This window comes from Bombina bombina, chromosome 1 (assembly GCF_027579735.1).
Source record: "Bombina bombina isolate aBomBom1 chromosome 1, aBomBom1.pri, whole genome shotgun sequence".
In the NCBI taxonomy this organism is placed as follows: domain Eukaryota; kingdom Metazoa; phylum Chordata; class Amphibia; order Anura; family Bombinatoridae; genus Bombina; species Bombina bombina.
In genome coordinates, this window is record NC_069499.1 from 190,748,731 (window position 1) to 191,325,446 (window position 576,716).

General features: G+C 39.9%; 1 protein-coding gene across 1 annotated transcript; it reads right to left on the minus strand.

Annotated features, from left to right (window-relative positions):
* Positions 1 to 45,470: 45,470 nt before the first annotated feature.
* Positions 45,471 to 429,923, minus strand: TTBK2 (tau tubulin kinase 2). The gene is made up of 15 exons (XM_053697795.1): positions 429,695 to 429,923; positions 351,049 to 351,202; positions 278,367 to 278,514; positions 240,306 to 240,379; positions 237,848 to 237,988; positions 217,395 to 217,499; positions 180,734 to 180,799; positions 175,801 to 175,893; positions 173,678 to 173,803; positions 168,404 to 168,561; positions 150,357 to 150,567; positions 149,691 to 149,902; positions 81,875 to 82,460; positions 52,866 to 54,004; positions 45,471 to 49,449 (listed from the first exon to the last, which is right to left on the minus strand). The coding sequence occupies exons 2-15, from the start codon at positions 351,115 to 351,117 to the stop codon at positions 48,966 to 48,968; spliced, it is 3,612 nt and encodes a 1,203-aa protein (XP_053553770.1). The 5' UTR covers positions 351,118 to 351,202; positions 429,695 to 429,923; the 3' UTR covers positions 45,471 to 48,965.
* Positions 429,924 to 576,716: the final 146,793 nt, after the last annotated feature.

The window sequence follows — 576,716 nt, forward strand, 5'->3', positions numbered from 1 at the left end:
TTACCTGCGTTTCATTCAATCTGCAGTGTAGCAGTCTACATCCAACAGGGTGTGTACCCAGAAGAATCTAAATGCACCTCCTTGTCCACGTCACATGTCACTGCAGGATCAAGCAGAAGAAAGCATCATGGCACCATGGTAATCCAATAACAGAACTAAACAGCGATAATCAGGAACCAAATTGTACTTCTGTTGAGCCCATTGATAAGCGCTACTACTGGCGTTCAGCCTAATTTCAACTATGGCATATCGTATTATAGGATGTTATGAAATGTAATAGACCACACTATTAGACCCTAAGTGAACAGTAAACTGGACAGGATGTAATACAAAATATCAAGCCAACGATTGTAGAAATTACAAGGCTACAGTAGAGAACAAAAAAAGGCATCATTATGGCCTATTAGAATATACATGATATATTAGTAAATTACTACTGCTAGCTGGACATTGAATATAAGGCCAAACTAAATAAGAGAGTTAATATACACCCCTCAGTCTTATAGACTTATTTCTTAAGTGTATCTACAAGAAAGCTAGGGTTAAGCTACTCGGCCAACTCCTAATTACACATAGAGACTTAAGGGTCAAAATAAATTAATAAAGTGGGCCAATCTACCACAGATATTTCTAAAGAAATGTAAAAACAATTCCCAAGGACTTATTACACCAAGTAGCCTAGCATAACCGCTATGTTAGGGCCAACAGACTTTACAATGGGTCACCACTTGTATCGGCCAATAATGGACTTCATCATTTTCTCAAACTCTGGTCTGGATGTATTGAGGTGATAAATCCATCTTGACTCCACTTATAACAGAATTTTATTTCTGTCACCCCCCCATGTTTAAACATGGGGGCACATGATCAATCAGAACGAAGCGTAAGTTGCTAACACTGTATCCTGCTTCTAAAAAGTGTCATGCAGCTGGCTGGTCACTCTTTTTTGTCTTGATGGCATTTCTAATTGATGACATATGATTTGCCAACCGTACACTGTGCATCGTCTGAGGATTTCCCTATGTAGAATCTTTCACAGCTGCAACTCAGCAAGTACACTACATATTTAGTGGTACAGGTGGGGAAATGCCTGATGTTGTACCTCTTGTTCTTATGAGGGTGGCAAAATGTGGATATCATAGCACTACAGGTAGTGCAGCCTGCACAGTGGACTGAACAAGTTTTCTTATTTTGTTGCAACCATGTTTCGTTTCTGTAACAATGTGTGTGATCTGTAAGCATGAGTGAATCTTTGAGGCTTGTATTACGTTTGAAGCCAACCCTTGGATGCTGCCATTGAGAAAACAGTAATGTTGGATCACTCTGTACAATATGCCAATGCTGGCTTAAGCTCTTCCCGAGTGATCTCATAGCTGCACTGTATTTAGAAGTAAAGCTCATCCGTTTGTTTCATGCATTCTCTTTTTGAGCTCTATCTTTGTTTAACGTCATAGGATCTTCACAAATCTGTTGGCTCTGCCGTATCAATTTCGGATTGTAACCCCTCTGAAGGAACTTATGGGACATTTCAAACAGTTGTTCATGTCTTCCTTGTGGGTCACTATTGTTCCTGATTACCCAAATCATTTGGGCCTTCGGAATTGCTTTAAGTAGTGGCATAGGATGACAACTTGTCGCATGGAGGAGTGAGTTCCTATCTGTAGGTTTCCGATAGAGGGTAGTTCCCATTCTATATTGTTCATCTTTAAAAATCCTCAAGAAACTCAATTGAGTTTAGATCATGTGCTGTTTTGAACTTCACTTGGTTAAGAGAGTAAAGCTGTTCAAACCAGTCTGTCAGTTGTTGGACGGACCCCTTACATATTTGAAAAGGTCATCAATATACCATCTGTAAAAAAACACCTCTGGTTTCCAATATATATCCATGATGCATGTCTCATGGTGTTACATGAACAGATTCGCCAATGAGGGGGCCACGTTAGATCCCATGGCCGTGCCTGAGATTTGCTGATAAAAAGAACCAAATCGGAAATAATTTAGCTTCAAGCTTAAATCCAGAAGTTCAATCAGAAAGTTCCTTGGAGGGCCTACATAGGGGTACCGGTCAAGGGCATCCTTTGGAAAATCATAGGTCATCAATTTGAAATGCCATCAATACAAAAAAAAGTGACCAGCCAGTTGCAAGACACTTTTTAGAAGCAGGACATGATGTTAGCGAGTTACGCTTCATCCTGATTGATCATGTGCCTCCATGTTTAAACATGGTGGGGGTGACAGAAATAAAATTCTAAATGGAGGCAACATGGATTTATCGCCTCAATACATTACAACCAAAAGGACTGAACACTGTTATTGATTGGCATTGTTTTCTGTAGATCCTAATCTTGTTTCTTGTTCCTTATGGTCTGTATCTTCTAATGTTATTCTTTGTAGATCTGAATGTAGTCCTGCATCCTACCCTGTGCCATGTGTGTAAATGTTTTTCACATGGTCTGCGTATTTTAGTCTTCATTCTGGTTCCTTTGTTGTTGTTTTTGACCAGAGTTTGAGAAAATGATGAAGTCCATTACTGGCCGATACTAGATAAGCTGTGACCCATTGTATAGTCTGTTGGCCCTAACATAGCGGTTATGCTAGGCTACTTGGTGTAATAAGTCCTTGGGAATTGTTTTTACATTCCTTTAGAAAATTTCTTTAGAAATATCTGTAGTAGATTGGTCCACTTTATTAGTTTTTTACCCTTAAGTCCCCATGTTTAATTAGAAGTTGGTAGAGTAGCTTAACCCTAGCTTTCTTGTAGATACACTTAAGAAACAAATCTGTATTACTGAGGGGGTGTATATTAAAGGGACACTGAACCCAATTTTTTTCTTTCGTGATTCGGATAGAGCATGACATTTTAAGCAACTTTCTAATTTACTCCTATTATCAAATTTTCTTCATTCTCTTGCTATCTTTATTTGAAATGCAAGAATGTAAGTTTAGATGCCGGCCCATTTTTTGTTTGGTTTGTTCTTGCTGATTGGTGGATAAATTCATCCACCAATTAAAAAGTGCTGTCCAGAGTCCTGAACCAAAAAAAAAATATGATGCATTCTTTTTCAAATAAAGACAGCAAGAGAATGAAGAAAAATTGATTATAGAAGTAAATTAGAAAGTTGTTTAAAATTTCATGCTCTATCTGAATCAGGGGAAAAAAATTTGAGTTCAGTGTCCCTTTAACTATCTTATTTAGTTTGGCCTTATATGCAATGATTATTTACTCATAAATCATGTATAGTCTAATAGGCCATACTGATGCCTTTTTCGTTCTCTACTGTAGCCTTGTAATTTCTACACTTGTTGGTTTGATATTTTGTATAACAACCTGTCCATTTTACTGTTCACTTAGGGTCTAATAGTGTGGTCTATTACATTTCATAACATCATATAATACAAGTTATGCCATAGTTGAAATTAGGCTGGACGCCAGTAGTAGCGCTTATCGATGGGCTCAACAGAAGTATAATTTGGTTCCCGATTATCCCTGTGTTTAGTTCTGTCATTGGGTTGCCATGATGCTTTCTTCTGTTTGGTCCTGCGGGGACCGTGACGTGGACAACGAGGTGTGTTCAGATTCTTCCAGGTACATGCCGCACTATGTTCGATGTAGGCTGCTACATTGCAGATTGAATGAAACGCAACTAAATACAACCTGATTATATTGATAATATACTCTATGGCTTTTCAAAATATTTGTGTCAACTTGCAAACCAATGTAATTGTAAGTAAAGTTTAGGATAGTATTTATATATATATGTGTATATATATATATATATATATATATATAACATAATTTATGTAAGAACTTACCTGATAAATTCATTTCTTTCATATTAGCAAGAGTCCATGAGCTAGTGACGTATGGGATATACATTCCTACCAGGAGGGGCAAAGTTTCCCAAACCTCAAAATGCCTATAAATACACCCCTCACCACACCCACAAATCAGTTTAACGAATAGCCAAGAAGTGGGGTGATAAGTAAAAGTGCGAAAGCATAAAAAATAAGGAATTGGAATAATTGTGCTTTATACAAAAAAATCATAACCACCACAAAAAAGGGCGGGCCTCATGGACTCTTGCTAATATGAAAGAAATGAATTTATCAGGTAAGTTCTTACATAAATTATGTTTTCTTTCATGTAATTAGCAAGAGTCCATGAGCTAGTGACGTATGGGATAATGACTACCCAAGATGTGGATCTTCCACGCAAGAGTCACTAGAGAGGGAGGGATAAAATAAAGACAGCCAATTCCGCTGAAAATAATCCACACCCAAAATAAAGTTTAATATTAAAAATATAAGCAGAAGATTCAAACTGAAACAGCTGCCTGAAGTACTTTTCTACCAAAAACAGCTTCAGAAGAAGAAAACACATCAAAATGGTAGAATTTAGTAAAAGTATGCAAAGAAGACCAAGTTGCAGCTTTGCAAATCTGATCAACCGAAGCTTCATTCCTAAACGCCCAGGAAGTAGAAACTGACCTAGTAGAATGAGCTGTAATCCTCTGAGGCGGAGTTTTACCCGACTCAACATAGGCATGATGAATTAAAGATTTCAACCAAGATGCCAAAGAAATGGCAGAAGCTTTCTGGCCTTTTCTAGAACCGGAAAAGATGACAAATAGACTAGAAGTCTTTCAGAAAGTCTTAGTAGCTTCAACATAATATTTCAAAGCTCTAACAACATCCAAAGAATGCAATGATTTCTCCTTAGAATTCTTAGGATTAGGGCATAATGAAGGAACCACAATTTCTCTACTAATGTTGTTGGAATTCACAACCTTAGGTAAAAATTTAAAAGAAGTTCGCAACACCGCCTTATCCTGATGAAAAATCAGAAAAGGAGACTCACAAGAAAGAGCAGACAATTCAGAGACTCTTCTGGCAGAAGAGATGGCCAAAAGGAACAAAACTTTCCAAGAAAGTAATTTAATGTCCAATGAATGCATAGGTTCAAACGGGGGAGCTTGAAGAGCCCCCAGAACCAAATTCAAACTCCAAGGAGGAGAAATTTACTTAATGACAGGTTTTATACGAACCAAGGCTTGTACAAAACAATGAATATCAGGAAGATTAGCAATCTTTCTGTGAAAAAGAACAGAAAGAGCAGAGATTTGACCTTTCAAGGAACTTGCGGACAAACCTTTATCTAAACCATCCTGAAGAAACTGTAAAATTCTCGGAATTCTAAAAGAATGCCAGGAAAAATGATGAGAAAGACACCAAGAAATATAAGTCTTCCAGACTCTATAATATATCTCTCTAGATACAGATTTACGAGCCTGTAACATAGTATTAATCACAGAGTCAGAGAAACCTCTTTGACCAAGAATCAAGCGTTCAATCTCCATACCTTTAAATTTAAGGATTTGAGATCCTGATGGAAAAAAGGACCTTGCGACAGAAGGTCTGGTCTTAACGGAAGAGTCCACGGTTGGCAAGAGGCCATCCGGACAAGATCCGCATACCAAAACCTGTGAGGCCATGCTGGAGCTACCAGCAGAACAAACGAGCATTCCTTCAGAATCTTGGAGATTACTCTTGGAAGAAGAACTAGAGGCGGAAAGATATAGGCAGGATGATACTTCCAAGGAAGTGATAATGCATCCACTGCCTCCGCCTGAGGATCCCGGGATCTGGACAGATACCTGGGAAGTTTCTTGTTTAGATGAGAAGCCATCAGATCTATTTCTGGAAGTTCCCACATTTGAACAATCTGAAGAAATACCTCTGGGTGAAGAGACCATTCGCCCGGATGCAACGTTTGGCGACTGAGATAATCCGCTTCCCAATTGTCTATACCTGGAATATGAACCGCAGAGATTAGACAGGAGCTGGATTCCGCCCAAACCAGAATTCGAGATACTTCTTTCATAGCCAGAGGACTGTGAGTCCCTCCTTGATGATTGATGTATGCCACAGTTGTGACATTGTCTGTCTAAAAACAAATGAACGATTCTCTCTTCAGAACAGGCCAAGACTGAAGAGCTCTGAAAATTGCACGGAGTTCCAAAATATTGATCGGTAATCTCACCTCCTGAGATTCCCAAACCCCTTGTGCCGTCAGAGACCCCCACACAGCTCCCCAACTTGTAAGACTTGCATCTGTTGAAATTACAGTCCAGGTCGGAAGAACAAAAGAAGCCCCCTGAACTAAACGATGGTGATCTGTCCACCACGTCAGAGAGTGTCGTACAATCGGTTTTAAAGATATTAATTGAGATATCTTTGTGTAATCCCTGCACCATTGGTTCAGCATACAGAGCTGAAGAGGTCGCATGTGAAAACGAGCAAAGGGGATCGCGTCCGATGCAGCAGTCATAAGACCTAGAATTTCCATGCATAAGGCTACCGAAGGGAATGATTGTGACTGAAGGTTTCGACAAGCTGAAATCAATTTTAGACGTCTCTTGTCTGTCAAAGACAGAGTCATGGACACTGAATCTATCTGGAAACCCAAAAAGGTTACCCTTGTCTGAGGAATCAATGAACTTTTTAGTGAATTGATCCTCCAACCATGATCTTGAAGAAACAACAAAAGTCGATTCGTATGAAATTCTGCTAAATGTGAAGACTGAGCAAGTACCAAGATATCGTCCAAATAAGGAAATACCACAATACCCTGTTCTCTGATTACAGACAGAAGGGCACCGAGAACCTTTGTAAAAATTCTTGGAGCTGTTGCTAGGCCACACGGCAGAGCCACAAACTGGTAATGCTTGTCCAGGAAAGAGAATCTCAGAAACTGATAGTGAGCTGGATGAATCGGAATATGCAGATATGCATCCTGTAAATCTATTGTAGACATATAATGCCCTTGCTGAACAAAAGGCAGGATAGTCCTTACAGTTACCATTTTGAATGTTGGTATCCTTACATAACGATTCAATATTTTTAGATCCAGAACTGGTCTGAAGGAATTCTCCTTCTTTGGTACAATGAAGAGATTCGAATAAAACCCCAGCCCCTGTTCCAGAACTGGAACTGGCATAATTACTCCAGCCAACTCTAGATCTGAAACACATTTCAGAAATGCTTGAGCTTTCGCTGGGTTTACTGGGACACGGGAAATAAAAAATCTCTTTGCAGGAGGTCTTATCTTGAAACCAATTCTGTACCCTTCTGAAATAATGTTCTGAATCCAAAGATTGTGAACAGAATTGATCCAAATTTCTTTGAAAAAACGTAATCTGCCCCCTACCAGCTGAGCTGGAATGAGGGCCGCACCTTCATGTGGACTTAGAAGCTGGCTTTGCTTTTCTAGAAGGCTTGGATTTATTCCAGACTGGAGATGGTTTCCAAACTGAAACTGCTCCTGAGGATGAAGGATCAGGCTTTTGTTCTTTGTTGAAACGAAAGGAACGAAAACGATTATTAGCCCTGTTTTTACCCTTAGATTTTTTATCCTGTGGTAAAAAAGTTCCTTTCCCACCAGTAACAGTTGAGATAATAGAATCTAACTGAGAACCAAATAATTTATTACCCTGGAAAGAAAGGGAAAGTAGAGTCGATTTAGAAGACATATCAGCATTCCAAGTTTTAAGCCATAAAGCTCTTCTAGCTAAAATAGCTAGAGACATAAACCTGACATCAACTCTGATAATATCAAAAATGGCATCACAGATAAAATTATTAGCATGTTGAAGAAGAATAATAATGTTATGAGAATCATGATCTGTTACTTGTTGCGCTAAAGTTTCCAACCAGAAAGTTGAAGCTGCAGCAACATCCGCCAAAGATATAGCAGGTCTAAGAAGCTTTTCTTAGAAAGGATTAAATTTTCCTATCTAAAGGATCCTTAAAGGAAGTACCATCTGCCGTAGGAATAGTAGTACGTTTAGCAAGGGTAGAGATAGCCCCATCAACTTTAGGGATTTTGTCCCAAAACTCTAATCTGTCAGACGGCACAGGATATAATTGCTTAAAACGTTTAGAAGGAGTAAATGAATTACCCAAATTATTCCATTCCCTGGAAATTACTTCAGAAATAGCACCAGGAACAGGAAAAACTTCTGGAATAACTACAGGAGATTTAAAGACCTTGTCTAAACGTTTAGATTTAGTATCAAGAGGACCAGAATCCTCAATTTCTAATGCAATTAGGACTTCTTAAGACTTTAAGTAAAGAACGAATAAATTCCATTTTAAATAAATATGAAGATTTATCAGCATCAACCTCTGAAACAGAATCCTCTGAACCAGAAGAATCATTAGAATCAGAATGATGATGTTCATTTAAAAATTCATCTGGATAAAGAGAAGTTTAAAAAGACTTTTTATGTTTACTAGAAGGAGGAATAACAGACATAGCCTTCTTAATGGATTCAGAAACAAAATCTCTTATGTTATCAGGAACACTCTGTCAGTATATTTATAAGAATCTTAGTAGTGCTATCCAAATAATATATATAAGTTTATGGCAGGGTTATAAACACAATACAAAGAAATAGAAACCCTTATCAACCATGCACCTACTAGACCATACAATTAATATAAATATCTGAATTCTTTTATTTAGTTAATATCCATAAACATATTGAAGTATATTTGCAATAAAAGGAAATGAAACAAAATTTATATGCGTTAAAACCAACTCTTAAGATATGCTATCCTTCTTACAAAACCCAGAAAGATATACCTTCACAATTCAGCCTTTTATTTATTTAACTCAATGGGACTAAAAACCTTTAACATCCAAGCAATACAATTCTAAACCGTGTTTATAAAACAATAGGATAATATATATATTCTGCTATTTAACTGCAATTTATCCTAATACAAAATTAACTGACAATATCAGAACTTGCATAGATGAGTTACTTGGTCAATCAGATACAGATTTAAACAATATATATATATATATATATATATATATATATATATATATAGGCTGTGAAATGCTAACTAAAACACACTGTTTCTTTAAATCTATTAAATACAAATTGACTATGCATATAACTTATCTTATAATAAAACTTTTATATACATCACCAAATAACAGCAATCCAGTTCCCAGTTTTTGCAACGGATCCAATTTCACACCTCATATAAAATAAGTGTAATTGCAATGGAATAGGAGAAATATGGCCCACTTTGTTTTTGTAGTTTGACTGTGTCCCACGCAAAACAGTTTCAGTCAGTTCAAAAACTCCCTAGACCACTGTCTCTCCTTCCTTCTTTATACAACTTATTATTGTAATCATTGGTGTGAAATATGGGTGGCCCTTCGAAACCTTGTCCCTCTATTGGATAACTGGATATCCCATTTCCAACAGCCAAAAATCTTTCTGGCTGTAGTTCTCTTGTGGCAACACCGGGTGGCAGCATTATAATTAGACAGTACAAATAAATGCAGCATGACAAAGAAATACAGTTATACATTAAAACATCTTTCTTTAAAATGTATAATAATTGCCATAATGTCTTGCACCAGTCTTTCCCAATATCAATTATAGGTGAAGCGGCATCAGATTAATTTCCTGATCGTTTTGATATGAGACATCACATATATCTAACATTATATTAAAATAATTTAACACTGTTAATTATTAGCTTAAAATGCATTATAATTGTATCAGTATTCTGGCATTTCTTTGCAAATAACAGCTTATTTTTATATCTCCAGATTGGTAGTATTTAAAACTCCTGATATACTGCATTCACCCAGATGTAGTATGTAATATTTCTGTGTATTTCTTCCTGAATACATAAATCCTGTTTATGTAGATCTGAAATAAAAATAAATGTTAATGATCACTTCTTCAGGTCCATAAACATCTATTCATGTTCTTAAACACACAGAGGTTAAGTAAGATCTTTTGTGTTTTCAAAACATATATATCATTTCTATGTATATCTGAATTTATCTGTCTGAAAAATATAAGCAAAACAGAGGTTATTACACATTTTTGACTGACTAAAACAGTTACCTCCCAAGCTTAGCAAATACCCATGTAATAATAATATAGAATTAGACAATTTCCTAAATTTCTATATTTAATACATTCTGGGGCATGTATTTAAACAGAGAGAGAAAAAAAAAAAATGTTTATTTGCTGTCTGCTTACGTGAACTTCCAGAGTCACACCTTAGCATTTGTCTGTGTTTCCCAAGGCCTTTATTGCTCCACATGGGGTCAATCCATGAGGAATTGTAAAAGTCTTTAAAACAGCATATTTCCTGTTTAGCCAGCAGTGCAGATGTGTATTTGATAATTAACACCCATGTGCATAAAGTTGTTTCTCTATGATTTTGATCAGTTCCAAAAGGGTAATTCAGACATTTCGTCTCCATATATTTGCCTGTATCCTGAAACTATGTTATATTTTAGTTCCTTGCTAAATTATACAATTGCATAATTTAACATATTGAGTGTGTGAGATCTCCCAGAGATAATCCTTTGTTCTCCTTTCAGCCAAGAATGTCTCCTGTGCAATTGGAGTGGGGGAGATCTAATCCTTTGTCCTACAGACCATGTTCACATCCACAGATTTATTAAATAAAGTTAAATATATTTCTATATATTATTTAATAATATTTCAAATACCTTGACATAAATCCCCCTTTCCAATTCAAAAATATGTAGGACACATGTATTTGAATTGGATCAAGGTTAGTGGTATTTGGTGAGGATGTTGACCGTACACATCATGGACAGTCTTCTATGTAGATAGTCTGTCAATTTTGAACCTTCATGTTTATCAGTTAGGCATCTTTAAACTATAGTATGTCTTTAGTTCATTTGGGGATATGACACTTCATTCTCCCTCTATGACTTGTAGTTGGGACCTGGGATGACACGCTCGCAATTGATTGATATGGACCCATTTATCTATGAAACTTTCATTTTTGGGGATCCGTATTTTATAGGCCACTGGAGATATTTTGTCAGTAATGACGAAAGGACCTTTCCATGAGGGAAGAAATTTCTTCTCCCTAACCTGATCTCTTCCAAAGTTATAAAGATAAACTTTATCATTTATTTCATATTCCTTTTTGGATGTTTTGAGATCATAATAGGTTTTAGTGGCAGTTGCGGCTCTTTCTAAATTCCTTTGAGCAAATGCAAAGGCATATTGCAGGTGCTTTCTTAAGTTTTCCACATATTGATGTGTATTGGCAGCGTCTATCAAATTTTGGTCTGATGTATGGTACAGCAGATGCTGAGGTAGAACCATTCTTCTACCAGTCATCAGCTCAAAAGGTGACATCTTGGTAGCACTACTTGGAGTTGCTCTTAATGCCATTAAGACTAGAGGTAGTTTTATATCCCAGTCTTTACCTGTTTCACTCACAAACTTTTTGAGGATTTTAACAATGGACTGGTTGTAACGCTCTACACCACCACTTGAGGCAGCTCTATAAGCAATATGGAGCTTTCTTTTAACCCCTAGTATTTTCCACATTTTTGTCATTACTTCGCTAGTGAAGTGGGTCCCCCGATCTGATTCGATTCTTTGGGGCAAACCAAATCTGGAAAATATATGGTTGATGAGCAATGCTGCACATGTTTCAGCACTATTGTTAGGTGCACTAATGCACTCTACCCATTTAGTGAACAGGCATGTCACTGTTAACATGTACTTGTTACCTCTTGATGACCTTGTTACCGGACCAATAAAATCAATTTGTATATCTGACCATGGCATTACCATCCCCCTTTTCTGCAATGGCGCTCTATGCGTTGGTGCAGTGGGTTGGAACTGTGGGCAGATTAAACACCCTTGACAGTAGGTTTGAACATCTTTCAACATGTGTGGCCAAAAAGCATAATCACGCAATATTTCATACGTGAGTTTGGCACCGCGATGACCAGATGTGGGAGCATCATGGGCATGTTGAAGCATTAGACCTCTGAACTTGGTGGGTACTACCCACTGCTGGATGCCAGTTTTGGAGGTTCTAATTGACAAACCATCCTGTAATTTGAATTGTGATTTAGATTTTATTAAGATTCTCAGATCTTCTTTGCCAATACAATCATCTTTTGAGATGGGGTTGCTTTCAGAATCTTCTATGTGTTTATAGAAGATGCCTACAATGGGGTCTTCTTTTTGACTAGTGATCAGGTCCTCACTAGGAGAATCCTGACTCCATTGTACCAAGTTAGGCTCACTCTGTTGTTTTGCCTGGTTTCTGGTAATGGCTTCTACCTGAATTGCACCCATTAAGTGGTCAATATTAAGGAGTTCTCCAGTTATGGCTCCTTGTTTGGCTAATGAATCCGCAAGGTCATTGCCTTCCTTATCAGGACCTAAAACTCTGGAATGACCCATGGTCTTTTTCCAGTGTATGGTTAAATCATTGGATACTACCAGATTATCAATCTCGCAGAACAACTTGCCATGCTTGACTGGTTTGTTATTGCTTTTCTGCATGCCATTTCTTTTCCAAGTTGGCAGGTATTCAACAAAACTGTCACGCACATAATTTGAGTCATTTATGATCACAAATTCATGAATACCATGTTCAATAGCCATTTCAATGGTTTTGAAAACAGCAGTTAGTTCTGCAACCTGACTGGATCTTGGTCCAATGTTGAAACCTACAGATATATTTGAGAATCCATTTGCCCCAGTTATACCAATGCCAGCGACTAATCTGCGCTCATTATCAATAGTGGCATGGTAAGAACAACCATCAACATATACCCAAGGTAATGTTTGACAATGGTCCTCATTGTACACTTTATATGGGGAAAGCAATTGTTCTTCCAGAAAATCATCTTCTGATAATTCTTCCCCAGGATCTCTAGCAGTACAGTCGTGGAGCTCAGCAAGCCCTTGTGCAACTGGATTCTTTTTATTCTGTTTGTAGCGAATTTCTAATGGCCAGCCTTGCAAGGAAAGAGTCCACGCTGTTATGCGGCTATTTGACAAATTTCCATCTCTTATTCTTTCACTTTGCAAATATAGCAAAGGCTGGTGGGCCGTTTCCACAATAATTTTCTCGCCCTGTATATAGCTGCGGAAATTTTGTAGAGCCCATACATTAGATAAGAGGGCCTTTTCGCAATCGCTAAATTTTATTTCTACTGGGGATAGATTTTTGCTCGCATAAGCAATGGCTTTGTTCAAATTATCATGCTTTTGGTATAACACAGCACTCATGCTTATATCTGTGTGACCTGTCTCTAAGAAGAAAGGTTTGCCACCTTCAGGGTATGCTAAGCAAGGTGCTTGAGTGAGTTTTCTCTTCAGCTCTCTGATGGCTGTCTCTTGAGACTCACTCCAGTGCCATTTCACATCTTTCTTCAGAAGAAGTAGTAGTGGTTTAGTTAATTCCGCATAATTATCAATGAATTTGCGAGAATAATTCGTCATACCCAGGAATGATCTCAATTCCTTTAAGTTAGTTGGGTTTTTAGAATTCACTATCGCTTCCACCTTTTTCTTCTGGGGATTTAATCCGTCAGAGGTAACTTCATGTCCCAAGAAGTTTACACGAGTGCGGCACCATTGAGCTTTTTGCAGGGATAATTTGACACCTGCCCTTTTAAGTTGGCTGAGGACGTGTTTAAGCTCTGCAATGTGTTTTTCAAAGTCTGTGCTTTTGATTAAAACATCATCAACATAAGATAAGGTCCCCCTTTCCAGTGCATCAGGCATAGCCTTATGCATGAATACAGCAAATTCATGTCCAGAATTTATGTATCCAAATGGAAGTCTCTGGAATGCATATTGGACCTTTTGGAAGGAGAATGCTAGCTTATATTGGTCCTCTTCATGTACCTTTATGGTCCAATATCCCTGTGCACAATCAATGGCAGTGAATATTTTGGATCCTTGCATTTGTGCTAGGCACTGGTCAATGTATGGTACAGGCCAGCCAGACATGTATACTCGTTTGTTTAGCTGTCTTAAGTCAGCACACAAACGCCATTGTCCATTGGGCTTAAGGACACCTAGAATAGGATTATTATAAGAGCTGTGCACCTGTCTGATAATACCTCTTTCTTCCAAATTCCTTATGATCTCTGCAAGAGAATCATATGAGGCTAAGGGAAGTCTGTATTGTTTGACAAATACAGGTGGTGCATCGGGATCTGTTTGTATTCTTGCAATGTGCAAGTCTGTAGTACCACAGTCATAAGAATCCTTAGCAAAAATATCCTTGTACTCCATCAGGAGTTCTCGCAGCTGTTGGCGTTCATCATCGCTGGAACAGCCATTAGCTAAGGATATTTGCTCTTCGACTATTTGCTGAAATCCTGGAAAGATTTCAGGCTGTCCTATTTCATAGGCTTCTTCCAGTCTAGAGGTGAGATCCCCTTGATTATAATTTACATTGCTCCCATGACTCTGGGTATTGGGGTAATCTTGCTGTTTGATTGGCTGATCAAATACTAGAGAGGCTTCTTCAATTTTACAGATGCCTTCCTCTGAGCTGAAGGGATAAATAGACTGAACATTAAATGGACCCTCTGGTATAGATGCAAAGGATTGTTCTATTAATTGTTCTTCAGTTAGGTATCCTTCAGGTATTAGCCCAATTACATTATTCTGGAATCCAAAAGTGTAATAACTTGATTCCAGTGCATATATTCACCATAGGAGTGTAAGTCACTGTGACACCCAGATTTTGTATTCTATGGGAGAGGCAAATCAGTGTTTCAGAAGTTTTTAATTTCTGACCTCTCTTTACCTGTAAGGGTAAAAGAAATTTATCAGCCCCAGCAGGAATTATAACATCGCTAGATACCTGCATATTCACAGCATATGGCAATTGCTGGTTTGATTTTAGGGCTGCATTTTCATCCTGAAATACTTCAGGGTCCACCTTTAACCTGCTCCAAAGGCAAGAATTAATCAGATCTATTTGTATGGCATATCTATGTAAGATATCATTGCCAATGTATATTTGATTATGGGGAGTATTTAAAACTAAAAACAGGTGCTTCACTGACTTATTACCAATAGAGATAGATAATAAGCACTTAGCTGTGATGTTATAGCTTTCAGACCTGTCATCCAGGCCGTTGACACTGTGGTCTTGGGGAGAAAGATATTTAATCACTTTAGGTTCAGCTATTTGCGTTAATAAACCTTCGCTTATATAGCTAGCTTCCTGTTTTAAGTTTATTTTAGCATACTCGGTTTTACCAAGGTCATGCACTTGTATAGGGATAAATAGATCCTCTTTAACTCTCTCAATCCCTGTGAGGTATTGAGTGTGGCCTCCCCCCTTAGGGATTTTATGATCCCCCTTGTGGAGTGATATGGTTAATACATCGCTATCTAGGGAAATATTCGCTATCTTTCCAGGCGATATTTTAAAAGTATTACCATCAGAGCCACTAAAAGGAGTCTGATCATCTATTTGTAGAATAGTGATTTCAGGTGTAGAGTTATTCCTGAAATGAATCTCCACAGCATCTGGTTTCTCTTCCACCACGTGACAGCTGTGTCGGGTGCGAGATATACCAGATTTTTCATAATTGATAGGTCGTTTAACTTGCGACCAAATTACATTATTTATGCAATCAATTATGGTGCTTAATCGTTTCAGGAGATCACTACCAATAATTAAACGATCAGTTGGCAGATCCACTATAATGACAGGGTGTCTTATGACCCTGTTCCCCAATTTAAATTTTAACCAGGCAGTACCGTAAACTTTTAGGGAGTCACCCCCAACACCTATTAGAGAACCGTCAAATTCTTTTATTTTAGGTTTGTGGGGTGTTAGCTCATTTAGCTGTGTGTAGTACCTGTGGGATAAGATAGTTGCCTGTGACCCAGTGTCAATTAATCCCCTGATAGGGTTGGAGACTGAATCTTGCAGCTCAACTAGTACATTATATCTTCCTGCAGTTTCTATCATTTCACACATAAAATTTGCATTCTTGTACATCTGTGGGCTTTGCCACGTTTTACCTGAATTCGCTGTGTCATTCGATGCAGAGGAACCTTCATACCTACCTGTTTCCTCTATGACAGGGTTGGTTGGATTCTTTTGTACTGCATCTGTGGAGATAAGGTTAGGAGAGAGCTGCAAGGGAAGAGATTTGTTAACTTTTCCCGGATGAGGTTGCTTGTCATCACGGCCAAATCGTCCGTTTCCGGTCTGTGGGGAGATAACATGATTAGTATCATTGATATTTATTATTACAGTTTGTATATCTCTACCCTCCCCTTCAGGTGATACTGCAGTATTTATGACTGTGCCTGTGGTCCACTGCTGACCACTGGCTGTACCCCTAAAAAAAAGTATTGTTCGGTTGCTGAGCCGTAGATTTTTGACTCATATTAGCGATTTGTTCGCTCAACCGATTTAATTGGGTAAACAGCATATCTACCTGATTGTACAAGTTACCTCTACCCCTGGGCCTATCTCTTGGTGCCCCATTGTACTGATTCCTGGACCATTGGGTTCCCTCAGAATCAGGGCCACTATTTCTATTCTGGCGTGGTTGCCCCTGGGGTTCAGTTTGTTCAGTATTAATATTTTGGGGAGCATTATATACCTGGGGTGTCTGGTTACCCTGAGAATATCTTCGCCGTTTATTGTATCTACCCTTGCGCGGATACCAATTATTTGGTGAGTATTCTCTTTGTGAGTAATTATTCACCTGATTATGTCCCCCACTTTGGTTATAGTCTCCCTGCGCCTCAACCTGTGTAGGGGGAGGGGCAAAATTAAACCTCTGTGGAGATGGCCTGTTTTGACTGGCCACCTCTGCATAAGTCCTCTTGTTAGACTCCAAATTGAGGGGGCTAGGTGACACCCTAGTTTCTGCCACAATTTTGGGTTTTGACTCCTTTTTAACCCCCTGCTCACTGGACTGCTGAATAGAGTATAACTTCGTACTCTCTTTGATCAGCCATTCCAATGAGCAGTCCTCATCAAAATCTCTAGCTAAGTTGATTTTGATGGGTGTAGGCAATGCTTCAAAAAATAAATTTACAAATTCTGAGCCATCAAATCTGGGATTATCTTCAGCCATACTGTACGCATTTTTCAATACAGAAAGGAATTCGACTGGACTCTGATTTGCACGACACTTTAAACCATATACCGCTATTTTCGCGGCAGTTTTAGTGCGATATTGCCCGAATTCTTTTCTGCATTGTTGTTTTACCCCATTCCAGGAATGAATATTCATATCCTTTAGTGAAACAAAGAATTTGTGATGCCTACTGTCAAATACCCAAGGCAGAAATTCAATTTTCAATTTCTCACTTGTAACATTCATTATAGCTAACGCATTTTCAAAAGCCTGTAAATGATCAATTACAGATGTTGCTCCCTTATTGGAGAATATAGGTACTGCGCGTTGTACGAAGGTGATTATTTTATGGGAATCATAGACTTTATCAGACTTATTTTGGGATTCTCTGTTAGAGTTTCCCTCCCCCGCATCAGCTGCGCTACAGCTGTCCTCTGGATTTACATCCTGAGGGGGTTGTCTATTTGGGAAATCTACTTCTGACCCGTTAGGGGTCATTTGTCTATGTTGTTCTATATATTTTCGTACCTCGTCCCTGACGCGTTCGCTAAAGGAGTTAGCATTATCTGTATTATTCTCATTGCTAATATAGGGGTTTTCATTATGGCGATATGACCTTTTTAAATCGTTTAATTCTCTCTGGCTTTGCGCAAGCTGTTTATTTAAATCTTGTATCTGCGCGATTAAGTCCATATTGTGCTTATCTAAGGTGGCTAGGTTTTGGGCAAATTCATCCATTTTATTTTTGGCTATTTTTAAACCCTCTTCGCGTCTGCGCGAGGAACGAATACTATTTTCTAGCTCCTGTATTTGCAATCGTTTGTCTGTGACACAAAACGACATTTCGTCAATTATGCATATTAAAAGGGGCCAGGATTTTAGTATTAGTTCGTCTCGCTTTTTGGGAGCTTTGCATTGATTAATCATTAATAATTCCTGGAAGAATTCATTCTCTTCATTCCACATATTATTATTAACGGTAATATTTTTAGCCCTAGTTTCAAGCGTATCCATAAAATCATTTAATTCACCCGCAATATTAAACTTCCCTTTAAGGTAACTTAAGATATCTTTCTTAAGGACCTGACCTTTAGTAATAGGTATGGTTATGGGACCAATTTCATTGCTATGTATAGAACTAAATGAGTCACTTCTGGCTACAGACATTATTATATTGGTTTAGTACTTAGTTAAACTAAAACGCTAATACAATTTTTGCCAATAAAAAGAGAGAAGGAAAAATTTTATATTTCAAAAAAAAAATATTATTAATTTTGAAATATGAAAAATTAATATTCCGAAATATGAAAAATTAATATTCCGAAATATGAAAAATTAATATTTTTGATTAACTTTGAAAATATGAAAAATCAATATTTTTGATTAATTTTGAAATATGAAAAATTAATATTTTTATTAATTTTTCAAAATTAATCTTTAATAATATTTCAAGATATTAATACAATCTCGAAATATGAAAATTAATATTTCAACTTTTCAAAAAAAAATTATATCTTCAAAATATTAATATCGAAATATGTATTTTTATTTTTTTTTTTTTTCTTCTCTTTTATAATAATTTCTATTTACTTACAAATATATTATATCAATTATGATGGAATATTAATAAATCTCAGAAAAAGTGCCTCCAATTATTATGTCAGTATATTTATAAGAATCTTAGTAGTGCTATCCAAATAATATATATAAGTTTATGGCAGGGTTATAAACACAATACAAAGAAATAGAAACCCTTATCAACCATGCACCTACTAGACCATACAATTAATATAAATATCTGAATTCTTTTATTTAGTTAATATCCATAAACATATTGAAGTATATTTGCAATAAAAGGAAATGAAACAAAATTTATATGCGTTAAAACCAACTCTTAAGATATGCTATCCTTCTTACAAAACCCAGAAAGATATACCTTCACAATTCAGCCTTTTATTTATTTAACTCAATGGGACTAAAAAGCTTTAACATCCAAGCAATACAATTCTAAACCGTGTTTATAAAACAATAGGATAATATATATATTCTGCTATTTAACTGCAATTTATCCTAATACAAAATTAACTGACAATATCAGAACTTGCATAGATGAGTTACTTGGTCAATCAGATACAGATTTAAACAATATATATATATATATATATATATATATATATATATATATATATATAGGCTGTGAAATGCTAACTAAAACACACTGTTTCTTTAAATCTATTAAATACAAATTGACTATGCATATAACTTATCTTATAATAAAACTTTTATATACATCACCAAATAACAGCAATCCAGTTCCCAGTTTTTGCAACGGATCCAATTTCACACCTCATATAAAATAAGTGTAATTGCAATGGAATAGGAGAAATATGGCCCACTTTGTTTTTGTAGTTTGACTGTGTCCCACGCAAAACAGTTTCAGTCAGTTCAAAAACTCCCTAGACCACTGTCTCTCCTTCCTTCTTTATACAACTTATTATTGTAATCATTGGTGTGAAATATGGGTGGCCCTTCGAAACCTTGTCCCTCTATTGGATAACTGGATATCCCATTTCCAACAGCCAAAAATCTTTCTGGCTGTAGTTCTCTCGTGGCAACACCGGGTGGCAGCATTATAATTAGACAGTACAAATAAATGCAGCATGACAAAGAAATACAGTTATACATTAAAACATCTTTCTTTAAAATGTATAATAATTGCCATAATGTCTTGCACCAGTCTTTCCCAATATCAATTATAGGTGAAGCGGCATCAGATTAATTTCCTGATCGTTTTGATATGAGACATCACATATATCTAACATTATATTAAAATAATTTAACACTGTTAATTATTAGCTTAAAATGCATTATAATTGTATCAGTATTCTGGCATTTCTTTGCAAATAACAGCTTATTTTTATATCTCCAGATTGGTAGTATTTAAAACTCCTGATATACTGCATTCACCCAGATGTAGTATGTAATATTTCTGTGTATTTCTTCCTGAATACATAAATCCTGTTTATGTAGATCTGAAATAAAAATAAATGTTAATGATCACTTCTCTTCAGGTCCATAAACATCTATTCATGTTCTTAAACACACAGAGGTTAAGTAAGATCTTTTGTGTTTTCAAAACATATATATCATTTCTATGTATATCTGAATTTATCTGTCTGAAAAATATAAGCAAAACAGAGGTTATTACACATTTTTGACTGACTAAAACAGTTACCTCCCAAGCTTAGCAAATACCCATGTAATAATAATATAGAATTAGACAATTTCCTAAATTTCTATATTTAATACATTCTGGGGCATGTATTTAAACAGAGAGAGAAAACAAAATAAATGTTTATTTGCTGTCTGCTTACGTGAACTTCCAGAGTCACACCTTAGCATTTGTCTGTGTTTCCCAAGGCCTTTATTGCTCCACATGGGGTCAATCCATGAGGAATTGTAAAAGTCTTTAAAACAGCATATTTCCTGTTTAGCCAGCAGTGCAGATGTGTATTTGATAATTAACACCCATGTGCATAAAGTTGTTTCTCTATGATTTTGATCAGTTCCAAAAGGGTAATTCAGACATTTCGTCTCCATATATTTGCCTGTATCCTGAAACTATGTTATATTTTAGTTCCTTGCTAAATTATACAATTGCATAATTTAACATATTGAGTGTGTGAGATCTCCCAGAGATAATCCTTTGTTCTCCTTTCAGCCAAGAATGTCTCCTGTGCAATTGGAGTGGGGGATATCTAATCCTTTGTCCTACAGACCATGTTCACATCCACAGATTTATTAAATAAAGTTAAATATATTTCTATATATTATTTAATAATATTTCAAATACCTTGACAACTCTGAACATTAGATGTTGATGGAACTGCAACAGGTAATGGTATTTTACTAAAGGAAATATTTTCTGCATTAACAAGTTTGTCATGACATTTAATACAAACAACAGCTGGAGGAACAGCTACCAAAAGTTTACAGCAGATACACTTAGCTTTGGTAGTTCCAGCACCAGGCAGCGATTTTCCTGAAATATCTTCTGACTCAGATGCAACATGAGACATCTTGCAATATGTAAGAGAAAAAACAACATATAAAGCAAAATTGATCAAATTCCTTAAATGACAGTTTCAGGAATGGGAAAAAATGCCAAAGAACAAGCTTCTAGCAACCAGAAGCAATGAAAAAATGAGACTTAAATAATGTGGAGACAAAAGCGACGCCCATATTTTTTTAGCACCAAATAAGACGCCCACATTATTTGGCGCCTAAATGCTTTTGGCGCCAAAAATGACGCCACACCTGGAACGCCGACATTTTTGGCGCAAAAGAATGTCAAAAAATGACGCAACTTCCGGCGACACGTATGACGCTGGAAACAGAAAAGATTTTTTGCGCCAAAAAAGTCTGCGCCAAGAATGACGCAATAAAATGAAGCATTTTCAGCCCCCGCGAGCCTAACAGCCCACAGGGAAAAAGTCACATTTTTTAAGGTAAGAAAAAATGATTGAATCAAATGCATTATCCCAAATATGAATCTGACTGTCTGAAAATAAGGAATGTTGAACATCCTGAGTCAAGGCAAATAAATGTTTGAATACATATATTTAGAACTTTATAAAAAAGCGCCCAACCATAGCTTAGAGTGTCACAGAAAATAAGACTTACTTACCCCAGGACACTCGTCTACATGTTGTAGAAAGCCAAACCAGTACTGAAACGAAAATCAGCAGAGGTAATGGTATATATATAAGAGTATATCGTCGATCTGAAAAGGGAGGTAAGAGATGAATCTCTACGACCGATAACAGAGAACCTATGAAATAGACCCCGTAGAAGGAGATCATTGCATTCAAATAGGCAATGCTCTCCTCACATCCCTCTGACATTCACTGCACGCTGAGAGGAAAACCGGGCTCCAACCTGCTGCGGAGCGCATATCAACGTAGAATCTAGCACAAACTTACTTCACCACCTCCATAGGAGGCAAAGTTTGTAAAACTGATTTGTGGGTGTGGTGAGGGGTGTATTTATAGGCATTTTGAGGTTTGGGAAACTTTGCCCCTCCTGGTAGGAATGTATATCCCATACGTCACTAGCTCATGGACTCTTGCTAATTACATGAAAGAAATATATATATATATATATATATATATATATATATATATATAGTATTAGGTTGATATGAACGCATCCAGTATCCAATAACAGAGTCCTCCAATGTGTGCTTTTGTCACGATTTTGTTGTACACTGTACTTATAATAATCACACGATTATATGCACAAATGATTTTGCAATATGTGATAATCCCATGTTTGTTGACATGGTGGTTTCCATGGTTACTATTTGGCGTTTTTTTTTCCTCAATATGGGTGTGTGTCATTTTGATATTGACTGTTATATATTTGATTCACTTTCTATACACTATGTCTGAGGAAGGGGATACTTTGTCCCCGAAATGTCACATCTGTCACAGTAAAGAAATTGAAATGACGAGAGAGTGCAAGCCTGTGTTTATCATTAGTAATTGCTAGCACCCTGGCAGTTGTTTGATGAGCGAGAGTCTTTCTAATATATATATGTGAGTGTGTATGTGTGTGTTTTGATTATTGCAACACTCACATTCCTAATAATTAAATCCTTGCCTCTCTCAACTTTTTATCATATTTTATTATTTTCTTGTGCCCCACATGATATTGTATTGTTTACATTAAAGGGACAGTCAACACCAGAATTTTTGTTGTTTAAAAAGAAAGATAATCCCTTTATTACCCAGTCCCCAGTTTTGCATAACCAACACTGTTATAGAAATACACTTTTTACCTCTGTGATTACCGTGTATCTATGCCTCTGCAAACTGCCCCCTTATTTCAGTTCTTTTTACAGACTTGCATTCCCCAAGGCAAAACATACTGTGATCTGAGATGTCATCCCAGAAAATGCAGCATGTCTGCAGAAAGAATGGGACACATGCAAGAACTGTTAGCACTTTCACTTTGAAGTACAGATCCACATTAGACTGTTCTCTTCAAACAGTGCATCCAGAGCAAAGCAACAGTGACTGTCTCTCAGGGATTATTTGAATCCCGCCCTTTAGCCTTTCCCAGTCTGCAAAGCTATGACTTCTGAATGTAAGATGTTCGAGAGCAATGCTACATTTCTACCTTGTAAAAGAAAGGGAAACAAATATATTTGACATTTGAAAGACTCAACACTTCTTTTTGTCTGCAGCTAAATTGCGATCCAATTTTCAAATGCTGCACTTTATTATAAAAACGTTAAAAACTGCTTTTCTCTCAATTTAATTAACACATTGAGCTGATGCTTTAGTGTAACTAATTTATAATTGAACTTTATTTCAAAATGACCTGCAGAAAATGTTTTACCAAAAAGATCTCATCGCAGAAAGCGAAGAAAAGTTCTGCCTCTGGGCTTGCATTTTAGCCAATCAGTGCTCACTCCAGGGTAACTTCACGTGCATGAGCTCAATGTTATCTATATGAAACACATTAACTAATGCCCTATAGTAGTCAAAATGCATTCAGATTAGAGGCATTCTTCAAAGTCTAAGAAATTAGCATATGAACCTCCTAGGTTTAGCTTTCAACTAAGAATACCAAGAGAACAAAGCAAAATTGGTGATAAAATTAAATTGGAAAGTTGTTTACAATTACATTCCCTATTTAAATTATGAAAGTTTTTTTTGGACATGACTGTCCCTTTAACATACCAGGCTTATTAAATTGCTACAATAACAAAGTTTGTGTCTGTGGCTACATCTCATATTATCACTACATTATTATGCATGGAAATGATACATACCATCTAATTCAGGAGGGTCAATTTACGACAACTATAGATTTAAAAGATGCATATCTGCATATTTCAATTCACAAGGATCATTTCCAGTTTCTAAAGTTTGCTTTTCTCAACAAGCATTACCAATTTCTGGCACTCCCCTTCAGTGTGGCATCTTCACAAAGGTATTAGGGGCTCTCTTAGCAGTAATCAGAGCTCAGGGTATCTCCGTTGCTCCTTATTTGGACAATATCTTGGTCCAAGCTCCGTCTCTTTTTCTGCCTACTTCTCATACCCACAGAATATCTTTCATTCAGGACCATGGATGGGAAATCAGTGTCCCCAAAAGTTTATCACCAGCCACAAGGGTTTTTTTTTGGGTGTGATAATAGACTTGGTTCAAATGCTCTTATTTCAAATGGTTTATTCTCCATCAGTAGCACAATGTATGGAAGTAGTGGGTCTTGTGATAGCAGTGTCAGACACAGTTCTTTTTACTCACTTTCATTTTCGTCCTCTCCAATTGTCCATGCTTCAACAGTGGTCAAAGAATTGTTTCCATCTGGAACAGCATAGAGAGCTCAGTTCTTCAGTCCAGCAATCTCTCTCATGGTGGAGGGAAAGTCTCTTTTTGAACCTTGGAGCTACTTTCATTTGATTCCAGACAGACAACGTCACTGCCGTGGCGTACATCAATCTTCAGGGAGGGATTCTAAGTCCCTTAGCTCTGCGAGAGGTATCTCACTGTGTCTTACCAGCATGCTGAGGCCTTTCTCTCTCACAGGTTGCTGATCCAGTAGAGAGCCCATCCAATGCAAGTAAATATACTGTGGATATACCTATAACCCCTCAGGTGGAGGCTAAGGGATGGGGTCCTCACGACGCCTGAGGGCAGTTATGGCTTATGGATTACACAGTAGGGAAATGGAAAGCACATAGCAGAGATAATCCTTACCCCCTGTTTCACTCAGAGTCTTCTTAAATCTTTTGAAGTTGCCTAGGGGTATTGTGTCCCAAGTCAGGTCTGAGCCCAGAAATCATTTGAAAAAAATAATAAACTCTTGCTAGTTGAGCAGCACTGAAATCTTCAACCTCTGTCATCGGAGGCCAAGAACAAAATTGGAGAGGGAGAGGAGGTGGGAGGGACTGAAGCTCTGTGAGGGTTCTTGGCCACCTCCTCATAGGCTGTAATTCATGTTATGAAGCTATGGACTCTCATCAGCTAAGAAAGAAAAAAAATAATTAGTGCAGGATAAGGTAGGAAATAGAAATAAAGGCCTCCATGAAAGAGTAACTTCTAAAGCAAACTCAGAACTCTAAATTTAGTGCACATGGAAAGTTTGGTAGCAATGCAGAGTACCGAGAGATAGCATTTAGGTTATTAAGCTTTGTCTGGCTGGGTGTATGAGCTGGAGGTAAGTAGTGGTTACTTCTCCCATACTAAGCCACTGGTCAAGGTTTCCACCCCCACCCCTCGCTCATATTTTAGCCACCACAGGACACTACACTAACCTAGCATTTCCAAGCTGCCCGTACTAATTGGTATAGCAAGAAAGAAAAACAGCACAGGCACATCTTATTTTTATTAACATAATACCACATCAAGGGGGAGATTTAATGAGCAGCGGGATGCTGCTTTCTCGACCGAAGTTTCCGGCTCGCTGGAAACAGAAATTAACAAGCAGCGGTCATAAGAACTGTGCTCCTTAACTTGTCCACCACCTTTTTAATACGATCGGGATGATTCACACCCCCTGCTAGAATTGACACCCCCTTACTAGAGATGCTTGTGCAATGTTAAATGCGCTGTCGGCTTTTGGCGATCCCGGGCAAACATGATTCGCTGCCCGGCATTTAATAAATTGACCCCCTTATGTGAAACAACACTTCCATAACAAAATCAAGTATGCTTCAAAAGTTTATTACTTTGTATGAAGAAAGAAGAAGAAGAAGAAGAGGAGAGAACCAACAATATAGAGTCAATGTTGAAGTAACAGGAAAGACAAAGGACTTAAAGAAGAAGGGAAAGAGGAAAACAGATGTGAAATGTACATTTGTGAGAAGTAGTTGTGGGAGATAAAGGAGCTTTGGGGGATAACATAGTGGCAGGGGTGTAACAGCAGAATAAAAGAGATAGGATGTTAAACAGTCTTTTTTACTGTCATAATAAAAGAAGAAGCAAGCAGTTGCTTATACTTAATATAAATAATTGCAATATATATTACAGTATTCATCTATTTAAATTGATTTTACCTTTTTTTTTTTTTTGCTTCCTATCACAACACTAGATGGAGGAGGAGGCCTTTGCAGGAAGTTTTATCTTAGCCTGATGTCATAAAACTTTTAGGCTATTGAATAGAGTCGGATTTGCTCATGCCCAGAACTGACAGAATAAAAACTTAGGTTTTGAAATACTCTTCTCTTAAAACACTGGGGGCAGGGCTACAATGAGAATGTCTAAGTGGTAATTTTGCAAGAAAACAAGTAAGTTATTTGCTTGGGGGGGTTTTTTTTACACAATTTTTTAACATTTTTTATTTACTTTGATTTAACTTATTTGTTTTTACCAAGGGAGCACCGTTTAATAAAGCACGCTTTAAGAGAAAAAATATCTGCTGCCCCTTAAACATTTCTGTTTCTGACTCGTTGCATAGAATATTTCAACCAAATGAAAATAGACAAATAGCCTCATGCTTGACATAAATATGAATCACATGCTAGCTGCATGGTGGTGTGTTTATAGATACTTTATAGCTTGGGACTTTCAGTGTTATTATATTTTTACTGTTATAATAAATTCCAAAGAGCTGCTGCTATAGGATATGAGCCTCATATAATGGCCCTATGCCCTCTGGAGCTCCACTCAGCCTCCGGTCCCTCACTAAGGCAGCCAGGGCCCCCCATTGTGAAGTATCCCCCCCAGGAGACTCATTAATGGTTTTGGTCCCCCTGGCTGGCCCCTACTCACCCTCTCTCACTGTGGTGACTTTCCTCTAGCAGTGTACAGTTGGATTAGGGCCAGATAACCCTGCCCCCTCTCTACAAACTCTTCATCTCCAAGTCTCTGCCTCTTCTCCACCTCCAATCTAAATCTCACTGAGGCACCATTTGGGGCACAGGCCTTCTAACCACACACAACCCCAGGCCCCCAGCAGAGGAGAGTGCAGCTTTCTTCCCGATCCCTCTGCCTTTGTGGTCCCTGCTCAGCCTGGCCAATCAGTTATAGGGAGAGGGTGAGTAGGAACAGAAAGGAAGAGTGAGAGTCACAGCCAGTATGGCGGTCATGCAGCGCCAAAAGTTCCAGGCTGACCGTAGGCTTCTACCCACGCCTACCTACCAGGTCGGGGAGAGGGTTTGGCTGTCCTCCTGCAACCTGAACCGTTAGCCTTCCAAAAAATTGGCTCCCTGTTATGTTGGGCCTTTTCTAATACTCCAGCGCGTCAATCTGGTTGCCTACGCACTTGACCTTCCATCTGCAATGCACATCTCCATTGTTTTTTTTGTTTTGTTTTTTTTTAATTTTAAAAGCTTTATTGGGTTATTCAAAGTAAATACATAAACAACAAAAGTACAGAGTTATTGATGTTATACAGGGAGTGTACATTACTCTTCTGTCTGCCCTCGCAAAATAACCGAGGTAGTATTAGTTCATGGTGTTATAAGAAAAGTACCTGTGGGTACGGATAGGTCCATATGTTTTGATTTCACGACCACAGTGCTTACTCCTATAGTCCAATGATTCCCTTGAAGTTGTTTCGCTTGTAGCTTCATATTAACTCTTGAACTTAGTACTTAACCATTAAACCATCAAAATTAGACAATTTTGGGTGTGTTAACGTACACCCTAGTAAGGTTTATATATTGGCATGCACCAGATCCATTGGCGCGTGCCAGCTATATTTGAAGAAAGAGAAAGAAAGAAAGGAATACAGAGGAGAAAGCAGAATCTAGAAGAAGGTAGAAGAAAAAAAACAAAAAACTTTAACCGATTTCCAGTTTTTAGGGATAAGGGTCTTAGCGGCATTAAGCATGGAATAAAGTAGATATTTTTTTGTTTTTTCTACTAATTTAGGTAAGCCATGGAAAAGCAGGTAGGGTGCCTATTTAATGTGGTGTTTAGTTTAGAGTCCATAATCTCTAGTATAGAGTGCCAGAAAGGCCTTATTAATTTGCAAGACCACCAGATATGTAGGGCCGTGCCAGGCTCACCACATCCCCTCCAACACCTCCCATATGTTTTCTTGTAGATTTTTTTTAATTCTAACAGGTGTTAGATACCAGCGTGACAGAAACTTGTAATTTGTTTCCAGAATTCTAGCTGATATGGATTCTTTGCTGTGGTTTCTAAATATTTTCTGCCACTCTACGTCAGTGAAAGTCTGGTCCAGTTCGTGGTGCCACTGTCGTAGAAATGTAGGCGTGCAGGTCTCTTTGTGGGATGTTAAGAGTCAATATAGAATTGAGATTAAGTGTTTCGGGGAGTGGGGTAACAAACAGACATCTCCATTGTTTTTATGTCTCCCTCTTGAAACTATTGGTTTGCAATCTGTTTACCACCGTGTTGCCTCGTCCCAGTCCTATTTCTGTTGACAACCATGAAGAATATGAGGTCAGCTGCATTATTAACTCTCGTATTTCCAGAGGTTGCATACAGTATTTGGTTCACTGGGGGTGTTATGGTCCAGAGGACCGTTCATGGGTTCCTTCCTCTGATGTTTATGCTCCCACCTTCCATGCCTGTTTCCCCAATAAGCCTTTTGTCCTCCCGCAGGGGAGGGGTCATTGAGGGGAGGGTACTGTCAGGGTTTCACCCTGATTTAGTTTGATATTTGCTGGTTTTTATCTTGGTTGCCATTTTGACCACCTTTCTCTCTCCTCGTCTGCAGCAGTGTGTGACGCTGCTCACTACACTTAGGCTCCCTCTTATGGCCAAACTGGAGAAACCATCAGTGAGACAGGTTGCAGTCCCCAGAATTATGATGTCATCACTTCCTATTTAACATGCCTCAGTTCAATCTGCCTTTGCCCTTGCGTTGTCTCAGACTTCTCTGTGAGTTCCTGATTCTGTGTACACACCTGGCTTGTTTGATGTCCCTTCTGGTTCCTGATTCCACTGATCTTTGTGTTCCTGACCCTGGCTCGTCTGACTACTCGCTTTGGCTCCTGTCCTGGCTCATCTGACTTTTGGAACTCACTTTGACTCCTGGCTTGTCATTTGGCTATTGGACTTATTTTTTGTTATTTTTTAATAAAGGTGTGATTCATTTAGCAATTCACATCTCTGTCTAATTCCTGGTTCCCTGACAATCACATAAAACACAGCACACTCTCCTGAGACAGTCAGAGCATGCAGCTACACTGCTCTGGCTGTCAGTGCTGGACGGGCCCCATGAGACCATCAAGCCAATGACTACAGTTATCTCTGTCGCCCCCTGATGGTGGCCCTGTCTTAAGAGGCAGCTGGAGGAAAAATATTTATTCTTTCATGACAGTGATTAGCATGATCCTGTCTTTTCAACTTGATGAGAACATTGAGGCAGAGGTTTAGGAAATGTCCCTTCAAAGGAAGTTTCAGGTATCAGAGCATAATGGGATTAATGGTCTGTAAGGCAGATAGTACAGACCAACAGGTAAGTGATGCTGGGTTGCCTGTTAGTATTACCATTAAAGGGACACTGAACCCAATTTTTTTTTCTTTCATGATTCAGATAGAGCATGGCATTTTAAGCAACTTTCTAATTTACTACTATTATTAATTTTCTTTATTCTCTTGCTATCTTTATTTGAAAAGCAAAAATGTAAGTTTCGATGGCGGCCCATTTTTGGTTCACAACCTGGGTTGTTCTTGCTGATTGGTTGCTAAATGTCAGCCACCATTAAACAAGTGCTGTTGTTGGTTCTGAACCAAAAATTGGCTGGCTCCTTAGCTTAGATGCCTTCTTTTTCAAATAAAGATAGCGAGAGAACGAAGAAAAATTGATAATAGGAGTAAATTAGAAAGTTGCTTAAAATGTAATGCTCTATCTGAATCATGAAAGAATAAATTTGGGTTTAGTATCCATTTAAGTATTGTCCTCTTTAACCTAGTAAATCTTTCTCCGGATAAAATGTAATTACGCAACTCTAAGGATAGATATGAGCTATAGGATGAGGATACAGAAAAAGGATAGTGAGGGAATTAAAATAAAAAAAAAAAAAGATTCCTGTTCTTCAAAACAAAATATCTGAAACAGTGAATTCTAACTGAGAACTTAGACAAAGAAACATGGAGAAAAAGTGAAATCACCAATGAGGATAGAGACAAAGGCAACACCTTCAGCAGAGTTTGAACTAAAAACAAGTTTTGCACTATTTCTGAACAATGTAAAGAGACTACTTTTGGCATATTTTCTTATTATTATACTTTGCACACGTTATTCAACTATAACATTTATATATTTTATGTACCGAAAGCCCCATGTTCTTAATTTTACCATATTTTTCTGAATTGAAAGTTAGCAGAAGTTTAATGGTTTCAGAATGTAGTCTGCTTTGAGAGGCATCCTAATCAATACTTTAGAGTTAGCTGGGAAGATCCTGAAGCGTGTAGGTTTTTACTAGAATTTTAGAAAGTTTCCATTGTGTTAAGAGAAAATGACTTTTTATATAATTAGAAGTGAAATAAAATATCTAAAAATTGCTAGATCTTGACATATATCTGGATAATACCAGAAATGAACTTGGCTCCCAAAATGTGCTTCTCCTGCATGACGCATGCCTCCATCAACATGCGAGAATGAAGTAAGGGCAAGCCCTGTGCCATTCAGATAATGGAACCTGAAGTATTTTGTTCTCTTAAGATAAATATACACTCTAAAAGTTTTCCTGTTCATATTGCTGGCTTTGACTAAAACCTAATAGACCAAGGAATAAAGATCCAAAACAATCTGGTAAAACCTTTAGAACAGCATGAAACACTACTTTGTTTGAATGGAACACCAAATACTGTTCCTGATTAGATAATGCTTACAATTCAGAAACTTGTCCTGCAGATGTAGTAGCAACCAGAAAAAAACTGTCCAGATGGTTAAAGGGACATGAAACCCAAACTTTTTCTTTTACGATTTAGAAAGAGCATATCATTTATTTATTTTTTATTAATAAATCTTTATTGGGTTACTTAGAATGACAACAAAGAGACATGATACATGTTAAAACAAACAACAATATCAAATGTCAAATGCAGAAGATTACATGTATTCCATGAGACATCAGATTATATACATTAAGAGTCTCTGCTGTCTCTTCCAATGGTAGAGATAATGTGTAGGGGGATCTATTGCTACAAGTCAAATGACACATAGCAAGACCTAGCTCCCCCTAAGGGCACAACATTTTTAATTTTTTCAGTTGTTAATCAAGAGTGTGTGTAATCAAGTAGAATGGTTCTTTTGAAAAAAAGAGAGGGAAATAAGTAAAGAGAAAGGCATTTGAGAGGGGGAGAAAAAAAAAAGGGGTGGGAGGGGATTATACATTCCTGTAAGGGTGGGGGGAGCAGGCCTTAGTAGCCTGCTTTGTAGTAGTTAGATCGTTTTAAGCCAAATTGCCATCATCATCTCGTGGACCTCTAGTTTGTGTGTTTTTAAATAATGGTATCTCTCAAGGGTTAGGAGATCAGCAACCAGCGACCTCCATTCCTCTATTGAGGGGATTGTTTGAGTCTTCCAGTATTTTGGAATAAGGTTTTTAGCAGCCGTAAGCATTATCAATAATAGTGGTTGTTTGCCCAGGCCGGCCATCTTAGGTAGTGAAAGAAATAGTATAGTTTCCAGATTGTAGGGAATCAGAGTTGAAACTATCTCCAAGATAGTTGAAAAAATATCCATCCAGAACTTGTGTAATTTTGGGCATGTCCACCATATGTGAAGTAGAGATCCCTCTTCTCCACACCCTCTCCAGCACGTGTTGCTGAGCGAGGAGTAAATCTTATGCAAGCATGTGGGAGTTAGATACCACCTACATAGGAATTTTAAGTGAATTTCCTTGATTGTTGCAGAGACAGATGACTGTTTAGTTAGCTTGAAAGCTTTACGCCAAGTCTCTGCCTCAATGTCATGACCGATTTCCCTATTCCAGGAGTAAATGTAAGATGGGAGGTTTGAAGAGTCTGGGTTATTTATTATTTTGTAGAGTTTGGAGATTAGATGAGTTGGGGTTATTGACATAGTGCAAAGGTTTTCAAAGGTTGTGGTCTCCCTACCAAGATCTTTTTTAAACTTGTGATGGGAAATAAAGTCTAACAATTGGTGGTAATGGAACCACGAGGAGAAAATCTCTCTGTGGGCTTCCTCTAGAGCGGCTTGTGTTTTGACTATACCGTTCTCTGTTGCGAATTGGATGGAGCCCATTTTGAGGTTGTAAGGTTGTTTCATGTGGAAACCCAGACAGTGGTAGGGGAGCTCAACGTGTTCAATGAGTGGAGTAAGTGGGGAGTGTGTTGATGATATGTGCGTACTAGTTGACAGGATTCTATCCCATTCTGACAATATACCGGCTGTAACATGGTATTTGGTTACCAGTCTGGTACTTTTTTTGAGGAGGAGTCCATGCCATTGTAGCTAAGAGCATATCATTTTGAATAACTTTCCAGTTTACTTCTATTATCTAATTTGCTTCATTCGCTTGATATCCTTAGTTGAAAAGCATATCTAGATAGGCTCAGTAGCTGCTGATTGGTAGCTGCACATAGAAGCCTTGTGTGATTGTCTTATCCATGAGTGTTGCTATTTCTTTAACAAAGATATCTAAAGAATGAAGCAAATCAGATAATAGAATTAAATTGAAAAGTTGTTTAAAATTGTATTCTCTATCTGAATCATGAAATTTTGGGGGAGTTTCATGTCCCTTTACGATCTATAATTAAAAAAGTGATTCAAAAGGTGACACCATAAGTAGATCTAGAACAATAAGCACATCCTATGGAGGTGTGAAATGTATAATTCTACGTAGGATATGAGCCTGCAGACATTAGATGACTAAAGGATGAATTCATTTAATACTCAAAATTACTAGGCTTGCTGATATTTGAAACATACATGTACTAGAGCTTTGGCCCTGTAGATATCGGTCATGTAAGAACTTTAGAAGATGACAAGTTTGCATATTACTTGTAAAGAATTTATGTTTCTCCACCCAAGAAGAAAATGTGCCCAGGACTTGATAGTATGCTGTGGAGATAGCATAGTTTGAATTACTTCCTCTGGTTGCAATGTATTAAAGGGACACTGTACCCAAATATTTTCTTTTGTGCTTCAGATAGAGCATGCAATTTTAAGCAACTTTCTAATTTACTCCTATTTTCAAATGTTCTTTATTCTCTTGGTATCTTTATTTGAAATGCAAGAATGTAAGTTCAGATGGCGGCCCATTAGGTTGTCCTTGCTGTCCTTGCTGATTGGTGGATAAATGCATCCACCAATCAAAAACTGCTGTCCAGAGTTCTGAACCTAGAAAAAAGCTTACATGCCTTCTTTTTCATTTAAAGATAGCAAGAGAACGAAGAAAAATTGATAATAGGAGTAAATTAGAAAGTTGCTTAAAATTGCATGCTGTATCTGAATCACAAAAGAAAAAAACATAATTTATGCTTACCTGATAAATTTATTTCTCTTGTAGTGTGTTCAGTCCACGGGTCATCCATTACTTATGGGATATATTCTCCTTCCCAACAGGAAGTTGCAAGAGGATCACCCAAGCAGAGCTGCTATATAGCTCCTCCCCTCACATGTCATATCCAGTCATTCGACCGAAACAAGACGAGAAAGGAGAAACTATAAGGTGCAGTGGTGACTGGAGTTATAATTTTAAACTTTAGAACCTGCCTTAAAAAGACAGGGCGGGCCGTGGACTGAACACACTACAAGAGAAATAAATTTATCAGGTAAGCATAAATTATGTTTTCTCTTGTTAAGTGTGTTCAGTCCACGGGTCATCCATTACTTATGGGATACCAATACCAAAGCTAAGTACACAGATGATGGGAGGGACAAGGCAGGAACATTAAACAGAAGGAACCACTGCCTGTAGAACCTTTCTCCCAAAACCAGCCTCCGAAGAAGCGAAAGTGTCAAATTTGTAAAATTTGGAAAAAGTATGAAGTGAAGACCAAGTTGCAGCCTTGCAAATCTGTTCAACAGAGGCCTCATTCTTAAAGGCCCAGGTGGAAGCCACAGCTCTGGTGGAATGAGCTGTAATTCTTTCAGGAGGCTGCTGTCCAGCAGTCTCATAGGCTAAACGTATTATGCTACGAAGCCAAAAAGAGAGAGAGGTAGCCGAAGCCTTTTGACCTCTCCTCTGTCCAGAGTAAACGACAAACAGAGAAGAAGTTTGCCTAAAATCTTTAGTTGCCTGTAAGTAGAACTTCAGAGCACGGACCACGTCTAGATTATGCAAAAGACGTTCCTTCTTTGAAGAAGGATTAGGACATAATGATGGAACAACAATCTCTTGATTGATATTCCTGTTAGAAACAAACTTAGGTAAAAACCCAGGTTTAGTACGCAGAACTACCTTGTCTGAATGAAAGATCAGATAAGGAGAATCACAATGTAAGGCAGATAACTCAGAGACTCTTCGAGCCGAGGAAATAGCCATCAAAAACAAAACTTTCCAAGATAAAAGCTTAATATCAATGGAATGAAGGGGTTCAAACGGAACACCCTGAAGAACTTTAAGAACCAAGTTTAAGCTCCACGGAGGAGCAACAGCTTTAAACACAGGCTTAATTCTAGCCAAAGCCTGACAAAAGGCCTGGACGTCTGGATTCTCTGCCAGACGTTTGTGTAAAAGAATAGACAGAGCTGAAATCTGTCCCTTTAGCGAACTAGCGGATAAACCCTTTTCTAAACCCTCTTGTAGAAAAGCTAATATCCTAGGAATCCTAACCTTACTCCATGAGTAACTCTTGGATTCGCACCAATATAAATATTTACGCCATATCTTATGGTAAATTTTTCTTGTCACAGGTTTCCGAGCCTGTATTAATGTATCAATAACCGAATCCGAAAACCCACGCTTTGATAGAATCAAGCGTTCAATTTCCAGGCAGTCAGCCTCAGAGAAATTAGGTTTGGATGGTTGAAAGGACCCTGAATTAGAAGGTCCTGCCTCAGAGGAAGAGACCATGGTGGACAGGACGACATGTCCACTAGGTCTGCATACCAGGTCCTGCGTGGCCACGCAGGCGCTATCAGAATTACCGATGCCCTCTCCTGTTTGATCCTGGCAATCAGCCGAGGTAGCAACGGAAATGGTGGAAACACATAAGCTATGTTGAAAACCCAAGGGGCTGCTAATGCATCTACCAGCACCGCTCCCGGGTCCCTGGACCTGGATCCGTAACAAGGAAGCTTCGCGTTCTGGCGAGATGCCATGAGATCCAGATCCGGTTCGCCCCAACGACGAATCAGTTGAGCAAATACCTCCGGGTGAAGTTCCCACTCTCCCGGATGAAAAGTCTGGCGACTTAGGAAATCCGCCTCCCAGTTCTCTACGCCTGGGATGTGAATCGCTGACAGGTGGCAAGAGTGAGACTCTGCCCAGCAAATTATCTTCGAGACTTCCAACATCGCTAGGGAACTCCTGGTTCCCCCTTGATGATTGATGTAAGCCACAGTCGTGATATTGTCCGACTGAATTCTGATGAACCTCAGCTTTGCTAACTGAGGCCAAGCTAGAAGAGCATTGAATATTGCTCTTAATTCTAGAATGTTTATTGGGAGGAGTTTCTCCTCCTGAGTCCACGATCCCTGAGCCTTCAGGGAATTCCAGACTGCTCCCCAGCCTAGAAGGCTGGCATCCGTTGTTACAATCGTCCAATCTGGCCTGCGAAATGTCATTCCTTTGGACAGATGAACCGGTGACAACCACCAGAGAAGCAAATCTCTGGTCTCCTGGTCCAGATTTAGCAAAGGGGACAGATCTGAGTAATCCCCGTTCCATTGACTGAGCATGCATAGTTGCAGCGGTCTGAGATGCAGGAGCGCAAATGGCACTATGTCCATTGCCGCGACCATTAAGCCGATTACCTCCATGCACTGAGCTACTGATGGGCTTGGAACGGAATGAAGGACACGGCAAGCATTGAGAATCTTTGATAACCTGGACTCCATCAGGTAAATCTTCATCTCTACAGAATCTATAAGAGTCCCTAGAAAAGGAACCCTTGTGAGTGGTAACAGAGAACACTTTTCCACGTTCACTTTCCACTCATGCGACCTCAGAAATGCTAGAACTATCTCTGTATGAGACTTTGCATTCTGAAAACTTGACGCTTGTATCAGAATGTCGTCTAGGTACGGAGCCACTGCTATGCCTCGTGGTCTTAGTACCGCCAGAAGTGAGCCCAGAACCTTCGTAAAAATTCTCGGGGCCGTGGCTAACCCGAAGGGAAGAGCCACAAACTGGTAATGCCTGTCTAGAAAGGCAAACCTCAGGTACCGATAATGATCTTTGTGAATCGGTATATGAAGGTAAGCATCCTTTAAGTCCACCGTGGTCATATATTGACCCTCTTGGATCATGGGTAGGATGGTTCGAATGGTTTCCATCTTGAACGATGGTACCCTTAGGAATTTGTTTAAGATCTTTAAGTCCAAGATTGGTCTGAAGGTTCCCTCTTTTTTGGGAACCACAAATAGATTTGAGTAAAATCCTTGTCCCTGTTCCGATCGCGGAACTGAGTGGATCACTCCCATGATTAAGAGGTCTTGTACACATTGTAGAAATGCCTCTCTCTTTACTAGGTTTGTCGATAACCTCGAAAGATGGAACCTCCCTTGTGGAGGAGAGGTTTTGAAATCCAGAAGGTATCCCTGAGATATAATCTTTAACGTCCAGGGATCCTGCACATCTCTTGCCCAAGCCTGGGCAAAGAGAGAAAGTCGCCCCCCACTAAATCCGTCTCCGGATAGGGGGCCCTGACTTCATGCTGTCTTAGGGGCGGGAGTAGGCTTTCTGGCCTGCTTGCCCTTGTTCCATGACTGGTTGCCTTTCCAACCCTGTCTGTAACGAGCAGTAGTTCCTTCCTGTTTTGGAGCGGAGGAAGTCGATGCTGCTCTTGTCTTGAAGTTACGAAAGGCACGAAAATTAGACTGTTTGGCCTTTGGTTTGGCCCTGTCCTGAGGAAGGGCGTGGCCCTTACCTCCCGTAATGTCAGCAATAATTTTCTTCAAGCCGGGCCCGAATAAGGTCTGCCCTTTGAAAGGAATGTTAAGTAGCTTAGACTTGGAAGTTACATCCGCTGACCAGAATTTAAGCCAGAGCGCTCTGCGCGCCTGTATGGCGAATCCGGAATTTTTAGCCGTAAGTTTGGTTAGATGTACTACGGCATCTGAAACAAACGCATTAGCTTGCTTAAGGGTTCTAACTTTGCTCAAAGCCTCATCCAATGGCTCTGTGCGAATCGCCTCTTCCAGAGACTCAAACCAGAATGCCGCTGCAGCCGTGACAGGCGCAATGCATGCAAGAGGCTGCAATATAAAACCCTGTTGAACAAACATTTTCTTAAGATAACCCTCTAATTTTTTATCCATTGGATCTGAGAAAGCACAGCTATCCTCCACCGGGATAGTGGTACGCTTGGCTAACGTAGAAACTGCTCCCTCCACCTTAGGGACCGTCTGCCATAAGTCTCGTGTGGTGGCGTCTATAGGGAACATTTTTCTAAATATCGGGGGAGGGAAAAAAGGCACACCGGGTCTATCCCACTCCTTACTTATAATTTCTGTAAGTCTTTTTGGTATAGGAAAAACGTCAGTACACACCGGTACCGCATAGTATCTATCCAACCTACACAATTTCTCTGGAATTGCCACCGTGTCGCAATCATTCAGAGCCGCTAATACCTCCCCTAGTAACACACGGAGGTTCTCAAGCTTAAATTTAAAATTTCTGAATCCGGTCTCCCCGGATCAGAACCGTCACCGACAGAATGAAGCTCACCGTCCTCATGTTCTGCAAATTGTGACGCAGTATCAGACATGGCTCTCGTGTCATCAGCGCGCTCTGTCCTTAACCCAGAGCTATCGCGTTTGCCCCTTAATTCGGGCATATTATATAATACTTCTTTCATAACATTAGCCATATCATGTAAAGTGATTTGTAAGGGCCTAGATGTACTAGGTGTTTCAATCCTACGCATCTCCCGAGCGGGAGACGCAGGTACTGACACGTGAGGAGAGTTAGGCGGCATAACTTCCCCCTCGTTGTCTGGTGATAGCTTCTTTATCGGTACAGATTGACTTTTATTCAAAGCAATATCAATACAATTGGTACACATCGTTCTATTGGGCTCCACATTGGCTTTTGAACATGATGAACAAACAGTTTCCTCTGAATCAGACATGTTTAAACAGACTTAGCAATGAAAATAACAAGCTTGGAAATCACTTTCAATAAGTTTACAAGCAATATAAAAAACGCTGCAGCGCTTCAAAAATACAGATATAATTAAACAATTCTTAACAAGAAGTGTATTATTAGCAGAGGATTGCACCCATTAGCAAAAGGATGATTAACCCCTCAATACCCAAAACGGATAAAACAGATATCAATTAAGATTTAACGCTTTTAATCACAGTCAGCACACTGTCACAGATCTGCTGTGACTGATTACCTCCCTCACAAATGAAATTTTCAGACCCCTGAGCTCTCTAGAGACGTCCTGGATCAAGAACGAAGAAGCAGGAAGACTGTGCAAGAATTTTAACTGCGCAACAAGGCGCTAAAACAAGGGCCCTCCCACTCCAATCACAACAGTGGGAGCCCTGATATAACGGTTTCCATGCAGAAAATATGTTAGCCATGTGGAAAAAAATCATGCCCAAAGCGATTTATCACCAAAGTACCTCACAAAAACGAATAACATGCCAGTAAACGTTTTATTAAAAAACAACATTTTTCAATGTCATGCAAAGCTATCACTAAGCCTGCTACCAGTCGCTACCACTGCAGAGAAGGCTTAAGTATTATTTCAGTGTTAACAGTATTTTCTCAGTCAAATTCTAGTCCCTAGAATATAACTCGACTGCGCATACATTTATCAGCCTGATACCAGTTGCCACTACTGCATTTAAGTCTGTACTTACATCATACGGTAACAGCAGTATTTTCTTAGTCAATTCCATTCCCAGAAAATAAAGTACTGCACATACCTCATTTGCGGAGGACCCCGCATGCTATTCACAGTTTCTGAAGTTACCCCACTCCTCAGAATGTCGAGAACAGCCAGTGGATCTTAGTTACGCCTGCTAAGATCATAGAAAAAAAACGCAGGCAGTTTCTTCTTCCAAATACTGCCTGAGATAGAAAAACAGCACACTCCGGTGCCATTTAAAATAACAAACTTTTGATTGAAGAATAGTTAAGTAAAAACTCCAGCTCCTCTCGCGACCTCCTTCTTTGTTGAGGGTTGCAAGAGAATGACTGGGTATGACATGTGAGGGGAGGAGCTATATAGCAGCTCTGCTTGGGTGATCCTCTTGCAGCTTCCTGTTGGGAAGGAGAATATATCCCATAAGTAATGGATGACCCGTGGACTGAACACACTTAACAAGAGAAATGTGGGTACAGTGTCCCTTTAAGTTCAGGATGCATAAGTACCCTTATGTAGAACCCATAGATAGACAAGAATCATCCATAAAGGTTCCAACATTTTTCCTATTTTTACTTCTTGCTGCTGTCATCTTTAAGTGTTGTTTTTTTTCTGTGTTCTGCTAAGTTGCTTGGGAAATAATATTATAGTAAACATATAAACAAGTTTTGTCTCACTTCTGAAGGGAAATGGCTGAAGAATTTGTATATTGTTTTTGTATATAGTTTTGTTCTGGAATGTCCAGTTTTTCACCAGCTGCAGAAAGACTGCCTTATGTATCTACAATTTTGTTGCAAGTATTTGATATCTGTTATTATTACAATTTTATTTTTAGAGCATAAACTGATTCTGCAGCTCTATAAACATAAATGCATTATACAATAGAACATTTAATAAGTGGCAATAATAAATCAGTTGAATGTTACGGGGCCCTGTCCATGAGTTGCCAACTATTGTAGATAACCTTTTATTAAAGGGACACTGAACCCATTTTTTTTCTTTTGTGATTCAGATAGAGAATGCAATTTTAAGCAACTTTCTAATTTACTCTGATGATCAAATTTTCTTCGTTCTCTTGCTATCTTTATTTGAAAAAGAAGGCATCTAAGCTAAGGAGCCAGCCAATTTTCGGTTCAGAACACTGGACAGCACTTGTTTATTGGTGTGTGAATGTATCCACCAATCAGCAAGAACAACCCAGGTTGTTCACCAATAATGGCCCGGCATTTAAACTTACATTCTTGCTTTTCAAATAAAGATACAAAGAGAATGAAGAAAATTTGATAATAGGAGTAAATTAGAAAGTTGCTTAAAATTGTATGCTCTATCTGAATCACAAAAGAAAAAAAATTGGGTTCAGTGTCCCTTTAAGGTTATTAACAGGGCAGCTGGGCTTGTGAATTCCCATGCTAATATCTGTATAGATATAGAGATTCATCAACTACTGGTACACAATGATAATGACTAACAAGCAAACAGTGCCAGCCACAAGCTAATGAGGACCAAAGCAGTCCTGAAAACCTGTCTGCCTGGAACTTTACCTGGATAGCCCTTTAGGTTTTAAGGAAAAAACATCTAAAACAGACGTTGAGCTTATAAGTTCTGCGGCCTGTTTATTTTTAGTTCACAGCAAAAATCCAGCAAATCAAACAAACAGCAAGTTTTCAGCATATAATTGAGAAAATAGCAATACTCTAACACATTCATTCTAGTGTATTGCACTCCAGCACTTTACCACCATAACACACTACAATCATTACTGACTTAACTAGACCTTTATAGCCGCAGCACACTCCAGGTGAGCTTAAAGGGACACTGAACCCAAATTTTTTTCTTTCTTGATTCAGATAGAGAATGCAATTTTAAGCAACTTTCTAATTTTCTCCTGTTATTTTTCTTCGTTCTCTTGGTATCTTTGAAAAAGCAGGAATGTAAGCTTACAAGATGGCCCATTTTTGGTTCAGCACCCTGGATAGCGCTAGCTGATTGTTGCTTGCATTTAGCCACCAATCAGCAAGCGCTACCCAGGTGCTGAACCAAAAATGGGCCAGCTCATAAGCTTACATTCCTGCTTTTTCAAATAAAGATACCAAGAGAACAAAGAAAAATTGATAATAGGAGTAAATTAGAAAGTTGCTTAAAATTGCATGCTCTATATGAATCAAAGAAAAACATTTGGGTTCAGTGTCCCTTTAATCAGACTCATTGGGAGAGATTTAACAAGCAGCGGATGCTGCTTTCTCCGCCCGAAACATAAGTTAAGAAGCAGCTCCTTAACATATCCGCCACCTTTTAGCTTGCAAGGTTAAATGCCGACAGCGCATGCTGTCGACATTTAGCGATGTCGGGCGGATTTGCTACAGCGAATCATATCCGCTCGACCATGAATAAATTGATCCCCTTAACTCTATCAGAAAGAACACAGTAAAATCTGAACTGGAGCTTATACAGTCTATCACACACACATACATACACCCAAACACGCTTAAATGTATAACAAGGTCTTTAATAATATGGTAACAAGTAGTAAAGTGCAGTATGATTTAGAATAACAATCTTGAATGTTCTTTATTAGGACTTAAACTCAGAGAGATGACAATCATTGAAAAGAAACACACAAAAACGTATTGTTATTATTACTTTTTCTTTTATTTCATCCTTACATGTTTTCAAAATCATAGTGTGTACCTGAATTGACAGCACTGCTTCTCCTGCAAGAGTGCCCAATTGTAAACCAAGCAAATGTATGCTCACTACAAATGAAAGCGTCTCATACAGGACATAGGTGAGGGGGGACAAGCATCATGTCATTTGACACACACAGACAGTATAGCTGATGGGAAGAAACTCTCCCTCCATTTACAAATTAGCAAAAAGTGGGGCTTGTAATGACAGCAAAGTAATGCACATTATATTTACAGAGAACTTCATAACAAGTCCCACAAAATACAGATGAAACTCAATAAATACATTTGAGCAGCATTTTAAAATTGGGTCTTTTATCACAGTTTACAATATAGTATTTTATTTTTAACAAAAAAGAAATAAATAAAAAGTGCATTTACAACAGCCTGTAAAACGCTGGTGTCCAAAACAGGCTTTCACCTTACTATGTGTCGCAGGAAGTGTGCAATGCATTTGTTCCTAAGTTACATATCCCAAAGTAGTTGTTACATTTAATATTCATTTTAATATTTTTGAATTGGAATGAATTCACATTAACACATCATTCAAGGTAATGTAAAGAAACAGTAAGCAGCAAGAAAAAAAAAAGGAAAAATTATTAAAACACAACATTTTTTTTTAAATCACTAGGGCAGTGTTTCCCGACCGCGGTCCTCAAGTACCCCCAACAGGCCTGGTTTTCATTATAGCTGAACCAGTGCACAGGTGAAATCAGCTGATCAGTAACCAACCTGCTCTCATCCATCAGCTGATTATTTCACGTGTGCTCTAGTTCAGCTATAATGAAACCAGGACTGTTGGGGGTACTTGAGGACCGCGGTTGGGAAACACTGCACTAGGGTATCATTTGAAAAAGTTAAGTTTTTCTGGTTATTTTCTATTAAATCATATACTTTCCGTTTTTCTGAACATGCTTTGTTCTTGTACAATTTTAATAAAGATGAACATATTTTGTCACGCTTACTACGAGGCTTTACAAGTGAAAAGGAGCCCGCACCCCCATGCACCCAAATTTTCTCTTTCATGATTCAGATGGAGCATATAATTTACAACTTTACAATTTACTTCTGTTATCTAATTTGCTTCATTCTCTTGGTATCTTTTGTTGAAGAAACAGCAATGCACATGGGTGAGCCAATAACATGAGGCATATATGTGCAGCCACCAATCAGCAGCTCCTGAGCCTACCTAGGGATCCTTTTCAACAAAGAACAAAAATGAGATAATAGAACTAAATTGGAAAATTGTTTAGGATTGCATGCTCTATCTGAATCGTAAAAGAAAAAAATGTGGGTTTCATGTCCCTTTAAGTGTCACTGAGCACATGTGACTCAGATATAGGCATCTTTTTAAAAAAAATAATATATATATTATTTTAAAATCATACAAAAACAAAGCAATATCCTTTTATTGAATAGGCATGAGTCAAAACTTGTATGCGCTGTAATGCATTCCAACTTTAGCTGCAAGCATTATTGCAGTACACTTTAATGTTCTAGCTCAAAACATTTTTGCAAAAAGTGTCTTTAAATACACTACCATGCATACCAAATTATTATCAGTTATTTGTAGTGCGCCAACAGATACCAAATTTAATTTATGCGCCGTTAATTAAAATCTAATGGACTTTCATGTTCTTTTAAAAAAGGCAATACTGCCCATGTCCCTTTAAACTAGTTTATGCTGACTATCAAAGCATTACAGAATGAACACATAATGAGTAATTCAGTGAAATAATATTGACTGTTTTTTTTTACATACTTTACTTACACATAATCCTCTACAATCATTATCCATACAATAATAACCATTATACCTTTCTTTCCACTGGATTAAGCAAATCCACAGCATTTGTCTGATAAAGTGGGTATTAATATTCAAGAATACAACCTAAGTTCAAATTTGTAAAAAAAAAAATGACAGTAAACAAAGGTGTGAAAAACATAACCTCTCTGTCAGACGTGCGTGTAATAAATCGTGCAGCTGCAAAAGGTACATTTGCACTCACAAATAAATACATTTTAAAACAAATATATTTCAGCCAAGTACCTACATTTTTAACATTTAACCATTGATGAGAAAAAATATTCTTCAAAACAGAATTATATGCAAGGGAACCATTACTTACGTAACAATTATACCATATCTAACATAAAGCCAAGGGGCACCATGCAGTCCTCACTACTCCTCCAGCTCTACCAATGTGCAACACACAGAAGGCTACATCTCTGCAGATAGCGCATTGCTGACATCACTATGTTAACCAGACATTTCTGTGTCTTTGTATTCATATCATTTGTATTTTTGAAGCATTTAAATGTGTATCTATTTTTTTATTATTTTAATACCAACCCCAAAAGTAAACAAAAAAACATTGTATACATAGCCCTCATGGGAGAGCATACGGAAGCCCTTCTATATCATCTTCTATCAACAAATAGCACAGGGCTACTGCATGATGTTTTGTTATAATCTTACCAGTGTGGGGAAACAATGTAATAGGCAATATATTTTACATAGAAGTACCTTAAAATTATACAAGTGAAATGAATTCCCTTTCTAAAGGTTTCATGGATCTAGGCTGTATGTAGAGCCTGCTCTATTTAGTCAAGGAGACAGACGGTAACGCATCTTTCAGAAGCAACAAGGGCCTGCTCTATTTAGTTAAGGAGACAGACGGTAACGCATCTTTCAGAAGCAACAAGGGCCTGCTCTATTTAGTCAAGGAGACAGACGGTAACGCATCTTTCAGAAGCAACAAGGGCCTGCTCTATTTAGTTAAGGAGACAGACTGTAACGCATCTTTCAGAAGCAACAAGGGCCTGCTCTATTTAGTCAAGGAGACAGACGGTAACGCATCTTTCAGAAGCAACAAGGGCCTGCTCTATTTAGTCAAGGAGACAGACGGTAATGCATCTTTCAGAAGCAACAAGGGCCTGCTCTATTTAGTCAAGGAGACAGACGGTAATGCATCTTTCAGAAGCAACAAGGGCCTGCTCTATTTAGTTAAGGAGGCAGACGGTAACACATCTTTCAGAACAACAAGGGCCTGCTCTATTTAGTCAAGGAGACAGACGGTAACGCATCTTTCAGAAGCAGCAAGGGCCTGCTCTATTTAGTTAAGGAGACAGACGGTAACACATTTTTTTGAGAAAACAAAAAAAGGCTTGCTATACAAGGGGTTTAAACAATTGCATTTGGAAATTACCTGAAAGGATTGCATGTGCAGTGCTTTTAAAGCAATGCAGAAAAATAACACAGGTTAACTGTGTCTTTAAGGTAAAAAAAGACACCTCTTTCATTTAGAAATGTTGTCTAATCTAAGGATCCAGGGGCACAAGACTATAGTGACTGAGATGTAGGTGACCAGCGTTAGGGGAAATCCTGTATGGGTGTCTGGGTCTGTTATTTTACCATGTTGCAAGCAGGTCATTTTTAAGGAAACCAAAGGAAGAAATCCAATTAGAATTTGCGCATTTCTTTATCAGTAAATAGGACATATAGTTTTTGTTTCCATGAGCAGTATTTCTAAACTGCACTCTAAATGAGAAAAAACAAACAAACTAATCCTCCTGTGAAAAGAGTGGATCATCTTGGACTTACAATAAATAACAGGGAGACTGAACCACATGAAATCGGTAGTGGAGAGAGACTAGCAAAGACTGTATTGTGTTTCCTGCAGAGGACTTTCTAATATTTCTTATACTATAAATAATCAAATTATATTCTTTTTGTACTATATTAGTTGTTTAAACTAGCAGGATATGCATGTTTTTGCCTTACTCATACTGCCATATTAATGCTTAATGGTATTCAGTGACAGACTTATACATGTCTAAAAACATTTGCACAGTAACATGTTTATCAAAAAAAATAATAATTAAAAATAGATTGTGATACATTTTTATATTCTCGTGTCTAAATACAAAAAAATGGCTCCACGGAACTTTAAACACTTTAAAAATGACAGCTATTGGAAGGGTTTTAAAATGTTTAAAAGATACAAATTTAGCTGTAGTAAATCACATAATTCAGAGAAAAAAAACCCTGTGATAACTAACAATTTAGAAAACACAATTAAATAACATAAATAAAAATGTATGGACAAAAATAGAAAAATAATATATACATAAATACAATAAAAATGGGCTTTAAAATGTTCTTATGTTCAATGCAGTCCTTGAAATAATTTGCGCTGCGTTGAAACTAAGGGGCCGAATTATCAAGCTTCTGGTGAACTGCTTTGTGCAATGATAAGTCCGCTCGCACTATGATAAATATGCCCCTAAATGTTGCCATGCGGAGAGATCATATTCACAAATTGGGAAACACAAGGCTGAGACATTATCAGGCACACACAAAATAAAAAAGGAAGCGTCATTGTCAGCCGTCTACAAATGTAGAATGAGTATGTCATTTTTTGTATATTATGTATATTATATATATTTATATATATTTATAAATATTTATATATGATATAATTTACCATGAGGACATGCAATTACAAGGACAGAACCTACTGTACAATATATTACAAAGGAACAGGACAAAGGGACACAGTTGCAGATTGTTCAGGATAGGGTAATTATAAAGTCACTCACGTTAATCCCCAAGCTAATGAAGACTACAATGTTCCTCCAGCACAGCAGAGGTTAAAAGCTTAGAGAAACAACAGAGCAATTTACACAAGGAAGAAAAAATCTACAACAACGAATTTCCCTTATATATCCTAAGGCTACTAATTTGTTAGCAAGCGGCCACCAGGGATTTTGCAATGCATAAAGCAGAAGATTGTTCATATTTACCTTACGGCAGAGCAGCATGCAATTCACTGCATATAGATGCACATATTCAATGCCTTGTGTGCTCTATTAAATCTGAAGGGGTATACAAACAGGAATACTTTCCTGAAAGCCCAGAGCCAGCTCAGGCTTGCTGTGTAAATTCACAACATATTAGCATATACGTAACTTATCATACACAATCCTGAAGGTTTATGAACCATTGATGTATGAAACAGGCATTGCTATCTTGTTTTTTTATTGCTATCCTGAGATACAGCTATACCTTCTATTAGGCTTACATATATGATGAGAGATACAGCACTTTCTATTCCATATATGAAGTTGTTGGAATGATGTTTAGATAAAATAAAACCTAAAATGAATTTGCATGCAAGCTTTAAAGACCAGCTAATTCATAGGTAATGCAGCATGCCCGGGGAAGAAACCAAAGATGTCTTGAAAGCTTCCAACTTTGTCAATCTCAGATAGGCATTAAGGGAACATTAAACATATATTTTTCTTTTATTTCAGATAGAGCGTAAAATTTGAAAAAACTTTACAATTTACTTCCATTATCAATTTTGCTTCATTCTCTAGGTGTCCTTGGTTGATGTTAGGTGTTTTTCAACAATGTATACCAAGAGAACAAAGCAAATTAGCAGAAGTAAATTGGAAAGTTGTTTAAATGTATGCTCTATCTGAACCATTTAATTTTGACATTACTTTTGTGCCTTTAAAAACACTACTGGATCTTTTAATCTGGCTAACATGGCATTGCCCTTTCTGCCAGGAGTCAGTGTTGCACAAATACAATCCACAATTCTACCAAAAGCAAATTTTAAGATATTAACGGTTAGAATACAGTTGACCAGATCACAACAATGTAATCACAGAGGTAAAAAGTATATTACTATAACTGTGTTGGTTATGCAAAACTGGGGAATAAATAATAAAAGGGATTATCTGTTTTTAAACAATTAAAATTCTGTAGTAGACTGTCCCTTTAAGTTGCTATGTATGTGGTACTGGATTCTACTGTGGTCTGCAACTATTTAGTACACATAGATCCTCAATGCTATGTTACAGGAGAGTTTAACTGACATACATCTCCATGTTGACTCTCCACTTGCTGCATTCTGCTGCTTATGTACAACGTGTTTTATCCACCTGACACATAGATATTGCAACAAGAGGTGCAGTGATGTGTGATCAATACAAATGGTCAAAAAATGTCACATGATCACTGCTGATCACATACATTCAGATTTTTCTCTCAAGTGAAAATCTTAATATCAGAACTAGGCAAGATATGGAGGACTGGATTTTGGCAACACTGATGCAGCTGCAAACATTAGTTTTTTCATACATTCAAATGGAAATAAATTGAATAATTTGCAGAGAAATGATTTAGTGTAGTTATACCAGCAAGGAAATATTGAGTATATAAAACATAGTGCTCTATACTGTATTAAATAAGTATGCACAATGTCAAACCATAAGCACCAAGGGAGATTAATTTGATATTGTTCTCTTATAATATAGTTATTCATTTTAAAAAGGAACCAGAGAAATATCTGGTAATGTCTGTGCTCAATGTTGAGCGAACAACAAGGTAGAATCTATCAGGAGCTGCAAGGTGATCCCAACTCTATTCGCAAAATCTAATAATAGCTCTGAACAATTTCATATACTTAGCTCTGCCAACTCACTAAGTGTACTCCTCATATAGAATAAGCCCAAGTAGCCTCAAAAAACAGAATGTAAATTGCTAGATGCTTCTCAGATATTTTAAATAAACAGTTCAGATACATATTTGGCAAATTTGTGCATTGTTCACTATTTTTGTTTAGCAAAGGATAAACAATGCCATCTTTGAGAATCTCTTTAAGGTGGTAGTAACATTCTTTTAGAAACTGTAAAAACTACCAACTACAGTATGTTTGTGGGGTTTAGGAAATATGTAATATAAGATTAATTTTCTTGAGGGGTAATTAAAGGGATACTAAACCCAAAAGTTGCTTAAAATTGCATGCTCTATCTGAATCATGAAATAAAATATTTGGGTTCAGTATCCCTTTAATATGGTGTGTGCACATAGGATCTCTTTCAGATGCAAACCTTTACCATATTAACCAAAGTGAATATCTGACAGCAATAAATTATTTAGCAGATTCAAACCCCTGTGAATTTCTACATTAAAATAAATCTCCCTAATTGTGGAAAGCATTGAGTTTTTAGATTTTTAATTCCTTGATAAATGATGTACTCTGATTTCCAATCAATGTAACTCACCAGCAATGGGTTGTGTTAGAATATTCTAGTCTCTAAAACTAATTTTGCAGTTAACAAAAGATTAATGCTGGCGGTGTCAATAAATTGACTGGGTAAAACATTCCATACTCTGTCAATGATTCTAATGAATCAATTTAATGCTGGACCTCTAAATCAAAGCCATATTCCTTGGGGTCTAAGCCTCTTTAAACATAAAGACCAACACTGATTTGATTTTATCTGAAATATACATTAACAGACACAACATGCATTACAGTAGGAGTTTGGAAAATGTCATTTTCGGCATAGAGCTGAAAAGCCTGGTTACTATCTGCTCAATTTAATGGACACTTTGCTCTCTCGAACAGAAGACTTTCCGCGACTGGTTTTGCTCCCTGTGGCATGGTGACCACTACCTGGTCCCTTGGAGATATTTTTACTCTGTTTATTACAGCAATGATCCTGTTGGCAGGACCTCCTTGAAGAAGAGGAACCAGAGAGGCTTGGGGGTGATTTGCTGCAACCCATATATGGGGAAGAACTTCTTGGGTCATGATGATGGGGTCGCCCAGCTCTTGAGGATGATGAGCTATTGGTGCGGGGTAAAGATGAACTGCGTGGGGAGGCGCTTGGGCTACGCCTGGGAATCACAGGGCTTTTCGGAGGAGTTTTAGGACTGTGAGGTGATCCAGGGCTTTTGGACTGTGATGAACTTCTTGGTTTCTGTGATCCATTTTGAAGCATCTGAGCAAGGCGAGAGAGGAGGTCTGAGTCGGAGCTCTCACTCCCCAAAACCTTGTACCGCCGCATCCTTTAACAAAACAAGCAATAATGTTAAGATAGCAGCATACAATGAAATCCGATTGTTGATTTTCCAAGCATGCAACATTATTCAATTCCCACCATCTTTATTGAAAGGATACAACATGTGTTAATATATTCTTTATATCTGACTAGGTAAACAGATGGTGGCACATAGAAAATATTAGAAACTATCACAAAATTATTATTTTTTGCGAATAAGTATATTTAAAAAAAAAATAAGTGAAAAAACACACAGATCTAAATAAATAATACTTATACTAATATACATGAAAATCTTTACTCTAAAAGCATCAGATAAATCATTGCAAATGTTTAAAAACAGTAAGAAAGCTGTGGGTCTTATGGTTTTCGGGTCACATTGGTGCCTTAATCAAAGACCTTGGATTGTCTTTACCCTCCCTATAATTTAAAGCCAAAGGCAAAAGCTCAGGTAGAATAAAAATGCCTCTGCATGCCCAATACAAAATGTAATAGTATGTTTCTTATAAGTGTATTTAAATTTTAGACCTTAATTGTTGTTAAGATTTTTTAGCAAAAGCCTGAGCCTCAGTTTCTGTACCGAAACAAATAAAAATCAAGTCATCAATATATCTTCTGTGTGCATAAAAAAGGTTTTGTATGGGTTGGTGTCTCCAAAGACGTGGGCCACGATAAAACAACTCATCAAAATAATTATGTGTTAAGAAAGACTATAAAAAGACTATAACATAATCTTTTAAATCATCTGAATAATATCCGATGTTTCTGAATTCCTCACTGTTGTCTCAAGCCTAATATATGTGGTTTAGCTGTGCACAAACCAACAACATCAGTCGTCAGCCAACTTATATTTAAAGCCCACTGTATTTGGTTCATCAGAGTGAGCAGATGTTTAATATAGTTTAAAAATGAATCAATCCAGTTAAAGGAATATGAAACCTAAATTTATTTTGTGGATTCATACAATTTACTTCTATTTTCAAATGTGCTTTGTCCCCATGTTATTCTTTGTTGAAGAGATACCTAGTTAGGTGTCTGGATCACTACATGGCAGGAATAGTGCTGCCATCTAGTGCTCTTGCAAATGGATGCTATTCTTACAAAACTGCTGCCAAATAGTGCTCTAGACACATGCTCCTGATCTGACGTCCATGCGTTTAAAATAAAATAAAATACAGAGAACTAAGAAAATATAATAATAGAAGTAAAATAGAAAGTTGATTAAAATGGTATGCTGTGTCTGAATCATGAAACAAATATGTTGGGTTTCATGCTACTTTAAAAAGATTTTCAGAAAGGGACTCAATCCTTGATACTATGGGTCCACCCGTGACATTAGCTAGATACTTATGAATATTTGAGAATAATTGGAAAATGGGAGTAACAGGATTAGTAACAAAAATACATCTCGTCATCAATGATCCCTTGTTCTCTGCCATCATCCAATAAATCTTTCACATGTTTCTGAAACATATAAATTGGATCAAAATCTAATACCATTTAATTGACAAAGAGCCTCTTATACATGTCTGTTCTCTCCATTACAACTATATTGCCTTGTCAGATCGTGTTATTGCAAATTGTCCCTATATATAAGTGAAGACATGGCTTATAAGTCAAATTAGATGTATTAACCACAATATTGTAAGAGTGACACTAAGCCACTAAGTTTAAGAAATTGGACTCATGTCTGTATAGGGTAGAAAATGGACCTACAGTAGGGTTAAATCCAGTATATCTGGAATTTAAAGGGGTAATATAGTCAAAATTAAACTTTCATGACTCAGATAGGACATGTCATTTTAAACAACTTTCCAATTTACTTTTAACATCAAATTTGCTTTGTTCTCTTGGTATTCTTAGTTGAAAGCTAAACCCAGGTAGGCTCATATGCTAATTTCTAAGCCCTTGAAGTCTGCCTATCTGAATGCATTTGACAGTTTTTCACAGCTAGAGGGCACTATGTGTGCCATATAGATAACATAGTGCTCATGACCATGGAGTTACTTATGAGAGGGCACTGACTGGCTAAAATTCAACTCTAAGAACAGGGGGTTAAAAATAAACACTTTATTTAACAAATATGCAGTAACAAACAAAAAATATCAAAATGGATCAAATTAGGAAGTGGGTAATCACCATCCACTTCTACATATTCATTGTAAGATGATCCAACAGAATTAAAAACATTAAAAAAGGGCTGTGTGCCCTAGAGGCTGCATGCAGCAACACAGATTATAGAGTGAAATGAGCATACAGAAATAAGTATCACACAGAGCATACAGACTATGCGCTCAAAGGCGTCCTCCTGCTTGCGTACTGCTGGGATTGAACCCAGTCAGCCGATTTCTAAATAAGTTCCCTGTATCTAGTTATAACATTCATACCACAAATCACTCAGTGGCTTTGCATATCATACAGTATGCTTATATTCTTAAAACTGCTCCAATTTCATTCTAAATGGCTTGTATACGTTCATAGCTAGATACAGTGTGTCACCAATCGTCACTGTGTAACACAGAAACTAATCATAAATTCATCTGTATACTAAATATATTCGGTAGTTACAAACAATAACTGTATTCACTTTATGCTCAATATTATGCCCAATATTGGGATAGCGGTATCTCTATATAATATAAAGTACACGTTGTGCACTAAGAGCCAATCTAGTTGATCTCTAGATAAATCACTATCATAGGCTATTGTAGCAATAATTAGACCAAAGTAACAAGCCGTAGTAACTGTGAGCAACAGAGAGCGCCTCTAGGACAAGCCGTAGTAACTGTGAGCAACAGAGAGCGCCTCTAGGAGGACGCCTTTGAGCGCATAGTCTGTATGCTCTGTGTGATACTTATTTCTGTATTCTCATTTCACTCTATAATCTGTGTTGCAGCATGCAGCCTCTAGGGCACACAGCCCTTTTTTAATGTTTTTAATTCTGTTGGATCATCTTACAATGAATATGTAGAAGTGGATGGTGATTACCCACTTCCTAATTTGATCCATTTTGATATTTTTGTTCGTTACTGCATATTTGTTAAATAAAGTGTTTATTTTTAACCCCCTTTTCTTATTAATTTACTAGTGCCTAATTCAGCACTTGGCTTCAATGCCAAAATCCCTTAATTTTTGTAACACATCCATAAAATTCAACTCTGTCACAAGAACTTAAATAAGGGGGCAGTCTGCAGGGGCTTAGATACAAGGTAATCACAGAGGTGAAAAGTGCATTAATATAACAGTGTTGATTATGCAGAACTGGGGAATGGGTAATAAAGGGATTATCTATCTTTTTAAACAATGACAATTCTGGAGAAGACTGTCCCTTTAAAGGCATGTTCAGATTCTAGCTCTAATTGCAACAAAGTAAGTATCACACATTGTGCCAAAGAATAATAATAATAAAAAAATATGTTTTACCTAGCTTCTACTCCCACTCTGCTTGGTGGTTTTCCAGGTGGCGGCCTTGGAACAAACTGATTTGAAGGAGGATTGATTATCTGATCATTACTAGTCCAGGACACCGGACGTGGAATTTTGCTCTTTCTAGACTGTGAGCTGAGAGATGACCCTGTCCCTTCCTCAGATGACTTGACCGCCTGAGAATCTGCATCCATTTTAGTACAGCAGAAAATATCTTCCTCAGAAAAGCGTACAGGCTGTGGTGATGACTTTTCCTCCAGAGACTTGTCTGAGGCACTTGAAAGATCACCGAGAATAGATTTAAATTGTCGCTTTTCAACCACTTGCCTTGCCAAGTCAGTTTGGTAAGCTTTTTTTAACAGAAGCTTCTCCTTGGCAGAAATTGGAGATGACTCAGATGCTGTGTCAACCTCTTGAACTAAAACAGGGATTCTGCTGTGCCTAGTTGTAAAAACAGGTTTAATCTGAGCCTTCTTCAATTGTTGTGATCCATTAGGTTCAGTCTGCACTTCATTTTTTAGGCTCTTGTGTTCACATTCTTGGTCCAACAACACTGGTGTGTTATTTTTATGGTCAAGAAGACCATTAGCAGCAGCAACAATATCATTTACATCATGAAATCCATTTAGCTGAACATCTTCCAATAAACTGACTGAGCGGATTGCAATATAATCCTTAGCTTGTTGACCTGAAATGTCAACAGTCTCAGTTGCTTCTGGCTTTGATATTTCTAAAAATAATTCATTGTGTGGCACAGAATTGAAAGTCCGTAGCTCAACAGGTTGATTAGAAGCTATATTTTCAAAAGGTTTGTGGTGCTCTGATAGGACACAATATACAGGAGTCTCAACACAATTTGCTTCTTGCAGCTTTTGGTCACACTCCTTTACAAAGTTTGTTTGGCTTGAATCTCTAGATTTGACACATATCTTTTCCTGGCTATTATTATTATTCAACCGCATGGCCAGGTCTGTTTTGCCAATGAAAGCATCCTCCGACTCTGCATATTCTGTTCTGTTGTCCTGTGGAGATAATTCCATATGGTTGTCTTGGTCTCTCTTTTCCAAATGAGGACCACAAGGAAAACTCTCAGATGCAGATTGTGTTGATGTTACCGAAGGACGTGGGATAGTCATCTATTTGAAAACAAACCAACAAAAAAATAAATATACCTGTGATTTTCTACCAAAATAATTGTAACAACAAATAAAAAAATCACAATTTTACACAACACAGAATATTAGTGTGGAATTATCAGTGTTTCTTTTTTGTGTGAGGTTCTGTGTTTTCTAAAAGAAAAAAAAAGAAAATATTAGAAGGTTCCTTATCTTATTGTTTACAATGTTTGCTTAAATATGTGTGTCCTAAGGACATTTAGAATTTTTATTTGAGTCACAATCTCTCAACAGATAAAAGTTCAACAAATCTGGGATTTGCCAAAAGTAAAGTTTAGATTCCATAAACCAAAAACATAAAACCATTACATTTTCCTGCTTATATTTTTTCATCTGAGAACTTAAAGGGGCACCCAAATAAAAATTAAACCTTCACGATTCAGATAGAACGTACCATTTTAAACAACGTTCCAATTTACTTCCATTAATAAAATATGCACACTCTTTTTATATTTACACTTTTTGAATCACTAGCATGTGCAAGAATTCACAGAATATATATATAAATATATGTATTTGTGATTGTGTGATGGCTGTCACATGATCCAGAGTGGAAAGACACAACTTTGAAATTTGTCAGAAAAAAATCTACTACTCATTTGAAGTTTAGACTAAGTTCTATTGCATTGTTGTGTTATCATGCATTTTGTTGATTATGCAAATCTTTTGTGTTTACTGGTCCTTTATACTCTGAGACTATTTTTTATTTAGCATTTTTAAAGAAATACAGAACAACTGACATCAGCTTAAACTAACTACAAGATATTATGTTGTAGCCAGTTAGTTAAGAGGATTTGAAACAAGAGCGTATTAAAAAAAAGGTTACCTGAAAAGTATACAATTTTATGAATTTAGGACATTTCAGAAACTACTTGAAAACAGAAAGTTTAAAGGAGCTTAATCCCCAAAATAACTTTAAATAAACAGCAGATTGTTATGTGGTTATACCAATTAAATGTATTTATTGTTAACGATAAATTGGGTTTTCTTTCTCACACTCATAGAACTATATTAATAACTACTAGTTCAGTAACACATTAACAATATGAAGGCAAAGGAGAGAGAAAAAAATTCTCCTGTTTAGATATGAAGAATACAGACGAAGGAATGACTGGGATTTCAGGCTTCAGGAGAGGTTAAAAAGTTCAAGGTTTATTGCACATAAACAATAGTAAAGCAGTCCATCACCACAGTAGCATACAGCCATAGATATGAATAAGTATGGTCTATTGAATTTCCGTTTTTCAGAGAAAAAAAAAAAAAGGTCTAATTTCCATGTTTACAGTTAAACTGCACTCTGAGGAGACCGCATTTCTAAAGATCTGTGGTTGTATCTCAACCAGATGGAATCAGATCTTTAGAGATCAGTCCAAAATGAGTGCAACCCAAATGGACAGAATTGAGACCGTGGCTATCACAGTCCAATATGGTACACTTGTCTCTGAAAAACTACCAAAGAGAAAATCTCATTTGGCATGTAGGCTCACAGAGCCAGGAAATTTAGCAAATACCACATGAAATCTAACAATAGGAATAACATAAATTATGCTTACCAGATAATTCCTTTCCATCTGTATGAGGGGAGTCCACGGCTTCATTCCTTACTTGTGGAACCTGGCCATGAGGAGGAGGCAAAGACACCCCAGCCAAAGGCTTAAATACCTCCCCCACTCCTCTCATCCCCCAGTCATTCTGCCAAGGGAACAAGGAACAATAGGAGAAATATCAGGGTATAAAAGGTGCCCGAAGAATAAAAAATTTTTAGGTCCGCCCAACGGAGAAACCGGGCGGGGGCCATGGACTCTCCACATACAGATGGAAAGGAAATTATCTGGTAAGCATAATTTATGTTTTCCAACTTAATATGAGGAGAGTCCACGGCTTCATTCCTTACTTGTGGGAAACATATACCCAAGCTCTAGAGGACACTGAATGAAAACGGGAGGGTAAAAAAGAGGCGGACCCCAATCTGAGGGCACCACAGCCTGTAAATCCTTTCTCCCAAAAACTGCTTCAGCCGAAGCAAAAAACGTCAAATTTGTAAAACTTTGAAAAAGTATGTAAGGTGGACCAGGTAGCAGCCCTACAAATCTGCTCCAAAGAGGCCTCATTTTTGAAGGTCCAAGAAGAAGCCACAGCTCTAGTTGAATAAGCCGTAATCCTCTGAGGAGGCGTATGTCCCACTGTTTCATATGCTAAGCGGATGATGCTCCTCAATGAAAACGATAGGGAAGTGGAAGAAGCCTTCTGCCCTCTGCGCTTCCCAGAATAGACAACAAACAATGCCGAAGTCTGTCTAAAATCTTTCGTAGAGTGAAGATAGAATTTCAAAGCCCGAACCACATCCAAATTATGAAGTAATCGCTTCTTCGAATTAGGACAAAAGGAAGGAACCACGATCTCCAGATTGATGTTACGATCAGACACAACCTTAGGGAGAAAACCCAACCCAGTGCGAAGAACAGCCTTATAAGCATGAAAAACAAGGTAAGGAGCCCTCACATTGCAAGGCCACCAACTCAGAGACTCTACATGCTGAAGCAATAGCCAATAGAAAAAGAACCTTCCAAGACAGTAACTTGATGTCAACCGAATGCATGGGGGTCAATTTATCAAGCTCCGTTTGATTTTGATGAACAAAGGGACCCTGTACCAGCAGATCCCTGCGACAAGGTAACCTCCATGGAGATGATGACATCCCCACTAGGTCTGCAAACCACATCCTTCGCGGCCACGATGGAGCAATTAGAATAGTCGAAGCTTGCTCCTGCTTCATGCGGGCCACTACCCGAGGTAGAAGTGGTAACGGTGGAAAAATGTAAACTAGACTGAACCCCCAAGGAACTGCTAAGGCATCTATCAGATCTGCCTGGGGATCCCTGGACTGCAACCCGTATCTGGGTAGCTTGGTATTGAGTCTGGATGCCATGAAATATATCTCCGGTGTCCCCCATCTTTTGTAAATCTCCGCAAACACCTCGGGATGGAGAGACCATTCCCCCGGATGAAACGATTGCTGAGAAAGTCCGCTTCCCAGTTGTCCACATCAGGAAAGTGGATCCCTGATAGCGAGCAGTTGTGGGCCTCCGCCCAATACAGAATCCAAGATACTTCCCTCATGGCTAGAGAGATTCTTGTTCCCCCATGATGGTTGATGTAAGCCACCGAGGTAATGTTGTCCGATTGGAATCTGATAAACTGGGACGAACCCAGAACAGGCCAAGCCTTCAGAGCGATGAAGATCGCTCAAAGTTCCAGAATGTTGATCAGCAGAATAGATTCCTCTCGAGTCCACCGGCCCTGTGCCTCCCTGGCACCCCAAACAGCTCCCTATCCTGATAGACTTGCGTCCGTAGTCACAATCTCCCAGGATAGTCTCAAGAAGGATGTCCCCTGGGACAGGTGATCTGGACAGAGCCACTAAGAGAGCCATTCTCTCGATCAGTTGTCCAGAGAAATCTGTTGGGACAGATTCAAGTCATCGCCGTTCCATTGCCTCAGCATGCACAACTGCAGAGGTCTGAGATGGAACCTGGCAAATGGGATGATATCTATGCTGGACACCATGAGCCCAATCACCTCCATACACCGGGCCACAGATGGCCTTAAGGAGGTCTAGAGGACAAGACAACTGGAAGTAATTTTGCAAGGTCTCTGGTCTGTAAGAAATATCTTCATAGATACGGAATCTATTATCGTGCCCAGGAATTCCACTCTGGTACTGGGAACCAGAGAACTCTTTCCTAAGTTTATCTTCCATCCATGAGATTGAAGAAGAAGAGATCTCGAATAGTCTTCTGCCAGCCGGCAGACGGAGCTTGGACAAGAATGTTGTCCGACCTCCCGATTGGTTAAATTCCAGACACGTGACCACTACGTCAGCGAACCCGGAAGTGGCAGTGTAAACGCCAAGAATGACAAGAGGGGTAAGTGTGAAGTGGTAAGGTCGGAGAAAGCACATTATAACATAAGCTTTCGGATTTCGGTAAGTAGGACTCCATTGTTTATTGGGATACCATTGTCTATTGGAATACGATTGTTCATTGAAACATTATAACGACAACTAAATACGAGTTAAGAAACAAGTTAAGAAACAATCCTTCGCTCCAAAAACTTAATCTCTTTCCAAAGTGACTTGGGACTATAATAAAGACTAATATATTACACAAGGAGCAGTCCTAAAAACAACTTGCCACAAACGCAACATTGTGATACACGTTGGCAATTTAATTAGTTTGTTTTTAAATTGTGAATTTAAAGTGTATATCATCTTTTTATGAAGATTTATTGTGGATCCACCATTTTTAGGTTAGATGACATAGAATGCAAATTATAATTGTATTTAATTTAATAAAGTGCACCTTAGATTAACTAGTACCAAGAGGTTTATTAAGGTCTATTCACACCTTGATTTTTATGTATACTTGGTAATGAATGTTCAGATATACTTGTACATACTTGTTCATTGATATTTTATACAAATAATAAATACCATCTATTTTATTTTATGTTAAGATTTGTGAGTATACTGTAACCGATTTTTTCTTAGATTATCGAGTTATATTGTTCAAATTATAGGTGTAGTAAGCTTTTAAGCGCACTCTTACCATTAGATGTTTGTATTTATTGTGAGATTTTGGGATAATTCTCACTTAAAGAGTTGCCATACTACTTATATTGAGTATATTTTTTTACTTAAACTTGTAACTATGTACTATTATTCTGCTTCAAAATCTCAATAAAAAAAAATTAAAAAAAGGGGGGGGGGGCTCGAGTTTGAGGAAAGAGAAAGCTCTTTGGTAAATTCCATTTCTGCTGAAAAGAAGGTGTCTGCACTTGAATATAGTCTATAGCCACTACTGAGATGCCTTGAGCCCAACCCATCATCAGTAAGACCCACAGTACAGGGCTCCAAATTTCCACTTGCCCAGGGTGAATAGAGATAGTGAGTGAATGTTGAAGCAAAATTCACTCACTATATCAAAGGCTGAATGTGCAGGAGCATATGTAACTATTGGTCATCAGTACCAATTAAGTAGCATATCTGGATTGAAGTGGGAGAGTTTTGGAGCTCTATACATAAAACCTTGGAATATTGTGGAGAAATAAGAAATACTCTGTACCCATAGTACAGTTCATTTTTAGCAAATAACTCCTTTAAATAGGATAATGTACTTGGACAAACAGCTGATCATTTTTTTGTATTCAAAGTAACTGCAGGGACACTTTTTGCAAGTAAACTGGGCTCTTTCTTCTTCTTCTTCCACTACTTTTCTATAGCAAATATTGCAGAACTGAAATGATCAGTATAGGTACCAGTATCCGCTATTTTAAATTACTGTTCCCTTTATCAATCTAAAGGCCACCCATGGTCAGTTTTCCATGTTAATACCCATGCAAAATTAAAAAAAAAAAAGGGCAAATGGGACATTAAACAGTTTTGTTTCAGGTCCCTGCTGCCTTAGATTGAACCTGTCCTGGTTTATGCAACTTTGCATCATGGGAGAGGGAGATAAATGCCGTCTATGCACTATGCAAAATGGCCAGCAAATGTATATATTTGTTACAGTTCAAAATAAAAATTATTAAACATTTCTGCCCAAAAAAGTGTTTCACAATGGCTAAAAAATATGCAAACAGGGTGTGGGGTAGTGGGTGTGGTGTGGGTGGTTTCAGAAGTGGCAAGAAACATTTTGGTTTTGCTAGTAGTTTAGGACTTGAAATTTTAAGCCCTGCCACTGTAACTTGCTAAACACCCTGGGGGAAGTGGCAAGGTTGAAGTGTATAGGCATAAATTGGTAATGCAAGTCTAGAAAGGCAAACCAAAGGAACGTCACATGGTCTTTTTGAATAGGGATATGCATATAAGCATCTTTTAAGTCTAGTGTAGACATAAACTAACCCTCCTACAGTAAAGAAAGAATAGTGCACTCGATAGCAAGGTTTCTGCCTTGATTGGCTCTCGAGCCACATGAGAGAGAATAAATATTTCACAAGGAAATCTGGATCAAATCTGATTCTGTATCTTTGATTCTGTATCCTTGAAACACGATCTCTAAAAACCAAGGGTATGATGATGGACTTTTCACACACCTCCCAAAAAAGCTGTAATCTGCTCCATGCTGGAACTACATTCAGGGCAGACATATTCATGCTAGCTTACACTGGTAAAAGTAACAACAAAAATATTATAGACCTATACTTGCTCTTGGCTTTTCTTCCTATAGTTCCCTTTTACCCAGTGACTGTAGCAATAATAGCATCTAGACCTGGAACAAACAGGGTTTTTACCTTTAAACATCTCCACAGCTGTGTCACAAATTAAGCTATGAGCAGTCGTAGCTTAACATGATTCTGGATATCTTCCAAGGATGCTTCTACAGATGTAAACTCAGAGAGGTTATCACACAAATACAATGTATATGCAGCAGCACATGCTACATTGACAGCCAGGCAAATGAAGAAACCTGCCTGCTGAAAAGAGTGTCTGTGGGTGCCCTCAAGTGTCTTGTGCATTGGGTCTTTGAAAAAGATACTGTCCTCTGAATGAATAGTAGTCCACCTTGCTAATGTGGAAATGACTCCATACACTTTAGGTAGTGTCTCTCATACCTGCAAAGTAGAGGTTGGCAAGGGAAGCATAACCTTAAATTTGACAGACAGGCTTAGAACCCAGTTCAGAGAAGGATACCAGGATAGGAAGGTAGAAGGCTGCTTAAGAGTAGAATTAATAATGTATCTATCCACTTAGTGATAGCATTACTAAACATTTAACACTTTCCTTAATACAGCAAGAATTTGCTCTAACCTGAAATAGGACACCTCTTCCCCCATGACATCCATGGGGGCACTGAGACTGAAAAGTCCTCTTTATCCCTTTCCTGCCAGGGTTAAAGTGTCTACATTGGAACAACTGTTCCGACGTAAACAATTTGAAATCTTGCGATCGTGCAAGTGATCACGAGATTTCAATGATGGGTTCACATCAGGGGGGCGTCCCTATGATGCTAGGCACGCCTTCCAGACCGTGATCCCATCAGGGAAGCACCAGTGGCTTCAGGAAAGCCACCCAGTTAGGACGTTGTATTCCGTCCATCGGCGTTAAAGCCCAGAAAAATGTGGACGGAATACAACGCCGTAACGGCGTTAAAAGATTAAAGAAACAGTCTAAATGTAATGCACCCTTCCTAGTTAAAGAGGAAATAGACAGGTCATTCAGCAGTGGAGACTCATAAGTCCATCTATAGCCATATTACTTAAACTTAGGGGATAGCGCAGTAGAGCTTCTAGAAAGACACACTGTAACTGTAGAATCTCCTCAACGGAGAGCTACACACTACCCAGGCTCAAATAAATGAAACACAGGCCAAATACATTTTCAGCTTTCTTTATATTAAGCAATTGCATTTTGTTTTAAATGCAGCATACTGCTCTCACCACCTCCATAGATCACAGGGAACCAGTTTATGTAGTTAGATGAGTTCCACACAGAAAAGAAAGGAGGAGATGATCTATGATGCCACAGGCTTTGTACTGCAAACCACAACTTCTAGCCCTTTGTGTGCTACTGTACAAGTTGTCCCTGATTATTTCCAGTCAGATCACTATGAAAATAGCATGTTTTATGTAAGGCAGACAGTGCTAATGTCCTTCCTGCTATTTGTCAGCACTAGGGCATTTTCTTAAAATGCCCCAAATTATGCCAAAATTTCCCAAAAATGCATGTCAAACCCCAATGCTACAAGGTGATGTTCCTCTAAATAGATGGTAGGCGGTGGAAGGTAACATTTTCTATTTACCTGTCATGCCTTCCTTTACCATGCACTGTAGCATTCTGCACTCAGTGGAAAGGCCTATCTAATAAAGTGCAAGCACAGTTCTAAGGATCTAAATAAGCAGCACATTGTAGACTAAGGGGCCCATTTATCAAAGGGCTTGCGGACCTGATCCGACACTGCGGATCAGGTCCGCAAGACCTCGCTAAATGCAGAGAGCAATACGCTCTCCGCATTTAACATTGCACCAGCAGCTCACAAGAGCTGCTGGTGCAACGCCGCCCCCTGCTGACTCGCGGCCAATCGGCCGCCAGCAGGGAGGTGTCAATCAACCCGATCGTATTCGATCGGGTTGATTTCCGGCGATTTCTGTCCGCCTGCTCAGAGCAGGCGGACAGGGTTATGGAGCAGCGGTCTTTAGACCGCTGCTTCATAACTTGTGTTTCTGGCGAGTCTGAAAACTCGCCAGAAACACGGCCCTTCAAGCTCCATACGGAGCTTGATAAATGGGCCTGCATGGGATTGGCAGACAAGTCCGTTGTTTACCTGGGAGGAGAGGACTGTGAAATCTCCAACTGGAAGAGGATTTTCCCTTCCCAGCTTAACTCCTGTCCTCCCCTCTGTTCATGAGGCACTATTGAGTGAGGTCTCAAATTGGTTTAAAAAACCCTCTCAATGAGGTGAAGGGCACGTCAGAATTCACCTTCATCTTCTAGAGTATAGGGTCAAGCTCTGGAATGTAGGGGTGGTTTTGCCTCCTCCGGGTCGACAGGTAATATAATTCAACATGCAATGACTTTTGTGAAAGAAAAATAAATAATTTAACTATATTGTGAACTTTTGAAAATACACCCTGGGGGCTAAATAGGCGAATTCCTATTTGAACAGAATACTCCTTTAAACCAGTTTCTGTTCTATAATTTCTCAAATAATGAACCTCCAAAATTTAATCAGCTAGTCACTAAAAGTAAAACGTTATCAAAGAGAACAGATGATGATACCGGAGGTTTCAATGCTACAGACCAAAAAATTATATTTTCCTGTCTTTGTTCTTTATTGTGTATTTTTTTTATTTGATTGTTTCAAATGGAGTGTGTGTATCTTATATGATTCTTCCTTTATGATTAGTGGATATACTACCCAATTATATAGAAAGCTTTAGTGTGCTAGTAATATAAGTCTTCTAGTCTTTAATTTTGCAAAGTGAAATCAAAGCACCTTCTGCCAATCACTGCCTTATAAAACACCTGCTTTCTTCATTTAATTATGTGTATGTTTTGTACATGCCACAAATAAACTTTCAAGGTTTTAAAAACAACAAAAAACAACCTGTAATGGATTTAGATATAATCCTTACAAATGAACATACTTAACACTTAAAAATTAATGGACACTACAACCTTGACACGAACTGACACAGTGATGGTTGAATTATGGACACACTGATTAATTCACCTGAGATTTAGATATTCGAATTAAGGAGGGATACTTGGTACCACTATGGGGTGGGATAGGCAGCTTCCTGCGGCTGGTCGAGGAGGAGGAATTGGAGCAGTTCTCTGCTGACAGACTCTTGGGAATGCCAACCTCTTTCCTGTGTAGAGACTCAGATCGACTGGATTGGGAAGTAAGAGGGCTTGTGAAGCGCATGAGAGAGCTTGGAAGTCTCAAGGTGGAGAAAAGCGGAATGTGAAAAGCCTCAAGCTGTGAGAACATGCAATGAAGGGGGGACAAAACAAGATATTTACTTACCAATAAAAAAAAATTCACGTTCAGAATGACAGCACATGAACTTAGTGTCCTTAGAAGAAACATGTCTGATTTATATTTCTCTGCATCACACGATTTATCTAGATTATTGGTGCCTACACACATATGCCCCTGTGATTAGCTAGCAACCAGTATTGCCGCTGTGGAGATGATTTTAACTATTTGTTAATTTTAACATTGCAGGGGTTAAATGTATAGTTATATGCAAGCAACAGTGCAATAATAAAATGCTCTAGCACATTAGACTATTCTCTTTCTGCATTTTTATGTTCCTTTTAAAAGGGACACAAAACCCAATTTTTTTATTTCATGCTTCAGATAGAGCATGAAATTTTAAGCAACTTTCTAATTTACTCCTATTATAAATTTCTCTTCGTTCTCTTGCTATCTTTATTTGAAAAAAACTAAAATGTAAGCATAGGAGCCGGCCCATTTTTGGTTCAGCACCTAGGTAGCGCTTGCTGATTGGTCGGCTCCTATGCTTACATTCCTGCCTTTTCAAATAAAGATATCAAGAGAACGAAGTAAAATTTATAATAGGAGTAAATTAGAAAGTTGCTTAAAATTGCATGCTCTATCTAAATCATAAAATAAAAAAAACATAATTTATGCTTACCTGATAAATTCCTTTCTTCTGTTGTGTGATCAGTCCACGGGTCATCATTACTTCTGGGATATAACTCCTCCCCAACAGGAAATGCAAGAGGATTCACCCAGCAGAGCTGCATATAGCTCCTCCCCTCTACGTCAGTCCCAGTCATTCGACCAAGAAACAACGAGAAAGGAGTAACCAAGGGTGAAGTGGTGACTGGAGTATAATTTAAAAGATATTTACCTGCCTTAAAACAGGGCGGGCCGTGGACTGATCACACAACAGAAGAAAGGAATTTATCAGGTAAGCATAAATTATGTTTTCTTCTGTTATGTGTGATCAGTCCACGGGTCATCATTACTTCTGGGATACCAATACCAAAGCAAAAGTACACGGATGACGGGAGGGATAGGCAGGCTCATTATACAGAAGGAACCACTGCCTGAAGAACCTTTCTCCCAAAAATAGCCTCCGAAGAAGCAAAAGTGTCAAATTTGTAAAATTTGGAAAAAGTATGAAGCGAAGACCAAGTTGCAGCCTTGCAAATCTGTTCAACAGAGGCCTCATTCTTAAAGGCCCAAGTGGAAGCCACAGCTCTAGTGGAGTGAGCTGTAATTCTTTCAGGAGGCTGCTGTCCAGCAGTCTCATAGGCTAAACGTATTATGCTACGAAGCCAAAAAGAGAGAGAGGTAGCAGAAGCTTTTTGACCTCTCCTCTGTCCAGAGTAAACGACAAACAAGGAAGAAGTTTGGCGAAAATCTTTAGTTGCCTGCAAGTAGAACTTGAGGGCACGAACTACATCCAGATTGTGTAAAAGACGTTCCTTCTTTGAAGAAGGATTTGGACACAAGGATGGGACAACAATCTCTTGATTGATGTTCCTGTTAGTGACTACCTTAGGTAAGAACCCAGGTTTAGTACGCAGAACTACCTTGTCTGAGTGAAAAATCAGATAAGGGGAATCACAATGTAAGGCTGATAACTCAGAGACTCTTCGAGCCGAGGAAATAGCCATTAAAAACAGAACTTTCCAAGATAACATTTTTATATCAATGGAATGAAGGGGTTCAAACGGAACACCCTGTAAAACGTTAAGAACTAAGTTTAAACTCCATGGTGGAGCAACAGCTTTAAACACAGGCTTGATCCTAGCTAAAGCCTGACAAAAGGACTGGACGTCTGGATTTTCTGACAGACGTCTGTGTAACAAGATGGACAGAGCTGAAATCTGTCCCTTTAATGAACTAGCTGATAAACCCTTTTCTAAACCTTCTTGTAGAAAAGACAATATCCTAGCGATCCTAACCTTACTCCAGGAGTAACCTTTGGATTCGCACCAGTATAGGTATTTCCGCCATATTTTATGGTAAATCCTTCTGGTAACAGGCTTCCTAGCCTGAATCAGGGTATCAATAACCGACTCAGAAAAACCACGTTTTGATAAAATCAAGCGTTCAATTTCCAAGCAGTCAGCTTCAGAGAAGTTAGATTTTGATGTTTGAATGGACCCTGTATCAGAAGGTCCTGTCTCAGAGGTAGAGACCAAGGCGGACAGGATGACATGTCCACTAGATCTGCATACCAAGTCCTGCGTGGCCAAGCAGGTGCTATTAGAATTACTGATGCTCTCTCCTGTTTGATTTTGGCAATCAATCGAGGAAGCAGCGGGAAGGGTGGAAACACATAAGCCATCCTGAAGTTCCAAGGTGCTGTCAAAGCATCTATCAGAACTGCTCCCGGATCCCTGGATCTGGACCCGTAGCGAGGAAGTTTGGCGTTCTGGCGAGACGCCATGAGATCTATCTCTGGTTTGCCCCAACGTCGAAGTATTTGGGCAAAGACCTCCGGATGAAGTTCCCACTCCCCCGGATGAAGAGTCTGGCGACTCAAGAAATCCGCCTCCCAGTTCTCCACTCCCGGGATGTGGATTGCTGACAGGTGGCAAGAGTGAGACTCTGCCCAGCGAATTATCTTTGATACTTCCATCATTGCTAGGGAGCTTCTTGTCCCTCCCTGATGGTTGATGTAAGCTACAGTCGTGATGTTGTCCGACTGAAACCTGATGAACCCCCGAGTTATTAACTGGGGCCAAGCCAGAAGGGCATTGAGAACTGCTCTCAATTCCAGAATGTTTATTGGAAGGAGACTCTCCTCCTGATTCCATAGTCCCTGAGCCTTCAGAGAATTCCAGACAGCGCCCCAACCTAGTAGGCTGGCGTCTGTTGTTACAATTGTCCAGTCTGGCCTGCTGAATGGCATTCCCCTGGACAGGTGTGGCCGATGAAGCCACCATAGAAGAGAATTTCTGGTCTCTTGATTCAGATTCAGAGTAGGGGACAAATCTGAGTAATCCCCATTCCACTGACTTAGCATGCATAGTTGCAGCGGTCTGAGGTGTAGGCGTGCAAAAGGTACTATGTCCATTGCCGCTACCATTAAGCCGATCACCTCCATGCATTGAGCTACTGACGGGTGTTGAATGGAATGAAGGACGCGGCATGCATTTTGAAGTTTTGTTAACCTGTCTTCTGTCAGGTAAATCTTCATTTCTACAGAATCTATAAGAGTCCCCAAGAATGGAACTCTTGTGAGAGGAAAGAGAGAACTCTTCTTTTCGTTCACTTTCCATCCATGCGACCTTAGAAATGCCAGAACTAACTCTGTATGAGACTTGGCAGTTTGAAAGCTTGAAGCTTGTATTAGAATGTCGTCTAGGTACGGAGCTACCGAAATCCCTCGCGGTCTTAGTACCGCTAGAAGGGCACCCAGAACCTTTGTGAAGATTCTTGGAGCCGTAGCCAATCCGAATGGAAGAGCTACAAACTGGTAGTGCCTGTCTAAGAAGGCAAACCTTAGATACCGGTGATGATCTTTGTGGATCGGTATGTGAAGGTAAGCATCCTTTAAATCCACTGTGGTCATGTACTGACCCTCTTGGATCATGGGTAAAATAGTCCGAATAGTTTCCATTTTGAACGATGGAACTCTTAGTAATTTGTTTAGAGTCTTTAAATCTAAGATTGGCCTGAAAGTTCCCTCTTTTTTGGGAACCACAAACAGGTTTGAGTAGAACCCTTGTCCTTGTTCCGACCACGGAACCGGATGGATCACTCCCATTGTTAACAGATCTTGTACGCAGCGTAGAAACGCTTCTTTCTTTATCTGGTTTGTTGACAACCTTGACAGATGAAATCTCCCTCTTGGGGGAGATAATTTGAAGTCTAGAAGGTATCCCTGAGATATGATCTCTAGTGCCCAGGGATCCTGAACATCTCTTGCCCAGGCCTGGGCGAAGAGAGAGAGTCTGCCCCCTACTAGATCCGGTCCCGGATCGGGGGCTCTCGGTTCATGCTGTCTTTGGGGCAGCAGCAGGTTTCCTGGCCTGCTTGCTTTTGTTCCAGGACTGGTTAGGCTTCCAGCCTTGCCTGTAACGAGCAACAGCTCCTTCCTGTTTTGGTGCAGTGGAGGTTGATGCTGCTCCTGTTTTGAAATTCCGAAAGGGACGAAAATTAGACTGTCTAGCCTTAGCTTTGGCCTTGTCTTGAGGTAGGGCGTGGCCCTTACCTCCCGTAATGTCAGCGATAATTTCTTTCAAACCGGGCCCGAATAAGGACTGCCCCTTGAAAGGTATATTAAGTAATTTGGACTTAGAAGTAACATCAGCTGACCAGGATTTTAGCCACAGTGCCCTGCGTGCCTGTATGGCGAATCCTGAGTTCTTAGCCGTAAGTTTGGTTAAATGTACTACGGCCTCCGAAATGAAAGAATTAGCTAGTTTAAGGACTCTAAGCCTGTCCGTAATGTCGTCTAGCGTAGAGGAACTAAGGTTCTCTTCAAGCGACTCAATCCAAAATGCTGCCGCAGCCGTAATCGGCGCGATACATGCAAGGGGTTGTAATATAAAACCTTGTTGAACAAACATTTTCTTAAGGTAACCCTCTAATTTTTTATCCATTGGATCTGAGAAAGCACAGCTATCCTCCACCGGGATAGTGGTACGCTTAGCTAAAGTAGAAACTGCTCCCTCCACCTTGGGGACCGTTTGCCATAAGTCCCGAGTGGTGGCGTCTATTGGAAACATCTTTCTAAATATTGGAGGGGGTGAGAACGGCACACCGGGTCTATCCCACTCCTTAGTAACAATTTCAGTTAGTCTCTTAGGTATAGGAAAAACGTCAGTACTCGCCGGTACCGCAAAGTATTTATCCAACCTACACAGTTTCTCTGGTATTGCAACAGTGTTACAATCGTTGAGAGCTGCTAAGACCTCCCCTAGTAGTACACGGAGGTTCTCCAATTTAAATTTAAAATTTGAAATATCTGAGTCCAATCTGTTTGGATCAGAACCGTCACCCACAGAATGAAGCTCTCCGTCCTCATGCTCTGCGAGCTGTGACGCAGTATCAGATATGGCCCTAGCATTGTCAGCGCACTCTGTTCTCACCCCAGAGTGATCACGCTTGCCTCTTAGTTCAGGTAATTTAGACAAAACTTCAGTCATAACAGTAGCCATATCTTGTAATGTTATCTGTAATGGCCGCCCAGATGTACTAGGCGCCAAAATATCACGCACCTCCCGGGCGGGAGATGCAGGTACTGTCGCGTGAGGCGAGTTAGTCGGCATAACTCTCCCCTCGCTGTTTGGTGAAATTTGTTCACATTGTACAGATTGACTTTTATTTAAAGTAGCATCAATACAGTTAGTACATAAATTTCTATTGGGCTCCACCTTGGCATTGGAACAAATGACACAGATATCTTCCTCTGAGTCAGACATGTTTAACACACTAGCAAAAAACTTACAACTTGGTTATAATCTTTTTTAGCAAAAAACGTACTGTGCCTCAGAGAGGTACTAACGATTAAATGACAGTTGAAATAATGAACTGAAAAACAGTTATTGCATCAAATTTTAAAACAACACAACTTTTAGCAAAGGTTTGTTCCCATTAGTAAAAAACAACACTAATTAAATTTGTACATAAGAAAACAAAACAACGTTTTTTTATACACAGTCACTATAAGAATTCTCACAGCTCTGCTGAGAGAATTTACCTCCCTTCAAAGAAGTTTGAAGACCCCTGAGATCTGTCAGAAATGAACCGGATCATGCAGGACATATAAAAGTAGCTGACTGGAATTTTTTGATGCGTAGCAAAGAGCGCCAAAAACGGCCCCTCCCTCTCCCACACAGCAGTGAAGAGAAACGAAACTGTCACAATTAAAGCAAAAAACTGCCAAGTGGAAAATAATGCCCAAACATTTATTCACACAGTACCTCAGCAATGTAAACGATTCTACATTCCAGCAAAAACGTTTAACATGAGAATAGTTATTAAAAGGATTAGTGACCTTAACACAGTAGTTCCGGTGAAATACCATCCCCAGAATACTGAAGTGTATACATACATGTCATTTTAACGGTATGGCAGGCTTTTCTCATCAATTCCATTCAGAAAATAAAAACTGCCACATACCTCAATGCAGATTCATCTGCCCGCTGTCCCCTGATCTGAAGCCTTTACCTCCCTCAGATGGTCGAGAACAGCAATATGATCTTAACGACTCCGGTTAAAATCATAGTAAAAAATCTCTGTCAGATTCTTCCTCAAACTCTGCCAGAGAAGTAATAACACGCTCCGGTGCTATTTTAAAATAACAAACTTTTGATTGAAGTCATAAAAACTAAGTATAATCACCATAGTCCTCTCACACATCCTATCTAGTCGTTGGGTGCAAGAGAATGACTGGGACTGACGTAGAGGGGAGGAGCTATATGCAGCTCTGCTGGGTGAATCCTCTTGCATTTCCTGTTGGGGAGGAGTTATATCCCAGAAGTAATGATGACCCGTGGACTGATCACACATAACAGAAGAAAAAGGGTTTTGTGGCCCTTTAAGCAAACACTTTAATCCCTAGAATTTCCTGCCTTATTTACTTTTGATGTAGAAAAAACTCTATATATCTATAAATAAGAAGCAGTGAATCCTGTTAGGACATAGGAAACATTGACTGAGCATGGCTTTTGCTGCTTGGTGCAGTCCTCTTCTGCTCAACAGCTTTACATAGCACAGCAGCGCGTTACATTTAGTTCAATGGCGCAATCGGGCGGCTGTGATTAGACATGCCGCGTGAAAGTGAAGCAGAAGAGGACAGCGAGGAACGTAAGGCAAGTGAAGCTTCTGGGGGTTACATTTTTAATATGCTTTATTTTTTAACAGGTACTGCTGCTAGGTTAATGTTACAATCTGCACATAGTGCAAAATCATGTAACATTACTAAAAACTGACTGTTCATTTAAAATGATATGCTCTAACAAATTAGAGAATGTAATTGTTATACTATAATGGGCCTTTAAAGACTTTACAATGATATGAGATAATTTTCACTGGCCCCACTAGCCGATACTCAGAACTGAGGTCACGCATTGTGAGTACATTTCTACGGAAAAGGACATACTGGGATAAAGTTTTATTTGAAAAGCATATTTTAATATGTGATACATTGTACTGTGCATGTGTCATTACTTGTTTCATAACACATAAAGGAACGCAGTAAGCTAAAAGGTTCATAGTGCTTTCTGAGGCAAAACATAGCCAAATGCTAAAGTAAACCTGTAAACAAGCAAAAATAAACGTAATGCATATAAATATGACTGCCATGGTAGCATTAATGGACTATGATGATGGCTAATGTTTTATATGATATGCCATAGGTACTGCTGAGAATTCATCTAAAATGTAGGCATAGGAGGCCCTTAAAACACTGTCTAGAACCTGACTGACGAATGGATAGGATATTTCCTCTAATCGCTTCATTTGAAGCCTATTAGTTTATTCCAATTTCTTTTTATTCAAAAGGTACGAAAACTTATACAAAATTGTAATAGCAAACACAAGCTTGCCAAAAGACAAAAAGATTCTAATATGGTGAGTATGTTCATACAAGAATGACCGTTTTCTTACAAAATTAAGAAGGTAACAGTGAAACAACTATGTAACAAAAAGGAGAAAAAAAGAAAAAGGGAAGGAAAGCCATATTAGCCTTATAACTGTTCCAGCTGTAACACCATTTAAAGTACTTAAGGTCAGATTCGAGTAACATCATTAAAATACTATGTTTCCATGAATGTTATAGTAACAGGTTTTGGTGTAGCAAAAGAACGGAAGGGTTTTGGTTTGATTTTATATATTGATCCCACATGTCTTGTGCAATTATAAAGTGGTCTCTAGTATCTAACCTGAACTATCTGTATTCTTCTAGTTCTAAGAGGTCAGAGACTTTAGCCTTTCAAAGAGTTAAGTCAGGTGGTTCTGGAGATTTCCAGTTTTTAGCGATAAGTGATTTGGCGCTATCAGTAAAAATGCTAAACAGTATAGAGTGAGCCTTGGAGGGGAGTTTGAAACTCTTATTCAAGAGAAATAATAATGGGTCAAAAGGTATTGCTGTCTGGAAAATCCCCTCCATTTCTCCAATAAGGGCTCTCCAAAAGGAGTTAATACTGTTACACCACCACCACATGTGGCCCATGCCACTACCCAAATGGCCACAGCGCCAGCAGCGATTATTAGTTGTGGGATATAATCTATGCTGGCGTTTCGGGGTGAGGTACCAATTATGAAGAATTTTATAGTTCATTAATAATAACCATGCAGATGACGAGGACGATTTACTATTGATAAACATGGAAGATGCCATTTGGGGGGAAATAATAACTCCTAATTCCCTCTCCCAAGACTCCATAGAGGAGGGCAAATTGCCAGGGGGAGGCTGGGTTAAGATAGAGTAAATCTTAGAAAGAGTGTGACTAAGTGTATTTGTGGAAGATAGCAGCTTTTCTAAGTTAGTCTTATGTCTCAGCATGTTGTGTTGATGTTTGTGAGTAGTAATATAATGGTGGACCTTCCTGTAGTTGAACCAGTTATGGGACCAGGTGAAAACCGTATCCCTAAGTTGTGACTGTGAGAGTATGTGCTCATTTTCAGAAAGATGTTGAATGGTAATGTCTGGAGGGGGTCGTAAGGTTGTTACAGGAGAATCTCAGATCCGTCAAAGAGAACTCAGCATTATGGATTAGGGAGGTCAGTGGGGATGGTCTGGATGAGAGGTAAGGGTTAATTCTGTTGGCCTTTTCCCACTGGGTCAGGGTTTCTTTAGTAATCATATTATCTATCTTTCTACTCTGTATTTCGCCATTTGGGGCCCAACAGATAGATTGAAGGTGTACACCTGCATTCAGGAGCTCTTCAAGAGTGACCCATCTTTTTTGAGATTTATGAAGCCTCCAGTCTAGGTTTCTTTGAATAAAAATTGCGTGGCTATAAAGATTTAAGTCGGGGACTCCAAGGCCACCATGGATACGGGGAGTCATCATTGTCTTATTATTAATTCTCGAGTGTCTACCCCCCCAAATAAACAAGTTAAATAGCTGTTGGACATTCGTGAGGAATCGGGGAGGGAGGGGAATAGGAAGGGCCTGTAATAAATATAAAAGTCTGGGGAAGGCTGTCATTTTTATTGCATTGATTCTACCCATCCAGGAGAGATGTTTAGAATGCCACGAGGAGAGCTCACGTTCGAGGGACAGTTTTACAGGGACAAAATTTAAGTTATAAACCAGGTCTAGTTCATCAACTAGGTATGTACCTAAGTACTTAAGGGAGGATTTACATTGGCGAAAGGGACAGGAAGAACTAAGTTGCTGGGAAAGAGCAGGCGGTATGGAAACCGCTAGGTATTCTGATTTAGATTGGTTAATGAGGAAGTTAGTAAGACTGTTAAAAAGCGAAAGTTCCTTCAGGAGGATGGGTATAGACCTACTAGGGTTAGTAAATGTAAATAACACGTCGTCCGCGAATAGGGACAATTTATAAGATTCTTCTCCAATCGATATACCTGTGATATCTGGGTTTTGTCTAATTTTTGCAGCAAATGTCTCTAAGAGGCAGACAAACAACAGGGGAGACAGAGGGCACCCCTGTCTGGTGCCATTCGAAATTGGGAATGGGAGGATAGAATACCATTAATTGATATTCTAGCACTCAGGGCGTTATATAATGCGAAGATTCTATGAAGCATAGTCTCTCCGATCCCCAGTGTTTGGAGGGTGGCTTTGAGGAAAGGCCAACCGACGCGGTCAAAGGCCTTCTCCGCGTCGGTAGACAGGAATATAGTGGGAAGGCCCTGTCTTTTAGAGTGCCAGAGAAGATGGAGGTTGCGGACCGTATTATCTCTTGACTCTCTGAAGGGGACGAAGCCGACCTGATCTTGATGGATTAGATGTGGGAGATATCGATTTAGTCTAATAGATAATAATTTAGCATAAATTTTGATGTCCGCGTTCAAAAGGGATATTGGTCTATAGTTAGGGATAAGGTCCTGAGGCTTATTTGGTTTTGGGATCACTGATATATGTGCCTGGAAGGATAGGGGAGGGAAAGAGGAATTGCTGTCGATGTCAGAGAAATGTGATAGAAGGGGAGGGGCTAGGACGTCATGGAATTTGGAGTAGTATGCGTGTCCAAATCCATCTGGTCCTCGAGCTTTACCGGTAGGGAAGGAGAGAATAGCCGTCTGCAGTTCCTTTAAAGTGAAAGGGGATTCAAGCTCAGATTTTTGGTCTGTAGTCAGGGAGGGCAACTTAAGGGATGCAAGGTATTCTGTGATATCCGAGTGAGAAGGTGGATTAGTAGTTCTATGTAGATTGTAGAGGCCTCTAAAATTGTTAGCTATATCGGTAGAGGTATACCAAACCTTTCCTCCAGCATCTTTTATAGACATAATGTAACTTTTAGAGGATCTGTTACGTAAGAGCCTCGCCAATAGTCTACCCTGCTTGTTTCCCCCCTCGTAAAATCTTCTTCTAAGAAAGAGAGCCCTTCGTTTGGCCTCCCCCCCAAAAGAAGATCCAACTGTTTTTGTTTGTGTTGAATATGTTCCAATAGTGAGTGAGTTTTGGGATGTCTTTTATGGGAGTCTTGTAATTTTCCCAATTCTTCTAGTAAGTTTTTAAGTACTAGGGAGTTTTGTCTATTTCTTACTGCCTTAATCGCTATTAGCTCCCCTCTAATAACGCACTTATGCGCCTCCCATATGTGGAGAGGGGAAACCCCGGGGGTGGAATTTAATCTGAAATATGTTTCAAGCTTTTCCTTTATTTGTATTTTGGTCATAGGGTCAGATAATAAAGATTCGTCTAATTTCCAAGTGCGATCCTGTCTCTGAGAAGTAGGCCATTTCAATGAACAACTAATCATAGCGTGATCGGACCAAGTTATGGGGGAAATTTCAGTGGACTGAACTAAGGCTAAGCTGGTAACATCTTTCAGTAAATAATCAATACGTGAGTAATTTCGGTGGGGATACGAAAAGAATCTTTTTCCTGTGGGTGATATATCCTCCAGACGTCATGGACATTTAATTTTGACAGGGAAGACTTAATTAGTTTTATAGATCTCTGGGGAACAGAGGAGGATCCAGACAAGCAATCCAGACTAGGGTCCAAGGCTATGTTAAAGTCACCCCCTACCACCAGGCTGCCTCTGGCGAGTTCTGATATTGTATTACAGGATTGGAGGAAAAACTGTGCAGGGCAAGAGTTAGGGGTGTAAATATTGGCAATAGTAATGACTTTATTAAAAAGTCGGCCTGTGATAACCAATAATCTGCCCTCTCTGTCCCTAAATATGTTGGTGAGAAAGAAAGGGATTTGTTTTCTAATTAAGATGAAGCCTATTAGTTTAAAAGACAAATTGTCTCAAATGAATAATGCTTTAATATTTGTATTACAAGATGCAAAAGTCAGAAAGACGTATAAATAGAATCTGAACATCAGAGTAAAGAGCTACCTGTTACTAAACTATTAGAACAAAGAAGTAGAAGTAGATGCTCAAACTACATAGGAGGAATGCAAGATTTGGTCCAGAAAAAAATTATCATCACCACAGAGAAAGGAAACCCAAATGCATATAATATTCTTCAGCTGTTTAAACAGAGTTTATACTATGTATCAGACATTATTTTGTCATAATTGTAAGAATTAGGGATTTCATTTTTTATGGGGATAGAAATGAAACAGGCCCTTTGGGAAAAGATACAGGATATGAGCTAAAAACAGGCATCAATAGAAATTTGGCCAAGTAACACCTTTTGAGAAACAATGATTAGGGTAGATGTTTTAGCTGTGATCATTGTTTATAGAAATGAAAATATGAACCTCTGAATTAAATAAAGCACATTCATTGTTTATATGTAAATAACGTCTTATTTCAGTGAATAAAAAAATGAACTTGACAATCAAGGGTTCAGTAACCAAGCCATCAGTTCAAGAACTTTTAAATAAATAGATTCTGAGACAGATAATTCGGAATCTGGGGCACTGGCCAATAATTCGATAAAGCTAGATTTAGAAACAGGATACACAAAATAAAACCTGAAGTAGGTAATTTCTAACCAGGTTTTGACCAATCTTCAGAAATTAGGCAAACAGCTGAAAAGGAACACATCTTTCAATTCTGGATCAACTGTTAAAAAATGTATCCACAACACAGCCTCCATTTCAAGATTTAAATGCTGTGAGTATTTTTTTTATAGGTCTGCTTTAGAGAGACAACACCTTTATGTTTCCTTCACCTATATCTAGAAGGGGAGGAACTATGAAGGAAATAAACCACCCTAAAGAGATAGAACCCAACTGAGAATCTTAGGGAGACATTGCGTTTATCGTTTATTGTAACCAAGGCACAACTAGAAAAACTAATATGGTTTCCATCTAATGATATCTCCAAATAGGTGAAATATAATCTAACTGAAGAAGGAATGGGAGGCATATATACTGTAGGGGAAGGGATGAGGCCAGATTCTAAGAACAGTTTCTACTGTGAGAGCAAATAAGTGTAGGAATACATGTAAAAACTTTTGAAAAGGCTATGTTTCATAAAATTTTAATAATAACTCTGAATTATTATTACGCTAACCTTACTCTGTAATCCTTGTCTGGATTCCAAAATTACTCGCAAAGCCCCAGATTTGCAAATGCCCAGAAGCCCAAAAAGTCATTTAGAATTTATTTCCTAAATCACAAAATTTTGCTTATCACAGTTTCTTGACCTATACTTCTTGTGAATTTGCATACCACAAAATTTATTTTAGTAAAAACAAAATTTATGCTTACCTGATAAATTTCTTTCTTTCTTGACACGTTGAGTCCACGGATCATCTAATTACTATTGGGAATATCACTACTGCCCAGCAGGAGGCGGCAAAGAGCACCACATCAAAGCTGTTAAATATCACCTCCCTTCCCTCCAACCCCAGTCATTCGACGAGAGAAAGAAAGCAACAAGGTGCAGAGGTGTCTGAAGTTTATAACAAAAAAAAAAACCACAAAAAAAAACCCCTGTCCTTAAGAAAACAGGGCGGGCCGTGGACTCACCGTGTCAAGAAATAAATAAATTTATCAGGTAAGCATAAATGTTGTTTTCTTTCTAATAACACGGTGAGTCCACGGATCATCTGATTTCTATTGGGAATCAATACCCAAGCTAGAGGACACAAATGATAAGGGAGGGACAAGACAGGGAACCTCACTGGAAGGCACCACTGCTTGAAGAACTTTTCTTCCAAAAGAAGCCTCAGCAGAGGCAAAAGTATAATATTTATAGAATTTAGAAAAAGTGTGAAGAGAGGACCAAGTTGCAGCCTTGCAAATCTGTTCCACAGAAGCTTCATTTTTGAATGCCCAGGAAGAGGAAACAGCCCTAGTAGAATGAGCCGTAACTCTCTCAGGAGGCTGGTGTCCAGCAGTTTCATAAGCCAAGCAAATGATACTCTTCAGCCACATAGAAAGAGAAGTAGCCGTAGCTTTCTGCCCCTTACGTTTTCCAGAGCAAACTACAAACAGAGCAGAAGACTGACGAAAATCCTTAGTCGCCTGTAAATAGAATTTCAATGCACGCACCACATCCAGATTGTGCAGCAGACGTTCCTTCTGAGAAGAAGGGTTAGGACACAAGGAAGGAACAACAATCTCCTGATTAATGTTCCAATCTGAAACCAGTTTAGGGAGACACCCTAACTTAGTACGCAAAATTACCTTATCCGAATGAAAAAGAAAGCAGACTCATACTGTAATGCCGAGACCTCTGAAACTCTACGAGCAGATGAAATGGCAACCAGAAACAAAACCTTCCAAGATAATAACTTAATATCTAAGGAATGCATAGGCTCAAACGGAGCCTGTTGAAGAACTTTAAGAACTAGATTAAGACTCCAGGGAGGAGTAACCGGCTTAAACACAGGCCTGATTCTGACCAAGGCCTGACAGAACGATTGCACGTCTGGTACATCTGCCAGACGTTTATGTAACAAAATAGACAAGGCAGATATTTGACCCTTTAGGGAGCTTGCCAATAAACTCTTCTTTTTAAAACCGTCTTGGAGAAAAGACAAAATTCTAGGAATCCGAACTCTACTCCAAGAGTATCCTTTGGATTCACACCAATGCAGATATTTATGCCATATCTTATGGTAAATCTTTCAAGTCACAGGCTTACGCGCCTGAATCATGGTCTCAATGACCAACTCTAAAAAGCCACGCTTAGATAAAATTAAGCGTTCAATCTCCAAGCAGTCAGCTTCAGAGAAACTAGATTTGGATGAAAAAAGGGCCCCTGAAGTAGAAGGTCCTTTCTCAATGGAAGTCTCCAAGGTGGACAAGACGACATCTCTACTAGGTCTGCATACCAGATCCTGCGTGGCCACGCCGGTGCTATGAGGATCACTGACACCCTCTCCTGTTTGATTCGAGCAATGACTCGAGGGAGGAGAGCGAACGGGGGAAATAGGTATGCAAGACTGAAATTCCAAGGTACCGCCAGAGTGTCTATCAGTACCGCTTGAGGATCCCATGACCTCAACCCGTACTTCGGAAGCTTGGCATTCTGCAGAGATGCCATGAGATCCAGCTCCGGCTGTCCCCATTTGAGAATTAAGCTGGAAAACACTTCCGAATGGAGTTCCCACTCCCCTGGGTGAAAGGTCTGTCTGCTCAGAAAATCCGCCTCCCAGTTGTCCACTCCTGGGATGTGGATTGCTGACAGGCAGCAGTTGTGGGACTCCGCCCACTGAATTATTTTGGCTACCTCTACCATGGTCAAGGAACTCCGAGTTCTCCCCTGATAGTTGATGTAAGCCACTGAAGTTATGTTGTCCGACTGGAACCTGATAAACCGGACCGAAGCTAACTGAGGCCAGGCCAGAAGAGCATTGAAGATTGCTCTCAGCTCCAGAATGTTTATGGGTAAAACAGACTCTGACCGAGTCCATGTCCCCTGAGCCTTTAGCGAGCCCCAGACTGCTCCCCATTCCAGTAGGCTGGCGTCCGTTGTCACAATCACCCAGGTGGGTCTGCAGAAGCAGGTTCCCTAGGAGAGATGTTCCTGAGATAACCACCAAAGAAGATAATCCCTCGTCTCCTGCTCCAGATGAACTCGTAAAGACAGAGCTGCATAATCTCCATTCCACTGCCTGAGCATGCATAACTGCAGAGGTCTGAGGTGGAAACGGGCAAACGGATGATGTCCATGGCTACTACCATCAGACCGATTACCTCCATACGTTGAGCCACTGATGGCCGAGGAGAGGACTGAAGCGCTAGACAGGAATAGAAAATCTTTGATTTTCTAACTTCTGTCAGAAAAATTTTCATTGATAAGGAATCTATTATGGTTCCCAAGAAAACTACCCTTGTAGTTGGAACTAAGAAACTCTTTTCCAAATTCACCTTCCATCCGTGAGATCGCAGTAAGGATAACAACATTTCCATGTGGGATCTTGCTTGTTGAAAAGATGGCGCCTGAAGCAGAATGACGTCCAGATAAGGCACTACTGCAATGCCTCACAATCGGAGCACCGCCAACATGGATCCCAGAACCTTTGAGAAAATTCTGGGAGCTATGGCAAGGTCGAATGGAAGAGCCACAAACTGGAAGTGTTTGTCTAGAAATGCAAACCTCAGAAACTTGTGATGGTCCCTGTGGATGGGAACATGCAGGTACGTGTCCTTTAAATCTACCATTGTCATAAATTGACCCTCTTGAACCAAGGGAAGAATGGAACGAATAGTTTCCATCTTGAAGGACGGTACTCTGAGGAATTTGTTTAGACTTTTGAGATCTAAAATTGGTCTGAACGTTCCCTCTTTTTTGGTAACCACGAACAGATTGGAGTAAAATCCCTGACCCTGATCCTGCATTGGAACAGGAACTATCAATCCCAGGTCGGAAAGATCTTGAACACAGTGTAAGAACGCCTCTCTTTTTATCTGGTCTACAGATAATCTTGAGAGAAGAAACCTGCCCCTGGGAGGAATAGTTTTGAACTCTAGCTTGTATCCCTGGGACACAATGTCCACCGCCCAGGGATCCTGAACATCCCGAACCCATGCCTGAGTGAAGGATAGTCTGTCCCTCACAAGATCCAGTCCCGGATCGGGGACAGACCCTTCATGCTGACTTTGAGTCATTGGTGGGCTTCTTAGCTTGCTTTCCCTTGTTCCACGACTGGTTGAACCTCCAGGAAGGCTTGGACTGTTCTTGTTTTGTAGAGGGAGAGGAAGGTTTGGCCTTGAAGTTTTGAAAAGGAACGAAAATTACTCTGACGTCCCTTCTGCTTATTACTCTTATCCTGAGGGAGGAAATGACCTTTTCCTCCCGTAATGTCAGAAATTATCTCAGCCAGACCCGGCCCAAACAAGGTCTTTCCCGTGTAAGGGATCACCAAAAGCTTAGACTTGGATGACACATCCGCAGACCAGGATTTCAATCATAAGGCTCTGCGAGCCAATACGGCAAAACCAGAAATGTTTGCTCCTAGTTTAATAACCTGTAGGGAGGCATCCGTAATAAAAGAATTGGCCAATTTGAGGGCATTAATCCTATCTTGGATCTCTTCGAGGGGAGAGTCTGTCCGAATAGAATCAGACAATGCATCAAACCAGTATGCTGCCGCACTAGTGACGGTAGCAATACACACCCCAGGTTGCCATTGTAAACCCTTGTATACATACATCTTCTTGAGTAACCCCTGTAATTTCTTGTCATAGGATCCTTAAAGGAACAACTATCTTCCATGGGAATAGTGGTCCTCTTAGCTAGCGTGGAAATTGCTCCTTTCACCTTGGGTACCGTCTGCCAAGACTCCTTGATAGAGTTTGCTATAGGAAACATCTTCTTAAATATAGGGGATGGAGAAAAAGGGATACCCGGTCTCTTCCATTCCCTAGCAATAATCTCTGTAGCTTGATCTGGTACAGGAAAAACCTCCACCATGGAAGGTATATCGAAATACTTGTTTAGTTTACTAGACTGTTTACTATACTTCTTAGGATTGACTACAACAGTAGTGTCGGAATCGTCCAGGGTAGCTAAAACCGGAGTCGTCCAGGGTAGCTGAAAGAAACAACTTCAGTCCTCCTCAGATTTCTGGAAAGGGACATTCAGAATAGCCACTACTGTGTCAGCAACATTACTCACTGATTGTTTACATTTCCTCTTGCGTTTTGCCTGCAACATGGGAAAAGCAGATAACGCATCAGATACCGCTGAGGACATTAGGGAAGCGATGTCTTGCAAGGTAACTCCAGGTGGAGTAATAGAGGAAGCGCAGGGCACTGGCTTTATGGACGCTAAGTTTTGGGATGCTTGAGGAGAAAGCTGCGGCATATCTTGAACATTATCTGAAGACTCCTGAACAGCATCCACCTTAAACAATGTTGGCTCAGGATAAAGTCTATCCCTGTAATGTAAAATTCTCTCAATTACGTGAGGAACAGAAAGCCATCTCTCCTCGTCCCCAGTGCCTGCTATTGCTGCCAATAAATGATTCCCCAGACATAGGTGAATGTCTCTTGTCCCACAACTATAATGTAAAGTGCCATCCTTTTATTTTCTGTAATGTGTCCCAGAAAAATTAAAGTTGGCACTTACCTTTAGACTTCTGCCAGGCAGCACGGCAGCTCACTAGGTTTGAGAAGGCCAGTTCCCTCACATGGACCTGTGGATAAAAACAAAGACTGAGTAAACTTACTCAGGCTTGCACGATTAGGGCAGCATTAAATACATAGGAGGCGCAGTGAGGATTGTACCCCACAAGTTCCCATTGCTTGAAAGCCACCACTGCTCTACTGAAGAGACTGATATGGACTACGGCTACACCCTAGGACAAAGCAGTACAATCTTGCACTGCTAAAAAATAATAAAATCTTGATTGAAGAATCTTCTAACACCTAAACTTTACCACTTCCTTGCTCCAACGTAGGCAAAGAGAATGACTGGGGTTGGAGGGAAGGAAGGTGATATTTAACAGCTTTGCTGTGGTGCTCTTTGCCACCTCCTGCTGGACAGGAGTGATATGCCCAATAGTAATTAGATGATCAGTTGACTCACTGTGTCATTAGAAAGAAATAATGCTTTAGGCATAACTAGATTTTACAAATACCTGCTTTTACTCTTTAGATTAGATAAGGCCATGAAGAGGCAAATAAAAGATCAGTTCCTCATTATGAACAAAAAATAAAGCAATTGTTAAACAAAACTGTAAGCACTGACAGGGCATTTGTAACTATGTTGAAATGTACACTATGCCTCTTGTATAAGTATGCCAAACGTTACAAAACTATGATGAATGTTTACTTACTGGAGTGAGAGCTCCTTCAGCTTGGGCTTCCATAGGACTTGTGGGTGTGGCTGCAAGTAGCTGACCAGCAGCTCCAGACATAGGATCCAATTTATCAATACAAGGGCCTGAAGTATTAACTACATCCAGTTCTATTTGATGATCTTGGTTTAGAACATTATTAACTGTCCAAGAGCCCAGGTTGTGATGTCCATCTTGTGGAGAAATCTCCAGCACCTGAAGAACTTCTGGTTCCTCTTCTGAAGGACTTCCTGTCAATTTCTGGCCTCGACTCCCATTTAATCCAAAATCCTTCAAATCACGTTCTTTATCCACAATGACCCACTCTTTTGAATCCACCTCCTGCCGGCAGGAGGCCAAATTTACTGCTACAAAACCATTGCTAACCACGCCATCTATATGTTCTGGAGAGCTGACAGACATCGGTTTGGAGCCCTCTAGAATGTACTCATCATCGTAATGCCAGATATGGTCTGCTTGAACTGCTGTGGGAGAAGCAATTGTCTTCCGAGGTTGAGAAGGTGATGGAGAGAATCCATCAACAAATGGTATTTCCTTCAGATTTGGTGCCTTTTGAATTTTCTCACTTTAAGAGATTGAAAAATATATATATATCAAAATAATGATTAATAAAATTGGTCTCAGATTATAACAGTCATCATTCAAAGTTATTTTTGTTTCTATGTATTCAGCCATAGACTCAAGTCTACATGAAAAAGAAAGAAAATTACATTGAAGGATAGAAAAGTTTGGGCATGATTACTTGAAACTAGAAAGATTGATATGTTTAGTAACAGAAAATACTATATAAGCACTCAAATGAGACCCTTAAATTACTAGGATTGGAAAAAAAGTCACACATGTAAAAAATTTAACTTTATTAGAACATATTAAAATCAGGGAATTTTAAAACTAAAATGTTAGCAAATTGCCAGTACGTGAACTGGTTATAAAGGGGTGAATCACACTGTTGTTGTAATTATTTCTTGTAATATTTGCTCATGTGAGAAAAAATAATGAACGCCACTCTTATGGTATCAAGGACTATAGATATTAGCCCCAAATACACTGTGTAATATAAAAGTCACTGGTATGTCACTTAATGTTTGTGTTAAGTAGCTCTAGATCAGGAATTATCGAGCCTGTAAATTATTGTAGGTTCTAGTATACTCAGAGATCTCTGCTATTTGGGTAATTAAATAGTCAGTGCAAGTACCATAATGCTATTCCTTAGTCTATAGATATAGACCATCCAATAGTAAATACATGTGGCACCTAGTATTATTGTACCAATCGAGTATTCCCTTATCATAGATTATAAATTAGAGTCCACTATATAGAGTGGTTCCCATAATTTTAGGTATAGCCCTGAGTTTGCACCTCAAATGTTGACTTGATATGTTATAGGTAACACAAGGTTAATATCTATATCATAAGAGTATACTCAAATATGGGTATATATCACTTTAATTATAGTCCGAAATTATACAGGCATTGCGGCCATCATAAATCTCCAACAGAGGTAATATTATGTTGCTATTGGTAACATAAAATCAACATAAATGTAAGTGTATATCACTTTAATTGTAATTATAACATACTCTGGGTACTAAAATCGTCTATGATAATATGCCGGTAGCCTATTGTATTACTAATGGTGACATAGAATTTGATTAGTATCTGCTCCTCAAATCGTGTGGAATGCTCTCGCACATATGTGCTAACTAAGGCTCCTTAATGTTTATGTAGCGATTCCCCCCAAGAGAGGTTATCATATATCATTCATACTGTTTGCTTGCATTCACATTAAGGATTAACCATTAGTTAATTACTAACCATTAGTAATACAATAGGCTACCGGCATATTATCATAGACGATTTTAGCACCCAGAGAATGTTATAATTACAATTAAAGTGATATATACTTACATTTAAAATTGCATGCTCTAACTGAATCATGAAACAAATATTTTGTATTTAGTATCCCTTTAAGGTAAAAAACATAATTTATGTAAGAACTTACCTGATAAATTCATTTCTTTCATATTAGCAAGAGTCCATGAGCTAGTGACGTATGGAATATACATTCCTACCAGGAGGGACAAAGTTTCCCAAACCTTAAAATGCCTATAAATATACCCCTCACCACACCCACAATTCAGTTTAACGAATAGCCAAGAAGTGGGGTGATAAGAAAGGAGCGAAAGCATCAAAAAAATAAGGAATTGGAATAATTTTGCTTTATACAAAAAAATCAAAGGTGGGCCTCATGGACTCTTGCTAATATGAAAAATTAATTTATCAGGTAAGTTCTTACATAAATTATGTTTTCTTTCATGTAATTAGCAAGAGTCCATGAGCTAGTGACGTATGGGATAATAAATACCCAAGATGTGGAACTTCCACGCAAGAGTCACTAGAGAGGGAGGGATAAAATAAAGACAGCCAATTCCGCTGAAAATTTAATCCACTACCCAAATCAAAAAAGTTTCAATTTTTATAATGAAAAAAACTGAAATTATAAGCAGAAGAATCAAACTGAGACAGCTGCCTGAAGTACCATTCTACCAAAACTGTTTCTAAAGAAGAGAAAACATCAAAATGGTAGAACATAGTAAAAGTATGCAAAGAAGACCAAGTCATTGCTTTGCAAATCTGATCAACAGAAGCTTCATTCTTAAAAAGCCCAGGACGTAGAAACTTACCTAGTAGAATGAGCCGTAATCCTCCGAGGCGGGAATCCACCCGACTCCAAATAAGCATGATGAATCAAAAGTTTAAGCAAGATGCCAAATAAATGGCAGAAGCTTTTTGACCTTCCTAAAACCAGAAAAGATAGAATTACAACAACTCTTACCATATCCAAAGAAAGTAAGAATCTCACCAAAGAAGTCTTAGGAAAACAATAATTCCTCCCTAATGTTTGTTAGAATTTACAACTTTAGGTAAGAATTGAAATGAGGACAGCAAAACCACCTTATCCTGATGAAAAAAATCAGAAAAAAAGAGATTCACAAGAAAGAACAGATAATTCAAAAACTGTTCTAGCTGAAGAGATGTCCAAAAAGAACAATACTTTCCATGAAAGTAATTAATGTCCAGAGCAAGCATATGCTCAAATAGAAGAGCCTGAAAAAAACCTTCAGAACCCAATTAAGACTCCAAGGAGGAGAAATTGGCTTAATGACAGTTTTGATACGAAACAAAACCTGAACAAAATGATGAATATCAGGAAGTAACACTGCCTTATCCTGATGAAAAATCAGAAAAAGATATTCACAAAAAAGAGCAGATAACTCAAAAATTCTTCTAGCAGAAGAAATAACCAAAAGGAACAATACTTTTCCAAAAAAGTAATTTAATGTTCAGAAAATGCATAGTTTCAAACGGAGGAGCCTGTAAAGCCTTCAGCACCAAATTGAGACTCCAAAGAGGAGAGATTGAATTAATGACAGGCTTGATACGGACCAGAGCCTGTACAAAACAATGAATATCAGGATGATTAGCAATCTTTCTGTGAAAAAAGAACAGAAAGAGTAGAGATTTGTCCTAACAAGAACTGAAGACAAAACCTTATCCAAACCAACCTGAAAAAATAATAAAATTCTATGAATTTTAAAAGAATGCCAAGAAAAGTAGGTCTTCCAGACTCAATAATAAATCTTTCTAGAGACAGATTTACGAGCCTGAAACATAATATTAATCAATGAGTCAGAGAAACCTCTATAACTAAAAACCAAGCGTTCAATCTCCATCCCTTCAAATTTAATGATTTGAGATCCTGATGGAAAAAACACAATTTATGCTTACCTGATAAATTTATTTCTCTTGTGGTGTATCCAGTCCACGGATCATCCATTACTTGTGGGATATTCTCATTCCCAACAGGAAGTTGCAAGAGGACACCCACAGCAGAGCTGTTATATAGCTCCTCCCCTAACTGCCATATCCAGTCATTCGACCGAAAACACGCAGAGAAAGGAGAAACCATAGGGTGCAGTGGTGACTGTAGTTTAAATGAAAAAATTACCTGCCTTAAAATGACAGGGCGGGCCGTGGACTGGATACACCACAAGAGAAATAAATTTATCAGGTAAGCATAAATTGTGTTTTCTCTTGTAAGGTGTAACCAGTCCAAGGATCATCCATTACTTGTGGGATACCAATACCAAAGCTAAAGTACACGGATGAAGGGAGGGACAAGGCAGGTACTTAAACGGAACGTACCACTGCCTGTAAAACCTTTCTCCCAAAAATAGCCTCCGAAGAAGCAAAAGTATCAAATTTGTAGAATTTTGAAAAAGTATGAAGCGAAGACAAAGTCGCCGCCTTGAAAATCTGTTCAACAGAAGCCTCATTTTTAAAGGCCCAAGTGGAAGCCACAGCTCTAGTAGAATGAGCTGTAATCCTTTCAGGAGGCTGCTGGCTAGCAGTCTCATAGGCTAAGCGGATTATGCTTCTTAGCCAAAAAGAAAGAGAGGTTGCCAAAGCCTTTTGACCTCTCCTCTGTCCAGAGTAGACAACAAACAAAGCAGATGTTAGACAAAAATCTTTAGTAGCTTGTAAATAATACTTTAAAGCACGAACCACGTCCAGATTGTGTAATAGACGTTCCTTCTTTGAAGAAGGATTAGGACACCACCTTTGGTAAAAACCCAGGTTTGGTACGCAGGACTACCTTATCCGTATGGAATATCAGATAAGGAGAATCACATTGTAAAGCAGATAACTCGGAGACTCTACGAGCCGAAGAAATAGCTACCAAAAACAGAACTTTCCAAGATAAAAGTTTGATATCTATGGAATGAAGAGGTTCAAACGGAACTCCTTGAAGAACCTTAAGAACCAAATTTAAGCTCCATGGGGGAGCAACAGGCTTAAACACAGGCTTGATTCTAACCAAAGCCTGACAAAATGCCTGAACGTCTGTAACATCTGCCAGACGCTTGTGCAAAAGAATAGACGGAGCAGAAATCTGTCCTTTTAAGGAACTAGCCGACAATCCTTTTTCCAAACCATCTTGGAGAAAAGATAATATCCTGGGAATCCTAACCCTTGGATTCACACCAAAAAAGATATGTACGCCATATTTTATGGTAAATTTTCCTGGTGACAGACTTTCGTGCCTGTATTAAGGTATCAATGACTGACTCGGAGAAGCCACGCTTTGATAAAATCAAGCGTTCAATCTCCAGGCAGTTAGTCTCAGAGAAATTAGATTTGGATGGTTGAAAGGACCCTAAAGTAGAAGGTCCTGTCTCAGAGGCAGAGTCCATGGTGGAAAGGATGACATGTCCACCAGATCTGCATACCAGGACCTGCGTGGCCATGCAGGCGCTATCAAAATCACTGATGCTCTCTCCTGCTTGACCTTGGCAATCAGTCGAGGGAGCAGAGGAAACGGTGGAAACACATAAGCCAGGTTGAAAGACCAGGGCGCTGCTAGAGCATCTATTAGCGTTGCCTTGGGATCCCTGGACCTGGATCCGTAACAAGGAAGCTTGGCGTTCTAGCGAGACGCCATGAGATCAAGTTCTGGTTTGCCCCAACGATGAATCAATTGTTCAAACACCTCCGGATGGAGTTCCCACTCTCCCGGATGAAAAGTCTGACGACTTAAAAAATCCGCCTCCCAGTTCTCTACACCTGGGATATGGATAGCTGATAGGTGGCAAGAGTGAGTCTCTGCCCAGCGAATTATCTTTGAGACTTCTAACATCGCTAGGGAACTTCTTGTTCCCCCTTGATGGTTGATGTAAGCCACAGTCGTGATGTTGTCCGACTGAAATCTGATGTACCTCAGAGTTGCTAACTGAGGCCAAGCCTGAAGAGCATTGAATATCGCTCTTCCAGAATATTTATTGGAAGGAGTGTCTCCTCCTGAGTCCACGATCCCTGAGCCTTCAGGGAGTTACAGACTGCACCCCAACCTAGAAGGCTGGCATCTGTTACAATTGTCCAATCTGGCCTGCGAAAGGTCATACCTTTGGACAGATGGACCCGAGATAGCCACCAGAGAAGAGAATCCCTGGTCTCTTGATCCAGATTTAGTAGAGGGGACAAATCTGTGTAATCCCCGTTCCACTGACTGAGCATGCATAGTTGCAGCGTTCTGAGATCTAGGCGTGCAAACGGCACTATGTCCATTGCCGCTACCATTAAGCCGATTACTTCCATGCACTGAGCTACCGAAGGGCGCTGAATGGAATGAAGAACACGGCAGGAATTTAGAAGCTTTGATAACCTGGACTCCGTCAGGTAAATTTTAATTTCTACAGAATCTATCAGAGTCCCTAGGAAGGAAACTTATGTGAGTGGGGATAGAGAACTCTTTTCCTCGTTCACTTTCCACCCATGCGATCTCAGAAATGCCAGTACTACGTCCGTATGAGACTTGGCAATTTGGAAGTTTGACGCCTGTATCAGGATATCGTCTAAATAAGGGGCCACTGCTATGCCCCGCGGCCTTAGGACCGCCAGAATCGACCCTAGAACCTTCGTAAAGATTCTTGGGGCTGTAGCTAATCCAAAGGGAAGAGCTACAAACTGGTAATGCCTGTCTAGAAAGGCAAACCTGAGAAACCGATGATGATCTTTGTTATCGGAATGTGAAGATAAGCATCCTTGAAATCCACTGTAGTCATATATTGACCCTCCTGGATCATAGGTAGGATGGTACGAATAGTTTCCATCTTGAATGATGGAACTCTGAGGAATTTGTTTAAGATCTGTAGATCCAAAATTGGTCTGAAGGTTCCCTCAAACAGATTTGAGTAAAAACCCTGTCCCTGTTCCTCCTTTGGAACTGGATGGATCACTCCGATAACTAGGAGGTCTCGTACACTGTGTAAGAATGCCTCTCTCTTTATCTGGTTTGCAGATAATTGTGAAAGGTGAAATCTCCCTTTTGGGGGGGGGGAAGCTTTGAAGTCCAGAAGATATCCCTGGGATATAATTTCCAACACCCAGGGATCCTGGACATCTCTTGCCCATGCCTGGGCGAAGAGCGAAAGTCTGCCCCCTACTAGATCCGTTACCGGATAGGGGGCCGTTCCTTCATGCTGTCTTAGAGGCAGCAGCAGGCTTTTTGGCCTGCTTACCTTTGTCCCAGGTCTGGTTTGGTCTCCAGACTGTCTTGGACTGAGCAAAAGTTCCCTCTTGTTTGCATTAGAGGAAGTTGATGCCGCACTTGCCTTGAAGTTTCGAAAGGCACGAAAATTAGACTGTTTGGCCCTTGATTTGGACCTGTCCTGAGGAAGGGCATGACCTTTTCCTCCAGTGATATCAGCAATAATCTCCTTCAAACAAGGCCCGAATAGGGTGTGCCCCTTGAAGGGAATGTTAAGCAGCTTAGATTTTGAAGTCATGTCAGCTGACCATGATTTAAGCCATAGCGCCCTGCGCGCCTGTATAGCAAAACCAGAATTCTTAGCCGCTAGTTTAGTCAAATGAACAATGGAAGAAAACAAAGGAATTGGCTAGCTTAAGTGCTCTAAGCTTGCCAAGTATGTCATCCAATGGAGTCGCTACCTGTAAAGCCTCTTCCAGAGACTCAAACCAGAACGCCGCAGCAGCAGTAACAGGAGCAATGCATGCAAGGGGCTGTAGGATAAAACATTATTGAATAAACATTTTTTTAAGGTAACCTTCTAATTGTTTATCCATTGGATCTAAAAAAGCACAACTGTCCTCGACAGGGATAGTAGTACGCTTTGCTAAAGTAGAAACTGCTCCCTCCACCTTAGGAACTGTCTGTCATAAGTCCCGTGTGGTGGCGTCTATTGGAAACATTTTTCTAAAAATAGGAGGGGAAGAGAACATCACACCTGGTCTATCCCATTCCTTATTAATAATTTCTGTAAACCTTTTAGGTATTGGAAAAACATCAGTACACACCGGCACTGCATAGTATTATCCAGTCTACACAATTTCTCTGGCACTGCAATTGTATCACAGTCATTCAGAGCAGCTAAAACCTCCCTGAGAAACACGCAGAGGTGATCAAGCTTAAATTTAAATGTAGAAATATCAGAATCAGGTTGCATCATCTTTCCTGAGTCAGAAACATCACCCACAGACTGAAGCTCTCCTTCCTCAGCTTCTGCATATTGTGAGGCAGTATCAGACATGGTTCTTAAAGCGTCAGTATGCTCTGCATTTCGTCTAACCCCAGAGCTATCTCGCTTACCTCTAAATTTAGGTAGTCTGGCTAATACCGCTGACAGTGTATTATCCATGACTGCCGCCATGTCTTGTAAAGTAATCACTATGGGCGCCCTAGATGTACTTGGCGCCATTTGAGCGTGAGTCCCTTGAGCGGGAGTCAAAGGATCTGACATGTGGGGAGAGTTAGTCGGCATAACTTCCCCCTCGTCAGATTCCTCTGGTGCTAAATTTTTTTAAAGACAGAATATGATCTTTATTGCTTAAAGGGAAATCAGTACATTTGGTACACATTCTAAGAGGGGGTTCCACCATGGCTTTTAAACGTAATGAACAAGGAGTTTCCTCTATGTCCGACATGTTTGTACAGACTAGCAATGAGACTAGCAATCTTGGAAAACCCTTTAAATCAAGTTAACAAGCACATATATAAAACGGTACAGTGCCTTTAAGAGAAACAAATTTTGTCAAAATTTGAAAAACAGTGAAAAAAGGCAGTAAATCAAACGAAATTTTACAGTGTATGTAATAAGTTAACAGAGCATTGCACCCACTTGCAAATGGATGATTAACCCCTTAATTCAAAAAACGGATAAAAAAAAAACGAGACACGTTTTTTAACAGACACAACAAACTGCCACAGCCTGCTGTGGCCCTACCTTCCCCAATAAACGACTTTGGAAAGCCTTTGAGCCCTTTAGAGATGTCCTATAGCATACAGGGGACTCCTGGAGGGAAGCTGGATGTCACAGTTTGTAATTTTAACTGCAACAACTGTAACTTTTATACTACAACAGTGGAAAGCCTCAGGAAACTGTTTCTAGGCAAAATTTAAGCCAGCCATGTGGAAAAAACTAGGCCCCAATAAAGTTTTATCACCAAAGCATATATAAAAACGATTAAACATGCCAGCAAACGTTTTATATTGTAAATATCATAAGGGTATTACCCCTGGGAGTAAGCATGATACCAGTCGTTCTTAAATCACTTTATTCAGGCTTAACTTACATTAATCCGGTATCAGCAGCATTTTCTAGCATTTTCCATTTCTAGAAAAAATTGTAACTGCACATACCTCATAGCAGAGTAACCTGCACGCCATTCTCCCGCTGAAGTTACCTCTCTCCTCAGACATATGTAAGAACAGCAATGGATCTTAGTTACAACCTGCTAAGATCATAGAAAACTCAGGCAGATTCTTCTTCTATTTACTGCCTGGGATAAAAAAGTACAACTCCGGTATCATTTAAAATAAACTTTTGATTGAAGATAAAAAACTAACTATATTTCACCACTCTCTCTTACTACCTCCATGCGTGTTGAGAGTTGCAAGAGAATGACTGGATATGGCAGTTAGGGGAGGAGCTATATAACAGCTCTGCTGTGGGTGTCCTCTTGCAACTTCCTGTTGGGAATGAGAATATCCCACAAGTAATGAATGATCCGTGGACTGGATACACCTTACAAGAGAAAATGGGCCTTGAGAAAGAAGGTCTGGTTTAAACGGAAGTGTCCAAGGTTGGCAACTGGCCATCCGAATGAGATCCGCATACCAAAACCTGAGAGGCCATGCTGGAGCCACCAGCATAACAAACAAATACTCCATAAGAATTTTGGAAATCACTTTGGATGAAGAACTAGAGGCGGAAAGAAATAGGCAAAAAGATAATTCCAAAGAAATGTCAATGCATACACTACTTCCGCCTGAAGATCCCCGGACCTGAATAGGCCCCTGGGAAGTTCTTTATTCAGATGAGTTGCCAACAGATCTATTTCTAGAAATGCTCACATCTGAAAAATTGAAAAACATATCTGGGTAAGAGAGACCATTCTCCCGGAAGTAAAGCTTGATTAACAGAGATAATCCGCTTCCCAAATATCTATACCTAGGAAAAAAACCACAGAATTTAGATAGGATGGATTTAGCCCAAGCTAATATCCGAGACACTTCTGTCACAGCCTAAGGACTGATAGTCCTACCCTGATGATTGACATACACCATAGTTGTGATATTGTCTGAAAAACAATACACGTCTCTTCTTCAAAAAGAAACTAACTGAAAAACTCAGAAAGCATGGAGTTCTAAAATATCAAATGTTAATCTTGCCTCCTGAGATTTCCAAACCCCTCGTGCTGACAGAGATCCTCAGACAGCCTCCCAACCAAAAAGACTCACATCTGTAGAGATCATGGTCCAGGTTGAAAGAAACGAAGAGACCTGTAGAACTAAATTATGGTGATCTTAACCACCAAATCAAGAGAGATAAATATTAGGATTCGAAGATTTAAAATGCGAAATCCTAGAATCCCTGCACCATAATTCAGCATAAAAGACTGGAAAGGTTCTTTCTATTGAAAATGAGCAAAGGGAATTGAATCCAATGCTGTGGCCATAAGACCTAAAACTTCTATGCATATATAGCAACTGAAGGAAATAATAGAGACTAAAGGTACCGACAGACGGAACCCAATAAAATTGTCCCTTGTCTGATAGAGACAAAGACAGTGACACAAACTATCTGGAAACCTAAAAAGGTGACCCTTGTGTGAGGAATCAAGAGCTTTTGAAAAAAAGATCCTCTAACTGTGTTCTGGAAGAACAAAGTGAATCATATGAGATTCCGCATCCTCAGAAAATAATCTGAATGAAAACAGAAAAATGAAAATATGCATTTATTGTATCTAATGAAAACAAATAATGCTATCACTGACCAAAAAAAGGCAGAATAGTTTGAATAAAACTCCAAAACCCAGTTCCTAAAAATGGAACTGGAAGAAATACCCCAGAAGATTCCAGGTCTGAGCAGCGCTTGAACCCCACGGGTGATCAGCCATGCTTCAACAGTACCCAAAATATATAGGACCGAAACACACTTAAAGAAAGTGTTAGCCTTACTGGAATAAAATCAAAGAAATTTGGACCGAATAGAACCAAATAAATTTAAAAAAAGTCTTAACCTGCCCCTTGCCAGCCAAGCTGGAATACGGCACGTACATCGCAATTTTAGGGAGCTGATTTTGAACTGAAAAATTTCCAATTAAAAACATGTTACTTGGAAAAGAATTCAGGAATTCGTTCCTTAATAAGAACAAACAAACTAGTATAAACTTAAAGTTTTAGTCTTAGAACTCAATCTTGAAGGCCAGAGTAACAGTTAAGAATTGAATCCAATTATAAAACAAATAATTGATTATCTTAGAACAAAAGAAATATGGATTTTTAGAAATCACAAAATTCTTCTAGCTAAAACAGCTAAAGACATAGATTAAACCTCATTTGCGAAAATATTCAATAAAATGAAGACAAAAAAGAAATTATTAGCATGATAGTCCAGTTAAAGGACCAGTCAATACAGTGGACTTGTATAATCAATAAATGCAAAACAACAAGACAAATGCAACAGCACCTAGTCTAGTAAATTTTGTCCCTTTAACAATGCTAAAATAAATCATAATCAGATACTTGATCTTAAAGTAAACAGAAAACATGAAGCAATTGCAACATCCAAATAAATCACAGGTCCAAGAAATGTACCTGAAACTAAATAATTTTCCATAAATAAGATACAACCATCTAAAGGAAAATAAACACTATTTTGCTATAGAAATAGCATAATTAGTAGGAGTAGAGATAGCCCCAATAAATTGGAGAACCCTCCAAATTGAATTTAACTGCCTGCAAAGAATATAGTTTAAAACCTTTGAAGAAGAAAATTCTCAGCCTATTCCATTCCCTAGTATGAGGAATTGGAAAAAAACCTCTGAAAACACAGAAGAATAAGTAACCAAAATAGTGTTAGCTAGTCTTGAAAAAGAACTAGTTACCTTAATATCCAAAATAATCAACACCTTTTCAACAAAGAACAAATGTAATTTAATAAAAAAATAAAATAAAAAAGTAGATTTGTTAGTGTCAATATCTGATGAAGAAAATTCTGAATGAGAAAAAACATTATCAGAGAAGGATAAATCAGTATGTTGTTAGTCATTTGAAACTTCAATAATTAAAAAAGAAGTTTGAAAAAGACCTAAAAATTTTATTAGAAGGCACGATGTCAGACAAAGCCTTTAAAATAGAATCAGAAAAATATTTCTTATAAATCTTCTAAATATTTCTTGTACATAAGATGTAAAAAGAATGGCAATATATAAAGCATAAATACTAATGGATTCTGCATGTAAAAGTTTATTATGATAACTTATTACAAACCATAGCTAAAGATAAACATTCATAACATTTAAAATAAATGAACTTAGCTTTGGTAGGACTGAACTCAGTCAACAGAAATCCTCTTAGATTGTTTTGAAACAGGAACAGTGAAATCTTGCAATATGTAATAGAAAAAAACAATATTTAAAGCAAAATTATCAAATTCCTTAAATGACAGTTTCAGGAATGGGAAAAGAATGCAAAATAATAAGCTTCTAGAAACCAGAAGCAATAAAAAAGTGAGGTTTAAATAATGTGAGGAAAAAAAGTGAAACAAAAAATACGCCCACATTTTTTGGCGCCAAATATGACGCCCACATTATTGGCGCTAAATACAACGCCCATATATTTGGCGCCAAGTATGACGCCACATCCTCTGACGCCAGAACCGACGCCCACATTTTTTGGCGCAAAAAATGTCTGAATACACATGCGTCAAAAATGACGTATTAACAGAATACAACTTCCGGGGTCAACTACGGCGCCAGAAATGACGAAATTTTTGCGCCAAAAAAGTTTGCGCCAAGAATGACGCAATAAAAAGAAACATTTTCTGCCCCCGCAAGCCTAACAGCACACAGGGAAAAATGATCAATTGAAAATTTTCAAGGTAAAGAAAAATAAATTGAATTAAAATGCATTATCCCAAATAATGAAACTGACAGTCTGAATATTAAAGGAATACTGATTATCCTGAATCATGGCAAATATAAGTTTAAAGACATATATTTAGAACTTTACATAGAAAGTGCCCAACCATAGCTTAGAGTGTCATAATAAAATAAGACTTACTTACCCTAAGACACTCATCTACATATAGTAGATAGCCAAACCAGTACTGAAACGAGAATCAGTAGAGGTAATGGTATGTAAGAGTATATCGTCGATCTGAAAAGGGAGGTAAGAGATGAATCTCTACGACCGATAACAGAGAACCTATGAAATAGACCCCGTAGAAGGAGATCATTGAATTCAAATAGGCAATACTCTCTTCACATCCCTCTGACATTCACTGCAATCTGAGAGGAAAACCGGGCTCCAGCCTGCTGCGAAGCGCATATCAACGTAGAATCTAGCACAAACTTACTTCACCACCTCCATGGGAGGCAAAGTTTGTAAAACTGAATTGTGGGTGTGGTGAGGGGTGTATTTATAGGCATTTTAAGGTTTGGGAAACTTTGCCCCTCCTGGTAGGAATGTATATCCCATACGTCACTAGCTCATGGACTCTTGCTAATTACATGAAAGAAAACAGAATTTATGCTTACCTGATAAATTACTTTCTCCAACGGTGTGTCCGGTCCACGGCGTCATCCTTACTTGTGGGATATCTCTTCCCCAACAGGAAATGGCAAAGAGTCCCAGCAAAGCTGGCCATATAGTCCCTCCTAGGCTCCGCCCACCCCAGTCATTCGACCGACGGACAGGAGGAAATATATATAGGAGAAACCATATGGTACCGTGGTGACTGTAGTTAGAGAAAATAATTCATCAGACCTGATTAAAAAACCAGGGCGGGCCGTGGACCGAACACACCGTTGGAGAAAGTAATTTATCAGGTAAGCATAAATTCTGTTTTCTCCAACATTGGTGTGTCCGGTCCACGGCGTCATCCTTACTTGTGGGAACCAATACCAAAGCTTTAGGACACGGATGAAGGGAGGGAGCAAATCAGGTTACCTAAACGGAAGGCACCACAGCTTGCAAAACCTTTCTCCCAAAAATAGCCTCCGAAGAAGCAAAAGTATCAAATTTGTAAAATTTGGCAAAAGTGTGCAGTGAAGACCAAGTCGCTGCCTTACATATCTGGTCAACAGAAGCCTCGTTCTTGAAGGCCCATGTGGAAGCCACAGCCCTAGTGGAGTGAGCTGTGATCCTTTCAGGAGGCTGCCGTCCGGCAGTCTCATAAGCCAATCGGATGATGCTTTTAAGCCAAAAGGAAAGAGAGGTAGAAGTCGCTTTTTGACCTCTCCTTTTACCAGAATAAACAACAAACAAGGAAGAAGTTTGTCTGAAATCTTTTGTAGCCTCTAAATAGAATTTTAGAGCACGGACTACGTCCAAATTGTGTAACAAACGTTCCTTCTTTGAAACTGGATTCGGACATAAAGAAGGTACAACTATCTCCTGGTTAATATTTTTGTTAGAAACAACCTTAGGAAGAAAACCAGGCTTAGTACGCAAAACCACCTTATCTGCATGGAACACCAGATAGGGCGGAGAACACTGCAGAGCAGATAACTCTGAAACTCTTCTAGCAGAAGAAATTGCAACCAAAAACAAAACTTTCCAAGATAGTAACTTAATATCTATGGAATGTAAAGGTTCAAACGGAACCCCTTGAAGAACTGAAAGAACTAGATTTAGACTCCAGGGAGGAGTCAAAGGTCTGTAAACAGGCTTGATCCTAACCAGAGCCTGAACAAATGCTTGAACATCTGGCACAGCTGCCAGTCTTTTGTGTAGTAAGACAGATAAAGCAGAGATCTGTCCCTTTAGAGAACTTGCAGATAATCCTTTCTCCAAACCTTCTTGTAGAAAGGAAAGAATCTTAGGAATTTTTATCTTATTCCATGGGAATCCTTTGGATTCACACCAACAGATATATCTTTTCCATATTTTATGGTAAATCTTTCTAGTTACCGGTTTTCTGGCCCGAACCAGAGTATCTATCACAGAATCTGAAAACCCACGCTTCGATAGAATCAAGCGTTCAATCTCCAAGCCGTCAGCTGGAGGGAGACCAGATTTGGATGTTCGAATGGACCCTGAACAAGACGGTCCTGTCTCAAAGGTAGCTTCCATGGTGGGACCGATGACATATTCACCAGGTCTGCATACCAAGTCCTGCGTGGCCACGCAGGAGCTATTAAGATCACCGAGGCCCTCTCCTGATTGATCCTGGCTACCAGCCTGGGAATGAGAGGAAACGGTGGAAATACATAAGCTAGGTTGAAGGTCCAAGGTGCTACTAGTGCATCTACTAGAGTCGCCTTGGGATCCCTGGATCTGGACCCGTAGCAAGGAACCTTGAAGTTCTGACGAGACGCCATCAGATCCATGTCTGGAATGCCCCATAATTGGGTTATTTGGGCAAAGATCTCCGGGTGGAGTTCCCACTGCCCCGGATGGAATGTCTGACGACTCAGAAAATCCGCCTCCCAGTTTTCCACACCTGGGATGTGGATCGCAGACAGGTGGCAGGAGTGATCCTCCGCCCATTGAATTATTTTGGTCACTTCTTTCATCGCCAGGGAACTCCTTGTTCCCCCCTGATGATTGATATACGCAACGGTCGTCATGTTGTCTGATTGGAACCTTATGAATCTGGCCTTTGCTAGTTGAGGCCAAGCCCTGAGAGCATTGAATATCGCTCTCAGTTCCAGAATGTTTATCGGGAGAAGAGACTCTTCCCGAGACCATAGACCCTGAGCTTTCAGGGATTCCCAGACCGCGCCCCAGCCCACTAGACTGGCGTCGGTCGTGACAATGACCCACTCTGGTCTGCGGAAGCTCATTCCCTGGGACAGATGGTCCAGGGTCAGCCACCAACGGAGTGAATCTCTGCTCTTCTGATCTACTTGAATCATTGGAGACAAGTCTGTATAATCCCCATTCCACTGTTTGAGCATGCACAGTTGTAATGGTCTTAGATGAATTCGTGCAAAAGGAACAATGTCCATTGCTGCAACCATCAACCCTACTACTTCCATGCACTGCGCTATGGAAGGACGAGGAACAGAATGAAGAGCTTGACAAGAGCTTAGAAGTTTTGATTTTCTGACCTCTGTCAGAAAAATCCTCATTTCTAAGGAATCTATTATTGTTCCCAAGAAGGGAACTCTTGTCGACGGAGACAGAGAACTTTTTTCTATGTTCACCTTCCATCCGTGTGATCTGAGAAAGGCCAGAACGATGTCTGTATGAGCCTTTGCTTTTGACAGGGACGACGCTTGTATTAGAATGTCGTCCAAGTAAGGTACTACTGCAATGCCCCTCGGTCTTAGAACCGCTAGAAGGGACCCTAGCACCTTTGTGAAAATTCTTGGAGCAGTGGCTAACCCGAATGGGAGGGCCACAAACTGGTAATGCTTGTCCAGAAAAGCGAACCTTAGGAACTGATGATGTTCTTTGTGGATAGGAATATGTAGGTACGCATCCTTTAGATCCACGGTAGTCATAAATTGACTTTCCTGGATAGTGGGTAGAATCGTTCGAATGGTTTCCATCTTGAACGATGGTACCCTGAGAAATTTGTTTAGGATCTTCAAATCCAAAATTGGTCTGAAAGTTCCCTCTTTTTTGGGAACTACGAACAGATTGGAATAAAATCCCATTCCTTGTTCCTTTATTGGAACTGGGTGTATCACTCCCATCTTTAACAGGTCTTCTACACAATGTAAGAATGCCTGTCTCTTTATTTGGTTTGAGGATAAGTGAGACATGTGGAACCTTCCCCTTGGGGGTAGTTCCTTGAATTCCAGGAGATAACCTTGAGAAACTATTTCTAGCGCCCAGGGATCCTGAACATCTCTTGCCCAAGCCTGAGCAAAGAGAGAGAGTCTGCCCCCCACTAGATCCGGTCCCGGATCGGGGGCTACTCCTTCATGCTGTTTTGTTAGCAGCGGCAGGCTTCTTGGCCTGCTTACCCTTGTTCCAGCCTTGCATCGGTTTCCAGGCTGGTTTGGGTTGTGAGGCATTACCCTCTTGCTTAGAGGATGCAGAATTAGAGGCCGGTCCGTTCCTGAAATTGCAAAAGGAACGAAAATTAGACTTATTTTTAGCCTTGAAAGACCTATCTTGTGGAAGGGCGTGGCCCTTTCCCCCAGTGATGTCTGAAATAATCTCTTTCAATTCTGGTCCAAATAGAGTTTTATCTCTGAAAGGGATGTTAAGCAATTTTGTCTTGGAAGACACTTCCGCTGACCAAGACTTTAGCCAAAGCGCTCTGCGCGCCACGATAGCAAACCCTGAATTTTTCGCCGCTAATCTAGCTAATTGCAAAGCGGCATCTAAAATAAAAGAGTTAGCCAATTTAAGTGCGTGAACTCTGTCCATAACCTCCTCATATGGAGTCTCTCTACTGAGCGACTTTTCTAGTTCCTCGAACCAGAACCACGCTGCTGTAGTGACAGGAACAATGCACGAAATGGGTTGTAGAAGGTAACCTTGCTGTACAAAAATCTTTTTAAGCAAACCTTCCAATTTTTTATCCATAGGATCTTTGAAAGCACAACTATCTTCGATAGGAATAGTAGTGCGTTTGTTTAGAGTAGAAACTGCCCCCTCGACCTTAGGGACTGTCTGCCATAAGTCCTTTCTGGGGTCGACCATAGGAAATAATTTCTTAAATATAGGGGGGGGGGAACAAAAGGTATGCCGGGCTTTTCCCACTCCTTATTTACTATGTCCGCCACCCGCTTGGGTATAGGAAAAGCGTCGGGGTGCACCGGAACCTCTAGGAACTTGTCCATCTTGCATAATTTCTCTGGAATGACCAAGTTGTCACAATCATCCAGAGTAGATAACACCTCCTTAAGCAGTGCGCGGAGATGTTCTAATTTAAATTTAAATGTCACAACATCAGGTTCAGCTTGTTGAGAAATTTTTCCTGAATCTGAAATTTCTCCATCTGACAAAACCTCCCTCATGGCCCCTTCAGATTGGTGTGAGGGTATGACAGAACAATTATCATCAGCGCCCTCCTGCTCTTCAGTGTTTAAAACAGAGCAATCGCGCTTTCTCTGATAAGTAGGCATTTTGGATAAAATATTTGCTATGGAGTTATCCATTACAGCCATTAATTGTTGCATGGTAATAAGTATTGGCGCACTAGATGTACTAGGGGCCTCCTGCGTGGGCAAAACTGGTGTAGACACAGTAGGAGATGATGTAGTATCATGTTTACTCCCCTCATCTGAGGAATCATCTTGGGCAATTTCATTATCTGTGGCAGTACTGTCCTTACTTTGTTTGGACGATATGGCACAATTATCACATAAATTTAAATGGGGAGACACATTGGCTTTCATACATATAGAACATAGCTTATCTGAAGGTACAGACATGTTAAACAGGCTTAAACTTGTCAACAAAGCACAAAAAACGTTTTAAAACAAAACCGTTACTGTCTCTTTAAATTTTAAACAGAAAACACTTTATTACTGAATATGTGAAAAAGTATGAAGGAATTGTTCAAAAATTACCAAAATTTCACCACAGTGTCTTAAAGCATTAATAGTATTGCACACCAAATTTCAGAGCTTTAACCCCTATACAGTCCCAGCTATAGTCTTTGCTGAGACCCAACCAAGCCCAGAGGGGAATACGATACCAATTGACGCCTTCTAGAAGCTTTTCCAGCAATTTTTAGATCCTCACACATGCATCTGCATGCCCTGCTCTCAAAAAACAACTGCGCAGTAATGGCGCGAAAATGAGGCTCAGTCTACAACTAGGAAGGCCCCCTGACTGGAAAAGGTGTCTAACACAGTGCCTGCCGTTTAACCCCTTAATGACCACAGCACTTTTCCATTTTCTGTCCGTTTGGGACCAAGGCTATTTTTACATTTTTGCGGTGTTTGTGTTTAGCTGTAATTTTCCTCTTACTCATTTACTGTACCCACACATATTATATACCGTTTTTCTCGCCATTAAATTAACTTTCTAAAAATACCATTATTTTCATCATATCTTATAATTTACTATAAAAAAAATTATAAAATATGAGGAAAAAATGGAAAAAAACACACTTTTTTTAACTTTGACCCCCAAAATCTGTTACACATCTACAACCACCAAAAAAAAAACATGCTAAATAGTTTCTAAATTTTGTCCTGAGTTTAGAAATACCTAATATTTACATGTTCTTTGCTTTTTTTGAAAGCTATAGGGCCATAAATACAAGTAGCATTTTGCTATTTCCAAACTACTTTTTTTCAAAATTAGCGCTAGTTACATTGGAACACTAATATCTTTCAGGAATCCCTGAATATCAATTGACATGTATATATTTTTTTTAGAAGACATCCCAAAGTATTAATCTAGGCCAATTTTGGTATATTTCATGCCACCATTTCACCGCCAAATGCGATCAAATACAAAATATCGTTCACTTTTTCACAAATTTTTTCACAAACTTTCGGTTTCTCACTGAAATTATTTACAAACAGCTTGTGCAATTATGGCACAAATGGTTGTAAATGCTTCTCTGGGATCCCCTTTGTTCAGAAATAGCAGATATATATGACTTTGGCGTTGCTTTCTGGTAATTAGAAGGCCGCAAAATGCTGCTGCGCATCACACGTGTATTATGGCTAGCAGTGAAGGGGTTAATTAGGAAGTTTGTAGGGAGCTTGCAGGGTTAATTTTAGCTTTAGTGTAGAGATCAGCCTCCCACCTGACACATCAGACCCCCTGATCCCTCCCAAACAGCTCCCTTCCCTCCCCCACCCCACAATTGTCCCCGCCATCTTAAGTACTGGCAGAAAGTCTGCCAGTACTAAAATAAAAGCTTTTTGGGGGGTTTAGGTTTTTTTTTTTAAAAAAAATAATAATTATTCTGCTGTATAGGACCCCCCTTAGCCTCCAACCTCCCTGATCCCCCCCAAAACAGCTTTGTAACCTTCCCTATCTGCCTTATTGGGGCCATCTTGGGTACTGGCAGCTGTCTGCCAGTACCCAGCTTACACAAAAAAGTGCTTTTTTTTCTTATTTTTTTTTTTCTGTAGTGTAGCAAGCCCCAAACCCCCCCCCCCACCACCAAAAACCCCAACCACCTCATTGATCTTTTTTTTTAAAGTAATATTAAAATGATTGCAACTTTTTCTGTAGTGTAGCGGTTCCCACCCGCTCCCTCCCCGTGCACGCGCCCGCCCCCGCCCTCCCGTGCACGCGCGCGTGCGCGCCCCCGGGCATCCGCGCCCACGATCCCGCCCCCCTCCACATCTCCAGGGCCATCGAAACGTTCCCCAAGTTTATAAATGCAAATTGTCAGCATAAATATGAATAAAATGCCCAAATAAAGCAATCGATTTAGCCCATAAAAGTGTCTACCAGTTTTATAGCCCATATTAAGCCCTTTATTCTGTTTGCTTGACTAAGAAAATGGCTTACCGGTCCCCATGAGGGGAAATGACAGCCTTCCAGCATTACACAGTCTTGTTAGAAATATGGCTAGTCATACCTTAAGCAGAAAAGTCTGATAACTGCTTCCCCCAACTGAAGTTACTTCATCTCAACAGTCCTATGTGGAAACAGCAATCGATTTTAGTTACTGTCTGCTAAAATCATCTTCCTCTCACAAACAGAAATCTTCATCCTTTTCTGTTTCAGAGTAAATAGTACATACCAGCACTATTTTAAAATAACAAACACTTGATAGAAGAATAAAAACTACATTTAAACACCAAAAAACTCTTAACCATCTCCGTGGAGATGTTGCCTGTGCAACGGCAAAGAGAATGACTGGGGTGGGCGGAGCCTAGGAGGGACTATATGGCCAGCTTTGCTGGGACTCTTTGCCATTTCCTGTTGGGGAAGAGATATCCCACAAGTAAGGATGACGCCGTGGACCGGACACACCAATGTTGGAGAAATATACTTGTAGGGAACAGAGAATCCATTAGGGGCGGGAGGGGCCTTGGGCTGTAGAAGGTGGTTGTGTTGGGAATAATGGTTGTCAATGGGATACAGAATGTCAGGGTTATATTGTGGTAGTGACAAATTAACTTGTAGGGATAAATAGTTCATGAAGGGGTTACAGGAAGCAGTGGGACCATGAGAGTTAGGGTTAATTATGGTTGGGAATATTGTTGTTAGGGTTACTGGAGAATTAAAAGCATCAGTAGCAAGGGTAATAAACCTGTGAAAGTATACTTCTGTCTGTTTTACATATTTTTTTCTTTTCTTGTACCATCTACAGTTCATATATAGGAAGGAAATAGCGAGAGGGAGAAAAAGGCAGGAGTTTAATCACTATTATGTGATGCTAACCAATTATCTAATTAAAACTTCTACTTCCAAACTATTTATCCTTTTAATGCAAAAAAAACAAAAAAACAACAATACACATCTGCCTAAAATAAAAGGCCTATGATTAAAAACATAAAGGCGTAAGGATGAGGTAGAAATGCAGCAAAAATAATGGTCTGCTACTCTTTAGAGAAAGGTAACATACTTACACCCTACCCTGTAGAGGTAAAACAAAAAAACAAGCACAATCAAAAGAGACATTCTGTTCCAGTACAGAGTGAATGCACACAATCTACAGACTGGCAGATACAGATAAACATGAGATCAAAAGCAAGCAGGCTGCATCAACATTCTGACCAGGGAGTCAAAAAAGACAGGGCAGTTTATACTACAGTGACCAAAATACTCTGGTGTGAGGGATGATTACTTCCAGACACTATCACCTCAGATCCCCCATTCAGTTTGATTAATTGGCAAGACAAAAAAAATACTTCTTAAGGAGGTTAAAGTACAACGGGCAGCTGACTACATCAAAACGCACTAGCAAGTGAGAACTGCTATTTAAACCCATAATAGGTAAGATCGCGCATGTACGTCCACCTTTGCTGAGACTGAAATCTCCCCACCAGACAATCCATACTCACGTTTTTCTAAACAATTTGCTTTGGTGATGTTGAATACTCAGAAGTGAATAACAATGAATCTTTCTCTTATTAAAGATTGATACCTTGTAAATTTCCCACCGCTGGTCTATTCCTCTGAACATGGCGTCTCTTTGAATATCACTCTCCATCACTCGTCACGTGACCTCTAGTCAACCAATCAGATAGTGACCTGGAGTCCATTAGTGCACTGTTTTCACGAATATTACCCTTGTAGTAGGAAAAAAATTGCAAATTCCTATGTGCTCTATGAGCGCAAGTCAATCTTGCACAATCTGAGAGAGGCTGTTGGTGATTACAGTCGAATAAGAGACTTCGGAACCATGGTACCACACCAAGACAGCTTACACTATACACTGAGAAAAGGAGGATCACTTGCGCTCTTAGAACACACAGGTGTTCAACATTTTTTTTGCCTACTACAAGGTAATATCAAAACAGTGTACTGTTAACAGACTCTAGATCACTTACTGATTTGTTGACTAGAGGTCACGTGACGAGTAACGGAGAGTGATATATTCAAAGAAACTACAAGTTCAGAGGAATAGACTAGCGGTGGAAAATTTACAAGGTATCAATTTTTAATAAGAGATTTCTGAACAAAGGGGATCACAGAGATGCTTTTACATCCATTTGTGTTATGATTGTACAAGCGGTATGTAAATAATTTCAGTGAGAAAACCAAGATTAGTGAAAAAGTGAACATTTTCTTTATTTGATTGCATTTTGAATTGAAACAATGGCATGAAATATACCAAAATGGGCCTAGATCATTACCTTGGGTTAGCTTCTAAAAAATATATATAGTTTTGATAGGTAAATTTAAAAAAAAGCAGGCTCTATTTCTGTTTAAATAGAGTGATGGCAAAACATTTTCTGGTCTTTTGGGCAAGTTTTAGACTGAAATGCCCAGTCCTTAAGGTGTTAAAGGAGTAGGCAGTTTATTTCTATTATAAAATAAGCATAATTTTCTTTGTATCCTGTGTTGAAGGAGCAGGAATGCACTACTGGGAGCTAGTTGAACAAGTTTTTTTTTATACTATATGAATTATGAAAGTTTAATTCTGTATTTCGTGTTTATTTAAGTCAAACATTGCAGCGACCATAAAGCTGCAGCTGATCCATAGAATTGTCATCCCTACGTGCTGTATACAACATGGCATCTTGAAAAATCACATGAAAGAGAAACTATGGCTACAAAACTTGCCTATAATCAGCATTAGACAATTCAGAGATTCTGAGTACATAAAAAGTTTTGCCGTAGATGGGCTGGAATAATATGTTATTAGATCAGGAAAAATTCCTGAATTACTTAATCAGATACCACCCTGAAATAACAAGTAGACAGGAACCTAGGTTTTTATAAGCAATATGTACATATTGTGTAGAGTGCAAAAATCCTGTAGTTTACAGGAACAATTCTTCCTCACTTCTGGAAAAGCTACAAGCTCTAGTTCATGAACATCACTTTTTTGGGACATTCCATGAAAATGAAGAAATAGAAAAAAAAAAATTTTATGCTTACCTGATAAATTTCTTTCTTTCCGGGCATGAAGAGTCCACAACGTCATTCCAATTACTAGTGGGATATTCAACTCCTGGCCAGCAGGAGGAGGCAAAGAGCACCCAGCAGAGCTGTTAAGTGTTACTTCCCTTACCCATAACCCCCAGTCATTCGGCCGAAGGGAAATGGAAAAAGAAGAAACACAAGGGTATAGAGGTGCCTGAGGTTTACTAAAAAAAACTGCCAAACTTAATTTAAAAAGAGGGTGGGGTCGTAGACTCTCCATGCCCTTAAAGAAAGAAATTTATCAGGTAAGCATCAATTTTGTTTTCTTTCCTATGGCATGGAGTCCACAACGTCATTCCAATTACTAGTGGGAACCAATACCCAAGCTAGAGAGCACGGTATGAAAAGGGAGGGAGAACAAGGCAGGAGGACCTAAACAGAAGGCACCACCACTTGAAGAACCTTTCTCCCAAAAGAAGCCTCAGCCGAGGCAAAAGTATCAAATTTGTAGAATTTTGAAAAGGTATGCATAGAGGACCATGTTGCCGCCTTGCAAATTTGTTCTACAGAAGCTTCAGTTTTGAAAGCCTAGGAAGAAGATACATCCCTAGTGGAATGAGCTGTAATGCTCCCAGGAGGCTGCTGTCCAGCTGTCTCATAAGCCAACCTGAACCCTTCTCAACCAGAGAGAAAGGGTAGTAGAAGTGGCCTTCTGACCCTTACGCTTGCCAGAGAAAACAACGAACAGTACAGTGGATTGCCGAAAATCGTTAGTTGCTTGAAGATAAAATTTTAGAGCACGCACAACATCCAGGTTATGTAGAAGACGTCCTTCTGGAAAGAAGGATTGGGACAAAAAGAAGGAACAACGAATTCCTGATTTATATGGCGATCCGCAATCTAAAATAATCTATATCCGCATCTAAAATAACAGAATTTATGCTTACCTGATAAATTACTTTCTCCAACGGTGTGTCCGGTCCACGGCGTCATCCATTACTTGTGGAAATATTCTCTTCCCCAACAGGAAATGGCAAAGAGCACAGCAAAAGCTGCCCATATAGCCCCTCCTCAGGCTCCGCCCCCCAGTCATTCGACCGACGGTTAGGAGAAAAAAAGGAGAAACTATAGGGTGCCGTGGTGACTGTAGTGTATAGAGAAAGAAATTTTTCAAACCTGATTAAAAAAACCAGGGCGGGCCGTGGACCGGACACACCGTTGGAGAAAGTAATTTATCAGGTAAGCATAAATTCTGTTTTCTCCAACATTGGTGTGTCCGGTCCACGGCGTCATCCATTACTTGTGGGAACCAATACCAAAGCTTTAGGACACGGATGAAGGGAGGGAGCAAATCAGGTTACCTAAACGGAAGGCACCACGGCTTGCAAAACCTTTCTCCCAAAAACAGCCTCCGAAGAAGCATAAGTATCAAATTTGTAGAATTTGGCAAAAGTGTGCAGAGAAGACCAAGTCGCTGCCTTACATATCTGATCAACAGAAGCCTCGTTCTTGAAGGCCCATGTGGAAGCCACAGCCCTAGTAGAGTGAGCTGTGATACGGTCAGGAGGCTGCCGTCCGGCAGTCTCATAAGCCAATCGAATGATGCTTTTCAGCCAGAAAGAGAGGTAGCAGTAGCTTTTTGTCCTCTCCTCTTACCAGAATAAACAACAAACAAAGATGAAGTTTGTCTGAAATCCTTTGTTGCGTCTAAATAGAACTTTAAAGCACGGACCACATCTAAATTGTGTAACAAACGTTCCTTCTTTGAAACTGGATTTGGACACAGAGAAGGAACAACTATTTCCTGGTTAATATTCTTGTTGGAAACTACTTTTGGAAGAAAACCAGGTTTAGTACGCAAAACAACCTTATCTGAATGGAACACTAGATAAGGTGGATCACACTGCAAAGCAGATAATTCAGAAACTCTTCTAGCAGAAGAAATAGCAACCAAAAACAGAACTTTCCAAGATAGTAACTTGATATCTACGGAATGTAAAGGTTCAAACGGAACCCCTTGAAGAACTGAAAGAACTAAATTTAGACTCCAAGGAGGAGTCATGGGTCTGTAAACAGGCTTGATTCTGACCAAAGCCTGTACAAAAGCTTGTACATCTGGCAAAGCTGCCAGTCGTTTGTGTAACAGCACAGATAAAGCAGAAATCTGTCACTTTAGAGAACTCGCTGACAACCCTTTATCCAAACCTTCTTGGAGAAAGGAGAGAATCTTAGGAATTTTAATCTTACTCCAGGAGAATCCCTTGGATTCACACCAACAGATATATTTTTTCCATATTTTATGGTAAATCTTTCTAGTCACATGTTTTCTGGCTTGAACCAGAGTATCTATCACTGAATTTGAAAACCCACGCTTGGATAAAATCAAGCGTTCAATTTCCAAGCAGTCAGCTGCAGAGAAACTAGATTTGGATGTTCGAATGGACCTTGAACTAGAAGATCCTGTCTCAAAGGTAGCTTCCATGGTGGAGCCGATGACATATTCACCAGGTCTGCATACCAAGTCCTGCGTGGCCACGCAGGAGCTATCAGAATCACCGAGGCCTTCTCCTGTTTGATCCTGGCTACGAGCCTGGGAAGGAGAGGGAACGGTGGAAACACATAAGCTAGGTTGAATGCCCAAGGCACCACTAATGCATCCACTAGAGTCGCCTTGGGATCCCTGGATCTGGACCCGTAGCAAGGAACCTTGAAGTTCTGACGAGACGCCATCAGATCCATGTCTGGAATGCCCCATAATTGAGTCAACTGGGCAAAGACCTCCGGGTGGAGTTCCCACTCCCCCGGATGGAAAGTCTGACGACTCAGATAATCCGGTAGTGAGAAAGATGAGACGCTGGAGAATTGACCCTGCTAGACTAATGTATTCCCCTCTAAGAAAACAGTGGTTGATATGTAGTGAATGTAGTCCAGCGCTAGATTAGCACGGGTAGAGTATTTAGTTAAATTCTATAATTTGAATGCATTGTATTTTGTGATTGGATAAATGTTTAATGTATGTACTGCAATGTTGTTATTATATATTTATTGTAGGTAATCCTAAGTATTTATTAACATTCAGTTAATAAAAAGATGTAAACAGGTATATACAACTGATATATAAACTTGTTGTTTGTTACACTATATAACAGGTACCTGATTATCTCATTTGTTACACTATATAACAGGTACCTGATTATCAAATAGCGGAAATATATACTACAGTTATTCAATTGTTTTCTCTGATGAAATCGATGTTATAAGGGAGACGTCCCTTTTTATTTTATGTATGCTTTTAACAAGTTATTAAATTTCTGTCTAATTATACAAATGTTTTATTAGTTTTTATATATAGATAAGAAGCTCACATTAGACAACAAGTTTATATATCAGTTGTATATACCTGTTTATATCTTTTTATTAACTGAATGTTAATAAATACTTAGGATTACCTACAATAAATATATAACAACATTGCAGTACATACATTAAACATTTATCCAATCACAAAATACAATATATTCAAATGATAGAATTTAACTAAATACTCTACCCGTGCTAATCTAGCGCTGGACTACATTCACTACATACGACTCAGATAATCCGCCTCCCAGTTGTCTACTCCTGGGATGTGAATTGCAGATAGATGGCAGGAGTGATCCTCCGCCCATTTGATGATCTTGGATACCTCTCTCATCGCCAATGAACTCTTTGTTCCTACCTGATGGTTGATGTAAGCTACAGTCGTCATGTTGTCTGACTGGAATCTTATGAATCCGGCCTTCGCTAGTTGAGGCCACGCCCGGAGAGCATTGAATATCGCTCTCAGTTCCAGGATGTTTATCGGAAGAAGAGACTCTTCCCGAGACCATAGACCCTGAGCTTTCAGGGAATCCCAGACCGCGCCCCAGCCTAATAGACTGGCGTCGGTCGTGACAATGACCCACTCTGGTCTGCGGAAACTCATTCCCTGAGACAGGTGATCCTAGGTCAACCACCAACGGAGTGAGTCTCTGGTCACCTGGTCTACTTGAATCTGTGGAGACAAGTCTGCATAGTCCCCATTCCACTGATTGAGCATGCACAGTTGTAATGGTCTTAGATGAATTAGAGCAAAAGGAACTATGTCCATTGCTGCAACCATCAATCCTACTACTTCCATGCACTGAGCTATGGAAGGCTGCAGAATAGAGTGAAGAACTTGACAAGCGTTTAGAAGCTTTGACTTTCTGACTTCTGTCAGGAAGATCTTCATTTCTAAAGAATCTATTATTGTTCCCAAAAAGGGAACTCTTGTTGACGGAGAAGGGAACTCTTTTCTACGTTCACCTTCCACCCGTGAGATCTGAGAAAGGCTAGAACAATGTCTGTATGAGCCTTTGCCTTGGAAAGAGACAACGCTTGAAATAGAATGTCGTCTAGATAAGGTGCCACTGCAATGCCCCTCGGTCTTAGAACTGCCAGAAGGGACCCTAGCACCTTTGTGAAAATTCTGGGGGCAGTGGCTAAACCGAACGGAAGAGCCACGAACTGATAATGTTTGTCCAGAAAGGCGAACCTTAGGAACTGATGATGATCTTTGTGGATAGGAATATGTAGGTACGCATCCTTTAAATCCACGGTAGTCATATATTGACCCTCCTGGATTGTAGGTAAAATTGTTCGAATGGTTTCCATTTTGAAAGATGGAACTCTGAGAAATTTGTTTAGAATTTTTAAATCCAGAATTGGTCTGAAAGTTCCCTCTTTTTTGGGAACTACAAACAGGTTTGAGTAAAACCCCTGACCTTGTTCCACATTTGGAACTGGGTGTATCACTCCCATCTTTAACAGGTCTTCTACACAATGTAAGAATGCCTGTCTCTTTATTTGGTCTGAAGATAAGCGAGACATGTGGAACCTTCCCCTTGGAGGAAGTTCCTTGAATTCTAGAAGATAACCCTGAGAGACTATTTCTAGTGCCCAGGGATCCGGAACATCTCTTGCCCAAGCCTGAGCAAAGAGAGAGAGAGTCTGCCCCCTACTAGATCCGGTCCCAGATCGGGGGCTACCCCTTCATGCTGTCTTGGTAGCAGCAGCAGGCTTCTTGGCCTGTTTACCCTTTCACTGGTTTCCAAGCTGGTTTAGCCTGGGAAGCGTTACCCTCTTGTCTAGAGGCTGCAGAGTTAGAAGCCAGTCCGTTCCTGAAATTACGAAAGGAACGAAAATTGGACTTATTCTTAGCCTTGAAAGGCATATCCTGTGGGAGGGCATGGCCCTTCCCCCCAGTGATGTCTGAAATAATTTCTTTCAATTCTGGCCCAAAAAGGGTCTTACCTTTGAAAGGGATATTAAGCAATTTAGTCTTGGAAGATACATCCGCCGACCAAGACTTTAGCCAGAGCGCTCTGCGCGCCACAATTGCAAACCCTGAATTTTTTGCCGCTAATCTTGCTAATTGCAAAGCGGCATCTAAAATAAAGGAATTAGCTAACTTAAGTACGTGAATTTTGTCCATGACTTCCTCATATGGAGTCTCCATATTAAGCGAATTTTCTAGTTCATCGATCCAGAAACACGCCGCCGTAGTGACAGGAATAATGCACGAAATTGGTTGGAGGAGGTAACCTTGCTGAACAAAAATCTTTTTAAGCAAACCCTCCAATTTTTTATCCATAGGATCTTTGAAAGCACAATTGTCCTCAATGGGAATAGTCGTGCGTTTGGCTAGCGTAGAAACTGCCCCCTCAACCTTAGGGACCGTTTGCCATGTGTCCTTCCTTGGGTCGACCATGGGGAACAATTTCTTAAATATAGGAGGTGGGACAAAAGGTATGCCTGGTTTCTCCCACCCATTCACTATGTCCGCCACCCTTTTAGGGATCGGAAAGGCATCAGGGTGCACCGGGACCTCTAAGAATTTGTCCATCTTGCACAATTTTTCTGGAATGACCAAAGAGTCACAATCATCCAGTGTAGTTAGCACCTCCTTAAGTAATGCGCGGAGATGCTCTAACTTAAATTTAAACGTCACAACATCAGGTTCTGCCTGTTGAGAAATTCTTCCTGAATCAGAAAGTTCTCCCTCCGACAAACCCTCCCTCACTGCCACTTCTGACTGGTGTGAGGGTATGACAGATAAACTATCGTCAGCGCCTTCTTGCTCCACTGTATTTAAAACTGAGCAATCACGCTTTCTTTGAAATGCGGGCATTTTGGATAAAATATTAGCTATGGAATTATCCATTACTGCCGTTAATTGTTGCATAGTAACAAGCATTGGCGCGCTAGATGTACTAGGGGTCGCCTGCGCGGGCATAACTGGTGTTGACACAGAAGGAGAGGATGATGAACTATCCCCACTACCTTCATTTGAGGAATCATCTTGGGCAACCTTATTAAATGTGACAGTACTGTCCTTACTTTGTCTGGACGCAATGGCACAATTATCACATACATTTGAAGGGGGGACCACCTTGGCCTCTGAAGGTACAGACATGTTAGACAGGCTTAAACAGGCTAATAATGCAAAAAAAAAAAAAACGTTTTAAACAAAACCGTTACTGTCTCTTTAAATGTTAAACAGAGAACACTTTATTTCTGAATGTGTGACAAACTATGAAGGAAATATCTAATCTTTTACCACAGTGTCTTAATGCTTTTAAAGTATTGCACCCCAATTTTCAAGCTTTTAACCCCTTAAATGAGGAAACCAGAGCCGTTTAATCAATTAACAATTTTTAACCCCACTACAGTCCCAGCCACAGCGTTTGCTGCGACTTCACCTGTCCTTAGGGGTTATACAATAGCAAATTAAGCCTTCCAGGAACGTTTTCAATGATCACCAGACCCTCTCACATGCAGCTGCATGCACTGCATCCAAAAGAAACTGCGCAATTATGGCGCGAAAATGAGGCTCTGCCTACTATAGTGAAAGGCCCTTCCTGACTGGAAAGGTGTCTAATCGACTGCCTGGCGTCTAAAAACGTTTCCCAACAATAAAAGTTTTAGAAATCACTTCAAATTTCATAAAAAATTTAAATAAAGCAATCGATTTAGCCCACAAGAGTGTCAACCAGTGTATAGCTCATAATAAGCCTTCATTCTGTTAAGAGTCTAAGAAAATGGCTTACCGATCCCCAAGAGGGAAAATGACAGTCTTCTAGCATTACACAGTCTTGTTAGAAAATGGACTAGTCATATCTTGAGCAGAAAAGTCTGCTAACTGTTCCCCCCAACTGAAGTTCTCTGGGCTCAACAATCCTGCGTGGGAACAGCAATTGATTTTAGTTACTGCTGCTAAAATCATACTCCTCTTTTAAACAGAACTCTTCATCCCTTTCTGTTTTAGAGTAAATAGTACAAACCGGCACTATTTTAAAATAAACTCTTGATAGCAGAATAAAAAACTACAACTAAACACCACATACTCTTCACCATCTCCGTGGAGATGCTACTTGTTCAGAGCGGCAAAGAGAATGACTGGAGGGCGGAGCCTGAGGAGGGGCTATATGGGCAGCTTTTGCTGTGCTCTTTGCCATTTCCTGTTGGGGAAGAGAATATTTCCACAAGTAATGGATGACGCCGTGGACCGGACACACCAATGTTGGAGAAAAGGTAAGGGGAATCACACTGCAGAGCTGAAAGTTCAGAAACTCTGCGAGCAGAAGAAATAGCAAGAAGAAACCAAACCTTCCAAGATAACACCTATATATCAACAGAATGCATCAGCTCAAACGGAGCCTGCTATGAAACTTTAAGAACAAGGTTTAGACTCCAGGGAAGAGCAACAGGTTTAAACACAGGCCTGATTCTGACCAAGGCCTGAACAAAAGATTGGACATCTGGCAGTTCCGCTAGACGTTTGTGCAAAAGAATAGACAGAGCAGAAATCTGACCCTTCAGAGTACTGACTGACAAACCTTTCTCCAGGCCCTCCTGAGGAAAGGACAACATTCTGGGTATACTTATCCTGCTCCAAGAGAATCCCTTTGATTCACACCAGTATAGGTATTTGCGACATACCTTAAATCTTATAAGTAACAGGTTTACGAGCCTAAAGCATGACCGTCTCAGAGAAGCAACGCCTAGCCAAGACTAGACGTTCAACCTCCAAGCAGTCAATTTCATAGACTCTAGATTTGGATGGAGGAAAGGACCCTGAAGCAGAAGGTCCTTCCCCAGAGGTAACTTCCAAGGTGGAAGAGATGATATTTTTACCAGACCCGCAAACCAGATCCTGCGAGGCCACGAAGGAGCTATAAGAATAACGGATGCTCTCTCCTGTTAGATACGAGAAATGACTCATGTAAGGAGAGCAAACGGAGGAAACATGTATGCCAGAGAGAAGATCCAAGGAACCACCAGAGCGTCTATCAGAACAGCCTGAGGATCTCTTGACCTTGAACCGTACACTTTGAAGCTTGGCATTTTGACAAGATGCCATCAGATCAAACTCCGGAACCCCCCACCTGAAGGTTATCATTAAAAACACATCCGGATGGAGAGCCCACTCCCAGGGAAGAAAGGACAGTCTGTTTAGAAAATCCGCCTCCCAGTTGTCCACCCCTGGAATATGGATGGCAGATAGGAGACAATTGTGAGCTTCCGCCCACTGCAGAATGCGAATCACCTCCTTCATAGCTAGGGAACTCTGAGTTCCCCCCTGCTGGTTAATGTAAGCCACTGAGGTGATGTTGTCCGACTGGAATCTGATAAACCGGGCTAAGGACAACTAAGGCCAAGCTGTCAAGGCATTGAAGATTGCTCTCAACTCTAAGATGTTTATGGGAAGAGAAGGCTCCTCCCGAGTCCACAGACCGCGTGCCTTTAAAGAACCCCAAACTGCACCCCAGCCTACAAGGCTGGCATCCATGGTTACAATCAATCAAATTCTTTTTTATTATTATTTTTTTTTTTTTTTTACTTTACTTTTTTCACCTTTGCTCACCGTTGTCACCTTTTGCACTCACTTTTCATGGACAAATTCATGACCAATCTCAAAACACACTCTCCCAATATGCCGCCTAAGTCAAGAGATAGGAGGGCCAGAATCAGTGTTGATAACTCAACAAACTTAGCCCATAATACTAATACACTGGATACGATAGCAACAGAACCACAAGATATTGTTAAACAAATCTCTGACCTCATGATTCCACAATTTGATCAGTTGAAACTTGATATATCTAATCTCGCTAGCAAATTTAAACACTTTACACATAGATTAAATGAGGCTGAACAGCGCATATCAGACCTAGAAGATACCAATAATCATCAAGCAACAATCATACAAGAACAAACAACACAACTAGTTAATATTCAGTATAAATTGAACGAGATCGAAGATAGTGCTAGACGCAATAACATCAGGGTTATTGGCGTCCCTGAATCTAGTGCGTACCAAGATCTCCTTGAATTTATATCAACTAGACTACCACTGGAACTCGGTGTGGACCCTAGCTTACTCCCGCTTGCAGTTGAGAGGGCGCACCGTATAGGAACCCCCAAAACCTTTCCTGATGGCACACTCAAAAATAGACCAGTGATTGCAAAGCTCCTGAACTACCAGGATAAACTCAGCATTTTGCAGTATTACAGGAAAAAGATCCCCTTCTTAATAAATGAGAAACCAATTTTAATTTTTCAAGACTTTTCGTCAGAAACTACACAAAAACGCAAAGAAATGTCGCCTCTTTGCACTAAATTGATTGCTAATGGCGTCAAAGCCACTGTCATCTATCCTGCCAAAATAAAAATATTTGAAGGTAATGAATCCATACTGCTGAGTTCGCCAGGTGAAGTCAGGGACTTTGCAAAAAAAAGGGGGTTCACATTTTCTTGACTAAATATGTTATCCCTAAGCCAAGGGAGAATAGGAAAAAAAAAAAAGGGGAAAAAAAAGCCTAAGAATGACAGATGTCAATATGCAGCTATTTAAGCTTGCTTTTTTATTTTATGTTTTATTAAACCTAAAATTGCCATTTATGATTTATAAATTATTTGAGTATTCCAGATGTGTTTTTTCTTCTTCTATATGTTTTCTCCTTTTTTTTTTTTTTTCTCTTCTTCTTTCTTTCTCTCCTCTCTCTCCCTCTCCCTCTCCCCCTCCACCTCCTGGGCTCCTCCCTCCTAGCCCCCCCTTTTTAGGGAACAAAAGCGGGGAAAAAGAAATCTGGTACTCTCTCCTTTTATACACCCTAGACCCCTACTTTAATGATTCCTAAACTTAATCTAGCATCATGGAATGTCGGCGGTATCACATCACCTCAAAAACGGAAAAAAATAATCTCTCATTTAAATAGATACAAGCCAGACATAGGCCTAGATTTAGAGTTCGGCGGTAAAAGGGCTGTTAACGCTCCGCGGGCTTTTTTCTGGCCGCACCATAAATTTAACTCTGGTATCGAGAGTTAAAACAAATGCTGCGTTAGGCTCCAAAAAAGGAGCGTAGGGCATTTTTACCGCAAATGCAACTCTCGATACCAGAGTTGCTTATGGACGCGGCCAGCCTCAAAAACGTGCTCGTGCACGATTCTCCCATAGGAAACAATGGGACTGTTTGAGCTGAAAAAAAACCTAACACCTGCAAAAAAGCAGCGTTCAGCTCCTAACGCAGCCCCATTGTTTCCTATGGGGAAACACTTCCTACGTCTGCACCTAACACCCTAACATGAACCCCAAGTCTAAACACCCCTAACCTTACACTTATTAACCCCTAATCTTCCGCCCCCGCTATCGCTGACCCCTGCATTACAGTTTTAACCCCTAATCTTCCGCTCCGTAAACCGCCGCAACCTACGTTATCCCTATGTACCCCTAATCTGCTGCCCTAACATCGCCGACCCCTATGTTATATTTATTAACCCCTAATCTGCCCCCCACAACGTCGCCGACACCTGCCTACACTTATTAACCCCTAATCTGCCGAGCGGACCGCACCGCTACTATAATAAAGTTATTAACCCCTAATCCGTCTCACTAACCCTATCATAAATAGTATTAACCCCTAATCTGCCCTCCCTAACATCGCCGACACCTACCTTCAATTATTAACCCCTAATCTTCCGATCGGAGCTCACCGCTATTCTAATAAATGTATTAACCCCTAAAGCTAAGTCTAACCCTAACACTAACACCCCCCTAACTTAAATATAATTTACATATAACGAAATAAATTAACTCTTATTAAATAAATGATTCCTATTTAAAGCTAAATACTTACCTGTAAAATAAATCCTAATATAGCTACACTATAAATTATAATTATATTATAGCTATTTTAGGATTAATATTTATTTTACAGGCAACTTGGTATTTATTTTAACCAGGTACAATAGCTATTAAATAGTTAAGAACTATTTAATAGCTACCTAGTTAAAATAATAACAAAATTACCTGTAAAATAAATCCTAACCTAAGATATAATTAAACCTAACACTACCCTATCAATAAAATAATTAAATAAACTACCTACAATTACCTACAATTAACCTAACACTACACTATCAATAAATTAAATAAACACAATTGCTACAAATAAGTACAATTAAATAAACTAGCTAAAGTACAAAAAATAAAAAAGAACTAAGTTACAGAAAATAAAAAAATATTTACAAACATAAGAAAAATATTACAACAATTTTAAACTAATTACACCTACTCTAAGCCCCCTAATAAAATAACAAAGCCCCCCAAAATAATAAATTCCCTACCCTATTCTAAATTTAAAAAGTTACAAGCTCTTTTACCTTACCAGCCCTGAACAGGGCCCTTTGCGGGGCATGCCCCAAGAAGTTCAGCTCTTTTGCCTGTAAAAGAAAACATACAATACCCCCCCCCCAACATTACAACCCACCACCCACATACCCCTAATCTAACCCAAACCACCCTTAAATAAACCTAACACTAAGCCCCTGATGATCTTCCTACCTTGTCTTCACCATGCCAGGTTCACCGATCCGTCCTGGCTCCAAGATCTTCATCCAACCCAAGCGGGGGCTAGACATCCACTGAAGAAGTCCAGAAGAGGGTCCAAAGTCTTCCTCCTATCCGGCAAGAAGAGGACATCCGGACCGGCAAACATCTTCTCCAAGCGGCATCTTCGATCTTCTTCCATCCGGTGCGGAGCGGGTCCATCTTGAAGCAGGCGACGCGGATCCATCCTCTTCTTCCGATGTCTCCCGACGAATGACGGTTCCTTTAAGGGACGTCATCCAAGATGGCGTCCCTCGAATTCCGATTGGCTGATAGGATTCTATCAGCCAATCGGAATTAAGGTAGGAATTTTCTGATTGGCTGATGGAATCAGCCAATCAGAATCAAGTTCAATCCGATTGGCTGATCCAATCAGCCAATCAGATTGAGCTCGCATTCTATTGGCTGTTCCGATCAGCCAATAGAATGCGAGCTCAATCTGATTGGCTGATTGGATCGGCCAATCAGATTGAACTAGATTCTGATTGGCTGATTCCATCAGCCAATCAGAAAATTCCTACCTTAATTCCGATTGGCTGATAGAATCCTATCAGCCAATCGGAATTCGAGGGACGCCATCTTGGATGACGTCCCTTAAAGGAACCGTCATTCGTCGGGAGACATCGGAAGAAGAGGATGGATCCGCGTCGCCTGCTTCAAGATGGACCCGCTCCGCACCGGATGGAAGAAGATCGAAGATGCCGCTTGGAGAAGATGTTTGCCGGTCCGGATGTCCTCTTCTTGCCGGATAGGAGGAAGACTTTGGACCCTCTTCTGGACTTCTTCAGTGGATGTCTAGCCCCCGCTTGGGTTGGATGAAGATCTTGGAGCCAGGACGGATCGGTGAACCTGGCATGGTGAAGACAAGGTAGGAAGATCATCAGGGGCTTAGTGTTAGGTTTATTTAAGGGTGGTTTGGGTTAGATTAGGGGTATGTGGGTGGTGGGTTGTAATGTTGGGGGGGGGGTATTGTATGTTTTCTTTTACAGGCAAAAGAGCTGAACTTCTTGGGGCATGCCCCGCAAAGGGCCCTGTTCAGGGCTGGTAAGGTAAAAGAGCTTGTAACTTTTTAAATTTAGAATAGGGTAGGGAATTTATTATTTTGGGGGGCTTTGTTATTTTATTAGGGGGCTTAGAGTAGGTGTAATTAGTTTAAAATTGTTGTAATATTTTTCTTATGTTTGTAAATATTTTTTTATTTTCTGTAACTTAGTTATTAACTTTTATTTTTTGTACTTTAGCTAGTTTATTTAATTGTACTTATTTGTAGCAATTGTGTTTATTTAATTTATTGATAGTGTAGTGTTAGGTTAATTGTAGGTAATTGTAGGTAGTTTATTTAATTATTTTATTGATAGGGTAGTGTTAGGTTTAATTATATCTTAGGTTAGGATTTATTTTACAGGTAATTTTGTTATTATTTTAACTAGGTAGCTATTAAATAGTTCTTAACTATTTAATAGCTATTGTACCTGGTTAAAATAAATACCAAGTTGCCTGTAAAATAAATATTAATCCTAAAATAGCTATAATATAATTATAATTTATAGTGTAGCTATATTAGGATTTATTTTACAGGTAAGTATTTAGCTTTAAATAGGAATCATTTATTTAATAAGAGTTAATTTATTTCGTTATATGTAAATTATATTTAAGTTAGGGGGGTGTTAGTGTTAGGGTTAGACTTAGCTTTAGGGGTTAATACATTTATTAGAATAGCGGTGAGCTCCGATCGGAAGATTAGGGGTTAATAATTGAAGGTAGGTGTCGGCGATGTTAGGGAGGGCAGATTAGGGGTTAATACTATTTATGATAGGGTTAGTGAGACGGATTAGGGGTTAATAACTTTATTATAGTAGCGGTGCGGTCCGCTCGGCAGATTAGGGGTTAATAAGTGTAGGCAGGTGTCGGCGACGTTGTGGGGGGCAGATTAGGGGTTAATAAATATAATATAGGGGTCGGCGGGGTTAGGGGCAGCAGATTAGGGGTACATAAGTATAACGTAGGTGGCGGTCGGAAGATTAGGGGTTAAAATTTTTAATCGAGTTGCGGCGATGTGGGGGGACCTCGGTTTAGGGGTACATAGGTAGTTTATGGGTGTTAGTGTACTTTAGGGTACAGTAGTTAAGAGCTTTATAAACCGGCGTTAGCCAGAAAGCTCTTAACTCCTGCTATTTTCAGGCGGCTGGAATCTTGTCGTTAGAGCTCTAACGCTCACTGCAGAAACGACTCTAAATACCAGCGTTAGAAAGATCCCATTGAAAAGATAGGCTACGCAAATGGCGTAGGGGGATCTGCGGTATGGAAAAGTCGCGGCTGCAAAGTGAGCGTTAGACCCTTTAATCACTGACTCCAAATACCAGCGGGCGGCCAAAACCAGCGTTAGGAGCCTCTAACGCTGGTTTTGACGGCTACCGCCGAACTCTAAATCTAGGCCATAGTGTTTTTACAGGAGACACATTTACAAGATACAGAACTTACCAAACTTAAAGTAGGATGGATAGGTGCAGTAGTGGGTACCCCATGTAAAGCCAGGAAAAAAGGTGTGGCAATCCTTTTTAACAAAAAATTGCAATATAATATTTTAAGCTCCGAACTAGACCCAGATGAAAGATTCCTTATTATGCAGGTAACGATAGAAGGCACGCTTTTTAACTTTTGCAATATTTATGCCCCTAATAACCTGGATGAAAATTTCTGGGATAATCTCCAGAGGAAATTATTGCATCTTTATTCAAAAAATCTGATTATTGCAGGGGACTTTAATTTAACTGTCTATCCGACCTTAGACAGGCTTAAACCCTCATTGAATAAAAATAGCAAACAGGAGTCTAAAATTTTCAAAAACTTTATCAGACTACTTCACATTAAGGATATCTGGCGCATTCATAACCCAGATGTAAGACGCTTCTCATGTGAATCCAAAGCACACCAAACAATGTCTAGAATAGATTATTTTTTTGTATCTGAAAATATGTTAAGCCTAGACATGACTACAGATATTAAGGAAATAGTTATATCGGATCACGCGATCTTAACATTATCTATCATATTAAAGCAGAGCCAACTTCCATCTAACAACAGACTTTTCTTCCCAAGATATCTCGCAGACAATGTTAAATTTAAAGCATGGCTGAAAATAAAATGGAAAGAGTTTTTTGATACAAATGTCTCCCCGTATATACACATTGAAACATTATGGGAATCATTTAAGGCCGTAATCAGGGGCGAGATTAAAGCATATTTAATTATTCAAAAAAAGAAAAGTATAATGCGGGATAATCAACTTGCCAACCAGTTACGCAACGCTTATAATTCGTACATTAGTGACCCATCAAGAAAACTCTGGGAAGCGTATCAAGTTGTCAAAAAAGAAAGAGAAATCTTTCTAGCACAAAAAAGGGCGCAAGATACACTTAGATCCAGGTTTTTCTATTATAGACATGGAGGGAAAGCAGGGAAATTTTTGGCCAATCTAACTAAATCAAAAGAAAAGAAATCCATGATTGAAGCGCTTAAATCTACGTCTGGTAGAACTGTTAAAAGTGAGGACATTGCCTGCTTAGTTATAAATTATTTTCAAGATCTTTATTCGGAAGAGAAAATAGATACATTGAGTAAAAATAATTTTTGGCACAAGATTAAAACACCTAAAATATCGAATGACCAAAGAGAGATGCTGAATGCCCCAATCACTCCTATTGAAGTACTAAATGCAATAAAGAAAGCAACATCCAACAAAGCTGCTGGACCTGACCAGCTCCCTATAGAAATGTATAAAATACTGTCAGATGACATTGGACAAACTTTGGTCTCTCTTTTTAACAGTTATTATCTGGATAAAAAAATATGTTCTAGATATTTTGCCGCATCACAAATAGTTCTTATCCTTAAGAAAGGTAAGGACAAAGAGCAGATATCTTCATACAGACCGATATCGCTCCTTAACTGCGATTATAAGATCCTGATGAGTATCATTGCTGATCGCTTAAAATCCTTTATCGGGCCCTTGATACATAAGGATCAGGTTGGGTTTATGTCAGGCAGGATTGCTACACGGAACTTACGGAAGTTACAACTAATTCTAAACCAGTCCTGGCTGCATAAAAACCCAACATTGGATGCCGCCCTAATTTTAATCGATGCAGAAAAAGCCTTCAACTCCATCTCTTGGAATCACCTGTTTACAGCTCTCCCAGGATTTGTAGTCGAGGGGGAGTTTGTCGATCTTATTCGAACAATTTATAAATCTTCAACCTCATCTGTCTTGGTCAATGGTACCCCCACTGCATATTTTCCATTGAATAAAGGTGTACGACAGGGATGTCCACTATCCCCCTACCTTTTTAATTTAGCATTAGAACCACTTGTAATATCCATAAGAAAAGAGATTGAAGGGATTAACCTGGGACACAGGAAAGTCACTACACTTTTATATGCTGATGATCTACTAGTCCTGACCGTTAACACTGCCAAGTATATTCCTTTACTAATCCATATCCTCCAAGAATTTAGTGCATTCTCAGGTTACAAAGTTAATACTCATAAATCAGAAATTTTTTGGTTATGTAAAAATAAAGAATCATATTGGCAACACCATTTTAAAGAAGCTAAATCTAACTTTGTTTACCTGGGGATCAAACTCTCTAAAAACTATAATGAATGGTATGAACTTAACTATTTACCAATTATTACTAAGATTAGGCAGGACTTAGATACCTGGTCAAAATTTTACCTAACTTTATCTGGCAAAATTAACATAATTAAGATGGTGATCTTCCCCAAGCTCCTCTATTTAATGCAAAACCTTCCAGTTATTATAAAGCAAAAAGATATAAAACTACTTAATCAGTTATTTGCACAATTTATTTGGGGGGAAAAAAGGAGGGCCATTGGATTAACAAAACTCGCTTTGCCTAGACAATATGGGGGATTGAGCTTCCCAGATATCGAGATCTATAACCTAGTATGCATTTCTAAAATTGCAATTGAATGGTTAACAAATGTAGAATATATAGTGGACCAGAAGTTGGAAACAACTTTAACCAGACCCTATTCATTAAAAGCATTATTACACTGTAATACGAGTAAATGCCCAACCAAAATTAAACTGCTACCAACTATCTATAGCGTAATCAGGGCCTGGCAGAAACTCCTTAAAAAAACTCACATCAATTATAAATTCTCCAAATATCTAACAATTATGGGCAACCCTAATTTTCCTGCAGCATTGAACTCCCGTATCTTTAACGCCTGGGCTCAACAGGGCCTAATATATGTAGATCAGTTAAGAGAAAGGGGCTCAGGGGCATGTAGATCACTACAGGAACTAGCTACTGAATATGCAATTTCAAAAAAAGATTTTTTCCCCTATTTTCAAGCCCGTCATTTCTTAAAGGAATTTCCATTTGATCCTTCAGACGAATGCACATGGAATATCCTGCAGATGCCTATTAATTTCTTTAAAATAGGGAAATATAACGTAACTTCATTATATAAAGCAATTATGCTAGAATATGGGAAGGAAAATTTGGAGCATATTGCCAAAAATTGGCAGGTGTCACCAGAAACTATATATAAAAGCTTCACATTTGCTGACACAGCAACATTATCTACTTCTTGGCGTGAGTCTCATACAAAATTAATAAATAGAACATATATTACTCCTAGTAAGAAAGCAAAATGGGACCACTCTTTGGCTTCATGCCATAAATGTAAAGCTCTTAATGCTGACTTGAGTCATTGCTTTTGGAGTTGCCCTAAGATCAAGAAGTTTTGGTATAAGACTAACGCCTGGCTGAATAGAATTAATCATATACATCTCCAACTTAAGCTGGAACATATAATGTTCTTCATAGATGGACAAAAAATAGGTACATATAAACATTTACGTCAATTAAACTCAGCAATAATGGTCGGTAGACTTCTCATATTGAAATACTGGAAATCAAGTAAAGCCCCAACTTTAACAGAATTCATTCAAAAACTGAAAAATATACTGATTATGGAGCAAATGGACACATCTATAAATTCAGAAACACAAGTCAATCGTTTTATTCTAAAATGGTGGAATGTAATTGCCAGCTTTCCGAAGGAAATACAACTACAACTGATTTCCCCCCTTCGGGGGTCAGTGTCCATGGAGCTTGCTATTGCCAATAAACATCTCTTAGACGATAGAGCCTAGACCTGAACCGGTATAGAACGCAGAGTGCGGACGATATGGAATTGGAATGGGTGGGGAGATGCGGGCGTATTTAAATCTAAATGTTCAGAACACAAAGCTGGTATTATTGGGATTCTGGTAATTGGACAAGATGTCGGGGAGCTGGGGGGGGGACGAGTGGGGAACCTTCCCTTTCCCCATGTTTTTTTTTTTTTCTTCTTCTTCCTTTCTCTGTTTACTCTGTTTCGTTCTGGTTGTTTTTTTTTGTTTGGTTCTGTTTAGTATTGTTCAGAGAAGAATATAAAAATTCAACAGGGAAATGTTAGAGATGAAGGAACGCTTGACCCAAAATTCTGTTGATAAGAATATTAATATGTGGACCCTTCATGGATGTTTTGATTTTTTTTTATTTTTTTTTTCTTATTGCTTATATATCCTTCTTCTCTTTTTTGGAAAATGCATAAAAATGTATGATTGCGTTGAATTATAATAATAAAAATATGTGTTAAAAAAAAAAAAAAAAATACAATCACCCAGGAAGGTCTCAGGAAACATGTACCTCGAGACAGATGGTCCTGCACAACCCACCACGAGAGAGAGTCTCTTGTTAGGGGATCTAGATCTATCCTCTGAGATAGATCTGAATGGTCTCTGTTCCATTGACTGAGCATGCATAGTTTGAGAGGTCTCAGATGGAACCGAGCAAAAGGAATGATGTCCATGGAAGCAACCATCAGACCAATTACCTCCATGCACTGAGCCACTGATGGACAAAAAGTAGACTGGAGAGAAAGGCATGAAGCAAGAATTTTGGATTTTCTGACCTCTGTCAGGAAAATCTTCATGGACAGGGAATCTATGATAGTCCCTAAGAAACACACCCTTGTAGCTGGAACAAGGGAACTCTTTTCCAGATTCATTTTCCACCCGTGGGAACGTAGAAAAGACAACACCATCTCTGTATGAGATTCTCCTAGTTAAAAAAAAATGACGCCTGAATCAAGATGTCGTCCAGGTAAGGTGCAACTGCAATCTCCTGAGATCTGATCACTGCCAAAAGAGCCCCCAGAACCTTTGTGAATATTCTGGGAGCCGTGGCAAAACCAAACGGAAGTGCAACAAACTGGAAATGCTTGTCCAGAAAAGCAAACCTCAGAAACTGATGATGACCATCTTGGACTAAGGGAAGAATGGAACGGTCCATTTTGAAGGACGGAACTCTGAGGAATTTGTGGAGACATTTTAGGTCTAAAATGGGGCGAAATGTTCCCTCCTTTTTGGGAACTACAAAAAGATTTGAATAGAATCCTAGACCTCGTTCCCTTACAGGAACTGGCACAATCACTCCCAGAGAAGACAGGTGCTCTACGCATTTTAAGAAGGCCTCTCTTTTTACCTGGTCAGCAGATAACCTTGAGAGGATGGATCTGCCCCTGGGAGGACAAGTCTTGAATCCTATTCTGTAACCCTGGGATACAATGTCCACAGCCCAAGGATCTGGGACATCACATATCCAAGCTTGTTGAAAAAACTTAAATTATGCTTACCTGATCATTTTCTTTTCTTCAGATGGAAAGAGTCCACAGCTGCATTCATTACTTTTGGGAAATAAGAACCTGGCCACCAGGAGGAGGTAAAGACACTCCAGCCAAAGGCTTAAATACTCCTCCCACTTCCCTCATCCCCCCAGTCATTCTGCCGAGGAACAAAGAACAGTAGAAGAAATACCAGGGTGAAAAGGTGCCAGAAGAAAAAAAATAAGAGACGCCCCACAGAAAAATACGGGTGGGGAGCTGTGGACTCTTTCCATCTGAAGTTAAGAAAATTATCAGGTAAGCATAATTTAAGTTTTTCTTCATAAATGGAAAGAGTCCACAGCTGAATTCATTACTTTTGGGAAAACAATACCCAAGCTATAGAGGACACAATAGGCGGCCCATTCTGAGGGCACCAGGCCTGAAAAACCACAACCCAACTGAACACTGCTTTGTCAGAGCCGGGCAAAAAAACTAGAAGGAAAAGACCCCAAGGACACTGACCCGCAGATAGTCTGAAAGCCTAACTAGAGACCGCAAGCAGACTCACTGAGTCAACACTCCTCCAGGAGAACCGTCGCCCAGCAGTCGGTCCCCACACAACAGTACAACAGTACCAAAATCCCCAAAAGGGAGAGAACAAAGGTAAGCCAAAGGGATACCCAAAAGGTACAGCAAAATCCATAAAGGAAAAACCCCCTTCAAAGGAAGGCCAAATCCACAAAGACCCGAATGGATCCCGAGAACAAGGGGAGACAACGCCCAACCCTCAAGGAGCAATCGGGCATCATCAAGGAGAAAAAAATCTCCCAAACACCGTGCAACAGCACCAAAAAAAAACAGCTGAAGACAAAGTCCTCAAAACGTCAGAACTCAGAGACTGAGCAAACAGAAATAACAAGTAGCAAACTCCAAGAATAAACATCTGAGTCTAGTAACACGCTGCCATCCATAGGAAGACACAGAGAAAACACTATCTGTAAGGAAGAAGCGGACGCCAAGCCTACTCACAGATCTCAATGGGGAGAGGCACAAAACCTCTAAAAAGAAGGTCCACTGTCACCCCCAAGACTTGAGGATGAACAACAGATCTCAGATCCTACACTTAGCCGGACCAGCCCAAGCACTGGCAGATCTTAAAGCAAGGGAACCGAAAAGAACCCCAAGACCAGCCCCCAAAAGGGAGGAAGAATGGACACAGGCACATCAACCTAAAGAAAATCGAGCAGACGTTAGACCTAAGGAGATCTAGCAAGGCCACCTGACTAAGTATCAAGTATCAATGCGGAGGCAGCAGCTCCCCAGATGGACAGGAACAACTCAAAGAGCAGACCAATCCCGAACCAGATAAACATCTGTTCCAACCTCCCGAACACAGGAGAGTCCCCTAAAAAGGGAACCACACCTCCATAAGGAGAACAACGAGCTCCCTGAAGAGGAGAGCGTTGATAAACCCCTGCCCATAAGGCAGAAAGTCGTAGGAAAAACCGAGAGGACAAAAGGCCACGTCACTGACGAACACGGAAGAACCCCTTAAAACACCATCGTGCTAGCACACATACCAGGCGCAAAAGTGACAGCTGAGGAACCACAAACCTTCTGTTTGATAGGCAGGAAAGCCCACCATCAGGTCACGTCAGTTCGCTGTCCTAAGGGAACCATATCGTCCGGCACAAGACAAGCCCCAAGGAACCCTGGCTCTCAGAAAATCTGACCAAGTTGTAAAACAGAACAGCCAGAACAAGGGCTAAACCCAAGTACCCCGGAAACTGGAACCCCTTGGCCAGTCCTAGGAACATAAAGTCCAGTAACATCCCACAGCGGGATCCACAAAGAGAAAACACAGAGTAAACCCCTTGACAACCGGAAGATCAGGACAATAAGCCCAGGCCCCACAATGTTTAGATTAAACAATCTTCTAGGAACATAAATCCTTCGTCTGATATCAGAAAGGCAGACCTCCCAGGGAAAAAATCAAGAATAACCCGGATAACAAGAGCAAGAAGCCCTTGCTAGTCCCAACCCAAAGGAAGAGACCACCCCTTGCAGGAGCCCAACACTCCAAAGAGCCAGGGCCATAAAGGGACACTAGAGCTAACAGGCGTCCAAGCAATATGAACATGACTGTGCTCGAAAGAGCGGCTAATCCCCCTAAGGGACAAAGGGCGAGCTCATTTTATCAACCTCAAAAGGAGGAAAGGCGGAGTAGACCTCGCCGGGGATCAAACTAGCAACCCTCGGATTACTACAGTACAGAGTAGCCACAGAGCATTTGTATGCTGAGCTAGTTGTCCAACTAGCCACAAGCTCCAGACACAATGGGAACAGTGAGGACAAGTCACCCGAACAGAGCAACATCAAGCCTCCACATCACCTCAGATTCGAAGTCAGAGGACATTAAAACATGGTTTTGGATGCCACCTGGATGCCAATACCTAACCATATGAGTGGAAAACCACTAGGACCTCTTCTATCCCAAGAAAAAGATGCAAAGCATTCCCAACACCGGGAAAGGACCCCTAACCAGGGCCGAAAAGGACCTCACTGTCCAATGTCCCGAAACAGGAACAACCAACTTCTGAAAGGAATCCAAGTCCCCCGAAGGCGACCCATCCACAAAGGAGAAATTGACAATCCAAGAGGTCTCAATGAAGAAGAGAACCACTAAAGGAACAAGTCCAAAAAGGACAATTTCCTAAAGCAACACCGCCCCGATCTGCGGAAAAAACCCCTCTAATTTTCCCACCACATGGAAAGGAATACTCTAGGTTCTGAGGGAATCGGAAACAACAGAGAGTGATGCAGCAAAATTCACTGACCCAGTCACCTGTTAAGATATGTTTATTTGTTTTAGAGAACACTACTACTACAGCTTACTGCTTTATGCAGGACCACTCAGTCTCACACCTTACCTCGGATTCCCACAGATTTAACTTAAGGGAACCCTGATATGCTCATTGATCTGAGGGTCACTACAGCAGGGTAGCTGAGTGAATACGGAACCTTCACGCAACAATAACTGCTTGCAGCAGAAAAGAGAGTAAGTCTTATAAGAATGTAATTTCAACAGTAGTGAAAGAGTTAATTAGTGCAGGTGCCTTGATACACACACACAAGCAGTGAAAATAGTTTATGCAGCAGGCTTTAGCAAACACACCGAAATTCACACAGTACTTTGTTATCTAAATAAATCAAGCTGTGGGCATTTTGTAAACCATACTTTGATAATGAATATTAGTTATTTCCAAACTTGTTCAATCAGAGTATAATAAGCTGTGTTTATCTCATGAAACAGATAAAGTTGAAATTAAAGCAAACAGTTCATTTCAAGCAGAATGGAGGTTAATTGTTATAAAGATTGAAGTATGCTTAGGCAGTCCGTTAATGAGAGATGGTAGCAGTATGAATCCTTGTCACAGTTATTTGTATGCAAGTTGGTAAGTAGCAGTAAAAGTTTAGTGCATGTTTGATATCTGAAGCGAATATGAATCTCCAGCAAGTGAGAGTTTCACAGTTAATATATAGCAAGCATAAGTGTAATGAAGTTGCAGCAATACACACAGTTCATACAATGCAATATATACAGACCGGTATTACAGGAGATGGCAATTGAGCAGAGTAATACTGTTACCAGACAGCAACAAGTCCCAGCGGTATCACAGTGAGCCTGACAGAGAACCGCGGCGGGAGAATGTCGGGCGTGACGTCACACGCTGCAGGGAGTAACTTCAATACAGGAGAGAGACTGAGAAATCTCTGACTGAATAAACGGTGAAAATCTTCAGGCACAAAAGAGCATCTGCAGGTTGATTCAAGTAGGCAGAAACTCAGGGTGAGTTTAGAAAGCAATAAGTTGAAATACAAAGTTGTATAAACGGCTAGGTCTCTTCAGAAGCAGCTTGTCACTGAGCAACAAATTACCAAGCAATGAGTTCTGTTGGGAGGAGCCTTAAATAGGGCTAGTGAGTTCACTTTCTTAAAGGTACAGCGTGAAAAGAGATAAATCCCTGACATCACCAGAGACGGCTATTTAGGACTGAAACAATCCCAAGAGCCGCACGGACCCGCAAGTCCTCTTGAGAATGCTTAGCTAAAACTAGTAAATCAAATAACAAGAAAATTAAATAATGCTAAGAGCACTCGGCATCCCAACTTGACCAGCAAGTAGAATAGGTGCCACGTGTCTGACTAAGCCGCGAGACAGAAGATCTGAACCCAAGCAGGACCAGCCTGCAACCAGGGTCATAACTGCCAAGCTGGCTAAATCCGTCCTCAGAGCGGGAGGAAGAAAAACAGACAAACATGGGAATAACGTTTCCCGAACAACTTCCCTAGAGTACCGATCCCAGAGATTTTCAAGTTCCTGCAGGAAACCTAGTATGAAAAAGAAAAGAAAATTCATCCTAACCGGATAAAATAAAATAACGGGCAACTTGAGGGTTAAAGCTCAAGAAGAACAGAAGATCCGCAGGACCAGCCTAATGGAAACGCTTTTCTTTCAACAAAACTGGGAAGGATCTCGATAACAAGACTTAAAGGAGATTACTTCATCCCCCCATGTCTAACGAAGTGAGCCATTCGAAGGAGGAGACTGATGAGTCCCATAACCAAGAAGGATAGGGTCCCCAAAGAGCTCAAAAACGTGTCTGAGTAAAACACAAAGGCGAGCCCATCTGTAACGAAAGGCACAACACTCAGGAACAGTTACACCCGCAGGGAACTGAACATGCCCTCCAGTGGCCGAGAGACCTGGGGCAATCAGGCACGAGCACAATCGCAAATAAACATCTGGACTTTGTAGACGCGCAAGCACCAAAAGTATGTAAAAGCGAAAACGTGCCACAACCTCCAGGGGGGAACAATCCACCCTCTGAGGAGGGAAACACATAACCTGGGTTACCCGCATGTGTAGTAGTAGGGAGCGGTAGGGAACTCGCCTCCCGGAGGACAGTGTGATATACCTTTAAGGTATATCCCCTCCTACCTCACTGATCCTTTATAAGGCTTCCTGTTTCGCTCATTCCTTGCCTGAATATTGAAGGACTAACGCTACTCCAGCTACTAGCACCTTCTGGCTCTTCCAGCTATAGTTTTGTAATACCCGTTTAGGGTTCTGATACTTGCCACAAATCCAATATTACTCTGGTCTCTTAAATATCTCTTTCACTCATCGGAAGGAAGGATTATTGAGATCTCACAACAAACCTTTATACCGGTATCAACTCTTCTCTCCACTGCCGAATTCCTAACGCTGCTTACTAGTGACACGGAGAATAGCAGCTACAGCAGGACTGGAAGTGAGTCACACACACGCTGCAGTCTCAGCTTGCTACGCTCCTCGCCGAACAGGTACAAAATAGCTCTTTAAACTTACCAAGGTGATCTGTTACCAAACTCTGTATGGGCTATATCATATCCATTCCTAATATACGAACCAACGAACCTGCTTGATTTATTTACGGTTCTGTATCTTGACTTGGTTGAACTTATTCCCTGTATATATCGATCCTATCTGTTTTTATCTGTGTGAACTAGCGTGCCTGAGTGAAGAGAGTGTGTGTGTGTGTGTGTGTGAAGGCTACAATCAAGCACATTACCTACCTAAGTTTAACCACTACGAGTTAATAACTATACAAAGTATCACTTACTTGTTTCTTAAACTTATACAAGCTCTAGGAGACACAAGTATCATTGAAGCATTCACACTGCTTCTAATTTTGCTGTATTATTAAAACACGCTCACTGTATATTCCTCCCTAAGTAAAAGGATACTTTTGGGGTCTGTTTACACAAGAGCTACAAACTATAAAACTCTCATATAAAGAGAACTGTTTACATAATATTCAGGCCATTTAACATTAGGTTCCGGTTACCTAATAAATACAGCAACCATGGATCCTAATGAGATCAAACAAGAATTTAACAATGTTTATCAAAAACTTGATTATGTGGCACGTGCTCTCACAGACCTTCAGGCTGAAAACAAAGCAATAAGACAACTGATTAAAGACTGTTTAACCACTAAAGAATCACAAATTCCTGAACCTCACATACAACTTCCCACACCTATCTCTGGGAAAAGGTCAGAGTTTCGCGATTTTAAGAATGCATGTAACTTATTATTTTCCATGAAGCCACGCACTTATGCCACAGATCGCATAAAGGTTTGCACCACCATCTCCTTCCTAAATGGTGAACCCCGTACTTGGGCTAACCGCTTCTTTGAGAATAATAACCCAATCTTAGATTCTTTGCAGGAATTCTTCACAGCACTCTCAGGCCTTTATGAGGATGCTAACAGCCAACTGAATGCTGAAACAAAATTAAGGGCTCTCAAACAAGGAAAGAGAACAGTGGAAGAATATACCACTGACTTCCAAATGTGGGCCGCTGATTCTCTCTGGAACGAGATTAGTTTAAAAAATCAATTTCGGTTAGGGCTTTCTGAATCTTTGAAAGATGAACTCTCCCGCTTAGAAATACCAGAAACACTTACAGCATTAATCAAACTTAGTACTACCTTGGATCGCAGATTGAGAGAAAGAAAGGCTGAAAGAGGTATCTATGAACCTCCAACGCGACGTTTGCTGCCATCCACACCAGTACAAGAAAGAACCACAAATCAAGCCACTCCTATGGAAATCGGTACCATCAAAGGACCGTTGTCCCCTGAGGAAAAGACCAGAAGGAGATTGTCTAATCTCTGCCTTTATTGTGCCCATAAGGACCATTCTGTCTCTACTTGCCCCTTACTGGCCAAACAAAAGAAGGGTAAGATAAAAAATTCTGTATCTATATGTACCATAAGTGTTCCAAATCAACTCACTATTTCCATTTCTTTGCAGTGGGAACAAACACATATACTGACTGATGCCATAATAGATTCAGGAGCATCTGGATTATATATAGATATCACTTATGTTAAAAATAATAAAATCCCTACTGTGTGTAAAAAGCAGCCAGTTTTTGTCAAATTAATTGATGGTACTCTGATCCAACACGGTCCTATAACTCACCACACAATTCCACTGCTTACAACAACAATACAAGGTCATACTGAATATCTCACATATGACATAATACCCATTGACAAACATACAGTTATTTTTGGGTATTCTTGGTTACACCTTCACAATCCACAAATCGACTGGTTCTGCAACTTTCCTCTGACTATTGTTCCACAACCTGTTATCCACATGTTTCCATAGGTAACATTGAGACTGGTATACCCATGGTGTACTCGGATTTGGTAGACGTATTTGATCTAAAAGAGGCCGAAAGTTTACCTCCACACAGGCTTTTCGACTGCCCGATAGACATAATACCTGGATCAGTGATCCCATATGGTAAGATATATCCGTTATCCCAAAACGAATTATCTCACCTTCGCACCTATTTAGATGAAAATCTCAAAAAAGGTTTCATTTCGCATTCCACCTCACCAGCAGCAGCTGGCATATTTTTCGTGAAAAATAAGGATCACTCACTCCGTCCGATTATCGACTATAGAGCCTTAAACGCCATAACCATAAAAAAACGTTACCCTCTACCCCTGATTCCGGAGCTAATAGAAAGACTTACAAACGCCACTATATATACCAAGCTGGACCTTAAAGGTGCTTACAATTTGATTTGCATCAAAAAGGGAGATGAGTGGAAGACAGCCTTTAGGACCCGCTATGGGTTATTTCAATATAACGTGATGCCATTCGGGTTAACAAATGCCCCGGCAACTTTTCAATTTTTTATCAACGAGATTTTCCATGACCTCACAGACATATGCGTCATTATCTACTTAGATGACATTTTGGTGTACTCCAAAACTCTTCAGGAACATGAGAAACACGTAAGGTGGGTTCTGACAAGATTACGAGAACACAGATTGTTTGCAAAAATGGAAAAGTGCAATTTCCATGTCCAAGAAATAAAGTTCCTTGGTTATGTAATCTCACCAAACAAAATACAAATGGATCCGGATAAGATCACTACTATAAATAACTGGCCAGAACCCAAGACTGTTCGAGCACTCCAGAGGTTTTTGGGGTTCTCTAACTTCTACCGAAAGTTTATTAAAAAAATTTCAATGGTAGTTAAACCGCTCACATTGCTCACCAGGAAAAACCACCCCTACAAATGGAACAATGAAACTCAAAAGGCTTTTGAAGACTTAAAACATTATTTTACCTCAGCACCTGTTCTGACATTACCAGATTACAGTTCACAATTCATTTTAGAGGTTGATGCCTCTAATTTTGGTATCTGAGCCGTCTTATCTCAAAGAAGTAAAACTACACAAGAATTACATCCAATTGCATTCCACTCAAGATCCTTACTTCCAGCCGAAATAAACTATAATGTAGGTGATAAGGAATTACTAGCGATCAAATGTTCCTTGGAGCATTGGAGGCATCTCTTAGAGGGATCTTCAGTCCCATTCTTGATCTACACCGATCACAAGAATCTTGAATACCTCAGGAAAAACAAGACACTGTCTGCTCGTCAAGTAAGATGGTCCCTGTTCCTTGACAGGTTTGATTTTTTTAATCACGTACAAGCCTGGCACATCCAATATAAAAGCTGATGCCCTATCCCGACTTCCTGAAAACAAGTTAAATCCTGAAACTTTAAATCCCATCATTTCTCACGAAAAATTCCTGAGATCCCTCACAACTCTAGAAAAAGAGATCATACTAGTGGCTAATAAAGAAAAAGACTTACCTATGGATTGTGTCAAGGATATTAAAACAAACCTTTACCTACATCACGATAAAATATATGTTCCCAGAACACTCAGAGGAATCATCCTACAACACCATCACGATAATATCTTAGCTGGGCACAAGGGTGTACAAAAAAACACAGAGCTAATCAAACGTTACTTTTGGTGGCCTCAAATGGAACATAGTATTGATACATACATAAAATCCTGTGACACCTGTGCAAGGAACAAAATTATACGTAAAAAAACAATAGGTTATCTCACACCTCTGCCAATACCGAGTTCACCATGGTCCATCATATCAATGGATTTTATAGTGGATCTACCAGTATCTCAACAACACAACACTATATTAGTAGTTGTTGACCATCTAACTAAACTGGCACATTTTCTACCGCTTAAAAAACTACCTACCACTATAGCCACTGCTAAGGTTTTCTTAGATCACATAGTATGTCTACATGGCGTTCCCTCAACCATTATCACTGACCGGGGGACACAGTTTACCTCTTCCTTTTGGAGGTCCCTCTGCAAACTTTTGAAAATAGACACGAGATACTCAACAGCATTTCACCCACAGACAAATGGTCTAACTGAACGTTTGAACCAGATGTTAGAGCAGTTCTTACGATGTTACCTCACCCATTTACAAGATGACTGGATTGATTATCTGCCGATGGCGGAATTTTCATACAATAACTCGACTTCTCCTCGACTTTAGAAGACAGATTGAAAATAATCAAACTCCATTTATCTGAGGCTAAAGAACGCCAGAAGAAATACTATGATCTGCATCACTCTCCAACTCCATCTTACAAAGTCGGTGATTCAGTACTTCTATCCACTAAACATCTGAAACTTCAACTCCCCAGCAAGAAATTGGCCAATCAATACTTAGGACCTTTTCCTATAGTCTCCATCATCAACCCGAATGCTGTCAAACTGAAATTACCATCTGACTGTAGATTACACCCAGTCTTTCATGTATCGCTGCTAAAGCCATACCATTCCCTACAAAAGGATTTGCCACCTCCTCCTCTACCGCTTTCGGATGGACCTGAATTTGAGGTCGAACGGATACTTGATTCCCGTAAATATCGGGGTACTCTCCAGTATTTCGTTAAATGGAAGGGTTATGGGTTGGAAGAGAATTCCTGGGTGTCCTACTTGGATCTTCACGCTCCTAGATTCCAAGCAGCTTTTCATCGCCGTTATCCTGACAAGCCTTCCTAAACTGGGGGATTTGGGGGAGCTTGACAGGGGATTTGGGGGAGCTTGACGGGGGGGGTATGTGATATACCTTTAAGGTATATCCCCTCCTACCTCACTGATCCTTTATAAGGCTTCCTGTTTCGCTCATTCCTTGCCTGAATATTGAAGGACTAACGCTACTCCAGCTACTAGCACCTTCTGGCTCTTCCAGCTATAGTTTTGTAATACCCGTTTAGGGTTCTGATACTTGACACAAATCCAATATTACTCTGGTCTCTTAAATATCTCTTTCACTCATCGGAAGGAAGGATTATTGAGATCTCACAACAAACCTTTATACCGGTATCAACTCTTCTCTCCACTGCCGAATTTCTAACGCTGCTTACTAGTGACACGGAGAATCGCAGCTACCGCAGGAACGAAAGTGAGTCACACACATGCTGTAGTCTCAGCTTGCTACGCTCCTCGCCGAACAGGTACAAAATAGCTCTTTAAACTTACCAAGGTGATCTGTTACCAAACTCTGTATGGGCTATATCATATCCATTCCTAATATACGAACCAACGAACCTGCTTGATTTATTTACGGTTCTGTATCTTGACTTGGTTGAACTTATTCCCTGTATATATAGATCCTATCTGTTTTTATCTGTGTGAACTAGCGTGCCTGAGTGAAGAGAGTGTGTGTGTGTGAAGGCTACAATCAAGCACATTACCTACCTAAGTTTAACCACTACGAGTTAATAACTATACAAAGTATCACTTACTTGTTTCTTAAACTTATACAAGCTCTAGGAGACACAAGTATCATTGAAGCATTCACACTGCTTCTAATTTTGCTGTATTATTAAAACACGCTCACTGTATCTTCCTCCCTAAGTAAAAGGATACTTTTGGGGTCTGTTTACACAAGAGCTACAAACTATAAAACTCTCATATAAAGAGAACTGTTACAGACAGGGCCCCCCGAGGCGGATGGCTCAGCAGTCCCTTGAATCCCCAGGCCTGAGGAACATGGCGCATTCTTCACAGGACGAAGAATCTGAATCAGAAAGTTGACCAATCTCAACATCAGCATCCTCCATAACTGGATAAAAGTATATAAAACAATTTAAATGGCACCTGACACCCACAATGGCTGGGGCACTCACCACCTCCTATGTACCAGACACCAGCGGACTAGAATTTTCCGTCACCACACAGTCAGGAATACGGAAATGGGAGACCAGAACATAAACACGCCCAGTCACAAAGTGAACCGTACAGTCCAAAAAAAGCGCGCCCATCCGTAAGGTCGCGTCACTTCAACAGACCGTTATGTTCCAAAGCCACAAGCCCAGTTAACACTACACATAAGCAGATTGAATCACATAACAAACATGATTAAAAAAAAACCCTGTTCAATAATCCCCCTCACGAGATATTAACCCTTGATTCCATGATACTAAATGAGTCCCACTGAGACCCTGTATATTTCATGTGAGTTCGCAGGAACAAATGAGTTACAGTACATTCATGAAGAAGTAAAATGAAACGATCTTACCGGAATCTATGCCGTGGAACAGGAACACGGCCCGTAACCGGACCAGAAGCTGCCACTAGTAGTGTAGAATGAGGACTCCCCAGTCGTTGCCAGAATTTCCTTCCCTGCCAGACGATCCGATTGTCAAGTACACAGTCGTCAGAGAAAATTTACCCAGACTGAAAAAGTTCCGCTCAGTGTAGCAGCCGGAAGAGCAGAGAGTCATGTGACCGGCAAGAAGAAAAGAAACTGCGCCCCAGTAAAAACAGAATTTATGCTTACCTGATAAATTTCTTTCTCCAACGATGTGTCCGGTCCACGGCGTCATCCATTACTTGTGGGAATATTCTCTTCCCAAACAGGAAATGGCAAAGAGCACAGCAAAAGCTGTCCATATAGCCCCTCCTCAGGCTCCGCCCCCCAGTCATTCGACCGACGGTTAGGAGAAAAAAGGAGAAACTATAGGGTGCCGTGGTGACTGTAGTGTATAGAGAAATAAATTTTTCAAACCTGATTAAAAAACCAGGGCGGGCCGTGGACTGGACACACCGTTGGAGAAAGAAATTTATCAGGTAAGCATAAATTCTGTTTTCTCCAACATTGGTGTGTCCGGTCCACGGCGTTATCCATTACTTGTGGGAACCAATACCAAAGCTTTAGGACACGGATGAATGGAGGGAGCAAATCAGGTTACCTAAACAGAAGGCACCACGGCTTGCAGAACCTTTCTCCCAAAAATAGCCTCTGAAGAAGCATAAGTATCAAATTTGTAGAATTTGGCAAAAGTGTGCAGAGAAGACCAAGTCGCTGCCTTACATATCTGATCAACAGAAGCCTCGTTCTTGAAGGCCCATGTGGAAGCCACAGCCCTAGTAGAGTGAGCTGTGATTCGTTCAGGAGGCTGCCGTCCGGCAGTCTCATAAGCCAATCGGATAATGCTTTTCAGCCATAAAGAAAGAGGTAGCAGTAGCTTTTTGTCCTCTCCTCTTACCAGAGTAAACGACAAACAAAGATGAAGTTTATCTGAAATCCTTTGTTGCGTCTAAATAGAACTTTAAAGCACGGACCACATCTAAATTGTGTAACAAACGTTCCTTCTTTGAAACTGGATTCGGACACAGAGAAGGAACAACTATTTCCTGGTTAATATTCTTGTTGGAAACTACTTTTGGAAGAAAACCAGGTTTGGTACGCAAAACAACCTTATCTGAATGGAACACCAGATAGGGTGGATCACACTGCAAAGCAGATAATTCAGAAAGTCTTCTAGCAGAAGAAATAGCAACCAAAAACAGAACTTTCCAAGATAGTAACTTGATATCGATGGAATGTAAAGGTTCAAACGGAACCCCTTGAAGAACTGAAAGAACTAAATTTAGACTCCAAGGAGGAGTCATGGGTCTGTAAACAGGCTTGATTCTGACCAAAGCCTGTACAAAAGCTTGTACATCTGACACAGCTGCCAATCGTTTGTGTAACAAAACAGATAAGGCAGAAATCTGTCCTTTTAGAGAACTCGCGGACAACCCTTTATCCAAACCCTCTTGGAGAAAGGAGAGAATCTTAGGAATTTTAATCTTACTCCAGGAGAATCCCTTGGATTCACACCAGCAGATATATTTTTTCCATATTTTATGGTAAATCTTTCTAGTCACAGGTTTTCTGGCTTGGACCAGAGTATCTATTACTGAATTTGAAAACCCACGCTTGGATAAAATCAAGCGTTCAATTTCCAAGCAGTCAGCTGAAGAGAACTAGATTTGGATGTTCGAATGGACCTTGTACTAGAAGATCCTGTCTCAAAGGTAGCTTCTATGGTGGAGCCGATGACATATTCACCAGGTCTGCATACCAAGTCCTGCGTGGCCACGCAGGAGCTATCAGAATCACCGAGGCCTTCTCCTGTTTGATCCTGACTACGAGCCTGGGAAGGAGAGGAAACGGTGCTAGGTTGAACGACCAAGGCGCCACTAATGCATCCACTAGAGTCGGCCTTGGGATCCCTGGATCTGGACCCGTAGCAAGGAACCTTGAAGTTCTGACGAGACGCCATCAGATCCATGTCTGGAATGCCCCATAATTGAGTTAACTGGGCAAAGACCTCCGGGTGGAGTTCCCACTCCCCCGGATGGAAAGTCTGACGACTCAAATAATCCGCCTCCCAGTTGTCTACTCCTGGGATGTGAATTGCAGATAGATGGCAGGAGTGATCCTCCGCCCATTTGATGATCTTGGATACCTCTCTCATCGCCAAGGAACTCTTTGTTCCTCCCTGATGGTTGATGTAAGCTACAGTCGTCATGTTGTCCGACTGAAATCTTATGAATCCGGCCTTCGCTAGTTGAGGCCAAGCCAGGAGCGCATTGAATATCGCTCTCAGTTCCAGGATGTTTATCGGGAGAAGAGACTCTTCCCGAGACCATAGACCCTGAGCTTTCAGGGAATCCCAGACTGCGCCCCAGCCTAATAGACTGGCGTCGGTCGTGACAATGACTCACTCTGGTCTGTGGAAACTCGTTCCCTGAGACAGGTGATCCTGAGTCAACCACCAACGGAGTGAGTCTCTGGTTACCTGGTCTACTTGAATCTGGGGAGACAAATCTGCATAGTCCCCATTCCACTGATTGAGCATGCACAGTTGTAATGGTCTTAGATGAATTCGAGCAAAAGGAACTATGTCCATTGCTGCAACCATCAATCCTACTACTTCCATGCACTGAGCTATGGAAGGCTGCAGAATAGAGTGAAGAACTTGACAAGCGTTTAGAAGCTTTGACTTTCTGACTTCTGTCAGGAAGATCTTCATTTCTAAAGAATCTATTATTTTTCCCAAAAAGGGAACTCTTGTGGACGGAGACAGGGAACTCTTTTCTACGTTCACCTTCCACCCGTGAGATCTGAGAAAGGCTAGAACAATATCTGTATGAGCCTTTGTCTTGGAAAGAGACGACGCTTGAATTAGAATGTCGTCTAGATAAGGTGCCACTGCAATGCCCCTCGGTCTTAGAACCGCTAGAAGGGACCCTAGCACCTTTGTGAAAATTCTGGGAACAGTGGCTAAACCGAATGGAAGAGTCACGAACTGGTAATGTTTGTCCAGAAAGGCGAACCTTAGGAACTGATGATGATGATCTTTGTGGATAGGAATATGTAGGTACGCATCCTTTAAATCCACGGTAGTTATATACTGACCCTCCTGGATTGTAGGTAAAATTGTTCGAATGGTTTCCATTTTGAACGATGGAACTCTGAGAAATTTGTTTAGAATTTTTAAATCCAGTATTGGTCTGAAAGTTCCCTCTTTTTTGGGAACTACAAACAGGTTTGAGTAAAACCCCTGACCTTGTTCCATTGTTGGAACTGGGTGTATCACTTCCATCTTTAACAGGTCTTCTACACAATGTAAGAATGCCTGTCTCTTTATTTGGTCTGAAGATAAGCAAGACATGTGGAACCTTCCCCTTGGAGGAAGTTCCTTGAATTCTAGAAGATAACCCTGAGAGACTATTTCTAGTGCCCAGGGATCCGGAACATCTCTTGCCCAAGCCTGAGCAAAGAGAGAGAGAGTCTGCCCCCTACTAGATCCGGTCCCGGATCGGGGGCTACCCCTTCATGATGTCTTGGTAGCAGCAGCAGGCTTCTTGGCCTGTTTACCCTTGTTCCAGCCTTGCATTGGTTTCCAAGCTGGCTTAGCCTGGGAAGCGTTACCCTCTTGTCTAGAGGCTGCAGAGTTAGAAGACGGTCCGTTCCTGAAATTACGAAAGGAACGAAAATTGGCCTATCCTGTGGGAGGGCATGGCCCTTCCCCCCAGTGATGTCTGAAATAATTTCTTTCAATTCTGGCCCAAAAAGGGTCTTACCTTTGAAAGGGATATTAAGTAATTTTGTCTTGGAAGAAACATCCGCCGACCAAGACTTTAGCCAGAGCGCTCTGCGCGCCACAATTGCAAACCCTGAATTTTTCGCCGCTAATCTCGCAAGTTGCAAAGCGGCATCTAAAATAAAGGAATTAGCTAACTTAAGTGCGTGAATTCTGTCCATGACTTCCTCATATGGAGTCTCCTTATTGAGCGACTTTTCTAGTTCATCGAACCAAAAACACGCCGCCATAGTGACAGGAATAATGCACGAAATTGGTTGAAGGAGGTAACCTTGCTGAACAAAAATCTCTTTAAGCAAACCCTCCAATTTTTTATCCATAGGATCTTTGAAAGCACAATTGTCCTCAATGGGAATAGTCGTGCGTTTGGCTAGCGTAGAAACTGCCCCCTCAACCTTAGGGACTGTTTGCCATGTGTCCTTCCTTGGGTCAACCATGGGGAACAATTTCTTAAATATAGGAGGTGGGACAAAAGGTATGCCTGGTTTCTCCCACTCCTTAGTCACTATGTCCGCCACCCTTTTAGGTATCGGAAAGGCATCAGGGTGCACCGCGACCTCTAGGAATTTGTCCATCTTGCACAATTTTTCTGGAATGACCAAAGAGTCACAATCATCCAGTGTAGTTAGTACCTCCTTAAGTAATGCGCGGAGATGCTCTAACTTAAATTTAAACGTCACAACATCAGGTTCTGCCTGTTGAGAAATTTTTCCTGAATCAGAAAGTTCTCCATCCGATAAACCCTCCCTCACTGCCACTTCTGACTGGTGTGAGGGTATGACAGATAAATTATCGTCAGCGCACTCTTGCTCTACTGTATTTAAAACTGAGCAATCACGCTTTCTTTGAAATGCTGGCATTTTGGATAAAATATTAGCTATGGAATTATCCATTACAGCCGTTAATTGTTGCATAGTAACAAGCATTGGCGCGCTAGATGTACTAGGGGTCGCCTGCGCGGGCATAACTGGTATTGATACAGAAGGAGAGGATGAAGAACTATCCCCACTACCTTCACTTGAGGAATCATCTTGGGCAACCTTATTAAATGTGACAGTACTGTCCTTACTTTGTCTGGACGCCATGGCACAATTATCACATACATTTGAAGGGGGGACCACCTTGGCCTCCATACATACAGAACATGTTCTATCTGAAGGTACAGACATGTTAGACAAGCTTACACAGGCTAATAATGAAATAAAACCGTTTTTAAACAAAACCGTTACTGTCTCTTTAAATGTTAAACAGAGCACACTTTATTTCTGAATGTGTGAAAAACTATGAAGGAAAAATCCGATCTTTACCAAATTTTTACCCTAGTGTCTTAATGCTTTTAAAGTATTGCACCCCAATTTTCAAGTTTGTAACCCCTTAAATGAGGAAACCGGAGCTGTTTTATCAATTAGCACTTTTAAACCCACTACAGTCCCAGCCACAGCGTTTGCTGCTACTTCACCTGTCCTTGGGGGTTATACGACACCAAAATAAGCCTTCCAGGAACATTTTCAATGACCACCAGACCCTCTCACATGAAGCTGCATGCACTGCATCCAAAAGAAACTGCGCAATTATGGCGCGAAAATGAGGCTCTGTCTACTATAGTGAAAGGCCCTTCCTGACTGGAAAGGTGTCTAAACGACTGCCTGGCGCCTAAAAACGTTCCCAAATACTAAAAGTTTTGAAAATCACTTCAAACCTCATAAAAAGATTAAAAAAAGCAATCGATTTAGCCCACAAGCGTGTCAACCAGTATATAGCCCATAATAAGCCTTCATTCTGTTATGAGTCTAAGAAAATGGCTTACCGATCCCAAAGAGGGAAAATGACAGTCTTCTAGCATTACAAAGTCTTGTTAGAAAATGGACTAGTCATACCTTAAGCAGAAAAGTCTGCAAACTGTTCCCCCCAACTGAAGTTCTCTGGGCTCAACAGTCCTGCGTGGGAACAGCAATTGATTTTAGTTACTGCTGCAAAAATCATACTCCTCTTTTAAACAGAACTCTTCATCCTTTTCTGTTTTAGAGTAAATAGTACAAACCGGCACTATTTTTAAAATAACAAACTCTTGATAGAAGAATAAAAAACTACAACTAAACACCACATACTCTTCACCATCTCCGTGGAGATGCTACTTGTTCAGAGCGGCAAAGAGAATGACTGGGGGGCGGAGCCTGAGGAGGGGCTATATGGACAGCTTTTGCTGTGCTCTTTGCCATTTCCTGTTGGGGAAGAGAATATTCCCACAAGTAATGGATGACGCCGTGGACCGGACACACCAATGTTGGAGAAAAGGTGCGCGTCTTTAATGTAACTCAATTTAAATAAAGAGGTTTCTTCTTCACACTGCTCCCGCACACAAAATGTGATCAAATAAAAGGTGTCACTAAAACACTCTTAAAAAAAAAAACCTTCAGCCACACTTGAGAATTACGAGATCCCAATACAGGGGAAAAGTATTAACCCCTTAGTCTCCTTATATAGTTAAACATACAAATATGCCTGCAGACTGCCCTATTTGTACCCTGAATAAGAGGATAACGGAGTCCCAAACTATCCAATAGAGGAATTAGCGCTTAAAGTGCAAAGCTTCAGTAACTAGAAGGCAAAATCACTTAACTGAGGATCCTGCTGTCCGGCAGAACACATAATTTATGCTTACCTGATAAATTTATTTCTCTTGTAGTGTATCCAGTCCATGGATCATCCATTACTTGTGGGATATTCTCATTCCCAACAGGAAGTTGCAAGAGGATCACCCACAGCAGAACTGCTATATAGCTACTCCCCTCACTGCCATATCCAGTCATTCGACCGAAACAAGACGAGAAAGGAGAAACCATAGGGTGCAGTGGTGACTGTAGTTTAATTAAAATTTAGACCTGCCTTAAAAGGACAGGGCGGGCCGTGGACTGGATACACTACAAGAGAAATAAATTTATCAGGTAAGCATAAATTATGTTTTCTCTTGTTAAGTGTATCCAGCCCACGGATCATCCATTACTTGTGGGATACCAATACCAAAGCTAAAGTACACGGATGATGGGAGGGACAAGGCAGAAACTTAAACGGAAGGAACCACTGCCTGTAGAACCTTTCTCCCAAAAACAGCCTCCGAAGAAGCAAAAGTGTAAAATTTGTAAAATTTTGAAAAGGTGTGAAGCGAAGACCAAGTCGCAGCCTTGCAAATCTGTTCAACAGAGGCCTCATTTTTAAAGGCCCAGGTGGAAGCCACAGCTCTAGTAGAATGAGCTGTAATCCTTTCAGGGGGCTGCTGTCCAGCAGTCTCATAGGCTAAGCGTATTATGCTCCGAAGCCAAAAGGAGAGAGAGGTTGTCAAAGCTTTTTGACCTCTCCTCTGTCCAGAGTAGACGACAAACAGGGCAGATGTTTGACGAAAATCTTTAGTAGCCTGTAAGTAAAACTTCAAGGCACGGACTACGTCCAGATTATGCAAAAGACGTTCCTTCTTTGAAGAAGGATTAGGACACAATGATGGAACAACAATCTCTTGATTGATATTCCTGTTAGAAATCACCTTAGGTAAAAACCCAGGTTTGGCAGAACTACCATGTCTGAATGAAAAATCAGATAAGGAGAATCACAATGTAAGGCAGATAACTCAGACTCTTCGAGCCGAGGAAATAGCCATCAAAAACAGAACTTTCCAAGATAAAAGTTTAATATCAATGGAATGAAGGGGTTCAAACGGAACTCCCTGAAGAACTTTAAGAACCAAGTTTAAGCTCCACGGGGGAGCAACAGTTTTAAACACAGGCTTAATCCTAACCAAAGCCTGACAAAATGCCTGGACGTCTGGAACTTCTGCCAGACGCTTGTGCAAAAGAATAGACAGAGCAGAGATCTGTCCTTTTAAAGAACTAGCTGATAAGCCTTTGTCCAAACCCTCTTGGAGAAAGGACAATATCCTAGGAATCCTAACCTTACTCCATGAGTAACTCTTGGATTCACACCAATAAAGATATTTACGCCATATCTTATGGTAGATTTTCCTGGTGACAGGCTTCCGAGCCTGTATTAAGGTATCAATGACTGACTCAGAGAAGCCACGCCTTGATAGAATCAAGCGTTCAATCTCCATGCAGTCAGTCTCAGAGAAATTAGATTTGGATGATTGAAAGGACCTTGTATTAGAAGGTCCTGCCTCAGGGGCAGAGTCAATGGTGGAAGAGATGACATGTCCACTAGGTCTGCATACCAGGTCCTGCGTGGCCACGCAGGCGCTATCAGAATCACTGATGCTCTCTCCTGTTTGATTTTGGCAATCAGTCGAGGGAGCAGAGGAAACGGTGGAAACACATAGGCCAGGTTGAAGAACCAAGGAGCTGCTAGAGCATCTATCAGCGTTGCTCCCGGGTCCCTGGACCTGGATCCGTAACAAGGAAGCTTGGCGTTCTGGCGAGACGCCATGAGATCCAGTTCTGGTTTGCCCCAACGATGGACCAGTTGAGCAAACACCTCCGGATGGAGTTCCCACTCCCCCGGATGAAAAGTCTGACGACTTAGAAAATCCGCCTCCCAGTTCTCTACGCCTGGGATGTGGATCGCTGACAGGTGGCAAGAGTGAGACTCTGCCCAGCGAATTATCTTTGAGACTTCTAACATCTCCTGGTTCCCCCTTGATGGTTGATGTACCCGAGAAAGCCACCAGTGAAGAGAATCTCTGGTCTCTTGATCCAGATTTAGTAGAGGGGACAAATCTGAGTAATCCCCATTCCACTGACTTAGCATGCATAATTGCAGCGGTCTGAGATGCTGGCGCACAAATGGCACTATGTCCATTGCCGCTACCATTAAGCCGATTACTTCCATGCACTGAGCCACTGACGGGCGTGGAATGGAATGAAGGACACGGCAAGCATTTAGAAGTTTTGATAACCTGGACTCCATCAGGTAAATTTTCATCTCTACAGAATCTATAAGAGTCCCTAGGAAGGAGACTCTTGTGAGTGGTGATAGAGAACTCTTTTCTACGTTCACTTTCCACCCATGCGACCTCAGAAATGCCAGAACTATCTCTGTATGAGACTTGGCAATTTGAAAGCTTGACGCCTGTATCAGGATGTTGTCTAGATACGGAGCCACCGCTATGCCTCGCGGTCTTAGAACCGCCAGAAGTGAGCCCAGAACCTTTGCAAAAATTCTCGGGGCAGTGGCCAACCCGAAGGGAAGAGCTACAAATTGGTAATGCCTGTCTAGAAAGGCAAACCTTAGGAACCGATGATGATCTTTGTGAATCGGTATGTGAAGGTAGGCATCCTTTAAGTCCACTGCGGTCATGTACTGACCCTCTTGGATCATGGGTAGGATGGTCCGAATAGTTTCCATTTTGAATGATGGAACTCTGAGGAATTTGTTTAAGATCTTTAGATCCAAGATTGGTCTGAAGGTTCCCTCTTTCTTGGGAACCACAAACAGATTTGAATAAAATCCCTGTCCTTGTTGCGTCCGCGGAACTGGATGGATCACTCCCATTACTAGGAGGTCTTGCACACAGCTTAGGAATGCCTCTTTCTTTATCTGGTTTGCTGGTAACCTTGAAAGATGAAATCTCCCTTGTGGAGGAGAAGCTTTGAAGTCCAGAAGATATCCCTGAGATATGATCTCCAACGCCCAGGGATCCTGAACATCTCTTGCCCACGCCTGGGCGAAGAGAGAAAGTCTGCCCCCCACTAGATCCGTTTCCGGATAGGGGGCCGTTCCTTCATGCTGTCTTGGGGGCAGCAGCAGGCTTTCTGGCCTGCTTGCCCTTGTTCCAGGACTGGTTAGGTTTCCAGGCCTGTCTAGAATGAGCAACAGTTCCCTCTTGTTTTGAAGCGGAGGAAGTTGATGCTGCTCCTGCCTTGAAATTTCGAAAGGCACGAAAATTAGACTGTTTGGCCTTTGATTTGGCCCTGTCCTGAGGAAGGGTATGACCCTTGCCTCCAGTAATGTCAGCGATAATTTCCTTCAAGCCAGGCCCGAATAAGGTCTGCCCCTTGAAAGGAATGTTGAGTAATTTAGACTTTGAAGTCACGTCAGCTGACCAGGATTTAAGCCATAGCGCCCTATGCGCCTGGATGGCGAATCCGGAATTCTTAGCCGTTAGTTTAGTCAAATGAACAATGGCATCAGAAACAAATGAGTTAGCTAGCTTAAGCGTTCTAAGCTTGTCAATAATTTCATTCAATGGAGCGGTCTGGATGGCCTCTTCCAGGGCCTCAAACCAGAATGCCGCCGCAGCAGTGACAGGCGCAATGCATGCAAGGGGCTGTAAAATAAAACCTTGTTGAATAAACATTTTCTTAAGGTAACCCTCCAATTTTTTTATCTATTGGATCAGAAAAAGCACAACTGTCCTCAACCGGGATAGTGGTACGCTTTGCTAAAGTAGAAACTGCTCCCTCCACCTTAGGGACCGTCTGCCATAAGTCCCGTGTAGTGGTGTCTATTGGAAACATTTTTCTAAATATAGGAGGTGGGGAAAAGGGCACACCGGGTCTATCCCACTCCTTGCTAATAATTTCTGTAAGCCTTTTAGGTATAGGAAAAACGTCAGTACACACCGGCACCGCATAGTATCTATCCAGCCTACACAATTTCTCTGGAATTGCAACTGTGTTACAGTCATTCAGAGCAGCTAATACCTCCCCAAGCAATACACGGAGGTTCTCAAGCTTAAATTTAAAATGAGAAATCTCTGAATCAGGTTTCCCCGAGTCAGAGATGTCACCCACAGACTGAAGCCCTCGTCCTCATGTTCTGCATACTGTGACGCAGTATCAGACATGGCTCTAACAGCATTTGCGTGCTCTTTATCTCTCCTAACCCCAGAGCTATCGCGCTTGACTCTTAATTCAGGCAATCTAGATAATACCTCTTGACAGGGTATTATTCATGATTGCAGCCATGTCCTGCAAGGTAATCTCTATGGGCATCCCTGATGTAATTGGCGCCATATTAGCGTGCGTCCCCTGAGCGGGAGGCGAAGGGTCTGACACGTGGGGAGAGTTAGTCGGCATAACTTCCCCCTCGACAGAACCCTGTCTTTTATAGATAAAGACTGATCTTTACTGTTTAAGGTGAAATCAATACATTTAGTACACATTCTCCTATGGGGCTCCACCATGGCTTTCAAACATAATGAACAAGTAGGTTCCTCTGTGTCAGACATGTTTAAACAGACTAGCAATGAGACTAGCAAGCTTGGAAAACACTTTAAAACAAGTTTACAAGCAATATAAAAAAACGTTACTGTGCCTTTAAGAAACACAAATGTTCCCAAATTTTGAAATAACAGTGAAAAAATGCAGTTACACTAACGAAATTTTTACAGTGTATGTAATAAGTTAGCAGAGCATTGCACCCACTTGCAAATGGATGATTAACCCCTTAATACCAAAAACTGAATAACAAATGACAAAAACGTTTTTCAAACAGTCACAACAACTGCCACAGCTCTACTGTGGCTTTTTACCTCCCTCAATACGACTTTTGAAGCCTTTTGAGCCCTTCAGAGAAGTCCTGGATCATGCAGGAAGAAGCTGGATGTCTGTGTCTGTAATTTTTGCTGCGCAAAAAAACGCCAAAATAGGCCCCTCCCACTCATATTACAACAGTGGGAAGCCTCAGGGAACTGTTTCTAGGCAAAATTCAAGCCAGCCATGTGGAAAAAACTAGGCCCCAATAAGTTTTATCACCAAACATATGTAAAAAACGATTAAACATGCCAGCAAACGTTTTAAAATACACTTTTATAAGAGTATGTATCTCTATTAATAAGCCTGATACCAGTCGCTATCACTGCATTTAAGGCTTTACTTACATTACTTCGGTATCAGCAGCATTTTCTAGCAAATTCCATCCCTAGAAAAATATTTTAACTGCACATACCTTATTGCAGGAAAACCTGCACGCTATTCCCCCTCTGAAGTTACCTCACTCCTCAGAATATGTGAGAACAGCAAAGGATCTTAGTTACTTCTGCTAAGATCATAGAAAACGCAGGCAGATTCTTCTTCTAAATACTGCCTGAGATAAACAGTACACTCCGGTACCATTTAAAAATAACAAACTTTTGATTGAAGAAATAAACTAAGTATAAAACACCACAGTCCTCTTACGACCTCCATCTTAGTTGAGAGTTGCAAGAGAATGACTGGATATGGCAGTGAGGGGAGGAGCTATATAGCAGCTCTGCTGTGGGTGATCCTCTTGCAACTTCCTGTTGGGAAGGAGAATATCCCACAAGTAATGGATGATCCGTGGATTGGATACACTTAACAAGAGAAATACAGCTACAAAGGTGTGATAGACACTCCACTCTCTATCAGGGACCTGTAGACAAAGAAAGAAGAGAGTAACTAACTCTGTCTTATTGCAAAGGGGTAGCAATTGTGTTAGAAGTAAAGCAAAGACCACCTCACAGCTTTCTAACTGCTAAAAGGCCACCATTACTCTTACTAAAGAAATTGACATGAACTGGACCAGACCCCAATCCTTGCTTGCAGGGAAAAGTACCCATTAAAGGATTAATCATCTCAGACACACATCTTCGCCATCCTCCCATCACAGAGGCAAAAAATGACTGGGGTTTATGGGTAAGGGAAGTGACACTTAACAGCTCTGCTGGGGTGCTCTTTGCCTCCTCCTGCTGGCCAGGAGTTGAATATCCCACTAGTAATTGGAATAACGTTGTGGACTCTCCATGCCATAGGAAAGAAAAGACATCAGCATAAAGAATAAAAAGGTGAAGCTATTTACCTTGCTATTACTATTACCTTGCAATAACTCCATTTAAATACAAGAAGAAATTGTTCACCAAAAACACTTTGCTATAGGAGCCTGAATAACTTTTATTTTTAGTTCTTTGTCATTTGGTCACTAAACCGTTAACCAAAGAGTAAGAAACTGTATATGAGGCAGCAACAAAAGAAAAACAAACACATGTAAAAACATTGCTTTCAATACATCAGTGACTCATTCAAAGTTTTTCCATATATACATTTTTTTCAAAGTAATAACTACTGTAGGTAATAAAAACGGAGTTCCACCTTTATAATACCATAAATTCAATAAGTGCTAAAACATAAATGGTTGAAGTCATTTAGCATTATCACATAAAGCATCATAGAAGAATAAAACCTGTTTCAATAGGACACTGAACATACTGTACATTCCAAGCAATTAATATAATTACACTTATATGAACCATAAGGCTCCCTACTTCAGTGTATTAAAAGCCTAATAACTTATTTCATTCTGGGCAACAAATGTTTGATAACAATTTTATCTAAAAAATTATTTCCATACCAGTTCTCCAAAAACTTGTCAGCGTCTGGTTTTGACTCTAACGTCATACGTTTTTCTAATTCAAAGCTATGAATATTCCGCAGCTTGCGTAAAAGAGGGACATCTCGGTCAAGTTGCGTGATCTCAGAACGAACCCGGATAGGAGAGCCAAGGCTTGGTGCATTATGAAGACCATTCGCATTCCCATGACTGTGCTCTTCCTCTGTAGCAGCCTAGAAAAAAAAAAAGATAGAAAATATATGGATCATTACTACAACAAACTGCTAAACTCAACGTGCTAATAAAACTGAAACCTTAATTATTTCTTATTGATAATTACAATTGCCTGTGTTTTAAAATGACATTCATTTAAGGGACAGTAAAGCCATAATTAGACATTCATGATTTAGACAGAGCATATACACACACACACCGATTGTCATTGGCTCACCCATGTATTCAGTTAGAAACCAGAAGCGCATTGCTGCTCCTTTAACAAATGATACCAAGAGAATTAAGCAAAGTTGATAATATAAGTAAACTGGAAATTTGTTTAAAATTGAATGTTCTACCTAAATCATGAAAGAAAAAGTTGGGGTTTCATGTCCCTTTAAAGCTTTTATGTAAACTTTATAGTTACACAATAAAAGTTTCCTTAACATTTTAGTAAATTGCCTATATATTTACCTTGCAAAGACCCATTTTTATTTTGTTCCTGTTGGCATCCATCTCCTCCCAGACATCTTTTTCCTGCGGGCGCTGAAGGCTGGGCGACCCAGGTATTTTCTCTGGGGAAACCATAATTGGGATTCCATTTTCCCCATCACTGAGCTGCTCATCTGGAAACACTTCATCAGTGTTTTCACGCAGCAGATCTCCTGGAATTGCATTTGCAATTCTGCAGAAAAAAAAGGAATCATCAAAAACTATTGTTTTATTCTATAAACTAAGAAAAAAAAAAGACTTAATTAGCCATTAATTTTAAATACGTGAAAAAATTAAACTGATAAATAAAAAAAAAAATTCTGCCATGGATTATAAGAATAAAAAGAGAATAACAACACATAATGACACTGAATTAAATTTGATTTCTTTCTTTTTTTTTTTTTTTTAATCAGGCGACCATGGAAGCATTATTATCTGGTAGACAAACAAAAAGATAAATAATCTAGAATGGTAGAAAACATAAATTATGCTTACCTGATAATTTCATTTCCATCGAGGGGAGGAGAGTCCACGGCTTCATTCATTACTATTGGGGATTAAGAACCTGGCCACCAGGAGGAGGCAAAGACACCCCAGCCAAAGGCTTAAATACCTCCCCCACTTCCCTCATCCCCCAGTCATTCTGCCGAGGGAACCAGGAACAGTAGGAGAAACGGGCAGGAGCCGTGGACTCTCCTCCCCTCGATGGAAATGAAATTATCAGGTAAGCATAATTTATGTTTTCCATCTAAAGGGGAGGAGAGTCCACGGCTTCATTCATTACTATTGGGAACACACACCCAAGCTTTAGAGGACACTGAATGAAACCGGGAGGGTAAAAGACGGACCCTAATCTGAGGGCACTACATCTTGCAAAACCTTACTCCCACAAACAGCTTCCGCAGAAGCAAAAACATAAAATTTGTAAAACTTTGTAAAAGTGTGTAGAGGCCTCATTCTTGAAGGCCCAAGACGAAGCCACAGCTCTAGTTGAATGAGCCGTGATCCTCTGAGGAGGCTTATGTCCCGCTATCTCATAAGCCAAGCGAATCAAGCTCCTCAACTGAAAAGACAAGGAAGTAGCAGAGGCCACTTGCCCCTTGCGCTTCCTAGAATACACCACAAAAAGAGATGTAGACTGTCTGAAATCCTTTGAAGCCTGAAGATAAAACTTCAAGGCACGAACCACATCCAGGTTATGAAGTAACCTCTCCTTTGAAGAAGAAGAGTTAGGACACAAAGAAGGAATCACTATTTCCTGACTGATGTTACGGTTAGACACCACCTTGGGGAGAAACCCCAACACAGTGCGAAGTACAGCCATATCCGCATGAAACACCAGATAAGAAGGATCACTCAGCAAGGCAGCTAGTTCAGATACACTGCGTGCAGATGCAATAGCCAACAAGAAAAGAACCTTCCATAATGTCTATGGAATGAATAGGTTCAAACGGAACCCTCTGCAAAACCTTAAGGACTAAGTTTAAGCTCCAAGGCGGAGCCGACTTCCTAAAGACAGGCCTGATTCTAGACAGAGCCTGAACAAAAGATTGGATGTCAGGGAGCTCAGCGAGTCTCCTATGCAACAAGACTGACAATGCCAAAATCTGTCCCTTTAAGAAACTAGCGGCAAGACCCTTCTCCAAACCATCTTGGAGAAAGGAGAGAATCCTGGATACATTCACCTTATGCCAAGGATATCCATGCTTCTCACACCAGGACAAGTCCTCCACACCTTATGGTAGATGCAACGAGTGACTGGCTTCTTTGCCTGAATTAGAGTATCAATTACACTTTCAGAAAAGCCTCTCTTGGCTAAGACTAGGCTTCAATCCCCACGCAGTCAGCCTCAGAGAATCTAGATTTCGATGTTGAAAGGGGCCCTGTGACAGCAGATCCCGGCGACAGGGTAACCTCCACGGCGGAGAGGATGACATCCCCACCAGATCCGCAAACCACGTCCTCCGCGGTCACGAAGGAGCAATCAGAATGGCCGAGGCTCCTGTTTGATGTGTGCCACTACACGAATGGCTCCTGTTTGATGCGTGCCACTACACGAGGTAGAAGTGGTAACGGTGGAAAAATGTAAGCTAGGCTGAATCCCCAAGGAAACACTAAGGCATCTATCAGCTCTGCCTGGAGATCCGTGGACCTCGACCCATAACGCGTATCGTAGCTTGCAATTGAGTCTGGACGCCATGAGATCTATCTCAGGCGTTCCCCATCTGAGACAAATCTCTGCAAACACCTCTGGGTGAAGAGACCATTACCTTGGATGGAAGGATTGTCTGCTGAGAAAGTCAGCTTCCCAGTTGTCCACACCTGGAATATGAATCGCTGAGAGCAAGCAGTCGTGGGGCTCCTAGTACCCCCCTGATGGTTGATGCAAGCCCCCGAGGTAATGTTATCGGTCTGGAATCTGAAGAAACTGACCGACCCCAGAGAAGGCCATGCCTTCAGAGCATTGTAGATTGTTCGTAGTTCCAGGATGTTGATTGGAAGGAGAGACTCCTCCCTGGACCACTTTCCTTGTGCCATCCTGACACCCCAAACAGCTCCCCATCCTGTCAGACTGGCGTCCATGGTCACAATCTCCCAGGACGGTCTCAAGAAGGGAGAAATATCTTCATGGACATAGAGTCTATTATCGCGCCCAGGATCTCCACCCTTTTGCTGAAAACCAGGGAATTCTTTCCTGAGTTGATCTTCCAACCGTGAGATTGGAGCAAAAGAAGAAGAGCCCTCGAATGATCCTCTGCGAGGCTGAGTGATGGCACCTGAACTAGGATGTTGTCCAGGTAAGGTGCCACCGCAATGCCCCTGGATCTGGCCACTGCAAGCAGCACCCCCAGAACCTTTGTGAAGACTCTTGGGGCCGTCAGGCAAATCCTCAATCCTAAACCTATAACCAGACTCCTCCGCAGTCGAAGGTTTAGATGACACGGACTCCGACCCAGAAGGGGCCTCCTCCGAAGAGTTGGAGTGGGCCTCATCATTGTATAGAGCCTCTGGATCTTCCATCGGCGTAGACAAACCCTGGGCCGGGCCGCCATGATACACCCTACGCTTGCGCTTAGCAGAACGTGGCAAGGCATGGATCACTTTCGAAACTGCCGATTCCAGTTGGTCTGCAAAGTCTGACGGCCAACGAATCTCTCCCGGAGAAGTAACGGTTGGACCTCGGGGCGCTGCATGTGCAATTGGAGATGAATGCAGGGAACGCACCTCATGGGACGAAGAACCCTCAGAGGTGGACGGCTCAGTAGTACTAGACATCCGTTTAGATTTAGATGTTGTAACTTTATCAAGGCATGTGGAACATAGTTGAGCAGGCTGATCTACCAGAACCTCCTCACAATAAACACAGGACTGAGACTTCGTTAAAGAGGTAGAGCCCTCTAACGCGTCAGAGTCCTCCATAGCTTACGCTTTTGTTTGGACTAACTTAATTTACAAAAGGCACCTTTATACCTCCAATGGCCGGGGCACTCACCACCTCCTAGAACCCGGACTACAGAAACCGCTACGTCTCCAACGCCACAGATCAACAGAGAGAGATAGGCACACTTAGTCACATGGGGTGCCTGCCAGTACCACCCCTGCACTAGGGAAAAACGTGCCAAAAATGGCAGCGCAATATTCCTGCAAGTAACCTGAAAGTTCCACATATTGCCAGAGCCTCATTTCGCGCATAACGCAGCAATGATACAATAAACAATATCATGTAAACCCCCCCGTTCAATAATCCCCTTTCCAGGAATATTAACCCTTGATTCTTTAAAGATAAAAAGGCGTGGAACTGTTAATATGAGTCGGGATGGTTTAACAGAAAGACTCTCCCTGCATCTCCGCTTACTACGGAGTTATTTATATATACAAAAGTTTGGTGTCACTTAGAAATTTCCTTGTTTTAAAAAAAATAAAAATAAATTTTGTCTATTAAAAAACACATCAAATTGATCAGAAATACAGTGTAGACACTGTATATATTGTAAATGACTATTGTAGCTGGAAACAGCTGATTTTCAATGGATAAGCTATATAGTTGTCCTGTGTTCCAATTGCACGTTGCATTTGCTAAGTTTATTATTTAAAAAGGCTAAAAAGGCTAAAAAGGCTAATTGATCATTAGAAGACCCTTTTGCAATTATGGTCTAGCGATTCCACGTTAACTTCACTAGACAGAGGGTTACAATTTATTGCAACCACCTAAACGTCTCCCCATAGAAGAGCACAAACTGAAATAAAACTAACACCTATTCTCATGTGCTAACCCAACAGGAGTTATGAAAAAGGAATTTTTTTTTATTTTTTTTTAAATAACTCGTATTGAAGATAGCAATTCTTCATGTGCACTATTCCAACTTCATAAGTTCTAAGTTGCAAACCCCGATGCGCATAACACATATTTTACATTCTTATGTTCTTCACATAGAAAATAATGTACTTTTTATTATTAGATATATATTTCTATATATATATATATATATCTGATTATGTTAATGTAAAATACATATCTATAGGATTAGATATACAGGTATAGGTATAAATAGAAATATGCATTTACAATAAAAAGTTCATTATCCTGTAATTAAACAAAATTGGAATGTGAGATATGTACAGTAAAACAAAAACATATATATATATATATATATATATATATATATATATATATATATATATATATATATAAAATATGAAGGGGTTTTTGCAACTTTTTGGTCCAGAGTTCTGAAGTCGCGCTAACCTGACACACATTAAATTTGACTGTGCTCAAGCGAACGCATTTAGTTTCAACTCCTAATACATAGTGTACTTCAGTTACCACTCCACTTATAATCTAGCACTATGTTTGCACAGCTGAAAACTGCGGTGCTGATTTAAAGGGACACTCAATCAAAATTAAACTTTCATTATTCAGATAGAGCATGCCATTTTTAACAACTTTCCAATTTACTTCTATTAAAATGTGCACAGTCTTTTTATATTTAAACTTTTTGAGTCACCAGCTTCTACTGAGCATGTGCAAGAATAAGTGTGTATGCATTTGTGAATGGCTGATGGCTGTCACATGGTACGTGTATGCATTTGTGATTGGCTGATGGCTGTCACGTGGTACAAGGGGAGTGGAAAAAGACATAACTTTTAAAATTGTCAGAAAAAAAATCTACTACTCATTTGAAGTTCAGACTAAGTGCTATTGCATTTTCTTGTTATCTTGCATTTGTTGATTATGCAAATCTACTGTGTTGACTGGTCATTTAAGAAGCAATAAAACTGGCCTTCATTAGACTAGTTGAGTATCTGGAGCATCAGCAATTGTGGCTTCAATTACAGGTTCAAGATGGCCAGAAACAAAGAAATTTCTTCTGAAACTCATCAGTCTATTCTTGTTCTATTCTGTTTACTGCTCCCTTCACAGAACAGCACAAACTGGCTCTCACCAGAAAAGAAAGAAGAGTGGGAGGCCCCAGGTGCACAACTGAGCAAGAGGACAAATACATTAGAGTTTCTAGTTTGAGAAACAGATGCCTCACAGGTCCTCCTCAACTGGCAGCTTCATTAAATAGTACCTGCAAAAGTCTCAATTTCAACAGTGAAAAGGCAATGCTGGCCTTCTAGGGAGAGTTGCAAAGAAAAGGCCATATCTCAGACTGGCCAATGAAAAGAAGAGATTACGGTCTGCATAACAATCCCTCAGATCAACAAGTATATAGGATCAAAAAGAGGATACTGCAAGGACAAAAACGGTCCCTAAGAACCGAGTCTCCTCAACCAGATGACAGACAATCCTACCCCAAAAGGTAAGGAGAAGTAGTACAGCAATTCTCAAAAAGAAGAGAGAAACACTGGCGAAGGAGATCTAAAATCTGACAATTCAGTCCACAAGGAGTACCAATAGAAGGGAAAAATCGCCCCCTACAACAGGTACTGAAGATCTCCATGCAGAAATCTGCCCCCCCCCCCCCCCAACCCCCTGGAAGGGAGGACTCTAGCTCCTGTCCAAAAGGACTTCAGGAACTACAAATATACTGCCAAAGCAAAATTTGAAAAACCCAGCAAACCACGTAAGCTATGCAGAGACAAAACACTTAGTATCAAGAACGACCAAAGTCGGACGCCCCACCAAGATGAATAACTTGGACCAGCCTGATATCTAGGATAGGAAAGCCTCCTATAACTTGTAGAAACAAGAAAAACAACCTTGTAACAAGAGGTAAGCAAACTTAGTACCCAAACAGGACCAGCCTGTTGTCAAGGATACAAAATGAGTTATATAAAAACAAGAACAGAGAGAACTAGTACACAACCAGGACCAGCCTGCTGACCAGGGTACAACCAAACTGTTCAAGGGCAAACTGAAAGTTCTAAACCCTAGCAGGGCTAGACTAAACAAACAGACAGATAAGCTCTGAGGCTTAAGCAAATACATTTTCTTTTTTTACTTCCGCCGGAAGTAACAACCATCGCAACCATAAAATCGCTAGTATCAACATCCCAGAGAAGGAAAAAGTTTCCTAAAAGAAAAATTCTACAAGAGTCCCGAGCACTGTAAAAAAAAAAAAAAAAAAAAAAAACACATCCTGACCGGATCAAAAGAAAGTAGGCAGCACACGCAGGTGAACGCCAAAGAGGATAGAAACTAACAGGGCCAGTCTGTCAGAGACCTGATTACTCAAGATCTCAGAGCTGGGATTAGATACACAGACAAAAGACACTCAGAAGTAGGATCCAGCCACTTGTCTATCGCTGTTCACCATCAGAATCAGAAGACTGAGGATCCGGAGGAAAATAAAAACTGAAATCCTCCAAAGCCTCCAACACCTGCCTCAGCAGTATACGCAGGTGTGTCAGTCTGACTCTAAAGGCAAAATCCTTCTCTGACGGGGCATTTGAAGACCCCAACGGTAGTACCCCTGAAGCCTCAGAGGAAACCGCTCCTTCAGAAGAAAGACCCGGCTCACCTGACGCCCCAGGTTAAGAATACACGGATAAGCTCTTTGCCAAGAATATGGCCATGTGCAAGAGAGCCGCAACCTCTGGTGGAAATAAACCTCCTTCTGGAGAAGGGGTAACAGTTTTTTGGACAACTGCCTGTGTAGGAACAGAAAATTCCAGGGAACACACCTCAAGGGACATTGAATCCTCAGAGACGGACGGCTCAGCGGTCTATAATCTCTCCCCAGAGGGAAAAAAGAGCACTCTATCACGGCATACGGAACATAATTGATTGGGCTGGATTACCCGGGCCACCATACAATCCAAGCAGGAAACAGGATTTGAATCCGAGAAATCCTCCTCAGAAAAATCAGAATCCTCCATAACTTGACCGGACAAATCTTGTACAAAAATAACTGGCGCCTCACACCCCAATGGCTGGGGCACTCACCACCTCCTATGACCCAGACAAGTAGAGAACAGACCCTCTCCACCGACACTCATTCAAGAATAAGGAAATGTTGAACGAAAACGTGACCACGGCCGGTCACGAGGTGCAACCTACAGGCCAAGGAAAAGCACGCCAGTCCCATTAAGAAACTGCGTAGCTCAAAATACCTGTACGTTCCGTAAAGCCATGAGCCCCAAAATCAGTACACAGCAGATAGAATCACATAACAAATACGATTACATTAAAGATAAAGGAGTCCCACTGATACCCTGTTCTATCATCCTCTAATATAAAAGGCCAAGTGTGTTTGTCTGAAGCTGTCATGCGCAGTAGAGACTGCAAGAGGACAAACACACCTGGCCTTCAACAAACTGACCGGCCGTGAAGGGGCGGGTCCATGCCATGAAAGGGGCGGAGTCTAAGTGGGACAGGGCGGGGCCGGGCAGGAACTGCCATGGCTGTCTGAGTGTCTGCATGAGAGAGAGAGAGAGAGCAGCACAAGAGGGGAGATATAGAGCAAAAGAGGGGGAGAGAGAGAGCAAAAGAGAGGGCTGAGAGAGCAAAAGAGAGGGGTGAGAGAGCAAAAGAGAAGGGTGAGAGAGAGAGCAAAAGAGAAGGTGAGAGAGAGCAAAATACATGGGAGGGAGAGAGCAAAAGAGGGAGAGAGAGAAAACAAAAGAGAGGGGGGAGAGAGAGCAAAAAAGAGAGAGGGAGAGAGCAAAAGAGAGAGGGAGAGAACAAAAGAGAGAGGGAGAGAACAAAAGAGAGAGGGAGAGAGCAAAAGAGAGAGGGAGAGAGCAAAAGAGAGAGGGAGAGAGCAAAAGAGAGAGGGAGAGAGATAGCAAAAGAGAGAGGGAGAGAGATAGCAAAAGAGAGAGGGAGAGAGATAGCAAAAGAGAGAGGGAGAGAGATAGCAAAAGAGAGAGGGAGAGAGAGAGCAAAATAGAGAGGGAGAGAGAGAGCAAAATAGAGAGGGAGAGAGAAAGCAAAAGAGGGGGGAGAGAGAGCAAAAGAGAGGGGGAGAGAGAGAGAAAAAAAGAGAGGGGGGAGAGAGAGAGCAAAAGAGGGTGAGAGAGCAAAAGAGAAGGGGAAGAGAGACCAAAAGAGAGGGGGAGAGAGACCAAAATAGAGAGGGAGAGAGATCAAAATAGAGGGGGGAGAGAGACCAGAAGAGAGGGGGGAGAGAGACCAGAAGAGAGGGGGGAGACAGACCAGAAGAGAGGGGGCAGAGCAAGGAAAAGAGAGGGCGAGAGAGAGAGAGAGAGCGGGCAAAAGAGAAGGGGGGAGAGATAGCAAAAGAGGAGAGAGCGCAAAAGAGAGGGGGAGAGAGAGAGCAAAAGAGAAGGGGGAGAGAGAGAGCAAAAGAGAAGGGGGGAGAGAGAGAGCAAAAGAGAAGGGGGGAGAGAGAGCAAAAGAGAAGGGGGGAGAGAGAGAGAGCAAAAGAGAGGAGGGAGAGAGAGAACAAAAGAGAGGGGGGAGAGAGAGAGAGCAAAAGAGAGGGGGGAGAGAGAGAGCACAACAGAGAGGGGAGAGAGAGAGCACAACAGAGAGGGGGAGAGAGAGCACAACAGAGAGGGGGGTGAGAGAGGGAGAGGGGGGAGATAAAGAGAGAGAAAAAGAGAAGGGAGAGAGAGAGCAAAAGAGAGGGGAGAGAGAGAGCAAAAGAGAGGGGAGAGAGAGAGCAAAAGAGAGGGGAGAGAGAGAGCAAAAGAGAGGGGAGAGAGAGAGCAAAAGAGAGGGGGAAGAGAGAGAGCAAAATAGGGGGGGGAGAGCAAGGGGTGGGACCGCTGTACTGCAAAATATGGCCCGTGTACATGGGCTTTAGGACTAGTTACATTATATTCCCACAGTGAAAGGAAAATGAAACGATCTTACCGGAATCTATGCCGTGGAACAGTAAGACGGTCCTTCAAGTGTGACAGATAGTAGCGTCACTTCTGACATGGACTTTAGTGAAGAAAGCAGGTAGCGAAACTCGCCAATGCTGATTGCTTAGGGAGCTGTTGATATGAGTCGGGATGGTTTCGCAGAAAGACTCTTCCTGCATCTCCGGACTCTAACTTTCATCCATTCTCTCAATGAGAGGCTGACAGGACTACTTAAAACCCCAGTCCCATCTCGAAGAGTTGTACCCTCCATAAGAGACTATTCCAAAATCTTCTAACAGTTCACTGCCAACCTCCTGTGACGAAAGGCAAAGAATGACTGGGGGATGAGGGAAGTGGGGGAGGTATTTAAGCCTTTGGCTGGGGTGTCTTTGCCTCCTCCTGGTGGCCAGGTTCTGTATTTCCCAAAAGTAAAGAATGCAACTGTGGACTCTTCCCGTTTTAAGAAGAAAATTGCCCTATCACGCATGTGCTCTATTAATAGCGCTCCACTCATAATCTGGCCCTTAGATGGGCAAAAGACACTGGACAGAGGAAGATTGGAAAAAAGTATTATGGACAGACTAATATAAGTTAGAGGTGTTTGGATCACAAAGGAGAACATTTGTGAGACGCAGGCCAATGAAAAGATGCTGGAGGAATGCTTGACATCATTTGTCAAGCATGGTGGAGGCAATGTGATGGTCTGGGGTGTTTTGGTGGTAGTAAAGTGGGAGATTTATAGAGGGTAAAAGGAACCTTGAAAAATGAAGACTGTCACTCCATTTTGCCATGCCATGCCATACCCTGTGGACGGCGCTTGACTGGAGCCAATTTCCTCTTACAACTGGACAATGACCCAAAGCACAGTGCCAACCTATGCAATAACTATTTATTGAAGAAGCAGCCAGCTGGTATTCTGAGTTTAATGGCGTGACCAGCACAGTCATCAGACCTGAACCCTATTGAGCTGTTGTAGGAGCAGCTTGACTGTATGGTATGTAAGAAGGCCCATCAAGCCAATCCAACTTGTTAAAGATTCTTCAGGAGGCAAGGAGTGAAATCTCTTCAGATTACCTCAACAAATTGATAACTAGAATGCCAAAGGTCTGCAAGGCTGTAATTGCTGCACATGGTTGATTATTTGGCGAAAATGAAGTTACACAATTATTATTTCACTTCAGATTCATTATTTCTAACCTTGTCAATTACTTTATTTCCTATTCAAACTAATTTCATGTATGTTTTCATGGAAAATAAGGAAATGTCTCAGTGACTCCAAACTTTTGAAAGCCAGTATATAAAAACTGGTGTGAAAAGCATCTGCGGCCAGCGTATTTATTGTAAAGGCAACTTATTATAAAGAGTTATACCTCACTCTATGCTGTTCAATGTATGCCCATTTTCATGGGATGATACCAGAGCAACTAGGAAATCTTCATATAAAAATCTTTGCTGAAAAAACACACAACTGATATGCCCAAGGTTCTGGACTGATCTCTAAAAGAAGGAAGGACAAAACTCTTTAGCACTGAAGCAAGAAGATTGACTGAAAGTACGGTAAACAAAATGCAAAACATACATACAAATAATATTAAAAATATTAGACTACCCTACCTACAAAGAATATGAAAATATAGGCCTGTGGAAACCTTCAGATGACTGCTATTTAGGGTATTTGCTTCTCTTTTCCTAAGTGAACACAAAACCAACAAAACTCCACACTCAAGCTACATGGAAACCATATTCAAGTATCCAGATAAACAAAATGTATTGGACACCTGAGTGTGTGGATGCTTGAGATGCGTTTCTTACAATTACATAAAACATAATTTATGCTTACCTGATAAATTCCTTTCTCCTGTAGTGTAGTCAGTCCACGGGTCATCCATTACTTATGGGATTATATCTCCTCCCTAACAGGAAGTGCAAGAGGATCACCCAAGCAGAGCTGCTATATAGCTCCTCCCCTCTACGTCATACCCAGTCATTCGACCGAAAACCAAACAAGAAAGGAGAAACTATAGGGTGCAGTGGTGACTGGAGTTTAATTTAAAATTTAGACCTGCCGTAAAAACAGGGCGGGCCGTGGACTGACTACACTACAGGAGAAAGGAATTTATCAGGTAAGCATAAATTATGTTTTCTCCTGTTAAGTGTAGTCAGTCCACGGGTCATCCATTACTTATGGGATACCAATACCAAAGCTAAAAGTACACGGATGACGGGAGGGACAGGCAGGATCTTACACGGAAGGAACCACTGCCTGTAGAACCTTTCTCCCAAAAACAGCCTCCGAAGAAGCAAAAGTGTCAAATTTGTAAAATTTTGAAAAAGTGTGAAGTGAAGACCAAGTTGCAGCCTTGCAAATCTGTTCAACAGAGGCCTCATTCTTAAAGGCCCAAGTGGAAGCCACAGCTCTAGTAGAATGAGCTGTAATCCTTTCAGGAGGCTGCTGTCCAGCAGTCTCATAGGCTAAACGTATTATGCTACGAAGCCAAAAAGAGAGAGAGGTAGCCGAAGCTTTTTGACCTCTCCTCTGTCCAGAATAAACGACAAACAGGGAAGAAGTTTGGCGAAAATCTTTAGTTGCCTGCAAATAAAATTTCAGGGCACGGACGACGTCCAGATTGTGCAGAAGTCGTTCCTTCTTTGAAGAAGGGTTAGGGCACAATGATGGAACAACAATCTCTTGATTGATATTCCTGTTAGTGACTACCTTAGGTAAGAACCCAGGTTTAGTACGCAGAACTACCTTGTCTGAATGAAAAATCAGATAAGGAGAATCACAATGTAAGGCCGATAACTCAGAGACTCTTCGAGCCGAGGAAATAGCCATTAAAAACAGAACTTTCCAAGATAACAGCTTGATATCAATGGAATGAAGGGGTTCAAACGGAACCCCCTGCAAAACGTTAAGAACTAAGTTTAAGCTCCACGGCGGAGCAACAGTTTTAAACACAGGCTTAATCCTGGCCAAAGCCTGACAAAAAGCCTGAACGTCTGGAATTTCTGACAGACGTTTGTGTAAAAGGATAGACAGAGCTGAGATCTGTCCCTTTAACGAACTAGCAGATAAACCCTTTTCTAAACCTTCTTGTAGAAAAGACAATATCCTAGGAATCCTAACCTTACTCCATGAGTAACTCTTGGATTCGCACCAATGCAAGTATTTACGCCATATTTTATGGTAAATTTTCCTGGTAACAGGTTTCCTAGCCTGTATTAAGGTATCAATCACTGACTCTGAGAATCAACGCTTTGATAGAATCAAGCGTTCAATCTCCATGCAGTCAGCCTCAGAGAAATTAGATTTGGATGTTTGAAAGGACCCTGAATCAGAAGGTCCTGTCTCAGAGGCAGAGACCATGGTGGACAGGACGACATGTCCACTAGATCTGCATACCAGGTCCTGCGTGGCCACGCAGGCGCTATTAGAATCACTGATGCTCTCTCCTGTTTGATCCTGGCAATCAATCGAGGAAGCATCGGGAATGGTGGAAACACATAAGCCATGTTGAAGACCCAAGGGGCTGTCAGAGCATCTATCAGTACCGCTCCCGGGTACCTGGACCTGGATCCGTAACAAGGAAGCTTGGCGTTCTGGCGAGACGCCATGAGATCCAGATCTGGTTTGCCCCAACGCCGAAGCAGTTGGGCAAATACCTCCGGATGAAGTTCCCACTCCCCCGGATGAAAAGTCTGGCGACTTAGGAAATCCGCCTCCCAGTTCTCCATGCCTGGGATGTGGATCGCTGACAGGTGGCAAGAGTGAGACTCTGCCCAGCGAATTATCTTTGAGACTTCCATCATCGCTAGGGAACTCCTTGTCCCTCCCTGATGGTTGATGTAAGCCACAGTCGTGATGTTGTCCGACTGGAACCTGATGAACCTCAGAGTTGCTAACTGAGGCCATGCCAGAAGAGAATTGAAAACCGCTCTTAATTCCAGAATGTTTATTGGAAGGAGTTTCTCCTCCTGAGTCCATGATCCCTGAGCCTTCAGGAAATTCCAGACAGCGCCCCAACCTAGCAGGCTGGCATCTGTTGTTACAATCGTCCAATTTGGCCTGCTGAAGGGCATCCCCCTGGACAGATGTGGCCGAGAAAGCCACCATAGAAGAGAATCTCTGGTCTCTTGATCCAGATTCAGCATAGGGGACAAATCTGAGTAATCCCCATTCCACTGACCTAGCATGCACAATTGCAGTGGTCTGAGATGTAGGCGTGCAAAAGGTACTATGTCCATTGCCGCTACCATTAAGCCGATTACCTCCATGCATTGAGCCACTGACGGGTGTTGAATGGAATGAAGGACACGGCAAGCAGTTAGAAGTTTTGTTAACCTGTCTTCTGTCAGGTAAATTTTCATTTCTACAGAATCTATAAGAGTCCCCAAGAAGGGAACTCTTGTGAGTGGCAATAGAGAACTCTTTTCTACGTTCACCTTCCACCCATGCGACCTTAGAAATGCCAGAACTAACTCTGTATGAGACTTGGCAGTTTGGAAAATTGACGCTTGTATCAGAATGTCGTCTAGGTACGGAGCTACCGATATTCCTCGCGGTCTTAGTACCGCCAGAAGAGAGCCCAGAACCTTTGTAAAGATTCTTGGAGCCGTAGCTAACCCGAAGGGAAGAGCTACAAACTGGTAATGCCTGTTTAGGAAGGCAAACCTTAGGTACCGATAATGATTTTTGTGAATCGGTATGTGAAGATAGGCATCCTTTAAATCCACTGTGGTCATGTACTGACCCTTTTGGATCATAGGTAAGATTGTCCGAATAGTTTCCATTTTGAACGATGGAACTCTTAGGAATTTGTTTAGGATCTTTAAGTCCAAGATTGGTCTGAAGGTTCCCTCTTTTTTGGGAACCACAAACAGATTTGAGTAAAACCCTTGTCCCTGTTCCGACCGCGGAACTGGGTGGATCACTCCCATTATTAAAAGGTCTTGTACACAGCGTAGAAACGCCTCTTTCTTTATCTGGTTTGCTGACAACCTTGAAAGATGAAATCTCCCTTTTGGAGGAGAAGCTTTGAAGTCCAGAAGATATCCCTGAGATATGATCTCTAACGCCCAGGGATCCTGGACATCTCTTGCCCAAGCCTGGGCGAAGAGAGAAAGTCTGCCCCCCACTAGATCCATTTCCGGATCGGGGGCCCTCACTTCATGCTGTCTTTGGGGCAGCAGCAGGTTTTCTGGCCTGCTTGCCCTTGTTCCAGGACTGGTTAGGTTTCCAGCCCTGTCTGTAGCGAGCAACAGTTCCTTCCTGTTTTGGAGCGGAAGAAGTTGATGCTGCTCCTGCCTTGAAGTTACGAAAGGCACGAAAATTAGACTGTTTAGCCCTTGGTTTGGCTCTGTCTTGAGGCAGGGCATGGCCCTTACCTCCAGTAATGTCAGCGATAATTTCTTTCAAACCGGGCCCGAATAATGTTTGCCCTTTGAAAGGTATGTTAAGCAATTTAGATTTAGAAGTCACATCGGCTGACCAGGATTTAAGCCACAGCGCTCTGCGCGCTTGAATGGCGAATCCGGAGTTCTTAGCCGTAAGCTTAGTTAAGTGTACTACGGCATCAGAAATAAATGAATTAGCTAGCTTAAGGACTCTAAGCTTGTCTATAATCTCATCCAATGGAGCTGAGCTAATGGTCTCTTCCAGAGACTCAAACCAGAATGCCGCCGCAGCCGTGACAGGCGCAATGCATGCAAGGGGTTGTAATATAAAACCTTGTTGAACAAACATTTTCTTAAGGTAACCCTCTAACTTTTTATCCATTGGATCTGAAAAAACAGAATTTATGTTTACCTGATAAATTACTTTCTCCAACGGTGTGTCCGGTCCACGGCGTCATCCTTACTTGTGGGATATTCTCTTCCCCAACAGGAAATGGCAAAGAGCCCAGCAAAGCTGGTCACATGATCCCTCCTAGGCTCCGCCTACCCCAGTCATTCGACCGACGTTAAGGAGGAATATTTGCATAGGAGAAACCATATGGTACCGTGGTGACTGTAGTTAAAGAAAATAAATTATCAGACCTGATTAAAAAAACCAGGGCGGGCCGTGGACCGGACACACCGTTGGAGAAAGTAATTTATCAGGTAAACATAAATTCTGTTTTCTCCAACATAGGTGTGTCCGGTCCACGGCGTCATCCTTACTTGTGGGAACCAATACCAAAGCTTTAGGACACGGATGAAGGGAGGGAGCAAATCAGGTCACCTAAATGGAAGGCACCACGGCTTGCAAAACCTTTCTCCCAAAAATAGCCTCAGAAGAAGCAAAAGTATCAAACTTGTAAAATTTGGTAAAAGTGTGCAGTGAAGACCAAGTCACTGCCCTACATATCTGATCAACAGAAGCCTCCTGATTGAATAATAAAAACTACAGTTAAACACTAAAAAACTCTAAGCCATCTCCGTGGAGATGTTGCCTGTACAACGGCAAAGAGAATGACTGGGGTAGGCGGAGCCTAGGAGGGATCATGTGACCAGCTTTGCTGGGCTCTTTGCCATTTCCTGTTGGGGAAGAGAATATCCCACAAGTAAGGATGACGCCGTGGACCGGACACACCTATGTTGGAGAAAGCACAGCTATCCTCCACCGGGATAGTGGTGCGCTTAGCCAGAGTAGAAATTGCTCCCTCCACCTTAGGGACCGTCTGCCATAAGTCCCGTGTGGTGGCGTCTATTGGAAACATTTTTCTAAATATAGGAGGGGGTGAAAAAGGCACACCGGGTCTATCCCACTCCTTGTTAATAATTTCTGTAAGCCTCTTAGGTATAGGAAATACATCAGTACACACCGGTACCGCATAGTATCTATCCAGCCTACATAATTTCTCTGGAATTGCAACCGTGTTACAATCATTCAGAGCCGCTAAAAACCTCCCCTAGTAAAACACGGAGGTTCTCAAGCTTAAATTTAAAATTTGAAATGTCTGAGTCCAGTTTACTTGGATCAGATCCGTCACCCACAGAATGAAGCTCTCCGTCCTCATGTTCTGCAAATTGTGACGCAGTATCAGACATGGCTCTAATATTATCAGCGCACTCTGTTCTCACCCCAGAGTGGTCGCGTTTACCCCTAAATTCTGGCAATTTAGATAATACTTCAGTCATAACATTAGCCATGTCTTGCAAAGTGATTTGTAAGGGCCGCCCTGATGTACTTGGCGCCACAATATCACGCACCTCCTGAGCGGGAGACGAAGGTACTGACACGTGAGGAGAGTTAGTCGGCATAACTTCCCCCTCGTTGTCTGGTGAAATTTTCTTTACATGTACAGATTGGCTTTTATTTAAAGTAGCATCAATGCAATTAGTACACAAATTTCTATTGGGCTCCACATTGGCCTTTAAACATATTGCACAAAGAGATTCCTCTGTGTCAGACATGTTTAAACAAACTAGCAATTAGACTAGCAAGCTTGGAAAAAACTTTTCAAATAAATTTACAAGCAATATAAAAAACGTTACTGTGCCTTTAAGAAGCACCAAAAACTGTCACAGTTGAAATAACAATGAACCAAATTAGTTATAGCAACCAAAATTTCACAGTAAATGCATTAAGTTAGCAAAGGATTGCACCCACCAGCAAATGGATGATTAACCCCTTAGTACCCAAAAACGGATAACAATTTAATATAAGCGTTTTTATCACAGTCAAAACACAGTCTCACAGGTCTGCTGTGAGTGATTACCTCCCTCAAAACTAGTTTTGGAGACCCCTGGGCTCTGTAAAGACGTCCTGGATCATGGAGGAAGAAATAGGAAGACTGTGACTGAATTTTTACTGCGCAATAAAGCGCCAAAATAGGCCCCTCCCACTCATAATACAACAGTGGGGAAGCTCAGTAAACTGTTTGTATTCATAAAAAAACGACAGCCATGTGGAAAAATAATGCCCATAAAGTTTTATCACCAAGTACCTCAGAGAAAAACAATTAACATGCCAGTAAACGTTTTAAATATAAAATTATGAAATGTTATTAATAAGCCTGCTGCTAGTCGCTTTCACTGCAGTGGAGGCTCAAATATAAGTTAAATGTATACAGTATTTTCTTAGTGAAGTTCCATTCCCTAGAAATACCTCAGTGTAAACATACATACATATCAGCCTGATACCAGTCACTACTACTGCATTTAAGGCTGCACTTACATTACATCGGTATCAGCAGTATTTTCTCAGTCAATTCCATTCCTTAGAAAATAATATACTGCAACATACCTCCTTGCAGGTGAACCCTGCCCGCTGTCCCCTGTTCTGAAGTTACCTCACTCCTCAGAATGGCCGAGAACAGCAAATGGATCTTAGTTACGACCGCTAAGATCATACACAAACTCAGGTAGATTCTTCTTCTAATGCTGCCTGAGAAAAAACAACACACTCCGGTGCTGTTTAAAATAACAAACTTTTGATTGAAGAAATAAAAACTAAGTTTAACAACCACAGTCCTCTCACACATCCTATCTATTAGTTAGGTGCAAGAGAATGACTGGGTATGACGTAGAGGGGAGGAGCTATATAGCAGCTCTGCTTGGGTGATCCTCTTACACTTCCTGTTAGGGAGGAGATATAATCCCATAAGTAATGGATGACCCGTGGACTGACTACACTTAACAGGAGAAATATATATTTATATAATTTTTAAAGTTTTCAATATTTTACAGTATTCTTACATAGCCGAGTGATTGGAACATGTAGATGTTTTTCCTCAGCATTAACTAAAAAAGTACATTTTACTATGTGTCAATGCCTCTTGCCTACATACCCAATGGCTGCAGGAGTCAGGCGGGTGTGAAGCTGAGGGGTTGTTGATATTGTTGTGGTAGTTAAAGAGCCATCTGTACCACTCTTTTCCCAGTCAAAAGGGTCACTATCCACAACACCAAATGACTTCATGCTATTGTCAAAGACAGACACAAGGAGCTGGAAAGGGAGGAAAAAGAAAATTTAAACAAGATGTCTATAAATTGTGTCTTATTATTTGTTAAGGATCACAGTGCTCAGCATAGGAATTAGAAGTGTAAACTAAAGAATAATGGAAGATGTGGATTGTGGATTAAAAGTCTACAGACACAAGTTAATAACTAATTTTCATATATATGCAAAATTAGTCATTTTTAATACATGATTAAAGCTTAAAGAGACAATAAAGTAAAAATGAAACGTTCATTATTCAGATAGAGCATGATGTTTCAAACAACTTTTTAACTTGCTTCTATTTATATAATGTGATTTGTTCTCTTGGTATCTTTGGTTGAAAGGCATACCTAGGTAGAGTTAGGAGCAGCAATGCATTAATGGTAGCTAGCTGCTGATTGGTGGCTGCACATATATTCTTGTTGTCATTGGCTTACCTGATGTGTACAGCTAGCTCCCAGTAGTGCAGTACTGCTACTTCAGCAAAAGACACCAAGCAAACGAAGCAAATGTAATAATATAAGTAAATTTGAATTGTAAAGTTATTTTAAATGGTTCTCTCTGGACCATTAAAGGGACATGAAAACCATGATTCAGATAGAGAATACAATTTTAAAATGTTTCCAATTTACTTCTATTCTTTGTTGAAGAGATATCTAAATAGGTAGCGTGCACATTTCTGGAGCACTACATGAAAGGAAATATTGCTGCCATCTAGTTCTTTTGCAAAACCGCTGCCATAAAGTGCTGCAGACATGTGCACACTCATGAACGTACCTTCTTGCTCTTATCAAAGGATAACATGAAAACAAAGAAAATGTAATAATAGAAGTAAATTGAAAAGTTGTTTAAAATTGTATGTTATATCAGCCATGAAAGAAAAATAAATATGCTTACCTGATAAATTTCTTTATTTCCGGGCATGGAGAGTCCACAATTTCATTCCAATTACTAGTGGGATATTCAACTCCTGGCCAGCAGGAGGAGGCAAAGAGCACCCCTGCAGAGCTGTTAAGTGTAATTTCCCTTACCCATAATCCCCAGTCATTCGGCTTAAGAAAAATGGAAAAGGAAGATAACACAAGGGTATAGAGGTGCCTGAGGTTTATACCAAAATTTTTCCGTCTTAAATGTAAATAAGGGCAGGGTCGTGGACTTTCCATGCCCAGAAAGAAAGAAATTTATCTGGTAAGCATACATTTTGCTCTCTTTCCTGTGGCATGGAGAGTCCATGATTTCATTCCAATTACTAATGGGAACCAATACCCAAGCTAGAGGACACAGAATGAAAGGGAGGTAGAACAAGACAGGGCAGACCTAAACAGAAGGCACCACCGCTTGAAGAACTTTTCTTCCAAAGGAAGCCACAGACGAGGCAAAAGTATCAAATTTGTAGAATTTGGAAAAAGTATGCAAAGAGGACCAAGTGGCCGCCTTGCAGATTTGCTCCACAGATGCTTCATTTTTGCAAGCCCAGGAAGAAGAGACAGCCCTAGTGGAATGACCCGTAATTCTCTCAGGAGGCTGATGTCCAGCTGTCTCATATGCTAATCGGATAACACTTCTTAACCAGAGAGAAAGAGCAGTAGAAGTGGCCTTCTGACCCTTATGCTAACCGGCGAAAACAACGAACAGTGCAGTAGACTGCCGAAAATCGTTAGTTGCTTGTAGATAAAATTTTAGAGCATGCACAACATCCAAGTTGTGTAAAAATAAGGTAAGGGGAATCACACTGCAGAGCCGAAAGCTCAGAAACTCTATGAGCAGACGAAATAGCAAGTAGAAACAAAACTTTCCACAATAACAACTTAATATCAACCGAATGCATAGGCTCAAACGAAGCCTGCTGCAAAACTTTAAGAACAAGGTTAAGGCTCCAAGGAGGAGCAACATGTTTAAACACAGGCCTGATTCTGACCAAGGCCTGAACAAAAGATTGAACATCTGGCAGATCTGCCAAACGTTTGTGCAAAAGAATAGACGGTGCAGAAATCTGACCCTTCAGAGTACTGACTGACAAAGCTTTCTCCAGTCCCTCCTGAAGAAAAGACAGAATGGGAGGAACCCTCAACCGATTCCAAGAGAAACCCTTTGATTCGCACCAATACAGGTATTTACGCCATACCTTATGGTAAATCTTATGAGCCTGAACTTTCTCAGAAAAACCACGCCTAGCCAAGACTAGGTGTTCAATCTCCAAGAAGAGAATCTAGATTTGGGTGGAGGAAGGGACTCTGAAGTAGAAGGTCCTTCCTCGGAGGAAACCTCCAAGGGGGAAGAGATGACAACTTCACCAGATCCGCGAACCAGATCCTGCAAGGCCAAGCAGGAGCTATTAGAATCACAGACGCCCTCTCCTTCTTGATACGAGCAATGACTCGAGGAAGGAAAGAAAACGGGGGGAACAGGTATGCCAGACTGAAGTTCCAAGGCACCGCCAGAGCGTCTATCAGAGTGGCTTGTGGATCTCTTGATCTTGAACCGTATTTTGGAAGCTTGGCGTTTAGATGTGACGCCATCAGATCCAACTCTGGAACCCCCACCTGAGAGTTATAATTGAGAAAACCTCTGGGTGGAGAGCCCACTCCCCCGGGATTAAAGGTCTGTCTGCTCAGAAAATAAGCTACCCAGTTGTCCACCCCTGGGTTTTGGATGGCAGAGAGGAGGCAATCGTGAGACTCCGTCCACTGGAGAATGCGAGTCACCTCCTTCATTGCTAAGGAATTCCGAGTTCCTCCCTAGTGATTGATGTACAGTATGCCACGAGGTGATATCGTCCAATTGAAATCTGATAAACCGGACTAAAGCTAGTTGAGACGAGGCTATTAAGGCATTGTAAATTGCTCTCAACTCTAGGATGTTTATGGGAAGAGAAGACTCCTCTCGAGTCCAAAGACTCTGAACCTTTAGAGAACCACAAACACCTCCCCAGCCTGAAATGCTGGCATCCGTGGTCACAATCACCCAGGATGGTCTCAAGAAGCATGTACTCTGAGACAGATGGTCCTGCAAAATCCACCAAGATAGAGAGTTTCTTGATAGGGGATCCAGAGCTATCCTCTGCGATAGGTCCGAGTGGTCTCCGTTACATTGTCTGAGCATGCATAACTCTAGTGGTCTTCGATGGAACCGAGCAAACGGAATGATGTCCATGGAAGCAACCATCAGACCAATTGCTTCCATACACTGAGCCACAGATGGACGGGTAGAGGACTGAAATGAAAGGCAAGAAGCCAGAAGTTTGGATTTTCTGACTTCTGTCAGAAAAATCTTCATGAACAGAGAATCTATAATTGTTCCTAAGAAACACACCATGGTGTCTGGCACTAGGGGAGTCTTGTCCAAATTCACCCGTGGGAACGAAGAATAGATAACAACATCTCTGTATGAGATTTTGCTAACGGAAAAGATGGCGCCTGAACCCAGATGTCGTCCAGATAAGGTGACCACCGCTATTCCTTGAGATCTGACCACTGCCAAAAAGGCCCCTAAGACCTTTGTAAAGATTCGAGGAGCCATGGCAAGGCCAAAGGGAAGTGTAACGAACTGGAAATGTATGTCTAGAAAGGCAAACCGTAGGAATTGGTGATGTTCCCTGTGAATGGGAACATGCAGATATGCATCCTTCAGATCTTCCTGTATCAAGGGTAGAAGGGAATAGTTCCCATTTTGAAGGACGGAACAACAGGAATAGTAGTTCTCTTGGCTAGGGTAGAGATAGCTCCCTCTACCTTAGGCACTGTGGGCCACGAGTCACGTAGAGTCAGCAACAGGAAACATATGTTTAAAAACAGGGGACAGGGAAAAAGAAAATTCCTGGTTTTTCCCTTTCCTGAGCTATAATTTCTGACATACGGTCTGGAACTGGAAAAACTTTCCCAGATGAAGGAACATCATTTACTCTGTTTAGTTTACTAGACTTTTTTGGGTTCTCAGCGACAGTTGAGTCTGAGTCTTCCAAGGTATCAAGGACCTCCTTCAAAAGTAACCAGAGGTGTTCTAGTTTAAATCTAAAATTAACCTAATCTTTTTTTTTTCCTATTTTGTCCACTATAGAGTCAGAGATCGCAACCTCAGAAGCCAATGAGGTATCATCATCATATAACAGAGAGACTGACTAACACAGCCTTTGCGGAGTCAGAACCCTTATTAACAGAAATAGTTTTAGATTTCCTCTTTCGCTTACCAGCAACAGGGAAAGCTGATAAAGCTGCCGAAACCGTAGACGTTATTTGCGCAACAAAATCTTCTGGTAAATAAACACCCCCAGGAGGATTATAAGAGGAACTGCAGGGCACTGCATGTGAAACTTCTAACGCTTGAGAGGAAAGCTGAGGCATGGCAAGGACAACATTATCCTGAGAGACAGATGGCTCTGAGAGGTATTTTTTATTTTTAGACAAAAGCATCTTGTTTAAACATGAGGAGCAAAACTGCACAGGATTAATAATCTGAGCCTCCAACAGTACAAACATTTTCAAAAGACCCACTTGAGATTATCTCAGGGTCCATAATTTCTTAAGACTAAAGAACCCAAATATTTCAACCTTAAACTAAATATAGGATTCTCAAAAAATAATAATAAAATGAAAAATATACAATATATACATCTGGCACCTGTAACCCCACTCCTGAACAGAAACTGATATACTCAGAACTAGATCCACTCAATAGTTGCTATCCGGTCATACACTCTGTGAGCAGCAGCTGTATACAGCTCAGAAATACTCCATGCATTCGTCAGCTATAAAAGCAGAAGCCGATAGAGGAATTGCGGAGTCCGGTCACATGACCGCAAAGGAAATAAAACTGCGCCACAGTAAAAAAATAACACGAAAATAAACGGCAAAGAATGACTAGGGATTATGGGTAAGGGAAGTGACACTTAACAGCTCTGTTGGGGTGCTCTTTGACTCCTCCTGCTGGCCAGGAGTTGAATATCCCACTAGTAATTGGAATGAAATTGTGGACTCTCCATGCCATAGGAAAGAACTTGGAGTTTTATATCCCTTTTAATTTAGTTTGCATTTATTTAATGATGCTGTTTCAAATACCTTTGTTTCCCTTATCTCGTTCCATTTCAAAGTTTGTTAAAAAGACAAAATATGTGGTATATACACACCTGGTAATCTGGTTTTGTGAAATAATCTAAGCCAATTATATGATCAAGGAATACTGAAAATTCAGGGGGAAGATGCTTCAGCATAAGGCGATGTTCATATCGTTCCTTTATGGATCCTACTTGCTCCTATAAAGAGAAACACAGGTTACGTTTGAAGACAGTTTCAATGCTGCAAAACAAAACTTAAAGGGACACAAAACCCAAAATGTTACTTTCATAATTCAAATAGAGAAAACAATTTTAAACAACATTCCGATTTACTTCTATTATCTAATTTGCTTCATTCTTTAGATATCCTTTGTTAAAGAAATATAAATGCACACGGGTGAGCCAATCACATGAGGCACCTATGTGCAGCCACCAATCAGAAGCTACTGAGCCTATTTAGATATGCTTTTCAGCAAAGGATATCAAGAGAATGAAGCCAATTAGATCATATAAGTAACTTGGAAAGTTGTTTTAAATTGCATGCTCCTTCTAAATCATGAGAGAAAAAAATTGGGTTCCTTTAAATTGCTGGATTGCATAGCAGTTTCGCTGTGCAGCACCTATTGCCACTACTTCTAACAGCTGCATCCAATAGAATTTTGAAGCGTTAAGGCACTTTTCAGTTACAGCTTTTTTTCTCATCTACAATAAAGCTTATTTAGTCAACCAAAGAACATTCCCTCAACATTATAATGGGCATTTGCGGCCATTGACAGTTATTAATCTTTTTATTTTAAAAAGAGAAAACTTTGTAACTAGAAAAGCTGATCAACATATGTAAAAAAAAAAAACAGCTGAAAGAGTTGTGGAGAGATAGTGAGACAAAGATTGACAGATTATTTATTAATATTATCAGTTATTTGTAGAGTGCCACCAGTATCTACAGCACTATCATCATATATATAATATGCAAAGGTAGCATTTATAGGAAACATTGTCACAGGGCCCTGCACTGCTGTTAATCAGAAAGACAGAAAGAGAGAGAGTACTGCTTCTAGCATTATTGTTAACAACAAATGGTGAGGGATAAGAGTAGAGAAATGTAAAATATTTGTTTAGTTGGCTTCTTTTATATCTGATATCTAGGCAACAATATTAAAGGGACATTAAAGGGACACTAAACCTTTTCTTCATTATCTTGCTATCTTTATTTAATAAGCAAAAATGTAAAGCTTAAGAAACGGCCCATTTTTGGTTCAGAACTTGGGTTATGCTTGCTTATTGGTGGCTAAATGTAGCCACCAATGAGCAAGCGATATCCAGGGTGCTGAACCTAAAATGGGCTGGCTCCTAAGCTTTAAATTCCTGCTTTTTAATAAAGTGAACGAAGAAATAGAGTAAATTAGAAAGTTGCTTAAAATTGCATGCTCTATCTGAATCATGAAAAAAACAAATTTGGGTTTACTATCCCTTTAAACATTAAATACATTTTATAAGCATAGTATTGAGGTTATTTCCTGCCTCCCTCTAGTCTTGGGTGCCACCATGTTAAGTTGTATCTTTCACTACATTCCAATGCTGATGTGTTTGTACATGTGCAGCAATTCTTCTTCAGATACATGCAGTGTAACCTAGGTTGCAATATGGCAGCACCCATGATTAGAGGGAGGTGCATTAAATGTATTTAGTGTCCCCTTTAAGCTTGAAATTACCTCATTTTACAACACAAGAAATAATGTTTAAAGGGACACTGAACCCAAATTGTTTTCTTTCACGATTCAGATAGAGCATGACATTTTAAGCAACTTTCTAATTTACTCCTATTATCAAAATTTCTTCATTCTCTTGGTATCTTTATTTGAAATGCAAGAATTTAAGTTTAAATGCCGGCCCATTTTTGGTGTACAACCTGGGTTGTTCTTGCTGATTGGTGGATAAATTCATCCACCAATAAAAAAGTGCTGTCCAGAGTCTGAACTAATAAAAAAAGCTTAGATGCCTTCTTTTCCAAATAAAGATAGCAAGAGAATGAAGAAAAATTGATAATAGGAGTAAATTTGAAAGTTGCTTAAAATGGCATGCTCTATCTGAATCATGAAAGAAAAAAATTGGGTTCAATGTCCCTTTAAGCAAACTCAATTAAGGAATTTAACAATTATTGCATTCCAAAGTCATCTGATAACAACCACGTTTACCTTGTCCTTAATTTTACGCCAAGGTAACTGGCCAACCACAAATTCTACGAGCATGTAAAAAAGTGACCAAAGATCATCATGACGACCCATCTCCTGTAGAGGACAAAAACAAAACAAAAAAACAAGTTTAAAGACAATAATAAAAAACAAATATTTTTGCCACATTTAAAGATTATGTATAGAGATTAATGTATCTATAGAGTTCCTTACTAAAGGTTCAAAAAGAAACTACAGACTTTGCCTGCACAACTACACTTTCAGCTCCTGATTGTGAGCAGTTTATATGTGATAACAATCACATATTTCTTATATTCCCCGTGCATTAAAAAGCAATACAGAGATGGGGTAGCTAAAATATATGGGGTGAGGAATGAGGAGAGGAAACAGGATGTTAAAACAGGGTGAATAGGAAAAAATTGGTAAAAAACAGAATTTATGTTTACCTGATAAATTACTTTCTCCAACGGTGTGTCCGGTCCACGGCGTCATCCTTACTTGTGGGATATTCTCTTCCCCAACAGGAAATGGCAAAGAGCCCAGCAAAGCTGGTCACATGATCCCTCCTAGGCTCCGCCTTCCCCAGTCATTCGACCGACGTAAAGGAGGAATATTTGCATAGGAGAAATCATATGATACCGTGGTGACTGTAGTTAAAGAAAATAAATTATCAGACCTGATTAAAAAACCAGGGCGGGCCGTGGACCGGACACACCGTTGGAGAAAGTAATTTATCAGGTAAACATAAATTCTGTTTTCTCCAACATAGGTGTGTCCGGTCCACGGCGTCATCCTTACTTGTGGGAACCAATACCAAAGCTTTAGGACACGGATGAAGGGAGGGAGCAAATCAGGTCACCTAGATGGAAGGCACCACGGCTTGCAAAACCTTTCTCCCAAAAATAGCCTCAGAAGAAGCAAAAGTATCAAATTTGTAAAATTTAGTAAAAGTGTGCAGTGAAGACCAAGTCGCTGCCTTACATATCTGATCAACAGAAGCCTCGTTCTTGAAGGCCCATGTGGAAGCCACGGCCCTAGTGGAATGAGCTGTGATTCTTTCACGAGACTGCCGGACGGCAGTCTCGTAAGCCAATCTGATGATGCTTTTAAGCCAAAAAGAGAGAGAGGTAGAAGTTGCTTTTTGACCTCTCCTTTTACCAGAATAAACAACAAACAAGGAAGATGTTTGTCTAAAATCCTTTGTAGCATCTAAATAGAATTTTAGAGCACGAACTACATCCAAATTGTGCAACAAACGTTCCTTCTTTGAAACTGGATTCGGACACAAAGAAGGCACGACTATCTCCTGGTTAATGTTTTTGTTAGAAACAACTTTCGGAAGAAAACCAGGTTTAGTACGCAAAACCACCTTATCTGCATGGAACACCAGATAAGGAGGAGAACACTGCAGAGCAGATAACTCTGAAACTCTTCTAGCAGAAGAAATTGCAACCAAAAACAAAACTTTCCAAGATAATAACTTAATATCAACGGAATGTAAGGGTTCAAACGGAACCCCCTGAAGAACTGAAAGAACTAAATTGAGACTCCAAGGAGGAGTCAAAGGTTTGTAAACAGGCTTGATTCTAACCAGAGCCTGAACAAAGGCTTGAACATCTGGCACAGCTGCCAGCTTTGTGTGAAGTAACACAGACAAAGCAGAAATCTGTCCCTTCAAAGAACTTGCAGATAATCCTTTCTCCAAACCTTCTTGAAGAAAGGATAGAATCTTAGGAATTTTTATCTTGTCCCAAGGGAATCCTTTAGATTCACACCAACAGATATATTTTTTCCATATTTTATGGTAGATTTTTCTAGTTACAGGCTTTCTGGCCTGAACAAGAGTATCAATGACAGAATCTGAGAACCCTCGCTTTGATAAAATCAAGCGTTCAATCTCCAAGCAGTCAGTTGGAGTGAGACCAGATTTGGATGTTCGAACGGACCTTGAACAAGAAGGTCCCGTCTCAAAGGTAGCTTCCATGGTGGAGCAGATGACATATTCACCAGGTCTGCATACCAAGTCCTGCGTGGCCACGCAGGAGCTATCAAGATCACCGATGCCCTCTCCTGATTGATCCTGGCTACCAGCCTGGGGATGAGAGGAAACGGTGGGAATACATAAGCTAGTTTGAAGGTCCAAGGTGCTACTAGTGCATCTACTAGAGTCGCCTTGGGATCCCTGGATCTGGACCCGTAGCAAGGAACCTTGAAGTTCTGACGAGAGGCCATCAGATCCATGTCTGGAATGCCCCACAACTGAGTAATTTGGGCAAAGATTTCCGGATGGAGTTCCCACTCCCCCGGATGAAATGTCTGACGACTCAGAAAATCCGCTTCCCAATTTTCCACTCCTGGGATGTGGATTGCAGACAAGTGGCAGGAGTGAGTCTCCGCCCATTGAATGATTTTGGTCACTTCTTCCATCGCCAGGGAACTCCTTGTTCCCCCCTGATGGTTGATGTACGCAACAGTCGTCATGTTGTCCGATTGAAACCGTATGAATTTGGCCTTTGCTAGCTGAGGCCAAGCCTTGAGAGCATTGAATATCGCTCTCAGTTCCAGAATATTTATCGGGAGAAGAGATTCTTCCCGAGACCAAAGACCCTGAGCTTTCAGGAGTCCCCAGACCGCGCCCCAGCCCACCAGACTGGCGTCGGTCGTGACAATGACCCACTCTGGTCTGCGGAAGCTCATCCCCTGTGACAGGTTGTCCAGGGACAGCCACCAACGGAGTGAATCTCTGGTCCTCTGATCTACTTGTATCGTCGGAGACAAGTCTGTATAATCCCCATTCCACTGACTGAGCATGCACAGTTGTAATGGTCTCAGATGAATTCGCGCAAAAGGAACTATGTCCATTGCCGCGACCATCAAACCTATTACTTCCATGCACTGCGCTATGGAAGGAAGAGGAACAGAATGAAGTACTTGACAAGAGTTTAGAAGTTTTGATTTTCTGGCCTCTGTCAGAAAAATCCTCATTTCTAAGGAGTCTATTATTGTTCCCAAGAAGGGAACTCTTGTTGACGGAGATAGAGACCTTTTTTCTACGTTCACTTTCCACCCGTGAGATCTGAGAAAGGCCAGGACAATGTCCGTGTGAGCCTTTGCTTGTGGAAGGGACGACGCTTGAATCAGAATGTCGTCCAAGTAAGGTACTACTGCAATGCCCCTTGGTCTTAGCACCGCTAGAAGGGACCCCAGTACCTTTGTGAAAATTCTTGGAGCAGTGGCTAATCCGAACGGAAGTGCCACAAACTGGTAATGCTTGTCCAGAAAGGCGAACCTTAGGAACCGATGATGTTCCTTGTGGATAGGAATATGTAGATACGCATCCTTTAAATCCACCGTGGTCATGAATTGACCTTCCTGGATGGAAGGAAGAATTGTTCGAATGGTTTCCATTTTGAACGATGGAACCTTGAGAAACTTGTTTAGGATCTTGAGATCTAAGATTGGTCTGAATGTTCCCTCTTTTTTGGGAACTATGAACAGATTGGAGTAGAACCCCATCCCTTGTTCTCCTAATGGAACAGGATGAATCACTCCCATTTTTAACAGGTCTTCTACACAATGTAAGAATGCCTGTTTTTTTATGTGGTCTGAAGACAATTGAGACCTGTGGAACCTCCCCCTTGGGGGAAGCCCCTTGAATTCCAGAAGATAACCTTGGGAGACTATTTCCAGCGCCCAAGGATCCAGAACATCTCTTGCCCAAGCCTGAGCGAAGAGAGAGAGTCTGCCCCCCACCAGATCCGGTCCTGGATCGGGGGCCAACATCTCATGCTGTCTTGGTAGCAGTGGCAGGTTTCTTGGCCTGCTTACCTTTGTTCCAGCCTTGCATTGGCCTCCAGGCTGGCTTGGCTTGAGAAGTATTACCCTCTTGCTTAGAGGATGTAGCACTTGGGGCTGGTCCGTTTCTGCGAAAGGGACGAAAATTTGGTTTAAACACCAAAAAACTCTAAGCCATCTCCGTGGAGATGTTGCCTGTACAACGGCAAAGAGAATGACTGGGGAAGGCGGAGCCTAGGAGGGATCATGTGACCAGCTTTGCTGGGCTCTTTGCCATTTCCTGTTGGGGAAGAGAATATCCCACAAGTAAGGATGACGCCGTGGACCGGACACACCTATGTTGGAGAAATAAGGGAATGAAATATTGGAAATATAACGAGATGTTAAATATATATTGGATCAGGATGATATGGGACATATGATGGAGTAACTAAATATATAGGATAGGAACAAAACAGAGGCAGAGAGGTGGTAACAACCATTTGACACTAATCCACAGGACACAGTAAAGCTTTGAGAAATATGTTCTGTGCTCTGGTGAAAGGATACTAAGATATGCCACAAACGTAGACAGCAATAGTAAATTCCAAAAATAACTATTTTTTGTTAATTTCTTTTGAGAATATTAAATGTTGTATTTAATTTTAATAATTTGGACGGTAATTTGCAAAAAAAAAAAGAAAAGAAAAGATAATGGAACTTTTTATTATCACTGAATACTAAAAACAAATGTGGGATTTGTCAGAGATGCTCAAGGCAAACTGGTATATAAATCACCTTTTCCTTGTAACTGAAATCCAACAGGAGTTGTTACACATGCTTTTCCCCCCATTTTAAGATTTAGGAAATTCTGCAGTGTTTATAAAATATTTTGGTGGTGTTTTTTGCACACACATTTATTAGAAATGGCCCCTATTGATTTTCAAAAATAAAAGGTCTGCTATTAAGTTTGGGGCATTAATTAGACTAAGACATCATTTTGAACTTTGTTGCTTTGTTTTTAGCATGTGCATATTGCTTTGATTTGCACTGTTTTATGTATTACATTGTGATTTATTGTAATGTTGATATTGTTCCTAGGGAGTGTTCACAGCAGAGCAACAATAAAAGAATACTTTTGGAGAAGAAACTATTTACTCACCCGGTTCCGATGTGCATTGACAGATGCGTACCGTACTGTTCCACGAAATCCAGCAACAGCTCGAGGCTACAGAAGAAACAGAAAACATTAATTCATTCTTCATATTTAAAAATGCTGTCATTTTAAGTACTGGTTGATAAATCGCACCTTCTTGGAAGATCACTTCCAAAATACAAGAAAAAAGACAAATTTCTTACTTGGATACATTCAAACACACACACACTTGGCTGTAGAACTAGCGGGCATTCAAGGGCTTAAAGGGAAAGTAAAGTCAACATTAAACTTTCATGATTCTGATAGCACAAGCAATTATAAACAACTTTCCAATTCTGTTATTAAATTTGCTTAGTTCTCTTCTTGTATTTTATCGAAGAGTAACACTAGGTAGGCTCATAAGAGCTCAGGAGTGTGCACGTCTCTTTAGTACTCTATGGCAGCGGGGTTTTGCAACATTATTTGTAGCTTTGTTATACAATGTTGCCAAACACTGCTGCCATAGAGTACTAAATATTTGAACACTCCTGAGCTCTTATGAGCCTACCTCTTCGATAAAAGATACCAAGAGTACGAAGCAAATTTGATAACAGAATTGGAAAGTTGTTTAAAATAGCTTGTGCTATCAGAATCATGAAAGTTTAATTTGATTTTATTGTCCCTTTAACAGTAGTTTGCCCCAATCCTGCAGTACACATGAAGACGACATTCCTTTGTCCAAATTTTAAACCATGGTGACAGTGTTGCAGTTATAACTTAAAGGGAAATTCCAGCCAAAATTGGAATCCACATGGATTTATTTCAATTTTGAATAGAAGCATTTTTGTAATATACATGTATTAGAAAAAATACTTCTAATAAAAGCCATAGCTGTTTTAAAAGTCTATTCAAGTATGCACCGTGCACAAGCATTTTAAACACAACACTTGCTTACAGAGCGTAAGGTGCTTATATCATCTGGCAATGACTCAATTTGTTATGTGCTGACATGATACAAGCCCCACAGGAACTCTGAGCTGCTGCAGTATTTAAAAATATTGTGCTTTGAGAATATCTAGATATACTTCACATAAACGTGCCAAGAAAAATGTTAACACTAAAACAGTGATAACTGTTACTAGAAAAATTTAATTTAAATTTTGACTGAAATGTCCCTTTAATTCAAGTGGTTACTGTTAGAGAGACTAGCATATTGCTGCAAATGATCTTACACATATTTGGATTGATTTCAGTTTTGTATCATTTATTTGTCAAGATTACAGAAAATTTTTTTTTTTAAACATTCTAAAACAAAATAAAAGTCCAGAACAACTAACTCCTGCAAATAAACATATTGAAATATATCAGTGCATAAAAGATGCCTTTGGAATAATTAACTCCCTTCTACTTTATTTTAGGTAAAGGAACTGTAAAGTCAAAATTAAAGGGATACTAAACCCAATTGTTTTCTTTCATGATTCAGATAGAGCAGGCAATTATAAGCAACTTTCTAATTTACTCCTTTTATCAATGTTTCTTCATTCTCTTGGTATCGTTATTCGCAAAACAGGAATGTAAGCTTAGGAGCTTTAGTTCAGCATCTAGGTAGCGTGCTTGCTGATTAGTGGCTAAACGTAACAGCGCTACCCAGTGTGCTGAACCAAAAATTAGAGTGCCCTAGACTATCGCTCGAGCATAAAAAATATGTTTAGGGAATGAGAGATGAAATAAAAGCACTATTAATTGCAATGTTAGCGCTCCACAACGCTAGTAATTTTGCGTGCCACATGTAAGCTTCCATACCAGCAACATTTGCATTATTTTTAGTATTGGAACAAAATAAAAATAAAATGTTTGTGTATATTTAAATTTTTTATAGCATTCACAGTTATCAAACTGACATTGTTGGACTTTTGTAGCTCATTTCAAGCAAACTCTTGCCAAAAAGTAAAATAATGATGTGCTCTCTATATAAAACCTATTATAATATATCTCGAGAGCCTTAGAGACAGATAGTGCTTAGTGCAGGCAGTAATTAAATCTGAGACAGCACATGCAGATGCTTTTCGCATTGCATCATCATAAAAAATAAAAAAAAAGTGATAAAGGAAGAGAAAACGGCAGCCTTGTTCTCTGTCAACGCTGATTTGACTTTTACGTGAAAGGAAATTGCATTAGCAGTGAGTGATAGGTCTGCACGGATTTAGGCGCCAGACAGAACATTTTTAGATGGCTGTTCAAAATTTTAGGAACGAAAATGGAAATATTTAAAATATAAAAATAACTTACATTTTCAAGTTGCTAAGATGAATGGACAAATACAATTGGAGCTCTGTCTCCCAGTATTTATCCAACTATAGTATTTGAAATGTTCTTATTTAGATCAAATTAATATTTTCATGAAAATAACAAATTTCCTTTTCAACCAGCATCAATTTGATGTTTGATGGTTAATAACACCTGTAGCTAATTCACTAGACTGATTCACTTTTGAGCAAACACTGATGAAGCTTCAAGGGACATAAACTTCACCACGATTCTTAGACAGGCCAAAAAGCAAACTGTGCAATCTGGGTTTCCAAATGCAGCAAACTGCCCAAACCAACTATTTGATTTCCATCATTTTGAAAACCGAAATGATAGAATTTACTTTTGGGTCTCTCTAAAAAGCATGGGGCAAAGCATTTTTTTTTTAATTTTATTTTTTATTTTACACAAAACATTAAGTGTTTAAAGGGACAGTCTACACCAGAATTTTTATTGTTTAAAAAGATAGATAATCCCTTTATTATCCATTCCCTAGTTTTGCATAACCAATACGGTTATAATAATACACTTTTACCTCTGTGATTACCCTGTATCGAACTCTCTGCAGACTGCCACTTATTTCAGTTATTTTTACAGACTTGCATTTTAGCCAATCACTCCTGACTCCTAGGTAACATCACGGGCGTGAGCACATTATCTATATGGCACACATGAACTAAAGTCCTCTAGTTGTGAAAAAAATAAAAAATGCATTCAGATAAGAGGCGGCCTTCAAGGGTTAAGAAATAAGCATATGAGCTTACCCAGGTTTAGCTTTCAACTAAGAATACCAAGAGAACAAATCAAAATTGATGATAAAAGTAAATTGGAAAGCTGTTTAAAATTATATGCCCTATTTGAATAATAAAAGTTTATTTTTGACTAGACTGCCCTTTAACTTCTTTAGTGCTAACGACGGCTATGAGCCGTCGCAGAGTTTCCCACTCTAGTCGCTAGCACTCTCCCACCTTGAGGGAGATCTGGGGGCTCCTACCCCAGCGATCGGGTCTGCATAGTGACAGGCATCGCCGGGGCTTCACGTTATGCGCGGTGATGTCACGCACAATAACGTGATCACGTCACCACGCAACTTTATTTATAATTCACAATCTTAAGTATAGGAGCAGGGGGCATGCTGCTTAGAAGCCTGTATCTCAGGCATCTAAGCAGCTACAGACCCCCAAGACCCACCGTTGGAAAGGTAATCGCCTAACCTTTCCAAAAGTTGAAGTCTTATGGATCTGAAAAAACAAAAAAAAAAGTTAAAAAACCCCAAAACAAAACAGCTTAGTACCCAGGTGGTAAAGTGCTTAGCACTCAAAGGGTTAATGTTCCTTAACCTAGGACAGAAAATCATTTTTGGTTCTGGGATTCCAGTGAACGTATTTGCAGAGAGAATAAAAAGGAAATTTATGCTTACCTGATAAATTGATTTCTTATAAGATACGACGAGTCCACGGATTCATCCTTTACTTGTGGGATATTATCCTCCTGCTAACAGGAAGTGGCAAAGAGCACCACAGCAGAGCTGTCTATATAGCTCTTCCCTTGACTCCACCCCCCAGTCATTCGACCGAAGGTATAGGAAGAAAAAGGAGAAACTAAAAGGTGCAGAGGTGACTGAAGTTTTAAACAAAAAAATATAAACTCTCTTAAATTGACAGGGCGGGCCGTGGACTTGTCGTATCTTAGAAGAAATCAATTTATCAGGTAAGCATAAATTTCCTTTTCTTCTATAAGATACGACGAGTCCACGGATTCATCCTTTACTTGTGGGATACAATACCAAAGCTACAGGACACGGATGAACGGGAGGGACAAGACAGATAACTAAACAGAAGGCACCACTGCTTGAAGAACTTTTCTCCCAAAAATAGCCTCAGAAGAAGCAAAAGTATCAAATTTATAAAATTTGGAAAAGGTATGAAGGGAAGACCAAGTCGCAGCCTTACAAATCTGTTCAACAGAAGCATAGTTTTTAAAAGCCCATGTGGAAGCCACCGCTCTAGTAGAATGAGCTGTAATTCTTTCAGGAGGCTGCTGTCCAGCAGTCTCGTATGCCAAACGGATGATGCTTTTCAGCCAAAAAGAAAGAGAGGTAGCCGTAGCTTTTTGACCTCTACGCTTTTCAGAATAGACAACAAACAGAGAAGATGTTTGATGGAAATCCTTGGTCGCTTGCAAGTAAAAATTCAAGGCACGAACCACGTCCAAGTTATGTAACAGACGCTCCTTCTTAGAAGAAGGGTTAGGACACAGAGAAGGAACAACAATTTCCTGATTAATATTCTTATTTGAAACAACCTTAGGAAGGAATCCAGGTTTAGTACGCAAAACCACCTTATCAGAATGGAATATAAGATAAGGCGAGTCGCATTGTAACGCAGATAGCTCAGAAACTCTTCGAGCAGAAGAGATAGCAACTAAAAACAGAACTTTCCAAGATAGAAGTTTAATATCTATGGAATGCATGGGTTCAAACGGAACCCCTTGAAGAACATTAAGAACTAAATTCAAACTCCATGGCAGAGCAACAGGTTTAAACACAGGCTTAATTCTAACCAAAGCCTGACAAAATGACTGAACGTCTGGGACATCTGCCAGACGATTGTGTAGTAAGATTGACAAAGCAGAAATCTGTCCCTTTAAGGAACTAGCTGATAACCCCTTCTCCAATCCTTCTTGGAGAAAGGACAAAATCCTAGGAATCCTGCTCTTACTCCATGAGTAGCCTTTGGATTCGCACCAATAAAGATATTTACGCCATATCTTATGATAAATTTTCCTAGTGACAGGCTTCCGAGCCTGAATCAAGGTATCAATGACCGACTCAGAGAATCCCCGCTTAGATAGAATCAAGCGTTCAATCTCCAGGCAGTCAGCTGCAGAGAAACTAGATTTGGATGTTGGAATGGACCCTGAATGAGAAGGTCCTGTCTCAGTGGCAGTTTCCACGGTGGCAGAGATGACATTTCCACCAGGTCTGCATACCAAGTCCTGCGTGGCCACGCAGGCGCTATCAATTTCACCGAAGCCCTCTCCTGTTTGATTCTTGCAATCAGACGAGGTAGGAGAGGAAAAGGAGGAAACACATAAGCCAGGTTGAACGACCACGGTACTGCTAGAGCATCTATCAGTACTGCTTGAGGATCCCTTGATCTGGACCCGTAACAAGGAAGTTTGGCATTCTGACGAGATGCCATCAGATCCAATTCCGATGTGCCCCATTGATGAATCAATTTTGCAAACACCTCCGGATGGAGTTCCCACTCCCCCGGTTGAAAAGTCTGATGACCTAGAAAATCCGCTTCCCAGTTCTCCACTCCTGGGATATATATTGCTGATAGATGGCAAGAGTGGGTCTCTGCCCATTGAATTATTTTGGAAACCTCTATCATCGCTAGAGAACTCTTTGTTCCCCCTTGATGATTGATATATGCTACAGTCGTGATATTGTCCGACTGGAATCTTATGAATTTGGCCGAAGCCAGCTGAGGCCACGCTTGAAGCGCGTTGAATATCGCTCTCAGTTTCAGAATATTTATTTGTAGTAAGGACTCCTCCTGAGTCCACACACCCTGAGCCTTCAGGGAATACCAGACTGCACCCCAGCCCAAGAGGCTGGCGTCTGTCGTCACTATGACCCATGCTGGCCTGCGGAAGCACATTCCCTGGGACAGATGATCCTGTGACAACCACCAATGAAGAGAGTCTCTGGTCTCTAGATCCAGATTTATCCGTGTAGATAAATCCGCATAATCCCCATTCCACTGTCTGAGCATACACAGCTGCAGTGGTCTGAGATGTAAGTGAGCAAACGGAACTATGTCCATTGCCGCTACCATTAGTCCATTTACCTCCATACATTGAGCCACTGATGGCCGAGGAATGGAATGAAGTGCTCGGCAAGTGGTTAAGATCTTTGATTTTCTGACATCTGTCAGAAAAATCTTCATGTCTACCGAGTCTATCAGAGTTCCTAGGAATGGAACTCTTGTCAGAGGAACAAGTGAACTCTTTTTTATGTTCACCTTCCACCCGTGAGTTCTTAGAAAAGCCAACACGATGTCCGTGTGAGATTTGGCTAGATGGTAAGTTGACGCCTGAATCAAAATATCGTCCCGATAGGGCGCCACTGCTATGCCCCGCGGCTTTAGAACCGCCAGAAGGGACCCTAGCACCTTTGTGAAAATTCTGGGAGCTGTGGCCAACCAGAAAGGAAGGGCCACAAACTGGTAATGTTTGTCCAGGAAGGCGAACCTGAGGAACTGGTGATGATCTTTGTGGATAGGAATGTGAAGACACGCAACCTTCAAATCCACGGTGGTCATATATTGACCCTCCTGGATCATTGGTAAAATTGTTCGTATTGTCTCCATCTTGAACGGTGGGACTCTGAGAAATTTGTTTAGAGTTTTGAGATCTAAAATCGGTCTGAAGGTTCCCTCTTTTTTGGGAACCACGAACAGATTGGAGTAAAACCCCTGCCCTTGTTCTAATTTTGGAACTGGGCAGATTACACCCATGGTATATAGGTCTTCTACACAGCGTAAGAACGCCTCTCTTTTTGTCTGGTTTACAAACGTGAAAGATGAAATCTCCCCCTTGGGAGAGAATATTTGAACTCTATACGATACCCCTGGGTCACAATTTCTAATGCCCAGGAATCCTGAACATCTCTTGCCCAAGCCTGAGCGAAGAGAGAAAGTCTGCCCCCTACTATATCCGGTCCTGGATCGGGGGCTGCCCCTTTATGCTGTCTTGGTAGCAGCAGCAGGCTTTTTGGCCTGTTTACCTTTATTCCAGGTCTGGTTAGGTCCCCAGACTGACTTGGATTGAGCAAAGTTCCCCCCCTGCTTGGAGGCGGATGAAGAGGTAGAGGGACCGCCTTTAAAGTTTCGAAAGGAAACTCATTTTAACCGTCTTGTCCTGAGGAAGGGCATGACCTTTACCTACAGTAATGTCAAAAATGATCTCCTTCAGTTCAGGCCCGAATAGGGTCTTACCCTTAAAGGGAATGGCTAAAAGTTTGGATAGAGATGACACATCAGCAGACCATGACTCTACGCGCTAAAATGGCAAAGCTTGCATTCTTAGCCGCTAATTTAGCCATTTGGAAAGCGGCATCTGTAATAAAAGAATTTGCTAGCTTGAGAGCCTTAATTCTATCCAAATTATCATCTAATGGGGTCTCAACCTTAAGAGACTACTCTAGAGCCTCAAACCAAAAAGATGCTGCAGTAGTTACTGGAACAATGCACGCTATAGGTTGCAGAAGAAAACCCTGATGAATAAACAATTTCTTTAGAAGCCCTTCTAATTTTTTATCCATAGGATCTTTGAAAGCACAACTGTCCTCAATAGGTATAGTTGTACGCTTAGCCAGGGTAGAAATAGCTCCCTCCACCTTAGGGACCGTCGAATCCCGAATGGTGTCAGATATGGGAAACATTTTCTTAAAAGTAGGAGGGGGAGAGAACGGAATGCCTGGTATATCCTATTCCTTAGTAACAATGTCCAAAATTCTTCTAGGGACTAGAAAAACATTAGTGTAAGTAGGAACCTCTAGATATTTATCCATTTTACACAGTTTCTCTGGCGGGATGACAATAGGGTCACAATCATCCAGAATCGCTAAGACCTCCCTGAGTAACAAGCTTAAATTTAAAGGCCGTCACATCTGAGTCTGTTTGAAGGAACATCTTTCCTGAATCAGAAAGCTCTCCCTCAGACAGCAATTCCACCACCCCCAAATCAGAACACTGTGAGGGTACATCGGAGATGGCCAATAAAGCATCAGAGGGCTCAGCATTTACTCTAATACCGGACCTACTGCGCTTACCCTGTAAACCCGGCAGTTTAGATAATACCTCTGTAAGGGTAGTAGACATAACTGCAGCCATATCTTGCAGGGTGAAAGAATTAGACACACTAGAAGTACTTGGCGTCGCTTGGGCGGGCGTTAAAGGTTGTGACACTTGGGGAGAAGTAGATGGCATAACCTGATTCTCTTCTGACTGAGAATCATCCTGAGACATACTTTTATCAGCTAAAATATGTTCTTTGCAATGTAAGGCCCTTTCAGTACATGAGGGACACATTTGAAGTGGGGGTTCCACAATGGCTTCTAAACACATGGAACATTGGCTTTCCTCAATGTCAGACATGTTAAAACAGGCTAGTAATGACTACAAACAGGCTTGAAAACACTTTATTTTGTGAAACAAATATTCTGAAAAAACGGTACTGCGCCTTTAAGAGAAAAAAAAGCATACAATTTTTCCAAAACTGCTTTAAAACGATAAAATTATCTAAATTTTATGATAAATGTATCCCAACTTGTCAGCTAAGATTGCCCCACAAGAAAAGGAATACTTAACCCTTAAGAACATAAAACGTTATACCAAAAACGCTATAGTTAAACAAAAACACCCCCTGCACCTGGCCACAGCCCTGCTGTGGCGCCTACCTGCCCTCAGGGGTCTGCAAAATCGGATTAACCCTTCGATTAGGCCCAAACTTTCCTGAAAGGCCCACCGGAGCAGGAGTTTGCTGCTTGCATGGGAAATACAACTGCGCAACTGAGGGGCGAAAATAGGCCCCGCCCATCTAACTCTATGTCTCACAGCCTTAAAAAATAACCGCACCAGAGCGGTCCAAAAACAAACCTAGCCATGTGGGTTCATATACCCATCTTAAATGAAGCCATGTGTACCCTCCATTGCCAAAATAAATTAAAAACATTTGCCACAAAAAACTTTATTTTACCTCCCAACATAGAATTGTTTGCCCACAAACATCATGTCATCAGTGTCAACCATTTTTTACAGCCCAACATACAGGTCCAGTAATACCCCTCTCTATACATTAGGATTACTGCTTACCCTTTCCCCCTTTTGGGGATACTATCAGCCAATTCTGAATTAACACAGTCTCTCCAGAAAAAAAATGACTGAACATACCTCAATGCTTGTAGCATGAAAAACGTTGCTCACACTGAAGTTTCTTAAAGGGACATAATACTCATATGCTAAATCACTTGAAACTGATGCAGTATAACTGTAAAAAACTGACAGGAAAATATCACCTGAGCATCTCTATGTAAAAAAGGAAGATATTTTACCTCACAATCTCCTCAGCTCAGCAGAGTAAGTTCTGTGTAAAAAGTTATACTTCACCTGCTCCCAGCTGCAGGTAAAAAAAAATGAAGAAATGAACAGCGGCCAATCAGCATCAGCAGTGCTGAGGTCATTAACTCTTACTGTGATCTCATGAGATTTCACTTAACTCTCATGAGATTTCATTGTAAACTTCCCTAAACTGAATAGGGAAATAATATGAGAGTGCACAAGGCTCATCCTTTAAGCTGTCCCAGGACAGACATACTAATATGCTGCTTAGAAATCCTTTACAATGGGATGTGGCTACTGAGGAACTTTTGAGGTAAAATATCTTTCTTTTTTACATAGAGATGTTCAGGTGATATATTCTAGTCAATTTTCAACTGTTTAAACATTTGGGTATTATGGCCCACACTCCTCAGCCATTCTGTGGGAACTACTCTGGATCTTAGTAACAACTGCTAAGATCATCAGTCTCCAGGCAGAAATCTTCATTCCATCTGCTGCCTGGGAAAAAATAGCATTCACCGGTACCATTTAAAATAAAAAAGTCATGCTTGAAGAAAATAAAAACTAACATTTTATCACCTCTTTCACTTTACCCTTCCTATTACTTAGTGTAGGCAAAGAGAATGACTGGGGGGTGGAGTCAAGGGAGGAGCAATATAGACAGCTCTGCTGTGGTGCTCTTTGCCACTTCCTGTTAGCAGGAGGATAATATCCCACAAGTAAAGGATGAACCTGTGGACTTGTATCTTATAGAAGAAATAGAAATTTCAAAATGTATATGCCACTTAGCTTTTTGTTTCTAAATAATTTTTTTGTCCTACTGATTTTAACAAGTCGACACCCATGAGTTTATTTATAACGTTAGGGTGGATACATTTAAACTTAAAAAATATATATATTGTTTCTGTAGCGTACTGGCCCCTCACCCTTCCCACCTCCCTTGTCCAAGCAATCATACAGTAGGGCCCCCCTCATAATACACTTTTCCCTAGTGTAGTAAATCCATCCCTCCAAATTTTTTTGGCGACATGCAATCCCTCCCTTTTTCTGCCTCCCACCTCCCCCCCCCTTTCTGGGATGCGCCACCCACCTGTCACTCTCCTTCTCCTTAAATTATGTGTTGTTGTTTTTATTTGGGGGGGGGTTCAAGGTCACTGAAAGTTTTAATATGTATTGTGTCATGACAGATGAAAGAGGTTGCTCATAAACACATTTCAGATGTGTCTTTAATGTTCAGTTAAATAGTGATTTTCTGGATGAACTTGAAACTGATTAATGCATTTGAAAACTATTTGTCCTATTCAATGCTTACATTAGATTATGATCATCCTCATTGCCAGCAGTTTCCAAATGTCAGTATAATAATTACTTTTGACTAGAAAAACCTTGCATGAGAAATATGCACATTAATGTAGGTGATTCTAAAACTCATTCAATTAGGAAAATATTTCTGTACAGCGTAGTGCCTCATTAAGCACATAACCAAGCAGTGCTTTGAGCATCTTTGAACAGAGTATAAAACAAAGTAGCAACTACAATTGATCCCATTTGGAGACGAAAACATAATTGTTTTACATATGCTTAATACATTACTTTTACAGTGAGGTTCATACTCGAGTGATACTAATCTCAAGTTTAAATTGACATCATTTTGTGGCATGCGCATATCTTTATGGCATGCAACCTAGATTCCAAGTGTCTGCATCCTTAGCAAATTGTGATGTATAAACCTCATAAAAAGCAAAATCAATTCACTATTGCAGCGCACTCTGCTACGAGCTGAGCACTTGCACAAAATCCTCTTCAAATTTTAGCATTTGATCATCCATAGGAAAATGCCTCCTTCTCCATGACTCCTAAAATATCTTATGAAGAAGAGTATAAAGGATGCAGATAAATCAGCATGCATATAAAAAAAATGTACCTAAGAAGGGTGTTCAAATAAACACACAAAAACATTTTTTTTAGTTTATTCTATATTAGTATGCTGAATGAATTGCATATCCATTATGTTTTACAATACTTTAAAGCAAATTGAATGGCACCAAATTGATCACCAATTTGTAAATTGTACGCATTTTACATTTTTTATGCAAACTTGACAATCACGGTGGTAGCTAAGATCTGCATATACTAGACAGAGCAAATCAGTCTTCTTTGTTTATTCAGAATGTACACAAGAAAAATCTAAAAGGAAATAACATGTTTAAGATTTTTTTTTTTAGGGTATCATTTACCGTAAATAATACTCTATTACACTGCGGATTTTTTATAAATAATCCATGTGTTTCTATTGGGCTGTACTTAAAGGGACATATCATCCAAAATTTTCATTAGACATTCTGCTAGAGCATACCGTTCTAAGAAATTTTCCATTTTACGTCTACAATCAAACTTACATTGTCCTATTGGCATTCTTTGTTGAAGAGCATAGCTAGCTAGTGAGTAGCACTTCATCTTAGTTTAGCTTTAAACAGCTTTTGCTTAACTTTTAAATATATCTTTTATTGAAGTTTTTAGATACAGAAAAAAGAAAAATAAATGATAAAAACACCATTACCAATAGTATTTCTCCCAAACACTTTACAAAGAAAAATAGCGACCTCGTTATTAAAACAAATCAATAAAGAAATAATCAGTTTCAGCTGAAACCAGTCTATTTTATGTTTTAAAGTCCTCCTATAGGAAACAAAGGTCACTCTTGGACCTGCATAACAGCAGAATATGTGCTGGAGGATAACTAGCAATTTTTGTCACCACTCTTGGGCCATAAAATATGACACTTAAATGGACATTAAACTCAAATTTTATCTTTCATGATTCAGACAGAGAATACCATTTTAAACAACTTTCTAATTTACTTCTATTATCCAATTTGCTTCATTCTCTTGATATTCTTCCCTGAAAAGCATATCTAGATATGCTCAGTAGCTACTGATTGGTTGCTGCACATAGATACCTCATTCGATTGGCTCACCCATGTGCATTGCTATTTCTTTAAAAAAGGATATCTAAAGAATGAAGCAAATTAGATAACAGAAGTAAATTGGAATGTTGTTTAAAATTGTATTCTGTGTCTGAATCTTGAAAGCAATTTTTTGGGTATAATATGTCCCTTTAAGCTTGAGAATGAGAATCTTGTACTTTAGTTTTGCGTAGTCGGCATCGTACTTCCAGGCACCTGTAAAACTTAAAAAATGTATATATTTTTTTAAATGTGGAGCTCTAAAATATCATATCTTTGGAGATATATAGGTGGTATTAGACGACAGTCAGGAATTAGGTCAAACAGATCTATTAGCATGCTATAGTCTTTCTAGCAATGGGTGTATAAAGGTGTTGAAAACAACATTTTATGGGTACCGGAGAGCGAATATAGGACTAATATAGAAGTTGTTATAAGGGAAATGTTGTTATAAGGGAAATGGTAAGCTTTTACGTTTTAAAAGCCTCCTATGTAGAATTAAGTCTACTCTTGGGCCTATATAGAAGAAGAATATTTGCTAAAGGGAAACTAACACTTTTTATGACCTCTCTAGAGCCAGAAAAGGACACTCGGGTCAGAGAGATACAGAACTTTTTTTTTTTTCACTTTCTGCAATGAAATTTTTTGTTTTAGTGAAAATATTTCTGCAGGTCGTTTTGAAATTAAATGTAATCTTATATTAGGCAGTTACACTAAAGTGCCAATTGCAATGTGTTGATAAACTAGAGAATAAAGAAATTTTAAAGTTTTATAATATATTGCAGCAGTTGAAAATGTAAATTGCTAATTAGCTGCAGAGAAAAAAAATCTTAATTTTTAAAAAATGTCTCGAATAAATTTGTTTCTTTGCTCTTGGTCTAACATTACATAATTAGAAGGTAAAAATTTTGTAATAAAAAGGTGAATTGCTCACAAGTGTGTTACAGTCAGGAGTCACAGCTTTGCAGACCGGTGTTGGAAAAAAATCCCTGAGAGCCAGTCATCAATAAAAGCGTTTCCACTTTGAAGCGCTGCTCCATATTTCACTGCTCTCTTTAAAAAACATAAATTATGACTTACCAGATCATTTCCTTTCCTTCGATACAGGGAGAGTCCACAGCTGCATTCATTACTTGTGGGAATACAGAACCTGGCCACCAGGAGGAGGCAAAGACACCCCAGTCAAAGGCTTAAATACCTCCCCCACTTCCCTCATCCCCCAGTCATTCTGCCGAGGGAACAAGGAACAGTAGAGAAATATCCGGGTGCAAAAGGTGCCAGAAGAAAACAAAATAAATTTAGGGTCGCCCATCGGAGAACACGGGTGGAAGCTGTGGACTCTCCCTGTATCGAAGGAAAGGAAATTATCTGGTAAGTCATAATTTATGTTTTCCTTCTAAATACAGGGAGAGTCCACAACTGCATTCATTACTTGTGGGAACTAATACCCAAGCTACAGAGGACACTGAATGCTAACGGGAGGCCAAAAGAGGAGGTGGACCAAATCTGAGGACACCACAGCCTGCAACCAACCCATTCTCCCGATGCTGCTTCAACAGAAGTAAAAAAGAATGTTCGGAGGACCAGATAGCCGCCCAACAATCAGAACCATAAAGATCTCATGCCCGAGACCCAAGAAGACGTCACTGCTCTTGAATTGAGCCATAACCTCTGAGGAGGCTAGGAACCCACTGACTCTCAGGTCAAGTGAAAAAAAAACACTCCTCCATTATTAATAAAGGAGGCAACGAAACCTCCGAAGTTCAAAAGAACATCAAGGCAAGATTCCCTGAAGGGGAAAAACCCTTTTCCATTTAGAAATTAAATTCACATAAAATAAATAATTATTAGAAATTAAATTAACATATAAATAACAATGTTAGGGAGAAAACACTAATAAACTCGAAAATAGCCTTAATGGGACAGTCAACCTAAAAATTACTGTTACTTATTTAGATTAGTTAATTAACAATCTTTACATCAAACTCTAGCCCAATTTTCATCTAAATAAACTTTGGCAGAAAATACACTTACTAGATCTCATCTGGCCATTTTGAAATGGCCACCTGACTCCTCTATCTATGACGTCTCCCAAAAGCTTGCCTTTGTACAGGATCCTTTCGTCCCTGTGCGCTCCTTTCATTCAGTTCAGTGAGACACTGGCACCCCCTCACACTAACTATCTTCCCTCACTTCCTTTCAGCAGAAAGTTCTGTCTGCACAAACACACCCACACGCTTACGAGCAGCAGGAGCTGTCTTTCACTGTAATCACTGTACAGAGTAAAAGTAGTTCTGCATCTAATCCTTACACATTACCTTACATAAGCCGTATAAGCCAATGACAAAAGGCTCTCTACTCCCCACACTCACAGCCAGAGTGAAGGCTGCTTTGCACCACACTTTATGCCACCAACAAATAACGGCACATCCTATAAAATAGCCGTTGAGACCCATACACTGTAGGCGGTATTTATCCACCCTTACACAGTGATGTCAGCTTCAAAGGGAGACATCAAGCTCAAAGGTTAAATCTGTGATAAAAACACATGCAGATGACTCCGGAATAAAGAAGTGTTTTATCACAGATTCAACCTTTGAGCTTGATGTCCCCAATCAGATACCGATCCTCGAAAAGAAAAAATAGTAGGGAACATCCGTTCCTGAAGAGCCTGCTCAATTAGAGGACTGGTGACAACGCCACCCACCGCCAAACACAAGGTCCTCCCGGCTAAGCAGTAGGAACTCTATTTTCGGTGGATAGCTCCCAAAAAAGGGAGCTACCCGCCGAAAGGTCCCAACTGGTACAAACCCAGAAGACCAAAGCCTCAAAGCCGAATGCTCGGCTGAGGGACCATAGGATAAAAAGGAAAACTCCTGATCCACACGTTCCCAAAGGACACTCGTTCCCCCAGCGGCGAAGCAACAAAGTCAAAATTGTCCCTGAAGAACTATTTCAGACAGAGAGGTCTGAACGTAACACAGTGGATCGAATCCCCCCACCAATAATCCAGATCAGTCTATGAAGACAGATATAGAAAGACAACAACGTCATGCCGAAGGCTCAGCCTCGACTGACTATATCACCCCCACCCCAGGGCCAACAAAGACCAGAAGAGGGACTGGAGAGCATATTGCAAGATTTCAGGAAAAAAACTCCCTGTCCAAAGACAAGACAGCATCCCAGAAACCACCCTGGTGTTTACAGAGGACAAGAGAAAATCCCTAAAAGTCTATTATCAGCCGATGGAAATAAATCATAAGCTAAGACCCGGGAGCTACTGTAAATTCTGGAGCAGGGTACTGCCACCTTAAACCGCAGATCCCAAAAGAACACCTAGGATCAGAATGAGGTTCGCTGGAAGATACCGTTCCTAAGAACCGGATTCGCTCAAAAGGATGAAACAGGAAGGAACATCCTTGAACCTGAACAAAAGAAGAGAGAACCATACATTCTCAGACAAACAGAAGCACCATAAGCTCTGCTTAACAGTCATAGAACCCAATTAGGATGGGAATCCCCCCCCCCCTTTTATTGGACCATACACCACAGTGAAAATAAATTATTCCTTCAATGATAGATACCGGGAACAAGACTCAAAAAGTCACCCTAAAACTACCCTCTCTCTGTCTAAGACAAAATCAAGAGAAGACAAAATAGCCCAACAATTAAGTCTAGCTCCGGCCTCTCTGACTACTAGATCCAATATATCCCCAAGCGCCCATCCAAGATTAAGCCTAAAAACAGGTCCAGCCTGTACCTCAGTATAGGAGAACCCGAGGAGCCTGAACTGGAAACTAGAAAAAACTTCCTCTTTTGTGTAAAGGGAAGGAACAGGCTTAACAAATACCCAAAACAGGTCCTGACTGTAATCCAGGATACAACATATATGTCAAAACATTCAATGGCTAAACAGAAATTCTTAAATTCCAGCAATGCGAGTAAACAAACTAAGGAATATAAGCTCCGTGGCTTAATTTGTGTCGAATTATCGGAGGACCATCACCAGAGATCTAAATGCCTCCACAGGAAGTCTACAACAATCTCGATAGACTCAAAAATCCCATGCAACGAAACGTCTCTCTTAAGAGTTTCTATAACAACCCCGAGCTCTAAAAACTATCTGAACCGGAATGGAATGCAAAAGAAAATATGCGGGCGCCCAAATGTGTTAACTGAAAAGGGAGCGTGCAAACAAAAAACCAGGTCCAGCCTGTTATACAACACAATCCCCCATAAAGCTCGGAACTGGGATTCTAATAAAGAATAACACAAAATGTAAATCAAGATGATAAGAAATAGGAATACCAATCCTCTTCACTCGTCTATTCAAAATCGTTTTCTGATTAAGAGGACTGAAATTCAACTGACAGATCAGTACTGGGAACCTCTAACAACGGCAAAACCTCTCTCAGAAGCAAACGCAGGTGTGCCAATCTAAATCTAAACGCTATGCTGACCACAGTCGGAGGATTCAAGTCCGTAGAATCTGACCCTGGAGGTTCTACCTCTGAAGCTTCAGAGGAAACCGCATCCCCAGAGGAATGATTGGACACAATCGTCGTTTTACACAACGCTCCTAGGTCAGTAGAACCTGGAGTAACCCTTTGCTTGCAGGCAGCAGAAAAAGGTAGCATCGCTAAGGCCGTAGAGATAGCCATGCGGAACTGCGTAGTAACCTCTGGTGGAAACAAACCCCTCACAGGCGAAGGGGGAGAGTAACTCAGGAAAACTGCATATGTAGGAACTGAAGAATATAGGGAACACACCTCACTGGATTCAGAATCCTCAGAAACCGATGGCTCAGTGGTCTCTGACAACCCAACATTAGTTGATGAGAACATCCTATTGCGACATATGGAACATAATTGAGAGGGCTGGGTTACCTGGGCCTCCTCACAATATACGCAGGTATCAAATTCTGTCTCGAAAGGATACCCCTCTAGCATATCAGAATCCTCCATAACTCGTTTAAGTTATATTATCAAAGAGAAAAACAACTGGCACCTTATACCCCCAATGGCTGGGGCACTCACCATCTCCTATGACCCAGACAGGTAGAGAAGACGCTTCTCTCCGCAGACACCCAGTCAGGAATCGGAAGCAGGAAAAAACAAGACCACTCCCGATCACATGGTGCTCATGCAGGACCGCCCCTGCTAAAAAAAGGTGCACCAGCTTAATAAAAAAAAAAAAAAATGCGCAGCTCTCAAAATTTGAGTAATCTATAAGTTCCGTATCAGCCAAAGAGCCCAAACGTTCTTACACATAAGCAGTCAATATCATATACAAACATGATTAAAAAATCCCCACTGTTCAATAATCCCCCTCAGGAGATATTAACCCTTGATTCCATAAAGATAAAGGAGTCCCACAGGAGTCCCTGTCTTCTATCGTTAACATATGTAAAAAAAATGAAACGATCTTACCGGAATCTGTACCGTGGAACAGCGACACGGTCCTTCAAGTTTGACAGATTGTAGTAGTTCCTCTAATATAGACTTGAGCAAAGAAAAGCAGGCAGCAAAACTCGTCAACACTGATTGCTTAAGGAGCTGTTAATATGAGTCTGGATGGCTTTGCAGAAAGACTCTCCCTGCATCTCTAGACTATAACTTTCATCTATGCTCTCACTGAGAGGCTGACAAGACTACTTAAAACTCCAGTCCCATACCGAAGGGTACTATTCCCACAAGAGACTACTCAGAATCTTCCGACACTTCTCTGCCATCCTCCTGTGACTAAAGGCAAAGAATGACTGGGGGATGAGGGAAGTGGGGGAGGTATTTAAGCCTTTGGCTGGGGTGTCTTTGCCTCCTCCTGGTGGCCAGGTTCTGTATTCCCACAAGTAATGAGTGCAGCTGTGGACTCTCCCTGACTGTATTTAGAAGGAAAAAAACTTTTATCTGACTACACTGTGTTAAAAAAAATTTACACAGTGCAGCCAGAGCAAAGCACTGTTTGAAGAGAAAAGTATGATGTGGAGAAGCCCTGCAAAGCAAAAGCACTAACAGTTCCTGCATGCATCAAATTCTTTCTGCAGACATGCTGCATTTTCTGTGATGACATCTCAGATCACAGCATGTGCTGTCTTGGGAGTCAGAGAGTGGGTTTCTTATACTATAGTTTAGTTGACATCAAACTTCCATACATCTATAATATTATACATTTGTAAATCGTGGAGCTATAAAATATCAAAGTTTTTGAGATAAAAAGATGCTATAGGACTGCGGTCAGCAATAAAAGTAAAAAGTAAAACAGAACTATTAACATGGGGTACCTTAGAACTAATATTAGACCAATATAGCAAAAAGCATTTAACATATGGTTTACAACTGCTCATATAGCAAAGTATATAAGCTCCTTAACTGCTATAAATGATATGCTTAACACAATCAACTGAACATAAATATTGACTGGGAAATATTGGGTATCTTTATCCCTTACGAGTTGTCTCCTATCGGGAAGTGGCATATTCTTAGGAGTTCATACTTAGCTCATCCTAACACATCATATAACATTTTACCATATGAGGACCCCTTCAACTTAATGTGAACATGTGTATAGGGACAAATGAAATATAAAGCATACAAACATATCTAAGACTGAATAACAAGAGCTAAACACATCTGAAAAACTATACTAACAAACAATAATGAACTGAAGTTAAGTTTGACACTGCATAACATAAAAGGCTAATGGTTAGATTCATAATACATATGATAGCATGGTTCCCCAGTCCTCTGACTATCAGGTCTTCATCTAGGATTCTGTGTATTCAGATCATGGACGAAGCAAAAGCTATGTACTCTAAATCCAGGTTTCCAGTAGTAAAAATAAGATCGTAAAATAGCGTAGGCAAAAGAGCATATAGTTACACGATCACTGTTTAGGAATCATTAATCAGTTACCCTACTCTAGTTCTCATGAGAGGCATGTAATACAGCGTAGCATCCTAGAGTACCATGTCACAATTATCTGTAAATCAAGGGTGTGTTTTCAATAGGAAAACAGCAATGCCCATTGTTGTGTTGCCTGCACCGGATTCCTCATATCAGCTTTCTCCTTCACAGCATATAGACTTAATAGTGCTTACAGATAGTATCCCATGTACATGATATCTTATAGTCCACTGTGGCATCTCAAGGTCTGCTATTGAGTCTGTAGTATGGTTGTTCTTGAGATCCTCCACTATCTTTAGTATTCTTCGTTCTGAACCCTCACCACGCCCATTCTCTCTCTTTTGCATATTCTTAATTTTTGGGGTGCACAAGACACCAGGACCCTTGCAGTATCTCCCCCAACAAGCAGGGCAGCAGAGCTGTTTGCAGGATTTCTGCAAATACTATAACAGAGGGTGAGCTGACTGGAGTTTTCAGCGTGTCCATTAAGACCACCTGATGGCGATCGAAACAAAAGCTGAATTATTTAAAAAGAGAAGCAGCTAACTGCATGATAGGAAAATTAAAAACAGGTGCTGGGTAGACTTTAGCAGTTGGTGTGTACCTGCTCAACCCGGATTACACACACACACACACACACACATACACACACACATACACATAAAAAAAATGCTGTAACATGAGAATTCTTTTAAAAATAGATTACCAGGAGTACACACACACACATATATACAATACTGTACAAAATTTTTTGGCAGGTGTAAATGCTGTAATATGCAGAGCATATGAGCTGAGTGGAGCGGTGAGAATCTCCGCTCCTTGGTCACGGAGCGGTTCACCCCTCCGCTCCCCCGCTCAAAGCTGCAGCATGCTGCTCCGCTCAACGAAGATTGCCTCCCGCTCCACTCAAATTGCCTTCCCGCTCACTACAAAAAAGGAAAAACATCTGCATGGCCAATTTGGCCATTTATTTAAACAAACAGTTCACCCAAAAAGTGTGAAAAAAGTAAATTTATGCTTACCTGATAAATTAATTTCTTCTACGATATGACGAGTCCACGGATTTCATCCTTACTTGTGGGATTTATCCTCCTGCTAACAGGAAGTGGCAAAGAGCACCACAGTAGAGCTGTATATATAGCTCCTCCCTTCCCTCCACCTCCAGTCATTCCACCGAAGTTAGGAAGAAAAAGGAAAAGCCAAAGGTGCAGAGGTGACTGAAGTTTATAAAAAATAAAATATAATCTAAATCTGTCTTAAAAATTACAGGGTTGGCCGTGGACTCATCATATCGTAGAAGAAATTAATTTATCAGGTAAGCATAAATTTACTTTTCTTCTACAAGATATGACGAGTCCACGGATTTCATCCTTACTTGTGGGATACAATACCAAAGCTACAGGACACGGATGAAAGGGAGGGACAAGACAGGAACCTAAACGGAAGGCACCACTGCTTGAAGAACCTTTCTCCCAAAACCAGCCTCAGAAGAAGCAAAAGTATCAAATTTGTAAAATTTGGAAAAAGTGTGAAGAGACGACCAAGTTGCAGCCTTGCAAATCTGTTCAACAGAAGCATTGTTTTTAAATGCCCATAAGGAAGCCACAGCCCTAGTAGAATGAGCCGTAATTCTGACAGGAGGCTGCTGTCCAGCAGTCTCATTCGCCGGACGGATGATACTCCTCAGCCAAAATGAAAGGGAGGTAGCCGTAGCTTTCTGACCCCTACGCTTTCCAGAAAAAACAATGAATAATGAAGATGATTGACGGAAATCCTTAGTCGCCTGCAAGTAAAACTTCAGGGCACGGACCACGTCCAGGTTATGTAACATACGTTCCTTCTTAGAAGAAGGGTTAGGACATAATGAAGGAACAACAATTTCCTGATTAATATTCTTATTAGAAACAACCTTAGGAAGGAAACCAGGTTTAGTACGTAAGACCACCTTATCAGAAGGGAATATAAGATAAGGCAAATCACATTGTAACGCTGAAAGCTCAGAAACTCTACGAGCAGAAGAAATAGCAACCAAAAACAAAACTTTCCAAGATACCAACTTAATATCTATGGAATGCATGGGCTCAAACGGAACCCCTTGAAGAACACTAAGAACTAAATTCAAACTCCAGGGTGGAGCAATTGGTCTAAACACAGGCTTAATTCTGGTTAGAGCCTGACAAAAAGACTGAACGTCTGGAACATCTGCCAAACGTTTATGTAACAAAATTGACAAAGCAGAAATTTGCCCCTTTAAGGAACTCGCTGATAACCCTTTCTCCAATCCCTCTTGGAGAAAGGACAGAATCCTGGGAATCCTCCATGAGTAGCCCTTGGACTCATACCAAAAAAGATATTTACGCCATATCTTATGATAGATCTTTCTAGTGACAGGCTTACGTGCCTGAATCAAAGTACCTATAACCGAATCAGAGAAGTCAGCTGCAGAGAAATTAGATTTGGATGTTGGAAAGGACCTTGAATGGGAAGGTCCTGTCTCACTGGAAGTTTCCACGGAGGCAGAGAGGACATGTCCACTAGATCTGCATACCAAATCATGCGTGGCCACGCAGGCGCGTTTAGAATTACTGAAGCTCTCTCCTGTTTGATCCGAGCGATCACCCGGGGAAGGAGAGGAAACGGTGGAAATACATAAGCTAGGTTGAACGACCAAGGTATCTATCAGTTCGGCCTGAGGATCCCTCGACCTGGATCCGTATCTTGGGAGCTTGGTATTCTGTCGAGACGCCATTAGATCCAACTCCGGTCTGCCCCATCTGAGAATCAGGGAGGCAAACACCTCCGGATGGAGTTCCCACTCCCCCGGATGAAAAGTCTGTCGACTTAGAAAATCCGCTTCCCAGTTGTCCACTCCTGGATGTAGATTGCTGACAGATGACAAGAGTGGGCCTCCGCCCACCGAATTATCTTGGATACTTCTATCATCGCTAAGGAACTCCTCGTTCCTCCCTGATGATTAATGTAAGCCACAGTCATAATGTTGTCCGACTGAAATCTGATGAATTTGGCCAAAGCCAATTGAGGCCACGCCTGAAGTGCATTGATATTGCCCTCAGTTCCAGAATATTGATTAGAAGTAGAGACTCCACCTGAGTCCATACACCCTGAGCCTTCAGGGAATTCCAGATTGCACCCCAGCCTAGTAGACTGGCGTCCGTCGTCACTATCACCTACGAGAGTCTGCGGAAACACGTCCCTTGGGACAGATGATCCGGCGACAACCACCAAAGAAGAGAGTCTCTGGTCTCCTGGTCCAGATTTATCTGAGGAGATGAATTTGTATAATCCCCATTCCACTGTCCGAGCATGCACAGTTGCAGTGGTCTGAGATGAAATTGAGCAAACGGAATGATGTCCATTGCCGTTACCATCAATCCAATTGCCTCCATGCACTGAGCCACTGATGGCCGAGGATTGGACTGAAGAGCTCGGCATGTATTTAGAATCTTTGACTTTCTGACCTCCGTCAGAGAAATCTTCATGTCTATAGAATCTATTAGAGTTCCCAAGAAGGGAAACCTTGTCTGTGGAATTAGTGAACTCTTTTCTAGATTCACCTTCCATCCGTGAGTTCTCAGAAAAGCTAACACTGTATCTGTATGAGATTTTGTTAGATGATAAATTGACGTCTGAATCAGAATATCGTCCAGATAAGGCGGCACTGCAATACCCCGCGGCCTGAGAACCGCCAGAAGGGACCCTAGAACCTTCGTGAAGATTCTGGGTGCTGTGGCCAACCCGAAGGGAAGAGCCACAAACTGAAAATGTTTGTCCAGAAAGGCAAACCTTAGGTACTGATGATGATCCTTGTGGATAGGAATATGCAGGTATGCATCCTTCAAGTCCATGGTAGTCATATATTGACGCTCCTGAATCATTGGTAAAATTGAGCGAATGGTCTCCATCTTGAAGGATGGGACACTGAGAAACTTGTTTAGACTCTTGAGATCTAAAATGGGTTTGAATGTTCCCTCTTTTTTGGGAACCACGGAAAGATTTGAGTAAACCCCCGTCCCTGGTCTAGTCTTTGAACAGGACGAATTACTCCCATAGTAGAGAGATCTTCTACACAACGTAAGAACGCCTCTCTTTTTATCTGGTCTACAGACAATCATGAAAGAAGAAACCTCCCCCTTGGGAGAAAACTTTTGAATTCCAGTTGATACCCGTGGGTCACGATTTCCAGTGCCCAGGGGTCCTGAACATCTCTTTCCCAAGCCTGGGCAAAGAGAGAACGTCTGCCCCCTACATAGAATGTATTCTATGATGGATAAGTATCTGGTCCCAACTTCTCAGCATTGAGGAGACCATTAATTCCGACCTAATCCCCAATTTCATTTGCAGAAATGCAGCCCAAAATTTGCAAGGAAAATTCACCATGCTTCACTGTTGCCTGAAGCCACTCATGAAAATTGCCGTCTGCTACAACCAAACATTTAAAATTTTTACTCATCAGTAAGACTGCCATTTTACTGCTGTTTCCATGCATATTTGAGTTGCTTGGTCTTGTTTCCATGTCGAAGGCATGGCTTTTATGCCCACAAGTCTTCCACGAAGACCACTTCTGACCACACTTCTCTGGACAGTAGATGGGAATACCAGGGTCCCACTATTTTCTGCCAGTTCTGAGCTGATGGAGATCTTCCAATTGTGAAGGCAAGTAAGCATGATGTGTCGTTCATCTGCTGCACTAAGTTTCCTTGGTCGACCACTGCATCTACAGTCCTCAAAGTTGTCAGTTTCTTTGTGCTTCTTCAGAAGAGCTTTGGCAGCAATTCTGAAAACCGCTGTCTGCCGTGACATTTCTACCTGGGAGAGAATTGCTGATACACAGCTGTTTCAGTTAATGACTGTGTTTCAATTTACATTTTAAATTGAGGATCATTAGCATCTGTTTGGTAACATTGCTTAATCATGTTCGTGGCTATATGCTTACAAAATCCCTGTGGTAACACCAAATACTAATATGGATAATATAATATATTAGTATAGTATAATATATCATATAAGATTTTTCTTCTATTCACTTATTTTTATTTTTTTAATTGCTAAACAATATACTATTGACATTTCTATTTTTTAAAGCATTCTTAATCTATAAACATTTTTTACACCTGCCTAACACATTTGCACAGTATGTGTGTGTGTACATATACACACACATACATTCATAAATACACACGCACATATACACACACTTATTTACACTTATACATATATATACACATACACACATACGTACACACAAATATACACACACTTATTTACATTTATATATATATATATCATTAAAAAGGTTAAGTAAAAGTCAGTTAATGGTTAAGTAAAAGTCAGTTGTCCCTGTGAGTGTTGCCATAGACAAGGTTAGTTTGATCATTCATCACCATAGAAAATTCCTCTCCCACAAACACACTGTTGGTCTTTATTTTTTTGTATACACAGTATAAATTTTAAACATTTTTTGAGTAATATATACCTTTTAATTTTAAAATGTTTCTGTTGTATGCATGCCTTTTTCAATGTTGTATTTAATTTTATTTATTTTTCATATGCCTATATAAAAAATACTTCACTACAGGGTGGATTTGATTTAAATTAAATTAATTTAAATCATGATTTAAATCACTAGTCAGTAAGATCAATTTAAATTGATTTAACCTTTGGCAGATCATGACATTGTGACTGGATTAATAGAATTAATTTACCAAAAAAAAACAAAAAAACATTACAGCCATAAATATACAGCATCTTGTTAGATAATTAAAAACAATCTATATTTCAGGATGAATAATCTTTAGATTATAATGTATCTAAAATAGAAACTATCTTTAGATAGATTTTTCCTCAAAAACCATTTTATTTAAAAAAATAAATAAATATATATATAGATATATATCAGATTTAAATAAAAAAAATCAGATTTTTTTTTTTTTAAAACATCATTGATTTATATACAACATTTCACTATCCCTTTAACAAATGCATTTAACATTAACATCAAACTTGTACACTCTGTGACTTAATACATTAATTATGCTTACAAAGCTAATATAATTTGTGATATATTTTTTTCTATTCTGTTCTGTCAATATCGCGACGATTTCATTCTGAGAACATCAGTAACGTGGCTGCTGTAGCCAGGTGGCTGAATGCAAATCCAGCGAACGCTCTATCAGCACCTGACACTGATTTGTTCTTAAACAAATCAAGTTCTCATTTGAAGAGCTGTAAATTTGATTATGTGGTCATTGTTATCTTTCAGAGCAAGGTTAATAAACTGTGTCTTAGCTCTGGAGAGACTGTCCTGATGTAAAATGATTTCCCTGGCAGACCAGGACTGCACTTTTAAACTGGAGTGGGTATAGATCCCATGCCACAAACAAAACACACAGCAGTGGGTGCTCACTACCATTCACAAACAGCTGCATTTGCTTTCAGTGTCCCAGGCAGTTTATTCAAACCAGCCTGGGTGCAAAGCTCATAAAAAAACGTACATAAGAATATAAACACAACACAGAAAGTCTGGCGCTCATGCACACAGCTATATTAAAAGCTACCTGCAAGAGTTAGTTACAGCATTTGTCCAAATGGTTGTCATCTTAGTACAGTATACTATTTTAATTTTATTACAAGACCAGAGACTCATATTTTGCTTTCTTTCCTTTAAATTGTATTCTCTATCTGAATCATGAAAGAAAGATTTTGGGTTTAGTGGCCCTTTAAATGCAGTTTTTAAAAGTATACAGAAATAAATACAAATAACTGTCAATATTTGAAAAAACAGTAAAAACACTGTACAGACCAGTGATAGTTACAGCATTTGTCCAAATGTTTGTCATCTTAGTACAGTATAAACCAATTTTAATTTAACTGCATGTAATAGACACTACTATAATGAATAATATGCACAGATACTGATCTAAAAATTCAGTATAAAACCGTTTAAAAACTTACTTAGAAGCTCCCAGTTTAGCACTGTTTAAAAGGTAGCTGGAACACCAACTGAAAGTGGTTGTATAGAAAAAAAAAAAGCAGACACTCCCCCCTCCCCCTGCATACGAAAAGACTCTTTACAGAAACAGGAGCAAGCTGGAGTAGGTATACATCAGTATTCTCCTAAAACTTTGGGGCTTGGTTAGGAGTCTGAAAATCAGCGCAATGTTATTTAAAAATAAGCAAAACTATACTTTAAAATAAAAAAAAAGCTGTATAAGCTATATACATGGATCATCTACAAAACATTTATGCAAAGAAAAATCTAGTGTATAATGTCCCTTTAAGATCTCTGCCTCCTTGGACCCCTAACCTACCACCCCAGAGGCAGAACTTTTTTTTCATTTTCAGCGATGAGATTTTTTTTAGTGAAAATTTTTCTGCAGTGTCTTTAAGAAGCTGGTGTTGCTGTGTTTGTTGCCCTTACTCGGTGTGCATGAGGACAGGTTCATGTACAGCCTGTGTATACAACATATACACACACACTATGCACACACCCAAACCATACACACACACATACACCACACACACAGCATACACACACAACATACACACACACCATATATACACACAAACAACATATACACACACGCACAGACCATATATACACACACACACACACACACACACCATATACAGACACACACACCATATACACATACACACACCATATACAGACACACACCATATACACACACACACCATATACACACACACATCATATACAACACACACACAACATAAACACACACACAACATAAACACACACACTTATTAAAGAACAAAACAAAAAGTATGTCTAAGTATTTTGGATGGCTCCTACACTCCTAGAATACATTTAAGCCCTGACTTACCTTTTCTGCAATGTGCTGTTCCCTGTACGCACTGGAGATCAGGAAGTGAGAGGAAATTGAAAAGAGAGAAACATAGCAAATATTTCCATTGAGATAGAATGGAACAGTGACACCCGCAGGCAGAAATTAAAAGTGCAGGCAATTTTTTTTTTTTTACTGACACTGCCGTTCTTTCTGCAGAGATCCTTCAGTTTCTGCGATAAGAACGCAGATCGCACAGTTTTCTGCCTTGGGGCCTACCACCATACATGCTAACTTTTAACCAAACTGAGATATGGGTCTTTATAATTTCTCTAGGCACATATAAAACACAGTAATGGGCTGCACTCTCAAAAAGAAATACACATTCCAAACCACTAACAAAACCTGGGAGCTCACCAGCACAGAAAGCTGCTGGGTATTAAAACACTAAAGAATCATGTTACAATAGTAAATAATGTATATTGTACTCACCAAAAAAGTAGTAACATAAATTCCAGTTTACAAAAGTATTAAAATGCTGATTCTTTAAAGGGATAGAAAAGTCAAAATTAAACGTGTATGATTCAGAAAGAACCTGAAGTCACAAGACACGTTTAAATTCACAGCTTTTTTCAATCAGTATTTCCTTGCAGAGTGCATCACATGGCTTTTCTTTGAGATCCGTATTAAATACAATTGCAAAATATTTGATAAATTTCTTTCTATCCGGACACAGTGAGTCCACGGAATAATCATTTACTGTTGGGAATATCACTCCTGGCCAGCAGGAGGAGGCAAAGAGCACCACAGCAAAGCTGTTAAATGTCTCTTCCCTTCCCACAATCCCCAGTAATTCGACCGAAGGAAATTACAGAAAAAAGAAATAAAACAAGGTGTAGAGGTGCCTGAGGTTAAAGTTAAAAATAACGGTCTTAAAATAAAGGGCGGGCCGTGGACTCACCGTATCCGGAAATAAATTTATCAGGTAAGCATAAATTTTATTTTCTTTCCTAAGATACGGTAAGTCCATGGAATCATCAATTACTGTTGGGAACCAATACCCAAGCTAGAGGACACCGGGAGGGACAAGACAGGTAACCTAAACAGAAGGCACCACCGCTTGAAGAACTTTTCTTCCAAAAGAACCTCAGTCGAGGCAAAAGAATCAAATTTGTAAAATTTGGACAGGGTATGCAGAGAAGACCAAGTTGCAGCCTTGCAAATCCGTTCCACAGAAACTTAATTTTTCAAAACCCAAAAAGAAGAGACAGCCCTAATGGAATGAGCTGTAATTCTCTCAGGAGACTGCTGCCCAGCAGTCTCATAAACAAAACCAATTATACTTCTCAACCAGAGAGAAAGAAGTAGCAGAAGCTTTCTGACCTTTACGTTTCCCAGAGAAACAAACAAAGTTCACATGTTTCATATAGATAACATTGAGCTCATGCACGTGAATTTACCATGGAGTCAGCACTGATTGGCTAAAATGCAAGTCTGTCAAAAGAACTGAAATAAGGGGGCAGTCTGCTGAGGCTTAGATACAAGGTAATTACAGAGGTAAAACGTGTATTATTATAACTTTGTTGGTTATGCAAAACTGTGGAATTGGTAATTAAGGGATTATCAACCTTTCAAAACAACAAAAATTCTGGTGTTGACTGTCCCTTTAAAGTGCGCGTGCGCAGTGCTCCTTAATCGGCATTTCATTATATGCAAAAAAGTAAAATCCGGTTAGTGGTTAGGCACAAGTACTGCCCATATTGGAGGGCTGGATTACGTTACGTCATCGGCAAATAAATATATAAATATTATTTTATGCCGTAATGCAGCTTTGTTTCTGGATGAAAGGAGGTCAGTTTAATATAGTTTATATAGAGGTCTTGAAATGTGGGTTCGGTTTTTGATAAAAAAGGTAAAAGTTAGTAACCCTTTTTTACTTCCTTGATTTATAGTTGGTGATTTTCACCGTAAACAAAAAAACATAATTTATGTAAGAACTTACCTGATAAATTAATTTCTTTCATATTGGCAAGAGTCCATGAGCTAGTGACATATGGGATATACAATCCTACCAGGAGGGGCAAAGTTTCCCAAACCTCAAAATGCCTATAAATACACCCCTCACCACACCCACAATTCAGTTTAATGAATAGACAAGCAGTGGGGTGATAAAGAAAGGAGTAGAAAGCATCAACAAAGGAAATTTGGAAATAATTGTGCTTTATACAAAAAATCATAACCACCATAAAAAGGGTGGGCCTCATGGACTCTTGCCAATATGAAAGAAATTAATTTATCAGGTAAGTTCTTACATAAATTATGTTTTCTTTCATGTAATTGGCAAGAGTCCATGAGCTAGTGACATATGGGATATCAATACCCAAGATGTGGATCTCCACTCAAGAGTCACTAGAGAGCCATAATCTGCTGAAAAAAATTAATCCACAACCCAAAAATATAAGTTTATTTCATTTGAAAGAAAAAACTTAAATCAAAAGCAGAAGAATCAAACTGAAACAGCTGCCTGAAGAACTTTTCTACCAAAAACTGCTTCCGAAGAAGCAAATACATCAAAACGGTAGAATTTAGTAAATGAATGCAAAGAGAACCAAGTTGCCGCTTTGCAAATCTGATCAACTGATGCTTCATTCTTAAAAGCCCACGAAGTGGAGACTGATCTAGTAGAATGAACTGTAATTCTCTGAGGCGGGGCCTGACCCGACTCAAAATAAACTTGATGAATCAAAAGTTTCAACCAAGAAGCCAAGAAAATAGCAGAAGCCTTCTGACCTTTCCTAGGACCAGAAAATAAAACAAGTAGACTGGAAGTCTTGCTGAAATCTTTAGTAGCTTCCACATAATATTTCAAAGCTCTTACCACATCCAAAGAATGTAAGGAACTTTCCAAAGAATTCTTAGGATTAGGACACAAGGAAGGGACAACAATTTCTCTACTAATGTTGTTAGAATTCACAACCTTAGGTAAAAATTAAAAAGAAGTCTGCAAAACTGCCTTATCCTGATGAAAAAAATCAGAAAAGGAGACTCACAAGAAAGAGCATATAACTCAGAAACTCTTCTAGCAGAAGAGATGACCAAAAGAAACAACACTTTCCAAGAAAGTAGTTTAATGTCCAAAAAATGCATAGGTTCAAATGGAAGAACCTGTAAAGCCGTCAGAACCAAATTAAGACTCCAAGGAGGAGAAATTGATTAAATAACAGGCTTAATAAGAACTAAAGCCTGTACAAAACAGTGTATATCAGGAAGTATAGCAATCTTTCTGTGAAATAAAACAGAAAGAGCTGTGATTTGTCCTTTCAAGGAACTTGCAGACAAACCCTTATCCAAACCGTCCTGAAGAAACTGTAAAATTCTAGGAATTCTAAAAGAATGCCAGGAGAATTTATGAGAAGAACACCATGAAATGTAAGTCTTCCAAACTCTATAATCAATCTTTCTAGAAACAGATTTACGAGCTTGTAACATAGTATTAATCACTGAGTCAGAGAAACCTCTATGACTTAGTACTAAGCGTTCAATTTCCATACCTTCAAATTTAATGATTTGAGATCCTGATGGAAAAACGGACCTTGAGATAGTAGGTCTGGCCGAATGGAAGTGGCCAAAGCGGGCAACTGGACATCCAAACCAGATCCGCATACCAAAACCTGTGTGGCCATGCTGGAGCCACCAGCAACACAAATGATTGTTCCATGATGATTTTGGGGATCACTCTTGGAAGGAGAACTCGAGGCGGGAAAATGTAAGCAGGATCCCCTGCTTCCGCCTGAATATCCCTGGACCTGGACAGGTATCTGGGAAGTTTCTTGTTTAGATGAGAGGCCATGAGATCTATCTCTGGAAGACCCCACAACTGAACAATCTAAGAAAACACATCTGGATGGAGAGACCACTCCTCTGGATGTAAAGTCTGGAGGCTGAGATAATCCGCCTCCCAATTGTCTACATCTGGGATAAGCACCGCAGAGATTAGACAAGAGCTGGATTCCGCCCAAACAAGTATCCAAGATACTTTTTTCATAGCTTGGGGACTGTAAGTCCCACCCTGATGATTGACATATGCCACTGTTGTGATATTGCCTGTCTGAAAACAAAATGAACGGTTCTCTCTTTAGCAGAGGCGAAAACTGAAGAGCTCTGAGAATTGCAAGGAGTTCTAAAATATTTATTGGTAATCTCGCCTCTTGAGATTTCCAAACCCCTTGTGCTGTCAGAGATCCCCAAACCGCTCCCCAACCTGAAAGACTTGCATCTGTTGTGATCACAGTCCAGGTTGGCCGAACAAAAGAAGCCCCTTGAACTAAACGATGGTGATCTATCCACCATGTCAGAGAGTGTCGTACATTGATTCAGCATACAAAGCTGTAGAGGTCTCATGTGAAAACGAGCAAAGGGGATCGCGTCCGATGCTGCAGTCATGAGACCTAAAACTTCCATGCACATAGCCACTGAAGGGAATGACTGAGACTGAAGGTGCCGGCATGCTGCAACCAATTTTAAACGTCTCTTGTCTGTTAGAGACAGAGTCATGGACATTGAATCTATCTGTAAGCCTAAAAAGGTTACCCTTGTCTAGGGAATCAAGAAACTTTTGGTAAATTGATCCTCCAACCATGTTTCCAAGATATAGTCGAAATAAGGAAACACCGCAATACCCTGTTCTCTGATTACAGAAAGTAGGGCACCCAGAACCTTTGAAAAGATTCTTGGAGCTGTTGCTAGGCCAAATGGAAGAGCAACAAATTGGTAATGCTTGTTTAGAAAAGAGAATCTCAGAAACTGAAAATGTTCTGGATGAATGGGAATATGAAGGTATGCATCCTGCAAGCCTATTGTGGACATATAATGTCCTTGCTGAACAAAAGGAAGAATAGTCCTTATAGTCACCATCTTGAAAGTTGGTACTCTTACATAACAATTCAAAATTTTTCAGGCATGATTACCCCTGAAGACTCCAGGTCTGAAACACACTTCAGGAAAGCCTGAGCTTTTACTGGATTTACAGGGATACATGAGAGAAAAAAATCTTCTCACAGGAGGTCTTACTCTGAATCCTATTCGATGCCCTTGAGAGATAATGCTCTGAATCCATTGATTTTGGACAGATTTTATCCAAATATATTTGAAAAACCTTAATCTGCCCCTTACCAGCTGAGCTGGAATGAGGGCCACACCTTCATGCGGACTTAGGGGCTGACTTTGGTTTCCTAAATGGCTTGGATTTATTCCAATTAGAGGAAGGCTTCCAACTGGAAGCAGATTCCTTGGGAGGAGGATTGAGTTTTTGATCCTTATTCTGACGAAAGGAACGAAAACGGTTAGAAGCCTTAGATTTACCCTTAGGTTTTTAATCCTGAGGCAGAAAAACTCCCTTCCCCCAGTGACAGTTGAAATAATAGAATCCAACTGAGAACCAAATAAATTATTACCTTGGAAAGAAAGAGATAGTAATCTAGATTTAGATGTCATATCGCATTCCAAGTTTTAAGCCACAAAGCTCTTCTAGCTAAAATAGCTAAAGACATGGATCTAACATCAATTTTGATAATATCAAAAATTGCATCACAATAAAATGATTAGCATATTGCAATAGGCGAATAATGCTAGATAAGTCAGAATCCAATTCCTGTTGCGCTAAATTCTCCAACCAGAAGGTTGATGCAGCCGCAACATCAGCCAAAGAAATTGCAGGTCTGAGAAGATGACCTGAATATAAATAGGCCTTCCTTAGATAAGATTCAAGCTTTCTATCTAAAGGATCCTTAAAAGGAACTACTATCTTCCATAGGAATAGTGGTACGTTTAGCAAGAGTAGAAATAGCCCCATCAACTTTGGGGATTTTTTCCCAAAACTCTATATATTTTGCTGGTAAAGGATACAATTTTTTAAACCTTGAAGAAGGAATAAAAGAAGTACCTGGCTTATTCCATTCCCTAGAAATCATATCAGAAATAGCCTCAGGAATAGGAAAAATTTAAACGTTAATTAGACTTAATGTCAATAGGATTGGTTAGCTCAATATCCAAAATAATTAACACTTCTTTTAATAAAGAACGCATATACTCTGTTTTAAATAAATAAGTAGATTTGTCAGTGTCAATGTCTGAGGAAGGATCTTCTGTATCAGATAGATCCTCATTATAAGAGGATAAATTATGTTGTTGGTGATTTAAAATTTCATCAACTAAATGAGAAGTTTTAAAAGACCTTTACGTTTATTAGAAGGTGGAAATGAAGACAAAGCCTTCAAAATAGAATCAGAAACAAATTCTTTAAAATTTACAGGTATATCATGCACATTAGAAGTTGAAGGAACTACAACTGGCAATGTGCTATTACTGATGGATACACTAACTGCATGTAAAAGTTTATCATGACAACTATTACAAATGACATTCGGCGAAATAATTTCAACAATTTTACAACAAATGCACTTAGCTTTGGTAGGACCGATGTCAGGCAGCATCTGATAAAGACATCTTGCAAAATGTAAGAGAAAAAACAACATAAAAAGCAAAATGATCTATTTCCTTATATGACAGTTTCAGGAATGGGGAAAAAAGCAAATAGCATAGGTCTCTGATAGAAAAAAAAATCAAGAGGCAAACATCAATGGGGTATTGAAATAATGAAAAAGTTTTGCGCCAAGTATGACGCACAACGTAAACTTTTTGGCACCAAAAATAACCGGAAATGACACACTCACGTCACTAATGACACAACCTGTGTTGCGTCAAGTATGACGCCGGAAATGACGAAGTTGCGTCAGACGTATTTTTCCGCGCCAAAAATATTTTCGTGCCAAGAATGACGCAATAAAGTTTAGCATTTGACGCACCTGCGGGCCTAATGCCACTCGCAATTTGCAAGAAGTAGTCAATTGAAAAAAGACTAAACCCCAGGTAAGAAAAAAATTTCTATAAAAGATGTTTATATTACCCAAATATGAAACTGACAGTCTGCAGAAGGAAATACATGAACCTGACTCATGGCAAATATAAGTACAATACATATATTTAGAACTTTATATAAATGCATAGAAGTGCCAAACCATAGCTGAGGTGTCTTAAGCAATAAAAAACATACTTACCAAAAGACACCCATCCACATATAGCAGATAGCCAAACCAGTACAGAAACAGAGTTATCAGTAGAGGTAATGGTAAATTGAGAGTATATCGCCGATCTGAAAAGGGAGGTAGGAGATGAATCTCTACGACCGATAACAGAGAACCCATGAAATAGACCCCCCTTAGGGAAATCATCGTATTCAATAAGTGATACTCCCTTCACGTCCCTCTGACATTCGCTGTACTCTGAGAGGAATCGGGCTTCAACAATGCTGAAAAGCGCATATCAACGTAGAAATCTTAGCACAAACTTACTTCACCACCTCCATAGGAGGCAAAGTTTGTAAAACTGAATTGTGGGTGTGGTGAGGGGTGTATTTATAGGCATTTTGAGGTTTGGGAAACTTTGCCCCTCCTAGTAGGATTGTATATCCCATATGTCACTAGCTCATGGACTCTTGCCAATTACATGAAAGAAAGAGGTTTATACGCTTGTTCAACTCTCTCTCAGCATGCAGTGATGCACCCTTCCTGAATGATTTTTTTTTGTATCACTTGTTTATTTTTCCATTTATGCTCTGACCATGAGAGTCTGGTGTATACTGTAATCTTATCAGTCTTGTGATATTGAATTGTTAAATCCTGTTGCTGTATTTATTTTTGTAAGATTATAAGATTGAAACAATTATTTGCTTATTTGTTATTAGTTACCAACTTTACATATATACATATATGTATGTTCACACTTATACATTTTGTGAAATTGTAATGCAATGTTATACAGTTTCTCTTATTTTAATTTATCGCAAGATTTTGCTTTTCTTCACAAGTATATCAACTATGTTTTATTTTTCTGATCTGTAGTATTCACTGTGGAAGCACTCCTCTAAGTCTCATTAAGTATCTGTGTGACACCTGTGCATTAGGTCAATTTTCAGACTGAGCTTTTTCATTGGTGCACTGTCCCTTTAAGTACTACAGTTGATCTTACTTGCATTCAGCTTCTATGATTAAGCGCAAGTGTGCACAAAACATGTAAGACTGCTGTCTCCCTCCTTTGGTTTGTTGTGTCTTATTTTTGCCTTTGTCCATAATATATTTTTTATTGGAATAAAAACCTTTTTTTCTGTAGCTCAGCAGCCGCCTGTTTTTTCTTTTGTGGCTTTTGCGGCTGTCCTCCGCTTTATGGGCTGGCTCCACACACCCCTGCTTTAGTGGGTCTGCTTTACTACCTTTCCCTTACCCGACGGACGCCTTCTGTAGCAGCACTTCCTTCCACTATACGTGATTTCTGCAGCTGCTGTCTCTTGTTTACAAAGCTTTTTTATAGACAACACTGTTGCACTAAAGTTGAAGGCTCTCTAGATCATTTTATTCAAGTGTAAAGGAATATGGTTTAGTTTTTATATATATATATATATATATATATATATATATATATATATATATATATATATATATATAGTATCAATGTACCAGCACTCACTGTTCCTAATCCGTAATGTCGGGGTGCTGCCCAAAATAATTTAGAAATAAACAGTCCATAGGGTGCATTCGCCATTTGTGATCTCAAATGTAATAGAAAGTGTATCATTTAAGATCACAAACAGCGAGGCAGGGCTCAAAATTTCAAGTCATAAGTTACTAGCCAGGACAAAATGTAACTCGCCACCACTAATCCCACCCACACCACACAGCCACTACTTCACCCTTTCTTTGCATATGTTTAGCCATTGTGTAACATTTTGTAATATTGTTTTTAAATTATACACCATAACAAATTAAATAATGCTACATACAGTAATAAATTAACAAAAATAAAGTTAATTGCAGTAAGAAACATCAACTAGAGGTTCTGGGGAAACAACAGCTGTATAGAAAGAGGAAGTTGTTGAACTGAGAGTGCAGACAGTTATGAAAGGTCATAGCAGACCTGGAAATTTTATTAAAATAATTAACTATCTTTCTTGATTCCCTCCTCTCTTCAATTTCTCTTTCTACCCTCTCCCTTCTCTCTCAGGCAATATCTTCTCTTTACACTCTTTCATATCTCTTCACTCTTTTTTTTTCTCCGTTCTCTCTTAACTCTATCTTCTTCTAGACTTTCACTGCCCCGTTTACCCTCTCAAAAGTTACAGTCTAAGCACTAATGGGGTCCCTAGAGGAATACAATTTCCTAGCACTTTCATGGATGTGTAATATCCCTTTAGAGAATAGCTGTAGCAAATAATCCAAATTGTATGTTTGTCAGTGTTGCAATAGGAATGTACATTCTGCAAATACAATGTGCCAACTTTGATACTTACAACATGCCACCAGACTTCATTCTTAAAATTCACTATCTTTCACTCGTCACCGTTAAATTTCCACTCGCCAATGGCTAGTGGAAATTTTGAGATATATATATATATATATATATATATAATAATTCAATTTGTAGTTTAATACAGATAAAACAACTTACCGGACGCACATCCCCGCAAGAGTTGGTAAACTGTCTTGCAAGCCCAAAATCCAACATATAACACTTTCGGCAAGTGCTAGGGAACCGTCCCATAGCAAAATTTGACTGGAAGAAAAAAAAAAAAAAAAAGTATTTTAGGAAGGAAAAATTAAATAATAAATATTATTACATATATATATATATATATATATATATATATATATATATATACACATATATATACACATATATACTAGGGCTGGACAAAATGGGGGGGGGGGAATCGCATTTAAAAAAAAAACAAAAAAACGTGATTGCGATTTAATCGCGATTTTATTAAAAATAACTATAACACCTTAATTTTTATTTAACACTACAGAATCTTACTGTACATGTTGCTCAATGTCCAATACACTCTTGGAGCATAAAAATACAAACCACAAAATAGTTCAAATAAAATTAGCTACCTGTGCTGTGGTTACATAGTAGAAACGTTTATTTAACACTACAGAATCTTACTATTACATGTTTCTCAATGTCCAATACACTCTTGGAGCATAAAAATTAACACTTATAATTAGAGAAAAAATATAAAAATAAAAAACTTGTGTCCTGCACCACTGTGTACTACTACTGATGATTGATGATCTATCTTCTGGGAATCTACACTTGACTCAACTAAATTATATATTAAATAAATATACATAATAAATATAATATTACATTTATCATCTATCTATCTATCTATCTATCTATCTATCTAGTAAGTAACTATATATCATTCATCCTCTATAATCTATCTACTAGACAGATGATAGAGCAGTACGTAGTAGATATTATTTATATAAATTTTGGTAACATTATATTGAATATATTATATTTTACAATTCACTTTACAATACAGCCTACAAGCAACCCTTAATGAACATTTAAAAATAAAATATATTGTATTATTGTAATATGTAATCAAACTCATGTTAAGCGTCACAGAAGTTAAAAAAAAATCCAAAAAAAATCAGTAAGGCACTTTAATTTTTTTTTTACAATATTTACTTTATTGCTCACAACTTTGAGCTGTCCCACCGCTTGACCACCACCACAACACTCCCAGATGACTCCCACACTCTCTTCAATCTCTTTCAAAATGGCCGTTTCTCTGGCATTCTCAGGTCCGCCTACGGCCGCACACTGGTCCGCCTCTCATCCTCCCTCTCCGCCTCCGTTCTCATGACGATCTGAAGATTTATTTTTTTAAATTGCGTACTCTTGAGGTTTTAAAACCGCTGCGATTAATCGTGGTTTAAAACCGCATCCGCGTTTAATTGTGCAGCCCTAATATATACACGCACATACAGTGTACATATGAATAGCCAAATCCAGACTCCAAAATCTAAACATCCTGAAATCCAAACTTTTTAATAAATATTTTGAGTGCTAACGACGGCTCTGAGCCGTCGCAGAGTTTCCCACTCTGGTGCCAACGACAGCTCAGAGCCGTTGCTAGCACTCTCCCACCTTGAGGAAGATCTGAGGGGTTCCCACCCGCTCCTACCCCGGCGATCGGGCCTGCATAGTGACAGGCATTGCCGGGTCTTCACATTTTGCGCAATGACGTCACTGCGCAACTTTATTAAAAATGTACAATATAAAGTATAAGGAAAGGGGGCATGCTGCTTAAACACCAGTATCTCAGGCATCTAAGCAGCTACAGACACCCAAGACCCACCGTTGGAAAGGTAATCGCCTAACCTTTCCAACAGTATAAGTCTTGGGGATCTGGGGAAAAAAAATACAAAAGTAAAAAAATAAAAATTAAAAAAAAATAAACATTTAAAAAAAAAACTTAAATCACCTTAGCACCCAGGTAGGAAAGTGCTAAGCACTCAAAGGGTTAAATGTAAAATTATCCACACAAAAATTCCCGGCCTGTAGGTCCCAATCTTCTTGCCTGTGTCTTTGTTTTGTTTTTTTTGTGTTCTAAAATGCAAATTGTCATGATACATGCATGATGAGTAGTTAATACCTGGAATAGCCACCCAGCAGAACTGTTCTTTCTTTTTGTAAGATTAGAGCTTGCTTTGATCTAAGGACTCCTTCCATCCCCTCCTCCTGGTGCCTGATATATCTTGGTACCATGGTTTAAGGACTTGCAAGGGGTCATTAGGTATAGTAAATTAACACACGGGCTGTGGTCTTGACAAGAAAAAGGGAGAGACTGACATATAATTGAATATTACTGAAAGATTATTCAGAACTTGCCTGGAACAGAATGAGGAAACATTTTAAGGGGGTTCTCACACAAACCTATTGAAGCTTCGTAATATGTGTTTAGTTTATGTCCTATTTTATTTCAAAGAACTGTATCTTTGCAATTTGGCACTGTGTAACCTGTACTTGTCTTTTGTTTATAAAAATAATCTAATTCTGTCTTTGGGCTCTAATACCTGAATTAACACTCTGAAGAAACAAGGTTAAAAGGTATGTTACCTAATTGTTAGTTGTGTGAGTTATTGGGTTTCCAAGACACCCTTTTCAAAGCTCTTGGTGGTGACAGCATTGTTAATTTGGGGTAGTGTAGGCAGGATTTGGGGGTTAATTTGGTGTCTCTTTAGGTCCTTTGTATAGATAAGGGTGTAAGGGAGCCAGAGGCTGAGTGCTATTAACCCCTTCACGCTCACACTCTCTACATAGTGACGGCTGGGTGGATAGGCTTAGTCATTACACAAATAATAGTTTACATTTATTTAAAACAACAACTGCTACCTTTCTGATTACAGTACTGTACTACCTTTCTGAGAGTACTATGTATATGAAAGTATTAAAAAACAAAATGTATGCTTACCTGATACATTTATTTCTCTTGTGGTGTATCAAGTCCACAGGTTCATCCATTACTTGTGGGATATTCTCCTTCCCAACAGGAAGTTGCAAAGAGGACACCCACAGCAGAGCTTTCTATATAGCTCCTCCCTTAACCCCCACCTCCAGTCATTCGACCAAAGACAAGTAAGTAAAAGGAGAAACTATAGGGTGCAGTGGTGACTGTAGTTTTAAAAATAAAAACACCTGCCTTAAAGTGACAGGGCGGGCCGTGGACTGGATACACCACAAGAGAAATAAATTTATCAGGTAAGCATAAATTTTGTTTTCTCTTGTAAGGTGTATCCAGTCCACAGATTCATCCATTACTTGTGGGATACCAATACCAAAGCTTTAGGACACGGATGAAGGGAGGGACAAGGCAGGAACTTAAACGGAAGGCACCACTGCCTGTAAGACCTTTCTCCCAAAAATAGCCTCCAAAGAAGCAAAAGTATCAAATTTGTAGAATTTAGAAAAAGTATGAAGCGAAGACCAAGTCGCCGCCTTACAAATCTGTTCAACAGAGGCCTCATGTTTAAAAGCCCAAGTGGAAGCTACCGCTCTAGTAGAATGAGCTGTAATTCTTTCGGGAGGCTGCTGGCCAGCAGTCTCATAAGCTAAACGGATTATGCTTCTCAGCCAAAAAGAAAGAGAAGTTGCCGAATCCTTTTGGCCTCTCTTCCTTCCAAAGTAGACAACAAACAATGCAGATGTTTGACGAAAATCCTTAGTAGCTTGTAAATAAAATTTTAAAGCACGAACCACGTCAAGATTGTGTAACAGACGTTCCTTCTTTGAAGAAGGATTAGGACACAGTGATGGAACAACAATTTCCTGATTGATATTCTTATTAGATACTACCTTAGGAAGAAACCCAGGTTTGGTACGCAAAACTACCTTATCTGCATGGAAGATCAGATAAGGGGAATCACACTGTAAGGCAGATAACTCTGAAACTCTTCGAGCCGAAGAGATAGCTACTAAGAACAGAACTTTCCAAGATAAAAGCTTGATATCTATGGAATGCAAAAGTTCAAACGGAACCCCTTGAAGAACTTTAAAAACTAAAATTTAAACTCCATGGCGGAGCAACAGGTTTAAACAAAAAATCAAGCGTTCAATCTCCAAGCAGTCAGACGCAGAGAAATTAGATTTGGATGTTTGAATGGACCTTGGAGTAGAAGGTCCTGTCTCAGCGGCAGAGTCCATGGTGGAAAGGATGACATGTCCACCAGATCTGCATACCAAGTCCTGTGTGGCCACGCAGGTGCTATCAAAATCACCGAAGCTCTCTCCTGCTTGATCTTGGCAATCAGACGAGGGAGGAGAGGAAATGGTGGAAACACATAAGCCAGGCTGAAGGACCAGGGCACTGCTAGAGCATCTATCAGCGCTGCCTGGGGATCCCTCGACCTGGACCCGTAACAAGGAAGCTTGGCGTTCTGACGAGACGCCATCAGATCCAGTTCTGGTTTGCACCATAGTTGAATCAGCTGGGCAAATACCTTCGGATGGAGCTCCCACTCCCCCGGATGAAAGGTCTGCCGACTTAGAAAGTCCGCCTCCCAGTTCTCTACTCCTGGGATATGGATAGCTGAGAGATGGCAAGAGTGAACCTCTGCCCATAGAATTATCTTGGAAACCTCCATCATTGCCAGGGGACTCCTTGTTCCCCCCTGATGGTTGATATAAGCTACAGTCGTGATATTGTCCAACTGAAATCTGATGAATCTGACTGCAGCTAGTTGAGGCCAAGCCTGAAGAGCATTGAATATCGCTCTTAGTTCCAGAATGTTTATCGGAAGGAGGGCTTCCTCCTGAGTCCACAAACCCTGAGCCTTCAGGGAATTCCAGACTGCGCCCCAGCCCAGAAGGCTGGCATATGTCGTCACTATAGTCCACTCTGGTCTGCGGAAACTCATTCCCCTGGACAGATGGACCCGAGATAACCACCAGAGAAGAGAATCCCTGGTCTCTTGATCCAGATTTAACAGAGGAGACAAATCTGTGTAGTCCCCATTCCACTGATTGAGCATGCAAAGTTGCAGTGGTCTGAGATGTAGGCGGCAAACGGAACTATGTCCATTGCCACTACCATTAGGCCGATCATTTCCATACACTGAGCCACTGACGGCCGAGAAGTAGAATGAAGAGCACGGCAAGAAGTTAGAAGCTTTGATATCCTGACCTCTGTCAGAAAATTTTTAATTTCTACTGAATCTATCAGAGTTCCTAGGAAGGAAACTCTTGTGAGAGGAGAGCAAGAACTCTTTTCTCTGTTCACTTTACACCCGTGAGACCTCAGAAAGGCCAGAACAATGTCCGTATGGGACTTGGCGACTTGAAAAGTCGACGCCTGGATTAGAATGTCGTCTAGGTAAGGAGCCACCGCTATGCCCCGCGGCCTTAGAACCGCCAGAAGAGACCCTAGAACCTTCGTAAAGATTATTGGCGCCGTGGCTAACCAGAAGGGAAGAGCCACAAACTGGTAATGCCTGTCTAGGAAGGCAAACCTTAGGAACTGATGATGATCTCTGTGAATCGGAATGTGGAGATAAGCATCCTTTAAGTCCACGGTAGTCATATATTGACCCTCCTGGATCATAGGGAGGATGGTCCGGATTGTCTCCATCTTGAAGGATGAGACCCTGAGAAATTTGTTTAGGATCTTGAGATCCATGATTGGTCTGAAAGCTCCCTCTTTTTTGGGAACTATAAACAGGTTTGAATAGAAACCCTGACCCTGTTCCTCCCTTGGAACTGGGTGGATCACTCCCATAACCAGTAGGTCTTGAACGCAATGTAAGAATGCCTCTCTCTTTATTTGGTTTGCAGATAGTTGTGAGAGATGAAATCTCCCCTTTGGAGATGAACCTTTGAATTCCAGAAAATATTCCTGGGAAACAATCTCTACTGCCCAGGGATCCTGGACGTCTCTTGCCCAAGCCTGGGCGAAGAGAGAAAGACTGCCCCCGACTAGATCCGGTCCCGGATCGGGGGCTACTCCTTCATGCTGTCTTAGAGGCAGCAGCAGGTTTTTTGGCCTGCTTCCCCTTGTTCCAAGCCTGGTTAGGTCTCCAGACTGGTTTGGACTTGGACGAAATTACTCCGGTAATGTCAGAGATGATCTCCTTCAAGCCAGGCCCGAATAGGGTTTTTCCTTTGAAGGGGATGTTAAGAAGCTTAGACTTTGAAGTAACGTCTGCTGACCAGGACTTAAGCCATAGCGCCCTACGCGCCAGAATGGCAAAACCTGAATTCTTAGCCGTTAGCTTGGTTAAGAGCTTTAATCCTGTCTAAGATATCATCTAACGGGGTCTCCACCTGTAGAGCCTCCTCAAGAGACTCGAACCAAAAAGCCGCTGCAGCAGTAACTGGAGCAATGCATGCAAGAGGCTGGAGAATAAAACCCTGATGAATAAAAAACATAATTTATGCTTACCTGATAAATTTATTTCTCTTGTAGTGTATCCAGTCCACGGATCATCCATTACTTATGGGATATTCTCCTTCCCAACAGGAAGTTGCAAGAGGATCACCCACAGCAGAGCTGCTATATAGCTCCTCCCCTCACTGCCATATCCAGTCATTCGACCGAAACAAGATGAGAAAGGAGAACCCATAGCGTGCAGTGGTGACTGTAGTTTAATTTAAAATTTAGACCTGCCTTAAAAGGACAGGGCGGGCCGTGGACTGGATACACTACAAGAGAAATAAATTTATCAGGTAAGCATAAATTATGTTTTCTCTTATTAAGTGTATCCAGTCCACGGATCATCCATTACTTATGGGATACCAATACCAAAGCTAAAGTACACGGATGATGGGAGGGACAAGGCAGGATTAAACGGAAGGAACCACTGCCTGAAGAACCTTTCTCCCAAAAACAGCCTCCGAAGAAGCAAAAGTATCAAATTTGTAAAATTTTGAAAAGGTGTGAATCTGTTCAACAGAGGCCAAAACCTCCCTGAGCAACAGACGGAGGTGTTCAAGTTAAAATTTAAAGGACGTGACGTCCGAATCTGTCTGAGGCAATACATTTCCAGATTCTGAAAGTTCTCCCTCAGACAGCAAATCCCTGACCCCCAAATCAGAGCACTGTGAGGGTACATCGGAAATGGCCAATAAGGCATCAGAGGGTTCAGTATTCACATTAATACCTGGCCTACTGCGTTTTCCCTGCAAAAATGGCAGTTTAGATAATACCTCTGTAAGGGTAGTTGACATAACTGCAGCCATATCTTGCAGAGTAAAAGAATTAGACGCACTAGAAGTACTTGGCGTCACTTGCGTGGGAGTTAAAGGTTGTGACACTTGGGGAGAATTAGATGGCATATCCCGATACTCTTCAGACTGAGAATCATCCTTAGACACACTTTCATTACCTAAAATATGTTCTTTACAGTGTAAGGCCCTTTCAATACAAGAAGGACAAAATGTAAGAGGGGGATCCACAATGACTTGTAAACACATAGAGCATTGACTTTCCTCAATGTCAGACATGTTGAACAGGCTAGTAATAACCACAAAGTCGTTAAACACTTTATTTATGATGTAAAACAAATTTTTTGAAAAACGAGTACTGCGCCTTTAAGAAATAAAAAGCGCACAATTTTTCCAAATCTGCTTAAAAATGTTCACAAACGTTCAATTTTAAGGTAATCCTGTCCTATATTGCACCACAAACAAGGGGCAAAATAACCCTCTAAACTAGCAAATTAACCCCAAAAACGTTAATGTACAAAATTTGACAAACCCCTGCACCTCGCCACAGCTCTGCTGTGGCGCCTACCTGCCCCCAGGGATCTGAGAAATGCTTCAAAATCACTCCGGTACACAAATATTCATTTTGGGCCCAACCAGAGCTGAAAACTGCTGTCTGGACCTTGGAGTAGAAGGTCCTGCCTCAGCGGCAGAGTCCATGGTGGAAAGGATGACATGTCCACCAGATCTGCATACCAAGTCCTGCGTGGTCACACAGGTGCTATCAAAATCACTGAAGCTCTCTCCTGCTTGATCTTGGCAATCAGACGAGGGAGGAGAGGAAATGGTGGAAACACATAAGCCAGGCTGAAGGACCAGGGCACTGCTAGAGCATCTATCAGCGCTGCCTGGGTATCCCTTGATCTGGACCCGTAACAAGGAAGCTTGGCGTTCTGAAGAGACGCCATCAGATCCAGTTCTGGTTTGCCCCATAGTTGAATCAGCTGGGCAAATACCTCCGGATGGAGCTCCCACTCCCCCGGATGAAAAGTCTGCCAACTTAGAAAGTCCGCCTCCCAGTTCTCTAATCCTGGGATATGGATAGCTGAGAGATGGCAAGAGTGAACCTCTGCCCATAGAATTATCTTGGAAACCTCCATCATTGCCAGGGGATTCCTTGTTCCCCCCTGATGGTTGATATAGGCTACAGTCGTGATATTGTCCGACTGAAATCTGATGAACCTGGCCGCAGCTAGTTGAGGCCAAGCCTGAAGAGCATTGAATATCGCTCTTAGTTCCAGAATGTTTATCGGAAGGATGGCTTCCTCCTGAGTCCACGAACCCTGAGCCTTCAGGGAGTTCCAGACTGCGCCCCAGCCCAGAAGGCTGGCATATGTCGTCACTACAGTCCACTCTGGCCTGCGGAAACTCATTCCCCTGGACAGATGGACCCGAGATAACCACCAGAGAAGAGAATCCCTGGTCTCTTGATCCAGATCTAGCAAAGGAGACAAATCTGTGTAGTCCCCATTCCACTGATGGAGCATGCAAAGTTGCAGTGGTCTGAGATGTAGGCGGGCAAACGAAACTATGTCCATTGCCGCTACCATAAGACCGATTACTTCCATACACTGAGCCACTGACTGCCGAGAAATTGAATGAAGAGCACTGCAGGAGGTCAGAAGCTTTAATATCCTGACTTCTGTCAGAAAAATTTTCATTTCTACTGAATCTATCAGAGTCCCTAGGAAGGAAACTCTTGTGAGAGGGGAAAGCGAACTCTTTTCTAAGTTCACCTTCCACCCGTGAGACCTCAGAAAGACTTGAAGAGTCGACGCCTGGATTAAGATGTCATCTAAATCAGGCGCCACTGCTATGCCTCGCGGCCTTAGGACCGCCAGAAGGGACCCTAGAACCTTCGTAAAGATTCTCGGCGCCGTGGCTAACCCGACGGGAAGAGCCACAAACTGGTAATGCCTGTCTAGGTAGGCAAACCTGAGGAACTGGTGATGATTTCTGTGATTTGGGATGTGCATATAAGCATCCTTTAAGTCCACGGTAGTCATATATTGACCCTCCTAGATCATAGGAAGAATGGTTCGGATTGTCTCCATCTTGAAGGATGGGACCCTGAGGAATTTGTTTAGGAACTTGAGATCCAAAATTGGTCTGAAAGTTCCCTCTTTTTTGGGAACTATAAACAGGTTTGAATAGAAACCCTGCCCCTGTTCCTCTCTTGGAACTGGGTGGATCACTCCCATAACGAGTAGGTCTTGAACACAATTTAAGAACGCCTCTCTCTTTATCTGGCTTGCAGATAATTGTGAGAGGAGAAATCTCCCTTTTGGGGATGAACCTTTGAATTCCAGAAGATATCCCTGGGAAACAATCTCTACTGCCCAGGGATCCTGAACATCTCTTGCCCAAGCCTGGGCGAAGAGAGAAAGTCTGCCCCCGACTAGATCCGGTCCTGGATCGGGGGCTACTCCTTCATGCTGTCTTAGAGGCAGCAGCAGGTTTTTTGGTCTGCTTCCCCTTGTTCCAAGCCTGGTTAGGTCTCCAGACTGGTTTGGACTGGGCGAAATTTCCCTCTTCTTTTGCATTAGAGGAAGCTGAAGCTGCGCCACTCTTGAAGTTTCGATAGGAACGAAAATTATTCTGTTTGGTCCTTAATTTATTGGACCTATCCTGGGGAAGGGCGTGACCTTTTCCTCCGGTAATATCAGAAATGATCTCCTTCAGGCCAGGTCCGAATAGGGTCTGTCCTTTGAAGGGGATGTTAAGAAGCTTAGATTTTGAAGTAACGTCTGCTGACCAGGACTTAAGCCATAGCGCCCTACGCGCCAGAATGGCAAAACCTGAATTCTTAACCGCTTACTTAGTTAAATGAAAAACGGCGTCAGAAATAAAGGAATTAGCTAACTAGAGCTTTAATCCTGTCTAAAATATCATCTAACGGGGTCTCCACCTGTAGAGCCTCCTCAAGAGACTCAAACCAAAAGGCCGCTGCAGCAGTAACTGGGGCAATGCATGCAAGAGGCTGGAGAAGAAAACCTTTTTTCTTAAGGAGACCCTCCAATTTTTTATCCATAGGATCTTTGAAAGCACAACTGTCCTCGACGGGGATAGTTGTACGCTTAGCTAGGGTAGAAATAGCTCCCTCCACCTTAGGGACCGTCTGCCACGAGTCCCGTATGGCGACATCTATGGGAAACATCTTTTGAAAGGCAGGAGGGGGAGAGAACGGCACACCTGGTCTATCCCATTCCTTAGTAATAATTTCCGAAAACCTCTTAGGGACTGGAAAAACATCAGTGTAAACAGGCACTGCAAAGTATTTGTCCATTTTACACAACTTCTCTGGAACTACAATGGGGTCACAGTCATCCAGAGTCGCTAAAACCTCCCTGAGCAATAAGCGGAGGTGTTCGAGCTTAAATTTAAACGCTGTCATTTAGAATCGGATTGAAGTAAAGACTTCCCTGAATCTGAAATGTCACCCTCAGATAGAAACTCAATTACACCGGTTTCGGAGCATTGTGAGGGAAAATCGGACACAGCTAATAGAGCGCCAGAAAGTTCTGTATTTGTTCTAGCCCCAGAGATGTCTCGCTTTCCTTGTAATCCTGGCAGTTTGGACAATACCTCTGTGAGGGTAGAATTCATAACTGCTGCCATGTCCTGTAAGGTAAAAGAATTAGACGCGCTAGATGTACTTGGCGTCACATGAGTTATAGGTTCTGACACATGGGGAGAGCTAGATGGCATAACCTCCCTTTTTTCAGTCTGAGAATCCTCTGGTGATAAATCTTTAAAAGCCATAATATGGTCTATATAGTTTATAGATACTTCAGTACATTTGGTACACATTCTAAGAGGGGGTTCCACAATGGCTTCTAAACATATTGAACAAGGAGTTTCCTCTATGTCAGACATGTTTAACAGACTAGTAATGACACCAGCAAGCTTGGAAAACACTTTAATAAATGTGAAACGGCAATTAAACAAAAACAGAATTTATGCTTACCTGATAAATTACTTTCTCCAACAGTGTGTCCGGTCCACGGCGTCATCCTTACTTGTGGGATATTCTCTTCCCCAACAGGAAATGGCAAAGAGTCCCAGCAAAAGCTGTCCATAGTCCCTCCTAGGCTCCGCCCACCCCAGTCATTCGACCGACGGACAGGAGGAAAAAACAGGAGAAACCATAGGGTGCCGTGGTGACTGTAGTTAGAGAAATTAATTCATCAAACCTGATTAAAAAACCAGGGCGGGCCGTGGACCGGACACACCGTTGGAGAAAGTAATTTATCAGGTAAGCATAAATTCTGTTTTCTCCAACATTGGTGTGTCCGGTCCACGGCGTCATCCTTACTTGTGGGAACCAATACCAAAGCTTTAGGACACGGATGAAGGGAGGGAGCAAATCAGGTCACCTAAATGGAAGGCACCACGGCTTGCAAAATCTTTCTCCCAAAAATAGCCTCCGAAGAAGCAAAAGTATCAAATTTGTAAAATTTGGCAAAAGTGTGCAGGGAAGACCAAGTCGCTGCCTTACATATCTGATCAACAGAAGCCTCGTTCTTGAAGGCCCATGTGGAAGCCACAGCCCTAGTAGAGTGAGCTGTGATTCTTTCAGGAGGCTGCCGTCCGGCAGTCTCGTAAGCCAATCGGATGATGCTTTTAAGCCAAAAGGAAAGAGAGGTAGAAGTCGCTTTTTGACCTCTCCTTTTACCAGAATAGACGACAAACAGAGAAGATGTTTGTCTGAACTCTTTTGTAGCTTCTAAATAGAATTTTAGAGCACGGACTACATCTAAATTGTGTAACAAACGTTCCTTCTTTGTACACTGCAGAGCAGATAACTCAGAAACTCTTCTAGCAGAAGAAATAGCAACCAAAAACAAAACTTTCCAAGATAACAACTTAATATCTATGGAATGTAAAGGTTCAAACGGAACCCCTTGGAGAACTGAAAGAACTAGATTTAAACTCCAGGGAGGAGTCAAAGGTCTGTAAACAGGCTTGATCCTAACCAGAGCCTGAACAAATGCTTGAACATCTGGCACAGTTGCCAGTCATTTGTGTAACAAGACAGATAAAGCAGAAATCTGTCCCTTTAGAGAACTCGCTGATAATCCTTTATCCAAACCTTCTTGTAGAAAGGAAAGGATCTTAGGAATTTTGATCTTATTCCATAAAAATCCCTTGGATTCACACCAGCAGATATATCTTTTCCATATTTTATGGTAAATTTTTCTAGTTACCGGTTTTCTGGCTTGAACCAGAGTATCTATCACAGAATCTGAAAACCCACGCTTTGATAGAATCAAGCGTTCAATTTCCAAGCCGTAAGCTGGAGGGAGACCAGATTTGGATGTTCGAATGGACCCTGTACAAGAAGATCCTGTCTCAAAGGTAGCTTCCATGGTGGAACCGATGACATATTCACCAGGTCTGCATACCAAGTCCTGCGTGGCCACGCAGGAGCTATCAGATCACCGAGGCCCTCTCCTGCTTGATCCTGGCTACCAGCCTGGGAATGAGAGGAAACGGTGGAAACACATAAGCTAGGTTGAAGGCCCAAGGCGCTACTAGTGCATCCACTAGAGTCGCCTTGGGATCCCTGGATCTGGACCCGTAGCAAGGAACCTTGAAGTTCTGACGAGACGCCATCAGATCCATGTCTGGAATGCCCCATAATTGAGTCAACTGGGTAAAGATCTCCGGGTGGAGTTCCCACTCCCCCGGATGGAATGTCTGACGACTCAGATAATCCGCCTCCCAGTTTTCCACTCCTGGGATGTGGATCGCAGATAGGTGGCAGGAGTGATCCTCCGCCCATTTTATTATTTTGGTCACTTCTCTCATAGCCAGGGAACTCCTTGTTCCCCCCTGATGATTGAAATAAGCAACAGTCGTCATGTTGTCTGATTGGAATCTTATGAATCTGGCCTTTGCTAGTTGAGGCCAAGCCCTGAGAGCATTGAATATCGCTCTCAGTTCCAGAATGTTTATCGGGAGAAGAGACTCTTCCCGAGACCATAGTCCCTGAGCTTTCAGGGAGTCCCAGACCGCGCCCCAGCCCACTATACTGGCGTCGGTCATGACGATGACCCACTTTGGTCTGCGGAAGCTCATTCCCTGGGACAGGTGGTCCAGGGTTAGCCACCAACGGAGTGAGTCTCTGGTCTTCTGATCTACTTGAATCACTGGAGACAAGTCTGTATAGTCCCCATTCCACTGTTTCAGCATGCACAGTTGTAATGGTCTTAGATGAATTCGCGCAAAAGGAACTATGTCCATTGCTGCAACCATCAATCCTACCACTTCCATGCACTGAGCTACGGAAGGACGAGGAATAGAATGAAGAACTTGACAAGCGTTTAGAAGTTTTGACCTCATTTCTAAAGAATCTATTATTGTTCCCAAGAAAGGAACTCTTGTCGATGGAGACAGGGAACTTTTTTCTATGTTCACCTTCCATCCGTGAGATCTGAGAAAGGCCAGAACGATGTCTGTGTGAGCCTTCGTCTTTGAAAGAGACGACGCTTGTATTAGAATGTCGTCCAAGTAAGGTACTACTGCAATGCCCCTTGGTCTTAGAACCGCTAGAAGGGACCCGAGTACCTTTGTGAAAATCCTTGGAGCAGTGGCTAATCCGAATGGGAGGGCCACAAACTGGTAATGTTTGTCCAGAAAGGCGAACCTTAGGAACTGATGATGATCCTTGTGGATAGGAATATGTAAATACGCATCCTTTAGATCCACGGTAGTCATAAATTGACCTTCCTGGATTGTAGGTAGAATCGTTCGAATGGTTTCCATTTTGAATGATGGAACCCTGAGAAATTTGTTTAGGATCTTTAATTCCAGAATTGGTCTGAAAGTTCCCTCTTTTTTGGGAACTACAGACAGATTTGAGTAAAATCCCATCCCCTGTTCCGCCCTTGGAACTGGGTGTATCACTCCCATTTTTAACAGGTCTTTTACACAATGTAAGAATGCCTGTCTCTTTATTTGGTTTGAGGATAAGTGAGACATGTGGAACCTTCCCCTTGGGGGTAGTTCCTTGAATTCCAGAAGATAACCCTGAGAGACTATTTCTAGTGCCCAGGGATCCTGAACATCTCTTGCCCAAGCCTGAGCAAAGAGAGAGAGTCTGCCCCCTACTAGATCCGGTCCCGGATCGGGGGCTACTCCTTCATGTTGTCTTGTTAGTAGCAGCAGGCTTCTTGGCCTGCTTACCCTTGTTCCAGCCTTGCATCGGTTTCCAGGCTGGTTTGGTTTGTGACGCATTACCCTCTTGTTTAGAGGATGCGGAATTAGAGGCCGGTCCATTCCTGAAATTGCGAAAGGAACGAAAATTAGACTTATTCTTGGCTTTGAAAGGCCTATCTTGTGGGAGGGCGTGGCCCTTTCCCCCAGTGATGTCTGAGATAATCTCTTTCAATTCTGGCCCAAAGAGAGTTTTACCCTTGAAGGGGATATTAAGCAATTTTGTCTTGGAAGATACATCCGCTGACCAAGACTTTAGCCAAAGCGCTCTGCGCGCCACAATTGCAAACCCTGAATTTTTCGCCGCTAATCTAGCTAATTGCAAAGCGGCATCTAAAATAAAAGAATTAGCCAACTTGAGTGCGTGAACTCTGTCCATAACCTCCTCATACGGAGTTTCTCTACTGAGCGACTTTTCTAGTTCCTCGAACCAGAACCACGCTGCTGTAGTGACAGGAACAATGCACGAAATGGGTTGCAGAAGGTAACCTTGCTGTACAAAAATCTTTTAAAGCAAACCCTCCAATTTTTTATCCATAGGATCTTTGAAAGCACAATTATCCTCGATATGGATAGTAGTACGCTTGTTTAGAGTAGAAACTGCCCCCTCGACCTTAGGGACTGTCTGCCATAAGTCCTTTCTGGGGTCGACCATAGGAAATAATTTCTTAAATATAGGAGGGGGAACAAAAGGTATGCCGGGCTTCTCCCACTCCTTATTCACTATGTCCGCCACCCGCTTGGGTATAGGAAAAGCGTCGGGGTGCACCGGAACCTCTAGGAACTTGTCCATCTTGCATAATTTTTCTGGAATGACCAGGTTGTCACAATCATCCAGAGTAAATAACACCTCCTTAAGCAGTGCGCGGAGATGCTCTAATTTAAATTTAAATGTCACAACATCAGGTTCAGCCTGTTGAGAAATTTTTCCTGAATCTGAAATGTCCCCATCTGACAAAACCTCCCTCATGGCCCCTTCAGATTGGTGTGAGGGTATGACAGAGCAATTATCATCAGCGCCCTCTTGCTCTTCAGTGTTTAAAACAGAGCAATCGCGCTTTCTCTGATATGCAGGCATTTTGGATAAAATATTTGCTATGGAGTTATCCATTACTGCCGTCAATTGTTGCATAGTAATAAGCATTGGCGCGCTAGAAGTACTAGGGGCCTCCTGCGTGGGCAAAACTGGTGTAGACACAGAAGGAGATGATGTAGAACTATGTCTACTCCCTTCATCTGATGAATCATCTTGGGCAACTTTACTATCTGTGGCAGTACTGTCCTTACTTTGTTTGGACGCTATGGCACAATTATCACACAATTTTGAAGGGGGGGACACATTGATCTTCAAACATATAGAACATAGCTTATCTGAAGGTGCAGACATGTTAAACAGGCTTAAACTTGTCAATAAAGTACAAAAACCGTTTTAAAACAAAACCGTTACTGTCTCTTTAAATTTTAAACAGTGCACACTTTAGTACTGAACATGTGAAAAAGTATGAAGGAATTGTTCAAAATTTACCAAATTTTCACCACAGTGTCTTAAAGCATTAAAAGTATTGCACACCAATTTTCAGAGCATTAACCCTTAAAATAACGAAACCGGAGCCTGTTACAGTTTTAACCCCTCTACAGTCCCAGCTACAGCCTTTGCTGCGACTTTACCAAACCCAGGGGGGAATACTATACCAAATGAAGCCTTCTAGGAACTTTTCCAACCACTTTCAGATCCACACACATGCATCTGCATGTCTTGCTCCCAAAAGTAACTGCGCAGTAATGGCGCGAAAATGAGGCTCAGCCTACAACTGGGAAGGCCCTTCCTGACTGGAAAGGTGTCTAACTCAGTGCCTGACATTAAAAAAACGTTCCCCAAGCTTATAAGTGTAAATTTCAAACATAAACATGTATAAAATGCTCAAATAAAGCAATCGATTTTGCCCATAAAAGTGTCTACCAGTTTTATAGCCCATATTAAGCCCTTTATTCTGTTTGAGACTAAGAAAATGGCTTACCGGTCCCCATGAGGGGAAAATGACAGCCTTCCAGCATTACACAGTCTTGTTAGAAATATGGCTAGTCATACCTTAAGCAGAAAAGTCTGCTAACTGTTTCCCCCAACTGAAGTTACTTCATCTCAACAGTCAGATGTGGAAACAGCAAACGATTTTAGTTACTGCTGCTAAAATCATCTTCCTCTCACAAACAGAACTCTTCATCTTTTTCTGTTTCAGAGTAAATAGTACATACCAGCACTATTATAAAATAACAAACTCTTGATAGTAGAATAAAAAACTACAACTAAAACACCACATACTCTTAACCATCTCCGTGGAGATGTTGCCTGTGCAACGGCAAAGAGAATGACTGGGGTGGGCGGAGCCTAGGAGTGACTATATGGACAGCTTTTGCTGGGACTCTTTGCCATTTCCTGTTGGGGAAGAGATATTCCCACAAGTAATGATGACGCCGTGGACCGGACACACCAATGTTGGAGAAAACGGTACTGTGTCTTTAAGAGAAAAAAACTAGCACTTAAACTGCTAAACAGTGTTAAAATGTAGTAAAGACTTCAAAATTTTTACAGTGTGTGTAAGGGACTAAAGCAACATCACACCCACTTGCAAATGGATGATTAACCCCTTAGCCCCCCAACCGGATTTAAAAAACATCAACCACCGGTAAAAGACAGTTAAGCACCTTGCCACAGCTCTTCTGTGGCTCCTACCTGCACTCAAATACGATTAGGGAAGAAATAAGCTCTCTATAGTGGTCCTCAGATGCAAGAGGACTCCTCTAGGGAAGCTGGATGTCTCAGTCTGAAAGAAACTGCGCATCTAAAGCGTGAAAATAGGCCCCTCCCACCATGTACTCGATGTCATAGGGGCCTTAAGGAAATACTCCTAGGAGTATCAGACTAGCCATGTGGAAAAACTAGGCCCCAACAAAAGACTTATCACCCTCAGAAAAAAAAGTCTTACTTATGTAACATGTAAACATTTTGTCACCCATAAACACCACACTAAGTAATATGAGAATTAAAATGAGTATTACCCTGTTTAGTAAGCATGATCCCAGTCATTGCAAAATCACTGCATCTAGCTTACCTCAAATATAAAAGGCTCTGTCAGCATTTTCTAGAACTTATCATCTCTCTAGAAATAAATATACTGAACGTACCTCAAAGCAGGTAATCTGCAGACTGTTCCCCCAACTGAAGCTTTCCCATACTCTTCAGTTATGCGTGAGAACAGCAATGGACCTTAGTTACAAAACGCTAAGATCATCATCCTCCGGGCAGAATTCTTCTTCTAATTTCTGCCTGGGAGTAAACAGTACAACGCCGGTACCGTTTAAAAATAACAAACTCTTGATTGAAGGTAAAACTACACTAAGTCACCACATATCTCTTTATACTTCCTATCTTGTCGAGCGTTGCAAAGAGAATGACTGGAGGTGGGGGTTAGGGGAGGAGCTATATAGACAGCTCTGCTTTGGTTGTCCTCTTTGCAACTTCCTGTTGGGAAGGAGAATATCCCACAAGTAATGGATGAACCCGTGGACTGGATACACCTTACAAGAGAAAAATTGGCTAACTATTATCACACATATGTCCTCTTCGTCTTCGTCTGTGAGATTCAAGGAAACTAATATGAAAATACTTAGTAGATGGTACTACACACCTCACAGATAAGCACAAATATTTCCAAATTCAAAAGGAGATTGTTGGAGAGAATGTGGCTACAAAAGGTACAGCATATCATATTTGGTGGTTATGCCCCAAGATGAGTAATTACTGGAAACTTATCTTGGAAATTACTAAATTGCTCCAATTTGAAATTCTCAACGACCCATTAATATGTCTCTTTAATAAACCGACCAAATTAAAATGTAGACTTCAACCCACACTACTAAGTATCATGCTAAATTGTGCCAAACAATTAATACCCAAACTCTGGAAGAGTGTGGATACCCCCTCAATAGATGACTGGACTTCCTCAGTCACATTAACATACTCACTTGAAAAATACCACTACTTCATGATATGTAAGTTGGACGATTATCACTCTATAAGATTTCTTTGGGAAGAGTATATACTGTATATTCTAGAAAATATTTGAATAGACCTATTGTTACGTTTGTGTGTACTGCGATACCTCTGTAAAAGGTTTATTACTGATATGTAATCTCTGTGATATGACGATATTTCTGCAATTTTGTTATGTATTGTTTGAATTATTCAATATTTTTTTATATAAAAAAAATAAATAAAAAAGAACCTAATAAAGTATCATGCTATGCTCAACCACATGACACCACAATAAGGACCTAATAATGTATCACGCTATGCTCAACCACATAACACAACAATAAAGACCTAATAATGTATCACGCTATGGTCAACCACATAACACAACAATAAGGACTTAATAATTTATAATGCAGTGCTCAACCATATAACACAACAATAAAGACCTAATAATGTACCACGCTATGGTAAACCACTTAACACAACAATAAAGACCTAATAATGTATCACCCTATGCTCAAGATACCACAATAAGGACCAAATAATCTATCATGCTTTGCTCAACCACATGCAACAACAAGGACCAAATAATGTATCATGCTATGCTCAACCACATGACACAACAATAAGAACCTAATAATCTATCATGCTTTACTCAACCACATGCAACAACAAGGACCAAATAATGTATCATGCTATGCTCAACTAAATGCCACAACAATAAGAACCTAATAATGTATCATGCTATACTCAACCACATGACACAACAATAAGGACCTAATAATGTATCAGGCTATGCTCAACCAAATGACACTACAACAAGGACCTAAAAATGCATCGTGCTATGCTCAACTACATGCCACAAAAAGAACCTAATAATGTATCACGCTATGCTCAACCACATGCCACAACAATAAGGACGTATCACGCCATGCTCAACCACATGACACCACAATAAAGACCTAATAATGTATCACCCTATGCTCAACCACATAACACAACAATAAGGACCTAATAATGTATCATGCTATGCTCAACCAAATTACACCACAATAAGGACCTAATTAATGTATCATGCTATGTTCAACCACATGCCACAATAATAAGGACCTAATAATGTATCATGCTATGCTCAACCAAATGACACCACAATAAGGACCTAATAATGTGTCATGCTATGCTCAACCACATGCCACAACAATAAGGACCAAATAATGTATCATGCTATGCTCAACAAAATGACACCACAATAAGGACCTAATAATCTATCATGCTGTGCATAACCAAATTATATCACATTAGGGAACTAAGCATTTTTATTTATTTTTTTATTGAGGTTTGAAAAACATGACAATCAAGTGTTACAACCAGAGGTAGAATTATCAAATTGTTATAACAAAACATTATTAACATCATTACAGGCTTCACATAAAAAAGTCTATACTCCACAAACCTATTTCCTAATTTATCCCATTTATTTACAGTGGCCTCTCATGAACCAAGCACACCGTTATAATGAATATTAACTGGACAGAAGGTACACATTTTGACCTTGGGTATAGTACACCTATCCACAAAATATCAATTGGAAAAGTATTGGGGAGATATACCATGTTGTCATAAGGAGTAACATACAGGCCAGAAACAGGCCAGGCAGGAAATAAGTACTATCATTCAATAGAAAAATAAATTGGGTCACCCCTAAAAAGTAGCGCCCCTCTAATTACTATCAAATTAGAAAAATTAGAGAGTGAGTTATTGAGACACAATAGTAGTGACACTTCCAATAGACCAAAACATACAAGGACCTAAGCTTTTATGAACATGTAATCTACATGTAACAGCTGAAATACTCCCTCAGGGATAAGCTCCTATAATATGATCCACTACCCTTGCCTATTAAAAAAAGCATACCTATGCCCTAGAAATAGATGTGAAACGTACATTTTTTCTTGTGTAAGCAGAACAGAACAGTCTGATTATAACTTACATAATTAATTTTTGCTTTCATTCTTTTTTTATGACAAATATTTATGTAAGTCATTGATTTGTTTAGCAGACTGTGTTATTTATCTTAATTTATCAATCTACTACTCACTGGTTTGATGTCTCGGTGTAGGAATCCAACAGAATGGATGCTTTCAATAGATTCCAAGATTTGACGGCCCAAGCGCAGCATGGTACTCATGGAGAAAGTGCCCCGGGTTTGACTGCGTCGCAGATCTGCCAGATTCCGCCCCTGAGCAGATAAAACAGGAAATTTTAACAAAATGCACATATTGTGGTCTTGACCTAGCATACTACTGAAAACATCAAATTATACACATACCAGTGGATATAAAAAGTCTACACACCCCTTTTAAAATGTCAGGTTTCTGTGATGTAAAAAAATGAGACAAAGATAAATGATTTCAGAACTTTTTCCACCTTTAATGTGACCTATAAACTGTACAACTCAATTGAAAAACAAAATTAAATCTTTTAGGTAAAGGAAAATAAAAATAAAAAAATAAAATCAGATGGTTGCATAAGTGTGAACACCCTTAAACTAATACTTTATTGAAGCACCTTTTGAGTTTATTACAGCACTCAGTCTTTTTGGGTATGAGTTTTTCAGCATGGCACATCTTGACTTGGCAAGATTTGCCCACTCTTCTTTGCAAAAACTCTCTAAATCTGTCAGAATGTGAGGGCATCTCCTGTGCACAGCCCTCTTCAGATCACCCCACAGATTTTGAATTGGATTCAGGTCTGGGCTCTGGCTGGGCCATCCCAAATCTTTAATCTCCTTCTTGTTGATTTGGATGTATGCTTTGGGTCGTTGTCATGCTGAAAGATGAAGTTCCTCTTCATGTTCAGCTTTCTAGCAGAAGCCTAAAGGTTTTGTGCCAATATTGTCTGGTATTTGGAACTGTTCAGTATTCCCTCTACCTTGACTAAGGCCCCAGTTCCAGCTGAAGAAAAACAGCCCCAAAGCATGATGCTGACACCACCATGCTTCACTGTGGGTATGGTGTTCTTTTGGTGATATGCAGTGTTGTTTTTGCGCCAAACATATCTTTTGGAATTATGGCCAAAAAGTTCAACTTTGGTTTCATCAGACCAGAACACCTTTTGTAACATGCTTTTGGGAAACTTCAGATGTGTTTTTGCAAAATTTAGCCGGGCTTGTTTTTTTTTTTTTTGTAAGAAAAGGCTTCCGTCTTGCCACACTACCCCATAACCCAGACATATGAAGAATACGGGCGATTGTTGTCACATGTACCACACAGCCAGTACTTGCCAGATATTCCTGCAGCTCCTTTAATGTTGCTGTAGGCCTCTTGGCAGCCTCCCAGACCAGTTTTCTTCTCGTCTTTTCATCTATTTTGGAGGGACGTCCAATTCTTGGTAATGTCACTGTTGTGCCATATTTTCTCCACTTGATGATGACTGTCTTCACTGTGTTCCATGGTATATCTAATGCCTTGGAAATTCTTTTGTACCCTTCTTCTGACTGATACCTTTTAACAATGAGATCCCTCTGATGCTTTAGAAGCTCTCTGCGGACCATGGCTTTTGCTGTAGGATGCGACTAACAAAATGTCAGGAAAGACCTACTAGAGCAGCTGAACTTTATTTGGGGTTAATCAGAGGCACTTTAAATGATGACAGGTGTGTACTGACTCCTATTTAACATGATTTTGAATGTGATTGCTTAATTCTGAACACAACTACATCCCCAGTTATAAAAGGGTGTTCACACTTATGCAACCATATTATTTTAGTTTTTATTTTTATTTCCCTTTACCTAAAAGATTTCAGTTTGTTTTTCAATTGAGTTGTACAGTTTATAGGTCACATTAAAGGTGCAAAAAGTTCTGAAATGATTCATCTTTGTCTCATTTGTTTACATCACAGAAAGCTGACATTTTAACAGGGGTGTGTAGACTTTTTATATCCACTGTAGATATATATATATATATATATATATATATATATATATATATATATATATATATGTATGTATGTGTGTGTGTGTGTGTTTTTAATATTTTCTAATATTATATAATTTTCTGCTATCCAAAACACAAATTAATTGTATAATTTAACATAAATCTATTTGAACATCAGCTTGGTGGCTCACCTGCTAAAAAGATCCAGGGGAGAACACTGCTATGTAGATAGTGTAAAATGTCTGTGTATAGTCAATTTAGGAGTTTTATGTAAACTTTTAGGTCACTTTAATTACAATTATGAATTGGCTAAATATTTAAAGTGATCAAACTTTTTTATCTGTAGTAAATACTGTGGAAAAAAGCATAATGCATAAGTTAAAATATTAAACAAAATTACAAATCTGTTAAGGCTTTTTTTAAAAAAATTTTTTTGTATATTTTCACTTGAATTAAAATCAAGTTTTTGTTCTTACATAATCCTTGATGCGTATTACATGCAATGGGGATGTTAGATGAGTGTGACAATGCGCCAAGCATAATGTTTGACAATCAATATGATCCCTTAAGACCGATACATGCAGCTGAAAACACATAAATATAGCCATTACAATTATTTACCTGCAATTGCATGACCACATAGTTAAAGCGATCATTCCTCCCGCATCCTATAAAACGACAAACATGGTCTTTCCCTGCAAATAAAAAAAATTAAATAAAATATTTAAAAAATATAAATCAATTAGATCTGCTATATGTCTGTATATCGATAATGTTAATAAATAATTACTTGGTGGTCCTAGCAAATTTATTTAAATCAAAGTACATAAATTTGCAGTAAATAAATCATAATTCTATTTAAAGGGATATGAAACCCAAAATTTTTCTTTAATGATTTACATATAGCATGCCATTTTAAGCAAATTTCTAATTTTCTTCTATTATAGTTTCCCCCCATTCTCTTGGTATCTTTTGTTGAAAAGCACAGATGTATGCTTAGGAGCTGGCCCATTTCAGGAGCACAAAATGTCAGCAGTTTTGTAAGAATGTTATCAATTTGCCAGAGCACTAGATGGCAGCACTATTTCCTGCCACGTAATGTAGGTATTTACATTGATAATAGAAGTAAATTGGAAACTTTTTTATTTAAATGGTATGCTCTGTCTGAATCGCAAAAGAAAATGTTTGGGTTTCATATCCCATTAAAGGGACAGTCAACACTTACTTTAACATGTTTTGATTTTCCCACCAGTCTTGTGCAATTTCTGTCCGAGGACTGGATTCTGATTTGCTTATCAGTTGAAGAAGAAGGCAGCTACGTAATGGTGGGGGGAGTTCGGCATCCATATTTACTGGGTATTAGAGTAGTTAGCGACGCTGATTAGGACAGAAGCAAGGCGGCAAGGCAGGAGGGGTATAGTGTAGGCGGACCTCCATTTTTTTTATTTTCAATATCAAAACATGTTAAAGTAAGTGTTGACTGTCCCTTTAATGGAACATAATAGTGCAATAATAAAATGCTCTCATGTGACCATTTTATAAATTGCACAAATGCATAGAGCAAAAGGTTTAATTAAACACACAGCTAAAATCTGGACAAGACTGGTGGGAAAATCAAGAACCTATGCATATAGCCAACAATACACACAAGCAAGATACAAGAGTGTATTAAAATAAGTTAAAGGGACATTAAACCCCAAAATTTTCTTTCATAATTCAGGCAGAGAATACAATTTTAAACATTCCAATTTACTTCTATTATTTAATTTGCTTCATTATTTAGATAGCCTTAGTTAAAGAAATAACAATGCACACGGGTGAGCCTATCACATGAGGCATCTAAGTACAGCCACCAATCAGAAGCTACTGAGCCTATCTAGATATGCTTTTCAGGAAATAATATCAAGAGAATGAAGCAAATTAGATAATAGAAGTAAATTAGAACGTTGTTTAAAATAGTATTCTCTATCTGAATCATGAAAGAAATAATTGGGGTTTAATGTTCCTTTAAGTAGTTCCTCTACTGAAATAAGAGAGTTCCCTTTTTCAAATGATCAGTCAAATGCACATTTTACTATTAGACATTATATTAACATCAAATAGAAGCACAGGGAATAAACCATATAGGGTAGGGACAGCCCCTCTCTTTCCTTCCACAATACATCGTCTTATAGCAAAAGTCATCATTTGAAAGAGGAAGCCCACCTCTTTTCAGTGTTTGGCCTTGTGTCTTTACAGATGCCAGATGACTTAAAATAATGGCAAAAGCCACACAGATTTTGGGCCTATTTTGTGTCTGACAAATACAAACAAATACCCATAATTGACAATTGATACAAATATGTCAGAAGACCCCACATCTGAAAGAAGGGAGTTTAGTAATAAAAATAAGTAACCAGAGTGTAAAAATAAGTGAATTATAGAAAAATTAACCAGAGCAGTTTTGTATTCATTTCTTGGTATGCTAAGCGAGTTTGGATGTAGTAAAAACATGCATAAATCAGATTTAAATTTTTTTTTCTAATACTGTATTCCTACAAATATGACAAACAATTTGATTTTATCTTCTAATGTTAGGAAGGTTAATTGATGCAAATACACAAACACATAAAGGGGTAACTTGCTTGAAATTGAGAAACACTAAGAAGCAAAAAACCATGGTATACAAACAAAAGTCACACAAAATATCAGTATCATAATTTCAGTTACCTTTAAGAGAAAAAAAAAACATATCAAAACACAACCACAGCAAAAGAAATAAAAAATAAACTGCTTTTTGCTAACAGTGTGTAATTTGCATCCACCTCCTGCTATGATAAAATGTATTTTCATATTGGTCCAACAGAGATTTACATAGTTTTGTTTCTTGCCAGACACAAAATAGCAGTCATACCTTAAAAACAAAGAAGCAAAATAAAACTCAACTACAAAGTGGTATTAACTAAAGTATCAGTGAGTCATACCATGGATCTTTAGCTAAGTGTCAGTGTCATAACTTAAACTAAGGCTAACTATCAAACTACTAAGACATGATGTTTTGTGGCTGCTTTGTCGCAGTTTGCTATTATATTATTATTTTTGAGACTATCTGGTTTTCGTTAGTGTTAGTGAGACTCAGACATTGAGCTAGCAGAGGCTTAGAGATAGGAAGACCCTGCAAAAAAAATCCGAAAAATTTTTGTGGAAAAAATTATTTATTTTTATTTCAGTTTTTTCCAAAGCTGTTTTTTCCAGGAAAAAAGTGAAAATATGAAGTATGGAATATGTTCTTTTACCATTATAAATAATATGTTTATGACGTGGTGCTCATATACTTAAACCTTCAATATTTCTAAAAACTATAGAACATGAAGACTTTTATGAAACACTTATGAAACTTTATCTTAAGTCTCAAATCATTGCAATTCCTGTACTGTGAAGACAAGCAAATCAATTTATATAATTCAAATACTAATAAAAGTATTGAGACTGCAATTCTCAAATAAAAGAGAAATATGCATTTCTGTCTCTAGGGGCACTGCAGGGAAAAAGGCTTCAGTTTATTTGCGTGTACAGTAGTTTGTATCTTGTTGGTATAGTTGATTAAGTTGTTTCTGTCCTTAGTTAGGCCTTAATTTAAAAGGTAAACGTTTAAATTCCTCCCTCAGAATTCTGAATATTGAAACAAATTTTAACTGCCTTAGTTTATCTTCAAAAGCTTTATCTACCTGATGATATGATTTCTTTTAATATTCTGCTTTGATGCACCGCATCACAGTATAGCGGTTATCTGTAATCTGGCCACTAAATTGTTTTGGGTTTTTTTCCTCAGTAAAATTGTGATACCAGCATCCAGCATTTGAAAACATTTCCACAGTGCAATTTCTTCTGAGAAAAAAAAGCAACTTGCAAATGCTGTCAAAAGAAATATACTTTTCCATATGCTACTAGGATGACAAAACACATCCTTGCATGCCAGGGGTATCCTAAAGACATTAAAAATACTTAATAAAATTAAATTAAGAAGGAGGACCATAGCAATAAAAGTGCAAAACTTTTTCCTACAATGTTACCATTCAAGAAATACTACTTATCCACCAGTAAGCAAGTGTTGCAAACAACTGCCCCCAAAAATACATAGTACCTTAATTTATAGATAGGATGACACCTGAAAATCAGGAAAAAGTTGATCAAGCTCTTGCAAGAGCAATTCTGTATATTCTTCTGTGATCGGCCAATCAGATTCTTCTCTTAGGGATGCATTGACCATCAGATTGATAGCCAGGGGGTGTTCCCAATCCCATCCTGTTTTATTAAAGTGCCTTCTCATGAAATAAGCACTTTAATAAAAACAGGACTTAGGGGGACTTCCTAAACATTGTACTTCACTTTAGCAAGCAGAGGTGCTTTAGGAGTCTGGACTGTCTCTTTAATGGAAATGAGTGCTTTCTCTCGATTTGGTACTATGAATCAGAAGGAGGATTAGAGGAGACAAAAACAGAATTTATGTTTACCTGATAAATTACTTTCTCCAACGGTGTGTCCGGTCCACGGCGTCATCCTTACTTGTGGGATATTCTCTTCCCCAACAGGAAATGGCAAAGAGCCCAGCAAAGCTGGTCACATGATCCCTCCTAGGCTCCGCCTACCCCAGTCATTCGACCGACGTTAAGGAGGAATATTTGCATAGGAGAAACCATATGTTACCGTGGTGACTGTAGTTAAAGAAAATAAATTATCAGACCTGATTAAAAAAACCAGGGCGGGCCGTGGACCGGACACACCGTTGGAGAAAGTAATTTATCAGGTAAACATAAATTCTGTTTTCTCCAACATAGGTGTGTCCGGTCCACGGCGTCATCCTTACTTGTGGGAACCAATACCAAAGCTTTAGGACACGGATGAAGGGAGGGAGCAAATCAGGTCACCTAAATGGAAGGCACCACGGCTTGCAAAACCTTTCTCCCAAAAATAGCCTCAGAAGAAGCAAAAGTATCAAATTTGTAAAATTTAGAAAAAGTGTGCAGTGAAGACCAAGTCGCTGCCTTACATATCTGATCAACAGAAGCCTCGTTCTTGAAGGCCCATGTGGAAGCCACAGCCCTAGTGGAGTGAGCTGTGATTCTTTCAGGAGGCTGCCGTCCGGCAGTCTCATAAGCCAATCGGATAATGCTTTTAATCCAGAAGGAGAGAGAGGTAGAAGTTGCTTTTTGACCTCTCCGTTTACCAGAATAAACAACAAACAAAGACAAGTTTGTCTGAAATCCTTAGTAGCTGCTAAGGAAAATTTGAGAGCACGAACTACATCCAAGTTGTGCAACAAACGTTCCTTCTTTGAAACTGGATTAGGACACAAAGAAGGCACAACTATCTCCTGGTTAATGTTTTTGTTAGAAACAACTTTTGGAAGAAAACCAGGTTTAGTACGCAAAACCACCTTATCTGCATGGAACACCAGATAAGGAGAAGAACATTGCAGAGCAGATAATTCTGAAACTCTTCTAGCAGAAGAAATTGCAACCAAAAACAAAACTTTCCAAGATAATAACTTAATATCAACGGAATGTAAGGGTTCAAACGGAACCCCCTGAAGAACTGAAAGAACTAGGTTGAGACTCCAAGGAGGAGTCAAAATTTTGTAAACAGGCTTGATTCTAACCAGAGCCTGAACAAAGGCTAGAACATCTGGCACAGCTGCCAGCTTTTTGTGAAGTAACACAGACAAGGCAGAAATCTGTCCCATCAAGGAACTTGCAGATAATCCTTTTTCCAATCCTTCTCGAAGGAAGGATAGACTCTTAGGAATCTTAACCTTGTCCCAAGGGAATCCTGCAGATTCACACCAACAGATATACCAAATTATGTGGTAATTTTTCTGGTTACAGGCTTTCAGGCCTGAACAAGAGTATTAATAACAGAATCTGAGAACCCTCGCTTTGATAAGATCAAGCGTTCAATCTCCAAGCAGTCAGCTGGAGTGGGTCGAACGGACCTAGAACAAGAAGGTCTCTCAAAGGTAGCTTCCATGGTGGAGCCGATGACATATTCACCAGATCTGCATACCAAGTCCTGCGTGGCCACGCAGGAGCTATCAAAATCACCGACGCCCTCTCCTGATTGATCCTGGCTACCAGCCTGGGGATGAGAGGAAACGGCGGGAACACATAAGCTAGTTTGAAGGTCCAAGGTGCTACTAGTGCATCCACTAGAGCCGCCTTGGGATCCCTGGATCTGTACCCGTAGTGAGGAACTCTGAAGTTCTGACGAGAGGCCATCAGATCCATGTCTGGAATGCCCCACGGTTGAGTGACTTGGGCAAAGATTTCCGGATGGAGTTCCCACTCCCCCGGATGCAATGTCTGACGACTCAGAAAATCCGCTTCCCAATTTTCCACTCCTGGGATGTGGATAGCAGACAGGTGGCAGGAGTGAGACTCCGCCCATAGAATGATTTTGGTCACTTCTTCCATCGCTAGGGAACTCCTTGTTCCCCCCTGATGGTTGATGTATGAACTTGGCCCTCGCTAGCTGAGGCCAAGCTTTGAGAGCATTGAATATCGCTCTCAGTTCCAGAATATTTATCGGTAGAAGAGATTCTACCCGAGACCAAAGACCCTGAGCTTTCAGGGATCCCCAGACCGCGCCCCAGCCCATCAGACTGGCGTCGGTCGTGACAATGACCCACTCTGGTCTGCGGAAGGTCATCCCTTGTGACAGGTTGTCCAGGGACAGCCACCAACGGGGTCCTCTGATTTCCTTGTATCTTCGGAGACAAGTCTGAATAGTCCCCATACCACTGACTGAGCATGAACAGTTGTAATGGTCTTAGATGAATGCGCACAAAAGGAACTATGTCCATTGCCGCTACCATCAAACCTATCACTTCCATGCACTGCGCTATGGAAGGAAGAGGAACGGAATGAAGTATCCGACAAGAGTCTAGAAGTTTTGTTTTTCTGGCTTCTGTCAGAAAAATCCCCATTTCAAAGGAGTCTATTATAGTTCCCAAGAAGGGAACCCTCGTTGACGGAGATAGAGAACTCTTTTCCACGTTCACTTTCCATCCGTGAGATCTGAGAAAGGCCAGGACAATGTCCGTGTGAGCCTTTACTTGAGGAAGGGACGACGCTCGAATCAGAATGTCGTCCAAGTAAGGTACTACAGCAATGCCCCTTGGTCTTAGCACCGCCAGAAGGGACCCTAGTACCTATGAGAAAATCCTAGGAGCAGTGGCTAATCCGAAAGAAAACGCCACGAACTGGAAATGCTTGTCCAGGAATGCAAACCTTAGGAACCGATGATGTTCCTTGTGGAAAGGAATATGTAGATACGCATCCTTGAAATCCACCTTGGTCATGAATTGACCTTCCTGGATGGAAGGAAGAAGTGTTCGAATGGTTTCCATCTTGAACGATGGAACCTTGAGAACTTGTTCAAGATCTAGAGATCTAAGATTGGTCTGAACGTTCCCTCTTTTTTGGGAACTATGAACAGATTGGAGTAGAACCCCATCCCTTGTTCTCCTAATGGAACAGGATGAATCACTCCCATTTTTAGCAGGTCTTCTACCCAATGTAAGAATGCCTGTCTTCTTATGTGGTCTGAAGACAACTGAGACCTGTGGAACCTCCCCCTTGGAGGAAGCCCCTTGAACTCCAGAGAATAACCTTGGGAGACTATTTTTAGCGCCCAAGGATCCAGAACATCTCTTGCCCAAGCCTGAGCGAAGAGAGAGAGTCTGCCCCCCACCAGATCCGGTCCCGGATCGGGGGCCCGCATTTCATGCTGTCTTGGTAGCAGTGGCAGGTTTCCTGGCCTGCTTTCCTTTGTTCCAGCCTTGCATAGGTCTCCAGGCTGGATTGGCTTGAGAAGTATTACCTTCCTGCTTAGAGGACGTAGCCCTTGGGGCTGATCCGTTTCTGCGAAAGGGACGAAACGTAGGTTTATTTTTGGTCTTGAAAAGACCTATCCTGAGGAAGGGCGTGGCCCTTGCCCCCAGTGATATCAGAGATAATCTCTTTCAAGTCAGGGCCAAAGAGTGTTTTCCCCTTGAAAGGAATGTCAAGCAATTTGTTCTTGGAAGACGCATCCGCTGCCCAAGATTTTAACCAAAGCGCTCTGCGCCACAATAGCAAACCCAGAATTTTTTCGCCGCTAACCTAGCCAATTGCAAGGTGGCGTCTAGGGTGAAAGAATTAGCCAATTTAAGAGCACGAATTCTGTCCATAATCTCCTCATAAGAAGAAGAATTACTAATAATCGCCTTTCCTAGCTCATCAAACTAGAAACACGCGGCTGCAGTGACAGGGACAATGCATGCAATTGGTTGTAGAAGGGAACCTTGCTGAACAAACATCTTTAGCAGACCTTCTAATTTTTTATCCATAGGATCTTGGAAAGCACAACTATCTTCTATGGGTATAGTGGCGCGCTTGAGTAGAGTAGAAACCGCCCCCTCGACCTTGGGGACTGTCTGCCATCAGTCCTTTCTGGGGTCGACTATAGGAAAACAATTTTATAAATATGGGGGGAGGTACTAAAGGTATACCGGGCCTGTCCCATTCTTTACTAACAATGTACGCCACCCGCTTGGATATAGGAAAAGCTTCGGGGGGCCCCGGGGCCTCTAAGAACTTTTCCATTTTACATAGTGGTTCTGGAATGACCAGATAATCACAATCATCCAAATTGGATAACACCTCCTTAAGCAGAGCGCGGAGATGTTCCAACTTAAATTTAAAAGTAATCACATCAGGTTCAGCTTGTTGAGAAATGTTTCCTGAATCTGAAATTTCTCCCTCAGACAAAACCTCCCTGGCCCCCTCAGACTGGTGTAGGGGCCCTTCAGAAACCATATCATCAGCGTTCTCATGCTCTACAGAATTTTCTAAAACAGAGCAGTCGCGCTTTCGCTGATAAGTGGGCATATTGGCTAAAATGTTTTTGATAGAATTATCCATTACAGCCGTTAAATGTTGCATAGTAAGGAGTATTGGCGCACTAGATGTACTAGGGGCCTCCTGTATGGGCAAGACTGGTGTAGACGAAGGAGGGGATGATGCAGTACCATGCTTACTCCCCTCACTTGAGGAATCATCTTGGGCATCATTTTTACTAAATTTTTTTATGACATAAAATACATATAGTTAAATGAGAAGGAACCTTGGTTTCCCCACAGTCAGAACACAATCTATCTGGTAGTTCAGACATGTTAAACAGGCATAAACTTGATAACAAAGCACAAAAAACGCTTTAAAATAAAACCGTTACTGTCACTTTAAATTTTAAACTAAACACACTTTATTACTGCAATTGCGAAAAAGTATGAAGGAATTGTTCAAAATTCACCAAAATTTCACCACAGTGTCTTAAAGCCTTAAAAGTATTGCACACCAAATTTGGAAGCTTTAACCCTTAAAATAACGGAACCGGAGCCGTTTTTATATTTAACCCCTTTACAGTCCCTGGAATCTGCTTTGTTGAGACCCAACCAAGCCCAAAGGGGAATACGATACCAAATGATGCCTTCAGAAAGACTTTTCTATGTATCAGAGCTCCACACACATGCAGCTGCATGCCATGCTGTCCTCAAAAACAAGTGCGCCATACCGGCGCGAAAATGAGGCTCTGACTATGATTAGGGAAAGCCCCTAAAGAATAAGGTGTCTAAAACAGTGCCTGCCGATATAATCATATCAAAATACCCAGAATAAATGATTCCTCAAGGCTAAATATGTGTTAATAATGAATCGATTTAGCCCAGAAAAAGTCTACAGTCTTAATAAGCCCTTGTGAAGCCCTTATTTACTATCTTAATAAACATGGCTTACCGGATCCCATAGGGAAAATGACAGCTTCCAGCATTACATCGTCTTGTTAGAATGTGTCATACCTCAAGCAGTAAGAGACTGCACACTGTTCCCCCAACTGAAGTTAATTGCTCTCAACAGTCCTGTGTGGAACAGCCATGGATTTTAGTTACGGTGCTAAAATCATTTTCCTCATACAAACAGAAATCTTCATCTCTTTTCTGTTTCTGAGTAAATAGTACATACCAGCACTATTTTAAAATAACAAACTCTTGATTGAATAATAAAAACTACAGTTAAACACTAAAAAACTCTAAGCCATCTCCGTGGAGATGTTGCCTGTACAACGGCAAAGAGAATGACTGGGGTAGGCGGAGCCTAGGAGGGATCATGTGACCAGCTTTGCTGGGCTCTTTGCCATTTCCTGTTGGGGAAGAGAATATCCCACAAGTAAGGATGACGCCGTGGACCGGACACACCTATGTTGGAGAAATAATGCTCTTAGTTTTGTTATGTTATTTTGATGGTTTCTTTGGTTTTTCATTGTCTGTGTGTGTGTGTGTGGGGGGGGTGTTGCTTGTTATCATGTACTGACAAAAGAGGTTCCTTATAATTTATGTGTTCCATTTGTAACAAAAAGTTTAGATGATAGATGAAACAAAACAGTTTGCGGCTTCGTCCACAAAGTAGGGTCTAGTGCAAAGCATCTATGAGATGGCATAGTCCAGAGGGGAGTCAAAGAGGGGCATTCTGTAATTCCTTTTTTAGGTTTCTTAAATTAGGGTACGCAGAGATACCATTAGCAACCTGCACACTGTGAAATTATTGTTGTGCTGTGCTGTATTGTTTGCTGTTTTAATATACTTTGTAGGCCCTACACCCTTGCTCGTTTCTGCCCAGTGTGTTCTGCCTATATACTATACATAAATTCTCTGACCCTAAATCTCAGAACACTAAGTTCTTATAGTTCCTATGTCATAGCAGTAAAGAAACAAAAGGCAGTGGTAACACCCAATTGGTCATTTCAACTCCTAACCGCTAGTAGTTAAAGAGCTCTGACGACAAGCTCTCTTGATTCTTTGAGATCCGCTGATAATGAGTTTGATCTCTATTGAAACTCAATACTGTTCAGTAGGCTATGCTTGTAGACTTCTCTACCAATATAATTTATAACATCAGAGATATGTTAGATAACCATCATGAGTCTCTCACCAAGACGTTTGATAGATTGTGCTAAGCAGAAAAGAGATTTCATCTATTGGTGAGATAATAGATGTACTTGAAAGGAAACAGGAAGACCTTACTGTGACCATGCTTTCTTATTATTGTATACCCAGAATCTAACCTAACATATCTGTGTTATCTTAAAGAGACATTCCAGATCTCTATAGAGATTCTTACAGCGGGAGGTGCGTAGGATTAAGCACGCAAAGGAAAATGTGGTGAGCCTGGATAGAGCTCCGATGAAAACTAGGTGAGGAGTTTCGTCCCCGGGAATACCCACTAGTCAGCGGAAGGCACTACAAGGGAGGTTGAGTGGGAACACATTCGGGCTGTACAAGCATTTTATCTGGGGCATGATAAGGTGGAGATGCCCATGCAGACTGACTTAATCTGTGAGGACACTGCATCACCTCCATGAGCTGAAGTCTCCTACTTGCTGTAAGAGTTGCCCACAAGCTGGGGCGCAGCCGGATCCATTTAAGCGAAGTACACCCTAATATAAAATACATTATTCTGGTTTCTATATGCATAATGATAAAAACTGCATTGGCTGAAGACTAGTGGTAGTTGACTGCTGAACTTTGATAACTCCTAAATACAGCTTACTACCATCTATTAAGTGCCACTTTCTATCTTTATATGTCTGGGATGAATATAGGGGAAAAGTCAAGCTCATTACTATATAGTCAATTTACTAAATATACCAAAAGGAATGAGACAGACATGTGGCATGTTTGAATTAATTACATTGGATTTCTGTTATTGAATTTATACCATTCTGCTTTCTATAAGTCTGCTGATAAAGGGACATTCCAAAATTTAAATGTACATAGATGACTTATGTCTTTGAATAGAAACATATTTACAATATACATGTATTGGCCAAAATGCTTTTAGTAAATGTTATCACTGTTTTAGTGTTAGCATTTTTCTCTGCACGTGCATGTGAAGCATAGCTAGATATTCTCAGTGCACCAATGTTTTAAATACTGCAGCTGCTCAGAGCACCAGTAGGGCTTTTATCATGTCAGCAATTAACAAATTGAGTCATTACCATATGGTACAAGCACCTTCGGCTCTCTGAGTAAGTGCTGTGTTTAAAATGCTGCTGCACTAGGCATACTTAAATACACTTGAAAAAGCCATGGCTTTTATTAGAAGTATCTTTGCTAATACATGTTTATTACAAAAATGCTTCTACTCAAAACTACTGAAATGCATCCATACACACTGCTCTGGGCTCTGAAATATATTTATGGAAAATCAGAATCTCCCCACCTCCCCAACCATGAGCTGATCCCAAATCACATCATAAAAAAACTTGCATTTAAGTAGATGACAATACAGTTTCACTGCAGAAGTCTGAAATCTATCTCTCTTGAAGCACCTGTGCCTTTTCAATCACGAAAAAAACTCTCACTTGAAGAGGGTGATGAAATCTGTTACTACCTTAGGGTATCATGGGTCCCTGGAACAAAAGGCTCAACTGCAATATTCTCATGTGAAACCATGAAAATATAAAATACATCCAAAGTGTCTGCCATCAAGTCCAGCACCACCACACAACACTTTGCACCAGCAATCTGCATCAGCAAGAGATGCCACACTACATTTAGTGACTTACGATTAAATGACTCTGCCACAAATATTCCTTGTCACACCCATGTTCAAAATAAATGTTTAGACTTTAAGCTACACTATGTGTAAAACCATGGACATTAATATAGGAGTTTCCTCCATTGTAGCTATAACAGCCACAACTCTTCTAGCAATGCTTTCCACAAGATTTTGGAGTGTTTCTGTGGGAATATATGTATCCATTCAACCTTAAAATAATTTATGAGGTCAGGCACTAACATGGACAAGGTGGTCTGGCTTGCTATCAATATTCCAATTCATCCCAAAGGTGTTCAATAGGGTTGAGGTCAAGACTCTCGTCAAACCATGGCTTCATGGACCTTAGTTTGTGCACATTAGCACAGTAATGCTGGAACAGGAAAGGTCCTTCCCCAAACTGTTGCCACAAAGTTGGAAACACTCAATTGTCTAAGATGTCTTTGTATCCTGTAGCCATAAGATGCCCCTTTACTGAAACTAATAAATATAGTACAAACTCTGAAAAAGAGACCCATATCATTATCCCTCCTCCCTCAAACTTTATATTCGGCACTATGCATTGTCAGGTAGCGTTTTCCTGGCAACTGCCACACCCAGATTCTTCCATCGGACAGCCAGATAGTGAAGTGTAATTCATTACTCCATAGAACGTATTTCCACTGCTCTGAAGTCTAGTGGTGGTGTGCTTTAAATCCTTACAAATGACACTTGGCTTTGAGCATGTTAATGTGAGGCTTGTGTACAGCTGCTCGGCCATGGAAACCCATTTCATGAAGCTTTGATGCACAGTTCTTGTACTAATGTTGCATCCAGAGGCAGTTTGGAACTCTGTAGAGAGAGTGATGCGACAGGTCTGTGGAGATGTTATTGTTATGTGTTGGATTATATGCACCTGTTAGCAATAGGTGTGGCTGAAACACTTGAACTCAGTAATTAGTAAGGATGTCCACATACTTTTGGCCATATAATGTATTAATACCGACAAAAACATAACTTTAATTAACAACATGCTTACCTTTACAGGCTGCAAAACAACTCACCCTACTAAAGGACTAAAATACATATTACTAAAGTGAGGACAGAATACAGGAAAAGCTATAGTATGGTTAAGCTTATGCAAGGAAAATAAAGCGGTCAAAAGAAATGACACCTAATCATGAATTTGGCTATATCATGTATGCAAACACAATATATATATGTGGAGGTTTCCAGTGTTTCTCTCTGGAATGTGCCAAAAATCTGTGCTCAATAAACTATAAAAGACAAAAAAATAAAGAATCTGTATAAAAAAATTAAATCTTTCAGCTACTGATATTTCAATGTACCCAATTCTGAAAAAGAATATAATCCATTTACAAAATGCCACTTAAAGGCAAGGTAAACTTGCTTGCACTCGTTATCACATTTATCATTAACATCAAAATTTAGCATAAGTTTAATTCATCATTATTATTTATTTTATTTTTTTAACCCTCAAATCTTATTATTTACCTGCTGTCCTGCAACGATTCCTCGTCCGCCCGACTTTGCTATTAAATTGATTGACACTTGTTTCACCTTGTGGCATCCAATCACCGCTTTCTACAGGTGGTGGTGAACACAGCTTATCCGACGTCATCGGACCGCACTGCGCATGCGCCTAACAAGTAACGTCTCGGTATTACACTTGGTAATCGCGGGGAGCAATGCAGACGAGTCTGTCTATAGAAAGTATCGTAAGTTGCGCATGCGCATATAATTTTAGGTCCGTGAAAATTCTGACGTAGAGTGCGGGTGGGTTGGGTCTCTAAGATGAGAGCAGAAATATAGGAAGTAGCAGCGGGGAGGAGTAAAACAATAAACGGTACTTATATATTTTAATGATTATCAGGAAAATAAAACCGCAAATATGTAAAAGGACTTAGCGACTGCATTGCAAGGCTAAATAGAAAAGTAAACAACTTTTCAAACGTTGCAAACTTTACCTTGCCTTTAAACTGTACAAACACTAGCCAGTGTCACCTTTCTTATTGCTGAACTTATTTTTTGATTTGGAATAAAAAAAAAAAATATTATCAATTATTCACATTCTCCCAGCTCCTGAAAACAATCTCTGAAACCCGATCAACACTGCTGAGAACATTATTATTCTGATGCTGTGTTTGGGCTGAAATGACGCGGGTTGCATGTCCCAACTCCCAGTTCTGCAAAGGTAAATAGTAAGAAGACGCTATTAAACTAATGCAATAGGGAATGGTGGCACAAAAGAAAGCTACGGTCTAATAAGATCTTGCACGTAGACACATACACTTTATACAACCATCCGAAGTAAATGGGTAAATCCCAAAATTCTAACATCAATAATAATCCTAATCTGTTGAAGGGGCTTTAAACAACTTTAGTTTTTAATAAAAACTGTGCTTTGCTCCACACTCCATGAAAAGGCCAAAAAGAAAAATTTGTAACCTAAGTTTTCAAAACGCCGCAAATTGTCTAAACCAGCTATTTGATTTGCAGCATTTGCAGGTTTTCTTTTTTGGTCTCTCTAGGGAGTGTGGGACAAACACAATTTTACAAAAAAAACAAGAGACACATATAGTGGGTAAGGAGAAATAGATACAAAGTGGAAAGGCCTGCCAGTCAGGGTGTGTTGCTCTACTGCACATGCAGCCTGGGTCCCATGAATGGCCACACATAAAACACACTCCCTTAGAAAGTGTCCTGGAAATGAAGGAGAAAAAAAAAAGTTGGCCTCCCTAATTTATTTTCTCTCCTCATGGAGACAGATGAGCAGTGAGGAGAAGCGCCTACCTCTTTGTGGCCAGGATTTTTAAAAATGCTCTTATCTGATATAAATTCATGAGTAGTTTTCTGCATACCAGCAATTAGTGTACAGCAACTGGTCAGTTTGTATACAAATCGGTTTTAATCACATAGAATCCAAAAAATACCAAGCTTCCATGTTTACTTCAGGTTGCAAACACGTTTTAAGCAAAGAATATATATTAAGTTAGAATAGCAAAGTACATATAATAAAAGACTCCCACTTTAAACCGTCTGAAAACTTAAATTATGCTTACCTGATAATTTTCTTGTCTTCAAATGGAAAGAGTCCACAGCTGCATTCATTACTTTTGGGAATTCAGAATCTGGCCCCCAGGAGGAGGCAAAGACACCCCAGCCAAAGGCTTAAATACTCCTCCCACTTCCCTCATCCCCCAGTCATTCTGCCGAGGAACAAGGAACAGTAAAAGAAATATCAGGGTGAAAAAGTGCCAGAAGAACAAAAATAACAGATGCCCCACAAAAAAAATACAGGCGGGGAGCTATGGACTCTTTCCATCCGAAGAAAAGAAAATTATCAGGTAAGCATAATTTAAGTTTTATTCATAAATGGAAAAAAGACAAGAGCTGCATTCATTACTTTTGGGAAAACAATACCCAGGCTATAGAGGGCACTGAATGAAAAAACGGGAGGGTACAAGAGGCGCCCCATTCTGAGGGCACCAGGCCTGAAAACCACTAAAAAAACAAAATCCTGCTTTGTCCAAAGCCGAGAACAACTTTGAAAAAAAGGAAAAGGCCCAAGGACACTGACCCGCAGATAGTCCACAGCCTTGCTAGAGACCGCAGGAACTAGAATCGACTGAGTCAACAGCCTCCAAGAGACACCGTCGCCCAGCACTCGGTCTCCAAACAACATAGCCCTTACTAAAGAAAGGGAACCAACTACCGTATTCTTCCACAAAGAAGAAAAGGCACAGAGAAAACATGATTGTACTTGTAAAGCGCGGCTTATCCCCCTTAAGGGAATCAAGGCGCTGCTCATTTTATCAACCTCGAAAGGAAGAAAGGCTGAGTAGACCTCGCCGGGGATCGAACTTGCAACCCTCGGTTTGCTACAGTGCAGAGTAGCCACAGTGCATTGGTATGCTGAGCTAGCTTCCAGCTAGCATAAGGAACTCCAGAAAAAAACTTAAAAAGGGCACTAACACAGAGCAAAAAACCTGAGAAACCGGGTCAGGCTAACAGAGACCCAACCAGTCTCATAGAAACAAGGGGAGGCAATGCCCAGACCCTAGAAACAGAAACCACGGGATAAAGCCGGGAATCTGAAACAGAGAGGATCTTCCCCTAACACAGTGCAACCGCACTCTAAAAGCAACTGAAGACGAAGGTCCCCCAAGTTGGAAAAAGGTAGTTCAGAATACCAAAATATTCAGAAACGAAACCTCATGCAGCAAGCTCAGATAGGTCTGACGAACAACACCTGAAGCAAAAACACTGCTCGCTGCAGTCATCTAACAGTGACTCTGAAACTTAATTACTTCCAGGGCAAGCAGAAAGCAGCTGAAGATAGGATCCTTCAGATTGCTAAGTATCCACTAATCAGCAGATAAAGTTGCAGGCTATCTAAGAGACGCCCAGTCCTTCCCACAAATCTTGAACATGGAGAAAGGAGATACCTCAAGAGGCTTACCGTACCTCAAAGCTCCGAGGAAGAATTTAGCAGAGCAACAGATCTCAGATCCTGCTCCAACACCGGACCAGACCACAACCACAAGCCCCCAGGGAATGGAAAGAAAAAGGGGGGACTCACTCACCCCAACAGAGCTCGGGTGCCAACCCAATCCGCTCCTCCAAAATAAGGTACTCCCAAGGAGAACCCCCTGGGACCTGGAACAGAGAAAAGAGCAATAGAGCCATAGGAAAGACCTGTCACAGCTCTCTTACCTAGAGAGATCAAATTCCAACAGGTGGAACAGAGCCCACAGAGCAGCAGATGCTGCCCCTTACAGAAATAAGCCACCTGATCCAACCTCCTACACACAGGGCAGAAAAAAAGACCCTCTAGAGAGAGGAAACCCCAGCTCATAAAGAAGACAAACTATCCCCTTAAAAGGGAAGGGCACAGATAAGAACAGCGTACATGTCCACAAGACATAAAGCCATAGTATGATCAAAACACGGACTGAATAAAAAAATCATCCAGACACCACTGTTGACCCAACAGAGAAAAAACTCTGTTTTTAAGTCAGGCCTTAAAGTTTATAACCAGTACCCGAAGGTGGATATGAAATCTGGCCTTCCTGCTTGCAAGCCCAATGAGCTAGCCCCTATGTAGCAACATAGGGTCCCTGAAAAAAAAACTGGGTCGTCCTGAACCAGTCCACAGGATTATAAGTCTCCAGACATGTAAGAAGGATCCAAGACAAGAACAATGGACCCAGAATCGTCCTAGAATGAACAACACCCTCAGGGAACACAAGATACCCCGTGTGAAGCAATCAGGCCTCACAGGAGATGAGAACCGGGAAACCCAGAGAACAGGTACAGGACTCACTCGTAATTCCCAGCCCAAAGGGAAGAGAACACCCTTAGCCGGAGGTCAACACCCCCCAGCAAGGTACTAGGCCGCAACAAAGTCACGCAATTTCTCTAGAGTTTGAAGGCCCCAAGGGCAACACTAAGAGAAATGAGAACAGAGTCACCCGAAAGAGAGTAGAAAGAAAGGCTTTTCAGATTAACGGGACCAAATAAATATCATCCTCACCGGTTGAAAATAAAACATAAGACAACCCATAGGTTATCGCCCAGGAAGAACGGACAGACCCGCAGGACCAGCCCAACAGGGGTCAGAGACTTCCAAGCTCAGAACTGGAAAAGGATACACAAATAACAAAGACTATAAGAAGATTACATCATCCCCTTATGTCTATGTATGCAAGCCAGTCGAAGAGGAAGACTGAGAATCCCCAGACCCATTAAGAGTAGGATCCTCCAGCAACTCCAAAAATGTGCTTTAGTAGAACATGAAGGCGCGCCAGCCTATAACGAAAGGCGCAACATACCTCCGCTGGGGCAAAATAAAACCCCGGCCCCGAAGGTTGACCCCCTGAGGCCTCAGGGGCAGTCGCCTCAGGGGCAGTCGCTCCCCCGGAAGGCTGAACTGGACTAGGCGATCCCACACCCGATGAGCCCCGATTAACGAAACACAGACAATATCATAAGCACACTCCTGGGAGGTGCATATGTGCCAGGGCCAAAGATATGGCCATGCGGAGCAGTGTCGTAACCTCCGGTGGGAACAGGCCACACTCCCTAGAAAGGATAAGTAGCGTTTGGGTTATCTGCATGCGTAGTGGAGTACACCTAGCGCCTACTAAATAAGACCTCTGGCTTTGATAATTTGACACCTAGTTGTCAAAATGGATAGATGAAACTAATAAGGTATACCAAAGCGCCAACTATACGAAGGCTGGGTCTGGACCTAATGCAATATTATCAAACGATTACAATAAACAATTTATTGAGTACACAAATAAGTTAAAAACATGGATCCATGTATAAACAATCAAATTTATACAACAATAAAAATAAAATTCAACTTTGTGTTTACCACATACACATATATAACTGACTAATATATTTCACTTATTATGTGTATGTGGTAAACACAAAGTTGAATTTTTGTTGTGAGCATTATACTTAATATGGAATTTTTTAAGAGCAATGTTTGCACAATTTTAAATGCCATATCTGCTATATAACTATTTGTTTTAACTATTCATTTAGCTATTATTGTTGTATAAATTTGATTGTTTATACATGGATACATGTTTTTAACTTATTTGTGTACTCAATAAATTGTTTATTGTAATCGTTTGATAATATTGCATTAGGTCCAGACCCAGCCTTCGTATAGTTGGCGCTTTGGTATACCTTATCAGTTTTATCTGCATGCGTAGTAAGAGTTGGTGGTAGGGAACTCATCTCGTGAGAAATAGAATCCCCAGAGGCGGATGGCTCAGTGGGCACCCGATTCCTCGATCCCGAGGAACAGAGGAACAGAGCACTCTAAAACGGCATTCGAAACATAACTGATGGGCATGTATCACCCGGGCCAATTCATATTCTTCACAAGAGTCTGAATCAGAGACATCCGTCTCCAAGAATCCTCCATAACAGGGACACTGCCACCTCCAGAGAACCAGACACCAGCGACCAGGATTTCTCTGTCGCCACACAGTCAGGAAAGTGGAAATGGAGTCACAAGGTAAACCGCGCAGTCCATGCAAAAGTGCGCCCGACCGAAAAGGCCTTGTCACTAGACATAGGCCGTTATGTTCCAAAATAGCCATGAGTAGAAGCAAAACTACACAGTAGCAGACAGAATCACATAACAAACATGATTATAACCCCCCATGTTCAATAATCGCCCTCAGGCGATATTAACCCTTGATTCCTAGATACAAAAAGGAGCCTCACTGAGACCCTATGTTAAAGTTATCCCCGAAAGGATGTAGCCCCTCTCGTCTAAACAGTGGAAATTACAATACATCCATGATGAAAGTAAAATGAAACGATCTTACCGGAATCTACGCCGTGGAACAAGAACACGGCCCTTCAAGTGTGACAGATAGTAACATCGCTTCTGCCATGGACTTGAGAGAAAAAAGCAGGCATCGAAACTCGTCAACGCTGATTGCTTGTGGAGCTGTTAATATGAGTTGGGATGGTTTCGCAGAAAGACTCTCCCTGCATCTCCGGACTCTAACTATCACCCATGCTCTCTCACTGAGAGGCTGACAGGACTACTTAAAACTCCAGTCCCATGCTGAAGAGTACTACCCTCCATAAGAGACTATCAAAAACTTCTGACACTTCTCTGCCAACCTCCTAGGACGAAAGGCAAAAAATTACTGGGGGATGAGGGAAGTGGGAGGAGTATTTATGTCTTTGCCTCCTCCTGGTGGCCAGGTTCTGAATTCCCAAAAGTAATGAATGCAGCTGTGGACTCTTTACATTTATGAAGAAAATAGCGTGTTTGCAAGGTCACAATAAGGATGCTGCACAAGCTCTCTCCTTTCAATCAGAGTCTCTTTCAGCAGATGAAGACATCAGACGCATGGTAACGAGTTCACTGCAGCTGTGCACGTTTGCCATTGCTGATACTGGGGCATTGTAAAGCATTTCTGATAAATGTTGTAAGCTTCTAATTAATTATCTTAAACGGACTATTGATCAAGCTTTAGCCTGGTGATTAATAGAATCCTAGCTTTAATTTTCATCTCAAGAATATCTTGTTAAACAAACCATTTACAGACTGCATTGATCAGTTAAGAAAAGTGCAGTTTCTACAAAATAAGACATTTTTAGATTGTAATAGACAATAGGTAATTATGGGCCATTTGGGAATATTGAAAAAAAATTAGAATAACCATACATATTCTATATTTCTGTAAAATAATATAACTTTAAAACTAGTATAAGACACTTAAACATTGTCCAGTAAAGGGCATTTAACCTGCAAGACCCCATGCTCCTGTATTAGATCTACATCAGTGAAATTTGGGATTGTAGATTCAAATTGACAGATTATATAGTAATTTCTAAGTTATTATATCTCATTTGTCATTTAAATATTTCTTATCCTTGTCTGCCCTTTCTCCTCTAGCCTTCCCTCTCTTTACTTACCTTGAGCTAATTTCAAATTCAATCACACTATCTATAGTAGCTTCCTCTTCACTGAGCCCATCTTTCCCTGTTATTTGCAGTCAGCACAAGTGAAATGAAGACAAAACAGATAATATTTTGGGAAATTCTATATAGAAATTATTTTTGATGCAATTATTTTATGTATGGTGTACTTGTTTTAATAGTGTTTCTACGCTGAGTGAATTTGGTAAGGGGCGGGAACATGTATACATTTTCAAATGGATTAAGTCATCCCATCATAAAAACATACATATAATATGTATGGTAACATATTTTATACCGACTGATAATGCAGAAATTGATTGCAAGACGGCTTATCTGATTTTTGTTATTGTCCAATATAGGTATAAAATCCTACATTTAAGGTCTTGGGAAGATGAGCTGATGTGGGACCATAAAATGTTTTTACCATGTAAAGCCATAAAAAAATACATAAAAATGTATTTTGTTTTTATTTCATGTGATTGTATTTTCCCATTGTATGGTATTTCTGCAAACTAAAAATACTTGGTATGCTGATAACTCACAGGAATAAATAAATAAAATGAATGTGTAAATGCAAGTTCTAAACAGCTCAGCTATTACACAGGGATGTGAAATGCAGACATCCCAACTCTCCCTGAAGTTCAGGGAGTCTCCCCGATTGTAATAGCAGCTCCCTCATGCCAGCAAACTCCAAGTACCATGATCCAATGTGGCCCAAATCCGGAAAAGTGTTTCTTTAAGAAATTCCTTTAGTTGCTGGGACGTTATAGAACCCTCAAAGCATGCATCAGTAACCAAAAAGCCCCCACTGATTTTAATAAAATAAAACACAAACATTACCTTATTTACTGCACGTAATTAAACTTTGTATTTTAAATATTTAAAGGGCCACTGTAAGTAAATATTTTCTATGCCTGTTACTAACTAACTACCCCAAATACGCTTTTTATCAATAGCATTTCATTAACATATCTCTACCGTATATCAGAAATCTTGTCTGCAAATTTAATTGTTTTCCAGACCAACTCCGTGGGTATCTTTTGCTCTGTACCAATCCGTTTACAATACCTAGGTTTCAAAATGGCGCTTTAAACACAAAGTTATTGGTTTAAGTATTTTGAACACTCAGTGCTGAAAATAGTGGGCAGGATAACGTGACCTCATCGGCGAATAAAAGATATTACTTTTAGAATGTTATGAAACTTCGTTTTGGAGAAAATATAGGTCAGTAGGTTTTAATTAATGTTTATTAACTTTAATATGTTAGTTGTTTAGCTTAAAAATTATAACAGAAAGTAATCCTTTAAGCATTCAACAAGCGTACAATCACTGAAAAATAGGTTTGTTGTATGTGGTTGTGCAATAAAGCTACTTTTTTTAATGTGACTTTAGTGGGAAGCTACTTTAAAGATAAGTCTCTATCTTATTTAGGGTTTCAAGGTGTCCAATATATAACTGGGAGGGAGGGGTGGCGGCACAGTAGCGGGAGGACCCACCTCCCTGAAATGAGTTTTTGCAGGTTAGGATGTCTGGAAATGGTTACGCACTGATTGGGTTATCATACATTTTTTCCAGAAATACTGAAATGTCCTGTTCTCTAAGTACTGCAAAAATCACACATGCCTTTCCCCAGTTTTACATATGGGTGGGCCAATCATGTGCTGCAGATCCTGAACAGACCTCAACATAAACACAATTCCTTAGTGCAATAATAAAATTACATAATGCATTAGAACATTTTATTAGTGCACTATTAAGTCCCTTTAATTGTTGAGGTTAAAAAACAGAAAATCTTCAACATAGTGAACAATAGAGGTATATGTAAATACCAACAGCAAATTGACACATGGTAAAAATACAGAAACATCTCTAAATTACTTCACAACAAATGTAAGAAGGATATGGCATTGGAATAAGACAACACATCGACTGACAACACTGACCACAGCACTTATGAACTGATCAATAAATAAATATTTCAGCAAGTGATTTATTACCCCCAAATGAATTTGTAACAGCCTAATATATCAATGTGATCCCTTTATGTATATAAATGTATTTAAACATTTTGCAATAAGTGACAAAAGGAGGAATTAAAGAGAAATTAAATAGATATGAAACAGTGCTTCTTTAGTAAAAGCAACCATTTAAAATCAAAGTAAACAAACAGATTGTGTTAAACAGAAAACAACTTACTGTTCTCTAGCTAAATGGGCACTAAGAAATTCTCAGTGTAGCCCCTGCGCTGACACCACATAGGTATTTTTGCAGCAAAAGTCGTCTACCGAGCATAGCCAATAAACTGACTAAAGCTAGAGCAAATGTCTCCTAGCAACACTTCAAAGGAAAAGCTGCTCCTTTACATTCCTGTAGAGACCACAGCACCTTTATTACGGTTGTGACAGGAAGTAATAGACCCTTCACAAATTAAGTTAGAAAAAAAAAGGATAAAAAAGTAAAAATTAAATGCAAAATCCTTTAAAAATTATGTTTAATACATACTTATATACAATTAAGTATAATCCACTGCTTAGTGGGGGGTTTTACAACAATGAAACAGACTGTTTTATATCCCTTTAAACATTTTTTGCTTTAAGTAAAACTGTGCATTGTTCCACACTCCCTACAGAAGCCAAAAAGCAAAATGTGTAACCTAGGTTTTCAAATGCTGCAAATTGCTTAAACTAGCTATTTAATTTGCAGCATTAATTTGTAGGTATGTGCATTCGGATCCTTCATGAAGATCAAAATGCGGAAGTAAGGAGCTGCTCGTTCCTTTCAGATATTTTCATAGCCAGATTGATTCCTGTAAAAGATCCCCACTCTAAGATCTGTCAAATCCAGATCTTAGAGAGGGGATCTTTTACAGGAATCAGACTATGAAAATATCCGAAGGGAACGAGCGGCTCCTTACTTCTGCATTCAGATCCTCACGAAGGATCCGAATGCACATACCTATTAAAGTGAATGTAAATTTTGATGCTAAAGTTCCCGTTTTTAAAACTTTGATTAAAAACAGGGGCACTTTAATTCATAAAAATTTACATTTCACTAATATTGTGACAAAAAAAAACTTACCTTTTAAACTTCACAGCAGCTCCAGCTTCTTCCGGTCTCACAAGCCATTTCTGATGTCAGAAATGATTGATAGGTCATCCTCCAATCACAGCTCCCCCCCCCCCCCCCCGAGGGATTCAGTGTCTGATTCACTGCTGTGATTGGAGGAAGCCGGATGCCTCATTTTAGACCCAGGAAGAGGCTTTGAAACGGGTGGAGGAAGCTGGAACTTGCTTTTTGGTCTCTCTAGGGAGTGTGGAACAAGCATAACTTTTACACCAAAGGAAGAGAGGTGTTTGATGCGCTTTTCCCCATCATTTTAACCCCTTAGTGACCAGAGCACTTTTCCATTTTCTGTCCGTTTGGGACCAAGGCTATTTTTACATTTTTGCGGTGTTTGTGTTTAGCTGTAATTTTCTTCTTACTCATTTACTGTACCCACACATATTATATACCGTTTTTCTCGCCATTAAATGGACTTTCTAAAGATACCATTATTTTCATCATATCTTATAATTTACTATAAAAAAATGATAAAATATGAGGAAAAATGGAAAAAAACACACTTTTTCTAACTTTGACCCCCAAAATCTGTTACATATCTAAAACCACCAAAAAACACCCATGCTAAATAGTTTCTAAATTTTGTACTGAGTTTAGAAATACCCAATGTTTACATGTTCTTTGCTTTTTTTGCAAGTTATAGGGCCATAAATACAAGTAGCACTTTGCTATTTCCAAACCATTTTTTTCCAAAATTAGCGCTAGTTACATTAGAACACTAATATCTTTCAGGAATCCCTGAATATCCATTGACATGTATATATTTTTTTTTAGTAGACATCCCAAAGTATTGATCTAGGCCAATTTTGGTATATTTCATACCACCATTTCACCGCCAAATGCGATCAAATACAAAAAATTGTTCACTTTTTCACAAATATTTTCACAAACTTTAGGTTTCTCACTGAAATTATTTACAAACAACTTGTGCAATTATGGCATAAATGGTTGTAAATTCTTCTCTGGGATCCCCTTTGTTCAGAAATAGCACACATATATGGCTTTGGCGTTGCTTTTTGGTAATTAGAAGGCCGCTAAATGCCACTGCGCACCACAAGTGTATCATGCCCAGCAGTTAAGGGGTTAATTAGGGAGCTTTTAGGGAGCTTGTAGGGTTAATTTTAGCTTTAGTGTAGTGTAGTAGACAACCCCAAGTATTGATCTAGGCACATTTTGGTATATTTCATGCCACCATTTCACCGCCAAATGCGATCAAATTAAAAAAAAAACGTAAAATTTTTCACAATTTTAGGTTTCTCACTGAAATCATTTACAAACAGCTTGTGCAATTATGGCACAAATGGTTGTAAATGCTTGTCTGGGATCCCCTTTGTTCAGAAATAGCAGACATATATGACTTTGGCGTTGCTTTCTGGTAATTAGAAGGCCACTAAATCCTGTTGCGCCTCACACGTGTATTATGGCTAGCAGTGAAAGGGTTAATTAGGGAGTTTGTAGTGAGCTTGCAGGGTTAATTTTAGCTTTAGTGTAGAGATCAGCCTCCCATCTGACACATCCCACCCCCTGATCCCTCCCAAACAGCTCCCTTCCCTCCCCCACCCCACAATTGTCCCCGCCATCTTAAGTACTGGCAGAAAGTCTGCCAGTACTAAAATAAAAGGGTTTTAAAAAAAAAATGAATTTTTTTTTAGCATATTTACATATGCTACTGTGTAGGATCCCCCCCTTAGCCCCCAACCTCCCTGATCCCCCCCAAAACCGCTCTCTAACCCTCCCCTCTGCCTTATTGGGGGCCATCTTGGGTACTGGCAGCTGTCTGCCAGTACCCAGTTTACAATAAAAAGTGCTTTTTTTTGTTTGTTTTTTTTTTCTGTAGTGTAGCTTCCCCCCCCCCACCCCCCACAGACAAACCCCCACCACCTTGCTGATTGTTTTAATTTTCTATTTTTTTATATTTTTTATTTCCACATTTTCTGCAGTGTAGCGGTTCCCACCCGCTCCCTCCCCGTGCACGCGCCCGTGCGCGCCCCCAGCCACCCCCGCCCGCGATCCCGCCCCCCTTCACATCCACAGGGCCATCGATGGCCGCCACCCGCCTCCCGGTCCGGCTCCCACCCACCAACACAGGGAGCAACCGATCTCCGGTGCAGAGAGGGCCACAGAGTGGCTCTCTCTGCACCGGATGACTTAAAAAGGTTATTGCAGGATGCCTCCATATCGAGGCATCACTGCAATAACCGTAAAGCAGCTGGAAGCGAGCAGGATCGCTTCCAGCTGCTTTCCACACTGAGGACGTGCAGGGTACGTTCTCAGGCATTAACTGCCTTTTTTCTGAGGACGTACCCTGCACGTCCTCAGTCGTTAAGGGGTTAATGTAAGGTGAAACATTTTAAAATAGGAAAGTCTACTCAAAATAATTAACAATTAAAATATTTGTGTAAATTCTAATGGCTAGGGGGTTGCAATTTTAAGACATGGGCAGAGTACAATGTAAAAACATCTCAGTTACGTCAGAACAAATGGAAAAAGAATATAGCACTGCAAAAAGGGAGAAGAGGAATCAGTGCAGCAAAGACACCAAATACCAAAGCACTTACAACCTGATCAATGATTTGCTGTTGATCTGCATTTCAAGGAGAACACGCAGCCTGAAGGACATATGCTGATGTAGCATGAAGAACATCCATTAGTTTAAAAATAGATGCCGGACATGGATACATATGAAATTACACCAATATGGTATAAATCTGTATTGTCTTTAAACAAAATATAAAATGGAAATCTAAAACTTAAAATATATTTTCAGTTCCCCATTACAGCCTTTTTTACACTGAATGAATATGGTTCCACGCCGCTCCATAGCAAACATCACTTCAAAAACCAAGAAGTTCTATTGACCCTGGGAACCCTATCATGCTGCTATTTGTGACACTATTAAAAAGGGCTATTAAACTGTGGATACAATTACAATAGCATGGTTACTACTCACTATGCTGTTGTTTTCCCTTCTGTGCAGATCTCTTCAGAGCCATTCTCTTATTTTAAACTGTTAAAGGTGATGGTTGGTGAAACACACTTATACTTGTACCCTCTGACAGAAGCTGACATTGCCTGCTTTTTGACAGCTGTATGTGCACTTCAGTTTAGCTTACAGGGGCGAAACTACAGGGGGTGCAGAGGTCGCAAATGCGACTGGGCCCCCAAGGGTGGGGGCCCAGCTTAAAAAAAAAAACAAAAAAAACTTTGACCTGCCACTGCCTGTGAGTGTGACATGATGCTTCACTAGTGTCTCTGATTACAGGGGTTAGTCTTTCTGTTTAACCCATTGGTTTTTATGTGTGTGTGTGTGTGTGTGTGTGTGTGTGTGTGTGTGTATGTATGTATGTGACTGTGTGTGTATTTATGCATGTATGTGTGTTTGTGTATGTTTGTGGAACCAGCAAAGACCTTGTTACTACAGCATGGGGGGGGTGGGGGTAAACAGTGTCAATATACAGTACCACTATTCACAGTACATATGGGCTGGACCATGTCACAGACTACTGTGGTCACTTTATAAAGTATTGGGGCGGGTAGGGTCAGGCCAGCCATCTCACCGGCAGATTACAGGCTGTGTCACTGACTCGCTATATACAGTACTGGTGGGGTAAACAGTGCCACTATATACAGTAATAGGGGGGTCAGACCATCTCACAGACTGTGGGCACAGGGTACCTCCTTTTGCAGACATGTAATAGAGCAATGTAACCACTGCAAAAATGTACAGCCCTCGTTCTGTAATGTACACAGTAAACTGCAATACAGATGTTAAAAAGATAAGATTATCACTGATCTGTGAATGTGCACTGCTTCTGCCACAGGGTGCAAAGATGTCAGTGACCAGTATGAAGATGCAGAGCTCCGCTAACTGGCCCTTGTAAGGAGTTAAAATAAGTAAATGAGATTAAAAATAGAAAATCTTTGAACAAGTTTTGGGAGCCCGTAGAGTCAGAATCACTCTGTTGATAAAACTGGTGCTTGTTTAAGTGAACATCACATTTGGGTTGAGAGCCACACATCTATACTCAAACAGGTACATTATAAAGTTATTCTCTCAATTCAAGTTTGCACTTTCCTCAAGAATCTCTTCATTTTATATTCCCAAAAGTAAGGACCCTTAGTAGGATCACATTTTTAAAAACTCCTGGGAGTGCAAAAGGTGTGATGTAACATTTTAAATGGTAATTCCCTTAAAAGTATCAGATATGGTTACTCTGTAATTGGCTGAAGGCTGTCACATGACACAGTGGGCAGGGAAATTAAATGGACAGTCTACACCAGAATTTATATTGTTTAAAAAGATAGATAATCCCTTTATTATCCATTCCCTAATTTTGCACAACCAACACAGTTATATAAATACACTTTTTACCTCTGTGAATACCTTAGGCTCCATGTACTACATGGCGGGCGGACAGCTTCTCAACTCGCGAAGCTGTCCGCCCGCCTTCGCTACACACGGGCAGCGGATCTGTTGATCCGCTTGCCCGTATGTATCATTACACACTCATCGGAGTGTGTAATGCCCGCCCCTTCAATCGCGCGACCAATCAAGCGACTGAAGGGGCTGTCAATCACAGAGAGCGAGCATGCTTTCAGTGATTTTGCCTCACCACCTAAGAGGTGGCATAGGGTGTAGGAAGCAGCGGTCTAATGATTACATGGAGCCCCTTGTGTCTAATCCTCTGCAAACTGCCCCCTTATTTCAGTTCTTTTGACAGACATCCATTCTAGCCAATCAGAGCTGTCTCACCTGAACTCCACGTGCGTTAGCACAGTGTTATCTATATGACACACATGAACTAACACCCTCTAGTGGTGAAAATTTGTCAAAATGCCCTGAGAGAAGAGGCGGCCTTCAAGGGCTTAGAAATTAGCATATGAACCTCCTAGGTTTAGCTTTCAATACCAAGAGAACAAAACAAAATTGGTGATAAAAGTACATTTGAAAATAGTTTAAAATTACATTCTCTATCTGAATTATGAAAGTTTATTTTGGACTAGACTGTCCCTTTAAGCAGTTTTTGCAATTTAGCAGAACAAAAAAATCTACTAGTAGTTAGAAATGCAGAGTAAGTGCTTTTGCATTGTCTTTTTTATTGTGTATTTGTGGATTATACAGCTTTTCTATATTTAATGGTCCTTTAACAATGATGTTGATTCTTTGTCTATTACAGTGTCAAATATATCCTTAAGCATACATAGGGATCCATTTAACAAGGGCTGGGCGGAAAATCTGCCCCGTATTGCGGCTAGTGCTAACTGCTTGTGCAATGCTGCTGCCCTGCTCATGCGCAATTGACAGTGTGCGAGCAGGGGTTGTCAATTAACCCAATTGGAGAAGTCCAAGGGATTGAGAAACGCTACTTTAAAGTCAGCATAGAAGGTTAAGAAGCAGCGGTCATCAGAACTGTCAGCTGCAGGCTCCCTCATGCGAGTCTGCATCTGAAAGTGATCCAAAGCTGCATTTGAAGTTTCTTAAATGGAGCCGAAAATGCAAATTTCTGAATTGCCAACAACATAACTAAATCATTCTAGAGTATTTAATCTTTTGTAGGCATAAAGCAGACAATGAAAAGTGTCAAACTCAGAATGAAGTTCTTAAAATCTATATACAGTTTGTCAGCACAGATTCCAAACCACCTTGTTGTTCCTTAATTATCTTAGATAATAGAAGCCTGTTCTCATATGCCCTGCTGAGGTAAGATAGTAACCGTTATAAATAATCTGATACAGTGATTTAACAGCACTATATTCCCCACAGCCACTGTTTGTACACTTTATTGACTCATATTTCTAGCTAATTGTCCTCAGCAGAAGAAATAAGATAAGGGAGCTTAGGTTTCAACATGGCGGTGGCCATTACTTTAACAAAACTTTGCATTCATTTCTTCAAAATTTAAAACACTGATATATCATTTTGAACTATAAATCTACATACTATTCACGGGTTAATCTTTGCTCAGTCTGAATAAATCATTAGATCTAGCATTTCTCTATTGTTTAATTTCCATCTAAATATGTTTAAATTTGAATCTCACAAAACAGTGAACGGGATCAGAAGAATGTCTAAAGCAGAGCATTTTGCTATTTTTGTAACATAATGAAAAGCAGGGGAAGAACACTTGTCCATAGATTATCATAACAATAACTTTATTTCAAAATAAAATAATCTTATTTCTTCCAAAGATATGGTGAGTCCACGGGTTCATCTTAATTACTGTTGGGAATATCACTCCTCGCCAGCAGGAGGAGGCAAAGAGCACCACAGTAAAAACTTCCCTACCCATAAACCCCTGTCATTCTCTTTGTCTCTTGTGCATAGAGGAATTGAAGTTTAGTGTGTAATTAAAATAGATTTTTTCGGAGAAGATGGATTACTTCAAGCAAGTTTCACGATATATCTATGCTCCACATTAGTCTTTGCAGTCGAGCTGTGGTGGCTTTAAAGCAGTGGGGAACTTGCAAAGAGGTACTTGCTGCGTTTTTCCCCACATTTGCTGCCCTAGTCTCAGATACCAAAGTTGGTTACTTTGTTATCTGCATTTTGGCCAGGTCTCTGTGAGAAAGAGGTGTCCTCTCATTCCTTGGCACTTGAGAATTTTTCTACCTTGCTATATGTATAGGGACTTTATTAGCTCACCCTGGTGTAAGTGCTTCGCTAATACATGACTGCAGACACAGTGCTTTATTGAGAGACTAGTATGGTTAATTCTAATCTAACAGAGGGCTCTTTTTAGGTGGGTGCTGTGTGTTGGGTGCTTTTACTTAAAGTATACCCTACTTTTCTTAACGCCATGGTGGCGTGTGGATTTAGCTTGGCCACGCCCCCTCCGTCCCATTGTTCCGTGGGAGTTTTTTTGCGCCTCCCTAACGTCTGCTCACGTAATCGGCCCTTCCTCTCTGCTCTGTTCACTACGAAGGTGGTTTCTCATCAAATGCGGCTGTGTTTCTGTGAGGTAACGCATATAAGGAGAGGAGCAATCGCGTTACACGGTGGTGGTAAGGAGGCGCCTCAGTATATCAGGCATGCCTGACATGGATCAGGAGTCCGCTCAATTCAACCCTTGTTTGTTGTGTTTAGATGCACAAATTGCAGCATCCATGCAATTCTGTTCCTCATGTAGACATTACAGGGTAAAGATAAGTTTTTTAATGTGGAGCCTAATATCTCTCAGTAGGATGCTGTCCAGGTGTTACCAGGGCCATTTCCTATTTCGTCCCAAGCCTCTATGGCATCTAACACTGTGTCCTGCGGATCCTCGTTAACTCCCAGTGGGGTGTTTTTTAAAGGCAGAGATTGCTGCACGGGTAACCTCTGCGGTATCCGCAGTTTCCCATAGATCTAAAGGATGCATACTTGCATGTTCCCATTCACAGGGATCATCACAAATTCCTGGGGTTTGCCTTTCTCGACCAACACTTTCAGTTTTGTGGCCTTACCATTCGGCCTTGCCACGGCTCCCAGGATATTCTCAAAGGTCCTAGGAGCCCTCTTAGCGGTGGTCCTGTCTAGGGGGATTGCAGTGGCTCCCTACCTAGACGACATTCTGGTTCAAGCACCTTCCTTTCCTCAAGCAGCATCTCACACAGAGATGTTACTGTCCTTTCTTCAATCCCACATGTGGAAATTAAATTTGGAAAAGAGCTACCTGGTTCCTGCGGCAAGGGTAGTTTTCCTAGGGACTATCATAGATTCTGTTCTAATGAAGATTTTTCTGACAGAGGCCAGAATAGCAAAGCTCCTATCCTCTTGTCGATCCCTGCAGGAGACGGCTCACCCTTCAGTCGCCCAATGTATGGAAGTAATTGGTCTAATAGTGGCCACCATGGACATTGTTCCATTTGCTCGATTTCATCTGAGAGCCCTGCAGTTGTTCATGCTCAGTCAATGGAATGGAGATTATGTGGCTCTATCCCCCAAAATAACTCTAGATCCGAAGACAAAGGACTCTTGTGGCTCTCTATGGAACACCTGTCTCAGGGCACCTGCTTTCGGAGGCCTTCATGGGTGATCGTGACCACAGACGCCAGCCTGGTGGCCTGGGGAGCAGTCTGGAATTCCTTAAAGGCGCAGGGTCTTTGATCTCCTGAGGAGTCTGAACTACAGATCAACATCTTGGAGTTGAGAGCAATTTACAACGCGCTGTTGGCTTTGAGCCAGTTCATCAGATTCCAATCGGACAACATAACTTCAGTGGCTTACATAAACCACCAGGGGGGGACTCTGAGTTCTCTAGCCATGAGGTGACTCGGATCATTCAGTGGGCGGAAGATCACTGTTGTTGCCTTTCTGCCATTCACATCCCGGGCATGGACAATTGGGAAGCCGATTTCCTAAGCAGACAGACATTCCATCCCGGGGAATGGGAACTTCATCCGGAGGTGTTCTCCAGGTAAATCTCCAAATGGGGGATTCCGGAGTTGGATCTGATGGCGTCTCGACAAAATGCCAAGCTTCTGAAGTACAGTTCCAGATCGAGGGATCCTCAGGCCTGCCTAATAGATGCGTTTGCAGTCTCTTGGAACTTCAGAATAGCGTGTTTCCTCCATTTGCTCTACTTCCACGGGTGATCGCTCACAAAAACAAGAAAGGGCATCAGTGATCCTAATTGCCCCAGCTTGGCCTCGAAGGATCTGTTAGCACTTGAAGGGTCAAATTTCGGCCTTATCTGTGCTTTAGCATAAGCGTTTGGCAGATGTGCCAGATGTTCAATCTTTTTGTCAGGCCTTGGTCAGAATCAGGCCTGTGTTTAAACCTGATGCTCCACCTTGGAGCCTTAATCTTGTTTTAAAGGTTTTGCAGCGCCGCCCGTTTGAGCCAATGCATTCTGTAGATATTAAGCTACTATCCTGGAAGGTTTGGTTTCTTTTGGCGATTACTTCTGTGTGGAGGGTCTCTGAACTTTTCGCCTTGCAGTTTGATTCTCCTTATCTTATTTTTCATGCGGATAAGGTGGTTCTTCGCACTAAGTTAGGATTCCTTCCCAAAGTTGTTTCTACTAAGAATATTAATCAGGAGATTGTTGATCCATCATTGTGTCTGAAGCCTTCTTCGGATAAAGAAAGTCTGTTGCATAATTTGGATGTGGTTCGTGCTCTTAAATTCTATTTGGAGGCGACAAAGGACTTTCACAAGTCTTCTGCTCTCTTTGGCCTAGATTTAGAGTTCGGCGTTAGCCGTGAAAACCAGCGTTAGAGGCTCCTAACGCTGGTTTTAGGCTACCGCCGGTATTTGGAGTCACTCAAAATAGGGTCTAACGCTCACTTTTCAGCCGCGACTTTTCCATACCGCAGATCCCCCTACGCCATTTGCGTATCCTATCTTTTCAATGGGATCTTTCTAACTCCGGTATTTAGAGTCGTTTCTGAAGTGAGCGTTAGAAATCTAACGACAAAACTCCAGCCGCAGGAAAAAAGCAGGAGTTAAGAGCTTTCTGGGCTAACGCCGGTTTATAAAGCTCTTAACTACTGTACCATAAAGTACACTAACACCCATAAACTACCTATGTACCCCTAAACTGAGGTCCCCCCACATCGCTGCAACTCGATTAAATTTTTTTAACCCCTAATCTGCCGACCGCCACCTACGTTATACTTATGTACCCCTAATCTGCTGCCCCTAACCCCGCCGACCCCTGTATTATATTTATTAACCCCTAACCTGCCCCCTACAACGTCGCCGCCAGCTACCTACAATAATAAACCCCTAATCTGCCGACCGCAAAGCGCCGCCACCTACGTTATCCTTATGTACCCCTAATCTGCTGCCCCTAACACCGCCGACCCCTATATTATATTTATTAACCCCTAATCTGCCCCCCTCAACGTCGCCGACACCTGCCTACACTTATTAACCCCTAATCTGCCGAGCGGACCTGAGCGCTACTATAATAAAGTTATTAACCCCTAATCCGCCTCACTAACCCTATCATAAATAGTATTAACCCCTAATCTGCCCTCCCTAACATCGCCGACACCTAACTTCAATTATTAACCCCTAATCTGACGACCGAATCTCGCCGCTATTCTAATAAATGTATTAACCCCTAAAGCTAAGTCTAACCCTAATACTAACACCCCCCTAAGTTAAATATAATTTAAATCTAACGAAATTAATTATCTCTTATTAAATAAATTATTCCTATTTAAAGCTAAATACTTACCTGTAAAATAAATCCTAATATAGCTACAATATAAATTATAATTACACTGTAGCTATTTTAGGATTAATATTTATTTTACAGGCAACTTTGTATTTATTTTAACCAGGTACAATAGCTATTAAATAGTTAAGAACTATTTAATAGTTACCTAGTTAAAATAATAACAAAATTACCTGTAAAATAAGTCCTAACCTAAGTTATAATTAAACCTAACACTACCCTATCAATAAATTAATTAAATAAAATACCTACAATTACCTACAATAAAACCTAACACTACACTATCAATAAATACATTAAATACAATTTCTACAAATAACTACAATTACATAAACTAACTAAAGTACAAAAAATAAAAAAGAACTAAGTTACAAAAAATAAAAATATATTTATAAACATAAGAAAAATATTACAACAATTTTAAACTAATTACACCTACTCTAAGCCCCCTAATAAAATAACAAAGACCCCCAAAATAAAAAAATTCCCTACCCTATTCTAAATTAATAAATTTAAAAGCTCTTTTACCTTACCAGCCCTGAACAGGGCCCTTTGCGGGGCATGCCCCAAGAAAATCAGCTCTTTTGCCTGTAAAAAAAAACATACAATACCCCCCCCCCCAACATTACAACCCACCACCCACATACCCCTAATCTAACCCAAACCCCCCTTAAATAAACCTAACACTAAGCCCCTGAAGATCTTCCTACCTTGTCTTTACCTCAACAGGTATCACCGATCCGTCCTGGCATCCGGTGCTGAAGAGGTCCAGAAGAGGCTCCAAAGTCTTCCTCCTATCCGGCAAGAAGAGGACATCCGGACCGGCAAACCTCTTCATCCAAGCTGCATCTTCGATCTTCTTCCATCCTGATCCAATCAGATTGAGCTTGCATTCTATTGGCTGTTCCGATCAGCCAATAGAATGCGAGCTCAATCTGTTTGGCTGATTGGATCAGCCAATCGGATTGAACTTGATTCTGATTGGCTGATTCCATCAGCCAATCAGAATATTCCTACCTTAATTCCGATTGGCTGATAGAATCCTATCAGCCAATCGGAATTCGAGGGACGCCATCTTGGATGACGTCCCTTAAAGGAACCGTCATTCGTCGGGAGACGCCGGAAGAAGAGGATGGATCCGCGTCGGATGCTTCAACATGGACCCGCTCCGCACCGGATGGAAGAAGATCGAAGATGCAGCTTGGATGAAGATGTTTGCCGGTCCGGATGTCCTCTTCTTGCCGGATAGGAGGAAGACTTTGGAGCCTCTTCTGGACCTCTTCAGCACCGGATGCCAGGACGGATCGGTGATACCTGTTGAGGTGAAGACAAGGTAGGAAGATCTTCAGGGGCTTAGTGTTAGGTTTATTTAAGGGGGGTTTGGGTTAGATTAGGGGTATGTGGGTGGTGGGTTGTAATGTTGGGGGGGGGGTATTGTATGTTTTTTTTTACAGGCAAAAGAGCTGATTTTCTTGGGGCATGCCCCGCAAAGGGCCCTGTTCAGGGCTGGTAAGGTAAAAGAGCTTTTAAATTTATTAATTTAGAATAGGGTAGGGAATTTTTTTATTTTGGGGGTCTTTGTTATTTTATTAGGGGGCTTAGAGTAGGTGTAATTAGTTTAAAATTGTTGTAATATTTTTCTTATGTTTGTAAATATTTTTTTATTTTTTGTAACTTAGTTCTTTTTTATTTTTTGTACTTTAGTTAGTTTATGTAATTGTAGTTATTTGTAGAAATTGTATTTAATGTATTTATTGATAGTGTAGTGTTAGGTTTTATTGTAGGTAATTGTAGGTATTTTATTTAATTAATTTATTGATAGGGTAGTGTTAGGTTTAATTATAACTTAGGTTAGGACTTATTTTACAGGTAATTTTGTTATTATTTTAACTAGGTAACTATTAAATAGTTCTTAACTATTTAATAGCTATTGTACCTGGTTAAAATAAATACAAAGTTACCTGTAAAATAAATATTAATCCTAAAATAGCTACAATGTAATTATAATTTATATTGTAGCTATATTAGGATTTTTTTACAGGTAAGTATTTAGCTTTAAATAGGAATAATTTATTTAATAAGAGATAATTAATTTCGTTAGATTTAAATTATATTTAACTTAGGGGGGTGTTAGTGTTAGGGTTAGACTTAGCTTTAGGGGTTAATACATTTATTATAGTAGCGATGAGCTCCGGTCGTCAGATTAGGGGTTAATAATTGAAGTTAGGTGTCGGCGATGTTAGGGAGGGCAGATTAGGGGTTAATACTATTTATGATAGGGTTAGTGAGGCGGATTAGGGGTTAATAACTTTATAATAGTAGCGCTCAGGTCCGCTCGGCAGATTAGGGGTTAATAAGTGTAGGCAGGTGTCGGCGACGTTGAGGGGGGCAGATTAGGGGTTAATAAATATAATATAGGGGTCGGCGGTGTTAGGGGCAGCAGATTAGGGGTTCATAAGGATAACGTAGGTGGCGGCGCTTTGCGGTCGGCAGATTAGGGGTTAATTATTGTAGGTAGCTGGCGGCGAAGTTGTGGGGGGCAGGTTAGGGGTTAATAAATATAATATAGGGGTCGGCGGTGTTAGGGGCAGCAGATTAGGGGTACATAGGCATAATGTAAGTTGCGGCGGTTTACGGAGCGGAAGATTAGGGGTTAATAATATAATGCAGGGGTCAGCGATAGCGGGGGCGGCAGATTAGGGGTTAATAAGTGTAAGGGTAGGGGTGTTTAGACTCGGGGTACATGTTAGGGTGTTAGGTGCAGACGTAGGAAGTGTTTCCCCATAGGAAACAATGGGGCTGCGTTAGGAGCTGAACGCTGCTTTTTTGCAGGTGTTAGGTTTTTTTTCAGCTCAAACAGCCCCATTGTTTCCTATGGGAGAATCGTGCACGAGCACGTTTTTGAGGCTGGCCGCGTCCGTAAGCAACTCTGGTATCGAGAGTTGCATTTGCGGTAAAAATGCTCTATGCTCCTTTTTTGGAGCCTAACGCAGCATTTTTTTGAACTCTCGATACCAGAGTTAATTTTATGGTGCGGCCAGAAAAAAGCCCGCGTAGCGTTAACAGCCCATCTACCGCCAAACTCCAAATCTAGGCCTTTGTTTTTCCGGGAAGCGTAGAGGTCAGAAAGCGACTGTGTCTTGTCTTGCCTTTTGGTTGCAAAGTGTGATTCGCCTGTCATATGAGTCTACTGGGAAACAACCTCCAGAAAGAATTACGGCTAATTCCACCAGGGCTGTAGCCTCTTCTTGGGCTTTTAAAAATTAAGCTTCTATGGAGCAGATTTGCAAGGCTGCAACTTGGTCTTCTTTAGATACTTTTTCCAAATTTTACAGATTTGATACTTTTGCCTCGGCTGAGGCGGCTTTTGGGAGAAAGGTTCTTCAAACAGTGGTGCCTTCCGTGTAGGCATGCTTGTTCTTATCCCCCCTATTCATCTGTGTCCTCTAGCTTGGGTATTGATTCCCAACAGTAATTAAGATGAACCCGTGGACTCACCATATCTTTGAAAGAAGACAAAATTTTAATTTTTCATGAGTTTTTTGTTGTTGTTTTTGACTAAACCTCAGACACCTCCGCATCTTGTGTGCTCTTTGCCTCCTCCTGCTGGCGAGGAGTGATATTCCCAACAGAAATTAAGTTAAACCCGTGGACTCACCATATCTTGAAGAAATACATTTATCAGGTAATGATAAATTTTGTTTTTAGTATCTAGAAAAATGATTGTTTAAAATAAGTTTATTATAGGTTTATTATCCAAGTGTCTCTAAAAGGGACATGAAACACAACATTTTTGTTTCATGATTCAGATAGAGCAAACTATTTTAAACAACTCACACTTATTTCTGTTTTCAAATTTGATTAATTCTCTTGGTATTCCCCGTTGCAGAAGCAGCAATGCACTGCTGGAAACTAGCTGAACACATCTAGTGATCCAATGACAAGAAAAAAATACGTGCACCCATCAATCAGCAGCTAGCTCTCAGTAGTGCATTGGTTCCTGAGCCTACCTAGGCATGCTTTTCAACAAAGGACACCAAGAGAACAAAGCACATTAGACAGAAAAAGTAAATTGGAAAGATGGTTAAAAATGCATGATCTGTCTGAGTCATGAAAGTTTATTTTTAAACTTTACTGTACTTTTAAACTGGGAAAAGAGAAATAATCAGTGAATGCAAATGTTTTTGTGAAAGCTAATAGTGTATCTGTAAAAATGAGACATTGCAGTTAAAAAGGTAATCAATAGCAGAAGCCTATCACTGACTTACAATATGACAAATTCATTTTAAAGCATGGTTTATTACCTTGCAGTTTTTTAAGCACAGCCACCTCCATTTTCAAAACCTGCTTTGGTTGCTGGGCTGACTCCACTTTGAGTGCTACATTCTCTCTCGTCAGCAAATCCAAGGCATCGTAGATCTCTCCAAAGCCACCACCACCTATTTTCCTTAGCTGAAAGCAAAACAGACAAGTCATTTATAATGGTAAACTCCACTTGGGACCTTTTTAGGTCACAAGAGATGAGCACATTAACACAATAAAAAACATTAAAGGAACATTCTAGTCAGACTGAAATGCACATGACCACATATCAGCTTTCAATAAAAGCATTTTTGCAATAAACGTGTATTCTATAAAAAGCTATCAATGTTTCACAAGTACTGTGCATTGGAAAGTACTTCTACTCAGTGTCCGTCTATAGAGCCGACAGTAGTGATGTCATTATGTCTATTGCTTTGCCAATTGCTCAATTTAATTCCTAACTAACATGAGCAGGCACAGTGTTTAAATGTATATAAACATAGCATATGGATGTATTTTTTATATGCCCCAAGCACATTAAAAACAATCACTGAAATTTTTTTTTGATAATGTGGTTTTGCAAAAACAGAATTTATGCTTACCTGATAAATTACTTTCTCCAACGGTGTGTCCGGTCCACGGCGTCATCCTTACTTGTGGGATATTCTCTTCCCCAACAGGAAATGGCAAAGAGCCCAGCAAAGCTGGTCACATGATCCCTCCTAGGCTCCGCCTACCCCAGTCATTCGACCGACGTAAAGGAGGAATATGCATAGGAGAAATCATATGATACCGTGGTGACTGTAGTTAGAGAAAATAATTCATCAGACCTGATTAAAAAAACCAGGGCGGGCCGTGGACCGGACACACCGTTGGAGAAAGTAATTTATCAGGTAAGCATAAATTCTGTTTTCTCCAACATAGGTGTGTCCGGTCCACGGCGTCATCCTTACTTGTGGGAACCAATACCAAAGCTTTAGGACACGGATGATGGGAGGGAGCAAATCAGGTCACCTAGATGGAAGGCACCACGGTTTGCAAAACCTTTCTCCCAAAAATAGCCTCAGAAGAAGCAAAAGTATCAAATTTGTAAAATTTGGTAAAAGTGTGCAGTGAAGACCAAGTCGCTGCCTTACATATCTGATCAACAGAAGCCTCGTTCTTGAAGGCCCATGTGGAAGCCACAGCCCTAGTGGAGTGAGCTGTGATTCTTTCAGGAGGCTGCCGTCCGGCAGTCTCATAAGCCAATCGGATGATGCTTTTAAGCCAAAAAGAGAGAGAGGTAGAAGTTGCTTTTTGACCTCTCCTTTTACCAGAATAAACAACAAACAAAGAAGATGTTTGTCTGAAATCCTTTGTAGCCTCTAAATAGAATTTTAGAGCACGAACTACATCCAAATTGTGTAACAAACGTTCCTTCTTTGAAACTGGATTCGGACACAAAGAAGGCACAACTATCTCCTGGTTAATGTTTTTGTTAGAAACAACTTTCGGAAGAAAACCAGGTTTAGTACGCCAAACCACCTTATCTGCAAGGAACACCAGATAAGGAGGAGAACACTGCAGAGCAGATAACTCTGAAACTCTTCTAGCAGAAGAAATTGCAACCAAAAACAAAACTTTCCAAGATAGTAACTTAATATCTACGGAATGTAAGGGTTCAAACGGAACCCCTTGAAGAACTGAAAGAACTAAATTGAGACTCCAAGGAGGAGTCAAAGGTTTGTAAACAGGCTTGATTCTAACCAGAGCCTGAACAAAAGCTTGAACATCTGGCACAGCCGCCAGTTTTTTGTGAAGTAAAACAGATAAAGCAGAAATCTGTCCCTTCAAAGAACTTGCAGATAATCCTTTCTCCAAACCCTCCTGTAGAAAGGATAGAATCTTAGGAATTTTTATCTTGTTCCATGGGAATCCTTTAGATTCACACCAACAAATATATTTTTTCCATATTTTATGGTAAATTTTCCTAGTTACAGGCTTTCTAGCCTGAATAAGAGTATCAATGACAGAATCTGAAAACCCACGCTTTGATAAAATCAAGCGTTCAATCTCCAAGCAGTCAGTTGGAGTGAAGCCAGATTCGGATGTTCGAATGGACCTTGAACAAGAAGGTCCTGTCTCAAAGGTAGCTTCCATGGTGGAGCCGATGACATATTCACCAGGTCTGCATACCAAGTTCTGCGTGGCCACGCAGGAGCTATCAAGATCACCGAAGCCCTCTCCTGATTGATCCTGGCTACCAGCCTGGGAATGAGAGGGAACGGTGGGAATACATAAGCTAGGTTGAAGGTCCAAGGCGCTATCAGTGCATCTACTAGAGTCGCCCTGGGATCCCTGGATCTGGACCCGTAGCAAGGAACCTTGAAGTTCTGACGAGACGCCATCAGGTCCATGTCTGGAATGCCCCATAATTGAGTTATTTGGGCAAAGATTTCCGGATGGAGTTCCCACTCCCCCGGATGGAAAGTCTGACGACTCAGAAAATCCGCTTCCCAATTTTCCACTCCTGGGATGTGGATTGCAGACAAGTGGCAGGAGTGATTCTCCGCCCATTGAATTATTTTGGTCACTTCCTCCATCGACAGGGCATCTACTAGAGTCGCCCTGGGATCCCTGGATCTGGACCCGTAGCAAGGAACCTTGAAGTTCTGACGAGACGCCATCAGGTCCATGTCTGGAATGCCCCATAATTGAGTTATTTGGGCAAAGATTTCCGGATGGAGTTCCCACTCCCCCGGATGGAAAGTCTGACGACTCAGAAAATCCGCTTCCCAATTTTCCACTCCTGGGATGTGGATTGCAGACAAGTGGCAGGAGTGATTCTCCGCCCATTGAATTATTTTGGTCACTTCCTCCATCGCCAGGGAACTCCTTGTTCCCCCCTGATGGTTGATATATGCAACAGTCGTCATGTTGTCTGATTGAAACCTTATGAATTTGGCCTTTGCTAGTTGAGGCCAAGCTTTGAGAGCATTGAATATCGCTCGCAGTTCCAGAATGTTTATCGGGAGAAGAGATTCTTCCCGAGACCATAGACCCTGAGCTTTCAGGGGTTCCCAGACCGCGCCCCAGCCCACCAGACTGGCGTCGGTCGTGACAATGACCCACTCTGGTCTGCGGAAGCTCATACCCTGTGACAGGTTGTCCAGGTTCAGCCACCAACGGAGTGAATCTCTGGTTCTTTGATCTACTTGGATCGTCGGAGACAAGTCTGTATAATCCCCATTCCACTGTCTGAGCATGCACAGTTGTAATGGTCTTAGATGAATTCGTGCAAAAGGAACTATGTCCATTGCCGCAACCATCAAACCTATTACTTCCATGCACTGCGCTATGGAAGGAAGAAGAACAGAATGAAGTACTTGACAAGAGCTTAGAAGTTTTGATTTTCTGGCCTCTGTCAGAAAAATCTTCATTTCTAAGGAGTCTATTATTGTTCCCAAGAAGGGAACTCTTGTTGACGGGGACAGAGAACTTTTTTCTATGTTCACTTTCCACCCGTGAGATCTGAGAAAGGCTAGGACAATGTCCGTATGAGCCTTTGCTTTTGACAGAGACGACGCTTGAATCAGTATGTCGTCCAAGTAAGGTACTACTGCAATGCCCCTTGGTCTTAGCACCGCTAGAAGGGACCCTAGTACCTTTGTGAAAATCCTTGGAGCAGTGGCTAATCCGAATGGAAGTGCCACAAACTGGTAATGCTTGTCCAGAAAGGCGAACCTTAGGAACCGATGATGTTCCTTGTGGATAGGAATATGTAGATACGCATCCTTTAAATCCACCGTGGTCATGAATTGACCTTCCTGGATGGTAGGAAGAATTGTTCGAATGGTTTCCATCTTGAACGATGGAACCCTGAGAAATTTGTTTAGAATCTTGAGATCTAAAATTGGTCTGAATGTTCCTTCTTTTTTGGGAACTATGAACAGATTGGAGTAAAACCCCATCCCTTGTTCTCCTAATGGAACAGGATGAATCACTCCCATTCTTAACAGGTCTTCTACACAATGTAAGAATGCCTGTCTTTTTATTTGGTTTGAAGACAATTGAGACCTGTGGAACCTCCCCCTTGGGGGTAGTTCCTTGAATTCCAGGAGATAACCTTGAGAAACTATTTCTAGCGCCCAAGGATCCTAAACATCTCTTGCCCAAGCCTGAGCAAAGAGAGAGAGTCTGCCCCCCACCAGATCCGGTCCTGGATCGGGGGCCAACACTTCATGCTGTTTTAGTAGCAATGGCAGGTTTCTTGGCCTGCTTACCCTTGTTCCAACCTTGCATCGGTCTCCAGGCTGGTTTGGTTTGAGAACTATTACCCTCTTGCTTAGAGGGTGTAGAATTTGAGGCTGGTCCGTTTCTGCAAAAGGGACGAAAATTTGGCTTATTTTTAGCCTTAAAAGACCTATCCTGAGGAAGGGCGTGGCCCTTTCCCCCAGTGATGTCTGAAATAATCTCTTTCAAGTCAGGGCCAAACAGCGTTTTACCTTTGAAAGGGATGTTAAGCAATTTGTTCTTGGAGGACACATCCGCTGACCAAGACTTTAGCCAAAGCGCTCTGCGCGCCACAATAGCAAAACCTGAATTTTTCGCCGCCAATCTAGCTAATTGCAAAGTGGCGTCTAAGATAAAAGAGTTAGCCAATTTAAGTGCTTGAACTCTGTCCATAACCTCCTCATACGAAGAGTCTTTATTGAGCGACTTTTCTAGTTCTTCGAACCAGAAACACGCTGCTGTAGTGACAGGAACAATGCATGAAATTGGTTGTAGAAGGTAACCTTGCTGAACAAACATCTTTTTAAGCAAACTCTCTAATTTTTTATCCATAGGATCTTTGAAAGCACAACTATCTTCTATAGGGATAGTAGTGCGTTTGTTTAGAGTAGAAACCGCCCCCTCGACCTTGGGGACTGTCTGCCATAAGTCCTTTCTGGGGTCGACCATAGGAAATAATTTTTTAAATATAGGGGGAGGAACAAAAGGTATGCCGGGCCTTTCCCATTCCTTATTTACAATGTCCGCCACCCGCTTGGGTATAGGAAAAGCATCGGGGGGCACCGGGACCTCTAGGAACTTGTCCATCTTACATAACTTCTCTGGAATGACCAAATTGTCACAATCATCCAGAGTAGATAACACCTCCTTAAGCAGAGCGCGGAGATGTTCTAATTTAAATTTAAAAGTAATAACATCAGGTTCAGCTTGTTGAGAAATTTTTCCTGAATCTGAAATTTCTCCCTCAGACAAAACCTCCCTCCTGGCCCCTTCAGATTGGTGTGAGGGTATGTCAAAACCATTATCATCAGCGTCCTCATGCTCTTCAGTATCTAAAACAGAGCAATCGCGCTTTCTCTGATAAGTGGGCATTTTGGACAAAATGTTTTTAATTGTTGCATAGTAAGAAGGATTGGCGCACTAGATGTACTAGGGGCCTCTTGTGTGGGCAAGACTGGTGTAGACACAGAAGGGGATGATGCAGTACCATGCTTACTCCCCTCGCTTGAGGAATCATTTTGGGCAACATCATTATCAGTGGCATCATTGTCCCTACTTTGTTTGGACACTATGTCACATTCATCACATATATTTAAATGGGGAGGAACCTTGGCTTCCAAACATACAGAACATCGTCTATCTGATGGTTCAGACATGTTAACAGGCATAAACTTGATAACAAAGCACAAAAAACGTTTTAAAATAAAACCGTTACTGTCACTTTAAATTTTAAACTGAACACACTTTATTACTGAATATGTGAAAAAGTATGAAGGAATTGTTCAAAATTCACCAAAATTTCACCACAGTGTCTTAAAGCCTTAAAAGTATTGCACACCAAATTTGAAAGCTTTAACTCTTAAAATAACGGAACCGGAGCCGTTTTTACATTTAACCCCTATACAGACCCTGGTATCTGCTTTGCTGAGACCCAACCAAGCCCAGAGGGGAATACGATACCAAATGACGCCTTCAATAAGCTTTTTCAGTGGTTCTTAGCTCCTCACACATGCATCTGCATGCCTTGCTTTCCAAAAACAACTGCGCATTAGTGGCGCGAAAATGAGGCTCTGCCTATGACTAAAAAAGGCCCCCAGTGAAAAAGGTGTCCAATACAGTGCCTGCCGTTTTTTTAATACATCCCCAAGATTAAAAGAACTATTTATAGTTATAATCCACTAAATATACTTATAAAGTAATCGTTTTAGCCCAGAAAAATGTCTACCAGTCTTTAAAGCCCTTGTGAAGCCCTTTATTCTTATACTAAACTAAGAAAATGGCTTACCGGTTCCCATAGGGAAAATGACAGCTTCCAGCATTACCAAGTCTTGTTAGAAATGTGTCATACCTCAAGCAGCAAAAGTCTGCCGACTGTTTCCCCCAACTGAAGTTAATTCATCTCAACAGTCCTGTGTGGAAACAGCCATCGATTTTAGTAACGGTTGCTAAAATCATTTTCCTCTTACAAACAGAAATCTTCATCTCTTTTCTGTTTCAGAGTAAATAGTACATACCAGCACTATTTTAAAATAACAAACTCTTGATTGAAGAATAAAACTACATTTAAACACCAAAAAACTCTTAGCCATCTCCGTGGAGATGTTGCCTGTGCAACGGCAAAGAGAATGACTGGGGTAGGCAGAGCCTAGGAGGGATCATGTGACCAGCTTTGCTGGGCTCTTTGCCATTTCCTGTTGGGGAAGAGAATATCCCACAAGTAAGGATGACGCCGTGGACCGGACACACCTATGTTGGAGAAAAGGCTTATTTTAAATGCACTTTATAGGTACGATATTTTAATACTCTGATTCTCAATTCACTGTCGTCTAGATTACGATTTATGCGCGCTATAGGGAAATTAACGGACGCAACAAAAGTTGCGTTATTTAACCCCCTATAGCGCCGCCATTACAAGTTTTAAAACTGCCGGCTTGTGCGCACGATATGGCTGCGTTGAGCTCCATACCGCATACAATCAAAGCGCTTATTTGACGTGCTTCTGCCCGCTTCCCCATAGACATCAATGGGGAGGGCTGGCAAAAAAAAAAAGCCTAAAATCTGGGATTGCGGAATGAAAATCTCCGTAAAGCAGCCCCATTGATGTCTATGAGGAACCATAAACCTAACACCCTAACATAAACCCCACATCTAAACACCCCTAATCTGCTGCCCCCAACATCGCCGCCAACTACATAATGTTATTAACCCCTAATCTGCAGCTCCCGATATCGCTGCCACCTAAATAAAGCTATTAACCCCTAATCTGCCACCCTCAACATCGCCGCCACTATACTAAAGTTATTAACCCCTTTTCCACTGCACCCCAACATCGCCCACACTAATAAATCTGTTAACCCCTTTTCTGCCGCTCCCAGATATCGTCGCCACTAAATAAAGTTATTAACCCCTACACAAGGAGCTGTTCACAGTCATCAAGGAATTCTCCAAACCCAACAGTGACACTAACGACATCCCACCCTCCCAGGACCTCTGCGACAACATCGCTACTTACTTCCACCGCAAGATCATCAACATCTACGATAGCCTTGAGCTCCAGAACTCACCACCGACCCACCCACCACCGTCTACAGACTACCTAGATCCCCCTCACCACGGAGGACACACTCAGAATCATGAAATTTATCCACTCCGGAGCACCCTCCGACCCATGCCCGCACCACATATTCAACAAAGCGGGTTTTACCCTCGCCCACGAACTCTGCCTCACCATAAACTGCTCCATCAAAACTGGTACCTTCCCAGATGACTGGAAGCATGCAGAGCTGAAACCCCTGCTGAAGAAACCCACAGCTGATCCCATAGATCCTAAAAACTACAGTCCCATCTCTCTACTCCCCTTTCCAGCCAAAGTAATCGAGAAGGCCATCAACGCACAACTTGTTGACCACATCGAGACCAACCACATCTTGGACCCCTCCCAATCCGGTTTCAGGAGCAATCACAGCACCGAGACCGCCCTCTTCGCCGCCACAGACGACATCCGTGCCCTGCTCGACCAAGGAGAGACTGCCGCCCTCATCCTTCTAGACCTCTCAGCCGCATTCGACACTGTAGACAACAGCACCGTCCTCACGTGCCTACACGATGCCGGCATCCACAATAAGGCCCTGGAACAGCTGGAGGAAAGTTCTTCTCCTATATGGCAGCAAGATCATGGAACTCCCTCCTGTTGCACCTCAGACAATCCACCTTACAAACTTCAGGAAGGACCTCAAGACCTGGCTCTTCGACTGAATCGTCTTCCCTTAGCCCCCCTCTCCCCCCCCTCCCATAGCGCCTTGAGACCCTCACGGGTGATTAGTTTGCGCTTTACAAGTACCCAATAGAATAGAATAGAATAGGTATTGATTCTGGGATGTCTGTGCAGAAAGGCTACCATTCCTATGGGGTCGATTTATCAAAGGCTTTCGCCATCCTTTGAGCCCCTATGGCTGCAGGTTTTTCACACGAGAACCTGCACGCTGTATTTAACAAGCAGCAGTCATCAGACTGCTGCTTTGCTAACCTCTTTGCCACCTCTTGTTAGGCGAAATTCAATCTCCCCGGTCTTCTCCGATCAGGGAGATTGACAGCTCTTGCAATTGCTTGATTGGCTGTGCGTGGGCAGGATTGAACAAGAGTGCAAAATAGTGCTTGTGTGCACGAGTTAAGGAGCAGCGGTCTTATGACCTGAAACGATGAGGGTCGGAAGCAGCATACACTGCTTCATAAATCGACCCCATAGGCCTAAAAAAAATGTATAGTTAAAGTGTCTACTGCATAGACTGATAGGGATTTGAAACAAATTTATAATATAGCAATTTAAAGCTACCAGATCTATCAGTGGATTACCAAAATTATATAAAATGATGCAAAATTGATCTCAAGACTTTATTCTCCTGGAGTCATCTGAAATAACCAGTCTGTCATTGCATAATCCTTGACAATATACTACAACATTGTTCAGAAGATAAGTTTCTTCCTACTACAAAATTTGACATAAACTATTGCATGTTTGCTCATGAGAACATTCACTGCTGAATAAATTATCTTAAAAATGTATAGAAACAAGATCACAGGATTAACAAACCAAAATGTGTCTGGTTTTTAATAATAAAAAATAAAATACAGCTACGTGTTATTATATAAACACAAACCCCCATAAGTTTACATATGTGTTTCAGTGCCTGTATTGTTTTTAAAACCTCCTCAGAGACTAAGAATCTAGATTGCCAAAGATAACCTTTTAGTGTATAAATTATGTATATATGTGCACTGATGACAGTTTTACTATGACAGCCTTCTCTCATTAGAGAATTTACTACTTTGGTCCATCCACAGATTCTCCCATCAACTCTAATATTCTCAAAAGGTTGCAAAGTCAAATAAGCTCATTGCCTTCTTTATATTTTAAGGACATTATGGACTGTGTCTTTCCCATGAGATTTTTAAGATCTTAAGGGAAGCTATTAAATTTCACATAACAAATGCATTAATATGATATAGCAAAATAAGTATTTTGGTGCAGATACTTAAAAATAGCAGGGAAATATATCCAGCATTAAAAAAATACAAAATAGCTACAAAAATGCATTTATAAAAACATCATTATACTCTCTCTGTAACATCATAATTTATATAGTTTGTGATATCTATGGACTAAAAAACAAAATTATGCTTACCAGATAATTTCCTTTCCTTCTGTATGAGGAGTCTCCACGGCTTCATTCCTTACTTGTGGGAAATACTGAACTTGGCCATCAAGAGGAGGCAAAGACACCCCAGCCAAAGGCTTAAATACCTCCCCCACTCCTCTCATCCCCCAGTCATTCTGCCGAGGGAAAAAGTAGGAGAAATATCAGGGTATAAATGGTGCCACAAGAACAAAACAAAAATTTTGGTCTGCCCAACGGAGAAAACGGGCGTGGGCCGTGGACTCTCCTCATACAGAAGGAAAGGAAATTATCTGGTAAGCATAATTTATGTTATTCTTCTTAATATGAGGAGAGACCACGGCTTTGTTCCTTACTTATGAAAACATATACCCAAGCTCTAGAGGACACTGAATGAAACGGGAAGGTAAAAAGAAAGGCGGACCCTATTCTGAGGGCACCACAGCCTGCAAATCCTTTCTCCCAAAAGCTGCTTCAGCCGAAGCAAAAACATCAAATTTGTAACATTTTGAAAAGGTATGTAAGGAGGACCAGGTAGCCACCCTATAAATCTGATCCATAGAGGCCTCATTCTCTAGTTGAATGAGTGTTAATTCTCTGAGGAGACTTATGTCCCGCTGTCTCATATGCTAAACAAATAATGCTCCTCAACCAAAAAGATAAGGAAGTGGAAGAGGCCTTCTGCCCCCTACGCTTCCCAGAATAGACAACAAACAAAGAAGAAGTCTGACTAAACTCCTTAGTAGCTTGAAGATAGAACTTCAAGGCCCGAACTACATACAAATGATGAAGTAACCGCTCCTTCGAAGAAGAAGGGTTAGGACACAAGGAAGGAACAACAATCTTCTGATTGATGTTGCGATCTGAAACAACCTTAGGAAGAAAACCTAACCCAGTACGAAGAACAGCCTTATCAGCAAGGAATACTAGGTAAGGGGGCTCACATTGCAAGGCAGCCATCTCAGATGCTCTGCGTGCCGAAGCAATAGCCAGTAAAAAGAGAACCTTCCAAGATAGTAATTTAATGTCAAGGCCTTGCATAGGCTCAAACGGAGCCCTATGCAAATCCTTAAAGGGACACTGAACCCAAAATTTTTCTTTTCTATTCAGATAGAGCATGCAATTTTAAGCAACTTTCCATTCCTATTTTCGATTTTTCTTCGTTCTCTTGCTATCTTTATTTGAAAAAGAAGGCATCTGAGCTTTTTTTTTTATTCAGTACTCTGGACAGATCTTTTTTTATTGGTGGATGAGTGTATCCACCAATCAGCACGAACAACCCAGGTTGTTCACCAATAATGGGCCGGCATCTAAACTTACATTCTTGCATTTCAAATAAAGATACCAAGAGAATGAAGAAAATTTGATAATAGGAGTAAATTAGAAAGTTGCTTAAAATTTCATGCTCTATCTGAATCACGAAAGAAAAAAATTTGGGTTCAGTGTCCCTTTAAGAACAAAATTTAAACTCCAAGAGCGCTAGATCGTAACACAGGCCTTATTCTAGTCAGAGCCTTAACAAAGGACTGGACGTCTGGATGCTCAGTGAGCCTCTTGTGCAGTAAAACAGATAGGACCAAAATCTGTCCCTTAAGGGAGGCTAGACGAAAGGCCCTTCTCCAGACCATCCTGGAGAAAGGAAAGAATCCTGGAAACCCTGACCTTATGCCAGGGAAATCCACGCTCTTCACAACAGAATAAGTAGGTCCTTTTGATAGATGCAACGAGTAAACGGTTTACGAGCTTGAATAAGAGTATCAATAATTCTCTCAGAAAAAACTCTCTTGGGTAGGACTAAGCGTTCAATCTCCACACAGTCAGCCTCAGAGAACAATGTAACCTCCATGAAGGAGATGAGCACATCCCCACCAGATCCGCGAGCCAAATCCTCCGAGGCCACAATGGAGCAATTAGAATCACTGATGCACGCTCCTACTTGATGTGGGCCACCACACGAGGTAGAAGTGGTAATTGCGGGAAAATGTAGATCAGACTGAACCTCCAAGGCACTGCTAATCAATCTATTAGCTCCGCCTGAGGATCCCTGGACCGCGACCCATATCTGGGTAGCTTGGAATTGAGCCGGGGCGCCATGAGATCTATCTCCGGTGTCCCCCATCTGCTGCAAACTTTCGCAAACACCTTGGGATGGAGAGACCATTCCCCCGGATGAAAAGATTGTCTGCTGATAAAATCTGCTTCCCAGTTGTCCACACCCGGAATGTGGATCGCTGACAGCGAGCAGTTGTGGGCCTCCGCCCATTCCAGAATCTGAGATATTTCCTTCATTGCTAGGGAGCTCCTCGTCCCCCCCCCCCGATGGTTGATGTAAGCCACCAAGGTTATGTTGCCCCATTGGAATCTGATAAAATGGGTCAAACCCAGAAGGGGCCAAGCCTTCAGAGATCGCCCAAAGCTCCAAGATGTTGAACGGGAGGAGGAATTTATCTCAAGTCCACAGGCCATGTGCCTTCCTGGCACCCCAAACAGCTCCCCATCATGTGAGACTCGCGTCCGTAGTCACAATCTCCCAGCATGGTCTCAAGGAGGACGCCCCTTGGGACAGGTGATCTGGACAGAGAGAGAAATAGCAATGCACACAGGTGAGCCAATCACATTAGGCATCAATGTGCAGCCACCAATCAGAAGCTACTGAGCCTATCTAGATATGCTTTTCAGGAAAGGATGTCAAGAGAATGAAGCAAATTAGATAATAGAAGTAAATTAGAAAGTTGTTTAAAATGGTATTCTCTATCTGAATCATAAAAGAAAAAAATTGGGTTTAATGTCACTTTAACTGCTTAATTGGACATTCTCCTTCACCAATACTGGACTAGAATGTTCATAAAATTGTAAGGATGTCTTCCTGATTAAAAAGTAAGTGCTTGCAATCTGAATGCTGGTAGCAGTAGGAAACTAGTAACTAAGCAATTGAAGGACATGTTTATGTGAGCTGCTAAAAAAGGGACTTAAAGGGACATAAAACCTAAATAATTCAAATAGATCATACAATTTTAAACAACTTTCCCATTTACTTCTATGATCTAATTTGTTTAATTCTCTTTGTATCATTTGTTGAAGGAGCAGCAATGCACTACTGGGAGCTAGCTGAATCAAATGACAAGAGGCATTTATGTGCATCCACCAATCAGCAGCTTCTGAGCCTACCTAGGTATACTTTTCTACAAAAGATACAAAGAGAACAAAACTGATGAAATAGTAAAAATAAATTGGAAAGTTATTTAAAATTGCATGCTCTATCTGAATCATGAAAGAAAACAAATTGTGTTTCATGTCCCTTTAAAACCCTTAATACATTTCCCTCAAATTATGGGTGCTAACATTTTGGAGTCTAGGTTTTTTTTGCAGGTATCTGAAGGAGAGTTGCTGCACATATGCAAATATATGTCAGCACTGGAATGCAGTGAAAGCTAGATTGTAAAATGTATACTTTGCAGACAAATGCAGTAATTGCAATGTGTTTACTGTAGTGATCCAATAGAATAACATGAATTTGGAACAGATTAACACATTGGACTAGATTACAAATGGAGCGCTGGTAATATTGTCAGCACATTATTTTGCACATTGCCTTGTGCAAACAAAAATGTACAATCTGGTATCATGTGCAAAACATTTTTAAGTGTGCTCTATACCTTTTAAAGGGACATGAAACTCAAACATTTTCTTCCATGCTTTAGATAAATCATACGATTGTAAAATAAATTCTAATATATTTCTATTATAAATGTTTGCTTTATTCTTTTGGTATCCTTTCTTGAAGGAGAAACAATGCACTACTGGGAACTAGCTGAACACATCGGTAAGACAATCACAAGAGGCATATATGTGCAGACACCAATCAGCAGCTAGCTCGCAGCTCCTGAGCCTATCTCAGTGACATGCAGTGACGTCAGAGGCTGGTGAGGCAGTGGCTAGGATACGCCTTCATTCTTTAGATATCCTTTGTTGAAGAAATAGCAATGCACATGGGTGAGCCAATCACATGAGGTATCTATGTGCAGCCACCAATCAGCAGCTACTGAACATATTTAGATATGATTTTCAACAAAGTATATCAAAAGAATGAAGAAAATTAGATATTAGATGTAAATTGGAAAGTTATTTAAAATTGCATGCTCTTTCTAAATCATGAAAGAAAACATATGGGTTTCATGTCCCTTTAAATGGTGTCTTGGAAAACTGGTCAACTTAGTAAACATCTGATTTTAGTCTAAAGGATTGTAACAGAAACTCTTGCCAGATAACAAAATGCTTGCTCTGATTATGAGATCTAGAAATCCAGGCCCATTTAAATATGTTTAAAACATACTTTTTACTTTAATGCTGCAAATTATGCTTATAGATTCTTTCATTATTCAGTAAATATAAAAATGTCTTGATCCAGTGGCGGCTGGTGAAATTTAAAGATGGTGGGGTGCTTGACCCCACCCCTTTAAATAAAGCCACACCATCAGATGGCACCACCAATTCATTAATTAAATAAATAAAAGGTAGACAGAAACACAGACAAGCACTCGGGGGGGGGGGAGAGGGAGAGAGAGACGGGGGGAGAGAGACACAGAGGGTTAGAGAGAGAGACACAATCACACACAGAGGGTTAGAGAGAGAGAGAGAGAGAGAGAGAGAGAGACAATCACACACAGAGGGTTAGAGAGAGAGAGAAAGAGAGACACAATCACACACAGAGGGTTAGAGAGAGAGAGAGAGAGAGAGAGAGAGAGAGAAAGAGAGAGAGACACACAATCATACACAGAGGGTTAGAGAGAGAGAGAAAAAGAGAGACACAATCACACACAGAGGGTTAGAGAGAGAGAGAGAGAGAAAGAGAGACACAATCACACACAGAGGGTTAGAGAGAGAGAGAGAGAGAAAGAGAGAGAGAGACACAATCACACACAGAGGGTTAGAGAGAGAGAGAAAGAGAGAGAGAGAGAGAGAGAGAGAGAGAGACACACACACACACAATCATACACAGAGGGTTAGAGAAAGAGAGAGAGAGACACGCACACAATCATACACAGAGGGTTAGAGAGAGAGAGAGAGAGAAAGAGAGAGAGAAAGAAAGAGAGAGAGAGAGAGAGAGAGAGAGAGAGAGAGAGAGAGAAAGAGAGAAAGAAAGAGAGAGAGAGAGAGAGAGAGAGAGAGAGAGAGAGAAAGAGAGAGAGACACAATCATACACAGAGGGTTAGAGAGAGAGAGACACAATCATACACAGAGGGTTAGAGAGAGAGAAAGAGAGACACAATCACACACAGAGGGTTAGAGAGAGAAAGAGAGAGATAGACACAATCACACGCAGAGGGTTAGAGAGAGAGAGAGCGAGAGAGAGACACAATCACACACAGAGGGTTAGAGAGAGAGAGAGAGAAAGAGAGAGATAGACACAATCACACACAGGGGGTTAGAGAAAGAGAGAGAGACACAATCACACAGAGGGTTAGAGAGACACATAAGGGATGAAAGAGTCAGAGGGGGAGGAAGAGAGACAGAGAGAGAAAGAGACCATGGGGGGAGAACGACACATAAGGAGAGAGATAGATAGATAGATAGATAGATAGATAGAGAGAGAGAGAGAGAGAGAGAGAGAGAGAGAGAGAGACAGACATAGACACACACACACACAAGGGGGGGGGGGGAAGAGGGGGACCACTGCATTTTTAATTTATAAAACAGCAGAGCTACAGAGAGTTCAGAAAGTGAGACTATAAATTAGTGTGAAGTACAGAGGCAAGCTGCTAAGGTAGTGGGTGGGTGTAAATTTTGAGTAAACAAAATACAAAAACGATCCTTAAACTGCTGTAAAAGAGTAAAAAAACAAAAAACACTAACCACATTCCTTAAATTATCATTTTCACTAACAGAATCCCTTTCAGCAAAATCTAAGGTTGTAGCACTTACTTCAATAAGATGTAGCTAAAACACTGCTCACTGCATCTCTTCCTGGCTGCTCTGTAAGGAAGTGACAGTGGCACATTCCACTGCACTTGGAGGGGTAGTACAGAACTCTCTTTTTCACTTTAGCAAAGCTGGCAGCTTCACAGGACAGCAACAAAATAAATGAAAGTTGTTTTTTTCTGTCTTTGTTTTGTTTTATATCATTTAACATCCAGCCCCAACCCTAAGTTCCACTTACTAATGCCTCTCACTGGATTGGTCATCCCAAATAGGACTGCCTCAAATAAGCAGTTATGTGCCATGCAATGATCTTAACCACTTTCATCCAGTAGGTGGCGCAGCATGTTGTTTAATGGTGGGCAGACCTGCTTGTGCCTCTCCATTGCACAACATGTAGCTGTAAAAAACAAATGCTGGGGGGGGGGGGAATTCAATTTTTTTTTATTTTTTAAAGCCAATAAAAAAATATATATTTTTGCCCATATGAGAGGTGAAGCTCTGCCTCACCTGCCTCTAGTGACTGCACCTGTCTAGATATGCTTTTCAACAAACAGAATAAAGCAAATTTGATATAAAAAAAGTAAATTGGAAAGTTGATTTAAAAAGTATGCTCTATCTAACTCATGAAAAAAAAAATTGGGTTTCATGTCCCTTTAATGGACAGCACATAAAAGTATTACTGTGCTCATTGGTCTTATATTAAGGTGGTCAGTTAAGTCTTTACTTTGTGTGCAATCCAAAATACGGATTTATAATTTAGCACTTTTTATACATGACGACACTTGAAAATGCTATGGAAATATCAATTTAAGTTATATTTAGACTTAATCTTAGAAAAAGGTTTAATAATGAGGTTTTGTGGCAAAATTAGGGATATGGTATAAGGTAAGGGGCGGAACTGGGAAAAGATCAAAAGGTGCATGTCTATGTGTACTGTAGCAATGTGAATTACTGAACCCACACAGTCTGGACAGTCTAAGCTCCACAGTTAAAACATAAATCTAATAAATCAGTAGGTTCCAATATTAAAAAATCCATTAGGATTGGCATAGAGCTGGATTGGACCCTTGAGTACTACTGGCTGGCAAACAGAGAATTCATTATCTAGTGTTATTCACATGAATTCCACTAGCAAAAACTGAGCCACAGATTATCTCACATTGTCGTAGCACAGAAATATGCCCTTGTGTATTTTGATATGAACAACAAAGTTATAGTCAAAGCACAGTTAGTCTTCCGCCTTCTTAAAAAAAAAACAAATCTGCTACCCATTCCAACCAGACAGGTTGATAGTGAATACTTAAACAGGACAAGGAGGATTCATCAGATCTTTAGCCTCAAGAAGATTATACTTACTCCAACAGATGAGCCACACTGTACAACATGCACGGGAAGTAATTTAGCTGGATTCTTACAATTTTGGAATTTAGTAACTGTACTTATTTTGACATTTTTAATGACTTAAGCTGTAGTTTCTTGTATACTATCCTGCCAGTATATTTTTCCATACAGAACAAATAAATACTTTATGTCTATGGCCAATATTTTATTTATAATAACGATCTTACGTTTGCTAACCCTATGCTATTCTTGTAAATTAGTACTGTACAATAGTGCTCGACAAATCTGTTTAAAGATTAGGAGCCTCAGTAGTAGTTGTATATAGATATATGGAGAATAATCTAAAACAGTTTGGAGCCGAGAGGGTCAAATTCTAGGAGCTAGTGGCTCACTGGCTCCTGGGTTTGTCAAGCTCTGTTGTAAAAATGTGTCCCTCTAATGATTTAGCTTCATGTTGCTTGTCCACACAGTATTAGGTTCAAAACTGGGAAATCAGGTATCTTTACCTTTAGATTGAGATTAGATTAGATAGTAGATTCAGCCTGCATTTGTAGTGATACTGAGACTTATATTGCTGTAATGCAGGTGATAAAAAATACAGTACAAGGTTTATACATTAATGCACTCTTAATGAGTTTTGATTGCAAATGCAATGATTGTATACAAACTCTTGAAGCATATAACCAGGGCTTTTAACAAAGACGTAGCATCTGCGATGAGAAACATACTGTGGAATCTAGTTGGTAAATAAAGCTCAAAAATGCTATTTTCTTCACTAAAGGAAAACATGGCAATGAGTAATAACTGGTTAAAAAGCAGGAGAGAGAGAGTCTCTATGAAAATAGTATTAAAACATCTATATGATTAATTAGCAGCAGTGTGTCTCACTAATCTACTCTAAAGAAGTCAAGAAGGAAATTGAGTATGGTAATTCAGCACAATTATTTTTTCAGCATGAGGTTATTTTTTCTAGTTTAAAACTAAAAATGCTGGAAGAGGGTTTAATGGGTTTCCAAAATGAGTCACTACTAAATGAACTACAATACAAATCCACAATACTGTTACTAAAATTAGAAGTGAAGAAACATTATATTAAAGGGACATGAAACCCACATTTGTACTCTCATGATTCAGATGGAGCATGTCATTTTAAACAACTTTCTAATTTATTTCTATTATCAAATTGTCTTCATTTTCTTTGTATATTTTGTTGAACAGCAGGGATGTAAGCTAAGGAGCCTGCACGTCTGGAGCACTATATGGCAGCAGTTTTGCAAAAACGTTATCAATTTGCAAGAGCACCAGATGGCAGCACTATTTCCTGCCATATAGTGTTCCAGACACCTACCTAGGTATCACTTCAACAAAGAACAGTAGGAGAACAAAGCAAATTTTATAATAGAAGAAAATCAGAAACTTTTTAAAAATTGTATGCTCGGTCTGAATCACAAAAGAACATTTTGGGGTTTCATATCCCTACTGCTCGTGCTAAAAAGGGTTAACAAAATTGGTGCTTCAATTTGATATAAGTGGCAGTTTTAAAGGAGGACTGAAATAAGGGCAAATCAGTGCAACTTTGCACCAAGAATAGTTTCCACCTCTATCCAAATAATAATAATAATAATAATCATCATCAAAGCAAAGCAATTTAATAAAGTTTGTAACCCAATACACAGAGATCATGTATAAAGCAACTGTTGGGGAATGGGAAAGATCTTAGAGAGCACAAAGGGAGGATGAGGTGCCAAGGAATGGATAGATTATGCATGAAAATATATTGTAGACCTCCTCTAGTCTCTGAAAAAATTGTGCTTACCATGATGGTCAGAGTCCATGAGCTATCACATGTGGGACTAAAGTCCAGTATTACAGGAGGAGGCAAAACATCCCACACAACAGAGCTTTAATCCCTCCCACTTTCCCATGTCATGCATATGGCCATGAGAAATGAGAAAATAAAGTAAGACAGGAAAAGCATGATAAAGGAAATGCAAATTGGTATTTTGGCAAATTTGTCAAAATGGTAAAATTTGATAAAGGTGTGAAAAGATGACCAAATAGCAGCCTTGCACATCTGTTCAATGGATGCTTCATTTTCTAAAAGCCCAAGAAGAGTTGACTACTATGGCAGGATGAAGACTACTAGGTATGCTATGCGAATTCAAGCTTTATGCTATCCTGCCAAGGTGACTGCAGTAGCTTTCTGTCCCTTGCAGGGGACCTGAGAAATAAATAAACAAGGAAGGAGAAATTCTGATTTAATGTCTTGAAGATACAATTTCAAAGCCCATACTAGTTATGAAGTTAAGTGATCAGATGCTCTTTTGGGTGAAGAAATGTCTAAGAGAAAGAGAACGTTTCAAAACAATAGCTGAATGCCCAGACTATGCAAAGGGTCAAACACCTGGGCCGGAAAAAACCCTATACCCCAAGTTAAGCGCCCACAGGGGGGAAGTAGGCCTGATTCTCACCAAACCTTGAACAATGTCTTGAATGTCAGGAAGTCTCAAAACTTTCTTGTGATACAAGACTGAAAGTGCAAAAAATGTGGCCTTTAAGGGAACTGGCTTACACCAGGAAACTTTCTAGACTTTGTGATAAATAGGTCTTTTAACAGGCTTTATGGCCTGAAGAAAAAAAAAATCTATCACTTTAAAACAAAACGCTCTGAGACAAAATTAGACGGTCAATTCCCATGCTGTTAAAATGAGACTTGAGATCTGATAGAAGAAGGGACCTTGAGAGAGAAAGTCCTTACTATGAGGCTTGAGAACAATTATACCAAATCTGTGAGGCCATGCAAAAGCAGTTAAAATCACTGAGGCCATTTCCCATTTTATCCTGGCAATTATCCTCAACAGTAAAACAAAAGGAGGATGTAAATCAAAATTGAATGACCAGGAAATTACTAATGCATCGCTTTTGGATCTCAAGATCTCTCATAATACTGGGGTAGCTTGTAATTCAAGTGAGAATCCATAAGGTCTATGTCTTGCTTTCTCCAATATACCTCCTGATTCAAAGACTATTTTCCGGGGCGAAGATACTGACAACTGAGAAAGTCCACTTTCCAAATGTTCACACCCAGAATGTGAATAGCTGAAATCATGCAATGATAGTGTTCTGCCCAAGTCAGAATGCAAGCTACCTCTTTCATTGCTTAGGTACTTTTAGTATCACCTTAGTGAATGATTAACGCCACTGCTGTGGAATTGTCTAACTGAAACCTTTTTAACAGGGGATAACTCTGTAGAGCCATGAGAATGCACAGAGTTTTAAGATGTTGATCAGAAACCTCGCCTCCAAAGAAGGCCAAACACCCTGCACTTTCTGGGAACCCCAGGCTGCACCCCAACCCAGCAAGCTGACATACGCGGTAAATGCTACCCAATTTGGACAGAGTGAAGAGGCTCCCTAAATGAAGATTGGTGAGTCTGCCACCAACTCAGAGAATTCCTTGTCTTGAAGTCTAAAGAGATCTTTTAAGACAGACTGTTGAGATCTCCAGTCCAACACTTGATGCTGCAAAGAACGTAAGTGGAATCTAGAAAAAGAAATGGCATCTGAAGCCGCCAAGAGACAAACTACTTCCATGCATTGAAGAAGTGTAGTAAGAAGCAGTGTAAGAGCACAGAGCTTCTAAAATTTGAGTTTTCAAGCATCTATGAGATATAGTTTCATTGTTACAAAGTTAATGATTAACACAGAAAGGCAACTCTGGTATGTGTTAGTAGACAGCTTTTCGAGAGGTTGATTTTCCAACCATGGGAACGAAGGAACTGAATAAACTGTGTTTGTATGTTTTCTGAGCCATCTGAATGCAATCTACGTAAGGACCTTCTGCCTACATTAAAAAACATTTTTTTTTTTTAAATCTGAGAATGTTTGGGAGGGCCACATATTGGTAATGCTTGTTTAGGAAGGCAAATTTGAGAAAATTTTGTATGATCCCTGGTAATAGGGATATGCAAATAGGCACCTTTTAAATCTATAGTAGACATAAATTGACCCTACTACACTTAAGTAATATAGTGTGAAACGTCTCCATTTTAAAGTTAGAACTTTCAAAAATTTGTTCAGGGATTTGAGATAAAAACTGTTAAGTTCCATCTTTCTTTGGAACATTTCCATGGCTTTTAGGTCTGTTACACATACAAAGGAAGCTCTGGCCTTTAAATGATCTTTTGGAACATGAGACAGGAGGACAAGACCATACCATTTTATTGCTATTTTTTGTATCATATACTGCTTTAATTTAACCACCGGTGGTTTCTTTTTCATAGACCTCAAACAGCTTATGTCAATTTATTTATTCATACATAAAATAAATAACTTTTATGTACAGGTATACCTCACTTTACAGCGCTTCACTAATACAGTGCTTTTTGGAGCTGAAGTTCCACAGTGCTGTAATCATCGTGAGATTTTGAGAAAAGTGACTGGCACGATTTTGTTATGCGCAGTTCACTCTGTTTACAGCATTACAGTGCAATCTGTGTCTCAGTGTTGTAGTCTGGCAAATTTTACTACAGTAATTTGTCACTATTTTACAGGTACCGTTTTTATTGAATACTTTGCTGTGCTAGTGTTAAACTAAACGTAGCACTATTGCACCCCTAATATATGTGTTAGTTCAAACATGTTTCAAGTTTTTAAACACACTGGCAAGTTAAAAGAAAGCTAAAACCCTGTTTCACTTTAAGGCGGTTTTCACTTTACAGCAGGGCTTCCGTCCCTAACCCACTGTATGAGTGATGTATACCTGTATACTGGTTGATGTGTTGTTGTTTTTAGCACACTTTTTGTTTTTGCACAATTTCACTCAGGGAGGCTGTAGAGGACTTCCTACTTTCTTAGTTGCTTTAACACATCAGTGAGTGGCATAGGTTTTTATCTTTGCGTTTTATTTCTATAGGAGGACAAGACCGAATGCCTATGCAGTATGCCTTATGTTCAATACCCATGGAACTTGAACAGAATTTTCTCCATGTCTCCTGAAAAAAAGTTTAATCTGCACCCACCAGTACAAAGACTGGTGTTTTTTTTTGTCTGTTTGGACTTAAACTAAGGAATCAGGCTTCTGAGACACTGAAGAGGAGGATCTTTGCATCTTGAAATGACAAAAGGAGTGAAATAATCCAGCGGATTAAACACCTCACTTAGCTTATTTGTCTTGTGGCAGGAAAGCTCCTTTACCTCAGTGACTGTAGCAATGATAGCATTCAGTCCAGGTCGAAACAAGATCTTTCCCTGAAATGGGAGGGAAAGAAATCTGCCTTTACAGATTATATTAGTCGACCATGATTTCAGCCATAAGGCTCTTTTATCAAGAATAGTCCTAGCAACAATCTTTGCATTTATTTCAACAGCTGCATCTCAAATGAGACTACTCACAGTCTTGATCAATCTCAAGCTTTACTGAATTTTATAAAGGGAAGCTTCTTGTGAAATAAGTCCAGAGATGCTGTCACACCATACTGCAGCAGCTGCAGATACATAGACTACATTAACAGCTGGAGGAACAAATAGTCTGCTATTGGCACAATGTAAGACTTAATTCTGTGTGAGGGAATAAAAAAAAATGTGTACTGTCTCTTTAGGACAAAAAATTGTCTAATACCTAGTTACTGTCTTGTGTACTATGCACTAGGTTTGCACCAATACCATGTTTTTAAGACCGAGTACAAGTATTGATGCTTTTTTTTTTTTTTTTTACATACTCGCCGATACCATTAACCAATACTTTTTTTAATATTATGTGACAGTTTTGCAAGCACAGCACTGATTTAAGATAGCTTCTTTATAATTATGAAGAACTGTACAGTACTGTACTGGGGGAACAGGTGGGTGTGATCTGGGAGTACAGGTGGGTGTGATCTGGGAGTACTGGGAGTACAGGTGGGTGTGATCTGGGAGTACAGGTGGGTGTGATCTTGGGAAAAAGGTTGGTGTGATCTTGGAGTATAGGTGGTTGTGATGTGGGGTAACAGGTGGTTGTGATACAGGTGGGTTTAATTTAAGGGGACAGGTGGGTTTGATTTGGGGGGAAAGGTGGGTGTGATTGGGGCGTTTGACTGCAAAACTGATTTATACATGTAAATAAAGACCTGCTTCCTTACTGAGCATTGTTGCACATCTGGGATAATACACAAATGGTATGTGAGTTTTATTACTGATTTTCTGATAAAACAGCATTAGCTGTTAGTGATAAAATCTACCACACAGAGCTTACAATTGAATTATTGCTCACAAATGTTATCTATATTGGTCTGAACGCAGTGCTGAACCATACAAAGCTGCAGCTACATGATAACAAGTAGATAGGTATTAATGTGCACGCTGGGGGCAAAGGACTGCACCATGTTTATTACTAATCCCCTCAGTGCTTGTGTAAAGGGCATAACCCACCTCTAATCAACTTTAACCTATTGATTCAGAGCTGAAGAAACACACTGGGATTTCTTTAGTCAATAAGTCATAGAACTAAAGTGCAGCTCTCCGACCTTGTGTTAGGCAAACTAGTGAGAAAACATAATTTATGCTTACCTGATAAATTTATTTATCTTGTAGTGTATTCAGTCCACGGGCCATCCATTACTTATGGGATATATTCCCTTCCCAACAGGAAGTTGCAAGAGGATCACCCAAGCAGAGCTGCTACATAGCTCCTCCCCTCACATGTCATATCCTGTCATTCGACCGAAACAAGACAAGAAAGGAGAAACCATAGGGTGCAGTGGTGACTGGAGTTTTAATTAAAATTTAGATCTGCCTTAAAAAGACAGGGCGGGCCGTGGATTGAATACACTACAAGAGAAATAAATTTATCAGGTAAGCATAAATTATGTTTTCTCTTGTTAAGTGTATTCAGTCCACGGGTCATCCAATACTTATGGGATACCAATACCAAAGCCAAAGTACACGGATGATGGGAGGGACAAGGCAGGAACTTAAACGGAAGGAACCACTGCCTGTAGAACCTTTCTCCCAAAAACAGCCTCTGAAGAAGCAAAAGTGTCAAATTTGTAATATTTTGAAAAAGTGTGAAGCGAAGACCAAGTTGCAGCCTTGCAAATCTGTTCAACAGAGGCCTCATTCTTAAAGGCCCAGGTGGAAGCCACAGCTCTAGTGGAATGAGCTGTAATTCTTTCAGGGGGCTGCTGTCCAGCAGTCTCATAGGCTAAACGTATTATGCTACGAAGCCAAAAGGAGAGAGAGGTTGCCAAAGCTTTTTGACCTCTTCTCTGTCCAGAGTACACGACAAACAGGGAAGAAGTTTGACGAAAATCTTTAGTTGCCTGTAAATAGAACTTCAAGGCACGGACTACGTCCAGATTATGCAAAAGTCGTTCCTTCTTTGACGAAGGATTAGGACATAATGATGGAACAACAATCTCCTGATTGATATTCCTGTTAGAAACTACCTTAGGTAAAAACCCAGGTTTAGTACGCAGAACTACCTTGTCTGAATGGAAAATCAGATAAGGAGAATCACAATGTAAGGCCGATAACTCAGAGACTCTTCGAGCCGAGGAAATAGCCATCAAAAACAGAACTTTCCAAGATAAAAGCTTAATATCAATGGAATGAAGGGGTTCAAACGGATCCCCTTGAAGAACTTTAAGAACCAAGTTTAAGCTCCACAGAGGAGCAACCGTCTTAAACACAGGCTTAATCCTAGCCAAAGCCTGACAAAAAGCCTGGACGTCTGGAACTTCTGCCAGACGTTTGTGTAAGAGAATAGACAGAGCAGAAATCTGTCCCTTTAACGAACTAGCAGATAAGCCCTTTTCTAAACCCTCTTGTAGAAAGGACAATATCCTAGGAATCCTAACCTTACTCCACGAGTAACCCTTGGATTCTCACCAATATAAATATTTACGCCATATCTTATGGTAAATCTTTCTGGTAACAGGCTTCCGTGCCTGTATTAAGGTATCAATAACTGACTCAGAGAAGCCACGCTTTGATAGGATCAAGCGTTCAATCTCCATGCAGTCAGCCTCAGAGAAATTAGATTTGGATGGTTGAAAGGACCTTGTATTAGAAGGTCCTGCCTCAGTGGTAGAGACCATGGTGGACAGGACGACATGTCCACTAGATCTGCATACCAGGTCCTGCGTGGCCACGCAGGCGCTATCAGAATCACTGATGCTCTCTCCTGTTTGATCTTGGCAATCAGTCGAGGTAGCATCGGAAATGGTGGAAACACATAAGCCATGTTGAAGACCCAAGGGGCTGCCAGAGCATCTATCAGCGCCGCTCCCGGGTCCCTGGACCTGGATCCGTAACAAGGAAGCTTGGCGTTCTCGCGAGACGCCATGAGATCCAGTTCTGGTTTGCCCTAACGATGAATCAGTTGAGCGAAGACCTCCGGGTGAAGTTCCCACTCCCCCGGATGAAAAGTCTGGCGACTTAGAAAATCCGCCTCCCAGTTCTCCACGCCTGTAGATGTAGATCGCTGACAGGTGGCAAGAGTGAGACTCTGCCCAGCGAATTATCTTTGAGACTTCCAACATCGCTAGGGAACTCCTGGTTCCCCCTTGATGGTTGATGTAGGCCACAGTCGTGATGTTGTCCGACTGAAATCTGATGAACCTCAGTGTTGCTAACTGAGGCCAAGCTAGAAGAGCATTGAATATTGCTCTCAACTCCAGAATATTTATTGGGAGGAGTTTCTCCTCCTGAGTCCATAATCCCTGAGCCTTCAGGGAGTTCCAGACTGCGACCCAACCAAGAAGGCTGGCATCTGTTGTTACAATTGTCCAATCTGGCCTGCGAAAGGTCATCCCCTTGGACAGATGGACCCGAGAAAGCCACCAGAGAAGAGAATCTCTGGTCTCTTGATCCAGATTTAGTAGAGGGGACAAATCTGAGTAATCCCCATTCCACTGACTTAGCATGCATAATTGCAGAGGTCTGAGATGCAGGCGCGCAAATGGTACTATGTCCATTGCCGCTACCATTAAGCCGAGTACTTCCATGCACTGAGCTACTGACGGGCGTGGAATGGAATGAAGGGCACGGCAAGCATTTAAAAGTTTTGATAACCTGGCCTCCGTCAGGTAAATTTTCATTTCTACAGAATCTATCAGAGTCCCTAGGAAAGAGACTCTTGTGAGTGGTGATAGAGAACTCTTTTCCACGTTCACCTTCCACCCATGCGACCTCAGAAATGCCAGAACTATCTCTGTATGAGACTTGGCAATTTGAAAACTTGACGCTTGTATCAGAATGTCGTCTAGGTACGGAGCCACCGCTATGCCTCGCGGTCTTAGCACCGCTAGAAGTGAGCCCAGAACCTTTGTAAAAATTCTCGGGGCCGTAGCTAACCCGAAGGGAAGAGCTACAAACTGGTAATGCCTGTCTAGAAAGACAAATCTTAGGTACCGATAATGATCTTTGTGAATCGGTATATGAAGGTAGGCATCCTTTAAGTCTACTGTGGTCATGTATTGACCCTCTTGGATCATGGGTAGGATGGTTCGAATAGTTTCCATTTTGAATGATGGAACTCTTAGGAATTTGTTTAAGATTTTTAGGTCCAAGATTGGTCTGAAGGTTCCCTCTTTCTTGGGAACCACAAACAGATTTGAGTAAAACCCTTGCCCTTGTTCCGTCCACGGAACTGGGTGGATCACCCCCATTACTAAGAGGTCTTGTACACAGCGTAGAAATGCCTCTTTCTTTGTTTGGTTTGCTGATAACCTTGAAAGATGAAATCTCCCTTGTGGAGGAGAAGCTTTGAAGTCCAGAAGATATCCCTGAGATATGATCTCCAACGCCCAGGGATCCTGGACATCTCTTGCCCAAGCCTGGGCGAAGAGAGAGAGTCTGCCCCCACTAGATCCGTTTCCGGATAGGGGGCCCTCTCTTCATGCTGTCTTAGGGGCAGAAGTAGGCTTTCTGGCCTGCTTGCCCTTGTTCCAGGTCTGGTTAGCTTTCCAGCCCTGTCTGTAACGAGCAACAGTTCCTTTCTGTTTTGGAGCGGAGGAAGTTGATGCTGCTCCTGCCTTGAAGTTACGAAAGGCACGAAAAACAGAATTTATGTTTACCTGATAAATTTCTTTCTCCAACGGTGTGTCCGGTCCACGGCGTCATCCTTACTTGTGGGATATTCTCTTCCCCAACAGGAAATGGCAAAGAGCCCAGCAAAGCTGGTCACATGATCCCTCCTAGGCTCCGCCTACCCCAGTCATTCGACCGACGTTAAGGAGGAATATTTGCATAGGAGAAACCATATGGTACCGTGGTGACTGTAGTTAAAGAAAATAAATTATCAGACCTGATTAAAAAACCAGGGCGGGCCGTGGACCGGACACACCGTTGGAGAAAGAAATTTATCAGGTAAACATAAATTCTGTTTTCTCCAACATAGGTGTGTCCGGTCCACGGCGTCATCCTTACTTGTGGGAACCAATACCAAAGCTTTAGGACACGGATGAAGGGAGGGAGCAAATCAGGTCACCTAAATGGAAGGCACCACGGCTTGCAAAACCTTTCTCCCAAAAATAGCCTCAGAAGAAGCAAAAGTATCAAACTTGTAAAATTTGGTAAAAGTGTGCAGTGAAGACCAAGTCGCTGCCCTACATATCTGATCAACAGAAGCCTCGTTCTTGAAGGCCCATGTGGAAGCCACAGCCCTAGTGGAATGAGCTGTGATTCTTTCGGGAGGCTGCCGTCCGGCAGTCTCGTAAGCCAATCTGATGATGCTTTTAATCCAAAAAGAGAGAGAGGTAGAAGTTGCTTTTTGACCTCTCCTTTTACCTGAATAAACAACAAACAAGGAAGATGTTTGTCTAAAATCCTTTGTAGCATCTAAATAGAATTTTAGAGCGCGAACAACATCCAAATTGTGTAACAAACGTTCCTTCTTGAAACTGGTTTTGGACACAGAGAAGGTACGATAATCTCCTGGTTAATGTTTTTGTTAGAAACAACTTTTGGAAGAAAACCAGGTTTAGTACGTAAAACCACCTTATCTGCATGGAACACCAGATAAGGAGGAGAACACTGCAGAGCAGATAATTCTGAGACTCTTCTAGCAGAAGAAATCGCAACTAAAAACAAAACTTTCCAAGATAATAACTTAATATCAACGGAATGTAAGGGTTCAAACGGAACCCCCTGAAGAACTGAAAGAACTAAATTGAGACTCCAAGGAGGAGTCAAAGGTTTGTAAACAGGCTTGATTCTAACCAGAGCCTGAACAAAGGCTTGAACATCTGGCACAGCTGCCAGCTTTTTGTGAAGTAATACCGACAAGGCAGAAATCTGTCCCTTCAGGGAACTTGCAGATAATCCTTTTTCCAATCCTTCTTGAAGGAAGGATAGAATCCTAGGAATCTTAACCTTGTCCCAAGGGAATCCTTTAGATTCACACCAACAGATATATTTTTTCCAAATTTTGTGGTAAATCTTTCTAGTTACAGGCTTTCTGGCCTGAACAAGAGTATCGATAACAGAATCTGAGAATCCTCGCTTCGATAAAATCAAGCGTTCAATCTCCAAGCAGTCAGCTGGAGTGAAACCAGATTCGGATGTTCGAACGGACCCTGAACAAGAAGGTCTCGTCTCAAAGGTAGCTTCCAAGGTGGAGCCGATGACATATTCACCAGATCTGCATACCAAGTCCTGCGTGGCCACGCAGGAGCTATCAAGATCACCGACGCCCTCTCCTGATTGATCCTGGCTACCAGCCTGGGGATGAGAGGAAATGGCGGGAACACATAAGCTAGTTTGAAGGTCCAAGGTGCTACTAGTGCATCCACTAGAGCCGCCTTGGGATCCCTGGATCTGGCCCCGTAGCAAGGAACTTTGAAGTTCTGACGAGAGGCCATCAGATCCATGTCTGGAATGCCCCACAGGTGAGTGACTTGGGCAAAGATTTCCGGATGGAGTTCCCACTCCCCCGGATGCAATGTCTGACGACTCAGAAAATCCGCTTCCCAATTTTCCACTCCTGGGATGTGGATAGCAGACAGGTGGCAGGAGTGAGACTCCGCCCATAGAATGATTTTGGTCACTTCTTCCATCGCTAGGGAACTCCTTGTTCCCCCCTGATGGTTGATGTACGCAACAGTTGTCATGTTGTCTGATTGAAACCGTATGAACTTGGTCCTCGCTAGCCGAGGCCAGGCCTTGAGAGCATTGAATATCGCTCTCAGTTCCAGAATATTTATCGGTAGAAGAGATTCTTCCCGAGACCAAAGACCCTGAGCTTTCAGGGATCCCCAGACCGCGCCCCAGCCCATCAGACTGGCGTCGGTCGTGACAATGACCCACTCTGGTCTGCGGAACGTCATCCCTTGAGACAGATTGTCCAGGGACAGCCACCAACGGAGTGAGTCTCTGGTCCTCTGATTTACTTGTATCTTCGGAGACAAGTCTGTATAGTCCCCATTCCACTGACTGAGCATGCACAGTTGTAATGGTCTTAGATGAATGCGCGCAAAAGGAACTATGTCCATCGCCGCTACCATCAACCCGATCACTTCCATGCACTGAGCTATGGAAGGAAGAGGAACGGAATGAAGTATCCGACAAGAGTCTAGAAGTTTTGTTTTTCTGGCCTCTGTTAGAAAGATCCTCATTTCTAAGGAGTCTATAATTGTTCCCAAGAAGGGAACCCTTGTTGACGGGGATAGAGAACTCTTTTCCACGTTCACTTTCCAGCCGTGAGATCTGAGAAAGGCCAGGACAATGTCCGTGTGAGCCTTTGCTTGAGGAAGGGACGACGCTTGAATCAGAATGTCGTCCAGGTAAGGTACTACTGCAATGCCCCTTGGTCTTAGCACCGCTAGAAGGGACCCTAGTACCTTTGTGAAAATCCTTGGAGCAGTGGCTAATCCGAAAGGAAGCGCCACGAACTGGTAATGTTTGTCCAGGAATGCAAACCTTAGGAACCGATGATGTTCCTTGTGGATAGGAATATGTAGATACGCATCCTTTAAATCCACCGTGGTCATGAATTGACCCTCCTGGATGGAAGGAAGAATAGTTCGAATGGTTTCCATCTTGAAAGATGGAACCTTGAGAAACTTGTTTAAGATCTTGAGATCTAAGATTGGTCTGAACGTTCCCTCTTTTTTGGGAACTATGAACAGATTGGAGTAGAACCCCATCCCTTGTTCTCTTAGTGGAACAGGATGAATCACTCCCATTTTTAACAGGTCTTCTACACAATGTAAGAACGCCTGTCTTTTTATGTGGTCTGAAGACAACTGAGACCTGTGGAACCTCCCCCTTGGGGGAAGTCCCTTGAATTCCAGAAGATAACCCTGGGAGACTATTTCTAGCGCCCAAGGATCCAGAACATCTCTTGCCCAAGCCTGAGCGAAGAGAGAGAGTATGCCCCCCACCAGATCCGGTCCCGGATCGGGGGCCAATATTTCATGCTGTCTTGGTAGCAGTGGCAGGCTTCTTGGCCTGCTTTCCCTTGTTCCAGCCTTGCATTGGTCTCCAAGCTGGCTTGGCTTGAGAAGTATTACCCTCTTGCTTAGAGGACGTAGCACTTTGGGCTGGTCCGTTTTTACGAAAGGGACGAAAATTAGGTCTATTTTTCGCCTTGAAAGGCCGATCCTGAGGAAGGGCGTGGCCCTTACCCCCAGTGATATCCGAGATAATCTCTTTCAAGTCAGGGCCAAACAGCGTTTTCCCCTTGAAAGGAATGTTTAGTAGCTTGTTCTTGGAAGACGCATCAGCCGACCAAGATTTCAACCAAAGCGCTCTGCGCGCCACAATAGCAAACCCAGAATTCTTAGCCGCTAACCTAGCCAATTGCAAAGTGGCGTCTAGGGTGAAAGAATTAGCCAATTTGAGAGCATTGATTCTGTCCATAATCTCCTCATAAGGAGGAGAATCACTATCGAGCGCCTTTATCAGCTCATCAAACCAGAAACATGCGGCTGTAGTGACAGGGACAATGCATGAAATTGGTTGTAGAAGGTAACCCTGCTGAACAAACATCTTTTTAAGCAAACCTTCTAATTTTTTATCCATAGGATCTTTGAAAGCACAACTATCCTCTATGGGTATAGTGGTGCGTTTGTTTAAAGTAGAAACCGCTCCCTCGACCTTGGGGACTGTCTGCCATAAGTCCTTTCTGGGGTCGACCATAGGAAACAATTTTTTAAATATGGGGGGAGGGACGAAAGGAATACCGGGCCTTTCCCATTCTTTATTAACAATGTCCGCCACCCGCTTGGGTATAGGAAAAGCTTCTGGGAGCTCCGGCACCTCTAGGAACTTGTCCATTTTACATAGTTTCTCTGGGATGACCAACTTTTCACAATCATCCAGAGTGGATAATACCTCCTTAAGCAGAATGCGGAGATGTTCCAACTTAAATTTAAATGCAATTACATCAGGTTCAGCCTGTTGAGAAATGTTCCCTGAATCAGTAATTTCTCCCTCAGACAAAACCTCCCTGGCCCCCTCAGATTGGGTTAGGGGCCCTTCAGAGATATTAATATCAGCGTCGTCATGCTCTTCAGTAACTAAAACAGAGCAGCCACGCTTACGCTGACAAGGGTTCAATTTGGCTAAAATGTTTTTGACAGAATTATCCATTACAGCCGTTAATTGTTGCATAGTAAGGAGTATTGGCGCGCTAGATGTACTAGGGGCCTCCTGAGTGGGCAAGACTCGTGTAGACGAAGGAGGGAATGATGCAGTACCATGCTTACTCCCCTCACTTGAGGAATCATCTTGGGCATCATTGTCATTATCACATAAATCACATTTATTTAAATGAACAGGAATTCTGGCTTCCCCACATTCAGAACACAGTCTATCTGGTAGTTCAGACATGTTAAACAGGCATAAACTTGATAATAAAGTACAAAAAACGTTTTAAAATAAAACCGTTACTGTCACTTTAAATTTTAAACTGAACACACTTTATTACTGCAATTGCGAAAAAACATGAAGGAATTGTACAAAATTCACCAAATTTTCACCACAGTGTCTTAAAGCCTTAAAAGTATTGCACACCAAATTTGGAAGCTTTAACCCTTAAAATAACGGAACCGGAGCCGTTTTAACACTTTAACCCCTTTACAGTCCCTGGTATCTGCTTTGCTGAGACCCAACCAAACCCAAAGGGGAATACGATACCAAATGACGCCTTCAGAAAGTCTTTTCTAAGTATCAGAGCTCCTCTCACATGCGACTGCATGCCATGCCTCTCAAAAACAAGTGCGCCACACCGGCGCGAAAATGAGGCTCTGCTTATGCTTTGGGAAAGCCCCAGAGAAATAAGGTGTCTAATACAGTGCCTGCCGATATTATAATATCAATATACCCAGATAAAATGATTCCTCAAGGCTAAATATGTTTTAAAACTGAATCGATTTAGCCCAGAAAAGTCTACAATCTTAATAAGCCCTTGTGAAGCCCTTATTTACCATCGTAATAAACATGGCTTACCGGATCCCATAGGGAAAAATGACAGCTTCCAGCATTACATCGTCTTGTTAGAATGTGTCATACCTCAAGCAGCAAGAGACTGCACACTGTTCCCCCAACTGAAGTTAATTGCTCTCAACAGTCCTGTGTGGAACAGCCATGGATTTTAGTTACGGTGCTAAAATCATTTTCCTCATACAAACAGAAATCTTCATCTCTTTTCTGTTTCTGAGTAAATAGTACATACCAGCACTATTTTAAAATAACAAACTCTTGATTGAATAATAAAAACTACAGTTAAACACTAAAAAACTCTAAGCCATCTCCGTGGAGATGTTGCCTGTACAACGGCAAAGAGAATGACTGGGGTAGGCGGAGCCTAGGAGGGATCATGTGACCAGCTTTGCTGGGCTCTTTGCCATTTCCTGTTGGGGAAGAGAATATCCCACAAGTAAGGATGACGCCGTGGACCGGACACACCTATGTTGGAGAAATTAGACTGTTTGGCCTTTGATTTGGCCCTGTCCTGAGGAAGAGCATGACCCTTACCTCCAGTAATGTCAGCAATAATTTCTTTCAAGCCGGGCCCGAATAAGGTCTGCCCCTTGAAAGGAATATTAAGCAATTTAGATTTAGAAGTCACGTCAGCTGACCAGGATTTAAGCCATAGCGCTCTGCGCGCCTGGATGGCGAATCCGGAGTTCTTAGCCGTTAGTTTGGTTAAATGTACAACGGCATCAGAAACAAATGCATTAGCTAGCTTAAGTGCTTTAAGCTTGACCATAATCTCATCCAATGGAGCTGTGCGAATCGCCTCTTCCAGAGACTCAAACCAGAATGCCGCAGCAGCAGTGACAGGCGCAATGCATGCAAGGGGCTGTAAGATAAAACCTTGTTGAACAAACATTTTCTTAAGGTAACCTAATTTTTTATCCATTGGAACCCGAAAAAGCACAACTATCCTCCACCGGGATAGTGGTACGTTTAGCTAAAGTAGAAACTGCTCCCTCCACCTTAGGGACCGTCTGCCATAAGTCTCGTGTGGTGGCGTCTATTGGAAACATTTTTCTAAATATCGGAGGAGGGGAAAAGGGCACACCGGGTCCATCCCACTCCTTGCTAATCATTTCTGTAAGCCTTTTAGGTATAGGAAAAACGTCAGTACACACCGGTACCGCAAAGTATCTATCCAACCTACATACTTTCTCTGGTAATTGCAACCGTGTTACAATCATTCCGAGCCGCTAATACCTCCCCTAGCAATACACGGAGGTTCTCAAGCTTAAAATTAAAATTAGAAATCTCTGAATCCGGTCTCCCTGGATCAGATCCGTCACCCACAGAATGAAGCTCTCCGTCCTCATGTTCTGCAAATTGTGACGCAGTATCGGACATGGCTCTCACATCATCAGCGCGCTCTGTCCTTAACCCAGAGCTATCGCGCTTGCCTCTTAATTCTGGTAATTTAGATAATACCTCTGTCATAACAGCAGCCATGTCTTGCAAAGTGATTTGTATGGGCCTCTCTGATGTACTTGGCGCCACAATATCACGCGCTTCCTGAGCGGGAGGCGAAGGTACTGACACGTGAGGAGAGTTAGTCGGCATAACTTCCCCCTCGTTGTCTGGTGATAATTTTTTTACAGATAAAAATTGACTTTTATTCAAAGTGACATCAATACATTTAGTACACATATTTCTATGGGGCTCCACATTGGCCTTCAAACATAGTGAACAAACAGATTCATCTGTGTCATACATGTTTAAACAGACTAGCAATGAGACTAGCAAGCTTGGAAAATCCTTTCAAATAAGTTTACAAGCAATATAAAAAACGCTACTGCGCCTTTAAGAAGCACAAAAAATCGTCACAGTTGAAATAACAATGAACCAAATCAGTTATAGCAACCAAATTTTCACAGTAAATGTATTAAGCTAGCAAAGCATTGCACCCACTAGCAAATGGATGATTAACCCCTTAATACCCAAAAACGGATAATCAATTAAACAATTAACGTTTTTATCACAGTCAAACACACTGTCACAGGTCTGCTGTGACTGATTACCTCCCTCAAAATGAATTTTGAAGACCCCTGAGCTCTCTAGAGACATCCTGGATCAAGGAGGAAGAAGCAGGAAGACTGTAACTGAATTTTTACTGCGCAAAAAGGCGCTAAAATAGGCCCCTCCCACTCATATTACAACAGTGGGAAACCTCAGTTAACCGTTTCTATGCAGAAATAAACGACAGCCATGTGGAAAATCATGCCCCAAAAGATTTATCACCAAAGTACCTCACAAAAAACGAATAACAGGCCAGTAAACGTTTAAAACATGCACTTTAAAAGTTAGGTAGTGTTATTAATAAGCCTGCTACCAGTCGCTTCTACTGCAGTTAAGGCACATACATTACTTCAGTATTAACAGTATTTTCTTAGTCAAATTCCATTCCTTAGAAAATTACTTATTGTACATACATTCATCAGCCTGATACCAGTCGCTACTGCATTTAAGGCTGTACTTACATTACATCGGTATCAGCAGTATTTTCTTAGTCAATTCCATTCCTTAGAAAAATATTCTACTGCACATACCTCATCTGCAGGGGACCCCGCATGCTATTCCCTTTCTGAAGTTACCCCACTCCTCAGAATGTGCGAGAACAGCCAGTGGATCTTAGTTACTTCTGCTAAGATCATAGAAAACGCAGGCAGATTCTTCTTCTAAATACTGACTGAGAGAAAAAAACAGCACACTCTGGTGCCATTTAAAATAACAAACTTTTGATTGAAGAAATAATTAAGTATAAAAATTCCACACTCCTCTCACACCTTCCTACTATGTCAGTTGCAAGAGAATGACTGGATATGACATGTGAGGGGAGGAGCTATGTAGCAGCTCTGCGTGGGTGATCCTCTTGCAACTTCCTGTTGGGAAGGGAATATATCCCATAAGTAATGGATGACCCGTGGACTGAATACACTTAACAAGAGAAATGCATAACGTTTTTATGCCACATGCCTTGGCAGCACTAAAGATCTGGAGGCACAAAAGTTTTTGAAAATGCGGTGCTACTACTCACACTTATTTACCCCGGTCCCCACGCTGCCAATAGTTGCATGCAGCGCTACAGAGGAGCAATATGCACATATGCAATTGACTGCCTATCTAATCTGTCTGTCCAGTAGCTGGCCTGTGATCGATAGTGCTGCTTATGTGGCACAACCAGCACACTGCTCCCTCGTGCGCCTGTAATGATGCCAGGGCCGGAGTGACGTCATTTCTGGCTACCGGTTTTTATTGCACGTTGCGTCACTCCTTCCTCCCTCACAGCGCTGTAACAGTAGGCAGAGTAGGAACCTATCAGTCCAGTTTTCATTGTGCCGCACGTCATGTCCCTCTTTCCTCCCTGTCACAGAGTAGGCACCTTGCCAAAAGTATAATTGTCGGAGCATTGTGCACGAGAACAAGTACTCGGGCAAATGCTCAGTATCGGCACCGATACTAGTATCGTTATCGGTGCATTCCTACTATGCACTGACATAGGAACTAAGGAAGGAGTATTCCGAAGCACCAACATGAGGAGGCTGCAGGACCAGTCCCAGCAACACCTGTGGTAGGCAAGTGACAAACTCCCACGGGAGGATTACTCTCACTGCCAATGTACTCTTAACGTTCTCTGTCCTATTCCTGGCTCTCTGAGCAGGATATCAGGCCTCACATCAGTTTAAGAACCCCTTTCCAATTTCCTTTCAATTGATGTTTAAATCAGTACTTCAAGTTTACCCTCCTCCTTGCTGGAGGCAAAAAATGACTAAGGAATCATGGGAAAATGGGAAGCATTAAAAGCTCTATTGTGTGGGGCGTTTTGCCTCCTATAGGACTGGACTTTAATCTCACATGTAATGATAGCTCGTAGACTTTCACCATCTAATGAAAGAAATTAAACTTTCATGAGTGTTTCCCAACCGCGGTCCTCAAGTACCCCCAACAGTCCTGGTTTTTATTATAGCTGAACTAGAGCACAGGTGAAATAATCAGCTGATGGATGAGAGCAAGTTGGTTACTGATCAGCTGATTACTTCACCTGTGCACTGGTTCAGCTATAATGAAAACCAGGAGTGTTGGGGGTAGTTGAGGACCGCGGTTAGGAAACACTGAGCTAGAGCATGTCATTTTAAACAACTTTCCAATTTACTTTCACAAATTCTGAGGCACCAGCTCCTATTGAGCATGTGCATAGAGTAAGAGTATGTAATTGGCTGATGGCTGTCACATGGTACAGTGGACAGGGAAATGAAAACAATCTTTGAAATGTCTCAGGAAAAAAAAATCTACTGATAATGTGAAAATTAGAATAAGTGCTGTTGCATTGTCTTTTTTTCTACTGTATTTAATGGTCCTTTAACTGATTCACTATTGGGGTAATATACATATTACAGATGTTCAGTTTCCTAATTGGCTTAACAAAGTCAAACCATTTGATTAAAATGTTGAAGCGACCTGCATGTGATGCTAAATAAATCAGCTTTTACATTCAAAAACATGATCTTCTAACTTTATAATGGACAACTTTCATGGGTTTTTATAGTTTAATAAAAGCACAGCAAATTCAAGGTAATATCACCATGACATTAAACAAACACACACTGTAGCTTCTGTTATTAACATGTCCTACACAAACTGTGGTCCCAAAGTGGACAATGCATCATGTGTATAAATGTATGCAAAACACATTATCCAGACATAGAATAGTGTTGTTATTATTATTATTAGAAATACAAATGTTATATAGGTTTAGAATTTTATTCTGAGCTTTATTTTCAGCATTTTTTTGTAAGTAGAAAAGGCCAATATACAGTATTTATTTTGGGAAAATATTCTGATGTCCAGCAGTAGAGCAGCATGTAGGATGTGACCAAAGAAAAAAAAAAGACACAAAAGCCCAGCTATCAATTACCATTAACAGCAAGCTTCATTAAACGTTTATGAGGTTAATAGCTCAGCTCTCAATTTTTTTCAGTTTAGTAATATTGTGAGTGCCACGGATTGGTTCAGAGACGCAAAAAAAATAATCTAAGTGCCTCTATTGTATTACAGTTCCTGCTTTGAAAAAAATGGGTACAAATATGCAACATTTTATTAACTAAAGCATAACAAACAATTAAGGATATGGTAAACTTTAGCCAATCAAATGCTATATATATATATATATATATATATATATATATATATATATATATATAATATCTTTGATCGATTAAAAAAAAAAAAAAAAAGTACACATATAGTTTTAATGTAAAGGGTTAAATCGTTGCCTATAGTAATGCTGGCCCACTGTGATTAACACATATACATACATATATATATATATATATATATATATATATATATATATATATATATATATATATATATATATATATATATATTAAGGTTGGGCGATATGGGCAAAAAAAATGCGATTTTTAAAAAAAACACGATTGCGATTTAATCGCGATTTTCTTATAAATGACTATAACACCTTAATTTTGCATTCTAAAGTTTATTTAACACTACAGAATCTTAATGTCCAATACACTCTTAAAAAATACAAACCACAAAATAGTTAAAAATAAAATTTGCTTCCTGTGATGTGATTAAATAGTAGCCACTAGCCAGTTATTAGGTCTTATGACACACAACATTGTCATGTTTTCTTGGACAGTCATTCTAGCTGTGGACAGTGGTAGGATTAACAAATGAAGCAGTATAAGCTACATACACACACAAATATATATATATATATATATATATATATATATATACACATACATACACACACACACACACATACATACATATATAATATACAATCACATACACAGTTGCACACAGATATATATATACTGTATATATAAATAAAAAAACATTGTAGATGCAGTTAAGTTAACCCAGCAGCAGAGGGGACTGCAGTTTTAGCCTTTTTGGGAGCCGTCGGGTTAACTGCATCTGCTATGTATTTGAGCCAGAGGAGCAGAAGATGGTGTGAGAGGTTCCATAATGTTTACATACCCTAAGTTTCAGACTACAGACGTCCCTAGGGGGAAATATAAGTAAGTGGCTTTCTCTCCTGTTCATTCCTGCATGGGCTCTGCTTTTAGATTTCTAGATTGATCAGCTGCTTATGAGAACAGAAAGTGAAAGTAAAACAGCCATTTTACAAATGTGTGCTAAAAGCAACCACTAGATTGAAATGATTTGCAAGAAATCACAAGTTTACATACCCTGGCAGAATGTATGATTTCTTGGCCATTTTTTAGAGAATATGAATGATAACACAAAAACTTTTCTTTCACTAATGGTTAGTGTTTGGCTGAAGCCATTTATTATCAATCAACTGTGTTACTCTTTTTAAATCATAATGACAACAGAAACTACCCAAATGACCCTGATCAAGAGTTTACATATCCTGGTGATTTTGGCCAGATAATATGCACACAAGTTGACACAAAGGGGTTTGAATGGCTTTTAAAGGTAACCATCCTGACCTGTGATCTGTTTTCTTGTAATTAGTGTGTGTGTATAAGAGGTCAATGAGTTTCTGGACTCCTGACAGACCCTTGCATCTTTCATCCAGTGCTGCACTGACGATTCTGGATTCTGAGTAATGGGGAAAGCAAAAGAATTGTCAAAGAATCTGCAGGAAAAGGTAGTTGAACTGTATAAAACAGGAAAGGGATGTAAAAAGGAGTTGAGAATGCAAATCAGCAGTGTTCAAGAAGTGGAAAATGAGGGGTTCTTTTGAAACCAAACCACGGCCAGGTAGACCAACTAAAATTTCAGCCAGGAAAATTGTTCGGGATGCAAAGACAAACCCACAAATAACTTCAAGTTTAAATACAGGACTCTCTGAAAACATGTGGTATTGCTGTTTCAAGATGCACAATAAGGAGGCACTTGAAGAAAGATGGGCTGCACGGTCGAGTCGCCAGAAGAAAGCCATTACTACGCAAATGCCACAAAGTATCCCACTTACAATATGCCAAACAGCACAGAGACAAGCCTCAAACCTTCTGGCACAAAGAAATTTGGAGTGACAAGACCAAAATTTAGCTTTTTGGCTACAACCATAAACGCCACATTTGGAGAGGAGTCCACAAGGCCTATGATGAAAGGTACACCATTCCTACTGTGAAACATGGAGGTGGATCACTGATGTTTTGGGGATGTGTGAGCTACAAAGGCACAGGAAATTTGGTCAGAATTGATGGCAAGATGAATGCAGTATGTTATCAAACAGAACCCCTCATTTTCCACTTCTTGATTAGAGTTTGAACACTGCTGATTTGCATTCTGAATTCCTTGGATATCTTTTTATATCCCTTTCCTGTTTTATACAGTTTAACTACCTTTTCCCGCAGATCCTTTGACAATTATTTTGCTTTCCCCATGATTTAGAATCTAGAAACGTCAGTGCAGCACTGGATGAAAGATGCAAGGGTCTGTCAGGAGTCCAGAAACTCATTGACCTTTTATACACACACAATAATTAAAAGCAAACAGATCACAGGTGAGGATGGTTACCTTTAATAGCCATTCAAGCCCCTTTGAGTCAACTTGTGTGCATGTTATCATGCCAAAATCACCAGATAATGTAAACTTTTGATCAGGGTCATTTGGGTAGTTTCTGTTGTCATTATGATTTAAAAAGAGTACAGTTGATTGATAATAAATGGCTCCAGACAAACACTAACCATGAGTGAAAGAAAAGTTTTTGTGCCATCATTCATATTCTCTGAAAAATGGCCAAGAAATCCTAAATTCTGCCAGGGTATGTAAACTTATGAGCACAACTGTATATATATATATTTATATACACACACACACATATATATATATATATAAATATATATATATATATATATATATATATATATATATATATATATATATATATATACACACACATGCATACACACACAGTGGATATAAAAAGTCTACACGCTTCTGTTAAAATGTCAGGTTTCTGTGATGTAAAAAAATGAGACAAAGATAAATCATTTCAGAACTTTTTCCACCTTTAATGTGACCTATAAACTGTACAACTCAATTGAAACACAAACTGAAATCTTTTAGGTAAAGGAAAAAAAAAAAAAAAAATGAAAAATAATATGGTTGCATAAGTGTGAACACCCTTAAACTAATACTTTATTGAAGCACCTTTTGATTTTATTACAGCACTCAGTCTTTTTGGGTATGAGTTTTTCAGCATGGCACATCTTGACTTGCCAAGATTTGCCCACTCTTCTTTGCAAAAACACTCTAAATCTGTCAGAATGCGAGGGCATCTCCTGTGCACAGCCCTCTTCAGATCACCCCAAAGATTTTGAATTGGATTCAGGTCTTTGCTCTGGCTGGGCGATCCCAAAACTTTAATATTCCTTCTGGTGAAGCCATTCCTTTGTTGATTTGGATGTATGCTTTGGGTCGTTGTCATGCTGAAAGATGAAGTTCCTCTTCTCTGGACACTACAATCCTTCTTGCCACAGCTTGCATTGATGTGCCATCCTGGATGAGCTGCACTACCTGAGCCACTTGTGTGGGTTGTAGACTCCGTCTCATGCTACCACTAGAGTGAAAGCACCGCTAGCATTCAAAAGTGACCAAAACATCAGCCAGAAAGCATAGGAACTGAGAAGTGGTCTGTGATCACCCCCTGCAGAACCACTCCTTTATTGGGGGTGTCTTGCTAATTGCCTATAATTTCCACCTGTTGTCTATCCCATTTGCACAACAGCATGTGATATTGATTGTCACTCAGTGTTGCTTCCTAAGTGGACAGTTTGATTTCACAGAAGTGTGATTGACTTAGAGTTACATTGTGTTGTTTAAGTGTTCCCTTTATTTTTTTGAGCAGTGTGTATATATATATATATATATATATATATATATATATATACACACACACATACATACATACATACATATACAGTACACACATACACACAGAGTCATGGCCAAAAATATGACAGATAATGCACCACTTCGCCCAGAAAATTGTTGCAATTACAAATGTTTCGGCATTCTCAAATCTGACCCATTCCACACAAAACTCAAAAAATAGACTAGACAAAATTATTGGCACCCTCAATTCCTATTGGAATTTTGGACTGCTCTTCTTTCGCCAACTGCTCCAGGTCTCTCAGATTGGGAGGGTTTATTTTCCTAACTGCTGTTTTGAGATCTCTCCACAGGTGCACTATGGATTGAGATCTGGACTCATTGGTGGCCAGTTCAGTACTCTCCAGTGCTTTGTCTTAAACCATTTCTGGTTGCTTTTTGGCGGGTGCTTTGAGTCATTGTCCTGCTGTAAGACCCATGACTTCTGACGGAGACCCAACTTTCTGACACTGGGCCCTACATTGAACCACAGAATTCTTTGGTAGTCTTCAGATTTCATAATGCCATGCACACAGTCAAGACATTCAGTGCTTGAAGCAGCAAAGCAACCCCAAAACATCAGTGAACCTACACCATGTTTGACTGTAGAGACTGTATTATTTTCTTTAAAAGACATTTCTTTTTCTGAAAACAGTAGAATGATGGGCTTTTCCAAAAAGCTGTAATTTTGTTTCGTCTGTCCACAGCACATTCTTCCAAAAGGATTTTGGCTTCCTCAGGTAAATTTTGGCAAACTCCAATCTGGCTTTATTTGTTTTTATTTTTTTTAACAATAATATTTTTTATGAGGTTACAATAAACAATGGTACAGTAGTAAGACATGGTTAGGTAATTTCTTCCAGTTTACATAGTAATCAGAAAACAGGATACTTAACAGCTTACTAATTAGATCTGTCTGATCCCCCAGAGAGGGTAAGCTATTTGCTTATAACCTCAAACTTTTTACAAATGAACAAGGTTACAAGCCAACCATTAACAAAGGAAAGCATTGCACGTAAACAAAGGATGGCATGTCCAAGGTATACCCAGAGGAGCAATAGATTAGGGCTACATGAGTTATATAACAGTAAAAACAATAACATGCGGCCAGTACATAACAATAAATACAAATATCAATATCAGCTTGCTCATGTAATCTCTACAAAGTAAAGGGTAAAGAGAAGAAAGATAGAACAAGAGAGGGAGGGGTGGGGGGAAGTGGGTAAGAAGGGGGTTGCAGGTGGCTGTTTATGGTCAATCCTTGGGGATTATAGTTTGTGTGAGTGAATCCCATAGGGACCAAGTATCAGAGTATAGATCCATGGTACCTCTACTGAGGTATACCGCTTCTTCCATAATGTTAATGTGGGACAGAATCTCAATTACCTTGCCTATTGTAGGGGCGAACTGCTGTTTCCAGTATCTTGCTATTGCAAGCTTGGTTGACATTAGGAAATATATGAGGAGGTGTATTTGTGGTTTAGCTAACTTAGGTAAGTCTAAGTGGAGCAAATAGGTTTCAGGGCCTTTATCTGTCGGGAGGGAAAGGTATCCGCAGAGGGCAAGGACTTTAGTCCACAATTTGTGTATCTCGGGGCAAATCCACCAAATGTGGATATCATCCCCTATTTTGCCGCATCCTCTCCAGCACTTATCGGAGATGGTAGACGAAATTCGTCTAAGCCGTTTGGGGACCTAGTGCCATCGTGTGAGTAATTTATAGTATGATTCAAAGAGTGTTATACAGTGGATTACCGGTCTGGTGTCAGTGATGGCCCTCGTCCATAGCTTAGCATCTAATGTTCTGTCTAGGTCCCTTTCCCAGGCCATGATATTATGCGTCTTTTGTAAAACAGGGCAGTGTAGGAGGCACATGTAATGTGTTGTAAGTGGTTTATGACCCTGTAGACCTGATCGCCACCTGGATTCCCAAAGTGTCTTAGCATGTGGCGCATTTTTAAAAGAATTCCAACTACTTAAAAGGGATCTAAAACACATTACTTCAAAATGCAGTTTTGAGGGATTGCTTGTTGCGATATTAGCTCTGAGCAGGATGCCCAAGTGTTCCCAATATGAAAATCTTGCATATCGCAAGATATATTTTGATCCAAGCCATGGCATTTGAGTCTGGTAACCCTTGAAGTAGTCCCTGTACACTGTAGATCGAGGATACCATTGGTGATAAATGTGTTTAATTACTGCATTGGATGAGGAGATGGGAATCCTACAGTGATGAGGAATCCAGATTAGATCAGGAAGAAGAACACCATGGGGCAGCGAGGCCTGTTCAATTTCATACCATCTAGGGGGCTCCTTGGAAACACCCCATCTAGAGATATGTGTGAGCATCGCCGCCTCATAGTACACCCTGAGATTGGGAAGACCCAGACCCCCTCTATCTATCGGGGCCTGCAATATCCTGCTCGCTATACGGGGGCGAGAGTGTGCCCAAACGTATTTGTTTAACATCGACTGGTAAGTATTTACTGTTCTGGCTGGGATTGTAAGCGGGAGACATCTATAGAGGTATGTAAGTTTTGGAAGTAGCATCATTTTGAATGCAGATATTCTACCCCATCCATGAGATTTCCTTATACCTCGGGAGCGTTAGGGTCTGTTTAAGAGTCAACAAAAAGTTGTCATGGTTTGTCTTGACTACATCCTTAAAATCATGTGACAAAAAGACACCTAAGTGTTAATCCCTTTAAGGTTCCATTTAAATAAATATTTACTTTGTAGAGCTTGTAGTTGGGTGTCAGGAAGATGTAATGGGTAAGCCTCAGTCTACGTTGAGTTTGTAGTAGGAGAGCCTACCGAAAAGGTCAAAGAGATCAAGGTGGGTCGGGAGGGAACGTTCTGGGTCTGTTAGAAAGACCGTCAGGTCGTCCGCGAAAAGGCTCAGTTTCTGGTGTGTCCCCTGTACATATATACCTTTAATATTTTTGTGTGCACGAATGGCTGTTGCCAGCGGTTCTATGGCCAGAACAAAGAGGAGGGGGGGACAGAGGGCACCCCTGCCGGGTGCCATTCCCAAGCGTGAAGGGTTGGGAACAGAATCCCAATCCCCCAACCCTGGCTGTCGGTTGGGAGTATAATGCCCCAACCGCCCGTCTGAAGCCTTCAGGCAATCCCACCGACCCGAGTACAACAGTTAGATAATCCCAACGTACCCTGTTGAATGCCTTCTCGGCATCAAACAACAGGGTGAGAAGGGACCCCCCCAAAGTCTCTGCCTCTGCAAATATATTCAGTAATCTATGTGTGCTGTCCGTGCCTTGACGGCCAGTCACGAAGCCCACTTGATCTCTGTGGATAATGCTGGGTAGTAGGGGACTGCACTAGTGGCCAATACCTTTGCCTAAATCTTTACGTCCAGGTTGATAAGGGATATAGGCCGGTAGCTTTGACAAAGAAAGGGGTCCTTACCTTCCTTGGGGAGGGTTAGTATAGAAGTCTCCAGGAACTCCCGAGACAGGGAACCCGTCTCGAAAGCTTCAGGTGTAGCCATCTGGCCCAGGAGCGATATGGACTTTAAGCGTCTTAATAGCTGCCTTTATTTCAGAAGAAGTTATGGGGTCGGCCAGATGCTCTGCTCGGTCTGCGTCCAGTTGTGGGAGGTTTAGTGAGGACAGAAAGTCCGCTAAAGTGTGGGCTTCTGCCCTAGATGTGTTTGGGCAAGCGTCTAGATTATAAAGCCCCCTGTAATAGGCCAAAAAGGCTTCTCCTATATCCTTGGGGGCAAGTAGGGTTTTATCTAACTGCTAAATATTCTGGATTCGCGTAGATTTTGTTCTAGCTCGAAGCTTAGTGGCTAACAGTCTATCCGCCCTATTTCCCTGATAATAAAACAGTTTCCAGCAGATTCCTGTACTCTCAACATCTCTTTAGCTGTAATTTCAGCTCTAATCTGCCCTATGCGAGACGCTACCGTGGGGTTGGGGTGGAGTTTGTTTTCTTGTTCTAGGGTTCTAAGTTCCACAAAAAGTTGTGCTAGAGTGGCCCCTCTTTCTCGTCGCAATTGTGCTGCCCGTTTTAGGAAAGTCCCTCTAAGAAACGCTTTCATAGCTGCCCATAAAGTAGCGTCCGTTGTCTGCCGGTGTCATTTGTTGTAAAAAAGTCTTGGAGATCAGTAGCAGTCTATTGAGTCCAGGGTTTTTTTATCAGATGATCAGCTAGTCGCCATTGTCTCGTATGGCCATCGGGAGGGGAAGGGTTTAGAGTGATAGTCACCATATCATGGTCTGACCATGGGCATACCACAATTTTCGCAATGTGTGCTTTGTCTAGGGTCCAAGAGTCAGTGAAAATGTAGTCTATGCGGGAGTAATAGTGGTGTGCCTTGGAATAAAAGATATAATCATTTTCAGTCGTGTGCAGACATCTCCATATGTCAAAAAGATTATATCCCATCACCAGACTCCAGAATCTCCGTGACGGAGTGAAATCTGGCTTTTTTTATGTTTCTGTGTCAGCAGTTGGGACTTCCTGGGTCTACTACCATAGCGTCCCTTTTCATTCAGATGGCGACGTAACGTGCAAGCTGACACATTTGTACCCTGTGCCTAAATGTCAGCTTGAATTTGTCTGGAGGTTGATTGAGGTTCTTTATCAACCAGTCAAACAATCCTTCTTTGCAATCTTTGATTAATTTTTCTGTTTTGTCCATGTCCAGTGAGATTAGCTACAGTGCCATGGACTGTAAACTTCTTGACAATGTTGCGCACAGTGGACACAGGAACATTAAGATCTCTGGAGATGGACTTGTAACCTTGAGATTGTCCATACTTTGCCACAATTTTTGTTCTCAAATCCTCAGACAATTATTTGCAGCTCTTTCTATTCTCCATGCTCAGTGTGGCACACAGACACACAAAAGAAAGGTTGAGTCAAATTTTCTCAATTTTAACTGGTTACTGGTGTGATTTCTATATTGTCAGCACCGTTTAATTGATACAGGTTAGTTAAATTTCAAATTACAGGAGCATCACAAACTTGGAATGCAATTATTTCTTACAATTTTGAGAAGGTGCCAAGTATTTTTCCCAGTCCATTTTTGGAGTTTTGCATGGAATGTGTATATATATATATATATATATATATATATATATATATATACATACATACATACATACACACACTAGGGCTGGGGAACATGGGAAAAAATTTATATCGTGATTTTGGGCATGAAATATCGCGATTGTGATTTTAATCGTAATTTTTTTTTTTAAATAACTGTTAAACATTAATTTAAGACCAAAGAGCCTCATTCAATAATGAGGAATGTTCCACTCCAAAAAAAAAGTTATGCAAATAAATACTCCTGGTAGTTTGACTTGAAATGATCCAGCGCCCGTATAAGCTGTATGCCTGATGTCCCTCAAGCTGAGATCAATAAGATGCAGGATGCTGCCAGGGAGCTACGCAAACCTCACTTACTTATTTCAAACAGTGGGTTGTCTGTCGGATTTTAACTCCTGACATTCCGATTAAAACCTCTGGATTCACTAGTGTTAGTGTGTCTTGTAGCCTTAGACTGTCGTTTCTGGTCAGCGATATCAGGTGATCTCCTACAAGCTGCTGCCAGGGAGCTCCGTAAAGCCTCATTTGCTTTTGTCAAACAGCAGGTTTTAAGTTGGATTTCAACTCCTTGCAAACAGGTAGGAACCTCAGGATCTCCTGGTTAAGGCTGTGTCTTGTCACCTCAGGCTGATGTTGCCAGTCAGCAGTACTGTGTCCGCGAGGTAGACAGGTGACCTCTGTTTAGTAAAAGGATTCTTTAGGCAACAAAGCTTAGGCCAGTAGACTGGAAACAAATGTTTCTGGCTAGTTTGCAAAGCACTGTGGGGCAAAACGCACGTCAACTGAGTGCTATGGCAGAGCACATTTGTTTCCAGTCTACTGGCCTAAGCTTTGTTGCCTAAAGAATGCCTAAAGAATCCATTTTACTAAACAGAGGTCACCCGCCTACCTCGCAGACACAGTACCACTGACTAGCAACGTCAGCTTGAGGTGACAAGACACAGCCTTAACCAGGCGATCCTGAGGTTCCTACCTGTTTGCAAGCAGTTGAAATCCGACTGATAACCCGCTGTTTGACAAAAGCAAATGAGGCTTTACGGAGCTCCCTGGCAGCAGCTTGTAGGAGATCACCTGATATCGCTGACCAGAAATGACAGTCTAAGGCTACAAGACACAGTAACACTAGTGAGTCCGGAGGTTTTGATTGGAATGTCAGGAGTTAAAATCCGACAGACAATCCGCTGTTTGAAATAAGTAAGCAAGGTTTGCAGAGCTCCCTGGCATCATGCAATTCATCGTGCAGCCCTAATATACACATATACATACATACACACACACCTTTTTAAAACTATATATATTATGCGGTTTTGCTTGTACACTAATATATTTTTCGTTGCAACATTCTTAAAGTCCGAAATGTATCATCTCTTTACTATATCACAACCAAATCAGACTGGTATCTACATATAGAAATAAACACAGCATGGGGGTCTAACTCATTGGTGACCATCACACTTCTTGTATATGCCAAATGACTGCAGCAACCAGGCTATTATGGATGAGCTCTGCCAATTAAAGACAGCAGCCAATACTCACCAGCCTTAATAAGCTGAGCAGAGCTTCATTTAAGAGTAAACCATCCCTCAAAAATAATTCCTAACCTTCCTCACTTTAAAAATAGTATAGTGTTCAAAACCTTAAACAAACATTGTTCAAACATAAGACAAATAATATTAAATAATAATAATAATACTACATTAAAACCCACAATACCATTTAATCCTTATTACAAAATTCTAATGAACTTTTCAACAGTCCTGATCTAACATAGCTCCACACTCTTCAGTTATATGTTTTCTCCATATTAAATACAAAATGCTTCTGCCGCATAATAAATCTATGCTTGACCAAAGTAAATTAAATCTATTCTACTGCTGCCTCCTTCAATTACCAAGTCTTGTCTGTAAATCTATATTATCATGTTACTATGTCTATTGAGAATCTCTACTCTCAGAATCCAATGTGTGCACACATCTTGCTTCAACTCTTTCTATTTTTTACTCTTGAACGTCAAACACCCACAACATTGTAGAATATATGAAACTAAGCAGAGAGTAATTTCCGCCTCCTGTAGATTTATAGGCTCAAGATATCTGTAAATGAATTAATTAGATGCAACATGGATACAGAGAAATGTAATGAATGTATCAGCAGTATTAACATTCTATAGGTTTTCTGACATGAAGTCTATAGATTAAATTACTGCAAGCACTATTTCCTTTAATTTAATTGTTATGTCACCATTATAAGGGACACAGAAGAGAAAAAAATATATATATATATATATATATATATATATGTATATGTGTGTGTGTGTGTGTGTGTAATAATCTAATATCTTTATTTAAATGTCCAATAATTGGTAGGTACAAAATAATAAAAAAGTACAAAAAAATATAAAAAAGACCACAAAGAAAAAGAAGGAAAAAGCTGACATCTACAAGGGTTATATCCTCACACACACACACCAAGGACATGATACAAACAATTACATATCAGCAATTATTTATAAATAGCAGAAACATGAACTTAGTATAACATAACTGGGGAGGAAAGCAACAAAAGAAAATTGAATTAGTCATTATTTATGTCCAACCTACTCTCCTTCATACATAAGATACTCTAAATTCTATCCAAGCATCTCCTTCAGAATCATACACAGAGGAAAAAGGAAAACATACCAAATTATAGGGGTTTTTGTAGTAATTAAAATAATAAGAAAAAAAAGGGAAGAGGGATCTCCCACATATCATCCCTTTTCCTCCTTCAAATCCCTAACTCCAGTCATTTTACTCTTGTACCCAACCTCCCACTACTAATAAACATAAGGATATTCTTCTCTTAACATGACATTCATTAAATAGCTAGTATGATGTAATGGGTATATTCATTTTTTCTGCATTTCAACCGAGTCTGATTTAATATAAATACCCCATTTCTTGGTCGATGAGATTGAGTTCAATGGTACATTGTTTCAATATCATTTGATTAAACATTTTCTTTTTAAACTCTGCTATTTAGGGAGTTTTAATCAAGCTCTTCAGAATCATATCTGGCAACTACAATTGCCATTTCATATTTATTTACCACTGAGCTTCTTCCATTCATAAATCCAGCCTGATTAAAATATATCAAATCACCTAAGACTCCCTTAAATCTACAAGCAATTATTGAAGCTAAAATCTTATAGTCTATGTTAAATATTGATCTAGACCTATAGGTATCTAATTGTTCAGGGACCAGGGTCCTTTCCTTTCTTCAAAATTTATATAGTTACTGCTTTTGTGAAAGTCTTTGACATTTGGCCATTAGTTACGTAATAAAAGTTAAATAAATTAGTCAAGGTTTTTACAATGTCTTCACTTACTTAAAATTTTGTAGAATTTTGCGGAAGTAGATCTGGCCCATGGGCCTTAAGTTTAGTTTTCCTGACTGCTAATTTTACCTCTTCTTCTAGGATAGGATACTTTCTAATTGGTCTTTTGATATAGTAGAATTTGCTAGATTATTCCAGAATATCTCCTCCTTATGTAGATCTATCTTACTGGCCCTATAACTGTTTTGGAATAACTTGTGGAAAGAATTACAAATATATTTGGACTGAGTGAGACTATTCTTATCTATTCTTATTAAACTTACTATATTGGATTTCCTAACTGCTTTAACAGCCTTAGCCAGATAGCTTCCAGTTTTATTCCTGAACTCCATAAACTTTGCTTTACATCTTTCTTGTTTAGTTTCTATATATCTTGTCCAATTATATTCTGAGGGGGATTGAAGGTCTTTATTATATGCATTAACCAACTGATTAGAGAGCTGAGCTTCTCTCAACTTTTCTTTTTTTCTTAAATCTAGCCATATAATTCACTCTCCTCTTAAAACAGATTTGGTTGTCTCCCATAGGATTTCTATTTTCTCATGATATTCTTGACTCAAAGATAACAAATCACTCCATTTCTCCTTTAAGCATGAAACAAAAGAAGAATTCTTCATAATGTGTTGGGGGGGGGGGGGGAGTTGCACGTATTACCTCTCAATCTTGGGCCTAAATTAGCTAACTTTAAAGTGATTGGAGCATGATCTGAGATAGAGAATTTTTTATATCTGTTTTTATTTCTTTACATCAAGTATAAATCAATCCTAGAAAGAGAGACAAAGGATTTAGACATACACGTATATATCCCTTTTCATTCTGCATTCTCCAAATATTATGAAGCATTTTAATTTAATTTTTTTTATTCTAAAATCCATATTTCTTCACATAGCACTCTTTCTATCAATGGGGAATTTGTTAAAAACCCCTACAAATATAAAATCAGATTCCTTATAGTTTATAAGTTTCACTTGTAATTTATCCCAGAAGTCTGTGTCTAGCTTATTGGGACTTTACACATTACATAACGTACAAATATATCCCTTTATTTCCAATTTAACAGCAATTAATAGCATACTGTGAATTGTCATCCAGAATGGTTTCTATTATTTTATATTCTAACTTCTTACTTAGTAAAAAGGCTACCCCTTTTCTTCTCCTGGAGCAGGGAGTGTCACAGACATCGCCAACCCAATTAGACTTAAGTTTGCCCAATTCAGTTCCTGACAACCTAATCTCTTACAGGAAAGCAATATCAATATTACATTGTTTTTGTTTGAGTATTGTTTTTCTTTTAATTAGGGAGGTAATACCACTCACGTTCCATTAAGTTATATTTATTATATTATTCATAATTTAACTTGTTACAAGATAGCCAATACAGAAAGATACTAACCTCTCTACTCACATTAAAAGGGGAAATAAGGGGGGGGGGACTTCCGGGCAGCGGCCATCACTGGTTGCACTGAGCTTCAGCTCCTGAGCCCTTCACCACCTTTCTTCTCATTTTGGGCTGAAAATTCGATATTAACATACCTAATCAGGTGGAGAGGTTTATCTGAGGACGCCCTGACCCAAGAGATAGGGTTTTGGATCGTGGTGTGGCTCCCCAGCCCTCAGTACCGGACTTTATTGTTTGAGGCCTTCCCCTATTTTTTGAAGCCTCTCTTGTCCCCACAACTGCTGCACCTATTGTGCAGCCAATGCCCTACGTGGCAAATTATTATGGAGCCATCAATAAATGAGTCTGAGAGAAAAACCTGTATACTTCTAGAGGAGCACTTCGCAAATCTGCACTTACTAATCGAGAGGTGCTTTGATGTGAAATCATCTACCCTTACTAGCGGCAATGTTAGCCTAACGGATGCAGCATGGGAGGCAGACTACCTTGAAGGAGATGATGTACACCTAGTGGAAGATCACACCATAACTGTTCCCTGTCCTCAGCCTACAAAGAAAACTGAGGTATGTGCTTCTATGAGTGCTGATGGGGCGGCAAATGGAGCCTCTGAGAGGAAGCAGGATCGGTCTTTGCTATTAGTGTCTAACGGCACTGTCCTAAGACGCTCTGACCCACTGTCATCCATAACGGGCCAACATCATCGATACTTGCTCCCTGTTACTACCATTTTTGAAGCAGTATCACAGAATGATAGCGGGCCAGCTTCCGCTCCTCAGGTTAAGCCTAGCTCCCAACAATCTGCACTCTCTGAGCCGCGGACAGTACACCACTCCCCTATAGCGTTTAGGGAGATAAGGGCTGATCGGCATGGTGTGGGTTGAGTGTGAGGAGAGAAACCATGCACGGCACAATACTGGGACTGCCTCACTTCAATTAATCTACCTGCTCTAACCTGGAGGACAGCTATTCTTTTGCTATGGACCCCTTAATACTTGTAATCTCTTCTCTTCAGTCACCGGAGAGATAACGAGTGGAGATCATTATAGCACATACCCCAGTGAGAGATTCTCAGGAACAGTGACATAGGTCAGATGAGAAGTCAGGACTGTCCTACTACACCAGACTCACCTCCCAAATCTGGACTGGGGTAACCTATTGTTCTGTCGCCCGAAAGCTCACATGCCAATTGAAGGGACGATTGTATTGACTTCAGCGCATATAAGTATGATAATTTATATGTTAACCACGTTTCTGTTGCCTCTTCATTTTGCGAATACATGTTGAATTGATGTTAGTTGGGGTCTAATCTTCCATAATGTTTTCATACCCAGATGTATATTGTTCTGTTCCTGCCCCAAGACACTAAACCTGTGTTAGGTCATTTCAATGGCATATACAAATTATGCACTGAACATCAAGCAATTCCACAGCCAAGCTGCATATGTTAAACCATGACGCAGTATACTAAACCCCTTGTGTAAAACCCATAAGTTATAAGTTATATGGTTCATTCTTTCGACTCTTTCCAGTGGTTTATGTTGCTAAGCAGAATGTATTTATAAGTATATGTGCTCATTAGTAGTTTTATTTGATAAGTGCTCATCTTTGGAACTAACCACTATAGCTTTACTTGTATAGCCTAACTCAATATAGACATTATGATACTATAGGCTCTTGTTCCAGTTACAAGTTTCTTACTATAGTGCACTTTGTTTTACTTCCATTAGGTTTATATTATATATGTTTCCAAGATAGTATTTACATGTTTAGTGTTTGGCAGTACTGACTCATTTTATGAAACTATTGTGCTGCGGCTGGGACTGCATGGAGTGACTATGGTATAAAATATAGCCAAACTTACAATCCTGATTTTAATTCTTTAATTGTATCAGGCATAAACCTATTGTAGTGCACTACAAGAATAATGATCACACTATTGAGACCGTACTGTAGTTTACTAATCTATAAATATCCCAAGACTGAAGATTTACAATTATATACATACCTACATTTCTATACTATGCTTAGCAATACCAGCTTTCTTACACATTAATGGGCAAAAACTATTGAGTATGTATGGTATCTGTAGATATAACGCATACACAAGAGTATTTAATATTCATACGAGAATATAGATCTCTAGTATCTATAAATGGCAGGTGTGATATCTATTGGGGATATCCGATTTCTATAGCCCTATAATATACGGTTGGGATGTGTCAAAAACTGATTTATGCTCCTAAAGTTTCATATCCCTCACACAGAAGATAACAGCACCCTATAATCCAAACCTAAACGTTTACCTATTACATGTGATAGTTAAAGATTTTACTTAACAGTTCATCTTAAATTGATACAATTTCCTTGCTACTAGCATATGCAGAATATAATCTATTTCAACTACTAAGAGTTTGTTATATATTGTTATCTATTCTATAAAAAAAAAAAAAAAAAAAAAAAAAAAAGGTTCATCATTTGAGACCCATGAGTGGTCTCCTTATGTCTCAGTTTACCAACTATAATGACTCATTATGTATATAGTTGAGAGGTCCAAAAGTGGCCTCATAGGACAAGTAGTTGGTATACAGATTGTTTGGCAAAGATTTTTTATACACGGAATGCAAAAGTCATAAATTCATGTTGTATATACCTATCCTGTTATGTATCTGACGGAAGTCATGTAACCATTTATTTCTGTATTGCCTGATATGTCTTGACGTTTAATACTTGTAAGCCTTGAACTGAACCTCAATAAAAATATTTAAAAAAGTAAAAGGGGAAATAAGTGTAAAACCGGAAATGAGGAGGAAGGGGCGAGGAGAGAGAGGGGGGAAAAATAAAAAAAAATATTAAACACTCCATATAGCCTTTTTTTTCCCTGATTAATCAGATCCATACTCTTACTTTAAAAACAGTTGTGCGCTTCAATATTGTGAAACATCTTATATCCTTCCTTTACCTTGAGAATAGCAGGGTATATAACATATACCCGCAAACCTTTTCAAAGAAACTGCGAGCACACTTGTGACATTGCTTTTCTTTTGTTGGATGTTTCCTTAGAAAAATCTTGGAATAACATAACTGTATTACCTTCTATTACCACTGGGTCAAGTTTTTATAGTGTCTCAGAATCTCTACCTTATTCCTGAAATATAAAAACAAAATTTATGTTTACCTGATAAATGTATTTCTTTCCAGGCATGGAGAGTCCACAATTCATTCCAATTACTAGTGGGAAATACAACTCCTGGCCAGCAGGAGGAGGCAAAGAGAACCCCAGCAGAACTGTTAATTGTCACTTGCCTTACCCATAATCCCCAGTCATTCAGCCAAAGGAAAATGGAAAAAGAAAATAACAAGGTATAGTGGTGCCTAAGGTTTGTACCAAAAAACTGCTGACTCAAAATTTAAAGAGCGGGTTGTGGACTCTCCATGCCTGGAAAGAAATAAATGTATCTGGTAAGCATAAATTTTGTTTTCTTTCCTATGGCATGGAGAGTCCACGATTGATCCCAATTACTAGAGGACACAGAATGAGAGGGAGGGAGAATAAGACAGGCGGACCGAAACCAAAGGCATCACCGCTTGAAGAACTTTTCTCCCAAAGGAAGCCTCAGACGAGGCAAAAGAATCAAATTTTGAAAAAGTATGAAGAGACGACCATGTGGTCACCTTCCAAATTTCCTCCACAGAAACTATCTTTGAAAGAAAAAGAGGAGACAGCTCTAGTGGAATGAGCTGTAATTCACTCAGGAGGCTGTTGACCAGCAGTCTCATAAGTTAAACGGATAACACTTCTCAACCAAAGAGAAAGAGAAGTAGCAGTGGCCTTCTGACCCTTACGCTTACCAGAAAAAAAACAACGAACAGGGCAGAAGGTAGCCAAAAAAGTCCTAGTTGCTTGAAGAAAAAAAACTTTAAACCATGCACAGCATTCAAGTTATGGAAAAGACGTTCCTTATGTTCAGAAGGATAGGAACAAAAAGAATGAACAACAATTTCCTGAGTAATATTTCGATCAGATACTCCTTAGGAAGAAATCCTAGCTTAATACACAGGATCGCTTTATCAGCATGAAAAAGAACCGCCAGAAGGGACCCTAGCACCTTTGTGAAGATTTGTGGCGCCGTGGCCAACCCGAAGGGAAGAGCCACAAACTGATAATGCTTGTCCAGAAAGGCGAACCTGAGGAACTGGTGATGATCTTTGTGGATAGGAATGTGTAGATACACATCCTTTAAGTCCACGGTGGTCATATATTGACCCTCCTGGATCAATGGTAAGATAGTCAGAATGGTCTCCATCTTGAAAGATGGGACTCTTAGGAATTGGTTTAGGATCTTGAGATTTTGAATTGGTCTGAAAGTTCCCTCTTTCTTGGGAACCACAAACAGATTGGAGTAGAACCCCTGCCCCTGTTCTGCTTTTGGAACTGGGCAGATCACTCCCATGGTAAAAAGGTCTTCTACACAGCGTAAGAACGCCTCTTTTTTTGTCGGGTTTACAGACAATTGAGAAAGATGGAACCTCCCCCTTGAAATCTAGAAGGTATCTCTGGGTTACAATTTCTACTGCCCAGGAATCCTGAACGTCTCTTGCCCAGGCCTGAGCAAAGAGAGAGAGTCTGCCCCCTACTAGATCCAGTCCCGGATCGGGGGCTACCCCTTCATGCTGACTTAGTGGCAGCAGCAGGCTTTTTGGCCTGTTTACCCTTGTTCCAAGCCTGATTAGGTCTCCAGGTTGGCTTGGATTGAGCAAAGTGCCCCTCTTGCTTTGCAGCAGAGGAAGAGGAAGTGGGACCACTCTTGAAGTTTCGAAAGGAACGAAAATGATTTTGTTTGGTCCTTGTCTTATTTGACTTATCTTGAGGGAGGACATGACCCTTCCCTCCAGTAATGTCTGAAATGATCTCTTTCAGTGCAGGCCCGAATAGGGTCTTACATTTGAAAGGGATGGACAAAAGCTTAGATTTAGATGACACATCAGCCGACCAGGACTTAAGCCATAACGCTTTACGCGCTAAAAATGGCAAACCTGAATTCTTTGCCGCTAACTTAGCAAGATGAAAAGTGGCGTCTGTAATAAAACTAACTTAAGAGCCTTAATTCTGTCCAGAATATCATCTAGTGGGGTCTCCATCTGAAGAGCCTCTTCTAGAGCCTCAAACCAAAAGGCAGCTGCAGTGGTTACAGGAACAATGCACGCTATAGGTTGAAGAAGAAAACCTTGATGAACAAAAATTTTCTTTAGGAGACCCTCTAACTTTTTATCCATAGGATCAATGAAAGCACAACTGTCTTCAATAGGTATAGTTGTGTGCTTAGCCAAAGTAGAAATAGCTCCCTCCACCTTAGGGACCGTCTGCCATGAATCCCTCATGGTGTCAGATATGGGAAACATTTTCTTAAAAACAGGAGGGGGAGCGAACAGAATACCTGGTCTATCCCACTCCTTAGTAACAATGTCCGAAATCCTCTTAGGGCCCGGAAAAACATCAGTGTAAACAGGAACCTCTAAATATTTGTCTATTTTACACAATTTCTCTGGAACTACAATAGAGTCACAATCATCCAGAGTCGCTAAAACCTCCCTGAGCAATAAGCGGAAGTGCTCTAGCTTAAATTTAAATGCCGTCATATCTGAATCTGTCTGAGGGAACATCTTTCCTGAATCAGAAATCTCTCCCTCAGATAGCAAATCCCTCATCCCTACCTCAGAACATTGTGAGGGAATATCGGATATGGCTACTAAAGCGTCAGAAGGCTCAGCATTTGATCTTAACCCAGAGCTACTGCGCTTCCCTTGCAACCCTGGCAGCTTGGATAAAACCTCTGTGAGGGTAGTATTCATAACTGAAGCCATATCTTGCAAGGTGAAAGAATTAGACGCACTAAAAGTACTTGGCATCGCTTGTGCGGGCGTTACTGGTTGTGACACTTGGGGAGAACTAGATGGCAGAACCTGATTTCCTTCTGTCTGAGAATCATCTAATGCCAAACTTTTATAAGTCAAAATATGCTGTTTGCAATTTATAGACATATCAGTACAAGTGGGACACATTCTAAGAGGGGGTTCCACAATGGCTTCTAAACAAATTGAGCAATGAGTTTCCTCAATGTCAGACATGTTTAACAGGCTAGCAATGAGGCAAGCAAGCTTGGAAAACACTTTATTTAATGAAAAAAACACAATTTGCAAAAACGGTACTGTGCCTTTAAGAGAAAAAAAGGCATACACAAACTGCAAAACAGGTTAAAATTGCTTCAAATTTTCTGAAATTTTAACAGTGTACCCAGTAAGCTTTAGAAGGATTGCACCACAAGTAAATAATCAATAAACCCCCAAATGAAAAAACTGGATTGATAAATTTCTAAAAGCGGTAAAAAACCCTGTTAGCACCTTGCCACAGCTCTGCTGTGGCCCTACCTGCCCTTAGGGAACGATAATATGAGGATAAAGCTTCGATTAGACCCCAGAAGAGTATCAGGACCTCTGGAGAAGTTGCTTGCTGCTTGACTGTATAACTAAATGCGCAACTGAGGCACGAAAATAGGCCCCGCCCACCGCACTCGATGTTGCTGGGGCCTACACAAAATCCATCAAACCTTGTTTGTAAGCCATGTGGGTTATAAAAACCCCAAATAAGCCAAATGAACCCTCAAACAAAAGTCCCATCAGAATAAAAAAACGTTACTCCCAGAGGGGGCGGAGCCTATAGCTGTTGCGGCAGGACGTGTTTGTTAAGAGCTCCTGCATTTAAACTACATTTAAGCCATATTTTAGGACTTGTTTTAACACTTTTCTTTACTTTTCCTGCCGAGGAACCCAAGATAAACAATCCTTTACTATTGGAGATAGATTCAGGAATCTACGGCATTACTCGGACCTGCCTATGCTCCTCAGCTTACTCCACTGCGACTAGCCACGAGGTCGAGAGGCCTCTTCTGTCTGACTATCAGTGCTGTAGGGGTTTCCGCACTAATACCCCCCCCCCAGGTCCCTGGGTTACCAAACCAGTTTATATACAACTGACAGTTTATTGTTTTTTGTTTGTTCAAACGCTGAACTAAGCTCAGTGCTCTGACACTGCTAACCGCTAGCGACTAGTCACAGCAAACATAGCTGAGCGGATTCTTCGAGAGCTGGAGAATTTACTGTTATTCCATCTTACCCAAGTTGAAGAAAGCCTCTGTGGATCTCTACAGACGGTCTCCCATGTAGCCTCATGTGCCGGACTTGTCCCAGAGACGCACGCAAGTGTTTCTGAGATGCAAACAGTTAGCTTACCTCTAAACCGACTACTGTGGAGGCCTCCATCAAACGCGGACTACCCAGTCTCAGACCCGGCTAGTATAGGTGCAGCGGAGGCATTTCTCTTTCACGCTACAACAAATGCTAAAAGTGGGACAGAGGCGATCCCTAACCATGCTGCACCCGCTATCACAGCAACTTTAGCAGGCCGTACCAGCGAAGGTCTACCCACTGACGTCTCAGCAACTAAAGGAGATCTAATCATAAGCACTTACACCCCGCAGGACTTCATTTACCTCCCAGCGGCAGAAAAGGTTAGGATCCCGGTAGGACCCAGGAGGAAACATATCAGTCCTCAACCAGCGCCGGCGAGTTCCAGTAGCCCTGCTGATCCTAGCATTAAGTTGAGAGGCGCTAGGCACAACATCCTTGTCTACATAAGAGAGCTAACCGGCTTCAGGATGGACTACGTTACCGGACATGTTCTGTCTGAATTCCCAAAAGATCGCGGCTCCGCTTCTCAGCCCGGGCTACACATCAAAGCCGACACCGGGTGGCAGGCCATGAACAACTCCCAGGCATACAGTAAAGGTGTTGGCTAAATTACAAGCTACCCATGTTTGGAAATTGCAGGTGCCCTTGAGAACAGCACAGAACAGTTTGTTGTAACTTCCATGGCTACCTGCTTATTTAAATAGAACTTCCGTCTAAGACAACTCTCATTGACCAAGAAGATACCCATTTTTAACAATGTTTGGTATCCGTTCAACTCACAGATGGAACTTTCTATGAAGGCTGTGGGGTCTGAAGCTTTAAGTTCACAGCTGAGTTTAGGATGCAATGTCTACGAGGAATGCTGATAGTTGTATTTTCTTTTTCACGTTACCCCTTTTTGTTTAGCTAATAGTTTGTATTCAACTAATCAGTATGTTTCTGTGCTCTTTTGGGTATTTTGTATATGGGTAAGTGATCCCTAGTTTAAGCTCATTTATGTCATGCACATTATCATGCCTATTTAGGGCAGTTTTACTGGCTGTCTGTAAGCACAATGCACTAGTATCTGCTCATTAGCGCTTTGTACTACAGTAGGTCCGTTGTGAGCAGGTTTTTTTTAATTATTTTATTATTTTTTATCTATTACTTGCTTGTATACACTGTCCATAACACCTGCTCATAGATGTCTTGTTAATTACAATGTTTGTTTCAGACACTCCCACTGGTATATATGCGGGTACAGTTTAATAGTGTCTTCTCATGTGCGGGATGTTCACTATGTTGTCTAGAATGGGCTAATGATTCTGCTAGTATATCTCTCAGATTGGGGTTTTGTATCAAAGCACAGTCCATACTTCACATAGTTCAGAAGTAAGCACAACAGACACATCGTCTGCTCTGTAGTATTTAAAATAGTTGAATATTAATGGCAACCTTGTGCAGTATCACACTTTATTATTATTATTATTATTATTATCAGGTATTTGTAGAGCGCCAACAGATTCCACAGCGCTAGATGGCAATACAGATTGTTTAACCGCTCATATTGTTTTAATAGCGAGTGCCCCTATATGCATTATCCCCCCAGTTCCGCGCTTTTCAGTTCTGGACTGCCCAGCAATAGTCGCTACTCATGACAGGGGGAGCCTATTTTACACCTAATGCCTAGTTCTTCATAGGGGCTACTACCCATATTAATCTAGAAAAATTGAGGTTGGGAACATTTTATAGCCCATGAGTTTCTGATATCTCACTGTCAGCTGATGTTATTAAAACATAATTTATGCTTACCTGATAAATTTATTTCTCTTGTAGTGTATCCAGTCCACGGATCATCCATTACTTATGGGATATTCTCCTTCCCAACAGGAAGTTGTAAGAGGATCACCCACAGCAGAGCTGCTATATAGCTCCTCCCCTAACTGTCATATCCAGTCATTCGACCGAAAACAAACAGAGAAAGGAGATACCATAGGGTGCAGTGGTGACTGTAGTTTAATTAAAAGTTAGACCTGCCTTAAAAGGACAAGGCGGGCCGTGGACTGGATACACTACAAGAGAAATAAATTTATCAGGTAAGCATAAATTATGTTTTCTCTTGTTAAGTGTATCCAGTCCACGGATCATCCATTACTTATGGGATACCAATACCAAAGCTAAAGTACACGGATGATGGGAGGGACAAGGCAGGATTAAGCGGAAGGAACGACTGCCTGAAGAACCTTTCTCCCAAAAACAGCCTCCGAAGAAGCAAAAGTATCAAATTTGTAAAATTTGGAAAAAGTGTGAAGCGAAGACCAAGTCGCGTCCTTGCAAATCTGTTCAACAGAGGCCTCATTTTTAAAGGCCCAGGTGGAAGCCACAGCTCTAATGGAATGAGCTGTAATCCTTTCAGGGGGCTGCTGTCCAGCAGTCTCATAGGCTAGGCGTATTATGCTCCGAAGCCAAAAGGAAAGAGAGGTTGCCGAAGCTTTTTGACCTCTCCTCTGTCCAGAGTAAACGACAAACAGGGTAGATGTTTGACGAAAATCTTTAATAGCTTGTAAGTAAAACTTCAAGGCACAGACTACGTCCAGATTATGTAAAAGACGTTCCTTCTTTGAAGAAGGATTAGGACACAATGATGGAACAACAATCTCTTGATTGATATTCTTGTTAGAAACCACCTTAGGTAAAAACCCAGGATTGGTACGCAGGACTACCTTATCTGCATGAAAAATCAGATAAGGAGAATCACATTGTAAGGCAGATAGCTCAGAGACTCTCCGAGCCGAGGAAATAGCCATCAAAAACAGAACTTTCCAAGATAAAAGTTTAATATCAATGGAATGAAGGGGTTCAAACTGAACTCCTTGAAGAACTTTAAGAACCAAGTTTAAGCTCCACGGGGGAGCAACAGGTTTAAACACAGGCTTAATTCTAACCAAAGCCTGGCAAAATGCCTGGACGTCTGGAACCTCTGCCAGACGCTTGTGCAAAAGAATAGACAGAGCAGAAATCTGTCCCTTTAAGGAACTAGCTGATAATCCTTTGTCCAAGCCCTCTTGGAGAAAAGACAATATTCTAGGAATCCTAACCTTACTCCATGAGTAATTCTTGGATTCACACCAATAAAGATATTTACTCCATATCTTGTGGTAGATTTTCCTGGTAACAGGCTTTCGTGTCTGTATTAAAGTATCAATGACTGACTCGGAGAAGCCACGCTTTGATAGAATCAAGCGTTCAATCTCCATGCAGTCAGTCTCAGAGAAATTAGATTTGGATGATTGAAAGGACCTTGTATCAGAAGGTCCTGTCCTAGAGGCAGAGTCCATGGTGGAAAGGATGACATGTCCACTAGGTCTGCATACCAAGTCCTGCGTGGCCACTCAGGTGCTATCAGAATCACCGATGCTCTCTCCTGTTTAATTTTGGCAATCAGTCGAGGGAGCAGAGGAAACGGTGGAAACACATAAGCCAGGTTGAAGAACCAAGGCGCTGTTAGAGCATCTATCAGCATCGCTTCTGGGTCCCTGGACCTGGATCCGTAACAAGGAAGCTTGGCGTTCCGGCGAGACGCCATGAGATCCAACTCTGGTTTGCCCCAACGATGAATCAACTGAGCAAACACCTCCGGATGGAGTTCCCACTCCCCCGGATGGAAAGTCTGATGACTTAGAAAATCCGCCTCCCAGTTCTCCACACCTGGGATATGGATTGCTGACAGGTGGCAAGAGTGGTACTCTGCCCAGCGAATTATTTTTGAGACTTCTAACATCGCTAGGGAACTCCTGGTTCCCCCTTGATGGTTGATGTAAGCCACAGTCGTGATGTTGTCCGACTGAAATCTGATGAACCTCAGTGTTGCTAACTGAGGCCAAGCCAGAAGAGCATTGAATATCGCTCTTAACTCCAGAATATTTATTGGAAGGAGTTTCTCCTCCTGAGTCCACGATCCCTGTGCCTTCAGGGAATTCCAGACTGCACCCCAACCTAGAAGGCTGGCATCTGTTGTTACAATTGTCCAATCTGGCCTGCGAAAGGTCATACCCTTGGACAGGTGTACCCGAGACAACCACCAGAGAAGAGAATCTCTGGTCTCTTGATCCAGATTTAGCAGAGAGGACAAATCTGTGTAATCCCCATTCCACTGACTCAGCATGCATAATTGCAGCGGTCTGAGATGAAGGCGCGCAAATGGCACTATGTCCATTGCCGCTACCATTAAGCCAATTACCTCCATACACTGAGCTACCGAAGGGCGCGGAATGGAGTGAAGAACACGGCAAGCATTTAGAAGTTTTGATAACCTGGACTTTGCTTTGGCCCTGTCCTGAGGAAGGGTGTGACCCTTAGCTCCAGTAATGTCAGCATTAATTTCCTTCAAACCAGGCCCGAATAAGGTCTGCCCCTTGAAAGGAATGTTGAGTAATTTAGACTCGTCAGCTGACCAGGATTTAAGCCATAGCGCCCTACGCGCTTGGATGGCGAATCCGGAATTCTTAGCCGTTAGTTTAGTCAAATGAACAATGGCATCAGAAACAAATGAGTTAGCTAGCTTAAGTGTTCTAAGCTTGTCAATAATTTCAGTCAATGGAGCTGTATGGATGGCCTCTTCCAGGGCCTCAAACCAGAATGCCGCCGCGGCCGTGACAGGCGCAATGCATGCAAGGGGCTGTAAAATAAAACCTTGTTGAATAAACATTTTCTTAAGGTAACCCTCCAATTTTTTACCCATTGGATCTGAAAAAGCACAACTGTCCTCAACCGGGATAGTAGTACGCTTTGCTAAAGTAGAAACTGCTCCCTCCACCTTAGGGACCGTCTGCCATAAGTCCCGTGTAGTGGCGTCTATTGGAAACATTTTTCTAAATATAGGAGGTGGGGAAAAAGGCACACCCGGTCTATCCCACTCCTTGCTAATAATTTCTGAAAGCCTTTTAGGTATAGGAAAAACATCAGTACACACCGGTAACGCATAGTATTTATCCAGCCTACACAATTTCTCTGGTACTGCAACTGTGTTACAGTCATTCAGAGCAGCTAATACCTCCCCAAGCAACACACGGAGGTTCTCAAGCTTAAAATTTAAAATTAGAAATCTCTGAATCAGGTTTCCCCGAATCAGAGATGTCACCCACAGACTGAAGCTCTCCGTCCTCATGATCTGTATATTGTGACGCAGTATCAGACATGGCCCTTACAGCATCAGCGCTCTGTATTTCTCCTAACCCCAGAGCAATCGCGCTTGCCTCTTAATTCAGGCAACCTGGATAATACCTCTGCCAGGGTATTATTCATGATTGCAGCCATGTCCTGCAAGGTAATCGCTATGGGCGTCCCTGATGTAATTGGCGCCATATTAGCGTGCATCCCCTGAGCGGGAGGTGAAGGGTCTGACACGTGGGGAGAGTTAGTCGGCATAACTTCCCCCTCGTCAGAATCTTCTGGTGATATTTCTTTTATAGTTAAAGACTGATCTTTACTGTTTAAGGTGAAATCAATACATTTAGTACACATTCTCCTATGGGGCTCCACCATGGCTTTCAAACATAATGAACAAGTAGTTTCCTCTGTGTCAGACATGTTTAAACAGACTAGCAATGAGACTAGCAAGCTTGGAAAACACTTTAAACAAGTTTACAAGCAATATAAAAAACGTTACTGCACCTTTAAGAAACACAAATTTTGTCAAAATTTGAAATAACAGTGAAAAAAGGAAGTTACACTAACAAAATGTTTACAGTGTATGTAACAAGTTAGCAGAGCATTGCACCCACTTGCAAATGGATGATTAACCCCTTAATACCCAAAATGGAATAATAAAAGACAAAAACGTTTTTTTGGGGTTTTTTTTTTTGTTTTTTTCAAACAGTCACAACAACTGCCACAGCTCTACTGTGGCTTTTTACCTCCCTCAAAAACGACTTTGAAGCCTTTTGAGCCCTCCAGAGATGTCCTGGATCATGCAGAGGGAAACTGAATGTCTCTGTCAGTATTTTTAGCTGCACAGAAAAGCACTAAAAAAGGCCCCTCCCACTCATATTACAACAGTGGAAAGCCTAAGGAAACTGTTACTAGGCAAAATTCAAGCCAGCCATGTGGAAAAAAACTAGGCCCCAATAAGTTTTATCACCAAATACATATAAAAACGGTTAAACATGCCAGCAAACATTTTATATTACATTTTTATAAGAGTATGCATCTCTATTAATAAGCCTGATACCAGTAGCTATCACTGCATTTAAGGCTTTACTTACATTAGTTCGGTATCAGCAGCATTTTCTAGCAAATTCCATCCCTAGAAAAATATTAACTGCACATACCTTATTGCAGGAAAACCTGCACGCCATTCCCTCTCTGAAGTTACCTCACTCCTCAGAATATGTGAGAACAGCCATGGATCTTAGTTACTTCTGCTAAGATCATAGAAAACGCAGGCAGATTCTTCTTCTAAATACTGCCTGAGATAAACAGTACACTCCGGCACCATTTAAAAATAACAAACTTTTGATTGAAGAATAAACTAAGTATAAAACACCACACTCCTCTTACGACCTCCATCTTGGTTGAGGCTTGCAAGAGAATGACTGGATATGACAGTTAGGGGAGGAGCTATATAGCAGCTCTGCTGTGGGTGATCCTCTTGCAACTTCCTGTTGGGAAGGGGAATATCCCATAAGTAATGGATGATCCGTGGACTGGATACACTTAACAAGAGAAATATATGTTTTTGAAATTGCATGCCAAAGTAATATGTCTACATCAATTTGCTTATTGCTGTACATTGTATCCCATTGTGTACAAGATCCAATTACTCTTATGTTTTGTTATACCATATAATCTTGATGTTTCCTGTTTATTATTATATGAATCATTCATCTGGCATCATATCATTTGCTAGTTAATAACCTGTTTCTTCAAGGTCCAAAAGTGACCATATAGTGGTTACCAAGAGAGAGACATTATGCACAACCAAATGGCCCACAAGTGGCCAGTTTAGTAACCACTCACACGAGTACATTAGTTATAAAAAATAAATAAAAAAATTGAGGTTTTTATTTGTATTCTACTGTAATATGATTAATGTCTGTAACATGTTTTATATGTTGTACATCCCTTCTATATTGCACTCAATGTATGACTTACTTGTTACCTCAATAAAAAAAATAAAAAAATAAAAAGAATAAAAAAACGTTACTCCCAGAACACACAAACGTTTGCCCAATCTCTCATATACAAACTGAGTGCCCAAAAAATTAACCCTTTATGCAAGCTAGTAATGCCTCTTATAACACTAGGATTACTGCTTCCCCTTCCCCTAATGGGGATACTATCAGCCTTTCTGAGTTAACACAGTCTCTGCAGAAAAAAATGACTGAACATACCTCATTGCTGTATACCAAGAAACGGTTCCTCACACTGAAGTTTTCCTGTACTCCTCAGCTTCTGTGGGAACACCAGTGGACCTTAGTTACAAATGCTAAGATCATCATCCTCCAGGCAGAAATCTTCATCTATGTCCTGCCTGAGAGTAAATAGTACAACACCGGTACCATTTAAAAACAACAAACTCTTGATTGAAGACAAAATAAAACTAACAGTTTAACACCTCTTTCACTTTACCCTTCCTGCTTAGAGCCGGAAAAGAGAATGACTGGGGGGTGGAGTTAAGGGGGGAGCTATATAGACAGCTCTGCTGTGGTGCTCTCTTTGCCACTTCCTGTTAGGAAGGATAATATCCCACAAGTAAGGATGAATCCGTGGACTCGGTACATCATGCAAAAGAAATGTAGCTATCATAGGTCTGGGATGTTGCCTTCTTTGAGGACCTTGTAACGCTTCGCTATTTCTTTACACAAGTCTGTAAGCCCAACCATTTTGGTATTTCCTTTGCAACCACTACTAACTCATGTTGTTGATATTACTCAGATATACCTAGAATCCTAATATTATTTCTCCTAGATTTGTCTTATCGGCTCTTTCTTGGAGTTTAGCCATTCTCTAGCTGTATAATATATCAATTATATTTCCTTTAGAGATCATCTGATCTTCCACATACTGTTCTCTGCTTCTGTTAGTCTGCTATTAAATTGTTTTAATTAATTTGAAAGCAGTGAAATATCTCTTCTAAACTTATCAAATTGAGGCATCATCCCAGCAGATAACTACGAAATTAGAATTTGGGTATATTAGCTGTATACACATTACTACCTTCTACATTGTCTGTCACAGCCTCAGTAAAAATTTTACTCTTTTTTCTATCTCTATTATTTTCTGCCATTATTGGGGATTTATCTTTAAAACTGTGCACAAACTTATCCATTTAAATTAGGTTACACAAAATAATGTGGATTTACAAAAAGGACAAACAAAAAACATGGGGGGGGGATGTGAATGCTGTAGCCAAAAAGCTACTTGAATAATATTAAGTGGAGGTGGATCTGGGATAATTCACAGATCCAATATTTTAATGTGATAGTCAGAACAGCATCAAATGCATATTAAATAAAGCAATAAAGTACAATATGCGCATGTGCAGTGTTCTTTTTTTTGTGAGGGGGTTTTGTTTGTTTCCCCCTTTTCTCTAATGTCTAATCAGATAGAAATCAGGGCAACTCTTGATCAGTGATAGATACTACAGCAAAAAAAGAGGGGGGATATTAAATAAATAAAAAGGTACCTATAGAGATCAGCAGTTTCTTATTTCTTCTACACTAAAGTCCATAATCAATACTGCATCTAATTTACAGAAATTAACTTAAAGTGGTGGCAGTTCCTCTTCTACTGGTTATCAGAAAGCACCTTTTACTCTCATTCTATATACCATCACAAAACACAGAATACTGAGAGATATAAATGTATAGATTCAGTGAAGATAATTATATCAGCCTTTTTTACAATCGAAGCTCAACTGAGGTACACCAAAAGACCAGAATTAAGTTAATGGCATTATTCCATGAATAAAGTATAAGATATAAGCCTCTTCACTGGGTTTTTCCAACTTTACAGGAAAGCTATTTAACGCTGAACTTTCCAGATTTATATCTCCCACAGGAGAAAAGCAAGAGAGGCCACCAGTTTATCTTTTTTACCCAGACTTGCTAGCTTTATATCCTCTTGCACCAAGTTTATATCCCACCATAGCGAAAGAAGCAGGTGCGAAGGTGCTGTTCATAGCTTCACTTAAGATTTCTCATTTGCTATCAATGATCACTCTTTAAACCCTGCTATTATAGACATGAAGGACAAATCCACTATAACACAGTTATTATGCGGGATGTAATCTAAGCATTTTCACTGGAAGTTTTGTTTATCTTTCCTTCTTCTGAGCACAATAATACACCATTTGCTCATCAGTCTGCATTTACTTTTACCCAGACCTAGAGGCTTTATATCCCATTCAGTCCTTGTATACATCCTTGGTCTCTTTTATGATACAAACAGAATCGTGCTGCACAGGTAGATAGATAGGTCCTGATCTGTTATTAACTGTGCAATCCTCTTCACTGGGATTACAATAGAATTTTCAAGTTGTGTCCTCTTTTAAACCTAGACTTATTACTGTGTACCAAAGAAACACAACTTTCAGATTAATTCAAGCAGGAACACTTTTATTCTGATCTAGATGCTGTTCATAGCTTCACTAAGATTTTTTATTTGCTGTAGCATCTGCTCGACAGTCATAAATTTTGCAAACATAGAGAACATATCCACTTATCATGCAGAATGTAATATTAACATCTTCACTGGGTTTTTTTTTTTTTTTTTTTTTTTTTAAAAAGACTGGGATACACTATTGGCTTTGCAGTCCCAGATCTACACTTCTTAGAGGCTACATATTCCATTCTGCCCTTTGATCTCCTTTATGCTGCAGGCAGATTCATGCTGCACAGAGAAGAGGGATATAAAATTACTGTTCCTTATGCTGATATTCTGATTTAACCATGAGGGTACAGAGGTCTATTAACAAAAGTGCAAGCTTCTTCACTAGGACTACAAACTCGTTTTAGGCTCTTGTATCCTCTTTATACTCAGACTTACTGTGTTGAAATAAAACAGCTTTCAAATGTATTTATTGAAGCAAGCAGTCACTTATCTGTTGTGTTTCCCAACCACGGTCCTCAAGTACCCCCAACAGTCCTGGTTTTCATTATAGCTGAACTAGAGCACAGGTGATATAATCAGCTGATGGATGAGAGCAGGTTGGTTACTGATCAGCTGATTACTTCACCTGTGCACTGGTTCAGCTATATTGAAAACCACGCCTGTTGGGGGTTACTTGAGAACCGCAGTTGGGAAACACTGTGTTAGATGATGGGAGCTTTGTTCTCCCTTGCCATGTTGCTGAGAAAACCTAGGTAGGCTCAAAAGAGCTCAGGAGCATGCACGTCTTTAGAACTCTATGGCAGCAGTATTTGCAACAATGTATGTAGCAATGATGTACACAGTTGCAAACACTGCTGCCATAGAGTGCTGAAGACGTGCACACTCCTGAGGTGCTATCAGCCTCTGAATCACGAAAGTTATTTTTTACTTTACTGTCCATTTACACTAGTGCAAGACACAAACGTAAATGAATAAATCTTGTTGTTTTAATTTTTATTGATAAGATACAAAACAAATATACTCCAGACCGCCCTCTAAGATCCAACAATGACCTGCTACTTGCATATTAGATTTTACCAATATAGAGCACATCAAAATAAATTTAGCTCTGTGTTCTTCAGGGAAACTAGGTAGTTTTATGTGACACAAATCATCACACAAATCATCTATAGCACATATAAGCTGAACATAGCATAGCCAAGTGTTCCTGGGAGCTCAGTTACTAACTACTATACCCCCAATCGCAGGCCTGTAGATGGACTTACATAAACACCAAGCCGAATTTACTGCACAGCTATTGGCTAAGAGGTGAAAACGTCACCTCTCAAGCAAAACAGCGATCTGTCATGGGCTTCTTTAGCAGCTCAGAATGGCGATCAGTTGAAACAAATAAAGGAGCTTTCTACATGAAGTATCTTATACTTCATGAATGAAAGTCCCCTTTATTTGTTTCAATAGTCAATCCTAGCATTTCAAAAATGCTGGGATTGACTTTCACTTTAAGTGGCACTTAAATCTACATAGTTTCCCTGAAGTACATAGAGCTAAATGACTTTTGATCACAGGGGTCAGCAATATATAAAATCAATCTGCTTGCTAATTGCTGTCAGAAATAGAACATTATTTGTTGCATTCTGATACATTTTACACATTTGCAAAACATTTCACTAAAGCTGCTATATTTGACTATTGTTTAATTTAAATATTTTATTTTTCCCTTTGATGGGCATAGAAAAAAAACATTTAAAAAAAAATTATAGTTCAGGCACATCAAAAAACCTTGAGTATAAAGCTATGCAGTATAGGAGACTAGTATCAATATTCTCAAGCAGTGAATAACAATGCTCTGACCATTAGGTGGTGCTGTTACACATGTATAAAACTGCCCATAAGTGACATAATAAAGAAACTTATATAGTCCACTCCTCAGTACCAGGGAAGGTATTTTCAATCCAGTAAATATATGAACATATTAAAAATTAAAGCAAATAAATCTAGCACTGATATTCCAGCGTGACCTTTCTTTCCCTGCAAGTGGCAGTATATATATATATATATATATTTACTTTAACTTTAACTCTGGTCTGGTCATTTAACAGGAGAACATGCTGAAATGTTATGCTTTCTGCACTATAATGTTTTTCTACTTAACTGGGAGTATTGAGAAAATGGTGTAGTGTCTAGCTTTGCAGTAGTGACAAATTCAGTGTGCAGTTTAAAAGGGTATTTAATCCATTTTTCTATGTTTTCAAGAACTTTATTTTTCCCAGTTGTTTACTTTTAATGTTTAACATTTTAATAAACAAGTTAAGTTTATACCAGATTTGAGTAGAAATTGTGTTGATTTTTCAAAAAAACTTGTACAGAATATCAGCCCCTGTTATCGCCCTGAAAGGCGGCCAATAAGCAGTATCGGCCATGAAAAAAAACGAAATTGGTCTATCCCTACTCTAGAACGCTCTCCCTTGTGCTGTCAGACTTTCCTTAATCTTTCTTCTTTTAAATGCTCCCAAAAGACATTTTTGTTCAGAAAAGACTACCACCCAACTCAGTAATAAATTAATTACCCTTACCTAATATTTGCCCTCATCTAACTCTGTATTAACATCAGTCTCACTCTTGCAATAGGGCCCTCCCTCCTGTATGTGTTTGACAAATTTTGTTTTGTGTCTTACAATTTTTATATAATTGTTTAATTTAAATGAATTGCACTCATGGACAGTGCTGTGAAATATGTTGGCACTTCATAAATAAAGTAGTATAATAATAATAATATTACAAAATAGATACAAAGTGAACTATTTGAGATGTAGTACATCCGTCGTTTAATTGGGGTATTAAAAGGACATGACACCCAAATGTTGAAGCACTTGAAAGTTGTGCAGCTGTAAAAAGCAGACTAAAATTATATCACCTGAATATGTCTATGTAAAAAAGGAAAATATTCCTAAAAATGTCCTAAGTATTCGCACCCCAACTTAAAAAGACTTTAAGCAGCCAATCAGAATGCTAGTCCCAGGACTGGCAAGGGAGTGTGCATCTGGCATTTGCAGGCACAGTCATGTTATTTTCCTATTCAGTTTAAGGAAGTTTACTATGAAATCTCACAAGATTTCAGTGAAATCTCATGAGATCAAAGCAAAGCTGATTGAAGCTGATTGGCAGGTTTTTTTTCATTTTATTTTCCACTTGCAGCTGGACAGCAGCTAAAGTATAACTGTTCCCAGAGCATTTACTCTGGTGAGCTGGAGAAAGTTTGAGCTAAAATATCTTCCCTTTTTACATAGAAATGTTCAGGTGATATTTTCAGGTCAGCTGTTTACGGTTATGCTGCATTACTTTCAAGTGATTAAGCATATGAGTATTATGTCCCTTAAAAGGACCAGTCAACACAGTAGATTTGCATCAACAAATGCGAGATAAGAAGACAATGCAATAGAACTTAGTCTGAACTTCAAATGAGTAGTAGATTTTTTTTCTGACAATTTTAAAGGTTATGTCTATTTCCACTCCCCTTGTACTATGTGACAGCCATCAGCCAATCACAAATGCATACACGTTTTATTCTGTGAATTCTTGCACATGCTCAGTAGGAGCTGGTGATTAAAAAAGTTTAAATATAAAAAGACTGTGCACATTTTGTTAATCAAAGTAAATTGGAAAGTTGTTTAACCCCTTGAGTGCTAACGACGGCTCTGAGCCGTTGCAAATTGTCTCAGTCAGGTGCCAACGACGGCTCAGAGCTGTCGCTAGCACTCTTCCCATCTTGAGGGAGATCTGGGGGCTCCCACCCGCTGCTACCCCGGCGATCGGGCCTGTATAGTGACAGGCATCGCCAGGGCTTCAGGTTTTGCACGGTGACGTCACGCGCAATGACCTGATGACATCACCGCCCAACTTTATTGAAAAATCACAATGACAAGTATAGGGAAAGGGGGCATGCTGCTTAGAAGCCTGCATCTCAGGCATCTAAGCAGCTACAAATCCCCAAGACCCACTGTTGGAAAGGTAATCATCTAACCTATCCAACAGTATACGTCTTGGGGATTTGAACAAAAAAAGTTAAAAATATATAAATATTTAAAAAAATGAAAAAATTTAAATCAGCTTAGCACCGAGGTGGGAAAGTGCTTAGCACTCAAAAGGGTTAAAATTGAATGCTCTATCTAAATAATGAAAGTTTAATTTTGACTTGAGTGTCCCCTTAAGGAAGATTCCATTACCTTTCTACTGAATTCACAGTGGAATTTAATATTGTAAAATAAATCCATCTTATTTTTCTTGTAGTAGCCATTTTCCTCCAATACTAAAGTTTCCTTCATGTGCTCTATCCACCCATTAATAGTAGGGGTTAATTGTGATTTACATATGAATACATTTTATGAAAGATGCTACCTACACAGTTATTTATACAGATATGTAAAACAGAAGGGACAACATTTTCTTACAAAAACTCTCTAAGGGTTCACTCTAAGGGAATCTGAGCAGTAATTTAACAAAACAACCTAAACACACACAGATCCAGAAACAAACGGATAGCACCTGCAGAGACACAAATAAGCCAGTTACAGAGAACAGATAACTCCTTTTTCAATCAGGAGAAGAGGTTGACACAGTGGAGTACAAGATAAAAAGAATTGGAGCTCCATATTGTGTTCCTCATGTCATGACATTTTCTAATATTAATTGCTTAATATAGTCCTATAATGGACTCACTGAATGATGTACAATTTACTTACCACTTTCCATCGTTCCTTGACCAGGATTCCTACACTGAGGATATCCGCCTGCTCCCCTCCTCCGCTCATTGCAGTTGGCACTGGAGCTGCTAGGCTAAGTTTGCGTCACTAGAGATCATCTGGCTCTCAGGGGTGACTTCCATTTACCCAGAGGCTACAGGGAAAAGGGAAGTGTGATCGCATTAGTGTGGAGCCACATGAACACAAGAAACAGCAGTAAAGCTAATTGCCTGAATTTCTATTAGATCTCTAAAACTGCATTATTCTGCTGCAATAAGACTTAAAAAGGAGGACAGGGATGCAGTTGTCATGATATGCTCAAAATGATGAGCTAGAAGACAAATGGTATTATTCATTAACTGCAGCTACGTCTGAGTAACCAGTAAAGAGCCATGATATACATTTTTTTAATGCATGAATGCAATTTTAACTATAAAAAAAGATGTCCGTTTTCAAGACCCCACTTTGTCCAAGCTTCTGTAGACTATGGTTGTATGCCCTGCAACATTTCCTCTTTGCTTAGGATTTATTTATTCAATGGCACACCACTCTGCTGATTTTACTGACCACCCAGCTAAAATTTAAACCAATATTGAGCTAATCTTAGATAATATTAAATAGTTTATTGTACACTAAAATTGTTATTGTTTAAAAAGATAGATTACGCCTTTACTACCCATTCCCCAGCTTTGCACAATGAACATTGATATATTAATATACTATATAACATTTAAACCTCTAAATTTCTGCCCGTTTCTAAGCCACTATTGACAGCCTCATATTACATGCTTTTGTATTTGCTTTTCACAACAGGAGACTGATAGTCCATATAGATAACATTGTATTCACAGCCAAGGAGTTATTTAAGATTTAGCACAACACAGTACTAAGGGCTCGATTTACCGAAGCTGAGGCGTACAGGGGCGCGTATACGCGCCCCCGTACGCCTCAGCTCGTCTGTGGCGGGGTGAATTTACCTGCAGGTAATCACCATTGCACATAAGCGCAATTTTGCGCTCGCGTGCAATCCCGCCCCTGCCCGCGCACAGCCAATCACGCGCGGGCAGGAGCCGTCAATCTCCTCGGTCGAACTCGACCGTGGAGATTGAATTTCGCCACCTTAGAGGTGACCGCTGCTTGATAAATTACGGCGAGCAAGTTGTTGTGAGAACTTGCAGCCGTAAGAGCTTGATAAATCGAGCCCTAAATGCGAGTCAATGGATAATAAATAAAAAGTCATGTGATCAGGAGACTGTCAGAAGATGCTTAGATACAAGGTAATTAGAGGTAAAAAAGTATATTAATATAACTGTGTTGGTTATTCAAAACTGGAGAATGGGTAATAAAGGATTATCTATCTTTTAAAACAATAACAATTCTATTATAGACTGTACCTTTAAATCGGCTTGTCAAATTATGGGATTAATATGTGTTTTCGATAGCTTAAAGTGATGGTAAATTAAACAGTTTCATAACATGTCATTAGTAAATGTATATTATTTTAAGCCAAATCGCTAAATTTTAATTCCTATCCGAACACTTTACCACTCGCTATGCAAGATAATCGCATGCCTGAAAGTTTTGTTTTTTGCTTTAAAAGGAGTGTGGTATTAGAAGACCAGGATTTAAGTAAAAATATAAGGATATACGGTATAGTAGCTAAGATTTAATTAATTAACCTACATATTAATTAAATTAATAAAGATTTCAAATCTCTTTTCAATTTATGTTGAATTTACCATCACTTTAACATTTATAAATAACAGAAAATATTATAATACAAAGTATTAATCTGCCCCCACCTGGCTGAGAACACTGGAAACTCTATCATGCATGCACAGTACAGCTTATTTCAGAGTTCACAGCAGTACAATGGAGCATAAGCGGGAATGCTTTGGCTGTCAGCCTGAATATTACTGACCTTGTACAACACAGATAATAGCCGTTTTGTCAGAGAGATTCTCAAATAATTTGGACAGGTTAAAAGGGTCAGTAAAGTCAAAATTGCATGAAAGTTACATTTTGACCTTAAAGGGACACTGAACCCAATTTTTTTCTTTCGTGATTCAGATAGAGCATGCAAATTTAAGTAACTTTCTAATTTACTCCTATTATCAATTTTTCTTCGTTCTCTTGCTTTCATTATTTGAAAAAGAAGGCATCTAAGCTATTTTATTGGTTCAGACCATGGAAAGCACTTGTTTATTGGTGGGTGAATTTATCCACCAATCAGCAAGAACAAAAAATGGCCCGGCATCTAAGCTTACATTCTTGCATTTCAAATAAAGATACCAAGAGAATGAAGAGAATTTGATAATAGGAGTAAATTAGAAAGTTGCTTAAAATTGCATGCTCTATCTGAATAACGAAAGAAAAAATTTGGGTTCAGTGTCCCTTTAATGTCCCTTTAAATATCTCAAAAGGTAAAACAATTACTATAAAAAGCAATGCACAAATCATGATAAGAATCCAAAAAGGAGGAAAAAATATAACAAAAATCTACTTTTTGGAATATTTATACAATACAGTAACAGAGACGGTAGTATTATAGAACTTTTTGCAATACTTATGGTCATACAAGAAAATTAAGTAACCATTTAAAAAAAAAACAAAAAAAAAAACATACTAATAATATATAACTAATTGTTTGCTTATCTCTGCATGTTTCAAAACTAGCAATTAGCACGTGCATACACTATGGAATCAAAACAACCATACAGTTTCATATAATTTGCTTTGATATGAAATAAATATATTTACACATTGTTTTTTTGCATGCTTTGCTAAATCGAAGATGGTTCGAATGAGCTTTAAAAGGGTCGATATGGTCAACAAAATGCCACAACAATTCAACTGTTTTGGCTGTAGGAGAAAAAAACAAAAAACATAATTTATGCTTACCTGATAAATTTATTTCTCTTGTAGTGTATCCAGTCCACGGATCATCCATTACTTATGGGATATTCTCCTTCCCAACAGTAAGTTGCAAGAGGATCACCCACAGCAGAGCTGCTATATAGCTCCTCCCCTCACTGCCATATCCAGTCATTCGACCGAAACAAGACGAGAAAGGAGAAACCATAGGGTGCAGTGGTGACTGCAGTTTAATTAAAATTTAGACCTGCCTTAAAAGGACAGGGCGGGCCGTGGACTGGATACACTACAGGAGAAATAAATTTATCAGGTAAGCATAAATTAAGTTTTCTCTTGTTAAGTGTATCCAGTCCACGGATCATCCATTACTTATGGGATACCAATACCAAAGCTAAAGTACACGGATGATGGGAGGGACAAGGCAGGATTAAACGGAAGGAACCACTGCCTGAAGAACCTTTCTCCCAAAAACAGCCTCCGAAGAAGCAAAAGTATCAAATTTGTAAAATTTTGAAAAGGTGTGAAGCGAAGACCAAGTCGCAGCCTTGCAAATCTGTTCAACAGAGGCCTCATTTTTAAAGGCCCAGGTGGAAGCCACAGCTCTAGTAGAATGAGCTGTAATCCTTTCAGGAGGCTGCTGTCCAGCAGTTTCATAGGCTAAGCGAATTATGCTCCGAAGCCAAAAGGAAAGAGAGGTTGCCGAAGCTTTTTGACCTCTCCTCTGTCCAGAGTAAACGACAAACAGGGAAGATGTTTGGTGAAAATCTTTAGTAGCTTGTAAGTAAAACTTCAAGGCACGGACTACGTCCAGATTATGTAAAAGACGTTCCTTCTTTGAAGAAGGATTAGGACACAATGATGGAACAACAATCTCTTGATTGATATTCTTGTTAGAAACCACCTTAGGTAAAAACCCAGGTTTGGTACGCAGAACTACCTTATCTGCATGAAAAATCAGATAAGGAGAATCACATTGTAAGGCCGATAGCTCAGAGACTCTTCGAGCCGAGGAAATAGCCATCAAAAACAGAACTCTCCAAGATAAAAGTTTAATATCAATGGAATGAAGGGGTTCAAACGGAACTCCCTGAAGAACTTTAAGAACCAAGTTTAAGCTCCAATGGGGAGCAACAGTTTTAAACACAGGCTTAATTCTAACCAAAGCCTGACAAAATGCCTGGACGTCTGGAACCTCTGCCAGACGTTTGTGCAAAAGAATAGACAGAGCAGAAATCTGTCCTTTTAAAGAACTAGCTGATAATCCTTTGTCCAAACCCTCTTGGAGAAAGGACAATATCCTAGGAATCTTAACCTTACTCCATGAGTAATTCTTGGATTCACACCAATAAAGATATTTACGCCATATCTTATGGTAGATTTTCCTGGTGACAGGCTTTCGTGCCTGTATTAAGGTATCAATGACTGACTCGGAGAAGCCACGCCTTGATAGAATCAAGCGTTCAATCTCCATGCAGTCAGTCTCAGAGAAATTAGATTTGGATGATTGAAAGGACCTTGTATTAGAAGGTCCTGCCTCAGAGGCAGAGTCCATGGTGGAAAGGATGACATGTCCACTAGGTCTGCATACCAGGTCCTGCGTGGTCACGCAGGCGCTATCAGAATCACCGATGCTCTCTCCTGCTTGATTTTGGCAATCAGTCGAGGGAGCAGAGGAAACGGTGGAAACACATAAGCCAGGTTGAAGAACCAAGGAGCTGCTAGAGCATCTATCAGCGTCGCTCCCGGGTCCCTGGACCTGTAACAAGGAAGCTTGGCGTTCTGGTGAGACGCCATGAGATGCAGTTCTGGTTTGCCCCAATGATGGATCAGTTGAGCAAACACCTCCGGATGGAGTTCCCACTCCCCCGGATGAAAAGTCTGTTGACTTAGAAAATCCGCCTCCCAGTTCTCTACACCTGGGATGTGGATCGCTGACAGGTGGCAAGAGTGAGACTCTGCCCAGCGAATTATCTTTGAGACTTCCAACATCGCTAGGGAACTCCTGGTTCCCCCTTGATGGTTGATGTAAGCCACAGGCGTGATGTTGTCCGACTGAAATCTGATGAACCTCAGGGTTGCTAACTGAGGCCAAGCTAGAAGAGCATTGAATATTGCTCTTAACTCCAGAATATTTATTGGGAGGAGTTTCTCCTCATGAGTCCACGATCCCTGAGCCTTCAGGGAGTTCCAGACTGCGCCCCAACCTAGAAGGCTGGCATCTGTTGTTACAATTGTCCAATCTGGCCTGCGAAAGGTCATACCCTTGGACAGATGGACCCGAGATAGCCACCAGAGAAGAGAATCTCTGTTCTCTTGATCCAGATTTAGTAGAGGGGACAAATCTGAGTAATCCCCATTCCACTGACTGAGCATGCATAATTGCAGCGGTCTGAGATGCAGGCGCGCAAATGGCACTATGTCCATTGCCGCTACCATTAAGCCGATTACTTCCATGCACTGAGCCACTGACGGACGTGGAATGGAATGAAGGATATGGCAAGCATTTAGAAGTTTTGATAACCTGGACTCCGTCAGGTAAATTTTCATCTCTACAGAATCTATAAGAGTCCCTAGGAAGGTGACTCTTGTGAGTGGGGATAGAGAACTCTTTTCCACGTTCACTTTCCACCCATGCGACCTCAGAAATGCCAGAACTATCTCTGTATGAGACTTGGCAAATTGAAAGCTTGACGCCTGTATCAGGATGTCGTCTAGATACGGAGCCACCGCTATGCCTCGCGGTCTTAGAACCGCCAGAAGTGAGCCCAGCACCTTTGTAAAAATTCTTGGGGCTGTGGCCAACCCGAAGGGAAGAGCTACAAATTGGTAATGCGTGTCTAGAAAGGCAAACCTTAGGAACCGATGATGATCTTTGTGAATCGGTATGTGAAGGTAGGCATCCTTTAAGTCCACTGTGGTCATGTACTGACCCTCTTGGATCATGGGTAGGATGGTCCGAATAGTTTCCATTTTGAATGATGGAACTCTGAGGAATTTGTTTAAGATTTTTAGATCCAAGATTGGTCTGAAGGTTCCCTCTTTCTTGGGAACCACAAACAGATTTGAATAAAACCCCTGTCTCTGTTCCGTCCGCGGAACTGGATGGATCACTCCCATTACTAGGAGGTCTTGCACACAGCTTAGGAATGCCTCTTTCTTTATCTGGTTTGCTGATAACCTTGAAAGATGAAATCTCCCTTGTGGAGGAGAAGCTTTGAAGTCCAGAAGATATCCCTGAGATATGATCTCCAACACCCAGGGATCCTGAACATCTCTTGCCCACGCCTGGGCGAAGAGAGAAAGTCTGCCCCCCACTAGATCCGTTTCCGGATAGGGGGCCGTTCCTTCATGCTGTCTTGGGGGCAAGCAGCAGGTTTTCTGGCCTGCTTGCCCTTGTTGCAGGACTGGTTAGGTCCTGAGGAAGGGTATGACCCTTGCCTCCAGTAATGTCAGCAATAATTTCCTTCAAGCCAGGCCCGAATAAGGTCTGCCCCTTGAAAGGAATGTTGAGTAACTTAGACTTTGAAGTCCCGTCAGCTGACCAGGATTTAAGCCATAGCGCCCTACGCGCCTGGATGGCTAATCCGGAATTCTTAGCCGTTAGTTTAGTCAAATGAACAATGGCATCAGAAACAAATGAATTAGCTAGCTTAAGCGTTCTAAGATTGTCAATAATTTCCTCCAATGGAGCTGTATGGATAGCCTCTTCCAGGGCCTCAAACCAGAATGCCGCCGCAGCAGTGACAGGCGCAATGCATACAAGGGGCTGCAAAATAAAACCTTGTTGAATAAAAATTTTCTTAAGGTAACCCTCCAATTTTTTATCCATTGGATCTGAAAAAGCACAACTGTTCTCAACCGGGATAGTGGTACGCTTTGCTAAAGTAGAAACTGCTCCCTCCACCTTAGGGACCGTCTGCCATAAGTCCCGTGTAGTGGCGTCTATTGGAAACATTTTTCTAAATATAGGAGGTCGGGAAAAGGGCACACCGGGTCTATCCCACTCCTTGCTAATAATTTCTGTAAGCCTTTTAGGTATAGGAAAAACGTCAGTACACACCGGCATCGCATAGTATCTATCCAGCCTACACAATTTCTCTGGAATTGCAACTGTGTTACGGTCATTCAGAGCAGCTAATACCTCCCCAAGCAATACACGGAGGTCCTCAAGCTTAAATTTAAAATTAGAAATCTCTGAATCAGGTTTCCCCGAGTCGGAGATGTCACCCACAGAATGAAGCTCTCCGTCCTCATGTTCTGCATACTGTGACGCAGTATCAGACATGGCTCTTACAGCATTTGCGCGCTCGGTATCTCTCCTAACCCCAGAGCTATCGCGCTTGACTCTTAATTCAGGCAATCTAGATAATACCTCTGACAGGGTATTATTCATGATTGCAGCCATGTCCTGCAAGGTAATCGCTATGGGCGTCCCTGATGTAATTGGCGCCATAATAGCGTGCGTCCCCTGAGCGGGAGGCGAAGGGTCTGACACGTGGGGAGAGTTAGTCGGCATAACTTCCCCCCTCGACAGAACCCTCTGGTGATAATTCTTTTATAGATAAAGACTGATCTTTACTGTTTAAGGTGAAATCAATACATTTAGTACACATTCTCCTATGGGGCTCCACCATGGCTTTCAAACATAATGAACAAGTAGGTTCCTCTGTATCAGACATGTTTAAACAGACTAGAAATGAGACTAGCAAGCTTGGAAAACACTTAAAGGCGCAGTAACGTTTTTTATGATAAAGTAATTTTTATTATTTTGTAACAAAGGCATAACAGACAAAGTGTGAAACAAAAGATGAATCAAAATAAATCAAGAGAACAAACATCTTGGTTCTCTAACGTTACATAGTAATAAAAACAATGCAAAATACAAATCAATAAATCGCTCAATTACTGAGTTATAGCATGTAGGGTCGCTCTTACAGGAGAACTTGAATAGTGTCATGCGTTGAGGGACAATAGTCCTTTTAATATAAATTCTCATGTTTGAGCTAAAATTCAAGTTGTTTAGTGCATTTTTATGAAGCTGTAAGGCCCACATTAGTTGCATATTACCAAGGTAAAGGTCATCTAGATAAAGTATTAGTGAAAGAGGAAAAAAGTAAGGTAAAGTAAGGAGAGAAAGAGAGATGGGGTGTAGAGAGGGGAACAACTCCTGACCATTCTGCTCCAGTTTGTGAAAAGATTTATTTTATGTAGGGTTAATATGACTCCCAGTTATCCGTGTTATACCTATCGTTTCTGGGGACTCCATGTACCTGAGGGTGGGGCCCCTTAAGTGAGGGGTTCTATCCTATTAGACTAATGTGTTAAGACCCATTATTTAATATCCAGTAATACCATACTTTCTGGAAGGTTTCTTGGGTATCCAGGAGAAATGCTGCCTGTTCTGACATATTATAAAAGAATTTAATTTTGTGTTGGATTTCGTCCCAGGAAGGGGCACACTCCCTCCAGTGACGGGCTATACAGATCCTCGTGGCGGTGCATGTTATCCTGATAAACAAATTAATATGTTTGTTAAATTCTTTAAGCCTAACATGGAGCAGTGCTTGTTCCATGGTAAGTCTAATGGGGCTGTCTAGAGTAGAGCTTAAGAACCTAGATAGTCGGTTCCATACCCTATGTGAATAGGTGCAGTCCCACCACATGTGTTTATAGTCCCCCACCTCCCCACAGCCTCTGTAACAAAGTCTGGATCTATCTTTGGAAGAGTGTGAGGTTATCAGCGGTGTTAGATACCAACGGAAGTTGGTTTTAATGCAGTTTTCCCACATGTCTGCACTCAACAATCCCTTTCCTGCACTAGAGAGGGTGATATACCAAACTTGGACCTCCATTTCCTTGTTGATATCCTTTTCCCATTTAATTTGTAAAGAGGATTTGGAGTTGTCTGACGCTAGTTGAATTGCCTGGTAAAGCCTGGAGATAGTGTTCTTGGGTCTGGATGAGGAGCTGCATATGTTTTCTAGTGTAGAGAGTAAGTTTTTGGTTATGAGTGGTAAGAGGGGGTGAATTATGGAAGTTAGCTGCAAGTAAAGGAACCATTCTAGTTTGATTGGCTGTAATTTTTCTTGTAGTTGTGTGTAGCTCATCATTTTGCCTCCTACTATAATGTCAGCGATTCTATAAAGTCCTCTGTTTTCCCATTTTTTGATGATGGGAACCAGTTCATGCCTAACTAGGCTAGTAAGTGTGGCTTTAACTGAGTGTATAGGGAGTAGAGCCAGGGAGGTGGTTAGCTTGGACCATTGCTTGATCATAAAATCTATTATTGGGTGTTCGTGTTGTGTCTTGCTAAGGCACCGTTTAGGGTCCCAAAGAATCAAGTCGCGTGGGATAATTCCTGCAATATCTGACTCAAGCTGCGTCCAAACAATGTCCTTGTCTGGGTCATTAAGAAGAGCTGTCTGCGCCAGTCTAGCTGCCTGAAAATAGTGTTTAAGATTTGGGGCCCCCACCCCCCCCAACTGTCTGTTTCTGGAGAGGACTGCCGAAGGGATCCTAGCTTTTTTGTTCCCCCTAATGAAATTGATTATATGTCTTTGGAGGTCGTCTAAGTCTGGGGCTGGTATTCTGATTGGCAAGGTGCGAAATAAATATAGGATCCTTGGTAATATCATCATTTTGATTGCCGACAGTCTACCAAACCATGAAAATCTTAGCTTACTCCATCTATTTAGGTCTTGTTTAATAGATTTGTACAAAGGGGGGTAATTTACGTTATATAAAGTCTTTGAGCTTGTGGTTAGATTAATCCCCAAGTATCTGAGAAAGTGTTTGGCCCATTTAAATTCAAAGTTAGCTTCTATTAGCTTTTTGGTGTGTTCCGGTAGATGTATAGGTAGTGCTTCACACTTCTCAAGGTTAATTTTATAGCCTGATATGGTGGAGAAGGATTCAAGGGTTTGGTAGAGGTTCGGGAGTGTTATCATTGGTCGTGACAGAGAGAGGAGGACATCGTCTGCAAAAAAGTGTGAGTTTATACTCCTTCTGCTTTATTTTAATACCGGTAATATCGGGAGATCTTCTAATGTGTTGGGCCAGGGGTTCTATGCACAGAGCAAACAGTAATGGAGATAGGGGGCAGCCCTGACGGGTCCCATTAAGGACTGCGAAATTTTCGGATTGGTGGCCCATAGCTCTCACGCTTGCTGAGGGAGTGGAATATATATTTTGAATTGCGCTCATGAATTCTCCAGATATGCCTATTTTAGTTAATACTGCCTGCATATATGTCCAATCAACTCTATCAAACGCCTTCTCTGCATCCAAAGAGAGGAGCAGAGAAGGCGTTTTTGTTTCATGTATATAGTCAATTAGGGACACCATTCTCCTGACGTTGTCTGGTGCTTCTCTATTTTGAATGAAGCCCACTTGGTCTGGGTGGACCAGCTTGGGAAGTAGGGGTTTGATTCGATTAGCTAGAATTTTTGTGAAAATCTTGAGGTCCTGGTTTATGAGGGATATTGGCCTATAGTTTTGGCACAATGTCTTATCTTTACCTGGTTTCGGAAGTACTATAATTTTAGCATTTAACAATTCAGATGGGATCTTATGGCCTTTTAGGATAGAATTACAGAATTGTACGATGTGTTTAGTGAGAGTTGGTTTGAATTGTTTGTAATAGTCCCCTGGGAACCCATCAGGGCCAGCCGCCTTGCCTGGTTTTAAATCTTTAAGGACCCCGAGGACCTCTCTGTCAGTAATGTCTGCGTTCAAGGAGTCTAGTTCTTGTTTGCTTATCTTGGGCAATGCCGCCTCCTCTAGGAAGGTGTCCAGGGAGTTCCGAATGGTTTCTGTTCTAGTTACTTTCTGACCGTCATACAGGGAGCCATAGTATGTCGCGAATGAGGCGACTATGTCTTTGGGGTTTGACGTTAGGACCCCCTGAGAGTTATATAGGGCAGGGATTGACATGTCTCTAGTTCTATTTCTAATTTTATAGGCCATGAATTTGTCTGGTTTGTTTGCGTAAAGAAAATATTTAGATTGAAGTCTAAGCCCTGCTCTAGATGATCGGTCAGAAAGCATTTTGTCGAGTGCTTGTCTTTTGTCTAGAAGTGATTTATAAAGGCTAGGTGATCCAGATAGTTTGTGACGTTTTTCTAGGTTAGCTATGTCGTGTTGTAGTGAGTCAACAAGAGCCTTCGCTTTACGTTTGGCATGTGACTTCATTTGAATCAATACTCCTCTTATAACTGATTTGTGCGCTGCCCACACCTGTATGGGGTTGTTTATTGTGTTCAGGTTGAGGTTCCAGTATTCCTCCATGTGTTTGAGAACTGTCTCTTTATGGTTTGGGAATTTTAATGATAAGGGGTCAAATGACCAGCTTTTAGTATTATTGTATGGGAGAATCCCTTTCATCTTTAGAGAGACTATTGAGTGGTCGGACCACACACATGGGTGAATAGAGGAAGACACTAGATTTGCTGTCAGTATCTGGCTTGAAAAAATATAATCTAAGCGGAAGTATTTGTGGTGTGCTGTGGAATAAAATGTGTGGTCATCTGTGATGCCATAAAGGGCCTTCCATGTGTCTAGCAAGTTGTGTCCTGCCAAGGTGTTAAGGATGGAGAGAGTATTTTTATTCATTCTGTGTTGGGCAGTTGTGAGAGGGGTGTTTGGAGATTGGGTCTGAGTGTGTAGAGAGACATTAAAGTCACCCGCTAAAAAAATTCTAGTTGCATTCCAGCTAGTGAGGAGGTAGGATAGATTAGTAAAGAACTGCTCTTGGTGCTCATTTGGGGCGTAAACATTACAGAAGATTATTTCTGTTTCATTGATAGTGCCTTTAATGATGAGGAATCTACCTTCCTTGTCTATAATGGAATCAGTGTGGTGAAAGTTTAGGGAGGAGTGAAGGAGTATAGATACCCCTCTTTTTTCTGATTAACCGTCGAATGGTAGTGTAGAGGGAATTGTTTCTCCCAATATTTCGGAATCTGAGAGGTCATGAAGTGGGTCTCTTGTAAAAATATAACATTAGCCCCTAGGAGTTTGTATTGTGACATAGCCTTCCTTCTCTTTATGTCTGAATTTAGGCCTCTCACATTGTGTGAGACTAGTGTAATGTTGGTACTAGCCATCTAATCGTTTGATTGGTGTCCTAGACTTATTATGTAGTGGAGCATTTGCAATTACCTGACCCTTCATGTGGGACTTATCTGAATTTGATAGGTCCAGGATTCCTATACGAGTGGCTACCCAGCTTCTACTTGACCGGAGCATCTGTGGTCGTTTTAGGAGTGAGGGTGAGAAGAAGAAAAGGGGGGTGGAAGAGGAGAAATTCTGACAGAGAAAGAGGAAAAAGAAATACAACAGGTTAATCATATTGAATGGTACATTTTTAGCTCTTATTGTTAAACCTGGAATAAATAACAAGAAAATTATTACTTGGCTAAACATGAAAAACATCTTTTCGGGGGACCTTGAGTCCGAGGAGGCGTCACCTATCCACCCTCTTAGTATCTAAAGTAAACATATCAATAGAGGTTTCCCTGAAAATATAGTGCTAACGATATAAACATAAACATAAATTCCGGCCTTCCCGTCTCCAGTGCCTTGGCCCCTAAAGAACCTTAATAAGATTTGGCCCCTATAGACTAAGCTAGGTTCCGGCCTAACAGTAAACAAGGGAGCGTCTTTAAACCATAACATTACTGATGTAAGGCAGCCACTGGTTTTAGTTGGGGAGCATGTGAGGTTAATCATCTCGCCCCACAATCTAGGATTTCACAGATGAGATCAAGGAAGCTAGTTCCCAACTGTTCTTATTGAGCCCGTCAAGAGTTTTTAGGTTTCTTTGTGGGGATTCTTGCCCACTGAGATCTTTGAGACTTCATGGGTATCCTCTGTGGTTTCGGTATTTCAGTGGATGATGAGGGACCCTGAATAAGGGGAATTTCTAGATCTAGTGCTTCACAAATGTCTGGGATCCCCTCAGCATCTCTGATTGTCAGTAGCTTATTGTCCTTTGAAATGTGGAGAGCGAATGGGTATCCCCACCTGTATTGGATCTGATTTTTCCTTAAGAGAGTCGTGAGAGGTCTCAGAGCTCCCCTTCTTTGTAAAGTTCTGTTACTGAGATCCTGGAAAAAGTGCACTACATTGCCCCTAAATTTGAAGGTAGGTTTGTTTTGCTGCATCCCTGAGGATCTTGTCTTTTTCAGGAAATCTTAGGAAGGCCACAATTACATCCCTGGGTGGGAGATCTGCTCTAGGCTTAGGCTTGAGTGCTCTGTGAGCTCTTTCCACTTCGATTTCAGTGGACGTGTCCATTCCTGTAATTGCACAAAACAGTTGGTGAAGGTATGAGGGTAGGTCTGATGGTGTTACAGATTCTGGAATACCTTTGAGACGGATGTTGCAACGTCTACTTCTATTCTCCATATCCTCCAACTTGTCTAGTAGTTCATTTACTACCTGCTGTTGTTGGGATGTCTGCTGGACTGCCATCTCTACATCCTCTATGATGTTGTCGTTGTTTTCTTCCAGAGATTCGACCCTTGCTCCCAGATCTGACATATCTTTCTTGATATCATTTAGGCTCTCATTCATAGAAGTGTGCATGGCGTCCATTTTAGCCCATAATTTGTCAAAGCTGCTGGTGATATCTTGTTTGGACACCAGTAGGTGTAAATCAGCTCTAGTCAGAGGTGTGTTATCATCTATATGATTAGCCTCTGGTGGAGTGGCTTCAGTAGATGTCCTGGTCTCAGTGCTTTGCTCAGCTGTGTTGTCACTCTGCGTGTTCTTGAAGTAAGATGTAACTGGAGTGTTTTTCCCCCTCCTCCTTTCTCTGGTTTGTTCAGCCTCCTTGCCGCCATTTTGGTGTTCTTGACTAGATATTCCTGTATGAGGTTGACTTTGGGAGATATAAGAAGGTTGATATCAGAATAGTTATAGTTCTTTAATTCTCTTGGGTTTAAATTATGTAGTGAAAACAACTTTGTGCGGTGATAACCGTAGCCACTAGATGTCAGTCTTGCACTAGAGATGAATAGTTGCTGAGAGATCCAAAGTCCTCTATATACAATAACGCCTTTAAACCACTAGATGGCAAGCTTGGATAAGAAATAAAAAGGTGCTGATAGAAATTAAATCTTCTGTGTGTTATATTTCTGTTGGCCACAAGATGGCAGACATGTGTTAGAAATAAACTGTTGTGCTGAAAAAAACAAGCATGGCTTATTGTTGAGAAAACACAAAACTTTCAAAAGATGGCAGTACTGTTGTAGGTTCCCTTAAAGTTTGCACTTTTCTGTGACTATTTCAGGATCTAGTAATGTGGTATGATTTATGTTGGGTTCAAGATGATGGTAACTGACTTTTAATAAATGCTTTGAAGTGTTGGAGAGGATTATGACCGAAGTTAAATCCAGAAGGTAGACGTATAAATACTGGTCTTTGTAAGGGTTGCCACGTGGAGAGTGTTATACTTCCATGAGCTGCTAAGTGACCGATGTTATGCTTTCTGAATCTAATAAGGGTGTTGTGAAGTTGTGGCTTCCCCTATATAACGCTTTGTCCCTGGGTTTGCACTTGTTCCCTTTAGGGCTATAATGAGAGTGAGTTTGGGTGTTCTTTGCTTATGGCCGTTGTGCCCATCATGGCCCTGCTGACTGTGCGTCTCCTATAGATTGATCTGGGGGCTGTTAGAGTGGCGGTGTGTGGAGCGGTGCCAAGTTACATACTCACGCTCCCAAGGTAAAGTGTCTCTGCAGTCTTTCAAGTTGCTTCCCAGCGTTAGTCGTCTGTGTCGTTTCGCTGAAGCACTGGAGCAGCTTGTGGGCTGAGGGAAGATGGCGGCAACGGCCGGATGTTTGCGCTTCTGAACTGGAGCTATAGTTGTATAATTGGGGTATAAAAATATGCGTTCCCCGAGCACCGTATGTTCATGGTGCTAAGTGACCACATTATAGCTCTCTAAGGTCGGTTTTGTGCGGGTGGTGGCAAATCTCCTCAGTCTGGTTTGCGGAGCTCTATGGAGAAGCTTCCATCTTGGTTGTAGGCAAACTCCGCCCCGCAGTAACGTTTTTTATATTGCTTGTAAGCTTGTTTTAAGAAAAACAAAATTTTGTCCAAATTTGAAATAACAGTGAAAAAAGGCAGTTACACTAACGAAATTTTTACAGTGTATGTAACAAGTTAGCAGAGCATTGCACCCACTTGCAAATGGATGATTAACCCCTTAATACCAAAACCGGAATAACAAATGACAAAAACGTTTTTTAAACAGTCACAACAACTGCCACAGCTCTACTGTGGCTTTTTACCTCCCTCAATACGACTTTTGAAGCCTTTTGAGCCCTTCAGAGAAGTCCTGGAACATGCAGGAAGAAGCTGGATGTCTGCGTCTGTAATTTTTGCTGCGCAAAAAAGCGCTAAAATAGGCCCCTCCCACTCATATTACAACAGTGGAAAGCCTCAACGAACTGTTTCTAGGCAAAATTCAAGCCATGTGGAAAAAACTAGGCCCAATAAGTTTTATCACCAAACATATATAAAAAACGATTAAACATGCCAGCAAACGTTTTAAAATACACTTTTATAAGAGTATGTATCTCTATTAATAAGCCTGATACCAGTCGCTATCACTGCATTTAAGGCTTTACTTACATTACTTCGGTATCAGCAGCATTTTCTAGCAAATTCCATCCCTAGAAAAATATTTTAACTGCACATACCTTATTGCAGGAAAACCTGCATGCTATTCCCCCTCTGAAGTTACCTCACTCCTCAGAATGTGTGAGAACAAAAAAGGATCTTAGTTACTTCTGCTAAGATCATAGAAAACGCAGGCAGATTCTTCTTCTAAATACTGCCTGAGATAAACAGTACACTCCGGTACCATTTAAAAATAACAAACTTTTGATTGAAGAAATAAACTAAGTATAAAACACCACAGTCCTCTTACGACCTCCATCTTTGTTGAGAGTTGCAAGAGAATGACTGGATATGGCAGTGAGGGGAGGAGCTATATAGCAGCTCTGCTGTGGGTGATCCTCTTGCAACTTCCTGTTGGGAAGGAGAATATCCCATAAGTAATGGATGATCCGTGGACTGGATACACTTAACAAGAGAAATATATGCTTACCTAATAAATTATTTTCTTTCCTGACATGGAGAGTACACAAATCCATTTACTTACTAGTGGGAATTCAACTCCTGGCCACCAGGTGGAGGCAAAAAACACCCCAGCAAGGCTTTAAGTATCCTCCCACTTCCCACAACCCCTAGTCAATCGGCCGAGGGAATAAGGAAATAGAAGAGGACATAAAGGGTATATAGGTGCCTGAAGTTTTGAGATAGACAAAAACAATATAAGCCATCTAAAAACTATGAAAAGGGCGGGTCGTGGACTCTCCATACCAGGAAAGAAAATAATCTATCAGGTAAGTATAATTTTCTTTTTTCTTTCCAATGGCATGTAGGAGTCCACAAATCCATTCAATTACTAGTGGAAAACAATACCCAAGCTAGAGGACACAGAATGGAAGGCTAAATGTCCAGCTGTCTCATAAGCTAATCGATTAACACTTCTCAACCAAAAAGGAAGTAGCAGAAGTGACCGTCTGAACCTTACCAAGATAAAAAAAAAACAAAAAGGGCAGTAAAGCATAGATGCCTGCCTATAGAATTTCTGAACATGCACAACCTCCAGGTTGTGCAACAGACGTTCCCTCTGAGAAAGAGCATCAGGATAGAACGAAGAGATAACCATCTTCTAATTGATATTGCAGTCCGACACTACCTTAGGAAGAAATCCCAAAATTAGTACGAAGGATCGCCTTACCCACATGAAAAATAATGTAATGAGATCACACTGCAGAGCCAAAAACTCAATAACTCTGCAAACAGAAGGAATATTGAGAAGAAACAAAATTAAATATCCACAGAGAGCATAGGCTCAAACTTAGCCTGCTGCAGACCCTAAAAACAACACAGGCCTGATTCTGATCAAGGAAAGAACATCTACTATGTCTGCCAGACATATAATCGAAAGATCGACCTAACAGAGATCTGATTCTTCAGAGACTGCCTGACAAACCTTTCTCCATACCCTCCTGGAGAAAAGACAGAAAGCGGGGAAACCACATCCTACTCCAAGAGAAAACCCCAAGATTCGCACCATAAAGGTATTTACATCACACCTTATGGAAAATTCTGTGAGATACCGGCTTACGAACTCGAAGCAAGGAAGCAACAACCTTATCTGAAAACAACACGCCTAGAATATAATAGGCTTTCAATCTCCAAGCAGTCAGCTTTGGAAAAACTAGGAAGTAGGAAGAAACCTTGAGTTAGAAGGTCCTTCCCTCAGCGAAAAATTTCCACATGGAAAAGGACAACCTCAAGGAGCAGAGGTAAGTCCTAAAGAAGGTCTACAAATTGTAAGGGATAGTCCAGAAAGGCAAACCACAGGAAGTGTAATGTTCCGTGTGACATACGGGTCCTTCAGGTCTATGATAGACCTGACTTGACCCTACTGAACTAAAAGGAGAAAAGAAACAGAAAGTCGTCATTTTGGAAGACAGAACACTGAAAAATTGGAGAGACCTTTGAAGTGTAAAATGGATTGAAAAGTTTCCTCTTTCTTGGAACCACAAAGAAGCTGGAATAGATCCTAGACCTTGTTCCGACAGAGGAACTGGAACAATCACTCCTAGAGAGGCAAAATCCTTCACATAGTTTAAGAAGGCCCCTCCAGTATCCGATGTGCAGACAAGCTAGACAGGGGAAATCTGCCTCTGGAAGGACAAGATTAGATTCCTATCCCTATTTCTGGGATACTACTTCCACTGCCCAATGGAACTAGGACGTTGCAAACCCAAGCCTACTGGAAGAAGGAAACCTCTTCCTCACTTGATCCATGCTTGGATCGGGAGCAGACCCTTCATGCTGATTTATTCTCAGAGGAAGGCTTCTTGGATTGCTGACCCTATTCCAAGGCAGTTTAGACTTGCATTAGGTCCTGACTTGCTCAGGTTTAGAAGAGGAGGATTCGGTCACGAATAACACTTCTCTAGAAAACTGAATTGAAATTTCTTGCCCTACCAGATCAAACCCGGAAAACTCTCAGTTACAAAGCCTCGTACTTAACCACTGTGCTATTTGAGCAGCACCTTTGTGACCCTAGGGACTACACTTCTAGACAAGAGGAAGTAAGGCCCTATTTGCACCTAGAAAAGAACACAGCCAAACCAGGACCAAGTCTTAGACCTGGATGAAACATCAGCTGTAGCTACCGGGAAATAAATATATTAGAAATTGAAAACCATAAAGTTCGCAGACATTTGCAATTGTCACCTCAATATTAGGGGAAAAAACTATTGTATTGTTATAATTAAATAATATAACAGAAACAATAGATTAGTGTCCTAAAATCACTAATGAAAACTTGAGACCATACATGTCATAAACAATAGACATCACCTCAATATGAGGGTGGATAAAAGAAGTGTTCTTAAAAAAAAATAAAAAATACTAAAAAGATGATATACGTGTTGAAATAAGAATCCTTCATAAAAAAAAGGATAATAAACATGCAATGGGTAAAAAGGAAGACTCTCAATATGAGAGAGAGTCCCTGTACAAAACAAAGTAACATAAAAACTAAGACATATATTATATATGCTAAAGATAGATTAAAAAAATTATCAACATATCAGAGACTTAAGACACTTAGAAAACCAAGTGTTTTATAACCAACAGAGCAGAAATCTCCAACTATCGAAAATATTTGAAGTAGATAACTTACACAAATTCTAAATACTTTAAATTTTTAAGAATATGCATCAAAAAGGACTCAAATAATAAAGGTGCCAAAAGCTTAGGGTCCCTCTTAAAGAGCAAGTGCCCTGAGTGAGGCCTGAACTCACGACCTTCAGATTATGAGACTGACGCTATACCTACCTACTGCGCTAACAAGGTACAGCTTTGCTAGGTGGGCCAGATAACCACTAAGCTACAACAGCCTTGTGAGCCCTATTTAAACAAATGACAAGTTAAGAAAGAGCCTTTATAAGACCTCTGCTTCCTAACCTCTACATCATGTCTGATGTTGATTATTTGAACTTCATTTACATTGACAGCCACCAGATGGCGGCCAATACCAGCTAACACATTATGTGTAGGAGAAAAACCTATGTAATATCAGACATTAATCTGTCACAGAAATTAATAAAGACATCCAACCCCAGCAGTTGGAAATAAACCAATAGGCAAGATATATAGTCAATATTCAAAATTGTGCATAATTAAATTTCTGATGCAAAAGCAACTGCAGCCCTGCAGAAAACTATACATCTCCCAAGACTTAGAAAAAACTTGCTTAGTCTAAAAAATATATCCCTATAAGGAAATTAAGAGCGCATCAGCTAACTCACGCAGAATAAGGCTCTATAACAAGGGGGGGGGAATGTAACCCCACATAAGGAGAACTGTTTAACGGATCCTAAATTTCCCTCCTCAATAAGGGATGGGAAAGGCTGTGCAAAAAACCCTTACCGGAGAGGGGTCATGAAGTGTCAGCCTAGTACTATAACAGCGTGCGGCTGTCTCAGATTTCTTTAAGAAGAGAAGAAAACCGCCGCTCCAGGGAGGGAGATCTAAGCCCAGCATGTAAAAGACTTCACTAGAAGTCATATTTTTCTGGCTACTATACCTTCCTCATTGCCCACCCTCACTGGAGGGTACTCAGAAAATCTAATAAAAAGCCCCTCACCTCTATCATGCCACTTCTGACCACAAGCCATGGGGGCCGGGATACAGCGGCTCACAGTTAGAGGTCTTCGTTCTTCTCACCAACTTCAGGTGTGACAGATTCAGCCAAACTTTTGACAGGGATCCGTAGAGAAAGAAAATCAGAGTAACCAACCCTGGTTTTCTATATAGGAGTAGCATAAATGTTAGAAGGTAAGCAAGGACTACCTCGCCGTCTTCTAACTGCTAAAAGCCACCATTACTCTTACTAAAGAGAGTGACATGGACACAGCATAGCCCCAATCCTTGCTTGCAGGGAAACTACCCATAAAAGGATTAAATATCTTCAGACACCATCTTTGCACATCCACCTGATGTACGAGGCGAAGAATGACTGGGGATTGTGGGAAGTGGGAGGATACTTAAAGCCTTGCTAGGGTGTTCTTTGCCGCTCCTTGGTGGCCAGGAGTTGAATTCCCACTAGTAATTGAATGGATTCGTAGACTCTCCATGCCATTGGAAAGAAATAAATATCTCATAAAATCAATGGACAAAATTTAAGAGTTTTAGTGATTGTAGTGTAAGCCTCTACTGAAATAAACGAAATTGTAATGGAACTTAATAATAATAAAAAAGCACGAAACAAACCTTTTTCTATCATAATTTATTTTTTAATCCAGCGCTACAGAATTCAGTGGTGCTTTACAAGTAAATAATAACAGTAATTCAAATAAATATGTAGTTACTATCCCTCCAAGTGAGCAAAAAATAAATAAAAAAATGAAATCACATTTTAATCCTCACATAAAAAAAGGTACACCATTTCTGGTTTAAAGTGAGCACCACATTTCTCTCTTGCATAATTTACGCTTTAGCATCTGCTCCGCATATGGTAGAGCGTGCCCTTTTAATGCAAAAAGAAAGCAATTTGTGCTGTGTGGCACTTAATATGATATATAATGCCAACATAGAATATATAGCAACATTTCTTAATAAATAACCCGTGAAACTGTACCTTACCTAAATCTAAGCTGTCCAAGTTGCTGTACAAATATGTTTTAAAGCAAAAATAATTTGACTGTATATTAACAAAAGTCAGTTTTAGAATTAAAATGCCATATCCACCCATCAATGCTAAGTATCTCTAAATCACCCAAACCCAACACCTGAAAATACATTTTACAGAAAGTGTACCCCAATTTAGACCATTAGCTCAAGAATGCAGATTTCTGAATAAAATCGAATGAAAACATTAATATTCCACAAATAAAGGAACACTATACCCCATTACAAAAATAACACTAAGTGTCATTGTCCCAGGACATACTTGAAAACGAGAGAAATCTCAATGTATCCTTCCTGGTAAAATATTTTATAAATAAATAAATGTACAGAAATTGGGATTAAGAGGCAGCCTAAAATGGCAGCCTGTTTAGTTTTCATGTTGTATATATGTACATATTTCACACACACACACCAAAAACATAGTGGTTAACCCTTTAGCTTGCCAGAAAAACACATGCCAGCTTTTAAACCATTAAAAAATGTGAGGAACACACTATAATAAACTACAGTAATTAACACTTTACGATGTCAGTAATTTACAAAACCTGTTATTAATAACTGTCAAGAATATAACTTAATGGTTAGCTAAGAATCCCTCTAAACTCTACTCAGTACTGTGATCACCACTCTTCTCATTAATACTCTAAAGCCCATAGCAGAGAGATTGCACAGTAAACCATTGGATCTCCAAGCATTCGGACACTCTATGGACCCCTGAGAAAGTGTACCAATGTGGTACAGGACTAGGTCACCAGGCAGTATGGCATTCTTGAAGACAATATAAAGTGCACACTGCACCAGGATTCCTGGGGTAATCACTGTCAAACTGCCTTGTCACTTTTTGTGAAATGAGCGAGGCTCCACCAATGCCAGTGTTCTTAAGCACAACACACTTACATGATTGAGTTTTTATAGATTCACAAAAAAATGTTTAACCCCTTGGCGACTGAGGACGTGTCAGGCACGTCCTACAAAAAGTGTCAGTTAATGACCAATGCCTGGCACGTCCTCTGGGGTTTCAAGCAGTGGAATCGATCATGATCGCTTCCAGATGCTTTCAGGGTATTGCAGCGATGCCTCGATGTTGAGGCATCGTGCAATACTCTGTGGCCCCCTCTACATTGGCCAGCGATGGTGCCGATCGTTGGTGGCATGGGAGGGATATGAGGAAGGTGGGTGGTGATGGGGGAGGGGAAGGGGGCAGGAGTGCGCGCGCGAGAGGGGGTGGGAGCCCGCCTGCCCGCTACTGTGATGGAGGGAGAGGGAAGGAGGGTGAGGGAGGGGGGGAAATAAGTGTTGGGGAAAGGGATCTGTGGAGTGTATTGAAAGGGGCTGCTACACTTCAGAAAAATGGGGGGTTTACAAAAAAGCACATTTTGTAGCAAACTGGGTACTGGGGGAGGGTTAGAGAGCTGTTTGGGGGTGATCTTAAGATGGCGGTGACAATTGTGGGGTGGGGGAGGGATCAGGGGGTGGGATGTGTCAAGGGGGAGGCTGATCTCTAGACTAAAGCTAAAAGTTAACACTACAAGCTACATAATTAACCCCAAAATTGTGAAAAAAGTTAAAGGGACAGTAAACCTTAAAAACAGAATTTATGTTTACCTGATAAATTACTTTCTCCAACGGTGTGTCCGGTCCACGGCGTCATCCTTACTTGTGGGATATTCTCTTCCCCAACAGGAAATGGCAAAGAGCCCAGCAAAGCTGGTCACATGATCCCTCCTAGGCTCCGCCTTCCCCAGTCATTCGACCGACGTAAAGGAGGAATATTTGCATAGGAGAAATCATATGATACCGTGGTGACTGTAGTTAAAGAAAATAAAATATCAGACCTGATTAAAAAAACAGGGCGGGCCGTGGACCGGACACACCGTTGGAGAAAGTAATTTATCAGGTAAACATAAATTCTGTTTTCTCCAACATAGGTGTGTCCGGTCCACGGCGTCATCCTTACTTGTGGGAACCAATACCAAAGCTTTAGGACACGGATGATGGGAGGGAGCAAATCAGGTCACCTAGATGGAAGGCACCACGGCTTGCAAAACCTTTCTCCCAAAAATAGCCTCAGAAGAAGCAAAAGTATCAAATTTGTAAAATTTGGTAAAAGTGTGCAGTGAAGACCAAGTCGCTGCCTTACATATCTGATCAACAGAAGCCTCGTTCTTGAAGGCCCATGTGGAAGCCACGGCCCTAGTGGAATGAGCTGTGATTCTTTCAGGAGGCTGCCGTCCGGCAGTCTCATAAGCCAATCTGATGATGCTTTTAAGCCAAAAAGAGAGAGAGGTAGAAGTTGCTTTTTGACCTCTCCTTTTACCAGAATAAACAACAAACAAGGAAGATGTTTGTCTGAAATCCTTTGTAGCATCTAAATAGAATTTTAGAGCACGAACTACATCCAAATTGTGTAACAAACGTTCCTTCTTTGAAACTGGATTCGGACACAAAGAAGGCACGACTATCTCCTGGTTAATGTTTTTGTTAGAAACAACTTTCGGAAGAAAACCAGGTTTAGTACGCAAAACCACCTTATCTGCATGGAACACCAGATAAGGAGGAGAACACTGCAGAGCAGATAACTCTGAAACTCTTCTAGCAGAAGAAATTGCAACCAAAAACAAAACTTTCCAAGATAATAACTTAATATCTACGGAATGTAAGGGTTCAAACGGAACCCCCTGAAGAACTGAAAGAACTAAATTGAGACTCCAAGGAGGAGTCAAAGGTTTGTAAACAGGCTTGATTCTAACCAGAGCCTGAACAAAAGCTTGAACATCTGGCACAGCCGCCAGCTTTTTGTGAAGTAAAACAGATAAAGCAGAAATCTGTCCCTTCAAAGAACTTGCAGATAATCCTTTCTCCAAACCTTCTTGAAGAAAGGATAGAATCTTAGGAATTTTTATCTTGTTCCATGGGAATCCTTTAGATTCACACCAACAGATATATTTTTTCCATATTTTATGGTAGATTTTTCTAGTTACAGGCTTTCTGGCCTGAACAAGAGTATCAATGACAGAATCTGAGAACCCTCGCTTTGATAAAATCAAGCGTTCAATCTCCAAGCAGTCAGTTGGAGTGATGCCAGATTCGGATGTTCGAACGGACCTTGAACAAGAAGGTCCTGTCTCAAAGGTAGCTTCCATGGTGGAGCCGATGACATATTCACCAGGTCTGCATACCAAGTCCTGCGTGGCCACGCAGGAGCTATCAAGATCACCGATGCCCTCTCCTGATTGATCCTGGCTACCAGCCTGGGGATGAGAGGAAACGGTGGGAATACATAAGCTAGGTTGAAGGTCCAAGGTGCTACTAGTGCATCTACTAGAGTCGCCTTGGGATCCCTGGATCTGGACCCGTAGCAAGGAACCTTGAAGTTCTGACGAGAGGCCATCAGATCCATGTCTGGAATGCCCCACAATTGAGTAATTTGGGCAAAGATTTCCGGATGGAGTTCCCACTCCCCCGGATGAAATGTCTGACGACTCAGAAAATCCGCTTCCCAGTTTTCCACTCCTGGGATGTGGATTGCAGACAAGTGGCAGGAGTGAGTCTCCGCCCATTGAATGATTTTGGTCACTTCTTCCATCGCCAGGGAACTCCTTGTTCCCCCCTGATGGTTGATATACGCAACAGTCGTCATGTTGTCTGATTGAAACCGTATGAATTTGGCCTTTGCTAGCTGAGGCCAAGCCTTGAGAGCATTGAATATCGCTCTCAGTTCCAGAATATTTATCGGGAGAAGAGATTCTTCCCGAGACCAAAGACCCTGAGCTTTCAGGGGTTCCCAGACCGCGCCCCAGCCCACCAGACTGGCGTCGGTCGTGACAATGACCCACTCTGGTCTGCGGAAGCTCATCCCCTGTGACAGGTTGTCCAGGGTCAGCCACCAACGGAGTGAATCTCTGGTCCTCTGATCTACTTGTATCGTCGGAGACAAGTCTGTATAATCCCCATTCCACTGACTGAGCATGCACAGTTGTAATGGTCTCAGATGAATTCGCGCAAAAGGAACTATGTCCATTGCCGCGACCATCAAACCTATTACTTCCATGCACTGCGCTATGGAAGGAAGAGGAACAGAATGAAGTACTTGACAAGAGCTTAGAAGTTTTGATTTTCTGGCCTCTGTCAGAAAAATCCTCATTTCTAAGGAGTCTATTATTGTTCCCAAGAAGGGAACTCTTGTTGACGGAGATAGAGAACTTTTTTCTACGTTCACTTTCCACCCGTGAGATCTGAGAAAGGCCAGGACAATGTCCGTATGAGCCTTTGCTTGTGGTAGGGACGACGCTTGAATCAGTATGTCGTCCAAGTAAGGTACTACTGCAATGCCCCTTGGTCGTAGCACCGCTAGAAGGGACCCTAGTACCTTTGTGAAAATTCTTGGAGCAGTGGCTAATCCGAATGGAAGTGCCACAAACTGGTAATGCTTGTCCAGAAAGGCGAACCTTAGGAACCGATGATGTTCCTTGTGGATAGGAATATGTAGATACGCATCCTTTAAATCCACCGTGGTCATGAATTGACCTTCCTGGATGGAAGGAAGAATTGTCCGAATGGTTTCCATTTTGAACGATGGAACCTTGAGAAACTTGTTTAGGATCTTGAGATCTAAGATTGGTCTGAATGTTCCCTCTTTTTTGGGAACTATGAACAGATTGGAGTAGAATCCCATCCCTTGTTCTCCTAATGGAACAGGATGAATCACTCCCATTTTTAACAGGTCTTCTACACAATGTAAGAATGCCTGTCTTTTTATGTGGTCTGAAGACAATTGAGACCTGTGGAACCTCCCCCTTGGGGGTAGCTCCTTGAATTCCAGAAGATAACCTTGGGAGACTATTTCTAGCGCCCAAGGATCCAGAACATCTCTTGCCCAAGCCTGAGCGAAGAGAGAAAGTCTGCCCCCCACCAGATCCGGTCCCGGATCGGGGGCCAACATCTCATGCTGTCTTGGTAGCAGTGGCAGGTTTCTTGGCCTGCTTACCTTTGTTCCAGCCTTGCATTGGCCTCCAGGCTGGCTTGGTTTGAGAAGTATTACCCTCTTGCTTAGAGGATGTAGCACTTGGGGCTGGTCCGTTTCTGCGAAAGGGACGAAAATTTGGTTTATTTTTAGCCTTGAAAGACCTATCCTGAGGAAGGGCGTGGCCCTTACCCCCAGTGATATCAGAAATAATCTCTTTCAAGTCAGGGCCAAACAGCGTTTTCCCCTTGAAAGGTATGTTAAGCAATTTGTTCTTGGAAGACGCATCCGCTGACCAAGATTTTAGCCAAAGCGCTCTGCGCGCCACAATAGCAAACCCTGAATTTTTCGCCGCTAATCTAGCCAATTGCAAAGTGGCGTCTAAAGTAAAAGAGTTAGCCAATTTGAGAGCATGAATTCTGTCCATAATCTCCTCATAAGAAGAATCTTTATTGAGCGACTTTTCTAGTTCATCGAACCAGAAACACGCTGCTGTAGTGACAGGAACCATGCATGAAATTGGTTGTAGAAGGTAACCTTGCTGAACAAACATCTTTTTAAGCAAACCCTCTAATTTTTTATCCATAGGATCTTTGAAAGCACAACTATCTTCTATAGGGATAGTAGTGCGTTTGTTTAGAGTAGAAACCGCCCCCTCGACCTTGGGGACTGTCTGCCATAAGTCCTTTCTGGGGTCGACCATAGGAAACAATTTCTTAAATATAGGGGGAGGGACAAAAGGTATGCCGGGCCTTTCCCATTCTTTGTTTACAATGTCCGCCACCCGCTTGGGTATAGGAAAAGCTTCGGGGGGCCCCGGGACCTCTAGGAACTTGTCCATCTTACATAATTTCTCTGGAATGACCAAATTCTCACAATCATCCAGAGTAGATAACACCTCCTTAAGCAGAGCGCGGAGATGTTCCAATTTAAATTTAAATGTAATCACATCAGGTTCAGCTTGTTGAGAAATTTTCCCTGAATCTGAAATTTCTCCCTCAGACAAAACCTCCCTGGCCCCCTCAGACTGGTGTAGGGGCACTTCAGAACCAATATCATCAGCGTCCTCATGCTCTTCAGTATTTTCTAAAACAGAGCAGTCGCGCTTTCGCTGATAAGTGGGCATTTTGGCTAAAATGTTTTTGATAGAATTATCCATTACAGCCGTTAATTGTTGCATAGTAAGGAGTATTGGCGCACTAGATGTACTAGGGGCCTCCTGTGTGGGCAAGACTGGCGTAGACGAAGGAGGGGATGATGCAGTACCATGCTTACTCCCCTCACTTGAGGAATCATCTTGGGCATCATTTTCTCTAAATTTTGTGTCACATAAATCACATCTATTTAAATGAGAAGGAACCTTGGCTTCCCCACATACAGAACATAGTCTATCTGATAGTTCAGACATGTTAAACAGGCATAAACTTGATAACAAAGTACAAAAAACGTTTTAAAATAAAACCGTTACTGTCACTTTAAATTTTAAGCTGAACACACTTTATTACTGAAAATGTGAAAAAGTATGAAGGAATTGTTCAAAATTCACCAAAATTTCACCACAGTGTCTTAAAGCCTTAAAAGTATTGCACACCAAATTTGAAAGCTTTAACTCTTAAAATAACGGAACCGGAGCCGTTTTTATATTTAACCCCTATACAGTCCCTGGTATCTGCTTTGCTGAGACCCAACCAAGCCCAAAGGGGAATACGATACAAAATGACGCCTTCAGTAAGCTTTTTCTATGTATCTGAGCTCCTCACACATGCATCTGCATGTCTTGCTTCCCAAAAACAACTGCGCAATAGAGGCGCGAAAATGAGGCTCTGCCTATGATTAGAGAAGGCCCCCAGTGAAAAAGGTGTCCAATACAGTGCCTGCCGGTTATTTTACATAATTCCCAAGAATAAAATAACTCCTCAAAACTATGAAGTATTAAAAATGCTTATATATCAATCGTTTTAGCCCAGAAAAATGTCTACCAGTCTTTAAAGCCCTTGTGAAGCCCTTTATTCTTATTTAATAAAAATGGCTTACCGGATCCCATAGGGAAAATGACAGCTTCCAGCATTACCAAGTCTTGTTAGAAATGTGTCATACCTCAAGCAGCAAAAAGTCTGCTCACTGTTTCCCCCAACTGAAATTAAATCCTCTCAACAGTCCTGTGTGGAAACAGCCATCGATTTTAGTAACGGTTGCTAAAATCATTTTCCTCTTACAAACAGAAATCTTCATCTCTTTTCTGTTCCAGAGTAAATAGTACATACCAGCACTATTTTAAAATAACAAACTCTTGATTGAAGAATAAAAACTACATTTAAACACCAAAAAACTCTAAGCCATCTCCGTGGAGATGTTGCCTGTACAACGGCAAAGAGAATGACTGGGGAAGGCGGAGCCTAGGAGGGATCATGTGACCAGCTTTGCTGGGCTCTTTGCCATTTCCTGTTGGGGAAGAGAATATCCCACAAGTAAGGATGACGCCGTGGACCGGACACACCTATGTTGGAGAAAATAATGTTATATAATAATTTTATAACATTATTTAGGTGCTATAGCTATAAATGCGTTTTTTACTTTTTAATTTGTTAAAAATATGGCGCTTTTACAGACCCGCTCTCTGCTGAGCGGGTCTGTTATATTTAGTCAGCGCATTGGGCCAGCTGTATAGTCACAGCCCGGCCCGACCGTGCCATAGCACTAAGTGCAGCTCGCTCCTGTGACAGGAGCGAGCTGCACTTAGTCTTATGGTGCGGTCGGGCCGGGCTGTGACTATACAGCTGGCCCAATGCGCTGACTAAATATAACAGACCCGCTCAGCAGAGAGCAGAGAGCGGGTCTGTAAAAGCGCCATATTTTTAACAAATTAAAAGGTAAAAAACGCATTTATAGCTATAGCACCTAAATAATGTTATATAATTCTGCACTATGTGCAGAATTATATAACATTATTTTTAAGGTTTACTGTCCCTTTAACAATGTTTTTTATTTGATTGCATTTGGCAGTGAAATGGTGGCATGAAATATACCAAAATGGGCCTAGATCAATACTTTGGGTTGTCTACTACAATAGACTAAAGCTAAAATTAACCCTACAAGCTCACTACAAGCTACCTAATTAACCCCTTCACTGCTGGGCATATTCCAATTGTGGTGCACAGTGGCATTTAGCGGCCTTCTAACTACCAAAAAGCAATGCCAAAGCCATATATGTCTGCTATTTCTGAACAAAGGGGATCCCAGAGAAGCATTTACAACCATGTGTGTCATGTTAGCACTAACTGTTTGTAAATAATTTCAGTGAGAAACCTAAAATTGTGAAAAAGTGAACAATTTTTTTTATTTGATTGCATTTGGAGGTGAAATGGTGGCATGAAATATACCAAAATGGACCTAAATCAATACTTTGGGTTGTCTACTAAAAAAATATATATACATGTCAAGGGATATTCAGGGATTCCTGACAGATATCAGTGTTACAATGTAACTATCGCTAATTTTGGGGGGGAAATGGTTTGGAAATAGCAAAGTGCTACTTGTACTTATTGCCCTATAACTTTGAAGAAAAAAAAAAAGAACGTGTAAACATTGGGTATTTCTAAACTCATGACAAAATTTAGAAACAATTTAGCATGGGTGTTTTTTGGTGGTTGTAGATGTGTAACAGATTTTGGGGGTCAAAGTTAGAAAAAGAGTGTTTTTTTTCATTATATTTTATAATTTTTTTTATAGTCAATTATAAGATTTGATGAAAATAATGGTATCTTTAGAAAGTCCATTTAATGGCGAGAAAAATGGTATATAATATGTGTGGGTACAGTAAATGAGTAAGAGGAAAATTATAGCTAAACACAAAATTGAAAAGTGTTGTGGTCACTAAGGGGTTAAAGGGATACTAAACCCAGATAGAGCATGCACTTTTAAGCAACTTTCCAATGTACTCCTATTGTCAAATTTTCTTTGTTATCTTGCTATCTCTTTATTTGAAAAAACAGGACTCTAAGCATTGGAGCCGGGTCATTTTTGGTTCAGCACCCTGGGTAGTGTTTGCTGATTGGTGGCTACATTTAGTGCTACACAGGGTGCTGAACCCAAAAATGGTCCGGCTCCAAGGCTTACATTTCTGCTTTTTCAAATAAAGATACCTAGAGAATGAAGAAAAACTGATAAAAAGGAGTAAATAAGAAAATTGCATGTTCTAGCTGAATCATGAAAGAAAAAATTTGGGGATTAGTATCCCTTTAATTTTACATGGCTGAGTGGTACATCTTATTGTGCATGTTTAATCTGGCTTTAATGGCAAGATGTAACACACCACATTCACTTAAAGGGACACTGAACCCAATTTTTTTTCTTTCCTGATTCAGATAGAGCATGACATTTTAAGCAACTTTCTAATTTACTCCTATTATCAAACTTTCTTCATTCTCTTGGTATCTTTATTTGAAAAGCAAGAATGTATGTTTAGATGCCGGCCCATTTTTGGTGAACAACCTGGGTTGTTCTTGCTGATTGGTGGATAAATTCATCCACCAATCAAAAAGTGCGGTCCATAGTTTGAACCAAAAAAAAAAGCTTAGATGCCTTCTTTTTCAAATAAAGATAGCAAGAGAACGAAGAAAATTTGATAATAGGAGTAAATTAGAAAGTTGCTTAAAATTGCATGCTCTATCTGAATCATGAAAGAAAAAATTTGGGTTCAGTGTCCCTTTAAACCACATTATGTAGTTTCATAACTGCATCCCAAAAGGATGCAGTACCACCCCCTCTCCGTCATGCTCTCAGACAACTTAAAGTGATGGTAAACTTTACAGAATTATTATTATTATTGCAGCGCGTCTTCTTTAGAAGTGATCCATTAAAGTCCATCTAAAATATTGCTTAGATTCTGGACCTGATTTTAAAACAAGTAAAATAAAGCATCCCTTTAAATCTGGTTGCATACAACGTGCAGCATGGAGGTAACCCATGGCTCACAAATAACTTTTTAAAGGCAGTGTGGTTTGTCAGAACTTTGGTTAAGATGCGATTTACCTACCGTGTATATTTACTCTTATTGGCTACATATCTGCTAAGTGTATGGGAGTGCTGGTTGCTTGCTGTATGTGGGATAAACAGCTTTACATGAGTCCTGTCACTGAGTAAAATACGGATACGTATGTCCTGTGTACACAGGAGTGCAGGCTACACAGCTGAGTTTAGCTATGCAAATGTCCTTCTGATGCAAGTTATTGGCGATACGATTGCCTTCTGCAAGTGGCATTACTAACCCTAATGTGAAGAGGGGTGTCTGTGTATCTTGATTTAAAATGATTATACCTAAAATAATGCACATCTAAAAACCTAAAGTTATAAGGAAAGAGCTGAACATGTATAGCTTGTATGAAAAAAAGCAAGAGTGGTGCCTGAAAAACTAAACGAAAATATATTTAATAAACATAATTATAACTAAGGGTTACCTACTATATCCAGACAGTAGAAAATGTAATGTTCTCTTGTAATCATTAATGAAAGGGTAAAAGAACAGGTAGTGCACCCTTCAGCAAAAATAATACAGAAAATAAGAGATATCACTACAAATTGAAATGCATAATAGTTTAATTAAAATTTGAATAGAAGCATATTTAGAATACACATGTATCAGCAAAAAAAGCTATTGCTTAAATAGTTACAAGTTGTACTAGAAGTTTAACTGTATGTGGATGCGGAGCATATTTGGGTATACTCCATGAATATGCATTCAAACACACCTTCCTTTAGAGCAAGTAATAGCACATAGAACATTAATGACAACTCAATTTGAATCCTCTCTAAGCATACATGATCTTTGCAAAGGCGTGCAGGGGATTGATAGAAACACTCACTACACCCGCATTCAGACTAAACAATATACCTAATGCACAATTAGAGATTTCACTAGAAATATTTTATATTGAATATATTGCATAAATGCTTCTATCCAAAATTACAATGCACTCAATATATTGAATGTTATGTTCCTTTAAGATAGTATTTTAGGTAGATAAAAAATGGGCAGACTCCAATGGCCAAATTATTTTTTTTTTTCATGATTCAGATAGAGGATACAATTTTAAACAACTTTCCAATTTACTTATATTATCTAATTTGCTTCATTTTCTTAGTATCGTTTGTTGAAAAGCATATCTAGATAGGTTCAGGAGTTTGGCGCTAGCTGCTGATTGGTGGCTGATCTTGTATACCCATTTTAATTGGCTTACAAATGTGTTTAGCTAGCTCCCAGGAGTGCATAGCTGCTTCTTCAATAAAAGATAAGAGAATTAAGCAAAATTGATAAAAAAAAAAAAAACAATTTATGCTTACCTGATAAATTTATTTCTCTTGTGATGTATCCAGTCCACGGATCATCCATTACTTGTGGGATATTCTCCTTCCCAACAGGAAGTTGCAAGAGGATCACCCACAGCAGAGCTGCTATATAGCTCCTCCCCTAACTGCCATATCCAGTCATTCGACCGAAACTAGCCGAGAAAGGAGAAACCATAGGGTGCAGTGGTGACTGTAGTTTAAAATTTAGACCTGCCTTAAAAAGGACAGGGCGGGCCGTGGACTGGATACACAACAAGAGAAATAAATTTATCAGGTAAGCATAAATTATGTTTTCTCTTGTTAGGTGTATCCAGTCCACGGATCATCCATTACTTGTGGGATACCAATACCAAAGCTAAAGTACACGGATGAAGGGAGGGACAAGGCAGGTAATTAAACGGAAGGGACCACTGCCTGTAGAACCTTTCTCCCAAAAATAGCCTCCGAAGAAGCAAAAGTATCAAATTTGTAAAATTTTGAAAAGGTATGAAGCAAAGACCAAGTCGCCGCTTTGCAAATCTGTTCAACAGAAGCCTCATTTTTAAAGGCCCAGGTGGCAGCCACAGCTCTAGCAGAATGAGCTGTAATCCTTTCAGGGGGCTGCTGTCCAGCAGTCTCATAGGCTAAGCGTATTACGCTACGAAGCCAAAAAGAAAGAGAGGTTGCCGAAGCCTTTTGACCTCTCCTCTGTCCAGAGTAAACAACAACCAGGGAAGATGTTTGACGAAAATCTTTAGTCGCTTGTAAGTAAAACTTTAAAGCACGGACTACGTCCAAATTATGTAAAAGACGTTCCTTCTTTGATGAAGGATTAGGACACAATGATGGAACAACAATCTCTTGATTGATATTCTTGTTGGAAACTACCTTAGGTAAAAACCCAGGTTTTGTAGCAGAACTACTTTATCTGTATGGAAAATCAGATAAGGAGAATCACATTGTAAAGCTGATAACTCAGAGACTCTACGAGCCGAGGAAATAGCCATCAAAAACAGAACTTTCCAAGATAAAAGTTTGATATCAATGGAATGAAGGGGTTCAAACGGAACTCCTTGAAGAACCTTAAGAACCAAGTTTAAGCTCCATGGAGGAGCAACAGGTTTAAACACAGGCTTAATTCTAACCAAAGCCTGACAAAATGCCTGGACGTCTGTAACCTCTGCCAGACGCTTGTGCAAAAGGATAGACAGAGCAGAAATCTGTCCCTTTAAAGAACTAGCTGATAATCCTTTATCCAAACCCTTTTGGAGAAAGGACAATATCCTAGGAATCCTAACCTTACTCCATGAGTAATTCTTGGATTCACACCAATGAAGATATTTGCGCCATATCTTATGGTAGATTTTCCTGGTTACAGGCTTTCGTGCCTGTATTAAGGTATCAATGACTGACTCGGAGAAGCCACGCCTTGATAAAATCAAGCGTTCAATCTCCAGGCAGTCAGTCTCAGAGAAATTAGATTTGGATGATTGAAAGGACCTTGTAGTAGAAGGTCTTGTCTCAGAGGCAGAGGCCAAGGTGGAAAGGATGACATGTCCACCAGGTCTGCATAACAGGTCCTGCGTGGCCATGCAGGCGCGATCAAGATCACCGACGCTCTCTCCTGTTTGATTTTGGCAATCAGTCGAGGGAGCAGAGGAAACGGTGGAAACACATAATCCAGGTTGAAGAACCACGGTGCTGCTAGAGCATCTATTAGCGTCGCTTCTGGGTCCCTGGACCTGGATCCGTAACAAGGAAGCTTGGCGTTCTGGCGAGACGCCATGAGATCCAATTCTGGTGTGCCCCAACGATGAACCAATTGAGCAAACACCTCTGGATGGAGTTCCCACTCCCCCGGATGAAAAGTCTGACGACTTAGAAAATCCGCCTCCCAGTTCTCTACACCTGGGATATGGATCACTGATAGATGGCAAGAGTGAGTCTCTGCCCAGCGACTTCTAACATCGCTAGGGAGCTCCTGGTCCCCCCTTGATGGTTGATGTAAGCCACAGTCGTGATGTTGTCCGACTGAAATCTGATGAACCTCAGGGTTGCTAACTGAGGCCAAGCTAGAAGAGCATTGAATATTGCTCTTAACTCCAGAATATTTATTGGGAGGAGTTTCTCCTCCTGAGTCCACGATCCCTGAGCCTTCAGGGAATTCCAGACTGCACCCCAACCTAGAAGGCTGGCATCTGTTGTTACAACTGTCCAATCTGGCCTGCGAAAGGTCATAACTTTGGACAGATGGACCCGAGATAGCCACCAGAGAAGAGAATCTCTGGTTTCTTGATCCAGATTTAGCAGAGGGGACAAATCTGTGTAATCCCCATTCCACTGACTGAGCATGCATAATTGCAGCGGTCTGAGATGTAGGCGCGCAAATGGCACTATGTCCATCGCCGCTACCATTAAGCCGATCACTTCCATGCACTGAGCCACCGAAGGGCGCGGAATGTAGTGAAGAACACGGAAGGAATTTAGAAGCTTTGATAACCTGGACTCCGTCAGGTAAATTTTCATTTCTACAGAATCTATCAGAGTTCCTAGGAAGGAAACCCTTGTGAGGGGTGATAGAGAACTCTTTCCCTCGTTCACTTTCCACCCATGCGACCTCAGAAATGCCAACACTATGTCCGTATGAGATTTGGCAATTTGGAAGTTTGACGCCTGTATCAGGATGTCGTCTAGATAAGGGGCCACTGCTATGCCCCGTGGTCTTATGACCGCCAGAAGAGATCCCAGAACCTTTGTAAAAATTCTTGGGGCTGTAGCTAACCCGAAGGGAAGAGCCACAAACTGGTAATGCCTGTCTAGAAAGGCAAACCTTAGGAACCGATGATGATCTTTGTGAATCGGTATGTGAAGGTAAGCATCCTTCAAATCCACTGTGGTCATGTACTGACCCTCCTGGATCATAGGTAGGATTGTCCGAATAGTTTCCATTTTGAACGATGGAACTCTGAGATCCAAAATTGGTCTGAAGGTTCCCACTTTTTTGGGAACCACAAACAGATTTGAATAAAATCCCTGTCCTTGTTCCATCTGTGGAACTGGATGGATCACTCCCATTATTAGCAGGTCTTGCACACAGCGTAAGAATGCCTCTTTCTTTATCTGGTTTACAGATAATCTCGAAAGGTGAAATCTCCCTTGTGGGGGGGAAGCTTTGAAGTCCAGAAGATATCCCTGAGATATGATCTCCAACGCCCAGGGATCCTGAACATCTCTTGCCCACGCCTGGGCGAAGAGAGAAAGTCTGCCCCCTACTAGATCCGTTGCCGGATAGGGGGCCGTTCCTTCATGCTGTCTTAGAGGCAGCAGCAGGCTTTCTGGCCTGCTTGCCTTTGCTCCAGGCCTGGTTAGATTTCCAGGCCGGCTTGGATTGCGCAAAAGTTCCCTCTTGTTTTGTAGCAGAGGAAGTTGATGCTGCACCTGCCTTGAAGTTTCGAAAGGCATGAAAATTAGACTGTTTGGCCCTTGATTTGGCCCTGTCCTGAGGAAGGGTATGACCCTTACCTCCAGTAAAGTCAGCAATAAATTTCCCTCAAACCAGGCCCGAATAGGGTCTGCCCCTTGAAGGGAATGTTAAGTAATTTAGACTTTGAAGTCACGTCAGCTGACCAAGATTTAAGCCATAGCGCCCTACGCGCCTGGATGGCGAATCCAGAATTATTAGCCGTTAGTTTAGTCAAATGAACAATGGCATCAGAAACAAAAGAATTAGCTACCTTAAGTGTTCTAAGCTTGTCAAGTATTTCAGTCAATGGAGTAGCTGTCTGAAAGGCCTCTTCCAGAGACTCAATCCAGAACGCCGCAGCAGCAGTGACAGGAGCAATGCATGCAAGGGGCTGCAGGATAAAACCTTGTTGAATAAACATTTTCTTAAGGTAACCTAATTTTTTATCCATTGGATCTGAAAAAGCACAACTGTCCTCGACAGGGATAGCAGTACGCTTTGCTAAAGTAGAAACTGCTCCCTCCACCTTAGGGACCGTCTGCCATAAGTCCCGTGTGGTGCCGTCTATTGGAAACATTTTTCTAAAAATAGGAGGGGGGGAAAACGGCACACCGGGTCTGTCCCACTCCTTAGTAATAATTTCTGTAAACCTTTTAGGTATTGGAAAAAACGTCAGTACACACCGGCACCGCGTAGTATTTATCCAGTCTACACAATTTCTCTGGCACTGCAATTGTGTCACAGTCATTCAGAGCAGCTAAAACCTCTCCAAGCAACACCCGGAGCTTCTCAAGCTTAAATTTAAAAGTAGACATATCTGAATCAGGTTTCCCAGAGTCAGAGACGTCACCCACAGACTGAAGCTCTTCCTCAGCTTCTGCATATTGTGACGCAGTATCAGACATGGGCCTTAAAACATCTGCGCGCTCTGTATTACGTCTAACCCCAGAGCTATCGCGCTTTCCTCTGAATTCAGGCAGTCTGGCTAATACCGCTGACAGGGTATTATCCATGATTGCCGCCATGTCCTGCAAAGTAATCGCTATGGGCGTCTTTGATGTACTTGGCGCCATTTTAGCGCGAGTCCCTTGAGCGGGAGTCAAAGGGTCCGACACGTGGGGAGAGTTAGTCGGCATAACTTCCCCCTCGTCAGAATCCTCTGGTGATAATTCATTTAAAGATAACAGCTGATCTTTATTGTTTAAAGTGAAATCAATACATTTAGTACACATTCTCCTATGGGGTTCCACCATGGCTTTTAAACATAATGAACAAGGAGTTTCCTCTATGTCAGACATGTTTATACAGACTAGCAAGCTTGGAAAACACTTTAAATCAAGTTAACAAGCAATATAAAAAAAAACGTTACTGTGCCTTTAAGAGAAACAAATTTTGCCAAAATTTGAAATAACAGTGAAAAAAGGCAGTTAAACTAACGAAATTTTTACAGTGTATGTAACAAGTTAGCAGAGCATTGCACCCACTTGCAAATGGATGATTAACCCCTTTATACAAAAAACAGATTAACAAAACGAAAAATATGTTTTTTAAACAGTCATAACAACTGCCACAGCTCCTACTTTTGAAGCCTTTTGAGCCCTTCAGAGATGTCCTATAGCATGCAGGGGACTGCTGAGGGAAGCTGAATGTCACAGTTTGTAATTTTATCTGCACCAACTGTAACTTTTATACTATAACAGTGGAAAGCCTCAGGAAACTGTTTCTAGGCAAAAATAAAGCCAGCCATGTGGAAAAAACTAGGCCCCAATAAGTTTTATCACCAAAGCATATATAAAAATGATTAAACATGCCAGCAAACGTTTTATATTGCACATTAATCAGAGTATATACCTCTGATAGCAAGCCTGATACTAGTCGCTATTAAATCACTGTATTTAGGCTTTAACTTACATTAATCCGGTATCAGCAGCATTTTCTAGCAAATTCCATCCCTAGAAAAACTTAACTGCACATACCTTATTGCAGGATACCCTGCACGCCATTCTCCCTCTGAAGTTACCTCACTCCTCAGACATATGTGAGAATAGCAGTGGATCTTAGTTACTTCTGCTAAGATCATAGAAAAACGCAGGCAGATTCTTCTTCTAAATGCTGCCTGAGATAAAATAGCACAACTCCGGTACCATTTAAAAACAATAAACTTTTGATTGAAGTAAAAACTAACTATATTTTACCACTTTCCTCTTACTACCTCCAGCTATGTTGAGAGCTTGCAAGAGAATGACTGGATATGGCAGTTAGGGGAGGAGCTATATAGCAGCTCTGCTGTGGGTGATCCTCTTGCAACTTCCTGTTGGGAAGGAGAATATCCCACAAGTAATGGATGATCCGTGGACTGGATACACCTAACAAGAGAAAAGTATAATCTATCTGAATCGTGAAAGAAAAACAAAATTGATTTCATGTCCCTTTAACTACAACAAAAGTCTAGCTTTCTTTGTGGTACAAGGCTATAAAGTCACAAATAGACTAGTTCTGCTTTTAGCTGTCCTTGAGCAAATGTCTTATGACTGAACCATTAGCAAGTGAGTATAATTCACTCGAAAATTACTTTAGATGTCTTCTACTATAAATAACATTATTTATGTAACTAAGCAATAACCCTAGAAACCTGTTACTGCAGGACATACACGCTACCATTATTTATTAATTGTTCTATCTAATCGATAGCACAGCGTGCTATTTGCTTCAATGGCAATTTTCCTAAGATAGAGAAAAAAATCCCCACCAAGACTGACAGACATTAGGCACAAAGAGAAACATATAAGCAAAACAAAATGGAATAAAAAAAAATAATAATAATAACAACAGGACGTGCACAACTAGTCTGTGGGATGGAAGATTGAGGACAATTCCTTCAGCTACAGTGTTCTCCAAAGAAAATGTAGCAGCCAGTGTGGGCAATGAATATTATAAAAAGTTGCTTAAAGTGAATGTAAATTTTGATGCTAAAGTGCCCGGTTTTTAAAAATTTGATTAAAAACAGGGGCACTTTAATTCATCAAAATTTACATTTCACTCATGTTGTGAAAAAAACAAAATCTTACCTTTTAAACTTGACAGCAGCTCCAGCTTCCTCCGGTCGTCGCAAGCCATTTCTTACATCATAAATGATGGATAGCTCATCCTCCAATCACTGCTTCCCCCCTGGGGGAAATCAGTGTCTGATTCAACGCTGTGATTGGAGGAAGCCTGATTCCTCGTTTTAGACCCAGGAAGAGGTTTTGCCACGGGTGGAGGAAGCTGGAGCTGCTGTCAAGATCAAAAAGGTAAGTTTTTTTCACAACACAAGTGAAATGTAAATTTTGATGAATTAAAGTGCCCCTGTTTTTAATCAAATTTTTAAAAACCGGGCACTTTAGCATAAAAATTTACATTCACTTTAAAGGGTCATGAACCCCAAACATTTCTCTTTAATGATTTAGATAGATAATACGATTTTAAACAACTTTCCAATTTACTTCTATTATCTAATTTGCTTGATTTTCTAAGTATCCTTTGTTGAAGGAGCAGTAATGCACTATTGTGAGCTAGCTGAAAGCCATTCACAAGAGGCATGTTGTCAGGATATCTGTGAGTATTATTAAATAATATATATATGTAATTATATTTATCTACACATAGATTTATAAAACTCATTTTATTTGTGAAACGGTTTATATAACAACCCCCTCTCGTTCTGATTTCAAGAACAAAATGGAATTGCTTTCAAAAGTTTGCTGCCTAAGGTGTGAAGTTAAAGTTCCTATCAGATCACAAGCCAAAATGTCCCAATTATCAATTTCAAAAGAGGCCCCTGTAAAGAATTTTATTCCTATCTGAAAAACCAGTCGCTCCATCTACAAGAATAAGGGAATATACAAACTTACTCAGAAGATACAGCTGTCCCCATCCAAGTGTTAAATTGTCCCTGCTGAGATCTAATTCACATTCTCAGTTGAAAAGGCATCTCAACTCAAGTTACCTACATGACATGGGAAACTAGATCTCAGATAAAGGGAATATGCCTAATTTTCATGTAGTTTAAGATACTGAAATAGATTTTATATATATATATATATATATATATATATATATATATATATATATATATATATATATATATATATATATATATATATATATACACATATATATATATATATATACACATATATATATATATATATATATATATACATACACACACACATATATATATATATATATATATATATATATACACACAGACACATACTAAATATGAACATATGAATCTGGGAGATTGTCTATGCCTAAGAAGGGTAATATGGGAAGCTGAAAACCTAAGAATCAAGACTTCAACATGTCTTAACCTATGTATTTTTGAAAACATAGAAATCTTAAGGATTCAAAGTTTGGACAAATCATATAACATAATTTATGTAAGAACTTACCTGATAAATTCATTTCTTTCATATTGGCAAGAGTCCATGAGCTAGTGACATATGGGATATACATTCCTACCAGGAGGGGCAAAGTTTCCCAAACCTCAAAATGCCTATAAATACACCCCCCACCACACCCACAATTCAGTTTAACGAATAGCCAAGAAGTGGGGTGATAAGAAAGGAATTGGAATAATTGTGCTTTATACAAAAAAATCATAACCACCACAAAAAGGGTGGGCCTCATGGACTCTTGCCAATATGAAAGAAATGAATTTATCAGGTAAGTTCTTACATAAATTATGTTTCTTTCATGTAATTGGCAAGAGTCCATGAGCTAGTGACGTATGGGATAGCAAATACCCAAGATGTGCAACTCCACGCAAGTCACTAGAGAGGGAGGGATAAAAATAAAAAGACAGCCAACGCCGCTGAAAAAAGAATCCACAACCCAAATCAAAAAGTTTTAATCTTATAATGAAAAAAACTGAAATTATAAGCAGAAGAATCAAACTGAAACAGCTGTCTGAAGTACTTTTCTACCAAAAACTGCTTCTGAAGAAGAAAAAACATCAAAATGGTAGAATTTAGTAAAAGTATGCAAAGAAGACCAAGTTGCTGCTTTGCAAATCTGATCAACAGAAGCTTCATTCTTAAAAGCCCAGGAAGTAGAAACTGACCTAGTAGAATGAGCCGTAATCCTCTGAGCCGGAGATTTACCCAACTCCGCATAAGCATAATGAATCAAAAGTTTTAACCAAGAAGCCAAAGAAATAGCAGAAGCTTTCTGACCTTTCTTAGGACCAGAAAAGATAACAAATAGACTAGAAGTCTTTCTGAAATCTTAGTAGCTTCAACATAATATTTCAAAGCTCTTACCACATACAAAGAATGCAAAGATTTTTCCAAAGAATTCTTAGGATTAGGACACAATGAAGGGACAACAATTTCTCTACTAATGTTGTTGGAATTCACAACCTTAGGTAAAAATTTAAATGAAGTCCACAAAACCGCCTTATCCTGATGAAAAATCAGAAAAGGAGACTCACAAGAAAGAGCAGATAATTCAAAACTCTTCTAGCAGAAGAGATGGCCAAAAGGAACAACACTTTCCAAGAAAGTAACTTAATATCCAGAGAATGCATAGGCTCAAACGGAGGAGCCTGTAAAGCTCTCAAAACCAAATTAAGACTCCAAGGAGGAGAGACTGACTTAATGACAGGCTTGATACGAACCAAAGCCTGTACAAAACAACGAATGTCAGGAAGATTAGCAATTTTTCTGTGAAAACTGCATTTAAACGTTTACTGGTTTTAATATCAAGAGGACTAGACTCCTCGATATCTAATGCAATCAACACCTCTTTAAGTAAGGAACGAATAAACTCCATCTTAAATAAATATGAAGATTTGTCAGTGTCAATATCTGAGGCAGAATCTTCTGAACCAGATAGATCCTCATCAGAGATAGATAAATCAGAATGTTGGCGGTCATTTAAAAATTCATCTAATTTATGAGAAGTTTTAAAAGACCTTTTACGTTTATTAGAAAGTGGTACAACAGACAGGGCCTTCTGAATAGAATTAGAAACAAATTCTCTTACATTAACAGGAATATCCTGAACAATAGATGTTGAAGGAACAACAACAGGAAATGGACTACTACTAATGGAAATATTGTCTGCTTTTGAAAGTTTATCATGACAACTAACACAAACTACAGCCGGAGGAACAGTTACCACAAGTTTACAACAAATGCACTTAGCTTTGGTAGAACCGACATCAGGCAGCAGCTTTCCAGAAGTAGATTCTGATACAGGGTCAGATTGCGACATCTTGCAATATGTAATAGAAAAAACAACATATAAAGCAAAATTATCAAAATTCCTTAAATGACAGTTTCAGGAATGGGAAAAAACAGAATTTATGCTTACCTGATAAACTACTTTCTCTTGCGGTGTATCCAGTCCACGGCTTCATCCTTTACTTGTGGGATATTCTCATTCCCTACAGGAAGTGGCAAAGAGCACACAGCAGAGCTGTCCATATAGCTCCCCCTCTAGCTCCGCCCCCCAGTCATTCGACCGAAGGTTAGGAGAAAAAGGAGAAACCATAGGGTGCAGTGGTGACTGAAGTTTAAACAAAAAAAATATTTACCTGACTTAATTGCCAGGGCGGGCCGTGGACTGGATACACCGCAAGAGAAAGTAATTTATCAGGTAAGCATAAATTCTGTTTTCTCTTGCAAGGTGTATCCAGTCCACGGCTTCATCCTTTACTTGTGGGATACCAATACCAAAGCTTTAGGACACGGATGAAGGGAGGGAACAAGACAGGTACCTTAAACGGAAGGCACCACTGCTTGCAAAACCTTTCTCCCAAAAATAGCCTCCGAAGAAGCAAAAGTATTGAATTTGTAAAATTTGGCAACAGTATGAAGTGAAGACCAAGTCGCTGCCTTACAAATCTGTTCAACAGAAGCCTCATTCTTGAAAGCCCAAGTGGAAGCCACAGCTCTGGTAGAATGAGCAGTAATTCGTTCAGGATTCTGCTGGCCAGCAGTCTCGTAAGCCAACCGGATGATGCTTTTCAGCCAGAAGGAAAGAGAGGTAGCAGTTGCTTTCTGACCTCTCCTCTTACCAGAATAAACGACAAACAAGGATGATGTTTGTCTGAAGTCTTTAGTTGTTTGTAAATAGAATTTTAAAGCACGAACCACATCAAGATTGTGTAGCAGGCGTTCCTTCTTTGACGATGGGTTAGGACACAGAGAAGGAACTATTATTTCCTGGTTAATGTTCTTGTTAGAAACAACCTTAGGAAGAAAACCAGGTTTGGTACGCAACACAACCTTATCTGCGTGAAACACCAGGTAAGGTGAATCACACTGTAAAGCAGACAATTCTGAAACTCTTCGAGCAGAAGATATAGCTACCAAAAGCAAACTTTCCAAGATAATAACTTGATATCTATGGAATGTAAAGGTTCAAACGGAACCCCTTGAAGAACTGAAAGAACTAGATTAAGACTCCATGGTGGAGCCACAGGTTTATAAACAGGCTTGATTCTGACTAGAGCCTGAGCAAACGCTTGAACGTCTGGTACCTCTGCCAGACGCTTGTGTAAGAGAATAGACAGAGCAGATATCTGTCCCTTTAAGGAACTAGCTGACAATCCTTTCTCCAATCCTTCTTGGAGAAACGATAATATTCTAGGAATCCTAATCTTACTCCATGAGTAACCCTTGGATTCACACCAACAAAGATATTTTCGTCATATCTTATGGTAGATTTTCCTGGTGACAGGTTTTCTAGCCTGAATCAGAGTATCTATAACCACGCTTTGATAGAATTAAGCGTTCAATCTCCAAGCAGTCAGACGCAGAGAAACTAGATTTGGATGCTTGAATGGACCCTGTATTAGAAGGTCCTGCCGCAATGGCAGTGTCCATGGTGGAACAGATGACATGTCCACTAGGTCTGCATACCAAGTCCTGCGTGGCCACGCAGGCGCTATCAGAATCACTGAAGCCTTCTCCTGTTTGATTCTGGCGACCAGACGAGGGAGAAGGGGAAACGGTGGAAAGACATAAGCCAGATTGAAGGACCAAGGCGCTGCTAGAGCATCTATCAATACAGCCTTGGGGTCCCTGGACCTGGATCCGTATAGAGGAAGTTTGGAGTTCTGACGGGACGCCATCAGATCCAACTCTGGAGTGCCCCATAGCCGAGTCAGCTGAGCAAAAACCTCCGGGTGGAGTTCCCACTCCCCCGGGTGAAAAGTCTGACGACTTAGAAAATCCGCTTCCCAGTTGTCCACTCCTGGGATGTGAATTGCTGAGAGATGGCAGGAGTGATCCTCCGCCCACCTGATTATTTTGGATACTTCCTTCATCGCTAAGGAACTCTTCGTTCCCCCCTGATGATTGATGTAAGCTACAGTCGTGATGTTGTCCGACTGAAATCTGATGAATTTGGCCGCAGCTAGTTGAGGCCATGCCTGAAGCGCATTGAATATCGCTCTCAGTTCCAAAATGTTTATCGGGAGAAGAGATTCTTCCCGAGACCATAGGCCCTGAGCTTTCAGGGAGTCCCAGACTGCACCCCAGCCTAACAGGCTGGCATCGGTTGTTACAATGATTCATTCTGGTCTGCGGAAACATGTTCCCTGAGACAGATGATCCTGAGACAACCACCAGAGAAGAGAGTCTCTGGTCCTCTGGTCCAATTGTATCTGAGGAGACAAGTCTGCGTAATCCCCATTCCACTGTTTGAGCATGCACAGTTGCAGTGGTCTGAGATGTATTCGAGCAAAAGGGACTATGTCCGTTGCCGCTACCATTAATCCGATTGCCTCCATGCACTGAGCTATAGATGGCTGAGGAATGAAATGAAGTACTCGGCAAGTAGTTAAAAGCTTTAACTTTCTGACCTCTGTCAGAAATATTTTCATTTCTACCGAATCTATTAGTGTTCACAGGAAGGGAACCCTTGTGACCGGGGACAGAGAACTCTTTTCGATGTTCACCTTCCACCAGTGAGACCTTAGAAAGGCCAGTACAATCTCCGTGTGAGCCTTGGCTCTGGGAAAAGACGATGCCTGAATTAGGATGTCGTCTAGATAAGGCGCTACTGCTATGCCCCGCGGTCTTAGCACCGCCAGAAGGGAACCTAGCACCTTTGTAAAATTCTAGGAGCAGTGGCCAAACCGAAGGGAAGAGCCACGAACTGGTAATGCTTGTCCAGAAAAGCGAATCTGAGAAACTGGTGATGATCTTTGTGGATAGGGATATGTAGGTACGCATCCTTTAAATCCACGGTAGTCATATATTGACTTTCCTGGATCATTGGTAAGATCGTTCAAATGGTCTCCATCTTGAATGATGGGACTCTGAGGAATTTGTTTAGAATTTTTAGATCCAGGATTGGTCTGAAAGTTCCTTCTTTTTTGGGAACCACAAACAGGTTTGAGTAAAAGCCCGTTCCTTGTTCTGCAATTGGAACTGAACATATCACTCCCATCGCGAGTAGATCTTCTACACAGCGTAAGAACGCCTCTTTCTTTGTCTGGTCTGAAGACAGACGAGAAATGTGGAACCTTCCCCTTGGAGGGGAGTCCTTGAATTCTAGAAGATATCCCTGGGTAACAATCTCTACTGCCCAGGGATCGTGAACATCTCTTGCCCAAGCCTGAGCGAAGAGAGAGAGTCTGCCCCCTACCAGATCCGGTCCCGGATCGGGGGCTACCCCTTCATGCTGTCTTGGTAGCAGCTGCAGACTTTTTGGCCTGTTTACCCTTGTTCCAGCCCTGGTAAGGCTTCCAGGTTGCCTTGGGCTGTGAAGCGTTACCCTCTTGCTTTTCAGCTGTAGAGGCTGAAGCCGGACCGCTCCTGAAGTTACGAAAGGAACGAAAATTAGCTTTGTTTCTAGCCTTGAAGGGTTTGTCCTGAGGAAGAGCATGGCCCTTTCCCCCGGTGATTTCTGAAATAATCTCTTTCAACTCTGGCCCGAAAAGGGTCTTCCCCTTGAAAGGGATATTTAACAATTTAGATTTGGACGACACATCGGCCGACCATGACTTGAGCCAAAGCGCTCTGCTCGCCATTATGGCGAAACCTGAATTTTTTGCCGCCAACTTAGCTAATTGCAAGGCAACATCCGTGATAAAAGAATTAGCCAGCTTTAGAGCCTTTATTCTATCCATAATTTCGTCATATGAGGTCTCAGTCTGGAGCGATTCCTCCAGCGCCTCAAACCAGAAAGCCGCTGCAGTAGTTACAGGAATAATGCAGGCAATGAGTTGGAGAAGGAAACCTTGTTGAACAAATATTTTCTTAAGTAAACCTTCTAATTTTTTATCCATAGGATCTTGATTGAAGATATAAAACTACAAATCTAACACCACATTCACTTTACCCTCCCGCAGAGTGGCCCTGCTGTCAGAGCCGGCAAAGAGAATGACTGGGGGGCGGAGCTAGAAGGGGAGCTATATGGACAGCTCTGCTGTGTGCTCTCTTTGCCACTTCCTGTAGGGAATGAGAATATCCCACAAGTAAAGGATGAAGCCGTGGACTGGATACACCTTGCAAGAGAAAATGCAAACAGAATAAGCCTCTGGAAACCAGAAGCAAAAAGAAACAAAAACTTAAATAATGTCAAAAAAACTGGCGCCAAGAATGACGCCCACAATTGACAAATTTTTTGGCTCCAAAAACGTCTGCAACAAACACGAGCGTCATAGATGACGCAACTATGTGAAAACTCTTGGCGTCAACTACGACACCGGAAATGACGTCATTAACGTCAACAAACGTAATTTTCGCGCCAAAAATGACGCAATAAATTCTAGCATTTTTTGCACCCGCGAGCCTAACAGCCCGCAATTTAGAAAGAAAAGTCAATTTGAAAAATTTCCAGGTAAGGAAAATATTTATTCATATGCATTTCCCAAAAATGAAACTGACAGTCTGTAAGAAGGAAATATACTGATTAACCTGAATAATCTGGCAAATATAAGTATAAAACATATATTTAGAACTTTACATATATAGTACCAAACCATAGCTGAGAGTGTCATAAATAAAATAAGACATACTTACCAAAAGACACTCATCTACATATAGTAGATAGCCAAACCAGTACTGAAACGAGAATCAGCAGAGGTAATGGTATATAAGAGTATATCGTCGATCTGAAAAGGGAGGTAGGAGAAGAATCTCTACGACCGATAACAGAGAACCTATGAAATAGATCCCCGATAGGATGACCATAGCATTCAATAGGCAATACTCCCTTCACATCACTCTGTCATTCACTGCACTCTGAGAGGAAAACCGGGCTTCAGCATGCAGTGAAGCGCATATCAACGTAGAAATCTAGCACAAACTTACTTCACCACCTCCATAGGAGGCAAAGTTTGTAAAACTGAATTGTGGGTGTGGTGGGGGTGTATTTATAGGCATTTTGAGGTTTGGGAAACTTTGCCCCTCCTGGTAGGAATGTATATCCCATACGTCACTAGCTCATGGACTCTTGCCAATTACTTGAAAGAAATATAGTTTTCAAACATTAAATATGTGCCTCAGACTATTAAATAATAGGTACGAATAAATGGATATGAAATTGTCTGTTTCTATAAAATTAAATGTCTGCTGTACGGAACAATAACTGCATTGGCATATATAAATATTACCCATTTATTTCAAAATAAACACATTTTTCTTTATTTTCCAGAAATCTAAATGAAAATTACAAGAAAGAAAGATGAGATTTCTAAATAAGATGCTATAAGTTGACATATAGATGCATCATAGATGAGACATGTAATAATAAATAACTATAATACTCATGTTATCTATGATATAAGATGCAACTAGGAAATTAAATATGTGCCAGAATATCAAATGAGCTGATATACAGAATAAGTCTGATTAGACATTTATATTTCATTGATTGATACTACTAGTCCCTCAAAAAAATGCAACTTTTAAGGCAGCTTATAAAATATGATAAATAAAAACAGAATTTATGTTTACCTGATAAATTACTTTCTCCAACGGTGTGTCCGGTCCACGGCGTCATCCTTACTTGTGGGATATTCTCTTCCCCAACAGGAAATGGCAAAGAGCCCAGCAAAGCTGGTCACATGATCCCTCCTAGGCTCCGCCTACCCCAGTCATTCGACCGACGTTAAGGAGGAATATTTGCATAGGAGAAACCATATGTTACCGTGGTGACTGTAGTTAAAGAAAATAAATTATCAGACCTGATTAAAAAAACCAGGGCGGGCCGTGGACCGGACACACCGTTGGAGAAAGTAATTTATCAGGTAAACATAAATTCTGTTTTCTCCAACATAGGTGTGTCCGGTCCACGGCGTCATCCTTACTTGTGGGAACCAATACCAAAGCTTTAGGACACGGATGAAGGGAGGGAGCAAATCAGGTCACCTAAATGGAAGGCACCACGGCTTGCAAAACCTTTCTCCCAAAAATAGCCTCAGAAGAAGCAAAAGTATCAAACTTGTAAAATTTGGTAAAAGTATGCAGTGAAGACCAAGTCGCTGCCCTACATATCTGATCAACAGAAGCCTCGTTCTTGAAGGCCCATGTGGAAGCCACAGCCCTAGTGGAATGAGCTGTGATTCTTTCGGGAGGCTGCCGTCCGGCAGTCTCGTAAGCCAATCTGATGATGCTTTTAATCCAAAAAGAGAGAGAGGTAGAAGTTGCTTTTTGACCTCTCCTTTTACCGGAATAAACAACAAACAAGGAAGATGTTTGTCTAAAATCCTTTGTAGCATCTAAATAGAATTTTAGAGCGCGAACAACATCCAAATTGTGCAACAAACGTTCCTTCTTTGAAACTGGTTTCGGACACAGAGAAGGTACGATAATCTCCTGGTTAATGTTTTTGTTAGAAACAACTTTTGGAAGAAAACCAGGTTTAGTACGTAAAACCACCTTATCTGCATGGAACACCAGATAAGGAGGAGAACACTGCAGAGCAGATAATTCTGAAACTCTTCTAGCAGAAGAAATTGCAACTAAAAACAAAACTTTCCAAGATAATAACTTAATATCAACGGAATGCAAGGGTTCAAACGGAACCCCCTGAAGAACTGAAAGAACTAAATTGAGACTCCAAGGAGGAGTCAAAGGTTTGTAAACAGGCTTAATTCTAACCAGAGCCTGAACAAAGGCTTGAACATCTGGCACAGCGGCCAGCTTTTTTGTGAAGTAACACAGACAAGGCAGAAATCTGTCCCTTCAGGGAACTTGCAGATAATCCTTTTTCCAATCCTTCTTGAAGGAAGGATAGAATCCTAGGAATCTTAACCTTGTCCCAAGGGAATCCTTTAGATTCACACCAACAGATATATTTTTTCCAAATTTTGTGGTAAATCTTTCTAGTTACAGGCTTTCTGGCCTGAACAAGAGTATCGATAACAGAATCTGAGAACCCTCGCTTCGATAAGATCAAGCGTTCAATCTCCAAGCAGTCAGCTGGAGTGAAACCAGATTCGGATGTTCGAACGGACCCTGAACAAGAAGGTCTCGTCTCAAAGGTAGCTTCCAAGGTGGAGCCGATGACATATTCACCAGATCTGCATACCAAGTCCTGCGTGGCCACGCAGGAGCTATCAAGATCACCGACGCCCTCTCCTGATTGATCCTGGCTACCAGCCTGGGGATGAGAGGAAACGGCGGGAACACATAAGCTAGTTTGAAGGTCCAAGGTGCTACTAGTGCATCCACTAGAGCCGCCTTGGGATCCCTGGATCTGGACCCGTAGCAAGGAACTTTGAAGTTCTGACGAGAGGCCATCAGATCCATGTCTGGAATGCCCCACAGCTGAGTGACTTGGGCAAAGATTTCCGGATGGAGTTCCCACTCCCCCGGATGCAATGTCTGACGACTCAGAAAATCCGCTTCCCAATTTTCCACTCCTGGGATGTGGATAGCAGACAGGTGGCAGGAGTGAGACTCCGCCCATAGAATGATTTTGGTCACTTCTTCCATCGCCAGGGAACTCCTTGTTCCCCCCTGATGGTTGATGTACGCAACAGTTGTCATGTTGTCTGATTGAAACCGTATGAACTTGGCCCTCGCTAGCTGAGGCCAAGCCTTGAGAGCATTGAATATTGCTCTCAGTTCCAGAATATTTATCGGTAGAAGAGATTCTTCCCGAGACCAAAGACCCTGAGCTTTCAGGGATCCCCAGACCGCGCCCCAGCCCATCAGACTGGCGTCGGTCGTGACAATGACCCACTCTGGTCTGCGGAATGTCATCCCTCGTGACAGGTTGTCCAGGGACAGCCACCAACGGAGTGAGTCTCTGGTCCTCTGATTTACTTGTATCTTCGGAGACAAGTCTGTATAGTCCCCATTCCACTGACTGAGCATGCACAGTTGTAATGGTCTTAGATGAATGCGTGCAAAAGGAACTATGTCCATTGCCGCTACCATCAACCCGATCACTTCCATGCACTGAGCTATGGAAGGAAGAGGAACGGAATGAAGTATCCGACAAGAGTCTAGAAGTTTTGTTATTCTGGCCTCTGTCAGAAAAATCCTCATTTCTAAGGAGTCTATTATTGTTCCCAAGAAGGGAACCCTTGTTGACGGACATAGAGAACTCTTTTCCACGTTCACTTTCCATCCGTGAGATCTGAGAAAGGCCAGGACAATGTCCGTGTGAGCCTTTGCTTGAGGAAGGGACGACGCTTGAATCAGAATGTCGTCCAAGTAAGGTACTACAGCAATGCCCCTTGGTCTTAGCACAGCTAGAAGGGACCCTAGTACCTTTGTGAAAATCCTTGGAGCAGTGGCTAATCCGAAAGGAAGCGCCACGAACTGGTAATGTTTGTCCAGGAATGCGAACCTCAGGAACCGATGATGTTCCTTGTGGATAGGAATATGTAGATACGCATCCTTTAAATCCACCGTGGTCATGAATTGACCTTCCTGGATGGAAGGAAGAATAGTTCGAATGGTTTCCATCTTGAACGATGGAACCTTGAGAAACTTGTTTAAGATCTTGAGATCTAAGATTGGTCTGAACGTTCCCTCTTTTTTGGGAACTATAAACAGATTGGAGTAGAACCCCATCCCTTGTTCTCTTAATGGAACAGGATGAATCACTCCCATTTTTAACAGGTCTTCTACACAATGTAAGAATGCCTGTCTTTTTATGTGGTCTGAAGACAACTGAGACCTGTGGAACCTCCCCCTTGGGGGAAGTCCCTTGAATTCCAGAAGATAACCTTGGGAGACTATTTCTAGCGCCCAAGGATCCAGAACATCTCTTGCCCAAGCCTGAGCGAAGAGAGAGAGTCTGCCCCCCCACCAGATCCGGTCCCGGATCGGGGGCCAACATTTCATGCTGTCTTGGTAGCAGTGGCAGGTTTCTTGCCCTGCTTTCCCTTGTTCCAGCCTTGCATTGGTCTCCAAGCTGGCTTGGCTTGAGAAGTATTACCCTCTTGCTTAGAGGACGTAGCACTTTGGGCTGGTCCGTTTCTACGAAAGGGACGAAAATTAGGTTTATTTTTTGCCTTGAAAGGCCGATCCTGAGGAAGGGCGTGGCCCTTACCCCCAGTGATATCAGAGATAATCTCTTTCAAGTCAGGGCCAAACAGCGTTTTCCCCTTGAAAGGAATGTTAAGTAGCTTGTTCTTGGAAGACGCATCAGCCGACCAAGATTTCAACCAAAGCGCTCTGCGCGCCACAATAGCAAACCCAGAATTCTTAGCCGCTAACCTAGCCAATTGCAAAGTGGCGTCTAGGGTGAAAGAATTAGCCAATTTGAGAGCATTGATTCTGTCCATAATCTCCTCATAAGGAGGAGAATCACTATCGACCGCCTTTATCAGCTCATCGAACCAGAAACATGCGGCTGTAGCGACAGGGACAATGCATGAAATTGGTTGTAGAAGGTAACCCTGCTGAACAAACATCTTTTTAAGCAAACCTTCTAATTTTTTATCCATAGGATCTTTGAAAGCACAACTATCCTCTATGGGTATAGTGGTGCGTTTGTTTAAAGTGGAAACCGCTCCCTCGACCTTGGGGACTGTCTGCCATAAGTCCTTTCTGGGGTCGACCATAGGAAACAATTTTTTAAATATGGGGGGAGGGACGAAAGGAATACCGGGCCTTTCCCATTCTTTATTAACAATGTCCGCCACCCGCTTGGGTATAGGAAAAGCTTCTGGGAGCCCCGGCACCTCTAGGAACTTGTCCATTTTACATAGTTTCTCTGGGATGACCAACTTGTCACAATCATCCAGAGTGGATAATACCTCCTTAAGCAGAATGCGGAGATGTTCCAACTTAAATTTAAATGCAATCACATCAGGTTCAGCTTGTTGAGAAATGTTCCCTGAATCAGTAATTTCTCCCTCAGACAAAACCTCCCTGGCCCCATCAGACTGGGTTAGGGGCCCTTCAGAAATATTATTATCAGCGTCGTCAAGCTCTTCAGTATCTAAAACAGAGCAGTCGCGCTTACGCTGATAAGTGTTCATTTTGGCTAAAATGTTTTTGACAGAATTATCCATTACAGCCGTTAATTGATGCATAGTAAGGAGTATTGGCGCGCTAGATGTACTAGGGGCCTCCTGAGTGGGCAAGACTCGTGTAGACGAAGGAGGGAATGATGCAGTACCATGCTTACTCCCCTCACTTGAGGAATCATCTTGGGCATCATTGTCATTGTCACATAAATCACATTTATTTAAATGAATAGGAATTCTGGCTTCCCCACATTCAGAACACAGTCTATCTGGTAGTTCAGACATGTTAAACAGGCATAAACTTGATAACAAGTACAAAAAACGTTTTAAAATAAAACCGTTACTGTCACTTTAAATTTTAAACTGAACACACTTTATTACTGCAAATGCGAAAAAACATGAAGGAATTGTTCAAAATTCACCAAATTTTCACCACAGTGTCATAAAGCCTTAAAAGTATTGCACACCAAATTTGGAAGCTTTAACCCTTAAAATAACGGAACCGGAGCCGTTTTGAACTTTAACCCCTTTACAGTCCCTGGTATCTGCTTTGCTGAGACCCAACCAAGCCCCAAGGGGAATACGATACCAAATGACGCCTTCAGAAAGTCTTTTCTAAGTATCAGAGCTCCTCTCACATGCGACTGCATGCCATGCCTCTCAAAAACAAGTGCGCAACACCGGCGCGAAAATGAGGCTCTGCCTATGCTTTGGGAAAGCCCCTAAAGAATAAGGTGTCTAAAACAGTGCCTGCCGATATTATTATATCAAAATACCCAGATAAAATGATTCCTCAAGGCTAAATATGTGTTAATAATCAATCGATTTAGCCCAAAAAAAGTCTACAGTCTTAATAAGCCCTTTTTGAAGCCCTTATTTACGATCGTAATAAACATGGCTTACCGGATCCCATAGGGAAAATGACAGCTTCCAGCATTACATCGTCTTGTTAGAATGTGTCATACCTCAAGCAGCAAGAGACTGCTCACTGTTCCCCCAACTGAAGTTAATTGCTCTCAACAGTCCTGTGTGGAACAGCCATGGATTTTAGTGACGGTTGCTAAAATCATTTTCCTCATACAAACAGAAATCTTCATCTCTTTTCTGTTTCTGAGTAAATAGTACATACCAGCACTATTTCAAAATAACAAACTCTTGATTGAATAATAAAAACTACAGTTAAACACTAAAAAACTCTAAGCCATCTCCGTGGAGATGTTGCCTGTACAACGGCAAAGAGAATGACTGGGGTAGGCGGAGCCTAGGAGGGATCATGTGACCAGCTTTGCTGGGCTCTTTGCCATTTCCTGTTGGGGAAGAGAATATCCCACAAGTAAGGATGACGCCGTGGACCGGACACACCTATGTTGGAGAAATACTCATGTTTCATATTAAAATAATCTGAAAAAAATGGCACTATATGGTCCCATCTATATTAAAATTTTAAGTGATTGATACTGGAAATTAAAGTATATTTTTTTTTTAGATAGTTAAACTGCAACAATATTTGATGGCAAAACTGCATTTCTGGGTGTCTGCTGCCACCTATTGATCAGAGATGGCATAGCAGCCAAAAGATAAATGGCTACTCAGGGAGGCGTCTCCCAAATAACCAAGAGATGTTCAGCTCAAGGGGCCTATCACAAGACAAACTTCCGTGGGGGGGCTTCCAATTTCACCAATGATTAGAATAAAAAGGGGTGGGGTATATCAGGTGATATAACCCCATGCAAGAGAGGAAAAAAAGGCAGCTTAGTCTTTGCTGCTGAGTTTTTGACTGACAAACGGTTGCCTTCGAATCCAGTCTCTTTAAAGCAAATCTGGGCCTAATTTTCATCCATCTTGCAAAAATTACATCTTAATTTATGAGGTGAAATTGGACTTATTGGAGAAACTCTGGAAGCTGAAACATTGATTTGGTTATTTATGTAAAGTATAAGAAATTGTTAAGTATATATAATAGTTAAATCAAAGGCATTCTAAGGAAATAGTTAGATTACAGCTGGTAAATTTAAGCATAATTGGTATTTTAAGCTTATGTTCATAGTCCTGTGTAGTTTAACTAGTCATTATTGCTAAATAATTTATTTGATAGACAGGGTTTTACACTCCAAATTTATAAGTCAGTCATTATAGTGAACTCTTTCAGAACTGTACATAAACTGGTTATTGTGATTAAATTCCTGGTAGTTATTAATTAAGAATAGTAAGCTGGTAATCCATATTGGGCACTGAACTAGAATTATTGATTAATAACAGAAGATTCTAATATTTTATTGTGAATAAGGTAAATTGTAAAGGTATATTTTTATGATCTTTGTATAGAATATTATAACAGCATAAGTGGTATCATTTGATTAATAATCTGGTTTCTATAAATATAATTTAATGTGTTTATAACTTTAACTTATCGTAAAGAATTTAGGAATAAATATGGATTTTAATTGTTTCGTATATGCATTTTAATTGGGGACTATTTTAAAGAATAATTATTAAATAAATTGTATTATAACCAGGCCATATACTGACAGTGTGAGTGCAGCCACCAATCAGCAGCTTCTAAGCCTAGGTATATACTTTTCAACAACGCATAAAAAGAGAACTAAACAAATTAGATAATTGAAATAAAATTGGAAACTTATTTAAAATTGCATGCTCTATCTGAACCATGAAAAAAAATGGGTTTCATGTCCCTTTAAGTTATCCAAAGAATAAATTAATTGCATAATTTAATAATAATGTACTTATTCCCTTATCTACTAAGCCATTACCACCCATGTGCTGCGCTGTTTTGTAGCTTTTAGATGCTACTTACATTTAAGCCCTAGTAGTACTGTTCATAATTTTTCAGTGAGAAACCCACAAATTCTATATCGTCGTTTTGAGCAGACCCTGCAGATTCACACTATAACTTGTTTTGTGTATATATCATGACATGTAAAAACGTCAAAGGTGTGGGAAAAATGTATAATATCTTTAAAATTGTAATAAATCAGGCTGTAAACAAGTGTGTGTATTTTCTCTCTCTAAATTCTTTAGATAAAAGAAGAAAGGGTTAATAATAGGGGGCTTTAGGAATTATTATACAACTTTTATGTGCTCCCATGAGACTTTACTAAAATAAATGAACAATTTGTTATTCATGCAAGGTGATCACCATTACCACAGTGATCACCTGGCTATTGTAACCTATGTATGGGCTTTTATTTTAAAGAGGGGCTTTAAAACAAGGGGGCTCTAGGTTTTTTATGATGCCCCCCCATGACAATATATGGTCGTCATCCGCACTAAAGAGGTAGTGTGCATGACGAAAATGTGTCCTCATCCGTGCTAAAAGGGTTAATCATAATTTGTGTAACAAACAAAAAAATAATAATTTTAGTTTAAAGTTGGCTTACATTTTAGCCAGGTGGTCAGTAAATTCTACTGGGTTGTGTGCCCATTAAATAGGTCCTGGAATGAACACAGAGCTATATTGGTAGATAAACATCCTTTAAAATGAATATGAAAATATCATGACTGTGTCTGCACATGCCAGATGCACACTCCCTTGCAAGTCCTGGGATTAGCATCCTGTTTACAGTGGCGTTTGAATACTTTGTGTTCTCATGAGATTTCACTGAAACTTCCTTAAACTGAATAGGGAAATAACATGACTGTGCCTGCACATGCCAGATGTGCGGTCCCTTGCAAGTCCCGTGACTAGCATCCTGACTGGCTGTGGAAAATCCCTTTACAATGGGATGTGGCTACTGAGGAAATTTTGAGGTAAAATATCTTCCTTTTTTACTAGAGATGTTCAGGTGATATATTCTAGTCAGATTTTTACAGCTGTGCTGCATCACTTTCAAGTGCTTCAACATTTGTGTATTATGTCCCTTTAATAACCCTGAGCAACTAGCCACATTCATCACATCTCTCCGAGAGTACTTTAGATTTCATTTGTTGCCAGACAGTGATCCTCTTACTGTTTTGGAAGCTCATAAGTGCTACATGAGATTGTTTAGGGCACAATCTCGCAAGTTAGAAGTACAGCATTTTCAAAAAATGTACCAATAAATAGAATATATGTGAAAATGCCCTCTTTTAGATAAATGAAAAAAAAAATACTAATGTTCATTTAGTAACTCTTTACCTTCCTGCGCCTTTAAAAAGAAGCACTGTAAGTGATCAATAACCACAGAAAGTTTATAACATCAAAATGTCAGTAACTGAAATGAGAGTGGTTCCCCCAAATACACCCTCATTAAAAGTAGATAAGTGAAAATGTATACTTTGAACCCTCATCCGAACTATGTAATTTATAGAACACGTTTGTATTAATGCATTGGTCATGATGTTATAGGGTAGAAAGGTCCCATTTTGACATTGCGCATGCACATTATTGATTTCACATTAAAGGGACATGAAACAATATATAAATGCTAGATAGAATTGTGTATTCAAAGCACAGATTAACCTAAGAATAATATGATGCATTTTTAGAAACTCAGTGTAAGTTTTAAGTCTGAGTTTTCTTAAAGGGACAGAAAAGTCAAAATTAATCAATCATCAGTTGGATACAGTGTGCAATTTAAAAAAAACAAACCTTTCCAATTAACTATTATCACATTTGATTTGTTCTTTTGCTATCCTTTTTTTAAAAGAAAAGCTAGTGTCTTTATCAGCGTTTTCAACTATGTATAGCATTGCTATAAACTTTGTTGCAAATATTGATGCCAGATTGCTAAAGACATGTGCACGCTCCTAGTTTTACTCTTTAACAAAGAATACCAAGCGAACTAAGAACACTTGATAACATAAGTAAATTAGAAAGCTGTTAAAATCATTTAAGTTTATTCTGACCTTACTGTCGCTTTAAAGCAATGAATACCGCCATGTTGTAACCTAAAATTCCTTTTTCTAATCTTTGCTGGTTAGGTCAATCTGGGACAGGTATAAACGAGTCATTAGAATGTGCAACCAATGACTGTGAGGAATATAGCAGTATCAAGTCTGGAATCTGCATTTCCACTTCTAACAGGAATTGGAATGCCTATGGTTACAGGAGAAGGGGACAAAATAAGTCATGAAAAGTATTCTATAACAGGTTTTTTTTAATATACACGATTACACTTTTGTAACACACTCAAAGTAATTAATGAACCTTTTCATTTATGTAGTATGTAGTTTTAGCGCTACTAACTTAAGCTTTTTATGTGTTAAACCCCCATAAAGGTGTTAAACGCATAGGTAAAGTACTGGTCGTTTTCTGCTTGGGATCTACAAGACTTACAGTGTGGGACTTTACTAAACACTTAGGGGTCCATGTACTAAGCAGCGTAAGCTGCTTTTCAGCCCTTGTGGGGAAATGTAAGAAGCAGTGGTCATAGTTCAAGGCCTGCTATAAAAAAAGTTTAAATTAACCCCTTAGTGACCAGAGCACTTTTCCATTTGTTGACCGTTTGGGACCAGGTGTTGACCGTTTGTGTTTAGCTGTAATTTTCCTCTTACTCATTTACTGTACCCACACATATTATATACCTGTTTTTCTCACTATTAAATGGACTTTCCAAGGATACCAATATTTTCATCATATCTTATAATTTACTATAATAAAATATGATGAAAAAATTGAAAAATAAACCACACCTTTTCTAACTTTGACCCCCAAAATCTGTTACACATCTACAACCACCAAAAAACACCCATGCTTAATTGTTTCTAAATTTTGTTCGGAGTTTAGAAATATCCAATGTTTTACATGTTCTTTGCTTTTTTTGCAAGTTATAGGGCAATAAGTACACTTTGCTATTCCCAAACCATTTTTTTTTCTTCAAAATTAGCGATAGTTATATTCTAACACTGATATCTGTAAGGAATCCCTGAATAACCCTTCACATGTGTATATTTTTTTTTAGTAGGCAACCCAAAGTATTGATCTAGGCCCATTTTGGTATATTTCATGCCACCATTTCACCGCCAAATGCGATCGAATAAAAAAAATCGTTAATTTTTTCACAAACTTTAGGTTTCTCACTGAAATTATTTACAAACAGTTTGTGAAATTATGGCACAAATGGTTGTAAATGCTTCTCTGGGATCCACTTTGTTCAGAAATAGCAGAGATATATGGCTTTGGCTTTGCTTTTTGGTAATTAGAAGGCCGCTAATTGCAGCGGCGCACCACACTTATTATTCCTAGCAGTGAAGGGATAATTACGTAGCTTGTAGGGTTAATTTTAGCTTTAGTGTAGAGATCAGCCTCCCACCTGACACATCCCACCCCCTGTTCCCTCCCTGACCCGCCTCAAACAGCTCTCTTCCCTCCCCCACCTCACAATTGCCACCTTCATCTTAAGTACTGGTAGAAAGTCTGCAGTGATGGATCCCTCCTTAGCCCCCAACCTCCCTGATCCCCCCCCCCATACAGCTCTCTAACCATCCCCCCTCTACCTATTTTCCACCATCTTGGGTACTGGCAGCTGTCTGCCAGTACTCAGTTTCTTCGAAAACAATGGCTTCTTTTATTAAAAAAAAAAAAAATCCCAATTTGCTGTAGTGTAGATGCCCCCCAACACCCTGTCACCCTCCCCGATCCCTTTACAAACATTAATTTCCCTCTCCCTCAGCTTAATATAGCGTGCACATGCACCCGTGCACGCACCCCTGATGACTTGCGCGCACTGCAGGGACAGGATCAGGAAGTCCCTCCAACGATGGGCCGCCCATCCGCCTCCCTGCTACGGCTCCCACCCACCAATGATCGGCGCTATCGCTGGCCGATGCAGAGATGGCCAGAGAGTGGCTAAAATGAGGTATTGCAGTGATGCCTCAATATTGAGGCATCACTGCAATACCTTGAAAGCGGCTGAAAGCAATCACGATCGCTTCCACCTCTTGAAACCATGGTCATTAACTGACACCCAATGGAGGACGTGCCTGACATGTCCTTATTCGTTAAGGGGTTAAAACAAGAAGCTATACAGTAATTTATGTATATACAGTCTAAAACAGTGCTTGGGAAATGTATTTATAATCTAGGCGCCAACCGCAAAATTTAGGAGGCAGATATGTTTAGGGAGGGAGGCAAGAAGAGATTATATATATATATATATATATATATATATATATATATATATATATATATACATACACACGGCATAAAAAGTCCTAAGCTACTAGCCAGGCCAAAATGTTACTCACCACTTTTGATCCCACCAATCACCTGCCCACACCACACCCGCTACCCCACTCCCTCTTTGCATATGGTCAGCCAGTGTACAACACCTTATGTAGTAATTTTTTATATTTTTTAATTTAGGAGTAAATTAAAAAGTTGCTTAAAATTGCATGCTCTCTCTGAATAATGAAAGAAAAAATTAACAGTAGACAGCATGTTTAGCTGGCAACTAAGGTTTTATACAGTGTGGCAAAATGTATAATGAAGTCCCCACTTAATCTCACTGACACAATACAGAGAGGAGTTCTGCTTCTCGTGTAGTGTTTTCGGTCCAGATACATGACTGCTAAATTAGGATTCTAGTCTAATTTTCTAATATAGCTACAAGAATCCATAACAAGTCAATTAAATCAGCTGAGCAATTCCTAATTTTATATATATGCTGTCTACAGTTCTCTTTCAGCTGGGTTATAAAGAAACCCTGTTGATTTAGCTCTTGATGTGGGCCCAGAGTTATGAGTAATACACTATTGTATTGTAAACCATATAAATAATAATAATTTATTTCTAAACCAGTAGTTATTTTGTTAACCATTATTAAAAAGAGACATGAAACCCCAAATTTTTCTTTCATACTTAAAGGGACATAATACTCTATATGCTAAATCACTTGAAACTGATGCAGTATAACTGTAAAAAGCTGACAGGAAAATATCACTTGAGCATCTCTATGAAAAAAAGGAAGATATTTTACCTCACAATCTCCTCAGCTCAGCAGAGTAAGTTCTGTGTAAAAAGTTATACTCAGCTGCAGGTTAAAAAAAAAAAAAAAAAAAAAAAAAAAAAGGACGAAATGAACAGCAGCCAATCAGCATCAGCAGTGTGCAGAGGTCATGAACATTTTTACTGTGATCTCATGAGTTTTCATTGTAAACTTCCTTACACTGATTAGGGAAATAAGATGAGTGTGCATGAATGCTTGCTCCTTCCGCTGTCCCGGGACAGACATACTGATTTGTTGCTTAGAAGTCCTTTACAATGGGATGTGGCTACTGAGAAACTTTTGAGGTAAAATATCTTTCTTTTTTACATAGAGATGTTCAGGTGATATTTTCTAGTCAGCTTTTTACAGCTATGCTGCATCACTTTCAAGTGTTTAAAGGGATACTAACCCCAATTTTTTTATTTCATGATTCAGATAGAGCATGCAATTTTAAGCAACTTTCTAATTTACTCCTATTATCAATTTTTCTTTGTTCTCATGTTATCTTGATTTGAAAAAGCAGTAATGAAAGTTTAGGAGCCGGCCCATTTTTAGTTCAGCACCTGGGTAGCACTTGCTGATTGGTTTGCTACATTTAGCCACAAATCAGCAAGTGCTACCCAGGTGCTGAACAAAAAATGGTCCGGCTCTAAAGCTTACAGTACTGCTTTTTCAAATCAAGATAGCATGAGAACAAAGAAAAATTGATAATAGGAGTAAATTAGAAAGGTACTTATAATATCATGCTCCATCTGAATCATGAAAGAAAAAAATTGGGTTTAGTATCCCTTTAAACATTTGGGTATTATGGCCCTTTGTGAAACTCTAGGATTTATCAGTGGAACAAATAAAATGGGACTTTCAGTCATGAAATATAAAATATTTCATGCTAAAAGTTAATTTATGTGTTTGAAGCTTTTGCAGCGCTGAGCGCCTCAGGTAGCCCACAGCAGAATTATATTTTGCTGAGAGGCGACGTCTCCACCTCTTAGCCAATAGCTGTGCGGGCAATCCGGCTTGGCACCACAAGGCTATTTGCTAAGAGGTGGAAACGTCACCTCTAAGCAAAATAATGTTCTGCAGTGGGCTGCTTGAGGAGCTCAGTGCAGCAAACGCTTCAAACAAATAAAGGAACTTTCAGCATGAAGTATTTTACACTTCATGACTGAAAGTTCCCTTTATTTGTTCCAATGGTAAATCCTGGCGTTTCACAAATGCCAAGATTTACCATCACTTTAAAGGGACATGAAACCCAATGATTTCTTTCATGACAAATTCTTATTTCTGATTTTTTCCAGAGACCGCAAAAACTGGTACAGAGGGACGCATGTGGCACAATCCTTGCCCTAAAAGGATGCAACAACTCCTCCCAGGCAAGGCCCAGATAGGCCAACATATAAGTCTGGGGTTTGTTGTTTTCTCTCGTTCAGGTGAGAATTGCCTGGTATTTCAGGGCTGGATATATATATATACACACACACACACACAAAAATACTTGGCTCTCTCATTGATATCAAACAATTGTAAACACAACACAGGTTTATAACAAAACAAAAAAAGAAAGAAAAAAAAAAGTTAAATATATATGTGTGATACAATTATTGGCACCCTTTTAGTGAGTTCTTTCTGCTACCTCCCTTTGCCAAGATAACAGCTCTAAGTTTTCTTCTATAATGACTGATGGGTTGGAGAATACATGGCAAGGGATCCGAGACCATTCCTCCATACAGAATCTCTCAAGATCCTTCAGTTTTCAAGGTTGACATTGGTGGACTCCTTTTCAGTTCACCCCACAGGTTTCCTATGGGATTTGAGTCAGGGGACTGGGATGGCCATGGCAGGACCTTGATTTTGTGGTTAATAAACCATTTTTGTGTTGATTTTGATGTATGTTTTGGATCATTGTCCTGCTGGAAGATCCAACCACAAGTTGGGATACAGACACAATATAATAATATGTACTTTAAATTACTTTACCTGCAAATTTATACTGCAGTGCCTCGCCATTAACCCTTTATTTTTAGTTTCTGAATTGTAAAGCTCTAACTCCCTCCCACAATTCCTTCTATGGCTGTATCTATATCTATTGTTATTTTGGTAGAATGCAAAAGTGAATAGGGATTATCTGCTGGAGCATGCCAAGAAGCTGTGAACTCAGTTGAAATACAATGCCTCTGTCTAAACACTGATAAGAGGGGTGGAGTTAGCTGCTCCAGGCAGCTTAGCTATGTCATTAATTTTGCTTATTTTTGAAAATTATTTTAAAGATACTTTCCAGCAATTTTTAAACATTTTTCTTATGCAAACTATTTTAAATGAATTAGCCCTTTCAGGATATGCACAGATCTCAACCTGTTTTATGACACTTTAAGCTTTCTGGCAGAGGCAGTGAGGTGTTCATTTAATATCTGTTGAGTCTTTGATGCCATGTATCCCAACAAAATTTCCAGGTCCTCTGGAAGAAAAACAGCCCCAGAATATTAAAGAGCCACCACCATATTTAACCATGGGCATGAGGTGCTTTTTCATATGGCTACCTCTCTGTGTGTGCGCCAATCCCACCTCTGGTGTTTATTGCCAAAAAGTTATATTTTGGTTTCATCTGACCCAGGGACGTATTATAGCCTAGGCCGAAAAGGCCTGTGCCTAGGGCGAAAGATTTGGGGGGGAGGCGGCACTTTTTAAAGTCACTCTCACTATGCTGTCCCGTCATGTAATGTAATGTCACTCTTTGTTTCCTGTATCACTGTGTCTTTCACTTTATCGTCACTCCTGGGCTCCTTCCCTGTATTGCTGCGGTTACGCCCCCCAAGCCTGCCCCACTTCCTCACCGCCGCATTTTTGTGTGTGTGTACTATGGCCGAGCTGGTCCTGGGACCTATGACTAACAACTAGATGTGTCTGACTCTGTGCCTTCTGTCTGCAGTGTTTGTTCTTATCTGCTCCGCGGTGTGTGACATGAGCTTTGAGGAGACGAGGACCAATTCTTTTAACTTCTATTATTGGCACAAAATGCCTCCTTCTGCAGTGGCAGGTGTGCTGTGTGAGAGGCACTCTGTGCTGTTTAAAGGTCTTAACAGGGGTTATGAGGCTAGACCGAAGGTTAACTCAGTCTCTGACTGAGCTATATTTTTTTTGTTTTTTTCTGGCTGTTAATTTAACATGCTGCAATGTGATTGTTGCTAACAATGTGGTGCTGAAGGAAATCCTATGCCAATACAAAATAACATGTTTAATAGTTATTCACATCTATGTCACATAATGGTATATAAATATACCTGGTTCCCCAGTCTGGATTCTGTAATAATGTACAACTACATTTTGGGTATATATAATGTTTTTATTAGCGAGTCCCTCTATACCGTACTTACTGAACTTTCACTTTGCATTGCTTACTTCATTGTCCCTATCACAATACCATCCCCTACTTACTTTACTGTCAGTACAATAATTAGGTAGGATAACTCCTTGTGTGCCAGGGAACACTTAAGACTAACCCACTGCAGACTCAAAATCCATTCAGAAAGTTACAGTAAGGTCAGAATTTTTTTTGTATTATTTCTCTCCCTCCCCTCCTCCTTTCTCTTCCCACCTTTCCACTCATTTTCTTTTTGAAATGCCATGGGTTTTTTTTTAAATCTTATTTTACACCCTGACAAAAAATTATTATGGCTAAAACGGCCTAAAACATGGTGGGGGGCAGAATTTTGAGTGCCTAGGGCAGCACAAAACCTAAATACGCCACTGATCTGACCAGAGAACCCGATTCCATTTGAGTTTGTTTTTGGATGAGAGTAGAGGCTTTTTTCTTGAAACCCTTCGAAACAACTTGTGGTGATGTAGGCACATATTCCATATAGCCATTTCTTCCATTTCTCTTATCTTACTGTATTCTTCCTTTATCACATTTTTATCCTTCATATTGCCCTTCTGTCTGTACCCCATTAGCTTTCTCCTGTCTCTCTCTATCTCTCTCAAGCATCTTCTGTATCTCTCTCAAGTGAATCTTCAACACACATAAAAAGAAGCAGTGCAAACTACTGCATGACAAGCTTGGAAGTTTCTGGGTAACAAAAGGTGCCCCTGGGCAGTAGCCCAGTAGCCTATAATGCATACTGAGAAATCCAGTAAATGTGCAATATGTACTACACCTGCTAGTAATATGACACTGAATACCAATAAGCACTGCATACTACACCAGTACGCTGGTTCTGATAATACAGCCTACAGTACAAAATAAATGCAGAAGCTAGTAATGATTTGGAGTATGTTTTGCTATATTATTTTTCCTAACCAGTAAAAAAAAACTTTTTTTTCAGGGCAGTTTTTCTGTTCCCTGACCAAGGCTGTCTTCAACAGCTGATGCAATTTTTCCTTAAAGGGACATTAATCAATTTGAGATGGTAATATAAAATTATAAAATCGTATATATAAAAGAAACTCTGCAATATGCTTTCATTATTTATTTGTTCCCTTTTCATGTAATTCCATTCTGAAATTGTGAGCTTTTCGGTTGCAGTTACAAATGGAAGTGCAGAGTACTGTTATATTCCACACAGCCATTGGCTGCACACTTAAGTGTTCTATTTATAACTGTTCCTTATTAGCCATGGCAGAGAAGGTAACCTAAGTTACAACATGGCAGCTCCCATTGATTTCTAGACACTAAAACATTACACTTATTTTGTCACTATTTAAACAGCGAAGTAAGTGCCAACGACGGCTCAGAGCCGTCGCTAGCACTCAACCTCCTTTAGAGCAATCTGGGGGCCTCCCACCGACTCCCACCCTGGCGGTCGGGCCTGTATAGTGACAGGCATCCCCGGGGCTTCCCGTTACGTGTGATGACGCCACTGCAAAACTTTATTTAAAATTTACAATACAAAGTACAGTGAAAGGGGGCATGCTGCTTAGAAGCCTGTATCTCAGAGATCTAAGCAGCTACAGACCCCCCAGACCCACCGTTGGAAAGGTAATCGCCTAACCTTTCCAACAGTATAAGTCTTGGGGATCTGGGGGGGTAAAAAAAATCTAAATCCAGCTTAGCACTCAAAGGGTTAAAAAAATACATCTACATGTTATTCTCAGAACAGACTAATCTTTTCTTTAAAAGGGCAGTTTACCCCCAAAAAAACATAATTTATGCTTACCTGATAAATTCCTTTCTTCTGTAGTGTGATCAGTCCACGGGTCATCATTACTTGTGGGATATTAACTGCTCCCCTACAGGAAGTGCAAGAGGATTCACCCAGCAGAGTTGCTATATAGCTCCTCCCCTCTACGTCACCTCCAGTCATTCGACCAAGGACCAACGAGAAAGGAGAAGCCAAGGGTGTAGTGGTGACTGGAGTATAATTTAAAAAATATTTACCTGCCTTAAAAAACAGGGCGGGCCGTGGACTGATCACACTACAGAAGAAAGGAATTTATCAGGTAAGCATAAATTATGTTTTCTTCTGTTAAGTGTGATCAGTCCACGGGTCATCATTACTTGTGGGATACCAATACCAAAGCAAAAGTACACGGATGACGGGAGGGATAGGCAGGCTCTTTATACAGAAGGAACCACTGCCTGAAGAACCTTTCTCCCAAAAATAGCCTCCGAGGAAGCAAAAGTGTCAAATTTGTAAAATTTGGAAAAAGTATGAAGCGAAGACCAAGTTGCAGCCTTGCAAATCTGTTCAACAGAGGCCTCATTCTTAAAGGCCCAAGTGGAAGCCACAGCTCTAGTGGAATGAGCTGTAATTCTTTCAGGAGGCTGCTGTCCAGCAGTCTCATAAGCTAAACGAATTATGCTACGAAGCCAAAAAGAGAGAGAGGTAGCAGAAGCTTTTTGACCTCTCCTCTGACCAGAGTAAACGACAAACAGGGAAGACGTTTGTCGAAAATCTTTAGTTGCCTGTAAATAAAATTTAAGGGCACGAACTACATCCAGATTGTGCAAAAGACGTTCCTTCCTCGAAGAAGGATTTGGGCACAAGGATGGAACAACAATCTCCTGATTGATATTCCTGTTAGTGACTACCTTAGGTAAGAACCCAGGCTTAGTACGCAGAACTACCTTATCCGAGTGAAAAATCAAATAAGGAGAATCACAATGTAAGGCTGATAACTCAGAGACTCTTCGAGCCGAGGAAATAGCCATTAAAAATAGAACTTTCCAAGATAACAACTTTATATCAATGGAATGAAGGGGTTCAAACGGAACACCCTGTAAAACGTTAAGAACAAGGTTTAAACTCCATGGTGGAGCCACAGCTTTAAACACAGGTTTAATCCTGGCCAAAGCCTGACAAAAAGCCTGAACGTCTGGAACTTCTGACAGACGCTTGTGTAACAGAATGGACAGAGCTGAGATCTGTCCCTTTAAGGAACTAGCGGATAACCCCTTTTCTAAACCTTCTTGTAGAAAAGACAATATCCTAGGAATCCTAACCTTACTCCAAGAGTAACCTTTGGATTCGCACCAATATAGGTATTTACGCCATATTTTATGGTAAATCTTTCTGGTGACAGGCTTCCTAGCCTGTATTAAGGTATCAATAACTGACTCAGAAAAACCACGCTTTGATAAGATCAAGCGTTCAATTTCCAAGCAGTCAGCTTCAGAGAAGTTAGATTTTGATGTTTGAAAGGACCCTGAATCAGAAGGTCCTGTTTCAGAGGTAACGACCAAGGTGGACAGAATGACATGTCCACCAGATCTGTATACCAAGTCCTGCGTGGCCATGCAGGCGCTATTAGAATCACTGATGCTTTCTCCTGTTTGATTCTGGCAATCAATCGAGGAAGCATCGGGAAAGGTGGAAACACATAAGCCATCCTGAAGGTCCATGGTGCTGTCAAGGCATCTATCAGGACCGCTCCCGGATCCCTGGATCTGGACCCGTAGCGCGGAAGCTTGGCGTTCTGTCGAGACGCCATGAGATCTATCTCTGGTTTGCCCCAACGTGGAAGTATTTGGGCAAAGACCTCTGGATGAAGTTCCCACTCCCCCGGATGAAAAGTCTGACGACTTAAGAAATCCGCCTCCCAGTTCTCCACTCCCGGGATGTGGATTGCAGACAGGTGGCAAGAGTGAGACTCTGCCCAGCGAATTATCTTCGATACTTCCATCATTGCTAGGGAGCTTCTTGTCCCTCCCTGATGGTTGATATAAGCTACAGTCGTGATGTTGTCCGACTGGAACCTGATGAACCCCCGAGTTGCTAACTGGGGCCAAGCCAGAAGAGCATTGAGGACTGCTCTCAATTCCAGAATGTTTATTGGAAGAAGACTCTCCTCCTGGTTCCATAGTCCCTGAGCCTTCAGAGAATTCCAGACAGCGCCCCAACCTAGTAGGCTGGCGTCTGTTGTTACAATTGACCAGTCTGGCCTGCTGAATGGCATTCCCCTGGACAGATGTGGCCGATAAAGCCACCATAGAAGAGAATTTCTGGTCTCTTGAATGGAATGAAGGACACGGCATGCATTTTGAAGTTTTGTTAACCTGTCCTCTGTCAGGTAAATCTTCATTTCTACAGAATCTATCAGAGTCCCCAGGAAGGGAACTCTTGTGAGTGGAAAGAGAGAACTTTTCTCTTCGTTCACTTTCCATCCATGCGACCTTAGAAATGCCAGTACTATCTCTGTATGAGATTTGGCAGTTTGAAAGCTTGAAGCTTGTATCAGTATGTCGTCTAAGTACGGAGCTACTGAAATTCCTCGCGGTCTTAGTACCGCCAGAAGAGTGCCCAGAACCTTTGTGAAGATTCTTGGAGCCGTAGCCAGTCCGAATGGAAGAGCTACAAACTGGTAATGCCTGTCTAAAAAGGCAAACCTTAGATACCGGTAATGACTTCTGTGAATCGGTATGTGAAGGTAAGCATCCTTTAAATCCACTGTGGTCAAGTACTGACCCTCTTGGATCATGGGCAAAATTGTTCAAATAGTTTCCATCTTGAACGATGGAACTCTTAGGAATTTGTTTAGGATCTTTAAATCCAAGATTGGCCTGAAGGTTCCCTCTTTTTGGGAACTACAAACAGATTTGAGTAAAACCCTTGTCCTTGTTCCAACCGCGGAACTGGATGGATCACTCCCATTAATAAAAGATCTTGTACGCAGCGTAGAAACGCTTCCTTCTTTGTTAGGTTTGTTGACAACCTTGACAGATGAAATCTCCCTCTTGGGGGAGAGGATTTGAAGTCCAGAAGGTATCCCTGAGATATGATCTCTAACGCCCAGGGATCCTGAACATCTCTTGCCCAAGCCTGGGCGAAGAGGGAAAGTCTGCCCCCCACTAGATCCGGTCCCGGATCGGGGGCCCTCAATTCATGCTGTCTTAGGGGCAGCAGCAGGTTTTCTGGCCTGTTTGCCCCTGTTCCAGGACTGGTTAGGTTTCCAGCCTTGTCTGTAGCGAGCAACAGCTCCTTCCTGTTTTGGTGCAGAGGAAGTTGATGCTGCTCCTGCTTTGAAATTACGAAAGGAATGAAAATTGGACTGTCTAGCCTTGGCTTTGGCCTTGTCCTGAGGCAGGGCATGACCTTTACCTCCTGTAATGTCATCAATAATCTCTTTCAAGCCGGGCCCGAATAAGGTCTGCCCTTTGAAAGGAATATTAAGCAATTTAGATTTAGACGTAACATCAGCTGACCAGGATTTTAGCCACAGAGCTCTGCGTGCCTGAATGGCGAATCCTGAATTTTTAGCCGCAAGTTTAGTTAAATGTACTACGGCATCTGAAATAAATGAATTAGCTAACTTAAGGAATTTAAGTTTGTGTGTGATGTCATCTAGTGTGGATGATTGAAGTGTCTCTTCCAGAGACTCAAACCAAAATGCTGCTGCAGCCGTGACAGGCGCAATACATGCAAGAGGTTGCAATATAAACCCTTGTTGAACAAACATTTTCTTAAGGTAACCCTCTAATTTTTTATCCATTGGATCTGAAAAAGCACAGCTATCCTCCACTGGGATAGTGGTACGCTTAGCTAAAGTAGAAACTGCTCCCTCCACCTTAGGGACCATTTGCCATAAGTCCCGTGTGGCGGCGTCTATTGGAAACATTTTTCTGAATATAGGAGGGGGTGAGAAAGGCACACCGGGTCTATCCCACTCCTTAGTAACAATGTCAGTAAGTCTCTTAGGTATAGGAAAAACGTCAGTACTCGTCGGTACCGCAAAATATTTATCCAACCTACACATTTTTTCTGGGATTGCAACTGTGTTACAATCATTCAGAGCCGCTAATACCTCCCCTAGTAACACACGGAGGTTCTCAAGCTTAAATTTAAAATTTTAAATGTCTGAGTCCAGTTTATTTGGATCAGAACCGTCACCCACAGAATGAAGCTCTCCGTCTTCACGTTCTGCAAACTGTGACGCAGTATCAGACATGGCCCTTGCATTATCAGCGCACTCTGTTCTCATCCCAGAGTGATCACGTTTACCTCTTAGTTCTGGTAGTTTAGCCAAAACTTCAGTCATAACAGTAGCCATATCTTGTAATGTGATTTGTAATGGCCGCCCAGATGCACTCAGCGCTACAATATCACGCACCTCCTGAGCGGGAGATGCAGGTACTGACACGTGAGGCGAGTTAGTCGGCATAACTCTCCCCTCGTTGTTTGGTGAAATATGTTCAATTTGTACAGATTGACTATTTTTTTAAAGTAGCATCAATACATTTAGTACATAAATTTCTATTGGGCTCCACTTTGGCATTAACACATATAGCACAGAGATATTCCTCTGAATCAGACATGTTTAACACACTAGCAAATAAACAGCAACTTGGAAATACTTTTCAAAGTAATTTACAAATAATATGAAAACGAACTGTGCCTTTAAGAAGCACAGAAAATATTATAACAGATAAAATAATTAAGTTATAGCATCAATCTTTGTCAGAATATACAGTTTTAGCAAAGGATTGTTCCCCTCAGCAAATGATAACTAAGGCAGCAGAAAAAAATACACAAATAAACGTTTTTTATATCACAGTCAATACAATCAGCACAGCTCTGCTGTGAATGATTACTTCCCTCAAAAAAGACTCTTGAGATCCCTGAACTCTGTAGAGATGAACCGGATCATGCAGGAAGAAAATGAACCTCTGACTGAGTTTTTCTGATGCATAGTGAAAGCACCAAAATGGCCCCTCCCCCACACACATAACAGTGAGAGGGATCAGTGAACTGCTCTAATTTAAATCAAAACTATTGCCAAGTGGAAAAAAAGTGCCCAAAACATTTTTTCACCCAGTACCTCAGAGAAAAAAAACGTTTTTACATGCCAGCAAAAAAACGTTTTACCTCAATAATTAATTGTCATTTAAAACCTATTGCAAGTCCCTGCAAAATAGGTTAAGTCTATGTATACAGTTTAAAAGCCAGAGAAGTACCATTTCCCAGAAAACTGAAGTGTAAAATATACATACATGACAGCCTGATATCAGCTACATCTACTGCATTCAAGGCTGAGTTTACATTATAACGGTATGGCAGGATTTTCTCATCAATTCCATGTCAGAAAATAATAAACTGCTACATACCTCTTTGCAGATTAATCTGCCTGCTGTCCCCTGATCTGAAGTTTACCTCTCCTCAGATGGCCGAGAAACAGCAATATGATCTTAACTACTCCGGCTAAAATCATAGAAAAACTCAGGTAGATTCTTCTTCAAATTCTACCAGAGAAGGAATAACACACTCCGGTGCTATTATAAAATAACAAACTTTTGATTGAAGATATAAAAACTAAATATATCACCATAGTCCTCTCACACATCCTATCTAGTCGTTGGGTGCAAGAGAATGACTGGAGGTGACGTAGAGGGGAGGAGCTATATAGCAACTCTGCTGGGTGAATCCTCTTGCACTTCCTGTAGGGGAGCAGTTAATATCCCACAAGTAATGATGACCCGTGGACTGATCACACTTAACAGAAGAAATAGTCCCTTTTGTTCCCAATAATCCATTTTACCTGCTGGAGTGTATTCAATTGTTTACAAGTAGCTCCTTTACCCTTATTTCTGCATTTGAAATAGCTGATTTAGCCTGTGGCATCCCCATCTATACTTAAAAGTTTCTATACTGAAGTCTAAGCTATTGATAAGCTATGTAAACACAGCCAGCAGAATAAATTACACCATCAGTGGGGTGCAGGATAGTTAAGTAATATAATTTTAATTTTCCAGTATTCTAAGTATTGAGAGTTTTCCAAAAAAATATAAGATAAGAAAGCATGTATGTGTACACAAAGTGATATGATATTATCTACAAGCTCAATCCATTGGAATAGGCTGTGGTTTAAAAGCATAAAACCAGCTAATTCAAATAAACCTAAAAATGCAATTTCTCGTACATTTTATACTCTGCAGCTGTAATAAGTCATTGAAAATACATTCATGTAAAAACAATTTTACAATGTACTGTCCCTTTAACTGAACAAAGTGTTTTATCTGTAGCCTACATAACATTGCAACACACCCAAGTGGGAATATTAAACAAACAGTATGTTGTGACAACCTATTTGAAAATCATTGCCCTGGAGCATGGACTAACAGGGACTGTTTTGAAGGTGCTGTAGAAGAGTGAATGCATATACATAACAAGTAAAATTAACAGTAAAAAGGCAACAGCCAAACATAAGGAAACAAACAGTTAGTATGAAGGAAACTATGGATACATTTGAAAAACTAAAATAAGTTGATAATTATACTTCAAGATGTATAAGGAAATAAATCTGTTACAATAATAAAACGTGTGATATACAATTAAAAAGGATATAAATGCCAATTTTTTTTCTTTCATGATTCAGATAGAGCATGCAATTTTAAGCAACTTCCTATTTTGCTCCTATTATCCATTTTTCTTCATTCTCTTGGTATCTTTATTTGAAAAAGCAGGAATGTAAGGTTTAGGAGCCAGCCCATTTTTAGTTCAGCGCATGGGTAGCGCCTGCTGATTGGTGGCTAAAATGTAGTAAGTCAATGAAAAGAGGCTTACATATGTAGCCACCAATCACAAACTAGCTCCCAGTAGTGCATTGCTGCTCGTGAGCCTTTCTAGGTTCTCTTTTCAACAAAGGATATCATGAAAATCAAGTACATTTGATATCATCAGTAAATTAAAAAGTATGTTAAAACTGAAAGAAATATCTGGATCATGAACATTTACTTTTCACTTCCAGGTCTCTTTAAACCCGATTTACAATTTTGGAAGCTGTAACTCAACTAGCTCCAAGAATTTGAGTTATCATCAAGAGTATATATTATAGGCAAATTTACTTACCTGCAAAACTAGCCGGTGAGTAAATCTGAAAGCTCTATAGAACAGTGGCGCTCAAACTTTTTCAAACTATAGCACACTTGGTAATGCAAATTTTGGATAAAATATCAAAAATTGGAGACACATCTCTCTCCTGTACAGTTTACTAGAGGGCAGTATAGAAATATGAGGGGAAGAAGTGAAAATCAGACAAAATGCACACCACAAACACTACACAGCACACTAGACACGCACACTCTCACTTTCTAATGACATTATAACTCAACAATTGCAGTCGCTTATTCATTAAAAAAGTACTTTCTAGCATAAAAAAGTGCTGTATTATTTTTTTTCAAATACGTTTAAAATTAATTGCCTTTTATTAGGGTTTGTTTAATCCCTACAAGGGATTAACAATATTGTGAAAGGCATGTGCTCAGCGCATGTTCCATACTGTTAGAAATAAGTGCACAGCTTGTGAGAAACCCAGGAGCAGGCATACACACATATGCTTCTTATCATAGCGGCATTGGGGCATTTTGGTGCACAACTTTGGTTATTTGGTTAACTACCCTATGCAGGGGATACACATAGAGTAGGAGAGAAGAAACCCTTAAAGAGGCTGAAATATCAAAGAAATGTACTGCTGATTGCTGCCACGTGATTAATAGGGGCAGGGAAATAGGATATTTTAGCTTCAGAGTAAGTGTTATTGCATTGTCTTTTTAAGCATTTGTTGAGTATGAGCGACCTTATTTGCTTACCAAATCTGTACTCCTGTACTCATCCTTGCAATACAACAACATGATGTATGCGTAAAGGACTAATTAAAACAGCAGGAATGCAACAGTGCATGTGACCAACTTAACATAAATAAATAGCAAATTTTCAATATTCTTGGCACGGGCGATGTAACCGGTGACTGGCAAAATTGGCGATCTTGGCACAGAAAGAATGTTATGCATCACAATAAAGCACTCTGGAATCAAAATGATTGGGGGGGGGGGGCTTTTAAAAAGGGACAGTCTAGTCACAATTGAACTTTCATGATTCAGATATGGCATGCAATTTTAAACCATTTTCCAATTCACTTTTATTATCAAATTTGCTTTGTTCTCTTGGTATTCTTAGTTGAAAGTTAAACCTAGGTAGGCTCATATGCTTGAAGGCCACCTCTAATCTCAATGCATTTGACAGTTTTTCACAGCTAGACAGCGTTGGTTCATGTGTGCCATATAGATAACATTGTACTCACTCGCGTGGAGTTACTTATGAGAGGGCTCTAATTGGCTGAAACGCAAGTCTGTCAAAAGAACTGAGATAAGGGGACAGTCTGCTGAGGCTTAGATACAAGATAATCACAGAGCTAAAAAGTACATTAATATAACTGTGTTGGTTCTGCAAAACTGGGTAATGGGTAATAAAGAAATGATCTATCTTTTTAAACAATAACAATTCTGGAGTAGACTGTCCCTTTAAATACTTGCTTTGGATAAATCCACTTCCTGGTTTGCTTATTTTAGTTTTGATAAATAGTAGAAGTTGCAACACAAATGCTAAAAAATGTTTAGCTGATGAGGCTACACAGCAAGCACCACACATTCAGTCCTGCAGGATAACACACATGGTTCACATTCACAGCATAACATTACCAAGCAGATCGTTTAGATCTTTTAAAAAACATTTCTAATTTAAAGTTTATTAATGAAATACAATTGATAAATATTTGTATTTTATTTGAGAATTCCTGCATCTGCTCACTAGCCTTGCACAGAAATATACACAGATATCAAGGGGTTAAAGTGAATGTACATTTTTTTACATCAGCTGCCTCCTAATTACTGTTTTACCCATCTGTATCATAACTGCTATGTTTATTTTTTTAGAAAAATTAAGATTGTTTATATATTTGAATTACTTACTTTTTTCCACTTTCTATCTTCCTCCTCCCACCCGGCACTTCCTTGTTCTTCACATGTGACGTATAGAGCAGTCCCAACCGCTCTATGCGTATGTGTGAAGCGCGCACCCATTCAGCTTTTTTTTCTGAGCATGCGCATAATTTCAGTGATGCCTCCTCATTCATGCCTAATCTCGATCATAAAACCAGATACCCATCAATTATTAAATTCATTAATTCAAACGAAACATGAATTACACCCATCTTTGCTCTTTAGCCTAAATAATTGCTCACATATAATTTTTTGCAGAAGCGCATGCGCGTTCTATGAACACGCATTGCTTCTGGTATAGGATAACATTTTCAAACGCATGCGCTGAAGAAGCGCATGACATATCGAAAAAGGGTTTGAACCCCCTGGGGGGGAAACGTGGATTAGCTAGAGTAGCTGTCATTCATTCCAATAATGAGGGACAACATGGCGGGCGGAGGCAGCGCGGCATAAAAATAGAGTTTAAAAAGTATAATTTTGGATTTATTGCTAAGCTTGTTAAAAATCGATGAATTAAACTCCCCCTTATTTGAATAGCTTAACAATATTGCATTAAGCAATAGGGGTGACTTTACATTCACTTTAAATCACTGTGTGTGTACATAAACTGGCAATTAGTGTGTTAAAGACATTTTGTGCTTGTGTAAGTATAAAAAAAACACTATTGAAAAGTATTACTATCAAAATAACATTTATTAACACTAACCAAGTTTCAGTGTAGTACTCATAATTACTGAATCACTGATTAAAGGGACATTTAACCCAAAATGTTTCTTCCATGATTCAGTTAGATTATATATCTTTAAACAACTTTCCAATTTACTTATTTTATCAATTTTGCTTCATTCTCTTAGCATCTGTTATTGAAGAAGCAGCAATGCACTCCTGGGAGCTAGATGAACACATTTGTAAGCCAATGAAAATGGGCATACAAGTTCAGTCACCTATCAGCAGCTAGCTCCAAGCTCCTGAGCCTATCTAGATATGCTTTTCAACAAAGGATACCAAGAGAATGAAGCAAATTTGATAATAGAAGTAAATTGGAAAGTTGTTTAAAATGATATGCTCTATCTGAATCATGAAAGAAAAATGTTTTGATTTCATGTTCCTTTAACTATAAGATCTGTTTTATTAAAGGGATGTAATAAACTCTCATACTAACCAAGCTACTGGCTCAATCCTGGCAAGCAAAGAGCTTTAAAAGGGACCTGAAACCAAAATGTTTCTTTTATGATTTAGGTAGAGCATGCAATTTTAAACAACTTTTTAATTTACTTCTATTATCAATTTTTTTTTCTCTTGGTATATTTTATTGAAAAGCAGGGATGTAAACTCAGTAGCGTGCATGTGTCTGGAGCACTATGGGCTCGATTTATCAAGCTATGGAGGACAGGGGCGGACATATGTGCCCCTTTGAGCCGCAGCTCGCCTCTGGAGGACAGAATTCCGCTGGCGGAAATAAAGATTTCACGCGAGCACTATTTTGCCCTTGCATGCAATGACCCCGCACACAGCCAATCATGCGCAGGCAGGAGCTGTCAATCTCCTCGGTTGGACGAGACCGGGGAAATTGAAAGTCTCCACCTAAGTGGTTGAGAAGAGTGTAGGAAGCAGATAAATACAAGAGAACCTGCAGTCATAGATGGGCGGAGAGCTTGATAAATGGCGCCCTTCACGGCTGCAGCTTTACAAGACTGTTATCCATTCACAAGAGTACTAGATAGCAGCACTGCCCCCGACGCCTACCTAGGTATCTCTTCAACATAAAATACCAAGGGAACAAAGCAAATTTGATAACAGAAGTAAATAGGAAACTTTTTTTTACATTGTATGCTGTCTGAATTACAAAAGATTTTTTTTTTTGCACGTTAACATGCCTAAGCTTAAGTCCCTGCTTTTCAACAAAGGATACCAAGAGAACAAATACAATTTGATAACAGAAGTAAATTTAAAAATTTGTATGTTCTATCTGATTCCTGAAAAAAAATGTTGGGTTTCATGTCCCTTTAAGTAAAAACAATTGGGATTGTAAGAAGCTAAACAGTAGGGCCATATGTCGCTTAAACATTAGAGAACCCAAAAATAACAGATTATAAAATGCATAACGTATGAACAATCATACACTAATAGACAGATCTAGTGCCTAATATCTGAGGAAATGTTGTTTGACACTAAAATGTTATCATCACCGTACAACTGCTTGTATGTTTATGAATGTGAAAATCTATCAAAATAAATAATTATTTGGAAGAAAGTGTATAAAGTACTCAGTTGCTGTGATCTGATCTAAACACCATGCACAACTGCAACTGTTCTATATCAGTCTGCAAATTAAACGCTCATGATGTGGGTAGATATTTATATTAGATAAAACACAGTGGTCTGACTTTCACAAATGTGTTATCTTGCAGAGATCTGACTCATGCCTCCTAGCACTGCTGTTCTGCTCATACAAACATACTGATTATTTCATTTGTACTCAATATAAAATCTATACAACCTAAAATGTTAAGTAATATATTTTGTAGGGCTGAATACTTGGCTTATTTTACACATTCTGATCATCAGACCTCAAGCCTCTGATGTGGGACACTATTTCAAACTCTTGTGACAACAAAGGGCATATTGTGTTTCAATAACAGAAATTAAATAATAATTCTAATATGGTAATAACATTTTAGATATTTTTCTATCATTGACAGTTTAGTAAAGTTTTTTTATTTTGTAAAACATATTCACCATCTCTCTCTCAGTTTGTGCATCATCTCCAGTACCAATTCTCTGACACTGCCTGGCATTTCCCATGGCACACTATATAGTAAACCCAGGCACATATGAAATATACTGTTTTAACAGAGAGCATTTGTACAGAAAGAAAACAGTACTGATCATAAGTAAAATAACAGAGTTGTTAAATATAAACTTGTGTAGTTTCCCCACAGTATTATGACCAACAAATTTATTTTTATACCAACATTTTTTTTTTTTTATCATTTCACATAATTAGTTAAAAACATGGTCAGTATGTCAATAGTGGGCATCTGACATCTGGGATTGCTTTTTATACACTTAGATTTGTTTTATTAGATTCACTTATTCTGAAAATATTAAAGCAATTTTCATTTCACATAGGGAAACATAATAGTTGCTTTCTGTAGCTTAATCCTGGTAAAAAGAAAGTGTGTTACCAACCTGCACACACCCTGAAGGTTAGCTGTTTAAAAAAAATCTTTGTCCTCCATACTTTGTCCAAACAATACCAAAAAATTGTGGATGACTGCAACATTCCCACATAAATCTGCTTAGATCTGTAGCCTTTATCTCTGGTTAACTTTTAATATTCCTCAAAGATCTGTAGAACTCTGGCATTAAAAGGGTTAATGACATCCTGCAATGAGGAGGGGATTACTATGAAATAAATTGCAAGCCTCTGCAGCACTTAAGGATGCAGAAGGCTCCACGGATCTGGTAGCGGCCTGTTAGATCTGCATTCAGATACTAAAACAGCCATTCATAATCATAGTACTAAAAATACAATATGTCATTTCCCCACTCATTTATATATGCACCATTCTACTAATATCTCATTATTATTTAAAAGGAAGGTACCTTACATCAAAGATTGAAACAGTACAAATTAATGTCTGCATAAAATAAATGTACAGATTTTAAAGGTCACAAAAGAATACAGATAGACAAAGGCATCATGAAATGAACATGGTGCAATCACAAGGAGCAGCCACTGGCGTCACTTTATGTATACAAACAGACGTATTCCAGCACATTATAGAAGTGATGGTATTGCTACTATACACAAATATACACATAAAGATTATATGACTAGCTATAATTACACAAAATAGACAAGATCATTTACAATAAAATGACACAGCAATAATCATATACTTGTTTTCACTGCAATATTGTATTTATATCATTATTTTGTGGTTATTGGGTGAATCATTGGTTTTTTTTAAAGACGTAGTCATTTATATGTGCATTTCCATAAACTAAAATTGGTAAGAGTACACTAAAGGTACTCAGGTTTACAGTCATTTGTTTGCTTAGCAGTGAATGACTAGGTGTCTTCCTATAGGGATTTGGGGATTTTCTTTCTCAGTAGGGGTCCCTTAATACAGCAATTATGGGGAAAATAAAACAGAAGGGGGAATTCCTCACCAGATTAAATAAACCACATATTACCAATAGAAGAATACACATAATAATAATAATAATAATAATAATAATAATAATTTAAAAAAAAGCAAAAAGATAAATTAGAAGGTTCTTTAACAGTGTGGGTACAGCAAATATTACAGCTTATTACATACTTATATATACACACACACATATATATATATATATATATATATATATATATATATATATACATACACATACATATAGTGTATTAAGTTGTAATTATACCTACATAATACACAAACGTATAGATTTAAATGTACGTGTTTAAAACATTAAATACACCCATTGCTTTGTAGTGTTTTGGAAGAAGAAGAAAAAAAACAATAGCGGTATACCTATATATACACACACACAATATCACTATGTTGTCTTATAAATCATGTGCCACACAATCTGCCAAATCCTATCACACGCAATTCTTTGGCACAGGGACCCATAAATGCCTCTAGTGACAGTGCCCCCCCCTTACCTCAGTGATACCGGGAGCCTAGGGATGACATGCCGTGTATACCGAACACTGGGCGGAGCTATCCTTTTAACCAAATGGGATATTGAGTTCTCTTCTATCCACCCGCAAACAACCCAGTTGGAAGCCAGCCCATACCGATGCCTGATTGTACGTTACCCACGTACCCCTCGCCCTTGTCACCTAACAGCCCTGTCACCGGCCGCTCCCCCCTATCTCCATCACTGCAGCACCAGGGACGTCACAAGAAACCTTCGTAATACAACGATCGACCAAGCTTGCTAGACATAACCCCGCCCATTCAAAGCATAGTTCTTCCCCTGAGACGATTATCTTTCAGTTTATTGGTCAGGACTGATGACCACTGGGCGGGAACTGTATGTCAATAATCTCTAAAGGGACGGGTTATGCAAAATTCCTCTAAGTTCCGCCTGCACCACTCCCATCTAATGTCTGAGGTTCTAGAGACAGTGCGGTTACCTGGGAGAAGCGTCACAATTCAACTGCGCATGAGTTGAATTTGCAAAGAACTTTGGGGACTGTAGTTCTGTATTGAACTGTGAGCGAGCAATAGTAGGCAAAAGGATGCATATAATATCAGACATCCCAACTCTCCCAGAAGTTCAGGGAGTCTCCCTGATTGTAATAGCGACTCCCTGATGCCAGCAAATGGAATCCAATCTCCTGGCTGGCCTGTAACTCCAAGTACCATTATCCAATGTGACAAATCCGGAAAAGTGTTTCTTTAAGGAATGCCTTTAGTTGCTGTGACCTTATAGAACCCTCAAAGCAATGAGCATGCATCAGTAACCAAAAAGCCCCCACTGATTTTAATAAAATTAAAACACAGATACTACCTTATTTACTGCACGTAATTAAACTTTGTATTCTAAAATATTTAAGCATTCAACAAGAGTACAATCACTGAAAAATAGGTTTGTTGTATGTGGTTGTGCAATAAAGCTACTTTTTAAAAAAAAAATGTGACTTTAGTGGGAAGCTACTTTAATGATAAGTCTCTATCTTATTTAGGGTTTCAAGGTGTACAATATATAACTGGGAGGGAGGGGGGGTGCAGTAGCGGGTGAAGCCACCACCCTGAAATGAGTTTTTGCAGGTTGGGATGTCTGTATATATATATATATATATATATATATATATATATATATATATATATATATATATATAGCTATATTTTTCATTCTCATTAGAATCAAATTAGTTTGACAACATCTATTTCTCTTAAAACCATACTGATTTGAACTCATAATCGTGTTAACAAACATAACCATCAATTTATAGTAATCCTTTATTATAATCCCTTCAAATATCTTCCCCACTACTGATGTCAGACTAACTGGTCTATAGCTTCCTGGATTAGCCCTGTTTCCTTTTTTAAAAAGTGGCCCCACATCAAAATGGCTACGTTTAGACACCAATCAGCAAGAACTACCCAGGTGCTGAACCAAAAAAGCGCTGCCTCCTAACCTTAAATTCTTGCTTCCTCAAATAAAGATACCAAGAGAACAAATAAAAATTGTATGCTCTCTATCTGAATCATGAAAGTTTAATTTTGACGCAATCCCTTTAAGAGTAGAGGTTTGGCTGTACAAGTGCTAAATTCCCGTAAAAACCCTTGGGTGCATTCCATCTGGACCTAGAGTTTTACTTATCTTAAAATTATCCAGCTTTTTCCTGATAATCCTCTAGCGATAACCCAGTTAATTGTATGGGCTTGTAGTTTGTTTTAAAGTATCTCCCATTGGTTGCTCTCTTGTGTATACTGAAGAAAATAACTGGTTTAGTACCTCAGCCTTCTTCCTGTCACTGTTAATCATGCTAACCTTCACACATTTTAATGTACCTATATTTTCTACAAGTGAATGGGGTAACCAGGCGCCAACTGACGGAGGCTAGGTGTAATGAGGTCACGGTAAAAGTCAACTTCGATTTTAATATAGCAAATAAAAATAAATAGTAAACAATATGTTAGGATAAAAACAATAATGGTAAAATCAATAAACATATTGAGACTTCTTATTCATGGATCCATGAAAATACAATACAAATGATAAGAGATGATAGGTCTAAATGAACATAGTACAGTAGGTGGCGTACATGAATAAAAGCAATAGATACTGATTAGAGCTGAGTCTACAGGTTTGACGTTAAAAAATGAAAATAACAATAACAACTTGTATCCAGAGAGCTAAAGTGTCCTAAAAATCCTTTTAAAGGTAATCTGAGATTGAAGATTAATATCCAAAACGAAAAAAATCCAAAACGAAAAAAATCCCGTGAAAAAATGTGTGACAAAATGTGAGCAAAATCAGTCCCAATCCTTAGTGTATTTGAAATAAGTCAGGAATGGTGTCCCAAAAACACTCCAAATCAAATGTATCCAAAAAATGAAACGAGATATGAAATAAAAAATGAATCAAAATATGAAACAAAAATGTGCTGTGGTGCTAAAAAAAAAAGGGGGAGTACTAGTGGAGTGCTCCAATCCTAGTTAAAAAAGTGTAGAAACCTTTAATCCCTGTTTCTTCTGCTATAGAGGGGTGATTCACAAGGTAGGGAAACAAACGTGAAAAAAACTAAAAAATGTGTAAAAAATACCTGTGGAGAAAAGAAATACAAACAATGTGTAGCAAGTTCATAAATAATAGCTCCAATAGAAATAGGCTTACCAGTCTACGCGTTTCGGCCCCTCTAGGCCTTTATCAAGACTGGTTTTTAGTATGTACTATCGGCCTTTTATAGCCGTCTCATCTAGTTGACCGGATGTTTGGTATTCCAATACTTCCGGTTTCTCCACTGGATGTAACTTTATTTCTTTATTAAGATCCCTTTTCTAAAACACTACCATGTAGTGATATTATCAATTATAAAAAAATTTCAAAATGATTTAATATCTCAAACCTGAAGTTATATCCGAAATTGTAACCAAGCTTAGCCTCCGTTATTGGTGACGTCACTTCCGGTTGGGATGGTTGCCGATAGTTGCGGCTCATATCAAATTTTGCAATTTAGTTTACAGACATGCTTTCTATAATCAACGTAGTAGGAAACTCTTATAATTTATTCTGTTATTTAAGTAAAACATCCGAATTTGTGCTTATTTTTAATATGCCGATTTTTGGGCTATCCAATTGGTTGTGACGTCACCTGTTAGCCACAAGGTGATTGGGTGTGATTGCGAATGCCTGTTCTGCAATTGCTTCTTATATTTAGTGTTACTGTTAATAATGGCACTCAAGGTTTTTTAATTAGGTTGTTTAAATTATATTTGATATGCAAATTATTAAGCTATCTGCATAACATATAATATATAGTCGTCATAAGGGGTATGTTTCTATTTACAATAGCACTCGGAAACTTGTAGTTGTGATAGTTAAGAATATTTGCTATACCGATTTCTAAGCTATCTAATTTGCTTAACCTTACCTTCTAGTCGCCAATTAATTGGATATTCCCACAAGTGTATGATGGGCGATCCATTCTTATATTTACTATCTAATCAACTGAGGGGATATATTCCTATACTTAATAGTACTCAAAACCTTTTATTTTGAGTCATAGGGAGTGAGTTTTATTTCTTTTTAAGCGTGATGTTACGCCAAACGTTACTCTCCTTACATATATATGTGTATATCACCTAATGCCTAGAATCTGATGACAGTTTATATCAGTACTAGATTTCATGTGATTGAACTAGTCCGGTTTAGATATGTTATATGGCAGAAGAGTATAAAAATCTCCTGATATACATTTTAAAAAGGATAAAATTGTCAGAAAAATCTTCTATTTAAATATAGAATATGTTAATAACGGGAGATGTTAGCGAGAGATACTTGGCTTATATGGAATATATAATGTATATGTTTGAAGTTAAAATAAATTTGACCTGTCATCAATACAAAACCTTTGGTGTAATCTAAACAGTGTGGATCTCAAGTTGATCTCTATAATGGACGACAGTGTTTCTGTCAGAGGAAGATGTAATTTTCTAATTTCCTATAAATAGATTCCTATAGAAGTCTATATAGAAATCTGGGTTTAGGGGAAGAACTTCTATCCCACCATACCACCAATTTAACTGTATTTAATTCTAGTATACTCTATGTCTAACTGGCCATTTCTAGTCGTTTACTAATGAACATTTAAAAAGATTTCTTGTTTAGTGATATGTTTTCCTTTGGGTTCGTATAACTGACCCAGGGGTTACATTAAAAGGTTGTTTTTTAAGGTAAAAGGTACAAAGTGGGAGGATTCGCCCTTAAATTGGGCAGACACATATAGTCATGTTATCCTTGACATTGAGGTGTTTGACAGAATCTATTTATACACGAGAACGCCTCGCGGTACCTCTAATCTATAGAGGGATCTATTGTAGTGAAATTTTCAAGGTATTAAAAAATAGATTCTACAGCAATAATAGAAGAATAACTGTATAGACGAAACTCGGGATCATTATATATCCTAGTTGTAGTCTTAATAGACCTTCATTTACATTGGGTTATTAAATAGACTGGAATTAGTGGGTGGAGCCTGATCCAATAGTGATTTCTTGTATATATTATGTGGCAGATATTATGTATGTGTATATACAAAACCACACATATATATATATATATATACACATACATGTTCTAGGGGAGATGACGGAAGGGCAAGATCTTGATATTGTCAATTCTTCATGTATTAATCCTCTAGGATCTAAAAATGTGGGTTTTTAATAGAAATTCAATAGGAGTGATACTTAAATTGTTCTTATCTTGGGAGTGGGAGATGGTTATCGCAATATTTAATGATAACCTATAACGATTAAGAGTCAAGCACCAGGAGAGAATATTTATCTCGATACTTGATGGTAGCCCATAACGGTTAAGAGTCAGGTATAGTGAGGTGATATAGAATGGGTATGACAGAATTATCCAGCCGTATGGTGATTGCTTGTTGTGTATTGACCTCATTTAGCTTATACTTCTAGCTTATTTGTGAGGGTATCAAATGATGTTAAACAAATGTGAGAGATCTTCTTTATTATTTAGACCTTTTGGGTACAGACAGTCTAGATTAAAAATCTATTTGGATTCAGCAATGCGCAATTTCTTGTTATAATTGCCTCCTCTCCAACATTTTGTTACTTTTTGTATCCCCATAAATGAGAGGTCTTTTATATTTCCTTGATGTTTAGTCGAGAAGTGGCGGTATAGGGCTGTATCCATATTAAATTTCTCAATGAGAAGTAGATGTTCGCGGATTATATCCTTCAAGGTCCTCGACGTTTGGCCTACATATTGAAGCCCACAGGAACATTGTAGCTTGTAGATTACCCCGCTGTCCTGGCATCTGATCAGGTCATAGACCTTATATTTTTCTTTTGTATGAAAACAGCTGAAGGTTGCAGATTTGGTACCATGCTTACAAGCCTTACATGATAGACAAGGGAAGAAACCTTTTATCTTGTTTCCATATACGTCTTTAACTCCTGGTCTCTTCTTCTTTTGTATACTGGGAGCTAGCTTACTCTTTAAATTCTTGGTCTTCCTGTAAACGAATCATGGGTTAGATGGTAATTTCTCACCTCTAATGTCATCGTCCTTCAACAGTGACCAGTGTTTACGGAATATGTTTTCGATAATCTTTTTATTCCCACTGTATTCCGTTATCATATTGATGTTAAGAGTATCATCTTCCGTTAGTTTTTCTTTCTTTTTGTATTTCATCAATTCTGTTCTCTCAACTTGGCTGATTTCCTGTATCTTTTGTTCCAGTTTATCCTCGTCATACCCTCTATCCAGGAACTTGTTCTTAATCAGTTCGGCTTGTTGTTTCCATTTCTCGTTAGTGGAGCAATTTTTCTTTATTCTTAAGAGCTGCCCTGTCGGGATATTATCTTTCCAAGACTTATGGTGGCAGCTCATTCTATGAATGAAATTATTGCTGTCCACTTTTTTAAAGAAAGTGGACGTCTCTATTTTTCCTTGTTCTATTTTGATTTTGAGATCCAAGAAGACCAATTCGGTCCTGCTCCAAGTGTAGGTAAATCTTAGGTTGGTGGTACTTCTATTCATCACCTCAATGGTGTAATCAAGATCTTCCTGTGTCCCCTTCCATATAATGATGATGTCATCTATGTACCGGCGATAGAGGACCAGGTCCGCACTAGCTGGGCACGATTCCCAGAAGATGTCTTCCCATTTACCCATATATAGGTTGGCGTAACTGGGTGCGAACCTGGTCCCCATCGCCATACCGCATAACTGTTGGTAATAGTTTCCTTCATCATAGAAGTAGTTATGAGTTAGAATGTATCGAATCCCTTCTAGGATAAATTACTTTTGTTCGTCTTGAAGTTCCACATCTTTGTCCAAAAAGAATTCCACCGCTTTGAGACCATCTTCGTGTGGGATACATGTATATAAGGACGTAACGTTGCACGTCGCTAGAATGTATCCGTCTTCCCAGGTTATTTCATCTAGAAGGTTCAATATCTGTGTGGAATCCTTTAGGTAGGAAGGTAACTGCCTCACATATCTTTGAAGGTTCAGGTCGATATACTCTGATAGATTTGAGCTTAAGGAGCCGATGCCTGAAATAATCGGTCTTCCTGGTGGTCTCTGTAGCGATTTATGGATTTTAGGCAAGTGGTATAGTATTGGAGTTATGAGGTGATCGATGTTAATATAATCGTACTCTTTATTGGTGAGTATCCCCTGTTCCTTGGCCTGATCCAAAATCGTCAGTAATTCCTTTCTATATGATGTTACTGGATTTCCTGGCAGTCTAAGGTAGGTATCTTCATCACTTAGGATCCTTGCATTCTCCAATTTGTAATCTGTCTTATCCATGATGACAATTCCCCCTCCTTTGTCCACAATTTTAATCGTTAAGTTATGGTTGTCCTCCAGAGACCTGATGGTCTTTATTTGTTGTTTGGAAAGATTGTGTTTTCTTATCTTTAGTTTGCCCGACTGTATCTCTCTTATCTCCTTACAAACTATAGTTTCGAAAGACTCAATGGCTGCTCCTTTACTGTTTGTGGGATAAAACGTTGACTTTGGCTTCAACTCTGTATGCTTGTAGCCATCAGTGGTTCCCTGTGAAGTGTAAATTGATCTTTCAATAGGTGATTTTGTAAAAAATCGCTTTAGAGAGAGTTTTTGAATAAACTCCTTTACATTTATAAACGTTTGAAATTTATTCAAACTCCTTGTAGGAGCAAAAGAAAGGCCATATTTCAGGACAGATGTTTCATCTTTAGAGAGTGTATGGGAGCTTAAATTAAAAATACCTCCTGGTTTCTCTTCAGCTCTCAGGTTGGTTTCAATTTCCTCATTTTTATTTTTATTTTTGTTTCCTCTTCCTCTCTTACCGCGGTGGATTTTTTTCTTCTTCTTTATGATGTTGATGTTGTTGGTCTTTCCGGCCTTACTTCTCTTTGTGTTTTCGGTATCCTCTCCTTCTCCCTGCTGTGTATGTTGTTCAATTCTAAAAAAGAAGATGATTTAATTTCGGTATTGGTGATCGACCTTTGAGGTCCTTCTCCTTGCTCAGTCCGTTTCGTGCCTTGTTGAATTCTCCATTCGTCCCTTACTTGTTCATTCTTTGGGTCTTTTCTTGGAGGAGTATATCCTCCTCTATTCTGCTGCGTTCTATAACCATTTCCTGGGGTTTGGTGAATGTTGTTATTCCTTATCTGTTTGTTATAAGGAGGAACATCCCTCTCATCCTCATATCTAGGCTCAAAACCGCTATGTCTATATTGATATGCTCGCTCTTCATCATTATATCTATATTGTTGTGTTCTCCCCTCATGATATCCTCTTGATGCATTTCTAAAATCACTCCTATTTCTTAAGTGATAGGGTGTCCTGTTATAATAGTTTCCCCATCTATCTTCCTGGATATCTCTTCTTCTATCAGGTGAATATTCCCCTCTGGGTCTAAAGGTTCTATCTTTATCATCATTTCTATGATATTTCTCATCATATCTCCTATTGTCGTAATAGGTCCTCCTTTGTTGGTATGTTGGATATGTGAAATGATTTGCTCGGTTATAGTTTCTCCGAGATGGTATATATTGATTAGATCTCTGAGTCGCATAATGGTCATTTCTAATAGTGTGTCTATTGAAATCCTGATTAGATTCAGTGAAATAGTGATTCCCTTGCTGATTATTATGTTTAGTGTATGTGACTGAAGACTGTGTATTCATCAATTCCTTCCCTATGTTTGTTTCTTGATTTTCCCTAGTGTCATTATTCTCATGTTCAGTAGTATTAGTCTCTTTATTCTCTAACTCCCTCATAAGTTTTTTTGTCTTTTTTTGAATTACTTCATCCCTCACTTTCTTTACCTTCTTGAATAAATTATCTTTTTTATCTGATATATCTTTTGACTCTTGTCCAGAGTGTTCTAAATTTAATAAGATCTCCTAATTTTCTTTAATTTTCGAGTCCATATCCAGTGTAAGTGATTCTCTATATTCAATAATGAGTTTAATAAGTTGTCTTGATGTATTAATCAGGACTGTCTTCCATCTCTCGGAGATAGAATCAGATAGAGGGAAGGCGCACTCTTTATGAGTCATAAGGCCTTTCGGAATAATGTCTAATTCAAGACACTTTTTTAAAAAGGAAATTTCGGCCTTGTACTTTACCTCTGAAATGAGAAGTTTTTCTAGATCTCTGAATATAGACTGTATATCTACAGTATCATCTTCCTCTAATTCAATACTAATTACTTTAGATTGTTTATTCACATCTATAAGGACATCTTGTCGTAGTGTGGCTAAGGACTCCATGTGTAATAGGATATGTGAATAATAAAATAATCAATAAATATCACTTAAGATATAATGGTTGAAGGGAATGTGAATATGAGAAAGTGGCTGCTGAAGTAGTGCTAGGTGAGGTAAACAATAGTACGAATATATATCTCTCTACTTTAGCGCCGACTAACACCTGTGTGCCCGGAAAAAGGTGAAACCTAGCTTCCACCAGAAAAAGTAACTACAAGTGAATGGGGTAACCAGGCGCCAACTGACGGAGGCTAGGTGTAATGAGGTCACGGTAAAAGTCAACTTCGATTTTAATATAGCAAATAAAAATAAATAGTAAACAATATGTTAGGATAAAAACAATAATGGTAAAATCAATTAACAGATTGAGACTTCTTATTCATGGATCCATGAAAATACAATACAAATGATAAGAGGTGATAGGTCTAAATGAACATAGTACAGTAGGTGGCGTACATGAATAAAAGCAATAGATACTGATTAGAGCTGAGTCTACAGGTTTGACGTTAAAAAATTAAAATAACAATAACAACTTGTGTCCAGAGAGATAAAGTGTCCTAAAAATCATTTTAAAGGTAATCTGAGATTGAAGATTAATATCCAAAACGAAAAAAATCCAAAACGAAAAAAATCCCGTGAAAAAATGTGTGAAAAAATGTGTGAAAAAATGTGAGCAAAATCAGTCCCAATCCTTAGTGTATTTGAAATAAGTCAGGAATGGTGTCCCAAAAACACTCCAAATCAAATGTATCCAAAAAATGAAACGAGATATGAAATAAAAAATGAATCAAAATATGAAACAAAAATGTGCTGTGGTGCTAAAAAAAAAAAGGGGGAGTACTAGTGGAGTGCTCCAATCCTAGTTAAAAAAGTGTAGAAACCTTTAATCCCTGTTTCTTCTGCTATGGAGGGATTTTTAGGACACTTTATCTCTCTGGACACAAGTTGTTATTGTTATTTTCATTTTTTAACGTCAAACCTGTAGACTCAGCTCTAATCAGTATCTATTGCTTTTATTCATGTACGCCACCTACTGTACTATGTTCATTTAGACCTATCATCTCATCAATTGTATTGTATTTTCATGGATCCATGAATAAGAAGTCTCAATCTGTTTATTGATTTTACCATTATTGTTTTTATCCTAACATATTGTTTACTATTTATTTTTATTTGCTATATTAAAATCGAAGTTGACTTTTACCGTGACCTCATTACACCTAGCCTCCGTCAGTTGGCGCCTGGTTACCCCATTCACTTGTAGTTACTTTTTCTGGTGGAAGCTAGGTTTCACCTTTTTCCGGGCACACAGGTGTTAGTCGGCGCTAAAGTAGAGAGATATATATTCGTACCTATATTTTCTCTTTTATATATTTTTTTTGTATACATACATTCCCTCATATATTGGTTATGTATACAGTCATAATAGTGAGTCATGCATATCTACAAGTAGTTATGCTTATTAATGCTGACAATTCCTGTATCTCCTCCTTGTTCCATGGTAGAATAGGCAGATGCAGTTCGGATGAGGAGAAGTAGCTAACACCCCGAGGGGCATTCAGGCATTCAAAACAGTTACACAACGTCCTTGCATAAGAAATAAGGCATATAAGCATTCAACCTGTGCTATACATGTCATACCTCCCAACATTTCAAAATTCAATAGAGGGACAGCGCCCCCCCCCCCCCCCGCGGCAAAAAAATGAAATGTGGTGGGCGAGGCTTAAAAAAAATCATAAGACCAAAGTAATATAAATAAAATTCTAAATAAAGTCATATATTTTAATACACAGGCAGCAAATCAAACACAAGCTCAGACCACTGGTATGGCTATGTGAGCTTTGTATTTAATAAGCCTTTGCAAAGACATTGCTCAATATTTTTATCTTAATTGGACATTTAATAATAAGTTCTTTAAAACTGCTCTCTGCATTCCCCATTAATATTCTAGATTCTGGCCTTTAAAATCAGCAAAAATGCACAGTAGCACACTACATAGCATACACTTACACATGCAGATACACACACACTACATAGCATACACTTATACATGCAGATACACACACACACTACATAGTATACACTTATACATGCAGATACACACACTACATAGCATACGCTTATACATGCAGATACACACACACACTACATAGTATACACTTATACATGCAGATACACACACACTACATAGCATACACATGCAGATGCACACACACTACATAGCATACACTTACACATGAAGATACACACACACTACATAGCATACACTTACACACGAAGATACACACACACTACATAGCATACACTTATACAGGCAGCATACACTTATACATGCATATACACATACATTTTATAGCATACACTTATACATGCAGACACACACACACTACATAACATACACTTATACATGCAGATACACACTTATACATGCAGATACACACACACACTACATAGCTTACATTTATACATGCAGACACACACACACTACATAGCATAAACTTATACATACAGATACACACACACAGCTAGTATTATCACCAGGGGTTAGACATCATCACTACCAGAGGTAGGTTAGAGAGGTCACCATTACCCGTGGTCAGAGTGTATACAGTCTTCTTACTCCTGCTTAACCCACACACCATTCCTTTTCCACAGGGAATCTAACAGGTATCTAACCCTGTCAGAGCAAAGTCAGCTGCTTCTGAGTATGGGCCCAACAGAATTAAAAAAAAATAAAAAAAAATTGTTTTTTTTTAATGCCTGGGGCAAATTGGGACAGATGGCTAGCAGCCCGGGACAGGGGGACAGACCCCTAAAATTGGGACTGTCCCGCAAAAATTGGGACAGTTGGGGGGTATGACATGTTAATCCAAATCGTGTAACCAAGCAGTAATAAACTAGTCCTAAAGCCCATGTACACGGGCCATTTTTTGTAGTACAGCGATCAAACCCCTTGCTCTCTCTCTCCCCCTCTCTTTTGCTCTCTCTCCCCCCCTCTCTTTTGCTCTCCCCCCCTCTCTTTTGCTCTCTCTCACCCCTCTCTTGCTCTCTTCCTTCCCCCTTTCTTTTAAAGGGTTAATAAACCCCAACATTTTCTTTTATGATTCAGATAGAACATACAATTTTAAACAACTTTCCAATTTAATTCTATTATCAAATTTTCTTCATTCTCTTGTTATCCATTGCTGAAGGGACAGCATTGCACTACTGACAGGAAGCTGAAAATATCTATTTAGCCAATCACAAGAAATTAAGAAATTAAATAGATTATACTTTTGATTCTTTGATTATACTTTCCACACAATCACAAGAAACAAATGTGTGCAGGCGCCAATTAGCAGCAGCTCCCACTAGTGTATGATATGTGCGTATTCATTTTTTAACAAGGGATACTAAGAGAACAAAGCATATTTGAAAATATAAGTGAATTTAAAAGTGTCTTTAAATGACATGCTCTATCTGATTCATGCCAGTTTAATTTTGACTTTCCTATCCCTTTAAGCTCTCTCTCCCCCTCTCTTTTGCGCTCTCTCTCTCTCCCTCTCTTTTGCTCTCTCTCTTCCCCCTCTCTTTTGCTTTCTCTCTTCCCCCTCTCTTTTGCACTCTCTCTCTCCCCCTCTCTTTTGCTCTCTCTCTCTCTCCCTCTCTTTTGCTCTCTCTCTTCCCCCTCTCTTTTGCTTTCTCTCTTCCCCCTCTCTTTTGCTCTCTCTCTTCCCCCTCTCTTTTGCTTTCTCTCTTCCCCCTCTCTTTTGCACTCTCTCTCTCCCCCTCTCTTTTGCTCTCTCTATCCCCCCTCTCTTTTGCTCTCTCTATCTCCCCTCTCTTGCTCTCTCTCTTCCCCCATTCTTTTAAGCTCTCTCTCTCCCCCCTCTCTTTTACTCTCTCCCCCCTCTCTTTTGCTCTCTCTCTCTCCCCCTCTCTTATGCTCTCTCTCTCCCCCTCTCTTTTGCTCTCTCTCCCCACTCTCTTGCTCTCTCTTCCCCCCTCTCTTATGCTCTCTCTCTCCCCCTCTCTTTTGATCTCTCTCTTCCCCCTTTCTTTTGAGGTCTCTCTCTCCCCCCTCTCTTTTGCTCGCTCTCTCCCCCTCTCTTTTGCTCTCTCCCTCCCCCCTCTCTTTTGGGCTCTCTCCCCCTCTCTTTTAGCTCTCTCCCCACCTCTCTTTTACTCGTTCTCTCCCCCCTCTCTTTTGCTCTCTCTCTCCCCCCTCTCATTTGCGCTCTCTCTCACCCTCTTTTGCTCTCTCTCCTCCCTCTCTTTTGCTCTCTCTCTCCCCCTCTTGTATGCTCTCTCTCTCGCCCCCCTCTCTTTTGCTCTCTCTCTCCCCCTCTCCCCCCTTTCTTTTAAGCTCTCTCTCTCCCCCCTCTCTTTTGCTCTCTCTCTCCCCCCTCTTTTGCACTCTCCCCCTCTTTTGCGCTCTCTCTGGCCATGCCCACCCATTCACAACCACGCCTACCAGACCCATTTCCATCCAGCCGCACCCCATCACGACACTCCCACCAACCATGCCCCCACATCACGGCCGCTCCACCTAACCATGCCCAGGACACGCCCACACAACCCATTACCACCTGGCCACGCCCCATCACCTCACTCCTGTCAGCCATGCCCCCTCGCCACAGCCGCTCGCCCAACCACGCCCCTTGCAACTGCCGTTTCCACACACCCTCTCTGCTCTGCTGTCAGATGCTAAAGGCCAGGTATGTTTGTCCTCGTGCAGTCTCTACTGCACATGACTGTATCGGACAAACATACTTGGCCTTTTATTATATAGGATAAAGTTTTCACCCTACGGTCAGTCTAAGTGAACATGTGTACTCTTTTGGTAGGGTGTCCCTCTTATATTTTTTGCCATTTATGTACTTTTAAAAAACTTTTAGGGGTTGTTGTAGAATCCTTTGCAATTAATCTTTCGTTTTCAATTTTGTCTAATTTGATTGCTTTTTTGCATGCATTGTTACATTACTTATATATTTAGAATGTTGAGTCTGTACTATTTTCTTTGAATAATTTAAATGCCCTACATTTTTTTCCTAAGCCACATTAGCTTGCATTTATTTCTTTTACTTTTATAACCATGTGGTATGTGTTGATATGTATATTTATTTAACAACGTTTTATCCCCTGTATTTTTATTAGAGAATACTTTGTCCCAATTTATCTTATTTAACGATTTTCTTAATTCATTGAATTTTGATTTCTTAAAATTAAAAGTCTTAGTTGAACTTTTATAACACTGCTTTTGGAAAGTGATTTCAAATATGACCATGTTATAATCACTTTTACGTAAACAATACATTTGAATTCTTCTTATTGTGAAGACTCCTAGACCTCTGAAATGCTAAAACTCTCAAAAATCCATATGACTTTCCCAGAGCTCTAAATTAAATGCTAAACCACACGGGAGTAGCACAAAAAAAGCAGTCAAAGTCTTCCAATCAATAATATTTTTTTAAAATTTTTTTTAAAAACAGTTTTTTATTGAGGTAATATAGTATAGAAACATTAGTAAGATTGCAATGCAATTATTGACATAAGCATATGTCTAAACAGAAGCATCTAAGTGATACAACATATCACCGGTGCACAATTTGTACATTATAAATAAAACATAATATTGTGAATTGCAAAACATAATCCTTGATGAATAGTCAACCTATATATTCTCCAACTAACCTCTTTTTATATTTATTTGGTCGCCGTTTGTGAGGTAATGTATACTTATCATTTACCCCTAATGCAAAGCATAAAGATAAACTAGATACAATTACGCCTCATGTAGCAAATGGCGGTCACTCTTAGACCTCTGATATTATTATGTAGTGGTTTGAGGGTATAATAGGGGTCATGGAACAAATAAAACTATATAGGGTTACTCTTGGACCCTTAGTAATATGATACATGATCATGACATGACTAGAGTATGGAACAACCAGGTAACAAGACAGCAGCATGTCACGTATAATTACGATTCTAGATATCAGTACATGTGTATCAATATATTTAAGAATATAAAGTAAAAATTCCATAGGATTTATTTTCCTTTGCTTACGAAGTAAGCTCAAAGGTGTAAGGGGGAGGGAAAAGGGGGAGTGGGGGGATGGAGCCAAGAGATAAACTTTTGAGGCTGGGTTGACAAAGAGTATTTATAACATTGCAAGGAGAAACAAGAGCTAGGCATGGACTCTTGACCACATAAGGTACTCAGTTATATATATCGCCCCTTCAGGACTTTATTGTCACTAAACTAATATGGGGAGGGGTATGAGTTGTATCTCCCCTCTGGGATTGCTGTCACCACTGGACGGAGACAGAAAAGGGATTTTGGATGTGACCCACTCTGATATACAGAGTGGGAAAGGTTGAGGGGAGATACCTTACTTGTCTTTTTTAATATAATTTTTCTTAAGGCGTTGAAGAAATATACATCACTGTTAAGGTAATCTTAGTGAATAACAGAGCAATTAAAGTGATTAAGTCGCTGTAGCCCCACAAACATATAAACATATCATTCAGAGCAACATATATGATAATCCCTCTATGAACATCTTAGGAAAACTCAGTCTCGAGGGAGCATCATTCCAACCATAAGCTATTAAAGGGACATAATACTCAAATGCTAAATCACTTGAAACTGATGCAGTATAACTGTAAAAAGCTGACAGGAAAATATCACCTGAGCATCTCTATGTAAAAAAGGAAGATATTTTACCTCACAATCTCCTCAGCTCAGCAGAGTAAGTTCTGTGTAAAAAGTTATACTTCACCTGCTCCCAGCCGCAGGTAAAAATAAAAGAAAAATGAAGAAATGAACAGCAGCCAATCAGCATCAGCAGTGCTGAGGTCATGAACTCTTACTGTGATCTCATGAGATTTGACTTAAATCTCATGAGATTTCATAGTAAGCTTCCTTTACCTGATTGGTGAAATAATATGAGAGTTCACGAGGCTCATCCCCTAAGCTGCCCCAGGACAGACACACTAAAATGCTGCTTAGAAATCCTTTACAATGGGATGTGGCTACTGAGGAACTTTTGAGGTAAAATATCTTTCTTTTTTACATAGAGATGTTCAGGAGATATTTTCTAGTCAGCTTTTTACAGCTATACTGCATCACTTTCAAGTGTTTAAACATTTGGGTATTATGGCCCTTTAAGTAATTATATGCGGGATATAGGCTGAAAAATGGTAAAAACATTGCTAGTAAAGAAACTGGCTAACTACAAGGTAAGAAGTGAAATAGTATAGCAAGAGCGTGACCAAGGTTCTCCTTAGTGAAATATCAGTCTAATCTCTTACTCAGGTACATACAGGGGGGTCCCTCGACACACTCCCTGTAAATCTGCTTAGACTGAGATTAATGGCCATGAAGCAAACACTTAGAGTTTCCCAGTTAATATAACATATAGTACAATATTGACCATTTACAAACATAAAATATTTAAATACTAAAGTAACCTCAGGGAAGAGCATGAATCTGGTACTGCCTTTGTAAGGAGTAACTAAAATATAACCTGTGCATATTAAGGACCAAGGTTAAAAGCCTCAGAACTATAGTAGCAGGAGAGAAACAAATGTCTCCTTTCCATAGACTTAAGTCCTGCCTTCTGGGTACGGGCCCTATACCCATTGACAGGTGAGTCACAATAATAACCAGGTATCAGTAGTAATGAGGGAGTACAAATGCAAATTAATTGACCAAGCCTTGGTATACTACAGGCGGAGATATTGTACCATAAGCTCATTTCTGTGCTTTAATATAAAAATATTATCTTGAAAACTAGTCAATATATACCTACTGAAATAAATAAATATAATAGTAATGCTCCAGTTATGAGTTTAAAATATCACCCTGCATAGTCACTAATAGTTAAAGGGACAGTCAACCATAGAATTGTTATTGTTTTAAAAGATAGATAATCCCTTTATGACTCATTCCCCAGTTTTGCATAACCAACACAGTTATATTAATGTACTTTTTACCTTTGTGATTACCTTGTATCTAGGAACCTTCTTCCAGCCCCCTGATCACATGACTGTGACTGTTTATTATCTATTGTCTTAAATTTAGCATTGTGTTGTGCTAGATCTTAAATAACTTTCTGTGCCTGAACACCGTGTTATCTATATAGCCCACGTGTACTTTCTGTCTCTTTGTGTTGAAAAGAGATTTAAAAAGAATGTGATAAGAGGCAGCCCTCAAAGGCTTAGAAATTAGCATATGAGCCTACATATGTTTAGTTTAAACTAAGAATACCAAGAGAAAAAAGCAAATTTGATGATAAAAGTAAATTGGAAAGTCAATTAAAATTAAAAGTCCTATCTGAATAATGAAAGTTTAATTTATACTTGACTGTCCCTTTAAGGAGTATATAACGTGTATAGGCAGCAACAGTTTATAGAATTAACTATTAACAAAATCTCCTTCCAGGTGGTTACCGCACATATGGGAGTATTAAACATTAGGCCAGTACCAAAATTATCAAAGGCTTAGTATACAGTAAATAAGTATGCGTATATAATTATTAGCCTTCCTCTACCTATGAGAGACTCAATATAAATGACTCTTTCAACTAAACTATTATTAACTCTAAAAACAGACATGTCTCATTAGCGCTCTGGCAGAGAACTTATACCCTGCGGCAAAAATGCATAAGGTTTTAGTACTGGGCTATCATGTTAAAATGCCTATTAACTGCCTATTACAGAGCATCTTTTTTCTGAGTTAAGAGTTGGTTTGAAGGGTACTATATATCAGTAAAAAGTGTCTAAATCACGGTCTTAAATAATATCCGAATACTCTTGAACTATATAGCTTGGGTATATTCATTTGCCTTCTTCTTCTAAGTTCAACTATATATCTCATGCTAGACTACATGTTCTATCTCTCAGAATTGTCTGTGTACATACTACTGCTAGGCCATCTAACTAACTCAAATAACAATTATTAAGACCTCTATCAGTAAACTAAATCTGATAAATTGCTATCCTACATAAATCATTTAGCCTCTAATTTCTATGATGCCTAGAAGATAGACAGAGGACATTTTCATATTTAAGTATAATAACATAGGGAGGATATTTATCTAAAGCATACTAAGGTTATATAACACAATAAGCCAATTAACTACCGTATTTTTCGCTCCATAAGACGCACCTGACCATAAGACGCACCTAGTTTTTAGAGGAGGAAAACAAGAAAAAATGCCCACACTCCTGAGTCTACCTACTTTCAACAAAGGATACCAAGAAGAGAATGGAGTAAATTTTAGAGTACAAGTAAATTATAAAATTTCTTAAAACTGTATGAATTATTTATGTAGATGCTGGATTTCATTGCCCATCACTGCTTTAGTTTAATCAGATTCAGCAGGCAGACCCTAAAGGCAAACAGTTAGCAATGTTATCAGTGACTAAAGCTGTGGGAGTATATAGGATATTTTCCTTGGTCATTAAGCAGCATACAACCTACTGATCATTAAGCAGCATACAACCTACTGGTCATTAACATACAGCCTACTGGTCATTAAGCAGCATACAACCTAACTGGTCATTAAGCAGCATACAACCTAACTGGTCATTAAGCAGCATACAACCTAACTGGTCATTAAGCAGCATACAACCTAACTGGTCATTAAGCAGCATACAACCTACTGATCATTAAGCAATAAGCAGTATACAACCTACTGATAAATACTGATAAACAGTGTTATGCAGTTTGATACAGCGACCAACATGATCATACCTAGGCAGTGGCACATCATGTCACAACTATACAGCATATACTGTTTACCAATGCCTGTGCACCCACCTCCTCTCAACACTTCAGTAGCTTGCCCTGGAGGGGTAATTTTCACATGATTGGTTCAGTGCTGCTGTTGGCCCCTGTGTGCAACCCTGGGTGTACCGGTTCTTATGGCCTCTGCCCGCCCACAGATCCCTGCTCTCCTACCTTTCTGAAGTACCGGACATCATGTGGCACAGATATCGAACCTAACGGTTTATGCACTGTGCAGCCGCATTGAAAATATCATTTTCGCTCATGCAGCACCATCCTCCACCTCCAGATTTCCCGCTCTCAGCGCCCCCGGTGTTCTGTTAAGATTTCCTACCCTATTGACTGTGATTTGCGCATGCGCAAAATGATGTCACCACAGAAATATATTCATTCCTCATGAATACGGTGACGCAGCGAGCGCAATCATCTGGTTCTGGTTGCAAGTTTAGTCAGCGGAGAAACGGTCTCAGGGTTTTTGCACAAGCTGACAGTGCATGTGTGGCACCTCACCTCGAATATCGCACTTACAAAGCAGGACAAGTCTGTACAGTCACACAATAATAATATATAGTAATGGGTATTTGTCCTAAAGTTTCAATTATTCCATATTATTATAGTGTGACTGTACACGCTCTCCTGCTTTGTAGGTGCGATGTCCGAGGTGAGGCACAACGCATACACTCTCAGCTTGTAAACTTTTGTTAACTGTCAAAATATCCTAGTGTTCCTGAGGGCTCCAGGCTAAACAACCCCCATTTGGTGCGCGGGAATAATTAACAAGTGCGCGGGGTCATTAAAATCAATGCGCGGCCGGGTGCATATGAGAGAATATTTTTTTTATCAGTCACATTCGCTCCATAAGACGCACAGACATTTCCCCTTACTTTTGAAAGGGAAAAAAGTGCGTCTTATGGAGCGAAAAATACGGTAATTAATAGTTGTTAAAACATATAATATCAATATTAACATCCGTGAGAATATATCTATGTGACAGACTGAAAAATACATTTCTGAATATAAATATAATGCATCTTATATAGCTTAGAGAGCAAACAGGCATAACATAAATAGAACTAAAGCTCTCTCAATTAAATATGTCTAGGGATGTGTGTAGCTGTGTACTAACTAATGTGTAGCTTAGTAGGAGCCCAGAACATAAAACCTATTAACAACTTGTTATGTTAATTCCATCAATAAATGAAGAACAGTTTACATAAGTAATAAAGACCTGAACAAGAGGGTATAATCTGGTTGATGTAATGTTCACATAACATCATTGGCGCCCTTTAGCAATGAGAACACATATTAAATCCGACTAGTAGAATCATCATATACAGTGTAAGACATAGGCTTCTCGAGTGGGAGGCTACAGAGTTCATATGCAAACAGATATGCTTTAACCTACTCCTGACTTGCTTAGTGTCCGTTCCGCTTGTTGGTGTATTTTCCCCGGGAACTTCAGGGACATTGAGTGAAATTCTGAACATGAGGGCAAAGCTGGGCAGTAACAGGGGACTACAGTGGTATGAACTCAGTTCTCTGCAGCTAGGCATCGCCAATCTGTTGAGATGTTGCAGTTGCGAAGGGGAGATCCCTAGGCCTTTATCATCTGCTGCATTGAAGATGTGTATCATCACAGCTGACCTTGTCTTGCTTCGTCGGTAAGCTTTTTCCTCCCATGACTCGCCCTGTACATCTGTCTGATCCTCTAACTTGTCGGATAGATAATTCTCGGTCCACACTTGTTGGTCCATCACCTCGGCCTCCTGTTCCATATCACACTGTGCACCAAATGGTAGGGAGTTAGATGCCCGAGATCTCCACTGCCGCTTTACCTCTTGGTCATCAGCAGTGCCAACAGACTCCCTTGCCAGGTCCACTCGGTCCCCGTTGGAGGGAAACCGAGGGCAAAAGTAATCCGTAACTAGGATAGAGAACTCCTTCAAAAAATTCTGCAGCAATGTCTCCACAGTATGGCAGACCTCTTCCATGGTGGCAGGTATAGATAGAGTGAATAGTTCCTTAGCTGCATAGAGATAAGCAAAAAAAGTGCAGCTCCCTGACTGCAGCAAACTAGGTAGGTGGAATATGCAAGGGTTCAGACGCTAGAAATTGAAGTGCGCCACAAGGCTAGGAAGATGGTCGCTCCTCAGTGGCTTCTGTGATGGGCTTTCTATTCATATAGGGCAAAAGTCAGCTTCTCGATTATCTTCTGGAAAACCAGCTGTCCCAGATGAATCTACTAGAGTTCAGCCTCAAAATAATACCAATATGAGTACAACCGAACGGCTGGTTATATGAATTGTCAGATATAGTTTATGGAGCTTTGGTAATGTGCGACCACTCGGTTTCAAGGCATGCTCCGCCCCCAATCGATAATAATTTAATAAAATATAATATATATAAAATATAGACACAATAAATAATAAAGACAGAAAAAATAAATTATATATATATATATATATATATATATATATATGTAACCAGAGCTTGTATCCTTATTGGAATCACTAACAGATCAATCACACATTTAAGTAAAAATCCTCTCTGAAGGTATATACAAATCTAGCATTAGATCAAGATATATAGCACACGTATCTTAGATATAGATAATAAAATATTGAGTTTATTAAAACATTCAAGAATCATATAATGTAAAAAGTAGGGCTGCACAGCGTTAAAATCCTTACGCTCCGCCAAACTTATTTAAAACTTGATTGTTTATGACAATATAAATTCATAAAGTAGGTGCTATGAAAGTTTGACTCCCCAGTATGTAATTTAACAGGTATCGTTGTAATAGGTGTGTTTTCAGTTCAATACCTTTTAGCGAGCGGTTCCACAGTCAGTCGATTACTCACTTGTTATTCTTTCATTTCCTCTGATCTCTCCTTGTCAGTGAATTACATACGCCTAGATTTAGAGTTCTGCGGTAGACATCAAAAGCAGCGTTAAGGGCTCCTAACGCTGCTTTTTACCGCCCGCTGGTATTTAGAAGTGAGCATTAGACCCTCTACCGACAAGACTCCATCCGCAGAAAAAAGTCAGTAGTTAAGAGTTTTCTGGGCTAACGCCGGTTCATAAAGCTCTTAACTACTGTGCTCTAAAGTACACTAACACCCATAAACTACCTATGTACCCTAAACCTAGGCCCCCCCACATCGCCGCCACTATAATAATTTTTTTTAACCCATAATCTGCCGACCGCACATCGCCGCCACCTACATTATACCTATGTACCCCTAATATGCTGCCCCTAACATCGATGACACCTACATAATATTTATTAACCCCTAATCATTCCCCCCCACGTCGCCGCTACCTTACCTACACTTATTAACCCCTCGCCGCCACTCTAATAAATGTATTAACCCCTAAACCGCCGCACTCCCGCCTCGCAAACCCTATAATAAATAGTATTAACCCCTAATTTGCCCTCCCTAACATCGCCGCCACTTAACTTCAAGTATTAACCCCTAATCTGCCGACCGGACCTCGCCGCTACTATAATAAATGTATTAACCCCTAAAGCTAAATCTAACCCTAACACCCCCCTAAGTTAAATATAATTTTATTCTAACGAAATAAATTAAAGTATTCCTATTTAAGGCTAAATACTTACCTGTAAAATAAACCCTAACATAGCTACAATATAACGAATAATTATATTGTAGCTATTTTAGGATTTATATTTATTTTACAGGCAACTTTGTTTTGATTTTAACTAGGTACAATAGCTATTAAATAGTTATTTACTATTTAATAGCTACCTAGTTAAAATAATTACAAAATTACCTGTAAAATAAATCCTAACCTAAGTTACAATTAAACCTAACACTACACTATCAATAAATTCATTAAATAAATTAACTACAATTACATACAATTAAATAAACTAAACTAAATAATAAAAACAAACAAACACTAAATTACAAGAATTGAGCTCGCATTCTATTGGCTGATCGGAACAGCCAATAGAATGCGAGCTCAATCTGATTGGCTGATTGGATCAGCCAATCGGATTGAACTTGAATCTGATTGGCTGATTCAATCAGCCAATCAGATTTTTCCTACCTTAATTCCGATTGGCTGATAGAATCAATCAGCCAATCGGAATTCGAGGGACGCCATCTTGGATGACGTCACTTAAAGGAACCTTCATTCATCGGGTAGTCGTCGGGAAAGGAGGATGTTCCGCGCCGGAGGTCTTGAAGATGGAGCCGCTCCTCATCAGATGGATGAAGATAGAAGATGCCGCTTTGATGAAGATGTCTGCCGGTCCGGATGTCCTCTTCTGCCCGGATAGGATGAAGACTTCTGCCGCTCCGGATGTCTTCTTTTGGTCCATCGGTGCCCGGTTGGGTGAAGACAACTCAAGGTAGGGAGATCTTCAGGGGGTAGTGTTAGGTTTATTTAAGGGGGGGTTGGGTTAGAGTAGAGGTATGTGGGTGGTGGGTTGTAATGTTGGGGGGTGGTATTGTGTTTTCTTTTACAGGCAAAAGAGCTGATTTCTTTGGGGCATGCCCCGCAAAAATGGTAAGGTAATAGAGCTGTTAACTTTTTTAATTTAGATTAGGGTAGGGACATTTTTTTATTTGGGGGGGCTTTGTTATTTTATTAGGGGGCTTAGAGTAGGTGTAATTAGCTTAAAATTCTTGTAATCTTTTTTTATTTTTTGTAATTTAGTGTTTTGTTTTTTTTTGTAATTTAGTTTAGTTTATTTAATTGTAGGTAATTTATTTAATTTATTTAATTATAGTGTAGTGTTAGGTTTAATTGTGACTTAGGTTAGGATTTATTTTACAGGTAATTTTGTAATTATTTTAACTAGGTAGCTATTAAATAGTTAATAACTATTTAATAGTTATTGTACCTAGTTAAAATAAATACAAAGTTGCCTGTAAAATAAATATAAATCCTAAAATAGCTACAATATAATTATTCATTATATTGTAGCTATATTAGGGTTTATTTTACAGGTAAGAATTTAGTTTTAAATAGGAATACTTTATTTAATAAGAGTTAATTTATTTCGTTAGAATAAAATTATATTTAACTTAGGGGGGTGTTAGGGTTAGGGTTAGACTTAGCTTTAGGGGTTAATACATTTATTATAGTAGCGGCGAGGTCCGGTCGGCAGATTAGGGGTTAATACTTGAAGTTAGGTGGCGGCGATGTTAGGGAGGGCAGATTAGGGGTTAATACTATTTATTATAGGGTTTGCGAGGCGGGAGTACGGCGGTTTAGGGGTTAATAAGTTTATTAGAGTGGCGGCGAGGTCCGGTTGGCAGATTAGGGGTTAATAAGTGTAGGTAAGGTAGCGGCGACTTTGGGGGGGGCAGATTAGGGGTTAATAAATATTATGTAGGTGTCGGCGATGTTGGGGGCAGCAGATTAGGGGTTCATAGGTATAATGTAGGTTGCGGCGGTGTCCGGAGCGGCAGATTAGGGGTTAATAGTGTAATGCAGGGGTCAGCGATAGCGGGGGCGGCAGATTAGGGGTTAATAAGTGTAAGGGTTAGGGGTGTTTAGACTCGGGGTTCATGTTAGGGTGTTAGGTGCAGACTTAGAAACTGTTTCCCCATAGGAAACAATGGGGCTGCGTTAGGAGCTTAACGCTGCTTTTTTGCTACCTTAAGCAATGCTGGTATTGAGAGTTGAAGTGGCAGTGAATTATGCTCTACGCTCCCTTTTTGGAGCCTAACGCAGCCCTTCACAGAACTCTCAATACCAGCTTTGTTTAGAAGCAGCGCTAGAAAATAAAGACGCGTAGCTAACGCACCCCTTTGGCCGCAAAACTCTAAATCTAGGTGATAGTATTTAGACAATTAATGCCTTCTGGACTGGGCTAGGTTGGCTGTCTTACTGTGGTTCCTCACTTAGTCCGGATACCGTACTTCCAAAACCTCTACAGTCCTTCACAATGCTGATCAGTTAAACGATCCTCTGTGTGTGTGGTATATCTCAAATAAACTGAAATTCACAGGTGTCAATCAGAGTACGGCTTTACGCGTTTCAACTCCACCTGAGCCTTTGTCAACAGTACTTGATTGGCTTCATGGACACCTTTTTTATAGTGTGTTCATTTGATTCCCCCTTGGCACCTATGTATCGTTATTCAAATCAAGTATTTAATGAGTCTCCATCTGTGTATTTCACAAAGTGTTTTTCTTCACGATTTTGATGTGGTATCCTTCATTTTAGTGAAATATGCACGTGAACTATTTTCATAGGGTTTCAATATAAGATACTTTTATTACATCTTATTTTAATTTTTGTATATATATGAAATTATTTATCAAAAAATGTGTGTTTATATATATATATATACAGTGTATATATATATATATATATATATACAGTGTATATATATATATATATATATATATATATACAGTATATATATATATATATATATATATATATATATATATATATCTAAATATATATATAACATGTTTAGGTTGGAATCAAGCCTTTGACTGTATTTCCAGTCCTCTCTGCCAAAAAAACAACTTACTTAACCACTACACCATAGCAGCAGCTTTAAATATGTAAAGGTCAGATCTTCCCCCAATCTTTTGTTCCCTTGGTATATTTTAGATGTCTCTTGCCTTAACTACACATTTCTCATTTGCTCCTCCAGTTTTAGATAATCACTATTCTTATATATTCCTACAAATTATACAATAAAAAATAATAATAAATATAAAAAATAAATTATAAAAATAAAGTAATTTACAAATAAAGAGTGGCACCGAGTAAGAGGTAAAAATTAACAATCAAGTATGAAGTTTAGGTTGGTTTCGAACCTCATAAAAGCTTATTATCCATTTCCTATAGATCTAAATTGTTTTTAAATAATAGAACAATCTAGTCTTAAAAATATTTTGTAATTTATAGATTGTGAAAGATATTTAAATCAAGTTCTGCATTAAGACATAATGGATGAAGGGTTCCAAAATCATATACGAGTCTGGCTTAATTTATTAGTAAAATGTTTTCAAAGTTACCTTTCCTTCCATCTGGTTTATTTTCTTGATACCCCAAAATCTCATATCTTTACATTTATGTACTTCCCTGAAATGGTTATATAAGACTGTTTATGTGTTATCTTTTTCAATTTGCCAAATGTGCTCCCTTATTCTCTCCCTTAGCTGTCTGCTCATTGGCCTAATTATTGTAGATTACATGAGCACTCTATTAGATATATGACATTGTGTCTCTGATATTAAAACGTCTCTGTATGTTTTACGAATATAGATTTTTTTCTTCTCACTATGTTTGCAAGATTTACATTCTAAGTAAGGGAAGAAGCCTTCCAGTTTATGTATGTGCATATTGTCTTAATTCTCTAGTCTGGGGCCCTTAAAAAGAGTTGCTCTCTCTATTGACCTTGCTATATTCTTACTCTTGTTGTCATCTATCAAGATGACAACTATCAGAAAATATGTCATTATTAGCATCAACCTGTTTCAGGTATGTTTTTGTTTTAATAGTGTTGTTTTCTACAGCAATCTCTATGTATAAAATGTGTGCTCAACTTACTAAATTCTGATGTAAAGCTTAAACCATATAGTTTTTTTTCTTTCAAATACTCTAAAAATAGATGTAGAAGTTCTAAGTCTTCCTTCCATACAATAAAGATATTGTCAATGAAACGTTTATATAGCATAGGGTTTGCCCATCATGGTAGTGTTTTAAGAACAAAATCTTAAAAATTACCCATAAAAAGATTAATAATAATACGATAAATACATATTTTATGATAGTTGTCATCTTGATAGATGGAAGAAAAACATTCCGAAGGGCACATTTTTGAGACTAAGACATAACTGTTCAGATATAAGAGACTATGATACCCAGTCAGAGATATTAGAGGAAATATTTCTAGAAAGGGGTTATGACACACATAAAGTGAAAAAGAGTAGGAATGAATCAAGGTCAATAGAGAGAGCAACTTTTTTTAAGGGCCCCAGACTAGGGAATTAGACAAAAAAAAAAGAAAGACTGAACAAATGGAATGTTCCCTTCATCACAAGTTTCAGTGCAGATCACAAAATGCTAAAAAAGATAATAACCAAACATTGGCATCTGGTGAGGGAAGACCCTATTCTAGGAGGCCTAATCAGTAGGATACCAAATTTCATTTTTAAGAAAGCTAATAACTTCAAAAATATACATGCACCTAGTGAATACAGAAAAAGAGTGAGAGAATAAATACAGATTGATATTCACAAAGAGAAACTGGAAGGCTTCTTCCCTTTCTTAGAATGTAAATCTTGCAAACATTGTGAGAAGAAAAAAATCTATATTAGTAAAAAAATACAAAGAAACTCTTTTTATATCAGAGATATTATTCGGTGTACTGATAGAAAAGTCATATATCTAATACAGAGCTCATGTAATCTACAATACTTAGGCCAAATGAGCAGACAGCTAAGGGAGAGAATAAGGGAGCACATTTGGCAAATTGAAAAAGGTATAGCAACATTTCAGGGAAGTACATAATAGAAAATGTAGAGATATAAGATTTTGGGGTGTCAAGAAAATTAAACCAGATGGAAGGAAAGGTGATTTTGAAAAAGTTTTACTAATAAATGAAGCCAGACTCATATATGATTTTGGAATCATTCATCCATTAGGTCTTAATGGAGAACTTGATTTAAATATCTTTCACAATCTATAAATTACAAAATATTTTGAAGACTAGATTGTTTTAAATGATTTATAAGCTTTTATGAGGTATAAAACCAACCTGGACTCGGTGCTACTCTTTATCTGTAAATGACTCTATTTTTTTAATTTATTTTTTATATTTATTATTATTTTTTTATTGTATATTTTTAGCAATATATAAGAATAGGGATTGTCTAGATATTGGAGGAGCAAATGAGAAATATGTAGTTAAAGGGACAGTCAACACCAGAATTTTTGTTGTTTTAAAAGATAGATAATCCCTTAATTACCAATTCCCCAGTTTTGCATAACGAACACAGTTATAATTATACACGTTTTACCTCTGTAATTACCTGTATCTAAGCCTCATCAGACTGCCCCCTTATTTCAGTTCTTTTGACAGACTTGCATTTTAGCCAATCAGAGCTGTCTCCATGGTAAATTCAAGTGCATGAGCTCAATGTTATCTATATGAAACACGTGAACTTATGCCCTCTAGTGGTGAAAAACTATCAAAATGCATTTAGATTAGAGGCGGCCTTCAAGGTCTAAGAAATTAGCATATGAACCTCCTAGGTTTAGCTTTCAACTAAGAATACCAAGAGAACAAAGCAAAATTGGTGATAAAAGTAAATTGGAAAGCTGTTTAAAATTACATGCCCTATTTGAAACATGAAAGATTTTTTTTTTGCCCTTGACTGTCCATTTAAGGCAAGAGACATCTAAAAAAAATACTAAGGGAGAAAAAGATTAGGGGAAGATATGACCAAAGTCACTTGAACCATGGTGTAGTGGTTAAGTAAGTTAACTGTTTTTGTCAGAGAGGACTGAAAATACAGTCAAAGGTTCGATTCCAACCTAAACATGTTATATATATATATTTTTAGATTAACACATATATATATATTTTGATGAATAATTTTGGAAATATACAAAAATTAAAATATAACGGAATAAAAGTATCTTATATTGAAACCCTAAGAAAATAGTTCACATGCATATTTTACTAAAATTAAGGATACCACATCAAAATCATCAAGAAAAAACCTTTGTGAAATACTCAGATGGAGACTCATTAAAGACTTGATTTGAATAACAATACACAGATGGAGACTTATTAAATACTTTATTTTAATAATGATACACAGGTGACAAAAGGGAATGTAATGAACACACTATAAAAAGATGTCCAGGAAACCAATCAGGTACTCTTGACAAAGGCTCAGGTGGACCTGAAACGCGTAGAGATGTACCCTGATTGGCCCCTGTGAATTTCAGTTGATTTGAGGTATACCACAAACACAGAGGATCGCTTTACTGATCAGCATCGTGAAGGACTGTGGAGGTTTTGGAAGTGCGGTATCCGGACTAAGTGAGAAACCGCAGTAAGACAGCCAACCTAGCCTAGTCCGGAAGGCATTAATTGTATGATTCTTGAATGCTTTAATACACTCAGTATTTTATTATCTATATCGAAGATACATGTGCTATATATCTTGATCTAATGCTATATATAAGGGCCATGATACCCAAATGTTGAAACACTTGAAAGTGATGCAGCCTAGCTGTAAAAAGTTGACTAGAAAATATCACCTGAACATCGCTATGTAAAAAAGAAAGATATTTTACCTCAAAAGTTCCTCAGTAGCCACATCCCATTGTAAAGGACTTTTAAGCAGCAAATCAGTATGTCTGTTCCGGGACAGGAAAAGGGCGAGCTTCGTGAACACCAGGGGCGTATTTAGGCCTAGGCCAACAAGTTCCGTGCCTAGGGTGGCAGATTGTAGTGGGCGGCACTTTTGCAGGGTGTGTTGTGAAAGTCCTTGTCTGAATGTCTGTGAAAACAGTTGTTTGGGGCTTAGCAAACAGCTCCGCAACCACGTATTGTTGCACTCAAATCAAGAAGTGGCCCAAGCCCTGACCTTTATTAATATTTTCAGTGGATCAGCTTGGAGTCTGAGTGTCTGCCTATCACTCTGGATGGAAGACCCATATCCCTCTGCACCCGGCGCTATGTGCATGTCCGGCCGCTCCTTCAAAGTAGGACCTACATGCTGCAGTTTCTAGCTACGGCTGGCACCAGTAGAGCATGAGTTTGCAGTCTCTGGACTGTGGAATGGAGCACTGCAGGTGGCATGGGTGATGGGATCTTCTTGGAGGGTCTCTTTTTTGCTGCAGACCATGTTTGTCCCTCCATGGCCACTTGAGTTAAGTGACACTATATGCCACTGCACCTCCCTCACAGGACTGTGGGAGCAGCACCTCACACACACAGCTGGGAAAAAAAGTACTGTCTGCGCCGTGCACTGAACTTTTTACTTACACCTACTAGCTATATATGGGAATTATTATATTGCAGGTTAGAAAATACTTTTTAAAACATCTGCTGTTCAAGTTTGATGAGAATTTAAACTGCAAGACCCTAAGTACAGCATGCTTAAAAATTACAAGAAACTAAGACCTAGATTTGGAGTTTGGCGTTAGCCGTGAAAACCAGCGTTAGAGGCTCCTAACGCTGGTTTTAGGCTACCGCCGGTATTTGGAGTCACTCAAAATAGGGTCTAACGCTCACTTTTCATCCGCGACTTTTCCATACCGCAGATCCCCTTACGTCAATTGCGTATCCTATCTTTTCAATGGGATCTTTCTAACTCCGGTATTTAGAGTCGTTTCTGAAGTGAGCGTTAGACATCTAACGACAAAACTCCAGCCGCAGGAAAAAAGTCAGTAGTTAAGAGCTTTCTGGGCTAACGCCGGTTTATAAAGCTCTTAACTACTGTACTCTAAAGTACACTAACACCCATAAACTACCTATGTACCCCTAAACCGAGGTCCCCCCACATCGCCGACACTCGATTACATTTTTTTAACCCCTAATCTGCCGACCGCCACCTACGTTATACTTATGTACCCCTAATCTGCTGCCCCTAAGACCGCCGACCCCTATATTATATTTATTAACCCCTAATCTGCCCCCCTCAACGTCGCCTCCACCTGCCTACACTTATTAACCCCTAATCTGCCGACCGGACCTGAGCGCTACTATAATAAAGTTATTAACCCCTAATCCGCCTCACTAACCCTATAATAAATAGTATTAACCCCTAATCTGCCCTCCCTAACATCGCCGACACCTAACTTCAATTATTAACCCCTAATCTGCCGACTGGAGCTCACCGCTATTCTATTAAATGTATTAACCCCTAAAGCTAAGTCTAACCCTAACACTAACACCCCCCTAAGTTAAATATAATTTAAATCTAACGAAATTAATTAACTCTTATTAAATAAATTATTCCTATTTAAAGCTAAATACTTACCTGTAATATAAATCCTAATATAGCTACAATATAAATTATAATTATATTATAGCTATTTTAGGATTTATATTTATTTTACAGGTAACTTTGTATTTATTTTAACCAGGTATAATAGCTATTAAATTGTTAAGAACTATTTAATAGCTAAAATAGTTAAAATAATTACAAATTTACCTGTAAAAGAAATCCTAACCTTACTTAAGTTACAATTAAACCTAATACTAGACTATCAATAAATTAATTAAATAAACTACCTACAATTATCTACAATTAACCTAACACTACACTATCAATAAATTAATTAAATACAATTGCTACAAATAAATACAATTAAATAAACTAGCTAAAGTACAAAAAATAAAAAAGAACTGTTACAAAAAATAAAAAAATATTTACAAACATAAGAAAAATATTACAACAATTTTAAACTAATTACACCTACTCTAAGCCCCCTAATAAAATAACAAAGCCCCCCAAAATAAAAAATGCCCTACCCTATTCTAAATTACTAAAGTTCAAAGCTCTTTTACCTTACCAGCCCTGAACAGGGCCCTTTGCGGGGCATGCCCCAAGAAATACAGCTCTTTTGCCTGTAAAAAAAAACATACAATACCCAAGCCCCCCAACATTACAACCCACCACCCACATACCCCTAATCTAACCCAAACCCCCCTTAAATAAACCTAGTTTAATAGCTATTTAATAGCTAAAATAGTTAAAATAATTACAAATTTACCTGTAAAAGAAATCCTAACCTTACTTAAGTTACAATTAAACCTAATACCAGACTATCAATAAATTAATTAAATAAACTACCTACAATTATCTACAATTAACCTAACACTACACTATCAATAAATTAATTAAATACAATTGCTACAAATAAATACAATTAAATAAACTAGCTAAAGTACAAAAAATAAAAAAGAACTAAGTTACAAAAAATAAAAAAATATTTACAAACATAAGAAAAATATTACAACAATTTTAAACTAATTACACCTACTCTAAGCCCCCTAATAAAATAACAAAGCCCCCCAAAATAAAAAAATGCCCTACCCTATTCTAAATTACTAAAGTTCAAAGCTCTTTTATCTTACCAGCCCTGAACAGGGCCCTTTGCGGGGCATGCCCCAAGAAATACAGCTCTTTTGCCTGTAAAAAAAAACATACAATACCCAAGCCCCCCAACATTACAACCCACCACCCACATACCCCTAATCTAACCCAAACCCCCCCTTAAATAAACCTAACACTAAGCCCCTGAAGATCATCCTACCTTGTCTTCACCTCACCGGGTATCACACCGATCCGTCCAGAAGAGCTCCTCCGATGTCCTGATCCAAGCCCAAGCGGGGGGCTGAAGAGGTCCATGATCCGGCTGAAGTCTTCATCCAAGCGGGGCAGAAGAGGTCTTCCATCCGATTGAAGTCTTCATCCAAGCGGCATCCATCCGGAGCGAAGCGGCAGCATCCTGAAGACCTCCACCGCGGAACATCCATCCTGGCCGACGACTGAACGATGAATGACGGTTCCTTTAAATGACGTCATCCAAGATGGCGTCCCTTGAATTCCGATTGGCTGATAGGATTCTATCAGCCAATCGGAATTAAGGTAGGAATATTCTGATTGGCTGATGGAATCAACCAATCAGAATCAAGTTCAATCCGATTGGCTGATCCGATCAGCCAATCAGATTGAGCTCGCATTCTATTGGCTGTTCCGATCAGCCAATAGAATGCAAGCTCAATCTGATTGGCTGATTGGATCAGCCAATCAGATTGAACTTGATTCTGATTGGCTGATTCCATCAGCCAATCAGAATATTCCTACCTTAATTCCGATTGGCTGATAGAATCCTATCAGCCAATCGGAATTCGAGGGACGCCATCTTGGATGACGTCATTTAAAGGAACCGTCATTCGTCGTTCAGTCGTCGGCCAGGATGGATGTTCCGCGGTGGAGGTCTTCAGGATGCTGCCGCTTCGCTCCGGATGGATGCCGCTTGGATGAAGACTTCAATCGGATGGAAGACCTCTTCTGCCCCGCTTGGATGAAGACTTCAGCCGGATCATGGACTTCTTCAGCCGCTTGGGCTTGGATCAGGACATCGGAGGAGCTCTTCTGGACGGATCGGTGTGATACCCGGTGAGGTGAAGACAAGGTAGGATGATCTTCAGGGGCTTAGTGTTAGGTTTATTTAAGGGGGGTTTGGGTTACATTAGGGGTATGTGGGTGGTGGGTTGTAATGTTGGGGGGCTTGGGTATTGTATGTTTTTTTTTACAGGCAAAAGAGCTGTATTTCTTGGGGCATGCCCCGCAAAGGGCCCTGTTCAGGACTGGTAAGGTAAAAGAGCTTTGAACTTTAGTAATTTAGAATAGGGTAGGGCATTTTTTTATTTTTGGGGGCTTTGTTATTTTATTAGGGGGCTTAGAGTAGGTGTAATTAGTTTAAAATTGTTGTAATATTTTTCTTATGTTTGTAAATATTTTTCTATTTTTTGTAACTTAGTTCTTTTTTATTTTTTGTACTTTAGCTAGTTTATTTAATTGTATTTATTTGTAGCAATTGTATTTAATTAATTTATTGATAGTGTAGTGTTAGGTTAATTGTAGGTAATTGTAGGTAGTTTAGTTAATTAATTTATTGATAGTCTAGTGTTAGTGTTAGTGTTTAATTGTAACTTAGGTTAGGATTTCTTTTACAGTTAAATTTGTAATTATTTTAACTATTTTAGCTATTAAATAGTTCTTAACTATTTAATAGCTATTGTACCTGGTTAAAATAAATACAAAGTTACCTGTAAAATAAATATAAATCCTAAAATAGCTATAATATAATTATAATTTATATTGTAGCTATATTAGGATTTATTTTACAGGTAAGTATTTAGCTTTAAATAGGAATAATTTATTTAATAAGAGTTAATTAATTTCGTTAGATTTAAATTATATTTAACTTAGGGGGGTGTTAGTGTTAGGGTTAGACTTAGCTTTAGGGGTTAATAAATTTATTAGAATAGCGGTGAGCTCCAGTCGGCAGATTAGGGGTTAATGTTTGAAGTTAGGTGTCGGCGATGTTAGGGAGGGCAGATTAGGGGTTAATACTATTTATGATAGGGTTAGTGAGGCGGATTAGGGGTTAATAACTTTATTATAGTAGCGCTCAGATCCGGTCGGCAGATTAGGGGTTAATAAGTGTAGGCAGGTGGAGGCAATGCTGTGGGGGGCAGATTAGGGGTTAATAAATATAATATAGGGGTCGGCGATGTTAGGGCAGCAGATTAGGGGTACATAGGGATAATGTAAGTAGCGGCGGTTTACGGAGCGGCAGATTAGGGGTTAAAAATAAAATGCAGGTGTCAGCGATAGCGGGGGCGGCAGATTAGGGGTTAATAAGTGTAAGGTTAGGGGTGTTTAGACTCGGGGTACATGTTAGAGTGTTAAGTGCAGACGTAGGAAGGGTTACCGCATAGCAAACAATGGGGCTGCGTTAGGAGCTGAACGCGGCTTTTTTGCAGGTGTTTGTTTTTTTTTCAGCTCAAACAGCCCCATTGTTTCCTATGGGGGAATCGTGCATGAGCACGTTTTTGAGGCTGGCCGCGTCCGTAAGCAACTCTGGTATAGAGAGTTGAAGCTGCGTTAAAAATGCTCTACGCTCCTTTTTTGGAGCCTAACGCAGCCTTTATGTGGACTCTCAATACCAGAGTTATTTTTTTGGTGCGGCCAGAAAAAAGCCGGCGTTAGTTTTTCGGGTCGTTACCGACAAAACTCCAAATCTAGCCGTAAGGTTGTAGGTTGGAGCATGCCTTGTCATAGCTTGCTCATGGACATAAGAAGCTAAACCCTGATTTTTGAATTATTGAAAGTGTTTGTATAGGCAGTTAATACCAGTAAAAGTTTTCCCATGCGAGTCAAACAAGTTGTAAGTCTACTGCTGGCATCAAACTGGAACAGAGATGTGATCTGATAACAGCACTGAGAGGTGATTAACTAATGTGTGATGTTAACAGACATTTACTATGGAAATGCCATAAAAATAGTCACATTACACCCTGGCCAAAAAATGGGGGGAAAAAAAGCCCAAAACCTGGTGAGGGTGGGGGGGGGGGGGGGTGGCAGCAGAATTGTGAGTGCATAGGGCAGCACAAAACCTAAATACGCCACTGGTGAACACTCTATTCAGTTTAAGGAAGTTTACTATGAAATCTCATGAGAGTTAAGTGAAATCTCATGAGATCACAGTAAAAGAGTTCATGACCTTGGCATTACTAAAGGAAGATACTCAACAGATGGAAATATACTCCCACCGGACCATCTTACTACCAGAAAGAGATACCTTCAGCTGAACACCACAAATAAGGTACACGTAAACTAAAAAAAAAAAAAAAACAGACTCAACTAATGCACAAATTGGGTTTTGGATTTTATCATCCATTTAGCAATGCTTAGATTTAATTTCTAAACACAAGAAAAACTAATCGATGAAATCTATTTTACTAAAACACATTGGTTTTAAAACCCCTGCATGCTTTCCTATCTGTTATCTACAATGCAGCCTGAAGTGCAACATCTCACACCTCACTCTGGCCTGAATCCTATAGAGCAGGGCAATGTAACCAGCCCCACTGCTAATATGCCTACAAAAAATAGAAGCTATTTTAACTGTTTCACTGCAGAGGGAATTTCCACCTATACGCCCTCACATCTGCACTCCCTAAGACCCCAAAAAGCAATCGCAGCACTCAGTCCCTCACTAGTGGCTAGCGTAAAATCAGACCTTTTTCTGACCACGTTCTGTAGTTTCCTTTCTTTTTTCTCCATGACGTTTTTATGATTATTAATAAAGGTGATTTTTTTACTACAGAGGCTTTTATATCCTGACACTATCACAGCTGCCCTACTACCCTGTCCACCCGCAAGCCCAATTGAAGTGACCCAACCTAAAAGCCACAAAAACCGCACTATCAAATCAAGAAAATCTCTTTATGTGATCCCCATTAGAAGACACGCTGTCTCCAAAGTACAGAGCAAAAACTCAGAATCCCAAGACTGTCTTATCAGAGCAATCCTATGCAATGCCAGATTAATAAAGAACAAAACAGCTATTATTGCCGACCTTATTTAAACGTGCGAATTAGCATGCATCACAGAATCATGGTTAGATGAAAATGCAGGGCCTATTCTAGAGGCAGCTATTCCAGACAATTACACAGTGTTCGACCGCCCAAGACAAGATTGCAAGGGAGGCAGAGTTATGATCTGTGCGAAATCATCTATAAATCCCAGAGCAATATCAGTCCACAAAACCCAATCTTTTGAATGCGTAGCTGCCAGTCTCTCAATAGAGAGAGGATTCCGAATACTGCTAATATGCAGACCCCCAGGAGATGGGAAGAGATTTCTTCAGGAACTCCCAGACCTTTTGGCTGGCTTAATCATTGAACACCCAAGATGACTTATATTAGGAGACTTCAACACTTGGATTGACAACACTTGGATTGACAACACCCTATCCCTGCTTCACACAAATCGTCACCACTCCCACCCACAGAAAACGTCATACACTTGATCTAGTGTTCCAATCTAAACTAGAAATGTCACCAGTAACTGTAAATCCAGTTACCTAGTCAGACCACCACTCCATTCACTTCTCTATTGTATCACAATCAACCAGACACCAGCCTCAGAACCTGGTAAAACATTGCTCATTAAAAGGGGTGGAACCACTGGATGTAGCATCACATATGGATCTAAGTGAACTAATGGGTACCTGCGAAGACCCCAACTCCTTAGTCCGACTCTGCAACAAAACCATGAGAGACACCCTAGAAAGTATTGCACCAACTTGCATACGCACTGTCAAACCCCACAACAATGCACTGTGGTTTGATAGCTCAATCAGATAAATGAAAAGAACAGGACGTAAACTCTAGAGAAAGTGGTGCAGAACACATGATCCAGAGGATAAAGCCGCTCTTACCAAACATCTAAATAAATATCAATCTAAGATAACTCAGAAAAAATCTTCATTTTTAACACGTGAAATTGCACTCTCTCACAATAGACTCAGGCAACTGTTTCGCACAGTAGAAAGGCTCTGCAAACCAGCATGCATGCTTAGCCCCACCAACTTTTCTCAGGATAAATGTGAAGCATTTGCAAACTTCTTCAGAGACAAGATTTCCTAAATCCGAACCACTATCACAGCAGGCCAAACAGTTACACACCATAACCACTACAATGGAATGCCAGATTGCCCCAGTTTATGGTCCACTTTTACTAGACCCAGACTGCATGACTAATTACAGACCAGTATCCAACCTCCCATTTCTAGGGAAAATAATTGAAAAAGTAGTGACAACTCAACTCGAAGCCCATCTATCACGCCTGAACATATTCGATCCTTTCCAGTCAGGCTTCAGCTGCCGCCACAGCACTGAAACAGTGCTAGTCTGAGTGCTAAATGATCTCCTCATGGCAAGAGACAAAGGTTATTACTCCATTCTAATCCTCCTGGATCTCTCAGCTGCATTTGACACCATTGACCATAGGATTCTAATAGAGCGCTTGCAGTACATCTGTGGTCTTTTCTTGCTGGTAGATTACAGAGAGTAATATAAGGATCAAGCTCATCAGCACCAACAGAACTGGCCTGCGGAGTTCCACAAGGATCCATCCTGTCTCCCATGCTATTCGCATTTTACTTACTACCACTGGGGGACATCATTAACCGACATGGCATAAGGTATCATTGTTACGTTGATGACACACAACTATACTTCTCCTTTGCTCCAGATACTACAGACCCAGCATGTCGCATAAACAGTTGCTTAACAGACCTCATAGAATGGATGAATGCTAGTTTTCTCAAAGTGAACCCGGACAAAACAGAATTACTCTTGGTGAGGGGACCCCGGGAATCAAAAATATCCCACGATCACCCAACTGGCCTGGAGCTTGGAGGCTCTGAACTCGTTAGTTCAGCAAAGGGACGAAACCTCAGAGTGCTTATTGACGCTGGACTATCTTTTAAACAGCAGATTTCCTCCAGAATAAAATCTGCCTACTTTCATTTGAAAAACATAGCCAGGATACAACACTTAATTCCACCGGATGATATGCCAACATTAATCCATGCATTTGTATCCTCTAGGCTAGATTACTGCAATGCACTTTACTTAGGCCTCACAAAAAAAGAACTCCATCACCTGCAGATGGTACAAAATGCAGCAGCCAGACTACTGACCAATCAAACTCGCTCCTGCCACATAACACCTGTTCTCCACTCTCTGCATTGGCTTCTAATTAAATGGCGAACATATTTTAAAATTAGCCTGCTGACCTTTAAAGCCTTAAACAACCAAGGTCCACAGTACCTGAAAGAGCTCCTGACACCCTACATCCCATCCTGCTCACTTAGGTCAGCCAACACATCCCTCCTCTCCGTGCCAAGAATAAGGACAAACTCAGGCTCCAGAGCATTCGGCCATGCTGCCCCTACTTTCTGGAACTCTTTACCGTGTGCAATCAGAGAGGCACCGTAATTACAGACTTTTTAAAAAAAGCTAAAGACCCACCTCTTCCATCAGGCATTCAGTCCGCTTATCTGACCTTCAGAAACTCCTAACTTTTATGTCTTTATGTTGGTATATTTGTAAAGTGTTTTGAGTTTTGAGTTTGAGAAAAGCGCTATATAAATCGCAAATTATTATTATTAATATATATATGACCACAGCACTGCTGATGCTGATTGTCTGCTGTTCATTTCTTCGTGTTTTTTTTACCTGCAGCTGGACAGCAGCTGAGTATAATTTAAAAAAAACAAACAACTTTATTTATTCAACAAAAGAGGTATTCACACAAACCAAGGACAGTGATAAGTCTCATTACATACATAGAAAAGGTTTTACATCACTAACAATACAAGGCCTTGATGATATTGCTGTCCAATGAAAAGTTCATAATAGTCCTGCATTAGTATAGCACAGGAGTCATTGGTCATGTTTCTACCCCTCATTTTTCCATTTTCTCTACAATAATAACAAATACCAACATAAAATAAAATAATAACATGTACCAGTGAAGTTTGGTGCAAATCCTACTTACCCGGAGCACCCCCAGGTCACCAGCCACCTACTAGTCCCCCAAAATAACGCAAGTGTGAGAGAGTTATGTTTGAAAATTGGGCATTTTATATTGCAGTACCAGAGAAGCAGCAGTTTCCTCTGAGATTCTCTTTTAATATGAATTCACTGTGTTTAAATGGGTATAGGAATCTTTCTCTAACAGTCTCTGGTAAGTGTAGTAGGTATATCTCACATTTCTTTATGAATCGTGATATCCTCTGTTGACTATTTCCCTTGACATCTGCCTGTTGGGTATGTATGTTAGCAAGACATTTTTGAAACGGTGGGGTTGCACTATCCACCCAGTTGTGTAATATCAGTTGTCTAGCCACCAAAATGGCTATATTAACCATGGTGTCCTGTGAATGCGTTCTGTGTTCCGGGAGTAAAAACAAAACCTGCTGCGCTGATTTGGATATCTGCTTTTTGGTCACTCTAGTCAGCCAGTATATTATCTTGCCCCAGAACCACTTTAACTTGGGACAGTCCCAAGTGAATCCAGTCAGGATTCACCTGATTACATTTAATACAAACATCCCTTGCTCCAGCTATCCACTTGGCCCTGATGGCTGGGGTGATATATGTCTGTTGAAGGATTTTAGTATGTGTTTCGCACAGGTTTGCAGGTAATGTGTCCCTCACCTTTGTGAAACTATCTGTAAGTTTCTCACCATCAATCTCCATTGCCCTACACCTAGACCACTTTACTGATATTTTTTGAATGGCCAAAGTGTCATGATGCTTGAGTATGAGATCATACCTGTTCGCCAGCTTAAATGAGCCCTGTTTGGCCAGTGAGCACAATGCAGTGATATAATTATTTTCAGCGCTGAGGAGACCCCCCGTTTTTAATGTCATAACGTAGTGTCGACACTGGAGATACGCGAATCTATGTGTGTTTGGAAGTTGGTAAGTGTTTTGTAACTAATGAAAAGGGTGGATGTCAAGGGTTAGTGATTAAAAAATTGTCCGATTTGAGTGAAGTTTTTCTCCTGCCATACTTTAAACACTTCCGTAGTGTATCCAGGTAAGAAAGAAAGGTTACCCTGTATAGGAAGAAACCTACTGGTAGTAAACTGTATACCCCATAATTTACACAATTTGGCCCAGGCTCTCAGGGGGTCCCTAAATAGTACATGATGCTTAATTTCCTGGGGCAAAGAATTCAACTTTGCATGTGGCAAGAAAGCTAGGTGTAGTGGATATGTAAGACTTGTCTCCAAAGTAGGAATCTTAAACTGTCCATTCCCCACTAGCCAGTCTAGTACAGTCTTAGTCAGTGTCGCCCAGTTGTACCATAGGATGTTCGGGAGGCGCAATCCCCCTCTATCAAATGGCATTGCCAGACCAGACCAGTCCTACTAATCCTTTGCTTTTTCCTTTCCAGATAAAGTTGCCCAGAGCAGAGTGTATTGCCTTGGCATCTTTTTGTGATAGCAGTAAGGGAAGCATTTGTAATGGATAGAGTATCTTGGGCAGAGCTATCATTTTGAATAGGTGTATTCGACCCGTCAAACACAGGGGAAGTTTATCCCATCCTCGCAAAAACTTCCTTATGTTTGTGACCATCTTACCTATGTTTAATGAATATAGTTTATTTGGGTCTATGTGGATTTGGATGCCTAGATATTTAAATGTACCCTCCGTCGTTTAAAGACCAGTACTATTGAGGGTGTTATGCTTAGTGTTTTTCAGCCACGTGGCTTCAGATTTGTCTTTGTTAATTTTGTAGCCAGAGAAAGTTCCGAATGTGTCAATAATATCAAGGAGTTTGGGTACATTGGACGTTGGGTCTTCTATAAATAACAAGAGGTCGTCAGCATATAGTGACAAATGTTGTCTAAGGCCTTTAATATCAATTCCGTTGCTATGTTGCCTAATGTAGCAAGCCAGTGGCTCTATGGCCAGGTCAAAGAGGAGTGGGGATAGGGGGCAGCCCTGCCGGGCCCCCTTTTGTAGACCATAGAGTGTGGATAAGCCACCATTTATAATTATCGATGCTGTAGGGGCTGAATACAGTTTTTGGATAAGGTTAAAAAAAGTGCCAGCCGCCCTCCCTAATAATAGACTCATTAATTTATTTGTTTTGACGGCCTGCAATCTAATTTTAAGAAACTGGAAGAATCATAAACCACCTAAATTCACAGATTTTTTGAAAGAAGTCCAGTATCAAATGGTGCTGGAGCAATATAATACAAGATCCATTAATCCAAAACAAGTCTCTAGATTTTTCAGTAAATGGAAGATCTATATTATTTCACTCCCTATGGATCTACAAAAACAGGTGGTGCTATATTTTAACTCTTCCCCTTGGTTGCAACATCAAATAGAACGAGGCTTGCTCCCTAGACTATGGTTGTGCAACGAATAGGGGAGTGGTGGGGTTATTATCTTCCCCTTTCCCCCCCCTTTTTTTTTTTTTCTTCTCTTTCTCCTCCTTCTACCCCCCTTCTCCCACCCACTTGATCTTGATGTCTATTAGCTTTACAGTATAGGTCCGTGATAATTTAATCCATATAAGCGATAATAGGGATTTGGTATACGTTCAAAACCAGGAAGCAGTAGAGGAGATTTAAACAATAGTATTTTCCTGATATATTTAGCAAGAGTGGTTGTCGCCTCAGAAAGTTTTCTAGGTTAAACTATACTCTAAAAGAGTTAAACGACATATATTGAAGAGGTCGAAGAGTCGAGGCATTTAGGTAAATGTAGTAATTCATACAATATTAGGGCCCTTCTGCATGGAAGAAGGGTTCTTTCTTCTTTCCCTTCCTTCTTTTATTTTTCCTTTCTTTTTTAGTAGTTAATCTCCTCCCCCCTCTTTTTTGTTTATTATTTGTCTTTCCCTCTTTACTTCTTTGGCCCCTTCAGAGATTAGTATAACCAGTTTGAGCAGATGATTGTATGTATCGAATATTGCAATAAGTTTAGAACTAGGAGAGGAGGATACCTTTCTCTTAGTATTAATGTAACCAAAAGATAATGGTCTCCTCTTTCTTTTTCCTTACTTTTTCCTTTTCTTTTTCTTTTTCTTTTTTTATTATGGTTGAAATAGCTAAAGCAGTCGGAATCTGGAAACAATTATATAGTTTGGTTTATTGTTAATCTTATTGGATGTGTAACAATGGGAATTTATGACGCAATAGAATTGTATTGTATGGGAGCTGTGTCTCCTAACACTGTTTGTTTAACTCATAATGATTAATAAAATTATTTTAAAAAGAAAAAAAAAAAAAAGTGCCAGTGACGCCGAAACGGATCATGGATGTGTATAGATGGTCCCATTCTATCCTATCAAAGGCCTTTTTGGCGTCTAGCGCCAAAAGACATGCATCTTGTAGGTCTGATCATTTACTGGAATGGGTTTTGTACCAATAGTATGAAGATATAGCTAGAGTTTTTCTTATATTTACCACGGATGAGCGTCCCATGATAAATCTGGTCTGGTCAGGGTGAAGTAGCAAGGTGAGGACCTGTGCTAAACTATCTGCCAATATTTTAGTCAGTAACTTGTAGTCGCTGTTAAGCAGCGATATCGGTCTATAAGAGGAGGTAAGTATGGGGTTTCTATCTGGCTTGTGTAGGATACAAATATTAGCCTCCGTAAACCACACATTAGGCTGTGACCTGTTTGTTAAGTAGTCCGAGTATAGGGATGCTAATATGGGGGCTAACCTCCTCCCCCAGGAGTTTATAGTACTCTGCCTTACCCAACTGAGTATATATTGGGGCATTTAGCTTTTCTCTCTGCTCATCTGTCAAGGCAGGAACCACAACATCACCCCAGAACTTGTCTTTCTTCTCTGTGTCTATATGTTTTTGGGAGTACAGTGACTGATAGTATGTGACAAATTCATCCATAATCTCTTTCGTCTGTGAACTCATGCCTGATTGTGTCTGTAATGATGCTATATATGACCTAGGATTCTGAGCCCTAACCAAATTAGCTAGCAATTTGCCCACCTTGTTTCCATGTCTATAAAAGCGTCCTTGTCTGTGAATATTATATTTGTAATCCTGCTGAGTTAAAAAGTGTCTCTGTTTTTTTTTAGGTCATAATAAGTTTGTCTCGTTAAGCGAGAGGGAGCAGAGATATATTAATTATAGGCCTCTGTTAATTGGGACAAAAATTGTCCATCTATTTTTTTGGACAATTTGTTATAGTGAACTGTAAAATATGTGATATATCCTCTCATAACCACCTTAGAGGCATGCCAGAACAAATCTTTATCTTTCAAGTGTTGCTCATTGTCTGTCGTGTATTGTGTCCAAGCATGTGTAAGACATTTTTTTAATTCTACATTGTTATATAGATAAGAGGGAAATCTCCAGGATTTGGTTGTATGTCCCTGCGCTACAGGTTGAAGCCTCACATGTATCGTAGCATGGTCTGAGATTGTTACTTGACCAATTGTGGGTGATTGAATCTGGGGTTGTGAGAGTGACAGAGGTCAGAAAGTAGTCAATGCGTGAAAAGGTATTATGTGACTTAGAAACGCAAGTGTAATCTATCTGGTCTGGATTTAGTGTTCTCCAGGTATCAGTCAAGCCCAAGGTTTCCTTAAAAGTGCTCATTAGTTGTGTTTCCCTTTTGTGTCTTGAGGTATCTAGTGTATTAGTATGGCTCATAGTAGGGTCCCTAAACCTATTTAGTGGTAGGGTTTGTGCCAAATTGAAATCTCCTCCAATAATCAGAAATGGGTTGTCATATGTAGCCAGCTTTGCCAGCAAGGTAGACCAGAAACTGGGGCAGTATGCGTTGGGTCTGTATACATTGCATAAGACATATGCAAATGTGTATATGCATTGTTGTGATGATGTATCTGCCCTTAATGTTGATCACTGTGTTAGTAAAAGAAACTGGTATCCCCTTTCTGACTAGTATTGCCACCCCCCGCTTTCTGTCGGTGTATAGATAATTTGACCTACCCAACGTGATTTGAGTTTTTCATGTTCTGCAGCTGACAACCTGGTTTCCTGAAGCAAAGCTATGTCTGCTTGCTGTGTATTAAGGTGTTGTAGTATCATACATCTTTTCACAGGGGAGGTTATACCTCAAATGTTCCAAGAAGTTATCTTATAGCTCACAGCCATATGAGTAAGCCATGTTTAGAAATGCATGAACCGCTCAGAGTGGTAAGTATGTGCCTCTTTGTTTTACTAGGGGTGGGTGTGAAGAAAAGACCACAGGAGGGACCTACTATATGTATCGGGCTGTGGCTAAAAGAATCAGTAAACAACTGATATTGGGGTACACCTGGATAGCACTCACATTCCTGCTCATTAAATTAATGAGATAGATAAGTTTCAGACTGATGGATGGAGTCTAAAGCACAGAAATTAAAATATAACTTTTAATCGAAATATTAAAATAATTTATTTACAAAAGGACACACATTTAAAATCAACGTTAGTATCATATCAGTATATATACTCAGTGAACTACCTCCCGTGGGGGTAACCTTTGGGTTAGATAATAAAGGACAATATATACTCCAGTTATATCGGCTTTAATAAAGGTTAATAGTAGATATTGATTTAGCCAATAGAACTGAGGTCCAAAATTAATATGGCTGGTAATACCTCAGCTGATGGGATTAGATAAAGACCATGGTGCTGGGCTGCTGTGCTGAAGTTATACGTCTTTGATCACGTAATGGAGTCTTACCGACAATAAGATTAAATTATTCGAAATTTATATAGTGGCTTTGATATATCTGTAAAAATGAAGTCATTAACTTTCTAGATAGCTGATCTATGTCAGTTGCTGTAATTGTATATCAAATTCGGCTGGATGTCACTCTCTACTTATGTAGTCAGTGTGAGAAACATAGGTTGTGCCGCTATCTATCTTATTACTAGAACTTAAGCATATAGATTGCAATCTATTAAATGTGTTATATGTATCTAAGGTCAAAAATAGTATCAAATAACTATTTACCACCGTTCTTATTTGTGTACTCAATACTATTAATTTTATATCGGTGTTCCTGTGTAAAATGTTACCGGCCTGTTTGCAAGTAAAGTTATATCAAAGTGTCACTGGTGTTTAGTGATCACCTGTCACGTGGGAATATTTTTCTCGACTAAAGGGTTACCGGCCTATACCTGTTTACAAGTATCCAAAATATTTAGTGGTCACAGGTCATATAACTACAGCTACCGGCTGTGATTTGTATTATCTGTATATATCTATATTGCACTTGCTCAGTATGACATTTATACCGTGAGATTAGTGTATGGATATAAAACCATTGTAGTCCACTTAAATATTGTAAAATCAACTTGTTACTGTATTTATGTCACTTAACACACCATCAATAATAGATGTTAATATACAAATATTATAGACTATAATTACGTGGGCATGAATTTACCGGCCTATACCTTTAATGCCACTTTAATGTTGCTATAATGTTAATAGCCCAGCGAAGTGCCTACATCACCTTTTAGGTAGTTGCAGATGATCGGTGTTAAAGTCTAAATTGTTTTTTACCGGCCTATACCTTCTAAGTAATTTGGAATCAAACCGTCCTGATAGGTGCCTAATACGCCACCACAGTGGTTATCTAAATAATGATTATAACTTTAAGGTTTCTTAAGCACCTAGAACCGGCCTATACCTTTAATGTTCTCTGGATAGTAATATTCCAGAGCCGACTAAAAGCCGCTATCACCCACAAGGTATTGTAAAATCAACGTGTTGCTGTATTAGTGTCACTTTAACATAGCCTGATACTAAGTGCAAATGCAGTGATATTTTTTTGACTATAATCTAGTGGGCATACGTTTACCCGCCTATACCTTGATTACCGTTATAATACCGTGATGATGTTGGTAGCTCAGCTAGGTGCCTAAATCACCGCTACAGTAGTTACTGATGAACGGTACTAAAGTTTAAATGTGTTTTACCGGCCTATACCTTACAAGTAGTTTGGACTCCGACAGCCTTGCTATATACTTTGTTCGCCACCACTATGATTACAAAAATGTTTAGCGAAGGTTTCTAAATGACTTGTACCGGCCTATACCTTTGTTATCAACCGGACACTAGAAGCCCAGCGTAGTACCTGGTTAACCACCTAGGTAGTTGCAGATATTAAGCGCTGCAATCTGAGTCACATAATTCTAGTTAAATACATTTATTGTGAGTTTGAGCGCAAATAGTACCGATATGATATCTAACCATTAAAATGAAGCACAACCACTATCCCCTAACATGTTTCGCCAGTAACCTGGCTTTGTCAAAGGGTGCGGGCGCGCCTTAGTTTGAAATATTTATTTGCTGTAACTCCACCCATTCACCGGGTTGAAGCCAATCAAGAGATAGAAGAGAAAACCTTGATCTTATTCGTTCTCTTATTTTCTCTTCTTCAAAAAAGCCTGCCTATTCGTTCTTCTAGTTAATAATAGGTAACTGTAAGTATTTAATGGTATACGACTTGTATACTTTCTGCTGAACATTCACTTAAATGGTTACTTTTAAAAGTGTATAACGATACTAAATGATGCTATTTATCAATTGTTGCTATTACTGTGAGGTTCTTGGAAAAACCTTGTTAACATAAAAAATTATCAAGATAAGAAACTTTTACTTTCTTTTAAAATAAAACATCACTTGTTATTCGCAGAGAGTGTGTAAGTGAACCTAAGTGATTGTGTGAAAAACGTGCAGAACAGTGAAAAATAAAACAACTTAATTTAAAGAATGACATAATACTGTGTAACATTTGAATAAGTGAACATATTAGAGTACACGTGTGATATGACATATTGGTGCAAGTGCTTGGAATGGCATGATATATTAGTGCAAGTGCTAGTGATGTGGTATTATTTATATGTTGTGTTGGGGTATATTAAATACTATACTTGTGTGACGAAAAGAATTTGTTTTTACGCATAAAGTGATTTCTGATTTTTAAGGATCAGATTAGATCAAATAAAATGAAATAAGATAGAATTAAAACAAGTGATAATTAATATGAAATTAAACCAATAACCTACTCTAAAGATAATATTGCAAATTAATTTCCTGACTAATTTTAATATTTAATATTACACGAGAATCAAATATGAGTTAGGCCTGAAAGCTGCCCAACATTACCTAAATATGTCCATAGAGGAGGATGAGAATCATAACCAATTCATCTTAGATCTTCTGGAATTTGTTCTAAAGAAAAACTTCTTCGTATTTAATGACCAATTCTATCTCCAAACAAGAGGGACTGCAATAGGCACGGCATGTGCCCCTACGTATGCAAACTTATTCTTGGGGTGGTGGGAACAGAAAACAGTTTTCTCTAGTGAGAATGACGAGCACACTAGGAATATTCCCCTCTGGCTGAGATACATAGATGATATTCTATTTATATGGGAAGGCTCTAAATCAGAACTGCAGACATTTTTAGCAAAATTAAACCAAAATCACATAAATATCAAATTGACCTATGATCTCAGCCAGAGGGAAATTACATTCTTAGATTTAAAAATCTTCAAAAGGGAAGACGGCAAAATAGGAACTGACCTTTTTAGAAAGGAAACAGCTACCAACACCTTACTGATCAGCACAAGTGCCCATTCTCCCCATACCATTAAGTCACTCCCGGTCGGAAAATTTCTAAGAGCCAAAAGAAATTGTTCAGAAGAAGATCTATTCAAACAACAAGCAAATGAATTGGAAACCAGACTATACCAAAGAGGATATAGTAAAAGATCAGTAAAAGCAGCCAAAAAAAGAGCGCAAAAGACTAAGGCCTAGATTTGGAGTTTGGCGGTAGATGGACTGTTAACGCTCAGCGGGCTTTTTTCTGGCCGCACCATAAAATTAACTCTGGTATCGAGAGTTCAAACAAATGCTGCGTTAGGCTCCAAAAAAGGAGCGTAGAGCATTTTTACCGCAAATGCAACTCTCGATACCAGAGTTGCTTACGGACGCGGCCAGCCTCAAAAACGTGCTCGTGCACGATTCCCCCATAGGAAACAATGGGGCTGTTTGAGCTGAAAAAAAACCTAACACCTTGAAAAAAGCAGCGTTCAGCTCCTAACGCAGCCCCATTGTTTCCTATGGGGAAACACTTCCTACGTCTGCACCTAACACTCTAACATGTACCCCGAGTCTAAACACCCCTAACCTTACACTTATTAACCCCTAATCTGCCGCCCCCGCTATCGCTGACCCCTGCATATTATTATTAACCCCTAATCTTCCGCTCCGTACACCGCCGCAACCTACGTTATCCCTATGTACCCCTAATCTGCTGCCCCTAAAACCGCCGACCCCTATATTATATTTATTAACCCCTAATCTGCCCCCCTCAACGTCGCTGCCAGCTACTTACAATAATTAACCCCTAATCTGCCGAGCGGACCTGAGCGCTACTATAATAAAGTTATTAACCCCTAATCCGCCTCACTAACCCTATCATAAATAGTATTAACCCCTAATCTGCCCTCCCTAACATCGCCGACACCTAACTTCAATTATTAACCCCTAATCTGACGACCGGAGCTCACCGCTACTATAATAAATGGATTAACCCCTAAAGCTAAGTCTAACCCTAACACTAACACCCCCCTAACTTAAATATAATTTACATCTAACGAAATTAATTAACTCTTATTAAATAAATTATTCCTATTTAAAGCTAAATACTTACCTGTAAAATAAATCCTAATATAGCTACACTATAAATTATAATTACATTGTAGCTATTTTAGGATTAATATTTATTTTACAGGCAACTTGGTAATTATTTTAACCAGGTACAATAGCTATTAAATAGTTAAGAACTATTTAATAGTTACCTAGTTAAAATAATAACAAAATTACCTGTAAAATAAGTCCTAACCTAAGTTATAATTAAACCTAACACTACCCTATCAATAAATTAATTAAATAAACTACCTACAATCACCTACAATTAACCTAACACTACACTATCAATAAATAAATTAAATACAATTGCTACAAATAACTACAATTACATAAACTAACTAAAGTACAAAAAATAAAAAAGAACTAAGTTACAAAAAATAAAAAAATATTTACCAACATAAGAAAAATATTACAACAATTTTAAACTAATTACACCTACTCTAAGCCCCCTAATAAAATAACAAAGACCCCCAAAATAAAAAATTCCCTACCCTATTCTAAATTAATAAATGTAAAAGCTCTTTTACCTTACCAGCCCTGAACAGGGCCCTTTGCGGGGCATGCCCCAAGAAAATCAGCTCTTTTGCCTGTAAAAAAAACATACAATACCCCCCTCCAACATTACAACCCACCACCCACATACCCCTAATCTAACCCAAACCCCCCTTAAATAAACCTAACACTAAGCCCCTGAAGATCTTCCTACCTTGTCTTCACCATCCAGGTATCACCGATCCGTCCTGGCATCCGGTGCTGAAGAGGTCCAGAAGAGGCTCCAAAGTCTTCCTCCTATCCAGCAAGAAGAGGACATCCGGACCGGCAAACATCTTCTCCAAGCGGCATCTTCGATCTTCTTCCATCCGGTGCGGAGCGGGTCCATCTTGAAGCAGCCGACGCGGATCCATCCTCTTCTTCCGTTGTCTCCCGACGAATGACGGTTCCTTTAAGGGACGTCATCCAAGATGGCGTCCCTCGAATTCCGATTGGCTGATAGGATTCTATCAGCCAATCGGAATTAAGGTAGGAATATTCTGATTGGCTGATGGAATCAGCCAATCAGAATCAAGTTCAATCCGATTGGCTGATCCAATCAGCCAATCAGATTGACCTCGCATTCTATTGGCTGTTCCGATCAGCTTTTATTTTTTGTACTTTAGTTAGTTTATGTAATTGTAGTTATTTGTAGCAATTGTATTTAATTTATTTATTGATAGTGTAGTGTTAGGTTAATTGTAGGTAATTGTAGGTAGTTTATTTAATTAATTTATTGATAGGGTAATGTTAGGTTTAATTATAACTTAGGTTAGGACTTATTTTACAGGTAATTTTGTTATTATTTTAACTAGGTAACTATTAAATAGTTCTTAACTATTTAATAGCTATTGTACCTGGTTAAAATAATTACCAAGTTGCCTGTAAAATAAATATAAATCCTAAAATAGCTACAATGTAATTATAATTTATAGTGTAGCTATATTAGGATTTATTTTACAGGTAAGTATTTAGCTTTAAATAGGAATAATTTATTTAATAAGAGTTAATTAATTTCGTTAGATGTAAATTATATTTAAGTTAGGGGGGTGTTAGTGTTAGGGTTAGACTTAGCTTTAGGGGTTAATCCATTTATTATAGTAGCGGTGAGCACCGGTCGTCAGATTAGGGGTTAATAATTGAAGTTAGGTGTCGGCGATGTTAGGGAGGGCAGATTAGGGGTTAATACTATTTATGATAGGGTTAGTGAGTCGGATTAGGGGTTAATAACTTTATTATAGTAGCGCTCAGGTCCGCTCGGCAGATTAGGGGTTAATAAGTGTAGGCAGGTGTCGGCGACGTTGAGGGGGGGCAGATTAGGGGTTAATAAATATAATATAGGGGTCGGCGGTGTTAGGGGCAGCAGATTAGGGGTACATAAGGATAACGTAGGTGGCGGCGCTTTGTGGTCGGCAGATTAGGGGTTAATTATTGTAAGTAGCTGGCGGCGACGTTGTGGGGGGCAGGTTAGGGGTTAATAAATGTAATACAGGGGTCGGCGGGGTTAGGGGCAGCAGATTAGGGGTACATAAGTATAACGTAGGTGGAGGTCGGAAGATTAGGGGTTAAAAAATTTTAATCGAGTGGCGGCGATGTGGGGGGACCTCGGTTTAGGGGTACATAGGTAGTTTATGGGTGTTAGTGTACTTTAGGGTACAGTAGTTAAGAGCTTTATGAACCGGCGTTAGCCCAGAAAGCTCTTAACTCCTGCTATTTTCCGGCGGCTGGAGTTTTGTCGTTAGAGCTCTAACGCTCACTTCAGAAACGACTCTAAATACCGGAGTTAGGAAGATCCCATTGAAAAAATAGGATACGCAATTGACGTAAGGGGATCTGCGGTATGGAAAAGTCGCGGCTGAAAAGTGAGCGCTAGACCCTTTAATCACTGACTCCAAATACCGGCGGTAGCCTAAAACCAGCGTTAGGAGCCTCTAACGCTGGTTTTCACGGCTACCGCCGAACTCTAAATCTAGGCCTAAGAGATCTAATCTATTAAAACCTAAGGAACATAAACCAGATAATAAAACCAGGTTGGTGCTCACATATAATTCCCAAAGTAAAGATATATTAAATATCATAGAAAAAAACTGGCCAATATTACAATCTGATCCATCACTAAATTAACTAATTGGACAAAAGTTGGAAGTGAGTTACAGAAGGACCAGAAATTTACAGGAGATGGTAAGCTCCAGCCATTTCACAAGAAAAAAGAGTAAAAGTACTAATATTCCTAAAGGCTCTTACGCCTGCGGCTCGTGCATCAGTTGCAAACATCTCAAAAAGACTACAACAATAACTGATAGGTTTGGAAAAATTCACCCAATCAGATCTTTTATAAATTGCAATACTACGGGGGTAATTTACACCCTAAAATGCAATTACCCGAAAATCTATGTCGGCATGACGACGCGTAGATTACGCACAAGATTACAGGAACATCTCTGTAATATTAAAAATGCTTCAAAAGATCTAGCAAGAATGAAATCAATTACATCAGTGGCATATCATTTTTACAGATATCACCAATCCAAACTGCGGAATACAAAAAATCAGCTTGGGAATAAGAGGCAGAGATATGGAGACTATTCTCCTGCGTAATGAAAGCAGATGGATCTACCTACTGAATTCAGTCCAACCTCAGGGACTAAATGAACATAACAACTGTTTTTCTTATCTCTAATGGTGTAAATACACTAAGCAAAGAAACCCTGCCTAAATATAGATCAAGTTTTGATCATATTCTCCGTTGTTATTTTAAATGAACTCTCACTAGGTAACTTAAGAGAGACCAAAAAGGGACGAATAATACATTGTACATGCTGATATTACAAAATAACTAAATTCAATAAAAAATGAAAAAATGAAGATATCAAATATTAAAATTAGTCAGGAAATTAATTTGCAATATTATGTTTAGAGTAGGTTATTGGTTTAATTTCATATTAATTATCACTTGTTTTATTTCTATCTTTTTTCATTTTATTTGATCTAATCTGATCCTTAAAAATCAGAATTCACTTTATGCGTAAAAACAAATTCTTTTCGTCACACAAGTATAGTATTTAATATACCCCAACACAATATATAAATAATACCACATCACTAGCACTTGCACTAATATATCATGCCATTCCAAGCACTTGCACCAATATGTCATATCACACGTGTACTCTAATATGTTCACTTATTCAAATGTTACACAGTATTATGTCATTCTTTAAATTAAGTTGTTTTATTTTTCACTGTTCTGCATGTTTTTCACACAATCACTTAGGTTCACTTACACACTCTCTGTGAATAACAAGTGATGTTTTATTTTAAAAGAAAGTAAAAGTTTCTTATCTTGATAATTTTTTATGTTAACAAGGTTTTTCCAAGAACCTCACAGTAATAGCAACAATTGATAAATAGTATCATTTAGTATCGTTATATACTTTTAAAAGTAACCATTTAAGTGAATGTTCAGCAGAAAATATACAAGTCGTATACCATTAAATACTTACAGTTACCTATTATTAACTAGAAGAACGAATAGGCAGGCTTTTTTGAAGAAGAGAAAATAAGAGAACGAATAAGATCAAGGTTTTCTCTTCTATCTCTTGATTGGCTTCAACCCGGTGAATGGGTGGAGTTACAGCAAATAAATATTTCAAACTAAGGCGCGCCCGCACCCTTTGACAAAGCCAGGTTACTGGCGAAACATGTTAGGGGATAGTGGTTGTGCTTCATTTTAATGGTTAGATATCATATCGGTACTATTTGCGCTCAAACTCACAATAAATGTATTTAACTAGAATTATGTGACTCAGATTGCAGCGCTTAATATCTGCAACTACCTAGGTGGTTAACCAGGTACTACGCTGGGCTTCTAGTGTCCGGTTGATAACAAAGGTATAGGCTGGTACAAGTCATTTAGAAACCTTAGCTAAACATTTTTGTAATCATAGTGGTGGCGAACAAAGTATATAGCAAGGCTGTCGGAGTCCAAACTACTTGTAAGGTATAGGCCGGTAAAACACATTTAAACTTTAGTACCGTTCATCAGTAACTACTGTAGCAGTGATTTAGGCACCTAGCTGAGCTACCAACATTATCACGGTATTATAACGGTAATCAAGGTATAGGCCGGTAAACGTATGCCCACTAGATTATAATCAAAAAAATATCACTGCAGTATCAGGCTATGTTAAAGTGACACTAATACAGCAACACGTTGATTTTACAATACCTTGTGGGTGATAACGGCTTTTAGTCGGCGCTGGAATATTACTATCCAGAGAACATTAAAGGTATAGGCCGGTTCTAGGTGCTTAAGAAACCTTAAAGTTATAATCATTATTTAGATAACCACTGTGGTGGCGTATTAGGCACCTATCAGGACGGTTTGAATCCAAATTACTTAGAAGGTATAGGCCGGTAAAAAACAATTTAGACTTTAACACCGATCATCTGCAACTACCTAAGTGGTGATGTAGGCACTTCGCTGGGCTATTAACATTATAGCAACATTAAAGTGGCATTAAAGGTATAGGCCGGTAAATTCATGCCCACGTAATTATAGTCTATAATATTCGTATATTAACATCTATTATTGATGGTGTGTTAAGTGACATAAATACAGTAACAAGTTGATTTTACCATATTTAAGTGGACTACAATGGTTTTATATCCATACACTATTCTCACGGTATAAATGTCATACTGAGCAAGTGCAATATAGATATATACTGATAATACAAATCACAGCCGGTAGCTGTAGTTATATGACCTGTGACCACTAAATATTGTGGATACTTGTAAACAGGTATAGGCCGGTAACCCTTTAGTTGAGAAAAACATTCCCACGTGACAGGTGATCACTAAACACCAGTGACACTTTGATATAACTTTACTTGCAAACAGGTATAGGCCGGTAACATTTTACACAGGAACACCAATATAAAATTAATAGTATTGAATACACAAATAAGAACGGTGGTAAATAGTTATTTGATACTATTTTTGACCTTAGATACATATAACACATTTAATAGATTGCAATCTATATTCTTAAGTTCTAGTAATAAGATAGATAGCGGCACAACCTATGTCTCTCACACTGACTACATAAGTAGAGAGTGACATCCAGCCGAATTTGATATACAATTACAGCAACTGACATAGATCAGCTATCTAGAAAGTTAATGACTTCATTTTTACAGATATATCAAAGCCACTATATAAATTTCGAATAATTTAATCTTATTGTCGGTAAGACTCCATTACGTGATCAAAGCCGTATAACTTCAGCACAGCAGCCCACCACCATGGTCTTTATCTAATCCCATCAGCTGATGTATTACCAGCCATATTAATTTTGGACCTCAGTTCTATTGGCTAAATCAATATCTACTATTAACCTTTATTAAAGTCGATATAACCGGAGTATATATAGTCCTTTATTATCTAACCCGAAGGTTACCCCCACGGTAGGTAGTTCACTGAGTATATATACTGATATGATACTAACGTTGATTTTAAATGTGTGTCCTTTTGTAAATAAATTATTTTAATATTTCGATTAAAAGTTATATTTTAATTTCTGTGCTTTAGACTCCATCCATCAGTCTGAAACTTATCTATCTCATTAATTTAATGAGCAGGAATGTGAGTGCTATCCAGGTATACCCCAATATCAGTTGTTTACTGATTCTTTTAGCCATTATTTCAGTACACAGCACCTCTATCCTTCATTCATTGATTACAGCATATTAAGTTAGCTGACTAATCTTATAAGAAACAATATTCCTGCATTATATTTTAGTAGTGCCTTAGTAACAAATAGTTTGTTCCAATGTATCGGGCTGTGTAGGTATTCATGACCGGTAGGTCTGTGGGCACCCCGGGTCCGTCCTAAGGAAAAGAAAACAATCATCAACATCAATTCTGGGTAACCCACGAACATAAACACCCCCCCCCCCCCAGAGCCCCCTAGACTTGGTGCTCGATATTCTACTAAGAAAATTGCATGACAGATCATAAAACAATATTAATTCAAGGTTATATCAACTATCTTATTTTTGAGACAACCTGCCCCCCCCCCCCCAGACCAGCAAGGCAGCCAAGTCCTGATAGGTTTAATTAATGTCAGGAAGGTAAGACAATAAGCACCGTGATTTTATATAGGACACCCCTGGCAGTCTGAAGTGAGGGAGAAATAGAAGGACAGCACTAGAGGGTGTAACTCATCCGTGGCACTTGCCCCACCAGTTGGAGTCTGTATCGGTAGTGGCATTAGCGTCAGGTGATGGGTACATTTCTCTCGTCGCCCATAATGCAACCAGAGCTTGGCGGCAGTTAATAAAACAGTCGCCAGTACTCATCTGCAGGTTCTCAGTGTCTTCAGACCTGGCAGCATATTGTAATGTATTAGGAGGTCTGTTAGAGGTTGAAAGATAGCTAGTCACCCACTGCAGCGTCTCACAGTCACATATCTGTCTAGGTGTAATGATATTCAAGTATATCCCGTCATGTGTCTGCTGACGGTCTATGCTAAGGTCTATGGTCTCTAGAAATCTCGTCATGGCATAAAACTGGAAACTATAACTTTGATTGTGTGTCAACCTGTCACTTTTTAGTCCCAGGGTAGGGAACCTTGCCCAGCCCCAAGTATAGCAACCAACAGTAATCAGAAACAAAAAATAAGTAACAGTAAACATTTTGCCTGTAAAAGTGAAACCAGATCAATGGAATACTTAAAGCTCAACGTTCTTGCTGTTTTAGTTCATCCATCTTCATTCTAGAAAGGTTTGTACTGCAGCTGGTGTGGTAAAAAATCTTGGACCAGATGGAGTTTGCAGCCATAGTTTGGCTGGGTAGATCAGAGCCACCTGACGGCCCTGCTCATGTAAGCAGGTACAAAGCGGGGAGAATTCTTTTCTTTGTTATCTCAGCAGAAAAGTCCTGGAATAAGAGAAGGCGGTGTTCTTCAAATTTGATTTCCTTTTTTGCCCTATATGCTCTCATCACAGGTAGCTTTTCTTGATAATTGAGGCATTTCAGGATCACCTGACAGGGTCTTGCCTTTAAGTTGTCTAATTGCCTTTCAAGACCTTGGCGGTGTGCTCTCTCTATGTCAAGTGGCAGACGGTCCGAGGGGATGCCCAGCAGCCTTAGGAATGTTAGTGCCGTGAATTCCTGCAGATCCTTGTCCTTAATGGACTCCGGTACCCCCACAATGCGCAGGTTGTTCCGCCTGCTGTGGTTTTCTAGATCTTCCAGGTGGTCTTGGAGAAGTTGATTTTGTTTTAATAGATATTTCAAGGAGCCCTCTGATTCGTGCTGCTTATCCTCCACTTCAGAAATCCTATTTTCAGCAGACGTGAACCTGGTAGAGAACTGTCTGACTCCACTCGTTAGAGTATCTACGCTAGCCTGTAGGGTATCCATTTTCGGCAAAAAGAACGCCTTAAGTTCCTGCAACAAATTTGAGCTATCGCCCACAGACATTGCCTCAGTGTCAGAGTGGTGCTGGCAGGCTGTGTGTCGGCCGCCTGTCGCAGTTTCCTTTCAGATCCTTAAGGCTTGCCACTCATGATATCTGATTTTGGAGTTGACAGTCTCTGGAAATATTTATCTACTTTCATAGAGTATTAGTTGTTTCACTCCCTGTTACGGGATTTCCAATTGCAGAATATGTCACCAGATGGCACTATAGTACTGTATTATGTCAGCAAGCTGTGTTTTCCACCAGAAATTAAGAAGGTTCCAGCATGTACCTTTCAAATAAAATTTAGACTCCAACAACTTCACTCTGGCAAAAAGCGAGGTACAACAGACAAACAATATTCAGATTCAAGTGTCCAGTATTAGCAACAGCTGTACATTTATACAGGTACCCCAGAGACCCTTGCTTTGATAATTGCAAGAGTTTTAATAAGTGTGGCTTGTTCTGAAAACGTGTACACTTGCAACTGTTCATTGCACCCTTTGTTCCAGTGTAAAATAGTTATGGTTGTCTCTGCAGGGAGCTACAATTCGTTCACTGTGAAATGCTGGTGGGGGTAGGTGAGGAGTGTATCTATGTCACTATCGCAGCCTGACAAGTTATATCCCAGGGAAGTAAGGGCAAATATAGCTATAGTGCTCTTATACAAATAAACAGCTAGATTACGAGTTTTTTCGGTAAAGACTTGCGTTGCTAACGAGACTTTTTTTTCCAGCGCTCACTTTAAACAATGCTGGTATTACAAGTTTTCTGAATGGCTGCGTTAGCCTCAGAAAAGTGAGCGTTGAGCAAATTTAGCGCCACTTCTCCCTGTAATACCAGCGTTGCTTACGGTACCGGTAAGCTGGATAAAATGTGCTCGTGCACGATTTCCCCATAGGAAGCAACGGGGCTGAGCTGGCTGAAAAAAAACTAACACCTGCAAAAAAGCAGCGTTCAGCTCCTAACGCAGCACCATTGTTTCCTATGGGAAAATACTTTCTAAGTCTACACCTAACACCCTAAGATGAACCCCGAGTCTAAACACCCCTAACCTTACACTTATTAACCCCTAATCTGCTGCCCCCGACATCCTCGCCACCTGCATTATATTATTAACCCCTAATCTGCCGCTCCAGACATCGCCACCACCTACATTATCCCTATGAACCCCTAATCTGCTGCCCCTAACATCATTGACACCTACATTATATGTATTAACCCCTAATCTGCCACCCCCAATGTCGCCGCAAACCTACCGACAATTATTAACCCCTAATCTGCCGACCGGACATCGCCGCCGCTATAATAAATGTATTAACCCCTAAACCTAAGTCTAACCCTAACCCTAACACCCCCCTAACTTAAATCTATTTTTAATAAATCAAAATAAAATTACTATAATTAAATAAATTATTCCTATTTAAAACTAAATACTTACCTGTAAAATAAACCATAAACTAGCTACAATATAACTAATAGTTACATTGTAGCTATTTTAGGATTTATTTTTATTTTACAGGCAACTTTGTATTTATTTTAACTAGGCACAATAGTTATTAAATAGTTATTAACTATTTAATAACTACCTAGATAAAATAAATACAAATATACCTGTAAAATAAACCCTAACCTAAGTTACAATTACACCTAACACTACTCTATAATTAAATTAATTACCTAAACTACCTACAAATAAATACAATTAAATTAAATAAACTAAATTACAGAAAATAAAAAAGAAATTACAATATTTTAAACTAATTACACCTAATCTAATCCCCCTAATAAAATAAAAAAGCCCCCCAAAATAATAAAATTCCCCACCCTACACTAAATTACAAATAGCCCTTAAAAGGGCCTTTTGCGGGGCATTGCCCCAAAGTAATCAGCTCTTTTACCAGCCCTTAAAAGGGCTTTTTGCGGGGCATTGCCCCAAAGTAATCAGCTCTTTTACCTGTAAAAAAAAGAAATACAATACCCCCCAACATTACAACCCACCACCCACACACCCCTACTCTAAAACCCACCCGCTCCCCCCTTAAAACAACCTAACACTACCCCATTGAAGATCACCCTACCTTGAGCCGTTTTCACCCAGCCGGGCACCACTGGTCATCCGATGGGGTAGAAGAGGACATCCGGACCGGCAGAAGTCTTCATCCTATCCGGGTAGAAGAGGACATCCGGACCGGCAGACATCTTCATCCAAGCGGCATCTTCTATTTTCATCCATCCGACGAGGAACAGCTCCATCTTGAAGACCTCCGGCCCGGAGCATCCTTCTCGGCCGATGACTACCCGACAAATGGCTGGTCCTTTAAATGACGTCATCCAAGATGGCGTCCCTCGAATTCCGATTGGCTGATAGGATTCTATCAGCCAATCGGAATTAAGGTAGGAAAAATCAGATTGGTTGATTTAATCAGCCAATCAGATTGAAGTTCAATCCAATTGGCTGATTGGATCAGCCAATAGAATGCAAGGTTAAGTCTATTAGCTGATCCAATCAGCCAATCGGATTGAACTTCAATCCGATTGGCTGAAAATCAGATTTTTCCTACCTTAATTCTGATTCGCTGATAGAATGCTATCAGCCAATCGGAATTCGAGGGACGCGATCTTGGATGACGTCATTTAAAGGACCAGCCATTCGTCGGGTAGTCGTCGGCCGAGAAGGATGTTCCGCGCCAAAGGTCTTCAAGATGGAGCTGTTCCTCGTTGGATGGATGAAGATAGAAGATGCCGCTTGGATGAAGATGTCTGCCGGTCCGGATGTCCTCTTCTGCCCCATCGGATGACCAGTAGTGCCCGGCTGGGTGAAGACGGCTCAAGGTAGGGTGATCTTCAATGGGGTAGTGTTAGGTTTTTTTAAGGGGGGATCGGGTGGGTTTTAGAGTAGGGGTGTGTGGGTGGTGGGTTGTAATGTTGGGGGGGTATTGTATTTCTTTTTTTTTACAGGTAAAAGAGTTGATTATTTTGGGGCAATGCCCCGCAAAAAGCCCTTTTAAGGGCTGGTAAAAGAGCTGATTACTTTGGGGCAATGCCCCGCAAAAGGCCCTTTTAAGGGCTATTTGTAATTTAGTGTAGGGTAGGGAATTTTATTATTTTGGGGGGCTTTTTTATTTTAATAGGGGATTAGATTAGGTGTAATTAGTTTAAAATATTGTAATTTCTTTTTTATTTTCTGTAATTTAGTGTTTTTTTTCCGTAATTTAGTTTATTTAATTATTATTATTATTATTATTATTATTATCGGTTATTTGTAGAGCGCCAACAGATTCCGCAGCGCTATAAACAAAGGGGGAGTACAACAAAACAATTATATGGTAGAGGGCCCTGCCAAGAGTTGCACTGTTGTAGTCAGCTCTTAAGAAGGTGATCCACAAACAGCTGGACTATTAGGCTTACATGCTAAGAGGGTTCAGGGGATTGCAGTGGAGGAGAGGAACTGGTATTAGGAAAGGTTAGCGTAGGTTGTATGCGTCCCTGAACAGTAGAGTCTTTAGGGAGCACTTGAAGCTTTTAAAACTAGAAGAGAGTCTTATGGAGCGAGGCAGAGAGTTCCACAAGATGGGAGCCAGTCTGGAGAAGTCCTGTAAACGGGAGTGTGATGAGGTGACAAGAGAGGAGGAGAGTAGGAGGTCATGAGCAGAGCGAAGGGGACGGGAGGGAGAGTATCTGGAGACAAGGTCTGAGATGTAGGGGGGAGCAGTGCAGTTGAGGGCTTTGTATGTCAGAGTGAGGGTTTTGTGTTTGATCCTAGAGGCAAGAGGAAACCAGTGAAGGGATTGGCAGAGAGGCGCAGCAGATGAAGAGCGACGTGTAAGGAAGATGAGTCTGGCAGAGGCATTCATTATGGATTGTAAAGGAGCTAGGCGGCAGGTGGGGAGACCAGAGAGGACAGAGTTGCAGTAATCAAGGCGGGAAAGAATGAGAGAGTGGATTAAAATCTTAGTTGTGTCTTGTGTAAGGAAGTGTCTAATTTTAGAGATGTTTTTAAGGTGAAAGCGGCAGGCTTTAGCCAATGACTGAATGTGAGGAGTGAAGGAAAGATCTGAGTCGAATGTGACCCCGAGACATCGGGCGTGCGGGGTAGGGGTAATGATGGAGTTGTCGACAGTTATAGAGATATTGGGGGTGGAGATTTTGGAAGAAGGGGGGAAAATGAGGAGCTCAGTTTTGGAGAGATTTAGCTTGAGGTAGTGAGAGGACATCCAGGAAGAGATGTGAGAAAGACAGTTAGAGACACGGGTTAGCAAGGAAGGAGATAGTTCTGGTGCAGAGAAGTAGATTTGGGTGTCATCGGCATACAAATGATATTGGAAACCGTGGGACTTAATTAGGGAACCTAGTGATGACGTATAGATTGAGAAGAGAAGGGGACCGAGGACAGAGCCTTGCGGTACTCCGACAGAAAGTGGTGATGGGGCAGAGGAGGCCCCAGAGAAGGCTACACTGAAGGTACGGTTTGACAGATAGGAAGAGAGCCACGAAAGGGCTGTGTCACAGATGCCGAAGGATTGGAGGGTTTGGAGCAGAAGAGGGTGGTCGACAGTGTCAAAGGCTGCGGACAGATCAAGGAGGATAAGCAGAGAGAAGTGGCCTTTTGATTTAGCTGTAAGTAGGTCGTTGGTGACCTTAACAATAGCTGTCTCTGTGGAGTGATAGGGACGAAATCCAGATTGCAGCGGGTCAAGAAGGGAGTTTAACGTAAGGAAATGGGATAGGCGTGCATATACTAGTTTTTCGAGAAGCTTTGAAGCAAGAGGGAGGAGGGAAATTGGGCGGTAGTTGGATGGGGAGGTAGGATCAAGGGAAGTTAAATAATTTAATTTAATTGTATTTAATTGTAGGTAGTTTAGGTAATTAATTTAATTATAGAGTAGTGTTAGGTGTAATTGTAACTTAGGTTAGGATTTATTTTACAGGTAATTTTGTATTTATTTTAGCTAGTTAGCTATTAAATAGTTAATAACTATTTAATAACTATTGTGCCTAGTTAAAATAAATACAAAGTTGCCTGTAAAATAAAAATAAATCCTAAAATAGCTATAATGTAACTATTAGTTATATTGTAGCTAGTTTATGGTTTATTTTACAGGTAAGTATTTAGTTTTAAATAGGAATAATTTATTTAATTATAGTAATTTTATTTTGATTTATTAAAAATAGATTTAAGTTAGGGGGGTGTTAGGGTTAGACTTAGGTTTAGAGGTTAATACATTTAATATAGTGGCGGGGCGATGTCCGGTCGGCAGATTAGAGGTTAATAATTGTAGTTAGGTGGTGGCGACGTTGGGGGCGGCAGATTAGGGGTTAATAAATATAATGTAGGTGTCGGCGATGTTAGGGGCAGCAGATTAGGGGTTAATAGGTATAATGTAGGTGGCGGCGATGTCCGGTCGGCAGATTAGGGGTTAAATAATTTTATTATAGTGTTTGCGATGTGGGGGGCCTCGGTTTAGGGGTTCATAGGTAGTTTATGGGTGTTAGTGTACTTTTTAGCACTTTAGTTAAGAGCTTTATGTTCCGGCGTTAGCCCATAAAACTCTTAACTACTGACTTTTATATGCGTTAGGAGTCTTGAAGGTAGAGGCTGTACCGCTCACTTCTTCCAAGACTTGTAATACCGGCGTGAGGCAAATCCCATTAAAAAGATAGGATACGCAGTTGACGTAAGGGGATTTGCGGTATGAAAAAGTTGTGGAAGAAAAGTGAGCGGTACACCTGTACCTGCCAAACTTGTAATACCAGCGGGCGTTAAAAAGCAGCGTTAGGATCCCTTAGCGTTGCTTTTTATGGATAACGCCAAACTCGTAATCTAGCCTATAGTTTGTTAGTATTTAAGACTTTCAGGGCCAAAACCACAGTACAAAGGGCTTATGTATCGGCAGACCTGCATTAAATGATGGCCAGGTATACACTAGTTGACTATGAGCCAAGCGCCCTTAGGCCACGTGGCGGTCTTTCCGTGTGTCAGGCCCTGAATAAAATGTCCCCTTATCAACAGTGAGACCCAGTATGTATCTCCAACACCACAAATCTGATAAAAGAAGTAAAGTGGCCACGCCCATCGACTGCACATAGGACGCACGCTACTGACAGGAGCGGGTTTCACTGGAGCCGCCAATTTACAGCGTACCGCTCTCCTGTTCGTTATACAAGGTCCTCGGCTGAAATAGAAACTAATCTGCTTTACATACACCATCACGGAAAGGTGACATAGACTGTTTGGCGGAGTGATTATTCATCACGTATTTATTACGTATATGCAAGAACATACCTCACATGTTTGAGGTTGTACTATGTGAGTGTGTATATTTTTTATTATTTGTTACATATTAAAGTGTTTTTAAATTACACTTAGATCTCCCATGTACTTTATGGTGCATGGAGTTGCGCTCCTCTTTTTTCTGTGTTTTTTCAGGGTTTCACTGTATGAGAGTTTGATTGTTGAAAAGATGGTGCCTGAACCAATATGTCTTCCAGGAATGGCGCCACTGCAATTCCCCGTGGCCTGATCACTGCCAAGAAAGCCCCCAGAACCTTTGAGAAAATTCTGGGAGCTGTGGCAAGGCCAAACGGATAAACCACAAACTGAAAGTGTTTGTCTAGAAAGGCGAATCTCAGGAATTTGTAATGATCCCTGTGGAAGGGAACATGAAGATACGCGTCCTTCAGGTCTATGGTAGTCATGAACTGACCCTCTTGGACCAAAGGAAGAATGGAACGAATGGTTTACATTTTGAAGGATGGTACCCTGAGAAACTTATTGAGGCACTTTAGGTCTAAAATGGGTCGAAACTTTGCCTCTTTTTTGGGCACCACAAACAGATTTGAATAGAATCCTAGACCCTGTTCCCTTACTGGAACTGGAACAATCACTCCCAGGGAGGAAAGGTCCTGAAAGCAGTTTAAGAATGTCTCTCTTTTTACCTGGCCTGCAGATAATCTTGAGAGGTGGAATCTGCCCCTGGGAGGGAAAGTTTTTAATTCTATTTAGTAACCCTGAGATACTATATCCACAGCCCAAGGATCTGGGACATCTCGTCTCCACGCTTGACAAAACAGGGAAAGTCTGCCCCCCACTTGATCCGATCCTGGACCGGGGGCTGACCCTTCATGCTAACTTAGACTCAGCTGAGGTTTTTTTTGATTGCTTCCTCTTATTCCAAGACTGATTGGGCTTCCAAGAAGACTTGGACAGCTCCTGCTTGGAAGAGGTAGAGGAAGACTTTTGACCTTTGAAGTTACGAAAGGAATAAAAATTACTTTGATGTACTTTGAGTCTGTTCTTCTTGTCTTGCGGTAGAAAAGACCCTTTTCCACCCATAATATCAGAAATTATTTCTGCCAGACCAGGTCCGAACAAGGTCTTACCCTTGTAAGGAATCGCCAAAAGCTTGGACTTATAGGTATCATCATCTGACCAGGATTTTAGCCACAATGCCCTGTGGGCTAGGACAGTGAAGCCAGAAATCTTGGCTCCATGTCTAATAACTTGCAGGTTAGCATCAGAAATAAAGGAATTGGCTAGTTTGAGAGCCTTAATCCTATCTTGGATCTCCTCCAATGGAGTCTCTACTAAAATTGAATTAGACAAGGCGTCGCACCAATAAGATGCCGCACTTGCTACTGTGGCAATACAAACTGCAAGTTGCCATTGAAGACCTTGATGAACATACATCTTCTTCAAATAAGCTTCCAGCTTTTTGTCCATGGGATCCTTAAAGGAGCAGCTATTCTCTATAGGGATCATAGTTATGTTAGCCAGAGTAGAAAGAGGCCTCTTCTACTTTAGGCACCGTGCGCCAAGAATCTTTAATGGAGTCAGCAACAGGAAACATCTATTTAAATATGGGAGATGGGGAGAAAGGAATCCCTGGCTTCTCCCATTCCTATGAAATAATCTCTGTCACATGGTCTGGGACAGGAAAAACCTCCACAGAGGAAGGAACATCATAGTATTTATTAAGTTTACTAGACTTCTTAGGGTTGACAACGACAGAAGTATCAGTGTCGTCCAAAGTAGCCAATACCTCCTTTAACAGTACACAAAGGTGTTCAAGCTTAAATCTGAAGTTTACTTCTTCAGTAACAGATGAAGGAATAATACTGTCCGAATCTGAGATTTCACCCTCAGAGGCTACTAATGTATCCTCCTCATCAGACTTATGAGGGAGGGCAACCTGCGTAGCAGTAGGTGGAACAGAAACCTTACTATCTGAATGTCTAATTTTCCTCTTGCGTTTTCCCAGCATAGGAAAAGCAGATAATGCCGCAGATACCGCAGAAGATACATGTGCAGCAAAATCTGCAGGCAAATAAACTCCTCCAGGAGGCTGAGAGGTACTGGAGGGCACTGTATGTGATGCCATAGAGGCTTGGGACGTTTGAGGAGAAAGCTGTGGCATTGCCTGAACAGCATCATCCTGAGAGACATTGGGCTCAGCGGGCAACAATTTATCTTTAAATTGAAGTGTTCTAGCTAAGCATGCAGCACAGAATTGCATAGGCAAAATTTTTTTGCCTCTAGGCATAACAAGCATTTGTTAAAAGACCAGAGTCTTCCATGTCCATAATACTAAATAAAAAATTCCCCAAATTGTACAAAAAATTTAAATACACTATTTGGCTGCCAGAAGTCTCTAAAATTATGATATAGTAGAACAACACTGAAGAGACTGATATTCAATGACGCCGATCCGCTCCGTGAATATCCGACAGCAGAAAGAAGTCACATGACCAGCAGAGAGAGGAAACTACACAGCAAGTTAAAGGCACGCGATTTCCTCTGCCTACAACATCGGAGCTAAATTTACACAAACGCTCAAACAGTCTGTTAGTTAGCCTGTTCTAGCTAAGCAAGCAAAGAAAACTACCTGCCAAATGTTAAGTTTATACAGAAATCCCTGTATAAAACATAAGCCCCACACACATACTAATAAAGTATTTCAACAAAATTAGCCCAAAGAGGAAAAACGTCCCAATAAAGGGAAGATTAACCCCTAGTCTCAACATACATAATGTGCCTGCCCACTGCCAAAGAGAATTCTGTATAAAGGATTTTAAAAATGTTCCCATCTACTGCATATGAAATATTCTTCTGAAGTGCAAGTCTCCAAGACCTAAAAGACAAAAGCACTTACCTGTAGTCTAGCTGTCCGGCAAGAAGACAGCTCACAAGGTGTTAAAGGACACCTACTCCTTACAGAGACCTGTAGAAAAAGAAAGAACAGAGTAACCAACTCTGGCTTTCTGTACCATGGGCAGCAATGTGTTAGGAAACAAAGCAAAGACTACCTCACAACTTCCTAACTGCTTAAAAGCCGACACTACTTTACTGAAGAGATTGACATGGACAAAATCCTTGCTTGCAGGGAAAAGTATCCAAAAAAGGAATTCATTTCTTCAGACAGCAAAACTTCTCCTCCTCCATTGACAGATGCAAAGAGAATGACTGGGGATTATGGGTAGGGGAGTGATACTTAACAACTTTGCTATGGTGCTCTTTGCCTCCTCCTGCTGGCCAGGAGTGATACTCCCACTAGTAATTGTGGACTCTCCATATCTTAGGAAAGAAATTAAGTGAGTATCTCTATTGCAGTCTGGATAAAGGAGGTCAAGATAAGGCTGGGGAAGAAGGAAAAATGTGAGGGGCAAGTGGGGTGGTGATTTGCTATCGGTTATATAAAAGGTGCCAATGTTTAGATAGAGAGCCTGATGATATTAGTAGGTAGGTCAAATGAAGTACATCAAGTATGCTTAGTCAGTTGTGGTTACGTTAGGCAACCATAGTGTGTTAAATGTATCTTTCCAGTCAGTCCAAGTTAATTAAAAAAGATCGGACTTGTTGAAGGAGTGAAAGATATCTTCTTCCATTGAGTATATATAGGCCATTGTATTTAGGATTACAGGCAACTTTGGAGGTAGTTCCTTTTTCCAAGTTCTGGCGATATTGGATTTGACTGCAGAAAATAGAAATATGCAGAGGTGGCTATGGTATGCATGCCAATATGCAAGAAGGCTAAAGCAAGAGTTTTTGGTAAGTGAATCCCCATCTTGGAGAGAGTAAGGAAACTTTTATTCCAGAGGGGTCTTATCTTGGGGCAATCCCACCAGATATGTAACAAGCCTCCAACCTGACCACAGTTGCGCCAGCACATGGGAGAGGTATTTTGAAATATTTTAGCTAATCGTGTGGGGACGGGACGTAGTACCAGTGCGAGGTAAGCTTAAAGTAGGTCTCGAGAAGTGTTACACAGTGTATTACTTTTTTGGTAAGTGTGAGGGTGCTTTGCCAAGTTTAAGGGGAGATAGAGATATTTAGTCTACTCTCCCAGTGGAGTAGGTGAGGGGCGAGTTCTGAAGGGGATGTCTAGTCTATTAGGTTGTAATGTATGGACAGCGGTTTATGTAGTCTGTTTCCTTGGCACCAGGTGGTCTTCCACAGGGTTAAAGGGCGGGATGATGTTTGTTTAAAGCCCCAGCTAGTTAGGAAGCTTTTAATTCTAATAAATTCAAAATGTAGGTAGGGTGGTGTGTTTGAGGGGCTCACTAATTGGTCAAGGGTGATGAATTGACCTTGCACACTGGAGGACCATAAGTCAGAAACCTGTCTTGTTCCAAGTTGTGACCACTTGTTAGGGTTAGTTTCCAGAAGGCTAGTAAGTAGACCTGCTGCAGAGGTGATAGGGGACGGGTGAGGTGCTATTAGATGTCTGATCTTGTCTCAAGACGAGAGGCATTCTAAGATTATAGGGTTATTGATTTCCAGGGTCCTACGACAGTGTGGAGGGGTCCAAATCAGGTCTCGAATATGGATATGGTAGGGTAGGGAGGCTTGTTCAATATCCCTCCACTTGCTTGGGGAGTTCATAACCCCCCATTGGGAAATGTGCGTAAGCATCGCGCCTTCATAGTATTTGACTATAGAAGGAGAGGCCAGTCCCCCAAAGTGTTTAGGTCTTTGTAAAGTTTTATGTGCAATTCTAGGTGTTTGCCCTGCCAGATGTATTTGGTAAATTCACCTTGGAAATGCAGTAGGAGGTTTTTAGGAACTATGATGGGAAGGTAAAGTAAAAGATAGGTGATTTTAGGTAGAAAAGACATTTTCAGGGCTGTTATGCAGCCCATCCATGAGATAGTTTTATAATCCCATTTACGTTTTAAGGTTTGAAGATCCGCCAACAAAGGGAGATAGTTGTCATTCAGTATCTGTGGAATATTATTGGATAACAAGACCCCTAAGTGTGTGACATGGTTTTCCTGTCCACGTGAAGTTATACTGGTCTTTTAGTCGTTGAATGTAGTCTTGTGGAAAGCCCCAGGAATAGACCTCAGTTTTAGAGAGGTTTCATTTATAGACGGAAATTGTCCCAAAAGATTCCAAGATGTCCATAAGTCTGGGGATAGTTTTTGCTGGTTGTGCGGAAAAACATTAATGTCATCAGCGAATAATGCAATCTTATGCGTTGTACCATGTAGGGTAATTCCCTCAAGTTGTTTGTCTACCCGAATCTGTTCTGCCAGTGGCTTGAAGGCTAGAGCAAAGAGTAGGGGGGGATAAGGGACAGCCCTGTCTAGTGCCATTAGACACCAGGAAGGGTGGAGAATGTAAGCCTAGCCCCTTAACCGTTGCTGTGGGTGTGGCATAGAGGGCCTGAATGACTAGAAGGGTCTCGAGTGGGAATTTAAAGGCTTCTAGGACTTTCCACAAGTAGTCCCATCTAACCCTATCGAAGGCCTTCTCAGCATCTAAAGAGATAACTAAGAAGGGCTTGTTTAACAAGCCCTTCTTAGTTATCTCTTTAGATGCTGAGAAGGCCTTCGATAGGGTTAGATGCTTCGCAGAGTATGTTGAGGAGGTGTCTGGTGTTAACCGGGCCCTCTCGGTTTGCGACAAAGCCCACCTGGTCGGGATTAATGATATGGGGTAGTAGCTTAGAGATGTGATTCGCCAATATTATGGAATAGATTTTTATGTCTACAATAATGAGGGAAATAGGCTTATAGTTGGAGCATATTGAGGGGTCTTTGTTTAGTTTAGGGATTGTGATGATCGTGGCTTCTAGGAATTCCCTGTGGAAACTGCCTTCCTCTTTGGCTAGATTATATATTCTGAGGAGGGGAGGGATAATTTGTGGATATAGGTTTTGAAAAAATTAGCTGCGTAGCCATTGGGTCCCAGAGCTTTAACCTTTTAACATCGTTAGGGCATTGTATTCCATCCGAATTTTGCTGGGCTTTAGTGCCAAAGGATGGAATACAACGTCCTAACCGCTTGGCTTGTCTGAAGTCACTGGTACTTCCATGATGGGATTGCGGTCTGGAGGGTGTGCCTAGCATTATAGGGACACCCCCCTGACATGATCCCATCAGTGAAATCTCGTGATCATGTGCACGATCACAAGATTTTAATTTGTTTACATCGGAACAGTTGTTCCGATGTAGACACGTTAACCCCGGCACGAAAGGGTTAAATAGCTTCAGGTTCCTAATAACACTCTTAGGGGTCAATTTATCAAAGTGTGAGCGGACATGATACGATGAAGCGTATCATGTCCGCCGCACATCGATAAATGCAGACAGCATATGCTGTCGGCATTTATCATTACACAAGCAGTTCTTGTGAACTGCTTGTGCAATGCTGCCCCTCTGCAAATTTGCAGACAATCGATTGTCCGTTAGTAGGGGGTGTATGCATCAGAGCAGGTGGACAAGTTATGGAGCAGTTGTTGTTTCCGGCGAGCCTGAAGGGGCATTCGGATCTTGATAATTCGGCCCCATAACCTCATTTAGGGAGTAGGGGGAGGACAAGGAGTCACGCTGCTCTATTGTAAGAGCAGGGAGATTTAGGGAGTTCAAAATGTATGAACTGTGTCTGGGGGTGCTAGGTTTGGATATTCAGATTGTTCGATGTTGTATACATTTGAGTAGTATGCGGCAAAGCGTTTGCCGATTTGAGAGGGGAGTCTAAGGGTTTCTCCTGCATGTCTGAGCTGATGTATTTGAGTAATGTTGGAACGGTGGTGTAGTTTGTTGGCTAGCAAGGTATCAACCTTGTTACTTTTATAGTTAAACGTTGGCTTCAGTTTGAAAAGGTTATTTTGTGTCCTGCGCAGTTCAATTTGGCATATGTGGTTTTTGAGTTCCGTGATTTGGGCCATAACATGTGGGGTAGGGATAGAACGATTTAAAGATTCAAGGGTTTCAAGTTTGCAGTGGGCTTGGGCTAGGGTGAGGCCTGTTTGCTTTTTCAGGTGAGCTTGCTTGCCGATAAAGTAACCTCTGATCGCGGCTTTAATGGCTCCCCAATGGGTGTCATCTCTAGTGAGTGAATTGTCATTAATCTGTATGAGCTGGGTGATGTATTTTCTCATCTCTTCCCGAAAGGGGATATCTTAGAGAATATTGTGTGGTAGGTGCCAGTTCATTGTGGGTCTGTTTGTGTCTGTGGATTGTATTTCAGTAGTTACTTGGTCATGGTCTGACCAAGAGCAGAGCAGGATATCAGTTCGCTTGAATAAGTCTAAAGAGTCAGATAGAGAAAATATGTGGTCCAGTCTAGAGTATGTTTTATGTGGATGGGAGTAGTGGGTGTAGTCTCTGTCTTTGGGATGGAAGGATCTCCAGACATCAAAGTATCCAAATTGGGCCACAATTGTTCTGAATTTGAGAGCTAACTGTTCTAATTGGGGACCATGTTTGGTTCAGCCTACTAGGTTCCTATCTATACTGCAGTCCCATACCATGTTGAAGTTGCCTGCAATGACAACTCTACCTGTTTTGAATTTCTCTACCTGGTTCAGGGCTTTAGTAAGGTAGGCGGGCTGATGGGAATTAGGCATATATATTGAGGGTAGGGTGTAGGTTATATGATCTAGTTTACAGACAAGGATCAGATATCTGGCTTGAGGGTCTTTAACTACCTGGATATGTTCATACACTAGTCGTTTGTGGATTAAAATGGCTGTGCCTCTGGCTTTCTTTGAGAATGGAGCATGTTCAATGACTGTGTAGGATTTGGAATAGAACCTAAGGGGCGTGTCCGAATTCCAGTGCGTTTCCTGTAGGAACACAACGTCAGATTGTGAAATCTGAGTGAATGTGCAAGTAGGCTGCATTTGTATGGGGAGCTTAGGCCTCTTCTGTTATGCATTAAGAATTTTAGGGTTGTCATTTGGGGCGATTAGTGACCAATGGAGTGCAAGGCAGCTGCAATCTAAGTAAAGATGTGGGGGAAAGGAGTAGGGTGAGAGGAGGGTCATAGAGGGATTTGTATTGGGTTTGTGGAAATAGAATCAGTAACTTGTGGTGGAAATAGTTAATCTTAGTGGAACCCTGGTGTGGGCTACCTATGTGGGGGGGGGGAGTGCAACAAGAAACAAGGTTAAAGGCTGGTGGTGCCAGCCCCGCTCCGGTGCAATATCAAACATTAACAATAACAGAGCTTCGTTAATCAACCTTAAAGGGACATTATACACTCATTTTTTCTTTGCATAAATGTTTTGTAGATGATCTATTTATATAGCCCATAAAGTTTTTTTTTTAAATAAATGTATAGTTTTGCTTATTTTTAAATAACATTTCTCTGATTTTCAGACTCCTAACCAAGCCCCAAAGTTTTATGTGAATACTGTCAGCTACCTTCTCCAGCTTGCTCCTGTTTGTGTAAAGGGTCTTTTCATATGCAAAAGAAGGGGGAGGGGGGAGTGTCTTATTTGCCACTTGCAGTGGGCTTTCCAGCTACCTTTTCAACAGAGCTAAACTGACAGCTTCTAAGTAAGTTTTTAAACAGTTTTATACTGGATTTTTATATCAGTATTTGTGCATATTATTCTTTATAGTAGTGTCTATTACATGCAGTTATATGAAAATGAGTGTATACTGTCCCTTTAAGTTAGTAGAAATACCATGACTGTGGCTGAAGTAGTGCTCTGCACTGCAGGTGGGCACTCATATCTTTAGGAAAAGAGAGTCTGGCCACAGTGGGATTGTCTTAGTGTGTGGCAGTATAGAAAATTATATATAAAAAAACCACTTTATTAACATATATGAAACACATACATTAAAAATATACAACTAGTTCACCAGATGCTAGTGGGTAAATCATTTCCACTTCTTAAAGGGCCATAATACCCACATTTTAAAACACTTGAAAGTGATGCAGCATAGCTGTAGAAAGCTGACTAGAAATTATCACCTGAACATCTCATGTAAAAAAGAAAGATATTTTACCTCAAAAATTCCTCAGTAGCCACATCTCATTGTAAAGGACTTCTAAGCAGCAAATCAGTATGTCTGTCCCGGGACAGCAGAAGGAGCGAGCTTTCATGCACACTCATCTTATTTCCCTATTCAGTGTAAGGAAGTTTACAATGAAATCTCATGAGAGTTAAAGGGACACTCAAACAAAATTAAACTTTCATTATTCAGATAGAGCATGCCATTTTAAACAACTTTCCAATTGACTTCCATTAACAAAATGTACACATTCTATTTATATTTAAACTTTTTGAGTCACCAGCTCCTACTGAGCATGTGCAAGAATAAGTGTGTATGCATTTGTGAATGGCTGATGGCTGTCACATGGAACGTGTATGCATTTGTGAATGGCTGATGGCTGTCACATGGTACATGTGGGGAGTGGAAAAAGACATAACTTTTAAAATTGTCAGAAAAAAAATCTACTACTCATTTGAAGTTCAGACTAAGTGCTATTGCATTGTCTTGTTATCTTGCATTTGTTGATTATGCAAATCTACTGTGATGACTGGTCCTTTAAGTCAAATCTCATGAGATCACAGTAAAAGAGTTCATGACCTCAGCACTGCTGATGCGGATTGGCTACTGTTCATTTTTTTTTTTTTTTTTTTTTTTTACCTGTAGCTGGGCAGCAGCTGAGTATAACTTTTTACAGAGAACTTACTCTGCTGGGCTGAGGAAGTTGTGAGGTAAAATATCTTCTTTTTTTACATAGAGATGCTCAGGTGATATTTTCCTGTCTGCTTTTTACAGTTATACTGCATTCGTTTCAAGTGATTTAGCATATGAGTATTATGTCCCTTTAAGGGTTAATCTGATGTCCAGCTGCAGGTTAAAAATAGGGCTGCAAGAGCTGCGAGAGATTATTGAAGTAGCTATGTGCCGGTACAGGGATTCAAACAAGCATACAGATTCTATGCGCTCAAATGCAACCTCCTATCTGCGTACTGCTGTGAATGAACACAGTCAGACGATTTCTAGCTGTGATCCCTAATGCTTAGTGGCATACATTCAAAGATTCACGTTTTCTTAGAGCTTAATTTAACACTTCCTTATCAAGGAGTGTATAGAGGTAGCTTAACGTAGCAGCATCACACAATCATTCATATTAATTAGCTTGTTCCGTATCTAATCAATAGAGTAACGATAAAAAAGCTACAAAACGCTACAAAAATGTATCAAATGTATTAAACAGGCTCTAATGCACTCATACACGTCTCTCACAGCCCCTCCCACCAACACATTTCGTCACTTGTGCGTGACTTCGTCAGGGCTTAGTGGCGGTCTCAACCAGCTTCGATTCTTTTGTAGGCATATGTTGCCATAGTATCTTGTCATGTGGGTAGAAGTGTTCACTGCCTGGCGATCATGTTGTGGAATGGAGGCAGATAGCACTCACATATTTAGTACAAATAAATTCAGTCATGATCGATGACTGATTCAAATCAGTCATGTTGTCACATGAATTTTCAAATATTGATTAAATCGATTTTGATTGTTTGCTTCTTAGAGAACACTGAGGACGGCCTTAGTCCTGCTTGTCATGTTCGATTGTAATCATTTTGGGAATCTAATTTAACAAAAAAAATTCTGTTATATTTTCAATTTCATCTATACGTAATATTCAGTCCAAGTATTACATTTGAAAGGACAAACAAAGGGAAATATAATATCACATCTGATCCCATCTGCATGTGATACTTATCTGATTTTTGCATTTTCAAGCCAAATGGGTAGTAATTATCCTATCCATGAACAGCAGGATAATACTTATATTGATAAAGTAGATGTCTGCAGTGGAGCTTGTTTAAGCAAACAGGAGGGAGACCTTATCGTATTTAACATCCATAATGGTAATTTAGTTACATTGGTGGCTTTAATGTTAGATTGAATTTTCATATTGTTATACACATTACTATAAACAGTCTAAACGTTATCATCCAGATTATAGACTGTATGTACTGTCTATCTCCAAAAACATGTATATGATATTGCTTCATTCAGCCCTTTTGGTGAAGCTGATTGTAGTTCGTGTATCCATCTACATTCTTTTTGCAACAAGATTTTGTTGATATTACCTCTTCTGCCTTTCAGTTTTATTTATTCAATTGCAAAAAACTGAATGTCATACTTATCATTGGCATTAGGTGTATTCATATGTTGAGCTATTGGGACAGATGTGGCAGTATAGACCCTGGTTTCAGGGTGGCAAGGTGTGAGGCCGGATAGTGTCCTGGCCTTGAAATGTCCTTGGCCTCTTTGTTCTTTAGTCTTCCATTCAGGTGCTGAGGCTTGGAGTTTGGGATGTGAGGAGGTTTGAGTGGGGGCTGCCTCACTCTAGAGACCCCACAGTTCAAGGAGAGCCAAACCCTTGGGTGGGGTAGAAGCGATATGTGTTTGGTTGTCCTTGGTGATTATACGTTTTGTGGGGAATTCCCACCTGTATTTAATGTTGTCTTTGCGGAGGGTAGAGGTGATGTGTTGGAATAGTCTATGCTGCTGCAGAGTGTGCGCTGATAAATCAGGTAAAATCTGGATGTTGTTGAATTTCTCTGATAGGGTTGGTCTCTTGAAGGCAGCTTGAATCAGTTTATCTTTGTAGGTAAAGCTATGGAAATATACTATCACATTTTGTGGTTTGTCCTGGGAGACAGTCCTTGGGCGCAGAGCCCTATGTGCTCTTTCCATAGTAGTAATGGCCCCTTCTGGTGTGCCCACTAGCTCTTTAAAAAGTGCCATGAGAAAATCTTGCAGGTCCGTAGGTGAAACGCTCTCAGGGATGCCCCTAAAGCAGATGTTGTTCCTATGGGCTCTGTCTTCAATGTCTGCCATTTTGAATTCAAGCTGGGTTATTTGATCTGCTAGGCATTCGGTGTGACAGAGAAGGATAGTTTGATCCACAGGCTATATCCTCTTGTCTTCGCTCAAGCGCATCCACCCTCTCCCCTATTTCTGCTATATCTGAATCTCCTGGGTTATGGAGTGTGTCTGTGCAGCTAGCATTTTCTTCAGAGTGGATTCTGTGATGAAGTGTTGGGATGAAGTGAATGAGTGTGTACTAGATCGTGATTCTTCGTCCAGTGATTCTGGATCACTTAGATCTCTGTTAATCTCTTCTTCATGGACCTTTGTTGGTTGGGAGAAGTGGTCAGAGACCGTTTTCTTAATGTTGGTAGGGGTCTTAGGATGTTTTCTGGATGAATGGGGCATATTGGACAGTTTGTTGTGTTGAGTAAGTTCCAAGGGCACCTATGGGAAGTGCAATGAGTACCGGGTGAGCCTCAGACACCTGTGGAGGGGTTGCCTATCTGTTTACATATGAGTTCAGAGCGGGGCTGGGGGGTATCTCTGTAGCGTCGCTATGCCATATCAGGGAAGGTTTTTTTCAGTCGACAGTGTGCCTAATAATTTGATCTGCTTCCCCAATAAGGGGCTATTAGAGAGTTTGTATATGTTCTAGGGAGCCAAATTAGGGTGATGATTTTTCAAATATAAGTAATAGGGTGACTTAGGTGGTACTTCCCCTACTACGTGGGATCAGGGAAGCCAATGGGCAGTTTGGTGCCGGAGAGATACCCCACAATTAATACAAAACAATCATATAAAGAGCAGTGCATGAATATGTACTCAACTGATGGCCTACTCTCTCCCCCCAGGGAACATGGAGTACGTCCTGTTACCAGGGGAAAAAAGGTCAAGGGGAGGTGACCTGCTCGGACTTGACCAAGCAGGAAAGGGGGGGGGGCAGAGGGCACAGAGCACTAGTACTTTAGTAAAGCAAATACAACAATAGTGGTAACAATACAACGTGTAACCTTCAATACTGACAATAGCAAGATCTGATGCTGACTGCTAGATACAGTGTGTTTGGTGCTTTGCACTCTCACCTTAGGGATTTTGGATATGACACAGTGGAAGGGAAAAAGGGAAAAGGAGGTGACCTGCCTGGGTGGACCAGGCAGGAAAGGGAGAGATGAGAGGGAGGCTAAAGGCTGCAACACAGAGACAGGCTTATAAATTAGTAGTAAACAGGCTAGTGAGAGGAAAACAAAACAGAAGATAACCAATATGGCAGTCAATGGCTAGGGTATTTGAAGTATAACAGAGTAGTCTCTCTGGTGCACTAATGAGTCATCATAGTGTTAGGGTGAGCCCCAGTGAATAGTGATCACCGGCTGGAGACTGGCAGGTTATACTTATCTTGTAGTCACTGGTTATTCCAGTTATTTCAACTCTGTGAGATCAATTGCCTAGTTCTGGGGAGAGGGGGGAAAGTTGCCCAAACCCGGTGGGCTGTATGGTCCTCTGAGTTAAAAGATGGTGGTTGGTAGGGTCTTGCCCTATATATATATAATTATATATATATACATATATATATAGTTAGGGTAGTTGCTTAGTAGGAGCTGATGAGGTGGTGTGCATATCCCACAAGGGTTTATCTAGTCCTGGAGAGTAGTTGAAGGGGGAAATACTTAAAGGGATAGTAAACCCAAAAATGTTCTTTTATAATTTAGATAGAACATACCATTTTAAACAACTTTCCAGTTTATTTCTATTATCAAATTTGCTTAATTCTCTTGTTATCCATTGCTGAAGGAACAGCATTGAACTACTGGCAGGAAGCTGAACACATCTAGTTAGCCAATAACAAGAGACAAATGTGTGCAGGCACCAATTAGCAGCAGCTCCCACTGGTGTATGATATGTGCGTATTCTTTTTTAACAAGGGATACTAAGAGAATGAAGCACATTTGAAAATAGAAGTGAATTTAAAAGTGTCTTAAAATTACATACTCTATCTTTCCTATCCCTTTAATGTGGGGATACAAAAGTGAGTCGATTAATTGTCCCACGTTTAGTATGTGTAATAAGAGAGGCTTAGGTTAAACCAAATTGCCGGGTATAACACAGTCCTTGTGGTGGATAGGATGAGCCTTGTGTGTGGTGCTGTGCATGCCCATTCTAGAAGCAGGCCCAGCTGGGGTGGAAGGATATGACAGGCCCTGTCCTACTGATTGGGGTGATCCGGAGAGGGAGAATGGGCCCACAATCTCTTCCGGTGCGGCTAGCTGCTCTGAAGGTGATGGCGGTAAGATGGCGATTTATGCCTTTAGAGGTCCCCCTGTGGCCTCCTCCACCGTTGCGGGTTAGTTCTTGCTCTGGCCAACTCTGCAGCGGGCCCGGTCACCAAAACAACTGCTCTGTGTAGGGGCTTGGATCCAGTCACTCTCAAGGCCTACCCAACTCCAAGGCCTCTGCAGCATCACTCGCCACAGCTAGGTTCCACCTGATATCCTCTTGAGAAAGTCAAGCCTTGACAAAACGCGTAGAAGTTTGGTCACCTTCACCTGCCACAGTTAGAAGTTACTGGCTCAGCTACGGTCCTGCACCTGTCGTGAGACCCTGAGACTTTCCGGAGAGTGTAGGAAGGAAATCACGGACTGCTTTAACACCGGAGACATACGCTGACGCTGGCGAATCGGACTGTGGTGATATGATTGTGCCTGTCTTAACTTACATCTTGTACGTGCACTATTAGCACTGGTTTTTAATTGCGTGTTATATTAAAACAATATTACCTTTAGAGTGGGTTGCGCTCTCTTTCTTTTCTTATCTTTGCAGTGTGTCATAATATCAGGAGCACAGCCCTGATTGTTCTTTGAGAGCAGCACCCACCGGTCTACCTACAATACCTGGGAAGTATAATACCTATATGTACCTCAGATAGTCTTTTGCAATTTTGGGTGCTTACAATACCTATGTTTGTATGTTATAAGTATTCATTCATATCGACTGAGTTTTCACTTGGGATTTTATATTCCCCTCATATACTTATATTCTATGTTTGAATACACTATCATCTAAGCGAATTGCTTTATACAATATTACACCTTCTGCCTACTTTAAAAGATATAGTAACGTTATTAAATTTATTACTCTGTGCAAAGAAGCGCAGCTTATACGTTGCTATTTGTAGGTTCCACCTGTGCTCGGCTCCGGAGTCGAGCCCCGACCCTCCAGAGTGAGATGCGATAGGGGTGAAGATCAGCACCTCCAGGCTTTTTAGGTGCTCACAGTGGCGCGTCTCTGCTTGTTGTTCTGGGCCACACCTTTGGCTTCCCCTTATGATTGTATTAGGTGATCTGGTCGTGTTGCGTCTTCCCAGACCTAGTGCAGGGAGCCTCCTATGATAGCAGAGTATATAGGAGCGTTTTGGGGTTGAAAATAACCAATTTTTCCTCTAACTTTAGCGTTATGTGCACGGAGCTCCTTTCAGTTACGGCCGCTCTGCTCAGTAGTTAGCTCCGCCCCCCACATTGCCAATTTTCATATCACTCGTAGATTCACTCAGGAGCTTGAGAAAAACCCAGTATGGGTTGAAACGCTTTGCTCTTATTCCAAGAAGTTGTTTGTTCCTCGAAGGCTCCCATAAACAATCGGCTCAGCTACTCTTCACTATTGGCAAAAGCAGTCCATGCGGAATTCACGCTGAAATTATACCGCCACACCACGCTGAGAATCTGATGCTGTCACCAGAAAGGTTGCCAGAGAGAGGAGAAGCTACACACGCCTTGATACCATTCCCGGTTTAAGTAAAAGTGAACACCTTTTTTTTGGTATCTTTTTCGCTGTTTTGATCTGGATCTTTATGTGTTCCAGCTTCTTCATTTGACATCTGATCTCTGAGGTCCTCGATCAATTCTATCGACTCATCTTTATCCGGAAACCGCTTGGAAACCTCCATTTCCATATATGTTTTTTATTGTGCTTTATCCTAATATCAGTAACCACCTGTAACTTTTGTTACATATGTTGCACATGTTGCTAAATCTTTTCTATTTCTAATTTGTTTAATGCAGCTAATGTAGCTTTTGTTTTAACTATCTGTTATTTGTTTATTGTAGTTATTCTAGTCAATTGTACCCAATGTATACTACATTTTATTAATTGTCCAAACAGCAAAAAAGAGCAAAAACCATGCGAGTCTCCAGGCACTATAAAGTTCTAAAAATGCATATTTTATTGGAAACCAAAAGAAAAAAAAGTGAATAAAATCAAAATGAACATAAAATGATAAAGCTGGGCTGTCTTACGCGTTTCGGCTACATACTAGCCTTACTCATAGACACACTTTGTAAAGACAGACACTGAGCTTAAATAGCCCCTGTGACTGAAAGAACGAAGCCCCAGCTGAGCATGATTAACAACAAAACATTCCTGTGTGAACTGAGATACAACAGTGTAAATAACAAACATGTAATCAGGATAGGTTCTATACTGTCTACAATCAACTTGCAAATATTACATAGGGAGAAAATGAAAAAAGTAAAAAGTACCAGAAAAAAATACACATATGAAACCACCTGTTTAAAGGATAAATTGTTAACACTGGGAGCGTGAAGGAATCAAAGCTACATAATTAAAGGAACATGCTATTATGAACTATAGCATTGGTTTCCAATGCTTGAATGAAAGTGCAAATTTATTAACCCTTTAATATTGCAGCATTGGTTGCCATGGCTTCAATAACAATAAGGTCTGTTAACTAGAGTAAAGCATATAACTTACACATGCTGGCATAACTCTATGAAAATGTATGTATATAAAAAGTGAGTTACATATAACAATATTAGAAATTGTTAATAGTATGATAGAAGCTAAAAACTATCAAAACATAGTGCCAGAATCTCTCATTAGTTAACATACTAATACCTATATGTGAAGCCATGCCATAAAATTGATATTTAAGTAAATGTATTAATATTTGTCAGTTGAATAAAGACAATCCTAACAGTAAATCGAATTGAAGTAAAGGCAACCATAATACAGCTAGTTGTCAAATACAAATCAATTCTATCGGTTTCTTTGCCAGAGGTTGAGGACATCACCTTCGATGTTAAAGCCTACTGGTCTCCTTGTTCTGAGTTGAAAAATCCAGTATGCCTCCTGATAAAGGAGCCTACTGGATATGTCACCTCCTCTATCTGGGTTCCTAACTTGCTCAATGACCTGCCATTGAAAACTGTTTATATTTTTACCATGTTTAATGATAAAATGACGTGCTAGATCTGAGCATTCAATCCCATTTTCAATATTATTGAGATGCTCACGAATTCGTGTTCGTGCCTCCCTGGTGGAGCAACCTACATACTGTTTTTTACAGGATGTACAATCCACAAGATAAATGACATTGCTAGTGCGGCAATTGGTACAGTTCTTTAGGGAATAAACTCTCTGTGTGGCCATAGACTGAAAACTTTTTGTTACACGAGTGCAGCTACAGGCTATGCACTTGTTAAAATGGCATTTATAATGCCCCTTAACGTGCAACCAACTACTTGTACTTGGCTTTTTCTTTAGCATACTAGGTGATAGCATGTTCCCTAGAGTGCATCCCCTTTTAGCTACAAAGTTGCACCCAGATTGCACATAGTCATTAAGACTATCCTCTGCCGTGAGTATAGGTAAATGTTTAGTGATAATTGAACAAATTTCCCCATATTGAGGGCTATAAGTAGTTGTAAATAGAGGTTTTGATTTATCAAAAGTGTTGCTCCTGGCAGAATTGTAATGTGTTGACAACATCGTTGACCTGTCAATACGTTTTACCTCTAATAGGGCCCTATTGACAACCTTCTTATGGTATCCCCTTTCTAGGAGTTGGGTGGTCAATATTTTACTGTTAATTTCAAAATCACTTTCATTTGTGCAATTACGCTTCAGGCGTATAAACTGACCCTTTGCTATCCCAAAACCAGTATGTCTGGGGTGGTTGCTATTAGCATGCAGAATTTTATTGCATGAGATAGGTTTACGATAAAGATTGGTTACCACCTGACCCTTTTGAACATCACCTGTTAGGGTTAGATCTAGATATGTAGTCTGGTTGGTATCAGATTGGAAGGTAAATTCCAATCCTGCTTCATTCTGATTGATGAAGGACACAAATTGAGATTTCTGATCCTCTGTGCCAGTCCAGATGATCAAAAGAGCATCAATGTATCTTTTATAGGTGCTGATGTAATTACGGTATGGGTTTTCCTCTCCATAGACGTGGGACCGCTCCCACCAAGCCATAAAAATGTTTGCATATGATGGTGCAAATTTAGCACCCATGGCGGTCCCACGTCTCTGGAGGAAATACTCATTCTCAAATTTAAAATAATTATGATGTAAAAGAAAGTCTAATGCTTTAATTATAAATTCTTTAAGAGTATCATCATAACCACTCAGTTGATCTAAAAGAGATCTTACTGCCTCAAGTCCTTGGTCATGCGGGATAGCTGAGTACAAACCAACCACGTCAATTGTCAGCCAAGAGCAATCTTTATTCCAAGCCACTTGTTTAAGACAATTAAGAAGATGCTTGGTGTCACGTAAATAAGAAGGGATCTGTAGGACAATGGGCTGGAGGAGGGAGTCAATCCAACTGGATAACTGTTCAAATAAAGATCCAATATCCGAGACTATAGGTCTCCCTTTCACCACCTCCAAGGATTTATGCACCTTAGGGAGGTGGTGAAATATAGGTACAACTGGATTGGAAACATATAAAAAGTTCAATGTGTCTTGGTCTATGACTCCCTCCTCCAGGCCATCATCCAGGAGACTCCATAACTTAGCCTTAAACAATTCTGTGGGATCAGAGGGTAAAATTCGATAGACATCCTTGTCATATAATTGTCTATGTGCCTCCTCTATATAATATGATCTGTCCAAAACCACTATACTACCTCCCTTATCTGAGTCTTTGATAGTAATGTCTTGTCTAGATTTTAATTTGTCCAAGGCCTCTTTCTGTGATGGTGTTAAATTAGGGTAAGTATGTTTTGGGTTATTATGGAGTGCAATCAGATCTTGTTCTACCCTTTTGTGAAAGGCTTCTAAAAAAGGTCCCCTTTCACGAGTGGGGTAGAACACTGATTTTGGTTTGTAGCCAATGTGTGATGATTTTAAGGTCTGTGAGTCCATATGTGTCTCAGCACTTAGATCCTGCAGACTAAGTACATCACATACTTCATGAAAATCTACTATGTCATAGATGTGTTCCTGAGTAGGATATAATGGTGTGTCTGAGGGGGGTACAGAGGCACTGTCTGGTTGTTTGTCCCAAAAAAACTTTTTCAGTGTTAAAATAGCCTATTAACATCGACAATAGTGTCGAAAAGATTAAACTTTTTAGTGGGGACATAACCTAGACCCAGACTGAGTACCTCTATTTCCCCATCAGTCAATCTAGTGGAAGATAAATTGATGATTTTCAAAGGGTATACTTGTTCCATCTTCCCCTGCCCCTGTAGCGTCCCCTTCTGCCTCTTGCCCCTCTTCCTCTTGCCCCTCCTCCTTCAGTGCCTCTGATGGCATTTTGAAAAACCTGTGTATCAGCTGAATTGTCAGTGGGTGCTGAGGTGGCAGTGGGTCTGGGATCCGCTTCATTGTCACTAAGAAACTCCATATTCCTCTGATCATTAACTGAGATCGTTGGGGTAATGTTGCCCCTCTTATGGGTGTTTCTTGTGACAATGGGATCTGGTCTTTCATTTTTGATAATTGGACATAATACTTGAATTTCATCATCTGAGGGACCACTCGAATCAAATCTACTTTCATTGTCTGAGCGGTCATCCTCAGACGTATCGTTATCAGAAAAGGTGACTTTCTTGTCAGATCTCTCTTTACTAGTAGAGTGTATAGATCTAGAAGTGGACCTAGACTTCCTTTGTCTAATGTTTGAAAGCTGTGAGCGCAGATGCCAGGTATATACCCTATTATTAGTGTGATCTGCGTAATCTCTATTATACTTTCTAAGTTTAAAGTTGTCTAAGTCAGTTCTAAATTTTTTTATAGTTTCTTGTAGTATTTGGTCGAACTGTGAATATTTAGGGTGATTTATAAAGATATTAAGATCCTTTTGGATATTTACTAGATCCTCCCTGGTCTTTTTTAACTGAGACTCTTTATATCTTATAATTAAACCCATCAATCTGTTAGAACATTCACTCAATATAATATTCCAGTCTTTAATGAAATCTTGATCGTCAACATGGAAAGAAGGGTATTTATTGAGTCTCAGTCCCCTTGGTATGAGATTCATTTGCAGATATTTCTCTAGGGCACGCTTGTCCCACCAAATCCTATACTCCTGTAAGAGAGTCTTTTCCAATAGTTGAAAGATGTCACTTATAGATAAAGATTCAGTTTGTTTGATAAAAGTATTGTCCAAAGATAGTCTTTCCATGTCCATGTCTGTTAAAGATCTCAGTGAGAATAAATCTGTGGTTTCCATGATATGCAAAAATGGTGGACTCTTTGTAATTAAATTTAGTTGATATAAAAATAACAACAGCAAAAGTCCATCGGCAGGTGTCACTGTAGTATTAGTATAAACAGTAATATTGTCACCGGGCTCACGGAAGAAAAAAAGTCAATATGTGTATTCAAACAGAAAGTTCTTCCTAGTGCAGCTCAAGGTTTATGGTGTATGGGGAGGGAAATAAATCCTGTCCAGGCTGTATAAGCTGTATGTTAGCGTGCAAGCAATGCAAAGGGTATGAAGTTATGGATGAAGCAGAAAATGCGGTATAGGCAGGTAAGTGTATAAATGAATGCGGCTTAACACCGGGATGGTGTATAACTCACCACGTTCGCTACTTGAGCCTGTCTCCGGGAGCCTTAGAAAGTACCCGCCATCGCTACTGCACCTCTGATTCCTCACTCGTAGAGGTCGTTGTCCGGTGCTCCACTTGTCATCCGTATGGGCATACCGTTCTGCAGCCTCCGTAGTGCTGTTGGGTTTGCACGCTGTGGCTGAGCGTTGTCAGGTGCTTCCGGTCCGTGACGTGAATCGTCTCCTGCACCAATAGGATTCCCTGCTAATCGAACGTAGCCCCATACACCGGTTATTCACCTGAGTGCCGAGATTCTAGCGTGGTAACAATATGTATCCAAACAGCAAAAAAGAGCAAAAACCATGCGAATCTCCATGCATATTTTAAAAATGCATATTTTATTGGAAACCAAAAGAAAAAAAAGTGAATAAAAACAAAATGAACATAAAATGATAAAGCTGGGCTGTCTTACGCGTTTCGGCTACATACTAGCCTTACTCATAGACACACTTTGTAAAGACAGACACTGAGCTTAAATAGCCCCTGTGACTGAAAGAGCGAAGCCCCAGCTGAGCATGATTAACAACAAAACATTCCTGTGTGAACTGAGATACAACAGTGTAAATAACAAACATGTAATCAGGATAGGTTCTATACTGTCTACAATCAACTTGCAAATATTACATAGGGAGAAAATGAAAAAAGTAAAAAGTACCAGAAAAAAATACACATATGGAACCACCTGTTTAAAGGATAAATTGTTAACACTGGGAGCGTGAAGGAATCAAAGCTACATAATTAAAGGAACATGGTATTATGAACTATAGCATTGGTTTCCAATGCTTGAATGAAAGTTTTGGGATAGCAAAGGGTCAGTTTATACGCCTGAAGCGTAATTGCACAAATGAAAGTGATTTTGAAATTAACAGTAAAATATTGACCACCCAACTCCTAGAAAGGGGATACCATAAGAAGGTTGTCAATAGGGCCCTATTAGAGGTAAAACGTATTGACAGGTCAACGATGTTGTCAACACATTACAATTCTGCCAGGAGCAACACTTTTGATAAATCAAAACCTCTATTTACAACTACTTATAGCCCTCAATATGGGGAAATTTGTTCAATTATCACTAAACATTTACCTATACTCACGGCAGAGGATAGTCTTAATGACTATGTGCAATCTGGGTGCAACTTTGTAGCTAAAAGGGGATGCACTCTAGGGAACATGCTATCACCTAGTATGCTAAAGAAAAAGCCAAGTACAAGTAGTTGGTTGCACGTTAAGGGGCATTATAAATGCCATTTTAACAAGTGCATAGCCTGTAGCTGCACTCGTGTAACAAAAAGTTTTCAGTCTATGGCCACACAGAGAGTTTATTCCCTAAAGAACTGTACCAATTGCCGCACTAGCAATGTCATTTATCTTGTGGATTGTACATCCTGTAAAAAACAGTATGTAGGTTGCTCCACCAGGGAGGCACGAACACGAATTCGTGAGCATCTCAATAATATTGAAAATGGGATTGAATGCTCAGATCTAGCACGTCATTTTATCATTAAACATGGTAAAAATATAAACAGTTTTCAATGGCAGGTCATTGAGCAAGTTAGGAACCCAGATAGAGGAGGTGACATAGCCAGTAGGCTCCTTTATCAGGAGGCATACTGGATTTTTCAACTCAGAACAAGGAGACCAGTAGGCTTTAACATCGAAGGTGATGTCCTCAACCTCTGGCAAAGAAACCGATAGAATTGATTTGTATTTGACAACTAGCTGTATTATGGTTGCCTTTACTTCAATTCGATTTACTGTTAGGATTGTCTTTATTCAACTGACAAATATTAATACATTTACTTAAATATCAATTTTATGGCATGGCTTCACATATAGGTATTAGTATGTTAACTAATGAGAGATTCTGGCACTATGTTTTGATAGTTTTTAGCTTCTATCATACTATTAACAATTTCTAATATTGTTATATGTAACTCACTTTTTATATATATACATTTTCATAGAGTTATGCCAGCATGTGTAAGTTATATGCTTTACTCTAGTTAACAGACCTTATTGTTATTGAAGCCATGGCAACCAAAGCTGCAATATTAAAGGGTTAATAAATTTGCACTTTCATTCAAGCATTGGAAACCAATGCTATAGTTCATAATAGCATGTCCCTTTAATTATGTAGCTTTGATTCCTTCACGCTCCCAGTGTTAACAATTTATCCTTTAAACAGGTGGTTTCATATGTGTATTTTTTTCTGGTACTTTTTACTTTTTTCATTTTCCCCTTATGTAATATTTGCAAGTTGATTGTAGACAGTATAGAACCTATCCTGATTACATGTTTGTTATTTACACTGTTGTATCTCAGTTCACACAGGAATGTTTTGTTGTTAATCATGCTCAGCTGGGGCTTCGTTCTTTCAGTCACAGGGGCTATTTAAGCTCAGTGTCTGTCTTTACAAAGTGTGTCTATGAGTAAGGCTAGTATGTAGCCGAAACGCGTAAGACAGCCCAGCTTTATCATTTTATGTTCATTTTGTTTTTATTCACTTTTTTTTCTTTTGGTTTCCAATAAAATATGCATTTTTAGAACTTTATAGTGCCTGGAGACTCGCATGGTTTTTGCTCTTTTTTGCTGTTTGGATACATATTGTTACCACGCTAGAATCTCGGCACTCAGGTGAATAACCGGTGTATGGGGCTACGTTCGAGTAGCAGGGAATCCTATTGGTGCAGGAGACGATTCGCGTCACGGACCGGAAGCACCTGACAACGCTCAGCCACAGCGTGCAAACCCAACAGCACTACGGAGGCTGCAGAACGGTATGCCCATACGGATGACAAGTGGAGCACCGGACAACGACCTCTACGAGTGAGGAATCAGAGGTGCAGTAGCGATGGCGGGTACTTTCTAAGGCTCCCGGAGACAGGCTCAAGTAGCGAACGTGGTGAGTTATACACCATCCCGGTGTTAAGCCGCATTCATTTATACACTTACCTGCCTATACCGCATTTTCTGCTTCATCCATAACTTCATACCCTTTGCATTGCTTGCACGCTAACATACAGCTTATACAGCCTGGACAGGATTTATTTCCCTCCCCATACACCATACACCTTGAGCTGCACTAGGAAGAACTTTCTGTTTGAATACACATTTTATTAATTGTGCCTGATCAACACATTTATTTTAAGTCATAAATCTGTGTATATTCATTTATTCATTTTATTAAATTTATATAATACACATAATTAAGCTTAGATCACCTTAGCTGGCCAATATTGGCTTGTGTATATTGAAAGGTTCTCTTATATCACTATTTTAAGCTTTTGTTAGCGCTTATGATTTAAGGTTATCTAGCTTCGGCTAAATAATCCTTATACCCCATTACACAATTATCTTAGAGGCTGGGGAGTCCTCTTTTTTCTCATAGGCTTAATAGTGTTTTCCAGCGCAGTAACCAATATTTCTTTCATTCACAATTTTCATATCAGCCATATGAAATTCCCCGGGAGCGCCAATAAAGTAAACTATATGGAGGACCATAGCTAAGGTTTTTTTTGTTGTTGTTTTTTTAATAACTTTATTTGTAGCGAGGACAAAAGATCCACTGCATACTTGACAAATAACAAGGAAAATATAATAACATAAGACTTTGTTGATTTTACAAAGTCTATCATAATAACAGAAATGGTTTAAAGAAGAAAAAGTGGCATGATCATCAATTTGCCACGCATAGGCAAGGATTCAAATTGACCACACATTTTGTTTTTTTTGTCACAGTAAAGAAACAAAACGTAACAAAACAAGAATCACGTATATAAATACATATATATTTAACACTTACCTGGAGCGCCTCCAGCTCACCCCTCACAGACCAGTGCACGGGAGAATGAAGAGGGAGGGCAAAAGGATTAGAAATTAGAAGGGGGAATTAGAAATTAGAAGGGGGATTAGAAATTTGAAGGGGGGCTTCACAGATTACAGTTGTGTCTGCATAGGAACCTCGATAAACCTAAACTTCAGATGGACACCAATTGCCTCTAAGGTTCTCATTCAGGATATATAAACTGTTTGATTACATTGGGGAAATCGACAGAATTGTGAGTACAGATCGATGCACAGCCGCTCTACAAAGGTGTGAGTAAAGAATACTTTTTTGTCATAAAGGTGAACAATACCAATATAAAAAGGAGGCTCAATTGTCAAACGCCAATCATCCTTAATAGTTATTCTTAACGCTATATTCCATCTGTGATTTGTGCAGCGCTTGCTAGATCTGTTATAAACAGATACTGTGTAGCTGATTATACACTGTTTGGGACAATTTCAACACTTGGCTGGATAAATGATTGTATACATTGCACCCCAAATTAACCCTTGATTGGACTTTTATCCATACTGAGATTTGCTGATAACGACTTACACTTTTTGAGCTTATATTTCAAGCATTTTTAGGGTGGTATTCCAGTCTTATTTTTATAATATTTTTTTTTTTTTTTTAAGATATGGTCATATTTTAATATATTAAGGGAGACGTCCCTATTATCTGTCTTTTATTAATATTATATTTTTTTTGTGCAGTAAAGTTTTATACATATCAACATTTTCTTGTTCTCCTCTTATTATTTCCATATAGATGCTATCACAGTACTTATGATTAGGTGTGTTGGTTAACTTAGCTTTTAGCTAGAATACATAACTTATCAATGTTAGAGGGTTCACTAATTAGCAACTTGTCCGAAATCAACTTATATAGGTAGTGTCTACATTGAAAATATGCAAACCTATGTGCATTGGGAAGGCCATACAAATTTTGCAATTCATGAAAGGATGCAATTTCTAAGGTTAATTGATTAAAGAGAAGGTGGAGTCTAGGGATGCGCTGTCGATGCCATGCCACAAACACCTCTGTCGTGTTTCCCAGAAGGAAATGTAAGTTACCTTGAATCGGTAAATATTTACTAACTGAGTTTTGTATTCCCCACAGTTTACATGTCTTGGACCATGCCCTCAAGGGATCTCTGAATAGTATGTGAGCTCGGATAAACTGGGGAAGAGAGTTGAAAACAGTGTGGGGCAAAAACGCCAAGTTTATTGGCTTAATAAGGCTAGCTTCTAATTCAGGGATGGTAAAATGTTAATTCCCCACAAGCCAGACAGGGCAGCCCAATTGTACCACATGATATTTGGAAGGTGAAGCCCCCCAACACTGATGGCATGAATAAGTACAATTTGCCTATCCTCTGTTTTTTACCCTGCCACACAAAATGTCAGAGAGAAGCCTGGAGCGACTCAAGCTAAGGTTTGTTACCTGCACCCTGCACCCTTTTTGATACACACCATTGAAGTTAGACAAGAGAGCCTCAACCAATTACCAATGTCCATAAAAAAGGGAAACATTTGAAAACAATCATGAAATCACATTTCAACAAGATTAAAACAGCATAACTACAGTAAAGTGAAATAAAGTAAAATATAATAAAATAGGTGATGCATATCTTAATTCATATGTCCTGCTTCTCAGAATATAAGTAAGGTCCAGATTCCCTTTTCTTCCAACGCAACAGGCTCCATAGAGGTTACCCTATTTAGCAGCCTAACTAAATGTGCCCCATCATTGTTCTAGATCACTGGTTTTCTAACCTATCCACAAGCCTAACAGGCCAGGTTTTCAGGATTACTTTGAGTGAGAGCAGGTAAAATAACCGTGTTTACTAATCTAATTTATTCTCTATAATAGCAAAATGAAGAATGGTAAATTTTCAGTATTTTGCAATTCAGAATCTGACAACTGTGTAATATCACTGCAATTAGCTTTTGACTAGGCCTATTCAAACCTTTTTAATGGTGCAAAAATGAGTGCTGAGGTTAACAATTAATATCTATGTTCAGGATAGTGTTCAGGGAAGAAGTTTGATCCCATAAGTTACTAACATGTAGACACAAGCACTACATATGAAACTAAGCTATGGGTGCCAAATTTGCACCTTCATACGCAAACCTATATTTAGGTTGGTGGGAGCTGTCCCACGTCTATGCACAAACTAATCCATTCATCAATGAAATTGCTTTTTATAAGCGTTTCATAGATGACCTTCTATTGATCTGGAAAGGGAAGGCTGATAAGATCCAGGATTTCATAACTTGGATTAATGACAATGACCTTAACCTCGTGTTCACATTTGAGGTTGAACCAAATGAAATAAATTTCCTGGATATCACGATGAAGGGCATGGCTGATGGCAAGATTGTAACTAGCAGTTACAGGAAACCAATTTCGGGCAACACCTTGTTGCACGGCCGGAGTTGCCATCCCAAACATGTCCCTTACGCGATAGCCAAGGGACAGCTGATTCGACTCAAACGAAATTGTTCTGATTCACCAACATATGAGAAACAGTCAAAAGATCTAGTGACACGCTTCAAAGAAAGGGGTTATAAAAATTCTGATATAACTAAGGCTATAAATGAGGTTAAACACATAGACAGAAGATCTTTGCTCACTGACAAAAGGGGTGACACTTCTACCACCGAACATAAGGGAGTCACTTTTGTAACTACATTCAGTGCCCAATATCAACAGATATGTGGTATAGTGCGGAAACACTATGGCATTTTAAGAGCAGACGACAAATTGATTGACACTGTCGACAATGGTCTGAGATGTTCATACAGAAGGGCCTGTACACTTGGTAACATATTGTCTCCTTCCAAACTAAAACCTGAAAAAAAGCCCATCAGTTCATGGTTACAACATAAGGGCATGTTTAGATGTGGACACAACAGGTGTAAACCGTGTGAATACATAGACGTAACAACTACCTTTTCCTCTGCTGTTACTGGAAAGACATATGACATTGAGAGATGTCTCAATTGCTCATCAAGTAATGTTATTTATATGCTGGAATGCTCACAATGTCGGGTCCAGTATATAGGACTTACGACTAGGGATGTAAGGTCCCGTATGAGGGAACACTTCAGTTCCATCAAAGTGGGCAAAGCAACTACCCCAATTGTGCAGCACTTCGTAAATAAACACAATAACAGCATTGCTACACTAAAATGGAAAGCAATTGAACAAGTGGTTAACCCTCAGAGGGGAGGTGACAAAGAAAAATTGCTAGGGAAAAGGGAAATGTTCTGGATCTTCCAGTTGGAAACCAGACACCCTAGAGGCCTAAATTCCCAATATGATTTAATTAATTATTGGGAATAACATATATCAGACATCACATACATTTGTATATAGCTAAACTGATATTAACAAACACATCTCTACTTATATAGATTGGGTGTTCTTCATAGTATACTATATATAATATGTAAGTAGTTTATATCAACAGTTCTCCATATTAAGCCACAGTAGATATTGTTGTTCTATATATTTAATTCTGTATATATACAAACACTTGATGAAATGAGGGCCACCTGATTGTATTGATCTTAGGCTGTTATTGAGAGTTATGAGTTGTTCTTTGAATTTTAAACGTCTCACAATTGGTCCATCCTAAGACTCAGTGTCATTTGTGCATTTGATAGTTTCAAACGCATGTATATATATATATTTATACACTTGATCAGTTTCAGATTCAATGACATTTCCAGGTCCTTCTGACCAGTGGCGTAGCGTGGGGGGGGCCACAGGGGCGATTGCCCCGGGCGCATAATTATGGGGGGCGCAAAGCCTCCACCAGATAGTAGACTGTTACAGTCAGTCCCAGACTCCAGCAGCGCTTTAACAACTTGGCAGGCAAAGGGAGAATAAACATTCTAACAGGTGCCCTGCTGTTCTGTCTTGAGTCTCAAGCAAGTGTGAACTTCAATTGTCAGTCAGTGTCGTCTGTGAGTCTGTGCCGCCTGTAAGTGTAATCCGACTCTGTCCGAACGTTACCTGCTGACTAGCGTTACAGTTTACGTCACTAGTCGGGTCCTGACTCCTCCCACTCCCAGCGCGCAGGTCAGGAGGGACCAAGGGAGCAAGAAGTGGAGGAAGACTGTCTCTAGCGCGTTGTGCCCACCCGTGACTTTAAAAGATAAGTATTGTGGGAGCCTGGAGGAGAGGATAAAGGGATGTTGATGGCTATATTGACTACAAGTTATCACTAGCTCACAATGCAGCCATTAAACATGCCAAGAAGAATGGAATGTTAACCCGGTCCAGTCCAGGAACACCCTGAAATTTGCAAACACTCAGACTGAAAATTGTCTGATCAATGTGACGCACTGCATTGGGAACCCTTGATTACAAGAATCTCTTCTCATGTCATTACAGCTGAGCCTTGGCCCTTGGGTATACGTGCTGCCCTGCACTCTGTAACTTACTTCATTATAACTTTTAAATGCTATGTATCAGCCATAGCATGTAAAAGTTATAATGAAGTTACAGAGTGCAGGGCAGCACGTATACACAAGGGCCAAGGCTCAGCTGTAATGACATGAGAAGAGATGCTTGTAATCAAGGGTTCCCAATGCAGTGCGTCACATTGATCAGACAATTTTCAGTCTGAGTGTTTGCATTGTTACCTACTGTACTGGTGGAAGAGACTCAGTCAGTGCTAATGGGTTAGGGGGGCGCAATTTTTACCTTGCCCTGGGCGCTGACAACCCACGCTACGCCACTGCTTCTGACTTAATAGGGGTTACATAAAATGAAAACACTTACAAATTGGCAATGGTTTTAGCTTTATTCTAACAAGCTTGTATACAGAGTTTAACCCAGGAAATATGTTATTTAACATGTTATTTTTGTTTTTCTATACCCTTGTTGCAATATAATGCTGGATTCATATAGTAGTTAAGCGAGTGTTTCACTGTAAACTGAGTAAAGGTTAAACACACCTATTGTTTTTACACCAATCACAGCCCAGGAGGGCCTTTTTAAAGTGAATAGCTTAGTGAGTGTGATACTGGCTATGAGTAAGGCCTACGGCCGAATTGCGTAAGCCATTGCTTTAGGTGCTTTGATATTTCTCTTCTGTTCCCATGTTGGACTTTTAACATTTTGGAATAAAGAATCTACTTTTTAATCTCTGACCCCGGACCAGCTCTTTCTTTTTGGATTATATTGCCGTTACATTACGGGCTCAGATTTAAGGAGCGTGTGCTGGTACGCTCTGTCCAATGGGAGATAGGAGGGTGTGTAGCAGTTAGCCACTCATGGTCCGCATTGTCAGGAGTGAGTCACGCCAAGACCTGTGTGCAGCCGGATCTGTACCTGAGAGAGGAGCTTCACAGTGAGCGGTGTTAGGCATACCCACAGTTTACCCCAAAGGAAGGGAGGCGAGGCAGCCCAGGATCACCGGAGTCGCTGACTCCCTCTGGCATCACAGTGAGTAAAGAAAAACACCGTTGTAGGGCTGTGAATGTAATCGAAACTACACTGCATTGTAGCAAAGCGATTTCAGCCCAGTTCATTAGTATTCCTGCACGGACTGTACCGTATGAGGTTGTTTTGAACTCACTTGACTGTTGACATTATCGCTTAAGACACACAGGCGGGATTTTCAAGGAGGATTACTTACATCAGCATTTACATATTGCTAACAGAATTTACCATTTGTGTTACATCCACTCTCTCCACATAACTAATACTCCCTTCGTACCAGCACACTCCATCCCCACATAGTACACACATTCTATGGGGATTTGTATGATTGGGAGTTTCTGTCTACTACACCATTCTCTTTTTTGTAACCAACACACCTAATCATAAATACTGTGATAGCATCTAATATGGAAATAATAAGAGGAGAACAAGAAAATGTTGATATGTATAAAACTTTACTGCACAAAAAAATATAATATTAATAAAAGACAGATAATAGGGACGTCTCCCTTAATATATTAAAATATGACCATATCTTAAAAAAAAAAAAAAAATATTATAAAAATAAGACTGGAATACCACCCTAAAAATGCTTGAAATATAAGCTCAAAAAGTGTAAGTCGTTATCAGCAAATCTCAGTATGGATAAAAGTCCAATCAAGGGTTAATTTGGGGTGCAATGTATACAATAATGTATCCAGCCAAGTGTTGTAATTGTCCCAAACAGTGTATAATCAGCTACACAGTATCTGTTTATAACAGATCTAGCAAGCACTACACAAATCACAGATGGAATATAGCGTTAAGAATAACTATTAAGGACGATTGGCGTTTGACAATTGAGCCTCCTTTTTATATTGGTATTGTTCACCTTTATGACGAAAAAGTATTCTTTACTCACACCTTTGTAGAGCGGCTGTGCATCGATCTGTACTCACACTTCTGTCGATTTCCCCAATGTAATCAAAATCTCATGGGACTACACGCTCCTTACAGCGTCTGCTGAAACCGGTCAGTGGTTTTACTTCCTTCCAAAGATCCATAAGAGTCTTGAGAACCCCCCAGGGAGACCTATCATCTCCGGAGTGGGTTCTATTACATCTAATCTTTCCAGATATGTCGACATCTTTCTCCAGAAATATGTAAAGAAATTAAACACCTATCTCAGAGACTCTACTCAAGTATTACAACTAGTTGAAAACATACAATGGGAAGATAACTTTATCCTTGCCACAAGTGACGTCACATCTTTGTATACTGTCATAGATCATGTAAAAGGCCTACAGGCTGTTGAAAATATTTTAAGCTCAGATAAGGATATAGATACACCTCTTAGCCAGTTCATTTTAAAAGGGATAAAATTTATATTGGAGAACAATTATTTTGAATTTAATGGTAAATATTATCTTCAGTTGGAAGGTACCGCGATGGGCACGAGGTTCGCGCCAAGCTATGCCAACATATTTATGGGTGATTGGGAGGATAATTTCCTCAGGTCACATGAGTTTGGCGCGGACCTCATGCTCTTCAAATGGTACATAGATGACATACTAATTGTGTGGAAAGGCTCGGAGGAGAACCTCAAACTCTTCTTCCAAGCCATGAATTCCAATGATAGAGGCCTCTATTTTACTTATGAATACATCAGAACTTCCATATCATTTTTAGATTTAGAATTATTTATAGACAAGGGTAGTCTTGCCACTAGGACTTTCTTTAAGCAAGTGGACTGTAATGGCTATGTACATAAAAAGAGCTGCCATCATGATAGATGGAAAGGTAATATACCTACAGGACAGTTTCTTACAATTAGAAAGAATTGTTCTAGATATATTGATTTCAAGACACAGATTAATGTTCTCCAACAGAGATTTCATGAAAGAGGTTACACTGAACAGGAACTAGAAGGAGCCATTAACAGAGCTGCCACAACAGAAAGAAGTTCTCTCTTACAATATAAAGATAAAGGCACACCAGTTGCCATGGCCAATAAGAATGTGTATGACGTAGCTCTTATTACAGATTATAATGATAACCATCAAATACTTCGTAAAATAGTCACTAGGCATTGTCACATAGTCAAAAAGGATCCCATAATAGGAGACCTTTTAGCATATAAACCTAAAATTATATTTAGGAAAGCCAGAAATTTAAAACAAATCCTGGCACCGAGTGAATTAAAGAAAGACAACACCACCATGGTAGATCAAGATCTAAGAGGAAATCATCTGAAAGGTTTTTTCCCCTGCCATTTATGTAGAGCTTGTAGGTACAGTAGCAAAAGAAGCTCTATTCACATAGCAGGGACAGGGGAAGATTTTAAGATTAGAGACATCATTAGATGTTCACAGAAAGGTGTTATATACCTTATAAAATGTTCTTGTGACCTAATTTACATTGGTGAGACTACCAGAATAATACGTGATAGGATCAGAGAACATCTCTGCAATATTGAAAAGGGCAATCTAGACACCTACCTATACAAACACTTTAGGGAAGTCCATAAAAACAATCTGCAACACTTTAAATTCTGGGGAGTATGTAAGGTTAGAGGAGACTGGAGAGGGAGGGATTTTGAGGGTAAGCTCCTTAAAAAGGAAGCAGAACTAATTTATAAACTTGATACCCTCTACCCTAGAGGCCTTAACTCCGAGATAGATCTGTCCCCCTTTCTAGGGGTTTAAAGTCTGACAAATTTTCAATAATCTGAGAAAAGTGATAAGTCCACAACTGATAGTACATCCCATTTCAATTACCTGTATAAGAATGACTCTCAAAAGAAGAGGAATACTATAAACATCTGTCTATTCTAGTTCAGGAAATTCAATCATAAATAAATAAAATCATGATTGAATTTGTAACTAATTATTTAATTTAATGTATTAATATTAACATCTGGAATACATTAATAAACTATATATGTAATACTATTAATCGCACAACAAAGTCACTATGAAAATTACATTATTATAACAAAATTTGGTTTGAAAACATTATTAAGTTAGTAGATGATTTATTTATTTCTCCAATTGAGGATCAAATATTAAATGTAACTTAATACTAACTCTATAGTTCTGTAATTAATTTTCGCAAATTTATATATTTATGGAATACCACCCCTGGACTTTACCACCCTAATAAAAGGTTATTAGCTTTCTCATGACATATTGTAAAAATATGTATATTTATCAGCATCAATTTATATATTATAATTTTCATTTTTGTGGAAACTAATTTCTATTGCACCATAAAGAGTATGAGTATAAGCTCCCTTCAGTTGGTTCAACATGGGAAACTAATGGAAATCATAGGAGTCTATACCACCTTAAATAATATCCACCTTGAACAACATCCACCTTAAGACTGAATGAAGAAAAGTGAAACACCCAATGAAATTGAAGCAGCGGATATTTAAAGTTTTGTCCCGGGAGCAACTGTCATCTTGAAAAAGCCCTAACACACGGGTGAAACGCGTAGAGAAAGTCTGGAGTTGCTTTACCTATCAAGGACATTTTTTGGAATCTAGGTACCTAGTTTTCAGTTACCCGCGGGTGTTTACATATTCATCTCCCTCCTGTGCTGAGGTCCTGTCTAATATCAGCAGACGCCGGAGGAGCGTGTAGTCTCACAAGATGCTGACCGGTTTCAGCAAACGCTGTAAGGAGCGTGTAGTCCCATGAGATTTTGATTACATTGGGGAAATCGACAGAAGTGTGAGTACAGATCGATGCACAGCCGCTCTACAAAGGTGTGAGTAAAGAATACTTTTTCATCATAAAGGTGAACAATACCAATATAAAAAGGAGGCTCAATTGTCAAACGCCAATCATCCTTAATAGTTATTCTTAACGCTATATTCCATCTGTGATTTGTGTAGCGCTTGCTAGATCTGTTATAAACAGATACTGTGTAGCTGATTATACACTGTTTGGGACAATTTCAACACTTGGCTGGATACATTATTGTATACATTGCACCCCAAATTAACCCTTGATTGGACGTTTATCCATACTGAGATTTGCTGATAACGACTTACACTTTTTGAGCTTATATTTCAAGCATTTTTAGGGTGGTATTCTAGTCTTATTTTTTCCAAATTCTTTTTATTGAAGAGAATTCAGGCATGCAACATATAAACAATTACATAAAGATAATTCAGGATTGTACAAAATTGTAGTGTCATATTCAATGCATTTACAATAGGATAAAATAGTAGATATGACTATCTAGAATATAACATAATGCACGTTACTGATCTGATGCATAGATATGAATGGGCAACGATAAATTTCCCTGGCACAGGCTAGATTGTATTATGATTTAGAAATATAACATGGTACATTCAGTAGAGGTGAGATATTTATTTATTCACATTTACCCGGGTTTTCTCATTGCCTGGTACGTACCCAAATTCTCTTAATTTTAACTTTATTAAACTAAACTAAACACAACATACATAAAATAAAAAAAATAAAAAAAACAACACACACTAAATCCTCAACAGATCCAATGAATTCAGAGGTATACAGTCCCTCCCTAGATATGAAGGAGAAATATCAATATATGTCGTTCAGTATTATCAGATAAGCAAGCCTAAGCATTCAATTAAGCAATACAGATGCTGACGTATAGCTGAGAGGGGTAGTACTAAAGATGCAGATCTGATTTAACTGTTGTATTGTATTGTATTGAAGTGCTATTAATTTGGTTGATAAGTGTGAATGTCCAGTCTACTTAAAATGAAGGAATCTATATGGGTTGGTGTTAAAAAGAGCTCTGGAAAGGCTGAAATTCATAACTGTAGCATAGTCTAGTAGTTACTTATCATTTTTAATATAATTGATAAATTCACATAACCAGAACAACCGTTTAAAAGTGTGATTCCTTCCCTGTGGTGATGCAAATGTTAAGAGAGTAGATGCTCCTTGTGCAAGGCTCTTAGTTAAAGTATATGGCAAGCTGACCCATATAGTATGTATATTTTTAGGAGTCAGGATATGCTGTATTAAATAAAGGCTCTATTATCCTGAGACAGCAGGCAGATTGCTATGGGATTGTGTTCTGGTTTTAAATGAAAGGGGGGCAAATACCGACTATTATGTCAGTCTCAATATAGTATTTCAAAGCACCGTTGCCATACCACTGCCTCCATAAGCACCACCCCATGGGAGCAATGTAGAGTTAAGGGAACATTGGTTAGGGTATACGGAATTTGCAATAAGAAGTCCTTAAAGCAAAATGGCCAAATAAGCTTAACTAAACCAACTAGCTCAACATGATTTTCAAACAACTGTCTTAAGACATGGTTCCTTCCATGTGTTGCTGAACATATTAAGAGAGCAAGAGCTCTCTATACTAGGTTCCTAAATAAAGAGTACAATAAGTTGGCCCACGTTATACACATTATTAGGGTTTAGGCCACATTGATATATGGACACACACCACCACACCAAGCACTGATCTAGTAATTGAAGCCTTATTATCTTACTGCAGTATATCAGGCCAAAGCATGTCAGACTGGAGAAGGCAGTTATCTTAACACATCAAACATACTATTATGGAGCTATATTTGATTTTGATCAAAAGCAAACCTAGGCATATGTCTGTCTCCTTATAGTGTTGCAGGAAGGGAAGTGTGAGGTGCAGCTCTAAACAGAAGCTTGTATCTTAGGCAGCCTGCGGTGCATCAGCTTCTACATGGAGGTCTGTGAGAAATCCAATCAGCACACCATGTGCCTCAACAATAGGTACTAAACTAGTAAGTGGGGTGTAATTATCAGCATACATTGCTCACTTTTAGTAGGATATTCACTGAGTATTTATAGATATATTCTCTGCCGTGAGGTCACTAGCGATACCCAGACTGAACTTGGTAATCAACAAACCGCTACCATAGAAATGTTTCATTAGCTATTAACAAGGTAATCTTCTATGAATTTAAAACAAAAGTGAACCATTGCGTTGTTCCAGTATCTATAAGTATACACCATGAGATGAATGCGTTACCTGTTTCAAAGTCCATAACGTCACTAAGGGAACCTCGGTTTAAGGTATATGAAAGGATGGGACAAGAAAAAACAAAGAAAAACTTAATAGCTAGACAGTCAACCTAACACTTTACGCAACCAACAAACGGGATATCCTCAGACGGCGAGGGATCCATCCTCTGGTTAACCGATTCCACTACGATTTGGCGTAAGCTGATAATACAGCAGTCTTTCATGTGAGGAGGGAAAGGCTGTATCATTCTCTTGCAGGCCTCCACAACTCCCCCGGGGACTCCAAATGAAAAGACCCAGAAGACTGATCCGTGGGCGTTGAGGAATGCATGCAAATGCGTCGCCCTCGTATGAATCATATGCAGGCAGGTATGTCTGAGCTAGACCAGCGTCAGGCTGTGTTTCATCCAGCCCCCTAGTGCTGCTGGAGAGGGTGTGCTGTGGAGGCTGTTTAGGTTGAAAAGCTGTATTGACGGCTGAGCAGGTAGTGACTTGTAGTGAAGCTGTATCATGAATAATCCTGGGGCCTTGTTTCCCCTTTAGTGAGGTAAGGATCATGTCCTCCTGCATCAGAACAGCCGAGTCTAGGGAAGAGCCGCCGAGCCAGAAGAGATGGTGTTCGGTTGTAGTTGGACGGAAGGTACCTTGTGCAGATCCAATATGGAGAGGCAGTTCCGCATAGTCCCAGGGTTATCTTTTGGAAAATAGGGTCTCGTAAGAGCCTGGATAGTTCCCTTTAATGTCTCAAAGCTAGTGAACAAGCGTTCAAATGCCGGCACCAGAGTTTCAAATATCTGTGCGGCCATGTATTTTTCCAACTCCATTAAATAGAGTCAGTATGTGCCAAATCCCACGTGGGTTACTGTTAAATAAAACGACCTCCGGGGAAGAAGAGAATGGATTCCTTCTATCCGCTGGTAATTCCCGGACAGCTTCTCTGTCAAGGGAGATGCAGATGGCATGGAAGAAAGATGCTATTTAGGAGATTAAAAGAGGTTTTCTCTGGAACTACAAAAGCTTGCATCCATCTTCAAGGGCCGCCCACCGGAAGTCTCTAGTCTTATTTTTATAATATTTTTTTTTTTTAAGATATGGTCATATTTTAATATATTAAGGGAGACGTCCCTATTATCTGTCTTTTATTAATATTATATTTTTTTTGTGCAGTAAAGTTTTATACATATCAACATTTTCTTGTTTTCCTCTTATTATTTCCATATTAGATGCTATCACAGTACTTATGATTAGGTGTGTTGGTTAACTTAGCTTTTAGCTAGAATACATAACTTATCAATGTTAGAGGGTTCACTAATTAGCAACTTGTCCGAAATCAACTTATATAGGTAGTGTCTACATTGAAAATATGCAAACCTATGTGCATGGAGAAGGCCATACAAATTTTGCAATTCATGAAAGGATGCAATTTCTAAGGTTAATTGATTAAAGAGAAGGTGGAGCCTAGGGATGCGCTGTCGATGCCATGCCACAAACACCTCTGTCGTGTATCCCGGAAGGAAATGTAAGTTACCTTGAATCGGTAAATATTTACTAACTGAGTTTTGTATTCCCCACAGTTTACATGTCTTGGACCATGCCCTCAAGGGATCTTTGAATAGTATGTGAGCTCGGATAAACTGGGGAAGAGAGTTGAAAACAGTGTGGGGCAAAAACGCCAAGTTTATTGGCTTAATAAGGCTAGCCTCTAATTCAGGGATGGTAAAAGGTTAATTCCCCACAAGCCAGTCCAACGTAATTTTAGACAGGGCAGCCCAATTGTACCACATAATATTTGGAAGGCGAAGCCCACCCCCCCTGATGGCATGAATAAGTACGATTTGCCAATCCTCTGTTTTTTACCCTGCCACACAAAATGTCCAAGAGAAGCCTGGAGCGACTCAAGCTAAGGTTTGTTACTTGCACCCTGCACACTTTTTGATACACACCATTGAAGGTAGATAAGAGAGCCTCAAAATACATAATATAACCAATGTCCATAAAAAAGGGAAACATATTGGGGTCGATCCGATAAAAATCGTCGCCCGCAAAAGTTGGCGACGCCAATATTTGCGCGGATTTGGTATCACATATACGGCGTAACCTAGAAGTTACGCGCGTATATTTCTGCCGTCGCCCGCAGTTTTTTGGGCCATAGGCAGGTATACCAAACCCGCGCAGTTTGGTATCCAATATGCAGCGTAAGGACTTACGTGGCGAAAATGGAGAAAACTTACTCCATTTTCACCTCGCCACAAAAAGCAGCCGTAAGAAGCCTTACGCTGACTATTGGAGCCCCGTAACTCCCTAAACTAACTAGAAAATAAACCTAACACCTAACGCATGCGCAATGTCTATCTCCCTGTCAACCGCGATCTGCTAAAATAAACCTAACACCTAACGCATGCGCAATGTCTATCTACCTGTCAACCGCGATCCCCCCCCCCCGAAATCCCTAATAAAGTTATTACCCCCTAAACCGCCGCTCCCGGACCCCGCCGCCATCTACATAAACTAACCCCCTACTGTGAGCCTCTAAAACCGCCGCCATCTACCTTATCTATCCCCTAATCTGACCCCTTACACCGCCGCCACCTATATAAAAATGATTAACCCCTAATGTAAGCCCCTTACACCGCCGCCATCTCTATTAAAATGATTAACCCCTAATTTAATCTACCTACCCCGCCGCCAGCTATATTATCTATATTAACCCTAAGTATATTATAGTTAATATAGGTATTACATTATATATATTAACTATATTAACCCTAATTATATTAGGGTTAATATAGTTAATATAGTTACTATAGTATTTATATTAACTATATTAACTCTATCTAACCCTAACTAAATTTATATTAAATTAATCTAATTCATTTATAAACTAAAATATTCCTATTTAAATCTAAATACTTACCTATAAAATAAACCATAAGATAGCTACAATATAATTAATAATTACATTGTAGCTATGTTAGGGTTAATATTTATTTTACAGGTAAATTGTTAATTATTTTAACTAGGTATAATAGATATTAAATAGTTATTAACTATTTAATATCTACCTAGTTAAAATAATTACCCAATTACCTGTAAAATAAATCCTAACCTAAGTTACAAATACACCTACACTATCAATAAATTTAATAAACTACTAACATCTATCTAAAAATACAATTAAATTAACTAAACTAAATTACAAAAAAAAACAAACACTAAATTACAAAAAATAAAAAAAAGATTACAAGATATTTAAGCTAATTACACCTATTCTAAGCCCCCTAATAAAATAATAAACCCCCAAAATAAAAAAAATTCCCTGCCCTATTCTAAATTCAACAAATTTCAAAGCTCTTTACCTTACCAGCCCTTAAAAGGGCCTTTTGTGGGGCATGCCCCAAAGAATTCAGCTCTTTTGCATACAAGAAATACAATACCCCCCCCCCCATTACAACCCACCACCCACATACCCCTATTCTAAACCCACCCAAACCCCCCTTAAAAAAGCCTAACACTACCCCCCTGAAGATCTCCCTACCTTGTCTTCACCACACCGGGCCGAACTCCTGATCCGATCCGGGCGATGTCTTCCTCCAAGCGGCAAAGAAGAATTCTTCCTCCGGCGATGTCTTCCTCCAAGCGGCAAAGAAGAATTCTTCCTCCGGCGACGTCTTCCTCCAAGCGGCAGCAAAGTCTTCATTCTTCCGGCGGCATCTTCAATCTTCTTTCTTCGCTCCGCCGCCGCGGAGCATCCATCCCGGCTGACTGCTGAACTTGGAATGATGTACCTTTAAATGACGTCATCCAAGATGGCGTCCGCCGAATTCCGATTGGCTGATAGGATTCTATCAGCCAATCGGAATTAAGTTAAAAAAATCTGATTGGCTGATTGAATCAGCCAATCAGATTCAAGTTCAATCCGATTGGCTGATCCAATCAGCCAATCAGATTGAGCTCGCATTCTATTGGCTGATCGGAACAGCCAATAGAATGCGAGCTCAATCTGATTGGCTGATTGGATCAGCCAATCGGATTGAACTTGAATCTGATTGGCTGATTCAATCAGCCAATCATATTTTTTTAACTTAATTCCGATTGGCTGATAGAAAGAAGATTGAAGATGCCGCCGGAAGAATGAAGATGCCGCCGGAAGAATGAAGACTTTGCTGCCGCTTGGAGGAAGACGTCGCCGGAGGAAGAATTCTTCTTTGCCGCTTGGAGGAAGACATCGCCGGAGGAAGAATTCTTCTTTGCCGCTTGGAGGAAGACATCGCCCGGATCGGATCAGGAGTTCGGCCCGGTGTGGTGAAGACAAGGTAGGGAGATCTTCAGGGGGGTAGTGTTAGGCTTTTTTAAGGGGGGTTTGGGTGGGTTTAGAATAGGGGTATGTGGGTGGTGGGTTGTAATGGGGGGGGGGGGGTATTGTATTTCTTGTATGCAAAAGAGCTGAATTCTTTGGGGCATGCCCCACAAAAGGCCCTTTTAAGGGCTGGTAAGGTAAAGAGCTTTGAAATTTGTTGAATTTAGAATAGGGCAGGGAATTTTTTTTATTTTGGGGGTTTATTATTTTATTAGGGGGCTTAGAATAGGTGTAATTAGCTTAAATATCTTGTAATCTTTTTTTTATTTTTTGTAATTTAGTGTTTGTTTTTTTTGTAATTTAGTTTAGTTAATTTAATTGTATTTTTAGATAGATGTTAGTAGTTTATTAAATTTATTGATAGTGTAGGTGTATTTGTAACTTAGGTTAGGATTTATTTTACAGGTAATTGGGTAATTATTTTAACTATTATTACTAAAATAATTAACAATTTACCTGTAAAATAAATATTAACCCTAACATAGCTACAATGTAATTATTAATTATATTGTAGCTATCTTATGGTTTATTTTATAGGTAAGTATTTAGATTTAAATAGGAATATTTTAGTTTATAAATGAATTAGATTAATTTAATATAAATTTAGTTAGGGTTAGATAGAGTTAATATAGTTAATATAAATACTATAGTAACTATATTAACTATATTAACCCTAATATAATTAGGGTTAATATAGTTAATATATATAATGTAATACCTATATTAACTATAATATACTTAGGGTTAATATAGATAATATAGCTGGCGGCAGGGTAGGTAGATTAAATTAGGGGTTAATCATTTTAATAGAGATGGCGGCGGTGTTAAGGGCTCACTTTAGGGGGTTATAGATATAATATAGCTGGCGGCGGGGTACGGGAGCGGCGGTTTAGGGGTTAATAACTTTATTAGGTTGCGGCGGGGTAAAGGAGCGGCGGTTTAGGGGTTAATAGCTTTTTTATTGTTAGGCTAGTGAGGGGGGATAGCGGATAGAGGGTTAGACAGTGCAGGCTATGTTAGGGAGGCGTGTTAGACAGTGCGGGCTATGTTAGGGAGGCGTGTTAGACAGTGCGGGTGTTTTAGACTTTAGTCAGGTTTTATAGGCGCCGGCAGATTCTAACGTGGCGCAAGTCACTGGCGACGCCAGAAATTTGTACTTACGCAGATTTCTGGACATCGCTGGTTTGTGAGACTTACGGCACGTTAGCATCTGACGGCGACCTATATGGGATGGCTCGAGTTGCGAGCTGAAACTGCGGGCGACGCCGGTTCCCTCGCTTGCGCCGCAAACTGCGATCGATATCGGATCGCGCCCCTGAACGCAATCATGAAATCACATTTCAACAAGATTAAAACAGCATAAACTACAGTAAAGTGAAATAAAGTAAAATATAATAAAATAGGTGATGCATATCTCAGTTCATATGTCCTGCTTCTCAGAATATAAGTAAGGTCCAGATTCCCTTTTCTTCCAACGCAACAGGCTCCATAGAGGTTACCCTATTTAGCAGCCTAACTAAATGTGCCCCATCATTGTATGTTCTAGATCACTGGTTTTCTAACCTATCCACAAGCCTAACAGGCCAGGTTTTCAGGATTACTTTGAGTGAGAGCAGGTAAAATAACCGTGTTTACTAATCTAATTTATTCTCTATAATAGCAAAATGAAGAATGGTAAATTTTCAGTATTTTGCAATTCAGAATCTGACAACTGTGTAATATCATTGCAATTAGCTTTTGACTAGGCCTATTCAAACCTTTTTAATGGTGCAAAAATGAGTGCTGAGGTTAACAATTAATATCTATGTTCAGGATAGTGCTCAGGGAAGAAGTTTGATCCCATAAGTTACTAACATGTAGACACAAGCACTACATATGAAACTAAGTACCCCTCTCCCCCTCCTTATTTGAGTATAATCGAGTAAGGTCAAGATACCACCTAAAGCATTGTGAGGTGTAGGTAATGTGATATACCTTTAAGGTATATCCCGCCTACCTTTCCTCCACCCTATATCAGGCACACCTGAACCATCATTCCTTGCCTGAAAATTGTTTTCCCTTTGCAGCTTATTTGACCGCATCCCTATTGCTGTGATTCTACTTTGAAAATTCCTAACTTGCTTTGATTTCTTTCTCTCTATAAACAGGAGTAGTAAGCTAGAATCTTTTGTTGTACATTTTACTTACAAAGTATTTACTCATTCTTCCGGAATTCTAAATTAACAAACAAACTGAATCAAGGAGCACCGGATCTACTTGCAGCGTCTGGAAGCCGCACTCTCACTGAAGCTGTATACCGGTCACAGAGGTAAAACCGCTCTCTTCAAACTGAAGGTAATATTTAATCCAATTACAACGGATTGTTCTTAAGTTGTCACTTTCTGGAAACCATCCACATTACCTTGCTGAATCTTCCGGTTATTACCATAGCCTGTCTGTGATGTATATATTTTATGAATGAGTGTGCGAGTGCGTGAAGCCATATCTGAACAGTGCTACAACAGGAATCAATTACTGACGCTTTCCAAGTGTATCAAATTACATTTTTCTTTTATCATTTATTCAGAACTGTTTGCTTTATGTTCCTTACTTATATTGCAACAAATGTTTCTACATAAATATTCCTTGCCTCTATTTGGCATCTACGAAGTTTTCTACCAGTAAAAGTCTCACCAATGATCTAACAGGTAGTTCAAATCATACTGCCTGTTTTATTCATTAAAAGAGCAACAAACCCTTAATTAAAAAACACTGCAAAAGTTCCTGCATAAATCAGGACATCACATAATTTTCAGGCCACAGTGTTCTAAGGGTTTGTTACTGGTAAACAAAACTTTAATATCATGGATGCAAATGAAATTAAAACTGAGTTCTCTAACATACAAAGAAAATTAGATTATCTTGCACAAGGTTTAACAGAAGTACAAGCAGATAATACCGCATTAAAAGCTATTGTTAAAGAATATATGTCTCATAAAAGTACTGAAGTACCTGAACCCCATATTCACTACCCTCAACCTTTCACTGGCAAAAGACATGAATTCAGAGATTTCAAGACTGCTTGTAAACTTCTTTTTACCATGAGACCCCGCACATATTATTCAGACCGCATCAGGGTTTGCACCACTATTTCATTTTTACAAGGAGAGCCTAGGACCTGGGCTAACAGGTTTTATGAAAATAATGACCCAATTTTGGATTCACTACAGGATTTCTTTCAAGCTATGTCTAATTTATATGAAGACACAGATACACAAATCACTGCAGAATCTAAGCTACGCGCACTCAAACAGGGTAAGCGCACGGTGGAGGAGTACACAACTGAATTTCAAATGTGGGCAACAGACTCACTATGGAACCAAGTTAGCCTTAAAAATCAGTTTAGGCTGGGCCTATCTGAAAACCTTAAGGATGAACTGTCTCGCCAGGAAATGCCTGATACTCTTCCAGGACTTATAAAATTAAGCACATCCATAGATAGAAGACTCAGGGAACGGCGAGCAGAGAGATTTACTTCAGACACAATACCCAGGCGACAGAATACTTACACTACAACATCTGAGAAACATCAAGGTAGTGTAACCCCTATGGAGATAGGCACTATCAAGGGGCCACTAAGTAATGAGGAAAAAATGAGAAGAAGATTAGAAAACTTATGTTTATACTGTGGACAAAAAGAACATAACGTCTCAAGCTGTCCTTCATTACAAAGACAAAAGAAGGGTAAGAAAACAGGTTATCAAAACATATATCATATCTCAGATACAATGCAATTGACTTTACCTCTCTCTTTGCAGTGGGATCAGGAAAATATACACACCAAGGCATTGATTGACTCAGGTGCATCTGGGAACTATATTGATTCTGTATATATTGTAAATAATAAAATTCCTCTGGTTTGCAAGCAGAACCCCGTGTTTGTCAAATCAATTGATGGTACTTTAATAAATAAGGGACCCATTACACACCAAACAATACCTTTGCTCACAATGATAAACAAGGGGCACACAGAATATATTACATTTGATGTGATCCCCATATCACTACATACTATTATATTAGGATATAGTTGGCTGCACAAACATAATCCTAAAATAGATTGGGAACATTCAAAACTTAAACTAGACTCAACATATTGCATAAACACCTGTTATCCTCATAGCATTCTTTCATCATCTGAGATAGGGATACCAGGGATATATCAGGATTTGGCAGAGGTCTTCAATTTGAAAGAAGCAGAAAATTTACCACCCCACAGAAGCTTCGATTGCCCTATAGATATCATTCCAGGGTCACCAATACCGCATGGGAAGATCTATCCTCTATCACAAGATGAGTTAGTATACTTAAGGTCCTATTTGGATGACAACCTGAGAAAGGGATTTATATCTCACTCCACATCCCCTGCTGCTGCAGGCATGTTTTTGGTAAAAAACAAAGATGGCACTCTAAGGCCTATAATTGACTACAGGGCTTTAAACTCTATAACCATAAAAAACAGGTATCCATTACCACTAATACCAGAGATAATAGAACGGTTAAAAGGAGCACAAATATTTACTAAATTAGATTTAAAAGGGGCATACAACCTTATCAGAATGAAGAAAGGTGACGAATGGAAGACCGCTTTTCGGACTCGATATGGGTTATACCAATACAATGTAATGCCTTTTGGATTGAGCAATGCTCCAGCCACTTTCCAACACTTTATTAATGAAATCTTCCGAGATTTAATGGATATTTGTGTCATAGTGTATTTAGATGACATTCTGATTTATTCCAAAACAGAAGAAGAACACGAAAGACATGTACGTTGGGTCTTAATGCGATTGAAGGAACACAAGTTATATGCCAAACATGAAAAGTGTTTATTTCATGTTAACAAAATTAAATTCCTGGGATACATAATAACTCCTAATAGGATCCAAATGGATCCAGATAAAGTTTCATCTGTATTAGAATGGCCTACACCAAAATCAGTTCGTGCATTACAACGTTTTATTGGCTTTGCCAATTACTATCGAAAGTTTATAAAAAACTTTTCTGATATAGTAAAGCCCTTAACTCAGTTGACTAGTAAGAAACAAAGATATAAATGGACCGAACAGGCCCAATCAGCTTTTGACTACTTAAAAGGGCAATTTTCCAAAGCCCCCATTTTACACATGCCAGATCCTGAGCTGCAATATGTATTAGAGGTAGATGCATCAAGTTCAGGTATAGGAGCAGTTCTATCTCAACAAGTAGATAACAAATCAGAATTATTTCCTGTAGCTTATTATTCAAGAAGATTCACACCAGCAGAAAATAATTATAGTATAGGAGATAAAGAACTCCTTGCTATCAAAGTATCCCTCGAACAATGGAGACACTTACTGGAAGGAACACAAAAACCATTCAAAATCTTCACAGATCATAAAAATCTGGAATATTTGAAGAAAAGTAAAACTCTATCTTTCAGACAAGTAAGATGGTCTCTATTCTTAGATAGGTTCAATTTCTTGATCACTTACCGACCAGGAAGTCTGAATACCAAGGCTGATGCGTTATCCAGAGTACAGGAAATGACACCTCAAGAGACCATGACTCCAATAGTACCAATCGAAAAATTTATTGGAGCCCTAACACCTCTAGAGGAGGAGATTAAAAGGGCACAAGAAAAAGAAACCATTACACCTAAAACCTGTCACAAAAACTTAAATACTGGTTTGATAAATCATAAAAATCAATTGTACATACCCAGTTCATTAAGGAAACAAATATTGAAACACACTCATGATGAACCTTTATCCGGTCATACCGGAATACAAAAAACCATTGAAAAAACAAGAAGAAACTTTTGGTGGCCCCACATGAATCAAACCATTCAAGATTATGTCAATTCCTGTGACATTTGTGCTAGAAATAAAATAGATCATAAAGGGCCTATCGGATTGTTGACCCCATTGCCAGTTCCGGATAAACCCTGGTCCATGATCTCGATGGACTTTATTGTAGAGCTACCAAAATCAAGGAACTTTAACACTATATTAGTTGTACTAGATCATCTAACAAAGTTGGGACATTTTATACCTCTAAAAAGGTTACCTTCCGCTTTTATTACAGCTAAGGTTTTTCTTAATCACATAGTAAAACTTCATGGACTACCCACTGATATTATAACAGATAGAGGTACACAATTCACCTCATCCTTTTGGAGATCATTATGCAAATTATTAAAAATTACACCAAGATACTCAACAGCTTTCCATCCTCAAACCAATGGGATGACTGAGAAACTAAACCAAACATTAGAACAATATCTTCGTTGTTACATTTCCCATTTGCAAGATGATTGGATAGATTATTTATCAATGGCGGAATTCTCTTACAACAATTCAGTATCATCTTCAACAAAAATGACACCGTTCTATGCTACCTATGGCTATCATCCAACAACTTTGAATCTATCTAAAACTGATGTAAATTCTCCAGCCGCTAAGGACTATTCTTTACAACTAGAAGCAAGACTAGCCCTAGTCAAAAAACATTTATCTGATGCAAAGAATTACCAGAAAGCTTATTATGATAAACGTCACAGACCCAGTCCAGTCTATAAAGTGGGTGACAAAGTATTACTATCTGTAAAGAATCTAAAACTCCATGTACCCTCTAAGAAATTGGCAAATCAATACATTGGACCTTTTGTAATCAATAAAATTTTGAACCCTATGACAGTATGTTTAACTCTTCCTGCAGCTTATAGGATTCATCCCACTATACATGTATCTCTGATTAAACCTTATACTTCTACCGTACCATCCAGTCTTCAGACTCCAACTTCGTTACAAATAGATGACCACGATGAATTTGAGGTGGAACATATTCTAGATTCTAGGATCAAGAATCATCACTTAGAGTACTTATTAAAATGGAAAGGTTTTGGTCCTGAGGACAATTCTTGGCATCGTAGTACTGACATTTCTGCTCCCCGTTTAATTAGATCTTTTCATCGCAGATATCCTTTGAAGCCATCCCTCTCGTCAATTGGGGGGACCCTTAGTGGGGGGAGTGTGTGATATACCTTTAAGGTATATCCCGCCTACCTTTCCTCCACCCTATATCAGGCACACCTGAACCATCATTCCTTGCCTGAAAATTGTTTTCCCTTTGCAGCTTATTTGACCGCATCCCTATTGCTGTGATTCTACTTTGAAAATTCCTAACTTGCTTTGATTTCTTTCTCTCTATAAACAGGAGTAGTAAGCTAGAATCTTTTGTTGTACATTTTACTTACAAAGTATTTACTCATTCTTCCGGAATTCTAAATTAACAAACAAACTGAATCAAGGAGCACCGGATCTACTTGCAGCGTCTGGAAGCCGCACTCTCACTGAAGCTGTATACCGGTCACAGAGGTAAAACCGCTCTCTTCAAACTGAAGGTAATATTTAATCCAATTACAACGGATTGTTCTTAAGTTGTCACTTTCTGGAAACCATCCACATTACCTTGCTGAATCTTCCGGTTATTACCATAGCCTGTCTGTGATGTATATATTTTATGAATGAGTGTGCGAGTGCGTGAAGCCATATCTGAACAGTGCTACAACAGGAATCAATTACTGACGCTTTCCAAGTGTATCAAATTACATTTTTCTTTTATCATTTATTCAGAACTGTTTGCTTTATGTTCCTTACTTATATTGCAACAAATGTTTCTACATAAATATTCCTTGCCTCTATTTGGCATCTACGAAGTTTTCTACCAGTAAAAGTCTCACCAATGATCTAACAGGTAGTTCAAATCATACTGCCTGTTTTATTCATTAAAAGAGCAACAAACCCTTAATTAAAAAACACTGCAAAAGTTCCTGCATAAATCAGGACATCACAGGTAAGCACTACAAGAGAAGATGGACCCTTTGTTAGAATAGTACCCTACTAATGTACAGGAAAACTTCCCAGACCTCAATATGGGATCCCTCAGACCCAATTTGTGGACACCTCATAAATTTTGAGGAACAAAATGTTAAGAATGTTTTAATTTATACAGGCACTTGAAAATAGTTTACCTACAATGAAAGCCATTAGTGAAATCTATTGTTAAGATAAAACTTTTGTTGTCCTTACAATAAAGAAGAGCTGTGTTCAGAGCTGTGGACATTTCTAAGGAGGTATTTCTTCTTCAAAAGCATCTTTAAAAAGCTCAGCACAAATTTATTTCAGTCACTTGAGGCAAATTGTGGTCAAAATGCACATAGATTAATTACATCCTTGAATAGAAACACATTTGCAATATAAATGTAATAGCAAAAATGCTTCCAGTGAAAGTTATCACTGTTTTAGTGTTAGTATTTTTCTCTGCACATCCATGTGAATTATATGGACATATTGCATGATTAAGGACTATTGTGTCCGAAACGTTGCTGTTTTAACTTTGATGCACTTTCAATAAATCTGGAAATTCTTTTCAAGCGGTGCTGTTGCCTCTGACTTTCTTTCTATATGTTATGGGCCATTTGTGTGAGGCCTGGCAGTAAGCCCACTACATTGATATTGAATTATCTTGGATTTTGTAATATGTACATATTCTCTGGCACCAGCATTTTAAATACTGCAGCTGCTCAGAGCTCCAATGGGGCTTGTATCATGTCAATTTTTCTTTTCAGTTACTCCAGATTTAGAACCGCTCAGGAGAAGAAGAACCAAAATAGTGCAATACAGTAGGACATAAGGCGTGCACTAAATGGAAAGTACTCACAGACATTTTCAAGAAACCCGGAACGTAATTTACATCCAAAATTCCAGTTTAATAAAACATAACAATGAAAAGCTCATCACAATATAAAAAGCTCAACTGGTTTCGGTGGATATACCACCTTTCTCAAGAGCAATTTAAAATACATTGAGCTTGAAAAGAAAACTTCCTGTGAAAAGGACGTTAGTTGATTAAAATCCCAGAAGAAGGACAGCGCCACCAAACAATAAATAATTCGACTCAAATGGTTAAGGAGAGACCGGGCTGGTTGCAACCACCTTAGAAAGGAAGTTTTTTTTCATTATTTTTATTTGTTTTTCTGTATTGCGCATTTATGTTCCATTTTTTTTCTTGTATCATGTCAGCAATGAACAAATTGACACCTAGATTACAAGTTTTGTGTTATGGCTGTGTGCAAATAGCGCATGCGTAATGTTCATTGCCCACTCTTCGTAACGTAGGTATTACAAGTCTGAAAACAATGTTGTTATGCATCGCGTTAACACGAATACCGCATTTATTTCACTTGCGTAATTATGGACGCGTAATGGATTCCCCTATAGAGATCAATGCAAACTGAAAAATAAACTGAGTTCTAACACTCGATATCGCGAGAACTACACATTGCTCTGTCACAAAACACATACAACTTAATGGACACAAAGAATAATCATGTCAAATGTACAAACAACAATCGCTCACACAACATAGCACATTCGCATTCAACAATCACAATCATTTACAACAAATACTACATAACATTTCCCCAAACGAGGATTCAAAAAATTCATTTGGATCTGGATCACGGAACAAAAGAACAAGAAAAAATAATTACACACTTATACACAAACCAAACACTTGCATTGGCGATTAGGAAAGATTTTTACAAATAAACATTTAGAACAGTTACAATCAAAAATCATAATTTGGATTTTGCTATACTAAATTATGATAATGTTATGCAAACGATCACTATGACATCAGCGCATTATACACATTCCCTAAAAACATATGTGGATTTAGAAACTCAATATGAGCATGCGCAAATGAAAACAACTACTCCACATTGCACACATACAAATCATCACTAAAGCACCCCTGGACCTCGTTTACTTTGGAAATTTTGAGCATATATATATATATATATATATATATATATATATATATATATATATATATATAATGTATAATGTGGGTGTCTCAATGAAAATAACATACAGTAGGGCTTAAATATGAGTAGCATCTAAAAACTACAAAACACTTCAGCACAGGGGAGGAAAATGGCTCAGCAGTTAAAGGGTTAATGTTGAAGGCAGCATCATACCTGTGGGTCTTGAATAAGATGCTGTAAGAAGCCACAAAGGGTAAAAAGCTGCCAGTGGACAGAGATACCTTTCCAGGGAGTCACGCACCAAACGAGCTATTCACTGATGTAGCTTTCTGAGAAGGTGTGGTGTTTGAATGTTCGCAAACATATGTGCATATGCCAATGGAAAACAGTATTAAATTTTACTTGAAGAAATTTTGCGAACTGAAGCATATTGAAAAAATTATGCTATTTATATTTGAAATACACCCATGCACATATCAATTTTAACTTGTCTGTCCCTTTAAGGAGAACATGATATATTGGATGATTTCTGAGCACTTTTAAAGGTATTTCTAGGTGGTAAAAAGGCCCCTATTCAAACCAACAAATATATGATAATAATATATATTGCATGTTACAATATACAAACTAGTACTCATTTCTAAGGTATAATTTTTAAAATATTTGTTTTATTATTTTTTTTTGCATATTAAACAGGACATTCTAAAATATGTTTTATTTACCATAGGAAAATATTCTTTAATATACAAGGAAAACACAATTTTCTACATTATTATATTTTTACATATCGAGAGTCAACTATGCTCAAATAATAGGCAACTTGCTATTGTAAAACTGGAAACTGGTGAAAGTAAATAGTCTTATAATAATAATAATAATAATCATACTTTGGTATTAGCTGTAATGCTGGTATTAATTGAAGGCACTTTTCTAAAAAGTATTTTTATTTGACTGTCAAAAATAAATAATTAATATATAAGAGAAATTAGAATTTTGCATGTAGGTCGTGGTCGTAGGTTAGGAAATTTATGTTTGGATGAGCCTGGATTTTATATCAAGGGTGACACCTACTGGCCATTTTGAGGTAGTGAAACAATTCTGATAGTTCACTGCAGTTTCTCAACCTTACCAAGTACTCCTACAGGTATCTTTTTTTTTGTCCTAAGTAACCATCCAGCTGCAACACAAACAACTGTTAAAAATTGCTATCAGGTATATCTTTGTGTTTTTCAGGAATTTATTTTAAAAACCCGCTTTATTGAATGCAAATGCTGCAAATCTTTAGAGATATTAGTAATGAATGATAAAGAAAGCAACTAATAGAGAATACAAAGAGATGCACACATACACCTAGATTAAGAGTTTTGCATTGCAGATTTTAAAGCTGAAAAAATGACAATTTCAGAGTAAAAGCAGGAACGCACTATTGGGAGTCGTGTCGGTAAAGCATTTTAGCCTGTAACGCAAAGTCAATCCCACACTCAAAAAATTACCTTTTTGTGTGGGATTTCCATAGCGCCGGGATTACAGGTTGTGCGTTCAGGCTAAAATGCTTGCGTTACAGCCTATACCGACATGATCCATTCCGCTATCTGAAAGCAGTAGTTATGGAAACTCATAACTAAAGTGTTACAAAGTACACTAACAGCCATAAACTCCGGAGCAGGGCCCTCTTCCTCCTGTACTAGATTTGTTTAGTTTTGTTATATTTTGTATTTTATCACAAATCTTTGTCATTGTATACCCCTGTCATTGTACCCAGCGCTACGGAATTTGGTGGCGCTTTACAAATAAATGATAATAATAATAAACTACCTATAAACCCCTAAATCACCCTCCCACATCACGGTTATTAAATAAACCTATTTACCCCTAATCTGCTGCCCACCCACATCGCCAACACTATTTAAATATATTAACCCCTGAACCACTGCTCCCCGACATTGCCGCCACTATAATAAAGTTATTAACCCCTATTCTGCCGTTTCCTGACATCGCTGCCACTAAATAAAGTTATTAACCCCTAAACCTCCGACCTCCAACATCTCCGCCACTAAATAAACCTATTAACCCCTAAACTGCCAGCCCCCCACATAGCAAAACACTAACGGCTAGATTACAAGTTTTGCATTAGAAGCTATGCGGTGCTAACAAGCAGTTTTCTCTCACCACTCACAGACAGCGCTGGTATTACGAGTTTTCAGAAACCCGTCGTTAAAAGACAAGAAGTGAGCGTTGAGAAAAATTTTGCTCAAAATCTCACTCCAATACCAGCGCTGCCTAAGTCAGCGGTGAGCTGGTGTAACGTGCTTGTGAACTATTTCCCCATAGGAATCAACGGGGAGAGCCGGCTGAAAAAAAAAAAAACATCTGCAAAAAAGCAGCGTTTAGCTCCTAACGCAGCCCCATTGATTCCTATGGGGAAATAAAATTTATGTCTACACCTAACACCCTAACATGAACCCCGAGTCTAAACACCCCTAATCTTACACTTATTAACCCCTAATCTGCCGCCCCCGACATCGCCGCCACCTGCATTATATTATTAACCCCTAATCTGCCGCTCCGGACACCTACATTATACTTATTAACCCCTAATCTGCTGCCCCCAACATCGCCGACACCTACATTATATTTATTAACCCCTAATCTGATTGGACAATAGAATGCCAGCTCAATCCTATTGGTTGATTGGATCAGCCAATAGGATTGAACTTCAATCCTATTGGCTGATTGCATCAGCCAATAGGATTTTTTCTACCTTAATTCCCATTGGCTGATAGAATTCTATCAGCCAATCGGAATTGAAGGGACGCCATCTTGGATGACGTCACTTAAAGGTACCTTCATTCTTCAGTCGCCGTGGAAAGAAGAGGATGCTCCATGTCGGATGTCTTGAAGATGGACCCGCTCCGTGCTGGATGGATTAAGATAGAAGATGCCGTCTGGATGAAGACTTCTACCGGTCTGGAGGACCACTTCGCCCGGCTTTGATGAAGACTTCTCCCGGCTTCTTTGAGGACTTTGGCCCAGTTGGATGAAGACTTCTCCCGGTAAGGTGATCTTCAAGGGGTTAGTGTTAGTTTTTTTTAAGGGGGTATTGGGTGGGTTTCAGAGTAGGGTTGGTTGTGTGGGTGGTGGGTTTTAATGTTGGGGGCGGGATTTGTAAATTTTTTTACAGGTAAAAGAGCTGATTACTTTGGGGCAATGCCCCGCAAAAGGCCCTTTTAAGGGCTATTTGTAATTTAGTGTAGGGTGGCGCTTTTTTTTATTTTGGGGGGGCTTTTTTATTTTGTTAGGGGGATTAGATTAGGTGTAATTAGTTTAAAAATCTTGTAATTTGTTTATTATTTTCTGTAATTACAGTGTAGTGTTAGGTGTTAGTGTAAGATAGGTTAGGTTTTATTTTACAGGTAAATTTGTCTTTATTTTAGCTAGGTAGTTTATTAAATAGTAAATAACTATTTAGTAACTATTCTACCTAGTTAAAATAAATGCAAACTTGCCTGTAAAATAAAAATAAACCCTAAGATAGATACAATGTAACTATTAGTTATATTGTAGCTAGTTTAGGGTTTATTTTATAGGTAAGTATTTAGTTTTAAATAGGAATTATTTATTTAATGATAGGAATATTTATTTATATTTCTTTTAATTATATTTAAGTTAGGGGGTGTTAAGTTTAGACTTAGACTTAGATTTAGGGGTTAATAACTTTAATATAGTGGTGGCGATGTTAGGGATGGCAGATTAGAAGTTAATAAAATGTAACTAGTGTTTACGAGGCGGGAGTGCAGCGGTTTAGGGGTTAATATATTTATTATAGTGGCATCTATGTCCGGTTCGGCAGATTAGGGGTTAAAATTTTTATTTTAGTGTTTGCAATGCGGGAGGGCCTTGGTTTAGGGGTTAATAGGTAGTTTATGGGTGTTAGTGTACTTTTTTAGCACTTTAGTTAAGAGTTTTATGCTACAGCATTGTACCATAAAACTGTTAACTACTGACTTTAAAATGCGGTACCAGTCTTGACAGGAGAGGGTCTACCGCTCACTTTTTGGCAGACTCGTAATACCGGCGCTATGCAAGTTCCATTGAAAAAAGAGGATACGCAATTTACATAAGTGGATTTGCGGTATTTCCAAGTCTGGCCAAAAAAGTGAGCGGTGAGCCTGTACCTGCAAGACTCGTAATACCAGGGGGCGTTAAAAAGCAGCGTTAGGACAGGCCAACGCTGCTTTTTCAGCTACTGCAAAACTCGTAATCTAGGCCATAATTAATCTATTAACCCCTAAAGCTAACACCCCCTAACTTTAAATTAAAATTACAATATAATTTTAAATTACAATATAACACATCGCCACATCGCCAACACTATTTAAATATATTAACCCCTAAACCACTGCTCCCCGACATTGCCACCACTATAATAAAGTTATTAACCCCTATTCTGCCGTTTCCTGACATCGCCGCCACTAAAAAAGTTATTAACCCCTAAACCTCCGACCTCCCACATCTCCGCCACTAAATAAACCTATTAACCTCTAAACTGCCAGCCCCCCACATAGCAAAACACTAACGGCTAGATTACGAGTTTTGCATTAGAAGCTATGCGATGCAAACAAGCAGTTTTCTCTCACCACTCACAGACAGCGCTGGTATTACGAGTTTTCAGAAACCCGTCGTTAAAAGACAAGAAGTGAGCGTTGAGCAAAATTTTGCTCAAAATCTCACTCCAATACCAGCGCTGCCTAAGTCAGCGGTGAGCTGGTGTAACGTGCTTGTGTACTATTTCCCCATAGGAATCAACGGGAAGAGCCGGCTGAAAAAAAAAAACATCTGCAAAAAAGCAGCGTTTAGCTCCTAACGCAGCCCCATTGATTCCCATGGGGAAATAAAATTTATGTCTACACCTAACACCCTAACATGAACCCCGAGTCTAAACACCCCTAATCTTACACTTATTAACCCCTAATCTGCCGCCCCTGACATCGCCGCCACCTGCATTATATTATTAACCCCTAATCTGCCGCTCCGGACACCTACATTATACTTATTAACCCCTAATCTGCTGCCCCAAACATCGCCGACACCTACATTATATTTATTAACCCCTAATCTGATTGGCCAATAGAATGCCAGCTCAATCCTATTGGCTGATTGGATCAGCCAATAGGATTGAACTTCAATCCTATTGGCTGATTGCATCAGCCAATAGGATTTTTTCTACCTTAATTCCCATTGGCTGATAGAATTCTATCAGCCAATCGGAATTGAAGGGACGCCATCTTGGATGACGTCACTTAAAGGTACCTTCATTCTTCAGTCGCCGTGGAAAGAAGAGGATGCTCCGCGTCGGATGTCTTGAAGATGGACCCGCTCCGCGCTGGATGGATTAAGATAGAAGATGCCGTCTGGATGAAGACTTCTGCCGGTCTGGAGGACCACTTCGCCCGGCTTTGATGAAGACTTCTCCCAGATTCTTTGAGGACTTTGGCCCAGTTGGATGAAGACTTCTCCCGGTTAAGGTGATCTTCAAGGGGTTAGTGTTAGTTTTTTTTAAGGGGGTATTGGGTGGGTTTCAGAGTAGGGTTGGTTGTGTGGGTGGTGGATTTTAATGTTGGGGGCGGGATTTGTAATTTTTTTTACAGGTAAAAGAGCTGATTACTTTGGGGCAATGCCCCGCAAAAGGCCCTTTTAAGGGATATTTGTAATTTAGTGTAGGGTAGGGCTTTTTTTTATTTTGGGGGGGGGCTTTTTTATTTTGTTAGGGGGATTAGATTAGGTGTAATTAGTTTAAAAATCTTGTAATTTGTTTATTATTTTCTGTAATTATAGTGTAGTGTTAGGTGTTAGTGTAACATAGGTTAGGTTTTATTTTACAGGTAAATTTATCTTTATTTTAGCTAGGTAGTTTATTAAATAGTTAATAACTATTTAGTAACTATTCTACCTAGTTAAAATAAATACAAACTTGCCTGTAAAATAAAAATAAACCCTAAGATAGATACAATGTAACTATTAGTTATATTGTAGCTAGTTTAGGGTTTATTTTATAGGTAAGTATTTAGTTTTAAATAGGAATTATTTATTTAATGATAGGAATATTTATTTATATTTCTTTTAATTATATTTAAGTTAGGGGGTGTTAAGGTTAGGGTTAGACTTAGATTTAGGGGTTAATAACTTTAATATAGTGGTGGCGATGTTAGGGATGGCAGATTAGAAGTTAATAAAATATAACTAGTGTTTGCAAGGCGGGAGTGCGGCGGTTTTGGGGTTAATATATTTATTATAGTGGCATCGATGTCCGGTTCGGCAGATTAGGGGTTAAAATTTTTATTTTAGTGTTTGCAATGCGGGAGGGCCTTGGTTTAGGGGTTAATATGTAGTTTATGGGTGTTAGTGTACTTTTTTAGCACTTTAGTTAAGAGTTTTATGCTACAGCATTGTACCATAAAACTGTTAACTACTGACTTTAAAATGCGGTACCAGTCTTGACAGGAGAGGGTCTACCGCTCACTTTTTGGCAGACTCGTAATACCGGCGCTATGCAAGTCCCATTGAAAAAAGAGGATACGCAATTTGCATAAGTGGATTTGCGGTATTTCCAAGGCTGGCCAAAAAAGTGAGCGGTGAGCCTGTACCTGCAAGACTCGTAATACCAGCGGGCGTTAAAAAGCAGCGTTAGGACAGGCCAACGCTGCTTTTTCAGTTACTGCAAAACTTGTAATCTAGGCCATAATTAATCTATTAACCCCTAAAGCTAACACCCCCTAACTTTAAATTAAAATTACAATATAACTATCTTTAAATAAATAAAAACTTACCTGTGAAATAAAAATAAACCTAACATTAAACTATAAATTAACCTAACCTTTTTATTCTTATAGAATAAAAAAAACTACCAATTAAAATATCTAAATTACAAATTTAAAAAACCTAACACTACGAAAAAAAAAAAAAAAATTACATTAAAAAAAAAAAAGGTAACACTACGAAAAAATCTAACAGCTAGATTTAGAGTTTGGCGTTAGCCGTCAAAACCAGCGTTAGAGGCTCCTAACGCTGGTTTTGGGCTACCGCTGGTATTTAGAGTCAGTCAGGAAAGGGTCTAACGCTCACTTTGCAGCCGCGACTTTTCCATACCGCAGATCCCCCTACGCCATTTGCGTATCCTATCTTTTCAATGGGATCTTTCTAACGCTGGTATTTAGAGTCTTGGCTGAAGTGAGCGTTAGAACTCTAACGACAAAACTCCAGCCGCAGAAAAAAGTCAGGAGTTAAGAGCTTTCTGGGCTAACGCCGGTTCATAAAGCTCTTAACTACTGAGCTCTAAAGTACACTAACACCCATAAACTACCTATGTACCCCTAAACTGAGGTCCCCCCACATCACCGCCACTATAATAAATTTTTTAACCCCTAATCTGCCGACCGCACACCACCGCAACCTACGTTATCCCTATGTACCCCTTATCTGCTGCCCCTAACACCGCCGACCCCTATATTATATTTATTAACCCCTAATCTGCCGCCACCAACGTCGCTGCTACCTTACCTACAATTATTAACCCCTAATCTGCCGACCGGACCTCACCGCTACTATAATAAAGTTATTAACCCCTAATCCGCCTCACTCCCGCCTCAATAACCCTATAATAAATATTATTAACCCCTAATCTGCCCTCCCTAACATCGCCGACACCTAACTTCAAGTATTAACCCTTAATCTGCCGACCGGACCTCACCGCTACTATAATAAATGTATTAACCCCTAAAGCTAAGTCTAACCCTAACACTAACACCCCCCTAAGTTAAATATAATTTTTATCTAACAAAATAAATTAACTCTTATTAAATAAATTATTCCTATTTAAAACTAAATACTTACCTGTAAAATAAACCCTAATATAGCTACAATATAAATTATAATTATATTGTAGCTATTTTAGGATTAATATTTATTTTACAGTTACAATTAAACCTAACACTACACTATCAATAAATTAATTAAATAAAATACCTACAATTAAATCTAACACTACACTATCAATAAATTAATTACATGAAATACCTACAAATAAATACAATTAAATAAACTAACTAAAGTACAAAAAATTAAAAAAGCTGTTACAAAAAATAAAAAAATTAATTACAAACATAATAAAAATATTACAACAATTTTAAGCTAATTACACCTACTCTAAGCCCCCTAATAAAATAACAAAGCACCCCAAAATAAAAAAAATGCCCTACCCTATTCTAAAATTAAAATATAAAAGCTCTTTTACCTTACCAGCCCTTAAAAGGGCCTTTTGCGGGGCATGCCCCAAAGAATTCAGCTCTTTTGCCTGTAAAAAAAACATACAATACCCCCCCAACATTACAACCCACCACCCACATACCCCTAATCTAACCCAAACCCCCCTTAAATAAACCTAACACTAAGCCCCTGAAGATCTTCCTACCTTATCTTCACCACACCGGGTATCACCGATCCATCCAGGCTCCGAAATCTTCATCCAAGCCCAAGCGGGGGCTGGAGATCCATCATCCGGCTGAAGTCTTCTATCAAGCGGCAAGAAGAAGTCCAGAAGAGGCTCCAAAGTCTTCATCGTATCCGGGCAGAAGAGAAGATCAGGACTGGCAACCATCTTCATCTAAGCGGCATCTTCTATCTTCATCCGATGACGAGCGGCTCCATCTTGAAGACCTCTGGCGCGGATCCATCCTCTTCTTCCGATGTCCTAAGTCCGAATGAAGGTTCCTTTAAATTACATCATCCAAGATGGCATCCCTCGAATTCCGATTGGCTGAAAGGATTCTATCAGCCAATCGGAATTAAGGTAGGGAAAATCTGATTGGCTGATTGAATCAGCCAATCAGATTGAGCTCGCATTCTATTGGCTGTTCCGATCAGCCAATAGAATGCAAGCTCAATCTGATTGGCTGATTGGATCAGCCAATCGGATTGTACTTGAATCTGATTGGCTGATTCCATCAGCCAATCAGATTTTTCCTACCTTAATTCCGATTGGCTGATAGAATCCTTTCAGCCAATCGGAATTCGAGGGACGCCATCTTGGATGACGTCATTTAAAGGAACCTTCATTCGGACTTCGGAAGAAGAGGATGGATCCGCGCCGGAGGTCTTCAAGATGGAGCCTCTCGTCATCGGATGAAGATAGAAGATGCCGCTTGGATGAAGATGGTTGCCGGTCCGAATCTCCTCTTCTGCCCGGATAGGAAGAAGACTTTGGAGCCTCTTCTGGACTTCTTCTTGCCGCTTGATAGAAGACTTCAGCCCGGATGATGGATCTCCAGCCCCCGCTTGTGCTTGGATGAAGATTTCGGAGCCTGGATGGATCGTTGATACCCGGTGTGGTGAAGATAAGGTAGGAAGATCTTCAGGGGCTTAGTGTTAGGCTTATTTAAGGGGGGTTTGGGTTAGATTAGGGGTATGTGGGTGGTGGGTTGTAATGTTGGGGGGGTATTGTATGTTTTTTTTACAGGCAAAAGAGCTGAATTCTTTGGGGCATGCCCCGCAAAAGGCCCTTTTAAGGGATGGTAAGGTAAAAGAGCTTTTATATTTTAATTTTAGAATAGGGTAGAGCATTTTTTTATTTTGGGGGGCTTTGTTATTTTATTAGGGGGCTTAGAGTAGGTGTAATTAGCTTAAAATTGTTGTAATATTTTTATTATGTTTGTAATTAATTTTTTTATTTTTTGTAACTTAGCTATTTTTATTTTTTGTACTTTAGTTAGTTTATTTAATTGTATTTATTTGTAGGTATTTCATGTAATTAATTTATTGATAGTGTAGTGTTAGATTTAATTGTAGGTATTTTATTTAATTTATTTATTGATAGTGTAGTGTTAGGTTTAATTGTAACTTAGGTTAGGATTTATTTTACAGGTAATTTTGTAATTATTTTAACTAGGTAGCTATTAAATAGTTCTTAACTATTTAATAGCTATTGTACCTGGTTAAAATAAATACAAAGTTGCCTGTAAAATAAATATTAATCCTAAAATAGCTACAATATAATTATAATTTATATTGTAGCTATATTAGGGTTTATTTTACAGGTAAGTATTTAGCTTTAAATAGGAATAATTTATTTAATAAGAGTTAATTTATTTCGTTAGATTTAAATTATATTTAACTTAGGGGGGTGTTAGTGTTAGGGTTAGACTTAGCTTTAGGGGTTAATACATTTATTATAGTAGCGGTGAGGTCCGGTCGGCAGATTAGGGGTTAATTATTGTAGGTAGCTGGCGGCGACGTTGTGGGGGGCAGATTAGGGGTTAATAAATATAATATAGGGGTCGGCGGTGTTAGGGGCAGCAGATTAGGGGTACATAGGTATAATGTAGGTTGCGGCGGTGTACGGAGCGGCAGATTAGTGGTTAAAAAAAATATGCAGGGGTCAGCGATAGCGGGGGCGGCGGATTAGGGGTTAGTAAGTGTAAGGTTAGGGGTGTTTAAACTCGGGGTACATGTTAGGGTGTTAGGTGCAGACTTAGAAACTGTTTCCCCATAGGAAACAATGGGGCTGCGTTAAGAGCTGAACGCTGCTTTTTTGCAGGTGTTAGATTTTTTTTCAGCTCAAACAGCCCCATTGTTTTCTATGGGGGAATCGTGCACGAGCACGTTTTTGAAGCTTGCCACGTCCGTAAGCACTGCTGGTATTGAGAGTTGCAATGGCGGTAAATATGCTATACGCTCCCTTTTTGGAGCCTAACGCAGCCCTTCTGTGAACTCTAAATACCAGCGGTATTTAAAAGGTGCAGGGGAAAAAAAGCCAGCGTTAGCTACGCGGGTCGTTACCGACAAAACTCTAAATCTAGCCATAAGTTTACCAAAATAATAAAAACTAAAATCATAAAAAATTAAAAACACTAAGATAACAAAAAATAAAAAAATTATCAAGAATAAAAACAATTACACTTAATCTAATAGCTCTATAAAAATAAAAAGCCCCCCAAAATAAAAACACCCCCTAGCCTACAATAAACTACCAATAGTCATTAAAAGGGCCTTTTGCAGGGCATTGCCCTAAAGAAATCAGCTCTTTTACCTGCAAAAAAATACAAGTCCCCCCAACAGTAAAACCCACCAACTAACCCCAAAAAACATAATTTATGTAAGAACTTACCTGATAAATTCATTTCTTTCATATTAACAAGAGTCCATGAGCTAGTGACGTATGGGATATACATTCCTACCAGGAGGGGCAAAGTTTCCCAAACCTTAAAATGCCTATAAATACACCCCTCACCACACCCACAAATCAGTTTAACGAATAGCCAAGAAGTGGGGTGATAAGAAAAAAGTGCGAAGCATATAAAATAAGGAATTGGAATAATTGTGCTTTATACAAAAAAATCATAACCACCACAAAAAAGGGTGGGCCTCATGGACTCTTGTTAATATGAAAGAAATGAATTTATCAGGTAAGTTCTTACATAAATTATGTTTTCTTTCATGTAATTAACAAGAGTCCATGAGCTAGTGACGTATGGGATAATGAATACCCAAGATGTGGATCTTTCCACACAAGAGTCACTAGAGAGGGAGGGATAAAATAAAGACAGCCAATTCCTGCTGAAAATAATCCACACCCAAAATAAAGTTTAATGAAAAACATAAGCAGAAGATTCAAACCGAAACCACTGCCTGAAGTACCTTTCTACCAAAAACTGCTTCAGAAGAAGAGAATACATCAAAATGGTAGAATTTAGTAAAAGTATGCAAAGAGGACCAAGTCGCTGCTTTGCAAATCTGATCAACTGAAGCTTCATTCCTAAACGCCCAGGAAGTAGAAACTGACCTAGTAGAATGAGCTGTAATCCTCTGAGGCGGAGTCTTACCCGAATTAACATAGGCAAGATGAATTAAAGATTTCAACCAGGATGCCAAAGAAATGGCAGAAGCTTTCTGGCCTTTTCTAGAACCAGAAAAGATGACAAATAGACTAGAAGTCTTTCGGAAAGATTTAGTAGCTTCAACATAATATTTCAAAGCTCTAACAACATCCAAAGAATGTAACGATTTCTCCTTAGAATTCTTAGGATTAGGACATAATGAAGGAACCACGATTTCTCTACTAATGTTGTTGGAATTCACAACCTTAGGTAAAAATTCAAAAGAAGTTCGCAACACCGCCTTATCCTGATGAAAAATCAGAAAAGGAGACTCACAAGAAAGAGCAGATAATTCAGAAACTCTTCTGGCAGAAGAGATGGCCAAAAGGAACAAAACTTTCCAAGAAAGCAATTTAATGTCCAATGAATGCATAGGTTCAAACGGAGGAGCTTGAAGAGCTCCCAGAACCAAATTCAAACTCCATGGAGGAGAAATTGACTTAATGACAGGTTTTATACGAACCAAAGCTTGTACAAAACAATGAATATCAGGAAGAATAGCAATCTTTCTGTGAAAAAGAACAGAAAGAGCAGAGATTTGTCCTTTCAAGGAACTTGCGGACAAACCCTTATCTAAACCATCCTGAAGAAATTGTAATATTCTCGGAATTCTAAAAGAATACCAAGAAAAATGATGAGTAAGACACCAAGAAATATAAGTCTTCCAGACTCTATAATATATCTCTCTAGATACAGATTTACGAGCCTGTAACATAGTATCAATCACAGAGTCAGAGAAACCTCTTTGACTAAGAATCAAGCGTTCAATCTCCATACCTTTAAGTTTAAGGATTTCAGATCCGGATGGAAAAAAGGACCTTGCGACAGAAGGTCTGGTCTTAACGGAAGAGTCCATGGTTGGCAAGATGCCATCCGGACAAGATCCGCATACCAAAACCTGTGAGGCCATGCCGGAGCTATTAGCAGAACAAACGAGCATTCCCTCAGAATCTTGGAGATTACTCTTGGAAGAAGAACTAGAGGCGGAAAGATATAGGCAGGATGATACTTCCAAGGAAGTGATAATGCATCCACTGCCTCCGCCTGAGGATCCCGGGATCTGGACAGATACCTGGGAAGTTTCTTGTTTAGATGAGAGGCCATCAGATCTATCTCTGGAAGCCCCCACATTTGAACAATCTGAAGAAATACCTCTGGGTGAAGAGACCATTAGCCCGGATGCAACGTTTGGCGACTGAGATAATCCGCTTCCCAATTGTCTACACCTGGGATATGAACCGCAGAGATTAGACAGGAGCTGGATTCCGCCCAAACCAAAATTCGAGATACTTCTTTCATAGCCAGAGGACTGTGAGTCCCTCCTTGATGATTGATGTATGCCACAGTTGTGACATTGTCTGTCTGAAAACAAATGAACGATTCTCTCTTCAGAAGAGGCCAAAACTGAAGAGCTCTGAAAATTGCACGGAGTTCCAAAATATTGATCGGTAATCTCACCTCCTGAGATTCCCAAACTCCCTGTGCCGTCAGAGATCCCCACACAGCTCCCCAACCTGTGAGACTTGCATCTGTTGAAATTACAGTCCAGGTCGGAAGAACAAAAGAAGCCCCCTGAATTAAACGATGGTGATCTGTCCACCACGTTAGAGAGTGTCGAACAATCGGTTTTAAAGATATTAATTGAGATATCTTCGTGTAATCCCTGCACCATTGGTTCAGCATACAGAGCTGAAGAGGTCGCATGTGAAAACGAGCAAAGGGGATCGCGTCCGATGCAGCAGTCATAAGACCTAGAATTTCCATGCATAAGGCTACCGAAGGGAATGATTGTGACTGAAGGTTTCGACAAGCTGTAATCAATTTTAGACGTCTCTTGTCTGTTAAAGACAGAGTCATAGACACTGAATCTATCTGGAAACCCAGAAAGGTTACCCTTGTTTGAGGAATCAAAGAACTTTTTGGTAAATTGATCCTCCAACCATGATCTTGAAGAAACAACACAAGTCGATTCGTATGAGACTCTGCTAAATGTAAAGACTGAGCAAGTACCAAGATATCGTCCAAATAAGGAAATACCACAATACCCTGTTCTCTGATTACAGACAGAAGGGCACCGAGAATCTTTGTGAAAATTCTTGGAGCTGTAGCAAGGCCAAACGGTATAGTCCTTACAGTTACCATCTTGAACGTTGGTATCCTTACATAACGAAGGAATTCTCCTTCTTTGGTACAATGAAGAGATTTGAATAAAACCCCATCCCCTGTTCCGGAACTGGAACTGGCATAATTACTCCAGCCAACTCTAGATCTGAAACACAATTCAGAAATGCTTGAGCTTTCACTGGATTTACTGGGACACGGGAAAGAAAAAATCTCTTTGCAGGAGGTCTCATCTTGAAACCAATTCTGTACCCTTCTGAAACAATGCTCTGAATCCAAAGATTGTGAACAGAATTGATCCAAATTTCTTTGAAAAAACGTAACCTGCCCCCTACCAGCTGAACTGGAATGAGGGCCGTACCTTCATGTGAACTTAGAAGCAGGCTTTGCCTTTCTAGCAGGCTTGGATTTATTCCAGACTGGAGATGGTTTACAAACTGAAACTGCTCCTGAGGACGAAGGATCAGGCTTTTGTTCTTTGTTGAAACGAAAGGAACGAAAACGATTGTTAGCCCTGTTTTTACCTTTAGATTTTTTATCCTGTGGTAAAAAAGTTCCTTTCCCACCAGTAACAGTTGAAATAATAGAATCCAACTGAGAACCAAATAATTTGTTTCCCTGGAAAGAAATGGAAAGTAGAGTTGATTTAGAAGCCATATCAGCATTCCAAGTCTTAAGCCATAAAGCTCTTCTGGCTAAGATAGCTAGAGACATAAACCTAACATCGACTCTAATAATATCAAAAATGGCATCACAGATAAAATTATTAGCATGCTGAAGAAGAATAATAATATCATGAGAATCACGATTTGCTACTTGTTGCGCTAGGGTTTCCAACCAAAAAGTTGAAGCTGCAGCAACATCAGCCAATGATATAGCAGGTCTAAGAAGATTACTTGAACACAGATAAGCTTTTCTTAGAAAGGATTCAATTTTTCTATCTAAAGGATCCTTAAACGAGGTACCATCTGACGTAGGAATGGTAGTACGTTTAGCAAGGGTAGAAATAGCCCCATCAACTTTAGGGATTTTGTCCCAAAATTCTAACCTGTCAGGCGGAACAGGATATAATTGCTTAAAACGTTTAGAAGGAGTAAATGAATTACCCAATTTATCCCATTCTTTGGAAATCACTGCAGAAATAGCATTAGGAACAGGAAAAACTTCTGGAATAACCGCAGGAGCTTTAAAAACCTTATCCAAACGTATAGAATTAGTATCAAGAGGACTAGAATCCTCTATTTCTAAAGCAATTAGTACTTCTTTAAGTAAAGAGCGAATAAATTCCATCTTAAATAAATATGAAGATTTATCAGCATCAATCTCTGAGATAGAATCCTCTGAACCAGAAGAGTCCAAAGAATCAGAATGATGGTGTTCATTTAAAAATTCATCTGTAGAGAGAGAAGATTTAAAAGACTTTTTACGTTTACTAGAAGGAGAAATAACAGACAAAGCCTTCTTTATGGATTCAGAAACAAAATCTCTTATGTTATCAGGAACATTCTGCACCTTAGATGTTGAGGGAACTGCAACAGGCAATGGTACATTACTAAAGGAAATATTATCTGCTTTAACAAGTTTGTCATGACAATTATTACAAACAACAGCTGGAGGAATAGCTACCAAAAATTTACAGCAGATACACTTAGCTTTGGTAGATCCAGCAGGCAGTGATTTTCCTGTAGTATCTTCTGGCTCAGATGCAACGTGAGACATCTTGCAATATGTAAGAGAAAAAACAACATATAAAGCAAAATAGATCAAATTCCTTATAAGACAGTTTCAGGAATGGGAAAGAATGCCAAATATCAAGCTTCTAGCAACCAGAAGCAAATGAAAAATGAGACTGAAATAATGTGGAAAGTTGAACATTCTGAGTCAAGGCAAATAAATGTTTGAATACATATATTTAGAACTTTATAAATAAAGTGCCCAACCATAGCTTAGAGTGTCACAGAAAATAAGACTTACTTACCCCAGGACACTCATCTACATGTTTGTAGAAAGCCAAACCAGTACTGAAACGAGAATCAGTAGAGGTAATGGTAAATATAAGAGTATATCGTCGATCTGAAAAGGGAGGTAAGAGATGAATCTCTACGACCGATAACAGAGAACCTTATGAAATAGACCCCGTAGAAGGAGATCACTGCATTCAATAGGCAATACTCTCTTCACATCCCTCTGACATTCACTGCACGCTGAGAGGAAAACCGGGCTCCAACTTGCTGCGGAGCGCATATCAACGTAGAATCTAGCACAAACTTACTTCACCACCTCCCTTGGAGGCAAAGTTTGTAAAACAGATTTGTGGGTGTGGTGAGGGGTGTATTTATAGGCATTTTAAGGTTTGGGAAACTTTGCCCCTCCTGGTAGGAATGTATATCCCATACGTCACTAGCTCATGGACTCTTGTTAATTACATGAAAGAAATAAAAACCCTAACTCTAAAAAAAAATCTAAGATACCCATTGCCCCTAAAGAGGCTTTTGCATTGCCCTTAAAAGGGCATTTAGTTCTTTTATAAATTGCCCAAACCCTAATCAAAATTTTTTTTTAAAATAACCCTTACACTAACTAACTAGTATTTTTATCTTAATTGGACATTTAATAATAGATTCTTTAAAACTGCTCTCTGCTTTCCCCATTAATATTCTAGATTCTGGCCTTTAAAGTTAGCAAAAATGCACAGTAACACACTACATAGCATACACTTACATATGCACATACACACACTACATAGCATGCACTTATACATGCAGACGCACACTACATATCATACACTTATACAGGCAGATACACCCACACTACATAGCATACACTTATACATACAAATACACACACACTACATAGCATACACTTATACATGCAGATACGCACACATACACTACATAGCATACACTTACACATACAGAAACACACACACTACATAGCATACACTTATACATGCAGATACACACACACACTACATAGTATACACTTATACATGCAGATACACACACACTACATAGTATACACTTATATATGCAGATACACACACTTCATAGCTTACATTTATACATGCAGACACACACACTACATAGCATACACTTATACATACAGATACACACACACACTACAAAGCTTACACTTATACATGCAGATACACACACATACACACTTATAGATACAGATAGACACACACACTACACAGCTTACACTTATACATGCAGATACACACACACACTTATAGATACAGATAGACACACACACTACACAGCTTACACTTATACATGCAGATACACACACATACACACTTATAGATACAGATAGACACACACACTACATCATATATGGGTATCTGTAACTCATTGTATGGGGTCCTGGGGTTGCAAGCACATTAGCTGGCAGTCTGAGGCTGCCACTGTTCGTTACCCTGGTGTTAGCACTGCTCATCGTATAAAACTGAAGGCATGCTAGTATTATCACCAGGGGTTAGACATCATCACTACCAGGGGTTAGAGGTCACCATTACCTAAGGTCAGAGGGTATACAGCCTTCCTACTCCTGTTTAACCCACACACAATTAATTTTCCACAAAGAAACTAACAAGTATCTAACCCTGGGAGAGAAAAGCCAGCTGCTTCTGAGTATGTGCCCAATAGAATTAAAAAAAAAAAAAACCAAAAAACTTTTTTTTTAATGCATGGGGCAATGCGGGACAGATGACTAGCAACTCGGGACAGCGGGACAGATCCCTAAAATCGGGACTGTCCCGCGAAAATCGGGACAGTAGGGGGGTATGATATATATAAATACAGTATATATATATATGTGTGTGTGTATATATATATATATATTCTGGACTATAATAAATAGGCGGGGCTAAACTATGATAATTAAGTGGGTTTGGCAAAGTGGGCTGAACTTTAGGGCAGAGGGTGTGGTAAAAAAAAATTATGCAGGTAATTGATAGCTTGAAAGTGTCCATGGAAAAAAAAATTAATCTTGGCAACTATGCAAAATCTATGTTTCTGTTATTTTCAAAATGGACTTGAACCTTAAAAATAGTATCTGTGTCGGTAAAATACTGGCAGGGTGGGAAGTTTACTGAACCTATCACCAGAGGGAGGTGAGGAATAACCTCAATACTATGCTTATAAAATGCATTTAATGCTTAATGTCACTTTAAAGTGATGGTAAATCTGAGTGTTTAAAAAACGCTAGGATTTACCATCACTAAAAATAAACAGCACTTTCAGTCATCAGTTTGTTAAAAATAAGGGGTTAACTTACACTTTCTGTGCTCTTTTCTCAATGAGGTAACGTTTCCACCTCTAAACCAATAGCCGTGCTAGCATACAGAACACCGTCATATGACTAGCACAGCTATTGGTTTAGAGGTGAAAACTAGAGGCTGGAGCCGCTTAGTTTAGCGAGGAGGCCGCGGCACAGAAAGGGTAAGTTTACCACCCTTTTTATAAACTGATGACTGAAAGTACTGTTTAGTTTTAGTGATGGTAAATCCTAGCGGTTTTTTAATGCTCGGATTTACCATCACTTTAAATCAGAAAATTGTGGCTTTTCCAATTCTGAGAATTGCCACATATATGTCCTTAATTACTCTCAGCTGTCCTCCAAATAAGGCAAGTGCTGGGTGGAATTTTGCTATTGAAAAACAATGGCAGCAAAGAAGTGGAATTCACAATAAAATCACAAATAATATTGCAAGAAAACAAAAATATTGTAATTACAATCGGCTAGATTACGAGTTTTGCGTTATGAGTAAAAAAAGCTGCTTTTTTACTACCGCTGCTATTACGAGTCTTGTAGGTACAGCTGTCCCGCACACTTTTTTGGCTGTACCGCAAATTAACTTACGTAATTTTCGTAAAGTCTTTTTTCAATGGGACTTCCATTGTGCCAGTATTACAAGCTTTTTTTTTTAGGCCAAAAAGTGAGCGGTACAGCCTATCCCGCAAGATTCGTAACACATTCTAAAGTCAGTAGTTATGAGTTTTACACTACAAAGCCGTAGCATAAAACTCATAACTAAAGTGCTAAAAAGTACACTAACACCCATAAACTACCTATTAACCCCTAAACCGAGGCCCTCCCGCATCACAAACACTAAAATAAAATTATTCACCCCTAATCTGCCGCTCCCGACATCGCCGCCACTATAAAAAACATATTAACCCCTAAACCGCCGCACTCCCGCCTCGCAAACACTAGTTAAATATTATTAACCCCTAATCTGCTGTCCCTAACATCGCCACAACCTACATTACAGTTATTAACCCCTAATCTGCCGCCCCCAACGTCGCCGCCACTATACTAAAGTTATAAACCCCTAAACCTAAGTCTAACCCTAACCCTAACACCCCCTAACTTAAATATAATTAAAATAAATCTAAATAAAACCTACTATCATTACCTAAATAATTCCTATTTAAAACTAAATACTTACCTTTAAAATAAACCCTAAGCTAGCTACAATATAACTAATAGTTACATTGTATCTAGCTTAGGGTTTATTTTTATTTTACAGGCAAGTTTGTATTTATTTTAACTAGGTAGAATAGTTACTAAATAGTTATTAACTATTTACTAACTACCTTGCTAAAATAAATACAAATTTACCTGTAAAATAAAACCTAACCTTAGTTACACTAACACCTAACCTTACACTACAATTAAATAAATTACCTAAATTAAATACAATTACCTAAATTACAAAAACAAACAAACACTAAATTACACAAAATAAAAAACAAATTACAAGATATTTAAACTAATTACACCTAATCTAATAGCCCTATCAAAATAAAAAGAAGCCCCCCCCAAAAAAACAAACCTAGCCTAAACTAAACTACCAATAGCTCTTAAAAGGGCCTTTTGTGGGCATTTCCCCAAAGAAATCAGCTCTTTTACCTGTAAATAAAACAACCCCTCAACAGTAAAACCCACCACCCACACAACCAACCCCTCAAATAAAACCCTAACTAAAAAAACCTAAGCTCCCCATTGCCCTGAAAAGGGCATTTGTATGGGCATTGCCCTTAAAGGGCATTTAGTTTCATTGCTGCCCAAACCCTAACCTAAAACTAAAACCCACCCAATAAACCCTTAAAAAAAACTGTTCCAATCAGCCAATAGAATGCGAGCTCAATCCTATTGGCTGATTGGATCAGCCAATAGGATTGAAGTTCAATCCTATTGGCTGATTGCATCAGCCAATAGGATTTTTTCAACCTTAATTCCGATTGGCTGATAGAATTCTACAAGCCAATTGGAATCTAAGGGACGCCATCTTGGATGACGTCACTTAAAGGAACCTTCATTTGTTGGGTAGTCGTCATAAGAAGAGGATGCTCCGCGTTGGATGTCTTGAAGATGGACCCGCTCCGCGCCGGATGGATGAAGATAGAAGATGCCGTCTGGAGGACCACTTCTCCCAGCTTGAATGAATACTTCTCCCGGCTTTGTTGAGGACTTCTTGCTGCTTCGCTGAGGACTTCTCCCGGCTTCATTAAGGATGGATGTCGGCTCTTCAAAACTGTAAGTGGATCTTCAGGGGTTAGTGTTAGGTTTTTTTAAGGGTTTATTGGGTGGGTTTTATTTTTAGGTTAGGGCTTTAGGCTGCAATAGAGCTAAATGCCTTTTTAAGGGCAATGCCCATCCAAATGCCCTTTTCAGGGCAATGGGGAGCTTAGGTTTTTTAGTTAGGATTTTATTTGGGGGGTTGTTTGTGTGGGTGGTGGGTTTTACTGTTGGGTGTTGGCTGTTTCCTTTGGAGCAATACCCCGCAAAAGGCCCTTTTAAGGGCTATTGGTAGTTTAGTTTAGGCTAGGGTTTTTTTTATTGGGGGGGGGGTTTGATAGGGCTATTAGATTAGGTGTAATTAGTTTAAATATCTTGTAATTTGTTTTTTATTTTGTGTAATGTAGTGTTTTTTTTTGGTAATTTAGGTAATTGTATTTAATTTAGTTAATTGTATTTAATTTAGGTAATTTATTTAATTGTAGTGTAAGGTTAGGCAGGGCCGGATTTCCCATTAGGCACAGTAGGCATGTGCCTACAGGCGCATTGCAGTGAGGGGCGCCTGCCTGTAGTCAGTGCATTAAAAAAAAAAGGGCATTAATTTTAGTAAAAATTGTGCTGCCAGCTGCTTACAAAGTCAAGTGTTTCATTGGGAATATGTTACAGCAGTCCAGGGAGCCATTAAGGAGAGAGGGGCAAAGATTAAAACTAAACCCCTCCCATATTTGCCAGGCATGTTTACTGTGTAAGTTTCACTTTTGTTTTATGTACTTCTGTTGCCTCCCTCACACAACCAAGCTCCATGCTAATAACAGTGGAGCAGACACTTTTTGTTGAAGGAATAAAGGCATCAGGACAGGTTAGGACTGTACAAGGCTTCTAATGCTGCCTAGAATGACAACATAACAAGCAGAGTACACTTTAACCACTTGGCTACCAGAGAGGATTGCAGTGTTTTCACGTGTTATGTGCCGTAGTGCATTTTGATAGCCAGGGGGTTAAATTCTGCTTCAGGATGAATGTTTTTGTTCTATAAAGGCATTGGAGGTGAGGAGGTTATGTGGGACTAGCTGCTCTGCTCTTTATTACAAACTGCCGATTGTGATTTACTGCCTTTAGGGCACTTTGACAACAATGTTTGTAGACTGTAAGGCTGTTGCTATAAATGAAGAGCTTGATTACTAAAGGTTAACTAGCAAAATAAAAATGTGTATGTGTATGTGTGTAAACCACTCACATGGCATATTTGTGTTTGTATGTATATATATATATATATATATATATATACACATACATACACATAGTATATATATATATATATATATATATATATATATATATATATATATATATATAAAATCAGAAAAAGACCTTGCACTCGCTGGATTTTTTAACAAACTTATTTACTTGGCAAAATTAGTGACGTTTCGGGGACAGTGTATCCCCTTCCTCAGACAGTGAATGCTTCAAACATTAGTGAATTTATACAAACAAACAAATAACCCCTCCCCCCAATTAGCAAGAAAAAAACGCCAAAAGTGTTGCTATGGTGACCATATGTCACAAAGTGAACATCATATATAGGCTGTAATATAAGCGATCAATGCTGTGACAGTGCAAATATTCATATTAAAAGTGCAAATATTCATATTAAAAGACCTATAGCAGTACAAACATGGTAAACAAATTAACATTCCACAGTTATGGTAATCACGACGTACCCCTTATAACCGTTATTATCTGGGGAGCCAACCAATATTGAACGCCTCATGTTTTGTTACCTAAGTACATATATGTGTACAAACTCACAACCTACCATGATTGCAAAACAAACAAAGTTCTAATGCCGATCGCCGTGTACCACGCCACCGCAACTGCACCCGCACTAGGAAAGACAGGCAAACCCGGAAGTGCATCGGCCGATCACGTGTGTGGCGATGCACCAATCACCCGGGTTGCGGTTGGGGTTGCCATGGCGATGGGTCACAACGATCCAAATAGAAACAAAGGAACAAGTCAACGATATTCTATAGCAAATTAACTACTAAACGTCAATTAACCCGGGTGATTGGTGCATCGCCACACACCCCAGATAATAACGGTTATAAGGGGTACGTCGTGATTACCATAACTGTGGAATGTTAATTTGTTTACCATGTTTGTACTGCTATAGGTCTTTTAATATGAATATTTGCACTTTTAATATGATTATTTGCACTGTCACAGCATTGATCGCTTATATTACAGCCTATATATGATGTTCACTTTGTGACATATGGTCACCATAGCAACACTTTTGGCGGTTTTTTCTTGCTAATTGGGGGGAGGGGTTATTTGTTTGTTTGTATAAATTCACTAATGTTTGAAGCATTCACTGTCTGAGGAAGGGGATACACTGTCCCCGAAACGTCACTAATTTTGCCAAGTAAATAAGTTTGTTAAAAAATCCAGCGAGTGCAAGGTCTTTTTCTGATGTTATATTTAATTCCACTAGCACCCTGGTTGCTGCAAGTAAGTGAGAGTGCACATCTTTGCTAAACGTATATATATATATATATATATATATATACATATCACATAAAAAAAATTCATCTGTTATTCTATCTAGTGAGTGTGGTATGTTTGTGTTTTGTGGTAAATTGAATTTTACCCCTGACTCGTGACTCCTAATTTTCTGGATTATTTACTATAGATCTATATACAAATACCACTGTCTGGGTCCTAAAAGTAGAGCTCCTAAATATTCTTACTGCCTTCTAATTTTAAAGACATTTGTTGACCCCTGGATTACATATAATCTACACTCCATTTTTTCCTTTGAGAGCAACATCATATTATATTTATATTACAGAACAAAATAAATTTAATCTGTGTGTATTTGTACTAAAAATATCAGAGTTCACAAGATTTTTTTCATGTAGTGGAAAAAATACCTACATTTTATTTTTCTTCCACTGGCTGCAAAGGTTGTTGCATGGTGCTAGTTTTAATATTGCTATTGTTTACCCAAAACTGTGTTTAACTCCAACAAAATGTTAAGCACATAGTCAAAGTCATCTCCAGAAAAGCAATACACTAATGGCTTGTCTCAGAACTGACATTGACTATGGGGCCTATCTATCAAGCTCCGAATGAAGCTTGATGCCCGTGTTTCTGGTGAGCCAGCAGACTCACCAGAAACAGCAGTTATGAAGCAGCGGTCACAAAGACCTGCTCCATAACCTGTCGGCCTGCTCTGAGCAGGCGGGCAGACATCGCCAGAAATCAACCCGATCGAGTACGATCAGGTTGATTGACACCCCCCTGCTGGCGGCCCATTGGCCGCGATTCTGCAGGGGGCGGCGTTGCACCAGCAGCTCTTGTGAGCTGCTGGTGCAATGCTAAATACGGAGCCAGACCTTGTTAAATAGGGGCCATTGTGTTTAACTCTTTTGCAAGAGGCTAGCAAGCACTAGTGCAATAATAAAATGCCCTAGCAAACTGTCACATTTTATGTCCCTTTAAATAGGTTTTTCTTTAGATTTTTTTAAATTCAGATACAACATCATACACAAGCACATTTAAAATACAAGTTAAATATTTGTTTTAATGATAAATGTATTACAGGAAAAATGTAATGAAGGAAGTGAATAAGAGAGAGAGAGAGAGAGGGCTCTGCATGCACTGTAACTCCTGAAAATTGCCCGGGGTGCATGCAAAGAATACACATGTAGGAAAATGAAGGACGCACTCTCCGGGTCTTGACCAACAAGTATTTTAATAATACAGCTTTAATGCAGCACTAATGCTGTATTATTAAAATACTTGTTGGTCAAGACCCGAAGAGTGCATCCTTCATTTTCCTACATATATATATATATATATATATATATATATATATATATATATATATATATATATATATATATATATATATACTGTATGTACACACACACTTTAATCAAATTCTTACTCTAACACATATACAAATATATTAGAGTGTGAAAAATAGATGAACAGATCCAGCTATGAATTTTGCACTTTGCTGCATATTTTCTGTAATATAGTTCTAAACAAGGAATATCATTGACTCCCTGTGACACATACAAGGAATAAAACGCAATTAGTGAGGCTGGGTTTGAGGGGTCAGACAAGCTGTTGTGTTTGCATACACTGTGGCTTGAAAATCTCATAGGAGTGAATAACAGTAAACTTAACTGTAAGTAAGTCAGTGTGTTTAATTTGCAAATTGATCTATCTGATGCAGAATTATTTGTCCAAGGGGCCATAAAGATGGGTGACTGAGGGGTACAAAATGTAACCCCAAGAGGCTGAAGAAGTCTTGTGGAGTCTCTGTCAATAAATACACAAAAAAATTACCAGAGATATCTGCAATAAATGTCATAGGTTATGTTCCATCCTTTCGGTTTTAATTGTATGGCCATTTGAGTTAAGTGAATATTGATTTTTGGTGTAGCTTCCATTACAACAAATATTGCAATTGGTGTATGTATTTGTGTATCTCCATAAAAGGGAAAATTTAATTACCTTAAGCTTTAATGTTTTACATCTAATATTTATTTTTAGTTGTCCTAAATAATAATAAAAAAATCCTCTGTTTTTTTCACATTTTTTTTGGGGTGGGGGTTGAGGGTGCTTCAGGTTTTTGTGCCTACAGGCACCTGAGATGTAAATCCGGCCCTGAGGTTAGGTGTTAGTGTAAGACAGGTTAGGTTTTATTTTACAGGTACATTTGTCTTTATTTTAACTAGGTAGCTATTAAATAGTTAATAACTATTTAATAACTATTCTACCTAGTTAAAATAAATACAAACTTGCCTGTAAAATAAAAATAAACCCTAAGCTAGCTACAATGTAACTATTAGTTATATTGTAGCTATTTTAGGGTTTATTTTATAGGTAAGTATTTAGTTTTAAATAGGAATTATTTAGTTAATTATAGTAGATTTTATTTAGAATGATTTTAATTATATTTAAGTTAGGGGGTGTTAGGGTTTGGGTTAGACTTAGGTTTAGGGGTTAATAAATATAGTATAGTGGCAGCGACGTTGGGGGTGGCAGATTAGGGGTTAATAAATGTAAGTAGGTGGCGGTGATGTTAGGGACAGCAGATTAGGGGTTAATAATATTTAACTAGTGTTTGCAAGGCGGGAGTGCGGCAGTTTAGGGGTTAATATGTTTATTATAGTGGCAGCAATGTCCGGAGTGGCAGATTAGGGGTTAATAAGTATAATGTAGGTGTAAGGGATGTCGGGGGTGGCAGATTAGGGGTTAATAAGTGTAAGATTAGGGGTGTTTAGACTCGGGGTTCATGTTAGGGTGTTAGGTGTAAACATAACTTTTGTTTCCCCATATGAATCAATGGGGCTGCATTACGGAGCTTTACGCTGCTTTATTGCAGGTATTAGACTTTTTTTCAGCCGGCTCTCCCCATTGATGTCTATGGGGAAATCGTGCATGAGCACGTACAACCAGCTCACCGCTGACTTAAGCAGCGCTGGTATTGGAGTGCGGTATGGAGCTCAATTTTGCTCTATGCTCACTTCTTGTCTTTTAACGCCGGGTTTAGGAAAACCTGTAATACCAGCGCTGTAGGAAAGTGAGCGGTGACAATAACGTGCAGGTTAGTACCGCCCCCTCTTACCGCAAAACTCGTAATCTAGCCGAATGTGTTTACTGTTTCATTGATAAAAAAAGTGGTTTTATCGTAGGGCGGAGCTTAGCCATGCTGGGACATGGCTGCTCAATGAGTGAGATCTGAAGGACTGGAGCTTGGGAACAGACCCATTGCGCCCTAAAAGTTACTCTGCAACAGATTCAATAAGGGGAAGTTTCTCTTTATTCTCTAGACTCGACTACATGCAACCCAACAGAACTCTCAGTCCTCAATTGGTAACAGCCTGTCATGCACATTTTGACTACGCCATGCAGCCGCGATATAGCCTCCAAGGCAGTTAAACAGGCAGATGACAATGCGGCACTTACTAAAATTACCCGATCACCTCCAATTGAAATAATTACCCTCTGAAATCAATCGGTTTATCAGTAACAGATGTGAGTACTATATACAAGAAAGCATATAAACAGCGGGGCTCTACTTTATTTTATATGGAGACCTCCTCCACCTGTTCACACTGAGTTGTTTTCCCTGACATATTTTCATATTATTGGTGACAAATTTGAGACAGCGTATTTGTGGCTGATTTCTGCACACTGTATAATCTGCATTGCTTTTCTTGGAAAGCAGCCGTTTTCATTTCATATGTGTGGACTTAAACTGGATTGAATTTTATAAAAGTCTTACATGTTAGCTTGTTCACTCAAATCTCTGCTCTGCTTCCTACATCTACATTATATCACATGAATATGAATTATCAAAATCTGAGAAACTATCCAAAACTCCAATAATAACTCCAATACCATTGTCAACCTTTTTTCAAAATTAAGACATGGGAAACTCAGATAAAGACCCCAAACATACGAACCCACCAGAACTTAATACATCTTCTTCAACTGTCGCATATTCACTACAACAGGATAACACAAATCTTGAACAAAGTCAGCGATCTCGCCTCTAAATCAGATATCGACTCCTTGAAAGACCTGATTAAAACAGAAATCTCAGACCTTAAAAAGGACATCTTGGACATAGGTCACCAAGTTGAAGCACTAGAAGATTCTCAAGAAAACATCTTTAAAGAAATTAAAGATTTTTTATCCCTTCAAGAAAAGCAAGGTCTTTTAATTAACAACTTAAACAATAGTATAGAAGATCTATATAATAGGGGATGCAGAAGTAATCTAAGAATCAGGGGGATCCCTAAAACCATGTGCCCTATGGAATTATAAGGATATTTACAATCTTTATTTAAACATCTACACTGTGAACCTACATTCTCATAAATTATACGTATAGAAAGAGCACATCGAGCTCTGAGAGCGAAACTCACAGGCCAATCTCTGCCAATAGACATTATTATTAAATTCCTTAACTTTAAAAGTGTTGGTAACACTTCAGAAACAACCCTAATATCAAGTATTTGGATCACGAACTACAGGCCTACTTGGATTTAAGCCCCTATTATCACATCAATATTGCAAAAAAAAACAAAACAATATTAAATATTGCTGAGGATATCCATTTTGCTTTGTTGTGTCACTAGATTGTAAGACCTTTATTGTAATCTTTTTCTAAGGGCTTTAATCTCTCATTGCCTTTACCTTCAGAACCATCAGACACTTCATCCACTCAAAATGACCTCTCATCCCAAGAACAATATCCTAACTGGGCAAATGTCCAAAACAGACAAAAGAAAGTCAGATGCACTTGCTCAACCAGAACCATCTCCTATATCCCCAACCTGAAATACCAAAATATGGAACTTTGTATTCAATTTATACATTTGCAGCAGCCACACGTGACAAGTAACTCTTCATTGGATAAAGGAATGGAATATATACTTTAATCTATATCACACTCTTACCCCAGGTAAATAAAACTATTACCTATAGTTAATCATTATTTTTTAGTAAATGCTCTGTTTTACTGTTCAGTTAATTAGACTTAAAATGCAATAATCATGGTCTAATTAACCAGCACAACTTTGATACTATTCATACTGCATAATTGATATTTTAGTTGTTTCTTTTATTTTAATTATATGTGAAATGGTCTGTTCAAATAGCTATATATAGTAATATTGTGAGACCTAATCCTGCATGTAATGAATCACATATTTTTTTTATTTTTTTTGCTCTAACTAGTTAATGACATATCAGTTGGGTTTAGTCCCAAGCTACTGGCTCCCACACCCCTCTCTTTCTGTTAGAGCGTCTAAACATTACTCTTACTGGACTATAAATGCCCTGTTACTGTTAACTGTATTTCTCTTATATGGATATTTTGGAATCTTATGTCCTTTCTCTTTGGTCAACCAGTCAAACTTTCTTATGTCTTCTCCCTCAGTAATTACAAAACTCTTGCGTTACAAAGCCCTCACTTAATCTCATGCCACGTAAAGGAAAAAATTCCATAAATGCCAAAGGTCTAAATTCACCATTAAAAAGACATTCAGCCCTGTAGCATTTCAAAAATTAAAATGGCGATATTGTAATGGAAGGGAACCCCAAATGTTTAAATATAAATTCGGCCAATGCTTTTATTCATCCAATTTCTCTAAAACCAATGGAGTAGGGATATTAATATAAAAATAACGTTCCTTTACAAGAGTTTGCCACTCACAAAGATAAAGAAGGGAGATTCTTAGCAGTAATTGGGAAACTATATGGGACAGTGGTAACACTAGTTTGTATCTATGCCCCAAACATAAACAGCATATATTTAAAAAAAAAAAAAAACATATCCAATAGGCTCCTTGAGATTACAAAAGGAACTTTACTGATAGGAGGCGACTTTAATGTTCCACTTGACCCCACAATTGATTGTAACTCACAATCCTCATCTGCTAAACACCTAACAAAGATAAAACAATACATTAAAGCCTTAGCTGTTCATAATGTATGGATACAGCTAAACACACTGAATAGAGACTACACATTTTATTCTGAACCACATAAATCCTATTCCAGGATAGATTATATACTAATGGATGTAACTATCTTCTCATACATGATCAACCCCAAAATGCACTTGTGTACATGGTCTGACCACTCTGCAATAAATTGCTCATTAAAATGGCCAAACAGGCACTTCATATGTAAACTAGACAATCTACTATCAGAATATCCAATAATAGCTGAGAAACTAGAACAATCTCTTACTGAATATTTTGAACATAACAGATCTCCAGACATAGACAAGAGAATAGTATGGAAATCCCACAAAAGTCTTATGCGGGTGGAATGTATTAGTCTTAAAGCTATATAACTCAAACAAAAGAGGGCTAAACTAGCAGACACATTAAATTACATTTTGATTCTCAAAACCAAACATAAATTGAACCCCGCAGACAATCTTATTCAAAATGAATGAAAAATAAAAAGACAAGACATAGAAACTCAATTACTGCACATTTATAAACAAAAGGCATTCCATTTAAGGCAATTATATTTCAATAGTGATGATAAAAGTGGAAGTTTGTTGGCCTGTAATCTACAATGACACACTGGGGGGTAGTTATCAAGCCGTCAACTTTTCTGACTTCGCCGGCCCAATACGCCCGCCTAAGCTCGCCTACCTTCGCCGCCGCGGACCTGAAAAAATACGCCTAAGTTATCAAAAAAAGCTGTCAAAAAGCCGCGGGGCGATGAGCAGCGGACTGTGAGAGTTATCACACATCCGATCTCGCTGCTCTTCGGCTGTTTGACAGCTTTCTTGCTAGCCTGTCACTAAGCACTCACACTAAACTACACTGTTCTACCCCCTATACCGGCGCCCCCGGAGCCCCCCGCAACTAAATAAAGTTACTAACCCCTAAACCGCCGCTCCTAGACCCCGCCGCAAGTCTTATAAATGTATTAACCCCTAAACCGCCGCTCCCGGACACCGCTGCCACCTACATTATACCTAGTAACCCCTATCCTGCCCCCCCTATACCGCCGCCCTCTGTAATAAAGTTATTAACCCCTATCCTGCTGATCGCCGCAAATAAATAAATAGTTTAACCCCTAAACCACCGCTCCCTGAACCCGCCGCAACCTATATTAAATTTATTAACCCCTATCCTGCCCCCCCTACACCGTCGCCACCTATAATAAATTTATTAACCCCTATCCTGCCCCCCCTACACCGTCGCCCCCTATAATAAATTTATTAACCCCTATCCTGCCCCCAACTACACCGCCGCCACTGTAATAAATTTATTAACCCCTAAACCTAAGTCTAACACTAACCCTAACACCCCCCTAACTTAAATATTAATTAAATAAATCTAAATCATATTTATATTATTAACTAAGTTAATCCTATTTAAAACTAAATACCTTTAAAATAAACCCTAATATAGCTACAATATAAATAATAATTATATTGTAGCTATTTTAGGATTTTTTTTTATTTTACAGGCAACTTTCAATTTATTTTAACTAGGTACAATAGCTATTAAATAGTTATTAACTATTTAATAGCTACCTAGCTAAAATAAAGAGAAATTTACCTGTAAAATAAATCCTAACCTAAGTTACAATTACACCTAACACTACACTATACTTTAATAAATTATTCCTATTTAAAACTAAATACTTACCTGTAAAATAAACCCTAAAATAGCTACAATGTAATTAATAATTACATTGTAGCTATTTTAGGATTTATATTTATTTTAAAGGTAACTTTGTATTTATTTTAGCTAGTTATAATAGTTATTAAATAGTTATTAACTATTTAATAACTACCTAGCTAAAAGAAATACAAAATTACCTGTAAAATAAATCCTAACCTAAGTTACAATTAAACCTAATACTACACTATCATTAAATTAATTAAATAAACTACCTACAAATAACTACAATTAAATACAATTACATAAACTAACTAAAGTACAAAAAATAAAAAAAGCTAAGTTACAAAAAATAAAAAAATAAGTTACAAACATTTTAAAAATATTACAACAATTTTAAGCTACTTACACCTAATCTAAGCCCCCTAATAAAATAACAAACCCCCCCAAAATAAAAAAATGCCCTACCCTATTCTAAATTAAATAAAGTTCAAAGCTCTTTTACCTTACCAGCCCTTAAAAGGGCCATTTGTGGGGGCATGCCCCAAAAAGTTCAGCTCTTTTGCCTGTAAAAGAAAAATACAACCCCCCCAACATTAAAACCCACCACCCACATACCCCTAATCTAACCCAAACCCCCCTTACAAAAACCTAACACTAATCCCCTGAAGATCATCCTACCTTGAGTCGTCTTCACTCAGCCGAGCAGCGATGGAACCGAAGTGGACATCCGGAGCGGAAGAAGTTAATCCTCCAAGCGTCGCTGAAGAAATCTTCCATCCGATTAAGTCATCATCCAGGCGACGCTGAAGATCCAGCCAATAGAATGCGAGCTCAATCTGATTGGCTGATTGGATCAGCCAATCGGATTGAACTTGAATCTGATTGGCTGATTCCATCAGCCAATCAGATTTTTCCTACCTTAATTCCGATTGGCTGATAGAATCCTATCAGCCAATCGGAATTGAAGGGACGCCATCTTGGATGACGTCCCTTAAAGGAGCCTTCATTCGTCTGTAGTTCGTCGGGAAAGGAGGATGTTCCGTGTCGGTGGGATGAAGATTCAAGACCCGGCTTGGAAGATGACATCGCAAGGATAGAAGACCTCTTCAGCGCCTCTTGGAAGATGACATCGCCCGGATCGAAGACTTCTTCAGCGCCGCCTGGATGATGACTTCATCGGATGGAAGATTTCTTCAGCGCCGTTTGGAGGATTAACTTCTTCCGCTCCGGATGTCCACTTCGGTTCCATCGCTGCTCGGCTGAGTGAAGACGACTCAAGGTAGGATGATCTTCAGGGGATTAGTGTTAGATTTTTGTAAGGGGGGTTTGGGTTAGATTAGGGGTATGTGGGTGGTGGGTTTTAATGTTGGGGGGGGTTGTATTTTTCTTTTACAGGCAAAAGAGCTGAACTTTTTGGGGCATGCCCCCACAAATGGCCCTTTTAAGGGCTGGTAAGGTAAAAGAGCTTTGAACTTTATTTAATTTAGAATAGGGTAGGGCATTTTTTTTATTTTGGGGGGGTTTGTTATTTTATTAGGGGACTTAGATTAGGTGTAAGTAGCTTAAAATTGTTGTAATATTTTTAAAATGTTTGTAACTTATTTTTTTATTTTTTGTAACTTAGCTTTTTTTATTTTTATGTACTTTAGTTAGTTTATGTAATTGTATTTAATTGTAGTTATTTTTAGGTAGTTTATTTAATTAATTTAATGATAGTGTAGTATTAGGTTTAATTGTAACTTAGGTTAGGATTTATTTTACAGGTAATTTTGTATTTCTTTTAGCTAGGTAGTTATTAAATAGTTAATAACTATTTAATAACTATTCTAACTAGCTAAAATAAATACAAAGTTACCTTTAAAATAAATATAAATCCTAAAATAGCTACAATGTAATTATTAATGTTGCGGCGGGTTCAGGGAGCGGCGGTTTAGGGGTTAATACATTTATTATAGTTGCGGTGGGCTCCGGGAGCGGCGGTTTAGGGGTTAATATGTATAGAGTAGCTTGCGGTGGGCTCCGGGAGCGGCGGTTTAGGGGGTAATACATTTATTTAGTTGCGGCGGTGTAGGGAGGACAGATTAGTGGTGTTTAGACTCGGGGTATGTGTTAGGGTGTTAGGTGTAGACAGCTCCCATAGGAATCAATGGGATGTCTGGCAGCAGCGAACTTGTACTTTCGCTATGGTCAGACTCCCATTGATTCCTATGGGATCCGCCGCCTCCAGGGGTGGCGGTTTGAAAACCAGGTACGCTGGGCCGTAAAAGTGCCGAGCGTACCTGCTAGTTTTTTGATAACTAGCAAAAGTAGTGAGAATGTGCCGCACTTGTGTGCGGAACATCTGGAGTGACGTAAGAATCGATCTGTGTCGGACTGAGTCCGGCGGATCGAAGCTTACGTCACAAAATTCTACTTTTGCCGGTCTGGAGCCTTTGATAACTAAGGCGAATCAGCCTCGCCACAAATACGCTGTGGAATTCCAGCGTATTTGAGGTTGACGGCTTGATAACTAGGCCCCACTATATTATGTCCATTAAAAATTCCCAAGGAGATACATTTTATTGCTGAGGCATTTTGAGAATATTTAAGAGCTTTTATAATTTGACAGATCTTAAAGCCAAATCCATTCATCGTACCAATATTCTATCCAGCCACATTTCACACTATTTTGCCAACCTCCAAACCCTGTCTCACTCTTCCGAACAAATATAGTCTTGATAGTCTGATTACATTGGAAGAAATTATTAATATTATTAAGCATGTATCTAATGGTAAATCTCCAGGAATTGACGGTTTTTCTAATTTTTATTTTAAGAAATTTCAAGATATTTTGGCACCTCGGTTACATAATTTGTCTAACAACACTAACTTTCTTTGTCAGTCCCTAGAGGCAACTATTGTATGATTAATTATAGACCTATTTCGCGCTTTTTTTTTAATTTCTTTATTTAGTTAGCAAACAGACAGTTGACATGAAACCCACAAAGATATTTGGGCCACATTCCATTTGAAGTGTAATAGATGAGACTTATAAAATGTGGGGCAAGCTTTTGTTTGTCTATCCACTACTCTAATCTAGACCTTCACCCCTTACATCTATATGAGATAACCCTGAGTTTCTACCATGAACCACAGCCTGACACTCTAACCCATCAGATAGATATAGTCATCTCCCCTTTTATATACTTATTAATGATAAAGGCCTTTGTTCTAGATCTGAACTCTTAGGTAAAAACCTAAACATCTTTAATGACCTTTATTCATCGCCATAAAGACAAAAACATAATTTATATAAGAACTTACCTGATAAATTAATTTCTTTCATATTGGCAACCCCATTAACTAGTGACGTATGGGATATACAATCCTACCAGGAGGGTAAAAGTTTCCCAAACCTCAAAATGCCTATAAATACACCCATCACCACACCCACAATTCAGTTTAACGAATAGCCAAGTAGTGGGGTGATAGAAAAAGGAG

Bases quoted from the DNA above. Each gene is read 5' to 3' on its own strand.
- TTBK2 (XM_053697795.1), bottom strand. From the start codon at position 351,117: ATGAGCGGAGGAGGGGAGCAGGCGGATATCCTCAGTGTAGGAATCCTG. The intron at 278,515-351,048 runs GTAAGTAAATTG...TTTTGCTTTCAG, and splicing joins TCAAGGAACGATGGAAAGTG to CTAAGGAAAATAGGTGGTGG. The intron at 150,568-168,403 runs GTATGTAGGCAA...TTTTTTCTGCAG, and splicing joins CTGACTCCTGCAGCCATTGG to AATTGCAAATGCAATTCCAG.